Source organism: Sebastes umbrosus, chromosome 5 (assembly GCF_015220745.1).
Source record: "Sebastes umbrosus isolate fSebUmb1 chromosome 5, fSebUmb1.pri, whole genome shotgun sequence".
Lineage (NCBI taxonomy): Eukaryota > Metazoa > Chordata > Actinopteri > Perciformes > Sebastidae > Sebastes > Sebastes umbrosus.
In genome coordinates, this window is record NC_051273.1 from 34,296,314 (window position 1) to 34,838,813 (window position 542,500).

At 42.2% G+C, this 542,500-nt stretch overlaps 23 protein-coding genes and 3 long non-coding RNA genes across 42 annotated transcripts in view; 11 read left to right on the top strand and 15 right to left on the bottom strand.

Annotated features, from left to right (window-relative positions):
• b4galt6 (UDP-Gal:betaGlcNAc beta 1,4- galactosyltransferase, polypeptide 6) overlaps positions 1-6,169 on the bottom strand; it is a 20,617-nt gene extending 14,448 nt beyond the window's left edge. The window contains exon 1 of the mRNA XM_037769038.1: positions 5,383-6,169. Coding sequence (XP_037624966.1) covers positions 5,383-5,497 — 115 coding nt within the window. The 5' untranslated portion in view covers positions 5,498-6,169. The remainder of the gene's footprint in view (positions 1-5,382) is intronic.
• A 1,585-nt stretch (positions 6,170-7,754) lies between these two features.
• ttr (transthyretin (prealbumin, amyloidosis type I)) lies at positions 7,755-18,256 on the bottom strand. Its single transcript, XM_037769046.1, has 4 exons — positions 18,104-18,256; positions 14,071-14,210; positions 13,843-13,978; positions 7,755-8,061 (listed from the first exon to the last, which is right to left on the bottom strand). The coding sequence occupies exons 1-4, from the start codon at positions 18,173-18,175 to the stop codon at positions 7,954-7,956; spliced, it is 456 nt and encodes a 151-aa protein (XP_037624974.1). The 5' UTR covers positions 18,176-18,256; the 3' UTR covers positions 7,755-7,953.
• Positions 18,257-27,311: 9,055 nt separating this feature from the next.
• On the bottom strand, positions 27,312-53,620 carry LOC119487934. Its single transcript, XM_037769015.1, has 14 exons — positions 53,499-53,620; positions 48,417-48,542; positions 47,630-47,785; positions 46,089-46,227; positions 43,523-43,692; positions 41,929-42,063; positions 41,361-41,546; positions 40,574-41,235; positions 38,982-39,124; positions 36,794-37,015; positions 36,322-36,558; positions 35,599-35,732; positions 34,688-35,014; positions 27,312-34,579 (listed from the first exon to the last, which is right to left on the bottom strand). Exons 1-14 carry the CDS (start codon positions 53,553-53,555, stop codon positions 30,275-30,277), a joined length of 6,999 nt encoding a protein of 2,332 aa, XP_037624943.1. The 5' UTR covers positions 53,556-53,620; the 3' UTR covers positions 27,312-30,274.
• Positions 53,621-70,424: 16,804 nt separating this feature from the next.
• On the bottom strand, positions 70,425-89,174 carry LOC119488531 (desmoglein-2-like). The gene is made up of 14 exons (XM_037770266.1): positions 89,151-89,174; positions 88,796-88,951; positions 86,866-87,007; positions 85,175-85,344; positions 84,892-85,026; positions 82,600-82,785; positions 80,907-80,994; positions 80,375-80,621; positions 78,705-78,847; positions 77,410-77,631; positions 75,341-75,595; positions 74,549-74,670; positions 73,192-73,482; positions 70,425-71,819 (listed from the first exon to the last, which is right to left on the bottom strand). Exons 1-14 carry the CDS (start codon positions 89,172-89,174, stop codon positions 70,800-70,802), a joined length of 3,201 nt encoding a protein of 1,066 aa, XP_037626194.1. The 3' UTR covers positions 70,425-70,799.
• A 2,503-nt stretch (positions 89,175-91,677) lies between these two features.
• Positions 91,678-125,230, top strand: LOC119487956. Its single transcript, XR_005206831.1, has 5 exons — positions 91,678-91,817; positions 98,439-98,446; positions 112,869-112,878; positions 113,157-113,165; positions 125,216-125,230. It is a non-coding gene; the product is annotated as an uncharacterized LOC119487956 (long non-coding RNA).
• A 19,689-nt stretch (positions 125,231-144,919) lies between these two features.
• On the top strand, positions 144,920-146,376 carry LOC119488532. Its single transcript, XM_037770267.1, has 4 exons — positions 144,920-144,944; positions 145,293-145,386; positions 145,693-145,741; positions 145,924-146,376. Exons 1-4 carry the CDS (start codon positions 144,920-144,922, stop codon positions 146,374-146,376), a joined length of 621 nt encoding a protein of 206 aa, XP_037626195.1.
• Positions 146,377-173,372: 26,996 nt separating this feature from the next.
• LOC119488533 (NLR family CARD domain-containing protein 3-like) lies at positions 173,373-188,268 on the bottom strand (the record flags this gene model as incomplete). Its single annotated transcript, XM_037770268.1, is given in 7 exon segments — positions 173,373-173,382; positions 174,097-174,270; positions 175,116-175,289; positions 177,397-177,567; positions 182,456-184,048; positions 184,050-184,191; positions 188,142-188,268. Coding segments are annotated over 7 exon segments (2,391 nt in total), but the record flags the coding sequence as incomplete, so codon positions are not given.
• A 10,974-nt stretch (positions 188,269-199,242) lies between these two features.
• On the top strand, positions 199,243-201,492 carry LOC119487946. Of its 3 annotated transcripts, XM_037769040.1 has the most exons (9): positions 199,243-199,650; positions 199,720-199,838; positions 199,911-200,021; positions 200,213-200,278; positions 200,373-200,461; positions 200,672-200,777; positions 200,853-200,958; positions 201,038-201,102; positions 201,252-201,492. In XM_037769040.1, the coding sequence occupies exons 1-9, from the start codon at positions 199,347-199,349 to the stop codon at positions 201,276-201,278; spliced, it is 993 nt and encodes a 330-aa protein (XP_037624968.1). In that variant the 5' UTR covers positions 199,243-199,346; the 3' UTR covers positions 201,279-201,492. The 3 variants fall into 3 exon arrangements, with proteins under 3 accessions (XP_037624968.1, XP_037624967.1, XP_037624969.1); XM_037769039.1 differs by having other exon boundaries at positions 201,038-201,492; XM_037769041.1 differs by lacking the exon at positions 199,911-200,021 and having other exon boundaries at positions 200,234-200,278; positions 201,038-201,492.
• A 5,099-nt stretch (positions 201,493-206,591) lies between these two features.
• dohh (deoxyhypusine hydroxylase/monooxygenase) lies at positions 206,592-216,294 on the top strand. Of its 2 annotated transcripts, none has more exons than XM_037769044.1 (6): positions 206,592-206,710; positions 208,272-208,381; positions 208,728-208,895; positions 210,861-210,937; positions 213,326-213,581; positions 215,434-216,294. In XM_037769044.1, the coding sequence occupies exons 2-6, from the start codon at positions 208,276-208,278 to the stop codon at positions 215,742-215,744; spliced, it is 918 nt and encodes a 305-aa protein (XP_037624972.1). In that variant the 5' UTR covers positions 206,592-206,710; positions 208,272-208,275; the 3' UTR covers positions 215,745-216,294. The 2 variants fall into 2 exon arrangements, with proteins under 2 accessions (XP_037624972.1, XP_037624973.1); XM_037769045.1 differs by having other exon boundaries at positions 206,606-206,710; positions 208,275-208,381.
• A 3,075-nt stretch (positions 216,295-219,369) lies between these two features.
• Positions 219,370-229,878, top strand: rsph4a (radial spoke head component 4A). The gene is made up of 8 exons (XM_037769037.1): positions 219,370-219,606; positions 222,045-222,267; positions 222,998-223,228; positions 224,906-224,956; positions 227,156-227,605; positions 227,695-227,839; positions 229,350-229,467; positions 229,559-229,878. The coding sequence occupies exons 1-8, from the start codon at positions 219,509-219,511 to the stop codon at positions 229,785-229,787; spliced, it is 1,545 nt and encodes a 514-aa protein (XP_037624965.1). The 5' UTR covers positions 219,370-219,508; the 3' UTR covers positions 229,788-229,878.
• Positions 229,879-234,349: 4,471 nt separating this feature from the next.
• pde6d (phosphodiesterase 6D, cGMP-specific, rod, delta) lies at positions 234,350-254,824 on the top strand. The gene is made up of 5 exons (XM_037769047.1): positions 234,350-234,652; positions 245,176-245,264; positions 246,091-246,216; positions 248,838-248,943; positions 252,596-254,824. Exons 1-5 carry the CDS (start codon positions 234,603-234,605, stop codon positions 252,675-252,677), a joined length of 453 nt encoding a protein of 150 aa, XP_037624975.1. The 5' UTR covers positions 234,350-234,602; the 3' UTR covers positions 252,678-254,824.
• Positions 254,825-255,673: 849 nt separating this feature from the next.
• Positions 255,674-266,374, bottom strand: LOC119487947 (prohibitin-2-like). Its single transcript, XM_037769042.1, has 10 exons — positions 266,258-266,374; positions 264,884-265,016; positions 264,494-264,578; positions 261,003-261,082; positions 259,440-259,624; positions 259,081-259,210; positions 257,643-257,746; positions 257,187-257,264; positions 256,919-256,998; positions 255,674-256,294 (listed from the first exon to the last, which is right to left on the bottom strand). Exons 1-10 carry the CDS (start codon positions 266,276-266,278, stop codon positions 256,270-256,272), a joined length of 921 nt encoding a protein of 306 aa, XP_037624970.1. The 5' UTR covers positions 266,279-266,374; the 3' UTR covers positions 255,674-256,269.
• A 12,372-nt stretch (positions 266,375-278,746) lies between these two features.
• Positions 278,747-285,807, top strand: ptmaa (prothymosin alpha a). Its single transcript, XM_037769048.1, has 5 exons — positions 278,747-278,952; positions 281,442-281,510; positions 281,612-281,696; positions 283,583-283,689; positions 284,927-285,807. The coding sequence occupies exons 1-5, from the start codon at positions 278,908-278,910 to the stop codon at positions 284,963-284,965; spliced, it is 345 nt and encodes a 114-aa protein (XP_037624976.1). The 5' UTR covers positions 278,747-278,907; the 3' UTR covers positions 284,966-285,807.
• A 672-nt stretch (positions 285,808-286,479) lies between these two features.
• lrrc40 (leucine rich repeat containing 40) lies at positions 286,480-304,927 on the bottom strand. Its single transcript, XM_037769029.1, has 15 exons — positions 304,679-304,927; positions 302,230-302,411; positions 301,837-301,910; positions 300,837-300,966; positions 300,597-300,720; positions 299,377-299,516; positions 296,729-296,901; positions 294,257-294,347; positions 293,961-294,006; positions 292,209-292,311; positions 291,787-291,894; positions 290,672-290,782; positions 289,416-289,493; positions 288,162-288,347; positions 286,480-286,952 (listed from the first exon to the last, which is right to left on the bottom strand). Exons 1-15 carry the CDS (start codon positions 304,824-304,826, stop codon positions 286,847-286,849), a joined length of 1,800 nt encoding a protein of 599 aa, XP_037624957.1. The 5' UTR covers positions 304,827-304,927; the 3' UTR covers positions 286,480-286,846.
• Positions 304,928-306,282: 1,355 nt separating this feature from the next.
• smim24 (small integral membrane protein 24) lies at positions 306,283-308,740 on the top strand. Its single transcript, XM_037769049.1, has 3 exons — positions 306,283-306,396; positions 307,904-308,045; positions 308,567-308,740. Exons 1-3 carry the CDS (start codon positions 306,333-306,335, stop codon positions 308,643-308,645), a joined length of 285 nt encoding a protein of 94 aa, XP_037624977.1. The 5' UTR covers positions 306,283-306,332; the 3' UTR covers positions 308,646-308,740.
• Positions 308,741-311,037: 2,297 nt separating this feature from the next.
• LOC119488534 (sodium/glucose cotransporter 4-like) lies at positions 311,038-328,499 on the bottom strand. Its single transcript, XM_037770269.1, has 5 exons — positions 328,321-328,499; positions 327,088-327,223; positions 326,710-326,817; positions 316,874-317,024; positions 311,038-311,230 (listed from the first exon to the last, which is right to left on the bottom strand). Exons 1-5 carry the CDS (start codon positions 328,480-328,482, stop codon positions 311,038-311,040), a joined length of 750 nt encoding a protein of 249 aa, XP_037626197.1. The 5' UTR covers positions 328,483-328,499.
• A 9,877-nt stretch (positions 328,500-338,376) lies between these two features.
• On the bottom strand, positions 338,377-359,861 carry LOC119487943 (zinc finger protein 226-like). 5 transcript variants are annotated; one of them, XM_037769032.1, is made up of 4 exons: positions 347,364-347,485; positions 346,655-347,041; positions 345,609-345,732; positions 338,377-339,701 (listed from the first exon to the last, which is right to left on the bottom strand). In XM_037769032.1, the coding sequence occupies exons 2-4, from the start codon at positions 346,942-346,944 to the stop codon at positions 338,547-338,549; spliced, it is 1,569 nt and encodes a 522-aa protein (XP_037624960.1). In that variant the 5' UTR covers positions 346,945-347,041; positions 347,364-347,485; the 3' UTR covers positions 338,377-338,546. The 5 variants fall into 5 exon arrangements, with proteins under 5 accessions (XP_037624960.1, XP_037624962.1, XP_037624961.1 ...); XM_037769034.1 differs by having other exon boundaries at positions 346,655-346,871; positions 347,364-347,484; XM_037769033.1 differs by having other exon boundaries at positions 338,377-339,695; positions 346,655-347,002; positions 347,364-347,484.
• A 3,459-nt stretch (positions 359,862-363,320) lies between these two features.
• On the bottom strand, positions 363,321-365,295 carry LOC119488535 (zinc finger protein 239-like). The gene is made up of 2 exons (XM_037770270.1): positions 365,236-365,295; positions 363,321-364,671 (listed from the first exon to the last, which is right to left on the bottom strand). Exons 1-2 carry the CDS (start codon positions 365,293-365,295, stop codon positions 364,027-364,029), a joined length of 705 nt encoding a protein of 234 aa, XP_037626198.1. The 3' UTR covers positions 363,321-364,026.
• An 8,025-nt stretch (positions 365,296-373,320) lies between these two features.
• On the bottom strand, positions 373,321-401,024 carry taf4b (TAF4B RNA polymerase II, TATA box binding protein (TBP)-associated factor). Of its 7 annotated transcripts, none has more exons than XM_037769024.1 (17): positions 400,825-401,024; positions 400,645-400,699; positions 399,571-400,002; positions 398,404-398,525; positions 398,196-398,306; positions 397,151-397,282; positions 392,853-392,975; positions 391,805-391,894; positions 387,920-388,057; positions 387,435-387,567; positions 386,461-386,545; positions 385,367-385,527; positions 383,821-383,951; positions 382,093-382,218; positions 381,769-381,825; positions 379,417-379,524; positions 373,321-373,859 (listed from the first exon to the last, which is right to left on the bottom strand). In XM_037769024.1, exons 3-17 carry the CDS (start codon positions 399,992-399,994, stop codon positions 373,734-373,736), a joined length of 2,067 nt encoding a protein of 688 aa, XP_037624952.1. In that variant the 5' UTR covers positions 399,995-400,002; positions 400,645-400,699; positions 400,825-401,024; the 3' UTR covers positions 373,321-373,733. The 7 variants fall into 7 exon arrangements, with proteins under 7 accessions (XP_037624952.1, XP_037624953.1, XP_037624951.1 ...); XM_037769025.1 differs by having other exon boundaries at positions 400,618-400,699; XM_037769023.1 differs by having other exon boundaries at positions 400,645-400,748.
• LOC119487955 lies at positions 392,853-404,711 on the top strand. The gene is made up of 3 exons (XR_005206830.1): positions 392,853-392,993; positions 393,227-393,342; positions 404,616-404,711. It is a non-coding gene; the product is annotated as an uncharacterized LOC119487955 (long non-coding RNA).
• A 411-nt stretch (positions 404,712-405,122) lies between these two features.
• Positions 405,123-414,867, bottom strand: ddx10 (DEAD (Asp-Glu-Ala-Asp) box polypeptide 10). Its single transcript, XM_037769017.1, has 2 exons — positions 412,384-414,867; positions 405,123-407,304 (listed from the first exon to the last, which is right to left on the bottom strand). The coding sequence occupies exons 1-2, from the start codon at positions 413,848-413,850 to the stop codon at positions 406,138-406,140; spliced, it is 2,634 nt and encodes an 877-aa protein (XP_037624945.1). The 5' UTR covers positions 413,851-414,867; the 3' UTR covers positions 405,123-406,137.
• Positions 414,868-416,760: 1,893 nt separating this feature from the next.
• On the bottom strand, positions 416,761-443,414 carry LOC119487938 (BTB/POZ domain-containing protein KCTD1-like). 4 transcript variants are annotated; one of them, XR_005206828.1, is made up of 6 exons: positions 440,498-442,818; positions 434,248-434,435; positions 428,219-428,363; positions 425,662-425,967; positions 423,125-423,284; positions 417,180-417,313 (listed from the first exon to the last, which is right to left on the bottom strand). XR_005206828.1 is itself a non-coding variant. In XM_037769020.1 (5 exons), the coding sequence occupies exons 2-5, from the start codon at positions 434,412-434,414 to the stop codon at positions 417,155-417,157; spliced, it is 777 nt and encodes a 258-aa protein (XP_037624948.1). In that variant the 5' UTR covers positions 434,415-434,435; positions 443,190-443,414; the 3' UTR covers positions 416,761-417,154. The 4 variants fall into 4 exon arrangements, 3 of the variants coding, with proteins under 3 accessions (XP_037624948.1, XP_037624946.1, XP_037624947.1); XM_037769020.1 differs by lacking the exons at positions 423,125-423,284; positions 440,498-442,818 and adding an exon at positions 443,190-443,414 and having other exon boundaries at positions 416,761-417,313; XM_037769018.1 differs by lacking the exon at positions 423,125-423,284 and having other exon boundaries at positions 416,761-417,313; positions 440,498-442,814.
• A 1,778-nt stretch (positions 443,415-445,192) lies between these two features.
• LOC119488536 lies at positions 445,193-448,459 on the bottom strand. The gene is made up of 6 exons (XM_037770272.1): positions 447,767-448,459; positions 447,520-447,571; positions 446,937-447,115; positions 446,584-446,739; positions 446,174-446,266; positions 445,193-445,405 (listed from the first exon to the last, which is right to left on the bottom strand). Exons 2-6 carry the CDS (start codon positions 447,554-447,556, stop codon positions 445,193-445,195), a joined length of 678 nt encoding a protein of 225 aa, XP_037626200.1. The 5' UTR covers positions 447,557-447,571; positions 447,767-448,459.
• A 24,505-nt stretch (positions 448,460-472,964) lies between these two features.
• On the bottom strand, positions 472,965-475,383 carry LOC119487941. Its single transcript, XM_037769030.1, has 2 exons — positions 475,230-475,383; positions 472,965-475,084 (listed from the first exon to the last, which is right to left on the bottom strand). The coding sequence occupies exon 2, from the start codon at positions 475,004-475,006 to the stop codon at positions 473,264-473,266; it is 1,743 nt and encodes a 580-aa protein (XP_037624958.1). The 5' UTR covers positions 475,007-475,084; positions 475,230-475,383; the 3' UTR covers positions 472,965-473,263.
• On the top strand, positions 473,419-492,160 carry LOC119487954. Its single transcript, XR_005206829.1, has 6 exons — positions 473,419-473,429; positions 476,092-476,096; positions 478,991-479,003; positions 490,945-491,380; positions 491,748-491,817; positions 491,904-492,160. It is a non-coding gene; the product is annotated as an uncharacterized LOC119487954 (long non-coding RNA).
• Positions 492,161-527,294: 35,134 nt separating this feature from the next.
• LOC119487935 (cadherin-2-like) overlaps positions 527,295-542,500 on the top strand; it is a 111,910-nt gene continuing 96,704 nt past the window's right edge. The window contains exons 1-2 of the mRNA XM_037769016.1: positions 527,295-527,614; positions 538,119-538,239. Of these exons, the coding sequence (XP_037624944.1) occupies positions 527,573-527,614; positions 538,119-538,239 (163 nt within the window). The 5' untranslated portion in view covers positions 527,295-527,572. The remainder of the gene's footprint in view (positions 527,615-538,118; positions 538,240-542,500) is intronic.

The window sequence follows — 542,500 nt, forward strand, 5'->3', positions numbered from 1 at the left end:
GTATTGGGACATACTAAATATTTTTCTGGCATACTAAATAGTATGATAGTATGGGTATTGGAACGCACGGTCTGTGTTCGTTTGCCAGGTGATATTTCGTGACTTTGCCCTGACAACTACCCTCAACTATGACTGAAACCAAAGCAGATGTTATACAGTCTGCTCATTCAGCAGACAAACACAAATGTCACCTTTTGGTTTGAGTCATAGTTGAGGGTAGCAGCACTATAGCAGTCAGGGCAAAGTCACAAATATCACCTGGCAAACAAACGCATAACGCTAGCTAACGTTAGAGCTCCGCGTTAGCCAATGTTCGCTAGCGTTAGCCCGCTGTCATATTACTAATACATCAGGCTGGTCATGCCGCTGGTCTCTCTCCCTCAACATTGTGGATGAAACCTTCAATCCAGTTGCTGTACACCTTTGTTGGGGGCAGCACAGTCTTGCTTGGCTAAATAACAGCTATGAGGTGTTCAATCTCTATTTGGTAAAAATTAGTATTGGGCGAATGTAAATTATATATTAATAATCTCGTAAAAATTAAGTTTATGGCGAGACACTTGAATAAATCAGTTGTTTGAAGGAGATGTTTTCACAGCAATATAAAATAGATAATAGAGAGAGAATTATGACCTGTTTAACTTCCTAACACTAGCTCTAATGCCAAGATTTATTTTAATCCAATAATTTATTTCCCTAATTATTTGAATTGTGTTTAATGCAAATAACCACAGTAGATGACAATAATGTACAGTCCAGGGATGCTAATTTTTAATTTTTTTTCTAACCGATAACCGACTATCATTAACCGATTATTAACCGACAAGATAAGTGCATCGCATGAAGCGGTGCTATTTTTAGTGCCTAACAAGGCGCCCAGCTACAACGGAAAGCCGATGGACAAACAGGTTAAATCCATCATTTATCACCAGCTGCAGTGTATGAGCAAAACAGACAACTGAGTCCCCAGTTCACCGGACCGGGAGAGTAACTGTAGCAGTCACGACGCTGCGTGTATTGTCCCAGTAAGTCTCCACCAGTCCATCAGTTAGTTAGTTTAGCTGCGAGGTGGTCAGCAGTGTGTCTGCCTTGCGTAAAGATACTCCGTCAACCCAGCGTAACGATAGCGAGTGTCCGACAGACCGTGTGTTTGTGGCGGCGGTGAGTGTGAGGTTATCGGTGGCGTTATAGCTGTGAACGTAACTGTGCAGTGTGTGTACTAGGGATGTTAATAATTAACCGTTTAACCGTTAACCGACATTAAACATTTGAACCGATTAACGCTATCGGTTAAAAGAAATGTTAATAATAAATCAAAAAGCTGACTCGTCACTTTAAGGAGAAAACCTGGTCCACCTTAAGAGAGTCTGAGCCGGCGTTACAGATACAGGAAGTTGGCTCCCGTCTATAGCTCGCTTGAGCGGAGGAGTTGTAGCCTCGTAGCATTTATTCACCGACAGATTAACTGTACACACACTGTCTGCTACAGCTACGTTCACAGCTAGAACGCCACCGACAACACACACACGGTCTGTCGGGTACTCGCTGAAGTTTCGGCGCGCTGACAGACCGTATGTGTGTGACAACGGCGAGCAGAAAGCTACCAGCAGAGCTAGCATCTGCTAATGTAGCACAAACACACACACACTGTTTGTCGGACAATCGTTATCGTTAATTCGGGCAGACACACAGCTGACAACCTGCTAAACTAAAGACTTTTACAGGAAAAGTGGCTGCATGTCCGCGACACTACACGCAGTACCGTGGGTGCTAACGCTCCCAAACGGTGAACTTGAGACAGTGAACGCAGCACCGTGGCTGCTGCTCTCGTGAGAGTGAACTGGGGACTCAGTTATCTGTTGTGCTCATACACTGCAGCTGGGACACCGCTGCATGCGAGGCACAAATCTCGTTGCTTAACGGTTAATAATCGGTTAACGAAAGTCGGTTATTGGTTAAGATTTTTTTTTTTAAATTAGCATCCCTAGCGTGTACAGTTTATTTGTCGGTGAATAAATGCTACAACTCCTCAAACCCAAACCAATATCCTGTATCTGCAACTCCGGCTCAGACTCACCTAAGGTGGACCAGCTATTCTCCTTTAAGAGCCAAGCCGCTCCTCTGAGATTTGGTCAGCTTTTTAGCTGTTTTTCTAATATTTCTTTTAACCCTTTAACCGATAGCATTAATCGGTTCAAATTCCTAATGTCGGTTAACGGTTCATTATTGACATCCGTATAAAGTACCCTTCCATCCAAAAATAGGGCTCCCCCAGAAGCCACAGTGTAATTTGAAGACTGGAATTTAACATGCCTATAATGTTTTTTGTGTAAAATATATGAAACATTGAATGACATCAGATCTTAAATGTTATTCCTTCATTTAGCACGGAGATTTCAAAAGTTGCTGATAAAATTCCTGAGGGGCAGACAAAAAACATCAAACATCAAAAAGATAATTTCAGACCCTGCCTGCATTCATTATGCTCCTCCATTCATTCATACAGTCTGTATGTCTCTACATTTTACACCGAGTAGCAGCGAGCCAGCACGGATGCCGTCAATAATTTATATCTGTGGAGTCATGCGTTCATGTCACGCTAGTATTCTGTTGTACAGTCACAAACAGAGTCATGATAAATAAATCTATGGCTCAATATTGTCATGGAAACACATTCTTCTGAGCCTTCTAAATAAAAAAACAGGCTGAAAACACCCGGCTTGTAAACACCGTCCTATTCTAACTTTGAAAAATATGGCCTCTACGGCAAAAGCCATGGCTAAAATGACAATTCTTAAAGGTCCCATCTCGTGCTCATTTTCAGGTTCATACTTGTATTTTGGGTTTCTACTAGAACATGTTTACATGCTGTAATGTTAAAAAAAAACTTTATTTTCCTCATACTGTCTGTCTGAATATACCTGTATTTTATACAGCTGTCTGAAACGCTCCGTTTTAGTGCATTTCAACAGAATTGCGTTATTAGGCAACAGTTTTGTTCCATCTTTACTTTATGTCAGCTGATGTTATTCTCATCCACTGCAACAAGAAATAAACTGGGACACATTTAGAATGTTTATGTTTAAAACCGTGAAATGGTCTAAATATTGTAGATTTGTGACATCACAAATGGACAGAAATCCTAACGGCTTGTTTCAAACGCACAATTTCTAAATCCGGGCTGTGTGTTTTTCTCCATATATTGAGCGTTTTGATAGTTTAACAGTATTTATATAGCACTTAAACCTGCTTTATAATAAAAAAGACTTGAAAATCTTGCTTTTTACAATATAGGACCGTTAATACCCCAATTAAACCTACTATGAACGTAGATGTTTAAGACTTCATACACAAAATAAGTGACAATTGTGTCATGTGAGATCTTTACTTCAGGAGTATTTTTCCCCCAAATAAGGCAGTGAGTACATGTAATATAATACTTCGTAGCATAATAAGGGTTGCTGTATTTCGGTACTTCGACCTTTGGTAATAAGCACCATTACAAATACTGTGTAAACCCCCCTTACATAACACCTTAGATTTAATTTACTTACTTTAAATAATGCAATTCAGTACAACAATGCAATTCAAAAACACAATACCCATTCCCCACACCAGCTAATACAACCTAAACTAGAGCACAAACACATTCTGTCTTGGCCATCTTATCCTTTTACATCTACAATCATACTGCTAATCTTCAGTGAATGTTCCTAGAACTGCCTCTCCTCCCAAGCATGACTACTGCTGATTGCCAGTAAAAGCCTGCACTATCAGCACACAACCCCAGTCTACGAAAAAAACAAAACAAAACACTTCCCTCCAGCATGTGATCACCACAGAAATGACCCAGTAAAAAGTAAAATCAATGAAAGCAATATACGCAACAATAAGCAAACCACCACTAGCATCTCCATTCATGTCAAAGAGGATGGAAACATCCACACACACAGAAAGTTATTCGTCAGTATAGTTTTATGGCAAATGCAGTTGGAGATAGAAGTCAAACATCTGGGCTGCATATTACTACACTGTATTATTAGAATAGGGTCTAGTCAACAATCATATCATACATGTGACATTATGGAGTATACTTACATCTTAAAAGGTCCCATATCATGCTAATTTTCAGGTTCATACTTGTATTTTGTGTTTCTACTAAAACATGTTTACATGCTGTAATGTTAAAAAAACAACTTTATTTTCCTCATACTGTCTGTCTGAATATACCTGTATTCACCCTCTGTCTGAAACGCTCCGTTTTAGTGCATTTCAACGGAATTGAAACGAAATTGCGTTGCTAGGCAACAGCTTGGGTCCATGTTTACTTACTGTCAGCTTATGTTATTTACATACACTGCAACAGGAAATAAACTTGAGACACATTTAGAATGTTTACGTTGAAAACCATGTAAAGGTCTAAATATTGTATATTTGTGGCATCACAAATGGACAGAAATCCTAACGGCTTGTTTCAAACGCACAATTTCTGAATATGAGCTGTGTGTGTTCCTCCGTATATTGAGCATTTTGATAGTTTAACAGTATTTATATAGCACTTAAACCTGCTCTAATGTAAAAGACACAAAAATCGCGCTTTTTACAATATGGGACCTTTAATAATCACAATACAAACTAAGGCAGGTTGACCAGAGTTCAGTGTCCCAGAATTGTCATAAAATTGCTCCAGAGACTTTATTCAACAACAAAGCTCAAAGCTGATTTTAACTGGTACATGTGGAGATGGTGGATGATGGTACATTTTGGCACAAGTAGATGTCTAAATCACCAGTCATGGACTGGCCCTACAAAACCCTGAAATGAACACTAACTAGCAGTGATGCCAGAGGTTCATTCATTCACAAGTCAGCTGTGTACCGCCAGCTAAAGCGCACATATCATCCATAAATCCAACACAAGGGGGACAATACTTAGGTCCATATTTACATCCACCTGCCAACGGGGAGACGCAGTTTAACTCTTTAACATCGCAAGATAAGCGAGGACAGGCTAGCTGGACATGATGGCCTGGGGTGGACCTTTCAGCTGTAACAAGGCCTATAGAAGGAGGCTAGGACACGCGTCATATCTACGGGGGTATGCACATGCGCAGTAAAATCTGGCCTGCACTCGTCGAAATTGAACCAATCGCAACGCACGACCACAGCTTGGGTCACACTGCGCATGCGTCGTACCCCACACCCCAAGACCCGTGTCCTAGCCTCATTCTATAGGCCTTGAGCTGTAATAGGTAGTTAGCCCTGTTAGCTAGCTGTTGCTAGCATTAGCATGGACTGTGACAGCTTGTCGGCTGCAGAAGATAACCCACACATTGAACTGTTAACGTTAACCTTGTGGAGGTGTTTTACAGTGTGAACTGACCTATTCCCGGAGCCACGTAGATGAAGTAGAGACAGGTGGTGGACATGGAGAAGAAGAAGATGAAGGCCAGGAACGAGCGGTTGGACATTCGCAGCAGCCGCCTCCAGTTCACCATCTTGGCTTCTCAGGCCCGCAGATCATCCGCCGAGATGAAGCCCATAAAATACTCTTTTGGAGTTAAAAAGTCCTCGAATTGATAAAGGCGACACTGTCATGGAAAAATCTGCACCATCAAAAACAAAGCCCAGAGATGCGTTGCAGCAGGAGAAGGCAGAGAGCTAGCCGGCCTGCTTTCTCCTGCCGAGAGACCTCCAGATGGAAAAAGCAGGCCTGTAACGGTGCGATCAGGCAGAGGAGAGCCGCATGGAGCACCGGCGGTCGGGCATAGTGGAACCGTGACACTACGGGGCTAACAGCTCAGCGGCAGCAGGACTAGGACTAGTTAAGGTCCTCATGGTAGCCTGCCATGGTCGCGGTGTCACCAGACTGCAGGTTGGTGGTTGAAGGGGGCAGGACCCGCTCTCCTTCACCCACACACAGGCTACTGTCGGCCGGCGCGGTGTTTCCAGCCCAGTCGGTGCACCGCTACTTCATCAGACCGAGAACACGGGAGGCCAGTCATGCCACCGGGCGTCTCCTCCTCCACGCTGTTTTTACGCACGATTGTGGCATTCAAAACACACACATTAAGTGAAAGGATAATATGTGTGGGGGAAATAAACTCAATAAAAGAGATGAGAGCAGGTCCGCCTTCTTTTCATTTTTCTGCTGGCACTGCAGAGACCGTTTCCGGTGTAACAGCCACCCCTCCTCCTCCTCCGCGTCGCCATGGAAACCCGTGTGCGCGGCCGGAGGGTCTTCCTCTAGCGCCCTTTTTTTTATTTTATTATTATATTATTATTTATTTAGCGCCTTTTCCCAACCATACATTTGAAAATTAATACAGAAGAGCCAAAGTTGAATTCAAAAGATAAAATGTAAAATTTCAATGTGCAAATTTTTAGCTAAAACTGGAAAAATGGAGAATTCAAAGGGACAATAAAATGAAAAAGAAAACAACCCCATTAGCCTATTGTTATTATTATTATTATTATTATTGTTATTATTATTATTATAAGCCTATTATTATTATTATTATTATTATTATTATTATTATTATTATTATTATTATTATCATTATTATTATTACTACTATTATTATTATTATTATCATTATTATTATTATTATTATTATTATTATTATTATAAGCCTATTATTTTAACTATTATTTATTTATGTATTTTATTGGAGGGAGAAAACAATATGGCACCCACCAGTGGCAGGGAAAACTAAATCAGTAAAATGTTTCCAAGTGGTCTCTGCAGACACATCTTAAAGGTCCCATATTGTAAAAAGTGAGATTTTAATGTCTTTTACATTATAAAGCAGGTTTAAGTGCTTTATAAATACTGTTAAACTATCAAAACGCTTAATATACGGAGAAACACACACAGCCCGTATTCAGAAATTGTACGTTTGAAACAAGCCATTAGGAATTCTGTCAGTTTGTGATGTCACAAATATACAATATTTAGACCATTACACAGTTTTAAACATAAACATTCTAAATGTGTCCCAGTTTATTTCCTGTTGCAGTGTATGTAAATAACATCAGCTGACAGGAAGTTAACATGGACCCAAACTGTTGCCTAGCAACGCAATTTCGTTGCAATTCCATTGAAATGCACTAAAACGGAGCGTTTCAGACAGAGGGTAAATACAGGTATATTCAGGCAGACAGCATGAGGAAAATAATGTTTTTTTTTAACATTACAGCATGTAAACATGTTCTAGTAGAAACACAAATACAAGTATGAACCTGAAAATGAGCACGATATGGGACCTTTAATGTTAGCCTACTTGACTATAAAGGTTCTGCAAAATAAGAGACTGACAATCAACAGTTATGTATATTCATGTTAAGTTATGTTTTACCCTATTATTAGTAGAATATCGATGCATAACAAATTTTTTGCATGCTGCGTGCGCACATTTCCATCTCATTGTGGTCACCTCTATAGACATCCCTTTGCCACCTCAGTTAAAAATTCCTAGAATTGCCGCTGTTACCGGGAACAGGCCTACTCAAATTTAAAAACACCACACGGAGGCATTATGGCCCCCTTTTTTTTACCGAGCCACCTTGAGTTCAGTCACAGCACTCAGTGAGACGTGTGTCACCCTCTGGAGTCACTGAGATGAACTTTCTAGTTTCCTGTTTTCAGCCTGCTCGTTCCTCCACTCTGCCCGGCGCTGTGTGGGACTCTGAGTCCCAATAAACTGCTGTGTGTGTTTTCATGGTGATGAAGGAACATGTCAGCCAGTGACACAATGAGGCTCATTCATGTGTTTTAATGGAGCTCTATGGCACAGAGGAAGAAGATAGGATACCCTATCAGGCTATGATACTGTACACACACACACAATACTTGTTATTAGATAGATTCAGTGTTGGTTTTGGATCAGCACGTGAGATTTGTCGACAAGAAGAGAAAAACAGATGATCTCCAGCCTTCACGGTGGGATGTGTATCACTGGTGTGCGACGGTGACCACGGCTGTGGTGGTGAAGGAGTACGGACTGAGCAGCAAGGCCAAGGTGTAGTGTCGATGACCTTCAGCATGGGCCTCAAACACCACCTGCACTCACACACACATGACACCACACGGTCAATGACAGAAACATTTTCACTCAGTGTGACCTACTGTATACAGTGGAGGCTAAAGTCATTGTTAAGTACAGGAGGGAGAGAGAGAGACAGAGAGATATATATTTTACGACAGAGTATTAGGGTCACATTGAGGGGGAAAAAAAATCAGAGATTTCGAGAATAAAGTCACAATTTTACGAGAAAAAAAGTAATTCCTTCCTCCACAAAAGAGTCAGTTTCCTCCAGCAGGTCCGTGTGGTTCTTTCTTCGGAATAAACGCAGTTTCTTGCACAATCTTTTCAAGGTCCTGATACTGATGATAATGTGGTGCTGATGTGCCAAAAGATGAAGTATTTTGTTATTTGTGAAACCTGAACTAAAGTATAACTTCACAAGATACTCCACGTTCCTCATTTCCACACTATAACCCCTCTAAAATCACACGTAAAATTACTACTTTAAAATATTGTGACTTTATTCTCATAATATTACATCTTTTTTCTCTTAAACTTATGACTTTATTGTCATAATATTATGACTTTATTCTCGAATTCTCAGATTTATTTATTTTTCCTCAATGTCGCCCTAATACTCCGTCATAATATTTAACCTTCAAAGTCTTGAACTATAGAAGCAGTATAGAGTTGAATGCGTTCCATGTTTGGCACCACCCACCTCAAAATGCTTCCACTTCTGAAAGTGAAGTCTGAGTTGAAATGAAACTGAAGTTAGAAGCAACGTGGCTGATATGAAAGAAGGTTTACAGATACACTATATGTTTAAAGCTTTGGTGCGACAGTAATAAAGACTGTGGTCGACGTGATAACAGCCAAATCAGACACAAACTGAATGCACACGCTGTGATACAAATGGACGACTGCTGTATGAATCAAAGTGAATGAAGAAGAGAAGGAGGCCATTAGATAATGATAACAGATGACTTTTGGCCATGCTGTTCTGGGAAGTGTTACCTCACCCTGTAGATAAACAGCAGAATAGCAAACAGCATGCTTGAACATGCTAACGTAAATACTGCTGCTTCAAGACCAGAGGCCGGAACTACGAAGTGAGTTCAACATACCCAGGGTGTCTTCTCATTATCTGGTTTAACTAACCCTAACGACCGAGATCAGGCTAAACGGTCCCACGACGGTGGTTATCAACTACCCGTACCGTACCCCGGTAAGAAGTGATCCACCTTCGTAGGACGGAAAACCCTGAAGGGTTAAACCTGAAGTTACCCTTCTAACGTTACTGCTTGGTAGTACAGGCCTCAGATCAGACAACGGAAGATAAGCCGTTACAGTCTCTCTCAGCTCTTTTTCATTCTTCACAAAACTATTTCTGTCACTTTCATATCAACAATTGAGTGCAACACTATGAATGTCTTCCAGGAGAGACAGTCAGGAGAAAATGTGCTCAGTTATGTCCATATTTAAATGAGATGAATGAGTCTCCCTCCCTCTGTGATGGCTTACTCTTCCTGTGCTGTTGTCAGAACAAGTATAAACACTTTTAATTTGTGACGTGGTCAGACAGCATGTCGACAAAAGCTGTTCTGATCAAGTATACCCCGGTGCTCAAGCTCCAAAAGATCCGCCCTTTTGGCAACAAACCTGAAACCCGTAGTGTCTGTCTGTCTGTCTGTCCATCCATTTGATACTGGTGCTAATGGTCCACACATAATGTGGCAGTGTGATGTTTGACCAGAAAGCAGCAGTGTTGCTGCGCCCACCTTGTCTTTAACAACAGTGAGGGACAAGGGGTTTGTCAACAGTGCAACACAAGGCACGACATGAAAAAGTCCCATCCTTAAAGCTGCAGTAGGCAGTATATTTTTGGCATCATTGGGCAAAAAATCCATAATAACCTTTCAGCATATTGTAATTCAAGTGTTCTGAGAGATAACTAGACTTCTGCTCCTCCTCATGGCTCTGTTTTCTGGCTTTAGAAAATCTAACCCGTGATGGGAGACTTTGACCAATCACAGGTCATTTCATTGAGAGAGCATTCCTATTGGCTGTGCTCCGGTCTTGGCGTTCCTTCAAAAAATTCCACAATGGCGACGGCGTCACAAACTTTCTCATTTTACAGCTAAACCGTGCACAACAAGATGATTATAAAAACATTTGCTCAGATCAGCTCTTACTGCTTGTTTTCATCCGGTCTGAGAAATCTTGCAGATGCCGTTAGGAGCATCGGAGGACACAGGAGGACACAGAGGCACATGATTTTATAGAAATAGCTTTTTTTAATCATATTTGCTCCAATCTCGCCTACTTCAGCTTTAATGCCTTTACACACCAAGTCCATATTTTTTGTATGTGTGTGTTGTTGTTTTTTTCTTCTTTTTTCTTTTTTTTTTTACAGTTTTTCTCATTCGCTTTGACTCAATTCTCAAATGAGAATATTTTTTTTCTAAACAATAAGTTCAAATCTCTGAACAATTAGTTTGTCATTCACAACAGAATAGAATGTTTCAGTCATTCAAGCAAATTGCAAATGTGTTGGCACACGTGCAAGAGAGTCAAACATCCCTTCATCGTTTGAGCCATCACATGCAAAATGATCTGTTCAATTATCAAAATCTGTCAGACATACATGTATATTCCATAAATATCTATGACGACGAGGTACAATTTGTTGTTTTTGAACTGAACTACTGCAGGATTTTTCATTGTTGTTGTTGTTGTTGTTGTTGTTTTTTGGCATAGATGACTTTTTGTGGCAAAATTTCTGTTCGCTGTATATGGCTTTACATGAAAGATCAAAAGTGAATTTTCTGTTTATACTACATGTAACACATTGCTACACAAATACTGCAAATGTACTGTATACATACAAATGTGCATATCCTTGTTCTGCGTAACTATTACAGTATTGTAGAGTATTTGACCTGTTGTTGAAATGGGAATCTAAAAAGCTCAGAGCGATATGGTACAATAAGGTCAGCTGTCAGTGTCAACCAAAAAGAAGAACAACAAAACAGAGATTCACCGACGATCAACCTCTTTGGCCATTCTTGGATTAGCCGTGAGCTAGACTGTGTCGTCACTGCAATGATGACGGCGGCTGTACTACGTTGACTCCATCAACTGGTCTAAGTTTGAGATTCTGCCTCTAACTCACATAGACTAGGATGCTGAGATTGGGGACTTACTCTATAAGTACACAACTCAACCCATTAAATACCTCGGAACCATGTTTCCACAAACCCAATTGACATATTCAAACTCAATTTTACTCCCTTAGTACACAATATCAAAGAAGATCTGGATAGGTGGAATAAACTCCCACTTTCACTAATTGGCAGCATCTCCACTGTTAAAATGAATATTCTCCCGAAAATAAACGATCTATTATCCATGACCCCTGTTAACCCACCCCCAGGCTGGTTCTCCTCTCTAAACTCAGCAGTTAACACATTTTACTGGAAAGGAAAAAGACCTAGGATCAAATTAACCACACTCCAAAAACCCAAACAGTATGGCGGACTAGATGCACCAAATTTTTACCTCTACTTCCTCTCGCACCAGCTTCAGTATATCCAACACTGGACATACAACTCCAACTCTACCTGGCTCGATACTGAACAAACCATTTGTAAGGACCACCCCATTCAGCATATTGCTTTCATAGATAAACCAGTCAAAACCCTCAGCTGCCTCAAATCTTGCACCATAAATACCACTTTCACTCGCCTGGCGAAAAGCTAACGACATATTCAACCTCAAACTATCTCCTTCAACTCTCACCCCTATCTGGCATAACCACATGTTTAAAATCAATAAAGAACCCATCACCTTTCCAGCATGGAAGCAGAGCGGAGTAACCAGCCTGGGTCACCTTTTCAGTAGTGGCTGTCTCACGACCTTTGACCTTCTTAAACAAACATACAATCTACCCCACCAGTGTCACTCACTACCAGTACATACAGTTGAAAGAGACCATAAAAAAGAAAATTGATATTCATAACTTCCACAACCTCACCCCTCCGCTATTGCTAAAACTAAAGTCATTTCAACCCAAAAAACTCTTATCACAGATATACAAACTCTTTTCACACCACGATAACACAGTTTCGATACCAACAGACAAATGGACATCAGACCTGAATAGACATCAATCAATCACATATTAAAAAAACATGCAACAATACATTCGCCATGTCATCCAACTCAAAAATTCAGCTAATTCAATACAAGGTACTACACAGAACACACATCACCACTCACAACATGTATAATATGGGCTTTATAGACAACAACACCTGCACTCACTGTCCAACTGCATTAGACAATCACATCCATGCATTCTGGCTTAGTTAGTTAGTTAGATGATTTTGGTCAGAGGTCATGAGAGAGCTGTCTGAGATCCTCAACCTCAGCATCCCCCCTCCCCCTCCATCTCTCTGCTAGGCGACCTACCGCATTTTCAATTCCACAACATCTCCAAACATTCATACTAATTGCATTAACCGTTGCCAAGAAAACCATATTACTGAACTGGAAAGACAGAACAAAATGATCAGTAAACCATTGGCTCAATCTGCTAACCAACCACTCTAACTTAGGACAACTCACATCAACCTTAAAGGACAATTTCACCTCATTCCATAACACCTGGTCTCCTTTGCTGCAGTACATTCAGAGCTGATTCCCCTCTACACCACCCCACACAGATTTGTTCAAATACAATAACTCAAAATAACCCACAATGCACCTCCTCAACATTGCCAGTCATGACAGGTTCTCCCCCCTCCCTCCTCCAATTGTTTGTCTGGTCTTTGCGTTTTGTTCTGCTTTTTTTCCCGTTGCTTTTGTATACTGTGTTGTCTTGTAATGTACTGTAATATGTTATTAAAGCAAAAATAAAAAAGTAAAAAATTATGACGGCGGTTGGAACCGCCCACTTTGAGCTTCATAACGGCTCTTCAGAAACCTATGGGTGACGTCGCAGAGACTACGTCCATAATTTATACAGGCTATGGCCTTCACAGACGGCGCACGAGCTACGAGCACGCACAGTATTTTGTACAAACAAAATATTTTGCAAAGAAGCAAGAAGTCAACGAGTGTTACCGTCAAAACGCCACAAACCAAACTCCTCAATGCCGGGGGGGAATTGTAATTAACTGTTAACTCACATCTCATGGACGCACTTTATCGCCTTTATACCATCCCTGTTAAGAAAGGAGTCAAATATCACATGTCTTCTAATGAAACAAAGGTTGACAGGTTGAATATCCAATATATCACAATTGGATTCGGCTGGCAAAATGTTTACTCAAATGTAGATTTCCAAGATCACCTGTTTTAAAAGCTAATTGTCCATCTTTCTGATTCATTGTTTTTCTTCTCAGTTGACGTTATTTGGTGCAGGACCAAGAGCTGCGACAACTTGCCTCCTTGCTCACAGTAGATCTCCCCGCGCACCCTCGCGGGGAGAACTACGGCGAGCATAAACCCCTCTTAACCTCCATGGCCCACCACAGTCACCACTGTGAGGGCTCCCGCTGGCTCATATAAAACAAATCCTGAAAAATAGGAGTGCCACAGAGAAGACACGGCTTTAGGTTGAGGACTTTTTTTCACAACCTCAGCAACAAAAAGATACAACCACATGGTTCAGCTGCATATGGGGCTCGACCAAACACAGGAACCTCTTCTTTACCAACAGTGCTGCTTTGCTGAGGTTGAGGAAAGGGGGTGGAGGGGTGCTGGACAGTAGGACACCGTGTAGCTCTGACCAGCAGGTGGTTCATACTCACATCAGCTGCTTCATGGAACGGCACGCTGCCCTCATTCTTCCAGTACGTTTTGGTATCAAACTCAACACGATACACTCCTGCTGGGAACTGCTGCTCTGTGATCAGATTATGGACCTCTCCAGTGGCATCTGTCATCCTGCAGTGAGGAAGAGTGAAATCTGTTTGCATGCTTTGTACATATCAAACAGATCACGAGGAGAGACATTCTGTTTCATATAATGTACTTACCCGGTAGCGATCTGCGTCCATCCCCCATCATCAGTCCTCTGAGACACCTTGAGTGCCACTGACCCGGCTGGAGTCCCTTTCACGGCATCCAGGATTTTCACCATCAGAGGACATTTGGCGTCGGTGTCCCCATGTTTCTCCTGCAGCACAGACACAAGCCGGGACTCATATACCTCATATCTGCTGCTCATTGTAACACTTCACTACCAGGGCTGGTTCAATGTTCATGCACCATGCTCATTATATGACTGTAATGTAGTGCTTCTTTCACGTTGTGCATTAAAGTGTCAGTAGGCAGTATATTTTTGGCATCATTGGGCAAAAATTCCATAATAACTTTTCAGCATATTGTAATTCAAGTGATCTGAGAAATAACTAGACTTCTGCTCCTCCTCATGGCTCTGTTTTCAGGCTTTAAAAAATCTAGCTAGTGACGGGAGACTTTGACTAATCACTGCTCATTTCATTGAGAGAGCGTTCCTATTGGCTGTGCTCCGGTCATGTGACCAGAACTTGGCGTTCCTTCACCAGATTTTACAATGGCGGCTGCGTCACAAACTTCCTCATTTTAAAGCTAACCCGTGCACTACAAGATGATTCTGAAAACGTTTGAGGAGATAAATAGACATTAACGTAACAGAATATTGATTCATATTTGATCAGCGCTGCCTAGTTTGACCGTTTGGTCGGGGTTCGCGAGTGATTGACAACCGGCTCTCATAGACGGCAGCTGGACAGCAGACCTCAGATCAGCACTTACTGCTTGTTTTCCTCCGGTCTGTGAAATCTTTCAGATGCGGTTAGGAGCACCGGAGGACACAGAGGGACATGATATTTTTCAGATTACCTGTTTCATGTACTACTGTCACGATATAGAGACCGTTTTATAGAAATAACTTTTTTTAATCATATTTGCTCCAATCTCGCCTACTTCAGCTTTAAATAAAGTAAGAGGGAATTAAATTGCCAGCAGACAATGCTCTTCATTGGTATCACTGGTGGTAATACTGGATAATAACTGGTAACTAAGGAAACCAATCCAATGGTCCTGCTGCCCAAAATAGTCATCAGTTATCATTGACTCGATTGGTTTCAGTCATGATAACTATTGAGTCAAATGTGAGCTGTTTTTATTCTGCAAGTCAAGACTTAAAAGTGCCGTGACGGACGAGTCAGCACAGAACAAACTCTTTTATTTCATTTTCTTAAATGTATAAATCATTGCGGGTCGGTGTCCCATGCGCGCTCGCATGTGGCTACGCTGTTCAGACTCAGACTCCAACACAAACTACACGGAAGCACCAAAACCGCAAAGTTCTATCTAGTGAAGCCCGTCTGTTAAACAGTGTTGGCCGCAGTCGGAGGATGCGGGGGAGACCGTAGCTTTGGTCTCCAGGGCCGGAGTCTCTGCTGTACTCTGCTCCTCTGCCTGCCTTCACTCACACACCGCGCTCGTTCTCACTCGCTCTCTCGCTCCACCTCTCACGCGGTCGGGAGGCTGAGGCAGGAAAAGCCAACACTAGGATCAGCAGTGATTCATGGAGAGACCTTCGTCTGGTCAGCTAACATTACTGCCAAGCAGGTGTGATATAGAGTGATATTGTGGTTTTAGCTGACGTGTGTCGCCTCACTGTTTTGAGCGATGCTCGTTCATGTCTATTTAGAGCGAGCACAAGCGCGAGCAACAGGACGCTGACTTTCGGTGACTTAACGGCCACAGGTGTCTTAACGGCCACAGGTGTCCATAAGCAATTTCTGATTTTTACATAGAGTCCCTTTAAGTTTACAAATGAATCCAAAGGGAGAACATCTTCTTAACAGGTGTGATACACAACAATAGACAACAAGACATTACTGAAATATATAAAGTGTAGATGGAAATATGGCTTGAAAGATCTGAAGCTTAAAGTTGATGAAAATCGTTTCCAAACACAGAGATCTCTTGTTACATTAGGTGTGTGATTAGGAGTGTGATGAGGAGTAGTGATGAAGATGAATGGGATTCTTCATTTAATGGTTTTTGGTTCAGTGTGAATTTACCTGTAAAAGCCATGGATGGAGATGCGTGATTTAGAAGCTCTGATTTTAACTAAACAGGCTAAATGTGACAACGCTGATTATTAGTAACTAGAGAGCATCTTGTGACAGGATGACGCCAGCCGGCGCCGCCACGCCAAATCTGACCACAGGTGTAAAGCTGTCTTTGAACTCGGCCTTCATTTGATCTCAACTACACACCTGGAACGTTTCCTGACTGCATCTGGAACAGCTGTTACACTGGGAGACAGACAGACAGAGAGACAGAGGGACAGAGAGACAGAGAGACAGACAGACAGATAGACAGACAGAGAGATAGACAGACAGACAGACAGAGACACAGACACAGACAGACAGACACCTGGCAGAGTCCTCCTAACCTCCTCTGTGGTGGTCCCTGCTGCAGTAGACAGTAGGTGGTCTCCTACCTATCTGGCGTGGAGAGGAGGTCGTGTTGCTCTGGCTCTATCTATCTGGCGTGGAGAGGAGGTCATGTTGCTCTGGCTCTATCTATCTGGTGTGGAGAGTAGGTCGTGTTGCTCTGGCTCTATCTATCTGGCATGGAGAGGAGGCTGTGTTGCTCGGGTTCTATCTATCTGGCGTAAAGAGGAGGTCGTGTTGCTCTGGCTCTATCTGTTTGGCGACGCCTGGAAGCTGCTTGACATCCTCCTGGATCCACTTTCTCACACACGTTCACATTATATGTATTATTTTTTGTCATATGGATTGTCTATGTTGTATTTTCATTATGCTGTTACTCTGTACACACCACATCTATTGCACGTCTGTCCATCCTGGAAGGGCAATCCCTCCTCTGTTGCTTTCTACAGAGCTGCTATCTCCTGTGTTTACAGTACAGAGCAGGTAAGGACGTCATGAGGGTGAACCAGGTACAGGCAGGTCACTGAACCCACCGCTGCTCCACAGATTGATTTGGTCTACTGGCCTAGGTGCTGGGAGTTCATCAAAGTTTCTCTTTTAGCAGTTTATTCAGTAATAGTCAATGTATTAGTGTTGTTACCAACCACCACAGTTTGTGAGTCCTCATGATGTGGTCCTGGAGACCTCTACTGCAGCAGGGACTACCACAGAGGAGGTTTGGAGGACTTTAAAATGTGTTTATATGTCTGTCTGTGGACAGATTTTGTCACTGCGATAGCTTCTTTACTTTACCGGTATGTAGTTGAGATCAAAATGCCCCCCCTCCACGCCCACTTTACACACCTGGCCTGATTTGGCATTGCGGCTGGTGTGATCCCATCTCATGATTGTCTTAAGTTAAAATTGTGTTAAAACCATGGTGCGTTCAGCTACATCGTATTTAGAAACGCTGAATCCAGTCTCATTTTTTAAACTAGAATGGCATTCGGAGAGGTCTGCGCTCTACGAAAGCCAAGGTGTGTGACTTTCAAAAACAGATCACAGCTCACAGCTGGCGGTACCATGAGGTGGACGGTTTGTTATTAACACGGTGTGTTTCTGTGTAACATATCGGCTGATGCCTCTCTCATTCAGCAGCCTTGTTATGTCTGTATAACGTTACACTACGTTGTCTCTCATCCCGTCATCTACCGCTTTTTTCTGATTATGATCGGGATCGCAACCAAAATCTAATGGATTGTTGATTATGCTACACCCCACTCCAACAAAAGATTTCATTCAAATCCATCGCAAACTTTTGGAGTAATCCTGCTAACAGACAAACAACTTTAATTACACTCAACTACACAACATATTGTTGGAAGATAATAATTTAGTTTTTCTTGAACCTCACACTAAAACCCAGCTTATTTTATTGTAATCCTGTTGGCAGAATTAGATTTTAAATGCCAACAAATATTCAAAACCTACAGACTGAATATGAGATCTATAGCATGTACCCACAAAACCACCATTTTCTTATTGTATAGGTCTTTAAAATAATGGATGTAATTGCATTTATAATTATTTTGTATAACACAAACTCATATCACAGATATTGCTCGCAGACACTGACCGTTGGGGTGGGGGCGCTGTTGCAGAGCAGCACGACAGAGGCTAGAAGCAGACACCGCAGTGGTTGGAGCATAGTCGGGCTGGTGGGCAGACGGACGGACGGACAGACTGACAGAAATCACTGGTGCTCGCACATGACCTGCACGGTCTCAGGCCTTTTATAACAGCAGCTGTCCTCCCCCCACTTCCTCCCTCCCTCACCCACCCTGCTGCCAGCTCTGTGGACCATGTCAATGAATAACTCAGACCGAATCAGTGTAGACTTGCCTGTTTTTGACGCAAAAAACAACTTTGTTACAGTGATAACAGTAAATTGAGTGATTCGTTGCCTCCACCTCTATCTACAGGCGTCATAATATATTTAACATGTCAGATTAATCAACCATGATAGAACCGAATGCATACCAAACATTTTTACATTTTTGAGTGTTTTATATAGGAAGACACAATTACACATTGATTTTATATAAGAGGACACAACTACACACTGATTTTATACAAAAAGTCACAACTACACACTGATTATATATAATAGGACAGAACACTGATTTTATATAATAGGACACAACTACACACTGATTTTATATAAGAAGACACAACACTGATTTTATATAAGAGGTCACAACTACACATTGATTTTGTATAAAAAGACATTGATTTTGTATAAGAGGACACAATTACACATTGATTTTATATAAGAAGACACAATTACACATTGATTTTATATAAGAGGACACAATTACACATTGATTCTATATAAGAGGACAGAACACTGATTTTATATAATAGGACACAACTACACACTGATTTTATATAAGAAGACACAACACTGATTTTATATAAGAGGTCACAACTACACACTGTATTTATAGAAGAGAGCAGAATGGATTTGGGGGCGAATAGCGGCAGGACGGCGTGGGCAGAGAATGGCGGCCTGACTGCACTCTGCTCACCCCGGACCAGATCCCGGCATGGGCGGCATGCGCAGCATGGAGGACGTTCCCACTGCAACGTACTGGGTGCTGTGTCACCCCGTCATTGGACTGACAGGCTTCTAGTGACACAGACACACGCACGCAAAGTTCATTGCCATCCAGAGCCTGCAGTGATTCTACTAGAACATGTTTACATGCTTTAATCGTTGTGATTGGTCAAGTGAACCTGACTTTTCGGACTCCACCTCAGCTCGCTCACAAACTAGCCGCTCGGCAAAGTTTGTTACTTAGTGACATCACCACGTTACGGAAGAAAAGACAGGACTTCGATCAAGGCGTTTCAGGCAGTTCAGGAGCAGTGTTTCTGTGGGGGGAGAGGAACTCCCTTTGGTCTGGACTTTTTGCTTTGTACCTTTGCAGACCTTTTACATGCACAAAAAACGTTATAACACACTAAAGGAAAGGGAAAAAGCACAAAAGCATCAAAAAAGAGAAAAGGTCTGGAATGCTTGGAAGTGCAAACAAGTGTAATGAAGATGCTCTTTGGAAGGGAACACAAAAGTTTGAAAAAGAAGGAAGGTCCAGGGCACTCTTCTAGCAAAACGCCAACAAGCCTTTAATCAGACGGCTATTTCATTGTGAAATACTAAAAACATAGACAATGCTGGCACATTATGAGATGGGTTACAACCACCCACGCGTATTGACACAAACAGCCTTCTTCAGGGTGGAGCCTTCAGCACACAGTTTCCCCTTTAGTAAACCTGAGAGGATTGAAAACAGATGATATTCAGATAAACTCACAGGTAAAGACTGCAAGGTATAACTCCTGGGTGGCTCTACAGGATGTCTAGGAGACAAATAATGAAAACTAATTAAGAAAATATGAATGTACAGATAACAAGATATATACACACAGACACAGAGATAGGGAGAGAAAGAGATTGCTGTTATGCACTTTAAAAAGTGCTTAGCCATGGGGTAATCCAGATTATCTTTTCTGATTACATTCTTAATAACGACTTAATGAATGTTTTGATGTCTGTTACGTGTGGGCCTTAATGTACCACAGGGCACACTGTTGTGTGTGTGTTTTTTTTTGCGTCTCCGTCTCACCTCCCTTCTGACCTACTTTTTTTTTCAGGAGGAGCGCACCTGAGATGGTGCGCTGATTAAGGGAGGGAAGAAAAGGGCGGAGGGACGATGCGTAGAGGCGCACACTCTCCGGCACTCCGGCTGCCAGTCGGCAGCACTGCTCAGGAGACTCCCGTCTCCATTGTTTAATTGTTTAGATCTTAGATGACCTTTTTTTCCCAGCATTTAGTTTGTGACTTTGTTTTTGGGCTCGAGATCTCCGTAGTTAAGTTTTCGTGCCTTTTGGTTTAAAGGTCCCATATTGTAAAAAGTAAGATTTTCATATCTTTTATATTATAAAGCAGGTTTTAGTACTATATAAATACTGTGAAAGTATCGAAATGCTCAATATAATGAGAAACACACACAGCTCGTTTTCAGAAATTGTGCATTTGAAACAAGCCGTCAAGATTTCTGTCCATTTGTGATGTCACAAATATACAATATTTAGACCATTACACGGTTTTAAACGTAAACATTCTAATTGTGTCTCAGTTTATTTCCTGTTGCAGTGGATATCAATAACATCAGCTGACAGGAAGTAAACATGGACCCAAACTGTTACCTAGCAATGCAATTCCATTGCAATTTCGTTTAAATGCACTAAAACAGCGCGTTTCAGACAGAGGGTAAATACAGTTATATTCAGACAGACAGTATGAGGAAAATAAAGGGTTTTTGAACATTTCAGCATTATTTTGTGTTTCTACAAGAACATGTTTACATGCTGTAATGTTGAAAAAAAAAACTTTATTTCCTCTAGGCGCTAACCTGTCCCGTAGTTTTGGGGCCCTCTTGAAGCTGATCTTAGGAGGGGAGGGAAAAACTTCTCTAAAAATAGGGTCACCTTTTATGAGATTCCAGTTTGACTTTTTCAAAAAGAGTTAAGATCTACAGGTACAATGGGATTTTTAAATAAGCATCCTGGAAAGTTTTTGAGTTATAGCCTCTCTGTGCAAATCGGCACAAAAGCATAATTGGTACCCTTTAAACCGGTAAATTATTTCCTTAAAGCTGAAGTAGGCGAGATTGGTGTAAATATGATTAGTAGTACATGAAACAGGTAACCTGAAAAAAATCATGTGTCCTCTGGAGCTCCTAACGGTATCTGCAAGATTTCACAAACTGGAGGAAAACAAGCAGTAAGAGCTGATCTGAGGTCTGCTGTCCATCTGCCATCTATGAGAGCCAGCTGTCAATCACTCGCGAACTCCGACCAAACGGTCAAACTAGGCAGCGCTGATCAAATATGAATCAATATTATGTAAGGTTAATGCCTATTTCTCTCCTCAAATGTTTTCAGAATCATCTTGTAGTGCACCGTTTAGCTGTAAAATAAGAAAGATTCTGACGCGGCCGTCATTGTGATATCTGGTGAAGGAACGCCAAGTTCCGGACACATGATCGGAGCACAGCCAATAGGAACGCTCTCTCAAAGAAATGACCTGTGATTGGTCAAAGTCTCCCGTCACGGGCTAGATTTTCTAAAGCCTGAAAACATGAGGAGGTGCAGAAGTCTAGTTATCTCTCAGAACACTTCAATTACAATATGCTGAAAGGTTATTATGGAATTGTTGCCCAATGATGCCAAAAACCTACTGCCTACTGCCACTTTAGGGACCCCCCAAAAACTATTTTTATTGACCCCACTGTAAGGCTGGGGCGATTCGTCGACGTAGTCGACGTAGTCGATTACGTAAATACGTCGATTTACGTAACGTGCATCGATGCATCGGATGACGTAATGAAAATGAGCTGCGCCCGGTCCGAGCATGGATTCTGATTCCCCCAGAGAGCAAGAAGTATCAAAAAACCCTCTCCAACGTTCATCAAAGGTGTGGGAATACTTCAAACAGAGACCCAACAATGCGGTGCTCTGTAAATTGTGCAGAATGGAGATGGAGTACCACAGCAGTACAGGTGCAATGCACAAGCACCTGACAAGAAGGCATCCCGGAGCGCTGCGTGAAGAAGACAGCAACAAGACACCGCCGTAAGTCCTGTTTACTTTTTCATCACCCAAGCATGATCTATTAAGATTGTAAAAGTGCGGACGTGTTTCTGTTAGCAGTACTCATTTAAAGTTTGTTTTTAAAATGTTTCTTCATCACCACCATGTTAAAAGTATTTTATGGACCACTGTTATGGTAACGTAACGTAACGTTACACCATGCGTCATCTAACGTTGTTATTCGGCCGTTTTATTTTTTCTGTTTACTTTAACGGCGATGTACGAGTGAGAAAATGGCTTATAGTAACATTACATATTGTTCTACAGTCTGTGACTGTTAGTCTGTAAATAGTTTCAATTATTTCTCTCTTGCTCCACACTGATGCAAAAGTACATTTGCTAGTGTTTATCTTAACTGCATATTATTACAGTGATGAAATAAATCCATGTCTAAACCATTTTAAGTTTTAAGTTAAGTACTTAAATAAAAATACTGATGAGGATTATTATTATTATTATTAGCCTAATGTCATAACACAACAGTGCTGTGGAAATTAGACCTGTTTTAAAATGTGCCACTATTATCATTATTCTAATAGGCTTTCTGTGTTTCTTTTTCAGGATAAGACAAAGCAGAGTGGAGGACTTTTTCCACAAAAAGAATACAAGCTTGTTTTAATTTTATTTTAGAGAAATTGTATGTTGGACTGAAAACAGATTACCAGACTGGGCTACTTTTTGTTGTGAAATAATGCCATAATAATATTCTTGTTATGTATATGTTTATAAGAGAAGATATTTGAATAAAGTATTGAAATAATGAGTCAAGTTTTTGATATTTATTTATAAATTATTTTTTTTATAATAATTGATGAATTAGTCGTTAGATTAATCGACTAATCGAAAAAATAATCGTTAGATTAATCGTTAAAAAAATAATCGTTAGGTGCAGCCCTACCCCACTGGCTGCAATGATGTACTCCTGGGCCCTGTGGCATAACAGTTGGGTTTCGTTAAAGGTTAAACAGAGTACACTTCTGACTTTACCTGCTGGCTGCCCCCTGCTGGCTGCAGGTGAAAGTGCCGTATGCTTGTTTATTCAAAGTTGATTAAAATTGAACATGTAGCATGTCCAAATTGCACCAAAATTCGACACTTCACGTCCCCAGCAATATACCCGCTAAGTGTGAAGAAGGTCGGACGAACGGTTTCAGAGATATGCGAAGGACATACACAGAGAATCCTTGCTTTATAGTTAGGTGCAGTTATGTCCTGGAGAGTGCGTTAGTGATTTAGCGGTGAGGTGTAGGACAGGTTTGACAGAGGTGTCATCCTCACATTGCTGCTGCAGCTGGCTATTGTAGGAGAGGCTGTTAACAGGTGGGAATTATCTGTTCTAACATTCTTGGTCTCGTGCCAAATGCAGGCGCTGACACTGCAGCGTAAGCGATAACATCTCAGGTCACATTCCTAGAGATGTGAGAACAAGCCGCCTCAGACATTCTCAACGTTCAAGCTAAACAAACCCACATGAAGACGCACACATCTGGCAGTGACTCGCTCATTCGTTAGCTGCAATGTTTCCAGTGTCGGAATTCATAAATTCACAAATGTATTATACACTTTATTTATTTCAAAAGGTCAGCTCAAGGAGGCTCAAACTGCTAATCCACATTTTTAAAGATTCTTCTTCTTCACTGTGTGAGGGCTTTGGTTTAGGACCCAGAAGCAGACACAGCTGGATGGTGGTTGAAAGTCAGGTGGATTTATTATAATAAAGGTGGTGAGGGCGCTGGAGAAGGCAGGGGACAGGCAGGCTGTTGAGCAGGGTGGAGTAGCTGGAGGAATGAGCTGCGGCGGCGTGAGGATGGCTCGATGGGAGGCTGGCACTGAAATCCAGAAGACAGGAGAACACAATGTTAAATATGAGAAGCACTAGGAAACACAAGAATTACTCTGGTAATTATAGTACAGAGTGGCCGAGAGAATACCAACTTGTAGGCAGAACAATCTGGCGAGGACTGGCAGGAAAGCTGGTGTTCTTGTACTGTGGGTTGATTAGGTGATTGTTGACAGGTGCAGAGTGCAGAGTCGAGAGTGAGACAGGGGCTGCATCCCAAAGCTCTTAATTGCATCCCTGTTTCCCTCACTTGCGTCTTTTCCTTGCGTCTTAGTCCCTCCCACCAGGGAAGCATGGAGAGACGCAAGGAAACCATGCGAGGAGAGAGGAAACGAGGAAATACGATTTAAGAGACATGAGACGGTCGTTTCCTCTGAAGCGTCACGTGAAGCGACGTCCGTTTCTGATGACAGCAGCAGCTGATCACATCTGGATCAAATGTCAGTCAGCTTTAACAGCTGTTTGTGTCTGAACTGTACTAATACTAATAAAGACAAGTGCAAGCTGCAGTCTGTATTTCTACTGTGGACTGAGTCCTGCTTAGAGGACCAGGAACCATTTCTACTGTAACAATATCTTTATATTATTTATTCATTATTAGCATCTGTAGTTATTGATATTCTGATTGTGAGCTTATTATTTCATAACCCAGAATATGACTACGGTGTTTTTTTAACACTGGACCTTATTTATTAGGCTAAAGGGAAAATGTAAATGATATAACTCATATCAAACCCGACGTTCAGGAATGATCAGCCTCATGTGACTGAATGGAAATGAGGATAAATGATGTAAAAGGTGTTTGTTGCTGACAGACAGACTCTCCTTCTCTCTCTGACTTTAATAGTATCATTAATAAAAGTTAACGGGGGAAATAACGGATCATGAAAAGAAAAATCATTCTAATAAATAAAGAAAGTTATTTTAAGTCAGTTTGTCAGGTATTATAAACCGCTCTCAGTGTCAGGTTGCTTCACTGACGGTGTGTGAAGCAGAGCTACTGCAGGTCCTTCTGCTGCTGTTCAGAGCGTCAATTAACACAGATTTGAACTAGATGGTGAATCAGAAGACAACTAAAATATAAAACGTTTAATCTGTGATCTGTTTTCACTCTGGTATAAAACTCCAGTGATGTTGAGAGGTAAAGTTATCAGATCAGTCTGATCAGCAGCAGCGTCCAAGCAGTGACTGATATCCAATAAGGGGGCGTGTCGGTCGGTAAAAGACTTCCGTGGAGGATATACTGGTGTATCCTCGCTCATAGCTCCTCCGGCAAGCCTCCTCGATCCTCGCTCCTCGCTCCTCGATGCACAAATAAGGGCTTTGGGACGGTCTTCAAGATGGCGCACCAGAACAACTTCCGGTTCAAGCGAGGATCGAGGAGCGAGGAAACGAAAATTAAGAGCTTTGGGACATACCCCAGGTGCCTGATGAGGAGGCCGCGCCCCTGCCACACCCACACAGACAGGCAGGGGAGGGGGAGACCCAGGGGAAGCAGAACACCGGAAAACTACTGGAGTCAAGGCCAGAGCCTTGACACACTGGTGTTTTTTGTTTAGCTTTCATTTGACAACATTGAGTTTTGGTTTTGCAGATAGAACTTTCTAAAGACAAGAATTCGCTTCTTGTTTGGGGCTATATTTCTGTTAGAACATGACAGAAAGCAATGATGTTCTTAAAGATGAGGACAGCCTAGTTTTTGTTTTAATAAATACAATTAGCACTGACACTTAATTAAAGCTTCAGTAGGCAGTATATTTTTGGCATCATTGGGCAAAAATTCCATAATAACCTTTCAGCATATTGTAATTCAAGTGTTCTGAGAGAAAACTAGACTTCTGCACCTCCTCATGGCTCTGTTTTCAGGCTTTAGAAAATCTAGCCTGTGACGGGAGATTCTGACCCATCACAGGTCATCTCATTGAGATAGTGTTCCTATTGGCTGTGCTCCGGTCATGTGACCGGAACTTGGCGTTCCTTCCATAGATTTCACAATGGTGGCGGCGTCATAAAATTTCTCATTTTACAGCTAAACCATGCACTACAAGATGATTCTGAAAACGTGAGGAGAGAAATAGGCGTTAATGTAACATAACGCCTATTTTCAGGCTCAGCGCTGCCTAGTTTGACCGTTTGACCTCTTTCAGACTCTACCATCTGGCAGGTGGTTGAGGTCCATCAGGACCAAAACCTCACGCCACAAAACAGTTTTTTCCCCATGGCAGTGGGGCTCTCCAACAGCCCATCCGCCCCTCTGTGACTGTCTCTCCCTCACACACACACTACTGGCCCCTCTACCCCCCCCCGCCGACACTGACTCTCCCCCTCTCTCATACACTCTCAATATTTGCACTATCTGTTTATATCATGTTTATTTTTGTTTATAGCTTATTTTGTAAATTGGACATTTTTATTCTTATTTTATTCTAACGTTTTATCTATTCTTTTGTTATTATACTGTTTGACTTGCACCAACAAAACCAAAGAAAATTCTTAGTGTATACCTCTTACACTTGGCAATAAACACCATTCTGATTCTGATTCTGATTCTGATTCTGATTGGTCGGAGTTCGCGAGTGATTGACCGCCGGCTCTCATAGACGGCAGATGGACAGCAGACCTCAGATCGGTTCTTACTGCTTGTTTTCCTCCGGTCTGTGAAATCTTGCAGATGCCGTTGGGAGCACCGGAGGACACAGAGGAACATGATTTTTTTTCAGGTTACCTGTACTGCTGTCACGATGTAGCGACCGTTTTATAAAAATAACTTTTTTTAATCATATTTGCTCCAATCTTGCCTACTTCAGCTTTAAGTAGATCAGATTATATGTTCACATGTCTTACTCTACACTTTTTTAATATACAATGACCCAGTTTTAGGTAAGGGATCATTCATGTTTAGTTTAGCTTGTCTTAGTAATGGGGTTGCTGCGTTCAGGGATAAAAATGATTGCTTATTATTATTATTATATGTACAACTAGAAGGTCACTTGAAAAGCGTAGACCTCTGCCATGGACAAAAATTTAAAAATAATACATATATCCGTCCCGTGATTCAGAACCCCATTCCCATGCTACATCCTTCCACCAAGTTAAAGTAGTTTTTCTGTAATCCTGCTGGAAAAACAGACAGACAAACTGAAAACATAACTCCTTGGCAGAGATAACAATGAAACTGGTTCACATCCAAGATAAGCATTCAGCCCTGAGAGCACACTTAAGTGTACACAAACACACATCATACCGTACGTCAAATTGACTGACTTAAATGAAATGATGACCGTATTCAGAATTCCCAGATTGCATTTTAATAAAAAGTAATGTAAATTATTTCCCCTGACAAGAAGATGAAATCATCAAATGACTCCTTAAACACAATAACTCCCACATGCAGGTTCAGACAAATGTGCTCGAAAATCCGGCACAGCTTCTCCTACTTACATTACAACCGGTTAAACATGTTCTAGTAGTTGTTTACATTTACATTTCATCCAGTAAGAAAAGATGCCTACAACACAAACATGGCTATATGGTAACGATGAAATAAAGATAGTGAAAGATACATTATGCATGATATTTAAGTCTCGATATGCAAGTAATTGTAAACAAAAGGGTTGGCCCAACCCACCACCAATATTCTAAACACAAGATTGGAACTTTTTTTTACAGACAACAGCTCTCATGAATTTATACATGTTTTCTGATTATGTAAAAGCTGTTTTCATTAGTGATCAATCAAAGCAATAAAACAATCATTGTATTTTCAATTATGATGAATTGACAGACACATAAAACAGAATTTCCCATCCGTTGCTGTTATAGCCTTTCCTGGTCTGGTAAGACCAGTTGGTTATGCTGGCTAAAGTTAAGCTAATGTCAACAAACCTTATATTGCTTTGTGTGTTGAGTCAGTTCACTGACTTTAGGTCTCTTGTCTACTTGTGCTACTGTTACTCTACAGTTTGTCATGTTTCAGCATTTACCCTTTCCTGTAATTGTCACTTGTTCCCAAAGTGGCCCGCCGCTCTGCAAAAGTTATGTAAGCTCACTGTAATGTGAAAATATGCTGAACTCAACCGTGTTCGGTCTTCTGCCACTCTTGTCTATTTAGTAGCCTGTGAAATAAAGTACCAGTAGACAATATACTTAACTTCGAGGACTGTGCCACTTCAAAAATCACGAAATTGCAGCAGAGAATACTTTTTTGGCAAACTAAACCCTTTGAATGTCGGATTTCACAAATGTTTTACACATCGGTACTTCAGAGTGTTCTGTTTTTAGTTTGACACGTGAGCTTGATACAGCCCTGGCTACTAAAAATTATGTTATCATCCGCATAGAGAGGAGGTCGGGGGGATGGGACTTTCAACCGGTAGACTGCTGTTGGTGTCACATGCAAAACCAAAAGTCAACGTTCACTTATCGTAATTTACGTCCGTAGCTTAAATATTGGAACAAACGTAGTAATTTTAAGCCAAACTATGATGTTTTTTTACTAAACCAACAAAGTAGTTTTGTTGCCTAAGGCACTGATCAGACAGAGTGCACTGTGCAGGTGGAAAACGTGAGGCGTGCTGTCTGTGACATTTTCTACAGTTACAGACAAACCATGAACTGTATGCTACCTAATAGTCAGTAGTACAGCTTAAGGGGATAGTTTGGGTGTTTTGAAGTGGGGTTGTATGAGGTACTTATCCATAGTAGATGTATTACCTACAGTAAATGATGGTCGGCACACCCCCAGCAGGGAGAAACGGACAGGAGCACCGACACCGGAGCAAAGCAACAGTGCTGTGGATGGGGGGTGTTAGAAAAACCTTTTTTTTTTTCCAACAGGGAACCTATACTGATACTGTTTTTGCCATCTGAGCCTGCTGGCTTTGGTGAGAGCATAGATAAGTTTTACTTTCAGTTCAGTTCTCTGTCAGAAAGGAGAAGGAAAGGGCTGTCTGACTGCATCCACATCCACAGCACTGTATTGCTTGGCTCCGGTGTCGGTGCTCCCGTCTGTTTGTCCAAGCTGGGTAGCACGCCAACCGTCATCTACTGTAAGTAATACACCTACTATGGATGGATAAGTACCTCATACAACCCCACTTCAAAACAAAAAAACTATCCCTTTAATTTAATGAAAACAACTTAGCCTACCCCAAATCTCAAATACCGCACTAATTTGCCTCCTGCTGTTTTCTGTTCAGATCATGGTAACTACGGTTAGTAAAGTCATAAAGCTCCGGGTATCCAGCAAAAATCACCACAATGACAAAGAACGCGAATGACGTCGGGCGCTTTTCCACAACGAGTTGTGATTTTTTCAACTCGGGGCACACAGAACAGAAAAACACTAGGCGCTCAGCCATGCAAAATCAGTGTGCAAATGCAAAATGCTTCACTCTCACTGAAAACAAATTACAAAAAGCCGCACCAGGCTGCTAAAACGCACTCTGGGTGATCTGGGCCTGAACCTAACCAAGTAGTTTTGTTGCATTTTTTGTTTTTTGTTTCAATTTACAACATTAACCACATGTTTAAAACTGTGACTATAATCTGGGAGGAAATACATTTCCCTCGATACATCATTGAGAGTTCAGTTCAGTTGAATGGGAACGTAATTTTGCAGGAGACAGGGTTGGCATTGGTAACATGCCCAAACAGCACCAAGCCAGGCTGCAATGACAAATCAGGACAGTGGAAAAATCATAGGCATAGACCACTAGAAACAGCCACTAGCCTGTAAACCAAACTCATCCTACAAAAAATTAAAAAGAAAATTACAGGGTAGTACCCATCACCTTCAATCCAATTTCAGTCGCAGCAGCAACCTGACCCAGGGAAAGAGACTTCTACAAATAGAATGACGATGATGAACGATAATGACACAAAACTGGTGCTTTCCTGCATCTGTGACCCACATCAACACTGGGAATTACAACAGAATAGTGTCCTGATGCACTGACTTAAATCATTGCCGGTTGGTGCAATTCAATCTGCCTAGGTCAAGATGTCAACACACTATGGTGTCTGGGTTTACATGTGTTTTGAGTATGTCAACAGTGCCCCACACCAATCTCTATAAACAGATTCTGCATTCACATGTAGAATCTGTAGCAGCGGGACTAGATTTTGGTAATCGGAAGCGTTCTGGTTTCCGTTTTGTAGAGTTGCCAATTCAACCGGGGCATACCACTTCCACATTTAACGCTATGGGTTACTGTATAGTTGCTATAGTTGCAGCTTCAAAACTGAAAGCAATCACTGTTGTTTACACTTTTCAGAGGGGCTTTTTAAACTTTGAGGATTCTTGTCCTTTTTACTTTTTCTGGATTTGTTCCGAGGAGTTTGAAGCTGGGCGGGATTCACTTCGCCACCGCTTGCTTCAGCCTCATGCATGTAATTTGGAGCTTCTGACCCAACCTCCAGCAAAGTCGAGCCAACTTTCCCTAAAGTATTTGGGCCTACCCCTGCCGCTTCTCCAGTCATGTGCACACTCTCATTCTGAACGAGGTAACCAGCCTCCTCAGCTACCTCGCTCGTTGCAATAAAGCTTGCGGTTCCTGTCTCTGCCGAGCCTGGGTCTGTTTCCAGCACTGAAGATATGGTCTCGTCCACCACTTCAATCTCTGAATAAGATGTCGGTGATACCTGAGCAGATGCATTAGTTGCACTAGTATCTAATCCCTCTGTAATCTCAAGGTCAAAAGGGACCTCTGCTTTGCCCTTTTCCAAAGTGAGAACTCCACTCTCGCTCTGTTCAATTTGAATTACGTCTGTGTTCTGGTAATCAGACTGAATTGTTTTACCTTCAGCTACGTTTCCAGATGCCACTATGCTACCACTGGCCCCTTTATGTTCACTGGACATAGGAACCTGTCCTGTGGCCACCCTGGATGATCTCAGTTCCTCTGAAGATGTGACCACATCATCTAAACCATCCATGTTAGCACCCCTCACTAACGCTTGACCAGCAGTATCTAGTCCCTCAGGAATATCCACAGTTATGTCTCCTATCTGAGAAGAATCCACCCCTTGCCTTACTTGACGTGTAACAACTTCAGTTTCAATCACCTTTGACATTGCTGCCACCTGATCTTCCTCGGATAGACATTCAGTCTCTGACGTCAGAATGCCTTCTTCCTCTACAGGATAACTTGTACCTGGTGCATCTTCTCCTTCGCTTTCTTCATCTGTGATGCTAACATGTTGCTGTATGGATAACGCCGCTTCCTCCAGAGTCTCCTCCTCCTCCTCTTTCTCTGGAACATTTATGTTATCATCTGAGATTAAGGTATCATCCACTTGAGAACTTGTGTGCGATGAATCTTCCTTTGGACTCTCTTCATCTTGGTCATCTGAGAAGCTTACATTTTGTTGCACCATTTCCTCTTCATCGTTCTCTTCTTCATTAATGTTGTCATCTGAGATTAAATCATCCTCCGTGGTCAAAGCATATTGTCTTTCAGTGTCTTGGTCATCAGAGGTACTGAAACCCTGCTGTGACACTCCATCCTCAACAATACTCTCCTCGTTCTCTCCGTCACTTATACTGTTTGCATCTGCATTGACTTGATCCTCTCCTGCTCCTGATTCGGACATATTTTGTTGACTATCATCATCTTCTTCTTCTTTGTGGCCAGCGCTACCATCTTCTGCTGTGTGCAGATGTTGCTCTAATGTTAAAACGGCTGGCACAGCGGAGCCCTCTACTTGTACTTGAGTGGTAATTTCATCTAATGCTGATTTCAAATTTGAATCACCCAGATCTCCTTCTTCTTCTTGGACAGTTAAAACAGTGCTCACAGTTTGCAACGACGTTCTTGCTTCAGAATCAACAACATCTGTATTTGCATGTCCTTCCACTATCTCACTCCCTTCACTATGATCCACCTGTAGTTCTGGCATTGCTTCTTGATCGGCGGAGGACCTCTCTTCAGACGCATTCACGGTGTCTTGGTCATCAGAGGTACTGAAACCCTGCTGTGACACTCCATCCTCAACAATACTCTCCTCTTTCTCTCCGTCACTTATACTGTTTGCATCTGCATTGACTTGATCCTCTCCTGCTCCTGATTCGGACATATTTTGTTGACTATCATCATCTTCTTCTTCTTTGTGGCCAGCGCTACCATCTTCTGCTGTGTGCAGATGTTGCTCTAATGTTAAAACGGCTGGCACAGCGGAGCCCTCTACTTGTACTTCAGTGGTAATTTCATCTAATGCTGATTTCAAATTTGAATCACCCAGATCTCCTTCTTCTTCTTGGACAGTTAAAACAGTGCTCAAAGTTTGCAACGACGTTCTTGATTCAGAATCAGCAACATCTGTATTTGCATGTCCTTCCACTATCTCACTCCCTTCACTATGATCCACCTGTAGTTCTGGCATTGCTTCTTGATCGGTGGAGGACCTCTCTTCAGACGCATTCACGGTGTCTGTCGAACTCTCGTTTGGAGGAGTTGCTGACAAATCGTCACCCGCAGTACTGAGTCCTATTTCAGAATCTAGCAGTTGCTCCTGCTCTGCCTTAACCTCTTCTTGTGAATCTCCGGTGACAGTAGTCATTTCCTCCATATTCTCTTCTGCCTGGATACTATCAGATGTGGCAATGACCTGATTTGTTTCTAAGCCTGAAACAACTTTCTCTGCTGGGCTGACATCTTCCTCCCGGGCTCTGTTACTTTGATCCTCTGTGACTTCATTTGATTGAGGTTCAACGTCAGCACTTCTGTACTCTGGACCTGCAACCATGCAGAGCGCAACAGGTTTTCCTTCTTCTTCCACTTCTTCTTCTTCTTCTTCTTTCAAAGGTGACACTTCCTGTCTGCCCATATTTTGTTCTGTGCTATCATGTATTTGATTGATGTGGTTGATGTGGTCTCCCTCTCCTTGAGTAAATGTGACATCTGATCCAGATATATCTTCCTGGGAAAACCCTTCAGAGGGAACATAGTTCTCCTGCTGTTCTGATTGTTCTTCCTCTGCGTTCTGCTGTGGGTCATTGGATTCTGCTGTTTGACTGATGACATCGGTAAATGTGTTTGTTGGAGCTTCAGTGATTTTATTCAACTGATCGTCTATTGTATCTCCTAGTTCCTCTACCACTGTGTCAGACTGCTCCAATGATGTCTGCAGTACATCTGGCCTTGCTAATAATTTCTCAATATCCTCCTCAAGATTTACAATTGAATATTTTTCGGATGTTTGTGTTGGATACTCTTGGATCGGTGAATCTATTGTAAATGTTTTAAACTGAGTTGTTTGCTCCAAAGGTGGAATTCCTTGGAACTGGTTTACACTGACCTGCCTAATCCCAACTGGATTCATCCCAGCGGGCCAAATTCCTGCCTGTTTGACTTCTGGCTGCACCGTCACCACATGTCCCAATCCCATTCTTGGCTGTCCAACACCAACTCCCAAAACATCGACCGGCCCTAACCCTATCTGCCCTGGCTGTCCAAACCATGTTTGCCCCAAATTGCTATTTACTGCAACATAACCCCCCCCATTAGCAACAGTGTGTCCTGGCAGAATGCCATACACACTTCCCTGGGCTGCTGGGCCTAACACCCCCTGAGGGGGAGCAGCCTCTTTTACCAGGATAGCACCTCTGGGCAAAGTGCCCTGAGATGAGCCTGGGTCCACCCCCTTTGCCTCACCTGGACCACTGTCATCCATTACTAGCATAAAGTTACCACCAGGATCTGGCCCTATTATTTTCCAGCCCTCCGCAGGGACTGAGCCCTGAGACACACCTGGGCTGCCAGGTAGCAAAAAGGTGGGGCTTACTGGACTGGCGGGGCTGGCAGGGCTTTTGGGGCTCCCAAAGCCCTGGATAACTAGCCCAGAAGAAGAGACTTGGGGTCCACTGATTACAAGTCCAGAAGAAGAGACTTGGGGTCCACTGATTACAAGTCCAGAAGAAGGACTCTGGGGCCCACTGACTACATACAGGCCTTGAAAATTGCCTCCATGGGCCCCATCTGCCAGCAGAACCGTGTTCTGAAGCTGTGGTTGAACTACATAGTGCATGGGCTGTAGCATAGGGCTGGTGGTGTAGTAAATTGGCTGCTGCTGCTGCTGCTGTAGTATAACTGTCTGAGCTTGACGGGGAAGAGTAGCAGAATGACTGATGTTAGAGGTATGACTGATGTTAGTAACCTTGGAGCGAGGAGGGAGTGTCATGGATGACGGGGCAGCGCTTACAGTACTGACGGATGATTTGGAGATGTTAGTAGATGACATGACTTTCTCTGTCTTGATATCAGTATGGTATGTTTCAGCACTACGCTCAATTTTGTGCTGAACAACTGGTTCAACAATATCAACCGTGGTTTTGACAGCACCTGTTACTTTGTGTGTCAGGGAAGGTTTGGGTGTTGACTTGGGAGGGGAACAGATCTCAGCCAGAGTCTTGAACTTTGGCTCGAGGTCATTGAGGAACCGCAGGTCGTTGTCAGACTCCAGGATGCTACAGCAGCCCACTGAGCCAGCGGGGGAGCCCTGGCCCTCATAATCATACTCCAGCAGACCGTCCTTCACTGGCAGAGCGCACGCCGCTTTCTGTTTAGGGCAAAGAAATAGCACAGTGGTGTCTATGAACTCATAACATCTGTTTGTATGTGAAAGATCTGGTGAAAAAAGCAGCTGCATGCAAAGCTAGCATAGTACCTGTGAGTAGTAATCATCAAGGTAATCGTCAGGGAGGGCTATATCCTCATACAGATCTGTTGTTTGTTGGCGACGAAATGTTCCCCTGCTGAATGAAGTACTGCTATTGCCATAGTTGAACGATTGCCTTGGAGACCTGTAGACGTTGTCAACCTCCATCAAACTTTGGCCGGTTTCCTGAAAACCCTGCAGAGTTTCATAGACCCTAGTCGTCTTGTGAGTTTCCTTGAAATTCGACAGACCGGTGTTGAAGTTCGATGCTGCTGCTGCGGACTCAACTTTCTTCTGGGTTCCCAACGTGAGAGGGGCACTTAGGAGTGGCACTTCCTAAAAAAAAATGAACAGAAGAAAGAAATTGTTACCTATCAACACAACTATGTATGATTTTGACTTGGCAATCTGGGTGTGGTATCAAAAAAGCATATAGGTTAAAAGTCATTAGAATCCGAACCATTAAATCACCACCAGCTGCTGTATTTGTAGTTTGCAGCTTTACATTTTAAAACAAAAAAGTTTATTCTCTCTGAAAGGGGATGCAACACGCTTCATAACTAATTGTCATGCCTAACTATAAATGGAAGCTATTTTATTCAAACCCCTAACATAATTTGAGTAATTCTTTAATTAAAGGCACTTGAAAGATAAAAATCAGTTCTCGGAATGGCAGTAAACAGGTTGAAACTTCCTGTTTGTCCTCATGTGGACCCAATTTGAATGATCGGTGACAAGAGTGACACACCAAATAGCCTTCTACCACTTTTCCCCTCCAACACCGCAGCTTGGTTTCTACATAAGACGTTCATTTTCGATAATACTAGGATTATGTCTCATTCTGTTTATTGATAAACTAACAGAAGAAAGGCGATGTGTCTGTTTCTTCTCATTAAAAGGAAACAAAAATGCCAGCCAACCTTATCCTCGCCTTTGCCTTCAGTGTGGTAGGATATGAGGTGTTCTTTGGCGTCGAATGGCAGATCACTAAATTGGTCGGGAAAGATGGTGTCTGCACCTCCACACTGACAGAACAGCAGGAGAAGAGGGATGACTGTAGAGAGAAGCAAAAACATTCAGATCAATGTCAAGCAAATTTAAATTGGGCTGTATGTATTTCTCCGTATATTGAGCGTTTTGATAGTTTAACAGTATTTATAAAGCACTTAAACCTGCTTTATAATGTAAAAGACCTGAAAATCTCACTTTTTACAATATGGGACCTTTAAACCTAACCATGTCATGTCAAAGGCCGTTTTGTAACGTTAACCCTGTGGCGTGAAATGACACGCGTAAAGCTTAAAATGCGTCATCATGACACACGGAATGTCCTCAAAATGGAGACCGCTGTTCTCGTCCCGTGCGTCATGTTTCAATTGGCTGTTCATTCGTGTTCACAACGTTTAGTGTCATTTTCACTGTACAAATGTAGTTTTAAGACCAAACCATGTTGTTTTTTTCCCTAAACCTAACTAAGTGGTTTTGTTGCCTGAACCTAATCAAGTGTTTTTGTAAACTTCACAATATTCAGCACGTGTTTACTGCGACCGAAAAGTGACGCCAAGGGGTCTGAGAAAGCGTCAGTGTGTGACAAGTTGGGATGAGAACGTGTACTAGGGTGCTTTTATTAAAGTTCAACTCACACAGCAGTAGGCACATTGCCATTAGCAGCAGGCCGATGGCCGGGGCAGCGAGCTTAGATGAAGTAGTTCCTTGACTGCCTGTCAGGCCGCAGCCCTCTGTTTCCACGCAGGTACAAACTGCCACTTTAAAAACCTCATTGGCCGGGCAAGACAGACCCTGAGCGTCCGACACCTCCACCTGCAGCTCATATGTGCCGGGCCACAGAGCATCACGGGAGTGAAGAGCGGAAGTCGTCGCTAGAGACAACAAAGGACAGATGACTGTTAAATTCACACTGCATTATCATTCAAATCTAAATCAAAATGGCTATGCTGTTTGTAGCTTCATACATCATCATAGCTTACTTTAGCAGTTTTTTTAGTACTAACTGAATAATATTTAATACAGGCAGTTTATATCTTGATCAATTACACTGTGACAAGCTGCTAAAAAGAAGACAAAATGCAAAAGGAAAGAGAATAGTTCTGTTACCGTTGATGACTTCTACTTCCCAGTTGCCTCGTGTCCCCTCGGGTATGATTCTGAATGTAAATGGAGCTGCGTTGGGACTCACGTCCTCGTCAAAGCCAGTAACATGAACAGTTTTTTTGTCGGAGCACAGGTCGCTCTGGGTGGTGGTCAGGGTGGGACAGTGGTCGTTGGAGTCAGTGACTTGAATGGCTATTGTTCCCGTGGCTGTCTTTGATGGCATGTCTGAGGATGACAACAGTTTATAAGTCAATCAGCACACAGACTAAAGCGCCTGTAGCCAAACGGTTACAGCGCATGTCATATCAAGTCAAGGCAATTTTAGTTGTATAGCCCAATATCGCAAATCAGAAATTAGCCTCAGGGGCAGAAATTAACTTTTTTCACTGTCTACCACTGTGGCAGGCAGGTTTTTTTTTCGTCTGCCACTTTTGAAATCCCTGCCCTAAATGAAGGAATAACATTTAAAATCTGATGTCATTCAATGTTTGATATATTTTACACAAAAACAACATTATATACATGGTTAATTACAGTGTTCGAATTACACAGTGGAGGGAGGGTACTATACCTATATCTGTACATGTATCTATAGTGGTTATTTGCATAAAAATGAACACAATTCAAATGATTATGAATATTTAAAGATTTGCTTTGATTAAAAACAAATCTTGGAAAGTTGTTATGAAGTTAAACAGGTCATAATTCTCTCTCTAATATCTATTTTATATTGATGTGAAAACATCTCCTTCAAGCAACTGGATTTATTCAAGTTTCTCGCCAAAAACGGAATTTTACAGATTACATTTGAACACATCATGATAACGTTATAATATACCTTCGGCCAATAGTCCTTTTTTTCCTGAGCAGACTTTGAACGCCTCATAATAATAACATTATGGCACCTATATGTTAGCATCAGTAGCTCCGCTATTTATCCAGTCAGGACTGTGCTGCCCACCGGCTGCTAACAGCTAACGTTACTAACTCTCCTCCTGCTGATTTAAACACAGATTTGTTGTTCACAGTGTCGCTTTATCCGCGAAAAATAGGATGCACACCCTCAGGTTTAGTAGTGCCATGCTGTTGAGCGTTTTTTTTCTCTCCATCGTGTCCCCGGTCCCAATCAAACTGAAACATGATACAGCGTGCGTATGCGTCATTGTGCATGCGTAACTGTCGGAAAGCATCAATAAGAGGAATCGTTAGTCACGGAGGCATGAGATGCCAAGAAAGCGAACAATACGGTTCTCTATTCTCATCACTACCGTTTTCCCTGCCTGCCAAAGTGATGGGTGTCCTTATGATTTCACCCTCCACTGCCAACAATTTACCCGCATTTGGCAGGTGGCTGGTGCTAATTTCAGACCTCGCTCAGGGGGCTTTACAATCTGTACAGGATACGACACCCTCTTTCCTTTACAGTACGACCCTCTCATCGGATGAGGAAGCACTTGACCAAAAAAAACCTATTTAGTCATATAACTGCAATGTTCTTGGTTTGATTCCAGCTGAGACATTTGTTGCATGTCATACCCCTCTCTGTTTCCCTCCATTTCCAGTCTGCCTCTACCTTGTCATCTGTCCAAGAGAGGCAAAAAGGACAAAAAAGAGAAAAAAAAAAAACAGCACACAGACTGTAAGACCACGAGATCCTCTCTGTTTCCCCCCAGTAGCTTTACACAAAATGAGTGACTCAAACATAAGCCTTGAACTTCAGTCTGCCAAAAATACCTGCTCAGTACACTGTTGAAGCAAATACGTTAAAAATAATAATAACAATAATAACAAAATGATGATCATTATATTAATAATCCCCAATTAGATGGTGTTTATGTACCGATGACGGTGTTTTTTTTATGGAGGTCTGTTAAAACTGACGCTGGATGTTCTCATTCTATGGCTGACACACCTCGAGGCACAACGTGGTTTTGCAGGTTCTGTCAGAGATCAGTGTGCTTCATTTCATATATTACCTCGGGTAAATACGTTTATGAACCGATCATCAAACTCATAAACATACAAGTGATAAATCATGTTCAGAGAAGTGAAGCATTGCATTATTAAAAGAGAGTCCTTCAGAAGCGAAGGCAGAGCCTGTTTAAACAGAGAAGGCGTAGCAAGAAGCCAGAAATGAAGCCTTCTGGTTCACAATAATCTTACAGGATTATAAAGTACAAATGGGGATTACCTTTGGTTATTGCCAGAATCTTGGCAATGTAGGTACCATTCACCAAGAAAGGCGATTCTCTATCTGGTACCTTGTTGAGTTTGATCTCAGCTGTTTCTTTGTCGATGGTAAACCAGTTGTCTGGATCATAGGCTTTGGCATAACTGGAGCACAGCAAATATGTAAGAAAAGGAACACAAATATTAAGAAAAGTAATAACAGTTAAGTGTTTAACTAAAAGTAGTGATTTGGTTAAAGTATCAGTTCAACATTTGGGGAAAAAAACTGAATCACTTTTTTGCTGAGAGGCGAGATTTTCAAGTCTGTGGAATGGCCCTTTAAAGGTCCCATATCGTGCTCATTTTCAGGTTCATACTTGTATTTTGTGTTTCTTCTAGAACATGTTTACATGCTGTAATGTTCCAAAAAACTTTATTTTCCTCATACTGTCTGCCTGAATATACCTGTATTTACCCTCTGTCTGAAACGCTCCATTTTAGTGCATTTCAATGGAATTACAATGGAATAGCAATGGAATTGCGTTGCTAGGCAAAAGCTTGGGTCCATGTTTACTTCCTGTCAGCTGATGTTATTCACATACACTGCAACAGGAAATAAACTGGGACACATTTAGAATGTTTACGTTTAAAACCGTGTAATGGTCTAAATATTGTATATTTGTGACATCACAAATGGACAGAAATCCTAACGGCTTGTTTCAAACGCGCAATTTCTGAATACGGGCTGTGTGTATTTCTCTGTGGATTAAGTGTTTTGATAGTTTAACAGTATTTATAAAGCACTTAAACCTGCTTTATAATATAAAAAGACATGAAAATCTCACTTTTTACAATATGGGACCTTTAAGACACAACGCAGCGGTTTTGAGCTGCGCTGCTACCCGCGCTTTGCTCGATGCAGCGGAAAGATGCTGCGGTGCGGTGCAAACCATTGGAAATAAAGGGTTTCAGAGTGCAGTTGTGCCGTTGTCGCTAAAGCCAGGAGTCGATTAGCTAAACTTAGCGTAAAGACTGGAAGCAGAGGGGAAACAGAGTCTGGCTCTGTCCAAAGTTCAAAAATACACCCACCAATAATTCATATCGGTTTCCCTTTTTGCCGGTCTTTACTCTTAAGATAATCACTTCCTGGCTCAAGCTACACACTTAGTGCACGGACGGCAGGAGAATGATATCCACCTTTTCATCAAACTCAAAGCAAAAAAATAAATATAAATGTGTTTTCCAAATTTTTGAACTATTCCTTTAGATATTTTTATTGTTGCCATTTTTGCCACGCTGTTGGCATAGCTCTATTGATGGCAAACATCAATCGGTTGGTCAACCACTTTGGTCCAGATTAAAATATCTCAGCAACGATTAAATTAATTGTCATGAGCCATGAGACTGATTTGAAACGTATTTTGGGTTCTGATCAGGTCAGGTCAAGATTCAACGTATCTCTGGTTTGCAAAAACGTACAATGCCAACATTTTATTCCGGCGACTTTGTCGCACATGTCAAACATTACAAACATCAGTGATAAGTTCAGCCTCACAGGGCTGCTAGCTGTAGACTGTAGACTCTTCTTTTTTTAAGTTTTGTATCTTGACTAACCTGACGTCTTCAGCTTGTTTTCCTGTGTCCGGATCGATGGCAGTGTACACTGCGATCACACCATCTTCCGGTGCTTCTTTTGGATCTTCTGATACAGGAACATGCTTGGTGTCAGGGCTGAATGCTGGACCCTCAGGTACATTATTTACTGCTATTTTAATGGGATAGCTCTTCGCCGGTGCACTTGGCTTTTTTCCTGGTCCTGGTTTGACACCTGGCTTAAGTCCAACCCCCACTCCAGGCCCAACACCAGGCTTAACCCCAACTCCAGGCTTAAGTCCTCCTTCAAGGCTAGCATCCAACCCTAGATCCACTCCTCCTTCAAGGCTAGCATCCAACCCTAGATCCACTCCTCCTTCAAGGCTAGCATCCAACCCTAAGTCTAATCCCAGGTCTACCCCTGCATCTACACCGGCTCCAACACCCACTCCAACTCCAGCACCGGCGCCGGCGCCGACGCCGACGCCGACGCCGACGCCGACGCCAACGCCGGCGCCGGCGCCGGCGCCGCCGCCGGCACCGGCACCGGCACCGGCTCCGCCTCCGCCCTCTCCAACATGAACGTCCACATCCATCAGTATAGCACCACCCTCCGTAAAAGGAGCTACGTTCTCAATGAGCAGGCCAAGCTCAAGCTTCTGGATTTCTTCAAAATCCACAGGCTGTTTGTTCGGGAGGGAGGGTCAAGAGAGAGGACAATGAGAGGTGAGAAGCAGCAGGCAAATGTTAGTGACACAAGTAACACTAGTTACAGTAAGTAAAATAATAATCAAAGTCACATGATTACCTTGATCAGCTTCAGGATGCCCTCATTGGTTTCTTTGTCTGTCTCAATGGAGAAGAGATTTTCCTCATTTCCTTTGGCGATTGTGTATACAGTCAGCCAGTTGTCGCTGTGTTCAAGGTCTGCGTCCAGAGCTTTGATTCTCATCACAATTACATCATGGACATTTTCATCCACTGCGCCATTGTACTGCCAACAGAACATGATTCAAAACATGCAGTCAGTAGTTCAAATTGTCTTGCTGTCAGTTATGTGCATTCTGAACACTGGAAACAGGAGTGTGTGAAAACCAGATAGCACTGTAACCTCCCAAGGCAGCTGGATTCTCGAGCTGATGTCGCAAGATCACGCGAGAATAGCGGAATCACATATCGGACGAAAACCTGTCTCGTCAGGCTTTAAGTAATGCGTTTGTGTCCAACCAATCGGCGTCCTGTGAGGAGCTACTGCAGCTAGGGGCGTGGCTAGGGTTTGTCAACATTGACTTGGTTTCACACGAAACATGAACAGCAGTCTCCTGGGTGAATGTCCTGTGTTTGTTTGTGTGGACTGTAAATGTCGTTTTCCTCACCTCAGATTTTTCCAGTACGGGGATGTTGTCATTGATGTCCAGGACTTTGATCTCCACAGTTCCTGTCCCCTCTAGTCCCCCTGCTGCCCCTCCCATGTCAGTCCCCTTTATAACCAGTTTGTAGAAGTCGAAAGTCTGTCGGAGGAAAAACAGACACATCCTTCGGTTATTAAATGAAATGCGATCATACTGCGCATACAAGTGTTGACAAAAGTCAGTCAACAGATCTTCACAAATCTCTCTCTGATTCCACCTTGATGTTAAATTTCAGAGAACAATTAAATTTGTATATTAAAATTGTTGTATAATTAAACGTGTGATTAGTTGATGAATGACTGTAAACCACCGGACTGCCCTTTTATAGGTTGGATGTAGTGATTGGTTCAAACGATGGGAGAATCAGAGAGATGAGAGAGTAATGTTTACTCCCCATCCAACTGAACAAACTGAATTCAAGAGGAAATACATTACCTATCATTATTTCACCCGTCAGACCAACACATTCTCACTCCCAGCTCGTTGAATACAGCAGCTCTGTGAGCCGCTCTACACTTCCAACTGTGACACTCAAGGCAAAACGAGCAAAGCTGACAGTAGAGTGGTATTCTAGTGTCAGTTTCCACTCGTTACATGCTACGGTGTCTTTTCAAAATAAACCTCCCACATTGGTTTACTTTGTTTTTACGGCGGAGTATTAGGGCCACATCGAGGAAAAAAAAAAAAATCGGAGATTTCGAGAATAAAGTCATAGGTTTACGAGAAAAAAAGTGGTAATATTTTGAGAATAAAGACATAGGTTTATGAGACAAAAGTGGTAGTATTATGAGAATAAAGTCATAATATTATAAAGTAATAATTTTACGTGTTATTTTAGAGGGGAAATAGTGTGAAAATGAGGAACGTGGAGCGTCTTGTGAAGTTAAGCTTTTGTTTAGGTTTCACAAATAACCAAATACCTCATCTTTTGGCACATCAGCACCACATTATCATCAGTATCAGGACCTTGAAAAGATTGTGAAAGAAACTGCGTTTATTCTTTTATTTACTTTCCTTGTTTTTCTCGTAAAGTTATGACTTTATTCTCGAAATCTCCGTTTTTTGTTTTTTTTCCCTCAATGTGGCCGTAATACTCCGTCGTAAGTTTTAAAGTTACTTGGTTAGGCTTAGGAAAAAATCGTGGTTGTTTGGGGTTTAAAATACTTTGTACGCAGCATTTGTTAAGTATGTGAGCTACGTAACAAAAGTGAGGTAAAATAAGTCGACGTTTACTTGGTTTCACACGAACAGCGGTCTCCTGGATGAAAGTTCATCCACCCTTTCTTGCTCTTTTTACTACTTCGGTCGATCTGAGCGTCTAATATTGACCCGGATGGGTTTACATTGGAGTGAGTTTGAGTGGGTTACATACAGAATCTGAAGGGTGCGCTGGTATCAGTCGGCGAGGGATCACTGACAGAGTGTCGGTATTTGATGAGTTAGGACTGAGAATGGGTTGTTCAGACAGATCAGAGAGGATCTTTAGCATTCGTTTTCACAGAAAAGCTGCAGCATATGTTGAAATGTGTTTTATGTGCAGTGAGCAGTATAGCCTCACCTCTCTGTCCAGTGTGGGCTCTTTGACGTACAGCTTGCCCGTCTTTTGGTCTAAAGTGAACATGTGACCCGTGCCTTCTGGCTCCTGACTGACGATGGAGTAGGCGATCTCTGCATTAATTGTTCCATCTTCGTCTGCATCTTTCCCCACGATCTGCATAACATAGGTATCTGCGGTGGATCACAACAGTACAACACAATCTCAGCAGGATCAGGATCAGGAGTGTTCAATATCCACACACAGTATATCCAGACTGTGTTTCCATCTAATAAGACAGACTACGGTAACACCATTTATGAGGATGTTGTGTGATATATGAATGTCAGATGACTTTGAATTGGATCATTCATACATAACCATCAACTATCAACCCTTATCGTATGGTAAATGAATGGACTTGCATTTATATAGCTCCTTTCTAGTCTTCCGACCACTCAAAGCACTTTACACTAGATGTCAGCATTCACCCATTCACCATTCACATGGCTCAGCCTTCAGGAGCAATTTGGGGTTCAGTATCTTGCCCAAGGACACTTCGACATGTGACTGGAGGATCGAACTGCCGACCTTCCAATTGGTGGGCGATCTGCTCTACCTCATATTGTCATGCGACTCCCTGTTTTACTGCTGAGTCCAAAAATAGGTTTCTTTCCAGGAGAAGACAGACATTAGGGGTTAGGTTCTTCTTCGTCAGGAAACAAACCTGGGCTGCTTTATACCAATGTTTGTCCTTTTTCTGATGATTAGAGACACATTTCTGCCCACGCTAGGGATGCACCGATATCGATACCAGTATCGGGTATCGGGTACTGTGCTCATGTACTCGTACTCGCAAAACGTCTCCGATACAACGGCACCGATACCACCATTTTCGGGTCCTATCGTACACGCTCATGCGCCCGATCCCACGGGGCCCGGGATCCCACCTTAGTCGGCCCGCACCGGCCCTCACTTTCATTGCACCACTGGGTTTTGCTTGCACCCTCTGACTCGCGCGCGTGCGTTAGACTCCTTGGTCCGTGATTCAAGACGGGTCGGGTGGGCTGCAGACATCGCCGCAGACCCCTGGCGCCTTTTACGTGAAAGGGCACAGCGAGCACTTTGGCCACGGCCCCGGGAAGCACCTTCGCCCTGAGCCGTTCCAAGCCGACCTAGAGCCGGTCGCGGCGCACCGCCTCGTATGCGGGACTCCCCAGCCTGCCGTGTGTCGCTCACACCCTCCAGCTGGCTGTTAACGAGGGTCTTTTGGCACAGAGAAGTACTTGTATCGGTACTCAGTATCGGTGAGTACCCAAATGTAAGTACTTGTACTTGGTCTGAAAAATCAGTGCATCCCTAGCCCATGAAAAAAAATATTTCAAAATAAAAATACATGCTATACATGTGTTATTGAAATAATTCAATGTTGACTTGGTTTCACATGGGACATGAACAGCGTCAGTCTCCTGGGAGAAAATCTGTGTTAGTTTTCTTTACGCTACATCAGTTGCTCTGAGCTTCTAATATTGACGTGGATGGGTTTACATTGGAGTTGGTTGAAAGTCCGGTGCATTTCATACAGACGTTAAAGGGTGTCTTGATGTGTCTCGGTCTATCAAACACCGAGGGCCACTGAGCAAGCGTCTGTATTTGACGAGTTGCCAAGTGAGAACGGGTTGGACGATCTGCTTCATCAGCGCTGTGTTGGTGTGGTTTGATCAGATTTGATTGACAGTGCTGGCAGCATGAACAAACAATCACATGTTGCCTTAACATACGTTTATGTTACTAAGCAACTGTGAATTAAAAAACAAAAATATGGTCCTCTCTCTAGGTTTATGGTGGAGAGGAGGTTGTGTTGCCCGGGGCTCTGGCTCTATCTATTTGGCGTGGAGAGGTGGTCGTGTAGCTCTGACTCTATCTATCTTGATGTGGAGAGGAGGTCTTGTTGCTCGGGCTCTATCTATCTTGACGTGGAGAGGAGGTCTTGTTGCTCGGGCTCTATCTATCTGGCGTGGAGAGGAGGTCATGTTGCTCTGGCTCTACCGGTTTGGCGTTGAGAGGAGGTTGTGTTGCTCTGGCTCTATCTATCTTGACGTGGAGAGGAGGTCGTGTTGCTCAGGCTCTATCTATCTGGCATGGAGAGGAGGTCGTGTTGCTAAGGCTCTATCTGGTTGGCATGGAGAGGAGGTTGTGTTGCTCTGGCTCTACCGGTTTGGCGTCGAGAGGAGGTCGTGTTGCTCTAGCTCTATCTGTTTGGCGATGCCTGGAAGCTGCTTCTCACATATGTTCACATTTTACATATACATTTTTGTCATATAGATTGTCTATGTTATATTTTCATTATGTTGTTACTCTGTACACACTACATCTATTGCACTTCTGTCCATCCTGCAAGGGGGATCCCTCCTCTGTTGCTCTTCCTGAGGTTTCTTCATTTTATTTTTTTGGTTAAGTCTTTCTGTACAGATTGTATTTGTGATTTGTGATTTTGAGCTATACAAATAAAATTGACTTGACTCTGATTGTATCCATCACTCACAGTAACAGGCTGATGGAGAAATAGGTGTTTAAAGTCTGACAATACCTGTTATGCTGGTCTCTGTGATGTTGCCATATTGCAGCTCAAACTCAGGAGGGTTGTCATTCTTGTCCAGGACTGTGACCACCAGTGGGATGTCATCCTCTGCTGTGGTCCCATCTCTGTATTTAGCTTTCCCTGTTAGCTGCATGAATTACATGAAGAGATGGGTACAAGCTTAGACAGTTTACTATCGATCTGGCTGCTGTCTGCAGTGTTCTCCCTCAATACTGGACCAGTTTCAGAACACATTGTCTCCTAACTTAAACACAAAAACATGGGAAAATAGGGTCCAGGTTGAAAAATACAGAAGTTACCCTTTAATGTCTATGCCTGGTTGGGATAACCCAGACAAAACAAATGTTGTTAGTGAACTTCCTGCTATTACTTTCTGCCACTGCCATTCCCAATAAGCTGGTGTGCCCTATATTGATCAGTGCTGGACAAACCTGCGGGGTCTGAGAAGTGAAGCCAATGCTGAAGTGTCTTAAACTTACATTCTTTCCAACAGCCAACAGGGGGCGACTCCTCTTGTTGCTAAAAGAAGTATGATTCTATAGAAGTCTATGAGAAAATGAGCTTACTTCTCACTTGATTTATTACCTCAGTAAACATTGTAAACATGAGTTTATGGTCTCAATCGCTAGTTTCAAGTCTTCTTCAATACAGCATGATGTTCATTTAGTAAATTATGGTCCCAATTAGAGTCAAACAGACCATAAAAGCAGGGGATGCTTTAGGGCGTGGCTACCTTGTGATTGACAGGCTGCTACCATGGTGTTTTCTGGTCTGGGAGTTGTCTGTGTTTTCGTTTTACAGCTTTAACCCTTTCACAGTGTGTTTTCAGTTCATGACAGTTAATCATAACCTTTTTGGCCTCCTAAAAATGTCTTATTTAGCTCCACCCTCTCGTGTCACTCCCGGTTGCAAAAAAACCCAATATGGCGATGGCCGAAATTCTGAATTCAAGGATTCAAAACGGCAGTCTACAAACCAATGGGTGACGGTCACGGTGACTATGTCCACTTCTTATAAACACTCTATGGTATTGATGAATGCATGGCGCTGTCCGTGGTGCAGAAGTAGCAGACGGATTTGTAATTGCAACCCGCCCTTCATCCCGGGAGGTTCGAAATGAACGAAGGAATCCGTCCCGTCCCCCCCTGTTAAAAATTAACAAATCGCCTACTGGTTGTGAGTTTGAGCCTCTTACCACTGCCTTGTTAAAATTTCATGTATATGAGCTAATCACAACCCCTCTAGTCTGACCACTCGCTAACCACATTAACTCATAGCTTTGTCAAGAGAGATGGAATCTCCATATTTTCAAATTTTTCAAATTTGGAGCTGAAACAATCCATAACACAAAAACAATATTTTGTCTTAGAGATCCACAAATATGTGTGAGGGGGAAGCTTAGTGACATCAGTAAAGCCTTGTGACCGACGGAAACCGAGCTGCGTTACCCGTTGTCCCACTATTGTTCAACAGGTTTCAGTCCGTTCAGTATAGTACGAGGCCTGGAAGTTATTTAAGGAGAGACTTACGTTGTAGAATGGGCATTTCTCCCGGTCCAGCATACCAGTGATGCGTACAAACCCTGTGTCAGCGTCCACCCTGAAGAGGTTGAAGGGTGGCCTGTCAGCTCCTGCTCCAGTGAGATGATACTCCACCTTTTGATCTTTGTCTTTATCAGAGCGAATCTGGCAACGAAACACAGGCACAGACAGGAAAGTGGTATCAGTCTTTCCACTAGCTGGAACGCGACGTCTTGACTAACATTGAGTTGGAACATTGCCTGACATAAATTACATTCAGGAACAGGTTATGAGACAATGGAGCCCCTAGAGCACACGCTGTATGTAAAAGGCCCTCCTGGTCTCCAGCGGCGTACCATCCCCTCAAGACTGTACATGATTCAACACTACTTCAACTATTAATAGTGATATCCATATAAAAGTTAACAATCACCCCAATCTTCAAGAGTTATTATTAATTATAAATACATTTTGTATCGCTGTGTGTTTATTTTATGAAGTCTTTCCAGGTGTGTGTAGTAACCGTTTAATAAAAAACAGACAACACCCCTTTGTCGTAAAGTCACTGTGCCTCTCATGTCTTATTTTTTTATTGGTTTGGCACTTTCACCCCGAGTTGATGTCAGCCTTTAATCCCGGGCCAAATTCTCTGTAGTAGGTACAGCTGAGGATTGGAACTGACTGAAAACAATAAGTGGAAACCAGTTCTTTGTTTACCAGTTTACGTGATACATTATTAACCCAATTATATGCTAATTGTGGGAAATATGATTTTTATGAGGAAAAGCCAAATGACCTTGGCGATGAATTCCTTCCCACTGTAGTCGGTGTTCTCCCACAGCCTGGCAGGAGGAAGGATCCACTCTCTCTTCTGCCTTCTCAGTGTCTTTGGCCTCTTCGCTGCTGCCTCGGCGCTGAGCATCTGAAAGCAAACAGCACACGTACACTTGACTCGGCCTTAAATGGAGACTCTAGTGAGCAGTACAGCGTGCAGCGCTGTGTGGTATGCGTAGTCTACGTGCACTTTAGAGGCATTTTTCATACTGAAATGAAGGGAAACTAGTAGCTTACTGAAAGACAGAAAAAAATACGGTTTCCATGTAAATACACCATTACTGAATTAGAGTTTCCCTGGCTGTGGTGTAACTGATCAACTATAGAGGAAAGATGAGAATGAACAAGTGTGTGGAGGTATGTAAAAATATATATTGACTGTACTTAGAATACTAACGCTTCGTCCACACTGGGAACATCAGGAGCGCATGGCGGCTGCATGATTGATGCGTCGGGTGTTTCATAATGGCCATTTCATTTCATTATAAATGTCATTTATATTTATTTTAGACAGAGAAAGGTTAAGAAACGTGTGGTAATTTGTAAATAATAGTAATAATCCACAATTAAAACGCCATACTATATTCATCCATGGAGCTCTCCAAGTCACTGCATGTTCTACAACACTGTCCGGCACATATTTCAGAATAAATGCCTCGTGTTAACAAATGAAGGAATTCTGTCCACAGAAAAAAAAAGCTTGAGGGCTTTTATTTTGAAATGAAAGCAGGGTTGATTTAAAAATAAATCTTTACTTTTTTTCATCTCGATAACATTTTCTACAGATAGAGACATTGAAACAGTAGCAATGTTGCTGATATGATGTCATTATACAGTCAATAGATCACTTTCACTGTCTGTTGTTGCTGTGAACCGCGCGGCTTGCATCAAAAATAGGCGAGACCTCAAATCTCGGGAAGAGACGCAGCCCCTGGCAGTGTGGCTGCTCTAACCTGTTAACACGGACGCCGAAATAAAAGAACAACAGGTAATGCAGCCGCCACACGCTCCTGACATTCCCAGTGTGGCCGAGGTCTTAAGTCATGATCATTCTATCATCACGACATCAGCGTTGGGATCGGCGATGTCGGCAACCCACGCAACCACTCTTGAAACACGGACTCTGTCTCCTTTACTTTGTGGCCCCTGAATTAGTGTTGAAATGATTCTATGTTAGGTAGTAAAAACTTTAACAACACTCGACTGCACTTCAGTGTGTTTGACAGTACTGCTTTGGCACTCTTAAGTTATAATTAATTGTATTTAAATGCACTTGCATACAGGGCTCCTTGAAAATACAATGTTTACTCAAATTGTTCTTCCAGGTATATTTACATATGTAAAGTATATTAAACTAATATTTATTGTATATTAAACCAAATGCTCTCAGCTGATAGAAGTGTATGTATACACAATGTACATGTTAATGATTAATTGATTAAAGTTGTGGTTAAATATCAGGACTTACAACCTAATGGTGTCTCAAAATAACACAGATGGTCGTGTAAAGTTGTGCTAATTATAATTAAAATATTAGTGGGTCCAAAATAGCACACTGACTGATCGTGAGTGTACATGGAAGTATAGTTTCTAAAATAAAGTCTTGTCTTGTGTGATATTGCTGAAGAAGAGGTGAGCGAGGCGTGTTCCAGCACTCAATGTGAATAATGTTTGGCATTCAGCACCTGTTTACACCGGGTGAGGATAAAACTAAGTTCCTGTGCCAGCACGGTGAACGAGTTGGGAGCAGCTACAGCACTTGGAGCATGTAGTTTGGTAGCAGTTAAATGGTCCATTAGATTAGCTACTTTCATTTAACACTGCATGGGCGAGGTGATATAGTTGGTAGTGTGTCTGACTAGTGCATTACCACCTGTGACACCAAGTGAAGTTATATATATATATATATATATATATATATATATATATATATACACACCTTTATTAGCTCGAGACTTGATTATTGTAATGCTCTGTATGTTGGTCTCAACCAGTCTTCCCTCGCGCACCTCCAACTTGTGAAAAATGCTGCTGCTCGCTTTTTAACTTCCAGACGTGAACGCATCACCTCCGTACTTTACTCACTCTATTGGCTTCCAATTCACTTTAGAATCGATTTTAAGCTCTTGATGTTTGTTTTTAAAGCCATTGACGGCCTTGCCCCACCTTATTTGTCCGAGATTTCTTTTAATATTTATATATACTTTATTTTTTCCCCTTTTTTTTCCGAGGTTGTTTTCGTATATGCAATTTACAGTTCGTAATTACAATAGTTTATAAATCATATTTTAAGTAATTGAGCTTAGAGACGAACACAATAAGTACATTAGGGAAACATCAGCATTCAAATTGAAATAAAATTTTAAAAAAATAAAATAAAAAAAGAATAGAATAATATAAAAAAAAATATATATAATAATACAAAGAGAAAAAAAAAAAAAATAATAATAATAATAATTTGTCCGAGATTTTAACTCTCCGCGAGCCTAACGGGGCTTTGCGGTCATCTGGTCAACTTTGTTTTAGAAGTCCCGAGGTCGAGGTATAAGCTGTGGGGTGATCATGCTTTTGCTGCCGCTGCTCCTAATTATGGAACAAGTTACCACAGCAAAACATATATCAACTTCTCAGTGGGAATCCAAGTGTGCCAGAAAACAGCAAAGGCAACATGCTTCGAAAGTCACCGGACGTTCCGGTCATCAGCTTGTTCACACGTGAAGACGCCATTTATTAAATTAATAAAACAAAGACATGAATGTTACTGATTAAACTGTCTAATGCTGTTTTCAATCACATGCCATCAGCAATCATACATAACACAACTGAAGCCAAAATAATAACACAACTAAAACTAATTATCTCCATCTAAACCTATTTTTTGGGGGTTTGTTTGTTTGTTTTAATTGAATTGAATTACATTTTTGTATATTGTGTAAGGCTTATATAAAAGGCAGGGAGGGCTACTTTTGTATCTCAATCTGTGGAGTGAAACTATGGAACAGTTTAAATGTGGAGCTAGAGCAATGTCCAAACTTAAACCAGTTTAAAATAAGGATGATATTCTCAAGGTACAGGGATGAAGAGGGGATTTGACAATCATAAGGTGTTTAGAGGAGTTACTGTTTATTTATTCATTTGGTTACTTAATATTTATTCTCTCTTAGTCTATGTTCCGGGGCGCCGGTTAGCTCACCGGGTAGAGCGGGTGCCCCATGTATCAAATAGGCGAGTCTTTGCTGCAGCGGCCCAGGGTTCAAATCTGGCCTGTGGCCCTTTCTGCATTGTCATCCCCTCTCTCTCCACATTTCACCACTATCACTATCTCTCTCAATAAAAGCCCCAAAAAATTATCTTTAAGTATATCTTCCTATTTTTTCTGTAAAGAATAATGCAAATTTGTAGATATTTGATTTTGGGTATATATATATTGTATTACATGTGCGTATTGTATATTATAATAATAATATGCGCATAAACAACTAGTCAAAATGATTAAGATAAATATATAAGTAATTAATTGGTATTCTGGATTGATAATGAATTTAAATTTTGATAAGGATAATTATATCAGTAATTAATTTATATTTCTGTATGACAGAGATAAAAGGTAATAATTATTATATTAAGACAAGTTTGGGAAAATGAATTAGAGTATATGTATAGCTCAATAAGGAAGCTGGTAAATTATTAATGAATGACTTATGGAGAAGGGCTGGGATTAAACAAGTTTGTACTTCTTTTCGCTCCTTTTCGAATATGTAAACCAAGGCATCAATTTCTTTTACTTATGCTTTTCATTGTATGTAAATACTACTTTTTTTCTGGCTGTCCACTTGTTTGCATGATCATTCTATTTTTATTATTTTAAATCAAAGTAATTACGAGTTTGGATGTGCGTGTAAAGTTTCATGAGTTTTTGTGCATCCTAAAGTCTTCAAACATATGTTCGTAAATTTTAAAATCACGCAGGAAATCCAAGTTGGCTGACTTCCTGTTTGCCGAAAAAATCTCAAAAATATTTAACACGAACTTCAAGACGTATGCAATTACATACTTGAATTTCGTGAAGATCAAAGAAACTTTCCCTGAAAAACTGCCTACATTAGGGGGCGCTATCTCGGCCGCTGGCGACACCCGAGCCCAATCAATACAGAACTTTGAATTTCCCACCAGTTCTGATGCATATTCCACTTTTGGTGAGTTTTTGGGGATGGAAAAGGTCCCAAAAACACGATATTCCAGCGGAAAAATAATAATAATACTTAGAAAAACAATAGGTTTCCTTGCACTTTCGTGCCAAGACACCGTTGGGGTCCTGGCACTTTCGTGTTCGGGCCCTAATTACATTCTGTGATGTAATAATACTTTCTACAGGCTTTATCCTTACATCACTGAACAGTATTTTGTACCACGAATGCCCTTTGAGGCAACTTAAATGTATAAATGGACTTGACTTGGCTTGACTATACATAGTATACCTCAACACAAATACAGTAGATAGTAAACTTTGATGAGTTTACATCCCAAGCAGCTTTTATAGACAGACAGACCAGCTTTCCAGCACATTATTGTTCAGGCACGTCTCCATTTTATGACTTATATACAGCTGCAGCTGCAACATAAAACACGCCGGCGTTAGCAGCTTATCTCTCATCTCTGACTGCTGCACGTTGTAGTTACAGCAGAGACACATCATCATCACCGTGCTTTACATTACACCTACGGTTTCTGCTCACCCATGCATTATTTAGTGATGCAGCAGCTTTATTTACATTATTAGTATTTGGGTGCTGGAACTGCAAATATTTTCTGACGTGCATGATGGCTTTGAAAAACAATTAAAGTAAAGCAATCGTGTGTCATATCTACTTAAGGGTGCTTCATCAGTAATTGCATTTAAAAATAATAATAATAATAATAAAGTGCAAATTAGTCCACTTGAAGAGTTAATCACTCTCCTGTGACAACAGGTCCCATCATGGCCTGCAGCATGTCCCGGCGTGTCAAGGTGAAAGTTATAAGCAGCTTCGGGGCGAATACTCACCAAGGCCAGCACTAACGGAAGCAGTAGGCACACTTCTGCGAAAGAGAGCCGAGCCATGAGTGAAGGGATACCGCGGCTTCTTACGCCAACCTGTCCTCTCTATGTGTGGTAGAAAAAAAACCACGGAGGACTTGAGGTCCACACAGAACAAACTGTACTACCTGCTAAAGACACACCTATATCATCTTCATCCCCCTCCCTCCACCTACAACCAGTCCTGCATGTGCAGCCCCTCTCCTCCTTTTCCTCCTCCTCCTCGTCCTCCTCCCTCCCCTCGCCTCATGTACGCTATTATAACTTCAACTGTCACATGCATGCGTGTTTCTCAAAGGTGTGTTTTGCTCACTGCTATATGCTTTGAGAGGTTACAGTAAAGCCTCGAGGCTGAATACTAGATTATGCTGACAGGGACAGACAGGTAGAACACGCCGTAAAAACATTCAGTCAGGACAAAATGTACCATAAGTACAACTCTTTTCTGTTAATATATATTTGACCCTTTTGCAATGACAGTTGGTTTGCTGACAGAGGTAACAGCGTTAACCTGGGGGAGGGGGGGTCCTCATGCTCTATTAAAACACACAGAGGGAGAGACACTTCATTCTCTGCTCAGGTAGACGTTACTCCTCCAAGTCCTTACTAGGGGTGGAACGGTTCGTGTATTTGATCTGAACCGTTCGATACAGGACGTTCTGTTCGGTCCCAACATCCTTTCGGTACGCCGTTACCCAAACAGCTGTTTAGGTCTACTACTCGAATGCGTGGAACAGAAACTCTGGAGCGTGAGTTTTACCCAGAAAGTTTTGGCAGCGCACCAGGAATGGTAGCAGCACCGTAGCAGCGCTGTAGCAGCGCAATAGTTCATGATAGTCAGGCTAAACTGACAACGATTTGTGTCAAACTGTGCGCCGACACAGTTCAACTGAAGTCGGGTTTATATGTGGACACTTGAAACATTTAATTACGACGGCATCCCCCGAATGTGTAGATTAGCAGAGCGAAACTAAAGCAGACTGGACAGAGAATCCGCATATGTGACACACCGGGCTTTCCACTAACTACAGTGTAAAGCCATCCGCAGCAACAGTAAACGCTCAGAGAAAGTGACTGTGGTGACGTAGTTTAAAGAGTGAAAGAGACACACCGGGCGGGTGGGTCAAGCAAACACAAGGCTCTCATGCAGGAGACCGCTGTTAGTGTCCTGTGCGTCACGTTACAATCAGCTCTTCGCGTTCACAACATTCAGTGTTATTTTTTCTGTACAAAAGTAGTATTTTTACGCCCAACCAAGTTGTCTTTTCCTAACTATAGTGGCTTTATTGCCTGAACCTAAGCAAGTGTTTTTGATTAATTCACAACGTTAAGCATGTGTTTACTGGGACCAAAACGTGACGCCGAGGGGTCTTACAAAGCGTCAGCATGTGATGAGTTGGGATGAGAACGTGTTGGGTTTGCAGGTACATACAATGCCAACATTGGGTTGGCCACTCATCATGTCATCATACTTTTTTTTTAATTTTGTGTCATGTGTAACCGTTTATTGTTATTAATTAATTCAAAATTGTCACTCTTATTGGAGCCTGTACATATATTAAGTCAGTCTATGATGCCCAAGTACATAGCACGGGTAGGTGGCTTCATAACAAGTTCACTTTCACAATCCATATCAAAGTATAATTTGTTAAGAAAAGTACTACACAAATGAAGTTAATGAAAGTAATCACTGATAAATTAAGATCTGTAAGAAGAGATGTTATTTATCCCCAATTCTCACCAGGAAATCTTATCATACACACACATGCTCCACATCAGATCTTGATGAACAGATATTCAAGTTGAAGTTCTTTACTGATGCACGTCGTATAATTTACAGCAGTCAGGGTACCGTTGGCTATAATATGGAGGTCTGTGAGACCCTCCAAGGATATCCCTCCCCAGACCATCACTGACCCACCGCCAAACCTGTCATGCTGGATGATGTTACAGGCAGCATAACGTTCACCACGGCGTCTTTCACACCTGTCACTTGTGCTCAGTGTGAACCTGCTCTCATCTGTGAAGAGAACCAATGGCGGGCCTGCCAGTTCTGGTTTTCTCTGGCGAATGCCAATGCAACTGCACGGTGCTGGGCTTTGAGCACTGTGAGATCCCGCCAGAGGACGTCGGGCCCTCACCTCATGGAGTCTGTTTCTGACAGTTTGGTCAGAAACATGCACACCGGTAGCCTGCTGGAGGTCATTTTGTAGGGCTCTGGCAGTGCTCCTCCTGTTCCTCCTTGCACAAAGGAGCAGATACCGGTCCTGCTGCTGGGTCCGGCCCTCCTCGTGTAACGGCTGGTCTACTGGTATCTCCTCCGTGCTCTTGAGACTGTGCTGGGAGACGCAGCAAAACCTTCTTGCAACCGCAAGTATGGATGTGCCATTCTGCAGGTACCGCCTTATGTGTCAAATAGTGACGAAGACACTAGCAGAACACAAAACTAGAGAAGAATCATCCAGGAAGGATGAGGACAGAGCAGCTGTCTGTAGCCACCACATGTAAAACCATTCCCTTTTTGGACGTTGTCTTGCTGTTGCTTCTCCATTGCACCTGTCGTCACTTTCATTTGCACAAAGCAGGTGAAAGTGATTCACAATCACTTGTGCTTCATAAATGGACAGATTGATATCCCTGAAGTTCAACTGACTTGGTGTTATACTGTGATGATTACTGATTACTGTGATGATTACTGACTGACTGTGTTCCCTTAATTTTTTTGAGCAGTGTATTTTATGTCTCATGACAGCATGGATGATCAGCTTGATCTGGGCCATTTGAATGCATTAACCATCAGCTGATTTGACTCAAACATTTTTAGTAATGAAATAAAATGACCTTCCTTCATGATAATGAGTTAAAGCTGCAGTAGGCAAGATTGGAGCAAATATGATTAAAAAAAGTTATTTCTAAAAAATGGTCCCTATATCGTGACAGTAGTACATGAGACAGGTAACCTGAAAAAAATCATGTGCCTCTATGTCTTCCGGTGTCCTCCGGTGCTCCTAACGGCATCATGCCAAAAATATACTGTCTACTGCCACTTTAATCTTGAACAGCATGAAAAAAAAGTTTGAATCATGTCGGTTTAGGGCTTCCGTACATTGATGCTTTTCATTGAAATTCAGTACACTTTGTAACAGACGGTTCCTCAAGGCAACTTTTCAAAGTGTTGAATGATTGAATGTCATAATTATTAGGGTTATAGCCCCGAAGGGGCATAACCCTATTGAGTTTGTGCCGGTTTGTTCTTTTTATTTGTTGTCTTATGCCGCGGCTCAATTTGCCGTGAGCTGGAATGAGCGAGAAACATGAAATTTCGCAGAATAACTGGAAATGATGTGCATGAGCTTCTCAAGCAATATGAGCGCAATCGACCACATGGTGGCGCTGTAATTAACGCCCAAACACGCGATTTTGGAAAGGCCACGCCCCTCGCACCGTAAGTCTGATTGACTTGAAACTCGACACACATGTCCAGCTCCGTGTGCTCTACAAAAAAGCTGCTCAGACCACTAAAGTCCGCCTAACTAGATTTTCCGCCATATTGGATTTTTTGAAAAACACATTTTTGACATCTCCTCCTAAACCGTTGGTCCGATTGCTACCAAATTTTCTGTGGATCATTATTGGACTAATGTCATCTATTATCTATCTGTTATCTAAATTGCATAAAGCGTGTTGATACCTCATTGCGTTATGAATCTGTTGACCAACAAACTTTACAATTGGAAGGGCTTAGCAGGAAATTGGCCATAATTCATTGACCATTAGTCCAATCATCATAAATCTTGGTAGATATCTTCAATACGTGTTTGGGAATAGGCGTACCAAAGCATTTTCCGCTTGACCCATAGGGGGCGCCACAAATATCAGAAACTTGTATCGCAAGATCCGGTGGACAGAATTTTATCAAATTTGGTGCACATACTCTGGGGGCAAGTATTAACACAGATGTGAAGTGTCATATTGATCGGTGCATGTGGGCGTGGCCTATTTAGCATTTTATGCTAAATTATGCCTTTGCTCAATTTGCTGTGAGTTGGAACGAGCTAGAGACATGAGACTTGGTACCATAACTGTACATGATGTCATAATGCTTCACATAAAATATGAAAACAATTGGCCACATGGTGGCGCTATAAAATTTTTCAAGGCCAGCCCCCTCACACCATAAGTCCTATCAATTTGAAATTTGACAGACATGTGCTGCTGATGGTGCTCTACAAAAAAGTCTCTTGGACCACGAAAGTCCACCGACTAAATTTTCCGCCATGTTGAATTCTTTGAAAAACACAATTTTTGACATCTCCTCCTAAACCGTAGGTCTGATTGATGGCATATTTTCTGCGAATCATTATTGGACCAGGCTCATCAAAGGTTGCATAAAGCTTGTTGATATGTTATTGTGTTGTGAAGATATTGACCAATTAATTTTTAAGGGGCGGGCTCAGCACATCAATAGACCTAACTTCACAAGCCTTTGGCCCATCATCTCCAAACTTGCAGCATATGTTCACAAGAGTAGCTGAAACATCCGCTGAAAGTTTCATTGAAATCGGCCACATGGTGGCGCTGTAATTAACGCCCAAACATGCGATATTGGAAAGGCCACGCCCCTCAAACCGTAAGTCCGATTGACTTGAAATGTGACACATATGTGCAACTCCGTGTGATCTACAATAAAGCCTCTTGGACCTCCAAAGTGCACCTGGAAATATTTTCCGCCATATTGGATTTTTTGAAAAACACATTTTTGACATCTCCTCCTAAGCCGTTGGTCTGATTGCTACCAAATTTTCAATGGATCATTATTGGACTAATGTCATCTAAAGTTGCATAAAGCGTGTTGATACCTCATTGCGTTATGAATCTGTTGAACAATGAACTTTAAGAGGGCAGGGCTCAGCACATCAGTAGACCTAACTTCACAAGCCTTTGGCCCATCGTCTCCAAACTTGCAGCATATGTTCACAAGAGTAGCTGAAACATCCGCTGGAAGTTTCATTTAAATCGGCCACTAGGGGGGCGCTTTGAGCGATAAAGGCTATAACCCGCGAAATGCCGCTTGCGGCTTTAATTGTTAATGTTATCAAAAGAAAATAACTCTGGAACCTTCATATTATAAGTGGAGATAATGCAGCTCTCAACATGTCTTCAACAGTCCTGGAGTTCTAATTTAACTCTTTAATATCTGAAATACTATTAAATCCAAACATGTTGTTTTAGCATCAAAAGTGTTCTAGCAAACTTCAGACTGCCTCACATTCTTCTCTCCTTCCGTCTTCACCTGCATCATAGCTGAAAAACAATTGAAACACCTCCGACCCATTACAGGACTGGTTCTTCTGAAAAAATGGCTTTGACAAAGAATTCCTCTTTTATGTTCTTGTAGCAGCAACATTCATAACATGTGCAGTATGTCATGTTTACAGCAGCTAATTCCCAGTCTTTATCTGCCCAACAGGTGAATCCTCACCTGCTCACTGTCTGTACTGTTTACACACCATAATATGCACATACAGTACAGAGTGCAGGAATTCACACAGAAAACTTGATTTCATTATAACAAATAAAATGCATTCAGTATTAATAGTCTTAAACCCCCACACTGTACATTGAAACAAACACTATGTAACATTATGTTGTCCCGCCAGATGAAATGACATCTGGAATGTGCTCCAAGCTGCTACTCCTCTGTGATTTATTTCCTTGGGGACATTCTTATGAATAATACAAATCATTATGACTGACAGCTTTATGAGAAACTGACTGGCACTAAGCACTGGTTACACCTGTCACCTGTAGTCACCTGTAGACCAGGTGAGCTGAGTTGAGAGATAGTCAAGACCAAAGCTCAGATCCTCAAAGGGGGATTGATAAGTCATCTTATAAACCGATATATGTCCAGACAGTATTCACCATTTAGCAGAGATAGAACAGAACTGTCAACAACAAGAGACAACTGTTTTCTGCTGTGTTCGTGTACATACACTGTGGGTGTGGTCCATAGTGACTGACTCAGCAATTAAAAAAAAATTGTGATCTTTCTCAACACAGGTTGTAGGCGTCAGGGGACACTTCGACATGTGGACTGGAAGAGCCGGGGATCGAACCGCCGACCTTCCGATTTGGGGGCCACCCGCTCTACCTCTGAGCCCCGGCCGTACTAGAATATTATACTCAAGTAAAAGTACTTTATTGACATTTTAATTTGACAGAAAATAAAGTTAATTTACATTTTTAAAGAAATGTTAATGTAAAAAATATATGTCCCATTATAACCAGTCCACTCAGCCTCTCTGTCCCACTATAACCAGTCCACTCAGCCCCTCTGTCCCACTATAACCAGTCCACTCAGCCTCTCTGTCCCATTATAACCAGTCCACTCAGCCTCTCTGTCCCACTATAACCAGTCCACTCAGTCTCTCTGTCCCACTATAACCAGCCCACTCAGCCTCTCTGTCCCACTATAACCAGTCCACTCAGCCCCTCTGTCCCACTATAACCAGTCCACTCAGCTCTCTTGCATAGAATCCTATATGCAACACTGCACTTGGCATTAAGGAGTTTCCCTGTCATCTGTCAGACCTAGATGACATCCAGAAAGGTTATTTCTTACCCACACAATAGAGCTCTTGTCTCATTACGATCCACTGCTGAATGAGCACTCACAAAAAAATCCGGGACAAATAAAAGGAACACATTATCTGAGCTCTGACATTCAAAAATGATTTAATTGAATTACGTGGCAGAAAGAATTCTAAAGGAAAGGGAGGATGCTATTTATTGTTCAGTCATCTGTGATGCTATGCAAGACATTTCCCACACTGAGCAGAACGGTGTGAGTTCGAACAAAGAAACAGATGACTGGGAGATCACTGAACGCTTTCTTGAATTCAAGGACTTCAAGGAATTCAAGGAAATGCGACAGCAGAGATGCCTGAAAATGTGCTTCACGGAGCCAGGGTTAGACGTCGGAGATTGGAGAGGGCAGGGATATGACAACGGGGTAAACCAGTTAGGGAAAGTCAAGCGAGTTATAGCCCAGATATTAAAGAAATATCACCTGGCTACATGTTCACCTCGTGCCTCCCGCACCTTAAAGGTCCCATATCGTGCTCATTTTCAGGTTCATACTTGTATTTTGTGTTTCTACTAGAACATGTTTGCATGCTGTAATGTTAAAAAAACAACTTTATTTTCCTCATACTGTCTGCCTGAATATACCTGTATTCACCCTCTGTCTGAAACGCTCCGTTTTAGTGCATTTCAATGGAATGCAACGGAATTGCGTTGCTAGGCAACGGCTCGAGTCCATATTTACATCCTGTCAGCTGATGTAGTTCACATACACTGCAACCAGAAATAAACTGGGACACATTTAGAATGTTTACGTTTAAAACTGTGTAATGGTCTAAATATTGTAGATTTGTGACATCACAAATGGACAGTAATCCTGACGGCTTGTTTCAAACACACAGTTTCTGAATACGGGCTGTGCATATTTCTCCGTATATTGGACGTTTCGATACTTTCACAGTATTTATATAGCACTTAAACCTGCTTTATACTGTAACAGACATGACAAGCTCACTTTTTACAATATGGGTCCTTTAGATCTTGTAGGTGTGTGCATGCTGCAGAGTCAGGCCCAGAGCTTATGGTTGTGGCTCCCAACACCCTGCTCCGGAAGGTTGGAGATCTGCATCTGGATGTCGATGGCTGCTCTTTTTCACAATCCCCAGAAGTCTGCAACCTGGGTGTCACCCTGGACCCGACTCTCTCATTCCAGTCTCACATCAAGTCCATAACCAAATCCGCTTTCTTCCACCTAACAAACATCTCTCTTGACTCCGGCAATCACTCTCTGACTCCGTGGCAGAAACCCTCATCCACGCCTTCGTCACCTCCCGTTTGGACTACTGCAATGGAGTTCTGTCCGGGGTTCCCAGCGAAGCCCTGGACAAACTCCAGTATGTGTAGAACTCAGCTGCCAGGGTTCTCACTCACAACCAAGCCCTGGCAGCACATCACTCTCACCCTCATCCACCTCCATTAGGCTCCCGGTCAAGTCCCGCAACACCTACAAAATCCTCCTCCTAACCTACAAATCCCTCAATGCCCTAGCTCCTCCACCATCTGACCTCCTCCACCCCTACACACAGTCCCGGAACCTGAGATCCTCAGGCACGGGTCAGCTCTCCATCCCCGTTACACAAACCTGTGAACTTTTGGGGACAGAGCTTTCATCGTAACAGCACCCCTGTTACTGTAACTGTAAACTCCTTAAAACCCACCTCTTCAACAAGGCCTATATGTCCTCTAGCTACTGTTATGTTCCGTTTGTTGTGTCTATTTATGTCTATGTTAAAGGCCCCATATTGTAAAAAGTGAGATTTTCACGTCTTTTATATTATAAAGCAGGTTTAAGTGCTATATAAATACTGTGAAAGTATCAAAACACTCAATCCATGGAGAAATTAAATGAAATACACACAGCTCGCAATCAGAAACTGTGCGTTTGAAACAAGCCGTCAGGATTTCTGTCCATTTATGACGTCACAAATCTACAATATTTAGACCATTTCACAGTTTTAAACGTAAACATTCTAAATGTGTCCCAGTTTATTTCCTGTTGCAGTGTACTGTATGTGAATAACATCAGCTGACAGGATGTAAACATGGACCCAAACTGTTTCCTAGCAACGCAATTCCATTGAAATATGCTAAAACGGAGCGTTTCAGACAGAGCATGAATACAGGTATATTCAGACAGACAGTATGGGAAAAAATAATGTGTTATTTGAACATTAAAGCATGAACATGTTCTAGTAGAAACCCAAAATACAAGTATGAACCTGAAAATGAGCACGATATGGGACCTTTAAGCGTCCTTGGGATTTTTGAAAGGCGCTATATAAATCCAAGTTATTATTATTATTATTATTTTGTTTTGGCTGCATCAATTGCCTTTACACACTGTTAGCAGCAGCCCAGAGCGCCGGACCGTCTACAAAGAGAGAACAGGTTGCTCTTTGCATCGCCGCTCCGATACCCGCTGGAGTGTGAGGATTGATGCTGTTAAACCTGTAGCTAAACACCTACCTTGTGGCTGTTTAGCTGTAAAATTTAAGTTTGTGACCCGGCAGCCATGTTGAAAAGAAGTCGAGCCAAAACCAAGTACCGCCCACCCATCGGAGCAAACTTTCTCATTTTACAGCTAAACAGATAACTCAAACGTGTCTGAAAACATCTGAGGAGAGAAATAGGCATTACAGTAAAAAATCTTGGTTCTTGGGGAGTGAGTTCCAGAGGGAGGGGGCAGCTATGGCGAATGCTCTGTCGCCCCCAGGTTCAGTGCTTGGTTCTGAGTTGCTGGGGACAGGAGGTTGGCATCAGAGGAGCGAAAGGAAGCGGGAAGGAGTGCGGTGGTGGAGCAGGTCGGTGAGGTATAGGAGGGGGGCCTGGTTGTGGAGGGCTTTGTGAGGAGTGAGGAGAAGGAGTTTGAACTGGATCCGTTGTTGGACAGGGAGCCAGAGGAGGTTCGGGAGTACGGGGGTGATGTGGTCACAGGAATGGGAATGGGCGAGCAGACGGACATCAGAGTTCTCGATGTACTGGAATTTATTGAGGACTTTGGATGATGAGCCGTAAAGAATGCTGTTGCAGTAGTCGATTCTGGATGCGATGAAGGCTCGGATCAGAGTTTCGACAGCAGAGAAGGAGAGTGATGGGCGGAGACGAGCAAAGTTTTTAAGGTGGAAAAAGGCAGTCCTGGGGCCTCAGGTAGAAACGGCGTGCACGTACTAAAATGTTGCGTTCGCTGTGTTTCACGCACACGCCGGGATGTATAAAAATCAAGGGGGGGAGCAAAGTGAATTTCAAACTGGTGAGTAAAAATGTTTATACCAACTACAGAGAACTATCATGAACTTTCAAAACCAGAAATGAATATTGATTGCCTAATGCTTAGAAAAAGAGCGTCAACTGGGGTGGCAAGACCTTTTTGGAGCCACCACAGGATGCACATCTTTGACATTGTTTGAAGGAACTTCAGTGGAAACCACTTCTAGTGATCACAGATGATTATTATAACCACAATTTTGTTGTCGTGCTGCATTTGTCAAGCAGGTTACCATCTAATTGACATTTGTATATTTAATACATGAATACAAAGTAAAGAAACGGACAGCTTCACTACTGGCTCACTGCCTTTTCCCACAGTGAGACATTGTCATTTTTGGCTGGCTCTGCAGCATGAGGCGTGCATGCAGATGAACAGTGCCTCTTTGCCGAGGCCCCTCGCTCGCTCACCTGGTTGCGGCATGGAGGGAGACGGGCGCCGGTCTGCATGAGCTGCAGCCATTTATGTGCCGAGGACACAGTCGGCAGAGTTTCACTTTCGTGGCATTACGCCACCTTCAACTACAGGTGCTCTCCCCAGGCAGATTCATCATACATTCAGAGAAATTCCTTTCCCCGTCATGATACTGTCTCAATGTGCCTCAGGTATCCACCCAGAAAGCAGACGGCCCGCGAGGCAAAGTATCAAGGGAGTAAAGAAGAAACCAAACAAAAAGCCTAATGTAGTTTTAAGATGTTTTCCTTTATGTTTTCATGTATGAGAAGAGCCCAAATGAACACTGCAGGCTACGACGGAGTATTAGGGCCACATTGAGGGAAAAAATAATCTGAGATTTCGAGAATAAAGAAATAACGTTTCGAGAATAAAGTCATAATTTTACGAGAAAAAAAGTAATTTCCTCCTCCACTAAAGAGACAGTTTCCTCCAGCAGGTCCGTGTGGTTCTTTCTTCAGAATAAAACGTAGTTTCTTGCAACAATCTTTTCAAGGTCCTGATACTGATGATGATGTGCTGCTGATGAGCCAAAAGATGAAGTATTTTGTTATTTGTGAAACCTGAACTAAAATAGAACTTCACAAGATGCTCCACGTTCCTCATTTTCACACTATTTCCCCTCTAAAATAACATGGAAAATTATTACCTTAAAATATTACGACTTTTTTTTCTCGTAAACCTATGACTTTATTCTCGTAATTGTCACGGCTCTGGCCTTGACTCCAGTAGTTTTCCGGTGTTCTGCTTCCCCTGGGTCTCCCCCTCCCCTGCCTGTCTGTGTGGATGTGGCAGGGGCGTGGCTTCCTCATCAGGCACCTGGTCTCACACTCCACTCTGCACTCTGCACCTGTCAACAATCACCTAATCAACCCACAGTACAAAAACACCAGCTTTCCTGCCAGTCCTCGCCAGATTGTTCTGCCTACCAGTTGGTATTCTCTCGGCCGCTCTGTATTATAATTACCAGAGTAATTCTTGTGTTTCCTAGTGCTTCTCATATTTAACATTGTGTTCTCCTGTCTTCTGGATTCCAGTGCCAGCCTCCCATCGAGCCATCCTCACGCCGCCGCAGCTCATTCCTCCAGCTACTCCACCCTGCTCAACAGCCTGCCTGTCCCCTGCCTTCTCCAGCGCCCTCACCACCTTTATTATAATAAATCCACCTGACTTTCAACCACCATCCAGCTGTGTCTGTGTCTGCTTCTGGGTCCTAAACCAAAGCCCTCACAGAAATATTATGACTTTATTCTCAAAATCTCAGTTTTATTTTTTTTTCCCTAAATGTGGGCCTAATACTCCGTCATAGTAAGCAGACTACTGGATTACTATAAGAACATTATTTAACCAGTGTGTAGGAATGATTCTGTCTCAAGCTTTTTGATCCATATAAGCAGTTGCTGTATAACACTATAGGTAACTGGAGGCAACCGTCACTAATGCTAAGATGCTAACAGAGCTCCTCAGAGATTGAAGCTTTTATTTTTCTCATTTTGACAATCTTTGACAACACATTAGTTAAGGTTGTAAGGACTATGGCTGTTGGTAGTTGTTGTTGGTTTTGTTTAAATATGCTGAATTGCAATTTTAGGGGTTGTTGTTGTTCAGACGATTGAGCTAAGACAGTTAATATGTGCTAACATCAGTTGTCACTTGTTGCCACGGTAACTATTCCTGCGTTCTGCAGCCTGATGGAGACAGTGGAGTGTCAGCGCGGCCAGGCTCGGCAGAGACTACCAATGTCGTTCTACTAACACAAGCCGTGTTAGAAGTGGGAACCAAATGTCTTCCACGGATATAAATAAAACACTTATTTTGAACCGTCAAAATATTTTAAATTATTAATTCACAGTCATATTTTTTTAGAGGAAAAGCAATGATTTTATTCGGCACCTTTCTAAAAGCTCTGTGGATGTATTAATTTTTTGAAACATTATTCGTCTACATAAAAATATTACCAGTATAACCTTTAAAGGTCCCATATTATAAAAAAAGTGATTTTTCATGTTTTTTTATTATAAAGCAGGCTTAAGTCCTATATAAATACTGTGAAAGTATCGAAAACGCTCAATCCACAGGGAAAAACACACAGCCCGTATTCAGAAACTGAGCTTTTGAAACAAGCTGTTAGGATTTCTGCCCATTTGTGATGTCACAAATATACAATATTTAGACCCTTTACACAGATTTAAACATAACCATTCTAAATTTGTCCCAGTTTATTTCCTGTTGCAGTGTATGTGAATGACATCAGCTGACAGGAAGTACACATGGACCCAAGCTGTTGCCTAGCAACGCAATTCCGTTGCAATTCCATCAAAATGCGCTAAAACGGAGCGCATTTGTGATGTCACAAATATACAATATTTAGACCCTTTACACAGATTTAAACATAACCATTCTAAATTTGTCCCAGTTTATTTCCTGTTGCAGTGTATGTGAATGACATCAGCTGACAGGAAGTACACATGGACCCAAGCTGTTGCCTAGCAACGCAATTCCGTTGCAATTCCATCAAAATGCGCTAAAACGGAGCGCTTAAGACAGAGGGTAAATACAGGTACATTCAGGCAGACAGTTTGAGGTAAATAAAGTTTGTTTTGAACATTATAGCATGTAAACATGTTCTAGTAGAAACACAAAATACAAGTATGTACCTGAAAATGAGCATGATATGGGACCTTTAAAGAGAAACATGTTTCCAATGTGTCATATGCCCTCCATATCATGGAACACATGCTGTTTTCATCATTGTTGTGTTATATAACTATATCATGACGTCTAGTGTTTGAGTTTATTCCTGTGCTGCACACATGGCCCCCCCACCAGATTCATAATGAACAGCAGCACTGCACTGACATCCAGTGGTAGAAAAACCAGCTGGCACCCAACACCTCTCCAGACCGCAGACAGGATGAGAGGGTGAGCTCTTGAATCAGGGATAACTAACATTAAAGCTTCAGTAGGCAGTATATTTTTGGCATCATTGGGCAAAAATTCCTTAATAACCTTTCAGCAAATTGTAATTCTAGTGTTCTGAGAGATAACTAGACTTCTGCACCTCCTCATGGCTCTGTTTTCAGGCTTTAGAAAATCTAGCCCGTGACGGGAGACTTTGACCAATCACAGGTCATTTCATTGAGCGAGCGTTCCTATTGGCTGTGCTCCGGTCATGTGACCAGAACCTGGCGTTCCTTCACCAGATTTCACAATGGCGGCTGCGTCACAAACTTTCTCATTTTACAGCTAAACCGTGCACTACAAGATGATTCTGAAAACATCTGAGGAGAGAAATAGGCATTAACGTAACATAATATTGATTCATATTTGATCAGCGCTGCCTAGTTTGACCGTTTGGTCGGAGTTTGTGAGTGATTGACAGCCAGCTCTCATAGACAGCAGATGGTAAGCAGACCTCAGATCTGCTCTTACTGCTTGTTTTCCTCCGGTCTGTGAAATCTTGCAGATGCAGTTAGGAGCACCGGAGGACACTGAGGAACATGATTTTTTTTCAGGTTATCTGTTTCATGTACTATGCGATCGTTTTATAGAAATAACTTTTTTTTAATCATATTTCCTCCAATCTCGCCTACTTCAGCTTTAACAAAAACTTTTTTCAAATTCTACAGTGCACCCCTCCTTAGACGACTTGGTGGTCCCGGGTTCCCCCAGGAGCACCATATCAATACCAAACTTAGTGCGCACACCCGATTGGCACAGTCTGCTGCAGCTCAGAGCTCCTGAGCCTCAGCCTCCTGGTAACTTGGATTACAGACGCGTACCACCGACAGATCTCTGCATTCAGAGAGGTTTTGGGCTTTTACAACCATGACGTCATCAGGGAGCATGAGGCGGCATCTAAAAAAATTATAATAAAACAAACCTGGAGCTGCAGTGTTGAAGGCTGATACTATATATAGATATAAACTGCCAGATCAACTCACAAAACATGAACATCTGCAATCAGTGATCAAAAGACAACTCTAGTCCTGACCGTCCTCTTTTTGATACCTCCCATTTCTACGTGTCTCTTTATTAGGGAACAAGCTGAACGAGCTGATCTATACAAAGTTGTAAGTGAGAAAACAACAACTTCACATTTGATACGAGGCAGGCCTGTTGTGTCAGCGGGGATGGAACGATATACACTGACAACACATCACGATACAAACGTTTGACAATAAAGAACGAGCAGCTGAAAAGGGGGAATACAATGTGGACAGATTTTCTTTATTTGAATAATAAAAGAGAGAAAAGTGTCTGGTTTGGGACTACTTTTCTCTCAGCATGTCTATAAGGTGCAACGTGACACTTCAATTTAGGTGTGAGTGAGTAACTAGTGAAGCATGAGCAAAGTTTCTAAATGCTCCTTGCTCAATAGTTAAATCAGTGTACATTAACAACCTCTGTGATTTTCAGATTAAAAGTCCTGTATTTTGAAATAAATGACAGGATCTTTTTTTGTAGAAGGACTATCCAATTCAATCCAATCCAAATTTATTTATAAAGCACATTTAAAAACAAAAGTTAACCAAAGTGCTGTACAGTTAAACATAAAAACATAAAAACATAAAAACAACACAATAAAACAACTAAGACCAACTTAAAACCAACAGGACATTAAAATAGTAAAAGCGTTAAGACCAATAGGAGAGGAAAAAGGATTAAAATAGTCAACTCTCGTGCCGAGCCAAAAGCCAAGGAATAAAAGTGCGTTTTGAGGTTTGATTTAAAAACAGGCAGTGTGGGGGACATCCCAACATGTGGAGGCAGAGCGTTCCAGAGCGATCCAGAGCTTTGGAGCTGCAACTGAAAAGGCTCAGTCACCCCTGAGCTTCAACCTATAGACCTCGGGACAGTCAGAAGCAACTGCTCAGAGGATCTGAGCGTCCTTGATAGAAGATGTGGTTTTAAAAGCTCTGAGAGATAAGTCGGAGCTTGCCCATTTAACGATTTATATGTTAATAAGCCAGTGAAGAGATGCCACAATAAGGGAGATGTGCTCATGAAAAAGCTGCAGGCAGGAAAAAACAGAGGCTTGGCTAACGCCAACGTAAAGTGAATTACAATAATCGAGGCGTGTGGTGATAAAAGCGTGCATTACCTTTTCAAAATCATTAAAAGATAAAAAGGACTTCGCTCTGGATAAAAGCCGCAGTTGGAAAAAACTTGATTTCACAACTGAGTTTATTTGCTTGTCCATTTTAAAATCCTTGTCCAGTATAACCCCTAGATTCTTTACAGAAGGACAAACAACCAAAGCCACAACCAGCCATAAACCAAAGTAGGCCTACCGGACAGATTCAAATGTCAACCTGATGATGGCGCCTCATGATATCATAATTCAATCTGAGGGAAACCCACTAACATCTGTCTTTTGTCTTCAGTGGGAAGGTTACAATCGGCATTCATTTCCAGGTCAAATGACTCTAAAGCAGTCGCGGTATTTATCGGCTCCGGCTCCGATCGCCAGGGATAGAAACACGACACCTTTGCCCTTTTTCTGGTGCTATGTTATGCACGTTGCAATGAATATATACTAAATAAAATCAACGGGGATGATTTATTAACGTACCGAACATGCAGTTAATCTGCTCTCCTCAAAGCCACCAGACTCCATTGACAGATCGTTTTATCCCCGCTGATCATTGAAACACGCTTCATTCAAACTGGACAGAAACTAAATAAAACTCATTAAAAACGTCCTTGTTAGTCTTTCCACTGCTCCAACAATCAACAACTCTGGTTTGAGAGTTTCAAAGAAGAGAGACTGAATAAGTAACAGATATAAAAAAGAAGCAACACCGTAACGTTTTCACTGTTATCGAACCCTGAAAAGAAAACCCAGTCTATCGCCTATTTTTAGCAGGTTTTCCCGTGTTTAAAAAACCTGCATATACATATGCACTAATGTTGGGGGGAAATTGGTATAATGCAGGGGTCAGCAACCTGCGGCTCCGGAGCCACATGTGACTCTTTAGCTCCTCTCCAGTGGCTCCCGGTGGATTTTTAGAAATGGAAATGAATAACTGTTTTTCGTTTACATTTTAATTTTTATTTATCATTGTTGTAGGTCTAATGTACGACTGTTCGACGCAGTATTAGGGCCATGATGAGGGAAAAAAAATAAATCTGAGATTTAGAGAATAAAGTCAATATAATGAGAATAAAGTCATAGGTTTACGAGAAAAAAACGTCGTAATTTTATGAGAATAAAGTCATAATATTATAAAGTAGTAATTTTATGTGTTATTTTATTTTTTTCTCGTAAAGTTATGACTTTATTCTCGTAATATTATGACTTTTTTTCTCGTAAAGTTATGACTTTATTCTCGTAGTATTACGACTTTTCTCTCGTAATATTACGACTTTATTCTGGAAATCTCCGATTTTTTTCCCTCAATGTGGTCCTAATACTCCGTAGTACATTTGCACTTTGGCCCTCACTGCATTAGACTTATATACTATATACTTAGACTATAAACTGTGTTACCTTCATCACAATGCTCAAATGTTTGCGGCTCCAGACAGATTATTTATTTATTTTTTTTTTTTTGCCTAAAATGGCTCTTTTGATAGTAAAGGTTGCCGACCCCTGGTATTATAGCATCCATCCCTAGAGGAAAAGTCAGACGATCACCATCCTCTGTGGACCATCAATGTCTGTAATATTTCATAACAATCCATCCAATGAGACATTTTAGTTTGTACGATTGTGGTGGACTGATGGCCCAACTGTGGCATCCCTACAGCCACAGTGCATGCATGGCTAAAGAGTACCATGACTACACGGTTGACTCAGATTCTATAAAAAGGACATTATTCTGTGTCAGTACAAAAGTGAAATTTGGATTGTTACATGAGAAGGTGTTTTGTCTGGTGGTACTGTGATTTCAGAATGATTTCTAGTACATGAAGCCCGTCTCTGCCGAGGCTGCTGACCTCGTTCTCCTCTTGTCTCCTTTCTGTGTGAACACTAGCTGTCCCTCTTCGGACCCTGCTGCAAACACACCGATGTGTCCGCCCGTCAGCGTCCCTGTATGTATGTATGTGTGGCGTGACCTAGCTCCACCCTCTGCCTCTGACTTGATCCTTCGACCGCCCCTTCTGACGCCCATCGCCGTCTCTGCTGGGCCCACTCCCCAGTTCTCGTCCACCACCACTCTGTCTCTGTCTCTCGTTGTACCGAGAGTTAAAGTCCCGGCGGTGTTTCCCCCGTGCAGGATCATGCCCTGCAGGTTGCTGACGGGAGCTTCGGCCAGCAGCACTGTGCTCTGGAGCTGCGGTTGGACTATGTAGTGCATGGGCTGCATCATGGGGGTGGTGGTGTAGTAGACAGGCTGCTGCTGTAGTACAAGCATCTGACCAGGAGAGGGCAGCATGGCTGTGGTAACAGGACTAATGGGAGATGACTGAGCAACGCTGCTGGTGCCGCTGCTGGAGGCCGTTCCATTAAAGCCTGTGATACCGGTGAATGTTTGCCCGTGCATGCAGCTGGAGGCCGTTCCATTAAAGCCTGTGACACCGGTGAATGTTTGCCCATACACGCTGCTGGACGCCGTTCCATCAAAGACCGTGACACCGGTGGATGACTGACTGATGCCGACATTTTGGTCACGCTCTGGGCTCTTGCCGTGGATGCTGGACGGTTTAGTCTCCAATGAGGGCCCAACAATGTGGTCAACTTTATCCACCTCTGGGGTGACAATTCTTTGAGTTTTCAGAGGTGATGACGGTCTAGGAGGAGAACAGATCTCAGCCAGGGTCTTGAACTTTGGCGAGAGGTCATCGAGGAAGTGCAGGTTGTCGTCAGAGTCCAGGAGGCTGCAGCAGCCCACCGAGCCAGCAGAAGAGCCCCGGCCCTCGTAGTTATACTCGCACAGACAATCCCTCGCTGCCTGTTTCTCTGCTGCACAGCTTGCCTTCTGCAACACATTAACACAAAGAAAATGAAAGGCATGTTAACTCTGGTCTCTGCCAGTTCCTCTCATGAAAAAAATCAGTAATGATGACATCCAGCACTGCCGGAAAAAATCTGCGCGCTAAAACTCGTATTACCAGCACTGATGTGCTCAAGGCAACATTTTGATAACAGTATTTACACAGTTTGAAATAACATGAGTCTCTGATAACCTCTTAGAAAAAAAAATCTACCTAAAAATGTACCAGCTGTCATGACAGCTGAGAGCATGGCCGTTCTACCTGTGACATGGTTGTGACATTTTGATAGCTATTTTAATGTCTTTTCGAGCTTGTGTACCAACATAATTTGGTGCCCCATTATCATTAATATATTTGATAATTTATTAACATAACTTTTACTGATATTAATAATTATCTTTAATATTTTCTAATAACTAGACTAGGTCCTATCTGTGTCCACAACAGTCTTACATAACCTTTTAACATGTTTATCAAATTTGACTTGGGAATCCAAAATGACATACAAATTTGAAATCACAGACTTCCTTTATTTCCTCTTGATCAATTTTTATTGTAAGCTTATCTTGTGCTCTCCTTCTAAATATTTTTCTTTATCTTTATCTTTTCTTTTCTAATGGAAAAACACATTGACAGTCTAACGCTTTGTCCACACTGGAAACCTCAGGAGCGCGTGGCGGCTGCGTGATTCACGCGTCGGGTGTTCACACTAGCTGCATTTCAACTGCATTTCAGCCCTTTCTTTCTACATAGAGTTTGCCTTTCATAATGGCCATTTCATTTCATTATAAATGTCATTTATATTTATTTTAGACAGAGAAAGGTTAAGAAAGGTGTGGTAATTTGTAAATAATAATAGTAATCCACAATTAAAACCCTGTAGTATATTCATTCATGGAGCTCTGCAAGTCACTGCATGTTCTACAACACTGTCCTGCAAATATTTCCCGAGATGATTTCCTCAAATGTCTCAAAGATATTCAATTTACTGTCATAGAGGAAGAAAGAAACCGGAAAATAATCACATTTAAGAAGCTGCAGTCAGAGAACTTTGACTTTACAAAAAAAATTAATAAATACTCAAACCAATCAATCGACTATCAAAATAGTTGCCGATTGCACTTTGGCCCTCACTGCATTAGACTTATATACTATATACTTAGACTATAAACTTCATCGCAATGCTCAAATGTTTTGCGGCTCCAGACAGATTTTTTTTTTTTTTTTTGCCTAAAATGGCTCTTTTGATAGTAAAGGTTGCTGACCCTTGGGTTAGTCCAATATTATTATTAACAATGAACAAACTAATGAAAGTAAGAGTGATGATGAAGGAGCATCAGACCAATGGTTCCTCACCTGAGAGTAGTAATCATGCAGAAACACATCAGGCAGAGAAATGCCATCCATGCCATCACACAGTAACAGTTGTTCCTCTCTCTGGCTCTCTCTGAATTCTCCAAAGCTTCTCTCCTGGATCCTGCCGTCAGCCCCGACCCTGGACTTGTACGTTTTGTTGGCAGTGCCCATCATGAGATCACCGTAGGAAGCCGCCGTGTTTGCTTTGGTGTTGGAAGCTACGTTGCAGGCCCATCCAGTAGATATGGCGGCAGGCATCATATGGACTGGAGAGCTGAGCATAGGGACATCCTGAAGCAATAAGGACAAAGTTTGAGAGGAGACATATTCACTTGTGTGCTGCAGTAGATCCTCAAGCCAGACTACCCAGTTATCTCACAATCACTAATAAACATCGAATGTGCTTTTTTAAGTTGGAGATCTCCAGGAGGAATCATTAACTGGTGCTGCTGCAACATTTTCACATCAGAGGCAGGTATGGGACTACTTGCACTTTTCCTCAAGGCAAATACATAGCACCTTAGCTTGTATATGTGCTGTGACCCGATAACTGCGGCCCTTTAGGAAGTACACCCCGCATCATCTACCACAATATCAACATACAGACACATTTGAATCATAGGCCCTGTTCAGACCTGGTATTAACATGCATCCTCAGTGATCAGATCACAATTGGACAGCTCTAAGTACAGGTGTGAACACACTCAAGACGCATTGAGATCGGATCTTTCAGACCACATTCAGAGGTTGTCTGGGCCACATATGACCTCATTCTTTTAGCAGTGTGTACGTGAATGCATCCTGGGCCACATTAAGGACCGCTTACTCATCTGATGTCCAGCTGGAATCCGCAGGATCACCGCGCCCCTCAGGTGAATAAACAGACCGACACGGGCGCTTGTCAGCATGGAAGCGGCCTCTGTGCTCTACTGTATCCTGTCGGTACAACTGTATTTTATTAAAATATATCTTGTTCATAGGTTACATATCTACAGACTATCAGACTAGACACGCAAAGTTTATTATTAACGTACTGTCGAAGATGTGTCTGTGAATTTGTTCCGCTGCTTTGCGCGGAGCTGACACCCGACCACCTCTCTGGAGCGCTGTACCCCACTGATGTCTGGCAAAAGCAGCGATGCCGGCGACGCGGAGGTCCCCGGTACAATATCGTTCTATTTTGTGTCCCTGTCTACAACACTCCTGCTGTGCTGTAAGTTATTATGACTGATGTGAACTGAGGTTTGTCTGAATATCGGTGTTGGTTTTTACAACATTCAATCATGGCATACACGCTGATGAGTCAAGCAGAAGCACAGTGGGCTTTCCTCTAATCAGACATTTACAGTACATTTACCTTGTCCTCGCCTCTGCCCTCCGTATGATAGACAATCAAGTGTTCTCTGGTAGCAAAAGGAAGTTCGGAGAAAGTCAGCGGCACTCCTCCACACGAGCATGTCATCAGTAAGAAAGCTACGACTGAAAAACGAAACCACAACAGAAGGCAAAATGTTTACAGTTCACATACTAAAAATACTTTCTTGCACTATACTCCAAGTGATACATCTAGACATGGAGATGGTTTCATTTTTATTTGCTGAGAAAAATCACATTTAAAAACAACAGCTTGAAGAAAATAATGTCCGGGTTACTCTGAATAATTCACACACCTCGCTGTGAACAGATGTCAGAGGAACAGTTTCTGAAGAAAGTAGCTAGTGAGTTTTTAAAAATATCAATGAACTCATTTCCATTCACCTCCATTGTTTTTGGGGCGGCAGCAGAAATTTTAGAGACAAAGAATAAACCTAAACTTTCTGAATGGATAGATAACACACACAGAAAAATATGGCGAATTGAACCTCAAAATGTTTATTTTCTTTTTTAAATTATTTTTCTTTTCTTTTTTATAATTTTTTACACTCATAATGACTATGTTTATTACATTTTCAACATCAGCCATATGGAGAAGATGTAATGTAATTGTTCACTAGGCCTACTGCTGGGTAAAATAATCCTGCCCATCGATAGTGTATCTTCAGTATTTATATCACTTCTGCTCATTCTGGTTGAACCACAGTCCTAGATCCTAGATCAGCGTATTTTAGGCACCGTTTTCCTGAGACATGCTAACACGACTCCTACTCACCGAGCAGCATCAGAAGACCCAGGATCAGTGCCCCTACTCCCAGTCCTCCAAACGTAGATGAGGATTCCTTGAGAAAAGCTGCTTGACCATGTAAACCTGACGCTCTGCAGGCCTTTCCTTCCTCACAGGAGCACACGTGTAGGTCCAGGTACTGAGGGTCTGGGCAGGCGAGACCCTGCTGGTCCTGGATGATGAAGGCAACCTGGTAGTGACCGGGCCACAGCGGCCTCAAAGTCCTGAGGGATGCACTGGTATCTAAGAGCAAGAGAGAAGGAGAGGAGTCTTACTGTTCCAGGGCAGGCAGAGCCAGTGGATGTTTCCTTTTTTCACTGTTGATGTACCCTCGTGTCATGAACAGTGGGTTTGTCTGGCCAATGGAAAATGGCCCCAACCAAATGCCAAACTTTAAAGAACCAGGTCTCCAATGGCTTCCCTGCTTAACTCTGGAATATTTTGTCTCTCCTATTTAACAGACTAATTAACTGACATAGAAAAATAATCTAGACTCCACAATCAAAATGAAATCTGTCTGGAGCCGCAAAACATTTGAGCATTGTGATGAAGGTAACACAGTTTATAGTCTAAGTATATAGTATATAAGTCTAATGCAGTGAGGGCCAAAGAGCAAATGTACTACGGTGTATTAGGGCCACATTGAGGGAAAAGAAATCAGAGATTTCCAGAATAAAGTCATAATATTACGAGAAAAAAGTCATAACTTTACGAGAAAAAAGTCGTAATATTACGAGAATAAAGTTATAACTTTACGAGAAAAAAAGTCGTAATATTACGAGAATAAAGTCATAACTTTACGATAAAACAAAGTCGTAACATTACGAGATAAAGGCATAACTTAACAAGAAAAAAAAGTCTAAATATTACGAGAATAAAGTCATAACTTAACAAGAAAAAAAAGTTGTAATATTATGAGAATAAAGTCATAACTTTGCGAGAAAAAACGTCTGAATATTACGAGAATAAAGTCATAACTTTACGAGAAAAAAAGTCGTAATATAACAAGAATAAAGTCATAACTTAACGAGATAAAAAGTCGTAATATTACGAGAATAAAGTCAGAACTTTACGAGAAAAAAAAGTCGTAATATAACGAGAGTAAGGTCATAACTTTACGAGAAAAAAGTCGTAATATTACGAGAATAAAGTCAGAACTTTACGAGAAAAAAAGTCGTAATATTACGGGAATAAAGTCATAACTTAACGAGAAAAAAAGACGTTATATTACGAGAATAAAGTCATAACTTTACGAGAAAAAAAGTAGTCATATTGCGAGAATAAAGTCATAACTTTACGAGAAAAAAAGTCATAACATTACGAGAATAAAGTCATAACTTTACGAGAAAAAAAGTCGTAACATTACGAGAATAAAGTCATAACTTTACAATAGAAAAAGTCATAATATTACGAGAATAAAGTCATAACTTAACGAGAAAAAAAGTCGTAATGTTACGAGAATAAGGCCATAACTTCACGATAAAAAAGTTGTAACATTACGAGATAAAGTCATAACTTAACAAGAAAAAAAAGTCGAATAATTACGAGAATAAAGTCATAACTTAACGAGAAAAAAGTCGTAATATTATGAGAATAAACTCAGAACTTTACGAGAAAAAAAAGTCGTAATATTACGAGAATAAACTCAGAACTTTACGAGAAAAATAAGTCGTAATATTACGAGAACAAAGTTAGAATTTTACAACAAAAAAGTCATAGCATTACGAGAAAAAAAGAAAATAACACGTATAATTACTACTTTATAATATTATGACTTTATTCTCGAAATCTCCGATTTTTTTTTTTTTTTCCTCAATAATACTCATACCATAGACCTACAACAATGATAAATAAAAATGAAAATGTAAACAAAAAACAGTTATTCATTTCCATTTTTAAAAATCCACAGGGAGCCACTGGAAGAGCGGCATGTGGCTCCACAGCCGCAGGTTGCTGACCCCTGGATTAAACCATTTGTTGAAGGTTTTGATAACAAAACAATGTTTACAGAAACTGATAATAATAAATAATAAATAATAAAAAATAAGGTATCATACCATTTAAAGGTTCAACCCTCCACTTCCCCTGGCTCTCCTCAGCGACGAGGCGGAAGCTGAGAGGGGCTGAGTTTGGGTCTCCATCCTCATCCACTGCAGTGACATTAACCACTTCAGTGTCCGAGCAGATGTACTCTATGTGGTCGGTCAGCGTGGGGCAGTTATCATTTACATCTCCCACCTGTAACGCTATTGTTCCAGTGACCATCTTAGGAGGCACGTCTGTGGGAATCAGAAAAAACATTTGTACACAAGTACAACAAACCTTGTGGAATCCAACCCTTCACAGTGAATTGTTACCCCTGACCTTTTAGAAAACTAAAGCAAAGTGCTGAATATGTCTGAAAGTTGCATAAAGCTGCACAGTAGGTGTTGATTCATATTGTGGTCAGTAGTAGTGGCAAAACCTTCACGAGCAGGAGTCGTGTAGTTCAGTGTTGATATCAATGGAGCTCTGAAGTGGAAGTGAAGCGTTCAACCGAGTTAAGCTGGTTTACTAGATGGATTTTGTGGCAAGAGCGTCGCCATGTTGCCGTACTCTGGCCTGTGATGTCATGAGAATGGTTGGGCTCAGCTGAGTTACACAGATACAACGGTAGAGACCGTGAAAGACAGAGACTGAGGAGACACTGGACAGAAGAAAACAAAAGAGGGGACACTATTGTATTGTTCCTGCATGTAAAGATAAGTTTTACAATGTTTAAACCAAGAACAAAATAAACAAGCTCTTGCCACAAAAGCTGCAGCAAAGATGAAACAAAGCTGCTTTTTTCTTTTAAATGCTGACATTTGTCATTACCTCCACCAAGGCCGAAGGCCTAGGAAGGAAGTTATGTTTTCAACGGCGTTGGTTTGTTGGTTTGTTTGTTTGTTTGTCTATTAGCAGGATTACTCCAAAAGTCCATGATGGGTTTGAATGGCACAATGAACAATCCATTAGATTTTGGTGATGATCCGCATTCCGCTACGTACAACTGATCTCAACATAAACAAAAATACACGTGGATGATGGTGCAAGCTGAACGGAGAGGGGGGGGGGCAATCGTTTCCATTTAGTAAACCAGCTTAACTTGGTTGAACTCTTCACTTCCACTTTAACTATTCAAGCAGTGACCTAAAGTCTTCCCTTCTGGCCACAGCAGAACAACAGCACAGTTCAAAGGAAGGCTAATTGGCTAATCCAAAACTTTCGAGTTTCTCTGCATCCCCAAACTTCAAAAGCCCAGAAACCCCCAACCGTCTTGAGCTCAGCTCTCTAAATGTAAGACTACACCCACTGTCCATAAACAACTTACCCTGAGTCAGACTCAGTATTTTAGCGTAGTAAGTTCCATTAACCAAGAACGGGGACTCTCTGTCCGGGGCCTTCTGAAGTCTAATCTCTGCTGTTTCTGGATCAATCAACAGCCAGTTGTCCGGATCGTATCCTTTAGCATATCTGTGGGAACAATGTGCAGTAACGTTTACTGTTTAGATTACAACAATCAAAGCAGTCATATATTTTCAACCATGTCTCTTAAAAATGATATTCCTATACGACAAAACTGCATTGTGAACTATGTTTTGACATGGATTGTTTTTGACGTATCATAGATACATTTGTAATGATAGCCTGCGTAGGAAGGAGGTTAGACTACGTCCGTAGCTTTATAACGTAACAAACATAGTCGTTTTAAAGGGACTCTATGTAAAAATCAGAAATTGCTTGTTAAATGAGACACATGTGGCCGTTAGGTCAATGAAAGTCAGCGTCCTGTTGCTCGCGCTCGCGCTCGCCTACATAGACATGAACGGGCATCGGTCAAAACAGTGAGGCGACACACGTCAGCTAAAACCACAATATCACTCTATATTTCACCTGCTTGGCAGTAATGTTAGCTGACCAGACGAAGGTCTCTCCATGAATCAATGCTGATCCTAGTGTTGGCTTTTCCTGCCTCAGCCTCCCGACCGCGGCCGGAGGGAACAGGGGAGACACCGGAGTTTTGGTCGGAGACGATAACGTTTATCGCTGCGGAGCCCCGTCACTTCACAAGACACGGGAAACCTCTGTTGGTCTGGAGGAGCTGCAGCAGTTATTTCTGCACAAACGTCCACTGTACATTCACTAGATATTCTCAGAGCTAAACTAACTCTTCTGCAGTGTGGAGTGTGCGCGCATGCACGTGAGGTGGAGCGAGCTGAGCGAGCTGAGCGAGTGAGAACGAGCGTGGTGTGTGAGTGAAGGCAAGCAGGCAGAGGAGCAGAGGAGCAGAATACAGCAGAGACTCCGGTCCTGGAGACCAAAGCTACGGTCTCCCCCGCGTCCTCCGACCGCGGCCAACACTGTTTAACAGACCGGCTTCACTAGATAGAACTTTGCGGTTTTGGTGCTTCCGTGTAGTTTGTGTTGGAGTCTGAGTGTGAACAGCGTAGCCACACACGAGCGCACATGGGACACCGACCCGCAATGATTTATACGTGTAAGAACTTACAAACAGTCCCTTTAAGATAAAAGATGTTTTTTTACTAAACCTAACCAAGTAGTTTCGTTGTTTTTTTTGTTTTGTTTTGTTTCAATTTACAACGTTCTTTAAAACTGTCTAAAACGGCAACTGTAATCCAGGGAGTTGTTTGACCCGTCCAACAACCACCCCGACCTGCTCCCTACGCAGACTTCAGCAGACTCTGATTAGAAACATATTTATATGTCAAAAACAACTCCGGAAGAAAATACGTTTCCCTCATTGACGAAGCAGTGTTGTTGTATGGGAACATAACTTTTTAGGACACCAGGCTGCATTCCTCACAGAGCCCATAATGTGGCTGCAGGACAAGAAGAAGTCCTGTTATCTTGAACAAAATGGCAAACTAGTTTCATAAACATAGCCAGGGACACATTCCACCACAATGTGTCTGATCTATTTCCACATTATTTGAGTTATTTTTATGAATATGCATTTATGGAAGTGTGAATTCATCTCACCGAACATTTTCTGCAGGATTTCCGGTGTCAGAGTCAGTGGCTGCAAAGACGGCGATCACCTTCATTAATGGATTTTCCTCCGGGTTCTCTGACACAGAGACGGGCTTCACTGAGGGTTTGAAGGAGACCCCCTCGGGCTCATTCAGCACTGCGATGTTCACCGGGTAAAGTTTGCCCTTTTTTGGCCTCTTTTTCCCTGACTGGCTTGTAGCTGAGCCACTAGCTCCGGTTGGACCTCCTCCTCCTCCACCTCCTCCACCTCCTCCTCCTCCACCCCCTCCTCCTCCTCCTCCTCCTCCACCTCCTCCTCCTCCACCACCTCCACCTCCTCCTCCTCCTTGACCCCCTCCTCCATCTCCACCTCCTCCTCCTCCTCCTCCACCACCTCCACGTCCATCACCTCCTCCTCCTCCTCCTCCTCCTCCTCCTCCTCCACCCCCTCCTCCTCCACCCCCTCCTTCTCCTCCTCCTCCACCACCACCACCTCCTTGACCTCCTCCTCCTCCTCCTCCTCCTCCTCCTTGACCCTCACCATCACCGCCTCCATCCCCCACAGCTGGAGCAACATTGGATACTACCACTCCCAGCTTGATATCAGGATTTTCCTCAAAATCAACAGGCTGCAAGGAGAAACAGATTAGACAGATTTCTTGACATGTTTAGTCATTAAAAGACAAAACTAAGTTGCTTATTATACTAGGCCTAAAAGTCACGTTGGACTATTATGATTGTGGTAAAAAATATGTTGTCTATTAGTTAGCCAATCGCCAATATGTGTCCGTTGAATGACAATGCTGTTGGATTTCTTCAAATGAAGGAAAGACTGTACGGTGGAAAATACACTGATCAGCCATAACATTATGACCACTGACAGGTGAAGTGAATAACATGGATTATCTCGTTACCATGGCACCTGGCAGTGGGTGGGATATATTAGACAGCAAGTGAACATTTTGAACTTTGAATTTTGCGTTGGAAGCAGGAAAAATGAGCAAGTGTAAGGATGTGAGCGACTTTGATGAGGGCCAAATAGTGATGTCTAGACGACTGGGTCAGAGCATCTCCAGAACTGCAGCTCTTGTGGGATGTTCCCGGTCTGCAGTGATCAGGACCTACAAAAAGTGGTCCAAGGAAGGAAAACCGGTGAACCGGCAACAGGGTCAGACCCGAGACTCATCTATGCACGTGGGGAGTGAAGGCTGGCCCGTGTTGTCCGATCCAATAGAAGAGCTATTGGAGCTCAAATTGGTGAAAAGTTAATGCTGGTTCCGATAGAAAGGTGTCAGAACACACAGTTTGTTGCGTATGGGGCTGCGTAGCCGCAGACCGGTCAGGCTGCCCATGCTGACCCGTGTCCACTGCCTACAATGGGCACGTGAGCATCAGAACTGGACCACGGAGTGATGGAAGAAGGTGGCCCGGTCTGATGAATCACGTTTTCTTTAACATCATGTGGATGGCGATGAGTTCGAGGTGTCGACTCGGCCTCCAAATTCTCCAGATCTCAATCCAATGGAGCATCTGTGGGATGTGTTGGACGAACAAGTCCGAACCACGGAGGCCCCACCTCGCAACTTATACAGGACTTAAAGGATCTGCTACTGACGGCTTGGTGCCAGATACCACAGCAGACCTTCAGAGGTCTAGTGGAGTCTCACGGGTCAGGGCTGTTTTGGCGAGCAAAAGGGGGACCTAGTCAATATTAGGCAGGTGGTCATAATGTTATGACTGATCGGTGTATGTTCTTAACTAAAGACTGATATCAGTCAGTGAGCCCATGTATTCATCAAAATCTACACCAACAGATTATGAAGTAAGTTGTTCAAAATTTCCCTCATTGGTTTTAAAAGGATTTTGACAAAGATAGACACAGAGGAACATTTTGGTAAAAAACAATTAAGAGATTTTGATTTCTGGGGCAAAATACCCCTTGGGGCATCTCCCCCCAATCATATATTTTTCTATGTAGTCTGATTTCTGTTGAGGACACAAATTCCTCTGAAAAACTAAGACATTATTTCATATGTCAATATAAGAAGGAAATGAACTTGTGTCTGATTTATTATCTGATAATGTTACCTGCTAATTTGTTCAGAGCAGAATGTAACATCGAATCACAATCAGCATTCAGATCAAACATGGTCAGTGAAGAATAAAGCGTTATTTAGTCACAGACGTCTCTTTAAAATGTAGAAATGGTGACAGAATACAAAAAATATGTGTACCTTTTCAAGCATCAGAACACCTTCGTTGGTTTTGGGATCCGTTTTTATGCTGAATATCCCGTCTTCGTTTCCAGCGACGATATCAAAATCAGCCACCCAGTTGTCAGTTTTCTCCTCATCGTCGTCCTGCACTTTGAACCTCATGACCTCCACGTGGGCTGTGTTCTCCACAATTCTAGCTGTGTACTGCACAAGACATAGTTTTCATTTTACCATCATCACTGAAAAGTTTGAAGAAATGACTATTCACTTCTCGATCGATATAACTCGTGTCTATCTGTTCGATATGAAGCTACAGTTAGCTTAACTTAGAACAAAGACTGGAAACAGGGCCAAACAGCTAGTATGGCCCCGCAGCACCACTAAAGCTCACCGTTTACCACCTTATATTACTAATTCGTAAAAATAGTTGCCTGGCAACCTGCGAGACGCCAGGAAGTTATGCTCCTGGCCAAGAAATAGTCAACATAACCTCCGTAATACAGCAAATTATTGTTTTTACACTTTGGTTACAGATGAAATGAGATATAAAGAGCTAATCACTTAGCTCTTAAAGCAAATGTGTAGATATAAGTGGTATGGATTTGGTGTTTTAGCCCCCGTTCCCTTGGGTAGTTTAATTTGCATCATGATCCGTTAAGAGGCAGGTGGTCAGCTGGTCCCAGGTCTGCTAGAGAGGTACTTAGAGCGTAGGGGTGTAACGATTCCCATGGTTCCGATACAATTCAAGGACGATATTTGGCTCATCCAGAGCGATACGATATGATTCAATGATTTGAAATCGATACAGTAACTTTTTTTGCCAAAAATTCAATCAGTGTGACTGTCAAATAAATATGTGATACTGGACAGAGCAGGTCAGGATTCCTCAAAGTTTTTCTTGTAAGGGAGTCAGGGATAAATTAATTACAGATATAAACAAGTAAACAACAATTAATGGCAAAATACATATACCTTTTATTAGAAAATAATAAAAAGTGCAACTGCAGGACCTGCTGATTCAGTTCTCAAGATACAAGGCAGTGCAATATTTAACAAAATATAATAAACCAACTTCTATTCAAGTTAAAAAGCAGTGGTTTAACCTGCTGCTTCTGTTCTCATTTTCAATAGAAACGGTGGATCAATAATACAGAGATCAACTGCTGATAGTGATCAAACAGCTGATAGTGATCAACCAGCTGATAGTGATCAAACAGCTGATAGTGATCAACCAGCTGATAGTGATCAAACAGCTGATAATGATCAAACAGCTTGGGACAGAATCATTCCTGTACAAACGCTGTTTAAATAATCTGCTGATAGTAATCAAGTAGTCCACCTATAGTGTTCATTTGGAATCTTTTCAGATATGAAAACATACGGAAAAACATTTTAAAACTACGTTAGACTAACGTTAGCTGAATTTCTGTTTTGTTTTTTACTTTACTCACGTCGTGATAATTTGCCTCGCGGACCGTCTGCTCTCCGGCTGGATACGTGAGGCTGATGCTGTGTGATGCACGTAGATATCATGACGGAGAAAGGAAAGTAATTTTCTCTGAATTACAAAACGCACGGGGAAAGCACCCGTGGGTGAAGCCGCACTCGTCAAGTGGATTGATAGCGCCTGAAACATGCAGCCAGGTTGCAGACCGACGCCCGTCATCCGCTACCGGGTGAGAGAGGAGGAGTCCAGTGCGCCGTTCGTCTGCATGCACGCCATGGATGCGTGCTCGCGCTGCAGAGCCGGCGAGCTGGCAAGCTGGCGCATGTCTGGAGAGTGATCCGAAGTAACGTTTAACATTTCTTTACTAATAAAAGTGCTAAAAAACACTTTCATATAACGTGTGTCGTCCTTAAATACAAGGTGCAAATCCTTAGTGCTGATAGAATTGATTTTTGCGTTTCAGATCGATTTTATATCGATATACGTCTCCTGTGAAGGACAACTTGGCGAGTACCTATCGATGTAGTTGTATCGTAGGAATATAAATCCATAAATCCATCGATGCAGTAGATGAATCGTTACACCCCTACATTCTACGGCTATTTCTTTATGACAGACCGTTGCTTTGGACGCAGTTCTGATGGCAGACTCTGGACGACCATTTTTGTGTCAAATTATTGATTTCTTTCTTCTTATTGATCTCATTCGGGATAATGTACAGCTAGCAGGGCGTCTGCTTCGTGTCGGGCGCTGCATCAGCCTGTCTGGGTTTATTTCCCAACAATGACCGGCTCGCTGTACATTATCCCTTACTTATTTCATATCACAATATTTTCCATGGAAACTAAGTCACAGTTTGATACCTGGTCTTTGTCCAGCGTGGGTACGTTGTCATTGATGTCCACTACTTTGACATGTATAGTCCCGGTGCCTGTGTTGCCTTCAGGAGCTCCGTTCATATCACTTCCTTTAACTGTTAAAATGTAGGAGCTTTGTGTCTGTGGGAAAACAGAGGACTCAACATATCATTCAATGAGAGATGAACTCATCAATCCTATCAACCATCTACAAATGTGTTATAGTCGATGTAAGGCATATGGAACTTGAATCAGTTCACAATGTTTCCACCACCGGTATCTGTCTGACCTCTCTGTCTAAGGTGTTTTCTTTGACGTAGATGTTTCCGGTGTCTCTGTCTATGGAGAAGAGGTCTGTGCCGTCAGAGGGCTCCTGCTTCTCAATGCTGTAGGCAATCTTTGAATTGGAACAGTTAGCCTTGTCTGCATCGGTAGCTGTAATCGTGCCAACCAGAGTCCCTGCACCAAAAAAAAACCCAGAAGAAGATAACATTTAGCAGCTTTTTCATACTAGATAACATCGTTGTAATCCTCTGCTTTGGACAGCAGTAGAGGAGGTCGTACCAGCATAGTAGTTTAGTCAACATCACTAACATTGAGCGGCAGAGCTGAGAGCTAATGTTGAAGGTGGGCAGGAGTCACCATCAGGCTCACATCTCTCTGGGGAGGATTCAACTGTCTGGCGAAGTAGGGGACTAATCACAGACGATTCTGGGATTATGACTCTGTTAAAGGGACAGTTTGTAACTTCTTACACTTACACTCTTATGAATCATTGCGGGTCGGTGTCCCATGCATGCTCGCGTGTGGCCACGCTGTTCAGACTCCAACACAAACTACACGGAAGCACCAAAACCCTAAAGTTATATCTAGTGAAGCCCGTCTTGCAAAACAGTGTTAACTCCTCCTGCTTCAGCCCCCCGACCACGGTCAGAAGACACAGAGGAGACCGTAGCTTTGGTCTCCAGGGCCGGAGTCTCTGCTGTACTCTGCTCCTCTGCCTGCCTGCCTGCCTTCACTCACACACCGCGCTCGTTCTCACTCTTTCGCTCCACTCTCACGTGCATGCGCGCACACCACACACTGCAGGAGAGTTAGTTTAGCTCTGAGAATATCTAGAGATGTACAGTGGACGTTTGTGCAGAAATAAATGCTGCAGCTCCTCCAGACCAACAGAGGTTTCTCGTGTCTTGTGAAGTGACGGGGCTCCGCAGAAAGAAACGTTATCGTCTCCGACCAAAACTCCGGTGTCCCACCTGTTCCCTCCGGCCGGGGTCGGGAAGCTGAGGCAGGAAAAGCCAACACTGGGATCAGCATTGATTCATTGAGAGACCTTCGTCTGGTCAGCTAACATTACTGCCAAGCAGCTGAAATATAGAGTGATATTGTGGTTTTAGCTGACATGTGTTGCTTCACTGTTTTGAGCAATGCTCGTTCATGTCTATGTAGAGCAAGCGCGAGCAACAGGACGCTGACTTTCGTTGACTTAACGGCCACAGGTGTCACTGTTAACAAGCAATTTCTGATTCTTACAAACAGTCTCTTTAATGATCAGCTGTGGAAAAACAGGAGTTCTTTGATGGCATACTGATGCATAATAAGATAAAATATAAAACAAAATACAATAATAGAACAAATTAATATTGATGGTCATGATAAAATCCTGGCACATAAAAGATTTATTAGCAAGGGATAACACGAGGTAAACAGAAAAGAGCTGTGGTTGTGGTTTTAACTGTGATGACATTATTCTGTGTGATTTCGGTCTTTAACGCTGCCTTTCATTCATCAAGGAATCAGGAATGAAGGAATTTTAGTGAGGGAAACAAAACCAGTAGCAGCAGGACCCCCCCTGTAGACGAAGCTCCTGAGGCGATGCTACTTCCAAATTATGCTAGCTTTCCAACATCGCCGACCCTACCTTCAAAGAAGAGAGCATTTGTATTTTGAGTGCTGATGAGGACAGAACACATGTTTTACCTGCTGGACTGGACTCACTGACTGTAGCCGGAGGTACGGGGACAAAAACAGGTGGATTATCGTTCTCGTCGTCCACATCAAACTTCAGGTCTATACTGCCTTCAGCCACACTGCCGTTATGAAATCTGGCCACTCCCTTCAGCTGTTGAACAGAAATAAACACACACTTGAAACTGAAACTAACAAAAGTAAGCCGAGATAAGAGCAGCATAAAATAGAAATACTCAAGTAAAGTACCGCAAAACTGTACTAAAATACAGTACTTGAGTAAATGTACTTAGTTACTTTCCACCACTGGAACATTTCTGTGAATTTACTCACTATCAGTTGTATCGCTTTATTATTTGATTTTAGGGGTGTAACGATTCATCTACTACATCGATGTATCGATTTATATTCCTACGATCCGACTACATCGATAGGTACTCGGCAAGTTGTCCTTCACCCGAGACGTATATCGATATAAAATCAATTTGAAACGCAAATATCGATTGTATCGATACTAAGGATTGGCACCTTGTATTTAAGGACGACAAACGTTGAATGAAAGTGTTTTTTTTTTAGCACTTTTATTAGTAAAGAAATGTTAAACGTTACTCCGGTTCACTCTCCAAACAGGCGCCAGCTTGCTCAACTCCTCGCTCTCTCACCCGTTAGAGGAGCCAGTCGGCAGAGTTTCAGGCGCTATCAGTCCACTTGATGAGGGCGGCTTCACCCACAGGAACTTTCCCCGTGCGCTGTCGTTTTTTCATTCGGAGAAAATGACTTTCCTTTCCCCGTCATGATATCTACTGTATGTGCACGCAGCATCAGACTCACGTATCCAGCCGGAGAGCAGACGGTCCGCGAGGCAAATTATCACGACGTGAGTAAAGTAAAAAACAAAACAGAAATTCAGCTAACGTTAGTCTAACGTAGTTTTAAAATGTTGTTCCAGATGTTTTCATGTATAAAAAGAGCCCAAATGAACCCTGTAGGTGGACTACTGGATTACTATCAGCAGATTATTTAAACAGCGTTTGTAGAGGAATGATTCTGCTCCAAGCTGTTTGATCCCTATCAGCTGTTTGATCACTATGAGCTGTTTGATCACTATCAGCTGTTTGATCATTATCAGCTGTTTGATCTATATCATCGGTTTGATCCCTATCAGCTGTTTGATCCCTATCAGCTGTTTGATCACTATCAGCTGTTTGATCACTATCAGCTGTTTGATCACTATCATCGGTTTGATCCCTATCAGCTGTTTGATCACTATCATCGGTTTGATCACTATCAGCTGTTTGATCACTATCATCGGTTTGATCCCTATCAGCTGTTTGATCACTATCAGCTGTTTGATCACTATCAGCTGTTTGATCACTATCATCGGTTTGATCACTATCAGCTGTTGATCTCTGTATTATTGCTCTACCGTTTATATTGAAATGAGGACAGAAGCAGCAGGTTCAATTTCTGTTCATTTAACTTGAATAGAAGTTGGTTTATTATATTTTAATGTTAAATATTGCACTGCCTTGTATCTTGAGAACTGAATCAGCAGGTCCTGCAGTTTCACTTTTTTATTGTTTTCTAATAAAAGCTGTATGTATTTGCCATTAATCATTGTTTACTTGTTTATATCCATAATTAATTTATCCCTGATTCCCTTACGAGAAAAACTTTGAGGAATCCTGACCTGCACTGTTCAGTATCAGATATTTATTTCACAGTCACACTGACTGAAGTTTTGGCAAAAAAAGTTACTGTATCAATTTCAAATCATTGAATCGTATCGTATCGTATCTCTAGATGAGCCATATATCGTCCTTGAATCGTATCGGAACCATGGAAATCGTATCATTGTAAAAACGTGTCGTTACACCCCCATCTTATATTGAATTGTAGTTGATCAATTAGTGAGTAGATGTGTAATGACTTGTGTCCTCACAATGTAAGTTTCCCTCTCCTCTCGGTCCAGTGTTCCTCGGACGTGCACCAGTCCAGTGGCCTCCTCCACAACAAACAGGTTCAATGGTCGTTCACTGGCCCCGGGGCCCAGCAGAGTGTAGTACAGGATCTGTTCCTCATCCCGGTCTGACCTGATCTGAGAATGATCACAACAACAATGATGAGCATTTTAATCGATGTCGTCTGTCACACACGCGTGTACATTGTTAAACAAAAAGATCTTTTTGAACAAAGTGTTGTTTAAATGCATTTTAATACCACTGATAACTCAATAAGACCTCCAGCGTTTTCACCTTCATGCCTTAAACAAGACCACAAACACACCATCTGCTTACGTTCAGGAGTTTCACCTCAAACATCTGACCTGGTTTTAAGTAAAATGTTCACTGACCGCATATTTCAGTGGTTCTCAAACTATGGCACGCGTACCACCAGTGGTACGCGTGCTCTCTCTAGTGGTACACGGAGGAATCTCTGACTATCGATTCCTCTTATTGATGCTTTCCAACAGTCACGCTGCGCAAGGACGCATACGCACGTCGTATCATGTTTCAGTTTGTATTGGACCGGGGACACGGTGGAGAGCAAAAAAAGTGCTCAACAGCGTGGCACTACTAAACGTGAGGGATGCACCCTATTTTTCCCTGATAAAGTGACACTGTTGTGACGCCCCTCCCCCTGTCTTGGAGGCTGCCCTGGCCAACCTCAACAGGCAGTTGGCTGACAAGGGAGGGTCGTCAGCTTGATTGAGCTCAACTGGGCCTTCCAGGCTATAAAAGCTGACCCATGTGCTCACTGTCTCCCTCTCTTCCTGCAGCCACATCCACCTGGCATTACCTTTGTTTGGTTCTTCACTTTCAACACCGCCACAGCACATATGCCACACATCCATGCACTACATTCATTTGATGACATTACTGATCTACACACATAGCACATTTCGAACACAGGTAAACTCAAGGTGCTTTACAGTAAAACATAGAACGCATTTAAGCATAAAAAGCATTTAAACAGATAGAAAACGCATATAAAATACTCAAAATAAGCAAAATGGGGAGTATTTCAAACCTTTCAGACAACCATATATTCAGAAACTACAGTTTTTTATAACTCCTGTCCTATTCCTACTGCCAGGGTCTGAAATTAACTTTTTTCACTTCCTGCCACTGTGGCAGGCAAGTATTTTTTTTTTGTCTGCCACTCAGAAATTTTATCTACCACTTTTGAAATCTCTGCGCTAAATGAAGAAATAAAATTTTAGATCTGAAGTCATTCAATGTTCGATATATTTTACAGAAAAAAAACAATATATTCACGGTAAATTACAGTGTTGGAATTACACTGTGGCTTCTGGGGGAACCCTATTTTCTGGCTGAGGGAGGGTAGTGTACACAGTACTGTACTTTGTTATTGTCATGTATAGTGGTTATTTGCATAAAAACACACAATTCAAATGATTAAGATTATTTAAATATTTGCTTTGATTAGAAAAAATCTTGGAAAGTTGTTATGAAGTTAAACAGGTCATAATTCCCTCTCTAATATCTATTTTATATTGATGTGAAAACATCTCCTTCAAACAGCTGGATTTATTCAAGTTCCTACCTGTTGCTACCTAATCTCCATTTCTTTGGACTGTGGGAGGAAACCCACGCTAACACGGGGAGAACATGCAAACTCCACACAGAGGGCCCCAAACCGGATTCGAACCTCTGATCCTCTTGTTGTGAGGCGACAGTGATCCAGTATGTAGTTAATTTCTGGAGTTACTTGGCTACAAGAAAAGGGTACTGTGTTGTATTTGTTTAGGGTACATGATCAGCACTGCTTTATAACTGGAGAATGCCTGTGATTGCCGTCTGCTTCTGCAACAGCTGAGTGCTGTACAGAGATGCCTGATGGGAACAGATCCAAATGAGGCAGAGATGGCAGGAAGTATCATACATTTATTTGACTAAAGGAAAAGTTTGAACGTACCCTGAAGACTAAAGATAGAGAAGGCAAGCCTGAACAGGAAGCTTTACAATTTTCATTTCTCCTGGCAATCTCTTTTTATGTAAAGCTTTCCTGTGTCTCAAGGTCATGTCTCTTTGTTTAAGTCTTATTTATGAGTTGGATGATTGACACAGTAATTATAATCATGTCTTCTTCTTTAATAAGTCTTAAGTCTCCAGCTGAACTATAACAAAGCAAGACCTGTCGTGCAGCTGTCAGTGTTATTTTCCTCTTGCAGTGAGTCGGTATGAGAACATTAAAGACCAGTTTAGCAAGAGTATACAGTATATTCAACGTTTTTAACCTGTAACTTAATTCAAATGTGTTTTTCTTTAATTTACAACTGTACGTAACACTGCCTCGCTGAGAGCTTCAGCTTCAGTTCAACAACACAGCTTTCCTCCAGCAGACCACCGTTCGTGTTTCACTGTCGCGGTACAATCAGCTGTTCATTCGTGTCCCGCGTTTCAACGCCAAGTCACATTTTCACTGTACAAATGTGGTCATTTTAAACCCAACCCTGTTGTTTTTCTTAAACCTAACTAAGTGGGTTTTGTTGCCCAAAACCTAAACAACTGTTCTAAGGACGTGTTTACTGCGACTGAAAAGTGACGCTGACGGCTCAGACAAAGCGTCAGCATGTGACGCTAAACGAAGCCTCTGTTGCTGCGTTGGCCTTCTTTGTCGGTTTGGTAAACAGAGACTGTTGTCTTTTAAGCGTTGTTTTCAGCTCCTTCACCTTCTCCGTAGACCGCTACCAGCCGGAAAGTCCAGTGAAAACTTGCCGTGGACTTTGGTGAAGTGGCACTCGACGTTACATCTTTTACCGACTTACACGCCCGCACCGCAAATGAGACACACATTGTATATTTTTTGCTTTTTATTGGCCTGGCTATTTTCTCCGGTTATTGTCAAATCTGGTGTACGCTTGCTGGTCTGCTAACATCGCCTGATGTTACTGCATCGCTGATGTCATGAAATGTGAAAGTAGCGCAACTTGTTTAATTGTTGGCGAGCGAGCTACTGGTGAGCAAGCGCCGACAATGCTGAAAACAACTCAGCTGAAAACAACGCTTAAAAGACAACAGTCTCTGTTTATCAAACCGACAAAGAAGGCCAACGCAGCAACAGAGGCTTCGTTTAGCGTCACATGCTGACGCTTTGTCTGAGCCGTCAGCGTCACTTTTCAGTTACTAACTCTCCTCCTGCTGATTTAAACCAGAATAAAAAAGGGTGCACCCCCTCAGGTTTAGTAGTGCCATGCTGTTGAGCGCTTTTTTTTCTCTTCACCGTGTCACCGGTCCCAAACAAACTGAAACATGATACGGCGTGCGTCTGCGTCATTGTGCAAGCGTAACTATGGAAAAACATCAATACAGAGGAATCGATAGTAAGAGATTCCTCCGCGTACCACCAGTGGTATGTGTACCATAGTTTGAGAATCACTGGACTAGATTATGTCACAATGTAGGGTTTACCAAGCCGACATAATGAATATAAATCTAACTTTTTTTGCCTGATAGTGGTAGAGACATTCAAATGAAGCCTTTGCTGGTGTGAAGAGACACATACTGTTAGAACACAGAGATGATGTGATGTGAGGGAACTTCTTACCTTGGCAACATGGCCTGCTGTAGTGTAGTCAAAGTTCTCTTTAAGCTTATTTGCCGGGACAATCCAGTCCCTCTTGTGGCGTCTGAGATGTGGGACGCTGGCTGCACCACCTCCCAAACACCCCCACAGCTGCAGAGAGAGAGGAAGACATTCATCTCACGTCACTATTGTGGTGCTGCTTCTACAACTGTAACTTTTTCTGTCTGTTTTCAGGTCAGTTAGGTTACATAAGAGAATGCAGTGGAACAAGATTGAAAGTTAGAAGCTCCTTCAGCAGCTCATACATCCTGCAGTGTTCATTCACCAGTATGAAAGTGTTGTACCCTGTCTGCACATTTCAGGCCTGTTTTATCAGTACAGCTGTTGACACGGTGTAATGTGACACCTGATGGCCCTTTTGTTCTACAGAACTACACTGATTGTGTGTTGGGCTGAGCACTGATGTGCATAGCCCAACTGTAGCTGAATGTATACTGCAGCTGCTGCTAACAAAATGCTAACATGCATATGGTCCTCTCTCTAGGTTCCATGGTGGGGAGGTGGTCTTGTTGCTCTGCCTCTATCTATCTGGCGTGGAGAGGAGGTCGTGTTGCTCTGGCTCTATCTATTTGGCGTGGAGAGGAGATTGTGTTGCTCTGAGCCCCGAGGCACATTTGTGATTTGTGATTTTGGGCTAAACAAATAAAACTGACTTGACTTAACACGGCACAGCTGTTGCAGACGGGGTGTTGGTGTCCTGGCAACACATTCTCGCTTCCAACTCTTCAAATACCGACGCTTGGTCAGCGGCCCTGCGACGCTCTATGACGCTCTAGGTAGACCTCTAGCATCACTTTTCGCTCGTTACATGCATAGTGTCTTTTCAAAGTAATATACAGTGTTCACAGGAAACGCATAGTTTCCGCTGGTTACACGCAGAATCTTTTCAAAATAAACTTCCAACGTAGGTTTACTTAGGTTATAGGTTTACTTGCGCATAGGTTTACTTGCGCAACAAAACTACTTGGTTAGGTTTAGGAAAAGATTGTGGTTTGGGTTAAAATACCATGTTTTTTTGGGGGGGTGGTTTAAGCCAAAAATTAAAAAAATTAAAAAGAGCCGTTTTTCCATTTTTGGTTACTGAATCAAAAAACGAGAAAAGAAAACTGTTTCATTTTTTTTTTTTTGCTAATTCCTTTTTGTCTTTTTCCTTTTTAAATGAAGTTTATGCGTAAATTCAGACAGGAAGACTAGGGGTGCAAGCTCATTCATTCTCATTCATTCTGGTTCTCTCTCTCTCATGGGCTATTAATATGTCAGCTGATTATGGGCGTCTCTCTTTTCAGTGACCAATCAGAGCTTGCCATATCTCCCTCAACCAATAACATGCTGCTGTCAAAAGTTTAAAAACCATTCTCCTCTATGAGTTTTCAGTGTCAGCATTCAGCACTAACGGACGCGAGCAGCTCGATGCAAACGGCAAATAGTTCACGTACTTTAATCCAGTCTCGTGGCATAACAAGCGACGTCTGATCCTCAGCAGAGGAGTTTCTCCTCCCTCTTGTTCACTGCTTAGGCAGCATCATCTGCTACTCCAGGCTACAAACATCGCACTCGCAGTCTCGGGTAAATCCAGCAAACATCATGCATTCAGATCATATGCTCAGGCTCTGGCTCACGCCTCATCAGCGTTTTCAACAAAGGTAAAGGCATCACAAAATTCACAGCCTCATATTACCTGGCAAAAGGCCACATATCACCATCGAGAAAACGTCGTCATACGTTTGAATAGCTTCAATATCTATGCTTCATTCATCTCGCTCCGCATTCAGTTAGAGTTAAAACATTTCCGGGTTCCTCACAGAAGAACCGACGTGATTCAAAGTCATCTATAGTAAAGAGAGCTCGATGCAAACGGCAAATAGAGCGTCAGTATTCAGCTCAAACGGATGCGAGCAGCTCGATCCATCCATCCATCTTCAACCGCTTATCCGGGATCGGGTCGCGGGGGCAACAGCTCCAGCAGGGGACCCCAAACTTCCCTTTCCCGGGCCACATTAACCAGCTCTGACTGGGGGATCCCGAGGCGTTCCCAGGCCAGAGTAGAGATATAATCTCTCCACCTAGTCCTGGGTCTTCCCCGTGGTCTCCTCCCAGCTGGTCGTGCCTGGAACACCTCCCAAGGGAGGCGCCCAGGAGGCATCCGTGCTAGATGCCCGAACCACCTCAACTGGCTCCTTTCGACGCAAAGGAGCAAGGACTCTACTCCGAGTCCCTCACGGATGACTGAGCTTCTTACCCTATCTCTAAGGGAGACGCCAGCCACCCTCCTGAGGAAACCCATTTCGGCCGCTTGCACCCGCGACCTCGTTCTTTCGGTCATGACCCAACCCTCATGACCATAGGTGAGAGTAGGAACGAAGATTGAACGGTAGATCGAGAGCTTTGCCTTCCGGCTCAGCTCTCTTTTCGTCACAACGGTGCGGTAAAGCGAATGCAATACCGCCCCTGCTGCTCCGATTCTCCGACCAATCTCACGTTCCATCGTCCCCTCACTCGCGAACAAGACCCCGAGATACTTAAACTCCTTCACTTGGGGTAAGGACTCATTCCCTACCCGGAGTAGGCAATCCATCGGTTTCCTGCTGAGAACCATGGCCTCAGATTTAGAGGTGCTGATTCTCATCCCGACTGCGTCACACTCGGCTGCGAACCGATCCAGTGAGTGCTGGAGGTCGCAGACCGATGATGCCAACAGGACCACATCATCTGCAAAAAGCAGCGATGTGATCCTCAGCACACCGAACTGCAAACCCTCCTCCCCCCGACTACGCCTCGATATCCTATCCATGAATATCACGAACAGGATTGGTGACAAAGCGCAGCCCTGGCGGAGGCCAACCCCCACCGGAAACGAGTCCGACTTACTGCCGAGGATCCGAACACAGCTCTCGCTTTGGGCGTACAGGAATTGGATGGCCCTGAGAAGTGCCCCCCTCACCCCATACTCCCGCAGCACCCCCCACAGTATCTCCCGGGGGACCCGGTCATATGCCTTCTCCAAGTCCACAAAGCACATGTAGACTGGATGGGCATACTCCCAGGCCCCCTCCAGGATCCTTGCGAGAGTGAAGAGCTGGTCCGTTGTTCCACGGCCAGGACGGAATCCGCATTGTTCCTCTTCGATCTGAGGTTCGACTATCGGCCGAACCCTCCTTTCCAGCACCTTGGAGTAGACTTTACCAGGGAGGCTGAGCAGTGTGATACCCCTGTAATTGGCACACACTCTCTGGTCCCCCTTTTTGAAAAGGGGGACCACCACCCCGGTCTGCCACTCCTTAGGCACTGTCACCGACTTCCACGTGGTGTTGAAGAGACGTGTCATCCAAGACAGCCCCTCCCCACCCAGAGCCTTCAGCATTTCTGGGCGGATCTCATCAATCCCCGGGGCTTTGCCACTGTGGAGTTGTTTGACTACCTCAGTGACTTCCACCAGGGTAATTGATGATGGTCCCCCATCAGCTTCCAGCTCTGCCTCTACCATAGAGGGTGTATTGGTTGGATTCAGAAGTTCCTCAAAGTGCTCCTTCCACCGCCCGATTACCTCCTCAGTTGAGGTCAACAGTGTCCCATCCTTACTGTACACAGCTTGGATGGTTCCCCGTTTCCCCCTCCTGAGGTGCCGGATGGTTTTCCAGAAGCACTTTGGTGCCGACCGAAAGTCCTTCTCCATGGCTGCTCCGAACTCCTCCCACACCCGCTGCTTTGCCTCCGTCACGGCAGTGGCTGCTGCTCTTCGGGCCCGTCGGTACCCTGCAACTGCCTCCGGAGACCTCCGAGATAACATATCCCGGAAGGCCTCCTTCTTCAGTCGGACGGCTTCCCTGACCACCGGTGTCCACCACGGTGTTCGAGGGTTGCCGCCCCTTGAGGCACCTAAGACCTTAAAACCACAGCTCACCGCCGCAGCTTCAGCAATGGAAGCTTTGAACATCGCCCACTCGGGTTCAATGCCCCCAACCTCCACAGGGATGCCAGAAAAGCTCCGCCGGAGGTGTGAGTTGAAGATCTCTCGGACAGGGGCCTCCTCCAGACGTTCCCAGTTCACCCTCACTACGCGTTTGGGCTTACCAGGTCTGTCCAGAGTCTTCCCCCACCCTCTGACCCAACTCACCACCAGATGGTGATCAGTTGACAGCTCCGCCCCTCTCTTCACCCGAGTGTCCAAAACATGCGGCCTCAGATCAGACGATACGATTACAAAATCAATCATCGACCTTCGGCCTAGGGTGCTCTGGTACCACGTACACTTATGAGCATCCTTATGTTCGAACATGGTGTTCGTTATGGACAGTCCATGACTAGCACAGAAGTCCAATAACAAACGACCACTCGGGTTTAGATCAGGGAGGCCGTTCCTCCCAATCACGCCACTCCAGGTGTCTCCATCGTTGCCCACGTGCGCGTTGAAGTCTCCCAGGAGAACTATGGAGTCCCCTACTGGAGCCCCATACAGGACTCCATTCAGGGTCTCCAAGAAGGCCGAATACTCCGAACTGCTGTTTGGTGCATACGCACAAACAACAGTCAGAGTTTTTCCCCCCATAACCCGAAGGCGTAGGGAGGCGACCCTCTCGTCCACCGGGGTAAACTCCAACATAGCGGCACTCAGCCGGGGATTTGTGAGTATCCCCACACCCGCCCGGCGCCTCACACCATGGGCAACTCCAGAGAAGAATAGAGTCCAACCCCTATCCAAGAGTACGGTTCCAGAACCGAGGCTGTGCGTAGAGGTAAGCCCTACCAGATCCAACTGATAGCGCTCCACCTCCCGCACAAGCTCCGGCTCCTTCCCCCACAGAGAGGTGACGTTCCACGTCCCCAGAGCCAGCCTCTGCCGCCCGGGTCCAGTCCGTCGAGGTCCCTGGCCTTCACTGCCACCCGTGTGACAGCGCACCCGACCCAAGCGGTTCTTCCCGCAGGTGGTGAGCCCACAGGATGGAGAGGAGGAGGGGGGTGCCACGTTGCCTTTTCAGGGTATCCCCGGCCGGGCTCCGTGGCAAGCCCGGCCACCAGGCGCTCGCTGATGGGCCCTCCGTCTGGGCCTGGCTCCAGACGTGGGCCCCGGGCTTCCTCCGGGCCGGGTAACTCTTCCTCTGCCTCGTGTCGTCATTTGGGTTTTGTGAACCATTCTTAGTCCGGCCCCTCACCTGAGACCAATTTGCCATGGGAGACCCTACCAGGAGCACGAGGCTCCAGACAACACAGCCCTCAGGGTCATAGGGACACGCAAACCTCTCCACCACGTTAAGGTGATGGTTCAGCTCGATGCAAACGGAAAATAAATTCATGTACCTTCATCCAGTCTCAGTGGTATAACCAGCGACGTATTATCCTCGGCAAAGGAGTTTCTCCCTCTCGTCCACTACTAGGCAGCTTCTTCTGCTACTCCAGGCTACAAACATAGCACTCGCAGTCTTGGTTGAATCCAGCAAACTTTATGCATTCAGCTCAGCGTTTCCAACAGAGTCTAGCTTCTTCATCACAGCCGCCTCGTCACTACGTTCATGCCACTTCATCTAAAGGTAAAGGCTTCACACAATTCAACAGCCTCATATTACCTGGCAAGAGGCCACATATCACCATCGAGGAAACGTGGTCATAACGTTTGAATAGCTTCAATATCATGCATCATTTATCCCGCTCCGTATTCAGTCAGAGTTAAAACATGTCCGGGTTCCTCACAGAAGAACCGACGTGATTCAAAGTCATCGAGCAGCTCCATGCAAACGGAAAATAGTTCATGTACTTTAATCCAGTCTCAGTGGTATAACCAGCGACGTCTTATCCTCAGCAAATGAGTTTCTCCCTCGTGTTCACTACTCCAGGCTACAGACATCGCACTCGAGGTTCGGATAGCTTCAATATCATGCATCATTTATCCCGCTCCGTATTCAGTCAGAGTGCAAACATTTCCGGGTTCCTCACAGAAGAACCAGCGTGATTCAAAGTCATCTGCTCAATAAATCCACAAGTTCAGCCGGTACATCAAACCGGTGGTCTCACGGGATCCAGTCCTGGTAGATAACCAGCTGTCTTTTAACTAGTTTTCGAGGTGTTTGTTCAAACTGTAACACTTTTCATTCTCTCGGCGCATCACGGCTCACAGGGAACTAATACCGTAAATACTGTAATAGCGGTGCGCTCTAATTCTACAGCGTACAGGTTACAGACTCTGGACTGAAGCAGCCTTCTGTTCCTAAATCTGTGACATATATCAAACTTCGGTTTACTTGGGTAATCTCGACAACATTATGTGTTTTAAACCCTACAAATATCACTCAGCATAATTCATAAAGCATCGCAAATCACGTGGAAACTTAAATACGTGTATTACGGTAATAAGCACTACAAGTCTCATACGCTGTCTTCATGCTGTCTCCATCTAGTGGCGCTTGTACGTTCCTACAAGTCCTGTGTAATTGGACTTAAATGCAAGTTAATACATTATAGTCATCATATCAGTTAAAACTCAGTCAGTATTGGCTGCATTGGGAACAATTCCATAATCTTTCAGCATATAGTAATTCAAGTGTTCTGAGAGATAACTAGACTTCTGCTCCTCCTCATGGCTCTGTTTTAAGGCTTAAAAGATCTAACCCTCGAAGGGAGACTTTGACCAATCACGGGTCTTTCCATCAGAGAGCGTTCCTATCGGGTGTGCTCCGGTCATGTGAACAGAACTCGGTGTTCCTTCACCAATTTCACAATGGCGGCGGCATCACAAACCTTCTCATCTTACAGCTAAACCGTGCACTACAAGATGATCTGAGAAAATATGCGGAAAGAAATAAGCATTAACGTAACAGAATATTGATTCATGACAGCCGGCTCATAGACGACAGAGGGGCAGCAGACCTCAGATCAGCTCTTACTGCCTGTTTCCTCCCGAGTTGAGGTCTTGCAGATGCGTTGGGAACAATTACAGATAACAGTACACTACAAAATGTTTATGAAACATTTGAGAGAGAAGTAGGCATTACAGTAACAGAATATGATTCATAATAATCATAAACTGGTCTGAAAGTCGGTAGGTGTTGGCAAATGAATGTCTCGTGGCTCTCATGGACGGCAGCTGGAGGCAGATTCAAAACCATGCTCGAAATAAATAAATAAAAGTCACATCGTGGTAAAGGAAGGCCAGTGCCTCGCGGAAACAACAAAGCCTTAGGGCTAATATATATATGCGATGGCTGCGACAAGCTTCGGCGTTCCGACGCCGGGAATGCGAATGCATTCGATGAATGCATTCGACGTGGAAACAACGTCACCTCTGGCATCAACTCATAACCACGGTGCAGCTACGGTTCAACTGGGACATATGGCTGGGGACGCGTCGCCTTCTGACATATGCTCGATCACACGATCCACTTTAAACAGCGTTTAGTCATGGCTGACCTCATCTCAACATCACACACACCTGTGCAGTGGCATAACGGCATACATTCTTCTTCACGAGCAAGCAAATTACACAGTCTCAGTTTCCACGGACACGTCATCCGTGGGGTTTCTTTTGGGGGGAGAATATAACGGTATGGTTTCAGCGCCAGCCTCCCTCTGGCTCCAGCGTTCATCATAGGCTCGTGGGCTACATGTCATTGCCTTCATCGGAGCACAATCACATTGGTTTATGTGTCCCTCAATCGTCGGCATCCCAATGGTAAACTCTTCGGATTGAACGGAGGCATCACTCGCTCATCTGCACAGAGGGTCATCACGACCTATCTCAGCGGCAGCAGCAATTTGCGGATCCTCGGCGTCATTCAACAGATCTTCATGTTCATGCATATAACTGGTGGTGGTTTTCGTTTAGCGGCTGCATGCTGCTAATCGTCCATTTGGCTGGTTCCGGTTGCAGCTGACCTCGGAATTCATCAGGTATTATTAATTTTAATTCATTTGGATTATCGCAAGCAAATCTTGGCCTTCCGGCTAATCTCTCAAGTATGGGTTCTTTATTACTACATATTCACGTTTTATTTTGCAAAATGTTTATATTCATCATAATTCAGGCGAGTGCTTCGTATCATCATTTCTAATAAATGCTTTCATTTATTATCATCATATTCTCAACCTTTTCATAACTATACACTCTCTTCTTATCTCATATTCAACTAATCATCGAATCGGATCTGGCCTTAGTACACTTCAGATCGAACGGAAGCATCACGCGTTCCTCTGCAGAAAGTCATCACGACCTTCACACAAATAACAGCAGATCCTCTATATTCATGCATATAACTATATTCATGCATATAACTGGTGGTGGTGTTCAGTTAGCTGCTGCATTGCTGCTAATCGTCCCTCTATTTTATCTGGGTCCTGTACAGCTGACCTCGGCATTTATCAAATCATCTGTTCAGATTAATTAATCCAGATCATTACAATCAATTCATTACCTTTGGATACTCCTACACTCTTATATTCAGCTATTTCCATTATTCACAGCTAAGGTAATTATTATTATTCACTCTCTAGTACTCATCATCACCCATCCTATGTGTCTGTACAATGATGTCTCTGTCATGTCCTGTTGTTGTTATATTGTTTTATCTGTCAATGTTCTAATTGATCTTTTTAAGGTGTCCTTGGGTGTCCAGAAAGGCGGCACTAAATAAAATGTATTATTATTATTATTATTATTATTATTATTATTATATGCTGGTCTTATGACCTCTCTATTGCTCTGGTCTATCGTGACCTCTCTAATGCTCTGGTCTTAGTCTGCTTATACCTCCTACGTTCGCCCCGATGTCAACACCATCCTCGCAAATCAAAGATCATTAAAACCTTGATTTCGGTAAGTCATTCATATAACTGGTGGTGGTGGTTATTTATTCTATTATGCTTTCTTCAAATACTATACTTCATCTCTCAGGACTACAGCTACACTGGCACAACCTTATTCAAACTATTTCACTTGTTTCATTAATCACACTATGCAATGTTTATTTAACACTAGAACGGTCTTCGTCCCAAGAAGGTCCAAGACTCACGTGTCTCATGGTCAGCATGACCTGCGTCTCAAGCGGCTCTCATCATCAACATGACCTTCGTCCCAATAAGGTCCGAGACTCACGTGTCTCATGGTCAGCATGACCGGCGTTTCAACATGGTCCACTAGGCTTTCATTTAAATGGTCTATCGAGATCTCACATTACTCTAGTCTGATTCAACATCATTCATAGTAGGCTAACGTGCCTTCATAATTTAATTGCTATCATGTATATCATTAACCCACTTATTACACTCGCATGCGACCTTATATTGCACGGTCTTTCTCAACTCCACTTAGCACTGTTCTTAGGTTAACACAATCACCTGGTCTTGATATTATATCCATATCATGTTCTATCTTTACCTCATACCTCGTGAGTTATAATTTGTTTTTTCCTAATTAACTTTATTCTGCTTAAATTTCCCAGATGCTGTAAGGTAAGGAGATGTGCACGTCTTAACCTCATATTCATAGGCAATAAATCAATGTATTTATTCCATGTTTCTTTGGGGGAATATTTCTACATCCTACTACAGCTTCACTTCCCCTTTATTATTTCACATCGGGTCTAAATCGCCAAAGACTGTTACTATTCATAATTTGTGCACTTTGTAATAAATCATCATTCAATTCATACGAGTCTTTCCTGATTGAAATGAAGCTTATGCGTAAATTCAGACAGGAAGACTAGGGGTGCAAGCTCATTCATTCTCATTCATTCTGGTTCTCTCTCTCTCATGGGCTATTAATATGTCAGCTGATTATGGGCGTCTCTCTTTTCAGTGACCAATCAGGGCTTGCCATATCTCCCTCAACCAATAACATGCTGCTGTCAAAAGTTTAAAAACCATTCTCCTCTATGAGTTTTCAGTGTCAGTATTCAGCGCTAACAGATGCGACCCTCCACCACCCCATCACCTTCAGATTCATCACATCAGAGTAATCCTGCTCCACTTCATTCATCGGATCTGCATCAATCTTCACCACCACCACCACCAGTGTCTAGACCCGGGGGGAATATTTCTACATCCTACTACAGCTTCACTTCCCCTTTATTATTTCACATCGGGTCTAAATCGTCAAAGACTGTTACTATTCATAATTTGTGCACTTTGTAATAAATCATCATTCAATTCATACGAGTCTTTCCTGATTGAATTATTAATGAAAAACGGCAGACAGGAAGTAAAAGTAAACACGGCAAAATAAAAGCCAAGAAGATAGACTGGTCATTCTAAAAGTGTATAATATTATGTGAGCACATCAGGATCTAGGCTAAATAAATAAATGCATACATAAGCTACATAAATAGGCTAAAGAATCTTTTTTTGTTTTGCTCTTTTCATCGAGACGTGCGTTGTATTCTATAGAATAGATGGACGGCTGCGTCAGCCCGTCGCCATGGCAAAATCACTGTACTGGCCTGTAAATAAATACAAGTAAACAAGAGAGCTGCGTTTTTTTTCTGGATAGAAAGCACCACAATGTTTACATTTCTCAGCCGATTTCAATGACTCATTTTATATTCAGGGGTTTATGATCTACATGGAGTAAAAACAAAAAAGTTTTTGTCTTCAGTTAATTAGAATTTTGATCTCTACAGATATAACAGACTGCATTGGATATTTTTAATAACTGCAGAAACTCTAATTTAATTCCAGTAACACTTTCAAATATATCTAGTTCTGCCCCAAACCCGTTAGAGCCTCATTCCTTTTGTCGAGGAGAGGCTTTAATATCTCGGAATGAACCAGCTGTCCTTGTTCTTACTGAATCCTTGCTCCAACTTGCCAAGCACCCACCGATGTAGTAGATGAAACCTTACACCCCTAATACTCCACGTGATTGCCTCCAGGCCACGGTGAACGCTGCAGTGAGGTCTCTGCAATCTACCGTTCACCAGAAGACACACTCTCACAAAAAAAATCCTGAAAACATGTCAGTTCTCATGCTAACGTTTATCATGCTAACATGCCAAGTAAAAATGTCTACAGTACATTTAAGATTGTGCATAGTCTTGTAGCAGCGGTATGAGGGGTCATGAGATCCAAAAAATTGAGAAGAAGAAAGGAGAAAGTACATTTCATGCATTGTTTTCACGTTCTTCTCTAATATTTTGTGAAATAGTTTTAACAGACCTAAAATAAAATGAAATGAAACTAGAAGTGCACTCGGAGAGCGCAGACCTCCGCCAAGGCAGGTTTCATGTACGTCGCTGCCCCCCCCTCCCCTCGCCGTTCAGCTTGCGCCATCATCCAAATGTGTTTTTCTTTATGTTGAGATCAGCTGTACGTCGCGGAGCATCGTAAAACACTTCATTCAAACTGGACAGAAGCAAAATAAAACGTAACCTCCTTCCTAGGCCTTCGGCCTTGGTGGAGGTAACAAGAAAAGAAAATCACTTTCACCGTTCATGAATCACCTCAAATATTTACTGTATGTATATACATATGTACATGTATATTTTGTTTATTCTATTTTTAACACCAGCCCATGTGTGTATTTTTTTCTACATGTATGTTTTTATTCCATGTGAGCCACGTCAAAGATAAATTTCCACCGCCCGATTTTACAAATACATCAGGCTTCCACGGACATTTTGTGTTGTCTTAAGATTTTTGGACACCAGAACATACTTGTGCTTGTCGGTAACGCTGAAAATGTTAAACGGCGGCGTGCTGTGCCGTTTGAAAAGTGGCGCAAGCTCTCAGTAAACTGTTGTTGTGTTTGTAGCCCTCTGACAGTATTTGTACACTCTGTACTCTGACAATAAAACACATTGCAGGTATGTCACACATTTAAATCACAGTGTGAACCACAACCACATAATTTAATGTTTGCAGACTCAAAGCTATAAAAGATGATTAGGGCCATAAAAAGCACCCACATATCACTCACTGCTGCCCTGAGGAAACAACTGGGAAATAGAAAGTCTGTTTGCAGCTGAAATGTGCATGGACCAGAGAATAATGAATTGTAGATGCTGCCCACACATTTCGCCATCTTCCAGCTGTTTGGTGGCCCACTGGTGGGAGACCTGGGCAACTGTGTGACCATGATTCATGATGACCCCCTACTGTGACCCTCAAGCCCTCGTCCACACTGGGAACGTCAGCAGCGCGTGGCGGCTGCGTTACCTGTTGTTTTTTATTTCGGCGTCCGTGTTAACAGGTTAGAGCAGCCGCACTGGGCGTCTCCTAAACCTAACTTCCTGTGAAAACGTAAATCTATTTTGAAAGGACACTATGCATGTAACGTCGGTCCCCAATGCTGAGGGGCACTGACCAAGCGGCGGTATTTAACGAGTTGGAAGTGAGAATGTGTCGGTTTCCGAAAACATCTGAGTAGAGAAATAGGCGTTACAGTAACAGAATCTTGATTCTGTAATGTAAACACATCCACGTGAATATGCGACGCTCTGAGCTAGTGACGTAGAATAATAAGTGAGAGAGACTGCTGATGGTGGGAGGGTCGGGAGGTGGATGGGTCAAACAAACAAACACAGGACTTTCAACCCAAAGTGTTGTTGTTACGTTAGTGAAGTGACATGTTTTCCGTACTTATGTTATGTTGTTTATGCACATATTTTACTTAATTTACGTACTTATGTTAAGCCCAACCATGAAGTTTTCCCTAAACCTAACTGAGTGGGTTTGTTGCCTAACCCTAACCGCAACTGTTTCACGGTAACAGCAGAGTGTTAAATGGACTTTATGTAAGAATCAGAAATTGCTTGTTAACAGCGACACCTGTGGCTGTTAAGTCAACGAAAGTCAACGTCCTGTTGTCGCGCTTGTGGTCGCAAACAAGCATCGCTCAAAACAGTGAGGTGACACACGTCAGCTAAAACCACAATATCACTCTATATTTCACCTGCTTGGCAGTAAAGTTAGCTGACCAGACGAAGGTCTCTCCATGAATCAATGCTTCAGCCCCCCGACCACGGTCAGAATGAACAGGGGAGACACCGGAGTTTTGGTCGGAGACGATAACGTAACTCTTCTGCAGTGTGTAGTGTGCGTGCATGCACATGAGAGGTGGAGCGAGAGAGCGAATGAGAACGAGCGCGGTGTGTGAGTGAAGGCAGGCAGAGGAGCAGAGTACAGCAGAGACTCCGGCTCTGGAGACCAAAGCTAAGATCTCCCCTGTGTCTTCTGACCGCTGTCGGGAGGCTGGAGCAGGAAGAGTTAACACTGTTTAACAGACGGGCTTCACTAGATAGAACTTTGCGGTTTTGATGCTTCCGTGTAGTTTGTGTTGGAGTCTGAGTCTGAACAGCGTAGCCACACGCGAGCGCGCATGGGACACCAAACCGCAATGATTTATACATGTAAGAAGTAACAAAAAATCTCTTTAAATGACATGCAAAAAGACATTTCGCAAAGTTAATCACGTGGCGTGAAATGACACATGAAAAGCTTACAATGTGTTATCTTGAAACATGGAATGTCCTTAAAGGACCAATATGTGATATATTTACTGTGATAAATCATAAAATGACCATGATATATCATCAGAGATTAAGGAAACATGCTGAATTGAAATACAGGCTACTCTGACAACAATGCCACAGACGGTATGTTCCTCTTCGAAATTTCCATTCCAGTCCGCAGCGCCTGTTTTTGTTTTGTCCGGTTATGATCCCGTCCAGTGTATTTGGACTGCTGTACTCGTTTTAAACACTATCTGTCAGTCCCACATATTGTTCCTTTAAAATGTTGTTAAAATGCTATTTATATGCCTTCCCATGAGAGCAGGTTGGGGGAATAGTGTTAAAAATTTTAACTAATAGATTTCACCATGAAACTTCCCCAGTTGATTACTGACATAAAGATAATTATTTTTTTGTATTTCAAGTTTTCTGAAATTTCATGTTTAAATATACAAATGAGGCATTCTCTAACGTTTGGAGAATTTAGGAGAAATCTAGAAGTGCAGTAAAATAAACACCTGAATGTGTATTCTGAATGTTTTTTGTTTTTTTCCCACTAGTCTGAAATAAAACATTTTAATGGACGTGCATGAAAAAACAATGTTTTTGCCTCCTTAAGTCAACCCATACCATAAATGAACTGATCAAGTCATTTACCCCTACATGCCTTTTTACTTGTTTTCAGGCTTTTTTCATCATTTCTTTTCTGTGGCTCCTTCCCTTCATACATGCACACACACACACACACACACACACAGACAGACAGACAGACAGACAGACAGACAGACAGGTGTGAACTCACCATAACAGACAGGTGAAGCAGTAAAATGAGGGCCGATGAACCCTCCATGCCTCTCAGGTAGAAGCTGCTCACTGGGTAAATAGTGCTCCTCCACGCAGACTGGAGCACAGTCCGCTGCAGTAATATCACCAACACGCCCTCAGAACATGTACGGTTTCCCTCTTCAGCTGCTCTGTCTCTTCTCTGATCCTCCCTGTTCTCTTATAATCCGTCAGCGCTCTCGTTCTCCTTCCTCCTCCCTCCTCCTCCTGCCACGCTAACTCTTCTCCCATCACTGAACACACTGGCAAAAGTCTAAATACATTTTACTTTACTTTTACTTTACTTTACTTTATACTTTATTGTCAGACAGGTCTGAAATTTGTTTTGCATAACAGCAGCTCCGTTTGCAACATCACAGAAAGGACAAAGACAATAAACAAGGATACAAACATTTAAACATTACAATCACAGAAGACAATATTCAGGGCCCTTTAACGCACATTTGATCTGGGATTAGGCTCCATATTTAGTTTAAGGATTGACTGATGCAAAAAAGAGTGCTTCAGTCTAACCTTATTAAATCGTGGAACCCTGTATCTCCGATTCGATGGTAACAGTTGATATTCACTGTTCAAAACATGATTGGGGTTAGAGACGATGTTGTTAGCCAGCCTTAAGATGTTATTATGATAGGCTGATTCATAGAGTTTCTCAAGGGGTTGACCAACAAATTCAATGTGGTCTTTCCAAGATAACATATGATCAATCATTACTCCCAAATATTTATATGAAAATACCTGCAGGATTTTTTCGTTATGAATAACAATAGGAACTTTATGAGAATCAGATGGTGAACCAAATAAAATTTCTTCCGTTTTCTTTGTGTTAATCTGAAGAGCATTACTGTCACTCCACTCGACCATTTTGTTCACACCATGTTGGTGCAGCTCAGGGTTGTCCGAGTGACTTAACAGAGATATTATAGCCGTATCATCAGAATACTTTAGGATGTATTGATTTGGTGTATTTGTACGACAGTCATCGGTGTAAAAGGTGAAAAGCATACACTGTTAAGAATTTCCCAGTAAAATAACAGTAAAGAGCTGGAAGCAGGGTTGCCATTATTCTACTGTAAAATTAACATTATTATACTGTCGCTGAAATTTACAGCTTTGTACTGTTAATGAAAAATACAGTATATACAGGTTTTTTGATTAATTTCACAGTATTTTATAGTTAATTTACTGTTTAAAGATACATTATATAGCTGTTTTTCCCCTTTCTTTTACATTATCTTACTGATTTGTTTTAATGCACTATTTAGGTTGTATTTTTTACATACATTTTAATAAACATTATTTTTTGCCTATATGAATAGACTTAGCAGGTTACAGACAAAGGAATAGTCACACTAAATACAATTAAAGGCACTTGTTAAGAAAAAGGCTATAATTAAGGCTATGATGCCCAAAATGTCTGTCTATATGGCTACAAGCACAGAATGCAAACCATAACAACATGTGAGTGAAGAACAGAGCTAATTCACTGCTTTTACAATCATGTACAATGTGTGAGAAAAGAAAATCTACAGCTTATCTTATTGCACTTTACTTTTTATTTTCATATGAAATTCAACACAGCGCCAACAAAAACCTGACACAGATAACAAACCAAATTTCAGAAGAAATAGCATTTCTGAAGACATCTGTCAATCTTACTAACCTTACTTTGTGGAACAGTTACAGACAGTTGAGCTATATCATAGAGTTAAAACAAAACTCTCAAATAATATTTTGCCTTATATCATAATGAGCACCAACACCACCAGACATGTGACATCATGTCCAAGTATGAATATTCAGGCTCTAACAAGACACATGGATAAGTGTGGAAGTCCAAGTATTGGGCGATAATGGGGGAGTGAGTTAGTGAATGACTTATGGCCCACTCAAAGACACCAGTTCTCTCAATCCAGCCTTGGTAGCCCGCTGACTGTGTGAGAGAGAGATACATGAGTTCCAACACAACTTTCATTGTAACTTCTCACATACAAAATCAGTGTGTGTACCCCTCATTTCCTCTTATCATGTATGTAATGTAAACTCACCATTTTAAATGAAGTCCCACTCAAGTCCATGAGTCCCATCAGCAGAGTGGATACATGTGGATATACGGTTGTAGTCTTGTCTTGTAGCTCGTGAATTTGCCAGTTTTCTTTGAGAAGACTTTGCCCTGTCCATCCTTGGTGCCTCTCTCAGGGTTTATTCCTACGGTGCACCTGAAAAATGATAGTGTTTCTTCAGGTACTGTGTAAAAATCAAGTTGTGTGAATCACTTAGATTAATGCCACAATAAAAATACAGGTTTTACAGGTGTAGAAGGTGGAAAATAATGCAGCAAGCCCCATCAAGAAGGTGGGCTGGATCCCTTCACATATGAAGTGGCCCTCAAGGCTGACCATCCAGCGCCAATAGCTTCCTGCTGTTTCACCTGAAACTTAGAAAGAATTTTCCTCAGTCAACTTCATGGATTTTTAGTCAATGTTTTAAATGAATTGTGTTGAGTGGTGTGCATTACTGGTTGAGAAACTGTTTTTTGATCAATTATGAATATTCTGACCATCTGATCTATAGAACATGTGGTTTTCAGATATCATTCAAAAACACTAGTTAGCTAGTAAATAACCTTGCCTTCAATTTTGTATCTGCTCTGCTGAATTACCACCCAATAACCAACATGCACTGAAGTCTTAATGTTACTTTAAATGTTGAAGGGACTTCCATAGACTGTAAAATGTATACACCGTCGTTATGCATGAATTCACTGGCAAAATACATGTGTCAGCACATTAACTTAGATATTAACTTGAATACATAGATATTAAAATGAGCTCCTTGTGTTGTCCGATTAATATGCAATCATCTGTGAAATTCTAGCTAGCTGTTGAATCCCTCTATCATGACATGCACATATTCTGTAATGCAAACTAACTGGAAACATCACTGATAACCTTTGCACAGATTTATTAATTAAATAAAATTACTACTTACCAAATAATCAGTAAGATGGGAATGGATGAAGAAAAGAACGGATCCAGCCTCACATGTGCAGATCAGGTGAAATTGCTCTTCCCAGAATTCAAAAAATACTGCATCGAACTGTTATTCATGATACTTTAGACAGTTGATCAGCAGTAAAGTGCTGTTTTTTAAGAATACATTATAGTTCAGTTAAAAAACGGCCTATGAGCATAATTTAACAGATTTTCTTTTGTATTAACAGTAAAGCACTGTTTTTTAGCAATAACAGGTTAATACTGTTGAAATTCTGCTGTAAATTAACAGCAATTGTTTACAGTGTAGCTGAACTCACGCAACCCTGAGAGGTACAGTGTGCGTGTCTACAGAAGCCTGAAAGACTGGTTGCCACACTGGTGCCAGCTCGGTTGCAAAGTTCTTCAGAAGGAAAGCATTGCATTCATCTGGTCCAGCAGCTTTCTTGGAATTTGTACACCGAAAACTTTTCCTAACATCTTCGACAGTGATGACAATTCTGTCTGAGGTAGTTGGTATAATAGTTTTAAGTATTTCAGTGCACTTATCAGAATTATCTAGTGATTCAAATCTGGTAAAGAAAGTGTTTAGGTCGTTGGCAAAGCAAAATTCATTATCTGTCACAATAGGTTTAGTTGGAGATGACATTCCTGTCATAGATTTCATGGTATCCCACACCTTTTTAGAGTTATTAGCTTTAAAGGTATCTTCCAGAAGCTGTCTGTGTGCCAGTTTTGCTTTCCTCAATTTGATTTTGAGCTCTTTTCCTGTCTGTTTAAGTGCTCCATAATCTTTGTTTTTGAAAGCCACTTTCCTTGTATTTATTACTTGTATTATGTCCCTGGTCACATATGATTTATTATTTGGATAGATTTTAAATCTCCTTTGTGGGGACAACCAGCTGTACACAAAAATTTATATAATCATTTGTAACAGTAGTCATTTCTTCTAGTGATCCCTCCTGAAAGATTTCCCAATTTGTCCAATCAAAACAGGCTTTCAGTTGCTCCCTACTTTCATTTGTCCATGTCCTTATCACTTTCTTTTCAGGTTTACTTTGCTTGAGTTTGGTCTTGTACACTGGGATCATGTGCACAACGTTATGATCGGAATTTAATATGGGTGGCCTACACTTGGAAACATAGGCACCTTTAACGTTTACAAAACACTTGTCCAGGATATTGTCTTTTTGAACATTTAACATTTTTTTACCTTATGAAAATGGATTCAAATTTTCATTCAGAAGCGTTTCAGAATGAAGCTCTAGCAGAAGTTCAGTCAGGAAGACTGTATATACTTTTGCATGCTTAGTTTAATTCTCATACATCCTGCCATTTACTCCCCTCACACATGCTCACTTAAAATTTCCTTGCTGTCATTGTGGGAAAAATCATGCGTAGACACAATATTGATGTTGCAAACTTGGACACAAAGTGACTTCCAGGTGTGCATGAATTTAAAAATATAATCCTTTACTTCTTTTCTGGAAACACAGAAACACAGCACGTTAGCATTGCGCGGCTACATACTGCCAATACGTCTGCTGAATGACGCGCTATAAACATTCACGTTCACTATGAACTCGCAATAAACATAAAATGTCTTCTTCCTGTATAATCTTCAAAACACATTTACAATGACAACGTTCTGCACACTCACAACTCATATCTTAGCAGGCCACTGTTAGTTACAGTTGTGTGAGTTTTACTCCTTATAACCACACATTAACCTAGCAAAATATTAGCTGCTAGTGCACGTAAACGTATATCAGATTAAAATAAAAACAATACATAAGATACATGAGAATGGGGGTGTCCAGTGTCCATTACTATGCCTAACATTACTGTTGGTCCCACATTGATTTCCATTGCTATGCTGATGACACGCAGTTGGATGTCCCTTTAAAGCCTGGTACCACCGATGTGTCCTGTTTGTTGTCCGGCCTCACCGAAATCAAAAATTGGATGTCCAAAACGTTCCTGCAGCTGAATGACTCCAAATCAGAAATAGTTATCATTTCCCCCTGTAGCCCCAGCACTAGTAGTATTGAGAATCTCTCCTCTAGTCTGGGTGCCTGGTCTAACAATGTGCAGAAAGAGGCCCGGAACCTCGGTGTCATTATTGATTCTGAGCTGTCATTTGATGCTCAGGTGACTAAAGTGGTGCAGTCCTATTTTGCCCAACTGAGACAACTTACCAAGATCAGGTCATTCTTTTACCCTGCAGATTCAGAAAAGTTCATCCATGCTTTTATTTGATTATTGCATCGCACTTTATTCTGGTATCAGCAGGCGGAACTTCCAATGACTACAGTTGATACAGAACGCTGCTGCCAGGCTGCCAGGCAGGTTGGCAACACTGGACTGTGACTGGACGAGAGATGGCAGAGGGAAGTAATGGATCAGGTAGCCAGTTAGTAGCGATGGAAGTAGGCGGCGGGAGGTATGAGGAGTGGAATTTAGTTTGGAAAAAATAAACGCGGAAAGAACCAAAATAATAAATGGGATGATAGTGAATGCAACGTGAGAACAGCTGTAGTAGAAATGAGGAGAGAGGATTACAAGGTAATGGTTAAACATACGTCAAAAGGGGCTTCTTTCGGCGATTGGAACCCAATTCTGCTAACTAAATCCATTGGTCGGGAAATCGGGGAGGTTAAGAGTGCTAAGGTACTAGGAAATGGATCACTGCTGATAATGTGTAAGGATGGAGAACAGCGAGGGGGAAAGCAATCAGAATGAATAAAATAAATGGCAAGAAAGTGCAATGTTCTCTGACTAGTGACCGGAAAGTGGTCAGGGGAGCTGTCGCAGGAATCCCTGTAAATATATCAGATGATGATGATGTTAAAGAAAATGTAACAAATGCAAATGTGAGTGAGGTCGAACGTATGAAAGCAAACAGGAACGGGATTAAATGTGATAACCTCTCGGTTCTGATCACATTTGAGGAAGATAGACTACAGGAAAAGATCTTACAGTATGTGTTATGATGTTTGGCTGTATGTCCCCCCCCCACCACCACTCAGATGTTTCAAATGTCAGAGATTTGGACATGTGGCCACGGTCTGCAAGGGAAAGCAAAGGTGTATATATATATATATATATATATAAATAAAAATGTGGCAGAGACCACGAGTATGGCAAATGTGCAGAGGGAGCAAAGCTGAAATGTTGCAACTGTGGAGGGGAACATATCTCGGCTTACCGTGGATGCGAGGTCAGTAAGAGAGCGGCGGAGGAGATGCAGCGAGTCGAGGTTGCACAGGGAATCAGCTATACAGATGCAGTAAAGAAGGTTGACACACAGGTGTCAGGAAACACGCAGGTGTCAGGAAACATGCGGGTGACAAGACAAAACGACAGCGGGAACAAAGATACAGGAACATGTAAAGGATGGAAGGAGGAAACTCTGATAGTGAGCAAGAATGATTTTGTACTTTTTATGTGCAGAGATAATCAACTGTTCGGCACGGACGAAAAAGCCGAAATGAAAGGATCAAAATAACTGTCAAATCAGCGGAAAAGTACCTTGATATGAAAGAGCCGCACTGAGAAACAGTTAAAGATGTTCTTAATGAAGATAAACTGTCCCCCTTCAGGCATTGGCTGGATCCTCTGAGTCATCTTAATTGTACTTTAGTGGAATGAAAGACCTTAATTGCAAATGGCCAAGAGTTTAAGAGGTATATCGATAACTTGCAAGAGAAACCTAATATAATGTGTATGGTTGAAACTACAGTTAGATTTTATTATAAAGGGATATACTGCAGTTAAAGGTGGAGGAGTTGCATCATTCGTACAGAATGGAATGAGTTGTACGATTACACAGGTGAGCACAGATCATGGATCATTTGTGATTAAGGTATGGACTAATAGAGGGAAGATAGATATCATTAACTTTTGTGGAAAACTAAATCTAGGTATATTACCGCTGGACCACTGGAAGACAGTGTAATATGGTGTGGGGATTTCAATTCACATAATTCATCATGGGGGAACAATTGCACAGATGCAAATGGTTTTGTTGTTGAAGAATTTATTGAGGATCACACCATACACGGTGTGTATTAATAATGGGGAAGGAACACGATATAACAGCACACAAAACACAGAAGCAGCACTTGACCTGACATTTGTATCTAGTGTAATAGCAGGTGACTACAGCTGGTAGCGATCATTACCATTGCGCCACGGGGTTTTGCTTGCAACCTCTGACTCACGCGTGCATTAGACTCCTTGGTCCGTGTTTCAAGACGGGTCAGGTGGGTTGCCGACATCACCGCAGACCTCTGGTGCCTTTTACGTGGTGCCGTGCTCCGATCTGGCGGCACAACGTGGTTGAGGCAGTTGATAGTCGCACCGGGAGCGGGGGGGCGTCCCCGGCGGGGAGAGAGGGCACAGCCAGCCCTTCAAGATTCAAGATTCAAGAGTTTTATTTGCCATTTGCACCTATAAGTACATTGGAATTCTGAGCAGTTTACACCGAGTCAGCTTTAAGAAAAGAAAAAAGGTAGAAAAGGCACAAGGTAATTACAGTACAAAATAAGTAGCACATTCAACTCAACACAATAAATAAATAAATTATTAAAATATAAAACGCCCTCAGTGTAGTCAATAAATAAACTAAACTACCCTCTGCATAGGAACGATACCCCCAGAATACAAATATACAGTATATTCTCCATGACCATGTTAAAAGAACATCTAACTCTCAAAAATATTTAAAAAAAATAATAATTATTAAAGCTGCAAGCAGCGATGAACAGGCCCTCGCCCCCGCGGGCACGTCTGGGGAACGCGCACATCGGGATACCCGCTGTCGTGCATTCCCGTGAAAGTCGGAAACTGCACGCAACAGTTAGAGTGAATTTTCTGCTTGTAGCATGTGGCGCTGGAAATGAACTGTTGAGAACATGAAATACTCATCGACAGCATGAATGAAGCTGCTAGTGTTGAATCAGAAAGACAATCCAAGCAAAGGAAGAACACAAGCAGCAAAGTCCCAAAAGTAAATGAACTACAGACAGAACGGATCGACGAACCGTGCCCGTGTACGGTACGGAGCGTTCACACTAAAATCAATCGAACTGGATTTTGGGGACAAGTGGACTCGGATCCGGGTCCAGTTCCCTGATGTGAAAGCAGACTTATTTACATATAAAGACTGAAAGTGTTTCTAAAAATGAGCCGTAAACTGAACCAATCCGACTGTAAACTGATCTCACCAGGAAATGGACACAATAATAAACAATGTGTGTGCGTGTAGGTGTGTAATTAGTGTCTAGGTATGTGTTGTTGCGTGCTATTTTTGGTGTGATGTTCTTCAGAACAGAACTGGTTGAACCATATTTACCAGAAACAAAAAAGACTTTCTGTTGCAGCACGTCATTCATGATTGTCATCACACCATCACACATTCACTCAGCTGCTAAACTTCACATTAAATGAGGTGTTTTCTGAATGTAGTTTAGTCTGATGCTTCCGTGTTGGCAGTCTGCTGAAACATCGTGGTTAACGTGAGACGAGTCCGACGGCAGCAGTGAGGGTCAGGGCCGACTTCCTGTTGGGTTTACGGTATACCTCCAAGAGGGTGTTTTTTTACGTCTCATCATGGTACATATACTTACCAAATTTCATACATCTAGGTGAAATGTGTCGCCGGGGCTCCTCAATAGGGGGCGCTAGCGAGCCAAATTTCTACACCTGAGCACAAATCACATACCAAACATCTATTTCACGCACATCTGATGCGTGTGCCAAAGTACACGCGTTTTTGAGTAGCCCAAGCACCTTGTTTTTTCGCCCAAAGAGATAATATAATAATTAAAGCTGCAAGCAGCGTTGAACGGGCCCTCGCCCCTTTGCGCACGTCGGGGGTACCCGCTGCCGTGCATTTCCATGAAAGTCGGACACTGCACGCAACAGTTAGAGGGTATTTTCTGCGTGGAGCGCGTGGCACTGTAAATGACCTGTTGAGAACCTGTGGGGCATCCTTAAAAGGCACTTCTATGAGGGTGGGTGGCAGTATACAACAATTTCTTGTTGCCAGTAGGTGGCGCTATCACCATAACTCAATAATGGAACGTATATGTCTTCAGGCCGGGACTCTTATCCAGCTTGTGAAGTTTGGGGCAGATTGGAATATGTAGGGTCAAGTTACAACAGCCTCCTGTGTCATGTCGTATGCCTCGAATGGTTGAGGATAGGATAGGTCGTCTGGCAGCGAGTCTCACGAGAGTTTTTGCAGATCTCAGATCAAATTTCGCAATTTACAGGCTCCCTTCTAGTCGCTAGTATGGAAGCGGAAAATCAGGGCTGAAGTCGAGTAGAGTGAACTTGCTATAACCAAACTGCCAATCACTGGGCATTTTCATAATGTAGTAATCACATTTAGTACCAACTCGAAGGGACTGGAAGATCTATACTCATTTGTTGTTTTTTGTTGTACATCTGAATACTTTGTTCAAACTCTGTATAAGCTGAACCTGTTTGAACCTGTGTCTGAACACCCACGCAGGTGTTGTCAGTTATTGCGGCTGAACAAGAATAATAAGAATGCCCAAACAGGTGCAATGAAAGCACCAGCTGCCGTCCTCACGTTTTATTCAATGTGTCTGTGCGGTTTGTTGTATTTAGGACCAGTACGGCAACTATTTGATCCAGCACGTTTTGGAGCACGGCCGAGCTGAGGATAAGAGCAAGATAGTGGCAGAGATCAGAGGCAATGTACTGGGACTCAGCCAGCACAAGTTTGCCAGGTAAAATCCACAACTAACAACATTTCAGTCTTATCTTCACTCCTTCTTTAAAACAGGTTTCTTTCCCATCTCCACAGACCTTTTTCCCCCCCCTTTCTCTTCGTTTAAATGTACCCTCACGCTCACACCTTCCTTCCTGTTTCTAGTAATGTGGTGGAGAAGTGACTGAGGGGCCCCCACAGTGCCTTATACACCATGATGAAGGACCAGTACGCCAACTACGTGGTGCAGAAGATGATCGACGTGGCCGAGCCTACCCAGCGCAAGATCGTAATGCACAAGGTAGATGGAGAGAGGAAGGCCCCATCAAAATGCTGGGATAATGGAGGCTGTTCCAAACCTCGTTGTGTATACTCGTTCTCATGCGACCGTAGTGTAGTTTTTTTTATAGCCTAACATTAGCTTGTGTGATTGCATTCATACTTCACACAAAAATCATTAAAGTGGTGTTCATTTGTGGAGATTATCTTGCTGAACAAAACGTGTAAGTATCATAAACGTTTGTTTGCCACAGAGTTTATTTTCTGCAATAATACAAAACTCACTGGAAATATCCCGTTGACTTCTTGTTCAGGGAACCAGGGCGATGCTAACTTCCTGGTTGGCCTACTAAAATACGTCATCCCTGCACCACTCTATTATGAGTCAATGTTATGTTCAACCCTTTCTTCAGTGATTATGAACATGGAAGATGTCAAGAAATTACAGTGAGCAGAGATCTAATCAGCCAAATAAACTGAAAACACCTGTGTGGGTGTTCATAGCTTTTAACGCAGGGTGCAGAACCCTCGGAACCTCCTCCACTGTCACCTCTCTGTTGTCAGTGTCATTCCTACACCCAGACTGAGGTGTAGGAATTTGTGGTGTAGAGACTACAGGTAAAAGAAATGCACTGCACCTTTTTTTATTAGCTTCTGGTGCCTGTAATTTCAGATATTGTACTGGCATCACCTATAATCATGACTAAAAGAATATCAGTATGTCATTTGGTACCCCATTACATTCATGAAGTCAAAACTGCAGCTAATGGTGACAAAGTTAAGAGCGAAAAACAACGTTACTGGGTGAGTGATCTAATCGGCGTGAACGTCAGAGTTTGGGTGTGTCCCATTGTCACGCATGGAAAAGATGCTGTAAAGACAAACTTATTGTCTGTGTTATTTATTGGTTTTGATGTGAATTATTCACACTCTACGGTGTTGACTTCATTAAGTCAGAAAGATTAGTGACATGGTTTGATTTGATTAAAACCTGATTCTATTGAGCAGGTTCCTCAGGCACGGCTCAACAATAAGGATTGCTCACATGCCCGGGGCAAGTATAATGCCACATTGGGCTCGTAAATCTAACAACTTCCTGTTTCCTTTAGGTGGCGCTATGACTATCACTCATAATTGAACGTATACGTCTTGATGCTGGGACTCTTATAAAACATGTCAAGTTTGGTGCAGATTGGACAATGTATAGTCAATTTATAACAACTTCCTGTTTCTTGTAGGTGGCGCTAGAACTATCACTCATAATGGCACATATATGTCTTCAGGCCTGGACTATTATCCAGCTTGTGAAATTTGGGGCAGATTGGACTATGTAAAGTCAAGTTACAACAGCTTCCTGTGTCATGGCAAAACATCGAAATTCATCGCGCCGCCACAAGAACGCCATTTCACGTAAACACAAAAGCTTTGTAATTTAGTCTCCTGAAGGTGTTGTGATTCTGTTGCCCGACTTTGAGATGGATCGCTTGAATCCTCTGGGACGGGTATTGCAAAGTTCCATACCTAAGAAGTGACAAAATGGCGTTTTCTCACATGATGTATGACATCACCGTTTTTGCGATCAAAAATGTTGCAATTTAGCATCGCAGTAGTTTGAGGGTTATGCCACCCAAATTTGACGCAAATCTGATGAAGTCTCTTTGAGGAGTTCGTAAAAGTATGCATAAAATACATGAAAAACGCACAAAATCCAAGATGGCCGACTTCCCGGTGGGCGGAGCTAATGAAACCTGATGAGGAATATGTCTGAAATAATGAGCTGGATGTGCATACCAAATTTCATGAATATCGGATCAACTTTGTCCAAACTATGGCTTTACACGCGTTAGGGGGCGCTATAGAGCCGGCTAAACACGCTAAGCCCAATCGCTGTACATTCACGTAAAATTTACAGATGTCCATCGTTTTACCATCTTTCATGAGTTTTCGAGTATACCAAGGGCAAAGGCATGTTCAAAGGCTAAAAGACATAAGGGGGCGCTAGAGAGCCAACATGCCACGCCCACGCAAAATTTCACCACTAAATCAAAGTAATTATTAGTTTGGATGTGCGTGTAAAATTTCATGAGTTTTTGTGCATCATAAAGTCCTCAAACATGTGTTCGTAAATTTTAAAAACACGCAGGAAATCCAAGATCGCTGACTTCCTGGTTGCCGAAAAAATCTCAGAAATATTTAATCCGGGTATGAGGATGTGAGCAATGACATACTTGAATTTCGTGACGATTGAAGAAACTTTCTCTGAAAAACTGCCTACATTAGGGGGCGCTATCTCGCCCCCTGGACACACCCGAGCCGGGTCACTCCAGAACATTGAATTTCCCACCAGTTCTGACGCATATTCCACTTTTGGTGAGTTTTTGGGGATGGCTAAGGTCCCAAAAAGGCAATCTCCCGGCAGAAAAAGAATAATACTTAGAAAAACAATAGGTTTCCTAGCACTTCATGCCAGGACACCGTTGGGGTCCTGGCACTTTCGTGCTCGGGCCCTAAATATTTCAGACAATAACACAGTGGAAGGCAGCATATTGCACAGCATTACAGTCCATTCAGTTCAGGTGTACTGTGTGTTAATAATGGTATGGAGGTGAGGTGAGGTGTGGGGTATTTGTGTCCCTCTTTAATGCCCTTTGCCACCAGTCTGATTGTAGCTGGGAAGAAGCTGTTGTGAAAGCAGAGGTGCTCTGTGAGTGGAGATGCTCTCTGTTCTGTGGTGCCTCAGGTTATGTCCTGATTCCCTCCACCTGAACAGAGAGTGAGCTGGGTGTTGTCTGTCCCTCAGGATGCTCTGTGCCCTTCTCCTGCAGCGCTGGGTGTATATCGTGTCCATGGACAGGAGGCTAGAGCCAATGATTCTTTCTCCAGTTTTTATGACTCGCTGCAGTGATTTCCTCTCAGCCTGGGTAGCGTTCCCAAACCACACTGAGATGCCGCTGGTGAGGATGCTTTCCACCAGTCCTCGGTAGGCCAGGGTGAGGGGCTGACGTCTGAGTCCAGCCTTCTTCAGGAGCCTAATGAAGTGCAGCCACTGCTGAGCTTTCTTTACTGTTTCAGTAGTGTTTTTGGCCCAGCTCAGGTTGTCAGTCAGGTGAAGGCCGAGGAACTTCAAACTGTCAGCCCGCTCCACCTGTGTGTCCTGGATGATGAGAGGCTGCAGATGGGGGGGCTCTCCTCCTGAAGTCCACGATGAGTTCTTTTGTTTTTTCTATGTTGAGAACAAGGTCGTTGTCCTCTCCATAGCTGATGATTTTTTTGACCTGTTCCCTGTATGCAGACTCGTCCCCACCTTGGATGAGGCCGAGGATGGTTGTGTCATCTGCATATACTTGATAATGATGTTGTTCTTCTCAGTGGAAACATTGTCATGGGTGTATAGTGCAAAACGTTTTGGGCTGAGGCAGCAGCCCTGAGGGGTTCCCGTGCTGACTGTGAGCTCAGCAGAGATCTTATCTCCCATCCTCACCACCTGTGGTCTGTCAATCAGAAAGTCCAAAATCCAATTGCAGGTGGCTGTTGGGACCCCGAGGTTAGCTAACTTCACAGTCAGCTTCATTGGCCGGATCGTATTAAAGGCGGAGCTGTAATAAAAAAAAGGAAGCGTGCATATGTCCTGTTACTGTCCAAGTGTTGGAGTGTGGAGTGAAGTGCCAGTGCCACTGCGTCATCCACTGCGTCATTGAACTGTAGGGGGTCCAGTGAGTCAGGAATCACTGCGTTAATTGATTAAAGAACCAGCTTCTCCAGGCACTTCATGGCCACTGAGGTGAGTGCCACTGGCCTGAAGTCGTTCAGTGTATGTGTATCTGGTTTCTTCGGGACCGGTATGATGATAGATGACTTGAAACACCTAGTGACTGTTTCCTGTGTGAGAGAGGTGTTGAAGACTGTTTCCTGTGTGAGAGAGGTGTTGAAGGTGTCTGTGTACACCCCTGCCAACTGTTCAGCACTGGCCCTCAAGACTAATAATAATAATAATATGTTAGATTTATATAGCGCTTTATAGTAATCTCAAAGACGCTTTAACATAGTCGGGGGGAAAACGGTGTGAGACAGACAGACAGGAGACGAACGACAAAAAGCGACATACACAGGCACAATCACATACATACACATGGACTGATGGGTAGGGGGAACGAGGGGGCTACGGGTAAGCAGATGAGAAAAGATGTGTTTTGAGGCGGGACTGGAATGTGGTGAGGGAATCGGAGTCTCTGATGAGATTGGGGAGTGAGTTCCAGAGCTTGGGAGCTGCCCTGGAGAATGCTCTGTCCCCAAAGCTGCGGAGTTTGGACGTGGGGGTGGAGAGTAAACCAGCCGAGGTGGATCTGAGGGACCGTTGAGGTTGGTAGGGGGAGAGGAGTTCAGAGAGATAGGGGGGTGCAAGTTGGTGGAGGGCTTTGTAGGTGAGGGTCAGGATTTTGTAGGAGATCCGGTGGGAGACGGGGAGCCAGTGAAGGTCTTTCAGGACTGGGGTGATATGATGCCATGATTTGGTGTGGGTGAGGAGTCGGGCAGCTGCATTCTGGACCAGTTGTAATTTATTTATGGAGGTGTTGCTGATGCCATAGAGGAGTGAGTTGCAATAGTCAAGGCGGGAGGAGATGAAGGCGTGGATGAGTTTCTCTGCTGTAGGGGGTGTGAGGGACGGACGGATTTTTGCGATATTGCGAAGGTGGAAGAAGGATATTTTGACCAGTTGGCGGATGTGGGGCTCAAGGGAGAGGGTGGAGTCGAAGATCACGCCAAGGTTACGTGCCTGGGGGGAGGGGGAAACAGAAGTGCCATCGATGTTGAGTGTGAGGTTGTTGGTTTTGGTGAGGGTGGATTTGGAGCCGATGAGGAGGAGTTGTGTTTTGTCGCTGTTGAGTTTTAGAAAGTTCTGTTGCATCCAGGCTTTAATTGCAGAGAGGCAGGAGTTGATGTGGGAGAGCGGTGGGTTTTGAGGGGTGTTGGTGCTGAGGTAGATCTGAGTGTCGTCAGCATAGCAGTGGAAGTCCAGGTTGAAGTGGCGTAGGATCTGACCGAGGGGGAATAAGTAGATTATGAACAGGAGTGGACCGAGTACAGAGCCTTGGGGGACACCTTGTGTGACTGTGGATGTGGCAGAGGAGTTGTTGTGAAGGGAGATGAAGTGAGATCTGTTGGTGAGGTATGACTGGAGCCAGCTGAGTGCAGTACCTTCGATACTGATGTCTTGGAGTCTGGTGAGAAGAATGTTGTGACTCACGGTATCGAAGGCTGCACTCAGGTCCAGGAGGATGAGGATGTTGAGGGCTCCGGTGTCAGCAGAGGTGAGGAGGTTATTGAGGACTTGGAGGAGTGCAGTTTCTGTGCTGTGGAGGGGGCGAAAGCCAGATTGGAGGGGTTCAAGCAGGTTGTTGGAATGCAGGTGGGATTGGAGCTGGGTGGAGACGAGGCGTTCAAGGGTTTTGGAGAGGAAGGGGAGGTTGGAGATAGGGCGGTAGTGATTGAGACAGGAGGGGTCCAGACCAGGTTTCTTGAGTGTGGGGGTGACACTCCACACTCGTTGACACTCCATCAGGTCCAGCTGCCTTGCGTGGATTCACCTGCTTCAGAGCCCTCAGAACCTGTGAGTGTGTCACCTGTAATGAAGTCTCATCAGGGTTATGGGGGGCTTTTGAGGGGGTGTCTCCATTCAGTCTGTCAAATCTAGCGTAGAAGCTGTTCAGGTTGTCTGGAAGGGTGGTGTCCCGAGCTTTTGTCCTCGTCGTGCTTCTCCTGTAGTTAGTGACAGATTGGATTCCCTGCCACCTACTATGTGTGTTGTTATCCAAGTAACAGCTCTCAAGTTTCTGGGAGTACGCCCTCTTTGCAGCTTTTATGGATTTTTGTAGCTCATATCGGGCAATTTTATACTCCAGTGTCCCCTGACTTAAAAGCTGCACACCGTTTCCTGATCTTCAGACGAACATCTGCATTAACCCAGGGCTTTTGATTGGGAAAGACACGAATAGTCAGGGGGGGAACACACATGGAAGTGAACCAGTCAACATAGCTGCTAACAGTCTCTGTGTACTCATGGATGTTGTCTGTCGCCTCAGATGTTCATGTCTGTGGCCTCCAAGCAGCCCTGTAGCTCTGCCAGTGCACTGTCATTCCACCTTCTGGGGCGTAAACAACACTCAGGATGATGCACTGCAGTTCTCTTGTTTTGTTTCGTCCTGCAACAGTGGTTGAGATTATGCAGTGGGGTTAAAGCTGGGGTATGCAAGATTTGTTATTTGATATTTGCAGGCGGTGGGCAGTGCCCCTGCAGACACACACTCCCGGTGAGTCATAGGTGATGAGTAGAGGAGATTTGAATGAGTCTATATAATTCAGAGGGAGAATCCTGCCTTTAGAGTGGTGTACAGTTTATATATAAAGTATGTATGTACTGTATAATTCCTTTTACATTGTTATCTGAACCATGTTGTATTTTCTTTGGCAGAACCACGCATATAAACCAACAAGGCCATGTTCTGTACTGCTGCTCAATCTAATTAAACCCTTTAAAGGAGAGTCTGCGTCCGGGTTTTAATAGACACACCTGGGGCGAAGTTTGAACCAGAACCAGCCAGACAGTACAAGCTAATACAGTCCTTTATTATAGGCTCAGTAACAACTTTCCTCTTTGATTGCGCTTATAGTTAGGGCTGCCTCAGGCTGCCTTGGACCAGCCCCTAGTTCTGCTGCTATAGGCCTAGACTGCCAGGGGACTTCCTATGATACACTGAGCTCCTCTCTCCTTCTCTCCCTCTCCATCTGGATGCATTCATGTCCCATTCATGCATGTTACTAACTTGATTTCTTCCCCAGAGTCTTGCAGGTATCCATGGACCGAGGTTACACCTGGATCGTGGTTGCGTCTGCTGCTCTGGCCCTGCTTGGCACCCACAACTAGTACCATTATTATCATGTCATATTTCTATTATTATTACGGCTATTAATAATGCTATTACTATTATCACTCTATTATATCCGCCACTTTTGATTATTGTTATTGGTCCTATTTGTATTACTACTTTTTGCTGTTGTGCTATTATTGTGGTTGCTATGCATCTCTTATTCAGTGCATTCTCTAATAGAGTATGGTCTAGACCTGCTCTATATGAAAAGCGTCTTGAGATAACTTCTGTGATGATTTGACGCTATATAAAAAATAAATTGAATTGAATACTGACGTCCATTTGAACGACGACGCGTTCACTTAATGTTGTACGTAGCGTAGTCCATTTGAATGGTGTCTGCTTTCCTCATGAACTGCCAAGCTTAACTTTTAGGTCAACATAAGAAGTACTAGAGGGGCACAGACAGAAAGAAAAGTTTTAACTACAGGTCCATGGCAAATGAGCAAACTCAATCTGCTGATGAGCGCCATGTGATATGGTCGAATGCTCCAGAAAAAGTAAGTACACCATGAGTTGAAATTGTTTGTCTACCACAGTATGCTTCAGAAAATGGCCAGCAGTGATGTTAAATAGACACATAAATAGTAAGAGGATTATGGAAATGTTTTATCTGAATGAAAATCCACAACTAGTCCTGCAAATTAAAGACAAAATACGTTGTTTGTCTCTAGAAGGACAGGTTAGGGGAAGATGTTATTTGGGTTAAAATAAGTACTCAGATAAAGGTTACATGTTGACCCATCCATCCACTCCTGACCTGAATCATAATTCCCTTTATCACGTGAAAAGATGTAATTTGGGAGCATTTGCTGAAACAAGCAGGAACCTGCTTTGCATTTCTATACTATAATATGTGACATGAATCCCTGAGGCGTTGACTCAAAGCCGAGGAATGCCATGGTGTGTAAGGGAAGACGTGTGAAAACATAATGACACGTTGCGTGAGACGTTCAGGGTGCGGCGAACGATAGCAGCTGCAGACAACAAGCTTTACGACCTGAGAAATTGTCAGAGAGCCAACGCGACTGAGGTCCGCCCAGTTTCTTTCCCTGATGTAATTCCCAGCATACCTTGACCTAACTTCCACCTGAGCAGAGGTATGATCAGCCAGAGTAACTGAAAATCCTCCTCAGTGGATCTGCAGGGTGTTTAAGACGAAGGTGCAGTTTGGGGGACGCTCTAGGCCAGCGCTTCGCAATCTTTTTGGCTTATCACCCATTCAAAGGAAGTCATGTCTATTGGCAACATATCACACAATCATTCACATCACATGATGGAGGCCTGAAGAGGTAATAAAAAACATTATCCAGTAATTCATAAGAAAAAAACAGGAGTGATGAGAAGAACGGGGTTTCGTACAAAAAACTACGCAATCTGGTTGCCATGGTAATGAATTACATCTGTTAAACACACCCCACCACGTTATGCGCTCAAGGTTTTATTACATTATGAGCTTTTATTACATTTAAGTTATTACATTATGCACAGTTATTACGTTATGAGTTGGAAAGGAGAAATAAAACTAGTTCATCACAGGAGTCAGAAGGAGGGAGAGAACAACGGGGAACGGCAAGGATATGGAATGGACGGCAGCCAGTCAGAAGAATTTAAAGTAATCTTTAAATTAAAGGAAGAATGTTGAATGTTGAAGTTGTTTTCTCTAGTGTACTTAATGAGTTTCGTCTGTAAGCTCAACTACTTAAAAAATTGGTTTATAAAGTATAGTAATTGCGAACTGTAAATTGCATATATGAAAACAATCTCGGAAAAAAAGGGAAAAAATAAAGTATAAAACAAAATTAAAGGACGGACGGTGTCATGGTCTGGCTGTGCCAGAGGACATTTGGACTTGTTTCCTTTTTGTTTAGATCTGGTGTTCCTCCTGTCCGTTTTCCCCGTGTCTATTGGTTTGTAGTTTGGTTTAGTTCTCAGTTTGGTTTTTGGTGTGTTTCATTTGGACTTGTTGAAACTGTTTGTTTCCTATGATCTGGACTCTGGTTTTGTTTTGTCACTTTGTTTTGATAATTAAAAGCTCGCTTTTTGTTAAATTAATCCATTCTGCCTGGTCACTCTGCATTTGGGTCCACCCTTTAAAATAATACCGTGACAGACGGTCAGGATTTAGTTCAATTTGGCTAGCTGGGGCATTGAGGGAAGAGCGACTTTGCATTTGCAGCCCGAGAGCAGCAGTGAGAGTGATGCTAGTGGGTGCATGTTCCAGACTGAGGACAGCCAGCATGGTGTACATGCCTGAACTGCCAGTTTATGCCCACAGATCTGTAAAATAAATGTTGCAGTCAGGGTCCAGGGAGGTGTCTGGGCAGGACAGCCCAAACTCTCCTGTCTGGATGAGGGCATCCTACGGTTGGCTCGTCAGACATGGAATGACATTCTGGCACTCCATGACAGCCAGGACCCATGGGCAGATAACCGGGAGTATCAGTACTTTGCATACCGCCAGTTCACCATCTGGCAACATGGACGCCTGGGAACCGGGTGATCATACCAAGCTGCTGCCGTGTGGCGGATTCGTAACGAATACCCTGACCCCTTTAACCAATATGTTGGCTACAAGGAAGCACCGTTTAGGTGAATTCAAAAACTGTTTGGAGTGTTTGTGTGTGTTACTTCTCTACCTCATAGAAAAACTGTCCAGTGTTCCTGTGTGTTCATTGTGTCAAAGAAAAAATTGATTTAATTTTATAAAAGTACAAGCCAATGTGTTCTTTTTTTGTGTCTATGTACACGAATCAATACATTAAATTCCGTGACAATTTCAAGGAATTTAATTTATTTTTGTAAAGATTTAATTTATACAGTATACATATGGTATTCTGCTCCTTAAGTCATATATGGAACTATATAATATGGCGCACCTTACGTGCTTGTAAGGTGATTGATGATTAATATTGGCGGAGTGATATGAAGTAAGAAGTGATGTGCCACCTTTAAGTTATCGGTGTTCAATTGTCCTACGCTGGAGTTGAGACATTAAAGTGGATCCTGTTGCACAGACGAAGCTCTCCCCGTGCTCTTGCTTTACCCACAGCCCTACAGTAGTTTAATTCAGTAACAAGTAAGTTTATAGTTAAGGCAGCGAGAAGACTGGTGGTCAGGAATCCCCAGACAAACTCCTCTCCCTTAGTAGTCGCCACATATCTGACCTGTGACAACACCACAGCCTCAGTTACATATTTACCAAAGACATTTCAAATCGACGTAGTAAGGAGCTATGGACGTAAATGCACGCGGGAACCTATCTAAAGCTTATTTGCGATGGGTCGACGATATTAATGCAGGCAATATGTTTGTCATTTGCCAAGAAAAATCAGCATGATTCCATAAACCACTACTTCAACATTGCCAGAGGGACAGCAACAAAAGCAGATTTTGAGGTGCCCATTCTCCATCGCTGCCTGAGTCACGATGAAGAATGCCAAGGAGATGTGTAGAAAGTAGCAAGCATTACCTTTTATTACTACTTAGATTAGCTTACATTAAGTAACATGAATCATTGTCGCTAAGGGCGTATTCACACCTGCCTTGTTTAGTTCGGTTGAATGGAACCCTGGAGCGTTTACCCTCTTGGTGCGGTTCGTTTGGGAAGGTGTGAACACAGCAATCGCACTCGGGTGCGCACTAAAACAAGCAAACCGAGACCTCCTTGAAGGGGTGATCAAGGAGGTGTGTGCATGCCCGCGTGTCCGTCCGTTCGCGTGTCACACTTTCGTTTCCGAAGCAGAACTCGGAAACTGTTTAACTTAGGAACTTCAAATTTGGTATGATGGTTGAAAGAGTGGTCTAGTTGTGCCTTTTGGGGGTTAGAAGTCCAGGGTGCCCAAAATGTTTTAAATCTTTCCAAAGTGGCAATACCTTTGGCCCTACTTTAGTAGGGGTCAAGCAGTGAGCGGGGGCATATGAGCCATGTGTGAGGGCTTTGGTTTAGGACCCAGAAGCAGACACAGACACAGTTGGATGGTGGTTGAAAGTCAGGTGGCTTTATTATAATAAAGGTGGTGAGGGCGCTGTAGAAGGCAGGGGACAGGCAGGCTGTTGAGCAGGGTGGAGTAGCTGGAGGAATGAGCTGCGGCGGCGTGAGGATGGCTCGATGGGAGGCTGGCACTGGAATCCAGAAGACAGGAGAACACAATGTTAAATATCAGAAGCACTAGGAACCACAAGAATAACTCTGGTAATTATAATACAGAGCGGCCGAGAGAATACCAACTGGTAGGCAGAACAATCTGGCGAGGACTGGCAGGAAAGCTGGTGTTCTTGTACTGTGGGTTGATTAGGTGATTGTTGACAGGTGCAGAGTGCAGAGTGGAGTGTGAGACCAGGTGCCTGATGAGGAAGCCGCGCCCCTGCCACACCCACACAGACAGGCAGGGGAGAGGGAGACCCAGGGGAAGCACAACACTGGAAAACTACTGGAGTCAAGGCCAGAGCCGTGACAGGACCCCCCCCCTCAACGGGCGCCTCCGGGCGCCCCAGGCTTGTCTGGATGCTCCCGATAAAAGTCCCGAATGAGGGAGGCATCCAGAAAGAAGCTGCGCGGGACCCATGAGCGTTCCTCTGGGCCATAACCCTCCCAGTCAACCAAGAACCGGAACCTCCGGCCTCGGCGGCGGACGTCCAGAATCCGCCGAACAGTGAAGGCAGGGTGATTGTCAATGATCCGGGGGGGTGGAGGGGGTTCGGCTGGAGGGCACATGGGGCTGGAAGACACAGGCTTAAGCAGCGAAACATGGAACGTGGGGTGGACTCTCAGAGATGAAGGCAACTTTAACTTGATAGCAGTGGGATTAATGATCTTGTCAACTTCAAAAGGTCCAATGTATCGGGGAGCCAATTTATGGGACTCCACCTGAAGGGGCAAGTCACGGGAGGAAAGCCATACCTTTTGACCGGGTTGGTAAGTGGGTGCAGGGGATCGATGGCGGTCAGCAAGGCGTTGATTCCGGACAGCTGAACGGAGAAGGGCAGACCGGACCTCTCCAAATCCGCCGACACCTTTGGATGTTGGCTTGGACCGATGGCACCGCCACAGCCTCCTCCTGGACTGAGAAGAGGGGAGGTTGATAGCCTAGAGAGGCCGTGAAGGGGGACATACCTGTGGCGGCGCTGGTGAGTGAGTTATGGGCATACTCAACCCAGGGTAACTGTCTACTCCAGGAGGACGGGTGGTGAGCAGTGACACAACACAGGGCTGCCCCGAGATCTTGGTTTGCCCGCTCCGTCTGCCCATTCGTTTGAGGGTGGTACCCAGAGGAGAGACTAGCTGTGGCACCCAGAGCCTGGCAAAAAGCCTTCCAGACCTGGGAGGAGAACTGTGGTCCCCGGTCAGAGACGATGTCCTGGGGGATGCCATGAAGAAGAAACACATGGAGGACCAGGAGGTCCGCAGTCTCTGTGGCTGAAGGTAATTTAGGGAGAGGGACAAAATGCACAGCCTTGGAAAAACGGTCTACCACAGTCAATATGACTGTGTTACCTTCTGACGGGGGTAAACCGGTGACAAAGTCCACAGCTATGTGGGACCAGGGTCGGCTGGGGACGGGCAGAGGACGCAGGAGACCAGCTGGGGGTTGATGGGAGGCCTTGCTGCGGGCACAGACGGAGCAGGCGGACACGAAGGCACGAGTGTCGCGGGTCATGGATGGCCACCAGAACTGCCGTTTGATGAAGGAGAGGGTGCGGTGGAAGCCAGGGTGGCAGGTGAGCTTAGATGAATGGCCTCATTGTAGAACTTGAGATCTGGCTGAATCAGGCACAAACAGACAGTTAGGAGGGCCATTACCTGGGTCTGGATGAGAGCGCTGTGCCTCCCGTATGCAGGTCTCAATCTCCCATGTAGCTGCAGCCACCACACAGGAATGAGGTAGAATGGTTTCTGGCTCAGAGCAGGATTTCTCTGGGACAGACTGGCGGGAGAGGGCATCAGGTTTGGTGTTGCGTGAGCCAGGACGGTAAGTGAGAGTGAAGTTAAACCTTCCCAGGAACAGAGCCCACCAGGCCTGGCGGGAATTTAGCCGTTTAGCAGAGCGGAGGTAAGAGAGGTTTTTGTGGTCTGTCCAAACTACAAATGGCTGCTCAGTCCCTTCCAGCATGTGCCTCCATTCCTCAAGTGCCAGAACCACCGCCAACAGCTCACGGTTTCCCACATCGTAGTTGCGCTCCGCCGGAGAAAGGCGCCGGGAGAAGAAGGCACAGGGGTGCAGCTTGTGATCCTTAGGAGACCGCTGAGAGAGGACGGCCCCCACACCTGAATCAGAGGCATCCACCTCCACAACAAACTGCAAAGAGGGATCAGAGTGAGTTAGAATTGGAGCACTAGTGAATAACTGTTTCAGAGTGTCAAATGCTATGTCAACCTCCGGCGTCCAAGTAAAGGGGATGGCTGGGGAGGTGAGTTGTGTGAGAGGGGCCGCCACTCTACTGTAGTCTCGAATGAACCGTCTGTAGAAGTTGGCGAATCCTAAGAACCGCTGCAACTGTTTCCGTGTAGTGGGTTTGGGCCACTCAGCCACCGCCTGAACCTTTGCTGGGTCCGTCTTCACCTGCCCCTGCTCGATGATGAAGCCCAGAAAACTCACAGAAGTCACGTGGAAGTCACACTTTTCAGCTTTTACAAACAGCTTGTTTTCCAGAAGACGACGGAGCACTAACCTCACATGTTGGACATGTTCTTCCATGTTCCGGGAGAAGATGAGTATATCATCTAGATAAACAAAAATGAAGTGGTTCAGCATGTCATGGAGGATGTCATTAACCAAGGCCTGGAAAAACTGCAGGGGCGTTGGTGAGGCCAAAGGGCATGACTTGATACTCAAAATGGCCCAGGGGAGTGTTAAATGCAGTTTTCCACTCATCTCCTTCTCTGACTCGGATCAGATGGTAGGCGTTCCGGAGGTCCAGCTTTGAGAAAACAGTGGCCTTGTGCAGGGGCTCGAAAGAGGGGTCGATGAGGGGTAGTGGATACTTGTTCTTAATGGTTATGTCGTTGAGGCCACGGAAATCAATACAGGGGCGTAGGGTGTGATCTTTCTTTGCAACAAAGAAGAAGCCGGCACCAACAGGAGAAGAGGAGGGTCGAATAAAGCCAGCAACTAGTGAGTCGTTGATGTACTTCTCCATAGCCTCCCTTTCGGGACGAGAGAGTTTATAGAGACGGCTCGAGGGAAGGGGGGCACCCTGGTGCAGGTCTATAGCACAATCATAGGGCCTATGTGGGGGCAAGGTTTGGGCCCGCTGCTTACTTAACACCTCACCTAAGTCATGGTACACAGGAGGGACTGAAGAGAGGTCAGGGGGCTCAAAAGTAGGAGCAGCAGTTAACTAGTTAACTGAGAGGGAGCTAGGGCTGACTGGAGACAGTGGGAGTGGCAAAAGGTGCTCCAACTAGCAATAGATGCGGTGGACCAATCAATATGGGGGTTATGGAGTTTAAGCCAGGGCTGACCTAGGACCACAGGAGCATGAGGTGAGGGAATAACTAGCAGTTTTATAGATTCGTGATGATTACCTGACAGGATGAGACTCAGGGGAACAGTGTGATGAGTAATGCGGGCCAGGAGCCTTCCATCCAGCGCATTGACATCCTTAGGAGCAGGAAGGGCTTCAACAGGGATCCCAGCTTGGGTAACGAGGGTGGAGTCAATGAAATTATCATCAGCCCCAGAATCAACCAGAGCAAGAAGGGGGATAGAGTCACCCTGGCACACAAGGGATGCATTAAATTGCATTCGGGGGTGAGGGGCTGATGGAGAGGTGGAGGTGTGGCTCATCAGGGCCTCTCCAGTTCCGGATGAGCCTAATCTTTTGGCATGTGAGGCCAGCCTTGCCACAATAGATACACACACCAGCCTTGACTCGCCGTTGGCGCTCTGGGGGTGAGAGACGAGCTCGTCCCAACTGCATGGGCTCCTCCATTGAGGGTGGTGCTGAGGAACTGAGGGGCTGGCTGGTGAAGAACTGGCTGTCAGGGATCACCCGGGGGGCAGGTTTGGACTGGAAAGGAGAAGTGGGGGCATGCGGGCGGCTGGCTCTCTCCCTACGGCGTTCACGAAGACGGTTGTCTAAGCGTATGGACAGGGAAATGAGGGAGTCTAAACTATCAGTCTCATCCCTTGCAGCCAACTCATCCTTAATATTCTCAGCTAACCCATGAACAAACACTCCTTGTAAAGACACTTCATCCCACCCACTCTCTGCTGCCAGGATCCTAAACTCAACTGCATACTCTGCAACTGATCCAGAGCCCTGACGGAGGGAGAGGAGACGGTTAGCAGCCTCTTTACCCTGAACAGGATGATCAAAAACTTTTCTCAACTCAGCTATGAATACCAGGTAAGAATTACAAATAGGAGACTGCCTCTCCCACAAAGCTGTAGCCCACTGAGAAGCTTTACCAGTAAGTAAACCCAAAATAAATGCTATGCGTGACTTATCTGAAACGTAGGTGGTAGGTTGCTGCTGGAACACGAGAGAACACTGGAGAAGGAACCGCCCACAAGCCCCCAAATCCCCAGAGTAGCGTTCTGGAGTCGGAATGAAAGGCTCACGGGGGGCTGGGGTGGGATGCCCTGGTGGAGGCGTTGGGAGCGCTGGTGGGGGGTCAGCTGGTGAAGCTGCTGTGGCAGATGAAGCTGTGAGATGGGCGTTGACCTGGTCCATTTGGCTGCCGAGTTGGATGACATTGGAGGAAAGGGCTCGCAGATTCTCCACCAATTCACGGAGGATTTTGTCATGTTGTCCAACCAGCGAACCCTGGGAGGCTAAAGCTTGGCGGAGTGAAACTGTGTCTGCTGGGTCCATGGTGGCCAGATTGTTCTGTGAGGGCTTTGGTTTAGGACCCAGAAGCAGACACAGTTGGATGGTGGTTGAAAGTCAGGTGGATTTATTATAATAAAGGTGGTGAGGGCGCTGTAGAAGGCAGGGGACAGGCAGGCTGTTGAGCAGGGTGGAGTAGCTGGAGGAATGAGCTTCGGCGGCGTGAGGATGGCTCGATGGGAGGCTGGCACTGGAATCCAGAAGACAGGAGAACACAATGTTAAATATCAGAAGCACTAGGAACCACAAGAATAACTCTGGTAATTATAATACAGAGCGGCCGAGAGAATACCAACTGGTAGGCAGAACAATCTGGCGAGGACTGGCAGGAAAGCTGGTGTTCTTGTACTGTGGGTTGATTAGGTGATTGTTGACAGGTGCAGAGTGCAGAGTGGAGTGTGAGACCAGGTGCCTGATGAGGAAGCCGCGCCCCTGCCACACCCACACAGACAGGCAGGGGAGGGGGAGACCCAGGGGAAGCAGAGCACTGGAAAACTACTGGAGTCAAGGCCAGAGCCGTGACACCATGCTCACTTTTGCCTTGTATTTCATTTCACCAACTTTATCAGTATTCAGTCCTTGCTGAGTAGTACATCTTACAAGAATGTGAACCCTAATTCAGTCATGTGGAACAATATGAAATCACCAAATGTGAAATAATGCATTCAAAATAACACATAATTGTGTAATTTCGTCTGTTCAACGTATTGATGTTTAAAAGGAAAAAAAAACTGTCTATAATTGGTCTGCAAAGCAATTTCATTTCTCAATGCCTGCTTCCATCCATAGCTCTTACTTCTCTATGCTGACATTCAGAGTGATGAAAGAAAAATGGAAGGAATGCCAGCAGAAAAATGGGGGGGGATACGTAACTGCAATCCGCAAGCCATTCCCCTTCAAAAGCTCTACCAAGAAGGTATACCGTGAATGTAATGCTGCCATACTTTACATATATTTAACAGTAATGGCTAACCCCCCGAAAAGTCATTGCAAAACAAAACAACAAAGCATATGTGTCAATATACCGCTAAATTGTATATTAAATAAAAGATTGGACTAATTTTTCAAAAAGAAAAAAAAAAGCGAGGGAAGGTGCAGCCTGTTTACCGTTACCCGACATCCTGAAAGATGGACGCTACGTCTGGAAGCATTATTGGACATATACAGCCCTACTGTATATGTTTGAGCCACCAGTGCCTGAATCTAACTCAGAGCCAGAGGACACTGACCAACCTGAGAGCCGGCCTTGTTCCTCTCGGTTTGCAACGGAATGGGATTTTTTCCCCCCCAGTTTATGCAAGTTAGCGATACGTATAACTGACTAGCATAGCCTAGCCCAAGTATGAATGATAGGCTATATATAAATAACATAGAATAAAACATATTTTGTCACTTTAGCAGATATAGTTTTGTCTGTATAAATATTAAAGTTATATAGTCACCCAGATCAAACTATCAGCTATCATGTTTTTAATTTTTTTGCATATGACCAAATATATAGGTGCCATAAACCCAGTCCCTATCATTATTGAGGATACACTCAAGTAAAATTCATTGGTGTGTCAGTTTCTTTCAATTACACATACCTGCAGGTCTTCTGATTGCTTTGTGTGAATTTGCCTGTTTGTCTTTGTTATATTCATTTGTCTGTGTGAGTAGGTGAGAGTAAGGTAGTTAGAAGTAGGAAGGAGTAGATTGAGCCAGGTGGAGGCAGGTTCTGGTGCAGAGAGAGGGACAGCTTGTTGAAAATGGATCCCAGTATTGTTCAACAACTACTGGATCTTAAACTCCATAAACATTATCCTGAGGGGTCAACCAGTAAGGAGAAATATGGGATTAAGAGGCGAGCTGAGGATGCCCCGATAGTTCAGTTAGTAGAGCGGGCGCCCATATAACAAGGCTGAGTACTAATCGCGGCGGCCCGGGTTTGAATCCGACTTGCGTCCATTTCGGCATGTCGCCCCCTCTCTAAACTGTCCACTGTCCTATCAATAAAGGCTTGAAAATGCCCCAAAAAATAATCTTAAAACAAAAAAGGAGGCGAGTGGAGACCTTCAGGTTAAAGGGTAAGGATGCATGCCACATGCACTTTAGAACACAATGATCATCTGCCATGGTAAACCCCCCAGTAAATCTAATATGACATTTAAAGAGGTATCCTTCTGAGGTGCCCAAAGAGTACCAGGGAAGATTTTGTAATGTCACATTTTTATGAAAAGTCTTAATTAGGGTCATCTATGTCCTCTACATTCAAACTGTGATTTGTGGCAGGTAACTGAAGACAAAGTCCGCAGCCTGCTGGTGAGCGAGGACATCTGTGAAGGACTGAAGAGTCAGAAAAGTGTCTTCACAGAGGTGAAGGCAAACATTAAAAAAAGCCAGGACAAAGTCCGTAATAGGAGGGAAGAAAGGACAACTTCACAGTGGATCTTGTTCTGAAAAAAAACATTAAGAGCAGAAAAAAGGGGGAAAGCTGGAGGCAGATATGTTGGGACCATATGAAATTATGGAGCTTGAGGGAAAGATTGCAGTTCAATTAGGCTCCACAGCTGCCTCTCCTTAGAGATAATGAACCCAACCAGCCTGCTGAGTGGCAGCGTGACCCTCACAGAAACATCGATCTGCTAAACCATTATGTCCAGCCAGAGGAGAGGATCCCTGCTAAACTGAAAAAATAAGTGGATCTTTCTCCTCAGGCTGGTCCATAACAGACACATACACACCATCTGAAGCTCCGTCCATGGACTGCAAGGCCCAAATTATTATTATTATTATTTTTTTTAATACATTCACTGGAAATGTTAACCTGCAAGCTGCATTTTAAAAAGGAGAAAAAATATTATACATCAATGAAATCAATGCTTGCGTTTCAGAGGGTTAATCAAATAGTTGTTCAAAACAGCAACATCAGTCATATTGCCTGCAATCCACAAGCAGGTGACGTTAGTGAAGGTTGGGTGTGGTGAGTTGGTCCAGAGAGAGCAGAGCAGGAGATGACCAGAGGCAACTACTGCGACATCAGCCAACGCCAGTCAAATTAGTGAGTATATTGTTTTTGTTATGTGTTTGTTATTGTTGTTAAGAGAGTGGCTTTGTTTTTCCAACTGTGTGACTGCCAGTTTCAGGAATGCATTTATTAGGGATGCACAATACACCGTGTGACTGCCAGTTTCAGGAATGCATTTATTAGGGATGCACAATACAGGTAACGGGGAATTTGGTCAAATGACACTGCACTTTTAGGATTAGCTAGCTAGCTAGCTCGTGTTTTTTTCGCGGGACCGCGTGTTTTATCCCGCGAACAGACTACAGATACAAGGGTCACAAATTAGCCTTGGCTAGAAATCTTTCAGTATATGCAACACATCTGCATCATGCTATTGAAACCTGTTAAAATGATTGTTGCTTTAATGTATATTAGTGAGAAGTTGATAACTGTAATAGATTTGATATGTTGATGATTAAATTAAATTGAAGGGAATAATTATGTTAAATACATACTATTATTAATCCCAAACATATACAATTGAACATATTTGCATTTTAAACCTAATAGTTGTTCATGTGATTGATATGTACATTTGTTGTTTTGTTTACAGTATAAATGCTCAGATCCGGCCGTGCCACACCAGGATCTCTGCAGGGAGAGCCTGCGCACTAATGCTCAGACGATGGAGGTCCTGGTGCGGCAGGTAAAATAAAGCGGTCGGCAGAGCACTGCTTAAGAGGGAGCTGGAGTCCACAAAGGCCAAACTTGCCAGCTCCCTCCAGCAGTTTGAGGTGGCGCAGGCCTCTGCCTGCTTTATTAAAGATGGTAAGTAAATAGATGTTTAGTAAGTAGATGTTTAGTTTTAGTTTGCATGTTGTCAAAGACATAACTGTAATGTTGTGGTTGTGTAATAATATTACTGTTAGTAATGTTAATCTGATTTGTTTTTGAGCTGCACCCCAGAAAAGCAGAGGCCAGCCCTATAAACACAAAAGTGTCACTGAGTGAGCGACTGTTGAAGTTTCCCCATTGGCCATGATTCTTTCAAAATGAATGTGATATTAAATTAAAGCAGTCCTCAATTATTTGACTCAAAGGTAGCTTACCATGTCATATGATATGCTACTTCAGCACACCTCAAGCACAAATCAGTATGGGAGCAGTACAGAAGAGTGAAGATTCAATTCAATGTATTTTTATATAGCGTCAAATCATAATAGAAGTTATCTTGAGACGCTTTTTATATAGAGCAGGTCTAGACCGTACTCTATAGTTTAGAGACCCAACAAGAGAGATCCCACAAATAGCCTTGGAATGCGCTGTAGCCAGGAAAAACTCCCCGTTTAGCAGGTAGAAACCTAGAGCAGAACCGGGCTCTGGGGTGGGCAGCCATCTGCCGGTTGGGTTTAGAGAAGATGAACATTTAATATCCAGGAATTCACATTATAGACACAACTCACTATCTGTTAGCAATTTTGTGTCAATTTGGCACATTGAGTGTGGGAATTTGGAGGGTAACATCGATAGTGTCAATATATTTTTGTGTTTGATTGTGTTATCAAAGAATTTAAAAAAAAGGGCAATGTCACATTTAATGTGTTTGTATTTTTGTCAACATTTGTGCAGACGTATCAGATGCTGCTATGCAGACAGAGGAGGGCGAGGAGCAGTTTTAAAAACATTTTTAAATATACATTCTTTGTTCATTTTAGTTCATTGTTTATTAGTTCGTTATTGTTTTGTTTGTTTTAAATAAAGTTTATGTTGTTCATTTGTTTCATGTGGGTTTTTTTGTTGTCTTCAAAGGCACAGTTTCTGAATACAGGCTGGGTGTATTTCTCCATGAAGTAAGCGTTTCCATACTTTCGCAGTATTTATTCATCTATTAAACCTGCTTTATAATACAAGGGGGGAGGAAGATACAGAGAGAAGTAATAGTTATTGAACATTATGTACATTATATATTGTAAATAAGAGATGGATAATTATCCACATTTGGTAAGAAAAATATTGTTCAATTATGCCATGCTATGAAATGCTGCCACTCATATGCTGTTGCTAATGCAGGTTATGCTTTACCTTACATGTAGCGTCAAAAAGCAAAAGGTAATGGTACTCCTGGTTTACTGGGATGGGGTTCGATTCCCTGCAGTGACCTGCTGATTGTTTTGGCATTTACATGAAAAGGCCATATTATTTTGATTCACTTAATTGTCACTAAGTTGACTAGCATTTTACTCATACAATGAGATAGTAAGAATAAATTTGACTTACTAATGAAACACTCTTTTGAAGCCTTAAGTATTGACAAACATGTATAACTTGAAATGTAAAACATTTTTTTGTACAGCATCATAGTAATTAAGTTGCCATGATTGTGGACAAAAATATTCTTATATAATTAATAAGTATCTGATCAATAAGATTAAGTTTGAGGTGTTAATGGCTAAAGTGTAGGGGGCGGGGAACATTGTAACTAATGAAAAAAGATGTCCCCGCCGAGTCAAATGAAGCCTCCCACAAGAGTCTACGACAAATAACTAGGATAACCCATGTCAATTAAACAGGAACTCTCTGCTGAGTAAAATGACACCTCCCACAAGGCTATGACAAACAGGTCATGGGTTATGAAAGGGGGCGTGGCTAACATCTTGGGGCAGGGCTATGAGTCTATATCAACATGAAAATGACCTCAGCCCTGGACCACCATCATGGCTGAGAAATTTGGAGCAGATTTGACAAATGCCTGCCTGCCTGCCGACACCAGGCTCTTTCTCACTCCTTCGCTCCACGCTCACGTGCATGCGCGCTCACTACACACTGCAGAAGAGTTAGTTTAGCTCTGAGAATATCTAGTGAATATACAGTGGACGTTTGTGCAGAAATAAATGCTGCAGCTCCTCCAGACCCACAGAGGTTTCTCGTTACCGACCGGGTGCCGGTGTCTTCCCTGTTTACTCCGGCCGCAGTCAGGAGACGAGTTACTCGCTGCGGAGCCCCGCTGCCTCAGCCTGCGCCGAAGCAGGAAAAGCCAACACTAGGATCAGCATTGATTCATGGAGAGACCTTGGTCTGGTCAGCTAACATTACTGCCGAGCAGCTGAAATATAGAGTGATATTGTGGTTTTAGCTGACGTATGTCGCCTCACTGTTTTGAGCGATGCTCGTTCATGTCTATGTAGCGAGCAAGCGCGAGCCCGACGCTGACTTTCGTTGACTTAGCGGCCACAGGTGTCGCTGTTAACAAGCATTTCTGAAAGTTACAAATAGTCCCTTTAAGGTCGGCATGTAACACTGGCATTACTGTGTTTGCAGTAATCCGAGACATATGAACAGGGAGAAGAAGGGAGACGCTGTGGTCCAAGATCGGGCCTTATAAAATCTATTCCAAAAACCTGATGGTCTTGGCCCCAGGAAACCAGCTGGAGGGAGAGGTACTTTTTAAAACAAATACTGGGCTGATATTTTCTCTTTTAAATTGCTTACTATTGTACTATTAGATCTTGAATAGCTATCTCACAATGGTGGGAAGGAAAGCTGGAGCGGCGTACGTTGTACTTTTCTCTATCTTAACGCCGTTCAAAGTACCGCTAACCCGCGGAAACAACACACACAGACACCATGATTTCCAGTTTTAATTACCTTAGGAAATGTAAATAAATAAATAAAAAATACTACAATCTGAATGCATCTAAAATGTGAGCAAATTCAGGTATTATATATTAAAGCCATACAATATCATTTCTTTTTCACGACCCACCGAAATCAAATAACCGCATACAGGCATCACGCCCCCATGGTGTGCAAAGTCCCCAAATTCAAGTTCAAATAGGCTTCTTCAATGTAGGCTCTGTGTTTTCGGGTTTTGGTTTAGTTTGGACCCCAAAGTAGAGACGGGATACATGTAAGTAAAAATTAAACAGAGTTTATTTTCCAACCGAGAGGAAAAACGCAAGCAGGAGGGCAGGGAGCTGGCCGGCTCGCGGCGAGGAGAGAATGGAACACGAGGACTGAGCACATGGAATATCTCAGTCACTGGAGACACGGAAGCTGGAGCAGCAGCGAGGCACACCAGGCAATCTGAGCACAGGAAAAACACAGGGAAGTATGGAGATCCCGAGCAACACTAGAAAATAGCAATCGTACAAAAACATTAGGAAAGAAGGTACGCGATGCATTACCGAACGAGACGGAAATATCTGGCGTACTGGAGTGAAGACCGGGCTTTTATAGGGAGGTTGATGAGGTGAGTGGAACCTGGTGTGCCTCGTCTGCTGCCGAAGGCGGAGCCGGCCACACACAGGCCCTGCCAGGAGGAAAATACAGAAAGGAAAGGGGGGAGAGAGAGTAAGAGAGCAAACACAAAAAGACCAACAACAAAACCAAAACTAACAGAATCATCACAATCTGAATGCATCTAAAATGTGAGCAAATTCAGGTATATATTGAAGCCATACAATATAATTTCTTTACAATATATTCTATCTAAACTGGCTGCATGTTTGTGTTGCATCATTACAACCCACCGAAATCAAATAACAGCATACAGGCACCATGCCCCTATGGTGTGCGAAGTGCTAATTTTACATATCAATAAAGTGCCAAAATTTAAGTTCAAATAGGCTTCTTCAATGTAGGCTCTGTGTTTTGATACAGACATACGTACAGAGGCCCTGTTCAGACCTGTTATTAACATGCATCCTCAGTGATCCGATCACAAGTGGACAGCTCTAAGTACAGGTGTGAACACACTCAAGACACATTGAGATCGGATCTTTCAGACCACATTCAGAGTCGGTCTGGGCCACATATGACCTCATTCTTTTAGCAGTGTGTACGCAAATGTGTCCTGGCCACATTAAGGACCGCCTACTCATCTGATGTCCCTCAGGTGAATAAACAGGCAGACACGGGCGCTTGTCAGCATGGAAACGGTCTCTGTGCTCTACTGTATCCTGTTGGTACAACTGTATTTTAATATAATAAAATATATCTCATTTATAGGCTACATATCTACAGACTATCAGACTAGGCACGCAAAGTGCATCATTATCATACTGTCGGAGATGTGTCGCTGTTTTTGTTCCGCTGCTTTGCACGGAGCTGACGCCCGCCAGCCCACCGGTACAATAACCTTTTATTTTGATGTTAATATATGTACCAGAAATCACAAATAAGGAGGATATTACTACTGACATTCATGTAATATAACGTCACAACGGCTGCTGTATTATCCGTGTGTTTACTACGTGTTTATTTGCATATAGAGCGGAGAAGGGAGATCGGATCACAAGTGGCTAGTGATGTGTCGGTCGTGAACGAGCCGGCTCCAATCCGAGAGACGTTTTTTTTTTTTAAAGAAGACATGTTGAATTTTATCGAACCTCTCATTAAGGAACTTTTAAACCTACCACCTGAACTCAGTTTGGGTGTAGAGAGAGCGCATCGATCCCTGCAGAAGAAGCCAACAAACCCAACGGATCATCCAATATCCATCGTTGTGAAATTCTCAAGTTTCCGAATGAAAGAGAGCATTCTGCATGGAGCTTGGAAAAAGAAAAAAATCTAATGTAAAGGAAAGCATATTTTCTTTGATCACGACCACTCGACTGCTCTACAGAATAAAAAGAAGGAATACTCCGGGATCAAGAAACAACTGCAACAGAAGGAGATCAGATTTTTCTCAGAGATTTATTATGCCACACATCATGAAGGAGGTCAATGTCTGGTTTCTGTCCCCGGAGAAACTTTTGAACCTGGATGGTCTGTCACCAGGGAAGCCACTTTGAGACCAGATCCTTCAAGGAATTCCAGACTTTCCATTTCCATATGGACACCGCTTCCCACTTCATTGCTCTGTGGATCATAAACGGACATAAAATTTCAGCAAATATTTTGCACCTTCAGATGAAGATAAATTTAGCTGCATAGTGTGATGTGTTGCAGTAATATATTTCAGTTGTGTTGAAACCGGCTCTCAAGACAAATACGTGTTCACCGCAAAATAAAGTGCGACCAATTTCTTTTACATCGAGACTTCAAAACTCTAAAAATGTAATTACTCAAAATGTCCCAAGAGTTTCCCTGTTGCAGTAATAATGTAATAACTGATAATGGAAACAAGCTGGTCCTTAGCAACATAATTTCAATGACACAATCAAGAAACTAATTTATTACCTCTGCCAAGGCCGAAGGCCTAGGAAGGAGGTTATGTTTTCACCGGTGTTGGTTTGTTTGTTTGTTGGTTTGTCCGTTTGGAGGATTACTCCAAAAGTCCGCGATGGATTTGAATTACATTTTTTGGAGGGTTGGGGTGTGGCACAATGAACAACCCATTCAGTTTTGGTGGCGATCCGGCTTCGGGAATTTTTTAATAACTCCGCTTAGCCTGTGCATTAACACCAAAGGCTTTGCGACGTGCATGAAACCTGCCTTGGCGGAGGTTTGCGCTCTCTGAGTGCACTTCTAGTTTTTCATATGTATTTACCTGTACGAGCTGGATATCAACAATTTTGTTTGTGCTGAGATCCCTCTTGGAGTATGAGCCATACTTTGCGCAGTGGCCTGGACTGTCGGCTCTCATGTCACCACCAAGAGATACGGTTTCCCTCTGTTTCAGTCCCTCAAGCAGGTCGGTCTGGTGTGATCTCCATTTATACAGCACGGAAGGCAGAATGTAGTTATGCACATGATTTTGATGTGCCATTCTGATGGTGGCGAAGGTTCTCACGTGCATTGCGTTGAGCACCTGTAATGTATAATCAAAAAGTTTCTCTGTAACAGTGTTCATAGCATGTGCTACATCCCACTGCAGCAATCAGATTTGTCCCGAAAAATTAAAAGGAGAGTAGTGTATGATTTTACCAGGGGAAAAAAAACAGAAAGCCGTGGGACAAGACACACTTTTTAGATCATGTCATTATTTTTACAAACCTCGTTAGTCTGGACAAAAGAAGAGCCTGTGTAGCAGACCGCGGCTGATAGTTGCAGATTCCCTGCTGGAGAGCTGCCTAGAAAGTGTTAGACTTCCATTCTCTGGTGTACAAGCAGCTCTCTGGTGTAGGCACTTCTGGGTCACAGCAAGGAATGATCCTCCAACACTATTTTTCCAGCCGAGCCCATTGTCTTGTACAAACGCGTTCAGGAGCTGGAATATGTGCTCAGCTGTAGTTCTGGTCTGCAGTGATTGACAGAACAGAAAGTCCTCCTGAGCTGCACCATCATATTCATATCTTAGATAAACAAGCAAATTGGCCAAATCTGAAACATCCGTAGTCTTGTCCAGCTGGAGGGAATAATAGCGACTACTTTTAATGTGCTCAATCAGTGTGTTTTTAACACCATCTGCCATGGCTCCTATTCTCCGCAACACAGTGTCGTTTGAAAGTGGCACCAAGTTTAACTGTTTGGCAGCCTTTTCCCCACATATGATGTGTGTCATCTCTTTGCTAACGGCAGACATAGTTGTTCACCAATTGTGTGTGGCTTACCGGCTTTCGCTATGCAGAGGCTGGCACGATGCAAAGCTTCCTGTGCTTTGGTCACGGGTGTAACACAGTATTGAATCGTAGACTTTGACTGCTTCAGTTCATCACGTTTTCTTAGAAAAAAATCAACTGGTTTGTCTCTCAGCACTGCGTGTTTGGTTGTAAGATGCTGTTTGAGGTGCGCTGGTTTCATGGATTCATTGCTAAGAACATCACCACACACTGCAGCCTGGGTTCTTCCTCCGTCCCACTCCAGCTGAATCCAAATTTGAGGTAACTCGAGTCATATTTCCTTACTGTTTTGCGCTTTTTGCTGCTAGCAGGTGCTGTGGAGACTTCACTGGCGCTGCTTAAGTAGCGTGTGTTTTTTAACCCTTCATCATTTTAGCTACCTACGCTTACTCTCTTGTCATCACAGGTTAGCTTGTTTGCTACTATCCAACTACATAACGGGGTAGTAGCACAGACCGGCTCAGACTCTCTTAAGGTGGACCAGGTTTTCTCCTTAAAGTGACTAGTTTTTCTAAGCTTTTCAATTAATTATTCATATTTCTTTTAACCGGTAGCGTTAATCGGTTAAAATGCTTAACGGTTAATTATCAACATCCTTACTTGTTACAAAGTGAATTATTTCTGATTTATCACAGCGGAAGCATCTGGGATGTAGTGTTGCCCACAGCACTCGTATGTGTAAGAGAGGTGGAGCTATGTAAATAGAACAGACTTGTTCAAATGTTTATTGCACTACGATCATTAGAATTAAAGATTTTGCGCACCGCGCATGACATTCACTCTTGTGCTTCAAGTTCTTACTTCAAACGTATTTATGCATATTAATAAAAGTTTGTACCTCCTGACCAATAACACCCTCGTAACACTGGATACTGAAGCACAGACCACAAGCTTTCCAATTACTCCTTGGAATAATCATTGAGTGATATAGAGACATAGAAGCAGCACTTATGACCCACTTCCCTTTTCCATCGTGGGGGATATAGCTGAGGAGTAGCTTCAGTTTTTAAATGACTGAAACATCTATGCTGCATGATGCATAAAAACAAGGCAACATGCCCCCGCTCACTGCTTGAACCCTACTAAAGTAGGGCCAAAGGTTTGGGCAGAAGGAACTGTGTAGAATAATTAATCAAAACGACACGTTTCATGTGCACATAAGTACGGAGGGTTCTGTGGTTCCAAACTGCACTAAATGTAACCAGCGGATATCTGTTCTATTATCTGTTGTGGTGTCATGATATCACTTTGGCAGTTTAGTTTTCCTTGTGTTTCCTATGTTTCCCTGCCCTCTTGTCTCCTGTGTGTTTTGCCCTGTTTGTCTAGTCTGTCAGTGTATTGGGAGGTATGGCCTTCCTCCTCCTCCTCCTTCTCCTGGGCAGGCACTGCTGGAGCAGCTGACAGCAATTATCCAATCATCACACACACCTGCAGTATATCTACCCCGGTTTTCCTGCCAGTCATCGCCAGGTTGTTCCGTCGCCCTCAGTGGTATTAGACACATTCAGGCTCTCTTAGTTATTTACTCTCATCTTTGCTCATGCTCGTGTTTTTGGAGTTTTTGGACTTACCTTGTTTTTTGTTGTTTGCTCAGGTCTGTTCACCTGCCAGCTGTTGCTGCTTCCTGTTTCCAACCTGCCTGCTCACTCCTACACTCTGCTCCTCCTCGACCAGGGGTGCGTCCCAAAGCTCTTAATTTTCGTTTCCTCGCTCCTCGATCCTCGCTTGAACCGGAAGTTGTTCTGGTGCGCCATTTTGAAGACCGTCCCAAAGCCCTTATTTGTGCATCGAGGAGCGAGGATCGAGGATCGAGGAGGCTTGCCGGAGGAGCGATGAGCGAGGATACACCAGTCCATCCTCCCCTGAAGTCGTGCAGCTTAAAAGCTCCGCCCCCAGTTACATCTGCCAGGCATTTGAACCATGGCGGCAGAGAAACAGTACAAGTGTAAGTGTCCGGTGTTTAATGTTATTTCATCGTTATTCTGTGAAATAATGTGACGTTAATGCAACGTGTTTACATTTATTTCATCCACAGTCCGTTCAGTTATGACATGACAGCACCTCTTAATGTGTGTATTGTAGAGCATCCGTTATTTATCGGACCTTTGTTAGAATATAAGTGTGTTATGCCAGAGCAAAAGTAACGCCACCAGTATTCACATGGCAGACGCGCTGCTTATTTCAAGAAACAACCTATCATTAATTGTTCTTCATATGATGTGAGGAAAATGATGTGTGACATTACTTAATGTTTCCCATTTCTGATATGTATGAAATATGTGTCATTTAACAGGGACCGACGAAGACACAAAACGTCTTATAACCCAGAGGACACAAAACGACCACCTCTTCACGGGGAAGAGGCACTCGGCAAAGAAGGCGTGGGGGTGAGTTAACTGTTTTACGTCTGTTTTGACCGTGCTATTTCACTGCATTTTGTGGTAATCTATACAATGTCACGCTATCGCAACTGTCCACGTGCCTATTATGTGTGTGCTCTATTTATCATGTGTTATACTTATTATAAATAATCACACTTAAGCTCTTCCCCTCACTTTGCATGTGAGACTCACAGTTGAATATGATCTGACATTGTCACATTAATGAGAGATGCCCTTTTATTGATATTGAACAGAACTATCTTGTGTCTGGGATCAGGGATGCAATAAGTTGACATGTTTTATACTCCACAGGGAAGTCATAAAAATGATGGGCCTGGAGGGAATCCTCACCTCCACACAGGTCTCCAAAAAATGGGACAATTTAAAAAGAAAATACAAGGTGAAATATTGTATTTCTTATGAGCTCAGTTCACTTCCATAAATAAGCATTTGTGGCTATTGTTATTTTACATAATGCCTCACATTGTAGTGTTTTAGTCTGTCTACATATAACTGATAAATCCCTTGTTTGATGTCTTCCAGGAGCTGAGAAATCCACCAAGCGGGACGGGGACAGATGGGGGTGAGGCCACGGCAGCCACATGGCCGTGGTTTTCCCTGATGCATGAGTCCATCGGGAGGCGGCCCTCTATCGAGCCCCCAGTCCTGATGGACTCATGTGTCGGGGAAAACCCTGAGCCCGTGGCTAACGTGGCCCCCAGTGGCTCATCATCCAGAGCTAGGTCCACTACTTGTGGCCAGGCATCTGCGGAGGAAGAGGAATCTGTCCAGCCTGGCACAAGTAGCGGCACCGCGGAGCTGGATGATGAGCCATCCACCTCTACCCGTCCCCCACCCAGAAAGCGGCAGGCCACAAAGGCACTGCTGAATTTCCTGAAGGAGAAAGCAAAAAAAGAGGAGGAGCGCTTTGCTGAAACTCAGCAAACAAACAAATGTTTTTTAGATTTATTTGAGGACTTGGTCCGAAAATCTTAATTTGTATTTATTTATTTTGTATTATAAAAGCTCTTTAAGTTAAGCATTATTTATTGATTTTATCCTAAATGGGAATATTTAATTTGTTGCCCAATATTATTTGTCCTTTTTATTAAACATTTTAAGTTGTTGAAACCATCTTCACTGTACTTCAAGATTCTTGGTTTGACATTTACTTAATTAACAAAGTTTTCACTTCACAAATTCCTTTTCCAGACTAATGTTCCATGGACAGGAGCAGAATAGTGTTATCATTAAGTTTGCAGTCACAGGAAAGCATTTCCTATAACCTTGAAACACCATAGACCTGTCATAATTTTGAACATTTCAGTGCAAACCTAAATAAATTATACAAATAAAAACAAGCAGACAATACAAGATCTAAGTAAACTGGTAGTGAGATGTTGGGAACAAACTGGAATGACAACTTGTTTACTGCACAAAGCACATGTTCATTTATTTCCTTTACAATCCTCAAGCGTCTTGAGATAACTTCTGTTGTGATTTGATGCTGTACAAAAATAAATTAAATTGAAGATAATGGCACAACAGAACTCAAACTTAATGGCAACTTAAGAATATACATAACTAAAAGAAAAATAGCTTCAAAGCACATGGCTTATCATACAGTGTGGTGGCCCATGTCCCAGGCCTTCATGTCCTCACAGTCTGCAGGTAGTTGTGATCTTGTAGCTCCACAGGGTGCACACGTGGAGCGGAGAGCAGCCCTGCCAGTCGGTCTCGCTGGCCATGTCCGCATCGTTCCCCCCTCACAGGACGTGGTGGAACCACACCAATGTCCCCAGCATCCTCGATGGGCTCCAGGATGTCCCCCGCTGTGAGGCAAATGTTATGCAGCACTGCACAGGCGGTGATGACTGAGGGGACAAAGGTGTGGTCGACCTCCAGAGCCCTGAAGAACAGCATTCTCCAACGAGTTTTCATCATGCCAAAGGCCCGCTCTATAACAGAACGGGCCTTTGGCATGATGCTGGTTGAAGCGGCTCTGTACCCTCCCTCGCAGTGGTTCTCTATATGGGGTGATGATGGCCACAGGTCTTTCCATGCAGGGGTAGCCACCATCACCCAATATATAGTATCCTGCAGAGAATGGGAAAACATAAATTAATAACTTTATAGTAATTGATGAATATTGATACATTGACAACTTATTTAGCCTCACCTGAGGGAGGGTGCAGAGCCTCTTTGTAGATCCTGCTGTTCTTCAGGACTCTGGTGTCATGTACAGAGCCAGGATACCCCACAAACGTGTTAATGAAGAGGCCCTTCCCATCACATACTGCCTGCAATTGTATGGATGGGAAGAGCTTTCTGTTGAGGTAATCCTGGCCATTGGGTCCCGGGGGGGTCTTTATGCGGACATGGCAGCCATCAATGGCACCCACACACTTGGAGAACACTGGACTGTTGGCCAGCCGTGCAAAGGCTTGGCCAACCTCGTCCAGTGCTCCAGCGGTGGGCAGTTTGATGACCTCCTGGCGAAGGGCTGCAATCTCCTCCACTCCAGTGTGCACCAGTCTGCAGACTGTGGACTTGGGGACATGAAAGGCTCGGGACACCATACTGTATGATAAGCCGTGTGCCAGCCAGTATAAAGTAATTAACAGATGCACCTCATGTGACCAGCCTTGTGTGTTCTTTGATGGCAGAATCCTGAGAAGGACCTAGACGGACTGTCTCCCCAGCCTCTAGTCCGCCATGAGGTCCTTCTGGCCATCAAAGAACACAGCAAGGACCGGCACATGAGGATTTAATTGAGCATAAAAAAAAATTGGATCTGCGTTGATCTCCATCTCCATCTACAAAATAAAGGAAACGGTTACTTCCCACACATAAGTTTGCTAAACTGTGATAGAACTAATCTTACATTAAATGAAACTCATTGGTGCAACCAGTCATGAAACATTACACTTGTGTGATGCTTACCTCTGAACACAGGATAGCCCGCTGCAGCCTTGCTCTCCTGCGCCGTGCATTATGTTGCTGTTGCTGCAGCATATTAAAAAAAGTTGTCGCACAAAGTAATGCATTTGATGCCATTTTCTTCTGACATCTTCTTTTCTCTATCTGGCACTTATATAGTGCTGGTACCTTCTTCTTCAATTAACCTTATAAGTTACAGCTGGTAAGGTGTCAACCCACCTAATGACCCTAAATGTGGCTGCTGAAGGGCAGTGATACCATTGAATGGAATTTGAAGAGGTCATTTGCAAGAACTGATCTGTTTTTATTTTCCTACATTGTTTTTTGTGTGCAATCCAGGGAATATTAATCAAACTGGTCATGGGTTGTTTTGATAATATATCTTTTCTCATTAATCTTTTATTTGTTTTTATTGTTATCATCCAAATTTGGCTGGGTGGTTTGTAACACATTTTTCTGTGGTGTGACAAACCCAGAATGCATTTTTCTTTTTACTTTACACGGACTGGACTATTGATGAAATTGGCTTATTCATTAAAAAAAATGTCTTTTATCTGTTTTTGCAAATTAACTTCATTTATACACTTATTTTGGTCTGCAATTAATGACAGAAATGTAAACACAAGCAAATGTGTCAAACAGAGTTCACAGTTGGCAGGGAGCTATCGTTTGTGAGTGAACACAGAACAGTTAACGCTGTCAGCAGATCCAGCTGTGCCGCCGTCATCAGAGACGGACGTCGCTTCACGTGACGCTTCAGAGGAAACGACCGTCTCATGTCGCTTAAATCGTATTTCCTCATTTCCTCTCTCCTCACATGGTTTCCTTGCGTCTCTCCATGCTTCCCTGGTGAGAGGGACTAAGACGCAAGGAAAAGACGCAAGTGAGGGAAACAGGGATGCAATTAAGAGCTTTGGGATGCAGCCCAGGATCCTTACCTTTGTTACTCACCTGCCTGTTCACTCTCCGACGCCATTCCACCGCTCGGAGCTCAAGTGAATTCATCTGTTCCTCCGGAAGGATTCCTGGACACCCTCTCCCCGTGCCCCCGTTCCGTGAATTAGTATTGACTTTCTTACTGCCACGTTTCGGACCTCCAGGAACCCCAGCCCTGTTCACTGTACATTTAATATTTTGTGTAATAAATTATTCTTTGTTACACCTTTAAAAAGACTTGAGTCTGTGTCTGTATTTGAGTCCAAGCTATTGTTGAAACCAGAACATAACATGTGGCTTGACCGCCCACAACATCACTCTCTATAGAGACTGCAGTGGTTCGCTGTGCTGCCTCTCTATGTACTTATCTCATGCGCACACATTAATTAATGAGTGGAACATGACAAACGTCTATGTAAGTATGATGTTATTATTTTAATTGTCGTGAAAACCGTGACAATTCGTTAATGACTGGCTCCACCGCGTCATCGAGCCATGGTTTCAGCCCCGCCCAAAAAATGAACCTCCAACAATATGTTAGATGCTCAGATGCTGAAACCCTTGCCCTGATAAAGGCACGGGTTAAATTGGATCATCTCTTCAGTGGGAAGAGGAATACAGCTCGATCAGGCTGGGAGTAAGTATACCGTATATCCTTATTAACATAAGCTAATTAACATAAGCTAATTCTGATCTACAGTAATGGTACCTTACACAATTTTATGTGACAAATAAATATATAGCCTATTGATTTATTACACACTACTGATGAGCTGCTGTTCTGACTGATTACAGACAGGTGGTGAAGGAAATGCGTCTGAAGGGGCAGGTGACTGGCCTGCAGGCATCAAAAAAGTGAGACAACCTGAAAACCAAATACAAGGTAAAGCAAATCATATGGCTGGGCTTGTGTACAATTAAAATAAGCTTACATTGGATACTCCAGCCTACTATATGGAAATGTAATGTGCCTATTACTTAGTAATCTACACATTTGATGAACTTTTCAACATTTGAGGAGAAAGCAACTATGAGTAGCCACAAAGTTGAATGGCTAGTAACAGATAGACTACTCCATTATTGGTCACTTTGCATTCTGCTGCCCTTTCACTAACATTCTGTTATCCATAGGAGTTGAAGAATCCCCCCCACCGGCACAGGAACAGAGAGTGGTGAGGCAACAGCAGCTACTTGGCCGTGGTTTGATTCCATGCATGACGCGCTAGTGGAGTCTATTCAGCCTCCCACACTTGTTGCCTCATGCTCGGTGCCAAACCGTGGCCAGGCTGCTGCTGAAGCCTCACCCTCCAAAGAACCCCTCAGGAACCTCCATCCTGGATGATGCTTCGAGTGAGGAAGAGGAGCCCATGCCCTCCATCTCCTCCCAGCCACCCACCAAGAGGGGTGAGGGCGTGTTGGCCTTCCTCAGGAAGAAGGCTGAGAAGGAGGGAGCCAGGGATGCTGCCTTAATGGAGCAAAATTAGCAGTTCCTTAGGCTTTTTGCAGAGCTGGTTAAAAAAATAAAAAATACATAAAAAGATGTGGGGTCCTGTTCTGTTAACTGAAAGAAGTCAAATGCGAAGTTACTAAATGTATTAATTAGAATAGTTTGAATAGTTGTAAGCCCCTTTACCACTAGTTATTCAGAGTGAATGATGTTAGTGTTTCTTTGGCAACCCATGGTTTTATTATCTGACAGAAAGATCCACTGCAAAAAACAGGACAAACACTGTGAAACAAAGGCAAGTTCTTGATTTATTAATGTGCAAAAAAACAAAAATGTATAAGAAAAGTTCTTCAACTATTGGCAGAAAACAAAAACAGGAAAACCGTATCTACTTTACTAAATTAAATAGCTGTGCTCTTGCAGCACATGTGTCAGTTTGGGGCTGACACATGTGCTGCCTGTCTATCCCTGTATTGCTGACCTCCATCTTCATTCCCTTGCACAGTTGGTGATGGTGGCACTGGTTCCGCTTCCTCAGCCGGCTCCAGGATGTCCCCATTAGTAATGCAAATAGTATGGAGCACTGTACTGTAAGATACCTTTAACATAATGGATAACTAAATATAAACAAAACCGAACAAACCAAGCTGGGAGCCTGCAAGGCATCAGCCTTCCATAAGGGAGAGAGACAGGCCATCTTGAAATGACCCTGCTTATATGTGCTCCCAGCAGGTGAGGCCAATCTCCTAATGAGGAGGGGGTGGGGAGTGGGGGGGGGGGGGTGGGGGGGGCAGGCAAGTTACTGTCTTTCTATACAGTAACTTGACCCAATTTCTCCCCTCGGGATCAAATTTGATTTTGATGCTGACATTGCATAACTGTGGCGGTATTGATTCCCCCCAGACTGTAGTTGATCAGGCAGAAGACTGAAAACCAGTTCCCATCCACATAATAATATAAAATAAAATGCCTCCTTTATAATAATAATAATAATAATAATGAACAAATGCCTCTTCGTTAATGAACAAATGCCTCTACAATAACAAACAATTCAGGAAACTGAAATAATGTTATTATTTTTCCTTTTACCCTCCTTTAAAGTTTCCCCAAATAAAATAGACCAAAAGAAATTGGTATAAAGGGTTTCAGTGAAAATCAACAAATGAATAGAATAACAAAATACAGCCTGCAGGCGCTAGGCTATCGTGAGGCAAGCCAGATCCTTGCACAAATAGCACCTAAACGTCCTAGCGCAGGTAACCTAATTGAATGGTATTTATGTTGTTTCCCCAACTAGGATGGTCAACACTCTCAATAAGCAAAACACAAAGAGCACAGAATCTCAAAAGGGCCTAAAACAGACCAGAGTTTCTGGCTTGGCTGATAACACATGTTGCATTTAGTGAAGGAGAGATCAGAATGACCCTGGGTGTGCAGTTTCCCTCCTGTTTTAAGTCCTACAGAAAGGGCGTCGTCACACCCTGATTGGCCAAGAGGGGAATGTTACTCTGGAAAGGCCCATCATCTGAAGTATTTCCCTGAGTCATACAAGATATGTTACTGGTTAACCCATGTGTCAGCAAGTAGTTAGGTCCACAGCCACAGGTGTCAGCTCACATGTAAATAACAATTGTCATAGCAAGTTCAGGAGAAATCATTAAAATACAATACATAAATGCTATAGATCATATCTTAATCCAGAAAAGGGCTCTGTCAACATGATGACATGTAAAAAGCATCTTGAGGTTGCAATGAACATTAGTAGCATGTTGAAAGGAACAACAGTTACAGATTACAGTATCATGCACTACATAGAAATCCACTAACTCACTCCCAGGCCTGTTTGGCTGTGTGCCTCCTCCCTGTAAATAGGGTGTCATTCTCTGCCCTCAGTCTGATGACGGTCAGAGTTTCATCATGGGTCCCTGTAAGAAATGACAAAATAAGATTGATCTCAAATGTAGCCTACAGCCCCAATTGGAACACTTGTCACAGGACTATTTTGGAATGATAATTGCACACTACGTACTGGGCAATTGACTATTATATGACAACATGAAATGCAGCTAATTAGAGCTGAATGCTCAAATGCTTTTGTTGATATAATAATTTAATATTAACAGCTGTTTGCACTTGTAAACATCATGTCAGGATTAGGCCTATAGCAGTTAAATTGGAGCCCAAATGTTCCAATAAAAACATAGATAATACTACTATCAATGTGAAATGTCATGAGGAATGCATTTAGAACAACAATTTATGAGGTGCTACACAAACGGTGAAGGGCAGAAAGTTTCATCATCTTAAACAATTACAATCTATAAAAACACACTTACATTTGTGAAGTGCTCCCGCCATGGTTTGAGATTATTCCAGCTGCGTGTCACGTGCCTTTTATACGTGACGGGTGCCGAAAACACTTCTGCAAAGGATACTCCAGTGTATCCTTGCTCATAGCTCCTCCGGCAAGCCTCCACGATCTGCATTTTAGGAAATGGGATGTCCTTCGAGATGGAGCGCTGAGATCGATTTCCGGGTAACAGTCGGAAGACGAGGAGACGAGGAGGCAACAAATCGGGAAATGAGATGCAGCTAGAGAATCATGACAAGGCCGTCAAACCACCTCCTATAAAACGAAGGCCCCAACTAACAGGGTCTTTGGGACATCAACATGGGGCACGCCAAAGTGCGTCTGCCCTTACATTTTCTCGACCTTCTCTCTGGTGTGTATACTAAATAGTCCCTCTCTGACATATGACTTTTTTTTTTGTCACTTTAGTCTTTATTGCTTTTTTGCATACACAAATAAAACACACATATAGAAACGAAACTCGCAACAGTGCAGTGAGGGGTTCAGTTTACAATTGATGATGCAGTATTCAGGGTTATTTTCTTCTTAAAACATTTTCCAATAACTTACAGTTTTTACAGTACAATTATACAGTGCTTATGTCTTTATGTCTATACCTAATCCATTTTTCCCATTTTCTGTTAAACTCATCTTCTTTCACTCTTAGAGAATAAGTCATTTTCTCCATCACAAATATTCCCTGTACTATTTCTAACCATTGACTAAATCTGGGGGTGTCCGCTACAAGCCATTTTCTTGTAATGGCCTTTCTGCCAGCTGTGAGTAGGATTTTAACCAGGTACTGATCTTCCTTCAGCACCACTGAAGTTATATTACCCAGGTACAAAATGGAACATTTCTTAATGTGTGGCAGCTGCCAATTCTCTGGTGCTTGCTGTTGTTTCCCTTTTCCCTGGTGTTTTTTTGGTTGAGTTGCTGAGTGATTAGAGGGTTATTCAGTTCACCTGTTGCGCAGGGTGTGGGGACTGGCTCTTAAATGATAGTTGAGAGCAGCTTGGTGCATTCCCCTCTTGGCCAATCAGGGTGTAACGACGCCCTTTCTGTAGGGCTTAAAAGAGGAGGGAAACTGCACACCCAGTGTCATTCTGATCTCTCCTTCACTCAATGCAACATGTGTTATCAGCTTTACCAGAAACTCTGGTCTGTTTTGGGCCCTTTTGGGATTCTGTGATCTTTGTGTTTTGTTTGTTGAGAGTGTTGACTCCTAGTTGGGGAAACAAGTTAAGTGCCAACCAATTAGGTTACCTGCACTGGGACGATTAGGTGCTATTTGTGCAACAGCTGGCTTGCCTTACAATAGCCTAACGCCTGCAGGCTGTATTTTTGTATTCTATTCATTTGTTGATTTTCAATGAAACCCTTTATACCCATTTCTTTTAGTGTATTTTATTTGGGAAAACTTTAAAGGAGGGTAAAAGGAAAAACACAAACCAATATTTCAGTTTCCTTAATTGTTTGTTAATATAGAGGCATTTGTTCATTATTGAAGAGGCATTTGTTCATTATTATTATTAAGAAGGCATTTTATTTTATATTATTATGTGGATGGGAACTGTTTTTCAGTCTTCTGACTCAGTACCGCCACAAATGATTATATATCCTAATACCTCCTTTAATACTGAGTTCACTCTGTCCCAAAATGGTTCTATTTTTGGGCAACTCCAGAAGATATGTGCATGATTTGCATCTGTATGGCCACATTGTCTCCATCATGTTTGTTGTCTTAGAATTTGCTTGCTTTTTATGTTAGGCGTAATGAAGAAACTAATCAGATTTTTCCAATTAAATTCTCTCCAGAATTGTGAATTAGTGGATGTCTGTAGTGTTACACACATATCATGCCATTCTTCTTCTGAGATTTTGATGTTCAATTCCTTTTCCCACTTTAATTTCACATAGGATGTATTCTTTGCTTGACATTCCATTAAGCCATGATAAAGTTTAGAGATAATCCTTGATGCTTTTTGATGATATGCATTGACTATAACTTCTACCACTGGATTCTTCTCTTCTGGTGCCTCCCTTTTTACATTTTTGTTGTAATATTCTCTCAGTTGGAAATATCTAAACAAGTCTTGGTTGCGAAGTGCAAATCTGTCCTTCAAATCTTGAAAACTTCTCAGGTCTCCATTTTTAGTAACAGTACAAAACGCAGTCATTCCTTTTTTCATCCATTCTTTAAATGTTGAGTCATACATCCCTGGTCTGAACTCCCCATCCAAAGCTATCCATTTTAGCACTTTTTGTCGATTTTTCAATTTAAGTTGTCTGGTAAGAGTGAACCAGGTTTCCAAAGTAAATATTGTTATTGGATCGATTATATTCCTGATATGCCCTGGAAGCGCTTTTTCTCCCAAGAGTGTTTGGATGTGGAAATCAGGGATACATGTCTCAATCTCTTTCCACCTAGCTATGTAGCTATCATCACACCAATTAATTAGAGGTCGAAGTTGGGCTGCATAGAAATATGTCCTAAAATTTGGAAGTGCCATTCCACCTTTGTCCTTTGGCAACTGAAGTGTAGTGTATCGAACTCTGGCCTTCTTCCCTCCCCAAATAAATCTAGATATTAATTTATCCCATTCTGTGAATTGTTTTAGTGGGACCTCTATTGGCAGAGATTGAAACAAGTACAATAACCTTGGCAAAATATTCATTTTCACCACATTTATTTTACTGCTAAAATCCATTGGGTATGTGGACCATCTTTCTATATCCCTTCTTATGTTTAGGTTAATGTGGTTATAATTGGCCCCATACAACATTGATATATTTTTCGTTATATGTACCCCTAGGTATTTAATTGATTTTGAATCCCATTTAATATTATACTTTTGCCTGATTTCTTCTGGAGGAACACAGTTAAATAGGAGGATTTGAGTTTTTGAAATATTCAATTTATATCCTGCATAGAAATTAAATTTATCTATGATCTCCATCATCCTTGGAAGGAGGTGTTTACATCCGTGAGATACATCATTACGTCATCTGCCTGACATATGACTTTTGACTGTAGGCCCAACTAAACTTTGCCTGGAACGGTGAACCAACTATAGGCAACAATGCCAAAACTTGATCCCCTGGCTCAAATAGACGGGTTTCCGTCTTGCGATCAAAAAATTGGTTGGGCTTTCTAGTTAACTGAAATGTGTTGCACGTTTTACAGTACATTCCTACATCCCTCTTCAGACGAGGCCAGAAGAAATGGCGGCGCACTCTGTCAAATGTTTTCTTTACCCCTAGATGACCTGCCACTCCATCATGTGATGTTCTCAACACAAGGTCTTTTAAACTTTGAGGGCAACACCACCCGAACAACCTTGTCTACCTGCACACCGTTCACTACCTGTGGTGGTAGCACTGGTTCCTCTTCCTCAGCCGGCTCCAGGATGTCCCCAGCAGTAATGCAAATATTATGGAGCACTGTACACACTGCGACAACCTTCGGAACGAAGGTGTGATCCACTTCCAGGGCTTTGAAGAAGATCCCTCGCCACCGTGCCTTCATCATTCCAAAGGCCCTCTCGATGATGGATCGGGCTCTGGCTTGGTGAGCGTTGAAGCACACCTCCACTCTTCCCCGCAGAGGCTCCCGGTACGGGGTAATGAGGGTGACTGGTGTCCTCAGACATGGGTATCCCTCAAGATGATGTAACCAGCTGGTGGGTAACAGTCCCTGATAAATACTGGACTATTTCTTAGTACCCTGGATTTGTGGACCGAACCGGGGTACCCAACAAATATGTCCATATTTTCCAGTGCTGTCACAGATTGCCTGAAGCTGGACAGAGTGGAAGAGTTTCCTGTTCAGGTAATCTTGTGCATGTAGATCATTGGGAGCCTTGATGCGGATGTGGCATCCATCAATGGCTCCCACACAGTGGCTGAAGGCCGGGCTGTTGGAATCCATGGCCAACTTCAGCACACTGTGCCAGTGTGGGGAAGGGGACCACTTTGTCCAGGAAAGACAGGATTGAGTCGCACATGCGATGTACAATGTCAAACACAGTCGTCTACGGCGCATCGAACACCCGGGAAACAACAGTGTACGACAGACCTTGTGCCAGCCAGTAGACCACCAGGAGGACCTCCATACGCTGCACCCAGCCATGGGTCTTCTCCCTCCTGAGAAGGGCCATCAGTGCCTCAAAAGACGGTCTTTTCAGGCGATAGTCAAGATGCATGTCTCTTGATGCATCTCAATAGATCTGCACAAGAGGGACATGGGTGTTGGGGGTGGCATATATTGTGCTCCTGTCCTGTAAAACACAAAATAAAGTGTGAATACATAAGTAATGTTCTGTGTTTTCCTGTCTTCATTTTTCCTGTCTTTAGTAACAAATCTCTTGAAAGGGAAAAGCTTTTCTCCTTTTGCCTTTACTTTTCTCCTCCGCCCTCCCATCTCATCTGTCCTTTTCACCATGACTCCCTTCCTCCCTCTTGTCCTTATTAACTCCAATGAAACAATGGAAAAAATAAACATCATATCTTCAACTTAAACATGCTTAATACTGAATTATTCTCAATTTATAAACAGTCCTTTCCAACTCCTCCTACTCATAGTCTATTTCATCTTCCAGTGTCTTGTTCTTTTTTTGTTTCTTTTAATTATTCACAAAACGGTCCAGATGTGTGTCTCCTTGGTATCTCTCTAGTCCAAATGTGTGTCCCATTGGTGTCACTCCAATCCAGATGTGTATCTCTGTGGTGTCTTTCTAGTCCAGATGTGTGTCTCATTGGTGTCTTTCTAGTCCAGATGTCTCTTTGGTGTCTCTTTAGTCCAGATGTGTGTCTCATTGGTGTCTTTCTAGTCCAGATGTGTGTCTCGTTGGTGTCTCTCCAGTCCAGATGTGTCTCTGTGATATATCTCTAGTCAAGATGTGTCTCTATGTTGTCTCTCTGTTACAGTCCTTTCCAACTCGTCCTAATCATATTGTATTTCATCTTTGTTTCTTTTAATTCTACTCAATCACAAAACAGTCCTTTTAAACTGATCCTACTCTGAGTCTATTTCATCTTTGTGTTTCTTTGGTTCCTTTCATGTTCCTTTTGATTTCAGACAGTTTACAAGTCTGAGAACTTGGCCCATATGCCCCTGTCGATCTCCATTTGACGTGAGGTCACAGAAGTTGGAGGAGGAATCATCTGATGACATCTTCATGCAAATACCATAAGACATCATCCCGCGGTGGCCAGAAAAAGCGGTTGATTCCAATCCGGTGCATACTGTACATTTTACTTCGACATGAGTTTCAGTCACCTCTTGAATAACTCCAGGATAAATGTCGTCATCATAATTCACACAACACCATTGGCCGATGATGTCTGAGTTTTGCCAAGGAATTTCATACAGATTCTGACTGTTATCCTCCTGTGTGGGTGCCATTGCCTGAACCTCGAAGGTAAAGGTTTGGGAGTTACAACACTGACACTCCAGGGTCTGTCTTTTTGAGCAAAGGCAGCTCACATCACGGTAACTGATTTGTCCCGGGCTAACTGTTACTACTTGGTGAATGCGCGTGGTTGATGGCACCACCTGGAGACTATCTGGCATGCTCTTTGTGGCTTCATCTACGTTATCCTCACTGATGTAGAACAGTTTTACTGAGGTCTGTGCATACACCAGTGTGTTGAAGAAGAGCTCAGCATTGGGGATGTCTTTCCCGTGGCTGACCAGCCTGTCAGCAGTCCTTTTTGAGGAGGCCTCCAATTCCATCTGGAGCACTCTTGCCGTGGCTCGCCTCAAAAAAATTCCAGTTGCCTGATTTGAACCCACAGTGCTGCAGCTTAGTACAGAACAGATCAAAATTGCCTTTCTGCCTGTATTGTGTGCATGGCCCAAAAAAGCACATAATGTTCTTTCACACCCCCAGCATGTAGAACTCAAGGTGAGGCGTGTTGCCTGCTGCTGGTTTGATGCAAAGAGTGCCTGCAGGCGTAGTTTTCTGAAAAGTCAACATGAATTAAGCATTCATGATCTGTCATGTTCCTCTTTAGTGCCCTGTAGTAGGTGAAATGTCGTTTTATGTTAAAGAGGGGTCTTTTGAATGAAATCATTGTGATGTGTGTATATATATATATATATATATATATATATATGTATATGTTTAGATCAGTTAAGTTAATCCCTTCTAATGCAAATCATGTTTTTAGGCAATTCCTATGTAATTAATATGAACTGTAACTGAGGAATCTTTCTTAGGCTGGTGGATATATGACACTCGTCGTCACTCGGGTGTCGATCTTTATTTATGGATTTAGGTTATGTATCTGTGATCTATGTGTGCTGCGGTCCTACAGAAACCAACAGAGAAATACAATATCAGCCAACTTGACTTACAATTTACCTAAATAATGTAAGCAACTTAAACAGCAGTATTTCTTGTTAATAATATAGCCACAGTGAACTCAATATATACTGTACATTTACACACAACCTGACAGCAACTACATACTGTAAAAACATTTCTTTCAGTACAATATATACACTGATTATCACAATACTATATAGCTGAATTAACGTAATGAATAAACAGTGTCCTGTGGTGCAGCGTAGCGCATACAGCTAAGCCTTAATTAACCACACTTATTACCTACAAACTGAACATGAGCTGAACACCAGGCAATGTGTAATGACACACATTTAACTACTCTATACAGTAGAACATACTATAACAGAAATATAGCAATATAGTCAAATATCAATGCAGGGGAATAAAGACTATAGAGAGCCTGATATCATTCCGATAGAATGCTAATTAGCCTATCCTGCGAACACAGCACGGTACTTTTGAAGCACAAGATAAAAAAGCACAGAAAGGAATAAATACACAGTTTCTACATAGAAGTCAAAGGAGAGCAAATAAGAAACTACTTACTGTATGTCATGAACGCACAACAACACATGAATTAGCTCCTTCTACTCATCCACATACTAACTACTGAGCCTGTTTCCTCTGCTGCTTACTGGGATATTAGTCAGTCAGCCAGCAGGGGGCTTATTTTGATGTAGTATTTTGTCACTACATGCCCATAGAAAGGTGGGAATTAAGTCATACAATTATTATACACCTAATAAACAGTAGGAACATTCATACAAACAAATTATGAACTTTGCATTATCATAGTCCTATTACAATCCAGGCCTTTCTAACAATAGTTCATGAATGTTTTTTTTATCAACAACACTCAATATAAGTGTAAGGTTTAGAAGTCAATTCATATATTTGAGTTAATTTACTAAAAATATACTTACAATGTTTACACAGTTAATTATTTACATATTTATGTTTACAAGATTATTATTTACATATTTACATGTTCAAATATTTACGGCAGCGTCTTTGAAATAGTTATGATAATATCTTGAATCTGCCTGTGAGTGTCTTCCTGACATTTACCTTAGTCCAGGTCCTTCTGGCATGTGATTGGTTAGTTCTACGACATGTGAGTTAGGAACAAGGAAGTGTTGTTGTTGTTGTTGTTGTTGTTGTTGTGAAACTGATGAAGTGGGAAGAACAGTAAAGTGGCTGCTTAAAAAGTTATCCGTCTCCATCCTGCATGTTTATTCTCGTAAAGAGTGATCCACCACCACACAACAAACCCTCACGTTACAAATATTATTCAGCCAGATGAATCAAACTGTTGAGTTCACTCTAACATTTCTCTACTCTACAGTCCACAGGGAGAAAACTGACTCAGACACTTTACCAGTGAAATAATAAAATGTTGGATCAACACTCACCCTGCTTCAGTCTTCAGTTTTCCTCCTTCTACTCAAAATGGAGTCTTCTTCTTCTTCTTCTTCTTCTTCTTCTTCTTCTTCTTCTTCTTTGGTGTTTATTGGCGGTTGGCAAACTATCTTAAGTGGTGGACACACTGCCCGCTTGAGGCTCGCGTGAGTCTCGCGTGGCGTGTTGTTTTTTATTTCGGCGTCCATGTTAACAGGTCAGAGTGGACACACTGCCCGCATGAGACGCGCGTCAGACGCGCGTCTATTTTATAGAATAGAAGGGTCGCCTATTTTACACGCGAGCATCTCGCGTCTCAGCTGCGTGTCCCAGCAGCAACAGACAGTGAAGATGATCTATTGACAGTATATGAACATCATATCAGCTACATAATACAGTTTACATGTCTAGACATCTGTAGAATATGTCACAGATAGTGAAAGGGATCTAGTGACTGTATATTAACATCATACTAGCAAGACTTTACTACAGTTTACATGTCTGGACATCTGTAGAATATGTCACAGACAGTGAAGGTGATCTATTGACAGTATATGAACATCATAAACAGCAAGATTACTGCAGTTTCCATGTCTAGACATCTGTAGAATATGTCACGGAAAGTGATCTAGTGACTGTATATTAACTTCATACCAGCAAGTCTTTACTACAGTTCCGAGGTTTATCTGTAGAATATGTTACGGAGATGAAAAAAAAGTAAAGTTAAGTAAACTTGTTTTTAAATCAACACTTCCTGCTTTCATTTCGAAATAAAAGCCTTAAAGCGGGTTTTCTTTGCACAGAATTCCTTTATTTGTTAACACGAGGCTTTTATTCTGAAATATGTGCCGGACAGTGATGTGGAACAAGCAGTGACTTGGAAAGCATCATAAATGAATACAGTACTGAGTTTTAATTGTGGATTATCACTATTATTTACTAATTACCACACGTTTCTGAACCTTTCTCTGTCTAAAATAAATATAAATTATATTTATCATGAAGTTAAATGGCCATTAAAAGGCAAACTCTATGTAGAAAGAAAGGGCTGACAGCAGCAGCAAAAACACAGCTAACAGGTAGCAGACACGCTCCCGACAGGCAGCTAACTCGCGTCTAGTGTGAACACCCTAGGTGGGCATCACGCAGCCACGACGCGACGCTGCCGTCAGGCGAGCCTCATGCGGGCAGTGTGCCCATGGCTTTAGAGGTGCATTACCACCATCTGGACTGGAGTGTGGAACAGAAGATGGTGCAGAAACAAAGTGAAAATAAAAAAAAAATAATAATAAAAAAAAATGAAAAAAGATAATGAAAACTCTAGATTCTTTTAACTAAATCAGATTCTCTCAAAAACTGAATAATTTCACTGTATATATTATCTGCTTTATTCCCCAATAGACCTGACACTGAAAAGTCGTGATGTTTTGCCTTCCTTAATGTCTGAAAAGGTGATTCCTCTGGATAGTGTAATTACTGCAGTGTATCAGTATGTGTTCAACAGTTTCTGGCTGGTTACAGTGTGTACATTTCCCAGTTGGGTGCTTGCCTATTCGATATAATGTTTGATTAAGACCTGTATGTCCGATTCTTAGTCGAGTGATGATATTTTCTTCCCTTCTTTTCCAGCCCACCTTTCTCCCTGCTCCAACATGTTTCTGTATATTGTACATATGCCTTCCAGTTTCCTGCTCATCCCAGTACTTCTGCCATACTTTTTGTGCATAGTTCTTGATGAATGGTTTAGCCGCAGCTTTACTTAATGGAATTTGTAATTCTATATTCTTAATTCTTAGTGTTTGTTTGGCCAGAATGTCTACCTGCTCATTTCCTTCCACACCAACATGAGCAGGAACCCATATGAATCGTGTACCTGTGCCTTTCATTTCCATCCTATACATAATGAGAAATATTTCATTAATTAAATCCGTTCTGACTGATGATCTACCAGATCCTATGCTTGTGAGTGCTGAAAAACTGTCAGATGCAATAACGGTGTTTTTTATTTCCCTCTCCTCTATCCACTGCAGGGCCAATAATATTGCCAATATTTCTGTAGTATATACTGACACATGAAGCTTAAGCGTAAATTCAGACAGGAAGACTAGGGGTGCAAGCTCATTCATTCTCATTCATTCTGGTTCTCTCTCTCTCATGGGCTATTCATATGTCAGCTGATTATGGGCGTCTCTCTTTTCAGTGACCAATCAGAGCTTGCCATATCTCCCTCAACCAATAACATGCTGCTGTCAAAAGTTTAAAAACCATTCTCCTCTATGAGTTTTCAGTGTCAGTATTCAGCACTAACGGACGCGACCCTCCACCACCCCATCACCTCCAGATTCATCACATCAGAGTAATCCTGCTCCACTTCATTCATCGGATCTGCATCAGTCTTCACCACCACCACCACCAGTGTCTAGACCCGGGGGGAATATTTCTACATCCTACTACAGCTTCACTTCCCCTTCGTTATTTCACATCGGGTCTAAATCGCCAAAGACTGTACTATTCATAATTCGTGCACTTTGTAATAAATCATCATTCAATTCATACGAGTCTTTCCTGATTGAAATAATTTGATACTCGTTTCTTGATGTAGGTCTCACTCACCGGGATATAAACTGCTGCACCTGCACAAACTGTCTCAGGATCTTTGGAGCCGTCTGTAAATAAGAACACGGAGTCTGTGAAGTGCTGATCCAAATAATTCTGGACTATGCGCCATGCTGGAATTTTCTTTGACTTCTCCTTCAATTCCTGCTGTATATTGAGGTCAACATTTGGTAAGGGGAATAACCAGGGAGGAATGGAGGAAACTGAAACTGTAGAGCAATATTGGAATTGACATAACCCTATGTTTTCTGCCTTTGAATCACCTACCCACCCAAAGCTTATGAAGTTTGTTTCATTATGTTCCCAGCAGTCTGTCAAAACACTTTTGGTAGGGTGAGTTTCATAATGCCCCTGAAGATTAACCCAGTATGCCAGCATTAATTTTATTCTTCTAATCCGTAGGGGCATTTCTCCCACTTCCACTTCCATTGCTGATACCGGAGATGTTCTGAATGATCCACTAATGATTCTCAAAGCCTGAGCTACATCTAATTTCTTAAGGTTTGATTCTGCTGCTGACATGTAAGCTACACACCCATAGTCAAGGACAGATCTCATGAGAGCCCAGTATATATGTTGTAAAGATGCTCTACTTGCTCCCCACTCCTGTCCTGTCAAACAACGCAGTATATTGATGACTTTTTTTACATTTGCTCCTGATTTTATCTAAATGAATGTTCCATGTGAGCTTTTCATCAAACCAAATCCCCAGAAATCTAACAGCTTTGTCTTGCTCCAGAGGTTGATCATACAGTTTTAGGGAAATGGGTGCGATTTTACGCCGTTTTAAGAAACAAATAACTTGTGTTTTTGCTACTGATAACTTGAATCCCCATTTATTTGCCCATTTCTCCACCTCAGCTATTGCAGCTTGCATTTTCTTAATAACAAATGATACATTGCGGCCTCTTATCCAAAGAGCTCCGTCATCCGCGTACATAGACTTTCCTATATTTTGCTCAACCTGAGAAAATATATCATTGATCATTATATTGAATAATAACGGACTACAGACACTACCTTGTGGAGTTTCATTATCCACTGTATATACATTTTAATATTCTGCATCTACTCTTACCTGTATTTTCCTGTCAAATAAAAAGTCCTTCACCCAATTATATGCTCTACCACCAATTCCCAATGAATTCAATTTAATGAGTAACCCTTCTTTCCAGAGCATATCATATGCTTTTTCCACATCAAAGAAGACAGCTAATACTACTTCTTTGTTGGTCTGTGCTTTCCTGATGTCTGACTCTAAGCATAAGACAGAGTCCATAGTATTGCGACCCCTACGGAACCCATTTTGATGTGGAGATAAAAGAGCTTTACTTTCCAGGAAATAGGTTAATCTCTCTGTAACCATTCGTTCCATAATTTTACATAAATGAGAGGTTAGGGCAATAGGTCTGTAACTATATGGATCTGATGGGTCTTTCCCTGGTTTTAGAATAGGCACTATTACAGCTTGTTTCCAAACTGAAGGAAGTTGGCCAGTTTCCCAAACTCTGTTATACAGTCTTAACACAGTGACCAGAGTGTTATCTGCCATGTTCTCTAACATTTTATAGCATACGCCATCTTTACCAGGTGTGGTCTGACGTGCACTAGTTATTGTTCTTCTCAATTCAAACATACTAAAAGGCAGGTCTATTGGATCTTCTGATGTCTCTTTTTTCTCTAATATTTTTGATTTCTCCAATAAAACTCTATTTCTACAGCGCCTGGCCTCATCTGTTAGGTTGTCTGAGCTGTGAACTTTCCTGAATGTTTGCGCCAGAAGTTCAGCCTTGTCTAGGTTGCTGACAGCCATTTTATCCCCATTATTCATCACTGGTAACTTATAACTCCTTCTGATCCCACCCATTCTCCTGATCATGCCCCAGACATCTGAAAGCTTTACTTCTCTTCCTGTACTGCTACAATATTGCCTCCAAAATGTGCGTTTTTGGGTACTTATTGTTTTCCTTACTATTGCCTGTGCCCTTTTATACTGGATCAAAGCATCCTGCGAATGAAGTTTTTTGAGTTCCCTAAATGCTTTATTTCTGTTTTTTAGGGCTTTGCTACAGTCGCTATTCCACCAAGGTACATTCTTAATACGTTTAGTTCCTGTACTCTTTGGGATTGTTTCCTCAGCAGACTGAATTATTTCATTAACTAGTTCACCATTAAATATGTTTACATCCATTTGATAATCTTCTTTAATTCCCTCACATCTCGTTGCACTTATCTTTTGGTAAGCATCCCAGTTAGCATTTTCCAACTTCCATCTAGGAATTTTCTTTCCCTTATCATAATAAATTTTTACACCAACTTTAGTTTGCCCATTGTAGTATGCTTTATTACTTTCCATGTGCTTACACCTGCTAAATTACTATTTATAAATGTTAGGTCAAGTGCTGCTTCTGTGTTTTGAGTGCAATTATACCGTGTTCCCTCCCCATTATTAATACACACCAAACAGTGATCATCTATAAATTATTCTACAACTACACCATTTGCATCTGTGCTATTGCTCCCCCACAATGAATTATGTGAATTAAAATCCCCACACCATATTACATTGTTTTGCAATGATCCCCCTACATCCTCCAATATACCTTGACTTAATTTCCCGCATGGATTATAAAAGTTAATTATATCTATATCACCTCTGTCAGTCCACACCTTAACCACAATTGATTCATGCTCAGTGTTTACATGCATTATCTTGTAACTCATTTCATTCTGTATGAATGTTGCAACTCCTCCACCATTGCCAGATTCCTTATCTCTTCTAACTACAGAATATCCCTTTACAACAAAATCCCACTGTGGTTTCAACCATGTCTCTTGTATACATATTATATTAGGTTTATTTTGTAAATTATCAATGTACTTCTTAAACTCCTGTCCATTTGCTATTAAGCTTCTCGCATTCCATTGTAGCAGAATTAGCACCATTAAGAGGATCCAGCCCATGTTTGAGAGGATTGTGTATCTTCATTCAGAATGTCTCTAACTGTTTCCCATTGTAACCCATTTACTTCAAGGTACTTCTCAGCTGATCTTACAATTATTTTAATCCTTTCATTGCGACTTTTCGACTGTGCCGAACAGTTGATTATTTCTGCCATAAAGAGCACAAAGTCACTTTTTCTGACTAGCAGAGTTTCCTCCTTCAACTTATCACATCCTGCACATTTTCCAGCATCTTCATTCACAGTGTTATTTTGCTTTGTCACCTTTATGCCTCCTGAAACCTTCTTTGCTGCCTCTGCATAGCTGATTCCCTGATACACCTTGACTCGCTGCACCTCTGCCGCTCTTTTGCTGACCTCACATCCACCGTACGCTGAGCTATGTTCTCCGCCGCAATTGCAGCATTTCAGCTTTGTTCCCTGGGCACATTTTCCATACTCATGTTCTCCACCACATCTTCCACACCTTTGGTGTCCTTTACACACAGCTGCCACATGTCCAAATCTTTGACACTTAAAACATCTGAGTGGTGGGGGAATATACAGCCTGACATCATAACACATATATCCAATGAAGATTTTTTTCTGGAAGTTTTTCCTCCTCAAAAGTGATCAGGACTGAGAGACTGTCACTTTTAATCCCATTTCTGTTTGATTTCATGCGTTTGACTTCACTTACGTTTGCATTAGTTATGTTTGCTTTAACATCGTCATCTGGTACATTTACTGGGATCCCTGAGATGACTCCCTTGACTAGTTTTTTGTCACCAGCTAGGGAACATTGTACTTTCCTGCCATTTATTTTGTTCATCCTGATTGCTCGCCCTTGTTGTCCTCCATCCTTGCAAATAATCACAATGATCCATTTCTCAACACTTTAGCACTCTTTATCTCTCCAATTTCCTTACATATGAATCTTGTAAGTTGTATTGGATTCCACTCTCCAAAAGAAGCCCCTTCTTGCGCAAGTTTAATGATTACCTTATAATCATCTCTCCTCCTCTGTTACAGCTTCTCTGTCAACATAATCACTATCATCTGATTTATTATTTGGATTCTTTTTACGTTTCTTTTTCCGAGCAATATCCCATTCTCCATAACTCCCGCCACCTAATTCCATCTCGCCTAACTCGCTTCCTGATCCGTCACTTCCCTCTGCCATCTCCTGTCCAGTCACAGCCCAGTGTTGCCAACCGCCTGCTACTCCGAACCCAAAATGGAGTCTGAGCTGACTGAAATCTTTTAAGGTTCCCTCCCTGTTCTCATGTACCTGGATCACCTGGTCAGTGTGGCTCCTCCCCTCTCTATTTACAGGAAGTCAGGTGAGTTTATCTGAGTGTGTGTGTGTGTGTGTTTTTAACTTGATGTGTTTATGAGTGTTTATGAGTGTTATGACCCGGCTCATGAGCCATGACAAGAGACGGCAGAGACACGGATTTAAACTGAAAGGTGTACAAGTTTATTATCAAAAATACAATAACCAATAAACCATAGTGAGGTGATGAGGTGTGTGAATCAGTGTTATCAATTTGTCAGCAGATGGATGAGTGGTTGTGTGGTGAATGAAGGGTGTATAACCTAATCTAGTAAAATAGCCAAAGCCAACCAAACAAGAACATGGTGGTGTAGGAATGGAGAGATCTCAGCTTTATGTTTAAATCATGTTAATAAATCATAAGTAGTTATGTTTCTTTTACAGATTCATACAAATATAATTCTTCTGAATATCTGGATGAAAAATTATTCTGTCTGTTGCACAATGAAAAATAATTTCAGCCATTTTCCTGAGCTGCAACTGTGCAGCTCTTTTTCCTAATCCAACCACAGATGGTAGCCAGAAATGAAACATCTTTATTGCTCAATTAGTACAATGTGAAGCACAATTTTAAAATGTATTATATTATCATATGAGTTGCATTCCTTTATATTGATGTTTCTTCCAATATACAATTCCAATATCATAGAAAAGGTCTTAACGTTTTGCTTGTGTTTTACAAAAAAAAGCAAGGACGTGCCATTTCCAGCAACCTGGATTTGTTAATACACTCACAACTTGGTAAACTGATTAAAATGTGTTTTTATTTTGCAACAGATGTTCAGATGATTCTTTGTGGAGTCTTTAAAACAGCTCTAAGTGTTGCTGATGAAGGACTTTATCAGAAAATAGTCTGCTTAGCTCTGGGACTTGAGTTTAAAGGTCAGACATGAGAGGCACAAAATGTAGCTACTGGGACTGTAACGTACACTAGAATATACTCCTGCACTTATTAGAACCTGTGAACATGCAGTTTTCTCTATCTGCTGAGGAACACTGTGAACTTTTATTCATTGTGTTAGATGTTAAAGAGGTTCTGTCAAAGACAGTTATTGAATACTAATATGACAAAATATCTGCAGTCTCATCTTTACTACAATGATGACTTCACTGTCCAGTACAGTAACAGATCTTAACATGTGGACAGAAAACCCCAGAAACATGTTGAAGTTTTAAAAAATGAAAATGACCGTTAACACTAACGTTAGCTACATCTCTTTGTTAATATCACAAAGTTAGCTAACTTATTTTAAAATGAGTTAACTCAAAATACTTAAACATCGATGAAATAAAAAAACTTGTTTTCTCTTCGAAAAGAAAAAACACAAATTACCACCTCACAGTTGTCTGCCTCACCCAACCATTCAAGTTGCAGTTTACATCCACATCTGTCCAAAATGTCATCACTTCATCATTTTATCATTATAAAAATTTGTGTGAAATTGTCATAAATAACATGAATTCTGGAGTTATAGCCAGAAATGTGTTTTGTGAGGCCGCGACCTTTGACCTCTAACCACCAAACTCTAATCAGTTCATACTTGAGTCCAAGCGGGTGTTTGTGCAACTAGTGTCCCGAGTTTAATATCAAATCCAGTTCCATCAAGTTCAACTACATTATGACGACACTTAACCTTTACAAAACCAAGTCAGTCAGAAAGAAAGCATTCACATCATTAGTTCAGTGTTCACTGCATCCATTCGGATAAACCTCCTTTGTGGTAAAACAGAGGGAACGGTGACATCTGCTGGCAGAAAGCAGCTCCAGCAGTAACAACAGAACATGAACGGTGGTGAGAACGACCGCTTCAACATGGATTTCTGAGGGGAAAAAGCTCCACAGGGGACTTTATTTGTCTGTGTTCAGTCATGTAACATGAAAACTGGCAGTCACACAAAACACTGGAATTTTCCTGTATGTACATGATTAATGAATATAAAATCTAGAATAAGCATGTTAATCAGTTCTGTTTGTTTATTTTACATCAAACATTATATAAAATATTAAGGTGCTGACTTTCCACCAAAATCCAGACATAATGTGTTTGTAGTCAGTTGAGAAACTTAAAGGGACTGTTTGTAAGAATCAGAAAATGCTTGTTAAAAGTGACACCTGTGGCCGTTAAGTCAACGAAAGTCAGCGTCGGGTTCGCGCTTGTGCTCGCTCTACATAGACATGAACGGGTATTGGTCAAAACAGTGAGGCGACACACGTCAGCTAAAATCCTCAATATCACTCTTTATTTCAGCTGCTTGGCAGTAATGTTAGCTGACCAGACGAAGGTTTCTCCATGAATCACTGCTGATCCTAGTGTTGGCTTTTCCTGCCTCAGCCTCCCGACCGCGGCCGGAGGGAACAGGGGAGACACCAGAGTTTTGGTCGGAGACGATAACGTTTCTCTCTTCGGAGCCCCGTCACTTCACAAGACACGGGAAACCTCTGTTGGTCTGGAGGAGCTGCAGCATTTATTTCTGCACAAACATCCACTGTACATTCACTAGATATTCTCAGAGTTAAACTAACTCTTCTGCAGTGTGTAGTGTGCGCGCATGCACGTGAGAGTTGAGCGAAATAGCGAGAACGAGCGAGGTGTGTGAGTGAAGGCAAGCAGGCAGAGGAGCAGAGTACAGCAGAGACTCCGGTCCTGGAGACCAAAGCTACGGTCTCCCCCGCGTCCTCCGACCGCGGCCAACACTGTTTAACAGACGGGCTTCACTAGATACAACTTTGGTGTTTCTGTGTAGTTTGTGTTAGAGTCTTGTCTGAACAGCGTAGCCACACGCGAGCACGCATGGGACATCGACCCGGATTGATTTATACGTGTAAGAAGTTACAAACAGTCCCTTTAAGTGAAGCCTCGACTGAATTCAGATTTTATCTGATTCTTTCTGTTTGTTACAAGCAAATATTTATCTTTGATTATATAAGAAATGGCTGGTATTGGTTTTAATCATGGATGTATAAAGAGATCCGGATACAGCGTTGGAGGCTCCCCGTTCATTCCTATGAGAGTTGCAGTTACTCATCCATTGGGCCCATAGAGCAGGAGCAGTAGTGTTTCCTTTAACTCCTCCTCCCAGCCCTCGCTCCAGCCTCGGTCTGGGTCTCATTCACATGAACGGAGGAAGGAAAATAACTCTGGATTCAGCTTTTAGTGCATTTTACAACTTTTAGGAGCTAATGATTTAAATAAGGACTATTAGAGTGTTCGTACTGGGAAGTTGATTCGCCTCAACATAAATGAACCCCTGAGTTACAGACGTCTCTTCCCCAATGAAAGTCTATGGGGAAAAGTCTTTTTGGGCCCAATGGCATCACGTCTGGGACACGGAAGTTGTAGTACCGCCGTTTGGCCACTATGAAAATTGGCATCAAAGCCCGGCACTCGTCCTGAGGGCTCGGTTTTAATAGGGTAACTTTATTAACTTCTAGTGTTATTTAGAAATAAACAGCAAAACTCCATCGTTCCACAAGGTGGAGCTGAGACACAAAGCAAAGCAAAAAGATCTATTTAAATGTGTTAATCTACAGTTATGTTGTCATAAACTGAAAATGAATTACTCTGCAGAGGCACTTTGGGTTCAGAATATATGAATGAATAAAAAAAAAAAAGACAAAATAAGATCCAGGTCCAGGTGGTGAACCTCTGTGGATCATCAGGACATGGCTGATCCTCTCAACACATCCTCTTTTCTGATCACTCAGACTCTGACAGAGACCACCTTCGGTGCCATCTGATGAGAGAAGAAGAGAGCACAAGTCATGAATCAATGTTTACAGAGACTCCCTTCATCAGCTGTCAGTCACTGATGCGGCACACAGTTCATTTATAAAACTATCACCGGAAAAACCGACCGCCATATCTCCGCTCACTACTCAATATCTCCAACAGTAACCGCAATTTATGTTCTAGCAAATTCATCAGTATGGTCGTTCCTAAAGTCTGCACCTCCTCTGGTCGTCATTCATTCCAGTTTGCTGCTCCTAGTGACTGGAAAGAGTTACAAAAGACACTAAAACTCCACACCCTCATCCCGTTACCCTCCTTAATAACTCTTTGGGCAGACCACATCATGGTTACTAAATGTAACGGTGGTTCTATGAAATAAGAGCCAGTGATTTGAGGCTTCAGACAGACTGATCTCAGAGCTGTGACAGAGATGAACTGATCAATGAGAGAACAAAGACTTTCTGATCAGATTTGATGGTATAGACAGTTTGATGGATGAGGACCATTGTCTGTATACATGTTGTGATGCTGTCAGCTTTAATCCAGCTTTATTTCCTGGAGACATGAACACAACGACAACATCTTCTTCACTTCAACTCTAACACACGATCACAACAAGCTTCTGGCTGATCTGATTGGCTGACTGTTCTCTCTCTCTGTGTCACCGTTCTCCTCTCAAAACTTAACTGAGGAAACACATCACAACAATACTGCTGAAACCAGCATGGACCGACTCCGACCCTCTACTGACCTCAGAGTCTCCAGTCTACAGTCTGGACTCTCCACAAGATCAGACAGCAGCTTCACGTCAAATTCCTTCAGGTCGTTTCCTCTCAGCTGCAGCTCTCTCAGATGGGAGGGGTTGGACTTCAGAGCTGAGGCCAGAGAAGCACAGCCGATCTCTGACAAACTGCAGTCCCACAATCTGAATAAAGACAAAATGATGTAAGTTTAGAAGACAAAGTTCCTGCTTGAAATCATTCAATGTTTAATAATCTGTGCAGAGCTGAAGAAGGTTTAGAACGTAGAAGTTTAGAAAATGTAAACTCCAAACACCTGAAGCCAACAGGATGCAGGTTAAAAACTGTAAAATACAAAAAGTGAAACAGAGCTCTCATTAATATTAATGACAACGTGCTGCTACTTCAATAAAGACGTAGTGACTTCACCTCTTGAACTCTGACAGCTCCACCAGTGGATCCATCTATACAAACTCATGTTTAGCAGCCAAACACAAATAAAAACCATAGAAATTGATTCAAGATTCAACTCAAGATCTCAAAGTTTCCAAAGATGTCAAATATGTCAGGATGGATTTGGGGGAAATGTGAACAAAAGATATAAAAGATAAGACATCTATAATATATATTTTAGGAATAGTGGAGTCATAAAATCAAAGCATCTTCAATTTAAACTATTCAGTCAGTATAAGCATCATATAGCTTCATCAAATTTATAGAAAAAACAAATACTGAATATATTTGTTATTGTCTGATAGTTGAAATAGAGATTATTTATTTATTCTTCATATTTATGTATTTTTTATAATTATTTTAACATGAAGAAAGTCAGGTGTTTTGATTATTAAGGTTTTAAATGTGTAGCTCAACATTGCTGTGGCATAGTCAATGGACTAAACCGCTGAAGAAGAAAATATACTTTAGCATTAAGATACTCAGTGTGGATCAGTATAATATCAGCCTTATGTCTGCAGTTTAGTGTCACCACAACTTTCACATCATATTAATCTCAGTACAGAAGTAAAAAATGGTGTCTGACCTCAGACTGTCCAGTCTACAGTGTGGACTCTCCAGAAAACCACACAGGAGCTTCACTCCTGAATCCTTCAGGTTGTTGTTACTCAGCTCCAGTTCTCTCAGATGGGAGGGGTTGGACTTCAAAGCTGAGGCCAGAGAAGCACAGCTGATCTCTGACAACCTGCAGTCACTCAATCTGAATAAAAAATAAATGATGAAGATAAAAATCACTTTATAATCCAATCAGATGTGTTCAGGTTTTAAATGTGTAGCTCAACATTACTATGTCCTAATCAATGAGTTTTTCCCTAAAATGAGTAGAGCTACTTTGTCATTGTGTTATTGTGGATCATCATAATGTCAGCCTTCTACAGACATCATCCAAATGTCACCACCAAATTCATACACCTGTTCATGTCAACACACATCAATAAAATGCTGCTGATCTCAGTCAAGTCTGGAATTAGAGGATCAATACTATATTGATCCTTTAAACAGCTGCATTTGGTGTGTGTGTGCTGAAGTATCAATATCAATGATCAGACATTATTTGTGAAAAGACATTTAATTTAACAGAAACCAGAGAAATATTTCTACTTCATGAAGTAAACTTGATCGATGTAAAACACATATTAGTTCAGAGGATCTTCTGTATCCAGATGTGATAATATACCAACAATGATAAACATTCATTTACTTCAACAACTAACAGTGGACTTTTTCTACAGTTTCTTTAAGAAACACAAGTCTTTTGTGACTGCAGACTGAATTTAGTTCAAGAAACATGAAAATATGAAGAAAAGAAAATTTACAACTTCATGCATGTAAGTTATGTTTGTTCATAAATTAGGTTCAATTGTTAATTAAACATATAAGATCTATAATAGTAACAGAGAGTCCGTGAACTGACCTCAGAGTCTCCAGTCTACAGTGTGGACTCTCCAGAAAACCACACAGGAGCTTCACTCCTGAATCCTGCAGGTTGTTGTTACCCAGCACCAGCTCTCTCAGATGGGAGGGGTTGGATTTCAGAGCTGATGCCAGAAAAGCACAGCGGATCTCTGACAAACTGCACCAACTCAATCTGAATAAAGAATAAATTCTGTAAGTTTAGAAGACAAAGTTCCTGCTTGAAATCATTCAATGTTTAATAATGTGTTCAGAGCTGAAGAAGGTTTAGAACGTAGAAGTTTAGAAAATGTAAACTCCAAACACCTGAAGCCAACAGGATGCAGGTTAAAAACTGTAAAATACAAAAAGTGAAACAGAGCTCTCATTAATATTAATGACAACGTGCTGCTACTTCAATAAAGACGTAGTGACTTCACCTCTTGAACTCTGACAGCTCCACCAGTGGATCCATCTATACAAACTCATGTTGAGCAGCCAAACACAAATAAAAACCATAGAAATTGATTCAAGATTCAACTCAAGATCTCAAAGTTTCCAAAGATGTCAAATATGTCAGGATGTATTTTGAGGAAATGTGAACAAAAGATAAGACATCTATAATATATATTTTGGGAATAGTGGAGTCATAAAATCAAAGCATCTTCAGTTTAAACTATTCAGTCAGTATCAGCATCATATAGCTTCATCAAATTTATAGAAAAAACAAATACTGAATATATTTGTTATTGTCTGATAGTTGAAATAGAGATTATTTATTTATTCTTCATATTTATGTATTTTTTATAATTTTTTTAACATGATGAAAGTCAGGTGTTGTGATTATTAAGGTTTTAAATGTGTAGCTCAACATTGCTCTGGCATAGTCAATGGACTAAACCACTGAAGAAGAAAATGTACTTTAGCATTAAGATATTCAGTGTGGATCCGTATAATATCAGCCTCATGTCTGCAGTTTAGTGTCACCACAACTTTCACATCATATTAATCTCAGTACAGAAGTAAAAAATGATTACTAACCTCAGAGTCTCCAGTCTACAGTGTGGACTCTCCAGAAAACCACACAGGAGCTTCACTCCTGAATCCTGCAGCTCGTTGGTACTCAGCTCCAGCTCTCTCAGATGGGAGGCATTGGACTTCAGAGCTGAGGCCAGAGAAGCACAGCTGATCTCTGACAAACTGCAGCACCTCAATCTGAATAAAGAATAAATGATGAAGATAAAAATCACTTTATATTCCAATCAGATGTGTTCAGGTTTTAAATGTGTAGCTCAACATTACTATATCCTAATCAATGAGCTTTTCCTTAAAATGAGTAGAGTGACTTTGTCATTTTGTTATTGTGGATCATCATAATGTCAGCCTTCTACAGACATTATCCAAATGTCACCCGACATTTATACACCTATTCATGTCAACATACATCAATAACATGCTGCTGATCTCAGTCAAGTCTGGAATTAGTGGATCAATATCAAATCAGACTTGTTGGACTTCATTATTTTATTTATTACATGGCCTTCTTTGTACTGTATCTGGTAGCTTAGTAGGTTTGTGTCATTTACAGGAAAGGTCGACATTTTTTCCAAGTGTGTCTGTAAACAACAGCCACATGTCATATGTACATTAAAAGAGTTATGGGTGGCAGTAATCATTCCTCCTGTGAAGTGGTCCCTTCATAACAAAACTATACTGTAAGAAATGACTTCATAAGTTCAACTGAAACTAATTTGAAGATTCAGCAGTCTGAGTCCGACAAATCAAGTGAGTGTTTAATAGGGCTTGGACGATTCAACTATCTCCTGATTCGATACTGTCACGATTCAATATGTGTTGTGATTTTTAAGTATTGGAATTCGATTTTGCGATTTATTGTGATTTTTGTTAACTTTTTTAACACTAGACCATGAGAAAAAGTTGAATCACACACATTTAGGGACTTTTACTTTGTAAAATATCTAAATTAATACGGTAAGAATGTTTGATTTTCAGCGTGTATGTAGTATGATGTCCTGAAGTCAAATATATCAGTCATTGTCAGGAATTATCTATAAAAAAATTTCTGCAACCCAAAAATCAAAGAATAAAGATATTTCCTTCACAAATTAGTGGTATTTTCTTTTTAAATTTGTAAGGGACATGCAATGTTTTATACTTCTGGTGAATATAATCCGATCAATTATTTCCATATATGTATTTTGTAGTTCCCTTTGTTAACAACTTATTTTGAAAAACGGACGTAGTCACACATGTATACTTCCTCTAACTTCTCCAAGTCTGTCTCTAGCTCTCCCGTCAGCTCTGTTCTCTTTATACATACATGGTCAGCTCCATCGAGGCCGTTTGAATGCATTTAACATAAATGTCAGTGTATGGGTGCTCTACAGTTGTAGCGTCGGCCCATTTGACCACGGAGACGAGAGCGACGGTCGGCTCGACCGCTACGTTACTGCGATATGATAACGTTTCCTGTCCATGACAGAGTTAGCATGTAGCTTTAGCCGTGATGTCTAGCTCTGCTTTTCCTGCAATGTGTGGAACTCAAAGTGTTTCCATTATTTACTGGAAGTGTAGTGTATACCACGCTGGATTTAACATGTGAAGGTGCAGGTCGTATCCACGCAGACCCTCCACCGTTTTCTATTTTTTCGTTTCGGCTCGCGGCAGCCGGCTGGTTTGTTTTGGTTGGAACGGATATGACGTGACGTTACTCAGACTACAACAATAAAAGCAGTAATTTCCTTCTACCTCCGCATAGACTCAAATGAAGCAAATATATTGATTCTGGCATTAAAAAATCTATTTCAAAATCGTAAAAAAAAAAAAATGCGATTTTATTTATACCCCTAGTGTTTACCAAAGTTACAGACTCCCTCTTTGTGTTACTAATCCTCCTGCAGCTCAACAAGGAAACTGTCAAACACAACATACTGACTGGATACATACTAAGGCTGGGCAATATATCAATATTATATCGATATCGTGATATGAGACGAGATATCATCTTAGATTTTTGATATCTTAATATCGTGTTATGGCATAAGTGTTGTCTTTTTCTGGTTTTAAAGGCTACATTACAATAAAGTGATGCTATTTTCTGAACTTACCAGACTGTTCTAGCTGTTCTATTATTTGTCATTTACACTTTGTCATGAGATCCACATTACTGATGATTATGAAAAATATCATTGTGTACATGGGAAGTGAGTGGTGAAGTGAGAGAGAGAGAGAGCGGCGGCAATGCGTACGTACGTACACACACACACACACACACACCATAAGCTACAGTCATTGAACTGACCTCAGAGTCTCCAGTCTAGAGTGTGGACTCTGCAGTCCAGCAGACAGCTTCACTCCTGAATCCTTCAGGTTGTTGTCACTCAGGTCCAGCTCTCTCAGATGGGAGGGGTTGGACTTTAGAGCTGAGGCCACAACTTCACAGTGAGTATCTGAGAGTCCACAACGAGAAAGTCTGTCATGACACAAAAATTACAAAATATGTTATTATGAAAGAGGACAGTTTATATTTACTTCATGCATTTAATGACTAAACAGTTTGATATAAACTTCTTTGAGCAACATTTGCTCCTCACATCGGTGGTTCAGCTAATATTGTCTCACTGTTTGACATGAAACAATAATTCTAATCACTCTATCTCAAACCTGCAGACTTTTAATCTTTGCTTTTCTTTAATCTTGCAGATGAAGAGAGAGAAATGTAGTTACATTGAGGCTTCCCTAATGTCCAGTCTGTCAGTGTGATCTGATCCCAGATCTGTCTCCACAAAGTTAGCATGAGGCTTTCTTGATTAGAAAAACATTTTTAAAACTAAATAAGTAATAATAATACAGTTGAGAAAGATGACCTCTCTTTGCTAGCTACCTGTTGCTGTCAGGTTCACATCCATAAATGGGAAAATTCAGTGACTGCTGCCAAACGGTAGAGAAATGAAACAAATCGCGTAATAATATTAGACCTGAAAAGTCTCAATTCTACCATTCTGCTGTTATATAGTGCCTTCAGAAAGTATTCAGACCCCTTCACTTCTTTCACATTTTGTTATGTTGCAGCCTTATGCTAAAATCGATAAAATTATTTTTTTCCCTCATCAATACACCATAATGACAAAGTTGAAACAGAATTTTAGAAATTTTTGGAAATTTATTAAAAAGGAAAAACTGAAATATCACATTGACAAAAGTATTCAGACCCTTTACTCAGTATTGAGTTGGAGCACCTTTGGTAGCGATTAGAGCATTGAGTCTTCTTGGTTATGACGTGACAAGCTTTGCACACCTGGATTTGGGGAGTTTCTGCCATTTATCTCTGCAGATCCTCTCAAGCTCTGTCAGGTTGGATGGGGACCGTCAGTGGACAGACATTTTCAGGTCTCTCCAGAGATGTTCGATTGGGTTCAAGTCAGGGCTCTGGCTGGGGCACTCAAGGACATTCACAGAGTTGTCCCTAAGCCACATCTGTGTTTTTTTGGCTGTGTGCTGTTGGTCATTGTCCTGTTGGAAGGTGAACCTTCGGCCCAGTCTGAGGTCCTGAGCGCTCTGGACCAGGTTTTCATTAAGAATATCTCTGTACTTTGCTCCGTTCAGCTTTCCCTCAACCCTGACCAGTCACCCAGTCCCTGCCGCTGAAAAACACCCCAAAAGCATGAAGCTGCCACCACCGTGCTTCACCGTTGGGATGGTATTGGGAAGGTAATGAGCAGTTCCTGGTTTCCTCCAGACATAACGCTTAGAATTGAGGCCAAACAGTTTAATCTTGGTTTCATCAGACCAGAGAATCTTGTTTCTCACAGTCTGAGTGTCCTTTAGGTGCTTTTTTGCAAACTCCAAGCGGGCTTTCATGTCCGTCTGGCCACTGCCATAAAGCACAGATGTGTGAAGTGTTGAAGTGATGGTTGTCCTACTGGAAGTTTCTCCCATCTCGACACAGGATCTCTGGAGCTCAGTCAGAGTGACCATCGGGTTCTTGGTCACCTCCCTGACTTAAGGCCCTTCTCCCCCGATTGCTCAGTTTGGCTGTGCGGCCAGCTCTAGGGAGAGTCCTGGTTGTTCCAAACTTCTTCCATTTAAGAATTATGGAGGCCACTGTGCTCATTGGGACCTTCAATGCAGCAGAATTTTTTTGTAGCCTTCACATCTGTGCCTTGACACAATCCTGTCTCTGAGCTCTTCAGGCAGTTCCTCCAAACCTCATGGCTTGGTTTTTGCCCTGATATGCGTTGTCAGCTGTGAGACCTTATATAGACAGGAGTGTGCCTTTCCAAATCATGTCCAATCAATTGAATTTACCACAGGTGGACTCCAGTCAAGGTGGAGAAACATCTCAAAGATGATTGAGGGAAATGGGAGGCACCTGAGCTAAATTTCAAGTGTCATAGTAAAGGGTCTGAATACTTAAGTCAATGTGATATTTCAGTTTTTCCTTTTTAATAAATTTGCAAAAATTTCTAAAATTCAGTTTCCACTTTGTCATTATGGTGTATTGAGTGTAGATTGATGAGGGAAAAAAATTATTTTATCGATTTTAGCATAAGGCTGCAACATAACAAAATGTGAAAAAAGTGAAGGGGTCTGAATACTTTCTGAAGGCATTGTATATTCATCAGACCGCTGTTATTGGTGGAAGCTGTGTATTTCCTGCTACTACTCTTCTCTACAACAACGAGAGAGAGAAACACCCGAGTTTCCTTCTGTGAGTAACAGAATAAAAGGAAAGACTTAAAAACAAGATAATGCAACACAACTTGAATTCTATAGCAATAAAATGCACCATTGCTTGATTCAACACACTCAAGGGTTTTACAATGACAATCTTTGTCTTCAAGGCCTTTGGCCTTGGCGGAGGTAATAAGCAATATGACAACATGATTAATGTAATATTATGATATTATGTTGGTTTATAAACCAGAAGAGGTTTGTTTACTAGAAAGTTCATGTGTTTTTTGGGGTGACGAGATGAGACATGGCAGAGCTGGTCTCAAAGAAAACTAAAACTGTGGCAACATTTTGGATTTGAAGCCAATGAAAGAGATCAGCCCAAAAACAGACGAGGTAAGGTGTAATGGTGCCACTTCTTCTTCTTTAGTGTTTATTGGCAGTTAGCAAACCAGCTTAGAGGTGCATTACTGCCACCCAGTAGACTGGAGGTGCTCCACTCTCATTCATGGGCTCTCTGCTGCGACACCTAGTGGTAAAATTCGGTATACCAGTCCGGTCCGGTGTTTGGCTTAATATCAAACCGGTTTGAAATATTTTACACCGGCACAACCCAAGCTAATGCTAAAACTTTAGATTGATGTTGTTGAGCAACTGACATTACTGAATCAGTTCACTGACTTGATGAATATTCTCCACTTATGCTACCTAATCACTGTTAGCATAGCATTCAACATTACCCCATAATTGTCACTTGTGGCCACAGTGGCTGCTTCAGCTAAAGTTACATACTCAATCAATAATAATAATAATAATAACAACAATAGTTATAAGAATAATCCATCTATACAGCACTTTTCAAAAATAAGTTTAAGTGCTTCAAAGACATAAAAACAGAATATACATAGAGCAGTTACAAAATAGAATAAATACAGTGGAAATCAGTGTGGATGCAACAGAAATTAGATTTTTTTTGGTCCAGGTTCTTTAAAGGTTCAACATGTAAGATCTGGCCAGAATTTTTGTTTAAAACATTAAAACAATTAATTAACATTATCGAAAGAATGTGAAGAATTAACAGTTTTGACAGTATGCCAAATACATCAATGTATTTTGCTGCAGAGATATCTACTGCTAACCATCAAGGTCCGGCCCTGACTTTCTTGTAGTACTAGCCTACTTGTACCTCGAGAGGCGATAGTGAGTCACTGTAGCGTCCAGTCTGTCCTCAGTCCAACATGAGAGGATAAAGAAGTAGAGCTACAAACTAACTTATCTAACTATAAAGCTGTTTGTCTGTCTGTCTGTCTGTCTGTCTGTCCTTCCCATATCTTGAGAACCATTCATCCAATCGACTTCACACTTAGTGGGTGTATTGCTGGGGACCCAAGGACGTGCATTGTCAAGTTTGGTGCAATTTGGATGCCTGACACGTTCAATGTTATTAAACTTTGAATAAAGGAGTGACCAGCTCTCTGTGCGGCAGCGGGGTCCAACATGGCGTTCACAGCGGGCAGACCGCTGCTCATTGACTGCAGTTCACTTTACACCCAAACTCTTCTATTGTATTTCACTGGTGTGACTGTGAGTAAGCTGTGACCTGTGTGTGTTTTTTCTCCCGTGAGTAAGACGGTATTTCCCCGGTGTCAGACTTGTTACTAACAAATAACACTAATAACGTTACCTCGAGGAAAATACCTCCAATAATTAAATCCATGCTCTACTTTATAACCGTGGTGGTTATGTCAAAGCAAGCAACTAATACACCTATTTGGAAATTACCTCCGCTAAGTGTATTTCACCGATGTTTCTGACTGCAAGTAAATGCTACCATGGTCTGTTTCTTCCCGTGAAACAGAGTGTATTTCACCGGTGTTTCCTAACCGTGAGTAGCCGTGACTTGGATGTGTGACGCAACTATGTCATGGCAGGTGTATTGCTCAGGACCCAAGGAGGCCAAATGTCGAGTGTGAAGTTGTTTGTACAAGCGGTTCTCGAGAAAGCTGCAAGCAGCAACACCACAAGCCAAGCAGCCCGTTCTGAACAGACATGCTCCGAACGGACACTGCACTGTCTGGATTAAATCATTAGAAGCAGACACGAGAAAACGACTCGCACCCCCGCCTCGTCCTCCTCGCCGCCGGGAGGCTGCTTCGCCGGGAGTAGAGTGTGCGGCAGCTCCAGGAGACGTACCCCCAGTTAGCAGTTAGCTCAAATTCAGCCAGTGCAAACCCCAGCACCGGGGCTCTGATCCCAGGACCGCCCCGACTCCCCTCCGGATCAGCAAACGTTCTGTTGCTGCCGTTACACCGGTTAGACACAGCGCTCTACCAGCCAGCTGATCTTTTGTTTTTTTCATTTGTTTTACCAGGTTCACATGTCGCCTCTGTCACCCAAAAAGATTAATAAGAAAAAACTGTAAAATTTAACAATTATTAGAAATAAATAGAATAAATGTGTTCATTAACTTGACAGCTAGAAACTAAACCTACTGAAACATTTTTTAACTCAGCATTTCAAACAGCTCAAGAACATCTGTGACAAAATATAACTGACATATTTATGTAATAAACACGTGGAACACTTATAAGAATATTATATTTTAAGAATAATTTATAGTGTGTATATTTGAATAACTAAACTACTAATCTACACTGATCTATAAAGTTAATCACATCTGGACTTACTCAGCTTTTCTGCAGTTCCTCACAGCTGGAATCAGTCTCAGTCGTCCCTCGTCTGTTGTGTTGTACTTCTTCAGGTCCAACTCATCCAGAATCTCCTCCGACATCTGCAGCATGTAGGCCAGAGCTGAGCACTGGATCACAGAGAGTTTCTTCTCTGATTTGTTCTCTGACTTCAGGAACTCTTGGATCTCCTGATGTACTGAGTGGTCGTTCATCTCCATCAGACAGTGAAAGATGTTGATGCTTCTGTCAGGAGAGATTTTGGTATCATATCTGTTCATCTCCTTCAGGTTTTTAATGGCCCTCTGGATGGTTTCTGGACTGTTGTCTGTCTGACCCAGCAGACCTCCTAAGAGCTTCTGGTTGGACTCCAGAGAGAGGCCATGAAGGAAGCGAACAAACAGGTCCAGGTGGCCATTTTTACTTTCAAGGGATTTCTCCATGGCTCTCCTCAGGAAGTCCTCCAGGGTTGAATGAACATATTCTTCTCCCAGGAAGTCCTTCAGTACCTCTGTGTTGCTGTTTGTGTAACAGTGGAACATGTAGACTGCAGCCAGAAACTCCTGAATGCTCAGGTGAACAAAGCAGTAGACTGTTTTCTGGAAGATCACACACTCTCTTTTGAAGATCTCTGTACAAACTCCTGAGTACACCGAGGCCTCTGTGACATCCAGACCACACCGCTCCAGGTCTTCTTGATAGAACATGATGTCTCCTTTCTCCAGATGTTCAAACGCCAGCCTCCCCAGCTTCAGAAGTACTTCCCTGTCAGCCTTCGTCAGCTTCTGTGGACTCGTCTTACGTCCCCCACCATACTTCTGCTTCTTCCTCTTTGTCTGAACCAACAGGAAGTGTGAGTACATGTCAGTCAGGGTCTTGGGCAGCTCTCCTCTCTGGTCTGTAGTCAACATGTGGTCCAGAACTGTAGCAGTGATCCAGCAGAAGACTGGGATTAGACACATGATGTGGAGGCTCCTGGATGTCTTGATGTGTGAGATGATTCTGCTGGACAGCTCTTCATCACTGACTCTCCTCCTGAAGTACTCCTCCTTCTGGGCGTCAGTGAAGCCTCGTACTTCTGTTACCCTGTCAACACATGCAGGAGGGATCTGATTGGCTGCTGCAGGTCGGGAAGTTATCCAGATGAGAGCTGAGGGAAGCAGATTCCCCTGGATGAGGTTTGTCAACAGCACGTTGACTGATGACTTCTGGGTGACATCAGACACAACCTCGTTGTTCTTGAAATCCAGTGAAAGTCTGCTTTCATCCAGGCCGTCAAAGATGAACAGAACTTTACAGACAGCGAGCTTCTCTGCTGTGACCTTCTGTAATGTTGGATGGAAAACATGGAGCAGCTTTAGAAGACTGTACTGCTCATCTCTGATCAAGTTCAGCTCCCTGAATGAAAACAGAACCACCAGACTGACATCTTGCTTTTCCAAGCCCTCTGCCCAGTCCAGAGTGAACTTCTGCACTGAGAAGGTTTTTCCAACGCCAGCGACGCCGTTCGTCAGAACGACTCTGATGTTTCCCTGTTGGTCAGGTAAGGCTTTAAAGATGTCCTGGCACTTGATTGGAGCGTCATGGAGGGTCTTCTTCTGTGATGTAGAGCTCAGTGTAGATCCTGTTGAGGAGGGTTCCACTTCCTGTTTCATCAGTTCCTTCAGTCACACATTCACATCTCTTCCTCAGACTGATCTTATGTTCATCTACAACCTCCTGCAGACCTCTATCTGCTGAAAGAGAAGGAAAAAAGTTTGAGACAAAATAAAGAAAATTTGACAGTCCGCCTATTATTTTCATTGCCATTATGAAAGTGATCAATATAAAGTAAAACAAAAAGAAGTAAAGGTTATATAGTCCAGTTTTTGTGGAAGCATCAGAAATGCCCCTTTTTCTCTCAGTCGGTGTACATGTTTGATTGACAGCAGAGGAGGCTGAGCCTCAGCTGTCCGTCTGCAGCTCTTCATCTAAACAGCTCACTGTGGCTGTTCCTTCCTCACTGTAATATTTAAAACTCATCCACTCATCAAATAATGCAGGATATGTTCAAATCTCATTGTGTAGACCTGTTTTTATTGAACAGCACCAATAACAAAAGCTGGGTTTCCCCCAAAAGTTCCTGGGACTTTATAGTCCTACTACTGTTTGGGAACTAAAAGGTTCCTTCAGCCCAATGTTGTCTGTGTTTCCACTACGGTCTAAAGACCTGTGAAGATTCAGCAAATTAGTCCGCTGATGTATGAAAAAGCAACATGACATGTGACGAGGGCTGTTGGTGGTCGCAGCGGTAAACACACTCTGCAGTCTGCCGTTCAGTGTGTCCGTCCGTTTCATTTAAAAAACGAAAAAAATAAAGATTAGGTTTTATCTCACTGTGACGACATTTACTGATGCACATTGGATGTAATGAATGAAATGCAGAGGAGATAAATGAAACTAAGAGCGTCCGTCTCCACAGTAAATCATGTTGAGTATTTGAGGGTTATTTATTTCTGCTTTAGAACGTTAACGCTGTCAAACAATCAGAAAATAAAATTTCTTTCTCTCATTCACAACAGCGTCATGCTACGTCTCTCTGTCTCTCTTCTACTGATCGCCCTCTCGCTCGTGCGGTCTCTCTTTTTTTCTCTGACCGCAGAGGGCCATCTGCCCTACAACCGCAAAAGTCTGTCCCTGAGTGAGTGGTGAAGTTACACAATTGGTTGGCCGAGTGTCGGAGTGTCCTCATTGGCCGTTGCTCTTTCCAAATGAAAAGGCGGAGAACAATGCTTTATGCACATGAGCCGGTCCAGTACGACGTGTCAGACTCACAAAACTGTCAAGCTGTCAAACTAGGCGATCTAGTTCTAAAATAAAACCAGATTCAGCAGTGGCATTGCCTATAGCTCGCTTAAAATGATTTCAGAAGTAGATTTTGGTGGATTGTTTAGACGTAATAACAGAAAATGTATTCCTAGCTTTATGAATGAAGCGGTACAGTTGAAGCAGTGTGTTTGACCAATCAGCGACGGTGAATGAAATGCAGACGAGGAGAATGAGACTAAGAGCGTCCGTCTCCACAGTAGATCATCTGTTGAGTGTTTGATGGTTATTTATTTGTGCTTTACAACGTAACCGCTGTGAAACAATCAGAAAATAACTTTTCTTTCACTCATTCACAGCACCGCCGCGCTGTATCCCTCTTCTAACGTTACCGCTCGCCCTCTCAGCTCACTCGCGAAATCTCTCTCTCTTTTTCTGTCAGTCTTTATTTTAATGAGTCGAGAGGCCGACAGCAGAGCCCAATTTTACTTTTAATGTTATCAAATAAAGAAACATGTTCTCCCCTCGTCCTAAAATGGTCCTAAATCGATACTAGAGAACTTCTTTGTTTATGAATGAAGCGGTACATTTGAAGCAGTGGCGCTGTGTGTGTGTTTCACCAATCAACGACGGCCATCCCTGCAAACTCCACCCTGCTAGTTCCGGTACTTTCAGAGAGTACTACCCCCCCGACCGGGGCCTTCTTTGGGGTAAAAAGGCCCCGGAAAATGTCCCCAGAACTTAATTTAGACCCTGGTGCCTGCAGTCAAAACACAATGAGTTCCTCAAAAGGTTCTTAGTTCTGGGGAAAAGTTCCTGCAGTTAAAACGTGGCTAAAGAACTGCAAATCTCGCTGACAAATACACTGCATTTCCCATAGCTGCTTCACAATAAAAGCATCCCGCTGGTTTGCCGGTGGAAAACTATTATGTGAAGCAGCAGCAACAGGAAATGTTTGTTTACATCAGCAGTAAGTTAACACAGCTCCGATATGAATAAAGCAATCAGTAAACAGTAAAATAAAGCGGCTAAAGCACAGGAAGGAAAGCAAACTCCAAACCACAGAGATTCAGTTAGAAGCTACAAAAGTACCCTAACCCTAACACGGGAGAGGCTTCAGTTGGTTGCAATCTCCTCACCTCAACGCTAGATACCACCAGATCCTACACACTGGACTTAAGACCTGCAGTAGCCAGAATGTTTTATCATCATTGGGCAATAATCCCATAATAACCTTTCAGCACATTGTAATTCAAGTGTTCTGAGAGAAAACTAGACTTCTGCACCTCCTCATGGCTCTGTTTTCAGGCTTTAGAAAATCTAGCCCGTGATGGAAGACTTCGACCAATCACAGGTAATTTCAGAGAGAGAGCGTTCCTATTGGCTGTTCATTCAACGGAGGCAACTGTCAATCACTCGTGAACTCTGATCAAACTAGGCAGCACTGATCAAATATGAATCAATAGTGTGTTTAGCTGGTGAGCGGTGCTTGGTATTTCCTCAACTGATCTCAACATGGCCTAATTTTGCCAACCTCAGTAGTGGTGGCTAATCTTGGGTTTCCCTAGCTAAGCTAGCGATGGATTCAAACTCCCAAAAAGGGATTTAAAGAGGACCTGTTATGCTTATTTTTGGTCAGTCGGCCCACTGTTGTGTTATGCAAATGTGTAACTTGGTGACATCACCACATTATGGAAGAAAAGGCTTCAAGGACTTCAAGCGAGGCGTTTCAGGAGCAGTGTTTCTGTGGGGGAAAGTAACTCCCTATGGCGTAGACTTTGGGCTTTGTAACTTTGCCGTTTACATGCACAAAAACGATATTACACACTGAAGGAAAGGGAAAAAGCACAAAAACATAACAGGTCCCCTTTAATAGTGCGTAGACAGATTCGCTTTCACCGCCAACGCTGCTGGCTTACCGGTGTGGTTGATCTGCGGTGAGAAATTAGCAAAACAACAAAAAAGTAACTGAAAGACATTTCGAGAACAAGCACATTACATTTGCTGAAAAGCCAGCAGGAGCTTCCAGCCAAATCTCCTAAGACATTTCTTCCTGCATCTCATTTGCACCTGAGGAGTTTATGCTCAGCGTGTTGTTCGTTGCAGTATGCTCCGAAACGCCAGAAGGCGTACAAACAAAATATCAAGTGGATAAGCAAGAAGTCAACGAGTGGCACCAGAAAGGAAAGTAGGTTGCCTGGCAACAGCAGTAAACACCGACGTACGTGCCGCCAAACATTGAATTTGTGTACTGTAATTATTATTGACGCTGACCTCCAAGTTTAAATTACTTTCTGTCTCTCGGTGCTTCCCCTTGGGTCGTCTTTTTTTAGCTTTAACAAAACAATCTCTCATATTCTTTCACAGCCTGCAGCAAAAACGTGTCTTTGCCCAGTGTGTTGCCTTTTTCTTACCAAATATTTAATGACATGTGACTGTCCCTGTGGTCATGTGACTGTCCCTGTGATCATGTGACTGTCCCTGTGGTCTCTCAATGAACAGTTGTAGAGATGTCTGTACAGGCGAAGCTGCTTGGCCAGGTTTTGCGGCTCCAGGTAAATTTTCTTTTTTTTTGCGTAAAAAATGTCTCTTTTGATAGTAAAGGTTGCTGACCCCTGGGTTGATGCCAAGACAAGGGGTGCTATCATAAAACCAAAGGGTTCAGATTTTCTCTCAAAGGAGAACACAGGACAGATGATACAGAGCACATATGAATGCTGGAGCAGAAAAAACATGCAGTTAAATTCCAGGTGGACTTAAAATGTAATGATATTTATAATGATCTTAAATGGATGTTCCGTAAGACACAACACATGTCACTGTATTAAAACAACAAACAGTGTTTTCAGACATGGAGACGTCATCAGACAGATAGTCTTACTTTGTACAGAGCTGGTCTGACCGGCTGTCTGAAGTCCAGCTCTTGTTCTGGATCTTTCTCCACACTGGGGACAGGAGGAGTCTCCTGATGAAGCAGACTGGTCCCAGTATGAGGTGATGCGCTGTAGGAGTACCGGCAGGAAGCTAAGCGATGTACTGCTGTGGACGCCACGTTAGTTCAGATCAGAAAGTCACACAATAACACAAACTAACTAACCGATGGATGCAGCGGTAGACCAGCACCTCCCCTGTTCTGAGAGGGGAAATTACTGTTTTTGTGAATGGAGTGTGGTGGCTTTGAAAACAGTGATATAACAGCTTCAATTCTCCGTCAGAAAGGGCTGTCTGATGGCGAGGTAAAGCAGAGAAGATATTCTAAATATAGCGTACACTTAAAAGGATATTTATTTATTTTTTAGGTGGCTAAAATACGTTTTTCTGCTGCTCCCGTCCACAGCCGCTTTACCTCGCCATCAGACAGCCCTTACTGACGAGGAACTGAAGCTGTTATATCGCTCTCTTCAAAGCCACCAGACTCCATTCACAAAAACAGTAATTTTACTTCCCAGAACACGGGAGTATACGTACAACCCCACTTCAAAAAAACTGTCATAACAGCTGATTTTAGGAGAAGTCAAACCAACACAGTATTTTGAGGACAGACGTGAGAAAATGAATTACACATTTGAAGCACATTCTTTCAGATTTTGAATAGTTGTAAATCTTTACAACGTACGGACAAAAATATGAATATTTTCTTGAAGTGTAAATTGTGAAATGGAGGCTCTCGGGTGTTTTGTTACAGAAATACAATCAGTAGTTTGTAGCTATAAAACCCAGACTAAGAAACAGTATCTGCACTTATAGTTCTGCATCAGGAATATAAATCTTTTAGCAGAACATTTAGTCTTCATCCTCAATGCATCATCGTCCACCAGGTCAGCTTACAGTAAAAACAGTCTCTTACTTTGACTCTGAGGGTCCAGGTTCATTACTGAAGAGTGGAGGATAACCCATGGACTGCTCACTCTTCATAGACAGACAGCTGGGTACTGGAGACTCTGCTCTTGGTCTGGACTGAACTCTGCAAACATCAAGATGATTTTATTCACATCACATGAATCCTTGATAAATTCTCTGATGACAAAGACAGTTCAGTAGCTCTAAACACACAAACTACTGCTACTGTCAATAATTTGGTTTAAAAGTTTGAATTAGTCCTCTTAGATTACAGTTATTCAAATAAATCTGTTTATCTGTCTGTCAGATTGTCTTTCTAGTTAGTTAGCTAGTTAGGTGTAGTTAACTAGTTAGGTGTAGTTAACTAGGGTGTAGTTAGCTAGTTAGGTGTAGTTAGCTAGTTAGGTGTAGTTAACTAGGGTGTAGTTAGCTAGTTAGGTGTATTTAGCTATCCCAACAGGTTGCATTAGCTAACTGAAGGTTTTCATTTTAGTTTTTAGTTTCCTCTACCTTACTTTAGTGTGTTTATTTTCACCATGGCGTGTGTGTGTGTGTGTGTGTGCGTTGAACAGGTGAAATCAACACAGTGAATTACACAAAATCCCACCGACAGAATTAACACAACACACTGACTGTGTCTCTCACTCGCTCTCTTTACCGTCTCCTCCTGCTGGAGATAAATTAACGGAAAACAGCCGATACCGTTTTGGAGGTTTGTGGGCCTCTAAGAGGTCAGAACGACGGGGAGCACAGCTTTCAGCTCAACAGAAAACCAGAGAAAAGTCCCGTTAGAGAAAGAAACGAATCACAGAGCAGCCCGGTGCGGTGTCGGTGCTGGAGCTGAGGAGAGAGCGACCGCTGCTGGTGGACGGTGAACCTCTAAAATGTCCTGAAACTGTATTTCAATGGGCGGACCTCAGCAACATGTCTACCCGTCCTCCGGTGCGCTGTGGCCGGCGTGCGGCATTGTGGCTCCTCGGTGCAGCAGCAGCCAGACGGCCACATCACCAGGAGACGGTAAAGAAGAGAGCGAGTGAGAGAGAGAGAGAGAGAGAGTCGGTGTGTGGAGATAATTCTGGTCTAATTCGTGGTCTGATTAACAGTAAATTCATCTAAACCGGAAATGAAAACGATGCAATCTAGTTGCCATGGTGATGAATGACGTCTAACTATTTACCGTATCCCAATTCTCTGTCTGAGAAAGAATGTGAACCAAAAAACAGAAAGTAACACTACCTGGTGTGGGGGGGGGGGACTCTCTCTTTGTGTCAAGAAAAGTTTGTTCAACTTCAGTTAGCAAATACATTTTAGTAGAAACTTTAAAATAGAAACACAAAATCAACAGAAAATAGTATTGGTAGAGGAAAGTGAAAACGAGTCCTATAAATGAGTTAGTAGCAGCTCTCTTACTTTGTCTCTGAGGGTCCAGGTTCATTACTGAAGGCTGGAGGTCTATCTTTAGACCGGTCACTCTTCATAGACAGACAGCCAGAAACTAGAGACTCTGCTCCGTCCTCCTCTTCCTCCACACAATCACTCATCTTCTGATCTGAAGTCCGTCTGAGAGGTGAAACAGGGACACTGACTGTGAACATCTACAGGAAACGGAAGATTGTACAAGAGTCACAGGCAAGACTGGGAGAACAGGAAGTAGCACACACACACACACACAGGGAAAGAACCGCTGGGGGAGTGGCAACAGGTCAGAGAGACATAGGCTGTATTCGAAACCTCATACTATACTAGTAGTAAGTACTGATTTGGCCAAAATGTAGCATGTAGCATGTAGCATGTAGTATGTGAAGAAAAGCTAAATCTGCAGTATGCCAAAAGTACCTGGATGTCACATGGCTCACATGGCTTTGCCAACACAACAGTACTGATGTGGAAAAAATCTCCAGTATGCATCGGACCAGTCTACCTCGCCTACTGTATCCCACAATGCAAAGCGCTGGAACGCTACAGGCTACGGTTACAACAACAACAACAACAACAACAACAACAGCAGCCAAAAACGGCTCGTTTTTAAAAAAAAAAGTCGTAGTAATTTCATCCCTAAATTCACTTCTGAAAGTTTGAGGCGAGAAATCAACTGTTTCGATTTTGAATATTGACAGTTTTACGATATTAGATGGCGAATCGAACATTTGCTCCAACGTTATTGGAGTTAAAAAGCTCCACAAACTGCCGTGACAGTAGCTAGCGCCTGCCGGGGTCGCTACCTCGCCAGCTGGGCGGTCACGCTCAGAGACCGCTATGAGCTGGCTGGAGCTCTATAGAGACCGGTCTGTAGACAAGAGGCTTTTATTTCCTTGTTGACGGATAGTTTTGTTTAGATATCACAACAAAAATGTCCATTATAAATGAACAGGAACCTGTGTTTATTTGTCTTTTTGAAGTTGGTATGAGTTCTTTTTTTTGTCCAGTGCTTTAAGAGCTGATTTAAAGCCTGTGTAAAGCGATAATAAATATGCATTCTCGGTTTGTCACACCACAGAAAAATGTGTTACTAACCACCCAGCCATATTTGAATGATTAAAAAAATCAGCAAGTATATAAAATTAGCTTTCAAAATCATGGAAACATCAGCAGTATTCTCTGCTCTGAAAGGCTCGGGGGCGTGTCCGCTGAAGGCCTGAAACCACACCCACAAGCAAGGGAAGGTGCAGCCTGTCTACCGTTACCCAGCAACCTGAAAGATGGACGCTACGTCTGGAAGCGTTATTGGACATATACAGCCCTACTGTATATGTTTGAGCCAGCAGAGCCTGAATCTAACTCAGAGCCAGAGGACACTGACCTACCTGAGAGCCGGCCTCCTTCCTCTCGGTCTGCAACGGAATGGGATTTTTTTCCCCCAGTTTATGCAAGTTAGCGATACGTATAACTGACTAGCATAGTACGAATGAGTGATTGAGCATTAACTGTGATAGAGTGATTGTCCTTGTGAGTGGAAGTGGGTGAGTAACTGAGCTGTGACTGTGTGCATTTGAGAGAAGCTGGTTTGTGCGAATTTGCCTGTTCGTCTTTGTTATATTCATTTGTCTGTGTGAGGAGGTGAGAGTAAGGTAGGTAGAAGTAAGAAGGAGTAGATTGAGCCAGGTGGAGGCAGGTTCTGGTGCAGAGAGAGGGACAACTTGTTGAAAATGGATCCCAGTATTGCTCAACAACTACTGGATCTTAAACTCCATAACCATTATCCTGAGGGGTCAACCAGTAAGGAGAAATATGTGATTAAGAGGCGAGCTGAGGACGATAGCTCAGTTGGCAGAGCGGGCGCCCATATAACAAGGCTGAGTTCTAACTGCGGCGGCCCGGGTTTGAACCCGACTTGCGGCCATTTCCGCATGTCACCCCCTCTCTAAACTGTCCATTGTCCTATCAATAAAGGCTTGAAAATGCCAAAAAAAAAAGAATCTTAAAAAAAAAGAGGCGAGCTGAGACCTTCAGGTAAGGATGCCACATGCACTTTAGAACACAATGATCATCTGCCATGGTAAAACCCCCAATAAATCTAATACTATGACATTTAAACACCAGATGGAGAACTGTATTACGTATGCAGGCACAAAAAAAAAAACAAGACTGAGCACCTGGTCAAAGTGGTCTCCAGTGCGGAGGAAGCAAGTGAACTGTTTTGAGGAGTTCCGTGAGATTGCCTTAACTATAGAATAGCCATAACTATTCCATAAGCACCTTACAAATGTGAAAGATAAACTCAAACCCCAAAGCAAATTCCGCTCAATATCTCATCAGCGCTGTCTCCATCACGTCCTCCACCTCTGGAGCTCAGAGGAGAGGACCGGACTACCGACAGTCACAGTCAGCTGTGGAGCAGCTGTTGAAATCATCATCATAGGTTGTAGAAATCCAAGATTATATCAAATAGCATTAAAGAATGGCAGAACATGAGCGCCAACAGTTTTAATAATATCTTCTAATAGTGTGCAGATAACACCAAGTACCATATTAGTTTTCATAAAGTTGTTGTGTAAAATCGCTGCAGTGATGACATGACTTATTAATTTATGTATGGTTTATTAGATAGGGACAGATACAGTATACATAGACAAAATGAAAACAACTATCCGATGCAACTATCAGACTGTCTCCAGTGCGCCACCGCGGTGTGCCACTCTGCCTCCTCCAGTCACCTCCACCCGGCACATCTTCACCAGTATGGATTGTGTAAATTAACAAAGTGTGTAAATGAAGCCAGTGACAGCTCTCACACAATCGTTACTCTCCATATCGTCATTATCAGTCCTAATCATAATGCAGGACAAGTTCACCATAACAACTTAAATAAATAAATAAATAGTGTACACCTGTCAAACTTCCTTTTTCTAATGATATCCAGGTGGGGGATATTACTGATTGTCTTGATCACTTTAAGTGAATGGATCGGCCTGATTGCTGTAAAGATATAAACACAGCGGTGAGACTCGGAACATACTGCATGGTGCTGATGGATATACCGGTGTGCAAGATTAACTGGTGGCTGAATTAACTGGTGATATTCCCGTGCAGATGTGTGGTAGGAGTGGCCTGTCAGGACCCCTGTCGATTCACCAGGAACATATTGATCGCTTCTCCCGCTTCTCCTTTCTGTCCGATTGTTTTGTCGGTGTCATTTGAAACATTACGATCAGAACAGTTTGCTAGAACAGTCATTACGCGGACGTGAGGCTGTGGTAGCGACGCCAATCTCAGCGCGAGGACATGAGAATGGTAAAGTAGGTGACTTTGTCGATGCCTGTTGAAAACACTGCTAACGTCAATAAATCATTTACAACTTTTTCTTGCTGTCATGATATGTGTATATATCATATCGTTATTAGTATGATGTGAAGTTGATTTGAGACCTGTTTATACTTTCATTCGTAAATGACAAATACAGTCTGACGTTTACACCCAGGTCGAACCCATTCAACTGTGGCAAACTGTGATCAAGTCAGATTAACTTGTGATACAACATCTGTAGGCTATCTACCAGCGATCATGTTCAACACTAAAGGCTACAGACATTTATCCCTCTCATCACAATGATATGCAGCACCCATTCACCCAGAGTAGACAGACATGAATGTTAACTCTTATTTCGCAACTGGGGGGGACTAACTACAACTACTAATTATGTATGTATAAAGTATAAGCAGAGACAGATGACCGTGAGGCTTGATCAAAGAAACATAACAGGTAAAACAACATCATATAACTTTAAACAACTTGCATTACCTGAAATCTGGAAAGGGGGGTGGGGGTTCAATTACACCTGATGGCACAAGTTGACACAAAAGTGACATCATGAAGTCATTAGGGCCTCATGATGAATGAATGAATGAATGAAAGACTTTATTTCGAACATATAATAAATAAAAACAGATACAAAATAATAACAAACAAAACAAGAGTTATAGTGTCCGAAAAGGAGTAGGTAGAAGAAAAACTTATATTACCCTACCCCTTTCTCACTTCTCCTCTATTAACTCATATATCATAGAATGATAATATAATATAATATAAAAACTATCCCAGATTTATTTACATCCCAAGTTGAATATATGAACAGCATCCCAAGTTTATTTACAACCCACAAATACATCCGGAGTTAAAAAGTATATAACCAACCTTTAACACAACTCTTCTTCAACCATATACCTCCCAAAAATATCTTTCTTGTATAGCTTTTTAAATTGATTTATATTTGTGCTACCCTTCAACCCATCACCTAACCCATTCCACAAATCCACCCCACAGACTGAAATACACATACTCTTCTTTTTTGTACGAACACAATGCTTTTTAAAATTGATTTTTCCTCTTAAATTATAACCCCCCTCCCTGTCACAAAACATTTTTTGAATATTGCCCGGAAGTGAATTATGTCTTGCTTTAAACATAATTATTGCGGTTTTAAATTTGACCAAATCCATAAATTTCAATGCATGTGACTTCAAAAACAGTGTGTTCGTGTGTTCCCTATATCCCACATTATTTACTATCCTGATTGCTCTCTTCTGTAGTATGCATAATGGTTGTAAGTTGCTTTTATAAGTGTTACCCCAAACTTCTACACAGTAATTCAGATATGGTGATACAAGTGAAGAATACAGAATGTGCAGTGATTTATGATCCAGTGTGTGTCTTGTTTTCCCTAAGACTGCTATGCTCTTTGCCAGCTTTGTTCTTACATAATTTATCTGAGGTTTCCAGCAGATTTTGTGGTCCAGTATTACACCCAGAAATTTATTTACATATACTCTTTCAATAGTCACATCATCTATTATCATTTGTACTGGTATGTCTATTTTTTGGTTTCCAAATAACATAAATTTAGTTTTGTCCAAATTTAATGACAATTTATTTCTGTCAAACCACCGTTGCAATTTTCTGATTTCTGATGTGGCCACCTCCAAAAGCTGCTGCAGATTTTCCCCAGAACAAAAAATATTTGTGTCATCTGCAAATAAAACTAAATTCAGTGTCCTTGATACCCTACCTATGTCATTTATATACATAATAAACAATTTTGGACCCAATACTGATCCCTGCGGGACCCCACAAGTAATACCTGAGCATGTTGATTTGTAGTCCCCTATTTGCATGTACTGCTGCCTGTTTCCTATACAACTTCTCAACCAGTTCAGCACTACCCCTCTTATACCATACCTTTCCATTTTATTGAATAATATATCATGATCAATGGTGTCAAATGCTTTTTTTAAATCTATAAATACTCCTACCGCATACTTCTTGTTATCAATACAACTGGTTATTTCTTCTGTTAGCTCCATTAATGCCATTGCTGTTGATCTGTTTGCTCTGAACCCGTATTGACTGTCTGTCAGTAAATGGTGCTTGTCAATGAAGTTATCTAATCTTCCAATGAACAGTTTCTCCAATATTTTAGAGAACTGGCAAAGTAAAGATACAGGCCTGTAATTAGTGAAATTATGTTTGTCCCCAGTTTTATATAGTGGAATAACTTTAGCAGTTTTCATTTTATGTGGAAATGTGCCAGTTATGAATGATAAGTTACAAATGTAGGTTAGGGGGTTTGCAATACTGTCAATGACTTTCTTGACTATCGTCATATCGATTCCATTCAAGTCAGTAGATGTTTTATTCTTGCACTTGTTAACTATGTCTATGATTTCTTTTCTGTCTATAGCTTTGATATAAATTGAGTTTGAATTTCTTGCAATGTGGCTTTCAACAACCTCCCCATCCTTTGGAGACATGTCATTGATTTTTCCTGCCAACTTTGGTCCCACATTTACAAAAAATTCATTAAACCCATTAACCACATCATTCATATCATTTAAAGACCTATCATTATCAATAAAATATTCAGGGTAACTTGAGCTAGTCGAACGGTTTCTAATAATACTGTTTAATATATTCCATATGCCTTTTATATTGTTTTTGTTATTTTCTAGTAATTTGGTATAATATTCCTTCTTGCATATCCTCATAATATTAGTTAATTTATTTTTGTATTTCTTATATTTATGTTCTGCCTCTTTAGTTTTACATTTTATGAATTGTCTATATAGAGTATTCTTTTTTTTACAGGCATTTTGCAGTCCCTTTGTGATCCATGGTCTGTTTGTGTTATTATTCCTAGCATTATCTTGTTTTATTGGACAGTTTTTGTCATATAATGACTTAAATATATTTAGAAATGTTTCATATGCTGTATCAACATCATTTCCTTCATAGAGGGTTTTCCAGTTTTGTGATAGCAATTCGGTTCTGAATGCATTTATGGATTCTTCTGTTCTCAATCTCCTATATTTGATTTTATGGTCCTCCTTCTCTTTTCCACAATCACAGTCATGGATCACAAAAACTGGCAAATGGTCACTGATGTCATTCATCAGCAGCCCGCTCACTAAGCTACTTTCCATGTAATTTGTAAATATATTGTCGATTAGAGTGGCATAGTGTGCTGTTATCCTGCTTGGTTTGGTGATCAGTGGATATAAACTCATACTATACATTGTGTTAATAAATTCGTCTGTCATTTTGTGTTTGTTAGGATTTAGCAGGTCTATATTGAAGTCCCCACAAATGAATGTAACCTTCTGATTAGTTTTGGCAAATATTTTCTCCATACTGTCTTTAAAAGTTTCAATGCAGGCTCCTGGTGCTCTGTATACACAACTGACCATCACATTTCTTTGGTTTTCCATGCAGATCTCTACAGTGATGCATTCCATCACATCATCAATAGTGGTTGACATGTTTTCTAAAATCTTATATTCCAGACTATTTTTCACGTACAGGGCCACACCACCTCCTTTTTTGCTCTTCCTGTTCATGTAATTGAATTCATATCCTTTCAACTCGAAATCTGCTTCTTTCTCAGAATTGAGCCAGGTTTCAGATATTGCAATGACATTGAATGGTTTTGTGAATTGACCTAAGTATTCTTTGATGTTTTGGTGATTAGCATATAAGCTTCTACTGTTGAAGTGAATAATTGACATTCCTTGAGCTGACTTCACATTGCTGTTATACTGTTCATCGGTGTAGTAGCAACATGTGTTGTTTAGATGGTTAAAAAAGTTATTGTCAGGATCAATATCTTCCAGTTCCAGTTCATGCATATTGTGTTCAGATAATGTTCAGTGAATGTTATGTGATTCCACAAGAACCCATTTTCCACAGACAGGTATGATTACCTTGTTGTGTTGTTCTGATGTCACTGGTATTTGTCCAATTCTTCAATTTCTCTAATAACCAGCACTCTGGCCTCCTCTGGTGACCCGTTCAGTTTGATGATCACTTTACAGTTTGCAGTTCACGTTGATTAAATTTTCCTCTGCTTCCTTAGAAAGCGTGCCTTTCTGGCAATGTCTGCGTTTTTCTTTGTAAGATGTTCATTCACATAAACGTCGGACTCCTTCAGCTTTCTTCCTTGTCTAAGCAGCGTATTTTTGTGCTTTCTGTTGGTAAACCGGATTATTAAGGCCGGTTTATCGCTCTTGTTCCTCCGGGGGAGAGGGTGGCATGACTCGATGTCGGTGTTGTTGATGGAGATGCCAGGCTATATAAAGTCAGTCAACATGGCACAACTTTGTGGGTTTGTGAGGAGATAGTAAGCGATAGAAAGCAATAGTGAGCGAGAATCAGAGATCGAAATAATCAAAAATAGTCAGAGATAGTGAGAGTAAGGTAGGTGAGAGTAAGTAGGTGAGAGTAAGTAGGTGAGAGTAAGGTAGGTGAGAGTAAGTAGGTGAGAGTAAGGTAGGTGAGAGTAAGTAAGTGATAGTAAGGTAGGTGGGAGTAAGTAGGTGAGAGTAAGGTAGGTAGAGGTAGATTGGTGAGTCAGGTGGAGAAAGGGAGAGCTTTTGGAAAATGGATCCCAATATCATTAAACAGCTGCTGGATGTGAAAATCCATAACCGTTATCCTGAGGGGTCAACCAGTAAGGAAAAATATGTAATTAAGAGGAGAGCTGAGACCTTCAGGTTAAAGGGTAAGGATGCATGCCACATGCACTTTAGAACACAATGATTATCTGCCATGGTAAAACTCCCTATATATCTAATATGACATTTAAACACCAGATGGAGACCTGTAATACATATGCAGGCGCAAAAAAAACAAGACGGAGCACCTGGCTAAAGTGGTCTCCAGTGCTGAGGAAGCGAGTGAAGTCTTTGAGGAGTTCCATAGTAGTGTGATTGGTGGCCACTGTGGAACTGAAAAGACCCATAGTGCAATAATCACCCGCTATTATTGGCCTGGAATGGAGGATGATATTCGCAAGTGGGTGAGTTGGTATCTTCCAAATAATGTGGTGGAATACATTTTGGTTTAAAAGTAGAGCATACATATGTTTGAAAGATGTATAGGCAAAGGGCTATCACTTTTCAATATAATATAGTATAACATAATATTCATTTGCACTACCATTCGTCATCATTTTGAAATAATCTTTCACTGCTTAGATTGCTCAGTGTCCACAGTGCCAGTTGAAGAGAGCGAACCTCAAAGAAAAGCAGGAGTACAATCCAATAGAGGTAAAGGAAACAACAGCATATTGTCAGCTTTGAAACACATAAACAGTGATGCTCATGTCTTTTATTTTTGTTTTTCCCAGGTGACAGAGCCCTTTGAACTTTGTAAGAGGAAGGAAGAAAGGGGCCAGGAGGACAATTTCAGAGTGGGCGATTTGGTCTTGAAAAAAAACATTCGACAGGAGCAGAGAAAAGGGGGGAAGCTGGAGCCAGATATGTTGGGACCCTATAAAATCATTGAGCTTGAGGGAAAGATTGCCGTCCTGGCTACAAGTAAGGGAAAGGGAAAGCTTCAAACAAACATTGATCTGCTGACACACTATTTCCAGCCAGAGGAGAGGATCCCTGCTAAACTGAAAAAATTGTCAGATCCTTCTCCTCTGGCTGGTCCACAACAGACACACACACAGACACTCATACACAGCACACAAACACCCACATCTGAGGTCATACCAAAACCATCGGAGGCTCCATCCATGGACTGCAAGGCCCAAAGACCATCCAGTGATCCTGAAATTTGTAAGTAAACTCACAAAGTACAACTGAAATTATGCATTGCACAAATAACTGGCATTGCTGTGTTTGCAGTAATCCGAGACATATGGACGGGGAGGAGAAGGGAGACCCTGTGGTCCAAGATCGGGCCTTATAAAATCTATTCGGAAAACCTCATGGTCTTGGCCCCAGGAGAGCAGCTGGAGGGAGAGGTATTTTAAAAACAAATATTGGACTGATATTTCTCTTTTCGATTGGATCACAACTTACTATTGTACTCTTAGATCGTGAATGGCTATCTAACAATGGTGGGCAGGAAAGCTGGAGCACTAGTAATCGACACGTATTTGATGACCTCACTCTGGCAGGGGACACACAAAGGTGGTTTAAGAAGGGTGAGTAGGACTATATAGTTGGACTGTGTGTGTGTGTATGTATATATATGTATATGTATATATGTATATATATGTGTGTATATATGTATATATATATGTGTGTATATATATATATATATGTGTGTATATATATATATATATATATGTATATGTATATGTATATGTGTTGATACCTTTTTTTTTAATTTTAGTTGGACCTTTTCAACCATGACGTGGCAGCTGGAGCGGTCTGTCACAATGGACACTGGACACTCATTGTAAGTAATCTCAAATGTTAACAGATCGCGACGCAACCATGAGTCCACCTGATGTCTGAAGGGTTGGCTAACATTTTTATTTGCATTTCTACAGATCATGTACCTTAAGGAGATGAGGGCCTTGTTCCTAGACCCATTTGGGGCCACAGATGAGCAAATCCAGAAATGCAAGGATGTGACCAGGTGAATTAACTTTAATGTGTGCATTACACAAATGCATTTGGAATATTCTTTTGGCAGCAACACTAAGATCAGTAAATCATTGTCCTAGGAACTATTGTTTAACTATAACATAAGCTTGTCCTTGTGAAGTCCCTTAACATGAAATTGAAAATGATATTACTTGGCTTTATGTTAAAATTGCCAAACTGTAATCAATCTTTATCTGTGTAGAACACTGGTCCGTCAAAAGTGCCCAGCTGTTGGGAGATGGGCATGTACCACAGTAGGGCATCCTAAACAGCAGGATGCTGTATCATGTGGCGTGTTCGTGTGCAAGGTAACAATTTAATTATCTCTGTGGCTATCTGTCATTCTAAAGTCATCAGAATTATATTTATCAGAGACTTTGTAGCTTGCAGAGCAGATTTTATTGAAGGAGGCGATCCAGTACCCTGTGGACCACGAGGGTGTGGCAATATTGCGGCTCAACATAGCAATATCTTTGCTGAATAATTCAGGTGTACAGAACTTTGCCAGGTATACTTAAATGTGTTTGTATTGGCATTAATCTACATTTGCGCCTATATATTTTTACAGATGACCTATCGCAGCTGTGTCGAGCATGTGGGGAGCTCAGCTCAGGGGCTGACATTGATGATTGGGTAAGAAGATTAATTCATATCCTGGCCAACGACTGGGATGCACCTTGGATAGGTTACCTCAACATCACCGGGTGAACACTCACTATAACACAGATATTGAAAATGTCTAATTTAATTCACCTAACTTGCATGTCTCTGCACTTTTGGAGGACACTGGAGCAGCTGAAGGGAAATAAGGACACAAACTCCACACAAAGGACCACAGCTAAGATTTAAATGCAGAATCTGACACCCATTGCCATACAGTTTATTATGATGATGCCTAATGAAGTTTAAACTGCAGAATTTAACATCCTAAAATGGATGACTGATGTGAACCTGACAATGTTTTGACAGCATTCTAAGGTCTGTTTTTTTAATTTTTCCCTTTCAGATTGAGTGCACCACCTGTGCTCTGTGGTACCACACTAGATGTGTTGGCCAGCCCTCCACAGATGTAGACTACTTCTGCACTGCATGTACGACTTAAAAAGTAGTTCCTACACCAGCTCAGGAAGTCTGGCCTGTCTCAGCTGCTGATCCAGTTCTACAATACAGTGGTCAAGTCTGTTCTCTGCACATCCATCACTGGGTGGTTTGGATCCAAACAGGACAAGAACAGGCTACAACGGATGGTCAAGACTGCAGACCGACGTAGCTTCGATCAGGATATGTCCTTTAACTCCCACATAAAACAAACAAGGACTGCCTTCTTTCATCTACGTAACATTGCGAAGATCAGGCACATCGTGTCTCAAAATGATGCAGAAAAATTAGTCCATGCGTTTGTTACTTCGTTCTACGTTAGCTTAAGTTCAATAGAACCCTGATACGATTGTCGCACAAAAATAAGTTCATTATTTTTAGGTTGAAGCAATTACTGAAAGTCCTCCTTAGACTACACTGTACAAGCACTCACATGTAGGCTACTTTCACTAACTATGTTGCATGAGTCAGAGTGTGCAGTATAGGAGTACAGATGTTGTATCACAAGTTAATCTGAGCTGATCACAGTTTGCCACAGTTGAATGGGTTCGACCTGGGTGTAAACATCAGACTGTATTTGTCATTTACAGGCTGTATGAAAGTATAAACAGGTCTCTAATCAACTTCACATCATACTAATAACAATATGATACATACACATATCACACTGACAGCAAGAAAAAATTTGAAATGATTTATCAAGGATCAAAACACGCATGTCAATAAATCTTTCACAAAATATTTTCGTTGTCAGTCTTATTTTTGTATCTTACATTATTAATCTGATGTCAAGTTGATTTGAGACCTGTTCATACTTTCATACAGCCTGGAAGTGAAATATACCGTCTGATGTTTACACCAGCTCCACCGCAGAAGCGTGGAGATGCTGCTGTGGCAAACTGTGACCGCTCAGATTAAGTTGTGATACAGCATCTGTAGGCTATCTACCATCGATCAGGTTTTATATTCAATGCTACAGTCATTAATCTCTCTCATCACAACGCTATTCTTCACTGTGCAGCACATTCACCCAGATTACACTGTTAACTCGAATTTTGCAACTAACGTTATCGAGACAGCATTTGAAAAACTACGCACAGGGTTTTTGTGTCTGCTGAAACATTACGATCGGATCGGTTGCTGAAACGTTCATCTCGATCAAGACAGAAATGCATGAAAACATTATCCATCTTCTTTGAGAAAATATCAATCGTCTAGCTAAAAAAACAAACACTAAATGCTGGAGTCGAACCACATGTAGGTAAGAGACTATTAATTATGTCCTAACGCCCTTGAATATACCGCTAAGCCACGGAAACAACACACATACCTACCTCGATTCCCACTATTAATTACTTTAGGAAACGTTAATAAATTAATGAAAAATAATACTATCTGAATGCATCTAAAATGTGAGAAAATTAAGGTATTATATATTGAAGCCATACAATATAATTTCTTTACAATTTATTCTATCAATACTGGCTGCCTTTTCTATGTTGCATCATTAAGACCCACCGAAATCAGATAACAGCATATGCATCACTATGGTGTGCAAAGTGCTAATTGTACATATCAACAACGTGCCCAAATTCTAGTTCAAATAGGTTTCTTCAATGTAGGCTCTGTATCTTGACACAGACATACGTACATAGACTTACTCATTACTATGACAGAAGGAAAGACAACAATCATCATTAGTGATTCAAAATCAGCGTTGTTGGTTAACTACGTTATGTGTACACATATGGGGAATTTGACTGTTCTTTTTTTGTATCGCTCTCAGTGTAGCCTACTTACATATAAATAGACATCACAGCTAAGAACAAAGACCACACAGTTGAACACATAAAGTTAAAGAATAGACAGGACCGTATGTGCGTAGTTTTTCAAATGCTGTCTCGATAACGTTAGTTGCAAAATTCGAGTTAACAGTGTAATCTGGGTGAATGTGCTGCACAGTGAAGAACAGCGTTGTGATGAGAGAGATTAATGACTGTAGCATTGAATATAAAACCTGATCGATGTTAGATAGCCTACAGATGCTGTATCACAGGTTGATCTGAGCAGTCACAGTTTGCCACAGCAGCATCTCCACGCTTCTGCGGTGGAGCTGGTGTAAAGTTTAAACATCATACGGTATATTTCGCTTCCAGGCTGTATGAAAGTATGAACAGGTCTCAAATCAACTTGACATCAGATTAATAACGATATACGATACAAATATAAGACTGACAACGAGAATATTTTGTAAAGGATTTATTGACGTGAGTGTTTTGAACAGGCATTGTCTCCTACCACCTACTTTACTCTTGTCCTCAGAGCGGCATCGTAACAGCAGCCTTCCGTTAGTAATCTTTCAAAAGATACCGACACATGAATGTGATAGAGAGACGAAGAGATCAATATGTTTATTTTCAGGTGAATCGACAGGGGTCCTGACAGGCCACTCCTACCACACATCTGCACGGGAATATCACCAGTTAATTCAGCCACCAGTTAATCTTGCACACCGGCACTGTGAGGACTACGTGACGTGAATGAGAGAATCAGGAGGGAACGAGGGTTCAGAGACCTTCTCACCTACAAGCTCCTCCATCTCTGTGTCAGAAAAACTCCTTTTATCTGTCTTCCTCTCGGGAGTCGCCGTGATTCACCGTAGAGATCCACTGATCAACAGGCTCATTCACATGCAGAAACATTGCAGAGGTGCTTTGCATTGACCATTTATGGTTGAAAGTGGGCGTGTAGTGGGCGGAATATGAGGCGGATTCACGTGCGCACATTTCCAGGTGGAGTGTGATTTATAAAGGGAACATTGCTTGCAGGTGTGCGTACGTCTGATTTTTTTTGGCGTACGCCATTTTCGGCTTTTGTGCGCACGTACATTTTTAGTATGGATCCTTCGCACTGTTTTATAAATGAGACCCCAGGCCGCTACTATTGGCCTGGACTGGAGGATGATATTCGCAAGTGGTTGAGTTGGTATCTTCCAAATAATGTGGTGGAATACACATTTCGGTCCAAAAGTAGAGCATATGTATGTTTAAGAGATGTATAAGCAAAGGGCTATCACTTTTCAATATAATATAGTATAACATAATATTCATTTGCACTACCATTCATCATAATTTTTAATTATCTTTCTCTGATAGCTTGCTTAATCATACATTAGAACCCTAATTCTGTCCTGCCTATACTTGAATTCTGCATTTTCAGGTCCCTGAAAAAACTTGTGGCTGAACATCCCAAACGGTGGGACCGTTTCCTTCAGTCCACCATGTTTGGCCTTCGGACTCAAAAAACAGCTGACTACTAAATACAGCCCGTATTATTTGATGTTTGGGAGGGCGGTGAGTTATCCTTCTGAGGTGCCCAAGGAGTATTAAGGAAGATTCTGTAATGTCACATTTTTATTAAAAGTCTTAATTAGGCTCATCTATGTCCTCTACATTCAAACTGTGATTTGTGGCAGGTAATCGAAGACAAAGTCCACAGCCTGCTGGTGAGACATGATGTCTGTGAAGGACTGAAGAGTCAGAAAGGTGTCTTCACAGAGCGGAAGGCAAACATTAAAAAAGCCAGGACAAAGTCCGTAATAGGAAGGAAGAAAGGGGCCAGGAGGACAACTTCACAGTGGATCTTGTTCCCTAAAAAAACATTAGACAGGAGCAGAGAAAAGGGGGGAAGCTGGAGGCAGATATGTTGGGACCATATCAAATTGTGGAGCTTGATTGAAAGATTGCAGTCCTGGCTACAGGGAAGGGAAAGATTAAAACAAACTGTCAGGGGGACGGGGAGAGGGACGCAATTTCGGACCAGGAGAATCTAAAAGTTAATCCTGAAGGTTAACCACAAAGAGGAGAAACACCAAATGAAAACAGGCCTAAAAGGAAGGCTCCCTACACTCAATAGATCTCAAAAAGACTTAAACTAAAACACCGCTGCCGAGCAGCTGACTAAAACATAAATGAAACAAAAGAACCAGCGAAGGCAGGCCACACAGACCTAACCCACTCTAAGAGACTCCAGAGAAGAGAAGAAGCTAAATGGTGAGTGAATCCCACAGATAGGTTCACATGGTACTTCTGCAGATTCACACACCCCCTATACAGATAGAGCACAAACAGGACAGCACTCTCACTACCTCTGACAAAGAGACAATGAGTCAGCACCTGAGCACTGAAACCAGGTGTAGATATAGGCTTCAACCAGCTGATCGTCATCAGGGACAATTAGTCTCCACAGCTGCCTCTGCTCAGAGATAATGAACCCAACCAGCCTGTCAGTATGCCCTGATGTTGTCTGAGTGAAACTCTGAGGTCGTCTACTGTCATCTTGATGTGAGATTAGTCTGTGATAGAGGACAGTTTCCTTTTAATTCTAATCTGAATTTAGAGTGAAGGTAGCCCATACATTAGATTTTTAAAGGGCTTTAATTTTGAAATTCTACATCAGAATGTCCTGATACTGTCTGAGTGATACTCTGAGGTGGTCTACTATTATTCTGAAGTGAAATTAATCTGTGATAGTGAACAGTTTCATTTAATCAATTCTATCTATTTCAAATGAAATTAAGCACTTAGTAGAAACATGGAGGTGCTGAGAGTGAGGTGGTATACTGTAATTTAGAAGTCAGATCAGTCTTTGAAAATGTATTCCTTTAATATCAAGTTTGACTAAGTATTTACACAATTGGAATAACATCATTCTCTGAAGTACATTTCGGAGGCGGTTGTTTTTCTTTTAAATTATCATTCATTTCATATGTATTCATTTTGTTTCATTCATCTATTTTTTTTTACTTATTTATTCATTTGTTTAATTATTTATTCATTCATTTATTTATTATCAACAGACTGACTGACCTCTTGAATGAATCTGAATGGCCCATCACGTTCATCATAACGGTGCTTTTATTTTGAAGTCAGTTCCTACACGCTCTTACCGTAATGCCTAGGATACACACGTACCGCAAAAAAACGTGGGGGCTGGCTTGACCGCAGAATTGGGCTTTATTGTGAAAATTTCTCAAATTGTCTTGTCAGCGGAAGTTGCAGGACGCATGCAGCAACGTTAGGCAGCAACTCTCGGTTGTCTCTCCCAGGCCAGACCTTCTCTGAATATCCCTCTAGTCTGGAAGGTTAGTAGTTTCTCCGCCGTGTGTTACTCTCTGTGCTCTCTGTGTGGTACAGCTGGTTGTGAGGAACCTTCAGCTGCAGTCAGAGGAAGCTTTAACTCAGGAAGCTAACTGTTAGCTTAGCTTCAGCCGGCTCACCCTTTCATAAGCACAGCTGGTGCAGTAACGTTAAGGTGACACGTGGCTAACACGTAGCGTTTAGTCCTGTTATGTGAGCTAGTGTCTTATTATAACGAATAAACCCAGTACTACTAGTATCATCAATGTACAGTTTAATACAGCAGCTGTGCGTCCCAGTACTCATACTACTGAACTTAACCTAGGTCACACCCAGACCAGACATTATAGGAGTTAAAGGCAGGGGGACAGACTCCAGGTCGCCCAGTTTCACATGGTACCAGTATCTCCACTGTAACTTTATAACTGTTTCACATGATACCAGTATCTCCACTGTAGCTTTATAACTGAGCCCTCTACAGCAGGTTGTATAGTCTGCCTATAGCTCCTCATCTTCTCCTGTCATACCTGCTGCTTCTCCAGAAATGTGTTCATTGCCTCTCTGATCCTTTCTTTTACTAGTCTTCTCTGTACCCTGGCTCTTATGTTTTGAGCCCCGATCAGGGCTTTCTACAAGGATATGGAGTAGCCAGTCAGTGGGAAACAGTAGCCAGCTAGAGGGGGTTCCGGGGGCATGCCTCTCAGGAGAATGTTTTTTTGTAATAAAAGCCCAAATTTGGTTCCTTTAGCACATGCTAATGCTACTATTCCATCATATACACTGATCTTGTTTTTGTTAACATGTAGCTAGTGTATCATTGTAAAGGAGAATCAGGCTTCTAGTGTGTTATAGCCCACACAGTCTGTAATAGTTATTCATATTTAAAACCACGCCTATTCCTGACTGATCAGAACTTTTCTAATTTAGAATCATATACCTTATTTATTATCTATTTATTGACACCTTCACTGTGGTTTATCAAGACATGCCACAATGATAGTTGATGTCTAAATGCTCTCTTATTCAATGGAAATAAACACGGTTACTTTAAGGGTCCCAGGTCTTATCTAGCCCGTGTATTGATTTTAAATTAAACTATTTATAAAATAAATGTATGGCAAAAAGAACTCTGAAATAACAAAACGTGTCAATTGACTCAAATCATGTGAATCTAGTTAATCAACTCAACTTCTGTACATTTTCTGGTCTAATAACATCAGAAAAGTCAGCACAAAAACTGCAAATTCTCACAGTTGTGAAGCTGGAAACATAAAGTGATTTTACTTTTTACTTTTTTACAGAAAATAGTAATATGATGATTTATAAACTGAAATAAAAACAAAAATTGAGAACACTTAAGCCACACTTAGCATTATAGCATGGCTTGTATTTTGTAATGATAAAAATGTACTTAAAGAAAATGAGTCAATGGAACAAACAGAAATCATATTACCAATACTTAAAAGTCCCCACAAATTGAAGTGCACTCAAACGAAACAGCTCAGCTAGAAACTGGTTTGCACATCAGAAAACCTCACATACAGCTGTCCGTCTCCCTGTGTGTAGCAGTATGACCAGTGTCGAAGAGATGGACGCCTTAGGACAGGTTCTGACGGACCCAGGAGGGGACCTGACCCGGCGGTTCAGAGCCTTATTCACCCTGAAGAACCTAGGAGGTAAAAAATGTCCACAAACACACAGCATGCATGAACATGTTGAGCATTTGAAAATAAGAAATTGTATAAACGCCTCAAATGGTCTAAAAGAGATGTGTGACGATGCCCTCAATGACTCCTCCAGATTTAAATAAAGGTTGAATGAATGAATGTTGTTGTTGACCTGTTTCAGTCATGAAATACAGACTCTTGGTTATGTATTGGGAAGATACAATTACTATGACTCGTAGTTATGACGTAGTCAAATAAACCAAAACGATGAAGTCTTCTGGATGAACACTGAAGAGGAAATCAGTGTAATGTCTTGTATTATGTGAACTGATTTATGTTGTTACCTGTGGTTCAGGTGCTGACGCTATAGAATGGATCAGTAAGGCCTTCACTGATGAGTCTGCCCTGCTGAAGCATGAGCTGGCTTACTGCCTCGGACAGATGCAGGACCGACGGGCCATACCCGCTTTGACTGCAGTACTGAAAGATACACGGCAGGAACCGATGGTCAGACATGAAGCAGGTAAACATGCACATGCTTTCATTCATTAATTAATTTCTACTTTTAATTTATGACTAGAAAAACTTGTCACATCGTGCTGAGCTGCATATCAAATGAATCTTCAGGTCCCCAGCTTTTCAGATCATGTATACACACTGTTTTATACCCGGTTCAGACTACACAATATCAGCCCGATTATAGATCGGGAACAATAAATGAGTGTCGTGTGCGAAAATCGATCGTTTTATCTCGTGTTTGATTTTTTTTTTTGCTTTCCACGACGCGTTCCGTCACGGCCGTGAATTTGACCGGCTGAGGGTAGACGCCCACAGCTGTAAACAGAAGCACATGGCTACTTATTATGCAAAATGATGTCATCGGACCTTCCGGACCTTGCTGTAGGATATTCAATCCAGGTTGTGTCGAAGTCAAAATACTGTGCAGTGTGAAAATGAACCGGATGCGTCATCTGGTGAACCCGGTGAGCTCCAGCCACCGGTGACACGGAGGGAAGCCGTCATTCATTTTCACATACCACCCACACTGCAACGATAAAAAGCCGGTTGAAAATCAACAACGTTTCCCTTTAAGCCCATAAATGTCTGTGTGGTGTACAGTATGTGGAAAATGCAGCACTTTCAGTGGACTTTTAATGAGTACTGCGTATAGTAGCTGCCACCGGTGTTTTCCGAACTAGCCCGTCTACGTCTACTGAGAACGTCGGGCCTGTGCAATCAATGCAATTCTTAAAGGTCCCATATTGTAAAAAGTGTGATTTTTTTTGTCTTTTATAGTATAAAGCAGGTTTAAGTGTAATATAAATACTGTGAAAGTATCAAAACACTCAATTAAGGGAGAAATACACACAGCCCGTATTCAGAAATTGTGTGTTTGAAACAAGCCGTTAGGATTTCTGTCCATTTGTGATCTACTATCTACAATATTTAGACCATTTCAGAGTTTTTAAACGTAAACATACTAAATGTGTCCCAGTTTATTTCCTGTTGCAGTGTATGTGAATGACATCAGCTGACAGGAAGTAAACATGGACCCAAGCTGTTTCCTAGCAACGCAATTTCGTTGCCATTCCGTTGAAATGCGTTAAAACGGAGTGTTTCAGACAGAGCATGAATACAGGTATATTCAGGCAGACAGCATGAGAAAAATGTGTTTTCTGAACATTAAAGTAAGCAAACATGTTCTAGTAGAAACCCAAAATACAAGTATAGACCTGAAAATGAGCACGATATGGGACCTTTAATGTTTTTTGACATCAATTATTTTGTTCTGAAGATGATTCTTCGTTCTCTACTCGGTAGGACACAACCTCAGCTGAGTGTGCGCACATGCACACACACATACAGCATGTGGGGGTGGGACTGATTCATACCAATAGGCATGTTTCTCTGTCATCATGCTCACATTGTTTTGAAGTGGAGGCCAGTGGTCATAAAATGTGCACACATAGCGAATCACAACTTTTGAGTCAAATCAAATTATTAAAATCAAAAAATGAATATAATAAAGTAGCCGGCTGGAAATGTGTAGTCGGCTGTTTGGCCAGCAGCAAACACTTTTTAAGGAAAGCTCTGCTGTAATGTTCCTCAGATTAATACACATACTAACACGCACATACTAATAGTATACACATGTATGTGCACTTTTAGTATGTGCGTTTTGTAGTGAGCTGACCCTTCACCCCTGTACGCACCCTCAAATCACTTTACTGGCACAAGCCAGGCAGTAGAAAATGTTCAGAAGATTATAGTATGCAGAAACTGTGTGTTGGTGTAACAGCATCTCATCACATAACACATGGATTTACTACTCTTTACTACTTAATACTATTTACTAGTGATACACAGGATACAAATACTGCATGAGAACTAGAAGCTGTAGAACAGTGCTGTAGATGTGTGTTTCTGTCACTCTGACTGTGTGTGTGTGTGTGTGTGTGTGTGTGTGTGTGTGTGTGTCTGTTTGTAGGGGAGGCTCTGGGAGCAATTGGTGATCCTGTGGTTCTGGACCTACTGAAAGAGTACAGTCAGGATCCTGTCATAGAGGTAGGACCAGAACACTCAGGCTTCGTCCACCCTGGGAACGTCAGCCGCACTCCTGACGGCATAATGGCCATTTCATTTCATTATAAATGTCATTTACATTTATTTTAGACAGAGAAAGGTTAAGAAACGTGTGTAAATAATAGTAATAATCCACAATTAAAACCCCGTACTATATTCATTCATGGAGCCCTGCAAGTCACTGCATGTTCTACAACACTATCCGGCACGTATATTTCAGAATAAAAGCCTTGTGTTAACAAATGAAGGAATTCTGTCCATGGAAAAAACGCTTGATGGCTTTTATTTTTAAATGAAAGCAGGACGAGTTGATTTAAAGATAAGTCTTTATTTATAGTCTTTTCATCTCCATAACATTTTCTACTGATAGAGACATTGAAACTGTAGTATTGTTACTGATATGATGTTAATATACAGTCAATAGATCACTTTCACTGTCTATTGTTGCTGTGAACTGCGCAGCTCGCGTCAAAAATCGCCACGCACTCCGCCACGCACTCCTGAGAGGTCCCTGGTGTGAACGAGGCTTTAGCTTGTACCTAGGGTGCGCTGGTATGTCTAAATTTACACAGAAACACTACATTGACAAGGATTTAAGATGGTACTTAAAAGACACATGAAATCACAGGAATGCAAGTATAAGCTGCTGTATATTACACACCCAGTTTATTCTTCAACCATTTAATTTTTGCGCAATGATGCTGTTTTAATTACCTTTTGTCCACTCTGCAAGGCAAGAGCCTGGAAGACATTCAAATCAGGAAAGCCTCCTTAAAGGGACTGTTTGTAAGAATCAGAAATTGCTTGTTAACAGCGACACCTGTGGCCGTTAAGTCAACAAAAGTCAGCGTCCTGTTGCTCGCGTTTGTGCTCTCTCTCCATAGACATGAACGAGCATCGCTGAAAACAGTGAGGCGACACACGTCAGCTAAAACCACAATTCACAGTTCCATCAAGTTCAACTACATTATGACGACACTTAACCTTTACAAAACCAAGTCAGTCAGAAAGAAAGCATTCACATCATTAGTTCAGTGTTCACTGCATCCATTCGGATAAACCTCCTTTGTGGTAAAACAGAGGGAACGGTGACATCTGCTGGCAGAAAGCAGCTCCAGCAGTAACAACAGAACATGAACGGTGGTGAGAACGACCGCTTCAACATGGATTTCTGAGGGGAAAAAGCTCCACGGGGGACTTTATTTGTCTGTGTTCAGTCATGTAACATGAAAACTGGCAGTCACACAAAACACTGGAATTTTCCTGTATGTACATGATTAATGAATATAAAATCTAGAATAAGCATGTTAATCAGTTCTGTTTGTTTATTTTACATCAAACATTATATAAAATATTAAGGTGCTGACTTTCCACCAAATTCCAGACATAATGTGTTTGTAGTCAGTTGAGAAACTTAAAGGGACTGTTTGTAAGAATCAGAAAATGCTTGTTAAAAGTGACACCTGTGGCCGTTAAGTCAACGAAAGTCAGCGTCGGGTTCGTGCTTGTGCTCGCTCTACATAGACATGAACAGGTATTGGTCAAAACAGTGAGGCGACACACGTCAGCTAAAAACCTCAATATCACTCTTTATTTCAGCTGCTTGGCAGTAATGTTAGCTGACCAGACGAAGGTCTCTCCATGAATCAATGCTGATCCTAGTGTTGGCTTTTCCTGCTTCAGCCTCCCGACCGCGGTCAGAGGGAACAGGGGAGACACCGGAGTTTTGGTCACTCACGCGAGCACGCATGAGACACTGACCCGCAATGATTTATACGTGTAAGAAGTTACAAACAGTCCCTTTAGTGCCTGGGCCATGAAGAAAGTAAAAAAATATATTTGAAATAATTGGAACCTTTTAAAAGGAGCTAGTATGACACGGTTGGTACCGATGGATCCATTAGGTTTACTATGATACCATTATCTTCACTCTTGCTTTAAGCTGAGCCCGCTACAACCTAAAAATTGCAAGTTGTGTTAATGTTTTAAAGAAATTGGTGGCATTAAAACTAATTTGCGTTGTTACCGCGGTAACTTTGACCGCCCTATTAAGTATACTGAATGAGATTTATTTATGAGACTACATTTATTGGCTATCATTTTCTCATTGTTTCAAAGAGTGGTACGCCGAGGATGATTTAATGTAAATAAAATCATATTATTCGATCCAGTTAATAATTATTTTTGATCATTATTAATTCATTTTGATAACCATTTTAATACCTGTTTGAGCTTATTTGGGGGGTTTTTGTTATGACTTTGTTTCAGTCTTGGGTCCCCGTGTCACGTCTGAGAAATGCAAACAAAACTGTATATTGCATAAAACCTGTTGTAAATAAATGTCATGTCCCCCCCCTTGCGTTCCTGCAGGTTGCAGAGACGTGTCAGTTGGCTGTTCGTCGTCTGGAGTGGCTGCAGACCGGAGGAGAGAAGCAGCTGGATGATGGAAGTACAGATAAGAACCCGTACTGCTCCGTAGACCCGGCCCCTCCAGCAGTGAGGAGAAGCGTGTCGGAGCTGCGTTCCATCCTGTTGGATGAGAAGCTTCCACTCTTTGAACGCTACCGCGCCATGTTTGCCTTGCGTAACCTGGGCGACGAGGAGGCTGTGCTGGCACTGGGAGACGGTAGGATACAACAGTGTAGCTTACTTTTTTATCTATAACGCACCGCTTAAAACCACACAAATGTAACTTTAGATCTGATAACTTTCAATGCGAATTGTGGGGGAAAAAAACAGTGGGTCATTTGCACTGCCTTTTAGAGAGATTTTAGTTTTTTTGTTACAACAGTGACAACAATTAATCCTATCATACTGCGCATTATTGTCCCTGATCACTTTTTTCTGTCCTTTCAAAGTAAGACGACTGCTCAGCAATCCGAGACAGTAATATTTAACAATTTTTCTACTACTGAAAACACCATAGAGAGGGTAACCTTTTAAACTTTTTCTCATGAATGAGACCCAGGACCTTGATCAATAGTCATCCAGGGGCCCATTTCACAAAAAAAACATTAGTTAGCACTAGGGATGTTAATAATTAACCGTTAACCGACATTAAGCATTTTAACCGATTAACGCTATCAGTTAAAACGGTTAAAAGAAATATTAATAATGAATTAAAAAGCTGAGAAAAATTCAGAGGAGCGGCTCGTCTCTTTAAGGAGAAAAGCTGGTCCACCTTAAGAGGCGGAGCCGGAGTTGCAGGATACAGAATATTGGCTCCCGTCTATAGCTCGCTTAAGTGGAGGAGTTGTAGCCTCGTAGCATTTATCCACAGACAAATAAACTGTACACACACACTGTCTGCTACAGCTACGTTCACAGCTATAACGCCACCGACAAACCCACACTCCTCGCCGCCACACACACACACGGTCTGTCGTACACTCGCAAAAGTTATGCTGCAATGACAGAGCGGCGGCGATCACAAAGCTACCAGAAGAGCTACAGCTGCTAAAGTAGCACTAAAACACACTCCGTTTGTCGGACAGTCGCTATCGTTAATCCGGGCAGACAAAGTATAGTAGCGCCAGGCAGACACACAGCGGACAAGCTGCTAAACTAAACTAAATGTGCGGTGGAGACTTTTACTGGGAAAGTGGCTGCATGTCCGCAACACTACACGCAGCACCATGGCTGCTAGTAGCTCTCCTGATGGTGAACTGGGGACTCCGTTGTCTGTTGTGCTCATACACTGCAGCTGGCGCACCGCTGCATGCAAGGCACAAATCTTGTCGGTTAATAATCGGTTAACAAGGGTCGGTTATCAGTTAATAATCGGTTAACGAGGGTCGGTTATCGGTTAAGAATTTTTTAAGAATGCTCGTGAATGCTGACAGTTGAAATTAATTGCAAATCGCTGCTGAAAATACAGAAATCTTACAGCGAAATTGCATTGCAGTGCTAAATTATTAAAGGTCCCATATCGTGCTCATTTTCAGGTTCATACTTGTATTTTATGTTTCTACTAGAACATGTTTACATGCTGTAATGTTCATATAAAAAAAAATAATGTTTTATTTAATGTTTAAAACCGTGTAATGGTCTAAATATTGTATATTTGTGACATCACAAATGGACAGAAATCCTAACGGCTTGTTTCAAACGCACAGTTTCTGAATACGGGCTGTGTGTATTTCTCCGTATATTGAGCGTTTTGATAGTTTAACAGTATTTATAAAGCACTTAAACCTGCTTTATAATATAAAAGACCTGAAAATCTTACCTTTTACAATAGGGGACCTTTCAGACCAGAGTATTGATATGCTCCGACGTTATCGGTTCTTTTATCAGTACTTTTTAACGCTTTGGTGTAATTTAATATCTGCAGCAGGTATCGCCACTGCTATCTGTGTCGGGGCTGAGCTCCTCCAACTACACACACACACACACATACACAGCAGCCCTGTAACGATAAGAGCAGGGTTTGTCTTGCTCGAGTGCCTTAACCTCTCTTGCTGTATTTTTCTCTCCAGGCCTGCAGTGTTCCAGCGCTCTGTTCCGTCACGAGATCGGCTACGTCCTGGGTCAGATGCAGCATCCGGCAGCAGTCCCGGCCCTGTGCGCAGCCCTGGAGCGTTCCAGCGAGAACCCCATGGTCCGACACGAGGCGGCGGAGGCCCTTGGGTCCATCGGCAAAGAGGAGTGCCTGGCCGTGCTTCAGCGTTACCGCGGAGACGGAGAGCGCGTCGTCAAGGAGAGCTGCGAGGTCGCGCTGGACATGCTGGAGTACGAGAACAGCGAGCAGTTCCAGTACGCGGACGGACTGGTCAGGTTACAGGGTTAACGGTCTACGTTGACACCCGAAGGTGCTTCCCCTCAAATCGCTTCTTTAACTTCTTTAACTCTGAGCTATCGTATTACCTTAGACAGCAGAGACGGCTGCTGTGGAACTATTGGATCCTGTTGGATGAAGCTTGATGAATTGTATGTATGCTTGTATGAAGGAAACTCAGCACATAAGCAATCACAAATGGAACTCTGAAAGCCCACATGAACTTGTATGGTTTGTGAGTTGGTGAGCTCGTAGCTGTGGGAGACAGGGACGAGAAGAGTCATTTGTTTTCTTTCCCCCCCTTCAAGATTTCACTCCATATACATTTTCACTGTTATTATTTGGATTATAGTGGAAACTACAGGACCTCCACTTTACTCCCATACTCTGGTCATCTTTGGGCTAAAGGATGAAGGCATGATGGATTGATGTGATGATTGATGTTAATGGCTTTTCTTCTGAAAGTGTGTTTCTTTCTTCTTATTTGTTTTGTGTGGGAGCATATAGGCGTAGTTTGAACTTTTAGGTTGGGGGTTAATAAAAAAAAAATCTATAGGAAATGTAATGTGGTCAACAGAGACTTTGTTTACACAAAAGTGTATAATCCGGCACCAGAAGGTGCATTTTTATATCTCGACTAATATGCCCAATGAGTGATGGAACATTGCAAGAATGACCATAGAAACCTGCCCGTAAACCAACAGTAGGCTACCCGGTGAGTGTCAAATAGCATTATGTTAAAGGTCCCATATTATAAAAAAGTGAGATTTTCATGTTTTTTTTATTATAAAGCAGGCCTAAGTCTTATATAACTACTGTGAAAGTATTGAAACGCTCAATCCACAGGAAAATACACACAGCCCGTATTCAGAAACTCTGCATTTGAAACAAGCTGTCAGGTCCGTTTGTGATGTCACAAATATACAATATTTAGACCCTTTACACAGATTTAAACGTAAACATTCTAAATGGGTCCCAGTTTATTCCTGGTTGCAGTGTATGTGAATGTCATCAGCTGACAGGAACAGGACGTTTGGAGCTGAACTTTTGTCGAACACCGTTTCTATTTATTCCTTTTCGCTCGCGTTGAAATGGACGAGGAACGGCTGATTTGTGAAGTTGAAATGAGGAGTTATTTATGGGCCCACGATAGCTCCTCATTTCACGACAAAATCCTAAATAAGAGGCAGAAGGTTGGAGGGAGATCACCTGAAAGTTTCCTACTTGCTGTTGGTCATTTCCAGTAAATATATGAATATGACTATATGGAACGTGTCTTTTCAGCTAAGTATCACCCGTCTTTTGATCGGTTACGTCTTCAGCTCCAGTCTGATCCTGGGTACGTGGTTTGTTAACATGACGCAACAAGAAGTTCATATTTAACGGATTATGTCAATAAGAAGACACTATACACTTGATATTATTTATCATTACATAAATTATTAGTTCTGTGTTATTATAAAATAATATTGATACAATTTAAAGCCCTTTATGCATTTTCGACAATGACCACTAGGTGGGTTCAGTGAGCCCCCCCTGAACCAACTCAGACTGCGCCTGTGTGTGTGAGCTCTATGTGATCATACAGTGTGATAAAATGGACATGAGACAGTGCTAGATGGACTAAAACTGTAGTAAAACCTCAATCTCTCATGCTCCTCTGGTTGCTTGGTTACTGTAGAACACAGGCTTTGATTTGCATCTTGTATCCAAATGTGAACTGTATGTCAAATTAAAATGATGCTATATACATTAATTTTATGGTCAAGCCTTTTTTTTCTCTTCAGTCCTATAGCTCAAGTTCTCTGAGCAGCAATTTGGTGTCAATTTGTGTGTTCATCTGCAAATTGATGCTTTTGTTGTCACAGTGAGTGAAGAAAGGAGGTTAAACGCGTTGACTGGCTTAAATCCGTGCGCTCCAGTGTGCTTTGGACCTGGTCTCTGAAGTCTCGCCTGTCACAGGTCTCTTAATATATACTGTACTTAGAGACAGGAAACACATTAAAGGTCCCATATAGTGCTCATTTTCAGGTTCATACTTGTATTTTGGGTTTCTACTAGAACATGTTTATATACTTTAATGTTTAAAAAAATCTTTATTTTCCTCGTGCTGTCTGCTTGAATATACCTGTATTCACCCTCTGTCTGAAATGCTCCGTTTTAGTACATTTCAATGGAATTGCAACAGAATTGCGTTTCTAGGCAACAGCTCGAGTCCATGTTTACTTCCTGTCGGCTGATGTTATTCACATACACTGCAACAGGAAATAAACTGGGACACATTTAGTATGTTTACGTTTGAAACTTTGTAATGGTCTAAATATTGTAGATTTGTGACATCACAAATGGACAGAAATCCTAACGTCTTGTTTCAAAAGCTCAGTTACTGAATACGGGCTGTGTGTGTGTTTCTCTGTGGATTAAACGTTTCGATACTTTCACAGTATTTATATAGAACTTAAACCTGCTTTATAATATAAAAGCCATGAAAATGTCCCTTTTTACAACATGGAACCTTTAAAAGAAAATAACTGAATAAACAGGTGCAGAAACATAACAGAATGCAGATGTTTCCACAGGACCCACATAATCAGCTGTGCTGCTCGTCCCACAAATGCATGATTCTTACAAGTTGGACATCATTGTGAAGGTAAATAAACAGGCTTTCCAACGATGTAAAATACAATGCCAATTAGCATTGTAACAACAAAGAAATAATCCACCAAACACAAGTTTCCGAACTTATTTTTCCCAGTATATTTGCCGTTTTTCAAAATCCCAAGAGAAGCTCTGATTTCAACTTGTAAAAAGTTGATGTGGGCAAGGTAATCCTTTCAGTAAGAACAGCTTATATTATTATTATTATTATTATTATTATTATTATTATTATTATTATCAATAACAAAAGAAACAACGTGTAGATCATGACGGATAATGAATGCATAGACAAAGAATATTGAAGTGTTTTTTGTTTTTTTTAATGCTTTATTTCACAAGTTCAATACAATATAATTGCATGTTCAGATTTTTCATTACAATTCTGCAAAAATATTTTATGGTATAAAAATTATATAAAAATAAATTATAAACGATACACCAAATAAACTGTAAGGAAAGGAAAAGATTAATCAAAACAAAACAAAATAAAAAACATTCGGGGGCTGCTAAACAATTGGAATATATTTGAAATGTCTAAACAATTTAATAGTTTTAGTCAATTTATAATTTTTGAGTTTTAAGTTATCAATCATAGTCAAATATGTTTTAAAACCAGTATTTTTTTTAAATAAAAAGGAGGGTATTCTTTTAAGCCATATCATTTTATGTATGTAATATTTTGCTAGGATAATACTCAAATTAATTATGTAAATTATAAAAAAAAAACTGTGATTGTTGACAATGAGTAATATCTCAATCTTTGTATGATATATTTTTCGAAATGTTTTGAGAGATTCTTCTGTAAATTAAACCATGAAAACAATCTACGGAAACATGTTCAATAGTTTCCCCTTCACCACTGCAAAAGGTGCATCTATTGTTACCAGTTAAAGAATACTGAAGTTCTTTAGTTATAGATACCAACTTCCGGTTTTCTACCGGTAGTGCTCTCGCGAACCTAGCAACCACTATGTTACAGTAACCATAGCAACCGGTGTTTAACTCCCCGCGGCACCGTTAATGCATTGTGAATGCTAGCTAGCTAGAAGTTTTGAACTGCGTTGACGGTCTTGTAGCTCCCGTTAGTCTGTCTGTATCTGAAACTGAGGTGAAGAGCGATGGATGGAAAGCAGGAGAACAGCGAGCAGAGACTGCAGTCAGCTGCCTCGTTCAAGGCTTTCATGATGAAAAACAGCACGGAGAGCAACCTGAACCTGTGAGGAACGTGTGGATGATATGTAGTGTTAGCTGTTATGTTGTTAGCCTAGCTCACTGCAGGGTCGAGCTAGCTAGCTTTCTCTGTGGGGTTGTTGCGCGTCCACTCAAGATATTACGGTACCGTTACTCTACGCTACCGTCTCTCTGTCTCTCTCTCTGGCCGTATTCGAAACCGCATACTATACTAGTAGTACGTACTGATTTGGCCAAAATGTAGTATGTAGTATGCAGTATGCGAACAAAAGCAAAATCTCCAGTATGCCAGAAATACCCGGATGACGTACTGATTTGGAAAAATTCTCCAGTATGCATCAGACCAGTCTATCTCGCCTACTGTATCCCACAATGCAAAGCGCCGGAACAATACAGGCTACAGGTAAAAAACAGCAGCCAACAGCTGCTGTTTTTTACGTTTTTTGTAGCCATTTCAACACTAAATTCACTTCTGAAAGTTTTTGAGGCGAGAAATCAACTGTGTAGATTATTAATATCGGCAGTTTTACGAAGTTAGATGGCGAATCGAACATTTGTTCCACCGTTGTCGGAGTTTAGAAGCTCCACAGAATACCGTGACAGCCAGCGAGCGCCTGCCCGGGTCGCTGCCAGCAAGCCGGGTAGTCACGCTCAGAGACCGCTATGAGCTGCTGGAGCTCACTCCGGTCTCGTAGACCAGAGGCTTTTATTTCCTTGTTGACAGATAGTTTGTTTAAATATCACAACACAGATGTCCATTATAAATTAACAGGAACCTGTGTTTATTTGCCTTTTTTCGAGTTAAAAAGCTCCACAATCGCCCGCGGGCGCAGCTCGCTGGAGAGCCGGCCAGTGACGCTCACAGAGCGGCTGCAGAGCAGCAGAGTGGCGAGGGAAAGAGCAGCTTCTGACGGGGCAGAGGTTCCTGCTGAGACAACATGACACTTTTTTAACATTTCTCTAATATCTGGAGGGAGATCAGTCCACTTTTTTTTTGTTGCTGTAACTGAAAAAGCAGTTTGAGTAAAGTAAATGTTGTGGATGAATGTTTTATATTTCCCATCTCTCCTCGTTGATGATCCTGTTTGTCGGACTTCTTTATGAGCTGTAAGAATAAATAGTTTAAACCTGCAGTATCTTATAAAGTAAACAAGCATAACATAAACAACAAAATCAAAGTTGTATTTTTTGATAATATTGTAATAGTGGTACAAGTTTGTTTTTTTGTCCTGTGCTTTAAGAGCTGGTTTTAAGGCTTAAGCCTCGTCTAGCATACAAATACTTTAACTGTCACATACTGCATACTACTCAGGAACGCAGTATGCAGTATGTACTGTATACTGCATACTGCGCTCCTGAGTAGTATGCAGTATGCGGTTTCGAATACAGCCCCCGTCTCTGTCTCTCTCTCTCTCTCTCATCACCTCTATGTTATGTATGGGGGCTCAGTGCTGCTTGATGTGCTCTCATGTTCCTAATTTTTATACATCATATAGGGGAGTTTATATGGGATTTAATTTTTTTATTCTGTGCATTATTCAATCTGGAAAGCACTTTGCACTTCAGTTTGACAAGTGCTATATACAATTATTATTATTATTACTATTATTACTACACTAATTGGCTGCTTATCTCTACTTTCGTATATAAAATGAAAAACTAAGCGGTAAAACAATATTGCTTACAAGATTATTTTTCACGATTAGTAGCAGCAGCAGCAGTTGTAGTCATAGTAGTAGCAACAGTTTTTGCAGCAGTAGTAGCAGAAGAAGTTGATATATAATGTTTACATACTCTTGAAAATGCCTACATTTGAGAGCACATGAAAAGAGCAACAGAGGCCCTGTTCAGACCTGGCATTAACATGCGTCCTGAGTGATCCGAACATAAGTGGACAGTTTTAAGTACGTCTGTTCACACCTGGTATTAGAATGCATCTCCACATGCGTCTCCAGTGACCACCTGTGATCCGATCTATATCCCCCGCTCTATATGCAAATAAACACGTAGTAAGCACACGGCTAATACAGCAGAAGTTGTGACATTATATTACAGGAATGTCAGTAGTAATATCCTACATATTCGTGAATTCTGGTACATTTTATTAACATCTAAATAAAAGGTTATTGTACCGGTGGTCTCCACACGCTGCCGGCACCGCTGTCCATGCCAGGCAACAGCGGAGCACGCATGCGTAAGACCCATAAAATATATAATTTTTCACCACTTCTGATACATGTACAAAGTTTCATAACTTTGGAACCTTTATAAAAGGTTCTACCAGGAACCGAAAATGGTTCTCCTATGGGGACAAGCCAAAGAACCCTAAATGGTTCTAGATAGCACCTTTATTTCTAAGACTGTAGGTATGTGCTTAGATACATGTGAATAACATTTCTGGGTGGTCATTCTCTAAAATGCCGCTCAGGAAGCCTTCACTGATGTCTTTCTCTAATGTTCCAGCTATGACCACCTCACCTCGGTGCTGATAAAGGTGATGGATGAACGTCCACAGAATGTGGTGGATGTGATTGAAGATATGAGCCTTGATTTGAAGCGGGGTTTATTTAAAGACAAGCAGAGCACCCTGAGAGACCTTCCACAGACTACAGCTGCCGAGCTGCTGGCTCAGCGGCAACGCTTGCTGTTTGCTCGGCCAGAAGAGGCTGACCAGGAGGAGGAACTGGTATTGGCAACGTACACCTACACTGTACATTTGTCTTGGTGATTTCAGGGTTTAACATTTGATTGAAAACTGAATGTTTTTTTAGATATGCAATGAAGCCGGGATACGTATCACTGTTCTTTCAACAGCATGTAAAAACCTTAGTGAAAAAGTACTGACAGCTGTCATAGAATGTCTGGTCAGATTCATCATCTTGTTTACTTGTTCTTTGAAGAGATAGGTCCCGATTTAGGTCAAAATTGACATTTTTAGACTGCATTTTATTTAGGCAAGATTCTTGTGTGGCTGCTTATAAGAACAGATCATGACATATAGAGTCCCTGGGACTTATATGTAGCGACAAACCCCCCAAACCACATGTGATTCTTTTGTTCGTCTTCAGTTTCTGAAATGGAATTAATGTCTTATAAACGTCAATAGCACTATAGCATGACTTTGTGAGCTTTAAGTACATTGACAGCTAGGGTTGGGTGATATTGAAATTCCCCTACTGACAATATTGCTTTAAAAAAAATATATATATTTATACATATATATATATATATATATGTATGTCACATGTGTACCAGAATCCTTTAAAACTTGCCACAAATGGAAAATGAACCATTATAATGTTGCCTACATTCCTTATTACCTGAAAACATATGAAACCAATATTTTGTGAGTATTATTTATCTAGTATAGGGAGTTGAATTTGCATAATTTAACACCATTTATTGGTCTTCATCAGATGGAAACACCTCTCCCTAATGTGAGTGAGATTTGCTTCTACATGGAGCAGGCGGGAGTGGGTCTGGGCCGAGAGGAGATGCAGAGGATCCTCCTTGCACTGAAGCAGCTCGTCGAGGCCCAGGGGCTGCTGCGCTGCAGAATGTGGGGCAAAATTCTGGGAACAGAGAGCAGCTATATCGTTGCTGAAGCTGAGGAAGACGAGAGAGAGACAGAGAATCAAGAGGATGAGGTGAGGAAGTGGAAAGTTCTCAATCAATGTATTAGAGGTGGAAATAACAAAAATGAACTGATAAAAATGGAGGCCATGAAGATCCATGTGAATTGAAAAATGTAGCTGTAAAAATGGATGTGAAATGAAAAATGGAGTGATAAATTATCAAGTGATTTGATTAATTTAACCCCCTGAGGTTGACGCTGTCATATACGACAGCAAATTACTCTAGTTACTATTTTTAGAATATCTCTAGAACGCTGCGGTGTAGAGACTTACTTTAACTTGCAGCTGCTTCGTCACCACTGTAGCTTTCTAATGCAGTTAATTCCTTTCAGACGGTTTGTAATCCAGCTTGGAACAACAGTGTTTTTTCAGAGACTTCATAAAAGTAATAAATCCAACAATGAAAGTAGTCTGTGAGCTATCTTTTTTGTAGAAAATTGGACAGAAAAACGCCAGGACTTCTCTGTAAAAAATGTAAACATCTTTTGATGAGTGTTGGTTAGAATGATCTTTTTTTTCCCCCTGATTCCCAGGACGTGGAAGAACATTTTTCAAAAGCCCAAAACCTTGCTCCTTATTGTTCTCTGTGTAATTTGAATACATGTCTGTGAGATTCAATTTCCGTTTTGTTTTTTCTCTTGTCTTTACGGTCATTTTAATGATTTATACAGTCATGTGACATCACTGCAGCCTACATAATCTGATAGCCCAGTTTGTCCTGAAAAAAAATATGTGTATGTCATGATTATGCATTATAGTGTTGAGATTCTAGAGGACATTTTTACAAAAGGAGACCAGGCAGAAAAAAAAGAGCAAAAAAATGGCTTAGACCCTAGAGGGTTAAAGCTGATTTTAGTAAAACGTTTGTGATATGATGAAAACAGAGCCATGTTTCATGATTTTTCCGGTCTTACATTCATCATTCACAACACAAAATTGCCATTTAAGTGGCCTCATAGGGTGGAAGTAACAAAAAATAATTGAAGAAAAGGAAAGTGATGAAAATGCGTCTGAATTAATAATGGAAGTGATGAAAATGTATGTGAAAATAGAGTGATACATTTTCAACTGATTTGATGAACTTGATTGACATTTTATTTGAAACCCTGTTGCTCTGATAAACTGTCGACCGTTCATCATTCACAACACCCAGCTGACATTTATCGTTTACAGCACGTCATTTAAGTTACTTCTACCCTATCAAAAATAAAAAAAAGAGCACACCCGCTCAGCGAACCGCAACAGTGTTTCAAATAAAATGTCAATCAAGTTCATCAAATCAATTGAAAATATATCACTCTATTTTTCAATTCACATACATCTTCATCACTTCCTTTTTTTTCTTTTTATTATTATTTTTTGTTACTTCCACCCTTGAGGCCACTTTCCTTAAATGATACATATCAGTTTTGTGTTGTGAATGATGAATGATGAATGTAAGACAGGAAAATTATGAAAGATGGCTCTGTTTTCATCATATCATAACCGTTTTAGTCAAATCAGCTTTAAATGAATCAAATCACTTGATAATTTATCACTCCATTTTTCATTTCGCCATCCATTTTCATTGCTCCATTTTTCTATTCCCATGTATCTTCATGACCTCCATTTTTATCAATTAATTTTTGTTACTTCCACCCCTCATATCAATGTACCAGATAATCTTCATTCTTTCTCAAATTGTGGCAGGAATCTTCAGATCCTCTTGAGACCGAAGCACATTTCATGGAAATAGGAGAGGTAAATCAAATATTGTTTATCTATTGTATTTTTCACTATGATAATCATATATTTTCTTGTTAATTAACCATTAAGTCAGGAATGATATATTTAGTTCTGAAAGCCGTTAAATGATTTGTCTTTTGAAATAATAGCCCTTTTATGAATGTCAATTGTAGTGGACTCCAAGACCATGATAATGTTCTTAAAGGTCCCATACCATGCTCATTTTCAGGTTCATACTTGTATTTTGTGTTTCTACTAGAACATGTTTACATGCTGTAATGTAAAAAAAAAAAAACTTTATTTTCCTGATATTGTCTTCCTGAATATACCTATATTTACCCTCTGTCTGAAACGCTGTGTGTTTTAGCTCATTTCAATGGAATTGCAACGGAACTGCAACAGAATTGCATTGCTAGGCAACAGTTTGGGTCCATGTTTACTTCCTGTCAGCTGATGTTATTTACATCCACTGCAACAGGAAATAAAATGGGACACATTTAGAATGTTTACATTTAAAACAGTGTAATGGTCTAAATATTGTAGATTTGTGACATCACAAATGGACAGAAATCCTAACGGCTTGTTTCAAACGCACAATTTCTTACACCTCTTGAGGACTACAGAGAGAGAGGGTGATAGTGACATCATCAATGTGTGCAAAAACGTGAAATGTAACAGATTGATACATGTTTTTGGGATACAGTGTAAATATAGTGCACACAGCATTTTTAGCTTTATAAAATGTTTAACTATGTTGTATGCATGGAGCTGTAATGTATGCAAACACATACAGACAACATACAGATTTACAGCATCTATTCATCAACATTAACCTTTTTTCCTCTGTCTATCTACAGCACCCATTTATCATATATTAGACAGCATTGTGCTATCTAATATGATATTATAGGCTACATTTACAAACGGATTACAGAATCTTATGAAGACTGAAATGTAAATTTCACTCATGCCACCATCCCAGCAAAGATTTGCTTCACATAGTAGGGCTACTTAAAGGTCCCATATTGTAAAAAGGGACATTTTCATGGCTTTTATATTATAAAGCAGGTTTAAGTTCTATATAAATACTGTGAAAGTATCGAAATGCTTAATCCACAGAGAAACACACACAGCCCGTATTCAGAAACTGAGCTTTTGAAACAAGCCGTCAGGATTTCTGTCCATTTGTGATGTCACAAATCTACAATATTTAGACCATTTCAAAGTTTTAAACGTAAACATTCTAAATGTGTCCCAGTTTATTTCCTGTTGCAGTGGATGTGAATGACATCAGCTGACAGGACGTAAACATGGACCCAAGCTGTTGCCTAGCAATGCAATTCTGTTGCAATTCCATTGAAATGCCAAGAAGTGAAATGAAATGACAGAGGGTGAATACAGGTATATTCCGGCAGACTGTACGAGGAAAATAAAAAAATGTTTTAAACATTAAAGTATGTAAACATGTTCTAGTAGAAACCGAAAATACAAGTAAGAACCTGAAAATGAGCAGGATATGGGACCTTTAGTTTTTTCTTCTGGGCATGTGGCAACTGTGAACTTGTCTAAATGTGATGAAATTAGTTAATATTTCATGTAGTTTGCTAATTGCTCAATAACATAATGAACAGGGACTGAGTTTGTTACTTTATAACAGATGGAACAGGCGACAGATGGATCTTTTTGAAGGTTTATTTGAAAAATTAAAAAAGTTTAAAATGGTAACGTTACAAATAGCAGATGTGCAAACACGCTTTTAAAACAGATGTGCTCACAGCTGGCGGTACCGTGAGGTGGTCGGCTTATTATTAACACAGCGCTTTTTTCTTCCTCACCACGGACGGCCAGCACCTCCCTCTGTGTCTCGTCATATATGTGTGTTGTCTTTGAGTCCGTGTGTCTGAAAACATTCCTGCTTGCACCGTTTGTTTATGAGCTACGGCGACTTGTGACAATTGCGTCACGACTCTGCCCCCCCCCCAATTTGCAACCAAATAGATTTATCCCGCCCCATTTTTTAGCTACCCTGGTGCGTGCCATTCACATCAAAATCGACCCTGGTCCGACCCACATCTCGACCCGGGTCGCGATGCTTAGTCAGTTAACGCGGGTTAACCCTTTCAGACACACAATCAACCCTGGTTGAATCCTCGGTGTGAAATGAATTGTTTGTGAGTCGTTTTTTTCTGGTTTTTGTGGTGGCTTTGCTTTCAGACGGATCCGCTTCCTAAGTCGACTTATAGACCCCTACCAGCGGTGCCGAAGGAGTTCCTAGGAACCGGTGCTAACAAGTTTGTTTATTATGTGTGCAAAGAGCCCGGTCTTCCTTGGGTTAAGCTCCCTTCAGTCAGTCCTGAACAGATCACAGCTGCTCGCCACATACGTAAATTCTTCACCGGGAGGCTGGACACCCCGATCGTCAGCTACCCGCCTTTCCCCGGGAATGAAACCAACTACCTGAGAGCACAGATCGCTCGGATCTCTGCCGGCACACAGGTCAGCCCCCAGGGCTTCTTCCAGGCTGGGGAGGAGGAAGGCGACGAGGAAGACGAGGCACCCCGAGACAGCTACGAAGTGAATCCTGACTTCGAGGGCATTCCTGTTGCCGAGATGGTGATGTCTTTGTCCACCTGGGTGCATCATGTTCAGAACATCCTGACGCAGGTACTGAGCCTGATCGAAGCAGGTGCATCATGGACCATCTTCTCAGCTGATGGATGCGCTTATTTAATGTGTAATATGGACTGCTTTAGGGCCGCTGTACTTGGGTGAACGTGGCTGTGAAACCAGGAGAAGACTCTAATGAGGAAGGAGAAGCTGAGGAGAAGGAAGAGGAACTGGATGAGCCTGAGCCAGAAGTTGGACCCCCTCTGCTTACCCCCCTCTCCCAAGATACAGGTCAGTCTTTGTCTTTTCACATTTTTCTGCCAAACCAGTAATGGGTTCAAAACGTAACCACTGATTTCATTTTCCACTTGGGATCGGGTGACTTGTTGCCTTCACTTAATCCAAAATCTCACACTTTTTTCTCCTGTTTTTCTCCAGATTTAGGCCATATCTTTATGTTACTCTTTTAGATTTTAGTCACTTTAACCACATCTTTTAACTGGAAAATGGATTTTAGGCATCGGACGTGCATTTTAAAGCTGTTTTAAGTACTCGTATTATGCTGCACTCACAGAAGAGCGAGACCACACGTCTGCAAAAACCTGGTTTTAATGCCCCTCTTTTACAGATCGTGGGATTACGTTTATCTTGGTTTTAAGTTTAGCGATAGTGTTGTTTTATGCAACAACATAACCCCGCCCCCCCAAAATGAAGAAACAAGCATCATTAATGTTTAGCTTGGCCGCGCCTCCCCTTTTTTTTTTAACTCTGGGGTTCCCACCCCCCAGTTTGGTAACCACTGCGCTAGCCTGTTGGACTGAATTGGTGGACATCCGCCGCCTGAGCTTCGGAATAAGGATCAGCTAATTGAGAGCTTTGCCTCTGTAGCTGCTACCCAAGCAAAGCATATTTCCTATATGTGGTCCCCTAATCTTGCTGTCCCGGTGTCCCAATCGCGGATGGTCTCAGATTCTGCGACCAACGTTCCCTGGCTGGCCTCGATGGATGCCGGCTCTGTGCCGGTTCAACGGCTGCAAACTCTCAAGGCTCCATTTTGGCCCCTATCCTTTTTTCATTGTAAATGCTGCCCTAAGGGTCCATTTTTAAAGGTCCTATATTGTAAAAAGTGAGATTGTCATGTCCGTTATAGTATAAAACAGGTTTAAGTGCTTTATAAATACTGTGAAAGTATTGAAATGTTCAATATACGGAGAAATACGCACAGGCCGTATTCAGAAATTGTGCGTTTCAAACAAGCCGTCAGGATTTCTGTCCATTTGTGATGTCACAAATATACAATATTTAGACCATTACACAGTTTTAAACGTAAACCTTCTTAATGTGTCCCAGTTTATTTCCTATTGCAGTGTATGTAAATAACATCAGCTGACAGGAAGTAAACATGGACCCAAACTGTTGCCTAGCAACGCAGTTCCGTTGCAATGCACTAAAACGGAGCGTTTCTGATAGAGGGTGAATACAGGTATATTCAGGCAGACAGTATGAGGAAAATAATGTGTTGTTTTTTAACATTACAGCATTTAAACATGTTCTAGTAGAAACACAAAATACAAGTATGAACCTGGAAATGAGCACGATATGGGACCTTTAAGGAATCACAATAACAGGAAAGGCCTGATAACCAATTTCGCCATAATGCATCATTTGCTATATTGTTATGAATGTCTATTTTTTTTGGTTGACTAATTTGATGACTTCATATCATTGTGTCTCCACTTCTAAAACCAAACCTATGTCTTTAAAGGCAGCTAGTACTTAATACTTAATATTTGTGTCTCAGAAATATTCAACACTCCTCCCTGGACCCCCAAAGTGTCCTCCATTCTGACCTCTCAGCACGCAGTAGCTGTGCAGCGTTCTAACCTCTGGCCAGGGGCATGCGCATACGCTTGTGGAAAGTAAGTGAATACTCTGACTTCCTATGTTTGATATCTGACAGTATCCAGATGTTGCAGTTCACAAACAACCGTGTGCTGTCTCTTAATTTAGGAAGTTTGAGAACATATATGTCGGATGGGGTCTGAAGTGTACAGGGGAAGGGTACAGCCCACCCGTCCCCCCGCCACCACAGAATGAATATCCCAGCGGACCAGAAATCACAGAGGCCCTGGACCCGTCACTGGAGGAGGAGCAGATGTTGAAAGAAGCTTTAGAGGAGCAGGAAGCTGCCCAGGAAGAGCTGGAGGACACAGACGAAGAGGACGAAGATGGAGACTGAGAAAACAGTTACAAATTTTAAAATGTTTGTGTTTTATCTATCAGGTATTTATTTGTAAGTCAATGGCCAAATAAATCAGTTCACTCAGCAACATGGCTTGATCTTGTAAATTCAGGTAACTGAAGTTGAACATGTGAACGGGGCAGTGGTGTAAAGATGAGGCAGTGCTGGTCGTGGCAATGTGCCCTTTGGAACAATGTTTTTTTTTGTGGGTCTCAGTTTGGTTTGTTCTTGTGCACATGCACGAGGATGCACATGCACACGCACATGTACCACTGGTTTCACACTGTTTCACTGAGCTACAGGTGGTGTTCACGTGCCAAGAAATGCAGCAGTGCGTCAATATAGGCATTGAAGACGAGGTATGGCGTCAGAATCAACGCACAGTCCATGACTCTGAGCTGAAGCAGCCACCTCCCAACACGACCCTGATCCATAACGGAGCTTCCCTTTTCACTAATTTGTAGGGCGTCGCCGTCCAGGGTTAGGGTTAGGGGTTAGGTTATTGAAAGATATCTCGATGACTCCCCCCACCTTGTCCGTCGACTGGGCAGTTGAACTGGGGAGCCAAAGTCAAGGCACTGGCCGACGCACGTCGTCCGCAACTCTCCATACCTGTATTACCCACACTGCATTGTTTTAGTGCAGGGGTCTCTGACCTTTTTTCCTCTGAGAGCCAATTTGACAAAAAGAAAGCGGCCTAGAGCTACTCATCGCACCAAGTTGTACATCGCCAATAGCAGACATAATGTCTGTCTTACTTTTATGGTTCTTTACAATCCCGCCATAGGCAAAGGGCTTTTTGTGTTTTTGTTAGGATGTGCGCCGCTTTAAACGAAGTCTCTGTTGCTTCGTTGGCCTTCTTCGTCAGTTTGATAAACAGAGACTGTTACCGTTATTTTCAGCTCCTTTACTTCTCTGTTTATAGATTGCTAACAGCCGGAAAGTCCCATGAAAAGTTGCCGTGGACTTTGGTGAAGTGATGCTCGGCGTTACATCTTTTACCGACTGACACGCTCGTAACGTAAATGAGACATTTGTCATTCACATTCGTGAAAATAGTGTATTTTTTGCCTTTTATTGGCCTGGCAATTTTCTGCGGTCATTGTCAAATCTGGTGCTTGCTAGTCTGCTAATATCGCCTAATGTTACGGCATCACTGCAGCGTAACTCGTTTAATTGACAGCCGATTGGCAAATAATCATTTTGTGGCAGAAGGGGGCGGATCGAAATTTAAACAGGTTTACAAAGTGACTTTGCGTTATCACATTTATGTACATATTCTTTGAACCTTTGGCGAGCCACTCAGAAACGGGTAGCGGGCTTCTGGTAGCTCGCGAGCTACTTGTTGGAGACCGCTGTTTTAGTGTCTTATTGTACAGTTGTACAGATTTTTAACTTCTGACTTTTGACTTCAAGGTTCTCTTTCCCAGGTTAAGGTCAGGGTTAAGGTAGGATCAGATTTGGTAAGATGGATAGATAGATTGATTGATTGACTTTATTGATCCCCAAAAGGGGAAATTACGGTGTTAGAGCAGCAATTTACATTAAAAAAAACGTGCATCACTCGAACAAAAAGACCCAAGTTAGACATTATGTGTATAAGAAAGCCAACTCGCTGGAATTTTCAAACAACTCTCATATGCTAGAGATGTTTTTTATGGACCAAAAAGGTCGAAAGCACTTTATATCTAAGTTTTATTCAGAAATATTAAGTTTGAACTTGGTGTACATTGCTCAAATGTGTGATGGATAATGATGTGTGGGATAAGATCTTGCAGTTGCCTTCCAGAATTTCAATCTGTAATAGATATAAACAGTTACAATTTAATATCCTACATAATATTTATATATCACTGTACATTTATAGTAAGTATAAGGCTGAAATATCACCATATTGTTTAAAATGTAAAACTCATAGGTAGGTACTAGGCTGCATTGCTTGTGGGAATGCAACAAAATTCAGTTTTTCTGGAAGGCAATCTGCGCTGACATTAGTGCGGCAACAGGTCAACAGGCGTCAGGGAACCCACTTCTGTGTCCCTGACTCTGAAACAATATGAGGAAGTGGTTCAATCGCTTCTAACGCTGGCGAGGAAGGCCATTATGGTGAAGTGGGTCAGGGACGACCCTCCTTCTATTTCCATCTGGAAATCTCTGATATCCGAGGTTGTGACTGGAAAAAATAAGACATTGTATCGATGGAAGGACTCGTCTTTTCCTGCAGAAATGGAAGAACCCACTGGAGTCTCTGGGAGTTCAATATAATCTGGATTTAAATGGATAATAACTGTGGACAAATGTTTGAATCTGGGACATTAGGCATGAATCAGATCCACATACACAATTATTGACTTCTTTCATCATTTAATTTCACCATACTTTCTTCTATATAAGTGCACTGCCTCAATTTTATTTATGCTTTATCTTTTTTTTTAAATGTATTTATTATTTTTCTTTCTTCTTTCTCTTATGGACCAGTCTTGTAACGTTATTGTATCATTGTATTGTGGTTTGTATGTTTGTTTGTGTTTAAAATAAAAAGTAAAAAAACAAAAACAAAGTTAAGTATGAAAAACACTGTATTTACAAATCTCTATATAAATGTACATACCAACTACTTTAAACTAGATAATAAAAAATAAAATAGAGTCAGTAGCGCAATGGGTCCCCCTACAGGGCTAAAGGATAACTGCAGCTCTGTGTTTTATCCCGAGGAGTCTATGAGGAGAAGTTCAGTAGAACATTTTTAGATTATTTTTTGACTCATTTTGGGGTCGTAGTTCTCTGGATTTGAGTCTGATTTTAGAATTTTCTTTCAGTATTTGAATTGCATCTGAACTAAAGGACACATCATCAGTAGTGGACCACAGGATCATACTCTTCCTATATATACTGTATATATACCAGCGTACCAGCTGCTACCTCCAGAGCTCAAGGGGGACTTGGGCCTTGGTTTCAGACGTCGAGGGGCATGACAAAGTGCCTGTATTTGACAACCAGAACGGGCTGCACACCCTGCCTGCTGTTATGGGCTGGGTGTTACACCCCCATGTGAGGCCCAAAGGCTGTTTGCTGACACCCAGAAATGTCCAGAACAAATAAGCAGAAGAGAAAATCCAGGCAGAGGGCTGCAGGGTCTCTGCAGAAACAGACACTCCTAGGGGGTCATAAGTGATGATTGAGAGGGATTATTTTTGTATCAGCCTATTCATTGTTTGTAGAAAATTCCTGCATATTATATACTTTAAAATAATTACGTACACAGTCTTGTACCTTTGCCTTTTTTTCTATTTTGCTTTGTTGCTCTGAATCAAATGTTTTATGGTCACGATTCATCTCGTAGTTGGTTGGCTTGGTTCCATGCTTAAAGGTCCCATATCGTGCTCGTTTTCAGGTTCATACTTGTTTTTTTGTGTTTCTACTAGAACATGTTTACATGCTGTAATGTTCAAAAAAAACTTTTTATTTTCCTCATACTGTCGGCCTGAATATACCTGTATTCACCCTCTGTCTGAAACGCTCCGTTTTAGCGCATTTTGACGAAATTGCGACAAAACTGCGACAGCATTGTGTTGCTAGGCAACAGGTTGGTCCATGTGTACTTCCTGTCAGTTGATGACATTCACATAAGCTGCAACCAGGAATAAACTGGGACACATTTAGAATGTTTACGTTTAAATCTGTGTAAAGGGTCTAAATATTGTATATTTGTGACATCACAAACGGACAGAAATCCTGACAGCTTGTTTCAAATGCAGAGTTTCTGAATACGGGCTGTGTGTATTTCCCTGTGGATTGAGTGTTTCAATACTTTCACAGTATTTATATAGGATTTAAGCTTGCTTTATAATAAAAAAAAACATGAAAATCTTTTTTTATAATATGGGACCTTTTTTTCCTTTCTGGAACGTCAATGGAGTGAATGGATGGGAATTTCACTTCTGGAACTGGACTGAACACTGATATATGGAGAGATTGAATAGCATCTGCAACATCTGCTCATTGGATCAAGGTAGGCATATGTTCTATATGCATAAACAAACAAAACTCAATGACTGCTATTTGATAAATGTTACTAAATAAAATACTATAACATTATAATATTATTGTAGTTAATACATATATTTCAGAATACTGTGCTCATTGAGACAAAAAGCAAAATTTAATCAGTGAAATGTAATTTTTAACATGTTGTTCCTGATCGTGTTGCAACTGTCCCCATGGTTGGGATCAGTTGCAACATGACTTCTTCCATTCAAATAAATATTGTGATGTCATATATAATCATCTTTAAATTGTATGAGTAATTGGCAGCTGGATGTAAGTTTAACATATAAAAACAATAGTTGGTCTAGTCCAAATAGTCTCTAAGTAACTGAGAGAAATGCAAGAAGGTGTTTGAAGGTGTTGCACCTCCAGCCTCCTCTACGTTCTAAACGAGAGATAAGTGGTACGTAACGCAGGAGCCCTGTGTGCGCATGTGTGTGCGGCGTTGCCCCTGGTGACGCGTCTCTATCCAGCGTAGTCCCGCCCACGCTTCTCATCCTCGGCCTGTGATTGGCTGTCAGGAGCTAACCCCTCTGCCGCTAACTGGCTGGGACAGCTGTCTGTCAGTTAGCTGGATATATTTAGCTGATTGCATTATCGGATCAGATTTAACCTGCAGCCCAACAATATAGAGTTAAGAACACACAGTTGATGCTGCTTTCATGCGAGCATTAGCCGGGAGACTAGTTAGCTGACTAGTGAAGCTAACATCAACAGCAGATCCTGGATTGTCTGTGAAGCAGCGAACAACAGACGACTAAAGACATGTCTTCAGACGAAGACAGGGCCAAGGACATACTGAAGGGCTTCAAACTGTATCCTTTCTGCTGGTGTTAGTTAGACCCGGAGTAACGTGCTCTCTGTGTGTCCGGTTTGTTACCAGATATCGTTACCTAGCGATAGCATGATGCTAGTAGCATGTATTACAGTAACAGTGAGGTTAGCTAGCTGAGGCTAACCTGTCAGCTCCACCTCTCACTGGAGGACCTGGAGCTACACAGCCGATGTCTTCATGTTGTGGGACTAAATGGAAATGCTCTCTTAGTTAGGAACCAGCTAGATAGTTGGCCTGCCATATAAAATGAGTTTTTTGGGGCTAATTAGCCGGCTAACTGCTAACTGCTAAGTGGTGAATACCCTAACAACGTACCGTTACATCCTGTAGCAACGGAGACATGCGATGGAGACAATGCTCACATTGACAGAGGTGATATAAATACCCATTGTCAAACTTATAGTTACTATTTAGTTCTATAGCTGACATGTTTCTAGCGTATTATAGTATAACGGTACAGCTTGTTTGCTGTGTGACAGCTCCGTGAACGTTACATACTGTATGGGGAGATGTCAGACCCAGGTGTTGTGGTTGTTGTGGTATGGTAGTGATGCCAAACTTCATTACAAATCAGCCAAGTTTTAATGTTTCACTGCTTAACAGCCATATTTAGTGTATGTTATGTGTGTTATCCCATTCCCCACAGAAGTCACGTAGACTGTCTGATACTTCGGCTCATTTTCCAAGTGTTTTTGGGGATCTTGAATGTTTTTGTTTGTGTCACAGTGACAGTGACAAGACTTGTGCTCTTCCTCACTGTCACAGTTGCTGTTTAGTGATGCAGTGAGTTTTCAGATCAGTCTACAGCCATATGAAAATAGTCTCTTGTTTTATGAGGACTTTCAAAACAAGAGAAATTACTTTGGAAACAAACAAGTGAGTTAATGTCAGCCCATTGGCACACCTGTATATTCTCCCACACACACACACACACACACACACACACACACACACATACATACACATACAAACACAATAGTAGTAGACACTTTTTAATTATTTTTTTGGTATTTGCCTTGTAAAGATGTCAACAGAAAGCACAGGAATCAAACCTGCAAGTTGCGTTCACGTATCCAGAACACTGTGGTACTTTTTTTACTATGCTGTTAGGTGGTATGCTGATATTCTCCCACTTTACTGCTCTTTATTAATGTTATAGCACTCATTTGACTTGTCTGGTTGTGTTTGACTTACAGTACGTTGCGTAGGGTAAGATCATCTACCGAATACCTACAGTACGTATGCACTCACGCGTTGTTGAACATGAATCTTTTCTCTGTTTCGTTAGTAATTATTAGGATGCACGTAGAGAAATGTGATGTTGCAAATTGGTAGATTTGCATTTTAAATTGCGTTCACGGTCAGATAAGAGTGATGTGACAAAACATGTCGGCTACTCCTCACAGTGTTAGTTAAGGGCTTTCCAAACACTAGCTGCCACCCTCAATAGCAGCCACTCAAGCTCTGGCTGTAAATCAGTTGAATACCAAAAAAAAAAATGGAAAAACACAACATAAAATTCCAAAGAAAAAAGTGGAGACTGAAGCTACTTATTTGGCCGAGCATCAGAATGGGGAAGAAAGGGGATTTAAGTGACTTTGAACGTGGCATGGTTGTTGGTGCCAGACGGGCTGGTTTGAGTATTTCAAAAACTGCTGATCTACTGGGATTTTCACGCACAACCATCTCTAGGGTTTACAGAGAATGGTCCGAAAAAGAGAAAATATCCAGTGAGCGGCAGTTGTGTGGACAAAAATGCCTTGTTGTGATGTCAAAGGTCAGAGGAGAATGGGCAGAGTGGTTCGAGATGATAGAAAGGCAACAGTAACTCAAATAACCACTCGTTACAACCAAGGTATGCAGAATACCATCTCTGAACGCACAACACGTCCAACCTTAAAGCAGATGGGCTACAGCAGCAGAAGACCACCCGGTACTAGCACCGGCCTTTTTATTAGGTACACCTTGTACCTAATAAAGTGGCCGGTGAGTGTATAGTCCATGTCCAAAATGTATGAACCATATATGCCGACAAACATGAACACCTGCAGTAAGGTAGTATAAACAGAACCACGTCCGCGTCCTTTTCGGACCTGAGCAGAACAGGAAGACAGGAGGATGATACATGTATGATAGTATTAAACCTTTATTCATTTACATCAGGTAATTTTTCAGTCTACCTAAGACAGATAGACACATAAGCTTTCCTTGCTGGAAATATAATCCCACGGCAAAAAGTAGTTCTAAGAGTTTGAGGTATCATTGGCTAAGTTGCAATGTTTGCACATTTTCATGTCCCTACTGCTACTCCAAGTCCCAAGTTTGTTGAGTTTATTGTGTTTTTTTTTTCTTTTTTTTTTTTTTTACTAAAGCAAACTGTATCTAGGATGTGAGGGTGTGTGGGTGGGTGGAGCCAACATGACAAATTGGATCTCTCCACATTACTGGCCGGACTGTGTCTTCATGCGACTGACCATGTAGGACCGAATTAGCCTCAGTAATACCTTCTAGAATAAGCAGCAGAGCACTGCAGCATGCTACACTTTACTTACCCACTGGTGCTCTCCTTCCAGTCAGTTAACACGTGACCATACAACTTTAGTTAGTTTAGTTATTTCAATATGTATAAAACACATCCCCCTTTTATTATATTATACCTATCCCAGTCTATACCAAAGCTCAAGGCATGAGTTAATGTGTGTGTCTTGGTAAGGTCAGGCGTCTTGCTGCACTGTGGTAATGCCTAAATCCGTGATTTAGTGGGACAGGGATTTACTACCTCCTGTCCATGCTGCCTTATAGAGCTCAACAGTGAGGTTCCGGAAGTGAAAATCCCATCGAGGAAGCCAACGCAGAGACTAAACGGCACGTTGTTTTCTTATTTTCTTCACTAGACTGTAAAGGCAACATTGCTACCATCATGTGTGTTATCCAAAATATTTATGAATAGAAATATAAAACTAGAAGATAACAGACCGTCTAGCGGTGAAATTCTCTCACTTGGTTGGTTAGTGTTTTTTAAGAACAGCATATAGACTAAGATGCTCACACAAGCAGTAGCAGTGGTTGTAATCAGTTATTGGTAGTCTCACATATTCATACCCATAGTCTGACTGAATTTATTGTCATTCTGAGATAGTTAAAAAAAAAAAGTTTCCTCTGTAGTTTGCCATAGACTGTATATAAGTCGCCATCTTGGTTTTTTGCAACCAGAAGTGACACGAGAGGGTGGAGCTTAGCATGACCGAACTCTGAATAAGACATTTTTTAGGCGACCAAAATGTAACAATTAACTTTGATGAACTGAAAACACACTGTGAAAGGGTTAAAGCTGTAAGACGAAAACATGGACAACTCCCAGACCGGACAGCGCCGTGGTAGCGACCTGTCAATCACAAGGTAGCCCCGCCCTAAAGCATATCATGCTTTATGGTCTATCTGACTCTAAATGGGACCATCATTTACTAAATGAACATCATGCTGTACTGAAGAAGACTTGAAACTAGCGTTTGAGACCATAAACTCATGTTTACAATGTTTACTGAGGTAATAAATCAAGAGAGAAGTAGGCTCATTTTCTCATAGACTTCTATACAATCAGACTTCTTTTTGCAACCAGAGGAGTCGCCCCCTACTGGCTGTTAGAAAGAATGCAAATAGGCTGGACATGAATGTCCATAGTTAATCGCAATTAATCACAAATGAATCACACATTTCTTTTATCTGTTCAAAATGTACCGTAAAGGGAAATTTGTCAATTATTTAATCCTCTTATCAACATGGCAGTGGACAAATATGTTGCTTTATGCAAATGTATGTAGATATTTATTATTGGAAATAAATTAACAACACAAAACAATGACAAACATTGTCCAGGAACCCTCACAGGTACTGCATTTGGCATTGAAAATATGCTCAAATCATAACATGGCAAAGTGCAGCCCAACAGGCAACAACAGCTGTCAGTGTGTCAGTGTGCTGACTTGACTATGACTTGCCCCAAACTGCATGTGATTATCATAAAGTGGGCATGTCTGTAAAGGGGAGACTCGTGGGTACCCATAGAACCCATTTACATTCACATATCTTGCAAGCTGCGTTAATGCGTAAAAAAGAAATTAGTGGCGTTAAAAATAATTTGCGTTAACGCGTTATTATTGCGTTTACTATGACAGCCCTAAATGCGAGTTTAAGGCACTTCCACATTGGCTTCACTTTTCAGACCCGGAGTTGTTCACTGGAGAAAATACATTTCCCCTTGAAACGTTGAATGATTTCATATCCTTGTATAATGAATACTGTGATCATTAGTCATTTTTTTTCCCATTTGATAGACTGAACAATTGAAAAATAGTCAATAGACAAATTGATAAGAAAACTTTGATTTAAAAAAAACAAAACAGTTTGTTAATTCACTGTTGTTGCAGCCCAACGTGAGGTACAGTAGTACTGACCACAGCCCTGTAAAGGTGGACACTGTGTGTGTTGGTGTCTGTCTGTAGTGTGGCACGGTTGGGCTCAGTTTGCTCTGTAGTTTACACGCCTCCTTTTGATCTGTGTAGCTCCATATTACAAATATTACTACAATATTAGAATGGTGAAGCTTTTGGAAAGCACAAGCATTGCCTTATAATGAATGAATGAATGGATGGCAAGAATATATCCCTGTGTGCTCATAGTGTTGCCGAGTTGTTGCCGTATGAATTGACTGGAGTGAAATGGTGCATCTGTTCAGTAGCGGTACGTCGTAGAGGTCGGGGTTAGGAAGCCGCTTGTACTTTGAACAATTAAAGCGTCTTTAAAAATAAATGCAGACTAAACAGTGACAGCAGCTTTTCACTGGGGGCTCATTAGCTTGTGTGTGTTCTGACTGATTTGTGCATGCACCCTGGTGGTTTACACACACACGCACACGCGCCGCGTGCAGCATTCCCTGAGGACGCAGTGGTTCAACCTTATACGATGTTGTTGGAGCTTAAATCAATTGCTGTACAAGAGTGTCTTTAGTTTAGTTTGTGAGGAAGTGATTTGAGAGAGAATGAAGGGAACACATCATCTGATGTGAACAGTAAAATGTGGCTGATGGTTGCCCACTTCTTCCGTTGGCGTCACCGTCAGGCCGCTGTCATTATGACAACCTGCTGAAAACAATGCACACGTTCTCTTTTGTTTACAGGGACACGTTTAGAAATGAGATGTGGTGAAAGAGCGAGAAAGGCATCGCAGTGTGGTCTGGATTATTTTGGAAGGTATGGAGGATGATGAGTTTGATGTAGGAGATTTAGTTAGACTTGAGAGGATTAGAGAAACCATTCAACTCAGCACACTTTACTAGAAAGCCAGAGGAAGAGGTGGGGGATGGTGGAGGCAGCACGGCTCTAATAGACCTTTGGACGGCGGATAGGGCCGGGTATCATTTAAAAAATGACAATGCCAGTACCCTTAAAGTGATAACAATGCCAATAGAGTGCTTCATTCGATACCCATCATGTGAATGTGCTGTGTGTGTGTGTGTGTGTGTCCCACTGGCTTAAAGTTATTTTTATAAAACGGTCGCTATATCGTGACAGTAGTACATGAAACAGGTAACCTGAAAACAATCATGTGCCTCTGTGTCCTCCGTTGCTCCTAACGGCATCTGCAAGATTTTCACAGACCGGAGGAAAACAAGCAGTAAGAGCTGAGCCCAATGATGCCAAAAATATACTGCCTACTGCCACGTTACGTGTTGGCTCTATCAGCACTTGTTGCCGTTGTTAGCGCTGTAAGCACCGTTAGCTGCAATTCCGGCCGTATGGGTTGCAGCTGCTGCCGACTGAGCCGATCACACGTCGCAATAAATCGAAGAACGCTTGTGGTGATTGGTCGCGAGCAAAACGGTCATCTTTTCCTAGATCTGGGCACAAAAAGGACCGATTGCAGTTATTGTTTGGCTGGAGAAATTTCGATACTACATGGCACTGGGTTGTTTCGGTTGATATCTTAAAGGTATTATTGAGTAGCGATACCCAGCCCTAAAGGCGGTTACAGCTGATATCCATCACGGAAGAGTATCACCCATCAGCCGGTTCCCCCTCACACTGTCAGCTCTGTTAGCACTGTTGTCGTTATTTTAACTGTTAGCACTGTTAGCACCAGCCGTCGCCATGTTGAGAGCCGTACGGAGGCAATAGAAATGCTCCCAATCTTGCATTTAGCACCTTTATGTAAAGTAAATCAAATATAAAATATTTAAAAAGCACAAAATTATGTTTAAACTTCCTTTTTTTGATGGTTTATTCTTAAGCCCATATATGATCAGTCCACCCTGGCTGTTTCAGATTATTAGTATTATTATTATTATTATTATTATTATAATTTATGCCTGTCCCACTCTGAAGGCTATCTGCAGACATTTTAAGAAGACATTTCTAAGACCTGAAAAAATTAAAGGTCCTAATTGTTTGAGATAATCCAAACATGCATAAAAGACATTTTTAGAGACATGTATTGACGTAAGACGGCATTTTCTTTCTGTCGACATTGATGCAGATGGAAAGTCTTGCAGAGAGTAAGACAAATAAATCAAAGTAAAATAAACAAATCTAATTATTGTATATTATATGACATGCAGGTGAAGATGCTGGCCATCATTACAGTGGAACAAATCTTTCTTACACATACATATCCTGTGTCTTCGTCCTGACCAACTAGATTTTATGACAAGCTGTCAAGTAAGTGAGTTTGGGAAGAGTCCCTGAATGCAACAGAGAACCCTTCAAGTAACTGTGTGTGAGCTTTAGGAGCTGTCTGTTTGGAGGCAGTTAGGATGGAGGGCTTCACAGATGGTGTGGAGTCAAGTGTGTGTGTGGCACTAAGTAGTATCTGAGTGTGACAGAGTGGAGAATCTTCTAGAACAGAGGGCTGTGGGACGGCGGTTCTTTACTGGTGTCCATCAGTCTGATTTCAAAAGATAAAACTGAAACAAACCAGCAACACACTGACCAGCCTAGAGTCCCAGGCTGAACACAGCCTGATCATTAGCACAGCGCTGCACAGTGCACAGTGCACAGGCCCTGACATCGTCTCCATGACCAGGCCCAAAGCCAATGTTTGAATGTCTAAATGCATATAGCATATTAGTGAGGAGAAACCCTGACAACCATATTAAGAGGGAAAAATGAAAATGAATGGACTTGGCATCACACAGGATAAAGTCTCTTTCCCACTCCTGCAGCAGCATCTCTGCTCGGTATAAAGTACATTACACGCCTCAGGGGAAATCACAAGTGACTTAAATGCTCCTTAAATTCTGTATAATTTGGTCGTTTCACAGTCAAGGCGGTGTGTGTGTGCATTGATAGATCAGTAGCAGTCATCTGATCATAGAAATGGAATAGGAGTAGAACAGACATTCCCGTTCAAATCATAAACTGTATAGATGGATGACGCGTCCCCTCTTCCTCACACTGTACAGATGTGAAACCAAAATATCCCGGATACGGGGAGCTGCCATCTTGTGCTTTTTGACGTCATTTGGAGCCAGAGTCTGTGATCCGGTGGTGGAGCCGCGGCATCGAGGTCCCGTCCACACACACACCCACCCATATGTATATACGCTCTATAGTTCAGATCAACATAGCAGAATGGTCCGAGCGGTGGCCATTTTTAAGGTGTACGGTTGCCATTGCGACCGACCGACTTATGGCAAGTCGCAGACTCACTGAGGTGAGGTTTTGCAGTAACAGCTAAAACGAGCAGTGGAGTAGTAACGTTAGGAAGCATAGAGAGCCAGAGGAAGGGAGTACAATGTAGGCTAACCGCTTAATGCTTCATCCACACACTCGTGTCACAGCGTAAGAAAGCACATCGCTATCGCCAGATGAGTGACTACTTTGTTCGGCTCATTTTCCGTAAGCAGTGTAGTATTAAAGCATGGTGGAATTAACAAGCTAGCTAGCTAGCTAACTAATGGACGGCTGGCTAGTTAGTTTGCTTGCTAATTCCACCATGCTTTAATACTACACTGGTTACAGAAAATGAGCTGAACAGCAGGCTGGTGGCCGGCGGGTCTAACGGTCCCTCCGCCTCACTCTCTGCCGCTCCGGAGAAGGACAAGCTACCTAGCAAACTAGCCAGCCGTCCGTCTCTAGAGCTGCGTCCGCCGTCTTCCCCGGAGAGCTGAGACCACACGTCATGGCTCACTGACATGTGTTGTCACCATAACAACTAACAACAATCACCATTTTCTGATCTACTGGTCAAATGACCAGTTCAATGTCCTGTTCTATTTCTATGCATTTGATGCATGCTTATGCATCGGTGCCACCGCAGACTGTTGAAGTGATTGTAGAGACGCAGCATGAGAAGCGGTAAAGTACAGTGGAACCACTGACCGGGTCCTTCCCGGCTCTGTGATTGACGGCTGTATTGTGTTTATAGTGAATGTGGAGGTCAGGAACAGCTGACCAGCTGACAGACTGATGGGACAGCTAGCAGCCAGCAATGTCCACACAAAGCCCTCTCTCTCTCTCTCTCTCTCTCTCTCTCTCTCTCTCTCTCTCTCTCTCGCTCTCTCTCTCTCTCTCTCTCACCTCCACACAGTTGCCTTTTGTCATTATGTTGTCATTTTTGGTAGTTCTTATCACGCTGATTCATGCTCAAGTGCTCATTTTTTCTGGTAAGTTTGGTTCTAATTAGTTATTTGATGCTATAAAAAAGGGGTTTGAGACGTCATGATTGAAGTAGTAGCTGTGTGTTCATCTCATTGTCATCATCAGAAATGTAGTTATGGAGGTATTATGGTTAGTTGTTGTGTCTTACTACTTACTTACGCGGATCCAAATGACATTAAGGGTTCAATTGATAACATTCAGCCACTAGATGTCGCTTTCTCCCTCCCCTGTTTCATTGCATTTACTTCTCAACAAGTCGTTGCCAGGCATTTACCGTCAATCTCAGCCATTTATTCTTTATTTTCCACACTATCTGACGACACAGAGACACCACGTGATACCAACGTTGTTATATTATTGGCTGACACGCCTTGTTAGAAATGGAAACCGAACGATATATTCCACAGGAACAACATCATTCATTTTGGACCCGCCAACATTTTTTAAATGACTAATTCACGATCATAATAATGCTTTTTAAGAAAAGACATACTTTTATCCGGCATCTTTCTAAAAGCTCTGTGGATGTATTATTATTTTATTTAATTTTTTTAAATATTTGTCTACATGAAAATGTTATCAATAAGACCTTTTAAAAGCGCTAGCTTAGCAGCTCCCGTATCTGGGATATTTTGGCTTTACGTTTGTACAGTTGGTGGAAGTGGAGATGCGTCGTCCATCTATACAGTCTATGGCGTAAACACGATATACATTTTTGAAGTGATACACCAACACCTCATATCACCCACGTTAAAAAGTAACTGTCCCTCTGAACTTAATGACTGGTTGCGGCACCTTTAGCAACCAAAGGCGTCTGATAACTGGAGATCAGTTACACACATCGCTGTGGAGGAAGTTTGTTCCACTCTTTTTTTCCAGAATTGCTTTAACTCAGTTACATCGGAGTGCTCATTTAAGGTCAGGCCACAGCATCTTTGGCAGGCAGTTGTGCCGTTGTTATTACGGGCAGCATGTTGTGACTGAACTTGATCTCTATCCTTTCCCGGTTAACCTGAGCAGAGGTGTGTACGTCTTCCATCTGAACCACTGATCTGATTTAATACTCCACTTCCCAGTTCCCAAGTCCCATGCTTCCCTCAGACAGCGCTAGCCTATCTTCACTACACATTCTGTTTTGTTTGAAGGTCCATATCTGAATAGAATCATTTTTATAGGAGAAATAAAAGCAACTTTCCAGATTGGAATCTTTTCAAAGATTGTTCAGACTGCGATAAAAGGTTTTAAAGTATATAGTATATAAGTCTAATGCAGTGAGGGCCAAAGAGCAAATGTACTACGGAGTATTAGGGCCACATTGAGGGAAAGAAATCAGAGATTTCCAGAATAAAGTCATAACTTAACGAGAAAAATAACACGTAATATTACGAGAATTAAGTCATAACTTTTTGAGAAAAAAATAAAATAACACGTAAAATTACTACTTTATAATATTATGACTTTATTCTCATAATACTACGACTTTTTTTCTCTTAAACTTATGACTTTATCCTCATAATTTTACGACTTTTTTCTTGTAAACCCTTGACTTTATCGTAATATTACAACTTTTTTTCTCGTAAACCTATGAATTTATTCTCATAATATTATGACTTTATTCTCGAAATCTCAGATGTATTTATTTTTCCTCAATGTGGCCTTAATAATCCGTCGTACCGTCGTACCATAGACCTACAACAATGATAAATAAAAATTAAAATGTAAACAAAAAACAGTTATTCATTTCCATTTTAAAAGCCACTGGAGAGGAGCTAAAGAGCCGCAGGTTTCTGACCCCTGCTTTAGTCTGTTCTTCAGTTTGGTTGTTGCCTCTTTAACTTTTTCCTGACAGAAACTGGATGAATCTTCGAGATGCAGAGACGGGCAAAGTGCTGTGGCAGGGAACCGAGGACCTCTCTGTACCAGGAGTAGAACATGAAGGTACTTTAGACGGTATATGTATCATAACACAACATGGGCTTTTTTGGGGCTATTTTTTGTAGGGCTGGTTGTCTTGATTGGTGGCGTTCTCCAGTGCCTTTGGCCGGCCTGTGGGTGATAAGCGAGCTACGATTTCTCTTTGAATCATCTCCTTTAATCATCACCAAATGTACACCCATCTAAAACAACCAACAAATAATATTGTGATGATTGTAATTTCAGTATACTGTACACTACAGCTTTATAAGCAACAGGATTTAGTACGAAGCAAAATAACCCCAAAATGTACAATAATTAACATTACACTTTAAATCTTTGTTTACACATGCAACAAGCCATCAGACAGGTTTCATGTTTTAGAGTCTTCGTCAGGTGTTATTATTACCCAAACCCTATTCGTTTGAACTTAAACCGGATTTGTAAGATTTAAAGGACAGAAAGACGGACAGGATTCACAGAGGACAATATGATGGACCGAGGATATATTGAGGTCCTTCATACAGTTTTACATGCATGTTGACTTTTTGAGTGCATGCACATCCTTTTGGTGTAGATAAACTGGATATGACTGTTGAACATTAGACTCTTTATGTGCATCAAACGTTGATGTGGGGAAGGAGAATACCAGTTTAGTATCATTAGTGAAATTGTGCAAATGATTTGACATGATAACAGAATGTATTATGGGAGGTTACCAGTGCCACACACTTGTCTTACTCTTATATAACAGAAGCCTACAAAGCCTTTAGGGGTCAAAGGTCACCTACAAAACCTCTGCTACCCATACAGTAGCTCTCGGTTAATTCCAGCTTTGCTGTCTCCGCAGCTCGCGTCCCGAAGAAGATCCTGAAGTGTAAAGCAGTGTCCAGGGAACTGAACTTTTCCTCCTCGGAGAAACTGGAGAAGTTCAGGCTGGAGCAGAAAGTTTTCTTCAAAGGACAGTGTCTAGAAGGTAATCTGAACTGCTTAAAGGGACGAGAACCTGAAGGCCAGTCAGTCACAGGAACCCCGTGGATCCCGATGGTTTCACACTATTCCGCTGATCTCGTCCGTCTCCACCTGGGGCTGTGGCCGATTAGTCTTTGTTGCTTATTAGGAAGGTTCCTCACTGAGTGAAATGACCCGGAAGTACCTCAGTAGCAGCCATGATGAGAGCTGTTTGAATTCTCTAAATGCTGAGGAAAGGTGCTCCAATGCTTCCTTTATTATCTCCTTTAGCATAGGATACACTGGACCATCCTTTAGCAAAGGAAAAGAGAGAATGCCATCCCACAATTCCTTGCGGCCGCAACTTTTAAAGCGACGCACCATTCGGCCGTTCATGATAACAAACGATATGCTTATCTTGCATATTATCTTCATACAGTCATATACTAACGGGATTCATGTTGATAAATATGAGTGGACAGTGGCAAGCATTTTGTTTCACTTTGTATTTAATTATTTATTATTTCAAACATGTAACAAATACCTATACTGTGTGTATATATATATAATTTATGTATATATACTATAATAGCCCTAAACATATAGCAACCTGTCAATAAAGAAATATTACAAGTTCAAAAAGGAGCAGAAAGAAGTACAGCCTACTCATATGGTCCTACCCCTTCTCTATAACTCAAACAATTAAATCTATAGTTATCTTGTATTCCTTTTGTCATTTCAATTCCAACCTATATAAAAGACGTAATTTTTTTAACTTTTAAACCGCAACCTTTGTAGCTTAGGAAGGTTCCTAACTGAGTGAAATGACCCGGACGTATCTGAGTGGCAGCCATGATGAGAGCTGGCCTGCAGTCGAATAGTAAAAAAAAAAAGAAAAAGAAAGGGTTGTGGTCGACGTCTTTTCCTAACCACTTCTCCTTGACCTCGATGGTAAACGTCATGAGGTCAAGGAAAGATGAGAAGGAGTATTCAGAAGGACTTAGGAAAAGACAACCGTGGCGTTGGGAGAACCCGACTGCTCTTTCACTAGACTCCGTCATTATGATGCGACGGCGGTGGATGTTAGTGACGTGTGTCACTTTAAATGTTGCTGCCGCAAGGAACTGTGGGACAGCGTTATCTCCTTTCCTTTCATAAAGGACGGTCCAGTATTTCCTATGCTAAAGGAGAAAAGTACGAGCGGGGGAGGCATCTGATTGGTTCTTTCCAAGCGGACTGCGAGGCAATGATCGGTAGACGTTTTTACAGGATTACAGCAGCTACAGATGACAGCTCTTTTCTGGTCCTTTTTTTTTTAGAGTGGGGGTGTAAAGACCATTTCAACCAATATAACAAATAGTGTAGCCTGGAGAACATTGTCAACCCTGCCTTTAATTAACCTGCATGTCTTTGAACTGTGGGAGGAACCCGGAGAACCCAGAGAAAACCCACGCTAACACTGGGAGAACATGTAAACTCCACACAGAAGGACCCCAAGCCGGATTGGAACCTGTGACCCTCTTTGGGTCTTGAATCCAGCCAGTCAGATTTAAATCAAGATTAAAAAGATAAAGAGACTCGGCTGATGAGAAATTGATAAATAAGTCTTGTATGAGCCTTTGGGGCAGGAGATTGCAACCTGCGCCTCCGGAGCCACATGCGGCTCTTTAGCTTCTCTCCATTGGCTCCCTGTGGATTTATAAAAATAGAAATGAATAACTGTTTTTTGTTTACATTTTTATTTATCATTGTTGTGGGTCTATGGTACGACGATACAACGTAGTATTAGGGCCACATTGAGGGAAAAAAAAAAAAATCAGAGATTTCGAAAATAAAGTCGTAATATTATAAAGTAGTTATTTTAAGTCTTATTTTCTTTTTATCTCGTAAAGTTATGACTTTATTATCGTAATATTACGACTTTTTTTTCTCGTAAAGTTATAACTTTATTCTCGTAATATTACAACTTTTTATTCTCGTAATATTATGACTTTATTCTGGAAATCTCAGATTATTTCCATCTCAATGTGGCCCTAATACTCCGTAGTACATTTTCACTTTGGCCCTCACTGCATTAGACTTATATACTATATACTTAGACTATAAACTGTGTTACCTTCATCACAATGCTCAAATGTTTTGTGGCTCCAGACAGATTTATTTATTTTGTTTTTGCCTAAAATGGCTCTTTTGATAATAGAGTTTGCTGACCCCTGCTCTGGGGTCTGGAGATGTTTAAAGATTTACCAGCCCTGTAAGCAAACGGCAAGCTTGGCTCCCTAACATGTGTCATAAGCTACAGCAGTTGCTTTATAACATCCCTCACCGTTACAGCATCGTCTCCAATCCGTCCAACAGACAGCTCCGTTAGCTGTTGTCACTTCCCTGTTACTGTGTGTTAGCGGTGCTGTCCCCCGGGGGCCCTGCTGTACAGAGGTGAGGTTATACAGAGCCCCAGGGGACAACACACTATCCACTCCAACATAACATGTTTATGTTGCTGCTCTCCAAGTCAGTGACAATGGCTGTAGGCTATTATTATGGTCCACTAACATAGTGTATTAACAGGATTCCTAGAAATGATATTGTATGTTAGTGAAGGCAGCGCTGAACTCTCTGTGTGTGTCTGTGTCTCTCTCTGTCCAGAGTGGTTCTTTGAGTTCGGCTTTGTTATCCCCAACTCCACCAACACATGGCAGTCTCTGATAGAAGCAGCTCCAGAGTCCCAGATGATGCCGGCCAATGTTTTAACGTGAGTCTCCACTTTCATCATCTTTATCTTGACACATGTTGCGGTAGATCTCATTTCTCACATCTACTATTTGACCCTTTAGTAGAGCTACGAGGTATCAAACCAACACACAGTGATGCAAAACAAGTGTACATGTGACCTCATGGTCCGTGTTAACGTCATACACCAGTTTGCTGCGTTGTATTTAGATTTATAATGATCTGACATTTATTGTGTCAATATTTGGAGGATTTGGCTTACAAATGAGCAGGGGGACGTTTAAAGAACGATTATTACAATGTGGGTCTCATGTTCATAGTTTAGTCCATCATTTTTATAAGTTCTGATGAGATTGTAGACATCGAGTTAATAGCTGAGATCTGGGAACACGGCAACATCACCACAGAGAAGTCTGAAACCCCTCAGGTTAGAGAAGAGGAAACCGAACATCACAGCATACTGACCCACTTCCTGCTTCAGCTTTGACCTTTCTGTTCTTGCCGTAGTGCTGTGCACCCATTTACTGTGTTAATGTGCAACAGCTCATAAACTGAAAGTGGTTTCCTGTCCGATCGTCTGCCTACTCGAGTTCCTCCCGTCAGATTTTATTCAAAGGTGCAGTGTGTAGGATCTGGCGGCGTCTAGCGGTGAGGTTGCAGATAGTAACCAACCGAAGCCTCTCCCTTGTGCCGAGCGCGTCGGAGAACTACGGCGGCCGACGCGAAAATATGATTACGCAAATGTCCCTCTCTAGAGTCAGTGTTGGGTTTGTCCGTTCTGGGCTACTGTAGAAACATGGCAGTCGGCTCTGTGAAGAGGACCCGCTCCTTATGTGCCAAAAATGCATATATCGCTAAGAAGTGAAAGCCAATCGTTCGTTCCATTGCAACATCAGGGCCCAGCAGCAGAGCTACGCCTCCGCCATTTTGGACTGACAACGCCAGTTAAACGTCTGCCTACAAAGTGCCGTAACAAAGTAAAACTAAATGATTTCTGTTCTATTGTCATAATTTCAATGTCTCTACTGACATGGCCTGTGTTCCATTTTAAAAATGCATAAAATTATCACTATTTATGTACTTATTTATTTATTTATTAGACTTTTTTGCTTCCCAGAGGAGCGTAAAGTGAGCGATGGACATCAATGGAAGTTAGAAAAATCCAGCACACACATTTTGAGATCAATCTCAAACTTTTTCATGTCAAGGATCCAAAATGGAGTCCAATAGACCACAGACCATGGATGTAGAAGAGGGTCCAACAGACCACAGACCATGGATGTAGAAGAGGGTCCAACAGACATGGATGTAGAAGAGGGTCCAATAGACCACAGATCATTGATGTAGAAGAGGGTCCAACAGACCACAAACCATGGATGTAGAAGAGGGTCCAATAGACCACAGACCATTGATGTAGAAGAGGGTCCAACAGACCACAGACCATGGATGTAGAAGAGGGTCCAACAGACCACAGACCATGGATGTAGAAGAGGGTCCAATAGACCACAGACCATTGATGTAGAAGAGGGTCCAATAGACCACAGACCATGGATGTAGAAGAGGGTCCAATAGACCACAGACCATGGATGTAGAAGAGGGTCCAATAGACCACAGACCATTGATGTAGAAGAGGGTCCAGTAGACCACAGACCGTGGATGTAGGAGAGGGTCCAATAGACCACAGACCATGAATGTAGAAGAGGGTCCAATAGACCACAGACCATGAATGTAGAAGAGGGTCCAGTAGACAACAGACCATGGATGTAGAAGAGGGTCCAATAGACGACAGACCATGGATGTAGAAGAGGGTCCAGTAGACCACAAACTATGGATGTAGAAGAGGGTCCAATAGACCACAGACCATGGATGTAGAAGAGGGTCCAATAGACCACAGACCATGGATGTAGAAGAAGGTCCAATAGACCACAAACTATGGCTGTAGAAGAGGGTCCAATAGACCACAGACCATGGATGTAGAAGAGGTTGTGTCCTGGTCTTTTGCCCTCCGTGTTAGTAAATAGCCTACAACTCCATTAAATTATGTTGATGTCATGCTACTAGCACTACTAGCTACTGGCCGATAGCCGGTTGTTATTATAAGATAATAAAAGTGATGAATTACAGCCAATATATCCATTATTACAGACACGTACAGCTAGCAGGAAGCTGGCAGAACCAGATATGTCATATGAGCGTGCAGGGCGGTGCAGTCTCGTTGGTCTGATGAGCGTTCATTAAGACGAGGAAAATAACTCTGGATTCAGCTGTTAGTGAACTTTACAACTTTACAACTTTTAGGATATAATGATTTAAATGAAGGATATTAGCATTTCTACTGGGAAATTTATTTACCTAAAAAATAATGATCCTCTGATTTACAGACGTCTCTTTATACGACCTCTTTGCATCTATACTCTCTGCTATGTAGATATAAACCATGGATGTTTAAAGAGAACTGGATACAGCGTTGGAGGCTCCAGTTCATTCCTATGAGAGTTGCTCAGTGGAGCATGAAGCAAAAAAAAGCTCAACTTACCGAGTATAAAAGTTCCCGGATCTTCTGGCGATCTTCCGCATCCATTGGGCCCATAGAGCAGACGCTGTAGCGTTTCCTTTAACCCTGCCTCCTAGCCCTCGCTCCAGCCTCGGTCTGGGTCTCATTCACATGAACGGAGGAAGGGAAATAACTCTGGATTCAGCTATTAGTGCATTTTACAACTTTTAGGACCTAATGATTTAAATAAGGACTATTAGAGCGTTCATAATGGGGAGTTGATTTACCTAAAAAAAATTATATGCTGAGTTACAGACGTCTCTTTCCCAATGTAAGTCTATGGGGAAAAGTCCTTTTTGGGCCCAATGGCATCACGTGACGGACACGGACGTTGTAGTACCGCCGTTTGGCCACTACGCAAATTTTGCTTCAAATCCCGGCGCTCTTCCTGGAGGGCTTGATATAAACCGCTCATTCTAAAGTAACGAAAACACAACGATTCTTATTTTCAGGTGATTATACACTAAAGAAAACATATTAATATTATATTCCATCTCTGCCAATAGATCCCCCTAAATGCCACACACTGTCCCTTTAAGGTACATCACCAGACCTCTTTATTGTCTTGATGAGGAGCCTATAGTGCAGGGGTCAGCAACCTTTACTATCAAAGGAGCCATTTTAGGCAACAACAAAAAAAAAAAACTTGTCTGGAGCCACAAAACATTTGATCATTGTGATGAAGGTAACACAGTTTATAGTCTACGTATATAGTATATAAGTCTAATGCAGTGAGGGCCAAAGAGCAAATGTACTACAGAATATTAGGGCCACAATGAGGGGGGAAAAAATCAGAGATTTCCAGAATAAAGTCATATTACGAGAATAAAGTCATAATATTACAAGAATAAAGTTGAAACTTTATGAGAAAAAAGAAAATAACACGTAGAATTACTACTTTATAATATTATGACTTTATTCTCATAATATTCCGACTTTATTCTCGAAATCTCAGATTTATTAATTTGTTTCGACAGCATTAAGGCCCACGTTGTAATCAGCTGAAATGTTCCTTTAACTTGATTCTTGCAGTCACAACAGTGCACGTTCATGGATTCGTGCTGTTATATAGTGTGCACATGCCTCAGCTAATGTTGCTATGTGTGTCTTTGTCTTCCAGTGGTAATGTGATCATAGAGACCAAGTTCTACGACGACGACCTCCACGTCAGTACCTCCAGGGTACGGCTTTTCTACGTCTGACCTCTGACCCCCCCCAACCCCTCACCCCCCCCTGACTCTACCTTCCAAAATGCTGATGTCCTGCCAAGGTCTATAAATTACCAAGGTTAGCTACAATTCGCAGCAGTAAACGTCTCGTCGCTGACTTGGGATCAGCCCGTTTGGATGAAACCCAGCAGCAGGTCCCAGAGTCAGCGAAGTGAGCTTTGTGTTTGGTTGTTCTCTTGTTTTGTGTCGACCTGAAAGCGTCCTCTAGACCTTGGGAGGAGAGGAGAGGAGAGAGGAGGAGAGAGCGCTCTGCTTGTTTCCTCTGTTCCAAGATCATCTCTCCCTCTCTGCATCCCCCCCCCCCTCCCCTCCTCCAGACTGTTCCACTGTAAATACACTACCACTGATATCTCCAGTCATCCAGGGGAGCCTGAAATGACACGGTTTGTGCTTTTTTAAAAAAAGAAAAATTCTGCCCTCTCTCACTCCAAGGTTGCGTTTACTCAGGAACAGAACATCAGACTCGTAACCTGTCTGATGTGATCTTCTCCTTTCTGTTTTGGAAACACTGCTCTCTCCCCGTGTGTCGCCGGTGTCGAGGAAAGGAGCTCTCTCCTGAGCTGCGTTCAAGAGGTCCTCATCATGAAACACTAGATAACATTTCCTCCAGCTGTGTCCCACTCCAGAGGCTTCCTCCTGTGAAGTTGTCCTGACAGAGTATATATCATCGTGGGTAAATGAGGCTCCGAAGTCCAAGTGAAATGCAGCCTCTTTTGTATACATTTGAAGAAAATGACGGGTATATTGTTCGTAGTCCTCAATCATACTTGCCAACCCTCCCGATTTTCCCGGGAGACTCCTGTTTTTCATCGCCCACTCCCGGTTTCCTCCCGGGGTCACAATTCTCCTGTATTTCTCCCGATTTATGACAAATGTTCACACCTCTTTTTTTTTTCCTTTTCATTATCTCAACATGTTCCTGGCTCTGTACAGCGTATACTGTATATACTATACTATAAAAGCCCTACTGAGAGTAGAGCAACACCAAATGTCATTTTCCCGGTGGAAGAGATGCTTGTGACCAGGGAATGAAATCAGCACCTGCGACCTGCCAAATACAGGATAAATGTTGGCGGTGGCAGGTTACCTGCCACCATGGCAGACAGATTTTTCCTTATATTAAGAAATTAAAAAAGCAATTCTAAGCCTAAATTAAATATATGGTAACACTTCATTTTACAGGTCAGCAGATTTCATGGTAATAAGGTGATAATTGGCAAGTAACTTGTTTGAAATTTCTTTCGAATTACTGTCAAATTACCTCCAATATTGACCTATAAATTTATTGAAAAGGACTTTGTTATAAACATGATTTAATAATTATATTCCACTATTTCTCAATAGCTGGTAATTTATTTAATATGAAATCCTCCCTATTTTTGAGGTCTCAAGGTTGGCAAGTATGTCCTCAATATTCTAAAATCTTTTTGCACTGGTCAGTTCTGTCTATTATCAGAGAAATGGAAGTCATACAGATTAATTTCTGAAATGTCCACTTGGACAGCCTGAATGCATCGTTACCGCTGGTCTCTGTGAGGTCAAGTGTTGGATCTTGTGATGTAGCTTTTAGTCCTCTGAAGGACACACCCACGCAGGCAGCCTCTGAAGTGGGACACGGCTTCTACCGACCAAACCTTTCCTGTTTCCTGACCACATGACCCGGCATTAGAACAGCGGTTTCTCAGCGTGACGTGACGGAGGACCAAGCACCTGTTTTTTTATTCCCGTCCATCACGAGAGCCGCTGCTTTATCTGGATCGCTTCTCGCCTGTTTTTATTTGGAATGAAAAGCTGCACACTGTTTGTCACGATGACACGTGTTTGAGGGACGTTCATCAGCACACAGGAGGGGTTTTATTATCACATCCACTTACATGCTTGTACTTTAAAACGCTCAACTAAATCATCATCAGGTTGTGGACCGAGATCTGCGTCATTTATTCTCCGTAGTTCAGATGTTAACGGCTGCTTAACTCAGCTCTTCTGTACATTCTGGCTTCCTATACAGTTCACTGTGTTTGTTTTTTTTCTTAGCTGCTAACTGAGCTGTGTAAAATAGACTTGTGTTTTAATATGACAGGAGTTGTGGATTAAAGTCATCCAATGTTGTAATAACATGATGTGTGTGTGTGTGTGTGGTCTTTATTGTGTTGCTTTCAGAAAATGCATGTGTGAGTTGATCACGTTTGACCCCTTAAACAGAGACGGACACAAATAGCTGCTTTCTTATCACACGAGGGGGCTGTTGCTCAGTATGAAATGAATTCACCTAAACTGCCGTCTGCAGGAAGTTAAACCTAGTGGAACTGTAGTTGCACCGTTTACAGGGTTCCCGCGGGGTCTTAAAAAGCCTTATAGGGACTGTTTGTAAGAATCAGAAATTGCTTGTTAACAGCAACACCTGTGGCCGTTAAGTCAACGAAAGTCAGCGTCCTGTTGCTCGCGCTTGTGCTCGCTCTACATAGGCATGAACGAGCGTCGGTGAAAACAGTGACGCTTAAAAATTCATTAACGTTACTTTCATTTAATAAAATAAATGCATTATCTTGCTTTTAAACGTTTCGTTTTTTGAGCACACCGTAACAAAACCAAAAGGTAACACCACTTTAGGAGCAACGGAAGTCAGACGGCAGCTGGCGGGACCACGGTTCAACATTCTACTACAGTGGCCTTCAGGTAACGTAAAAACGCAAAAAGCTCTCTAGAGCCAGAGTTGGGTTTGTCCGTTCTGGGCTACTGTAGAAACATGGCGGAGCAGCATGGAGGACTCCGTGAAGAGGACCTGCTCCCAAAGTAGATATGAAGGGCTCATTCTAAGCTAACAAAAACACAACGATTCTTAGTTTGGGGTGGTTATACACTTAAGACTTAGTTATGAATATCATATCCCATTTCTGCTAATAGAACCCCCGAAAAGTTACACACTGGTCCTTTAAGTTAAATCCAGATAGGAATGACATGAGAAAGTGTACTCATAATAAAAGTTTATAATTAACAGATAAATTAGGTTGCATTAACTTTCACCAACACTGGTCACAGCATTATTAGGTTTTACTGCATGACTCCACACACATCACCAAACATCTGTACCACCAGCTCCAGGTTGACATGTGGAGCCATGTCATCCCTGGGAGGACTGGCACTAGGGACAGTGCTGCGGTGATATCTCACTGCCTCATTTGTCCTATCAGCTCCTCCTGACAGAAGACACCAATCTGCTAAATATTTTTGAAGTTCATTCTTATTCAAAGGAGACTCTCACAAGACTCGCATTCTACTGACATATCAGTCGGACATGTGCCCGTCCTTATGATTAGATTCTTGTACTTTTCTATTAAACACATCTGTTACTGATTTGTTCACTGTGAAGTTGAAATGAGATCAATGTTTTGTTCCACTACAATCATTCATTGACAAACCTCGGGGTGATACAGGCCATTCCCTAAATTTAAAAGAAAAACTAAAAGAACCGTCTTCTCTCTTGTTGTCCACATTCACACTCGTCCAGATTCATAGATGGTGATTCTCTATGTGCAGATCAAGACGGTTCTGTGTGTCCTCTTCATCACTTCATTTGGCCCGCTGTCATGCTGAAAGACAACAGCACACTTCATTAACCAGCACAAGGTTACTGTAGCTGTACATGTACTTAAAGGTCCCCTATCATGCTCATTTTCAGGATCATACTTGTATTTTGTGTTTCTACTAGAACATGTTTACATGCTGTAATGATAAAAAAAACAACTTTATTTTCCTCATACAGTCAGCCTGAATATAACTGTATTTACTCTCTGTCTGAAACGCTCCGTTTTAGCGCATTTCGATGGAATTGCGACGAAATGCAACAGAATTGCGTTGCTAGGCAACAGCTTGGGTCCATGTGTACTTCCTGTCAGCTGATGACATTCACAAACACTACAACCAGGAATAAACTGGGACACATTTAGAATGTTTACGTTTAAAATTGTGTCAAGGGTCTAAATATTGTATATTTGTGACATCACAAATGGACGGAAATCCTGACAGCTTGTTTCAAATGCAGAGTTTCTGAATATGGGCTGTGTGTATTTCTCTGTGGATTGAGCGTTTTAACTAAGCATTTCTTTCTTCTTCAGTCCCCCTCACCTGTCATGTCAGAACAAAGCTGTGTGTGTGTGTGCGTGCGTGCGTGCGTGCGTGCGTGCGTGCGTGTGTGCGCGCGCGCGTAAACCTACCTGTTAAGAAATGTCCGGTCTTGTAGGTTCAGGACCAAACTGTCAGCATTAAGGTACACCTTGTTCTGAGATGTTGACACCTGGAAGCAGACACAACAGCCATCATGACCACCACCACCACTATCACTAATGCTGGGACACAGTTACTTTGGTATCCTGTAATATTCACACAGAAGTTAAATCTGGTACGTTTCATTGAAAATCACGTACAGTAAATCAGAGTGGAGCAGAGAGACGGAGTCACAGAGAGATAAACAACAGTACTGACCGTCTTTGCGATGGCCTGTGCCGCTCTGATCCTCCTCAGCTTCAGGTAACCTGGGTTCTTAGTCACTGCTAGGCCCAACTGACACACAAACACACACACACACACACACACACACACACACACACACACACACACACACACACACACACACACACACACACACACACACACACACACACACACACACACACACACACAGACACAGTTTTTGTTTAGTCAATACATTGCCTTTCATACATCATGACCAGAAATGTAATGCAAAGTAAACAACGGTACCGATTACTTTCCACAGTCTTCTTTAGATATTTAAGTCCTCACGGTCAATAATAACACGCTGCAGGTTTGTTTCACTGTCTGACTCGAAGTTTACATCACAACACTCTCATTTTCTCAGTAGGATACGACTCGTGATGTGGAGCAATGCTGTTTCCATAGTAACAGTGAGAAGCAGGTTACCATTTTGGCAGCTTCAGCCTCTCCCTCAGCCTGGATGATCTTCTGTCTCTGATCCTGTTTGGCTTTCTCCACATAGAACTGGGCTCTCTGGGCCTCTTGGTGGGCTAAACACACACACACACACACAAACACACTATTACTGATAAAGTTCCTCTTTGTATAAATTCAATGAATTTCTAGAACAGCAGACTCCAGATCAGCTCTCATTGGTTGTTTTCCTCCGGTCTGTGAAATCTTGCAGATGCCATTAGGAGCACCGGAGGACACAGAGGCACATGATTTTTTATAGATTACCTGTCTCATGTACTACTGTCACGATATACTGACCGTTTGTTAATCATATTTGCTCCATTTCTATCCACTGAAGCTTAACGCAATCGATCTTTTGGACGTTGTAGCAGGCTCCGTTTTAAAACTTGTCCGGTAGGAGTCTTAATAACGCTCCAAATTTACACTAAATTTTGGCGAGGAAAAACTGTCGTGGCCATTTTCAAAGGGGTCACTTGACCTCTGACCTCCAGATCAGTGAATGTAAATGGGTTCTATGGGTACCCACGAGTCTCCCCTTTACAGACATGCCCACTTTATGATAATCACATGCAGTTTGGGGCAAGTCATAGTCAAGTCAGCACACTGACACACTGACAGCTGTTGTTGCCTGTTGGGCTGCAGTTTGACATGTTATGATTGGAGCATATTTTTCATGCTACATACATTTGCATAAAGCAGCATATTTCTTTACTCCAATGTTGATAAGAGTAATAAATACTTGACAAATCTCCCTTTAAGGCACATTTTCAACTGATAAAACGTGTGATTAATCGTGATTAACTACAGATAATCATTATCATATTATAGTATGTCAAACAAAGTAATAAAAAGTCATCATATATGTTTATGTTGAAAAAGTCATAATATAGTGTGTTGGAAAAATATCATAAAAAATCATAAAAGTCATCATATAGTATGTCGAAAACAATCATAAAAAAGTCATAATATAGTATGTCATAAAAAAGTCATAATATAATATGCCGAAAAAAGTCATAAAAAAGTCATAATATAGGATGTTAAAAAGTCCTAATTAGTATGTTGAAAAAAAATCATAAAAAAGTTTGTTGAAATAAGTCATAAAAAAGTCATAATATAATATGTTGAAAAAAGTCATAAAAAAGTCATAGTATGGTAGACAAGACAAACGCATGTGATAATCTGTTAGCTCAATTAGACCGAAGCAACAACACTGAAACCCCAGACAGTGTAAAGCTCATCTGGGCATTAAACAAGAACCTTTCTACATTTGAGTCTGCTGTGGTGATAATCAGCAGATTTCCTCTATATTAACATTTGTGAAATGTTTAGCAGGAAACAGCCTGAGATGGTTGAGGCTATTGAGCTACATACAGTAAGCATGTTGTCAGTGAGCTGCACCGAGCCTTACCGACTTGCTTGGCCTCCACGGCAGCAGTGTACTGGCTGCTGAAGCTCAGCTCGGTGATGGACACGTCATCCAGAATGATGTTGAAGTCTTTGGCTCTCTCAAACAGCTCCCTGCGCACCAGCAAGGACACCTGGACCACAACACACACACCGACAACATCCAACTCTTCACTAACAATATCACACATGTAGATGGATTTTGAGATGTTTGGTCACCTGACACAGTCTTAAAGAAACTGAACTAATTGTAGCATGTAGCTCTGAAAGAGATGATTATTGCATTAGTATTACAGTTCATTTACTAGAACTATAGACTGGGATCCTCATTTGTCCCAGCAGAGTGGACAGATATGAGAGTACCTGTGCTCTCTGCGTGATGAGCTGCGAGGCGTTGAACTTCGCCACTACGGACTTGAGGACCTCGTTGACGATGGAGGGCAGGACTTTCTCATCGTAGTCCTTCCCCAGCTGTTGGTACATGATCGGCAGGTTGGACGCCAGCGGTCTGGACAACACCCGCACTGCTATGTTCACCATCTGCAGATCTTTACACAGATATTAGATACTACTGAGAGATCAGAAAATCAAGTTATTCTACACAGTTTAACTTGTTTGAATGAACACTGAGCTGCCTCGTCCTCCTGCTCTGGTTTGTTACTTTTACTATGTTCATTACTGAGTCATCTGTGTCACATGTGATTCACATGCTACCACCTGTGGTCTCTTTCGTCTTCACAAGTTAGCGCCGTCAGACTCCGTTGACGGTCGACCGGTCGTCGGTCACGGTCGATCAGTTGACAACCAGCTGGCTGACGATCCATCGGTGCATCTCTACTACTCGTAGACCTGCTTTGGTGCGAGGTAACTTCAGGGTTAACCCTTCAGGGTTTTCCATCCTACGACGGTGGATCACTTCTTACGTCAGGGTAACTGATGCTGAACACCTGACCTGCTCCGGAGCAGGTTATGCTCCGGAGCACGTTGTCAATCTGTGATTGGTCAGAAGCTGCAAACATCGCCCCGTTCATGTGAACGTGCTCATAACCAGACTGAGAAACCCTGGGTTGATTTACCGAGTTGATAACCAGTTTCGTAGGACCGCTTAGCGTGATATCGATTGTTAGGGTCAGTGAAGCCAGATAACGAGAAGATACCCTCGGTGTGTTGAAGTCGCTTCGTAGTACCAGCCCCGACTCAACATGGCTTGATATCTGTAACAATAGGATTGCTTGTTCCTAGTTGATGTTGTTCCAGGGAACTGTTAGAATGGGACACGGACCATAGTAATGCTAGCTAGAGCTGAGTTAACATGTGGACTGTCGTACTGAATAAAGTCACAAGTAAGCAAGTGCAATGCTTTAACCGTCCATTCTGTATGATTTATGAAGAACGGAACAGATTGAAACAATATCCTGTCATATTACAACAAACAATGTGGATCTATCTCCCCTCTCTCCCCCGCTCTTCCTCCCTCCCTCCCTCTCCTTCTCTTTCTACCTACACCCGCCTCTCAAAACACTCACACAACCCTGCTTCAACCTCAGAAAAATCAAACTTGCTGTTCTCTTTTCTGCCACCAGGAGTCGCAAAGGTGCTCCCTCATCACTAACTCTATCTGTATGCAGCATCAACGCTCCCATCATACAGGGGCTGGATAAATATTCATAATCTGTTACACACAGGGCTGCAGATATTTAGTCAAAGATCTAAAAAACGTGTCTAACACAGAGGCACGAGCCACAGAAATATTATGTAAAGGTTAAGAAGACAACTTCTCTGTCATCTGTTTTAAATATCCATATAGCCGATCACAGAGCTGTTGTTTTTACCATGACGCATTCAGATGAGTCTGCCCACACGGCAGTAGAACATCACTATTACAAATACTTCTATGCTGAGTCAGAGAGCTTGTGTGTGTGTTACCTTTGCTGCCAGTCAAAGAGGAGATCTTTCTGGGTTTGGCTCTGATATCAAAGATGATAGGGTACTGGAACCACGGGATCCTGCAACACAGACGGGTGTTGTCACGGCACAGGTAATACCGGTGAGATGATCTGTTTTAGGTCTAGTTCATTTTATTTCCACTGATCCTTGAGACTGCACCAGCTAGTAACGGGCCATAACATAACATGAAGGCCTGATGACTCCACCCGTCCTCCACACATGGTGGGCCCAGCCAACTCCGGTCTTCTTGTGACGCAGATTATGCACTAAGCTTGCATTTATGTCAACAAACAGACGCAGACAGACACTAAATCATGATACTTCAGGGATGTGGGTTATCGTTCGTTGTCCTTCACAGTCTCCGTCTGCAGCGTGTCACTGTCATGTGTTCCACTGCTCACTTTCTACCTGGCGTCTGCCCTCAGACTGATCTTTTTACTTAACCTTCTTGAGGTTGGCAATCAATCAAAAATGACAAATAATAACCTGCGAGTGTGCAAGCAAGCGAGTAAAGTCCAATTCTATAGCACCTTTCACAGACACCACTCACAAATGGCTTCGCAGTCAAAGAAATAGGTTAAAATATTAAATAAACACATGCTACCTAAATGCCTTATCTGCTTTTTAAAAGAGTTCAAAGACCTCAAGGGAGACTATTCCAGAGCTCAGGGGCTGTTGGATCCTCTATGGATGGGTAGAGGAACCCGAGAGCTCGGCTCGTGGTGTGGGGATTCAGAAGGTAGGTGATATACTGTGGAGCCTGGTCATGTAGTGCTCTGTAGGTGGGCACCAAAAATGAATGAATTAAATGAATTCTAAAATGAACAGGAAGCCAGTTAAAATAGGTGTATTAATGGCAGCATTTTGGATGGTTTGTAAACGGTGTAAGAGGAGATTTATTAAGGCCGGTAATAAGAGAATTACAGTAGTCCAAACATGATGAGATAAAAGCATGTTTGGTTTCTTTAGACAAAGGTTGAACAAAAGAACGTGGTACAAACCCTGAAAATAAAAGGTGATAATATTGACTAGTATGCAGAGGCACATGAAGTCAAAAACCTTTAAAAAACAGAGAGGTTGGGAGGACATCTAGTGGACTTGAGGAGGGTTTGCAGTGTGGTAGACAAGGCTTTAGCCTTTAAACCAGCTCTTAAAGCACTAGACAAAAAAAAGAACCCGTATCACTATTACAATATTATCGAAAAATACAACTTAGATTTTTTTGTTTATGTTATGTTTGTTTACCTTATAAGATACAGCAGGTTTAAACTATTTATTCTAAAAGCTCATAATGAAATAAGACAAACGGGATCATCAACGAGGGGAGACGGTGGAAATATAAAACATTGTTCAACAAACTTTACGTTACTCAAACTGCTTTTTCAGTTACAGAAACAAAACAGTGGACTGATCTCCCTCCAGATATTAGAGAGATGTTAAAAAGGGTCATGTTGTCTCAGCAGGAATCTCTCTGCTCCGTCAGAGGCTGCTCTTTCCCTCTCCTCTTCCCTCGTCACTCTGCTGCTCTGTATCCGGTCTGTGAGCGTCGCTGCCTGGCTGGTGAGCGATCTACGCCCGTGGGTGATTGTGGAGCTTTTCAACTCCAAAAAGGCAGATAAACACAGGTTCCTGTTAATTTATAATTTACATTTTTGTTGTGATAACTAAACAAAACTATCCGTCAACAAGGAAATAAAAGCCCCTCGTCTACAGACCGGTCTCTAGAGAGCTCCAGCCAGCTCATAGCGGTCTGTGAGCGTGACCGCCCGGCTGACGAGGTAGTGACCCCGGCAGGCGCTAGCTAGCTGTCACAGCAGTTTGTGGAGCTTCTAAACTCCGACAACAGTGGAGCAAATGTTCGATTCGCCATCTAATATCGTAAAACTGTCAATATTCAAAATCTACACAGTTGATTTCTCGCCTCAAAAACTTTTAGAAGTGAATTTAGTGATGAAATAGATACGAAAAATGTAAAAAACAATCAGTTTTTGGCTGCGATCGTTGTTGTAACCGTAGCCTGTAAAGTTCCAGCGCTTTGCATTGTGGGATACAGTAGGTGAGGTAGACTGGTCCGACGCATACTGGAGATTTTGCCCGAATCAGTACGACATCCGGGCACTTTTGGCATACTGTAGATTTTGCTTTTGTTTGCATACTACATACTACATGCTACATTTTGGCCAAATCAGTACGTACTACTAGTAGAGTATGAGGTTTTGAATACAGCCACAGAGTCTAGGATGGATGGATGGATGGATATGAGGAACCACTAGTGAATGGACTGGATGTTTGCCCCAACATTTACAACCTTATCTACTCTTACAGGTTTAGGATTTAGGGTTAAATGATGATCAACAATGTTTTGAAAAATAGTAAAAGGTTTTATAGTCATCAAAATGGTTCAGTATGTTCTCCAGTGTCACAGTAGTGAGTAAAAGCAACTTGCTCATTCTGCGTTTTGATGACTGTAAAACCTTTTACCATCATTCAAAATACTGATGATCATAATTCAACCCTAAACCCTAAGAGACTGTTAGAAGAAGATTTGTAAGTTAGGAGTGCTGGGAGAGACAATATAGTAGTGTGACACAAATTAAAGCCAGGACAGACAACAGACTCAAAGAGTTTAGAAGTAAAGAGGGGAAACTCTGGTTTCTTTTTGGACAACAGCCACTAGATGGCGCTGCGGTAGCGCTGCCAATATTTGGGACTGAAAATGCCAATGAGTCTGTGGCCGTGGATGTATAAAAAGACATCTGTAAATGAGAGGATGTTTTTTTTTTTTTTAGGTAAATCAACTTCCCAGTAGGAACACTTAAATAACCCTCATTTAAATCAGTACGTCCTAAAAGTTGTAAAACTCACTAACAGCTGAATCCAGAGTTATTTTCCTCGTCATAATGAACGGTCATCAGACCCACGAGACTGCACCGCCCTGCACGCTCATATGACATATCCGGTTCTGCCAGCTTCCTGCTAGCTGTACGCGTCTGTAATAATGGATATATTGGCTGTAATTCATCATTTTATTATCTTCTAATACCCCCATAGGCTGTATGCTGTCAGCCTGTACCGTGGTGGATGTATTAACGTCTCTGTTCCCAAACAACCGGCTATCGGCCAGTAGCTAGTAGTATGACTAGAACAGAATTTAATAGAGTTGTAGGCTATTTCCTAACACGCAGGGCAAAAGCACAGGACACAACCTCTTCTACAGTATTTTCTGCATATTTATAATATATCTTTATTGTTCAACACAGGCCATTTCGGTAGAGACATTAAACATGACGGTAGAATAGAAATCATTTTGTTTTACTTTTGTACGCGCACGTTTTACTGGCTTCGCTATGGTAGTCGTCTCAATTACAGTCCAAAATGGCGGAGGCGTAGGTCTGCTGCTGGGCGCTGGCGTCGCAATGGACTTTCACTTCTTAACAATATACATTCTTTGACAGACTGGAACATCCTACCTGAAATGCAGACCCTCAGACAGAACAGTGTCCATCTGCATCCCTCCTATCCTGTTGAAGATGATGGCTCGGTGACCACCCTCCACTGTGCACGCACGCACGCACACAAACACACACACACAGAATATATGATTAACTAACATGTTAAAGGTATAAGCAATGCTTCTTTGTATCAAATATTTTCTTACACCCCCTACAAACTACACTAGGATTAATGGCTACTGCAGCCCAACAGGTGAACCACATTCAACAGCCAGTGCATCTCCTCGTCATCCTAGAAACTCCTGCTAGTTTTTGTGGAGTATCACTGCCATCTGGGGGACAAGAACCGGTCTGCCTGCGTCTGTTACATTTTGAGAGCTCGGTACAAGTGTGTGTGTGCGTGTTTACCTGTGTATGTGGCTTCTTTAACGCCATATGCCAAAGCACCAGCTCCAAGCAGCAGCTTCAGTCCTATTCCTGCCCCTCTGCCACCAGATGAAGACATCCGAGCGGCCAGATCCCTCAGGTGCTGGATGAGGCGCTAGAGTTGAGTGGATGAGCGTGTGACAGAGAGAAAAAATGGAAAGTAAGATAGATAGTCGTGTCCTTGCAGCAATGTGTGACTTTACAGTAGTGCTGAAATGATTAGTCAATTAATGGATTAATCAATTGTGTTTTGGGGTGCTTCTCATTTGCCATGTCTCCCCGCTCCTTGGGTGACAGAAATTAGACTGATCCGCCATAATGAAGATGTCTGAATAGCCTTATTTCTGTTGGGAGAAGTAAGGATCGACTCGGGTGTAATCTCACTAGCAAGTTTAGATTCTATTTGTGTTCTGACCATTTAGTTCCTATTAAAAGTCCTATATCATGCTCATTTTCCTCATACTGTCTGCCTGAATATACCTGTATTTAGCCTCTGTCTGAAACGCTCAGTTTTAGTGCATTTCAACGGAATTGCAACGGAATTGCGTTGTTAGGCAACAGTTTTGGTCCATTTTTACTTCCTGTCAGCTGATGGTATTTACATACACTGCAACAGGAATTAAACTGGGACACATTGAAAAATGTTTACTTTTAAAACCGTGTAATGGTCTAAATATTGTATATTTGTGACATCACAAATTGACAGAAATCCTGACAGCTTGTTTCAAATGACCTGGATGACCTGGATTTCATAACCTGGATTATTACATAGTAAATTAGAATATCAATAAATGCAGATGTGCTGCTGACTTTCAGTGTCTGTTGATAATATAAATACTGAAGAGTTGATTTTGAATGAATGTGCAGATGCTTGTCAAATATTTAAAGGGGAAACATGCAGAGATATTTCACATTCACTGGTGTGATGTTGTAGAGGACATCATCATGTACTGGCTGTATAGGAACAGTGCAGCCTCATTATCAGGGCTGATAGAGGACTCAGGGCTGTCCCACTATGTCTTTACGGGCTCTGACTACCGGTGTGGACTAACCTTAGACCGGAGCGAGCTGAATAAGCAAAGGCCTACAGACCAGTCTCTGTTTATATCAGCATATGATGTTAGCATGCTAACAGCTAACGTCAGGTCTGACTGTAAACGGTTAACGGCGGCTGTCTGTGTGAGGTTTAGCGGTAACCGGAGCCGGTAAAACGGTGCCCTAACCTCCCGTTAAGATGCTGACTGACGTGCTCCTCACTAACGTTACCGTTCAGCTCCAGTAACGTTAGTAGATAAACGTGTCTGTCAGCAGCGCATTAAACTCATTTAATCATGTAGTAATGTAGTTAACACTCACATTGGGCTCCTTGTTCGCCATGCTGCTGAACGTCAAACCCCAAGGTCGAGACAACCCCCCTCCTTCCTCTGCGTCGACCGCAAAGTCTACTGGGACATGTAGTCCGACAGCATGGACAACCTTTTACTGTAGAATAATCATCAATTATCCCACTTTGGTTATTGAAGGTTCTCTGACTTCTTACTGTATAAAGGTTTACTGTTCATACTCTAGGCTATATAAAGGTTTACTGTATATACTGTAGGCTATATAAAGGTTTACTGTTCATACTGTAGGCTATATAAAGGTTTACTGTATATAAAGGTTTACTGTATATACTGTAGGCTATATAAAGGTTTACTGTATATACTGTAGGCTATATAAAGGTTTATTGTATATACTGTAGGCTATATAAAGGTTTACTGTATATAAAGGTTTACTGTATATACTGTAGGCTATATAAAGGTTTACTGTATATACTGCATATAAAGGTTGACTGTATATAAAGGTTTACTATTCATACTCTAGGCTATATAAAGGTTTACTGTATATACTGTAGGCTATATAAAGGTTTACTGTTCATACTGTAGGCTATATAAAGGTTTACTGTATATAAAGGTTTACTGTATATACTGTAGGCTATATAAAGGTTTACTGTATATACTGTAGGCTATATAAAGGTTTAGTGTATATACTGTAGGCTATATAAAGGTTTACTGTATATAAAGGTTTACTGTATATACTGTAGGCTATATAAAGGTTTACTGTATATACTGCATATAAAGGTTGACTGTATATAAAGGTTTACTGTATATACTGTAGGCTATATAAAGGTTTATTGTATATACTGTAGGCTATATAAAGGTTTACTGTATATAAAGGTTGACTGTACATACTGTAGGCTATATAAAGGTTTACTGTATATAAAGGTTTACTGTGTATATACTGTAGGCTATATAAAGGTTTACTGTATATAAAGGATTACTGTACATACTGTAGGCTATATAAAGGTTTACTGTATATACTGTAGGCTATATAAAGGTTTAATGTACATACTGTAGGCTATATAAAGGTTTACTGTATATACTGTATATAACCTAAAAGTTTACTGCATATAAAGGTTTACTGCATATAGTCTAAAAGTTTACTATGTATAACGGTTTACAGTATATACTGTATATACAGGTTTACTGTACATACTGCATATAAACGTTTACTGTAGATAAAGGTTTACTATATATACTGTATATACAGTACAGGTTTACTGTATACACTGTATACAAAGGTTTACATATATAAAGCTTTACTGTGCATAATGTATATAAAGAATGACTGTACATACTGTATACAAAGTTTTACTGTATATAAAGGTTTACTGTACATACTGTATACAAAGGTTTACTGTAGATAAAGGTTTACTATAAAGGTTTACTGTATATAAAGGTTGACTGTATATAAAGGATTACTTACTGTATACAAAGGTTTACTGTATATGAAGGGTTTACTCTACATATTGTCTACAAGCAAGACCCCTCTGCTTCACATCGCTCTGTCAGGGTTTGTTTCACAACCAGGACCCCGCTAGCTGTACATTATCCCGCTTGTAACACCGCTACTTATTTAAGGAATCAATAATTTGACACAAAAACGGTCCCTTACGTGTTTCTATGTTCTGAGACAGATCATCGTGTGATATAAAATAGATGTTCACTGGTAATATTGGATAAAAGACTCCTGGTATAATGATACACTAGAGTTACCAGTCCACACAACCTACATCCCAAAACATGGGATAAATGATGTTTACTAAATATACACAATGTACTGATGGTGATAGTGAGCTGGTTCATTTGCAGAAAATTCATATACACGCTATAATAATAATATAATACAATGTATAATGTGCCAATACAGGACAGCAGATATTTAAAAAAACATTGCTGAGCACTTTCAGCTTCCAAAGAGGCATGACCTTCCCTCTAGCGCCCTCCTCAGGACAAACTGTATATTTCAGCCTCACCACCTGGAAGGCTTTTAGAACCGTTCACCTTTTCCAGCACTTTACATGTTGAGGGCTGTATTGAACCTTACAAGCTCCTACAGGTTTGAGACTTGAGTTGTTTTTTTTGCCAGTATGCCCTTGAGGATTTACAACTACGTATTACTTTTACAATTAAAGTGTAACCATGATGATGTATTTTTTAAATACACGACCATAGAAGTGCAGCATGAATTTAGTTCTTCAAGCACAAACGATGTGAATCTGCAGCTGAAACTGACATAAACGGATGACAAACAGGTGATTGCCGTTGACAGTTGATAAGAAGCCATGCCACGTCAGCACTGTCATAGAGTGATGTGCAGGCTGCAGCAGGCCGGCTTCACAAGAATTCAGCAGACATGTTGAAACATGCATCACCTTCTCACTATACATGTGAGTCACTCACTGAGCTACAAAGACATGCTTCTTCACTTCCATCCAGTTCTGCTGCTGGTAAAAGGAGGAGCAGCAGAGAGATGATCACACAAAGCTAAATATATCTGCTTCTTGACAGATGACTGTAAGACTAAAAATTCATATTGTATACAAATGCAAACACAAAATCAAACACTCAATTCAAGTGTTCTGAGAGATATCTAGACTTCTGCTCCTCCTCATGGCTCTGTTTTCAGGCTTTAAAAGATCTAGCCCGTGACGGGAGACTTTGACCAATCACAGGTCATTTCATTGAGAGAACATTCCAATTGGCTGTGACCGGAACAATGGCGGCGGCGTCACAAACTTTCTAATTTTACAGCTAAACCGTGCACTACAAGATGATTCTGAAAACATCTGAGGAGAGAAATAGGCATTAATGTAACATAATATTGATTCATATTTGATCAGCGCTGCCAAGTTTGACCGTTTAGTCGGAGTTTGCTAGGGATTGACATCCAGCTCTCATAGACGGCAGATGGACAGCAGACCTCAGATCAGCTCTTACTGCTTGTTTTCCTCGGGTCTGGGATATATTGCAGATGCCGTTAGGAGCACCGGAGGACACAGAGGCACATGATTTTTTTCAGGTTACCTGTTTCATGTACTACTGTCACGATATAGTGACTGTTTTATACAAGTAACTTTTTTTAATCATATTTGCTCCAATCTCACCTACTTCAGCTTTAAAGTTCAGTCCAAATTTGAATCCTTCAGATTTCAGTTCTGGTTAATACAAAAAAAAACGTCTCAAATAAAAACATGTCAGCCATAAATTGTATCAACGATGAGGTTTGATTGACTTAAAGCAGCAGTGGGTAGAAATGGAGCAAATATGATTAATAAAAAGTTATTTATATAAAACGGTCAGTATGTCCTGACACGAGTACATGATATAGGTAATCTGAAAAAAAGGGTCCTAATGGTATCTGCAAGATTTCACAGACCGGAGGAAAACAACTAATTAGAGCCGAGCTGGAACCTTGCCGTCTCAGAGCAGCTGTCAATCACTCAAGAACTCTGACCAAACGGTCAAACTAGGCAGCGCTGATCAAATATGAATCAATATTATGTTACGTTAATGCCTATTTCTCTCCTCAAATGTTTTCAGAAACATCTTGTAGTGCACGGTTTAGCTGTAAAATGAGAAAGTTTGCTCCGGCTGGTGGGCGGTGCTTGGTATTTCCTCAAATGATCTCAACATGGCTGCCGGGTCAAAAACGTTCTCATCAGCGCGGCCTAGTTTGGCCATTTAATCGGAGTGATTGGTCAAAGTCTCCCGTCACGGGCTACATTTTTTAAAGCCTGAAAACAGTTCCATGAGGAGGTGCAGAACTCAGAGCACTTGAATTATAATATGCTGAAAAGTTATTATGGAATTTTTGCCCAATGATGCCAAAAATATTCTGCCTACTGCAGTGGAAGCTGATGACTCAAAAAATTGGGGACGACAGGAGGAAAACAAAGCCACGGTGTCACTTGCACCTCCATTTTATATGGGCTCAGTGCTATATACTGTATATATATATATATATATATATATATATATTAAGTTAACGCAATAATGACACAATAAAGACGCTTTAACGCAAATTTGTTTTAAAGACACGAATTTCTTTAAAGCAATCAATGTTTCGGAGGTTGTAGCAGCTTCAATTTTTAGAGCTAGAGTGAAGATATTAAAGTAAGTAATCCATTGATACCAACCATGTCATACTAGCTTGTCACAAAGGGGGACTAATAACGCTCCGAACTTGCGCTAAATTTTGGCGAGGAAAAACTGTCATGGCCGTTTTCAAAGGGGTGAAAATGTGTTCTATGGGTACCCACGAGTCTCCCCTTTACAGACATGCCCACTTTATGATAATAACATGCAGTTTTTTTCATGCAGTATAAATGTGTTATTGTCTCCTATTCTAAAAATGGTGTATTTGAATATTTCTGCATACTGGGGTCCCTAAAAAGTCTTGAATTACATAAATTGGGTATCACTGTAAAGCTGAGAGCCCAACTGTATTCATGTGTGATGATGTTAATCCCTATAGTAGCCATTTCATTGTAGTGAGAGCATTTTTTTTTTTTTATTTGACCTTGCTGTATGAAAAATTGATATTGAATATTGAATGACATTGAATCTAAAATGTTACTCCTTCATTTAGTGCAGAGATCATGGAAAAGTTCATTTCAGACCCTGGATGTGGCTAAAGATGGAGGTGCTGCAACTCAACAATTCCAACGTTAAGATTAGAAGGTTTTGACTTTATTTAACCTGACTCTACTCTTTGGTCAGTCACCAAGTCCTCCTCTCTTCATAATATTGTCTTACCCAAATACATAATGCAATATTTGCATGCATAGACAGTGCATCAGGCTATGGGTATAAGACACACAGTGATCCGCAACAATAATTTAGATAACCCGATAGCAGTCCTTTTCAAACGGGTTAATCATCCAATCACAGCTTTCAGCTACTCTGGGGTTGAAAAAGTGGAATGTCACGACATGGAGGTGATCTTAAGGAAGATCTTCTTAAACGAGAAGCCTTTTGGATAACAGAGCTCCACACTTTTGGGACCCACTTTGGGCCCAATGATGAATTAGATTTGAGTGTATGTCTGTGAAATATAGAACTTCTACTTAATTGTAATGATGATGGCATTTTGATCTTGTTGTTTGAGTTGCTGTAGTAAATTGACCAAGCAATGTTTTTAATGTGTAATATTGTATACTTATGATCGTGTGCCCTGATAATTTATGGTAAGATTATTATTGTTTTCCTTCAATAGTGATGTATGTTTGATGTTCTTTGTTTGACATGTATTTTTCTTCTCTTCTCTTCCCTGTTTTTTTCATGGTGCAATGGATATGGGATGATGTCACTTCCTCAACCAATAGGGATGGCAGACACTTCCAATCATCCAATCAGATTTAGTGGTGTTTAAAAGAACACACACCACCATTTTATCTTCTTAATGTCCTGATGAAGGTCCTTGTTGACCCAAATGTTGACTATTTTTATAATTATCATTTTTTATTTGAATAAGACACACAGTGAGTCAACAGCCCACTTCTGGCACCCATTTGCTGATCGTCCTTGGAGGTGGCCCTTCTGAGGTTTCTTCCTTCATCCTTCTAATGGTAGTTTTTCCTCCCTCTCAAAGAGGGTCTATAATGTCTGGGTCGGTGTCAGTTTAAAAAGAACAAATAAAGGGGTGACCTCTAGCTCACCCAGTAGAACGTGCGCCCCACGTAGGCTGAGTCCTTGGCAGCAGCAGCAGCATGTCATCCCCTCTCTCTCCCCTTTCCTGCCATTCACCAGCTGCCCTAACAAAAAAATAAAAAATACATTTAACTTTCACTTGTTGGTTCATTATCGTTGCTTTCAGAATCCACAGTATGAAAACCTTATAAAAAAGGGAAAGCCTCTGTAACCTTTGTGGATGGAATAGGTATTACAACCTCAGTCATTCAAATGCTGATGTGATACAAGCATATTATCTAACAGACGTCTCAACAGCAGTGCTTGAAGTGGAAAAAAAGAAGTGCCGGTACTTCCCCTATACACATGCTGGCGTGTGTATCGGTCGGTATCAGCAATACAATTCCTATTTGTTCATTATTTCTTTAATGCGTGTGTTGTAACACGCAGCTGCAGCTGCTGACTGGACAGCTTTCATCAGAAGAAGAAGAAGTCAGTCCGGTTCCACTTTGCACTGCAGATCCTCTCTGGGTTTTCTCTGCAGCCACTCTGCTGTTGTCTCCAGTTCTCCTCCTCCTCTTCTCCTCTCCTCCGCCATTTCAACTAACAGCCGCCTGCAGTCTGCCCTGTATGATGGAGGAAGAGGAGAGCTGAGAAGGGAGAGGAGGGAGGGAGTGGGATAGATCACACAGGAGGAGGAGGATGAGGAGGAGGAGGAGGGACCAGCTTCAGAGGAACACAAAGGAAAATACAAAGTTTTCAGTCAAAGTAAAAGATGCAAATTTGGTACAATTTAATTTTCATTTACAACATACATACAAATCAAGTTTATCAGTGTGAAATATTTGTATTGCTAGCTTTTGTTAAGCAGTCCCATTCATTTCTATTTTAAGATCAGCTGAAAAGTCAGAAATATGAAAGTATGAAGTTTTAAAAGAGGAAGTCATACAACAAATGTCTCTCAAATACATTTCACAGAGATTAATAACATTACATTAAATATAAGACACTTTAATTATTTTAAGCAAATATATTTAAGCCTAGTTTCCTGTAATACTTTGTGTCCTGAGCTTTGGAAAAGATTTCGACAGACGCTCTTCATCTCCATCTCTATATCTGCAGCATGAAGTTGTGCAGTAAGCCCAATAGACACCTTTTCCACCATTAGCATGTAGCTTGTTAGCCACAGGTGACCTCTTGTCATTACTGTAACAAGGAGGTACAGCGGTCTGATGAGGAGCACAGACAACACCAAGCAGTGATTTATCACAATAAGGTTGCACTCCTCTCAGTATTGACAATAGTTTATCATTTGGACGTACAGTACGAATTATAACAGTGATTCTTGGTCCGTGGCACTCAGTCAGGAGATCTGCAAAATAATTTGCTATAAATTATAAAACTGTGCTGTATCATTGAAAAGTGCATATCTACAAATGGGGACAATTTGCATCAATATAACAAGCATATTGTGTCCGTTACTACCACCCACGTTAGCTTTGGGGCCAACAGAAACTCTGATATGATTGTGACACACAGCAATAGAGTGCTCCAAGGACGACGTATTTTTGTAAGCCAACCAGGACATTAGCATCGACCTTGACAAAATGACAAGATGACAAGAAAATCTCCACAAATAAACACCTCTTTATGATTTTTGAAGCGTGAATGCAATCGTCAGAAGTAAAAAGCAAACGTTAGGCTATAAACAAACTACACCACGGTCCTCATGACGACGTTTAGCGGTCCCACAGCCACTTGATAGCAACCGCCTTTTTTAAAGGTCCCATATTATGCTCATTTTCAGGTTCATACTTGTATTTTGTGTTTCTACTAGAACATGTTTACATGCTATAATGTTCAAAAAACCCTTTATTTTCCTCATACTGTCGGCCTAAATATGCCTGTATTTACCCTCTGTCTGAAACGATCTGTTTTAGCGCATTTCGACGGACAAATTTGCAACAGAATAGCGTTGCTAGGCAACAGCTTGGGTCCATGTGTACTTCCTGTTAGCTGATGACATTCACATACACTGCAACCAGGAATAAACCGGGACACATTTAGAATGTTTACGTTTAAATCTGTGTAAAAGGTCTAAATATTGTATATTTGTGACATCACAAATGGACAGAAATCCTGACAGCTTGTTTCAAATGCAGAGTTTCTGAATACGGGCTGTGTGTATTTCCCTGTGGATTGAGTGTTTCGATACTTTCACAGTATTTATATAGGACTTAAGCCTGCTTTATAATAAAAAAAAACATGAAAATCTCACTTTTTTATAATATGGGACCTTTAAGACACATAAAGGCTTCAAAATTCATGAGTGGGGTATTTATTGATGTATTTTATATCATAGAATAAAACGTTAAAATCTCTTCAGCTCGTGTTAACCACAGACCTTATTTCAGGCATCTAACTAAAAACTCATTGACTTCCCATTGATGAGGAAACTAAAAGTGTAGGAAAGTGTACTAAAAGTAGGACTCATTCCTGGAGCACTCTGTAAGTTAATTCTTTTTAAATTGAAACACTTGCTGAAAGTCATCTTTAGACTGGTAAGTTTAAACATCTGGATTTATTACGACTATGCCAGTCTTGCTATTGTTCATTTTCTGACAGCTTTTAACATCAACTACTTGAAAAGTATAAATGCTGAGTCCAATAGTTGAGTTAATTGAGTTAAAAATTTATAAGTGGTATTTAAATGATTAAAATTGAAATGTGTTTCTGTTTATCACTATGAATCAGGTTTTCATCTTTCAATTTGATTGTAGCATTTTCTGATATTAACCTACATGGTTATACTTGAAATGATACAGGTCTAAACTAGAATGGCACTCGGAGAGCGCAGACCGCCGCCAAGGTGTGTGACTTTAAAAACAGATCACAGCTCACAGCTGGCAGTACTGTGAGGGGGTCGGGTTGTTATTAACACGGTGTGTTTCCGTGTGACGTATCGGCGGATACCTTTCTCGTTCAGCAGCCTTGTTATGTCTGTATAACGTTACACTAAATTGTCTCTCATCTCGTCATCTACCGCTTTTTTCTTTCTCACCGCGGACGGCCAGCAGCTCCCGCACCTTGAAGTCTCGCCACACATCCACACAAGTATCTCTCTGCTCTCAGAAGGAGGCGGGGCTCAGGCTGATCGGAATCCTTAAAAAAATATTCACTGTGCTACACTCCACCCCTCCAAAAAATTTCATTCAAATCCTTTGCGAACTTTTGGAGTAATCCTGCTAACAGACAAACAAGCCAACGCCGGTGAAAACATAACCTCCTTCCTAAGCCTTTGGCCTTGGCAGAGGTAAATATGCTTCTTACTGTACACCAATGAAGTGTGACGTACTTTTTCAATGAACAAGATGGAAAGGGGTGGTTTGAAATAGGTTCAATATTCATTTATTATTATCAATCTACAACACAGGCTTGCACAACCAAACACAACTTGTAGTTCCAAATTTATTGCTACACTTGCAAAACATTTTTTATGGTGGATACTTCTGTATCACTTGCCGGACATCAGCAGAGTGAACAGGCTGTTTCTGGGGGGGGGTATTGTCTTTTAGTATCCTTTGGGCTCTGCGCAGACACCTTGCCTCACCGATATCACTGATGCTTGGTAGATGGCCTGCCTTGAGTGTCACTAAAGGGGGTGCGGGATGAAGTTGTGACTCTAACCATGACCTTTGAGACCTGTCCGACTATAGTGGAGGGCAGTAGTATAGTGGAGTTTTATCACATCAACACATCCAGTTATAGGCATCTTTCAGATAAAAAAACAACGATTACAAACTGATCTACCAGGAAATGGTGTTTGCGCATATTTAATTTGTCAACACAGATGACCGTGGGGCGGTATTGCTTATCTTATCTTATCTTATCTTATCTTATCTTATCTTAAAGCAGACCAGAGATGTTTCAGCCCTACTTTGAAACAGCCAGTCCAGTCCGTGATTCGCTCCTGCCGTTACCTGCAGCCAAACAGCCCACCCACTTCCATAACCCCGCTCTGGCTGATTGACAGCTGCAACAGCCACTCGTGGGGCGCAAAGCGTCAGCTTTGTGTTCACTCGAGTTCACCGACCAATCAGTTGAGTTGTTCAACAATCGCAACGCCATACGTTCTCTACGGGCCGCCATGTTTGTGAGGTAGACCAAAGACCATGTCGTTGTCTGCACTCCTTCAGCTGCCACTGGATCCACAGAGACTCCCTGATGAACCGCCTTCATCACTGTTATAGTAGAAATCTTTTTTTTTTTTTTTCCTTGTTCAAATAGCTTGTTGATGTTGATTATTAATTTGTATGTTCTGTGTTATTATCAGTGTCTTAATGGCATTACTAATTTGTTTATTTGCATTGAAGAATGTGGATAATATGCGATGAAAATGACATTAAGAACAGTAAATTAATAAATCAAACTCTGCCGTGACTGCTGATTTAAATATCTTTCCACACACACCTCCTTCTCGACCCCTCCCGTCTGTCTCTCCTCCTTTCTCTGTCTCCTCCTCTTCCCCCTCTCCATCCTTCCTCCCTTGCCCATCACCCACCCCCCCATCTCCCTCCCTGCTCCCCCTTCTCTCTCCCTCTCTCTCTCCATCCATCTCTTGTGCTCTCTCCCGTCCTTCTCCTCTCTCTCCATCCATCTCTTGCGCTCTCTCCCCTCCTCCTCCTTCTCTCTCTCTCCTCCTTCTCTCTCTCTCTCTCCATCCATCTCTTGTGCTCTCTACCCTCCTTCTCCTTCTCTCTCTCCATCCATCTCTTGTGCTCTCCCCTCCTTCTCCTTCTCTCTCTCCATCCATCTCTTGTGGTCTCTCCCCGCCTTCTCCTTCTCTCTGTCCCTCTCTGTCTTATTCTAAGTGCTGTAATAAAAGAACACCAGTAGAAAAAGACAGTAAGACCAATGAGGAATGTAGTGGTACAATCAATACAATGTATATCAATTTAAGTACCAGCAGGCTTGAAATAATGTAATGGGTACTATGGCTACTACTTACTGTTTGTACTTCATTAAAATACTTTGCAGTCAAGTACAATAGGCTACTTACATACAGTCATTTTTGAAGTACTTGCCCTTTTGAGTAATTCCACTTTTTATTAATCCATGGACTCAACTAATTTCAGGGGAAAACATTTTTGCTTATCCAATGACTGATAGTGTTACTAGATAACAAAGACTCAGATAAAGACTCCGTACTTTGCCTAAAGAACACGATAAACCAGGTGATTGAATGTGATAATTGGTAGATCCAGGTATCCAACACCTGGACCAGTGACTACATTAACATGTGGTATGGTTAATGATTCCTCACAGTCTGAAAGGAGTTTATTAAAATAGGGTACATTTTTGAATGCATGCATGACTGTTACTGGTAAGTAACGGTGTATTTTACATTACAGTACTTCCACCACTGTAGGCCTACAACTTACCCTCGACACAGAACTCCACACATGTAAGAGAGACAAAAAACAAAGTAAATGATATGTAAGGGGTAATGTCCAAAGAGACCGTCATTGTCGGGGATTCTTTCACAACAATGACCCGCTGGCTGTAAAGTATCCTGCTTATTACATGGCTACTTACTGAAGAAATCTATATTTTGACACAAAAACGGTCCGCTGGAGTCCGACATCAGAACTGCACCCACAGCAACGGTCTGATATACATAGTAACGGTCTACTATAAAGAAATAACAGACCGCAGAACGCCGTGATTAACCAATCAGAATCGAGTGTTCAACACATCCGTGTAATAAATGTGATATGACACATACATACATACATATACACATACTGTATATACACATACACATATACATTTATACATATACATATGCACATATACATATATACACATAAAAAAGGAAAATAAAATGGGTAATCAGACATAATGATGGGATAATGGTATCGTACACACTAAGACCTACATGTATGTATAAATGTACCTCAAGATCTCAGTCCATGCTAGTCCATATAGAGACCACTCCAAAGAGCCTGGTGCCCCGTCTTCTCCAATATAGACCAGAAAGGGGTCCCAGATTAAAAAGGTTCGTCCTTGAGCCAGAAGCTTATAGCTTCTAAAGGGATCCGAATCCAATGTGAAACCGTAGGGACAGCGTCTGAAATCCAGTGAAGAAGAACACATCTCCTTGAACTAAAAAGAAGCCCATGAAGCAGCTTCAGTGAAGAGGAGGCTATAATGTTCAACGCTGCTGATTGTAAACCAAGAATACAGAATATATAGGTTGCAGGGGCATTTTTTTTTTGCTGGAGCTGTTGCCCCCGCGACCCGACCCCGGATAAGCGGTTGAAGATGGATGGATGGACATTTGTTTTTCTTAAATATAATGTCAGTTTCTTTACCCACTTTGACCCAGAAGTCATTAACAAGAGGGCATTTGAAAAACACAGCGGAAATATGAACCTTCAGTAATTTTACACTTGTGTATTTTGAAAGCAAAGGATTTATCTCATTGGGTTTCACTGGAGTGATTTGAAAGCCGGTGTATAACCCTGAATTGCAACATCCTGGCTTAAAGACTGAAAACTTGTGCAGACAAAAATTTGCTCTACATCGAGGTCACACACAAACACACACACGCACGCACGCACGCACGCACACACACACACACACACACACACACACACACACACACACACACACACACACACACACACACACGCACACACACGCACACAAAGGGAGGGCTGTCTATTGTTTCCCCTCTAGCCAATTGCAGGCTACATATTTTCAAAGCGAATCGACCAATCAGGTGCTTGCTTGCAGATAGCTCACCCCGCCCCCCTGGTGTATAAAGGCGGGAGCTCGGCGGGTGTACGCGCCGCTGGCAGCACCGGACAGACTGACAGACAGACAGACTGAGGACTTACAGGCTTCACAGTCATTATCTGGAAGAAAAGCTCTACGCTCTAGTTTTTAAATCAATATTCTGACTGGATATTAATTTCCTTTTCTATCTCGAACATGGCGGACAGTAAAGTGAAGAGCAGCGCAGAAGTGAGCACCAAGGTGAGGTTACTAGAGGAGAAGAGACACAATGGTTTATAACTCTCTGTGTGTGTAACTGTATTACTCATTTGTCTATTTTAAGCGCAGCGGCGACATGAGAGAAGACTCTCGGTTTGTCAGCCTGCTATCTAAATATCATTAGTTTATAAATGTACTCTATGTTAAAGTCTGTACACTAGTGTTGTAGTGTTGAAGTGTTGTAGGTGAAGCAGCAGCAGTGTGAGTGATGATGAGGAGCGAAGCTTCCTCTGTGGTTTAAAAATCAAACCACCACTTCTCTGTTTAACACGGACTGACACAGTTTACAGCCCAGCATGCCTTTCTGTGAGACTACATTATAAACTGCTCCATCCAGGTAGCTTCCTCTCTGACGGTGTCGACAAAACTCAGTGAAGTTACGCATCTTTATGAAGCTTTATGAAGCTTTCTGAAGCGTTTAGTAGCTCTCAAAGCTGAATTAAAGACAGTCGTCACCGCCCACCGCCGCTCAGTGTTTCCATGCTGGGGGAATAACAGAGGCTAATAATAATAATAATAATAATAATAAAAAAAAGAAACATGCTGTTTGCTCTGTTTTTGAATATTATCCTACATACAGTACATGGTGTTTCAGAACTGGTTTTGTGTCACAGTTTATGATGTGTAGGCGGTTTTTCTAGTGGACATGCGGAGTTTATTCATCGCATATTAATCTGATATTCAGAGCGGAGTTTCTACTGCGGAGATATACTTCTACACATGGATAATAATAATATAATAACTATAGGTCTCGCCAGGCGGTATAACTCCTATCTATCTATATATCTATCTATCTATCTATCGGTGACGTGACTGATGGCACTAATAGTTTATTCATCTCGAGCTCTGGTTAATCGTTGTGAGCGCGCACCACGGTGTCGTGTTTATTTATATATCACTATCATTGTTATCATACTGTAGCCCAGTCTGCATGTAGCACCAGATACTGATTATTTGTATTGTTTTATTTAAAAAAATAAATGGAAATGATAATGGATAATAGGTTCCCTAATATATAACCATACAGCTCGCGCTCTCATCCGGTCTGTTCACCTCAAGCAGCTAATGTGCGCGAGGGACGGGGTCGTGCCTGTTTGAGCCGCGCGTGCAGTATAATCTACCGCTCGGTTTGACTGCGAGCCACAGGAGTGCGCGAGGCAAACACACTACTTTGCTAAAAACAGGCACCAGGATGTGAGACAGACAGACAGACAGACATTCAGACAGACAGACAGAGCAATGCATGCTCTAGTAGTTAGAAAAGTGTGTGCAGACAGTGAAGACATGATACACTGAGGTGATGTGGAAGCCTAATTAATACTACTAGAGATACATGGTGTTGTCTCGCTTGCACCCGGGTTAACATATTGAAGTGAAATCCAGCCCCACTAGGGTTGTTTGAGGAGCTTTGTCAGGAGGAAAAAAAACATTTGTTTGCTTTGGCTCTGATTAGCTGACTAGAGAATAATCAGCTGCTGCGCTGTGCTGCTGGGAGTTGTAGTCTTTGCACTAGTGTGTGTGTGTGTGTGGTTTCCACCACCAGGCTGCAGCAGCAGTGACAGATGGTGTCAGGTTTCAGCCAGCCCCAGTGGGAGGTGGGAGGGACTTAGAAAGAACTGACCAATACGAATAGGAGATGTGTGATTCAAAGCACCACCTGTCTGTAAACAGGCAACTTGCAGCCCGAGGATGGGAGGAGGATGGGGGGTGGGGGGTTTCCCTCCTCTTTCAGAATCAATCAAATTTTATTTATATAGCCCATTTCATCCTACAGGCGTGGACTCAATGTGCTTCAAATAAAATAAAAAAAAACAGGCAAAGATCATATATGATGAAAAAAACATAAAATATATAAAACATAACATATAAGAATGTAGTACATATAAAACCTATAGCATAAGAAGGTATTACAGTAAAAGGGGAATAAGATAAGAAGGTATTAAATTATTATTATTATTAAAAATGGAATAATAACAATAATAAGTTTTACCCATTAACCACACACCAAACACAACAAAAAGCTTGCTTGTATTGAGTATGCTTTTAAAAGAAGGCACTGTTGTAGCAGACCTTAGTTCAAGTGGCAGATTATTCCAGAGATTAGGACCATAACGACTGAATAGAATAACTAACTAGAATAATAAATTTGGCATAATATATGGAGACTACTTAATGAAAATGCATTTATTCCCTGCCGTACACAGAAGATGAGTAGAATGAAGCCACAGAAGAACATGAAACAGAAAGAATACACAAAGACAATACGAACCACGGAAGGGTGTCACATTTTGCAAAGTATTTTGACTCAAAGAGTTAATGTTGACCTTTCACACTCATTAATAAAGTTCATCTGAAAAGACTGTCATGCATTCATTGTCATATTAGGTCATTAGGTCATTTCACCTTGTGTTATTTACACAACGAGATACGTTCATAAAAGTGGATATGTCTAAGACCATGTTTGCTTTCAGGAGCTGAAGAAGAAGAGACAGACTGAAGAGGCAGAGAATGGAGACGATGCCGCCGCCAATGGCAAGACTGTAAGGAGAGCTCCTACGGTTCCTTTCTCAAGTGTGTAGAGCATGAATGATCCCTCCCAGTCCCTCTGGTGACCGATGTAACTGTGTCTCACCCTTGGCAGGACGAGGAGAACGGCGAGCAGGAGAAAGAGGTGGAGGACGACGATGAGGACGTGGGAGAAGAGGACGAGGAGGAGGATGGAGAGGGTAGGTGTCTTCATACCATGTTGAACAACGGAAAGTGGTAAAGGTCATGATGAATGTTTCTTTGGGATATATCTAATCTCTATAAACAGATATCTGCATATGAATGCCGAATCTGTAGGTAACAAGACAAGGTTTTGGTATCGAAAGCGTTCTGGTGTCTGTTTGTAGTCCGTTTGTGGTCCAATCGATCACAAAAACAAATAAAAAAAGTCAGCTGTCAAGTGGGCCCCACCTCCAGAGGACCACTGTCAGCATCCACAGCGGATGTGAGAAGAACCATGCTGAGAGTGAATGTGAGTAAAGCTGCTGGGCCTGATAACATCCCTGGTCGTGTACTAAGAACACCAGCTAGTTGGTGTCATTGGTGACATTTTAGTTTTTTGATTTCAGCTCAGTATTCAATACAATTCTCCCCCATGAAACTGATTAAACTGGATAAATTTAGCACTCTGGGCTTAAGCAACACACTGTGCAAGTGGATAGTGGACTTCCTCACAAACAGACCCCAGTCAGTTCGGATCGGTGGTCACACCTCCTCCACTGAAGCCCCCCCGCAGGGCTGTGTGCTCAGCCCGCCTCCTGTTCATGCGGTACACGCACGACTGCGGCGGAGAGAACTCTGTTGTGGAGTTTGCATATGACGCCGCCATCAGCGATTACAAACAACGACGAGACTTAATATCGGGAGGAAATCATCATCGGTCTTGCGTAAAAAACACTCCTGAAAACTGTACATCAATGGTCTGATGATGGAGAGGAGGAGCTCAGAGATTGTTTTGAAACCACAGACTGGCACTTGTTTTTTGACGCATGCCCTGATCCGCACGAACTGACAGACACAATCACAAGCTATATTAAGTTCTGTGAGGACACTGTTATCACAACTAAGACAGTTAAGGTGTTCAGCAATAACAAGCCAGACAGAGCTGTGAGAGTGAACTCTCTATCAGAATATTCACAAACCTACTTCAGAATATTTATGTGCACAAACTAGATGCACTACCTTTTTGTGCTGTTGTAATGTAAGCAGGTGAACACAGTGCAGTTACAGAAACAGATAGCTAAGCCCACTAATTTCACTGTAGTCCTTATTGATTCAATAGAAGGGTTGGTCTGCCACCTGGTGGCCAGACTGTGCAACTGCAGGATGCACTCTAGACTTCACTGACATCAGTATACTTGCGTTAAACCCAAGTGAGTTCATTTAAATGTAATTAAATTAAAATTGGGAAGATATTCTGAAAATAATCATTTTTTGAAATATAAACTAAAGACAGAGGGTGAATACAGTTATATTCAGACAGACTGTATGAGAGAAATAAAGTGTTTTTTGAACATTAAAGCATGTAAACATGTTCTAGTAGAAACCTCAAATACAAGTATGATCCTGGAAATGAGCATGATCTGTCCCCTTTAAAGGCCAGTGTTCATATATTTTTTTCCATTTCTCAACAAATTCCTTGAAAAGACCCAAACCAACAACGTCACTCTAGTTTTTAACAGACGTTACTCAAATATAGTGCATTTGTTGAGGGCTAATTTAAATGGCGGATTAATACACATTAGGTTTTCTTCTGTATTGTAAGTTACTGCACAGCCCATAAACTTTAACTTGTGTATCAGTTTAGATCTCACACACCCACACATAAAGCCACGTTACACACCCGAGAACCAGACCTGACAGATACTGTACAACTGAAAGCTGTCCACATCCTCGTGTGTAATGCAGTCACATAAACTCTACAGTCATGTTCAAGTATCTCAGAATGAGGAGAACAGAAGTGATGGATACGTGGAGCGAGTGATATTTACTGTAAGGTCTGTATAATAACTCAGCAGAGTCACTGTGTCGGTCTAACAGCCTGTGATTATCTCTGTGTATTCAGGTGACGAAGACGATGACGAAGACGATGACCTTGACAGGCCAAGGGGGAAGAGAGCAGCTGATGAGGATGATGATGATGATGATGATGATGATGATGATGATGAAGAGGTGAGGAAGAGTTGCCATGAAACATGCTCTCAGTTATAGATGGGTATCGCTTAAAAAGCCACTAGATGGCGCTGCTGCCATTCTGGACTGAAAACGCCAATGAGTCTGTGGCCATGAACGTATAAAGAGACGTCTGTAAATCAGAGGATCTTTTTTTTTTTTAGGTAAATCAACTTCCCAGTAGGAACACTTAAATAACTCTCATTTAAATCATTATGTCCTAAAAGTTGTAAAGTTCATCTGAATCCAGAGTAATTTTCCTCGGCATAATGAACGTGCATCAGACTCACGGGACTGCACCGCCCTGCACGCTCATATGACACATCCGGTTCTGCCAGCTTCCTGCTAGCTGTATGCTGCTGTAATAATGGATATATTGTCTGTAATTCATCACTTTTATTATCTTATAAATCACCCATGGGCTGTATGCTGTAAGCCTGTACAGTGGTGGATGTATTAAAGCTCAAGTAGGCGAGATTGGAGCAAATATTAACCTTGAGGGGATGCATCCTATTTCTCCCTGATATTGTGACACTGTGAACAACAAACCTGTGTTTAAATCAACAGGAGGAGAGTTAGAAACGTTAGCTGTTAGCAGCAGGTGGGCAGCACAGTCCTGCTTGGTTAAACAGTGGAGCTACTAATGTTAACGGAGGTGCCATTCAGTTATTATTATGAAGCGTTCAAAGTCGGCTCAGGAAAAAGGACTATTGGGTGAAGGTAAATTACAACGTTAGTATGATGCGTTCAAATGTAATCTTGTAAAATTAAGTTTTTGGCGAGAAACTTGAATAACTCCAGTTGTTTGAAGGAGATGTTTTCAAAACAATATAAAATAGATATTAGAGAGAGAATTATGACCTGTTTAACTTCCTAACAACTCACCAAGATTTTTTTAATCAAAGCAAATATTTAAATATCCATAATAATTTGAATTGTATTGTTTCATGCAAATAACCACTATAGATATATGTTTTTTATGTAAAATATATCGAACATTGAATGACATCAGATCTAAAATGTTATTCCTTCATTTAGCTCAGAGATTCCAAAAGTGACAGATAACATTTCTGAGTGGCAGACAAAAAAAAATACTTGTCACAGTGGCAGGAAGTAAAAAAAAGTTCATTTCCGAACCCTGGCTACAGCCGCCCAGCACCTCTGGCTTTAAAACAAGTGAAAGGTGCGGTTACTAGACATGTTGTTTCGTCCCTGAGTCGTTCTTGTTTGTTTCCAGGATGTAATTGAAACCAAGAAACAGAAGACAGACAAGTAGAGTTTGCAGCGCCCCTGTCGCTCTGTCTGGAGGACGCCACCATCGAGAGACAGACCAGCCAACCTTCAACACCTCAGTCCTCCCTTCTTCTCAAGAATACTTTTAAAAAGAGAATTTGTTTGTATTTTTATTTACATTTTATATTTTTGTAAATACTGTAAGGAGGTCGGTCATTTTGCAAAAGTGATCTTTCCGGGTATCGAGTGGTGCTTTGGAGATTTTTAGATCCAGACTCGCCGTCCATCATCAGCCGTCCACATTCTGTATGAACTGACCGGAAGCATCCAGCCTATGATTCCATCCACACACACACACACTGCACCACGTCCAGCACTTCTCAGAGTGCCGAGTGTGTATTAGTGGTAGTTTGTGTGAGATTCCAAGGCTGTAGTTTCTGCTGTCTCCATCTGTCTCCATCTGTCTCCATCTGTCTCCATCTGTCTGTCAGGGGCCAGATCTGAATGTTTTTTCTGTCTGTGCTGTTTTGTTGAAAAATAGACGGCCATTTGATTCTGTTTGTTTGTAACTGTGTTAGTTTCTACCTGTCCAGACGTCGTGTCTACCTGCAGTAAAAAAAGAAAGAAGAGAATCAGCTGTCAGTCGTGTGTGATCTTTTCAACAGGGGACATGTGCTCAGATGTGCATGTCCACACTTTCAAAATAAAAATCAGATCACAGCTGTGCTTGTGGATTTTGTTTTTTAGATAACTGGTTAATATGGTTGAGGATTGTAAAACAAAAAACTGACACATAAACTGTTGAGAGACTCCCGTCGTACTTTCCTTTTGACGGGTTGCGCCTGTCCTGGATGACAGTTTCAATAAAGTTTATTCAAACAGTCAGTGCAAATGTATTTCATACCATCTACTGTATGTATCCTCTCACACGACACCATCCAACATGTTCGGCAGTGAGGCTGCAGAAGAAGTGACTGTCATATAGGCCTCTTCACCTTCTACATGTCTGAGCCAGTGTTTGTTTTTGTCCCTTCTGGGCTACTGTAGAAACATGGAGGACTCCGTGAAGAGGACCGGCTCCCTATGTAGATATAAACAGCTCATTCTAAGCTAACGAAAACACACAACGGTTCTTATTTTCAGGTGAATATACACTAATGAAAGCACATTTATGAATATTTTATTCCATTTCTGCAAATAAATCTCCCTAAATCCTACACACTGTTCCTTTAATCTCTCAATAAAAGTGCTGAACTGGTCAAACAAAATGATGGCTGTGTTGGGAAATCGGGTCTCAGGTTTAATTTGCCAACTGCCACGTGTCCTTTCAAAGTTGTTGTGCAATAGGCAAAGCTTGTATATGTGTAGAGATATTAACTAGCAGAAGAAAAAGTGAATAAAATCATTCTCGTTTACACCAATTCCAGTTTCTAATAGTTTTGATATGGATTGCTCCAGAAGGGGCTTTCACAAGCATGCTTCATTTCCATCCATCAATCTATACCTGTTTCACAGACCGGAGGAAAACACTATTCTAAAAAAACAACAACACTATTCTACAATTCACACCACTCCTTCTTAGCAACAACTTTATTAAAAGAAGTGTCGTTTGTCATGTTTTTTTTTTTTCAGTCACACATGTAGGCATCAGTTTGAATCTGATTGTCCAGAAATATCCATCACATCCATCTCAACTTCAGAGGGAAACTTTGGCAGCGGTCTGCTTCTCAAAGCAGACTGTATGGTGAATTCCCTATTTTACACGTACACACAAACAGCTGTGGATGTTGAGTTGCAGACTTGTGTAGCATAAAGATAAAAGAACAAACAGATTGTTGGTTGATGCATTTAAATGTTGATTAAAAAAAAAACAAGAAAGGATCTGTGAGCATGGAGGTGGAGCTGTCCGAGCTGAGGTCAGGGCTCATGTAGGTATGCGGCTGCGGAGGTACTCCATCACTGCATCCGTTCCTTTGGCCACGATGGCTGCTCTGGGTGAACGGAAAGGATTCCCCTCCAGACTGAGACACCTGAGGGACAGTACAGATTTTACATTGATTGAGTCCATTTTTCACCAGTTTTTAAAAAAAAACAACCCTCAAAATAAACACAATTTCCTGTTTTTCTTTTTTTTAAAAAGGTGCAGTGTGTAGGATTTGGCGGAATCTAGCGGTGAGGTTGCAGATTGCAACCAACTGAAACTTCTCCCGTGTGCATAGCGTGTAGGAGAACTACGGTGGCCGACGTGAAAACGTGAATGTCCCTCTCTAGAGCCGGTGTTTAGTTTGTCCGTTCGGGGCTACCGTAGAAACATGGAGGACTCTGTGAAGAGGACCCGCTCCCTATGAAGATATAAACGGCTCATTCTAAACTGACGAAAACACAATTCTTATTTTCAGATGATTATACACTAAAGAAAACATTACTATTATTAGGGCTGTCAGTTGATTAAAATATTTAATCGCGATTATCGCACACTAAACGCAATTTTTTTTTTAATCTATTTATAAAATGTACCTTAAGGGAGATTTGTCAAGTATTAAATACTCTTATCAACATGGGAGTGGACAAATATGCTGCTTTATGTAAATATGATGCTGCTCAGAGTATCGCAGTGACTGACCCGTCTGCTGACAGCACGGAGCTAAAGAGCTCCGATAACGGAGGTTCCATCGTGTTGCATTATGGTGCGTTCAAGCTCTACTCAGTAAAATTAGTATTGGGCAATGGAAAATTATAACGCTATCATGATGCGTTCAAATGTAATCTTGTAAAATGTAGTTTTTGGCGAGAAACTGTCTACTTCAAATAACTGGATTTATTTGGAGGAGATGTTTTTACACCGATATAATATTGATAATAGAGAGAGAATTATGACCTGTTTAACTTCCCAACACTAACTCTAAGTGGCTTATAATATATAATTAGAACTACTAATGCCAAGAGTTCTTTTTATCAAAGGAAATACTTAAATAAAAATTAGGGCTGTCAATCGATTAAAATATTTAATCGCAAATTAATCACATTTTTTATCTGTTCAAAATGTAGCTTAAAGGGAGATTTGTCAAGTATTTAATACTCTTGTCAGATTATGATCACATCTCATGATCATAATTTGACTCCTACAGTGTGGCGGACATCACATAGCAAAAAACACTGAACACCGGGGGTGTGAGCGGAGACGGCAGCCGGTGGTGAGCTGCAGTGACGGAGCTCAGAGACGACGTACGGGACCGTACCTGAGGCTGGTACACAGGCCCAGTTCAGGAGGGACGTTCATCAGGTCGTTGTTCGACAGATCCAGGGTTGATAGATGGTCCAACTTCATTAGACGACGAGGGTCCACCTCGCCCACCTGGTTGTTACCCAGCAACACCGTCTCCAAGGAAACTATCTGATAGAGGACTTCAGGGAAGGACTTGAACCTGTGATCAGTAAAAAGACTCTGAGTGGACAAACTGTAGGAGACATTGTAGCTGATTGATTCACTCTAGTTCCGCTAATACTGCTTCCACACATCCTCACTCCTCTGGCCCCCTCCGGTGCTCCTAACGGCATCTGCAAGATTTCACAGACCGGAGGAAAACAAGCAGTAAGAGCTGATCTGAGGTCTGCTGTCCATCTGCCGTCTATGAGAGCCGGTTGTCAATCACTCGCGAACTCCGACCAAATGATCAAACTAGGCAGCGCTGATCAAATATGAATCAATATTATGTTATGTTAATGCCTATTTCTCTCCTCAAATGTTTTCAGAATCATTTTGTAGTGCACGGTTTAGCTGTAAAATTAGAAAGTTTGTGAGCCAGCCGCCATGTTGAGATCAGTTGAGGAAATACCAAGCACCGCCCACCGGCCGGAGCACAGCCAATAGGAACTCTATCTCTCTCTGAAATGACCTGTGATTGGTCAAAGTCTCCCGTTATGGGCTAGATTTTATTAAAGTCTGAAAACAGAGCCATGAGGAGGTGCAGAAGTCTAGTTATCTCTCAGAACACTTGAATTAAAATATGCTGAAAGGTTATTATGGAATTATTGCCCAATGATGACAAATATACTGCCTACTGCAGCTTTAATATTCAAGGAAAATGCAGTAGCCTTTCCAAAAGCATGTCTCATTAGTTCTGTAATAAAAAAAAATTGTATTGCCCCTCATGTCTGTTCTGTTATTATTCTATATTAATCATCTATATGTCCCAATAGATTTATTATTGAAGGAGCATTGCTACTGAATTATTCCTACACATTATGGGACTGTTGATATGCTGTATGTCCTCCATCAGTGTCTCTTCCTCTCATCCCCTTTAGCATAAAATCAATAAATGATCCAAACCCGTTGATTATGCTGAGGGGGATCTGAGACAGCCCATTGGTGCTCTTTTTGAGACACCCATCAAATGAAACTGCGCTAGCTAATGTACAGTACGTGTTTCATGATGAACTTCAGTTCAACTAAACAGGTTCGGAGTTGGACTGGTCCTGAATCAGTGAGTTACCTGTTTTGATTGAGGGTGATGGAGCACAGTTTGGTCAGGTTCTTCATTTCAGACGGTAAATCCGTCAGCTGGTTGTTCCTGAAAGAAAAAGAGGCAGGACAAAGATTATTAACCCCTTCGCTGGAGGCTCTATATCAAAATCCTGTTTCCACAAATGTGACCTCTAACACTGTTGGATTATTCTGTCTGATAAAGTATTGGCTTTTTAATTGAATTCTCCATCATGTCAATGTTTGGTAAAGGCTCCATTTAAAGCAGCAGTGGGTAGAAATGGAGCAAATATGATTAAAAAAAGTTATTTTTATAAAACGGTCACTATATCGTGACAGTAGTACATGAGACAGGTAACCTGAAAAAAAGTCATGTCCTCTGGTACTCCTAACGGCATCTGCAAGATTTCGCACACCGGAGGAAAACAACCAATCAGAGCCGAGCTGGAGTCTGCCGTCCAGCTGCCGTCTCTGAGAGTCGGCTGTCAATCACTCACGAACTCCGACCAAACGGTCAAACTAGGCAGCGCTGATCAAATATGAATCAATATTCTGTTACGTTAATGCCTATTCCCCTCCTCAAATGTTTTCAGATTCATCTTGTAGTGCACGGTTTGGCTGTAAAATGAGAAAGTTTGTGACCCGGCAGCCATGTTGGGATCTGTTGAGGAAATACCGAGCACCGCTTGATTTTGATTTGATTTGTTAAAGCCTGAAAACAGAGCCATGACAAGGTGCAGAAGACCCAATTTAAAGTTGATCTAATCAAATCTGTAGGAGGAGTTCGTTAAAGTACACGGCCTATAAAATGCTAAAAATGGGGGGAAAAAAATCACATATTGAATTCAATGTGGCTGACTTCCTGTTGAGTTTTGGGTATACCTCCCAGAGGGTTTTTTGTGCCTCTCCACATGTTACATCTGTCTGCCAAATTTCATACATGTAGCCGAAACCAGAACGAGGGGCTCAATTTTTCCAACTTTCTAGGGGGCGCTAGCAAGCCATTTTGCAACACCCAAGTGCGAGACCATTAAAATATCATATTTTTCACCGCGTCTGATAAGTGTGCCAAGTTTAACAACTTTTTGAGCATGTTAAGGCCCTCAAAAATGCGATTCAGTTGAGATAAGAAAAATAATTCCTACAGTTTCAATAGGGTCCTCGCGGCCCGACATCGTCGGTGCTCGGGCCCTAATTACTGAGTTTGCCGGCGCAATCTTCCAATGTTAATACATTGTAAATGTGTGTGTGTGTGTGTGTGTGTACCTGAGGTTGATGTGTGCCAGCTGCAGGAACTTGCAGATGTCAGGAGAACAGCAGGTCAGTCTGTTGAAACCCAGATTGATGTCTGACACTGAGGGTAGGAACTCCACCAGTCTGCACACACACACGCACGCACACAGAGAGATTTTATTAGGGTCGACAAATAAATTTGCAGAATTTCTACCTTATTCTTTTATTTAACATTTGTATCTGCAGTACACCTTTGAGCCACATGAGGGAGCCTGAATGTTCGTATTGTTCTGATAACTGTAGCCTACTAATAACTCTGAAGCTAATATGAAAGGCTGGCGTACATTCTGTTTGTTTAACTGATGAGAGGAAATGAAAAGAATGAGATAGCCTGTTAAAGCATCAGAAGGCGAGATTGGAGCAAATATGATTAAAAAAAAGTTATTTCTATAAAACGGTCACTATATCCTGACAGTAGTACATGAAACAGGTAACCTGAAAAAAATCATGTCCCTCTGTGTCCTCCGGTGCTCCTAACGGCATCTGCAAGATTTCACAGACCGGAGGAAAACAAGCAGTAAGAGCTGATCTGAGGTCTGCTGTCCATCTGCCGTCTGTGAGAGCCAGCTGTCAATCACTCACGAACTCCGACCAAATGGTCAAACTAGGCAGCGCTGATCAAATATGAATCAATATTATGTTACGTTAATGCCTATTTCTCTCCTCAAATGTTTTCAGAATCATCTTGTAGTGCACGGGTTAGCTGTAAAATGAGAAAGTTTGTGACGCCGCCGCCATTGTGAAATCTGGTGAAGGAATGCCAAGTTCAGGTCACATGACCGAAGCACAGCCAATAGGAACGCTCTCTCAATGAAATGACCTGTGATTGGTCAAAGTCTCCTGTCACGGACTAGACTTTCTAAAGTCTGAAAACAGAGCCATGAGGAGGAGCAGAAGTCTAGTTTTCTCTCAGAACACTTGAATTACAATATGCTGAAAGCATGCCCACTGAATACGCGCAACAGTGTTTCTCCTGTTTGCCCCGCCCGCAAGCTCTGCCGATAGACTCTCAAGGAAAGTTTTACAAATTTAAAACCTCCATGGACCTCACCTGCGCTGTGTGTGTGTGTGTGTGTGTGTGTGTGTACCTGGGGGGTATGGCGATCAGCTGGTTCTTGCTGAAGTTAACGGTGGTAATACTCTGATCCGCTGCAGCATCAAACAGCTCATCTGGAATATCAGCTGCCTGCTTCTCACTAAACACGCACGCACGCACGCACGCACGCACCCGCACGCACCCACACACACACACACACACACACACACACACACACACACACACACACACACACACACACACACACACACACACACACACACACACACACACACACACAAAGTTACTCTGAAATGTATTAATATATACGATATGCAACTTTAAAGTATCATTCCGGTTTGCTACCATTATATTAAGTCCAAGTACAAACAGTAACTGACAAGTATGCATATAATCACCATGCTCTGATGAAGGCGTGTCCCCTAATGGTTAACACATGAGTGCATCACTAACCTGTAGTCCAATAACTTGAGAGTTTTAATGCTGTGTACATTGACCCTGGCCTGGCTGGGTAACGTCATAGCTGTCGGTCCTTCATCTGCTCTCTCAGGATCCTCTGCAACACACACACACGGAAAATAAAGTTCATTTGGAAACGTTGGGGTTTCATTCTGTTTTGCTGTTCATTTGGTTAATTGGGTGCAAAATGCAGTTACTAAATCCAATAGAATCTCTTCATTCTGCAAAACTCTGTATTACTTAACAATATTGTCTATACATAATCCCTATAATTAATCTGCAATGTTTGATGAATTGTAGAAATGTAATGAATCTTGAAGATTTCTGTCCAGGTGGATGAGCAGCATGGAGCACATCACACATGAGGCTGTCAAAGTTAATGAGATAATAACGCTTTAACACAAATTAATTTTAATGCCACTAATTTCTTTAACGCATTAACACAATCGGTCGTTCGGAGTGAAGATACTGGCATCATATGAAACTAGAAAACCTCAGGAATCCATTGGTACCAACCATGCCATTGTAATGAGGCTGAATAACGCTCCAAATTTGCGCAAAATGTTGGCGAAGAAAAACTGTCACGGCCATTTCCAAAGGGGTCTCTTGACCTCTGACCTCCGGATATGTGAATGTAAATGGCTTCTATGGGTACCCACGAGTCTCCCCTTTACAGACATGCCCACTTTATGATAATCACATGCAGTTTGGGGCAAGTCATAGTCAAGTCAGCACACTGACACACTGACAGCTGTTGTTGCCTGTTGGGCTGCAGTTTACCATGTTATGATTTGAGCATATTGTTTTTGCTAAATGCAGTACCTGTGAGGGTTTCTGGATCAATATCTGTCATTGTTTTGTGTTGTTAATTGATTTCCAGTAATAAATATATACATACATTTGCATAAAGCAGCACATTTGTCCACTCCCATGTTGATAAGAGTATTAAATACTTGCCAAATCTCCCTTTAAGGTACATTTTGAACAGATAAAAAATGTGATATGTCTTCAGGGCGAGATAGCAGGTCAACAGTAGATGTCACATAGAAGTGGTGTACATCATCTGAAAGCTGGGAACCTGAAGATTCATTTGAATTGAATAAATTAATAATTGAATAAAATGAATTGTAAAAGTGTATAAGGGTTTAGAACATTATGATATAAGTATATGATGACCATCCTCATGCTCTATTATGTCTCATAAATTGTTGCAGCAATTTTTGGGTTGATACCATTTGTTACACAGATTTAGTGCTAAATTTAACCATTTTTTACTACTCGAGAATTGGTAAAAACAACAATAATCCCTCCAAAATACCACATTAAAACACCAAGACCTTGAGGAACACCGTAGAAAAAGCAATGCTGTGATTTGGGATCAAAAACTTTTGACATTTTGGAGATGCATTTTTCGGCGATTGGATTGTTAATCTACCAAGGAAAGCCATCCATACTCTGAATGCTCTAGGTCTCTAGTCTGATCCATCCATCCTCTGAATGCTCTAGGTCTCTAGTTTGTGACTGTAAAGTTTCATGATGCTGTGATTATCCTAGAGGTCACCACAGGCCACAACGTAGTCAATTAGAATCAGAATCAGAAAAAAGGTTGTTGTCCATGGCAAGGCAACGGAAATGGGTCTGACACGTCTCATGAACAGGTTACAGAGTTTTGATGGAACCGTTTCAGCCCTTTTTAGTTTCAGTGATGAAAACGTGTTTCAAGTCATCACAAAAAGTTAAGCGTACCTGTAATTCTTCCTCTTAGATATTCCAGAAGCTCATTGGTTCCTTTCTGTGATGAGGACAACAGAAGAGGAGTGCAAGCAGTTATAAGGCACTACATTACCAACTGATACAGTATACACACACGCACACATGCACATGCGCGCACACACACACACACACACTCACACACTCACACAACCATCTCCAAGTTTAAAATCACTGTAAATCTCTAACACTGTGATTTCCGAGAGTGTTCGTAAAGGCTGAACTACCACTGCGTTATCTCCTCTGTGTCTGTGTGTCAGTGTGTCACCTACAGCGAGCAGGTCTCTCCTGATTCCTCTCAGAGGGTTTCCCTCCAACAGCAACACGTTCAGTTTGGGCAGCAGGCTGAGAGAAGCTGGAAGACTGACAGAGAAAGATCCCATTCACATGAAATACCTGAAACTCAGGTGACAACGATGTACTGACAGCAGGGCTGCACGATTCTGGCCAAAATGCTAATCCCGATTATTTTTTTTATCAATATTGATCTCACGATTATTTATCACGATTACTCAGATTTTAGGGACAAAATATTTTTATTGCAATTTCGCATTTAAAAAAAACAGAGCTCTGCTTTCACTTCCATGTTGTGCTACATTCCAACCGTGTTGTTATTATGTTATGTAAGGGATAATGTACAGCGAGCCGGTCACTGTTGTGAAAGAATCCCTGACAAGGCGATGCGAGGGGTGCAGCATCGCCCTGAAGGGGATTCTTTCACAACAATGTCCCGCCAGCTTTACATTATCCTGCTTATTACACAGCTGCTTACTGAAGAAATCAATATTTTGACACAAAAATGGTCCGCCAGAGTCCGACAACAGAGCTGCGCCCATAGCAACGGTCTGTTATACAGAAATTACAGACCGCAGAATGCTCTGATTGACCAATCAGAATCGAGTATTCAACACAGCCGTGTAATAAAATATTATGATTTTACTTTGGTATAGTCATCTATAGTAGTTATTTGCATAAAAACACACAATTCAAATGATTAGGAAATAAATGATTGTATTTTTATTAGGGCTGTCAGCGTTAACGTAAATTTGTTTTAACGGCACTATTTTCTTTAACGCATTAACGCAATTGATCTTTCGGAGGTTGTAGCGGGCACAGAAAACCTAAGGAATCCATTGGTACCAGGTTAAATAACGCACCGAAAGTTTGGCGAGGAAAAACTGTCATGGTCATTTTCAAAGGGGTCCCTTGACCTCTGACCTCTAGATATGTGAATGTAAATGGGTTCTATGGGTACCCACGAGTCTCCCCTTTACAGACATGCCCACTTTATGATAATCACATGCAGTTTGGGGCAAGTTATAGTCAAGTCAGCACACTGACACACTGACAGCTGTTGTTGCCTGTTGGGCTGCAGTTTGACATGTTATGATTTGAGCATATTTTTTTATGCTACAGTACCTGTGAGGGTTTCTGGACAATATCTGTCATTGTTTTGTGTTGTTAATTGATTTCCAATAATAAATATATACATATATTTGCATAAAGCAGCATATTTGCCCACTCCCATGTTGATAAGAGTATTAAATACTTGACAAATCACCCTTTAAGGTACATTTTGAACAGATAAAAAATGTGATTAATTTGCAATTATTCGCGATTTACTACAGACAATCATGCGTTTAATCGCGATTCAATATTTGAATCGATTGACAGCACTAATATTCATTTAAGTATTTGCTTTGATAAAAAGAAATATTGGCATTAGTAGTTCTAATTATATATTATAAGCTGCTTAGAGTTAGTGTTAGGAAGTTAAACAGGTCATAATTCTCTCTCTATCATCTATTTTATATTGCTTAACTTCTTCAAATAAATCCAGTTGTCCCCTTCAAACAACTGGATTTATTCAAGTTTCTCGCCAAAAACGTAATTTTACAAGATTACATTTGAACGCATCATGATAGTGTTATAATTTACCATTGCCCAAAACTCATTTTACTGAGTAGAGCTTGAACGCACCACAGTGTAACACAATGGAACCTCCGTTAACGGAGCTTTGTAGCTCCGCGCTGTCAGCAGACGAGTCGGTCACTGTGATACTCTGAGCAGCATCATGGGAATGAATTACAATATAATAAGTCTCTGATTATGTTAGTTGTTCCAGATGTTTTTAAGGTTGTTCCTCCACGGCTTATTTTGGACTTACAGTTGTGACAAATTGCAGCTTTATGTCTTCTTCACTCACACTGAAGAACTTCCACACCGACGACATGTGTGTGTCTGTGACGTTACTGACTTTGCCGATGTGTGACAACGTAAAACCGTCATGTGGCGGCTGCACACGTGTGTGTGTGTGACCGGCAAAAATATGTGGACAGATATATGAGACTGCTGAAAACCGGCCGGCTTCAATCGGCTGCTGATTGACGGTTCATCTCTAGCTGTTACTTTAAGAAGCGCTTGATTTATGCAGCAGTTTTCTATGAGCTGAGCACGCGTTTTAAACGTCAATATCGCAGTCGATCGTGTTCATTTAATTGTGGGAAGCCAAAATCGTGATCACGATTAACATTTGATTAATTGTGCAGCCCTGATTGACAGCGTCTATTGATTATATCACTCAACATCCAGAATTTGAATATAGTGCAGGAGTGTGTAAATGTGTTCTGATGGCAGAGATTGAGTGTTAGTTAGATTTGTTACAGACTGGATACTTCAATCATGTGTTGAGTTTGGCTCATGGGCAAAAACAGTTAACCGGTGTCACAACGCCGTTGACCTACGTGGTGACATCATTGTTGGTGAGGTCGAGGCGTGTGAGCGTGCTCAGTAAGGTGATCTGTTCAGGGAGGGTTTTGATCTTGTTGTCTCGGAGTTCTAGAAGAGAGATGGCTTTCAGGCACGCCAGCTGCTCCGTCTCCAGTTGCTCAATGCGGTTGTTCCCCACATACAACTCCTACACACACACACACACACACACAAACACACACACACAATTAGAATATATTAACATAATTTAAAGGGGAACAACGACCAACATTATTATTAGGGCTGTCAATCGATTAAAATATTTAATCCCAATCAATCACAAATTAATTGCACATTTTTTATCCATTGAAAATGTACCTTAAAGGGAGATTTGTGAAGTATTTCATACTCTTATCAACACGGGAGTGGACAAATATGCTGCTTTATGCATATGTATGTATATATTTATTACTGGAATTCAATTAACAACACAAAACAATGACAGATATTGTCCAGAAACCCTCACAGGTACTGCATTTAGCATAAAACAATATGCTCATGTCATAATATGGCAAAGTGCAGCCCAACAGGCAACAACAGCTGTCAGTGTGTCAGTGTGATGACTTGACTATGACTTTCCCCAAACTGTATGTGATTATCATAAAGTGGGCATGTCTGTACAGGGGAGACTCGTGGGTACCCATAGAACCCATTTACATTCACATATCTGGAGGTCAGAGGTCAAAGGTCCCTAAAATTTAGCCTAACTTTGGAGCGTTATTTAACGTCCTTCGCGACAAGCTAGCATGACATGGTTGATAGCAGTGGATTCCTCAGGTTTTCTAGTTTCATATGATGCCACTCCAGCTTTAAAATTGAGCCCGCTACAACCTCCGAAAGATCAATTGCGTTAATGAAATTAGTGGCGTAAAAACAAATTTGCGTTTATGCGTTATTATCGCGTTAACTTTGACAGCCCTAGTTAATACAATTCTGGAGGCTATATAACATGATGGAAAAAACACTGTAACTTGCTCATGCAGGCGTATATTGCGAGAGCACGCCGGGAAACCACAAGGTGGCAGCGTCATCACGGTAAACAGTTACTGCCTGTCAGCGGTGATATGAATGGAGTAATGGATCGCTCCTTTCCAGTGGACAGCACTTGCATAAACTACAACTACTGGAAAACGAAAGAAGTCAGAAAGGTATGACTCAGTCTGTGTTTATTGTTAACATAAAATAGATTCAGAAAGTGACAGCATGTTTATTCATATTCTATACTCCATTCATATCACCGCTGACGGGCAGTTACTGTTTACCATGATGGCGTTGCCACCTTGGGGTGGCACCGATCAGTCATAACATTATGACCACCTGCCTAATATTGAGTAGGTCCCCCTTTTGCCTGCCAAAACAGCCCTGACCCGTCGATGCATGGACTCCACTAGACCTCTGAAGGTCTGCTGTGGTATCTGGCACCAAGCCGTCAGTAGCAGATCCTTTAAGTCCTGCAAGTTGCGAGGTGGGGCCTCCGTGGATCGGACTTGTTTGTCCAGCACATCCCACAGATGCTCCATTGGACTGAGATCTGGAGAATTTGGAGGCTGAGTTGACACCTCCAACTCGTCGCCGTCCACATGATGTAAAAGAAAACGTGATTCATCAGAGCGGGCCACCTTCTTCCATTGCTCCGTGGTCCAGTTCTGATGCTCGCGACGTGCCCATTGTAGGCGCTTTTGGCGGTGGACAGTATGGTCACCCTGACTGGTCTGTGGCTATGCAGCTCCATACGCAACAAACTGCGATGCACTGTGTGTTCTGACACCTTTCTATTGGAACCAGCATTAACTTTTTCACCAATTTGAGCTGCAGTAGCTCTTCTATTGGATCGGACAAAACGGGCCAGCCTTCGCCACCCACGTGCATCAATGAGCCTCGGGTCTGACCCTGTTGCCGGTTCATCGGTTTTCCTTCTTTGGACCACTTTTGGTAGGTCCTGACCACTGCAGACCGGGAACATCCCACAAGAGCTGCAGTTCTGGAGATGCTCTGACCCAGTCGTCTAGACATCACAATCTGGCCCTCGTCAAAGTCCCTCACATCCTTAAACGCTGGCCCATTTTTTCTGCTTCCAACACAAAGTTCAAAATGTTCACTTGCTGTCTAATATATCCCCCCCACTGCCAGGTGCCATGGTAACGAGATAATCAATGTTATTCAGTTCACCTGTCAGTGGTCATAATGTTATGGCTGATCAGTGTATAGCCTCCAGATTAATATAATTCTTTTTTTTTAAATGACTTATTTCCCATTTTTTTACATAAATTAAACAAACTGAAGAATGTAATTTGAATCATATTTGCATGTAACTTTATTTATTAGACATTACCCATAATGCTCTCGCTCTTATGTAACAAATCTAGTGTAGCATTACAATCACAGCACAGCACAAGCTTTCCCTCTCTTCACTGTGGACGAGCACATTACACAATCCGGTAAATCGATCTGGCCATAGCAGTTCTTTCCTGCACTGTGACAAGAGTGTGTGGTTGAAGCATTAAGTTGTTTCATCTTATTTAGCAGCTGACTAGTAAGCTAGCTAGCTTGCTAAACAGTCAGCATTATCCACACCACGAACCAGCTTTACAACTGGGAGAAACTCTCATGTTGCTGTGGTTACCTTGAGCTCCGGTGCGAGGACCTTTGGGAGGAGGCGGAGCTGGTTGTGTCTGAGGTAGAGCTGCTCCAGAGCGACCATCTCTGATAGGCTGGCGGGAATGTCAGTCAGCTGGTTGTTGCTGCAGTCCAACAGCTTAACATCTGTGGAATGAAGTCAGAAGTCGGTCAAACAGATACTCTACAGGGCCGTCAGTGTTTCAGAGCTTCTCTGGTCTGGTACCTAACCCAAACCCTAACCCACATTCACACATGTTCTATTACACAGACTTGTGACGGCTATGGAAAGTTAAAGGTCCCATATCGTGCTCATTTTCAGGTTCATACTTGTATTTTGTGTTTCTAATAGAACATGTTTACATGCTGTAATGTTCAAAAAACACATTATTTTCCTCATTCTGTCTGCCTAAATATACCTGTATTTACCCTCTGTCTGAAACGCTCCGTTTGAAACGCTCCGTATTAGGGCATTTCAACGAAATTGTGTTGCTAGGCAAGAGCTTGGGTCCATGTTTACTTCCTGTCAGCTGATGTTATTTATGTACACTGCAACAGGAAATAAACTGGGACACATTTAGAATGTTTACATTTAAAACCCTGTAATGATCTAAATATTGTATATTTGTGACATCACAAATGGACAGAAATCCTAACGGCTTGTTTCAAACGCACAATTTGTGCTGGGCTGTGTGTATTTCTCTGTATATTGAGCATTTTGCTAGTTTAACAGTATTTATATAGCACTTAAACCTGCTTAATAATATAAAAGACATGAAAATCTCCCTTTTTACAATATGGGACCTTTAAAATTACATCTCCTCTTTTGTACAACTCCCAAGTCTCCGGCTCCGTGACTACTTCACTCAGAGCAGCTGTCAATCATGACGTCTCATCCCCTTTTTATAGCATCAAATTGCTAATTAAAACCAAACTTATCAGATGAATAAACACTTGAACAAACATCAGCGTGATAACACCGACCTAAAATGACAGAAACCATCTTTGGGAAAAATATATTTGGTGTATACTTTGACTTTTTAGTTTGGCCCATGTCCCATCCGCTATCATGTAGGGGGAGGGGCGGCTTTATGAGCTATACTGCAGCCAGCCACAAGGGGGTGATCCAGATGCTTTGGCTGCATTTCTGGGCAGCTGTCATCTCGCCCATCTTTATATACAGTAGGGATGTGACAGTGAGGACATTTTCACACTGGCTGGTCTTACTTGTGAGCTGGGCCAGGCTGTCAGGCAGACAGCTGAGCTTGTTGTGACCCAGGTTCAGGGTCTGCAGACGGGTGAGACGGCCCAGGCTGGAGGGCAGGCCCTTCAGATGGTTGTTGGACAGGTCCTTCAACCAATCACAACAGACAGGACATCTCAGTCAGCCAATCACACAACACGGCAGAAAAAAGCCTGGTGGGAGAACGTAACACACTACAGTACATGCAGTATGTTGTTAGTTACCAGCTGTGTCAGCTTCTCCAGTTGTCCCAGTTCCTCTGGCAGGCTTTCCAGCAGGTTTTGCTGGAGTGAGATGCTACAGAGGTTCTTCAGAGTACACACCTCCACTGGCAGTGATGTCAGCTGGTTTTGACTGGCCACACAGGAGAACACACACATTAGATTTTAGTTATTGTTTGCCTCTCAGTGGTTAGTCCCACTAACACTCCGTCCACATTGGGAACGTCAGGAGCGCGTGGCGTCGCGTGGTGGCTGCGTGATTCACGCGTCAAGTGTTCAGACCAGCTGCGTGTCTGCTGCGTTTCTGCTGCTGCTGTCAGCCCCTTTCTTTCTACATAGAGTTTGCCTTTCATAATGGCCATTTAATTTCATTATAAATGTCATTTATATTTATTTTAGACAGAGAAAGGTTAAGAAACGTGTGGTATTTTGCAAATAATAGTAATAATCCACAATTAAAACCCCGTACTATATTCATTCATGGAACCGTGCAAGTCACTGCATGTTGAACAACACTGTCCTGCCAATATTTCAGAATAAAAGCCTTGTATTAACAATTGAAGGAATTCTGTCCACAGAAAAAAAACGCGAGGGCTTTTATTTTGAAATGAAAGCAGGAAGTGTTGATTTAAGAACAAGTTTTTACTTTTTTTCATCTATGTAACATATTCTACAGATACAGACATTGAAACTGTAGTAATGTTGCTGGTATGATGTCAATATACAGTCAATAGATCACTTTCACTCTGTTGTTGATGTGAACAGGGCAGCTTGCGTCAAAAATAGGCGAGATCTCGAATCAGGAATGATTGGAAGAAGTGCACTATGAAGTAACTCGTTCGAGATACCTAACTCGAGGGCACGACTTAATAAGAAATTCTCCTAGGGGTCTCGGGAGGCTCCGTACAATTCAAAAGCTTGGATACATCCAATATTAGGTCTGCACTGTGTGTGTGTGTGTGTGTGTGTGTGTGTGTGGGGGGGGGGGGGGGGGGGGGTTTACTTGAGTCGCAGTTGCTGGAGCTCCTGCAGTTCTCCCAAAGCACTGGGTAAACTTCTCAGCTGGTTGTCATGGAGCTGCCAGAACAAAATGAACATTTGAGTTGAACAGATAGAGTTAATGCTACTGATGTCTCAAATAACAATAGATGCTACTGTATGTATTTAGTGAGTTCAGTGAGTTAGTGTCTCAGTACATAGCAGGTTCTATAGTTAGAGAATTAAAGAGTGTAGGCCTTTACACGCCGGGGGTGTTTTTTTTCGTGCAATTAATTCGGATGTCAATATATTTTTTTGAACTCTTGTTTTTTTGTCATGAGTACAATGTGTATGTATTACTCAGTGGAGGAGTTCCTGAGTCAGGCTTCCCACTACTGACTGAGTTGGTGTCACTTACATCCAGCGTAGTGAGTGCAGGCAGTAGTCTGATGTCATCAGACAGTTGTGTGAGCTGATTGGATGAGAGCAGCAGTTTGGTGAGGTCAGCCTGTTCCCACCAGCGATCTGACGTTCCGAAGGACACGTTCTGGTGGGCCTCCTCTGGTGTGTCGACGTTAAGACGATACACGTCCTGAGGGACTGAGACACACGCACACATTTAGCTGGTTAAAGAGGAACAATTCTGGTTTTCAGTATCATCTTTCTGTCACAGAGCTGCTTTGGTCCAGATCTAGATGGATCTCAACTGAAAGACAAATATGGCGTTCCAGCATCACATCTCTTTATGCATCTGCAGACAAGAAACTATGTCCAACTGAATATACAGAGTTTCGAAACATACCCACCCTTTTGTGATTTGCACACTCTCATGGAAAGTGCTCCTAGCTAAAAAAAAAACAAGTATCCCGATTTGTAGATCTATTTACATGGCACTATATATACACTATACAGCTATACACCACAAATCATCTTAAAAAAACCTGAGAATCTCAGATGAGATGCAGAGTATACACTTCTGTTCTATCCATTCAAGGCACCAGCTAATGCAATAGGGATGCACCGATACCGATACTGGATCGGATCGGATCGGATCGGATATCAGGCCGATATACTGACTCAAGTAGCTGAATCGGGTATCGGTGACAATGGAGCCCATCAATTCAATTCTATATTTATATACTATATACAGTATAGACTGGAATTTTAATTCCTTATTAAAAAGGCTTGCATTTCAATTGTGATTGCTGTTCATTTTGAAGATTTTTTTTACCAAGTTGCTGGTGTACAATTTATTATTTTAACAATAAAGAACAATTCAGTAAATGTATATTTGTTAGGAAAGCAATGTTTAAGTCAAGCCTGATTTTGCTTTACATATAAAAGAATGATCCCAGTCACTTCCACACACTGAAAACGTTGGATCACTGCATCCTTATAATCCAATATAAGATAGTTTGCATAGACTACACTATTCCTACATCAAATTACATTCATTTATTTGACCATTCAGTGTCTTAAACCTGCCCTAAATGCAAATGTGCAGATGGATCCTCCCTAGCCCATCTATTCTGGCATTGCACAAAGAATAATAATATCTGGTGTGACATTTTTCATTTGCACTCAGAAGCATACAAATGTGATCTTTCCACTGACCAAGCAATAGCCATTCTAGGCTGGTAACAACACCCCTGGGCTTAAACCATTGACAGCTATAAGGGCATTACAATATAGCATCGCCAAAAAAAACCCATTGTGAGCTTGTGGAACAATGATGCAGTACCTGTATTTAAAAGCTGGTTGGTGAACTTACTAGAATGCTTAAAGGTCCCATATCATGCTCATTTTCAGGTTCATACTTGTATTTTGTGTTTCTACTAGAACATGTTTACATGTTGTAATGTTAAAAAAAATATATATATATATTTTCCTCTTACTGTCTGCCTGAATATGCCTGTATTCATACTCTGTCTGAAACGCTCAGTTTTAGTGCATTTCAACGGAATTGCATTGCTAGGCAACAGTTTGGGTGAATGTTTATTTCCTGTCAGCTGATGTTATTTACATCCACTGCAACAGGAAATAAACTGGGACACATTGAGAATGTTTACCTTTAAAACAGTGTAATGGTCTAAATACTGTATATTTGTGACATCACAAATAGACAGAAATCCTAATGGCTTGTTTCAAACGCACAATTTTTGAATATGGGCAGTAAGTGTTTCTCCGTATATTGAGCGTTTTGATAGTTTAACAGTATTTATATCTAACTTAAACCTGCTTTATGATATAAAAGACATGAAAATCTCACTTTTTACAATATGGGACCTTTAATATAGAAAAGGATCTGCTAGAATCTGTCAGGGAAGCCCAATACTGTTATTAAGATCTGGAAACCCATTCTCACTTATCTTTATCCAAATGACAAAACCTTGGTGCCACTAGACTAGAGCATAAATGAACGGCCCAGCAGGAGAGGAGGTATGGCTCTGAGGTGTGTGGTATGACAGTCACATTCATTTAATGTAGCATGCAGGGCCCAACATCAGCTGATGTCAGTTATAGATCATGTACCATCATGTCTGATGTGGTGTGGCTGAAAGAAAACTGTTCCTAAGAGCATATCTGATCATCATTAGATCAATGTTATACTTCACTTCAATTAACATAACTTTCATAAATCATAAGCATAGCTTAGCTAGATTGGAGGAAAATAATGAAAAACAAGATGAATACACTTCATTCATTTGTCTGTCTCGAACTGTAAACACTGTCATACTCATTTAAATGAATGTCTTTTTCTTTTCGTATTTCACTCCAATCATTTTATCCACGTTTTAGCACTATTTGGACCTTTAATACTTTCAGCGTAACTATGTAACTTAAGCTAGCTAACTGGTGACTGTTACCTTGTGTTAGCCCTCGGCCGGACAGGTTGAGCTGGCCGCTCTTCCTGGCTGCCTTCAGCAGACCGGAAGGGACGGTCGGCTCCGTCGTCGGCTCCGTCCTGAAGCCCGCCAGAGAGTCCACCGGACCCGCTCTTTTAAACCGAGACATTGTCCGTGTGTTCAGTGAAATTGGTCCAACTCTGCGAGTGTTTATCTCTTTACCTCCACACCCAAACTGTCTCCTGCCCGCCAGCAGCAACAACAACACTTCTTCCGCCCAGCATCCTTCAGAATAAAAGTGTTATCTCCTCAATCCAAACAGATTTGCCACAAAATTGCAAACAAATCACATGTCCAAATACTCCTTACGGGCATGCATTTTACTGTGAATCAAGAAAAAACACGTAAACCCTTGAAATCAGTCACCCATCTACATTAATGGTGACGGATTATAAAATTGCATTTTGCTTGATTTTATTCTGAAGGGCATTTGAACATACCGGAAGTGGTAAACCGGAGTTAGGTCAAAGATCCCCAACAGTGTTATTTTACATTATACGGCATAATAATAATAATAATAATAATAATAATAATAATACATTTATGTATTTAGCACTTTTCAAAACATATGTTACAAAGTGCTTCACAAGACAAGGAAAGCAGATGAGGTAAAAGTAAAAACAATAAGGTAACTGTTAAAACAGAACATCACAGAACATATCAATAAAAAATTGTTGTAGGATTAACAACATTACATCATTCCTATCAATGCTGCAAAAATGTCAGACAGTGGTAAGGTTATAGCATCCAGCTGTCGGCCCCTGTTGACCCCTCATTTCTCCCATTCTAAGTGCATAGTGCACATGGGCTATGTTGTCTATGGTCTATTATATTGCATTACCCATCCCAGCAAGTTGGGATACTACCCTCTTCCCTTGCATCAGATAATCACACACAAGGACATTACGGGTACAAATGCAGGAGAACCCATCATTTTGGTGTATATTGTGCTTCAGCATATTACCAAACAAACCAAATAATACTGCACAAGGTTGCAATGAATCATATGATCACAAACTGTGGCATAATAAGTCCGGGGTCTTCTTGTGCTCCCTTCGCCCAGTCGGTAATCCGACCTTGTCCAGTATTATTTGCAGCCAAGTCATTTTTAAGTAGCCTAATTATCAAAATTGATGTAAGGAAAGGAAGAGTTGGATCGTGCAGCCCGAGTATTATAAATGTTAATCTTTCACATCTGTTTTGTAGTATATGAGTGTTTTTAGCAGTGTATGTGACCCCAGACCCTCAGTGGGTCAAAGCGTGGAAACTAGTTTGCCTAACCTTAATATGCACTGCTTGGTTTATACAGCCCACACCTGTGGTGTAATACAATGCTCCAGAGTTCAGGTGAACTTCTATGTGTGGTGCTGTGAATTAGAGAGTGTGAACGAACATGCATGCAGTATATGGAACTGGCTGATGAATAACACAGCAGATAACACACACACACCGAGATTGCAGATTGTGACAACCTCCCTCTGGACTGTGAACTTTGACTGTAAACTTTGACCACAATTAGAGTTAGGTATGTGTGTGTGTTTCTCAGCAGTCCAGTGGAGCTGAAGGTCCAGTTCTGGTGTACTGTGTTGAGTCAACACGTTCTGGTATATTCAGGATGAATCTGTCTTTTCTTGTGCTGTGTGTGCTACTGTCTGCCTCCAGCTGCTCAGCTAACAAAGGTACAACTTTTTCTATTCTGTTCCATCTCTTGATATATAAATATGGAATTATATGTGTCTGTGTTCCCCATTTAAGTAAGAAACAATGATGGCAGCTAAAATAATGTGTGTTGTTGATCTGGTGTATTAGTACCACTGTTGGCATAAAAAGTATTTTCGTCTCAAAACATTGTTTTCAAAATTATGTAATTTTTTTGTCACAACATTAGAATATGTTCTCGTGAAATGACAACTCCTCTCAAACATGACAGCTTTATTCCCTCTAAATATTTTGACTTCATTACTGTACACACCATTTCACTCAAAATCTGAGCTCATTCTAAAAGTGGCACAAGATCCAGATTCAGAAGAACTCACTGTCCATCGCAATGTGACAAAGGTTTGTCTTCAATGTGGCTCAAAAAAAGAAAAGAAATGCGCTCATCTCAAATATTGGCAGTGCAGTTGTTATTTGCTGTCATATAAATACTACACTATCAGCTCCCACTTTATTACACAGTAATATATTTAAAAGGACCAGTGTGTAGCATTTAGGGAGATCTATTGGCAGAGATGGAATATAATATTAATAAATATGTTTTCCTTAGTGTATAATCACCCGAAGATAAGAATGGTTGTGTTTTTGTTAGCTTAGAATGAGCTGTTTATATCTACATAGGGAGCGGGTCCTCTTCACGGAGCCGGCCGCCATGTTTCTACAGTAGCCCAGAACGGACAAACCAAACACTGGCTTTAGCAAGAGCCTTTACGTTACCTGAAGGTCACTGTAATTCTTCAACACGGTTGTGAAACTGCGGTAACGTGAGCCACAGAGCGCTCAACTGTTGTACCGCTAGCCGCCGTCTGACTTCCGTTGCTCATAAAGTAGTGTTATTATGGTAAGGATTGCCTCAGAGCGAGGCGTACGGCGTTACCATGGTTTTGCACTCTGCGGCTCACGTTACCGCAGTCTTGGAAAGGGAGGAGTGAGCGGCGGGGTACTCAGTTGGTTGCAGTCTGCAACCGCACCACTAGATGCCGAAAAATCCTACACACTGTACCTTTAAAGGACCAGTGTGTAGCATTTAGGGGGATCTATTTGCAGAAATCGAATATAATATTAACAAGTGTTTTTTCTTTAGTGTATAATTGCCTGAAAATAAGAATCGTTGTGTTTTCGTTAGCTTAGAATGAGCCGTTTATGTGTACATACGGACAAGTCCTGTTCATGGAGCCGGCCGCCATGTTCTACAGTAGCCCGGAACGGACAAACCAAACCCTGACTCTGGAGAGGGCCATGCAGGTTTTCACGTCTTTGCGTCGGCCACCGTAGTTCTCCTACACGCTTGGCAAATGGGAGAAGTTTCAGTTGGTTGCAATCTGTAACCTCACTGCTAGTTGCCGCCAAATTCTACACACTGCACCTTTAAAGTGCAGCAGTCATAGCACCTATCATCACATTTTAGTCTCTTTTGGACTGTGACATGTATGTGTGTGTGTGTGTGTGTGTGTGTGTGTGTGTGTTTAGGTGTGCGGACTGGCACACGAGTAGCAGCAGGATCTCAGTCAGTGACTCTTCAGCCCTGGTTGGTGGGTTTGACAGCTGTAGTTGGTTTCCTCTTCATCGTCTTCACCATCCTCCTCATTCACAGACTACTGAGGAAGAACAGGTCAGCTACACGCACACGCACGCACACACGCACGCACGCACGCACGCACGCACACACACACACACACACACACACACACACACACACACACACACACACACACAGAGTCTCACACACGTTCATGAAGGTCTGTGTGATGCAGTTAGTTCAGTTTCCACATTTCACACAGCCCATAATTAAACATAAAACACTGAAAACATCTAGTTGCTGATGTTCAAATCCATTCATTGTGTGGGAAAAAAGAAAATGGGATGAGATCAGCTCTGATTTGTTGTTTTCCTCCAGTCTGTGAAATCTTGCAGACGCTATTGGGAGCACCGGAGGACACAGAGGCACATGATTTTTTTTTCAGATTACCTGTCTCATGTACTACTGTCAGGATATAGTGACTGTTCTATGAAACTAACTTGTTTTAATCATATTTGCTCCAATTCTACGTACTGCAACTCCCTGATAACTGCAGGTAAACAGGTGAAAGGTAAATGACTAATCTGTCTGCTTGTTGTTGTCTTGTGTTGCAGGGAGGATGAAGAGGGCTTGGGTTTTGACAACAAAGCTCTAGAGATGGATGAAGGAGACACTAAACAAACCAGTCTGTAGAAACGCAACCCATCGATTCCAAGTCACCTGCTCAATAAGTGCTCTTTCCACTGAAGGATATGGCTGCTTTAAATTCACTGTTGTCATAAAGAGTTGAACAGGAGTCATTAACAATGTCTCTGTTGATCTTTGTTTTGTTTTTCTTTTAGAGACAGAAATTGAAAAATAAATAAATAGTTAATGCTTTTCATTTTCAATTTTTTAAGACAATTTAAAAAACGTACTTAGGTTTCAGCTGTCAGAAATTGCAGGACATGTCGAATATTTCCATTTCATGGAATGTTACAGCCATAAAATACTTGGAGTCTTGGGTTTGAATGTTTCACTGCTCATTCAAGAACTGCTCTAGTTTTCTGTCACCACCAGAGGGGTCCATAGCACAGAAGAAGAAGAAGAAATGAAACTGCTCCAGTTACAGAACTGTAGTATTTACCATAATATTTTTTGTGTGTGTGTGTGTTGTGTCCCACTACCAAAACTCACCCCCATTATAAGCTTGTAGTTTTTTCCTCCCATAGATTTATTTGAAACAAGAAATCTATGACCAGATAGACATTTCATAAACAGACAAATTAAAGGAAAAATCGGAATAAATAAGTAACACAATGATGCTTCCATATCAATCAATCAATCAATCACTCATTCAATCAATCAAACTTTATTTATATAGCACCTTTCAAACAAGTCAAATGCAATTCAAAGTGATGGACAGACGATTGACAAAAATGTAGAATGTTAAAAATGGATTTAGAGACTAATGCACACCAAAACAACCAAGATAAAAGTTCATTGGATAAGAAAGCAATAAGAGATGGGTATTTAGGATAATAAAAGATAAATTAAATACAAGGAAATAATAATAACAATAAAAATAAAAATAGAAATAAAAGTTACGAAACTACACAAAATGAGCAGATTGTATTAAAATAATAAAATTGTAATAAAATAAAAAAGAATAAAAGAGATAATAACGATCAGCAATAAAATGTTGATTAAATAAAATAGAGTAAAATAAACACTATAGTGATGATGCTAAATAAAATAAGTATTAACAATAAAAACCATAAAATTATAAAACTATAAAACACTACATAAAAGCCAGACTAAATAGATGGGTTTTTAGTTTACGTTTAAAAAATATCAATATTTTCAGTTCCTCTCAGTTCCTCTGGAACGTTGTTCCAGCGGCTGAAAGCAGCATCACCAAATACACCATACACATCTATGGAAATTAATGATGCTGTTTATATGACACTGGAGCTCCCTGAATGGTTTGATGAGTGTGAAAATAATGTGAATCATACGCTGTGGCCTTCATGGTCATCGATCTCAACCTAACTGAACACCTGTGGAGGGGATTTTGTGATGCAGTGCTCTCCACCATCATCACATCAGCAAATGAGGGCATAACCGTTGTCGATCCCTCCAGTAAAGCACCATAAAGAATCGATGACAAGAAACACTGAAGCTGTTCTGGAGGCTCACAGTGGAACAACACTTTGTCACTCATCTATTCACTGGCTTAGATTAGCCTACTGCTGCTCGTTGACGGACCGACAGTCATTGCAGCGTCCGCCACCTACCGTCACGGAGTAGCCTATAGATTACAACGCCATGTCTAGATGAACAAAGCAAAACAAAAAGATCTTTATATATGTAGCTTATGTATGCATTTATTTATTCAGCCTATTCATCCTCTAACCTCACCCTATTCTCGCACAATATTATACACTTTTTAGGCCATTCTATCCTCTTGGCTTTTATCATGATGTATTTACTCTTACTTCCATGTCACCTGCAGTCTGCCTTTCTTCATTCTTCAATTTAAAAGGAAAAATGCAAGGAATTAACAAAAAAACAAAATTGGACCATTTTTGGAATTTGGTTTTCCATTTTTGGTTTAAATGAAAAAACGAACTGCCAGAACGTACACAGACCCCGGCCATATATCCCAAACCAATTAATGGGGAGTGGAAGTGGGTTATATAACCCTACAACAGCAATTCTGCCTATACCCATGCTACCATATTATTTAGTATGCCAGAAAAAGATTTAGTATGTCTCAATACATAGTACAGATGTTGCTGGTTTCATTTAACAGAATTGCTGGCGCGTTACGGTAAAGGGTGGGGAGGAGGAGTATCTGGGCTGTACTTGAGAGCTTGAATTACAGGATTTTATGATACCCCCTTTGACAACAGTGTTGTCAGCAATGGCAGAGTGGCGCTGTCCGTATTTCCGTATTTTAACTTTGCTGAAAGCTTAAACCAAAATATGAGATATTCCTTCCCCCTCTCCCCTACCTCCTCCTCTTCCTCCTCCACCTACCTATCCTCTCCCACTACTAAAACAGACACCGACACATATTATAGTCTCTTTTTAAATCTTAAAGCTAGGCTTCTGGTTCAACCAATCGGGGTGGAAGAACACCAAAATTGGACCACGGTACAGGCCAGAACCCCCACGGAGAATCGACAAGTCGAATCTTCCGGTGGGACCACAGTTTGGGCACAGGGTTGGAGGGTCTGAACACCGACGGGGTCGGGATAGGGGGAGAGCTGGCAGGTCGCCAGCTAGCCACACACCTAGAAATAGGCAAGAGCACATTAGACACACACAACCACACAGGTTACACAGACAGAACCAGATACACCCCCAGACACTCACCTTTACCCCCCAGACAGGCTTTGGATTCACAAACCCGACAAACTGCTAAGGCACACTTTAAACTCATCCAAGCCATTCACCACCGAGGAATCATTAGACTACACTGTAAAACCTTTTCCTGTAAAATTATAGTAACTTACTGGCGAAACTGCTATCAAACCCAAAATAGAAGTATGAACCTGAAAATGAGCACGATATGGGACCTTTAAAAAAACAGCACTGAAGTGAAAAGGGCATTAATTCATCTTTGTCCCTGTCTCTTAGAGGTGTCCAGTGTCAAAATCTAGTTTCAATACCTTTATTAGGCTAGATTTTTAGTTTTATATTAAGGGCTAATAGCACAGCTGACATGTGCCTCCTCAAATATATAACTACATGTTGTTGGGGCTACAGCGGCTATGGAGATACCAAGTGGAGACCACAAGAACTAGAAGTGGCTGCTTGTGTTTTCTCCTACAGGTTTCTGATGCAGGTAGATCATGTTGACAGTGACGACAAAGTTAAGAAAGTTGAAGAAACATTGAACTCCTTTTCAGTAGCAAGCATTTAACAAAACCTTCTGATCATATGTCTCAATTAGGGGTGTAACGATTCACCAACTACAACGTTGTATCGATTTATATTCCTACGATCCAAGTACATCGATAGGTACTCGGCAAGTTGTCCTTCAAGGGAGATGTATATCGATATAAAATCGATTTGAAACGCAAAAATCGATGGTATCAATACTAAGGATTTTCACCTTGTATTTAAGGACGACAAATGTTCTATGAAAGTGTTTTTTAGCACTTTTATTAGTAAAGAAATGTTAAACGTTACTCCAGTTCACTCTCCAGACACAGTTGATGATGATATATTAATATATATTATTAGGATTTTACTACAGAAACAAGTCTTGCTTTTCTTTTTGTGTGAAACAGAAACTGGTGGAATCTACCTTTTTACCTGTTATTGACTATGGAGATGTGTTGTATACGAATGCTTCTGCTCATTGTCTTCACATGCTGGATAGCGTGTATCACGGGTCACTGAGATTCATTACAAACTGTCATTCTTTGACTCACCATGGTGTACTCTACTCTAAAGTGAACCGGTCATCCTTATGTGCTCGTCGCCTCAGTCATTGGTATGCGTTTATCTACAAAAGCATTCTGGGTATAATTCCTTCTTACTTGTCTTCTCTTTTAAAAAGGAAAACTGGAAGTCATAATCTTCCTTCTATGGACATTTTGCAATTGGTTGTTCCCAAAGTACGAACTGAATGGGAAAGAAAGCTTTTGAGGTTTTCGGCACCTAACGCTTGGAATAATTTACAATCTGATCTTTCAACTTCAAAACGTAGTTACCTTGACTGAGTTTAAAGCTCTGGTGAAATGCAAGTTTTATAATGTTGTTAATTTATGTGTTGTCTGTTACTTTTACTATAACTGTGTTGCTGCTATCTTGGCCCGGTCTCCCTTGTAAAAGAGATCTTTGATCTCAATGGGACTAACCTAATAAATAAAATAAATAATGCTGTGATATCATAGACTCAGGTAGACATTAGTATATCTTTACGTAGACTAATAGTTGATGATGATATATTAACGCTCTGAATTTCTGAATGTGTGAAAGTAAAACCTACCTGCTCGTTGGCACGTGGCCAGAAGATAGCCATGAGGAAAACGGCGGTGATGGGCGGAGCTAGAAAGCTGGTGACTGACTGGACGTGATCAAACAGCTGTCTACTGTTGGCTGTTTGGATGACTGGAATCCACAACAGACTAACACACACCAAGACCAGGATGAACACCCTGAAAATACACAAAATATTATAATCTATCAGCTTTGGGTGAGGTCAAACAGAGTCTTAAAGGTCCCATATCATGCTCATTTTCAGTTTCATACTTGTATTTTGTGTTTCTACTAAAACATGTTTACATGCTGTAATGTTAAAAAAACACTTTATTTTCCTCATACTGTCTGTCTGAATATGCCTGTATTTATCCTCTGTCTGAAACGCTCCGGTTTAGCTCATTCTGATGGAATTGCGTTGCTAGGCAACAGTCTGGGTCCATGTTTACTTCCTGTTAGCTGATGTCATTTACATACACTGCACACATTAAGATTGTTTACATTTAAAACCATGTAATGTAAAAGTCCATTGATCCCCTCCATCTCTCCGACCTGCTATCTGCTGCCCTCCACCTGGACCCACCCCCCACCTCGCCCGATGATCTCACCAACCACCTCAACGCCACCCTGTCTGCCTCCCTCAACTCACTGGCCCCCCTGAGAACCAAAACTGTTTCAACACCTCCTCCCCCTGGTTCACACCCCACCTCAGAAAACTCAAACAGACCGGCCGCCAACTTGAACGCCTCTGGAGAAAATCAACACTCCCTGTTCACCTCGAAGCCTACAAATCTCACCTCATCACCTACAAAGACGCCATCACTGCTGCCAAATCTGACTACTTCTCCACCATCATCAATGACCCCACCCGTAACCCCCGAACCCTCTTCTCCACTGTCAACACTCTCCTCAAGCCTCGTGCCAACACCCTCTCTGACCCCTCACCCGATCTATGTAACTCATTCCTTCAGTTCTTCAGCGACAAAATCACCACCATCAACAACTCACTGCTCCCCGTGTCTGACCCAGCAGCAACCACACCGACCCCTTTTCTCTCCATCCCTCTGGACCACCTGACCCCTCCCCCCCAGCACCGCCTCTCCCGGTTCGACCCTGTTGACTCAGCAACCATTGCCAAACTCATCAGCACATCCAAACCCACCACCTGCTCCCTGGACCCCCTCCCCACCCCACCTGCGGAAGTCCTGCCTCCCTGTCCTATGCCCCTACCTCACCGACCTCTTCAACTCCTCACTGTCCCATGGAACTGTCCCCTCAGCCTTCAAAACTGCTGCTGTCACCCCCACACTCAAGAAACCTGGTCTGGACCCCTCCTGTCTCAATCACTACCGCCCTATCTCCAACCTCCCCTTCCTCTCCAAAACCCTCGAACGCCTCGTCTCCACCCAGCTCCAATCCCACCTGCATTCCAACAACCTGCTTGAACCCCTCCAATCTGGCTTTCGCCCCCTCCACAGCACAGAAACTGCACTCCTCCAAGTCCTCAATAACCTCCTCACCTCTGCTGACACCGGAGCCCTCAACATCCTCATCCTCCTGGACCTGAGTGCAGCCTTCGATACCGTGAGTCACAACATTCTTCTCACCAGACTCCAAGACATCGGTATCGAAGGTACTGCACTCAGCTGGCTCCAGTCATACCTCACCAACAGATCTCACTTCATCTCCCTTCACAACAACTCCTCTGCCACATCCACAGTCACACAAGGTGTCCCCCAAGGCTCTGTACTCGGTCCACTCCTGTTCATAATCTACTTATTCCCCCTCGGTCAGATCCTACGCCACTTCAACCTGGACTTCCACTGCTATGCTGACGACACTCAGATCTACCTCAGCACCAACACCCCTCACAACCCACCGCTCTCCCACATCAACTCCTGCCTCTCTGCAATTAAAGCCTGGATGCAACAGAACTTTCTGAAACTCAACAGCGACAAAACACAACTCCTCCTCATCGGCTCCAAATCCACCCTCACCAAAACCAACAACCTCACACTCAACATCGATGGCACTTCTGTTTCCCCCACCCCCCAGGCACGTAACCTTGGCGTGATCTTCGACTCCACCCTCTCCCTTGAGCCCCACATCCGCCAACTGGTCAAAATATCCTTCTTCCACCTTCGCAATATCGCAAAAATCCGTCCGTCCCTCACACCCCCTACAGCAGAGAAACTCATCCACGCCTTCATCTCCTCCCGCCTTGACTATTGCAACTCACTCCTCTATGGCATCAGCAACACCTCCATAAATAAATTACAACTGGTCCAGAATGCAGCTGCCCGACTCCTCACCCACACCAAATCATGGCATCATATCACCCCAGTCCTGAAAGACCTTCACTGGCTCCCCGTCTCCCACCGGATCTCCTACAAAATCCTGACCCTCACCTACAAAGCCCTCCACCAACTTGCACCCCCCTATCTCTTTGAACTCCTCTCCCCCTACCAACCTCAACGGTCCCTCAGATCCACCTCGGCTGGTTTACTCTCCACCCCCACGTCCAAACTCCGCAGCTTTGGGGACAGAGCATTCTCCAGGGCAGCTCCCGAGCTCTGGAACTCACTCCCCAATCTCATCAGAGACTCCGATTCCCTCACCACATTCCAGTCCCGCCTCAAAACACATCTTTTCTCATCTGCTTACCCGTAGCCCCCCTACCCATCAGTCCATGTGTATGTATGTGATTGTGCCTGTGTATGTCGCTTTTTGTCGTTCGTCTCCTGTCTGTCTGTCTCACACCGTTTTCCCCCCGACTATGTTAAAGCGTCTTTGAGATTACTATAAAGCGCTATATAAATCTAACATATTATTATTATTATTAAATATTGTATATTTGTGACATCACAGATGGACAGAAATCCTAACGGCTTGTTTCAACCTTTAAGTCTTTACAGTTGGGAGGATTCCTGGATCAGATAGGAAAATAGATTTACTGTTCTGTGTAGCTAAGGAACCATCTGGCGTTTCAGGTTACCTATCCCGGGTCTAATGTCCATGACATTATCACTACTATCCATTTTGCCGTCAGTGTTGCTGTTGCATGGTCACCATCATCACCGTTAGAGATGAACTGCGCCTCGTCTGGAAAGTAGACGACATCAGGCGGCAGCAGCAGCAGCAGCAGCAGCAGCAGCAGCAGCAGCAGCAGCAGGGGGCGGGGACAAAAAGCTGCGGTCAAGTCGGACAGTTTCCAGCAGCCTTCAATGAATTTACAGGAAGTCACAGAAGAAGTGACTTCCTGTTAGATCCGATCTGTAGGCCACTTGTAGTTTTCAGACCACGTTGGGATTTATTTATATTTGTTTGTAAATCTATATGGAAATGTGCGTGTATCTGGCATTGGATTCTATCCTTTATTATTTTTATGTCCGCCTTGTAAAGCACATAATGAGCACTCGTTTTGATAAGTGTTATATATAAATAACCTTCATTATTATAATAATCATTATTATCAATCACACAAGATGTGTTTGTTAACAGATGAAACCTTCATTGCACAACACGAGACTAATATCCTACAACTACTGTTAAATATTACAATTACACAGAAGGTTAGGACTTTCTACAACACGTGGTGTTTGCTGTCAGAACTAAGAGCCAATCAGCTCTTTGATCAGGCGTTTCCCATAATACCCTGGGTCTTGCAGTTTGTGGAGAGCAGCTGCGTTGCCTGGCTCTAAAATCTGCGACCGCCTCAATCTCGTGAGGTTATCGTTGCCCACGTGTGTGTGACGTCGGAGCGAGTCGGCATCAAGTCGGACACAAATCCAACCGGCGTGCATTGCGCGGCGATCGCCGGTGATCGATTCTGCACAGGCCTGGCTCATCTCCAACGAGCCTATTATTATTATCATTGCTTTACCTACATCATTTTGAATCAAGGGGGTGTTTTCTCTATATGTGTCAGATAGTCTCGACACTACTACCTTCCGACTATCATGAGTTCCCTCTCCGAGGCGTCAGGTCTGGCTCTGTGGTAGAGGTCCAGTGTAAACAGAGTGGAGCTGCTGTTAAAGATGGAGGTCAGCGATGACATCAGAGCAGCTAACATCACCGCTAGCATCAGACCACGAAGACCTGCACGTCAAAAAGATGGCGCAGTCACGGAGAAATATCAGGTTTACATTCAACTATAAAACTCTATTATTTGATCATTAATCATTTTACACAGGGAAAAAAAACAACATAATAATAATACTGCAGAAGCAAATAAAAGCACAGCTGATTTCACTAAAAATGTATTTTAACATGTATACATGGTATATCTGAGGGGGTTTTCCTAATAAAGAATCTCCAATAATAAGAGTTCTTTCTCTTGTTTTGTTCTCAAGACGTTCTCCTTTCATAAAATGTCCTATTTTCAAGATGTGTCTATGGAAATTTGAGACGTATACCACAGCACTTTACAGTGCTTTACATGCTGTACTATACAATACTATTTTATATAAATTTATGAATATTAAGTACCGTATGATCTTTAGTTTCTACTAATATGTCCTGACAACAGCGATAGGCACGGAGGATTAATCGACAGAGCACACCTGAGTGCAAGGTGCAAGGTTAGAAGGTATAATAAGTAAAATACGGAGAAAATAAGGCATGTATGTGTGTGCAGGTGTATGTGCACGTGTGTGTGCATGTGTGTGTGTTTGGGTGACATCACAGCAGTGGTGACATCACAGCAGTGGTGACATCATCACTGCATCGTGACATCATCACTGCATCGTGACATCACCAGATGGAACACTGTGATGAATTAAAGGAGTGGTGACATCAGTTGTGACATCTTAAAGGAGCGGTGACATCATAAAGGAGTGACATTCAGGAGAGAGTCCCAGAATCACACAACTGTAGTTGAATCTGAAGACTCGATCAGACGAAACACATCGACTGAGAGAAGCAGTTTCAAGTCTCAAGAGAAAGAGGTATGAATTTTATGAATTTTATGAATGCATTGCTTTAGATTAAACCTCCCAACAGTATATGAAGCAGTTAAAATTAGCCCCAATATCTAAATGCAGCTTACATGTTAGTTAATAATAATTAGGGCTGCAACTAACGATTATTTTCACTCATCAGACTATCTACTGAGAGAAGCAGTGAATTTCTCTCCAAAAACCACGAAGCATCGACAAGAATTGACCGTAAATCAGCATCATGGTATCATCAAGAACTTCCCAGCCAGAATCCATCATGCCCGAGTTCAACGTCCGTCGCGCTGTTTCCAAGCTGCTCAACTCCTTCTTTAAGGGGATGACGGCGGATCAGTGGGGATTTTTGAAATCCGGCAGCCCCGACGACGCCACTATGACCATGATGGGAGAGTTGCTGTTGGACATGACAGCGGCCTTGACAAAAGCTTTCCTGAAATCTCTCGGGAGCACGACCCTGGCGTCTGAGGACGACGTCCAAATCAATCTGGGCGACACAATCTCTCAGAGTTTTGCCGAAGCTCTGGGTGTCGACGTCTCGGTTCAGTGTCCAAGCTCCAAAAACTTGACGACATTGATCTCTGCAGAGGTTTCGGAGAGCGTCCAAAGTGCCCTCTCCAGCCCCGAGGGCATAGTTCAGCGCCTCACTCCTCCCGGCAGACTCAACAGCATGATTCTGCACGCCTGCAAAATGTGCCAGACATTCATTGGCAAGATGAAGTCGGTGTTCTCGCCTCGACAGCGCAAGCAGAGGACCATCTACGAAGAATCAGATGTGGAACTGGAACCTTCAGACGCCAAAGACCGCCATGCGACGACGCCTTCGTCTGACGTCGTGATTTCGATGAAAGACATCGCTATTGTCCAAATCATCATCAAGAAGCAGTTGAACGTCATCACCGAACCTCTCTTGGTTGACGTGCCGGACTCCGAGTACGCGCTGTTGCAGTCTCAAAGCGCTCGGGAGATTGAAGACGTCGCGGAAGAAATTGCTCGGAGTATCGCCGAAGAGGCTGTAAGACAGACTCCTTCGGAGCAGAAGAGCAAACGCTCCAAGAAAAACATCAGAAGCAAAATTAAGACGCTTTTGGCAAAGTGCTTTGCCAAATCTTGCATCCATCGCATCGTGGCACAGATGAGGAAAAAATTCCACCGAAGCTCCAAAGTTCACAGTCGGGAGTCGGCAAAGTCTCTCACGAAGAAGATTAACGATCTGATGAAAAAAACAGAGAACCGCGATCTTCTGGGACTCGGCACTCCGCTCCTAAACATTCCCCCCGGTCGAGTCTTGGAGTTCACAAAGGTCTTAAGTGATCTCCTCTACACACACATCCTACACGGACCAGAGATCATCCCCGAGCCGGTGATACGTGCTAACATGCGCGCCGAATTGCAGCGGAAGGTGCTCGGTTTCCTGTCTCTGGCCAGATGGTGGCAGATCTGTCAGTCCGGCGACCTCGCCAACAATATGAGACACGCCATACTGGGCACTAAGCCGAGGGCCAGGAAACCTTTGGCAATCACTGCCCCACCTGCCCCGGTTTTTCGTGATGACTGTGAACGTCGAGCGCGGAATGTACAAAACAAAAACTGCGTCGAGGTGATCTTGGAGAGGCTGGTCACGCGGATCTTCAAGAAGGCGAAAGTGACCTGGACCCTTTCAAACGTCCATGACATCATCCAGCGTCTTTTTGAACAAACGTGGGCCGAAGTCGAGGGTCTCGATTTCGATTCCAGCCCAGAAACATGGGAAAACCTCGAAAAGACCATTTACCGGGACCTAATTAAGACGTGGGGCAATGCGACGTGGGTGCTGGTGTCCTTGAAAGGGGGTAAACCGGCACTCGGAGACCGTATCGCCTCCGCCGTCAAAGGTCACCTGATGGCACCACCGAGACAGAGGTCCTGCATGTGCAGGTTCTTCTCCTCAATGTTCACCGCCGTGACGAGGCGTTAAGGTGGTTTATGGGGTTTTCTCCGGGGGCTCCGGTTTATCCCACATATATATATTTTATATATATATAAAAAATGTCTTCAATGTGTCATTCATCTTGAAGGAAAAATTGACTTTTTCCTTCTGAATGAATGCGAGGGCTTGAGCTCTCAGCGCCGCCTCAGTAGTCAGTGTTGTCTACTGTTGTGTTACGCACGGGTTCGATCTGGGTGATCCAGTTCTCCCACAATCAGTGCATAATAATGAACATCTAATAAAATAAAATAAATAATAATATAAATAAATAATATGAATTAATTTCTGCTCATGTCTCTCATCATTTGCTGTAAATATTCAACTCAGACTGAAGTTCTGCTGATTCAGTGAATTTGTATAAAGTACAAAAATAAAGTACAAAGAAAAGTGTGTTTTGCACACTCTCTTCCATCATATACACTGATCTTAATTATTGCATATTTGAATGAGTTTACCTGCCTGATTGTAAACATGTAGAGAATTATTGTAAAGGAGAATCAGGCTTCTTGTGTGTTTTAGCCCACACAGTCTGTAAATAGCTATTAATATTTAAAACCACGCCTATTCCTGACCGATCAGAACTGTTGTAATTAGAGATCATTAAACCTTATTTATTATGTTTAGATATTTATTTACTGACACCTTCACTGTAAGGTGTATCAAGACATATCACAATGATGGTGTATTGTTTTACTAGAAACATAAATGCACTCTTATTCAATGACAATAAATTAGGTTATTTTAAGGGGGGTGAAGGGAACGTGTGTTTTTTTTTTTTTGTCATTTTAGTCTTTATTGCTTTTTTGCATACACAAATAAAACACACATATAGAAACGAAACTTGCAACAGTGCAGTGAGGGGTTCAGTTTACAATTGATGATGTAGTATTCAGGGTTATTTTCTTCTTAAAACATTTTCCAATAACTTACAGTTTTTACAGTACAATTATACAATGCTTATGTCTTTATGTCTATACCTAATCCATTTTTCCCATTTTCTGTTAAACTCATCTTCTTTCACTCTTAGAGAATAAGTCATTTTCTCCATCACAAATATTCCCTGTACTATTTCTAACCATTGACTAAGTCTGGGGGTGTCCGCTACAAGTCATTTTCTTGTAATGGCCTTTCTGCCAGCTGTGAGTAGGATTTTAACCAGGTACTGATCTTCCTTCAGCACCACTGAAGTTATATTACCCAGGTACAAAATGGAACATTTCTTAATGATTATATATCCTAATACCTCCTTTAATACTGAGTTCACTCTGTCCCAAAATGGTTCTATTTTTGGGCAACTCCAGAAGATATGTGCATGATTTGCATCTGTATGGCCACATTGTCTCCAGCATGTTTGTTGTCTTAGAATTTGCTTGCTTTTTATGTTAGGCGTAATGAAGAAACGAATCAGATTTTTCCAATTAAATTCTCTCCAGAATTGTGAATTAGTGGATGTCTGTAGTGTTACACACATATCATGCCATTCTTCTTCTGAGATTTTGATGTTCAATTCCTTTTCCCACTTTAATTTCACATAGGATGTATTCTTTGCTTGACATTCCATTAAGCCATGATAAAGTTTAGAGATAATCCTTGATGCTTTTTGATGATATGCATTGACTATAACTTCTACCACTGGATTCTTCTCTTCTGGTGCCTCCCTTTTTACGTTTTTGTTGTAATATTCTCTCAGTTGGAAATATCTAAACAAGTCTTGGTTGCGAAGTGCAAATCTGTCCTTCAAATCTTGAAAACTTCTCAGGTCTCCATTTTTAGTAACAGTACAAAACGCAGTCATTCCTTTTTTCATCCATTCTTTAAATGTTGAGTCATACATCCCTGGTCTGAACTCCCCATCCAAAGCTATCCATTTTAGCACTTTTTGTCGATTTTTCAATTTAAGTTGTCTGGTAAGAGTGAACCAGGTTTCCAAAGTAAATATTGTTATTGGATCGATTATATTCTTGATATGCCCTGGAAGCGCTTTTTCTCCCAAGAGTGCCTGGATGTGGAAATCAGGGATACATGTCTCAATCTCTTTCCACCTAGCTATGTAGCTATCATCACACCAATTAATTAGAGGTTGAAGTTGGGCTGCATAGAAATATGTCCTAAAATTTGGAAGTGCCATTCCACCTTTGTCCTTTGGCAACTGAAGTGTAGTGTATCGAACTCTGGCCTTCTTCCCTCCCCAAATAAATCTAGATATTAATTTATCCCATTCTGTGAATTGTTTTAGTGGGACCTCTATTGGCAGAGATTGAAACAAGTACAATAACCTTGGCAAAATATTCATTTTCACCACATTTATTTTACTGCTAAAATCCATTGGGTATGTGGACCATCTTTCTATATCCCTTCTTATGTTTAGGTTAATGTGGTTATAATTGGCCCCATACAACATTGATATATTTTTCGTTATATGTACCCCTAAGTATTTAATTGATTTTGAATCCCATTTAATATTATACTTTTGCCTGATTTCTTCTGGAGGAACACAGTTAAATAGGAGGATTTGAGTTTTTGAAATATTCAATTTATATCCTGCATAGAAATTAAATTTATCTATGATCTCCATCATCCTTGGAAAGGAAGTGTTTACATCCGTGAGATACATCATTACGTCATCTGCAAAAAGGCCAATTCTATGTTCTCTGTCTTTTATAGTTATTCCCCTCAGTTCCCTATCTTGACGGATCGCTTGAGCCAATGGTTCAATATATATAGCAAACAGGGTAGGGCTAAGACAACATCCCTGTCTCGTTCCTCTTCCTAACACAAATCTCTCCGTCAAGGACCCATTCACCTTTACTCTTGCAGAGGGTTGCTGGTAGATTGCTTTAATAACTTGAATAGAATTCTGGGAAAAGCCAAATCTTTCTAGTGTTTGATATAAAAATTCCCAATTAACCCTATCGAAAGCCTTTTCTGCATCTAGGCTTATCAGGATAGCGCGTGTACTTTCTTTTTGAATCTTGTGTATTATATGTAGGGTTCTTCTAATACTATCTTGTGTTTGTCTGCCTGTTATAAAACCAGTCTGGTCTTCATCAATTAAATCTGGCATGAACTTTTCAAATCGTTTGGAGATAATTGAGGTATATAATTTATAGTTCACATTTAGAATTGATATCGGTCTGTAGTTAGTACAATTTTCCTTGTCTTTGTTCTCTTTGGGGATTAGTGTTATAATTGCCTCTTTCCATGATGGGGGTGTCTTGCCTTCCTTTATAATCCAGTTAAAGGTTCTCAGAAGAAGTGGCTTCAGCTCGTTACGGAATAATTTATACCATTCTATAGGAAAACCGTCGCTACCTGGGGCCTTGTTTGTTTTCATCCTACCAATTGCCTTCTCTATCTCGTCCAGTGATATTTCTGCAGTGATTGTTTTATTTTGTGTCTCTCCAATACAGGGCAGATCAATTGTACGTAAAAAAGTCTTTATTGATTCTCAATCTGCTGTAGAAGTTTGTGTATATAATTCTTTATAATATTCCTGGAATATATGTTCTATTTCTTTTGGATCACTCTTCAATTTCTGTGTACAGGGGTCTTTAATTTTGTGTATGGTATTATCGGCCTGTTGTTTGCGTATCCTTCGGGCAAGTAATTTAGTGGATTTAGGGCCCAGCTCATAATATGCCTGTTTTACAAATCTTGCTTTTTTCTCCACCTCTTGACCCAATATCCCATCCATTTGTCTCCTCAAATCTTCTATTTGTTTATACGTTTTCTGGTCCTTATTATTTTTATACTTCTGTTCTAAATCCTTCAGGTCTAATATCAATTTATCGTATGTTTTCATTCTGGCCTTTTTAATATATGATGCCCTAGCTATTAACCTTCCTCGTATTACAGCCTTCAATGTGTCCCATAATATGGATGGGTCCACCTCCCCATTATCATTCTCCTCTAGATATCTTTTGATTTCCAATTTAATGTCATTAACAGTTGTTTTATCATTCAGCATGCCAACATTTAAACGCCATACTGTGTTTTTCCTTCTACTATCCATTTGAATAGTTAAGTATATAGCATTATGGTCTGATACATCGGCCACTCCAATTCTGCAGTCTGTTACCCTATAGCAGTCTTCTTTCTGCATTAAAAAATAGTCTATTCTGGAGTAGACTGAGTGCGGTATTGAGTAATGCGTATAGTCTCTTTCTAAAGGGTGAAAATTCCTCCAGACATCCAGGAAACCAATTTCTTCACATGTAGTGTTTAGTAGTTTTGTTAACTGGTTCTTATTCTTCTTTTTGCTTGTCGCATCAAGACTATGGTTCAATACTACATTCAGATCCCCCCTGCATATACAAATTCCTTCTGTTTCCACTGCAATGATATCAAATAGGGATTTGAAAAAGTATTTATCGCTATCTGGGGGCGCATAGACATTTACCAGCGTTAGAACATTATTATCAACTTTGCCCTTTATTATGATATACCTCCCTTCTTTGTCTTTTATTTCTTTAAAAATTTCTAATTTAACTGAGTTTGATATCAAGATTGCCACTCCTCTTTTATGACTACAAGTATGTGAGCTATAATATGTGTTTTTGTATCCAAATCTTTTCAATTTTTCGTGTTCTTGTCGCGATAAGTGGGTTTCTTGTAAAAAAGTAATATGCATTTTCTCTTTTTTCAATTTAGTCATGACTTTGGCCCTCTTAATTGGATTACCCAAACCATTTACATTCAAAGACATCAGCTTAAGTCCCTGACACTGCATCATTACACTTAATGTGATTGATTTCACCGTATCCCCTCAAAAACATAACAACACACACATGAACAGTTATTAACATAATACAAACCAGAAATACAAGGAACCTCCAAATGTGGGGTGATCTCCCGTTCATCCCCAAATCCCCGTTGGTGGGTGGAGGGGAAATCCCCATCTCTACTGAGGGCCCCTCCCTAGACCCAGAACTACACCCAACTAGTGGGGTTTCACTGCGTCTAGATAAGTCCAACTTAAACAACCTGACCTCTCCCAGCCGGTCCTCAATGTAATAATTAAACTAAAGAAGTCTGAAAAAAAAAGAATTCAGATATCTCCACTGTGTATCCGTTCTGTTGTATAGTCATTTTTCTGTTGAATATGGGCAAAGCTTGGTTCAATGTTTTTTAATTAGTCTTTGATGCAAAGTCTGCCCCTTTAAAGTTTTTCATCGTCTCTTCTCATTCAGCTATATGTTGTTGCAGTCCATAACCCTACCTGCTTTTCTCCTGGTCCACAGTGGGATCTCTTTCCTTAAGCAAAACGTTTTATGATCTCCACTGTTAGTTTTGCAGCTTCTCCCTCACCCGGTGCGCTGTACCCAGCCTCTGGTCCTTCCCCTGCCGTTGCCACTCCGCCGCTCCTCGCATCATCCTGTCCGCTGCAGGTCCCGGGTCGCCGCCTGGCACTTCCACCGTGAACCCTCTCTCCTTCATGTCCCGGGCTGCTTCCCTGGCGCTGTCGTATGTCTTCACTCCGTTATTCCAATGAATCCGTATTTTAGCGAGCGGTGTCTGGAACCGGATTCCTTTTTCCTTGAGCGCCTTTTTGATGCCCGCATATGCCTTTCGTTTCTGGACAATTTCAGTAGGATAGTCATGGTCAAAGAAAAGTTGTTTACCTCCGACGTGTATCTTCTTCTGCCACGCTTTCCTTAAAATCATCTCCTTCGTCTCAAACTGCAGAAAGTTGACCACCACTGATCTGGGTGCGGCGGTGCTCTGGCTCGGTTTTGGGGCGAGCGACCTGTGGGCCCGTTGGATCTGGAGATTAGTTCCTTCTGGTAACTCGAGTTCAGCGCTCAGGAGCTGCTCCAGGTATTTGGATGTGGAGCTACCTTCGGTATCCTCCAGTAGGCCGAAAACTCGAATATTATTTCTTCTTGATCTTCCTTCGAGGTCAGTTAGTTTCCCTTGCATCCGACATGTCTGCTCCCACACCGCCGTCAGTGTCTCGTTGGCGTCTGTCTTCCACTCATCCAGCTCAGCTATGCGGGTCTGTGTTTCTGTGATGCTCGCCTGTTGTTTCTGTAGCTCGCGGTGGTTTTCTGTTAGCTTACGGTCTATTTCTTGCTGGAGATTGGTGATTTCTTCCTTCATCTCCCTCTTCAGCTCGACTTTAAACATGTTTAGTTCGTGTCGTAACTCCTGTTTGAGCTCTTTTATATCTTTACTGATGGTAGCGAGTCCCTCTCGCAGCATCTCTGTGTGGTCCTGTTCCATTCTCTCCGTTGTGTCCTCCTCGTGTTCGCTAGCTTCGTGTTCGGAGTTAGCTTTTGTTGCAGGTTGTTCTCGTGTTTTGTTTTACTTTTTATTGTTATTCCGACTTCTTGTATTATATTTTCTTCTCATATCTTACTTTTACTGTCGAGTTACATTTGTTTTGAGGGTTTATTTTAACCGACTCGGGAGAGCAAGTTCACTATGCGTCTACTCTCTCCGCCATCTTCCCGGAAGCCTCGGGACGTGTGTTTTTAAGTGTAAAGATAACTCATACATTAGTTCATTCAATAAACCTATAAATGTGAGGGACACCACGGCTGCCCACATTCTGCAGACAGGTTCAGGTGAGTTTACCAGGTCAACAAGTGACTGTGAGAGAGCTGGACAGCATCTCGCTCCCTCAAGGTGGAAAGAACACACACAGTGACGGTGTAAAGGTGGACAAAACAATCTAATACAGGAAGTGATTATGCTGATGTTGTGCCTTTATTATATTGTGCTTTTATTTTATAATGCATTGAGGGCCCAAACAAGACCTTAGTGTGTGTGTGCACGTGTGTGTATGTAGTATGTGTGTGTGTAGTGTGCACGTGTGCGTGTGCATATTTGTGTTTGTAGTGTGTGTGTGTGTGTGACTCACCCGCAGGCATCAGCTCCACCACTAGTTTAGGGTAGGCGATGTTGGAGCAACCGACTGAAGCTCCACACACACTCTGACACACTGCTGGATCCACACAGCCCACCTCATCTACAACAACACACACACAGAGAATAACAGATATTTAGAGTTAGTTAGTTACACATCTTTGTCCAGCTTCTACGATGCATCACCGTCTCTCAAAGCCAAATGTGTGAGTTAGAAAACTGTGTTGAATTTCATTCATTCAATTCCATGAATTTGACGACGGATGTAAATATATTTAATTAGATAAATGAAAGTATTTTGGCTGGTTTATTGAGGTCAAATCAAAAATGATGAATGAACTCGAACATAAAGAGGAGAGGCAGATAGACTGACCTGGGAACAGTGATCGGCTGATCATGCCTGGCATGACGACAAAGAACATGGGCAGCAGTTTGAGGTAGCTTCCCAACACGCTGCCTCCTTTGGCATGAGACAAAGACTTGGCTGACAGAGACCTCTGGACTATAATCTGCACACACAAACACACACATATTACTCTCTCTATACTTGAGGACCCTCGTTGAACATAATACATCAAGTCAAATTTATTACGATAGCACATTTAAACCAACATGAGCTGACCAAAGTGGCACGCCCAAGAAAAATTTGCCAAAATGCTCTGCCAATGGTAAACAGTGTATTCTCATAAGGCTACCAGGAAGCCTGCAATGACTGCCCTTCACCGTCAGGCCCGTTTGCGCTGGTGTCGACAACACAGACAATGGAACCTGAACATGTGGGGGAATGTCATGTTCAGTGATGAGTCCAGGTTCTGTCTGCCAAAGTTGGATGGCAGGGTCAAAGTATGGAGACGACGCGGAGAACGCTATGCTGATTGTTGCACCGATGGAGTAACAGCTTTTGGTGGGGGCAGTGTCATGGTGTTGGGGGGGGGGCGGCATCTCCCTCACTGGCAAAACAAGGCTTGTCATCATTGAAGGCCATCTCAATGCAGTGAGATATCGGGATGAGATTCTGCAGCCAGTGGCGATCCCATATCCCCACAATCTGAGACCTAACTTCATCCTCCAAGATGACAACGCTCGCCCCCACAGAGCCAGGGTTATCACAGACTACCTCCACAATGTGGGAGGAGAGAGAATGGAACGGCCTGCCAAGAGTCCACACCTCAACCCAATTCAACACTTGTGGGATCAGCTTGGGCGTGCTGTACGTGTTAGAGTGACCAACACAACCTCGTTGGCTGACCTGCAACCAATCCTGGTTGAGGAATGGAACGCCATCCCACAGCAACGTGTGACCAGGTTGGTGATCAGCATGAGGAGGAGGTGCCAGGCTGTTGTGACTGCGTATGGATCTTCCACCTCTACTGAGGCTCCTGACGGTGTATTAAATGAATAAAGTGTAAAATAGCCAATATGTCTTGTTTGTTCCTTGTTACTGATACAGAGTTCAATCATCGTAGGTCATATAGAGGCATCAGTATTAAAGTGAGACTGTTTCATAACCAGTTAAAACACACACACATCAAAGCACATACACACATTTAAAATGACTGATGATCCGATCAAAGATTCTATGGACTACTAGTGTCGGTGAAGCTACCTGATCCGTGCACCAGACCCACGTAGACAGTACGTTGAGCCCAAACAGCAGACCTGGCCAGGGTAAGTCCCCCGACACGGGGTCTCTGAGCATGTGGAAGGCGTCACTACGAGGCAGGTGGCAGGTGGTGTTGGCGACCGTCACCGAGGGAACAGCTGACATATAACCATCAACAAGGCCGTTGTGTGCGCACGCACGCACGCACGCACGCACGCACGCACGCACGCACGCACGCACGCACGCACGCACGCACGCACGCACGCACGCACGCACGCACACACACACACACACACACACACACACACACACACACACACACTTTACTTTAGAACTAGAACACTATGGGCACAACACATGCCCATAGATATATATATAGATATATATGGGCACATGTGTGTCCTACCTATGAACATTAGAGAAAAGGCTCCCCCCACCATGATCACAGTCTGGAGCACATCAGTGTAGATCACTGCTGCCAAACCACCTACAGAGACACACACACATAAAAAAAAATAAAAGAAATATGCTCAGATCATAACATGGCAAACTCATACCCAACAGGCAACAACAGCTGTTAGTGTGTCAGTGTGCTGACTTGACTATGCCTTGCCCCAAACTGCATGTGATTATCATAAAGTGGGCATGTCTGTAAAGGGGAGACTCGTGGGTACCCATAGAACCCATTTTCATTCACATATCTTGAGGTCAGAGGTCAAAGGACCTCTTAGAAAATGGCCAAGCCAGTTTTTCCTCGCCAAAAGGTAGCGTACATTTGGAGCGTTATTTAACCTTCTTCCCGACAAGCTAGTGTGACACGGTTGGTACCGATGGATACCTCAGTTTTTCTAGTTTCATATGATGTCACTCTAGCTTTAAAACTGCAAGTTACGTTAATGCATTAAAGAAATTACTGGCATCAAAACAAATTTGCGTTATTATTGCGTTAACTTTGACAACCTTAATAAAAACATACGTTGTGTCAGAGTATTAGGACAATTCTTTTTTTTACTCTCTATGGAGAGTTTGTTTAGTAAGACCTCATGGTCCCATGGGGGACACTGGAAGGGGAGGGACTTCGCCTCTGTTGCTCACTACTTCCCAAACACATGCATCTTCGCTAAAAACCTTTAAATTTTAGCAATGATCACACTGTAAAACTTTTTCCTATAAAATTACAGTAACTTACAGGAGAAACTGCTGCCAGTATTTTACTTTAAAATTTACAGTATCTCTACTGTATCAAAGAATACAGCAGCTTACTGTAATCAAAGCATACAGTAATTTGCTGTAATTCAAAAATTACAGTAAAATACTGGCAGCAGTTTCGCCAGTAAGGTTACTGTACAATTTACAGTATCTGTACTGTATCGGAGATTGAGATTTGACAGAAACTAACATCCAAATAAAACATTCAAATACTCAAGCCCTTACAAATAAAAATAGTGTGATGAGTTGTGAGTGAGTAAGAGACACAGTGTGTGTGTGTGTTTGTGTGTGTGTGTATCTGAGTGAGTGACGGGCTGAAAACATTTGTACTTTTAAAAGAAACTTTTCTGTTTCAAAATGAAATAGCTTCCCTCGTTAGACTAGACAGAACCATGCTGTTGAACATTACTGTGCGCTGGCTCAATATGGTCAATATTAAACGTAGAAATAATGACAGGTTGGACATTGTAAACAAAATTAAATAAAAAATACAAAAATAGCCCTTACAAATAAAAATAACATTGTGAATGAGTGAGACACAGACATAAAGGGATTGTCAGTAATTGAGTGAGATATGGAGGGTTTGTGTGTGTGCATTTTAACTCTACAGACAGAGTCAGGAATGTGATTGTTAAACTCACACAAAGTCCCACTCGAAATCCATGAGCTCCCGCAGGAGGGTGCATACATGAGGATTCAGGGATGTCACTTTCTTATGGACCATTTTCCCGCTCTTCTTGCTGGTCACCTTTCCCTGTCGTGCCTTTGTCCCTCTCTCTGGGTTGATCCCGACACAGCTTCTACAAGGCACAGCAAGGTAAAACAAAAAGACACAAATGTGAATCAAACCACCTTTTACCTAATATTAGACCGCTAAATATTGTAGTATAAATAATACCTGATTTATTATAAGTCCCCAAATCGTTCTTTTTCATGCTTTATGTTTGTAATGCATATTAGAGTAGATACACGAGGACATGGTGAAATATTTCTTGCTAATATAGTTTACTTGCCTGATGTTTTATGAGTGTCAAACCTTTGGAATATGCATATAACATTGAGTATTTTTGGTAACTTAATGACTCTTTGATATTTATGTACATATGTACTAGGGCTGGGCGATATGACGATATATATCGTCAAACGATATAAGAAATGTCTATGTTTAGATTTTTTTTTCTATATTGTTTCTATTGTGATGTCAAAAAACAAGTGGCTGAACTGTTTTACTACAATATTTATGTCATTTGTACGACTCTTTACGTCCCTAGCATGTGGGTGAAGTTTGTCTTCAGGGCTTTCTGCCAGAAATATTCTAAGTTTTAGGCAACAAACAAACTTGGTTAGTAGTATTTTGGGTTAAAATAAACCCTTTCTGGCAGAAAGCCCTGAAGGCAAACTTCTCCCATGAGCGAGCCGGGCGGAGTTGTAGCGAACAGCTGTTTTACTTTGAGAGGGCACAACATGCAGAAACTGTCTCAGACTCAGCCCAACCAAAACAAGAAGAGCTCGTTAGAACGTCAGACACAGACCCGAAAACAATCTTCTGCAAAGTATACCACAAGCAAAGTTGTAGTGCAGGCTATCTGTTGTCCGTAAAGTTCTGTATAAAATGATCAAATACTCAGTACATTTCATTTGTCAAGTATTTAATTCACACAGGAGTATACGAAAATAGACTTTACCATGTGCTTATTTCATATGGACTTTTTATTTATTGAATTACCAGAACATGTGCTATATTGTGATATATATCTTTATCGAGATATGAAATGACCTTTATCAGGGTAGAAGATTTTGTCCATATCGCCCAGCCCTAATAAGTGCATGTCTTTATTACATTTGCAGTGTTTCGCCATGTGCCGTTTTCAGTGCTGCAGTACATGCTATTTGTCCACTAGAGGGCTCTGTTGACCACAGAATTGCTCAATCTGGCTAAGCCGGCAATTGAGTTTAAGTGTATTTCTACTGATTATAATATTGATAAAACAAATTTATTTCATATATAAACCAGAATGCCTACATTTAACTTAACCAGTCTATTGTATTTAATTATTCAAGACTAATAACAATGGGTTATTAATAATTAATATATATTTTAGAACCACACATACACACCCAAACGTCCAAGTGATCATTTAAGCTTATTTTGGAATGAACTCTCCATACCATACTCTCTGATCGTATGTCTATCACACATAGATAGTAAGGCCCAAACATCTGACACAAATGACTATATGGAATTCAAACTTACCTCTGTATTAATTCAAGTGTGCAGGCAGCGTGATCCTGATATTGGAGGTTGAAGTTGTAGTAGGATGTGAAGACAACAGCAAGCCCCAACGCAAACAATGCCTCTTCACACACGACCTGACCCTCGATGCTTACCATCCAGCGCTGGTCGGAAATCATTGGACCTGAAACACAATGCAAAAAGCTTTAGGCTGAAAACCAAATTGACCATTTGACGAATTATCAAGTGGCCACTTACCGCTTTATTGTTTTTGTATGGTATTGGCATTTCCAACTGATATTTGAAAACCTTTCTAAAAAAATGTAAGCCTCTGCTAGATATCAGGAATTCTTGATGCAGGATGTGAGATGCTACTCATCTACTGCACTGCTCTTTGATGTATCCAGGTAGCCATTTACATACTTGGGACACCATCGCGTGGTTGGGTCGGTTGCAGTGAAGGAGAAATCAAGTAAAAAAGTTAATACAAATAAAATAAAATCTACAAAGGGAGGGAGAATATCAAACGAACCATTTACACATTTACAAGCTATAGGAACACCCTAATCCAGACGGAGAGTGAGAGAAAAGCTCAAACAAACTATTTACATATCAGAGAAGAATCAGAGAAATTATTATTCCGTAGCTTACTGTGTATGTATTATAGAGTCAACTATTTATTAACCATCTAAATCTATGTATTTATTTATCCATTTCTGTATGCACAACTGTTTATGAATCAGTATTTATTTATAAGAATGTAAAGGTGTGTGTATTATATACAATATAGAAGACATAACCATAGAAACTCACTACAACTGAACTCCAACTCCAGCGGCAAGCAGCGTCTTCCTGCCTGCTCCACACCTTCTGACTGCCTGCTGACAGGCTCAATAGAAATACTCTGCATATGTGCACTAGTACAGTGTAAGTAGAAACGTGGGGCTTAGTGCTTACCTAGAGCGATCAACCGAGGGCTATTAGGAAGGGTGAGGGATGTCTTCACAGTCGCCGCTGTGTCTGACACCTATATAGGAGACAAAAAAGGCATTGCATTTCTAAGTTAATGTTAATACAATTAAACAATGCTTTAACTATAGTTGTCATCAATTTTCCTTTTAAAGAAATTATTTTAAAAATCACACTGAGCTCCACTCATTGCATTTCAATAATTTCAATGTCTTAATCAGTTATACTCACACCTGCCTGCAAGATGAGGGCATCTCTCCTCTCTTGGAAGTGTGCCATCAGTAGATCCAGAATGTAGGGGAACGTGATACCGTTTTCTTGGGAGAAGATCTTCTTCACTTCATCATTGCTGGGTTTTGCCTTGAAGTATTCTGAGATGATTCTGCCCTGGTCTTCAGGATATGCCTCCATTATTCTCAGGATCTGAATGTCTATGAGCAGTTCAAAGTGTCCACACATGCTCCTTGGCAGAAACAAGTAGGGCCACTGACTTTAAATGGCCTGAAGAGGGGCGGCTGGCGTGGCATTGATCGATTTGCGTTGCAGATAATACGTTTTCTCCATCAAATTGTGTATTTCCCCCCTTCCTGCACCCGCCAAACCTTCATGTTTGAAGATATTTGTCATCTTTTGTCGCAGACCTTCAAGGCTATCTTCAGTTTCTTCAGGTGGTAGCTCTGGCTGCCATCTTGTGCACCCATAGCTGTCTGATGGTTCCGGGCTGGGATAGCCCCTGTGGCATCCTTTGATGCTCTGTGTCAAGCAAGGGTGTTGTTCCTGTTCAAGTGCTCTACACGTACTTTAACCTGGCTCAAAGTGATTCATAACCTCTACCAATCATTGTCTTGCCATCGTCCATGGTATCGGCAAAGGATTGTGGGTATTCTCTTATCACATTTCTGGTGATGATGAGGCATTGTGGCCTAGTAGGGTTAGCTCCGTGCTTTCTCATTTCATCGACTAGCACTCTCACAACCTGCCGTCTGTCAGATGGCGAGGGCCTCTTACCGCTCATAACCGTAGACAGCAACTCCGGAGGCCAATAACTTTATTTTCTCTTCTGGAAGACTCGGGACTGTGGCCTGGATGATCTCCAAGATCCGTGCACCAGCGTCGTCAGACATTACGCTAAGGATGGGACAGAATGATGCAATGCAATTACAGACAAGCCCAGCATACTGTATTCCTGCAAAGGGTAATAGTCTGCCAGCTCTCCATGTTCAATACAAAAGTATTGTGCTGTTGTATTCTCTTTTATTTCAAAATGGTAATTCGGGTGGGGTGCCCTTTACCCTCCCGTCCAACTGGGAGCCCCCTTGGGAGCTATTGGACGGCAGGGTGAAGGCCCTCATCCACTCAGATATACAATATCTTAATTCTTATGGAGCTCTTCCGGAAAGAGTGGATCCTCTCTCTGGAGGATAAAAAATCCATCCAGAAATTACAAGAAAATCCAAATATAGTCATCAAACCGGCGGATAAGGGGTCAAAAAGAGTCATTATGGATAAACAACAATGTACCATAGAAGTCAACAGGCAACTTAATAACCATAAATATTATAAACCCATCCAGGGGACTTTCCAAACACAAAAACCCACCACAATCACGTGTACGCGGCATTATACAACAACTTTACCATAAAAAAAATGCTGACGGCTAAAAAACACGATTTTCTATTTGGACCCAACAACCCACGTGATAGACACTGTTTTACCTCCTCCCTAAAATCCATAAAGATCCACATACCTGGACGGTTCCCCACGTGGTTCACCCTGGTAGACCTATAGGCTCTGATTGTAGCAGCGCCACCTACAATATTGCAATTTACATAGACTCCTTTCTTGGTCCCCCCTCCTGCCGGCACAGCCGGTGTGCACGGAGCAGCGGCGCCAGGTAGACCCCCGCAGCAGAGCCCTACAGCAAAAGCTCTACCGGAGAGGCCAGACACACCACCACTCAACGGTACAGATCAGAGTCAGCGCTCTGCACATGTTGACCGTAATCTTTCTTGTAAAATGTCCGGTGTAATCAGTAACACCGGTGTTGTCACAAGTTTATTAACCGGTATATATATATATATATATATATATATATACATATATATATATATATACTGTATATATATGTACTTATTTATTATATTATGACCAATTTGTCATAACCCAGACTACTAAAGTATATATATGGAGTCGATTTTCTATTAACTTTAATTTTTGGACTGATAGTGGTTGATAAAGTCAAATAATACGGCATCAGAGGTAAAATCATTGCTTTCCCGTCGGGTCAGTGTTACAGGAACTCTTAGCCCGACAGTTAGCCTGCCCTGGACCAGGTTAGTTTCCCAGCATCAGTTGCCTGAGCTTGAACTATGTTGAATATGCTTGATGGAACTGGATCAACAGAAGCAGACAAAAACAATAATGGGTACATATCCGTAATAAATCATTCTCAATTCAAGGCTCACATACTCTTTTTTTGGTGCTTTTGACCATATCTATGGCTCGGGCGTGTAGCCTTATTGCATGGAGCAGATTAATGACCAATCATTAATTAAAAGCAAAATATGTATCTATAATTAATAAATCAAAGTAATTAATCATAAACCCCTGAATTGTTGCAAAAGGTGAAGGAGAGTGATGACACTCAGCTACAGCTTTCATACACAATTAGTTTTAATATCAGAATGCAACTTTATATTCAATTAAATTATTCAATTTAGAACGCCACCCAATTTAGGAAAAACCTCAAACTTTGATATTAATCAGTTAAATCTCATAATCTCAGGGATACTAGTGTTCTTCGGGATAGAGTGCAGTCATTGCAGTTGTTTTATATACACACACACATCAAATAACCAACTGTTTATTTAAATAACTACATGACTAAACTACTAACAGAAAATAAGTGAATAAATGATCAAACAAAAGGAAAAAGGAATAGAATGATAAAGGATGAATGAAGAGATACAGTGAATACAACGATGAACATAACTCATTACATATTACTCCTCCCATGTAATAAACTATATTGATTCTTTTAGTTAAATTTATTTCACAGGATTGATAGTAATTAATTCGATCACATAATTAATTCTTCCCTATTTGACATCTGGGCTTTATCTGCTGCAGAACTGTACCAAACACCTGTATGATATAAACCACTGAATAAAACCTGATCAACTGAATTAAAATGAATTAACCAATTACACAACATAGATAAACCTTGTTATCATAACATTTAGGTATACAAACACTACAACAGACAGGCCTATATATGTAGATATACAGTATATGTGCACTAATTATACAGTAAATGAAGGGATATGATTGATCTCAACATGTGGCACAGATCTGTCTAGATGAGAGCAAGAGGCAAAAGGGAAGGGGTCGCTCCCATGAAGCAGACAAGTCAATGAGACTGGGCCTCAGATGGAATACAAGTTACTAACAGTACAGTTAGAATTCAACTTAGACAACATAAAACACATGAACACACATGTAACAGTAATATAGGGTCAATTTGTGTATGGTTCACAAACAATGCTAAAAGGTGTAATACACTTTAAGTAGATTAAAAGCATATATTAAAAATATAGGACTAACTGAGGCATTAGTGTGCACCTGAATTTCTGATTTACATCTCCAGGGACCTTTAATATGCATATATAGAAATAACATGTCTGTAGGATGGCAAGATCTAACCAAGTAATTAATAGAAAGGGAAGGTTTTGATCTACAACCTTTAGTCAGTGTAACTTCTTTGGGCTTAATTTGTTATTTTTGCAAGAACAACTTGTTTGCTTATTAGCATGAGTACTTGAGTTATATAAATTGAAAATGACTGACATAGATAAACTAAAACAGTTCAGCATCACAGATGTGGATTTGACCTCTAACAGGAATGTCTAATCTAAGAAATGAAGGGTCCACAGATGAACAAGGGGAGGGATTAGAGACCGGCTCAGCATTTCTATTAAAGTACAGGTGAATTTGCATGAAACATCAGTTTCATTTAGTCTTCTTCACAGTTTGGATGTGTCTCTGTTTATGTGACTGTGTGTGAGCCACCCAAAGGAATGCAATGCAGGTCGTAAACCGAGGAGGAGGAGGTCATAAAACCTACTTTGGATATTCATATTGTTTCTCCAGTTCTGCTTGAGAGCTCCAACCTGTACAACAAACATTGGTTCTTTTCAGATGATTAGTTAAACGTAGCATATTAACTAATGTACATACTAATGGCAGAATTAGTTTCATTCTGATTCTCATCAGTTCATTGTGTCTTACTGGTTGGTCTTCACCGCTTCTCTGAGTCTTTGGGAAGAACCAGATGTCAGGGCCTTTAACCCATAATTCAATAAACAGCTCAAATGGTCAGGATGGGTACTAACAGCCCGGAACACACCAGGAACGTCAGGAGCGCGTGGCGGCTGAATTACCTATTGTTTTTTATTTCGGCGTCCGTGTTAACAGGTTAGAGTAGCCACAATGCCCGTGTGAGCTCTTCTAAAGAGTAGAGGTCTCGCCTATTTTTGACGCGTGCCGCACGCGTCTCACAGCAACAACAAACATTGAAAGTGATCTATTGACTCTATATTGACATCATACCAGCAAGATTACTACAGTTTCGATGTCAAGACATCTGTAGAATATGTCACAGACAGTGAAGGTGATCTATTGACTGTATATTAACATCATACCCGCTACATTACTACAGTTTCGATGTCTATCTGTAGAATATGTTACGGAGATGAAAAAAAGAAAAAAAGTATTTTTAAATCAACACTTCCTGTTTTCATTTCAAAATAAAAGCCTTCAAGTGTTTTTTCTGTGGACAGAAATCCTTCATTTGTTAACACAATGCTTTTATTCTGAAATATGAGCAGTCAGTGCTGTGGAACTTGCAGTGACTTGGAGAGCTCCATGAAATGATAAAGTATGGGGTTTAAATCAACGCTTCCTGCTTTCATTTAGAAATAAAAGCCCTCAAGCGTTTTTTCTGTGGACAGAATTCCTTCATTTGTTAACACAAGGCTTTTATTCTGAAATATGTGCCGGACAGTGTTTTTAGAACATGAAGGAATATAGTACGGAGTTTTAATTGTGGATTATTGCTATTATTTACAAATAACCACACGTTTCTTAACCTTTCTTGGTCTAAAATAAATATAAATTATATTTATAATGAAATGAAATGGCCATTAAAATGCAAACTCTATGTAGAAAGAAAGGGTTGACAACAGCAGCAGAAACGCTGCAGACACACAGCTCAAATGCAGCTGGTGTGAACGCCCGACGCGTGTATCACGCAGCCGCCACGCGCTCCTGACGTTCCTGGTGTGTTCAGGCTGTAAGTCGTGTGGTTGTTTCTCCTCTGTGAGCTTAATCAGGCTGGTTGTAAATTAGGAATCTCACCACTTAGTGTCCTGAGAGGTCCGGTAAAGTTTCTGGTAAAGTTTAACTGACTGAGTCAGTTAATTTGGAAAGTTGTAGGATGCTCAAGCAGCTGTCCCTGATATCCATGTTCTGCACTAGTCCTTGTTTCCCTGAATCTCTATAACAGAGCTGTGATCCATAGTCACAAAGGATGCATTCATGGGAAATACGTCAGGTTGAAACAAACCACAATTTTCCTTTAAGATTTTTAAAATTCAGCCTCATAACGGAGTCCCACTGGGAAGTTTCTGGTGGTCCAAGTATGTAGTCATAGCCACGAAATCCGACATGAATTCACTGTTGGTCAGCCTTCAATGTGGAGAGAAGCTCAGAATATAACAACACAGCTATCAGGGCATGGGGAGGAGGCAGAAGGAAACGGTTAGCTAGGCTCTAAAAATGTGTGAAGATGTGTGTGGACTTTAAGGCTATCAGACCGAGAAAGAGTTTTACCACATTGGTCACACCAGTACGGTTTCTCTCCATTGTGAATGTGTTGATGTGTTTTTAGGTTGCCGGATCGTGTGAAAGCTGCCCCACATTCATCACAGCTGTAGGGTTTCTCTCCAGTGTGCATGCGTTGATGTGTTTTTAGGGTACCTGATGTAGTGAAAGCTGCTCCACATACATCACAGTTGTAGGGTTTCTCTCCAGTGTGAATGCGTTGGTGGACTCTAAGGCTACTCCCCTTAGTTAAAGTTTTCCCACATTGGTCACAGCTGTGTAGTTTCTCTCCAGTGTGAATGCGTTGATGTGTTTTTAGTTCACCTGATGTTGTGAAGGCTGACCCACATACATCACAGTTGTAGGGTTTCTCTCCAGTGTGAATGCGTTGATGTGTTTTTAGGGTACCTGATGTAGTGAAAGCTGCTCCACATACATCACAGTTGTAGGGTTTCTCTCCAGTGTGAATTCGTTGGTGGACTCTGAGGCTACTCCCCTTAGTGAAAGTTTTCCCACATTTCTCACAGCTGTGTAGTTTCTCTCCAGTGTGAATGCGTTGATGTGTTTTTAGGGTACTTGATGTTGTGAAAGCTGCTCCACATACATCACAGTTGTAGGGTTTCTCTCCAGTGTGAATGCGTTGGTGGACTCTGAGGCTACTCCCCTTAGTGAAAGTTTTCCCACATACATCACAGTTGTAGGGTTTCTCTCCAGTGTGAATGCGTTGATGTGTTTTTAAGGTACCTGATGTAGTGAAAGCTGCTCCACATACATCACAGTTGTAGGGTTTCTCTCCAGTGTGAATGCGTTGGTGGACTCTGAGGCTACTCCCCTTAGTGAAAGCTTTCCCACATACATCACAGTTGTAGGGTTTCTCTCCAGTGTGCATGCGTTGATGTGTTTTTAGGGTACCTGATGTAGTGAAAGCTGCTCCACATACATCACAGTTGTAGGGTTTCTCTCCAGTGTGACTGCGTTGGTGGACTCTGAGGCTACTCCCCTTAGTGAAAGTTTTCCCACATTTGTCACAGCTGTGTAGTTTCTCTCCAGTGTGAACTCTATGATCAATCAGTCCTCGTCTTCCTCTCTGTTTCTATAGAAACAGACAAACAGCGAGAGAGAGAGAGAGAGAGCTAGTCAGTGAGATGCCATGGTGGAGCGACCCATCTAGAATCATAAAGAACATTTAGAACATGTCTGTGGAAAATAACCCACAATGTTCCAGTAATTCAACAATCATGGGCACCAAGAAACACAAATAAGAAACTTAATAATACATAAAGGAAATATAATTTAAGGCAAATTGATCAACTAAAACAAGAACAACTAGAAGGGAAACTGAGAAAAGAGTGAGTTTGACAGAGGCCTACATAGAAAAGAAAAAGTCTAGACAAAGGGAACAAAGACAAGTTTTGACCTTGTGCTTTATTAAACAGACATTGCCACCACAGTGATTATTTGTGCATACTGTATGTGTTGTGATAACAACCAGCCGTGATCATGTCAGTGCTCGGATTAACTTCTTCACCATTCACCTCATAAGTGTAAAGTAGTCTTTAAATACTGACATTTTGAGTGAACAACCCTTTTTGAGACTTTATCAACGGTTCAGTTATTGGTCCCTGATCCCAGGGTGGTACCCCGTTATTATTAATGCTTATTAATGTCATTATTACCAATAATTGTATTTATATTAATTACCTTTAATATTTGCTAATAACCTAACCTGGTTCTACCTAATCCCAACACATCGGTGCCCCGTGTGAGGCTATCTAATACCAGATTTATTGCAATATTTATATTGTTTGCATTATTAATTTTTTCGGAAATTTAGATTTTTGAAAATTAATTTGCACACAATTTGCCAAGCATATAGTCAGTTGTGGTTTGTGGATTGCTTCAGTGTGTACTAGTGGTTAGTTCTTTTCCTTTCCTTTCTGCTTCAAATAGCAATTTGGCTTGCTGTTTGGTTTTGAAATACCTAAAACACTAACATAGCTATTACTCACCAGACGGGCTGAAGTCACCTCATTAACATCCTGATAGGATAAGAGTAACAACAGCCTTCAACACTTCAGGTCGAAGCCTCTCACCTGTGCATTTACAGCAGCTTCCATTAAAACAAAGACCACAGGGGTTGCCTTTTACTAGCTAAGTAAAATGAGTATCGAAGAGGCCCGGTGAGTCAGGAGCCGATTTCCCCAGGAGCCTCCTCAAGCTCTCCTCACAGGATAGAGAGAACCTTAATAGCTTTTATGCTACCACTTAGGATATTAAGCTGGCAGAGCAAGTGGATTATATCAACCAGCCGACCGGGAAACCACAGAGCACCATCCCGGATGTGCTCAGTCAAATAGTCCTGTATGATCGCAAAGCACAGAGCATCGGACACAGCTCGCTCAGCTGCAGAACAGCCACCAAGCGGCGGAGTAGGAGGTTTTGGCCAGCCAATTTGAGATCTTCAGAGCATGGGAAGATCATGCCCGGTCAGGCGAGGAGACTGACATTCTGTATGAACAGCTTCAGGTTGCCGAGCGAAAAGCAGAGTCCAGGCAAGAAAGAGCTCAGGACGGCCAGGTAAGTACAGCTGCTGACGTGTTTGTCGAAGAGTCACCTAACACTGACACTGTGACGGGTTCTGTTTCTGGCCCATTCGACCTAGCCGGACCTCCTCCAACCTTATCACCCTCGACAGCTACCGGGCACCAGTAACGGCCCACCCAGTGGACACAGGTTCCTTACCTTTCAGAAGTGCATCCCAATCCATCCTGAGCCGCACCACCTTGCAGTTTGACCGGACGCCATCCCCACCCTGGAAGGTCGGGATTATTCTCAAAGCATGAGTGGCTCTAGGCCCTCATATACTGACGTACGGTACACCCCGCATAGCTCGTGGCCTCACCGTGACCGGACTCTGTCCCCTTTGTGAAGGGGGAACAGTTGCCCTTGTTGTTATGGCGACCCAAGCGACTTTGGAGTTTCGGATGACTCAGGCGGTGCGTACCCGCCCTGAGAACAAGGCCTGCATAACAGTCAGATCGAGACCATTGTAAGAGATATAGAGCGCTTTGACCCAAGCAGTCGAGCGCTGCCCCCTTGACTTACCTCATGCTTCGTCAAGTGAGAAGCTTAAGTTTAAGCTGGAAGAATACGACTAGAAATGTCCATCGCTTCATGGAAACACTCTCACCAGAGACCTAAGATTGCTACTCATTACTCTCTGTCAAGCCCTGCGAGAAAAGTATTTGTCGTACAAAGACTAAGCTTCTGCCACTGTCTGCGCTTTCACTGTCATGGACAAAAGCATGAACCTCTGAGAGATTATTACAGGGACACAATGTCCCGGGTCTGGAGTAGGATTCAGATTCAGACAACTTTATTGATCCCAAGAAGGGCAATTCAATTTACAGTTTACTCAGCTACCACAGCTTAGGAACATACTTTTAAGTCTTTGTTCCTGCACAACCTCCATGGAAGTGTGTGTTACGACGTCACTATGCACAGTAGGTCAAACAATCTTAACATACAGGAGATCAGGAAGTATGCGCACATGGCATGGGAAACATATGTGCACCCTGCTATGAGGTACGAGGACAATACCAGAGTCCTGTGGATTCAGACCTCAGAAAGTACCTTGCTTGAAGGCAACGAAAAGCCTTGGGCTAGGATGAATGCCACGGCAACACCACAGGGGGCGCCGACCACCTCGCCAGCAGGGTAGTGGTAGCTAAGGCCACTTCCAGAAACAGACCAGACCAAGGCTACAAAGTACCTTCCCACCAAAAAGAAAGGTTCAGTTTCAGTGTAACCCCAAGCAAGAAGGTAAGTATAGATGTAAGGTCCCAAACCACCCCAGAGGGGAGGATTTGCAAGAACTTGAAAATCTGATCCGAAGATGCTTTAAGGAAGGGGTACAACAGTTTGGAATGGCCGGTCAACCTCCAGTGCTGCCACACTCTCCAAAGAAGCCCGACGTCAGTCCTCCGTCAACATGACCGGTGACTTTCACTGCTACGGTTTACTTCGTAAGCTGGGGAAGGGAACTAAGGGAGCCCACAACACTTCCTGAGACCGCCACACCTAACGTACCACACCCTTTACCCCTGACCTTCTTGGGCGACCATGTTCGCAAGGGTAACGCCTGACGCATATACACCTCAGTAGTCATAGGGGCCTGTATCAGCACCCTTCCTCTGCTTCTGAAATAAGCTTGGTGTGTTCCAGCAATTAGGCAGAGGTTGCTAGAGCAATGCTCCTCCTCAGTAAGCCGTTGCAAATTGAAACCTGCAACATAAGCATTACCAGCTACACACAGTCGCCCATCACAAAACGCGCTTGGGTTGGCATCACTCTTGAGGAGATAACTCTCTAGCATCCCATTTACATTTGTACTCTTGATACAAAACTCTTGCTCGTCGGTCAGGACCTCTTAGATCGACTGGCCCCTCTCATTGACCGCCACCGTGGACACATTTAGGCTCAGGTTGATGTCACGAAGCCACTTGGTCCTGCAGGCAGCTGGCCAGTCCCAGATGGACAAGTCGTTGTCATCCAGGGGTGCAGAGGACCCCTACCGATGCTCATGCCTCTCCCAGAGACTGATCCTGGCTCTGACCTGTCCATGCCACCCACTAGCCTGCAGCCGCCTCGGGTTGGCAAACCAAACTCGTTTCATGATCACAGGTCTTTTGTTTGCTCGCTGAAAAACACAAATTAGGCGCTGTACAGCCCACGTGTGGTCAGAGGCGTGCACCTCAATGGCACTGTGATCACAAACATGCTCCTAGCACTCTGGTCCCAGAGGTCCGCTGTCAGCCAAGACCTGTACCATGATTGGTGTCAACAGAATCCTCCACCAGCCTTCGCACAGCGAAGCCACAGCCTTCTTTCTGCGGAATTACCGCAGACTCTCTGACAACTGGAGTATGTGCCCTTCCCGTACAGATTGGGAAGGAACAGGTCATGCATTTTGTGAGTGTAGTTCCTCAACTCCACCCCCTGGTCTTCATAGAAGCGGACCTTCTTGTCAGGATTGGCGCCGAGCTGGACACAGTCAACAAGGTTCTGTGGTCCCAGGCTAGCGCCGAAAGTCATTCCCTGACCACTGAACTAGCTACGTCCGACGTGATTCAGGGGTGGACTTGGACTGAAATCCAGCCCGGGACTTTGAGATGGAGAGGGTCTTTATGTGAGCGCGCACCTAAGGGCATTTTTTGGCAGTTTTAACACTAATACAGCCACCCCAGCTGCCACCTCAGTATATATTTATAAAAAAGTTGTGCTGGTCGGAAATTCGCAAGAGCGAAACTCCAATGACAAGTGAATGCAGCAGCAGCGCCGTTTTCTATCGGCCCCGGCAGCTTTCTGCACAGATTATCCCGGTCCCGGCCGCACACGACTGCTCATGACTTTTTTTCCTCCTAAATGTGTGTGTAGGGTTGCCAACTTCCACTAGTAGAAATATAGAACGGCTGCTGATGGATGGTGGCGGGTTGTTTTGTGTTCAGTAATAGTTACTTGTGTTACTAAGGCTATAACTAAAAATTCATTCTGCTTCTGATTTTTGGGTGTGCCAGCTGCCTCTCTGGGTGGCAAAGGCACACCCTGGCACACCCGTGGCTACACCATAGCTCTTGAGGCCTCAGTAGGCTACATAACTACAGTACATTGTGCACAGAAACCTGCAGGTAAATGTCTGTCTGGCCTTGAATGAGGTGTCTCAACATTTAGGAAAATACACTTTTATTGATCATGATAAATTAACTGTTGTCTTATCAAACAGTGTTAATTTACTTAAATGCAATGACATTTTCAATGATAAAATAACTTACATTTATGACGTTTCTTTAAGGGAATGCGATCATAATAACATATAATGTTAATATCTCTGAGGGAATCTGTCAAAATTGTTTTATAGATCGACAGCTTTTGTGTGTCATGGTGGCCCTAATGCATGAAGAAGAAAACAATCGGTGCATGTTCTCATGTCCTCCTGCCAATTTCAAGTTTCCAATACAGATTTGTTGTTCACAATGTGGCATTATCAAGAACTCCTAGCAAGCATGTTGGTGCTGTGGGAACCAACGCACGGGCATCCATCACAGGGACGTCCCACATCAACATACATGGACGAACTGACGAGAGATGCTGGAAAGCCCATTTGAGGACAAACAGCACTACTGGACTCATCATGACACATTTTGTTAGATAAAAAACGTGTGGGGGAAGCCTCTGATGACAGAGGAAATGTGCTGCTTTAATGACACGAGTCAGTGCTGCCTACTAACCCAGAGTTTAAGCGCTGCTCCGGTTATGGCGGTCATGCTCGCTGCCCAAGCTCCAAATATTCCCTGTTGATTAATATGCCTATAGTTTGCTGTCTGTAACGTTACTGTGCGACACTCAGGTGAAGTTGCAGGACTGTTTTCCCTTCAGCGAATGATAATCCTGAATCAGTGATCAGCATTGCTTGCTTCATTGTTGACATCTAACCGCTGCATGTTGTTATAATCGTTGTGCTGACATCAGGTAAGTGAAAAGATTCTTGTTTATATGCTTTACTCACAGGGGTGTGAATTGACCTGGATATGAAGCGTCTGTAGTGCAAAATAATATAATGTTAGTTTCTAAAGAGATAAGACAGAGCCCTCTCCTCTCCTATAAAACATTCTTCAGCGGCGGTCGTATTTTATCAGCGGTGCTGCTGCTGGCATATAGAGGAAACACTGGTGAGGCTGCAGGTCGTATCCCCGCGGACCCTCCACCGCTTTATTCTTTCTCCCTTTGGCTTTGTTTTGGTTTCGGATATGACATCACGTTACTCAGACTACACAATAAAAGCGGTAACTTCCTTCTACCTGCACAGGTGCCATTTCTCACAGTTTTCAGTTTTGTGGGTAAAAACATAATTTTTATGTTTTTAAACAGTAATTTATTCAGTTATTGACTATTCCTTGTGTCTTTAGTGCCGTTATGAAGCCATGAAGTCATGAACACTGACCTGAACATCGGTGGGATCAGAGGACGAGCCTGCTGCTGGTCTTCTGAGGACCTTGTTGCTCCACTGGTCCGGGTTCTGCTGGTTCTCCTCTATTTCGCGCTTGTAGTGCTCCTGGTCCTGGTCTCTGTTTCAGAAAGTGTGATTAGTGTTTTATTTCCTCATTCATTCAGGCCGTATCGAAGGTTTACTGTGTGTCAGATATTAGTTTGTTACTCTGGACTGTCTAAAGTGACTCTTTTATGTGCTGTCAGTCATTTCTTTGAACATTCAAATATCACACAGCATCAAGTGGCCCTCAGCTCAGAATCAAACCTCTGCATGTCCTTCTTCTTTATAACACTGTGACTCTGAACACAGACATCTGTCAGTCTGTTAGAGCAGCTCCACTAAAATGTTTATTGCTCATAATGTGTAATCTCAGTTTAAACAGTAAAGATCAGTATGAAGCTCAGACACGTAGGATCAATGAATAATGATCTCTATCTGGTCTCACTGATGGAACATAACTCCTCTAATATTGTAGATGATCTGTTAATATTAATATCTGTTAATAGTGAGCAGGATGGTGGTGCAGCTGCAGAATGGAGTTATAAAGAGACTTTTTTAAATAGGCTGCGTATAGTCTGAACGGCTTTTAACAGCATTTCACTGACTGTCTTTAAATTGACGACATTTGTTGAAGTAGCTGAAATAAAGTCACTGAATGCTGAATAAATGTTTACTATTTAAAATTTACTCTATTGAACCTTTAAATCACCAAACACATTATTACTGGATCAGACTGGGAGCTTACTGTCAAGTCACATTAAAGCTGAATAAATCTATCTAAATGTAATGTAGGCTACAGTCTAATACAGTCACATTCACCACTTTATCATCCATTAAGGAAATGTCAGTCTGCTAAAAGATGAGTTCATGGACAACACTGAATTAAACTTTATTGTGTTATTGACACTTTTTAAAGAGACATGTGCACAGTCAGCATATACATGCATTAATATCTCTACGTGGACTGGATTCAGATGGAGGCTCTGCCTCTTATTTACCTGTTACCATGGTGAATCGTAGTATCAGAGCTCCATTGATGACGGCTGTTTTCATCCTCACATCTGATTGAACAAACTCTGATCAGCTGTTCTGGAACCGAAAACTTTTCCATCTCAGAGTTTGTTAAAGCTGCTTTCTGAAACGGGCTCCTGGTCCTGGTCTCTGAGATCCAGCAGGTCTCCACTCTGACTGCTGGACTCTGTTGTCCTGGACTCACACAGAGATATTCAGGTCCTGCTGTCTCCTCTGGTTTTACTCTCATCCACGTAATGCTGATAACATGGTCCATGTTAGCGTGAAAACAGCTGCAGCTCTTCTCTTGAGGAATGCTCTGGTTTCCATGGAAACTATCAAAGGTCACACAGAAAATCCTCAATGTGTGTGATCTGGTTAAAGAGACAGTTCACAGAGACAGGTTTGGACCAACTGTTTGGAGAAACACACTTCCTGTTTTACAAATGTTGAGGATGATTGTAGAAACGAAGCAAAGCGACTGAGACAAACTGAGAAACTCCTCTCAAACTGGACTAAAACACAAAGGAACCGGAAGTCCAATAAGATAACAGGAGCACACATTAAAGTGAGCTAAGGCTAACGCTAGCAGTTAGCCACACAGCAGCTAGCCGAAGCTAACAGGCTAACTAGCTGCGTGCTAACGCGATATTCAAGTTGATTTCCGGCTCAAAGAAACATTCTTAAAGTGTTTACCTGAGTGTGTGCGGGTTCACCTGCAGCTCTGCGCCTCTAAACGGATCAAATCTGCTCGTCAGCTAACGCAACAACTATCCCGCCGCCAGTCAGAGATCACAACTAGACAACCACACTTCCGGTTCAAGTACTTCCGGTCCGGTTTTTCACCTTAAAGTGAAAGAATGTCGCCACCTGGAGGTCAGGAGGGAAACTACAGGTACACATAGGATTTTACTAATCAACGTTATTATATTCAGTGTTGGAATGTAACTAAGTACATTTAGTACTTTAGTACTGTACTTAATTCAAGCTCCTTTTCTTCAGTATTTCCATTTCCTGCTACTTCCTACTTCTCCTCCACGACATCTCAGAGGGAAATATTGTACTTTTTACTCCACTACATTTATCTGACAGCTTTAGTTCCTTTACAGATGACAGTTTGTCATCCCCTTCCTGTCCAGTGAAAACCACGTATCTCCAGATGTGTTGATGTTGAATGTTTGTGGTAAATCTGTTTTATAGGACTAGTTGTTGGAATCCCTTAAGTTGCACACCCATGGGCCTGCTGCCTAGACTCATTAGGGTGGTCAAGGGAGCGATGGCATCTTCTGGGTTATCAAGTGCGTGCCCTCTTTCCTCTGTGTTTCGCTGATAGGCCCAAGACACCTCCAGAGGGTTCGGCAGTGATTCACGGCATCCCAGGTTCACCCAATGATATATATATTTATATATATATATATATATATATATATATATATATATATATATATATTTATATATATTTATTTATTATATTATGACCAATTTGTCATAACCCAGACTACTGAAGTATATATATGTAGTCAATTTTCTATGAACTTAATAAAGTCAAATAATACGGCATCAGAGGTAAAATCATTGCTTTCCTGTCGGGTCAGTGTTACAGGAACTCTTAGCCCGACAGTTAGCCTGCCCCGGACCAGGTTAATTTCCCAGCATCAGTTGCCATAGTAACTGAGCTTGAAACCTTATATTCAATTAAATTATTCAATTTAGAACGCCACCCAATTTAGGAAAAACAGGGAAAACCTCAAATGTAATATTAATTAGTTGAATTTCATAATCTCAGGGTTGCTACAGAGTTCTTGAGCATAGTGTACAGTGATTGGAGTTGTTTTATATACACACAAACACATCAAATAACCAAGTTCTTTATAAATTAAGTGTTTATTTGACTAACTACATGACTAAACTACTAACAGAAAATAAGTGAATAAATGATAAAAAAAGGAAAAAGGAATAGAATGATAATGGACGAATGAAGAGATACAGTGAATACAACGATGAACATAACTCGTTACATATTACTCCTCCCATGTAATAAACTACATTGATTTTTTCCGTTAAATTTATTTCACAGGATTGATAGTAATTAATTCGATCACATAATTAATTCTTCCCTATTTGACATCTGGGCTTTATCTGCTGCAGGCCGGTACCAAACACCTATATGATATAAACCACTGAATAAAACCTGATTAACTGAATTAAAATGAATTAATCAATTACACAACATAGATAAACCTTGTTATCATAACATTTAGGTATACAAACACTACAACAGACAGGCCTATATATGTATATATACAGCATATGTGTTAACAACATGACAGTTAGAATTCAACTTAGACAACATAAAACACATGAACACACGTAACAGTAAAAAAGGGTCAATTTGTGTATGGTTCACAAACAACGTTAAAATGTGTAATACACTTTAAGTAGATTAAAAACACATATTCAAAATATAGGACTAACTGAGGCATTAGTGTGCACCTAAATTTCTGTTTTACATCTCTGGGGACAGGTTAGAGCAGCCACATTGCCCGCGTAAGACGCGCGGCGCGGCTGCGTCTGTTCTGGAGAATTGAGGTCTCGCCTATTTTTGAAGATTGCCGCGCGCGTCTCACAGCAACAACAGACAGTGAGAAGTGATCTATTGACTGTATATTAACATCATACCCACTACATTACTACAGTTTCGATGTCCATCTGTAGACTTTTACGGAGATGAAAAAAAGTAAAGACTTTTTAAATCAACACTTCCTTCTTTCATTTCAAAATAAAAGCCCTCAAGCGTTTTTTCTATGGACAGTATTCCTTCACTTATTAACACAAGGCTTTTATTCTGAAATTTCAGCAGTCAGTGCTGTGGAACTTGCAGTGACTTGGAGAGCTCCATGATTTGATAAAGTATGGGGTTTAAATCAACACTTCCTGCTTTCATTTAGAAATAAAAGCCCTTTTTCTATGGACAGAATTCCTTCATTTGTTAACACAAGGCTTTTATTCTGAAATATGTGCCGGACAGTTTTTTTAGAACATGAATGAATATAGTACAGAGTTCTAATTGTGGATTATTACTATTATTTATAAATTACCACACGTTTCTTAACCTTTCTCGGCCTAAAATAAATATAAATGATATTTATAATGAAATGAAATGGCCATTAAAAGGCAAACTCTATGTAGAAAGAAATGGCTGACAGCAGCAGCAGACACGCAGCTGAAATGCAGCTGGTGTAAACGCCCGGCGCATGTATCACGCAGCCATCATGCCACACAGCCGCCACGCACTCCTGACAATCGTTGTGTATTCAGGCTGTAAGTCTTGTGGTTGTTTCTCCTCTGTGAGCTTAATCAGGCTGGTTGTAAATTAAGAATCTCAACAATTAGTGTCTGGGAGGTCAGGTAAAGTTTCTGGTAAAGTTTAACTGACTGAGTCAGTTAATTCGGAAAGTTGTAGGATGCTCGAGCAGCTGTCCATGATATCCATGTTCTGCACTAGTCCTTGTTTCCCTAAATCTCTGTAACAGAGGTGCTGAGTGAAAAGTTAGCGTGACCCATAGAGTCACAAAGGATGCATTCATGGGAAATACGTCATGTTGAAAACAAAACCACAATTAATGGACTTTAAGGCTATCAGACCGAGAAAAAGTTTGACCACATTGGTCACACTAGTGCGGTTTCTCTCCAATGTGAATGCGTTGGTGGACTTTAAGGTGACCAGACCAAGAAAACGTTTTCCCACATTGGTCACAGCTGTACGATTTCTCTCCAGCGTGAATGAGTTGGTGGGCTTTAAGGATACCATTCTGAGAAAAAGTTTTCCCACATTGGTCACACCAGTACGGTTTCTCTGCAGTGTGAATGCGTTGGTGGTCTTTAAGGGAACTATCCCGAGAAAAAGTTTTCCCACATTTGTCACACCAGTACGGTTTCTCTCCGGTGTGAATGCGTTGATGTGTTTTTAGGTTGCTATCCCGAGAAAAAGTTTTCCCACATTGGTCACAGCTGTACGGTTTGTCTCCAGTGTGAATGAGTTGGTGGGCTTTAAGGATACCATTCTGAGAAAAAGTTTTACCACATTGGTCACACCAGTATGGTTTCTCTGCAGTGTGAATGCGTTGGTGGTCTTTAAGGGAACTATCCCGAGAAAAGGTTTTCCCACATTTGTCACACCAGTATGGTTTCTCTCCAGTGTGAGTGCGTTGATGTGTTTTTAGGTTGCTATCTCGAGAAAAAGTTTTCCCACATTGGTCACACCAGTACGGTTTCTCTCCAGTGTGAGTGCGTTGATGTGTTTTTAGGTTGCCTGATCGAGTGAAAGCTGCCCCACATTCACCACAGTTGTAGGGTTTCTCTCCAGTGTGAAAGCGTTGGTGGACTCTGAGAATACTCCCTTTAGCGCAAATCTTCTCACATTGGTCACAGCTGTGTAGTTTCTCTGCAGTGTGAATGCATTGATGTGTTTTTAGGTCACCTGATGTTGTGAAGGCTGACCCACATACATCACACCAGTATGGTTTCTCTCCAGTGTGACTGCGTTGATGTGTTTTTAGGTTGCCGGATCGAGTGAAAGCTGCCCCGCATTCATCACAGCTGTAGGGTTTCTCTCCAGTGTGAATGCGTTGATGTGTTTTTAGGGTACCCGATGTATTGAAAGCTGCTCCACATTCATCACAGTTGTAGGGTTTCTCTCCAGTGTGAATACGTTCATGGACTCTGAGGCTACTGCCCTTAGTGAAAGTTTTCCCACATTGGTCACAGCTGTGTAGTTTCTCTCCAGTGTGAACTCTATGATCAATCAGTCCTCGTCTTCCTCTCTGTTTCTATAGCAACAGAGAGAGAGAGAGAGAGAGAGAGAGAGAGAGAGAGAGAGAGAGAGAGAGAGAGTCAGTCAGTGACATGCCATGGTGGAGCGACCCATCTAGAATCATAAAGAACATTTAGAACATGTCTGTGGAACATAACCCACAATGTTCCAGTAATTCAACAATCATAGGCACCAAGAAACACAAATAAGAAACTTAATAATATATAAAGGAAATATATTTTAAGGTAAATTAATCAACTAAAACAAGAACAACTAGAAGGGAAACAGGATGTCGTTAACAATTGAAATTGAGAAAAGAGTGAGATTAACAGAGGCCTTCATGGAAAAGAAAAAGTCTAGACAAAGGGAACAAAGACAAGAAAGACAAGTTTTGACCTTGTGCTTTATTAAACAGAAATTGCCACCACAGTGTTTATTTGTGCATACTGTATGTGTTGTGATAACAACTGGTCGTGATAGTGTCAGTGCTCGGATTAACTTCTTCACCATTCACCTCATAAGTGTAAAGTAGTCTTTAAATACTGACATTTTGAGTGAACAACCCTTTTTGAGACTTTATCAACGGTTCAGTTATTGGTCCCTGATCCCAGGGTGGTACCCCGTTATTATTAATGCTTATTAATAATTCATTATTACCAATAATTTGATTTACATTAATTATCTTTAATATTTGCTAATAACCTAACCTGGTTCTACCTAATCCCAACACATTGGTGCTCTGTGTGAGACTATCTAATACCAGATTTATTGCAATATTTCTACATAGTAATCCAGAATTATCAAGTTTGCATAAATTTTTCGGAAATTTAGATTTTTGAAAATTAATTTGCACACATTTTGCCAAGCATATAGTCAGTTGTGGTTTGTGGATTGCTTCAGTGTGTACTAGTGGTTAGTTCTTTTCCTTTCTGGTTCAAATAGCAATTTGGCTTGTGTCCAACGACCTAGCCTTGCAGGATGCAGTCGATTACTCTAGCCTGCGAAGGGAGGTACGGGCCAGCCAATTTGAGATCTTCAGAGCATGGGAAGATCGTGCCCAGTCAGGCGAGAAGACTGACATTCTGTATGAACAGCTTCAGGTTGCCGAGCGAAAAGCAAAGTACAGGCAAGAAAGAGCTCAGGATGGCCAGGTAAGTACAGTTGCTGACGTGTTTGTCGAAGAGTCACCTAACACTGACACTGAGACGGGTTCTGTTTCTGGCCCATCTGGCCTAGCCGGACCTCCTCCAACCTCATCACCCTCGACAGCTACCGGGCACCAGTAACGGCCCACCCAGTGGACACAGGTTCCTTTCAGAAGTGCATCCCAATCCATCCTGAGCCGCACCACCTTGCAGTTTGACCGGACGCCATCCCCACCCTGGAAGGCTGGGGATTATTCTCAAAGCATGAGTGGCTCTAGGCCCTCATATACTGACGTACGGTACACCCCGCATAGCTCGTGGCCTCACCGTGACCGGACTCTGTCCCTTTTGTGAAGGGGGAACAGTTGCCCTTGTTGTTATGGCGACCCAAGCGACTTTGAAGTTTCGGATGACTCAGGCGGTCCGTACCCGCCCCGAGAACAAGGCCTGCATAACAGTCAGAATGAGACCATTGTAAGAGATATAGAGCGCTTCAATTTACAGTTTACCCAGCTACCACAGCTTAGGAACATACTTTTAAGTCTGTGTTGACCGGTGACTTTCACTGCTACGGTTTACTTCGTAAGCTGGGGAAGGGAACTAAGGGAGCTCACAATGCTTCCTGAGACCGCCACACCTAACGTACCACACCCTTTACCCCTGACCTTCTTGGGCGACCATGTTCGCAAGGGTAACGCCTGACGCATATACACCTCAGTTGTCATAGGGGCCTGTATCAGCACCCTTCCTCTGCTTCCGAAATAAGCTTGTTGTGTTCCAGCAATTTTGCAGAGGTTGCTAGAGCAATGTTCCTCCTCAGTAAGCTGTTGCAAATTGAAACCTGCAACATAAGCATTACCAGCTACACACAGAATAAGTCGCCCATCACAAAACGCGCTTGGGTTGGCATCACTCTTGAGGAGATAACTCTCTAGCATCCCATTTACATCTGTACTCTTGATACAAAACCCTTGCTCGTCGGTCAGGACCTCTTAGATCGACTATCACCTCTCATTGACTGCCACCGTGGACACATTTGGGCTCAGGTTGATGTCCCGAAGCCACTTGGTCCTGCAGGCAGCTGGCCAGTCCCAGTTGGACAAGTCAGCTTCATCCAGGAGAGCAGAGGACCCCTACCGATGCTCTTGCCTCTCCCAGAGCCCGATCCTGGCTCTGACCTGTCCATGCCACCCACTAGCCCGCAGCCGCCTCAGGTTGGCAAACCAAACTTGTTTCATGATCACAGGTCTTTTGTTTGCTCGCTGAAAAACACAAATTAGGCACTGTACAGCCCGCGTGTGGTCAGAGGCGTGCCCCTCAATGGCACTGTGATCACAAACATGCTCATAGCACTCTGGTCCCAGAGGTCCTCTGTCAGCCAAGACCTGTGCCATGACCGGTGTCAACAGAATCCTCCACCAGCCTTCGCACAGCGAAGCCACAGCCTTCTTTCTGCAGAATTACCGCAGACTCTCTGACAACTGGAGTATGTGCCCTTCCTGTACAGATTGGGAAGAAAAAGGTCATGCATTTTGTGAGTGTAGTTCCTCAACTCCACCCCCTGGTCTTAATAGAAGCGGACTTTCTTGTCAGGCTTGGCGCCCAGCTGGACACAGTCAACAAGGTTCTGTGGTCCCAGGCTAGTGCCGAAAGCCATTCCCTGACCACTGAACCAGCTACGTGCCACCTGATCCAGGGGTGGACTGGGACTGAAATCCAGCCCGGGACTTTGAGATGGAGAGGGTCTTTATGTGAGCGCGCGCCTAAGGGCATTTTTTGGCAGTTTTAACACTAATACAGCCACCCCAGCTGCCACCTCAGTATATATTTATAAAAAGTTGTGCTGGTCGGAAATTCGCAAGAGCGAAACTCCAATGTCAAGTGAGTGCAAGTGAATGCAGCAGCAACAGCGCCGTTTTCTACTGGCCCCAGCAGCTTTCTGCACAGCTACTCCCTGTCCCGGACGCACACAACTGCTCATGACTTTTTTTCCTCCTAAATGTGTGTGTAGGGTTGCCAACTTCCACTAGTAGAAATATAGAACAGCTGCTGATGGATGGTGGCGGGTTGTTTTGTGTTCAGTAATAGTTACTAGTAAAAATTCATTCTGCTTCTGATTTTTGGGTGAGCCAGCAGCCTCTCTGGGTGGCAAAGGCACACCCTGGCACACCCGTGGCTACACCATAGCTCTTGAGGCCTCAGTAGGCTACATAACTACAGTACATTGTGCACAGAAACCTGCAGGTAAATGTCTGTCTGGCCTTGAATGAGGTGTCTCAACATTTAGGAAAATACACTTTTATTGATCATGATAAATTAACTGTTGTCTTATCAAACAGTGTTAATTTACTTAAATGGAATGACATTTTCAATGATAAAATAACTTACATTTATGACGTTTCTTTAAGGGAATGCGATCATAATAATATATAACATTAATATCTCTGAGGTAATCTGTCAAAATTGTCTTAGAGATCAACAGCTTTTGTTTGTCATGGAGGCCCTCATGCATGAAGAAGAAAACAATCGAAGCATGTTCTCATGTCCTCCTGCCAATTTCAAGTTTTCAACACAGATTTGTTGTTCACCATGTGGCATTATCAGCAATCGGCCACTGGAAAGCATTAATGCAGATCTCATGATCGTATATTTTTACTGAATATCGGTCAATATTCATTGGCAGTAAAACTTTATTTAACACTATGATGGTTAAACTGTGTGTGTGTGTGTGTGTGTGTGTGGGTGGGGTTGGTATCCAGCAAGCTCTGCCCTCTGCAGCGTGAGCGCGCATCCATGGCGTGCACGCAGACGAACGTCTTTCAACCGGTAACGGCTGGAGGGAGATGAGCAGCGGTCTGCATGAGACGGGGGCGGCTTCACCCACAGTTGCTTTCCCCGTGCGCTGTCGTTTTTTTCATTCAGAGAAAATGACTTTCCTTTTCCCGTCATGATATCTACTGTATGTGTACGCAGCATCAGCCTCACGTATCCAATCGGAGAGCAGACGGTCTGTGAGGTGAATTATCACGACGAGAGAAAGTAAAAAACTAAACAGAAATTCAACTAAAGTTAGTCTAACCTAGTTTTAAAATGTTGTTCCAGATGTTTTCATGTATGAAAAGAGCCCAAATGAACACTATAGGTGGACTACTGGATTACTATCAGCAGATTATTTAAACAGCGTTTGTAGAGGAATGATTATTGTCCCGAGCTGTTTGATCACTATCAGCTGTTTGATCACTATCAGCTGTTTGATCACTATCAGCTGGTTGATCACTATCAGCTGTTTGATCACTATCAGCTGTTTGATCACTATCAGGGGTTGATCACTATCAGGGGTTGATCTCTGTAATATTGATCTACTGTTTATACTGAAAATGAGGACAGAAGCAGCAGGTTAAACCACTGTTCATTTAACTTTGATAGAAGTTGGTTTATTATATTTTTGGTGAAATATTAAACTGCCTTGTATCTTGAGAACTGAATCAGCAGGTCCTGAAGCTGCACTTTTTATTATTTTCTAATAAAAGCTGTATGTATTTGCCATTAATTGTTGTTTACTTGTTTATATCCATAATTAATTTATCCCTGATTCCCTCACAAGAAAAACTTTGAGGAATCCTGACCTGCTCTGTCCAGTATCACATATTTATTTGACAGTCACACTGACTGAAGTTTTGGCAAAAAAAGTTACTGTATCGATTTCAAATCATTGAATCGTATCGCTCTAGATGAGCCAAATATCGTACTGAATCGTATCGGAACCATGGAAATTGTATCGTTGTAAAAACGTATTGTTACACCCCTAGAAGCATCTGTAACGGAAAATAATATAATGTTAGTTTCTAAAGAGATAAGACGGAACCCTCTCCTCTCCTCTCCTCTCATATAAAACATTCAGCAGCAGCGGTCGTATTTTATCAGCGGTGCTGCTGCTGGCATATAGAGGAAACACTGGTGAGGCTGCAGGTCGTATCCCTGCGGACCCTATCAGCGCTTTCTGCTTTCTACCTTCGGCTTTGTTTTGGTTTTAAACGGATATGACATCACGTTACTCAGACTACACAATAAAAGCGGTAACTTCTTTCTACCTGCACAGGTGTCATTTCTCAAAGTTTTCAGTTTTGTGTCGTTTAAACAGTAATTTATTCAGTTATTGACTCTTCCTTGTGTCTTTAGTGTCGTTATGAAGCCATGAAGTCATGAACACTGACCTGAACATCGGTGGTATCAGAAGATGAGCCTGCTGCTGGTCTTCTGGGGACCTTGTTGCTCCACTGGTCCGGGTTCTCCTCCATTTCGCTCTAGTAGTGCTCCTGGTCCTGGTCTCTGTTTCAGAAAGTATGATTAGTGTTTTATTTCCTCATTCATTCAGGCCGTATCGAAGGTTTACTGTGTGTCAGATATTAGTTTGTTACTTTGGACTGTCTAAAGTGACTCTTTTATGTGCTGTCAGTCATTTCTTTGAACATTCAAATGTCACACAGCATCAAGTGGCCCTCAGCTCAGAATCAAACCTCTGCATGTCCTTCTTCTTTATAACACTGTGACTCTGAACACAGACAGCTGAACGGCTTTTAACAGCATTTCACTGACTGTCTTTAGATTGACGACATTTGTTGAAGTAGCTGAAATAAAGTCACTGAATGCTGAATAAATGTTTACTATTTAAAATTTACTCTATTGAACCTTTAAATCACCAAACACATTATTACTGGATCAGACTGGGAGCTTACTGTCAAGTCACATTAAAGCTGAATAAATCTATCTAAATGTAATGTAGGCTACAGTCTAATACAGTCACATTCACCACTTTATCATCCATTAAGGAAATGTCAGTCTGCTAAAAGATGAGTTCATGGACAACACTGAATTAAACTTTATTGTGTTATTGACACTTTTTAAAGAGACATGTGCACAGTCAGCATATACATGCATTAATATCTCTACGTGGACTGGATTCAGATGGAGGCTCTGCCTCTTATTTACCTGTTACCATGGTGAATTGTAGTATCAGAGCTCCATTGATGACGGCTGTTTTCATCCTCACATCTGATTGAACAAACTCTGATCAGCTGTTCTGGAACCGAAAACTTTTCCATCTCAGAGTTTGTTAAAGCTGCTTTCTGAAACGGGCTCCTGGTCCTGGTCTCTGAGATCCAGCAGGTCTCCACTCTGACTGCTGGACTCTGTTGTCCTGGACTCACACAGAGATATTCAGGTCCTGCTGTCTCCTCTGGTTTTACTCTCATCCACGTAGTGCTGATAACATGGTCCATGTTAGCGTGAAAACAGCTGCAGCTCTTCTCTTGAGGAATGCTCTGGTTTCCATGGAAACTACCAAAGGTCACATAGAAAATCCTCAATGTGTGTGATCTGGTTAAAGAGACAGTTCACAGAGACAGGTTTGGACCAACTGTTTGGAGAAACACACTTCCTGTTTTACACATGTTGAGGATGATTGTAGAAACGAAGCAAAGCGACTGAGACAAACTGAGACTAAAACACAAAGGAACCGGAAATTCTCCACCATCAACCGCCTGCCCCGCCCCATTGCCCCCTCCCCCCACCCTGCCTCTGACCGCTGCACCAAGTTCCGAGATTTCTTCCAGGTTGATGCCATCTACCAACAGCTTCCGGCGCCTCACCCCACTCCTCCACATACACCACCGCCAAAGGTCAATGCTCCCTCCACTGCACCCCTGGCCCAGCCCTTTCTATCCTCCTTCGTCCCTGTGGATGCTCATCAAGTGGCTAAACTAGTCGCCAAGGCTAAGGCCTCTACCTGCTCCCTGGACCCCATGTCCACAGCCCTGATTAAGGCATGTCTGCCCGCCCTGTGCCCTACCACGGTTAACATCATAAACTCCTCCTTGGAAACTGGTACGGTCCCCTCCAGCTTCAAAATGGCCTCCGTCAACCCCAACCTCAAGAAGTCAGGTTTGGATCCTGAGGACCTAAACAGCTACCGGCCGATCTCCAACCTTCCTTTAATCAGTAAAATCCTGGAAAGAGCAGTTGCCGCCCAACTCCATCAGCATATGTCCAACCATGAACTATGAACCCCTACAGTCTGGATTCAGACCTCACCACAGCACAGAGACTGCCCTCATCAAAATCACTAACGACCTCCTCATCGCAGCTGATTCTGGCCACATCTCCATCCTCGTCCTCCTTGACCTCTCTGCAGCTTTTGATACAGTCTGCCACTCCATCCTCCTCAACCGTCTATCTGACCACCTAGGACTCACCGGAACAGCTCTCTCCTTGTTTCAATCATATCTCTCCAATAGAAAACAGTTCATCACCATCAGTGAGTCCAGCTCCTCCCCAGCCCCAGTCAACCAAGGTGTGTCTCAAGGCTCTGTACTTGGACCCCTCCTCTTCATCATCTACATGCTCCCCCTCGGTCAGATCATCCGCCACCATGGTCTCAGTTTCCACTCCTACGCCGACGACACACAGCTCTACCTCAGCACCAAGCCATCCACAAGCCACAAAGCCCTGGACAGGCTCCAGTATGTCCTGAACTAAGCTGCCAGGTTCTCACCTTCACTGGCTTCCAATTAAGTCCCGCATCACCTATAAACATTCTCACATACAAATCCCTCCATGCCCCCCAGTACCTAACCAACCTTCTCCACCCCTACACTCCATCCCGGAAACTACGATCCTCTGACACTGGTCTGCTCTCCACCCCCCACACCCGGCTGAGATCATTCGGCGACAGAGCCTTCAGCGTCGCTCTGGAACGCTCTCCCTCCTGAAATAAGAAATGCTTCATCCCTGGACACTTTCAAAAAACACCTCAAGCACCAGCTGTTCATCAAGGCCTCTGATCTCAGCTGACTGTTCCTACACATCACTCTTTTAATTACAGAGCTATAGTTTCTCCTCTGTGTTATTTATTAGTATGATTATCTGTGCCCCCTTTGTAAAGCGTCCTTGGGTTTCTGAAAGGCGCTATATAAGTCCAATTTATTATTATTAGAGTGAGCTAAGGCTAACGCTAGCAGTTAGCCACACAGCAGCTAGCCGAAGCTAACAGGCTAACTAGCTGCGTGCTAACGCGATATTCAAGTTGATTTCCGGCTCAAAGAAACATTCTTAAAGTGTTTACCTGAGTGTGTGCGGGTTCACCTGCAGCTCTACGCCTCTAAACGGATCAAATCTGCTCGTCAGCTAACGCAACAACTATCCCGCCGCCAGTCAGAGATCACAACTAGACAACCACACTTCCGGTTCAAGTACTTCCGGTCTGATTTTTCACCTTAAAGTGAAAGAATGTCGCCACCTGGAGGTCAGGAGGGAAACTACAGGTACACATAGGATTTTACTAATCAACGTTATTATATTCAGTGTTGGAATGTAACTAAGTACATTTAGTACTTTAGTACTGTACTTAATTCAAGCTCCTTTTCTTCAGTATTTCCATTTCCTGCTACTTCCTACTTCTCCTCCACGACATCTCAGAGGGAAATATTGTACTTTTTACTCCACTACATTTATCTGACAGCTTTAGTTCCTTTACAGATGACAGTTTGTCATCCCCTTCCTGTCCAGTGAAAACCACGTATCTCCAGATGTGTTGATGTTGAATGTTTGTGGTAAATCTGTTTTATAGGACTAGTTGTTGGAATCCCTTAAGTTGCACACTCATGGGCCTGCTGCCTAGACTCATTAGGGTGGTCAAGGGAGCGATGGCATCTTCTGGGTTATCAAGTGCGTGCCCTCTTTCCTCTGTGTTTCGCTGATAGGCCCAAGACACCTCCAGAGGGTTCAGCAGTGATTCACGGCATCCCAGGTTCACCCAATGATATATATATTTATTTATTTATTATATTATGACCAATTTGTCATAACCCAGACTACTAAAGTATATATATGCAGTCGATTTTCTATAAACTTTAATGTTTGGACTGATAGTGGTTTATAAAGTCAAATAATACGGCATCAGAGGTAAAATCATTGCTTTCCCGTCGGGTCAGTGTTACAGGAACTCTTAGCCCGACAGTTAGCCTGCCCCAGACCAGGTTAGTTTCCCAGCATCAGTTGCCATAGTAACTGAGGTTGAACTATGTTGAATATGCTTGATGGAACTGGATCAACAGAAGCAGACAAAAACAATAATGGGAACACATCTGTAATAAATCATAACTCAAGGCTCACATACTCTCTTTTTGGTGCTTTTGACCATATCTATGGCTCGGGCGTGTAGCCTTATTGCATGGAGCAGATTAATGACCAATCATTCATTATAATCAGAATATGTATCTATAATTAATAAATCACAATTATGAATCATAAACCCCTGAATTGTTGCAAAAGGTGAAGGAGAGTGATGACACTCAGCTACAGCTGTCATACACAATTAGTTTTAATATCAGTATGCAACTTTATATTCAATTAAATTATTCAATTTAGAACGCCACCCAATTTCGGAAAAACCTCAAACTTTGATATTAATCAATTGAATCTCATCTCAGGGATACCACAGTGTTCTTGGGGATAGAGTGCAGTCATTGTAATTGTTTTATATACACACACACATCAAATAACCAACTGTTTATTTAAATAACTACATGACTAAACTACTAACAGAAAATAAGTGAATAAATGATCAAAAAAAAGAAAAAAGGAATAGAATGATAAAGGATGAATGAAGGAATACAGTGAACACAACGATGTACATTTATGAATAGAAACAAATCAAATGTGACCAGGTAAATTCAGTGACTGATATCTCTTCATTAAATTTGTCGCTTGACGTTTACGCGTATCAGTTAAAATGAGTTTTAGGTATTAATGCACCGTTCAGAAGTTGAGAGTTTAAGAAGCACCAGGGAAGATTGTGAAGCAGTTTCTTATCCTAAACTGAGGGATGAGCCTAATTTAGGGTTAAAGTTTACTGATGAATTTCTCAATTATTCTTATAGCTGATATTAACTAAAAATTTCTTGAACCTTATTTATTAATTGACTCGAAATTTGTTTAGTAGCCTAATCATCAAACTCTTTCACATCTGAGAATGTATTTATATCACCCAATGTTTCTGATGTGCAGATGGGAGGTTGTTCTGGGTACCAGGAGTGGTAACAGGTTCTGTCTGTGCACTAATTACACAGTAAATGAAGGGATATGATTGATCTCAACATGTGGCACAGATCTGTCTAAATGAGAGCAACAGGCAAAAGAGAAGGAGTCGCTCCCATGAAGCAGACACGTCGGTGAGACTGGGCCTCAGGGGGATACAAGTTACTAACAGTACAGTTAGAATTCAACTTAGACAACATAAAACACATGAACACATATGTAACAGTACTATAGGGTCAATTTGTGTATGGTTCACAAACAACGCTAAAAGGTGTAATACACTTTAAATAGATTAAAAACATATATTCAAACTATAGGACTAACTGAGGCATTAGTGTGCACCTGAATTTCTGATTTACATCTCCGGGGACCTATAATATACATATTTAGAAATAACATGTCTGTAGGATGGCAAGATCTAACCAAGTGATTAATACAAAGGGAAGGATTTGATTTGCAACCTTTAGTCAGTGTAATTTACTTGGGCTTAACTTTTGTTTTTGTTTCACAAACTTGTTTGTTTATTAGCATGAGTATTTGAGTTATATAAATTGAAAATAACCGACATAGATTAACTAAACTACTGTAGTTCAGTGTCACAGATGTGGATTTGACCTCTAACAGGAATGTCTAATCTAATACCCCTTTCACACTGAGGACTCAACCAGGGTTAGTTGTGTATAAAGGGTTACCTCGCGTTGATCGACTCGCCTTTGCGACCCAGGTCGAGAGATGGGTTGGATCAGGGTTGGACCAGGGTCGATTTCGATGTGAATTGCACTGACCAGGGTCACTAACAAACGGGGCGGGACAAACCTATTCGGTTGCAAATGAGGGGCGCACAGTCCGTGACGTAACTGTCAGAGGTCGCTGTGGCTCACAAACAAACAGTGGGACGGCAGCAGGAGTGATTTCAGACACACCAGAGATGAACGACGGACGAGAACAACACGGATATGTGGCGAGACATCGAGGTCTAGGAGCTCTAGTCCTAAGCGTCCGCGATGAGGAAGAAAAAAGGGATGGATGACGGAATGGTGAGGGACAACGTAGTGTAACGTTAAACGAACATAACAAGGCTGCTGAATGAGAGAAACATCCGCTGTTACGTTACACAGAAACACACCGTGTTAATAATAAGTCGATCACCTCACGGTACCACCAGCTGTACGTGCATCTGTTTTTAAAGCATGTTTGCACATTTTCTATTTGTAACGTTACCTTTTTAACTTTTATCTTTCAAAATAAACCTGCTAAAAGATCCATCTGTCACTGAGGAAAAAAGGTTCATGTTGATGAATAGATACTGTAAATCAGTATGTTGTCTGTATGTGTTTGCATACATTACAGCTCCATACATACAATATAGTTAACATTTTATAAAGCTAAAAATGCTGTGTGTACTATATTTACACTATATCCCAAAAACATGCATCATTCTGTAACATTTTATGTTTTTGCACAAATTGATGATGCCACTATCACCCCCTCTCTCTGTAATCCTCCAGAGGTGTACCCCCCCCCCGCCCATTTCTAACACCTGGGCTAACTGGTGTGCAATGCTCCCGGGTCTGACCCAGGTTGTATCTGAATTGTCCTGACCAGGGTTCAACCCCAGAACCAGATGTCAGGGCCTTTAACCCATAATTCAATAAACAGCCATAATGGTCAGGATGGGTACTAAGTCTTGTGGTTGTTTCTCCTCTGTGAGCTTAACCAAGCTAGTTGTAAATTAAGGATCTCACCACTTAGTGTCCTGAGACGTAAGGTAAAGTTCCTGGAAGAAGTTTCAAGAACTAAGGAATAACTGCATTATTATTTTCATCTTTTGCTCATCACACTACAGGCGATTCATTGTCCAAAGTTGTAGGAGGCTTGAGCAGCTGTCCCTGATATCAATGTTCCGCACTAGTCCTTGTTTCCCTGAATATCTATAACAGAGGTGCTGAGTGGAAAGTAAGCGTGACCCATAGAGTCCCAATGGTTACATTTATGGGAAATACTTCAGGTTGAAATAAACCAGAATTTTCTTTTAAGATTTTTTAAAGGTTTGTGGTTGGTTCTCTTCCTTGTGATTTGAAAACTCTTCCAGATGTTCTGACATTTCAGCCTCATAACGGAGTCCCACTGGGAAGTTTCTGGTGGTCCAAGTATGTAGCCATAGCCACGAAATTATACATGCTGTTTGAAACATAAATTTACTGTTGGTCAGCCTTCAATGTGGAGAGAAGCTGAGCATATAACAACACAGCTATCAGGGCATGGGGAGGAGGCAGGAGGAAACAGCTAGCTGGGCTCTGAAAAATGTTCACAATGACGCAGTGTGAATGCGTTGGTGGGATTTAAGGGAATTAACCTGAGCAAAAGTTTTACCACATTGGTCACACCTGTACGGTTTCTCTCCAGTGTGAATACGTTGGTGGGTTTGGAGAGAACTATCCCGAGAAAAAGTTTTCCCACATTGGTCACACCAGTACGGTTTCTCTCCAGTGTGAATACGTTGGTGGGTTTTAAGGGAACTATCCAGAGAAAAACGTTTCCCACATAGGTTACAGCAGTACGGCCTCTCTCCAGTGTGAATGCGTTGATGCTTTTTCAGGTTAATTGATCGAGTGACAGTTACCCCACATTCATCACAGCTGTAGGGTTTTTCTCCAGTGTGAATGCGTTGATGTGTTTTCAGGTGACCTGATCGAGTGAAAGTTGCCCCACATTCATCACAGCTGTAGGGTTTCTCTCCCGTGTGAATGCGTTGATGTCTTTTTAGGTCACTTGATATAAAGAAAGCTGCCCCACATTCATCACAGCTGTAGGGTTTCTCTCCAGTGTGAAAGCGTTGGTGGACTTTGAGGTTCCTCCCCGAAGTGAAAGTTTTCCCACATTCATCACAACTGTGTAGTTTCTCTCCAGTGTGAACTCTCTGATTAATCAGTCCCTTCCGTCCTCTCCGTTTCTATAGCAACAGACATACAGACAGAGAGAGAGAGAGAGTGTCAGTGAGAAGCCATGGTGGAGCGACCTATCTAGAACCATAATGAACATTTACAGCATGTCAGTGGAACAATTTTGGGAAGCGTCGCGTCCGCTCGCGATTAAAAACGCCCCTGTGGACACGTACCATCAGCTCTCTCTATGCTCCCAGCTTTCAAACCGGAACCAGTATGGAGGCTCGTTTGGAAACTTTCTTCTCTTATTTCACGTAAATAGTTCACTGAAATGTGTTTCTGAAAACATTTGAGGTGAGAAATAACCCATGCAGTTGCTGAATCTGTCTTTATTTTGGATCGACAACGTTTAGTTTAAAAGATTATCGGGAGTTTCGAGAGGCGGCGAGTCGCGTCGGACGCCCGTGATTTGCATAAAGTAGCCGGGACCTCAACTTCATGCAAATAAGGAGCGGGCGTCGTGACGCCTAGTCTCTCGAATCGCGACGCCACGCTACCGGAATGCATTGCGCGGCTGCTTGCATAGACAATGAATGGGGAGCGTGGAAAGCACGGAGCCTGTGGACACGTACCATGAGTGTGTGCGGGTCAAAAGAGCCAAAGAGCTTGATTTTGGTCTCATCTGACCACATCACCTTCTCCCAAGCCTTCTCTGAATCATTGAGGTGTTCATTGGCTAACAGACGGGCCTGTACATGTTCCTTCTTGAGCAGGGGGACCTTGTGGGCGCTGCAGGATTTTAAACCATTACGGTGTAGTGTGTTACCAATGGTTTTCTTGGTGATTGTGGTCCCAGCTGTCTTGAGATCATTAAGAAGTTCCTCCCGTGTAGTTCTGGGCTGATCCCTCACCTTTCTCATGATCATCGATACCCCACGAGACGAGGTCTTGCGTGGAGCCCCAGACCGAGGGCGATTGATGGTCATTTTGTGTTTCTTCCATTTCCGAATAGTGGCACCAACAGTTGTCTCCTTCTCACAAAGCTGCTTGCCAATGGTCTTGTAGCCCATTCCAGTCTTGTGCAGGTCTACAATCTTGTCCCTGACGTCCTTGGACAGCCCTTTGGTCTTGCCCATGGTGGAGAGGTTGGAATCTGATTGTGGACAGGTGTCTTTTATACAGGTAATGAGTTGAGACAGTTGTCTTTTATACAGGTCACGAGTTGAGATTCGGAGTACTTTCTTAAAGCGAGAGGACTAATCTAACCGGTCTGTGGGGGCCAGAATTCTTGTTGGTTGCTAGGGGATCAAATACTTATTTCCCACAATAAAATACAAATCAATTTATAACTTTTATATGAATTGATTTTCTGGATTTTTTTTTATATTCTGTCTCTCACTGTTAAAATAAACCTACCATTAAAATTATAGACCGTTCTTTTCTTTGTAAGTGGGCAAACTTACAAAATCGGCAAGGGATCAAATACTTATTTCCTCCACTGTAAATATATATATATTTATTTTTTTCTCCTCTCTCAAATTGTTTGTATTTCATCATCGCCATAATATCATACTAATTTATGACATAATATCATACTATTTAATAATATCATTCCCTAAGGAAAGTGGTAGCAGTTGTGACACGTGAGGATGTCGGTTTTTTTTAAAAAAAGGGATCATGCCCACAATGGGCCAGCCTTCTCCTATAAAGGTCTTGGGGCTGCCCAAAGCTGGGCCAATCAGTCAAAAAATAAATAAATAAATAATAATAATAATAACAAAATTATAATAATAATAATGTACGTGTGTATATGTATGGGAAATTAATATATGCACAAATAAAACTTCAAATCTATAAGTACAAAATGAAACAATAACCTGGTTGGCCCTGCCGTACTGACCCTGCTGACCTGCTCTGGAGGTCCCTGACGGTGCCCCCGTTGTGCCTCGCTGCCGGTCGACGGGACTGCACCCCTCTTGACTCTGTCTAACTGTTATTATTCTTATTGTTATTCTTATTTTAATTATTAGAATTAATTATGTTCCTTGCTCATTTATTTATTTAGTTATTTCCTTCCCTATGCTTCCCTCTAGTTAGCCTTAGTTAACTACTTATTTTATTGTTGTTGTTAATGAATTAATGAATTCGTTTTTTTATTAACCTCTCTTCTCGCCATATATCCACCCTATAGACTCCACACACACACACACACACACACACACACACACCACTTGGTTCTCTCATCCTATGGCAGAAATGTGTTAACTGCTATGTGCTCACTGTTCTTGTCATCATCTTGTTGTTGTGTTAATGTATTGTCTTTTGTCTCGCAATAAAAAACTTCAACACTCGGCCCTCTGCGGTCCAGCCCAAAACAATACGGTATACTGTATATTGCAGCTTGTGTGACTGAAATGAGCTTATGTTAGAGCTTGTTCATCATCTGAAGATCACACACACACACACACACAAATGAATGATTGAAACTCATGTTTGTTTTCCACTCCCTTTATTATTTTTTGGGGGTTTTCTTTTGCTAATAGTAATAATAATATAATAATGATACAACAGCATGTCCTCGGAGTTCCGGTGACGCTGGAATGTAGCAGACGTGTTGGCCTCGCTCTCCCGCAAATTCACTCTAAAACAGTACTTTTCCATAACCCCTGAGATTTAAAGAAGGGGCTGAGTGGACAGTGTTTTATGGGAGTCTTACAGCCCTTTTTTAAACCAATCTCTCCTCTGTCTCTCTTGAGCAAGTGGACCCAATTGATTTTAAGGATTTTAGAATACATTATATGATTTTTATTACGGCATTATTTAAAAATTATTTTACTCACCTGGTCCCCGTGAACCTCGTAGCACTCAATAAGAGTGTTACGTTTTAACCCAAACCTAACCCTAACCGGAGCATACTGCCATTTATTTAAATGAGCAGAAGGCGACCAATCTGCAGCAGGCCGCTATCCTGGCAGATGAGTTCTTCCCTCCATCGTGACTCTAACCAGAGCACTGATGATGCGTATGTGATGCATGCCAGTGTGCCGTCCAGCTCTAAGGTTGAGAAACTGTGTTTCTTCTATCACAAGCCTGGACACGTCTCAAACAGCCAAAACTCCCATACCACGACAACCACCACCACCACCACCACCAGCTGAGTGCCGGCCCACTAGACACCTCAACACAACCTGCAAACTACAAAACTGGGCCCTCACCATACACAGGAAATGGGTCATCGTCGGGGAGTCTAATGTGGCCAGGTTCCCACCCTGTGAATGTGCCAGACCTCCAGATAGATGCCTACCCAGGTGCCACCTTCAGGCACGCGGAGGTTATTTTAGACAAAGCCATTGTCACTCACTCCCACTGGAGAAAAAGTCATCCTCTCCTTTGGCATCAACAACGGAGGTCAAAAGGTCAAACAGACTGCTGTCAGACAGTTACAGAGGGCATTCAGAGTGGCCAAAATTAAATTCCCTCACACTCAGATCGGGATCCCTGAGATCAACTTCTCTGGTTTCTCCTGCCACTGTGTGAAAGAAACAACCTCAAGTTTCTGAGTTCACACCTCACCTCTCACTGTGAGTATCTGCAGCACTAGTGGCCCTAATACTCCGTCGTACCTTCGTACCATAGACCTACAACAATGATAAATAAAAATGAAAATGTAATGTATTCATTTCCACAATTTTATTAAAAAATCCACAGGGTGCCACTGGAGAGGGGCTAAAGAGCCGGAGGTTGCTGACCCCTGGACTATCCTAACCCTAACCCTATTGTCTCTGACTGCAGTAACGAATCACATAGCACTGCAGAATATATAGACTTCTTTGTTAATCCCCTGTCGACCACACACTCCAGTTATATCAAGGAAACGTATGATTTTGTCAATAAGGTTTAAAAATTCCATATCCCTGAAAATTCAGTTTCGTTCACCATGGATATTGACAGTCTATACACAAATATTGACTTATTAAAAACATTTTTCAAAAAGAGACCTGACAAGGAATTATTACAATTACTGGAAATTAATTTAACCAGAAATTACTTTGAATTTAATGGATGAATTCTTTCTACAAATAAAGGGAACTGCCATGGGTGAAAACCTTGCCCCAGCCCGCGCCAATATCTTTACGGCTGAATGGGAAACCACAGCATTGGCCTCATGTTTACAACAACCATTATATTATTACAGGTTTCTGGACGATATCCGGGGTGTGTGGACTCATTCGACAGAAGATTTTGACATATTCCTAGCCACTATGAACAATCGCAACACTTATATTAAACTGAAATCTTCTGTGAGCATGACTTCTGTGGACTTTCTAGATAACAACCTTCAAAGGTGTCAATTTTCCAAATTCTCACACATTTGACATTAAAGGTCCAATATTGTAAAAAGTGAGATTTTCATGTATTTTATATTATAAAGCAGGTTTAAGTGATATATAAATACTGTTAAACTATCAAAACGCTCAATATACGGAGAAACACACACTGCCCGTATTCAGAAATTGTGCGTTTGAAACAAGCCGTTAGGATTTCTGTCCATTTGTGATGTCACAAATATACAATATTTAGACCATTAGACGTTTTTAAACATAAACATTCTAAATGTGTCCTGGTTTATTTCCTGTTGCAGTGTATGTAAATAACATCAGCTGACAGGAAGTAAACATGGACCCAAACTGTTGCCTAGCAACGCATTCCATTGCAATTCCATTGCAATTCCATTGAAATGCAATAAAACGGATCGTTTCAGACAGAGGGTGAATACAAGTATATTCAGGCAGACAGTATGAGGAAAATAAGGTTTGTTTTTTTAACATTACAACATGTAAACATGTTCTAGTAGAAACACAAAATACAAGTATGAACCTGAAAATGAGCATAATATGGGACCTTTAAAGTGTTCTTCAAAGAGACAGACACATATGCTCTGCTCTATAAAACTAGTCACCATCCAAAGCACACGTTTGCAGGCTTGGTGAAGTCACAATTATTAAGATCTCACAGAATCTGCACACAGCACATAGATTTCAATCTTGCTACTAGAGTGTTGTTTGCAGCTTTGACCACTAGAGTGTACTCCAGGTCTTTCCTTAGAAAGGTTTTCAAGACTTTCAAACAAAGCCCCCTTTAGTTACCTTGTCACAGTGATTAAGAATAATTTCCACCACTTCATCACAGGATCTGATGAATTACAGGACCACAGTATCATTGCAGCTTTCAGGAAAAACAAAAACCTACAGGATCTTCTAGTCCAGGGGTCAGCAACCTGCGGCTCTGGAGTTACATGTGGCTCTTTAGTTCCTCTCCAGTGGCTCTCTGTGGAATTTTAAAATTGGGAATGAATAACAGTTTTTTGTTTACATTTTCATTTTTATTTATCATTGTTGTATATCTATGGTACGACGGTATGACGGAGTATTAGGGCCACATTGAGGAAAAAAAATGGATCTGAGATTTTGAGAAAAAAGTCATAATAAACTGGGAAACTTGTGTTTGGTATTTTACATTGTTGGAAAGCCTGTTTATTTACCTTTACAATGATGTCCAACTTGTAAGGATCATGCATTTGTAGGATGAGCAGCACAGCTGATTATGTGGGTAGCGCCCAAGAAAAATTTGCCAAAATGCTCTGCCAATGGTAAACAGTGTATTCTCCTGTTGGTATTGACTCTTGTTTTGAGTTGTTTGGTGGATTGGATGATTGAACTCTCTATCAGTAACAAGGAACAAACAAGACATATTGGCTATTTTATACTTTATTCATTTAATACACCGTCGGGAGCCTCAGTAGCGGTGGAAGATCCATACGCAGCCACAACAGCCTGGCACCTCCTCCTCATGCTGGTCACCAACCTGGTCACATGTTGCTGTGAGATGGCGTTCCATTCCTCAACCAGGATTGGTTGCAGGTCAGCCAGCGTGGTTGTGTTGGTCACTAACACGTACAGCACGCCCAAGCTGATCCCGCAAGTGTTGAATTGGGTTGAGGTCTGGACTCTTGGCAGGCCATTCCATTCTCTCTACTCCCACATTGTGGAGGTAGTCTGTGATAACCCTGGCTCTGTGGGGGCAAGCGTTGTCATCTTGGAGGATGAAGTTAGGTCCCAGATTGTGGAGATATGGGATCGCCACTGGCTGCAGAATCTCATCCTGATATCTCACTGCATTGAGATGGCCTTTAATGATGACAAGCCTTGTTTTGCCAGTGAGGGAGATGCCGCCCCACACCATGACACTGCCCCCACCAAAAGCGGTTACTTGCAATCCAACTTTGGCAGACAGAACCTGGACTCATCACTGAACATGACATTCCCCCACAGGTTCAGGTTCCATTGTCTGTGTTGTCGACACCAGCGCAAACGGGCCTGATGGTGAAGGGCAGTCATTGCAGGCTTCCTGGTAGCCTTATGAGAATACACTGTTTACCATTGGCAGAGCATTTTGGCAAATTTTTCTTGGGCGCTACCCACATAATCAGCTGTGCTGCTCATCCCACAAATGCATGATCCTTACAAGTTGGACACCATTGTGAAGGTAAATAAACATGCTTTCCAAAGATGTAAAATACAATGCCAATTAGCATTGTAACAACAGAGAGAAATCCACCAAACACAAATTTCCAAACTTTTTTTTCTGAGTTTATATAAAACTAATCAAATGTTACTGAGAGATCTAATCGACATATGAGCAAGTTTCCGAACTTTTTCCCCCAGTTTATTACGAGAATAAAGTCATAGGTTTAATGGAATAATGTCATAGATTTTCGAAAATAAAGTCATAAGTTTACTAGAAAAAAGCCGTAAAAATATGATAATAAAGTCAAAGGTTTATGAGAAAAAAGTCATAATATTATAAAGTAGTAATTTTACGTGTTATTTTCTTTTTTTCTCTCGTAAAGTTATGACTTTATTCTCGTAATATTACGACTTTTTTCTCATAAACCTTTGACTATCTTAATATTACAACTTTTTTTTCTCGTTAAGTTATGACTTTATTCTCGTAATATTACGACTTTTTTTTTCTCATAATGTTATGAGTTTTTTCTCGTAATATGACTTTATTCTGTAAATCTCCGATTTTTTTCCCCTCAATGTGGCCCTGATACTCAGTAGTACATTTGCACTTTGGCCCTCACTGCATTAGACCTATAGACTATATACTTAGACTATAAACTGTGTTACCTTCATCACAATGCTCAAATGTTTTGTGACTCCAGACAGATTTTATTTTTTTTTGCCTAAAATGTCTCTTTTGATAGTAAAGGTTGCTGACCCCTGTTCTAGTCAAAGCCAAAATCAAAACACTAAATGACCCTAAACCCAGAGGTTATGGGGAATTTTATAGAAACCAAAACTGGATACACCAGTAATAATAGCACGATATATAAACTAGAACACGAGGCAACCCTAGAGCCAGGGATTGTGTCTACCTGGTCACATGTTAACAATGTGACTTACAGTATGGGGGGGGGAAACCAGCAACTCTATTCTGGTTAGATTTACTCAACAGGTATAACATCATTAATAAGAGAAAAACCCGTACCCCACTGGTTGAGCACTTCCTGTTACATGGATGGTAATCAGTCCATACTACTGTTATACATAGTAATCCAAGATGGTCTGTATCCCAGAGAAAAGAAATTGAAAAAAGTTGGATAAAAAGATGAGACGCCGTACATCCCAGAGGTCTCAATGAGAACTAGGAGCTCCACAGTGTTGAGCAGTTGATGAACAGTGCATTCAATCTGGTTCTCTCTCTCTCTCTCCCCCTAACCCTTACTCTAACCCAATCATACAAATACCATATTGATATTGTTTCCAGCCAAGGCTACTGGTTTGTTATGTACTGTATGCATTATGTTGTATAAGTACTGTATATGTTCAATACAACTGTGTATAAGTTGCAGTGTATAGATCATTTTGCAGGTACTGTTGTGTTGTTTTGTAATATTTGCAGAGACCATCAGTTACTTTAACCAGGAGCAAATCTAAAGTAGAGATTTAGTTCCCTGTGTGAATGCTGACTCAGAGTGTGAATTCTGACTCAGAGTGTGAATGCTGATTCAAACTGTCTTGTAGATATGTGTTTTGTAGCCTGGGACTCTGTATGGAAAAGCCCAGTATTTGACCCACTTTTTGACCAGGTGATGGCACTAAATGAAAAGTCACAAGATCATCAAACAATTCATCCTGTGGTGAATATGAATGTGTGTACAACATTTTATGGTAATCCATCCAATAACCGCTAACTAAAGGTTTATTTTATGGTAATCCATCCAATAACCGTTAACTAAAGGGTTATTTTATGGTAATCCATTCAATAACCGCTAACTAAAGGTTTATTTTATGGTAATCCATCCAATAACCGTTAACTAAATGTTTATTTTATGGTAATCCATCCAATAACCGTTAACTAAAGGTTTATTTTATGGTAATCCATCCAATAACCGTTAACTAAAGGTTTATTTTATGGTAATCCATCCAATAACCGCTAACTAAAGGTTTATTTTATGGTAATCCATCCAATAACCGTTAACTAAAGGTTTATTTTATGGTAATCCATCCAATAACCGTTAACTAAAGGTTTATTTTATGGTAATCCATCCAATAACCGTAAACTAAAGGTTTAGTTCTGGGCCGACCAACATTACCGTGCCCAGAGCTATGCTGCTTCTGTGGCTAAAAAACAACCAAAGACACAGTGAATTGCAGGATGTGACCCATTCTATTTCTTTTAATGGTCAAACAATCAACAAGCAGAATAATGACAAACTCAACATTCAACTGAGAACTCAATTACACTTACTGCACTTTTTCAACAGTGGTCAGATAACACTTTTCAGTAAGCAGCAGTGTTTCCTAGAAGCTCTTATCTTCTATTCTTATTTTATCATTTTTAATCTCACTCACAGGTTCATCAACATCAAAACCAAAACTAGGAGTGCTGTAGAGACCAGGTGATTACCATCACTGCCCCACCACTATGTTCTAAACAAAATGCTAAAAATAAATACTAGATAATAAACAAAGATATCTGATAGAACTGAGACAAGTACAAAAAAAACAAAATCTCCTGCAGATTATTATTAGACCGATCGTATCACTAACAGATCAGGTGGTCAGAGCATCGCTTTGTACAGAGTGAGAGAGTGGCACAGGAAGTGGTCCTGCTCCATACACACCAGCAGATCCCTCAGCATGACCCGAGTCACTCTCTGAACACCCTGTCTGGGCAGCAGAGTCACCTGACACACACACACACACACACACACACACACACACACACACACACACACACACACACACACACACACACACACACACACACACACACACACACACACACACACACAATGCAAGTAAACATTAAAGAGACTGTTTTCAGATACACAATGCTCAAAACAATGAAGGGAACACTTATATCACACATCAGATCTTGATGAAAGAATTATTCAAGTGTAAAATCTTTACCGATGAACATTGTATAATTTGTTTAGAACAAAATTACGTAACAACAGTCAATGGAAACCAAAATCATCAACTCATTGAGGGCTGGATTCAAAATCACACCGAAAATCAAAGTAAAAACTGAAATCACAGGCTGATCCAACTTGGGTGAATTTCATCACGGCAACTCATAATGTGACTCAGTAGTGTGTACGGCCCCCGCGTGCCTGTATGTACTCCCAACAACATCTGGGCATGCTCCTGATGAGTCGGCGGATGGTGTCCTGGGGGATATCCTCCCAGACCTGGATCAGTGAGCTCCTGGATAGTCTGTGGAGGTACTTGGCGGCGTTGGATGAACTGACACATAACGTCCCGTAGGTGTTCAGTTGGATTTAGGTCAGGGGAACGTGAGGGCCGGTCAATGACATCGATTAGGGATGCACCGATACCACTTTTTTTCAAACCGAGTACGAGTACAAGTACTTCTCTGTTCCAAAAGACCCTCGTTAACAGCCACCTGGAGGGTGTGAGCAACACACGACAGGCTGGGGAGTCCCGCATATGAGGCGGTGCGCCGCGACCGGCTCTAGGTCAGCTTGGAAAAGCTCGGGGCGAAGGTGGCTCACAGCCGCAGCTTTACAGCGCTCCCTGTCCGGACCTCGCCGCACCGTGACGGGGCTCCCTGCTCCCGGTGCGACTGTCAATCGGGGCGGACTGTCCTCAGTGTGCCCCAACCGTGTTGTGCGTAAAAGGCGCCAGGGGTCTGTGGCGTTGTCGGCAACCCACCCCGACCCGTCTTCAAACACGGACCGAGGAGTTTAACGCACGCACGAGTCAGAGGGTGCAAGCAAAACCCTGTGGCGCAATGAAAGTGAGGGCCGGCGCGTGCCGGCTGATGTGGGATCCTGGCCCAGCGGGGTCGGGCGCACCACTGGCCCTTCTCGTCCGCACCGTCAGGGAGGTGGAGCGCGAGGACCCGAAAGATGGTGACGAAAGGTAAATGTTGCGCTGCTGTAAAGTGGTATTGGTGCCGTTGTATCGGAGCCGTTTTGCGAGTACGAGTACATGAGCACAGTATTGGACCCAATACTGGTATCGGTATCGACGCATCCCTAGCATCGATGCCTTCGTCATCCAGGAACTGTCTACACACTCCAATGCCACATGAGGCCGGGCATTGTCCTGCACCAGGAGGAACCCGGGGCCCACTGCACCAGCGTAAGGTCTGACAATCGCTCTGAGGATTTCATCCCGGTACCTAACAGCTGTCAGGGTACCATTAGCTATAACATGGAGGTCTGTGAGACCCTCCAAGGATTTGCCTCCCCAGACCATCACTGACCCACCGCCAAACCGGTCATGCTGGATGATGTTACAGGCAGCATAACGTTCACCGCTGCGACTCCAGACTCTTTCACGCCTATCACGTGTGCTCGGCGTGAACCTTCTCTCATCTGTGAAGAGAACGGGGCGCCAATAGCGGATCTGCCAATTCTGGTGTTCTCTGGTGAATGCCAATGGAGCTGCACGGTGCTGGGCTGTGAGCACAGGTCCCACTAGAGGACGTCGGGCCCTCATGCCACCGTTGTGGAGTCTGTTTCTGACAGTTTGGTCAGAAACATGCACACCAGTAGCCTGCCAGAATACTGAAGGTACTACCCATTACCAGGACAGAATACTGAAGATACTACCCATTACCAGGACAGAATACTGAAGGTACTACCCTTTACCAGGACAGAATACTGAAGGTACTACCCTTTACCAGGACAGAATACTGAAGGTACTACCCTCTACCAGGACAGAATAGCGAAGGTACTACCCTTTACCAGGACGTTCAACGGTATCTATAAATTGTGTTTGAAGCTGGTATTTCTGCACAGTTGCAGATACAGATTAGGCTACAGTAATATAATTATTACTATACTATTCTACAATTTCATTTAGCAGACGCTTTTATCTAAAGCGACGGACATCTGAGAGTTCGTACAACACAAGCAAGGATCTAGATAGGAGGGAACAACGTGAGTAATAACCAACAACAGCTTCAAGTCTGATCAGACACAGGTGCTGACAGGCAGAGCACAGAGGCAACGCACAGAGGCAGAGCACAGAGGCGAGGCACAGAGGCAGAGCACAGAGGCAACGCACAGAGGCACAGCACAGAGGCACAGCACAGAGGCACAGCACAGAGGCAGAGCACAGAGGCGAGGCAACGCACAGAGGCAAGGCAAGGCACAGAGGCAACGCACGGAGGCAGAGCACGGAGGCAAGGCACAGAGGTAGAGCACAGAGGCAGAGCACAGAGGCACAGCACAGAGGCACAGCGATAGAAGCAGAGATATCCTTTTCTTTTGTCATCATCATCATTAACAACATCAACAATGCCATCAATATCATCATCATCATCATGAATATCCTAATCAACATCAGTGACATCGTCAATGTCATCAGGTCATGAGGTGGGGAGGTGTTGATGAAAGAGCTGCAGGTCTTTGTAAGGGAGTGTAAGGGGACTCTGTGGATCGGAACTCATCAGTAACTCATTTCACCACCGGGGGGCTACAGGAACTATTCATAGAATTAGAATCCAGTTGTGGCTGCGCATTAGTGATGCAAGGGTCAACCAACAACCCGCGGGTTATGGTAACGTATGCACGCACACACGCACGCAAAAAAGACATTCGGTACAGCTCTAGTGCATTCCCACTCTGCCAAATCCCAAAGTCAACCAAGTCCTTGAATTATTATAAAGTGAAACAATGTAAATATTATGATAAAACAGAAAGCTTATTATCAATGTAGAGATTAGGCCTAAACAACAGTGCTTATGTTTGACAGTAGCCCAATAACCTGTTTCTCTAGTTCTGTGTAGGTATGTTCAGTATGTTTAGTATAGGGATGTCACGAGAACCGATACTTCGGTATCAAGTTGATGCCAAAATTCTAAAAAAGTGATGGTACTCTTTTTCTACAGTACAGAAGGTACCGTACGATGCCTGTAATGGTCGTTGGTAGGGATGTGACAGTGAGGACAATTCCCCCACCGGTTAATAAACTTGTGACAACACCGGTGTTACCGATTACACCGGACATTTTAGAAAAGATAACGGTCAACATGTGCAGAGCGCTGACTCTGATCTTTACCGTCGGGTGGCGGTGTGTCTGGCCTCTCCGGTAGTGCTTTTGCTGAGGGGCTCCGCTGCGGGGGTCTACCTGGCGCCGCTACTCCGTGCACCACCGGCTGTGACAGCTCCATCCACGTCACGGTGATTACCTCATTAATGTTATGGTTCCCTTATAGCATTGGGATTAAACATGAAATATTGCCAAATAGGTGCGTTTGCTTTTCGCTTTGACAACAAATCCTCTGCCTCCTACTCCTGCTACTCTGAGCTGACGGACCAGATGCATTCATGGTCAGTATGTAGTGTCCGTCGTCTGACTATCGATTGATAACATGCTGCTGATACGCCTGAATAAACAAAAAGGGCCAAATCTTTTTATTTATTACTTAAAGGCTATATGCCTCTTTTTTGTTCAAATGTTTTTAATAAAAAAAGAGTACGTGTTGAATTGTATGGGATTTATTGTTTTTGTTTTTACCGTGGTATTGAACTTGGTATCGAGAATCGTGGAAATTCACTGGTATTGGTATCGACTACTAGATTTTTAGTATCGTGACATCCCTAGTTCAATATGTTCAGTAACACGTGCTAAAGAGTGAGAAAGAAGAGCTCCCAACACATCTGCCATCACTCCTCCACAGTTCCTGTCATCGGTGTGTGTACTGAGCCAGCTGAGATAAAGCCTGTGAAGAGGTAGAGGAAGCCCTGTGGCTGTGAGAGGAAGGAGTTAGGGAGGCGGCAGGCAGCCGGCTCCGCTGGGTAATGGAGTTCAAAGGCAGTGGGAAGTCTGTGCAGTTAACAGAGCGTCTTCATCTTTAAACCCACAGCCTGCAGGGCTGCGACTTAAACACACAGAGAATTAAAGACTCAATGAGCTAAACTAACAGTCTCACACATGCTAGCTGTGGTAAGCTGCAGGCTTCCTGTGTCTGCGTAATATGGAACATCCTGCTTCCTTTTATTTTTTATCCATCATCGGTGCTTTTATTCTGTTACAATCTTTGGTGTTAAGAAGATAATGTGTGACATGTTTTAGATTCTGTTTCTCTGCTTGGTGCTTAGTATTTTTGTTTTTACTGTGGTGCCTTTTCTATCTGCATTCTTAATGCAAAACACTCATGGCTGTTTAAGTTTGGTTTTCTTCTTTGGCAGCCAGCTGGCAAGATGTTGTTTTTGTCTGTCTTCTGTAGCTCTTCCTTCATAAGGAATCAACATCTAAACTAGCACGCTACATGAGTGTTGGTCATTGTCACAGTGCTAGAAACATCAGAGCAGTGTGACACAGGGATGTTATAGTCCAGCACTATTTAAATGGTTGTCTTCCTTTTAGAGGACTGATTCTAGTGTGAGTTAATATAAATGCTGTAAGTGGACAGGTGTTTCACATTAAAAGCCTTCCAGCAGTTCTACAATCTCCTTGTAAGTTTTTAAAAGGGATGCACCGATACCACTTTTTTTCAGACCGAGTACAAGTACTTACATTTGGGTACTCGCCGATACCGAGTACCGATACGAGTACTCCTCTGTGCCAAAAAACCCTTGTTAACAGCCAGCCGAAGGGTGTGAGTGGCACACGGCAGGCTGGGGAGTCCCGCATATGAGGCGGTGCGCCGCGACTGGCTCTAGGCCGGCTTGGAAAGGCTTGGGGCGAGGGTGGCTCGCGGCCGCAGTTTTACAGTGCTCCCCGCCCGGACCTCACCGCATCATGGACAAAGGGCTCGCTGTGCCCTCTCTCCCCGCTGGGGAGGGCCACCTGCTCCCGGTGCGACTATCGACAGTCAGTGTGACCCAACCGCGTCGTGCCGCAAGATTGGGGCTCGGCCCACGTAAAAGGCGCCATGGGTCTGCGGCGATGTCGGCAACCCACCCGACCCGTCTTGAAAAACGGACCAAGGAGTGTAACGCATGCGCGAGTCAGAGGGTGCAAGCAAAACCCTGTGGCGCAATAAAAGTGAGGGTCGGCGCGCACCGGCTGAGGTCGGATCCTGGTCCAGCGGGGTCGGGCACACCACCGTAAAGTGGTATTGGAGCCGTTTTGCGAATACGAGTAGGAGTTCATGAGCACCATACCAGTATCGGACCCGATACTGGTATCGCTATCGGTGCATCCCTAGTTTTTAATGTGGAATATCTGCTGGAAGTGGAAGTCTCATTGCAGTCCTTAATGTAAACAGGTGCTTTACTGGTTTTGTCTTCAAAACAGAAGCGAGATGGCACACAGACCAACCTGGCTTTCAGTCGACTCCACAGGTCTCTTCTTGCGAGGCCCGATGGCAGCCAGAGCAGCGAGGTTGGCCTCTCTTTGCTGCAGCTGAGCTTCTTCTATTTGTTGTAACTGAAAAGAGAAGAGAGACGACGGATTAGTGAAAATGTGGTCTTGATTATTTTATGTGTTAGCACCGGTACCAACCGGCAACCGGGAGCAACGGTTACGGGACCAGGTCTTCTTCCATGCTGCAGCGCACAGAGGTCTCCCGCTAACCCCGCTCAGAACATACCAGTAAAGTCCGCGGACTTTTGCTGGCAGTGACTTTTGCCGGTGGGTTGGCATCAACACAAGCTTTGCTGGTGTATTCTGAGCAGGGCGAGCTCTGAGTGTTGCAAACCAGCTTCCGTTCATCTGCATGTGGGCTACTGTTGGTGCCGCAGTGCAGGGCTAACATCACTGCCTAGATGGCGACGGCCGGAGTCTCCGGGAGCCGCCCACTTTGAGCTTCATTTTTGCTCTTTAGATACCAATGGGTGACGCCACAGAGACAATTTCCACATTTTATACAGTCTACGTTTATAACGAAGTCGCCTCTCTGTGTCGTCTCACAAACCTAAGCCATCCTGTGAGGAGCTGCGAGTAGCTCCACAAGACGCTGATTGGTCTGTGCCCTGGACTTGCCGGACACAAACCCAGTATTTGGAGTCTGTTTTTTGTAATGTTTTTTTTTTTTTTTTTACCGTGGTATTGAATTGGTACCGAGAATCGTGGAAAATCACTGGTATTGGTATCGACTACTAGATTTCTGGTATCGTGACATCCCTACCTATGACCACCAAAATTGAATCCGTTCACCTTTTGAGTCCAAGTGGACGTTTGTACCAAATTTGAAGAAATTCCTCCAAGGTGTTCCTGAGATCTGCTGTTCACATGAATGAGACGGACATCCCGATAACGCAGTGCCCTCTGGCCATGGTGGTGCAGAGGCTTACAGATCTCAATATACCGTAATATATTGAATGGTAACCCTGTATCATGATCCGTATTGTATCACCAGATTCTTGCCAACACACAGCCCTAACAGCAAATAAGCCTATTTCCTTATGTTGAACTATTCGTTTAATGATTTATTTCATTCACTAAATAAATCTTGTCTTTCACTTCCAATGGGATTCGAACTTGGAGGAATCAATCACGTAAATTACCTCCTTTTTAATTACTACTGTAAATTTCTCCAACAGTGACCTGGGACTTTACTTAGCACCCCTATTCAAACTTTGAGAGTGTAGTGAGTGTACGGTGCAGTGGTTGAGTGTGTGTGTAAGGGTGGCAGCATGTACATGAACAGGGTTGTTTTTGCTGTGGAGAAACCCTCTGGGAGTGTGAAGGCTGGGAACTACACAGCAGCCTGAGAGGGTTTTACTGCCTTCTTAAATAGCCACACTGCTAACGGTGTCTTTCAGCTACCTCACACTTCTCACTGCACTGCCGGCAAACAACATCACGCACACTATTGCCTTACTAAAGGAACAATTAGCATGGGAAAATAGCACGGATTTAAAGAGTTCCCAAACAACAATTCTTTACAGTGTACACTGAAAAATACCAGGAGCCTTTCGCTCCCATAGAAAATGAAGATTATGGGTGTTATGAATCTGTGGCAACAGTTTACTGTGCAAGACTGTTGGACCCAAAAATGTCAAAATGTAGATTTATATCAACTTAGTTCAAAATGAACTAACCTGAGTTAAAACACCCCACTGTGAAGTCATAACTTTACGAGAAAAAAAGTCATAATATTACGAGATAAAGGCATTACTTTAAAAGAAAAAAAAAATTTAATATTACGAGAATGAAGTCATAACTTTACGAGAAAAAAAGAAAATAACACGTCAAATTACTACTTTATAATATTATGACTTTATTCTCATAATACTACGACTTTTTTTTCTCCGGAGCCGCAGGTTGCAGACCCCTGCCCTAGGCTTCCCACTGAGCTCATATCCATGAACTGTTATTTTCTAGCTTTTTACCAAAAGGTTTTCATTTTGCAAACAAAAACTAAATAAAATACTCCAAAAAAACCTTTCCATCTTAGATTTAGTAGAGTGAACATGAAAGCCCACAAAAGAAAGTGAGATGTACAAGTCTTTAGTGATAATAAAGCAGGTCAAGGTGCTACAGTATATAAATACTGTGACAGTATCACAACACACACAGTCCACGGAGAAATGCTCACAGCTCCGTTTTCAGAAACTGTGGCCTTCAAACAAGCCGCCGGGACTTCCGTTGTGATGTCGCTATACAGTTACCAGTATAAGTGCTGCGGTAGAGCTGAACAGCTTTCTCCAGGATGAAACACATACACACCTCTTTGGCCCTTTGCTTGAGCTGCTGATGCTGTGGATCCTCGGTGTGTGAGCGACTCTGATCAAAAACAGACAGATGTCGAGTTAATAAGCAGAACTGACCTAAATATAGGCAGGAATAGTCATAGGGGTTCCATAGAAACTGCTGCTGTGACCTAAACTGGCACACAAATATATACAAAACAACTATTACCGTTTTAAAAGGCAAACTTCATATCATAAAAACACACTCATGTTGGTTTTAATCTGAATAATAATAATAATAAATAATAGTGGTTTAAAATCATACAAGAGCCGTGCTACTTTCTGGCATAGCCTAGCTTACTCTGGCCAAACGCAGCAGTGTCTCTCTCTCCTCTTCATCTTTCCTCTTCTTCTTCAAACTGTCCACTTCCTCCAGGAAGCGAAGCTGGGAGCGCACATCACTCACTTTGGCATGCCACGAGTCCTCCTGTTGCAACACAAACAAACAAACAAACAAACACGCACGTAGCACGCACGGGGTCTTAGACTTTACCCTGAGAACGGAATGCAACTTCACTCTGCTGCCACTTTGGTGATTTCTATCAGGAGCAAACTAAATACTTAGCGCAGATATACAGCAATAACAGAATACTAATCAAAATGTAAACATGACACACCGTCCAACCAGTACACATGTTTAAAAATTGTGTTTAAAAACAGTGCCACAGGCCCCCTTCACAGCAGCCATTTTGACATGTCACTGCGGGGTAAACACAGGTTTGTGGTTCTGATTAGTGTTATAGCTAGGGATGCTCATTATTTAAAAATGTTCTTAACCCATTAACCGACCATCGTTAACTGATTATTTATCGTTAACCGACAAGATTTGTGCCTCGCATGCAGCGGTGTACTAGCTGCAGGAGCACAACAGATATCAGTTGACGGGAGTCTCCAGTTCACCGTCCGGGAGCGTTAACTTAGCAGCTACGATGCTGCGTGTAGTGTCGCGGACATGCAGCCACTTTCCCAGTAAAAGTCTCCACCGCACATTTAGTTTACTTTAGCAGGTTGTCAGCTGTGTGTCTGCACGGCGTAACGATCCTTTGTCTCCCCGGCGTAACTTTAGCGAGTGTATTTGAGCTACATTAGCAGCTCTAGCATTGCCAGAGGCTTCGTGCTCGCCACCACACACGTAGTCTGTGTAACTTTAGCGAGTTTCCAACAGACTGTGTGTGTGTTGGTGGAGAGTGTGAGGTTGTCGGTGGCGTTCTAGCTGTGAACGTAGGTGTAGCAGTGTGAGTACAGTTTATTTGTCTGTGAATAAATGCTACGAAACTTCAACTCCTCTACTCCGCTCAAGCGAGCCAGAGACCAGAGCCAACTTCCTGTATCCTGCAACTCCGGCTCCACCTTTTAAGGTGGGATGTTAAGGTGGACCAGGTTTTTCTCCTTAAAGAGACGAGCCGCTCAGCTTTTGAGTTAATTATTAACATTTCTTTTAATCGTTTTAACCGATAGCGTTAATTGGTTAAAATGCTTAATGTCGGTTAACGGTTAAACAGTTAATTATGGACATCCCTAGTTACAGCCATTCCAGTGAGTCAGCATGCACTATACCAGGGCCCTGGCACACCTAAATGGAACAGGGCCATAATTATTAATGTTACTAATTACACCTGTGTTTACCCTGCAATGACATGTCAAGAATCTGCTGTGTGCAGACAGAATACTCAGGACAGCTGTGTATGCAGCCGCTTGTACAACTGTAGTGAGAGTGTGTTGAACTGGTGCGTGAGGACGTATATTGTTCATATCTTCACGTGTGAATAAATATATTATTTGCTCTATAGCAAATCTGAGGCCATATGGTACAGCCTCTCAAAGACAGTAATGTCAGCCGGTCTCAGACAGTTTGATCATTATTTTTGAGGGGTGCTGAGATGAAAGTGTGCTTGAGCAGCCCCTAAAAAGAGTCTAAAATCTCCAATGCTTACTTCAAATGTTTTCAGAGACATTTTATAGTGTACTGAATGAATACAAAAATCACTCCCTAATATAGAAGTTGTTGTTTTGGTTCAGACTGCTGCACCTTCAGGGCTGCCTTGCGGTGTTCTGCCATCACGGTGAGCTTCTCCAGCAGCCCGTGGAGAAACTCCTGAGTGGCATGAGAAACCAGAGCTACCACCTCTGGACCGACATCCGTCACTCCCGATGCCTGTCCTGTAACACGGGAGACGCAAAACATCTGGTAGAAAGTATCACAAAAAGAGTCAAACACACATTATCGCTAAGGTTGAAACGGCAACTGGTATTATAAACTCAAATCGTGCAACCGCATTTCATTTCCAAGAGATTTTATTAATACAAAATCTTGTGACTTTAAAAGTGCGCGATACGAAATTCAGAGCATATGTATTGCCTCTGGCTGAGCCGGCGGCTAGCAGCTAACTGTGATAACAACGTGTGCAAACAACGGCAATGCTGCTGACAGAGCTAACAGTGTTAACCTGAGGGGGATCCTGGGGGGGGCGTTATAGTTGCACAACGATGGCGTTATCAGCTGTAACCGCCATATGAGCGCATTGAAGAGTGGCAGTCATGAGCGAGCCAGTGAGGCACACTTACAGGGACGAAAAGGCACACACGGCTGGCCAGGCGATGTCAACAAAGCACAGAGAAGCTCCGATTAAAACACACACAGATGCAGAGGGACTTCATTCTCTGCTCAGGTAGACATTACTCCTCTATATCTTTACATAGACAATAGTTCACGATGATATATTAATGCTGACTCCATAGACTCAGGTAGACATTATAAGGTTACTCTCTCCAGAGTTAACCCCGTCACTCCACTCAGCAGGAGTCCATAACGTTACTCTCTCCAGGTTTAACCCCCGTCACTCCACCTAGCAGGAGTCCGTAACGTTACTCTCTCCAGGGTTAACCCCCGTCACTCCACTCAGCAGGAGTCCGTAACGTTACTCTCTCCAGGGTTAACCCCCGTCACTCCACTCCTCCGTTGGTCTGGAGGAGCTGCAGCATTTATTTCTGCACAATCTGCAGCTTCCACTGAACACTCACTGATGATCTCAGAGCTAAACTAACTCTGCCTTCTGCTTCACTAGCTCACTGTTCACCGCCGCTCTCTCTCTCTCGATTCACCACTCACTTCCCACGTACACACACACACTACGCACTGACTCTGCAACCTCACCGCTAGATGTCGCTAAATCCTCCACACTGGTCCTTTAATGTTCTGAATATTATATAGAGAACCTTTAATGAATATATTTAATGTGGCATCTGACAAAGTTCTGTCACCATTTTAAATGTAGCCCGGCCCCGTTTCAATAAACATAATTCCTTGTGAAAAATATATTATGAGGCCTATTTTGATTGGGTCCTTTGTGTGTAAGAGTTTAACTAGAGTTTCACTAAAAAGCGCTATATAAATCTAATATATTAAGAGAAGAGAAACTGCAGTTTTGTTATGTCATGCTGTCTGTTTGTGGCTGTTAAACTACTTTGTCTAGTGTCAAAGAATAGCCTGCAGTAATACTGATGTAATTAATGCTTAAATAAAATGTTGAGTCCGGTATGTTGGCCGAACTCTGCCTCAGTATGTTCTCCTGTACCTGTATGGAGGATTCGGCTGAGCACCGGGTTGGGAGAGAGGAAGAGCTGATCCGGGCATGACTGCACCACAGAGCCCACCACGGTGGTCAAGATCTGTGCATTCTCCTCTCTCAGGTTGACTCCAGCCATGGAGGCTACATCATTGATGTCATCATCTTCTCTGGGAAGCACACACAGACACAGAAACACACACACAGGTCAGCTAGCTTTGCACTTTGACAGAATGTTGGTGAGATTTACTGAACTGTTCAACTTGAAAGCCCTCACACTTCAGGGACTGTTTGTAACTTCTCACACGTATAAATCATTGCGGGTCGGTGTCCCATGCGCGTTCGTGTGTGGCTGCGTTGTTCAGACTCAGACTCCAACACAAACTACATGGAAGCACCGAAACCGCTAAGTTCTATCTAGTGAAGCCCGTCTGTTAAACAGTGTTGGCCGCGGTCGGAGGACACGGGGGAGACCGTAGCTTTGGTCTCTAGGGGCGGAGTCTCTGCTGTACTCTGCTCTTCTGCCTGCCTTCACTCACACACCACGCTCATTCTCACTCTTTCGCTCCACTCTCACGTGCGTGCGCGCACACTACACACTGCAGAAGAGTTAGTTTAGCTCTGAGAATATCTAGTGAATGTACAGTGGACGTTTGTGCGGAAATAACTGCTGCAGCTCCTCCAGACCAACAGAGGTTTCCCGTGTCTTGAGAAGTGACGGGGCTCCGCAGCGAGACACATTATCGTCTCCGACCAAAACTCCGGTGTCTCCCCTGTTCCCTCCGGCACGGTCGGGAGGCTGAAGCAGGAACAGCCAACATTAGGAGCAGCATTGATTCATAGAGAGAACTTCGTCTGGTCAGCTAACATTACTGCCAAGCAGCTGAAATATAGAGTGATATTGTGGTTTTAGCTGACGTGTGTCGCCTCACTGTTTTGAGCGATGCTCGTTCATGTCTATGTAGAGCGAGCACAAGCGTGAGCAACAGGACGCTGACTTTTGTTTACTTACATCCACAGGTGTCGCTGTTAACAAGCAATTTCTGATTCTTACAAACAGTCCCTTTAAATTTGAGTCTAAAGACATCAACTGATTGTTTTACTTGTAGGATCCTGAACTGTCCTTGAATGCAAATTTGGTAGAACGAGATGGATCCACGGCGAAAGGCTGCTTCATTGAAAAAGTTCCTGTAAAAAGAAAAAACACACAAAATTATTTGGAGAGTATATTTCATGTCGCCATGTCTGTGTCCATGTTTGTAGGCGTAATCCGGTCTTTACAATTAACTCCACCAATAACAAACACTACTTTAAAGAGGAACTATTATGCTTTTTTTCCCTCTCCGTTCATGTGTTATATAGTTTTTGTGCATGTAAAAGGTCTGCAACGTTACAAAGCCCCAATGTCCAGGCCAAAGGGAGTTACTCTACCCCACAGACAAGAATCTGAACATTTTATTTATAAAACATTAGGCCTGTACAAATCAATGGTATAAGAAAATGAGTTGAGTCAGAAATTCTATGAAATATGAAACACGATTAAGCTGTCCTCTGAAAGTTAAAATGACACCATGATTCTCTCCCACTTTACGCCCCTTTCCCGCATTGCAAACGAGAGTAGATGAAGAGAAGGACCACGCGCGGGCTTTGATGCTGCAATAGGACTACCACCGTGGGATAACGGCCAAATCCGGGGTTTAACTGCAATCCACATGTTTGCATATTAAGTTGCTGGTATAAGACTAGGGTAGTATGTGGCCGTAGCAAGTGTGTGGTTGAGCAACAGAGAGAGAGCGAGGCGGATGCCCTCCGAGCTGATCAGCATCGGATCAAAGAAGAAATTAGCGGTAAAGTTGTCTCGTGTTGTCGACCCACTTCTGAAATGAATCTGGCACCTCTGAACCCCCGAATGAGTCGATAGTGAGTTTACTGCATCCCATCAGAGACGCAGGACGCGTACCAAGCAACAGACTGCATGTAGATTTGAAAAAAGTAACTGATAAATATGTAAAGAACCTTGAAAAGAAAAGACTTCGGAGTGGTGGTAGGTGGTAGAATGAGTGTTTAGTTGGATTACCTGTGACGTGTTTTCCCAACTGGACCACCGTGTGCTTGGGGGTGGGTCTGCTGCTCTTAGATATGTAATTTCTGGACTGGGCTAATGTCGTCAACCCAGGTCTCAGAATCACTCCTCGAGGCTGCTGGATAACCTGCAAATTTAAGGGCAATCAACCACCGGCCCGTCTCGCCCGCATCGTCGGGGAGGTGGAGCGTGAGGACCCGAAAGATGGTGACGAGAGGTTAACGTCACGCTGCTGTAAAGTGGTATCGGGGCCGTTTTGCGAGTACGAGTACATGAGAACAGTATCAGACCCGATACTCGATACTGGTATCGGTGCATCCCTATTAGAAACCCAGTTAACCGTATACATGGCAGAGAAATCTGCCTACAGTCAGGGGGAAACAGGTTTCTCTAATTCAAACACAAATTACATTTTCCTCTCATGTATTGATAATTACACATTTTGCTATTGTAAAATCAAGCAGACAGCATTTCTTTACCTGCTGGCTGGTATTGGGGTTTTGTCCTGCGACCGTGCTGGACTGCTTCAGGGGGTTGAGGTTGCTGGTAGAAGTTGAAGCCTGTTGGATAAATAACTGGGGGTCCGCAGTGAGGCGACGCACTGCAGGAAGACTTTTCTGGTAGCAATGACAAAAAGACAAGTGGAAAGAAGTCAAGAGCCAAATTCCATGTTGTCACCAGAATGCTTCAGCCATTTGTTTTAGGTATATGAGCTCAAGTTTATTTGGAGGAGCTCAGGCTCAAACCAGTCTGTAATGGAAAGCTAAGCAGCACAGGCCAACTATAAGCAACTATGCTCAGTATGTGATTCATCTGCTTTGGTGAAAGAATACAACACATGATTGCATTGAATAAATATCCGATCCGAGTCCGTTAATGTTGGGTCATCTGCCAATACCGAGTCCCATCCAATACTTACATTTAGCTAAATGCTGATTAAAGACGTATCTGACACATTGAAATAACAATAACAGATGTAGCCCACCTGATTTTTCACAAGCTACTTGATCCAAATACTGAAGGTCCTGATCCAAAACTATGTTGATCAGCTTGAATTATCAATATAATATGAATGGAACTGGGAGAATATGACTCTTGAAACTGCCGTGAAGCGAGAGAGAAGACTACCACTGTGTTGGAGCTGTTGGAACCACAGAAACATTTACTGTATATATGTACTGTATACTGTACATATGTACTGAATACTGTACTCTAATGCTGCCTTCAAATGGAACTGGTGAGCTCGTGTTTACGACATTGGATGTCGTGTTTACGACATTTGACGTCGTTTAGACGATATGCTTGGAGTTCAAGTGGTTAACTCGTGAGAACACTACTGCGAGGCAACGACAATATTAACGTTGTCTAGAAGCCACAGAGGCTAACAGTTTAGCAAGCTAGTGACGTAATGTAGAAAATGCAAATTCATATACTAACAGCAAGAAGATGAGGCTGCTGGGAATATCAACATTTTCCTCAGATGAAAAAAAAAACTATGTGACTAAAATTACAATATATTAAATAGGGCTGTCAATCAATTAGAATAGTAAATCACGATTAATCTCATATTTTTGATCTGTTCAAAATGTTCCTTAAAGGGAGATTTGTCAAGTATTTAATCCTCTTATCAACATGGGAGTGAGCAAATATGCTGCTTTATGCAAATGTATGAATATATTTATTACTGTAAATCAATTAACAACACAAAACAATGACAGATATTGTCCAGAAACCCTCACAGGTACTGCATTTAGCATAAATATAATAATGTGCTCAAATCATAACATGGCAAACTGCAGCCCAACAGGCAACAACAGCTGTCAGTGTGTCAGTGTGCTGACTTGACTATGACTTGCCCCAAACTGCATGTGATTATCATAAAGTGGGCATGTCTGTAAAGGGGAGACTCGTGGGTACCCATAGAACCCATTTACATTCACATATCTGGAGGTCAGAGGTCAAGGGACCCCTTTGAAAATGGCCATGGCAGATTTTCCTCATCAAAATGTAGCGTAACTTTGGAGCGTTATTTACCCTCCTTCACGACGAGCTAGTATGACGGCTGGTACCGATGGATTCATCAGGTTCTCTAGTTTGCTATGATACCAGTATCTTCACTCTAGCTTTAAAACTGAGCCCGCTACAACCTAAAAAACGCAAGTTGCGTTAATGCGTTAAAGAAATTAGTGGCATAAAAACAAATTTGCGTTAATGCGTTATTATCATGTTCAATTTGACAGCCCTACAATTTGCTTAATACGCACTGAAAAATGAACTTCTGTGGACTCCACCATTCCTCAGCAAAAAGCGCCACAACTCGTAAACTCAGAGCTTTCAGAAAATTTCCAATTACGAGGTTGCGAGTACCACAAGAGGGGGGCGTTCACGGCAAACACGACCCCATTTGAAGGCAGCATGAGTCCACTCATGGCTGCATGGTGCTATTATTATTATTATTATTTGATTATGTATGGTGAGTGTGTTTGTAGCAGAAAGGGGGAAAAGAGGAAAAACACAGAATAGCCCCTTTTCCACCCTGACAGGAAAAGAAGGAGGAGAAACTGAGGCGATAAATGAGACACGCCTGTGAGCTGGGGGGAAGGGGAAATCAGTTTAATCAACTAAAGCCGCATGGAGGAGAACAGAGAGAGGAGTGAGAGTGGCTAAAGGAGAAACTAATCTCATTTGAATTCACTTTCTGGATATCTTTGCAACTAAAGCAAAACAGTGACATATATGAAGTTAAACTGAGCAGCAAAGGAGCCCTGACTTTATCCGGAGTCCTCTTTAAAAGTTTGTAAGAATCAGAAATTGCTTGTTAACAGCGACACCTGTGGCCGTTATGTCAACAAAAGTCAGCATCCTGTTGCTCGGGCTTGTGCTCGCTCTACATACACATGAAGGAGCATCGCTCAAAACAGTGAGGCGACACACGTTGGCTAAAACCACAATATCAATCTATATTTCAGCTGCTTGGCAGTAATGTTAGCTGACCAGACGAAGGTCTCTCCATGAATCACTGCTGATCCTAGTGTTGGCTTTTCCTGCCTCAGCCTCCCGACCGCGGCCGGAGGGAACAGGGGAGACACTGGAGTTTTGGTCGGAGACGATAACGTTTCTCTCTGCGGAGCCCCGTCACTTCACAAGACACGGGAAACCTCTGTTGGTCTGGAGGAGCTGCAGCAGTTATTTCTGCACAAATATCCACTGTACATTCACTAGATATTCTCATTGCTAAACTAACTTGTCTGCAGTGTGGAGTGTGCGCGCATGCACGTGAGAGTGGAGCGAAAGAGCGACAACGAGCGCGGTGAGTGAGTGAAGGCAGGCAGGCAGGCAGGCAGGCAGGCAGGCAGGCAGAGGAGCAGAGTACAGCAGAGACTCCGGTCCTGGAGACCAAAGCTACGGTCTCCCCCGCGTCCTCCGACTGCGACCAACACTGTTTAACAGACGGGCTTCACTAGATAGAACTTTGCGGTTTTGGTGCTTCCGTGTAGTTTGTGTTGGAGTCTTGTATGAACAGCGTAGCAACACGCGAGCAAGCATGGGACACCGACCCGGATTGATTTATACGTGTAAGAAGTTACAAACAGTCCCTGAAGTGTGAGGGCTTTCAAGTTGAACAGTTCAGTAAATCTCACCAACATTCTGTCAAAGTGCAAAGCTAGCTGACCTGTGTGTGTGTTTCTGTGTCTGTGTGTGCTTCCCAGAGAAGATGATGACATCAATGATGTAGCCTCCATTAATTGATTTCTGATTTCTGAGATGAATTAATGATTTGAAGAATAATTGGTTTTCTTATTGGACTCATTATTTGAGTTTGGTTTTTCTCGCTTTAATAGGAAATTTGTGTGTAAAATGTGTTCTGAGTGTGACCCATACTTTTGATTTGATTACATATTTGTTGGGTTAAATATAGCCAGATTTAAATTTGATACAAATGAATTGATAGTTTGTGTTGAATCTTTTGTAGCAACGGTAATGGGGCTATCCGGGATAAATCTCAATGATTTCCAATATGTTTCTTTAAAGTGACATGGTAGAAATTCTGATTATTCTCCTGTCTTGAGCCTAAATATTATTTTGGATATCTTGGGTTATACCTACCCTACGTGTTCTTTTACCTCATAAACAACAGACACCGGCAGAGACGGGCAGAGCCTGGCTGTCATTAAAGAGTCATTAAAGCAGGCTGAAGTGAACTAAACACGGTGCAGTTCAGTAAAAAGGATCACATTTTATTCTGCTTTATTTTAAACGATACCGATCTGTTAAAATATATCCGGATTATTTAAAAGTCTACTCTAGTCTTGCGAGACTGTACAGGACGTGTAGACAACCCGAGGAGGGAATGAGAATATCACCTTGAGGAAAGGCACCAAGCAGGGCTGTGGAGTCGACTTCAACTCATGATAGAGCTGTTCTGTGAACTCCTCTGCTTCCAGCTTCCCTTCCTGCACGATAAAGGAAGGACAAAATTTTTTTATATTACCTAGAACATGATGTTCAAAACAAAAGAAAACAAGCCGGTAAATGAATACTTAAAATACACCATTAACATTATGCAGCTACAAATGGCAGAATGAGAAGAATAACAGGGATTTGACAAAATAATCTTAACTCAAGGTCTACTTACCAGCTTTTTAGTAAGTAGCTTCTTTTAATTGTACATGGTAGCAAGATTTTCTTAAAGGTCCCATATCGTGCTCATTTTCAGGTTCATACTTGTATTTTGTGTTTCTACTAGAACATGTTTACATGCTGTAATGTTCAAATAAACCTTTATTTTCCTCATACTGTCGGCCTGAATATAGCTGTATTTACCTGTATTTACCCTCTGTCTGAAACGCTTTCTTTTAGCGCATTTCGACGGAATTGCAACGAAATTGCAACAGAATTACGTTGCTAGGCAACAGCTTGGGTCCATGTGTACTTCCTGTCAGCTGTTGACATTCACATCCACTGCAACAGGAATAAACTGGGACACATTTAGAATGTTTATGTTTAAATCTGTGTAAAGGGTCTAAATATTGTATATTTGTGACATCATAAATGGACAGAAATCCTGACAGCTTGTTTCAAATGCAGAGTTTCTGAATACGGGCTGTGTGTGTGTTTCCCTGTGGATTAAGCGTTTCGATACTTTCACAGTATTTATATAGGACTTGAGCCTGCTTTATAATCAAAAAACATGAAAATCTCTCTTTTATATAATATGGGACCTTTAACAAATACTGTTGAAAACAGTAGATCTGATACATGTAGTACTAGTACTCTAATGATTGAATGAATTTGTAACACTGGTTAAAAACATAGAGACAACTGAAGGATTTAAGACGTTGTGATGCTTTTAAAGCTTCACATTGACATTCTAATATTTCATTATTCTACTCCGTGAAACTAGCTACGTACCAGCAGACTCCTGACCAGTCCTCTGACGTTGTTAGCCATGTTGGCAGACCTGGAGTCACTGGAGGCCAGCTTGATCAGAGTCACCAGGAAGTTCTTGCACTTCTTCACACTGTCCAGGGTCGCCTGTTGGTGAAACGTCAGGTGACGGACGATCTTGATAAAGGTCAACTTGGTAAATTTGTATTTTTTCATCCTGGACTCTATGTATATTCTCATGTTTCTGTGTCTAACTGACTAAACATCTGAAACTGGCCCAGTATTGAGGGTTAGAGCGCTGTAGATGGCAGCTGCTCACAGGCTGCAATACAGTGCTATTGGGGCAAGCTGGCACCATCATTTACATCCACTAAATGTGCTTGTTTTTACCATGACAGGCTCTGATTGTTATTATAAATGTCTGACAACATCGAGGAAAGAGTCTCGCTCAAGGAAGAAGTCTCCTTCTGAAATCTGGTGAGGTGACGTGTTGCTGGAAGTTAACGGTGGAATAGTGGAATACATCCATGGTGGAAACGTGAGTGTTATGTTGTGGTGGGAGTACAGGGAGCGTAGCTTAGTGTTCACTGAAAGATTTACAATGTCATGGCTGAATATTTAGATGATGTACACCATGTGGATGAGGTCTGAGAATCCGTATTTATTTGAGCCAGAGTATACGAACGAAGCTCCGGAGAGGTGGTGATCCTGTGGGTGCTGTGACCCTACTCTATGTCCGCGGAGGAAGAATGCTGTAAAGAGCGGGACCTGCTGCTGCCCGAGTATTCAGATTTCACAACCAGACTTCTCCTTGAACGGGACTTGGACACAACAAACAGACGGGATCAAGTGAAAGGTCAGAAACACGTGTTATTTCTCTGTAGGGTTCTTTCCATCGTGTTGTCAGACTGATAATAACAATCTGAGCCTGTCAGAGGCAAAGACAAGCACTTTTAGTGGACGTAATGTCACACTGATGCTGCTCACTGACCTCACAGCTCGGTTACAGAGTTCTCCCTCAATACTGGACCAGTTTCAGAATGTCTTGTTCCCATTAGTCACTTAAGACACAACAAAATTGGAGGATAGGGTCCAGATTGAAATATTCTGAAGTTAGCCTTTAACCAGTAGACACTGCCTAAATTGCTGATGCATCAGTAGCAAAATTTTGTATTGGTGTAAGAAAAAAAAAAAAAATCACAAATCATGACTACAAACAGAAGATGTACTGAAGAACCTTTTGTCCTGAGTAAAAAACAAACAGGGATTGTCAACATTAAAACAAGTGCACCTCTACCCAAGAAAACTCTACAAATTCACCAGTTTTGCCAATCGTACATAGATTCAAATCTTATGAATATTTTAATAGTAGAAAAAAACAGTACCAGTGAAAACACAAAGGAAGACTTGCTATCTTGTGTTTTTTTTTGTCTTGTTTTTTTCTGCACAACAGTAGAAACGCTACCTGTGGAGGAGATGTTAGGGTCCTGGCCAGGTGCTGCAGTTTCACACTGAAATTTGTTTTCAGAGGCCCTGTTCACACCTGACATTAACATGCCAGTCCTGAGTGATCCGATCCACAAGTGGACAGCTCTAAGTCCGTTCACACCTGGTATTAGAATGCGTCTCCACATGTGATCTGATCTCAATTCCCTGCTCTATATGCAAATAAACACAGCGGACGTTGTGACGTAATATTACATGAATGTCAGTAGTAATATCCTACATATTTGTGAATTCTGGTACATTTTTATTAACCATTATATAAATATAAGGTTATTTTACATGCTGCCTTTGCCAGGCAACAGCAGGGTACAGAGCTTCAGAGAGCCGGGGAGGAGAGCGACCGGGCGGACGGGCAGGTGTCAGCTCTGTGCAGAGCAGTGGGACAAACACGCAGACGCATCTCTGACAGGATGATAATAATGCACTTCCTGTTCCCAGTCTGATAGTCTGTAGATATGTAGCCTATAAACAAGCCAACAGGACACAGTGTTTCCATGCTGACAGACAGACCAGCGCTTGTGTCTGCCTGTCTGTTCACCTGAGGAGCTCAGAGACCCTCTGATCCCAGCAGGACATCAGATGAGTAGCCGGTCCTTAATGTGGCCCAGGACGCATTCACTACACACTGCCAGGGCTCTAGACTGCAACAAAAATGATCGCATATGTGACCTTTTTTTGGGAGTGTGCGAGTTAAATTTTTACCTAGTCGCATTTGTGCGAGTGCATGATCATTACTATATTGGAAACACGGTAAGAGCGTTGGATATTGCAGATGAAAGCAGTCCTTTTTGTTCCTCACTGGCGCAGCCTCTCTCTCCCCTCCTGCACTCTCCTCTGTTCTGTGTAAACCTTTGCGCGTGCACATACGCCGCCCCTACCACACGCGCATCACACACTACAGGGCGCCAAAGGGGAACGCTATGCTGTGTGTTTATTGTAGGCAATGTGGTCCATCCATTGCAGGTAACTCTAAACTTGTTAGTGGCTCAACACAGTTTAAGAGTGAGGCTTCACTCTGCGGGAGAGGCTTCTCATTACAAAAAAGAATTAAGTCAGATGTTAAGGCAAGTCTGCACACTGATACTATGGAAGACCTCATCAGAATACGGTGACCAGACGTCACTAACAAATTGTCCCGGTTTTCACTACAATTCAAATAATAATATTATACTTACATGGACGTTTATCATGTTCCATTCATTAATTAATTTGTGCGCATGAGATAAGTATACAGAGAGGCAGCACAGCGCACCGCTGCAGTCTCTATAGAGAGTGATGTTGCACGCGGTCAAGCCAACATTACGCATGGACGCAACAGATATCCGCTGGTTACATTAAGTGTAGTTTTGAGCCACAGAACCCGCCGTGCTTATGTGTACATAAAACGTGTCGTTTTGATTAATTATTTTACACAGTTCCTTCTGCGCATCAACAGGCATTTAACTCCTCTTATAACTCCCTCAGGACCGGCCGTTCCGTCTTTCACCCGGACGGTGTCTCCATCCTGGACAAAATGTCGTCTGAGCTCCACAATTTTAATTTTAATAGCCTGAGACGAAACAAGTTGAAAAATAATGTACGTAGACCCAGACAACAATCCGTTTCCTCTGAGGGAAACTCTACAGGACTCCCAAACTGTCAGTACGTCATGACGGGGATGGTCCTGTGATTAAAGGGGGAGAAAGTAGTGAATGTGATGAGTCATGATTGTCACTCACAGCGTCTAATGCCCCCACCTATAATAATACTTTCTTTCTGATCCCACTCCGTGCTCAAATGCACCACAGGTGTGCCAAGTTAGCCATCCTGATGAAAACGCCTATGGTGTGGACCCGCGTGCATGAATGTGCGTGTGCATGAACGTGTGGTACATTTAAGTGTCCCGGTTTTGTGGGTTTAAAAATATGGTCACCCTGCATCAGAATCAGTGTTTTTAGGGCCAGAGCTGTTGGACTATGATGCCAGGCAGGATGTCTGGCAGTGGCTCTCCCAGGGAAAGAGGGTTAAGAAGCCCAACTTTAAGAGCTGGCCCCTCTGAATTGCAGGGTTTGAAGGAACGTTGTGTTAAGTTAATTTAATTGAAGTTATGTTAATTTAAGTGCAAACATACATTCTGTTGTTATGCTTTGCTTTTAACAACATTTTTGTTAAGTTTTCTTTTGATGTGATAGAAGATGACCTATTTTGTTAAATCACTGTTCGTGGCAGAGAAACTTAATTTTCAGATTAAAATATTTTGGAAATATCAAGTTTTGAGGCATTGTCAATGTTTCCCTGGGGTATGTAAATTAAGACTTTTTATTAGCATGCAAGATCATTGATTAATACCATGCTGTAACCCAAAAAAAGGGTGCGACCAAATCATGTGCTGTGCGACCAACTGAGAAAGTTGGTAGCACCAGTGCTACCAGTGGAAAGGTTAGTCTAGAGCCCTGCTAAAATAATGAGGTCATATGTGGCCCAGACCACCTCTGAATGTGGTCTGAGGGATCGGATCTCAATGTGTCCTCAATGCGTCTTGAGTGCGTTCACACCTGTTCTTAGAGCTGTCCACTTGTGATCCGATCCCTCAGGGCCCATGTTAATACCAGGTGTGAACGGGGCCTCTGTGGATGCATGTTAATACCAGGTGTGAACAGGGCCTCTGAGGATGAATGTTAATACCAGGTGTGAACAGGGCCTCTGAGGATGAATGTTAATACCAGGTGTGAACGGGGCCTCTGAGGATGCATGTTAATACCAGGTGTGAACAGGGCCTTAGCCAAGTGAAACCCAAACTGAGGATGCAAGTCAGAGCTGGGGCTGGTTAGACTCACCTGACTAAGCGTGGCTGGCGTCTCCTTTCTGGTTTCCGTGACGACGGCGGCCTGACTGCGAGGCTGGCTCCCCCGTTCAGACGCAGCACTGAGGGTCTGGATTACAGCTGGTTTGGGAGTTACACCGATCACCTGAACAACACGATATAATCCATCACTATCACACACTCAAAACTAAAAACAGCAGCAGATAAAAGTGTCTACCGCCATGGTAGCAGGCATGTACGCACTGGTGACAGCCACTGCTGAATTATGCACACAAGACTAGAGTTGTGTGTGTCAGAGCAGCGAGGTGGAGACAGAGAACTGCTGGAATGTGTCCTCTGACAGGTTGACTCGAGTCATACTTGAACTTCACATGATTCAGTTTCATCTGAAAATGGGTAACTGCCCTGAAACAAACTCTCACACATCGGTGCATTTGGTCAAAGTCAAGTCCTTTAGGTGTAATTGTGATTCTGGTACGCGTTAAATCAACTGCACACTGATCCCCTAAATAGGAGGAGATCAGTCCAGGTCCAAGTGAACTCTGGTACTGGTCATTTATGGTGAGGAAGCAATGTGGACAAGCAACAGGACTACGTAATAATGAATTTAAACCTACAGGACTCATCTACCTGGTTATCCGTTGAGTTATCTAGCTATCCAGAGAGTTCTGCCCATTATCAGACGGTGAAAGGGGGGTTGCAACAACACTGTGTTGTGTTGCTTCATGTATTTTGGCAGTTCCTCATTAAAAATAAACAACCATCTTCTTAATTTTACAGCAGGCTTTCAGTCATCATTCTCATCATTTATGACAGGTGAACCCCATCTGCAGTCTAAACTAACAATGCTCACTTGTTCAACTGGTCTGTGAAGATGAACAGGTGAACAGTAAAGTGCTGGATAACGCTGGATAACCGTCATCATTACTCCTTATTAACGAGAGGTAAAGGTTATCATCATTTATGACAGGTGAGGTTGATTTGCAGTAAGAATGCTGAGGATCAGACAGTATATGAGCTGCTGTCAGTGACTGTTGAGAGTAAACCAGTTCATGTACCTTTACCACAGTGGTCTTCTGGACCGGTGCTGGTTGGAAACTGGGAGACGCTGCCATTCTGATCACAGTCACCTTCTCGCCACTTTTATTTCCAGCTGCTGCTGCTGACACCTGAATCCAGACGTGGCAGCTAGTTAGAGAATGACACTACAGTCGTCCGGTTTCAGGATCAAATCAAATGAAAGCGGCAACACACACACACACACACCTGTGGGAACAGTATTATAGGCGCTTGACCACAGACGCCTCTTGGTGCCTGCTGGGCCTGTGCCAAAGCCTGCTGGGATACCAGCATCAGCTGACCGCTGTCACTGCGGATCAACATCATACCTGCCAGAATTAGAGTCCAAAGTCACTCACTGTCATTAGCTGATGATTTGTCCTGAAAGGAGGGAGTGCTGGGTAAATTATATGTGTGTGTGTGTGTGTGTGTGTGTGTGTGTGTGCATGCATTGTGGACCAGATATAGTACAGACATTTAAAAGGGACTGTTTGTAAGAATCGGGAAATTGCTTGTTAACAGCGACACCTGTGACCGTTAAGTCAATTAAAGTCAGCATCCTGGTGCTCGGGCTCGCGCTTGTGCTCACTCTACATAGACATGAACGAGCATTGCTCAAAACAGTGAGGCGACATGTCAGCTAAAAACCTCAATATCACTCTATATTTCACCTGCTTGGCAGTAATGTTAGCTGACCAGACGAAGGTCTCTCCATGAATCAGTGCTGATCCTAGTGTTGGCTTTTCCTGCTTCAGCCTGACACTGGAGTTTTGGTCGTCACTTCACAAGACACGGGAAACCTCTGTTGGTCTGGAGGAGCTGCAGCATTTATTTCTGTACAAACGTCCACTGTACATTCACTAGATATTCTCAGAGCTAAACTAACTCTTCTCCAGTGTGTAGTGTGCGCACATGCATGTGACAGTGGAACGAAAGAGTGAGAACGAGCGCGGTGTGTGAGTGAAGGCTGGCAGGCAGAGGAGCAGAGTACAGCAGAGACTCCGGCCCTGGAGACCAAAGCTATGGTCTCCTCCGCGTCCTCCGACCGCGGCCAACACTGTTTAACAGACGGGCTTCACAAGATACAACTTTGCGGTTTTGGTGCTTCTGTGTAGTTTGTGTTGGAGCCTGAGTCTGAACAGCGTAGCCACACGCAAGCGCACATTGGAAACCGACCCGGATTGATTTATACGTGAAAGAAGTTACAAACAGTCCCTTTAAACAGTAACACAGTCTACTTAATATGTCAATTAGTATTCATGATGTTAAAGGTGGCAACATCTGTAAACATGACCTATATGAAGTGGTCCCCGATGAGAACATCACAATCAGGACCAGAATGTAGACCACAGACGGCGGCGTGCTGCAGCTCACCTGTCGGTATCTGGATATTAGCCGGGAGCTGTGTGGACGCGGCCTGCGGCAGCCGGGGATTCACAGTGACCGGCTGTGGACCCGCCGCCCTCGGTACAGTTATCACCACAGTCCTTCCCGGTGTTGTGGCCTGGTTCATGGAGGCCACCTGGCTCAAAGCTGCTTTCGTTACCTGTGGTTGGCCGTTAGCAATCACTCGCCCCGGGGTGGCCACCTTCGATACCACCATGACAGATGGAGAGGAAGTGTGCCGCCCTGGGACTGGAACTGTAGAGGTGGTAGGTTGGTGGCCATGATTAGCATGGAGGACTTTAGGAGGGGCAGGGACAGAGTCCCCCTTTGAGACACCTGCAGCAGAGATGGGCCCTGTTGCCCCGCAGCACTCCAGCTTTTGGGCTTCAGTTACCACTTGACTTGTGGCCATAATTATATCTGAATGGGAAAAACAAGGTGATTTTAATGCGTAATCCAAAAATGTGAAATATAAAAGCAAAAGTTTATTGGTTTCCAAAGTGCTATAACTTCATGTAATGATATATTAACTCAAGCTGTTCCCTAGTTAAAGCATTAAAACTAATGAACAGTAAACACAATGTTTCACAATTATTCAGCTAACTAACAGTTAACCTTCCTAACTCACCTCACACTTTACTGAAATGACTAGCTAGCTAGCTCGCAGGTAAGCTAACTTTATAGCTAAAGTTAGCCACGCTAACAAGAGCTAGCCGCTAGCCGCAACGTCAGAAGTTGAGTTTTAAACTCCTTCCTGTGTGTTTTGTTTGGTACATGATGAAGATGTTTTATGTGTGCAGACTTACTAACTAGCGTCACGTCTTTCAGTTTCACGTGAGACCAAGTTAGACATAATAAACTAACGTTAGTTTAACGTGACACAATAATGAGCATCATGAGTTCATGTTCAATAAACGTCGCGTTCCGCTGCCACATTTTGACCGGAAGTTGTCGTCATTTCATCCAAAGGAACACACTTTAAAAGTGAAATAATAATCGTTAGATGGAAACACCTCTATCATAAATCATATCTACCGAGCAGCAGGCTCCAGGAGAGCTCACCTGGTGGAGGCGCTTTCCGTGGCAGCGCGGTACCTGAACTCACCACAGACTAGTGCTGCGTTTGAGGGTCACACAGGAAAGATGGGCACCGTGATCAGCGACGGCTGGCTAAACAAGATTAATACATGATTTTATGGATAATGAATGGGATATATTCATGTCCCATTCATTGTTACTAACTTCATTTCTTCCCCGGACTCCTTGTGCTTTCTTGTCTCGCAGGTAACCATGGAGCGGGGTTTCACCCGGAGCGGGGTTTCTGGATTGTGGTTTCGTCCGGTGCCTGCTTGACACCAGCTGCTACCATCATTAATTAATTCCGTCTGTACGAGGGACAAACAAGGCTTAGTGACAAAGTGGCAGCCTGGAGAATGAGACTTCTCGGTCACTGCCAAAGACACCAAGAACTCCCAGCAAGCATGCTGATGCTGCGGGAACCAACGCACGGGCATCGATCACAGGGACGTCCCACACCAACACACATGGCCATACTGAGGACAGATGCTGGACAGTGCTGGCGAACGAGCCAGATGTATGGACGACTGAGATAGCTGGAAGCTCCACTTGAAATCCCGTCTGAGGACGACCCAATGATATCAATTCTGATAGTTGTATTATCACTCTTACATTCACTACTATTGTTTTTTGTTATTAGTCCTACTTGTATTAGTTATTACAGCTGCTATGCTATTATTGTGGTTGCTTCTCTATCTATCTATCTATCTATCTATCTATCTATCTATCCCCCAGCCGGTCTCGGCAGATGGCCTCCCACCCTGAGCCCGGTTCTGCTCCAGGTTTCTTCCCACTAATCAGGGAGTTTTTTCTGGACACAGCGCGCTTGGTGGATCGTGTTGGGTCTCTAAACTATGTTGTACGGTCTAGACCTGCTCTATATATAAAGCGTCTCGAGATAACTTCTGTTATGATTTGATGCTATATAAAAATAAATTGAATTGAATTGAATTTTATTACGATATATGTGATTTGGACATGATATATGGACATAATCTGATGTAATGTAACGCTATGTGACGTAGGCTTTGACCGGGTAAAATGAAACACAGACGTTATTTCCGCCAGCACTCAGCATTCATAAAACTCCTTGGACGGGTTGGAAAGTTTAGTATTTTTCTTATTTATGTTGTTTATATGGTGACTTCTACTAACACATACTTGCTGAAATACGGTATACTTCTTTTAGAGTTTCAGAACTCGTCAATCAATAAAATAAGTAGCCTAATCATTAGATTAATAAGGTAATAAAGTCTGGGAAGAAAAGCATAGCATTTACGGGTATTGATCTATATAGAAAGTATACACAATATACTTATTTTCTTTTCTACAATGATGTTGAACATGTCAAGTGTTCAAATAAATATATGAGCCAAAAAAATGTTAGAAATTGAAGTCGACAGAGTGTAACATAAAAAATACTTAAGTTCTCCTAATGAGGTGGAACATTCACTTCTGACAGCACTCCAGTTTATTCAGTCACCTTCATTCCTGCTGTAGAAAGTGGAACTTTAGAGCATGGGATTGGAAATATCTTTTTTTTTTATTTTAGAAAATATAAGTACATTAACAGTTTATACATACAAAAACTGCTCATTTCAGGGGTACATTTATAAATTAAACAATAAAATAAAATAAATCAAAAATATACATCTATATAAAGAAAAAGTACTACAAATTTAGAATAATTATCATCTGTCCATAAGAAATGTATCAAATTCATAATCAGTTTGAATTATTCTTAAGATTCTTATATTATTCTTGATAAAGCATGGACATATCTCCCTGAGGAGGAGGAGGAGGAGGAGGAAGGGCAACCAGGCGGTGTATTGAGTCACTCTACTGCCCCCTGCAGGAGACAGATGTGTTCTACATATAGCTTCACATCTGGCTGTTTCAGCTCTGAGAGGTTAATCACTGCATGGGGACTCGTTGTCTCAGGGTGATCATGGGATCAGAACCTTTCTGTCATGAGCTGAAACATACTGAGTGCTGTTGATGAGGACATTTAGGAAATAAGTTTTTCCATGAGACACTTTTATAAAGTTATAAAGTGAAATGTGTTTTCATCAAGACAGTCCGTTCAGTTTAGGAAAAAAAAAGAAAATTCTCTTGACCTGCAAGTCAGAGAACCAAGAAAGCAAAGAGACCCCTCTGACATCATCAGTCAGGGATGATACAGGTTTCTTAGTGAACCACAGTTGTTTGATAAACCTGGACAGGGGTTAGAATAGATCATCCAAATCTTACTGTTGCTGCTGTGACTCCTTGAGCCGGAAATAAAGAAATAAAACTAGTACTTCTGTCACTTACTGTATGTGCACGGCTGAGTGCAACACTATGACGGCCTTTGAGGAGAGAATATAGCAAAGAGTGCACCATTATCCCCGAATGATCCGTCACACTGACATGACGATGGAGGAGTTGTTGGAGAGACAAAGGGGTGCAGCAAGGACGAGGTTACGACAGCAGGGACTATTTAGACGTGGTGGGACGACACGATCGGTGTCCAGTTTGTTGGAAGCAGACTGAGGTCTTAACTAGGGCCGTCCCCAATACTAGTTTCTAGGCTTCAAAGCTTCAGCGAGAAATAGTCAGAGGTGTTCGAAGCTTTGCAGCGCAGCGGGCTGACATGTTCTTCTGTCTGTCTGCCTGTCTGTCTCTCTCTGCCTCTGTCTGTCTGCCTGTCTGTCTCTCTCTCTGCCTCTGTCTGTCTGCCTTTCTGTCTCTCCGTCTGTCTGTCTGTCTGTCTGTCTCTCTGTCTGCCTTTCTGTCTGTCTCTCTGTCTGTCTGTCTGTCTGTCTGTCTGTCTGCCTTTCTGCCTGTCTGTCTTTCTGTCTGTCTTTCTCCCCGTTTCAGTGCCACACTAATGTACACACACACCTCTACACACAACAAACAGCGATATCCATCTGAGAATAACTAATAATAATAATAATTAATATTGAATATGAAGACTGAATAATGTTGTGAGATAATTCCTTATTTCATGGACTATTTAGGGATTTATACATTATTATTACATACCTATATATATATGTATATATATATAACTTTTTTTAAAACGAAGCATTCGAATAGTGATTTGGAGGTTGAATACCATGGCAACGGTCAGAGCATCCGGGTCAGCCCTAGTCTTAACTCCTGACACCGATAACTACCGAGCCAATAATCCTACAAATTTACAGAGTCAAATCCAATTTCAAACATTTCAAACTGAACACTGAGATGAGCAATAGAAATATCTTTAATAGAATAACTCAATGTCCTGACATTAAATTACTTTTACATAAGAAAAGAGTTCCATCATGGATGTTATTAATTACAAGACCTCAGGACTCTCTGATGATGAAAAAGGTTTAGAGTCGATACACAAGAACTCAGAGAGAGAGAGAGAGAGAGAGGGAGAGGGAGAGGGAGAGAGAAGAAACAGGAGGCTCTGGACACGGGACTGCAGATTCAGATAACAGCATGGAAACTCAACCCATATCAAATCCTCTGTTCTAATCACACTGTAAATACAAAGTACGTAGTTTCAACATCACACTTGGAAATTAAAGATGCACTCCACAAACTTACCATCCAACCTGTAAACACAGTAGTATAATGTTTTCTGTGGCTCTTAAAGGGTATCTTTGGTATTTTTCATCCTGGACTCTCTACGTATAATCTCATATTTCTGTGTCTAACTGACTAATAGGGACAACATCTGAAACTGGTCCAGTATTGAGGGTTAGAGCGCTGTAGACGGCAGCTGCTCACAGGCTGCAATACGGTGCTATTGGGCAAGCTGGCACCGTCATTTACATCCACTAAATGTGCTTGTTTTTACCATAACAGGCTCTGATTGTTGTTATAAATGTCTGACAACATTAAGGAAAGAGTCTCGCTCAAGGAGAAGTCTCCTTCTGAAATCTGGTGAGGTGACGTGTTGCTGGAAGTTAACGGTGGAATAGTGGAATACATCCATGGTGGAAATGTGAGTGTTATGTTGTGTTGGAGTACAGAGAGCGTAGCTTAGTGTTAAAGGTCCCATATTATGCTAATTTTCAGGATCATACTTGTATTTTGTGTTTCTACTAGAACATGTTTACATGCTGTAATGTTAAAAAAACCCTTTATTTTCCTCATCCTGTATGCCTGAATATACCTGTATTTACCCTCTGTCTGAAACACTCTGTTTTAGTGCATTTCAATGGGATTGCGTTGCTAGGCAACAGTTTGGGTTCATGTTTACTTCCCGTCAGCTGATGTCGTTAACATACACTGCAACAGGAAATAAACTGGGACACATTTAGAATTTTTATGTTTAAAACCGTGTAATGGTCTAAATATTGTATATTTGTGACATCACAAATGGACAAAAATCCTAACGGCTTGTTTCAAACGCGTAATTTCTGAATACGGGCACACATATAAGCACTTAAACCTGCTTTATAATATAAAAGACCTGAAAATCTCACTTTACAATATGGGACCTTTAGTTAAAAGATTTACAATGTCATGGCTGAATATTTAGATGATTTCCACCATGTGGATGAGGTCTGTGAATCCTTATTTCTTTGAGCCAGAGTATACGATTATTCAGATTTCACAACCAGACTTCTCCTTGAGCGGTACTTGGATACAATAACAAACAGACGGGATCAAGTGAAAGGTCAGAAACACGTGTTATTTCTCTGTAGGGTTCTTTCCATCATGTTGTCAGACTGATAATAACAATCTGAGCCTGTCAGAGGCAAAGACAAGCACTTTTAGTGAACATAACGTCACACTGATGCTGCTCACTGACCTCACAGCTCGGTTACAGAGTTCTCCCTCAATACTGGACCAGTTTCAGAAAGTGTTGTTTCCATTAATCACTTACACACGAAAACATGGGAGAATAGGGTCCAGGTTAAAAAATACAGAAGTTACAGGAGCTTTGTCAAGTATGAGGAAAATAACCCTGATGATGACGTCATCAAGGTTATGTGTGGAATTTGGACAAATTTAACAAAAAGTTACATCAGAATTTGATAACAGTTGAGTGTGTTGTTTAAATGTGATTAAACCTCAGCCACACAGCCCTGATGAAGAAGACTTACAGAGTGGAACTCTCAATAATACTCAAGGATGTTATTATAACTTTGATTGTTGCTTATTTAGTCAGGTATTACAGTATTTCATTTTATATATAAATGAGATTGAAGTCAAGGTTTCAGGGGCTTTAATGAAATAATGGCATCGGTTGCATCAGTGGAGTTGTAGGATTGACCCATACTATGGATTAAATGTCTGGATTTCAGCGCTCTGATGCTTCAGTTTTGACCACTCATATCTCTTATGAGTCCTCCAACGTTGTGGATGTGCAAACAGTGAAGCGCTGGACTGTACCTTCCCCTTTTCAAATGTCAACACGTCTTGTGCTTCTCTGTTTTCTCGTTGAACTATCAGAACTTTATTTAACTGACTGGTTTCATACTGTCCCGTTTTTCTCTACCTGTGACCCCCCAGCAGGTGTAAGACCAACTCCTCGTCTTCAGCCAGAGACAGACCAGTGTCCAGGGCTGTGTGCGCATCATTCTGATGCCTCCCTTTCTTCCTCTTCCCTGCTGTGAGCTCCTCCTCTTCCTCATCACTGCTTTCACTGCTGTGCTGCCTTTTGGCCGACGTGATCGGATCCTCCTCTTCCTCGGAGTGCAGTTTGTCGGGGTCCGGCAGGGTGCTGGCGTCAAACTCGTCTTCGCTTTGGTTGGCCAGGTACGCATGCACCTCGTCCTCCTCATCAGAGTTGCGTCCGTGCTGCTTGCTGGCCTCCCTCCTGGCTTCCTTCTCCTTCAGCCTCTTCTCCCTGTGTTTGGCTTTCACTTTGCGACTGTACTCCTGCTTGTCAAACGCCTGGTCCTCGCGTTTCAGCCTCTCCCTGGCCTTCTCCATGTTGATTCCTGAAGCCCCCTCCTCTTCTTCCTCCTCTCCACCGGTCACAGCACGTTGGACTGGAGGCCACAGCTGCACGGCCTCTCCTTCTTCGCTGAAAGCCACTTTGGTGTTGACCTGGAAGTTTCTCTTAAGGGCCTTTTTGGCTTCTTTGAACTTTGTCTCTTTTTCCATTTTCTTTTTGGAGCCCTCGGCAAGTTCCTCGGAACTCTCCTCGTCCCCCGAGACATTGAAGACATCCTTTCTTTTGACTGTCAGCAGGTCCAAGTCTTTCAGATCATCGTCATCCTCACTGTCATCTGCACCCAGAAGAAGCATCTTGGACCGATCCACCTCTTCTTCCTCATCATCATCACCTGAACCTTCGGACTCTGAGCTCTGGCTGTCCTCATGAGGAGCGTTTCCCTTCAGCTGGGCCTTAAAGCTCTTCAGCTCGTCCTCTTCTTCGGACTGCTCCTCCTCCTCCTTTCTCTGGCCTCCTTTCTCAGCTCTATGTGCCTGAGCTTTACTTAGAAAGCGCACCCTCGGAGCCACGGCGAGGCCCAGAGAGTGAGCGTACTCCTGAATCTGGAGCTTAAAGACGTCAAACACCTCTTTGTTCTTCATCAGGTAGACGGAACGCAGGTAGGACATGAAACACCTCTGAGCTCTCTCCTTCTGCTCCTTCTCCTGGGCCAGGAAGGCCTCCAGCTTCTGCTGAACACTCTGCAGTTTGTCTGGATTCACCTGGAATCAATCAGAAAACAAGATGAATGAATACAGATGTTGTCTACCACTCTTTTATTGTTGGAAGTAACACTCAAATCTATACGTTTGTATTGTAATTAAAGACATCCTGGGGACTTTTTGACCACTAGTAGTGCTACAGAGTAATAATTTGATGAGGGGTACTTATTTTGTTATAGTTGATGGTTATTTTGCTATCATCAGCGCGTCCAGGATGCTGATAATGCTACATTATGAACAACAAATTCATTAAACAGCGCTTACTTCAGTGTACTGGTAGTGTAGGACTCCACTGTTTAGAATACCTCTACATACTGATCAGGGTCTGAAATTAGCACCCGCCACCCGCCAAATGCGGGTAAATTGTTGGCAGTGGCAGATAGAATCATCAGGCCACCTGCCACTTTGGCAGGCAGGGAAAACGCTAAGTCCCATTGTCCCGTTGGCCGAAAAAAATATGATCGGGGAGGAAGAAAATTTTGGAACCAATTTTGGACGAGAGTTGAAAGAAATTCCTTCAATTACATTAGAATGATCGGTGATGAAAATTACTGTACGTTTTGTGTAGCGCACCGTTATTATTAAACCTCCGTGAAATACACGCTACGATGTAATTTGAACACTGTAATTTACCATGTATATAATGTTTTTCATGTAAAATATATCGAACATTGAATTACATCAGATCTAAAATGTAATTCATTTAGCGCAGAGATTTCAAATTGTGGCAGATAAAATTTCTGAGTGGCAGACAAACAAAAATACTTACCTGCCACAGTGGCAGGCAGTGAACAAAGTTAATTTCAGACCCTGATACTGAATTCATGTTAACCTGGAGTATAAACTATTAGAATACCATTACATACTGATGAAGTAATTCATGTTAACCTGAAGTAAAAACTATTAGAATACCATTACATACTGATGAAGTAATTCATGTTAACCTGTAGTCCAGGACTCTACTGTCATCATTCTGTTCTCTTCCCTCTGCTGCTGATGTGACCAGACTGCTGCTAGAGATGAGAGGCTGGTTGGTCTCAGCCTCTCATCTCTAGCTAATAGGGCTGAGCTGTTATCTAGTCAGCCTTGTGTAAACACACAGAGCCCCATTCTGAGCCGGGTTTCCGAGTGCCGTCTTTATATATATATATATATATATATATATATATATATATATAGAGACGGCACTCGGAAACCCGGCTCAGAATGGGGCTCTGTGTGTTTATATTATATATATATATGATATATATATATCATATATATATATAATATATATATATATATATATATGATATATATATATCATATATATATATAATATATATATATATATATATATATGTCCAAGTAGAGATTCATATATATATATATATATATATATATATATTATATATTATATATTATATATAATATAATTATATATTATATTATAATATATTGTATATTATATATATTATATATATAATTATATATATCAAATTATATAAATATATATATAATTATATATATATAAATAATTATATATATATATATAAAATTATATATATATATATAAAATTATATATATATATATAGATATATATATAGATATATATATCTATATATATATCTATATATATATATAATTATTATTATCATCAACCACACAAGATGTGTTTGTTAACAGATGAAACCTTCACTGCACAACATGAGACTAATATAAGTAAGTAAACTACAATGTTATGGATTTAGATCAAGTGCCATCACATTTATGAAGAATTATCTTTTATGCAGAACACAAAGGGTGTATTACAATGGCAGCATGTCTAACAGTAAAGGGCTTGACTGTGGCCTGCCGCAGTTCAGCTGTCTTGGACCTCTCCTGTACTCCATCTTCACAAATGACTTGCCATCTGTATTGCATAAAGCTAGTATACAAATGTACGCCGATGATTCCACACTGTATTACGCAGCAAATACAAGCGGAGACCAAGTACTATCTTTAGACCTAAACTTGGTCTTTGATTGGATAAAACAAAATAAGTTGGTACTAAATATCTCAAAAACCAAATCCATTATTTTGGGATCTAGTCATAAGCCGTCATCTATGCCCACAATGAATCTCTACTTGGACAGTGAACCTATACAGCAGGTGGATAAGGTCACATTACTGGGACTAACTATAGACAATCAATTGTCATGGGTAGAGCACATAGACACAATTGTCAGGAAAATGGGAAATGGTATCTCCATGGCAAAAAAATGCCTTCCGTATGTTCCAGCACACGTTCTGGGACAAGTAGTTAAATCTTTAAGTTTAAGCCACCTGGACTATTGCTCACCTGTATGGTCTTCTGCACTGAAAAGCATACTGCGGAAACTACAAATTGCCCAAAACAGAGCTGCAAGACTTGTGTTACACTGCCTCATGAGAACGAACACAGACAGCATGCATCATAAACTGTCATGGTTACCAGTAGAGAAAAGACTTGCCTTAAGCACAGCGACATTCTTTAGTAACAGCATTTATTCTACTAAACCCGAGTTTTTATACAGTCAAATTACCAGATGCAGGGACGTTCACAGTCATTTCACTAGAACAGCAGGTGATGGCCAAATCATGTTACCTCACCCAAAATTGAATGCCTTAAAAAAGACGGTCATTTACTGTGCCATCACTCACTGGAATAGCTGCCCTCTTCACATCCGTCAATCCTCTAACAAATCCTCATTCAAATACTATCTACGAATACATTACTTAAACAGCTGATCAATAGTCCAGTGTTGGTCATGTATGGTTTTCGTTGTTTTTTTTGTTCCTTTTCCCCGATGATGGGCCTTGAGGCTAAACAAAAATTGTGGAAGATTGTGTATGAATTTGAAATTTATATATGTTTGAAAATGTGAGTGTTATTGGTGTAACACAAATGTGATGTTGTATATAGTATGTATGTGATAAATTAATGTACATGATTTCGGACCCCAGGAAGACTAGCTGGTGCCATTGGTATCAGCTAATGGGGATCCTTTTTAAATAAATAAAATAAATAAATAAATATCTTTCAATCTAGTGTTAAAGGTCCCATATTGTAAAAAGTGAGATTTTCATGTCTTATTATAAAGCAGGTTTAAGTGCTATAAAAATACTGTTAAACTACCAAAATGCTTAATATACGGAGAGACACACACAGCCCGCATTCAGAAATTGTGCGTTTGAAACAAGCCGTTAGGATTTCTGTCCATTTGTGATATCACAAATATACAATATTTAGACCATTACACAGTTTTAAATGTAAACATTCTAAATGTGTCCCAGTTTATTTCCTGTTGCAGTGGATGAGAATACCATCAGCTGACAGGAAGTAAACATGGACCCAAACTGTTGCCTAGCAACGCAATTCCGTTGCGATTCCGTTGAAATTCACTAAAAAGAGCGTTTCAGACAGAGGGTAAATACAGGTATATATTCAGGCAGACAGTATGAGGAAAATAAAGTTTTTTTTTAACATCACAGCATGTAAACATGTTCTAGTAGAAACACAAAATACAAGCATGAACCTGAAAATGAGCATAATATGGGACCTTTAAATATTAGAATTTTTAGTATTAGAATGGATTCTGCGCAGGCCTGGCTCATCTCCAACGAGCCTTTTATTACATGTTATTACCTCCGCCTAGGCCGAAGGCCTAGGAAGGAGGTTATATTTTCACCCGCGTTGGTTTGTTGGTTTGTCCGTTTGGACGACAACTCCAAAAGTCCGCTATGGATTTGAATGAAATTTTTTGGAGGGGTGGGGTGTGGCACAATGAACAATCCATTAGATTTTGGTGGCGATCCGGATTCGGGATTTTTTTTTAATAACTCTGCTCAGCCTGTGCATTAACACCACAGGCTTTAGGACATGTGCAGTGTAACTGATGACGCCTTCATGCAGCTCTCTCCTTCTGCCAGCTTTCCTCATCAAACACGTGACGGTTTACTTCGACCAAGGCACACTTGGTGATTGTTGCAAAGAGTGACGACAACGCTTTAGGTGGATTTTATTTTGTTTCTGACCACCTCCACTGAAGCCTTTTTACGATGCTCCGCTATGCTGCTCCGCGACGTACAGCTGATCTCAACATAAACAAGCGACGTACATGAAACCTGCATTGGCGGAGGTCGGCGCTCTGCGAGTGCACTTCTAGTTATTGGCTGAAATACCATTATTGGAACAATAGCAATAATTACATTCTCTCACTAATCAGACAATATTATATCGCTGCCGAAATCATGCATCCCTAAAAAAAGTTCTCACACTAACCACTTAAAGGTCCCATATCGCGCTCATTTCCAGGTTCATACTTGTATTTTGTGTTTCTACTAGAACATGTTTACATGCTCTAATGTTAAAAAAAAACACATTATTTTCCTCATACTGTCTGCCTGAATATATACCTGTATTTACCCTCTGTCTGAAACGCTCTGTTTTAGTGCATATCAATGGAATTACAATGGAATTACATTGCTAGGCAACAGTTTGGGTCCATGTTTACTTCCTGTCAGCTGATGTTATTTACGTACACTGCAACAGGAAATAAACTGGGGCACATTTAAAATGTTTATGTTTAAAACTGTGAAATGGTCTAAATATTGTATATTTATGACATGTTATATGGACAGAAATCCTAACGGCTTGTTTCAAATGTGCAATTTCTGAATGCGGGCTGTGTGTATTTAACAGTATCTATATATCACTGCTTTATAATATGAAAAGACCTGAAAACCTCACTTTTTACAATATGGGACCTTTAAAATTTGTATTTCTTTGTACTGCTCGGCACTGAAAAAAATGACATTTAAAACGATTCAATAGCAACAATCTCTTTTTATAGTGTGTTTCCTAACATATGATGTATAAACTAATTCATCTTATATTATGCACTTTATTACAGGACAGAACCCCCATGCTCTCTGGGTGTGGTCATGTTGTATAACGGCCTGAACATGACCTCAGCTGTAACCAGTGTACAATGCATTAATTACACTGTGTGTGTGTGTGTGTGTGTGTGTGTGTGCGTGTGTGCGTGTGCGTGTGCGTGTGGTGATGCTGGTCTCACCTGGATCTTATTGATGGGGACCTTCTTCTCCTGCAGCTGGCTGACCATGCCCCTCTCCTCTGAGGGGAGCAGCAGCAGCAGGGCCTGCCCCCCCTCCTGGTACCTGGCGGTCCGGCCCACCCGGTGGATGTAGGTGTCCGCGTCCTCCGGACAGTCGAACTGCAGCACCCAGTTGACGGCGGGGAAGTCCAGGCCTCTGGCGGCGATGTCCGTGGCGAAGAGCACGGCGTTGTTCTTCCTCAGGAAGTCGTTGTAGACTTCCACCCTCTTCATCTGCTGCTGCTTGCCGTGCAGAGCCAGGACGGGCATGCCGGGTCGGAGGCGGCAGAGGGTCCGGAACAGGTACTGCACCTCCTTGCAGCAGGCGAAGAAGACGATGATCTTCTTCCTCAGGTGGCTCCTGATGAAGGAGTAGAGCATGTTGACCTTCTGCTGGAGCTCACACACCACGTAGCTCTGCTCCAGGGTGGCCGGCGTGCTGAACTTGGCCTTCTCGTGGACCCACACGTACTCCGGGTCTTTGAGGCTGAGCCGGGCCAGGTCTTTGACCGACTTGGTCTGCGTAGCGGAGAACAGCAGTGTCTGCCGGGACTTGGGGAGGTTCTCCACGATAGCGTTGATTGTCTCCGCGAAGCCCATGTCCAGGATGCGGTCCGCCTCGTCCAGGACTAGCATGTGGAGGTCGGAGGCGTGGAAGGAGGACGTCTCGTCCATGTGCTGGAGCAGCCGGCCCGGGGTGCAGATGACGATGTTGGTCCGGTGGATCTTCTCCGACTCGTTCTTCAGGTCCTTCCCGCCGATGATGAGCCCCGCGGAGAACTCGTGGTTCTTGCCCACCTTGCGGAGGACCTGGAAGGTCTGGTAGGCTAGCTCTCTGGTGGGGGATATGATGAGAGCGCCGAGGCCGTCCACGGAGCTCCATTGCTGCCGGTAGAGACACTCCAGCACCGGGATGAGGAAGGCTAACGTCTTCCCGGAGCCGGTCTTAGCGGCGCCGAGGACGTCTTTACCGAGCAGAGCGAAGCGGATGGTCTGTCTCTGGATCTCCGTGGGCTGCCGGTACTGGGCTCCCTGGAGACCCAGCAGGGTCTTCTTGGAGATGGGGAAGTCGGAGAACTTGACGGCGTCCTTGGACTGGATGTCTCCGTACCTGCTGACCAGCCGCTGGATGTACTCCCGCTCCACCTGCCACTCGGGCTTCTTCTCCGGTCGGCCTCGCTTCACCTCTCGCTTCGTCTTGTTGTACTTTTTCTTCCATTTCTCGAAGTCTTTGACGGGGTCGACGCCGTCTTTCATCTTCGCAGGTTTAGGTTTCTTCCCGGAGGAGTTAGCGCCTTTCTTCTCCATGATTTCAGATAGAAACAGAACAAGAAAACAACACAACACGGCGGCTGTTGCTGCTGCTGGACAGCGTGGAGACGAGACGGAGGAGACAGCTTCCTGTCGCATGGAGCACGACGTCATCATCACGGGACATTTGGACTCTACATTATTTTGCCCTCAGGTTTACCTGTCAGGTACTTTGTACCTCCTGAATCTAAATGACTATTAAACAGGAGCACTTGAAACATTTATCTCTTTGTCTTATTATTTTATTTTCTGTCATATCATATTTTTTGTGACCCTACACAGCTTTATTCCGTCTGGACTTTTAAACTAGTTTAGTCAATCAACAGAAAATGAACTCATCATATCGTCATTCATAGTTTTGAGTTTTTTTTGGGTTGTTTTTTTCAGAAAAAAAATCCAAAATTTGGTTCTAGCTTCTCAAATAAAAAAAGATCTGGTTCCCTCAGTCTTCTATGATAGTAAACTAACAATATTTAGGTTTTGAACTTTTGGTTGAAGATGTCACTTTGGGCTTTGGGAGATTGTAATGGGCATTTTTCCCTATGTACTGACATTTTATTGACTAAATGTCTGATTGATTAATCAAGAAAACAATCGACCGATGAATTGACAATGAAAACCAGAAGCAGACCCATATACTGGACATTAGTTTAGAGCTCTGTCAAAGATAATAAATAATACCACTCCCTGAAAAAAATAAGTAATGAAGTAAACAATATAATACATACATAATATAATTAGATCAAATTGAACACCTATTCATTATTTTACACAGAATTTATGCAATGCCTAAAATTATATTTCATCAATTAACAGAGAGGAACAGGGAGCAAATATAACCAAATGTCTTCAAGAAGTAAATATTTAAGGATCTGTAAGGAAGCAGGTAAAATGTTTTATTGTCTCAACGATTTACTGTATATGATATGATTTGATGTGAGTTGCAGTGATTGACAGCTACTTAGAGACAGCTTGGCTCTGATTGGTTGCTTTTGTTCGGGCGCAGTGGAATCTTGCAAATGCTATTAGGAGCACGAGGAGGAGGCCTGATGTTTTTTTCACAGATTATCTGTCTCATGTACTATGAGATATGTATATATGACAAAGTTATTTTTATTAAAGTTTAAAGCTTTAAATGGAGACGTTTGAAAAAAATTACTGATCTGATCTCTTTTTTTTCACAGTTTACACAGTCAGAAAAATACAACATCAGCATCAATCTGTCACGGCTTTTTAATTCACAAAATAACAAAATGGCATCTCGAGAGGACATTCTTACACATGCATAACAACATGTATGAGTATCCAGTCGTCATTTTAAAATACTTTATCTTGAAAACTGTTGGACTGTATAGAAAACCATGCAGTCAGATCATGAGCTGTAGCCCCCAGCCAGGTCCCAATAACAGCTTCAGGAGTCCACCGTTAACCGCTAAACATCAGCATGACGTTCATGCATTCTGGACATGGCACATTGAGCAGCCTCAGCCTGAGGTCTGAGACCCATGGTGGAGATGACTAATGGCAGGATTGGGCAATATGACATTCTGTATATACCAGGGGTCAGCAGCCTTTACTATCAAAAGAGCCATTTTAGGCAAAAACAAAAAAAATCTGTCTGGAGCCGCAAAACATTTGAGCATTGTGATGAAGGTAACACAGTTTATAGTCTAAGTATATAGTATATAAGTATATATAATAAGTATCTAATGTAGTGAGGGCCAAAGTGCAAATGTATTACGGAGTATTAGGGCCACATTGAGGGAAAAAAAATCGGAGATTTCCAGAATAAAGTCATAACTTAACGAGAAAAAAGGTTGTAATGTTACGAGAATAAAGTCATAACTTTACAAGAAAAAAAAGTCGTAATATTACGAGAATAAAGTCATAACTTAACGTGAAAAAAGTTGTATTATTACAAGAATAAAGTCATAACTTTACGAGAAGAAAAGTCAGAATATTACGAGTATAAATTCAGAACTTTACGAGAAAAAAAGTCATAATATTACGAATAAAAAGTCATAACTTAAAGAGAAAAAAGTAATAATATTACGAGAATAAAGTCATAACTTTACGAGAAAGAAAGAAAAAAATGACAAATTACTACTTTACAATATTATGACTTTATTCTCATAATATTACGACTTTTTTCTCGTTATATTATGACTTTATTCCCGATATCTCCGATTAATTTTTTTGCCTCAATGTGGCCCTAATACTCCGTCGTACTGTCGTGCCATACACCTACAACAATGATAAATAAAAATAAAATGTAAAACAAAAAACAGTTATTCATTTCCATTTTTAAAAATCCACAAGGAGCCACTGAAGAGGGGCTGAAGAGCTGCATGTGGCTCCGGAGCCGCAGGTTGCAAAACCCCTGGTATAAACACATACATACAGAAATGTGCCAACTGTTGAAGATTTTGCCATACGGTTGATACTTTGGTGGCTCTCCCTTTAGTATTTCTGGGGGGAATTAGGACAATGTGGGCAATGTTGGAAATCACAGACATTTTTGAATCAATGTGATGCAGTATCTTGTTTTTTTTTCGGGTATTTAATTCAATAGATTGGCCAAAAACAGACATTAACATCTTGTTGTGTTGTCTATCAATGGTTTCTCCATTGAATTTCTAGGAAATATACTATATCACAATATAAAATTACATGTACCGTGATAAAAGACTGTGTCTCTATTTCATATTAAAGGTCCCATATCGTGCTCATTTTATTTTCCTCACACTGTCTGAAATGCTCCGTTTTAGTGCATTTTAATGGAATTGCAACGGAATTACGTTGCCAGGCAACAGTTTGGGTCCATGTTTACTTCCTGTCAGCTGATGTTATTTACATACACTGCAACAGGAAATACACTGGGACACATTTAGAAAGTTTATGTTTAAAACCGTGTGATGATCTAAATATTGTATATTTGTGACATCGCAAATGGAGAGAAATCCTAACGGCTTGTTTCAAACACACAATTTCTGGATACGGGCTGTGTGTATTTCTCAGTATACTGATCGTTTTGATAGTTTAACAGTATTTATATAGCACTTAAACCTGCTTTATAATATAAAAGACATGAAAATCTCACTTTTTACAATATGGGACCTTTAATAGAGATACTAATGCTAGTGTACCTCAAATTTAGGATCCCATGATCCCCTGCCAATCCCTGCACAGATGGATCTATTTTATTTTACTGTAATGATACTACTGTCTGAAATGTATGTGGCAACTGTAAGCGAAGTATAAAGTAAGACTAACATCTCAGTCACCTACTGTACGTAGAGTAAGATATTCTGAGTATTCATGTCTGCTCAGTTTGTTGACTTCTTTCATGCTGAAGTGAAACTGTTCTCCGTTTGAGAAACAGTCGCTGATTTGTGTGCAAAAAGGTTGGACAACCGTGAGTTCAGTCCATGAGTTCCTGTTTTATTCGGATGAGGGTGGGGGGGTGTCGTCCGCCTCGGCCCTCCCTCCGTAGAATGTATTCACTAAACTGGGATGAGTCCACTCCACCACCACATGAACCTGTGATCCAGAACCCTTTCTGCTGTAACCGCTCCAACACCTGCAGTCACACATAAACCAGAAGAATCCGTCAGATATTTACACATCGTTTCAACAAGAGCTTGGAAAACGAGATGGATCTTGTTCAACATTTCGTGGCTCTATTTGAAGTCACTGCGTAGATTTTAAAAGGAGGGACCACCACTGCATGAGTCACACTGGGACTGAATGGGCTAAAAGCAACACATTTGGCGGCACACATTTTTACTAGGATTGTCTCATCTTTCTGAAAAACATACTGTATGCCATGAGTGTAAAGCGAAAGAGAAAGGTTAAGAAACGTGTGGTAATTTGTAAATAATAGTAATAATCCACAATACAAACCTCGTACTATATTCATTCATGGAGCCCTGCAAGTCACTGCATGTCCCAGAACACTGTCCGGCACATATTTCAGAATAAAAGCCTTGTGTTAACAAATGAAGGAATTCTGTCCACAGAAAAAATACTTGAGGGCTTTTATTTTGAAATGAAAGCAGGAAGTGTTGATTTAAAAATAAGTCTGTACTTTTTTTTCATCTCTGTAACATATTCTACAGATAGAGATCAAAACTGTAGTAATCTTGCTGGTATGATGTCAATATACTGTCAATAGGTCACCTTCACTGTCTGTGACATATTCTACAGATGTCTAGACATGTAAACTGTAGTAATGTCGCTGATATGATGTCAATATACAGTCAATAGGTCACTTTCACTGTCTGTTGTTGCTGTGAGACGCACGCGGCAAAAATAGGCGAGACCTCTGTTCTCTAGAAGAGACGCAGCTTGTGACGCGTCTCACGCGGGCAGTGTGGCTGCTCTAACCTGTTAACACGGACGCCGAAATAAAAAACAACAGGTAACGCAGCCGCCACACGCTCCTGACGTTCCTGGTGTGTCCGGGCTGTAACTCTAAAGATGCTATATATATCACATCATTCAGAATACAGCCTGGCTGTATTGAATACAGTTAAACACAAACAAACCAAAAGAAAGGAGGTGAGAACCAAAAAGAAGTGTGTGGGGGCTCTAGTGTTAGCTCTGTGGTCAAAGCTTCTTTAGTGTTTTAGTGCATTTTCAAACATCACAGCGCCGCAGATGGATGACACAAGCTGATATGCCTCTGCTCTCGTGTACTTTTTTCTTCATCATTACAGCACTATAATTCACCATGCCTGCCTTGTGCAGTCAAAGACATTTATTAGACCACCTCACACAGTGTGACATGCAGTAAACTTACACAGTCTAACAATGCCTTCGGTAAATGGTAAATGGACTTTACACATCAGCTCCTTTCTAGTCCTCTGACCACTCAGAGCTCTTTACACTACATGTCAGCATTCAACACAAGCGTGAGCAACAGGACACTGACTGTCTTTGACTTTACGGCCACAGGTGGCACTGTTAAAACGCAGTTTCTGATTCTTATATTGAGCCCCTTTAAAGAGATACAGCAGTAAAGAAGTAGTATGATGGTGTTTTACTAATGGCCACAAGGTGGGGCTATTGATGCCATGCTTACTAATATTTCATGCTCATGGAGAACTTGTTTACCAAGCTTCATTTTATTAAGTCAACAAGCTGTAGAAATATTATTGCCCCCCCTGTGGGTAGAATTGTATGAGATGTTACACACTTGCCCGTTAAGTGCACCGGGCCACATCTTCAGACGTTTGGTAACCAATTACAGACAAATGGGAAGTCTGTTCAGGGTCATTTAAATATGGTATGTTGGTGACGATTAGATGAAATATGTGCCAAAAGAAGCAAAAAATGTGTTTACCAATAAAAAAAAATGGCGGACGAATTTCATGAGCGCAAGCCCCCAGGAAAAGCGCCGGTCGTCGATCCCGACTTTCGTTTAGCCAAACGGCGGTACTGCAACTTCCGTGTCAGTCACGTGATGCCATTGGGCCCAAAAATACTTTTTCCCATAGATTTACATTGGGAAAAAGACGTCTGTAACTCAGCGGATGATTTTTTTTGAGGTGAATGAACTCCCCAGTATGAACACTGTAATAGCCCTTATTTAAAATATAAAGTTTTTAAAGTTGTAAAATGCACTAAAAGCTGAATCCAGAGTTATTTCCCTTCCTCCGTTCATGTGAGACCCAAACCGAGGCTGGAGCGCAAGATCGTGACGACGGCGTGACGTTGGGACCCCAAGTCAAGTCATGTGACCGAGCGGATGCTACTCCGCCAATCATCTCGGACGCTACTCCGCCAAGATCCGGGTACTTTTCCAGACGGAAGTGGAGCCATTTAGGCTTCATGCGCCACTGAGTAGCTCTCATAGGAATGACCTGGGCCCCGCCTCCAACGCTGGATCCAGTTCTTTTAATACATTCATGGCGCAAAGGGGCGTGGCCTATATCAGTCAAATCAGCATCATCATCAAATACAGAAACGCAACAGAAAACGGCTTGTGTTTCATTTGGTTGTGTTTTCTAAACGCTGTGCACGTGTTTAATCTTCACAATAAAATCATTACACATTCTCCAAAGGAGGAGGTTTATGATGGCATGTGCCCCAAAAATAGAACTCGCAGTTTTCATAGTTACGTGTTACCAGTGAGAATATGAAAGAAGAATAAACAATCATGAATCTGTTGTGTACCTCTCTGATTTACTTGGTATAGTCTGCAGCTCTTTTGTGTGTGTGAATGTGCTGCTAACAATAGCTGAGAAAGAGGCCCGGGGGTCCAGGGTCACTCTCATTTTCTCAGCCTCTCTGGCCTCAAACATCAACTACTTCAGAAGTAGTCCATTAGTTTCTCTCTCCCTCCCCTCCCTACCCAAGTGAACAACAAGGTGACATTATCTCAGTTTGCCCTCAGGAGTGCTCTGTTCCTCTTACTGCGTCTGTCACGCTGATATTTCCCCTGAGACAAAGATAGACAGACATACAGTCGTGAAATGTGTCAGCCGTCAATTCATCTCCACACGAGAGAGTCATTAGCTGTATTTCCATTCAGCTGTCAAGCACATTTTAGGCAAAGTCTTGACATGTCGCATAAGAAGAAATGTGAATTAGGTGCGTTTCCATCAGCTGGTTTGGAGGGAATAAACTAGGGTTGGTGCTTTAGGCTACAGGTCTGTAATCCACCAGTAAACAGAGGAGAAGAAGTTGAGGTTGCACACAAGTCTCCAGGTCTTCAGGAACTTATTTCACTTGGTTCAAGTTTGAATTATTATTTCATGTCAGCGAGTATTGGCCATGTTTCATGTTGTCTGATGAGGAACACAATATAAATATATATTCGGGACATATCCAGGCTACGTCAGAACTTATTCAGTAAAGGAGTTTCCATATCACATTTAGCGCATCAACTCTTTTTTGACAAAGGCAAAAACCACCTCAAGCAAGAGTTTTTCACAACTGAGGAAGTTTTATCAAATTTTACCGTTTCCATACAGCTTTTCTAATGCCATACTTCAAAACACGGCTGACACGGCTTCTCAACATTTTCAATATATTAAAGTGCTTTTTGCCTGAATATTGACACATACTTACTGAAAATTCAAGTAAAACACATTTCCCATCGAATGATAGGTCGTGACATCCTAGTGATCCAACCTGACAGAGTTTGTGAGGATCTGCAGAGAAGAATGGCAAAAAATCCAAGGTGTGCCAAGCTTTTCACGTCATACCCAAGAGGGTTAGGGTTAGGGTTAGAACATATGAGGCTGTAATCGCTACCAGTACTGAGTTAAAGGGACTGTTTGTAACTTCTTACACGTATAAATCAATCCGGGTCGGTGTCCCATGCGTGCTCGCGTTTGGCTACGCTGTTTAGACTCAGACTCCAACAAAAACTACACGGAAGCACTAAAGTTCTATCTAGTGAAGCCTGTCTTGCAAAATAGTGTTGGCCGTGGTCGGAGGACGCGGGGGAGACCATAGCTTTGGTCTCCAGGGCCAGAGTCTCTGCTGTACTCTGCTCCTCTGCCTGCCTGCTTGCCTTCACTCACACAACGGGCTCATTCTCACTCTTTCGCTCCACTCTCACATGCATGCGTGTACACTCCACACTGCAGAAGAGTTAGTTTAGCTCTGAGAATATCTAGTGAATGTACAGTGGACGTTTGTGCAGAAATAAATGCTGCAGCTCCTCCAGACCAACAGAGGTTTCCCGTGTCTTGTGAAACTCTGTGTCTCCCCTGTTCCCTCCGGCTGCGGTCGGGAGGCTGAAGCAGGAAAAGCCAACACTAGAATCAGCAGTGATTCATGGAGAGACCTTCGTCTGGTCAGCTAACATTACTGCCAAGCAGGTGAAATATAGAGTGATATTGTGGTTTTAGCTGACGTGTGTCGCCTCACTGTTTTGTGCGATGCTCGTTCATGTCTATTTAGAGCAAGCACAGGCGCGAGCCTGACGCTGACTTTCGTTGACTTAACGGCGACAGGTGTCGCCGTTAACAAGCAATTCTGATTCTTACATACAGTCCCTTTAAGGGTTAGGGTTAGAACATATGATGTGGATTTCTAAAAATGGAAATGAATAACTGTTTTTTGGTTACATTTTCATTTTTATTTATCATTGTTGTAGGTCTATGGTACGAGGGAGTATTAGGGCCACATCGAGGAAAAAAAATAAATCTGAGATTTCGAGAATAAAGTCGTAATATTACGAGAATAAAGTCATAATATTACGAGAATAAAGTCATAATATTACGAGGATAAAGTCATAGGTTTACGAGAAAAAAAATCTTAGTATTATGAGAATAAAGTCATAAGATTATAAAGTAGTAATTTTACGTGTTATTTTCTTTTTTTCTCGTAAAGTTATGACTTTATTCTCATAATATTATGACTTTTTTCTCGTAAAGGTATGACTTTATTATCGTAATATTATGACTTTACTCTCGTAAAGTTATGACTTTATTTCTCATAAAGTTATGACTTTATTCTCTTAATATTAAGACTTTTTTTCTCATCCAGTTATGCCTTTATTCTCGTAATATTATGACTTTTTTTTCTCATAATATTATAAGTTTATTCTGGAAATCTCAGATTTTTTTCCCCTCAATGTGGCCCTAATACTCCGTAGTACATTTGCACTTTGGCCCTCACTGCATTAGACTTATATACTAAATTATATACTTACACTATAAACTGTTTTACCTTCATCACAATGCTCAAATGTTTTGCGGATCCGGACAGATATTTTTTTTTTTTTGCCTAAAATGGCTCTTTTGATAGTAAATGTTGCTGACCCCTGCTGTAGATCAACATTTCAATGCTTCTCGCCCTCTTTGGGGTTTTTTATTAGACGTCAAAGCAACTGACTTACAAATAGTGAGAAAGTCTGCACAGGGCGGGTGGGAGAGAAAGGTTGGACGGGCCAAACAGATACAGGACTTCCACCCAGGAGACCGCTGTTCCTGCATGTCTGCTGTTAAAAAACTGGCTGTAAATTCAGATAAAAGTGGGACGCTGGCCCTGCTCCACACAGATACCTGTTTGATCGAGAAACAGTAACTCTCTACAACTGTGTGATTTCTCAAAGTCTGACAGACAAGAATCTTGGCATTACATTTGATCCTACACACGTTTGCGTCAAAGCTTATCTCTTCTCTCTTCTCTCTCTCTGTCCCTCGTTTCTCCTCCTTGTCCTTTCTTTTCACTCAGGCTTCTCTGTGCTGGACCGTCGTCCGTCCTGGGATCTTCTCTCTCTCCTGGCTGTCGGTTCCTCATTCCAGGTGTTTGGATCTGGATCTTCATCCTCCAGACTCAGCCTCTCCTCTTGTCTCTCTCTCGCCCTTGTGTGCATGTTGTCCTTGTCTCTCTCTCTCTCTCATTCTCTCTCTGTTGGTCTCTTTTCTCCTACCTGTGTGCTTGAGCTTGGCTCTTGTGTGTTCATGTAATCTGTCCTCTTCCAGGTCTCCATGGTGGAGAGGAGGTCATGTGACTCAGGTCTGTTTGGCGACACCTGAAGTTTCTTTGACGTCCTCCTGGATCCACGATCACTTCACTGAAGGTTTCAGGTCCTAAATTCATACAGTTGTATAGCAGATCTAACGTATCCCACTACAGTAGGCATACAGTTGTGCAAGTTTTACCTCATAAAATAAAATGACTTTAACTGCCAAAATTCTTAGTATCATTAACCTGATGTGTTCTCTGACTGTAAACTGATCACGTCACAGCCTTCAGTCAGTGAGGATTACTCTGGTGCAGGTTGCTTACTAAAAATACAGTTAATTGTACAGGCTGCTGTACAGCCTGTTAACAACAACGTGTTCCTTCCTGCAGGCTCTAACGTTACATAATGCTATATATAAATAACATTTCAAGTTGTTTTGGGGGAAACACTGTAACAATGCTGCTCTCTCTGTTTGCAAATGTTAGCTCCTGTTAGCAGTTTCTAGTTTTCCTAAAACATTAGAGTTCCTGAGGCGGCGGTAGCTCAGTCAGTAGGGACTTGGCTTGGGAACTGGAGGGTCGCCCCAGTACAAGTCCCTGCATGGAAGTGTGGAAGGCTATATAACAACAACAGGAGGCTACTGCAGACATGCCAGTTGGTTCCCTCTAACCACTCGGAGCGCCGCTATTGCATGTGTATACTTCCACTGGAGTCCAATAGACCACAGACCATGGATGTAGAAGAGGTTGTGTCCTGTACTTTTGCCCTGCGTGTTAGTAAATAGCCTACAACTCCATTAAATTCTGTTAATGTCATGCTACTAGCACTACTAGCTACTGGCCGATAGCCGGTTGTTTGGGAACAGAGACGTTAATACATCCATCACGGTACAGTCTTACAGCATACAGCCCATAGGTGTATTATAAGATAATAAAAGTGATGAATTACAGCCAATATATCCATTATTACAGCGGCATACAGCTAGCAAGAAGCTGGCAGAACCGGATATGTCATATGAGCGTGCAGGGCGGTGCGGTCCCGTGGGTCTGATGACCGTTCATTATGGCATTTTACTACTTTTAGGACATCATGATTTAAATGAGGGATATCTAAGTGTTCCTACTGAGAAGTTGATTTATATCCTCTGATTTACAGACGTGTCTTTTTACATCCATGGACACAGATTCATTGGTGTTTTCAGTCCAAAATGGCAGCAGCCCTACCGCAGCGCCATCTAGCGGTTGTTGTCAAAAAAGCACCAGAGTTAAGTCTCTTTGCTTCTAGACTCTTTGGTTGAACTGTATCAGAATTATGCATTCACTGATCACATGGTTCCATTCAAATGAATTTATTCGGGTCTGAAATGTTGCTTTTATATTAATGCTGGTGTGACCGACACCAAAAACTCTGGAGTTTATAAATTAGAATAAATAAAATAAAACAATGCCAGCTATGTTCCTGTTTTTCTCCTTAAAGGGACTGTTTGTAAGAATCAGAAATTGCTTGTTAACAGCGCCACCAGTGGCCGTTAAGTCAACGAAAGTCAGCGTCCTGTTGCTCGCGCTTGTGCTCGCTCTACATACGACGAAGTCCTCTCCATGAATCAATGCTGATCCTAGTGTTGGCTTTTCCTACCTCAGCCTCCCGACCGCGGCCGGAGGGAACAGGGGAGACACCGGAGTTTTGGTTGAAGACGATAACGTTTCTCGCTGCAGAGCCCCGTCACTTCACAAGACACGGGAAACCTCTGTTGGTCTGGAGGAGCTGCAGCATTTATTTCTGCACAAACGTCCACTGTACATTCACTAGATATTCTCAGAGCTAAACTAACTCTTCTGCAGTGTGTAGTGTGCGCGCATGCATGTGAGAGTGGAGCGAAAGAGTGAGAACGAGTGCGGTGTGTGAGTGACGGCAGGCAGGCAGGCAGGCAGAGGAGCAGAGTACAGCAGAGACTCCGGCCCTGGAGACCAAAGCTACGATCTCCCCCGCGTCCTCCGACCGCGGCCAACAAAGTTTAACAGACGGGCTTCACTAGATACAATTTTGTGGTTTTGGTGCTTCCGTGTAGTTTGTGTTGGAGTCTTGTCTGAACAGCGTAGCCACACACAAGCGCGCACGGGACACCGACCCGCAATGATTTATACGTGTAAGAAGTTACAAACAGTCCCTTTAATAATGTAGTAGGCTACAGAGCTCTTCCTGGCTTTAAGGTGTTTCATTAATATGAACCAGGTGCTAACTATGTCCAAACCCGAGTCCCCAGCGTAGCCTAGTGAGTCACATGTTGTTACAGTTCTGTTTGTATTTGTCTACACGGTCTGACTTCTGAATCATTGAATGGCTCACAGAAGATGAAAATAAGAAAAAGGGGGGACAGTGGTGCCAAAATACGCTGACAGAAAACCTGATCCAGAGAAAACAGGTACTCACTACTGTCTGATCCCTGACAAACATTGGCGTTGAAGGTTTAGAAATCTGAACCCAGAGTGTGTTTTTTGTACCTGGACAGAGTTGAGGTGGCAGTAGCCGTTGAGCGGGAAGCGAATGATGTGTGCGGAGTCCTGGTTCCAGCTGGTGTTCAGGGAATTGGACATGACGTCTCTGACCTCTGGAAAAACCTCCTCGATCACAGCCCGGTGGGCGCTCATGCTGATCCTCTCGCCGAGCTCCGGAGCCACATGAATCACGACACACTCACACTCCAGACACACACCCCCTCGTTCCTGCTCAGTCCTCCAGCGCTCCAGCTCAGCCTGCAGAGGAGTCAGCTGGAAGAAACTGGCCTCTTCATACAGCAGCGAGTATTCCTGCAAACACACACACACAATATACATGAAGTCAAGCTTAGACACACACACACACACACACACACACACACACACACACACACACACACACACACACACAGACGGAAGACACAGAAAAGAAAAGCTCATGAAAATGTACACACATGCCAGCACAAGCCCACAAACACACACACGTGAACAGACAAACATACACAGAGCATTAATCAACACAGATAAACGAAGCAATGATACAGTCATTATGAGTAACCTCTTTCAGTAGCTGTGAGGTCCACATCTTTCATCATCTATCATATTCTACTATATATATAGGACTCATATAAAGATATTAAAGATATTAGAGGAGTAATATCTACCTGAGCAGAGAATGAAGTCTCTCTCCCTCTGTGTGTGTGTGTGTTGTAATCAGAGCTTCTCTGTGCTTTGTTTGTACATGGCAGCGCGTGCATGTTAGTGCATGTGAGTGTCTCTGTTGTGCCCCACTGGCTGGCTAGGCATGGAAGTGTAACACGACCCCCCTCCGCCCCACCGTTGTTTGAACCGTTAGCACAGTTAGATACTAGCCACCAACTCAGCCGACGCCATGTTGAGAGCTGTGTTGAAGTAATCCCTCAATCATAAATATGCTCTGAATTTGGAATTTAGCACTTTTAAAATAATAACACAAATTGTCACCCACTTCATCCATTGACACCTTTGTGCTGAACAGACTTTATTTGTTTCAATTATTATTGACTATTGACTATATTAAGCATAATGCAGACTACGGCTTGTCAGCATGGGTCATCTAGGTCTAGACTTGGTCGTGAGCTGTCTGAAACACGACAACACTTTCTAAACCGGTTTGATTTTAGAGCATCGAAAAACTATGGAGGACGGAACCTGCCAAAATAAAAAATAATAGAATAAATAAAACTTGATAAATAAATAATAAATAATAATAATAATAATAATAATAAAAAATAAATAAAAAATGAATGCAAAAATACATATAAAAAATGTAATACAAAAAATAATAAAAATAAACACATAAATGAATAAAAGGGAAAAGCAAAAACAGAAAAGCAAATAAATAGGGGAATTAATACAAAGGTACTGTAAATAATAAAGGAGCAAATTAAAACAGAAATATCAATTGATGTCACATTTCATCAATTAATTAATGGCTACATTTATTTTTAATATGGTAAATGGACTTGCATTTATAAAGCGCTTTTCTAGTCTTCCGACCACTCAAAGCTCTTTACGCAACATGTCAGCATTCACCCATTCACACACTCATTCATACACTGATATCAGAGGCTGCCATGCAAGGAACCAACCTGCCCATCAGGATCTGATCTAAATACACAAATACACAATTCACACACCGATGGTTCAGCCTTCAGAAGCAGTTTGGGGTGTCTTGCTCAAGGACACTTCGATAAGTGACCGGAGCAGCCGGGGGATCGAACCACAGACCTTCCAAGCTTCCAGCTCATATTATTTTTGCTACAATTAATGACATATTTATTTATTTATCAAGTCATTTATTTATTTTTGATTTTGGCAGGTTCCGTCCTCCATAAAACATATGCCATCAGATTCATTTGAAAGATGTAACCACATACAAAAATGTACACATACTGTCTTTAGGTGCTTTTCTGCTTGGGTGTCACATAATTATTGTGACAATGAAATAATGAATAATAAAGTTGGAGAATTAAAGTTTATTTGGCTGAGACTAATTCAGCCCAGAGAGAGTAACTAAGTCAATACCAGAATATGTTGACAAGACATCAGAAAACGGTTTGATTATAGTAACGTTAAGTATAAATATCATGATGCAACAACTACGTATAATGTCACAAAATTGCTGGATGCATAGTAACATTTTACTTATAGCGTAATGTAAAAATGTTTTTTTTAATCTAAAGCATAGTTATACAAAAATGATACATATGGAATGTATTAACTATATGGATAGGTTAAGGAAAACATAAGACTTCCATACAACAAAGTAACTAAAGCAGGCATGTTAGTTAAAAGTTGTGTGCCCCTTCAGCAAGGCATTGTTCAGTGTGATTGAAAGTACAACACTGTGACTGTACAGGGTGTCTGAAATGTTATAGGGGTAACTGTAAAACCATGCTCTCTAGAAGAAGTTCTTAGGATAGTTTCTGCAAGTGGTCTATGGGCTCAAGTGGTACTGTTCAGACACACTGCAGTGATGAACTGTGATAGTACCTGATCAAAGGTCTAGACAGACACTCACTTTGAAGTCATCGGGGACGAAGAGCTTTGAGGTCCGGAGGAAGTTAAGTATGTAGCGGAACATGGGGCCATCTCGATCAATGAAGTAGTGCTGCTTAAGACTATCCAACACTATGGGCTCCGTTCCATCAAACAGACGACCGATCCTGCCAGAGACAATAAAGATGAAAACAGACAGGCCTCTTCATCAAATACTAACCAAATGTTTGGAGGCTGTCATGTGTGCTGGCCACGGATGTCCTAAAATATACTGCAGCAGCTGAATATTCAGACCTTGTTGACAGATTTTTAAAACAATACACTTTGCCAATTTGCAATCCTATTTTATGTATAGTTATAGAGATGCAGCAGCCTTTACTTCCCATCATCCACCGCTGTAATTAACCCGTTCTCACTCCCAACTTGTCAAATACCGACGCTTGGTCAGTGGCCCTCGGCATCATACCGACGCACCGAGGCACACTTTAGCGTCTATATGATACGCACCGGACTTTCAATTCACTCCAATGTAAACCCATCGGCATCGGTATTAGACGGTCAGAGCAACTGATGTAGTATTAAGAGCGAGAAATTCCGTAGGAGGATGGAGGGGTCAAACAAACACAGGACTTCCACCCAGGAGACTGCTGTTCGTGTCCTGGGTGAAACCAAGTCAACATTGACTTATTTTACAGTAGTTTGGTTATGTAACTTGCGTAGCTTACTAAACCTAACCAAGTAGTTTTTAAACAAACCTAAAAAGCTAAGTATACCTTTGGAAGTTTATTTTGAAAAGACATTATGTAACGAGCGGAAACTGGCATATCGTCCCTGGCACGTCCAAAACTGACACTGCAGGGGTACCCAGAGCATCATAGTTTGAAGCTTAGGGCCACTGACCAAGCAGCCATGTCAGATGAGTTTGGAGTGAGAATGTGTTGCTGTATTCTGACATCAGTGGATGGTGGAAATATGGGTACTTTTCCTCTCTTTGCCTGGGGGTGTCACTATGACTATGACCATGTCTGCTATCAGAAATTAAAACTGGCTAACAACATTACAGTTTACTTTACAGTAAATGCATAGTTATTTAAAGACTAAGTTAAATTTTCAATGTCTATCTTAATACATACATAAACTCGGAAAAAACAGCTTGGAAATTTGTGTTTGGTAGATTATTTCTCTGTTGTTACAATGCTAATTGGCATTGTATTTTACATGGTTGGAAAGCCTGTTTATTTACCTTCACAATGATGTCCGGCTTGTAAGGATCATGCATTTGTGGGATGAGCAGACAAAATTCTCTGCCAGTACTAAACAGTATATTCTCCTGCTATGCTGATTGTTGCACCGATGGAGTAACAGCTTTTGGTGGGGGCAGTGTCATGGTGTGGGGGGGCGGCATCTCCCTCACTGGCAAAACAAGGCTTGTCATCATTGAAGGTCATCTCAATGCAGTGAGATATCGGGATGAGATTCTGCAGCCAGTGGCGATCCCATATCTCCACAATCTGGCACCTAACTTCATCCTCCAAGATGACAACGCTCGCCCCCACAGAGCCAGGGTTATCACAGACTACCTCCACAATGTGGGAGTAGAGAGAATGGAACGGCCTGCCAAGAGTCCAGACCTCAACCCAATTCAACACTTGTGGGATCAGGTTGGGCGTGCTGTACATGTTAGAGAGACCAACACAACCACGCTGGCTGACCTGCAACCAATCCTGGTTGAGGAATGGAACACCATCCCACAGCAACGTGTGACCAGGTTGCTGACCAGCATGAGGAGGAGGTGCCAGGCTGTTGTGGCTGCGTATGGATCTTCCACCGCTACTGAGGCTCCTGACGGTGGATTAAATGAATAAAGTGTAAAATTGCCATTATGTCTTGTTTGTTCCTTGTTACTGATAGAGAGTTCAATCATCCAATCCACCAAACAACTCAAAACAAGAGTCAACACCAACAGGAGAATACACTGTTTACCATTGATGGAGCATTTTGGCAAATTTCACTTGGGCGCTACCCACATAATCAGCTGTGCTGCTCATCCCACAAATGCATGATCCTTACAAGTTGGACATCATTGTCAAGGTAAATAAACAGGCTTTATAACGATGTAAAATACAATGCCAATTAGCATTGTAACAACAGAGAAATAATCAACCAAACACAAATTTTCAAACTTTTTTTTCCGAGTTTGAAAGAGTTATTGTAATCATTCCTCCCCACTTATTAGCCAATCAAAGTACTTTCTTGGCCTAATCAAGTTACAGTCATAGACTGTAGAAGTGGACGTAGTCACCATGACGTCATCCACGGGTTTGTGGACTGCCGTTTTGAAGCCTTGAGTTAGCCATTTTGGCCGTCGCCATCTTGTTTTTTTGCCGTCGCAATCTTGGTTATTTGCAACCAGAAGTGACATGAGAGGGTGGAGCTAAGCACAACTGAACAGTGAATAAGACATTTTTAGACGACCAAAAAGGTTATAATTAACTTTGATGAACTGAAAACACCTTCAATGAATCACCACCTTAACGTAGTGGAGGGGTTTGTGTGCCCCAGTGATCCTGGGAGCTGTGTTGTCGGGGGCATTAGCTCCTGGTAGGGTCTCCTAAGGCAAAGTGCTCTCAGGGGAGGGGCCAGACCAAGAGCGATTCAACAGACCTTAATGGAACAGACCCAACAGACTGGTGAAACCTCGCCGGTGAGCATCTGGTGGCCGGGCCTTGACCCATGGGGCCCGGCCGGGCACAGCCTGAAGAAACACCATGGAGCTGCCACCCTGTGGGCCCAACCCCGGTAGGGATAGGCAATTGGGGTTGGGTGAAATGCGAGCCGGGCGGCAGGTAAAGGCGGGGATCTATCGATGCTTATCCCCGGCATCGCAGACTGGCTCTTGGTAAGAAGAACATCACCACTCTGGTGGGGAAGGAACCGTAGCTGGTGCGGGAGGTAGAGCGGTATCAACTAGATATAATTGGGCTCACCTCAACGCATAGCTCTGGTTCTGGAACCACACTCCTGGAGAGGGGCTGGACTCTCACCTTTTCCAGAGTTGCCATTGATGAGAGGCGCCGAGCAGGTGTGTGGATACTCACTGGATTGGCAATAACAAACACCATGTTCAAGAAGGTTCAGATCTGAGGCCGTATGTCTTGGACACTCGGGTGAAGAGAAGAGCAGAGCAGAGCTGTCAACTGATCACCAGGACGGGTGAGTTGGATCAGATGGCGTAGGAGGTTGCCGGACAGACCTGGTAAACCCAAACGTGTAGTGAGGGTGAACTGGGAACCTCTGGCTGAGGCCCCTGTCGACGAGGTCTCCAACTCCCGCCTCCAGAAGAATCTTTTGTGCATCCTGGGGGAGGCTGGGGACATGGAATCTGAGTGGACCATGTTCAAAGCCTCCATTGTGGAAGCAGCTACTAGGAGTCGTGGTCGGAAGGTCGTCGGGGCCTGTCATGGCGGCAACCTAAGAACCTGCTGGTGGACACCGGCGGTGAAGGAGGCCATCATGCTGAAGAAGGAGGCCTTTCGGGCTTGGTTGGCCCGGGGGTCTCCGGAAACAGCTGACAGGTGCCGGTTGGCCAGAAGGGCTGCAGCTGCAGCGGTCGGAGAAACAAAAACCCGGGTGTGGGAGGAGTTCGGGGAGACCATGGAGAAGGACTTTCGGTTGGTCAGTCTCTATGTGCAGCCGGCTGCACATAGAGACCAATGTATTGTGTCCAGCTCGGAGGACGGCAGGTTTGGTTAAAATGAGGTTGTAGCTCGTTGTCTACCTTACTACGGTTAGAAAGAGCTGTTGTTTGTGTTTTAACAACGTTTCTGTTCTGAGTTATTGATTCAGAAAGTTTGAATCTGTCAATATCTTTCACACTTTACCGAAGTACATCATCTAGGGGGTCTCCGTACATCAGCAATGTGTGGACTGTCAGGAATGATTGGAAGAAATGCTCTATGAAGTAACTCGAGGGAACGAGTTACTTAATTGAGGGAACGAGTTACTAACTTCAGGGAACGAGTTACTAACTTGAGGGAATGAGTTATTACAAATTTTCTCCTAGGGGCTTTTTAGGGGGGGGGGCTTTATTTTTTTGAAGGGTCACATTTAAGATACTTTCTGTTGTCAGAGATAAGATTTGCATTAGCCAGAATCCAGAAGTCGGCAGTGTGAGTGGTGAAGTTAATGGACTACCAGCACTTAATGGACTAAATGAAAACAGTTACATAATCAGTCAAACAGGGTATTAGGCATGCTGAATGCCATTGGGCAGATTTAAAGTGTTCTGAAAATCACCTCTATTATATTGGAGTTTTAAAGCAACATGAGGGCACAAACAGGGATCCACAAAGGCCACGTAATCAGCCATTAAAGTGCAGAAGCATCGGGAGCAAAAACTAGAAAATAACTTATGGGGGTCAAGTGAACAGTGAGTCATGGGAGCATCTACAAAAACACACTAATAGCATCAGCAAAGAGAGACAGCGGTGGCAAGTAGAAGCCCGCCGACAGATGATTTAAAGTGTATGTGATTAGATATTTCTGCCATTTTGTCCACCTCTTGTAGTTGAATGGTTTTCGGCGTGTATGTGTGCTTCACTATGAAACTACATCCCTTAAAGGGACTGTTTGTAACTTTTTAAGCGTATAAATGTACCGGGTCGGGACACATGCACGTTCGCGTGTGGCCGCTGTACTCTGCTCCTCTGCCTGCTTGCCTTCACTCAGACAGAGCGCGCGTTCTCGCTCAGCTCGCTCCACCTCTAGACGTGAACGCGCGCTCACTCCACACTGCAGAAGAGTTAGTTTAGCTCTGAGAATATCTAGTGAATGTACAGTGGACGTTTGTGCAGAAATAACTGCTGCAGCTCCTCCAGACCAACAGAGGTTTCCCGTGTCTTGTGAAGTGACGGGGCGCCGCAGAGAGAAACGTTGTCGTCTCGTTAACGACCTGGTGCCGGTGTCTCCCTTCGGCACCTGGTCAGAGCTCTCTCTGGCTGCGGACGGAGAGAGAAGGGGGACACGCTGCGGAGCCCCGCTGCCTCAGCCTGCGTTGAGGCAGGAAAAGCCAACACTAGGATCAGCAGTGATTGACGGAGAGACATCCGTCTGGTCAGCTAACATTACTGCTAAGCAGGTGAAATATAGAGTGATATTGTGGTTTTAGCTGACGTGTGTCGCCTCACTGTTTTGAGCGATGCTCGTTCATGTCTATTTAGAGCGAGCAAGCGCGAGCTCGACGCTGACTTTCGTTGATTTCACGGCCACAGGTGTCGCTGTTAACAAGCAATTCTGAAAGTTACAAATAGTCCCTTTAATTTGCTGCCTTAAAATTCCATCAACGTACCCATTAATAATGATGTAATTAATGTATTTTAGTTGGATTTTAAGGAGACATTTAAAGGATAAACACATGTGTTGTAATGAAGTACCTGCAGGACTCACCAATTACCAGATTACATGAAAATAAGTATAATTTAAGAGTTTAAATGTTTTTGGTGTTGTGATCGAGGGATGGGATGGGATGGGAGGGATATACAGTAGATATGATAATTACTACTGTAAGAGATCACAATTCAACAAATAAAGAGTACAAAAAAAAGCATTTTAACCCAAGCAGAGAACCCATTATAAGCCCTTAATATATTACAATATTAGTTTATTAACTATAAATGTATCCAGTCATTTACACCAAAACTTGGATTAAACCCATTATACACCTGAATACTGAATAAGAGTCCCTTAAAATGACAATAATTTACACCTGTAACTAATTCAGACCCCTAATGTAATTGTAAAGCCAAATACCAACCGTGATAACACTTTAATTTGACAATTAATGGATTTATCAAATATTTCAAATTAATATGTAAATTTGAGGGAAGTCAAACCTGGATCTTTTCTTGTCTTTTTTTTTTTATTTTTCAAACGAATGGATAATTAAGATAATTAATAACTCTGGGCCCCACCTTAGGGGTCGCGACCCCAGTTTGGGAACCAATTGATTTAAAGTAAGGTGTGTTTTTCATAGCAGGTGTGTGTGTCTCTCACCGTGACTCAGGGTACTTTGTAAGAGTGGCCAGGCTGCTGGTGTACATGTGTCCTCCTACATCGATGTGGACAGGTGCATTGGTTTTGGTGAGCTGGGCTGGTTTGGGGATGCCGGCGGAGCCCAGAGGAGACACAGGAGACACAGAGACCAGCTGCTGACTGGACATGTTGCTGCTGCCACAGCTGTCCTGGGACACAAAACAGACACACACACACACATACACACACAGTAGTGGTAGTACCAGTATAAAAGTAATTATATTAGTAGTAGTATTAGTAGCAGTCGTTGTCAGTTGTCAACAGAAGCCAATCAGACATTTAAATATCCAATAAATACCATCCTGTAATAAATATTCTACTTATTTTAGAGACCTTATGCACATTTGTAGAGCAAGGTCACAATATTAGTTAATGTAAGTGCACAATTCAAATATACACTCACCGGCCACTTTATTAGGCACACCTGTTCAATTGCTTGTTAACACAAATAGCTAATCAGCCAATCACATGGCAGTAACTCAATGCAATTAGGCATCTAGAGGTGGTGAAGACGACTTGCTGAAGTTCAAACCGAGCATCAGAATGGGGAAGAAAGGGGATTTAAGTGACTTTGAACGTGGCATGGTTGTTGGTGCCAGACGGGCTGGTTTGAGTATTTCAAAAACTGCTGATCTACTGGGATTTTCACGCACAACCATCTCTAGGGTTAACAGAGAATGGTACGAAAAAGAGAAAATATCCAGTGAGCGGCAGTTGTGTGGACGAAAATGCCTTGTTGTGATGTCAAAGGTCAGAGGAGAATGGGCAGAGTGGTTCAAGATGATAGAAAGGCAACAGTAACTCAAATAACCACTCGTTACAACCAAGGTATGCAGAATACCATCTCTGAACGCACAACATGTCCAACCTTGAAACAGATGGGCTACAGCAGCAGAAGACCACCCGGTACTAGCACCGGCCACTTTATTAGGTACACCTTGTACCTAATAAAGTGGCCGGTGAGTGTAGACTACATTATTATTACACCAACATGGTGGAGGCACAAAGTTATATTAAGGAATCATCAGACATCGCCTTCTCTCTACAGACTGTCAGCAAATGCCCCTCACCGCTGATCCATCTTAAATATGTGACTCCACTATCTTCAAGCTGCACTAATCAATTTTCTCCTATTTTTCTGCGATCCCCGTCCACAGCACTGTATTGCTTTGCTCCGGTGTTCACTGTCTGTTTCTCCATGCTGGGGGCACACCGACCGTCAACTACTGTAAGTAATACACCTACTATGGAAAATATACAGTATATACAACCCCACTTCAAAACACACAAAACTATCCATTTAACTACGAACCCAAAAATTATAAGCGGTGTCACTCGTTGTGACAAAGACACAGAGAATTTCCCTTTAAAGGTCCCATATTGTAAAAAAGTGAGATTTTCATTTTTTTTTTATTGTAAAGCAGGCTTAAGTCCTATATAAATACTGTGAAAGTATTGAAACGCTCAATCCACAGGAAAATACACATAGCCCCGTATTCAGAAATTCTGCATTTGAAACAAGCTGTCAGGATTTCTGTCCATTTGTGATGTCACAAATATACAATATTCAGACCCTTTACACAGATTTAAACGTAAACATTCTAAATGTGTCCCAGTTTATTCCTGGTTGCAGTGTATGTGAATGACATCAGCTGACAGGAAGTACACATGGACCCAAGCTGTTGCCTAGCAACGCAATTCTGTTGCAATTCTGTTGCAATTCTGTTGCAATTTCGTCGCAATTCTGTCGAAATGCGCTAAAACAGAGCGTTTCAGACAGACAGACATACAGGCATATTCAGGCAGACAGTATGAGGTAAATAAAGTTTTTTCTGAACATTACAGCATGTAAACATGTTCTAGTAGAAACACAAAATACAAATTTAACCTGAAAATGAGCATAATATGGGACTTTTAAATAAAAACAAAATGCAATTCAAATATCAAAAGTTTTTTATCCCAAATCACAGCATGGCTTTTTCTATGGTGTTCCTGAAGGTCTTGGTGTCTTAATGTGGTTAAATCATTTTTGATCAATTCTCCAGTGATAAAAAAAGGTTAAATTTAGCACCAAATCTGTGTAATAAATGGTATCAACACAAAAAAATGCTGCAACAACTTCTGAGACATAATAGAGCATGAGGATGACCATCATATACTTCTATCATGATTTTCTAAGCCCTTATACACTTTCACAGTTTATTTTAATTCACTCATTCATTCATTCATTCATTCATTTTATTTCTGATTTATGACTAGAAAAATGTGACACACAGTGTTGAGCTGCATCTCAAATTAATCTTCAGGTTCCCAGCTTTCAGTTGTGACATCTACTGTTGACTTTTTATCTCCCCCTGAACATCCCCTGTCCCTCACCCCTACCCCTCTAATAAAGGGGTGGAATGGTAAGTGGTTAAAGGTCCCATATCGTGCTCATTGTCAGGTTCATACTTGTATTTTGTGTTTCTACTAGAACATGTTTACATGCTGTAATATTAAAAAACAACAACTTTATTTTCCTCGTACTGTCTGCCTGAATATACCTGTATTTACCCTCTGTCTGAAACGCTCCGTTTTAGCGCATATCGACGGAATGCGATGGAATTGCGTTGCCAGGCAACAGCTTGGGTCCATGTTTACTTCCTGTCAGCTGATGTCATTCACATACTCTGAAACCGGAAATAAACTGGGACACATTTAGAATGTTTACGTTTAAAACCATGTAATGGTCTAAATATTGTATATTTGTGACATCACAAATGGACAGAAATCCTGACGGCTTATTTCAAACGCACAATTTCTGAATACGGGCCTTGTGTATTTCTCCGTATAGTGAGCGTTTTGATAGTTTAACAGTATTTATATAGCACTTAAACCTGCTTTATAAAAGACATGAAAATCTCACTTTTTACAATATGGGACCTTTAAAGGACAACCCGTTCTACCCACTGAGCTACAGCCACTCACAATATTAGTATGTCAATCGTGTGTTTACACCTTGCTCTGCTTCTCCCAAGTGGCCAAAATAAAATCATCAATGCAACTCTAAGTACTACATTAGAAAACATTACAGAAGGTTTAATATGCCCTTTTGATATATAATTATTAGCCATATGGGACTACGGTTCCACCAATACAGTCTGTATTAATACAGGCAAGTTTGCTCTGCAACTGTGACATCCTGTGAGCTGGCTGGCCTGACCCACCAAGTTTTTAAAAAAGTGCTGATGATTTAGAATCATATAGCTCCCAGGCAGCCTCAGGACTGCCACATAATGCCAGAAGCCTGACAGGAAGCACAGAAACACAAAGACAGTCTGTCAGGCCCGTAGATATGACTTTGCTCTGTCAGAGCACCAGCTATTCCCACATTGCCTTGTAGGCTACACTTCACAATGCCAGGTGCCTGGCCAAGAAGCAAAGCGTTGAGCACAGAGAGGAAGCAATTGGCAGCTTGCAGGAAGCCAGTGCCTGACAGGCAGGAACAAAGGTCTTCTATACACTTTCATTCTGTTCCAAACGGCTCTCTTCACACCTGCGTCACTTGTACTTCAGTGTAAGGTCAGACCTCAAGTCCTTGACGTGAGGCAAGTTTATCTACCCTCTTTTACTGTGTTATGGATTGTATTTTGTGTTGAATTGTTAAGCACCTTTTTTGCAATGAAAGGCTCTATATAAATAAATAAAGTTTAAGATAACGTTTAAGATTCAGTCAAAGTTAACGCGATAATAACGCCTTAACGCAAATTAGTTTTAACGCCACTAATTTCTTTAAAGGTCCCATATTGTAAAAAGTGAGATTTTCATGTCTTTGATATTATAAAACATGTTTAAGTGCTTTATAAATACAGTTAAACTATCAAAACACTCAATATACGGAGAAATACACACAGCCCGTATTCAGAAATTGCGCATTTGAAATAAGCCAATTTCAGTCCATTTGTGATGTCACACATGTACAATATTTCGACCATTACACGGTTTTAAACGTTAACATTCTAAATGTGTCCCAGTTTATTTCCTGTAGCAGTGTATGTAAATAAAAGCAGCTGACAGGAAGTAAACATGGATCCAAACTGTTGCCTAGCAATGCAATTCCGTTGCAATTTGGTTGAAATGCACTAAAACGGACTGTTTCAGACAGAGGGTAAATACAGGTATATTCAGGCAGACAGTATGAGGAAAATAAAGTGTTTTTTTAACATTACAGCATGTAAACATGTTCTAGTAGAAACACAAAATACAAGTATGAACCTGAAAATGAGCACGGTATGGGACCTTTAAGGCATTAACACAATCGATCTGTCAGAGATTGTAGCAGCTCAGTTTTAAAGCTAGAGTGAAGATACTGGTATCATAGTAAACTATAAAACCTGACGAATCCATCGGTACTAACCATGTCATGCTAGCTTTTAGTGAAGGAGGTTAAATAACGCTCCGAACTTACACTAAATCTTAGCGAGGAAAAACTGTCATGGTCATCTTCAAAGGGGTTTCTTGACCTCTGACCTCCAGATATGTGAATGAAAATGGGTTCTATGCGTACCCACGAGTCTCCCCTTTACAGACATGCCCACTTTATGATAGTCACATGCAGTTTTGGTGCAAGTCATAGTCAAGTCAGCACACTGACACACAGACAGCTGTTGTTGCCTGTTGGGCTGCAGTTTGCCATGTTATGATTTCAGCATATTTTTATGCTAAATGCAGTACCTGTGAGGGTTTGTGGACAATATCTGTCATTGTTTTTGTGTTGTTCATGGATTTACAATAATAAATATATTTGCATAAAGCAGCATATTTGCTCACTTCCATGTTTCCATACTTTATTTTTACAGTTAATGTGTGTATTTCAGGCTGTAACTGAAAGTATCCTTAACTCTGCATTCAGTCTTATTTCCTGCTCTCTTGGAGATAGCAGAACAAGCTGTAAACAGAACACATGACATAATATCACTTGGGGTGAACATATTGACAAACATTTGCCTATTTACACATCCAGCAGACACGCTGGCAACATTATCATTCATTTGGAGTCGTGTTTTGTGTTTTAAGTCCAATTTTCTCTCTCTTTTAGCTCTGTTTTGGGTCTCCACCAACTCCTGAGGGAAATGTCTGTCTCTTTAGCTGCTAAATGCTCCACCATGTCCACCAGCTAGTCTCCTCTGACTGTGTCTGTCTGCTGTTGTAGGGTACAGCAGGTTTATCAGAGAGTGAGAGTGACATTGCACATAGTCAGGTGATCCGTTGTTAAAATACAGTACAACTCTGTTAGTGCAGCTTTAAAGGTCCCATATCGTGCTCATTGTCAGGTTCATACTTGTATTTTGGGTTTCTACTAGAACATGTTTATGCGCTTTAATGTTCAAACAACACATTATTTTTCTCATACTGTCTGTCTGAATATACCTGTATACACGCTCTGTCTGAAATGCTCCAATTTAGTACATTTCAAACGGAATTGCAGCAGAATTGCGTTGCTAGGCAACAGTTTGGTCCATGTTTATTTCCTGTCAGCTGATGTTATTCACATCCACTGCAACAGGATATAAACTGGGACACATTTAGAATGTTTACGTTTAAATCTGTGTAATGATCTATATATTGTAGATTTGTGACATCACAAATGGACAGAAATCCTGACAGCTTGTTTCAAACGCACAATTTCTGAATACGGGCTGTGTGTATTTCTCCGTATATTGAGCGCTTCGATACTTTCACAGTATTTATAAAGCACTTAAACCAGCTTTATAATATAAAATATATGAAAATCTTACTTTTTATAATATGAGACCTTTAAAGCTACTTCCTTCTGTAAAGTGCATAAAAGGTGATTATTGCGTATTTTAAATGACTCTGGGTAAACTACTGCACAAATTCCATCAAATGTGAATGATAAGTTTTTCTTCCGTTTACAAGCTGTTACATCTCTCTCATCACTTCGGCTTATATTGTGCTGTAATGAGTTATGTGCACTTTATTAATAAAGAATAGTTGAATCCTCCTTAAAGAGGGCGGTGCGTGGTATTAAAATGGACATCTCCTTAACTTATCTGTAACAGTGGCCTTTTATCTGCAGAATGTGGACTCACACGGTGCTCGTGCGCAGAGAAGCTGTACTTTACCTTGCTTGCGGCAGGTTTTTACGCACGAGCTGTTATAACACACAGAGGCTGCTCGAGATGAAACACGACCACATGTCCTCTGTTACCTGTGTGGAGACTGCAGCGACCGGGGACCGCACAGCAGGCTGCGGGTTCATGTGGGACTCCGTGGTCCTCGCAGGCACCGGCTCGCTCTCGTTCCGCTCCACGGGAGGACACTCCGCGCGCGGCCCGGGGCGCACGCACAGCCTCTTGGCGTGAGGAGCCCGCGGGTCCTCCTCGTGTCTGAGCCTGTTCGCTGTTGTTGTTGTTGTTGTTGTTATTGATGCTGATGATGATGATGATGATGTGTTTAACGTCGTTACCGCCGGCTTCACATCCGCAGCGTCGGTGACCCGGCGCAGGTACGGGATCACGAGCTGCAGGTGGGACTGCGCGTGGCCGTTGACCGTTTCCGAGGCAACGTAAAGCGTCGTCGTCGTCCTGGAGCCCGCGGCGCCCACGATGCTGTTGAGCGTTGCTATGGAGACGGCGCCGATGCAGTGGTTGGTGTACGTCTTCGAGAGCTTGGCGGCACGCGACAACATCTGCATCCTCGTGCCCAACAGGTTCTTCCCGATAGCTTTGTTCTCGTACCACGTCATGTCGCTCGCGCAGCAGTGGTCCCGGGGCCGCTGGAAGAAGGCCCGGCAGAGCGGGTTCCGCTTGGACACGTACCGGACGAAGCTGGCGTACGGACACGGATCCGAGCCCGTCTCGTACATCCGGGGCAGCGTGTCCTCGTCCGCGTCCGGTCGCTTCTTGGTCCAGGCGGCGGAGCGGGACTTGTGGTACGGACCCAGAGCCTTGAAGTACACAAACTTTCTCCCGTCCTCGTCCACGGCCAGACCGAACGAGTCCTCCTCCAGCTCCCGCTGGTTCTCCCGGCCCCGGGTGCAGAAATACATGCAGGTCTCGAACCAGACCTTGTTGAGCAGCCCGAACGGCGTGTCGGTGTTGAACACGGAGGACTCGTACAGCTTCCGGAGGTCCGAGCGCGTGATGGCTTGTTTCTGCACCACGGGACCGGCGCCCTGCTCCTCGAGCCTCCGGATCACCGCGGCCAGGGTCAGGTTGGCGCTGCGCAACTCCGGGTCCTTGGTGAGGTCCAGGGTGCGGCAGTAGGGCGGCTCGTTGAGGTACCGGTTCAGGGAGCTCCGGATGCTGATGAGGGACGACTTGCTGTACAGCTGGCCGCTCTTGGAGCGCGCCTCCGCGTAGAAGGAGCGCAGCAGCGCGCACAGCGCCTCCTTGTCCAGAGTTTCAAAGTCCGGACTTTGTGCTTTCTCATTGAGGTACTCCCTGAAGATCCGCACCGCGTACCGGGTGGCCAGGCGGGTGTTCTCGCTCAGCTTGTTCCGCTCTGACGGCTGCAGGTCTCCCTCCAGGTGAGCCTCCAGGTGAACCTGGCTGCTGCTGAAGGGGTCCAGATCTCCCTCCTCCTCCTCCTCCTCTCCTCCTCGGTCCATACTCCGCAGAACGACCGCTTGGAGCTCCGCGGCGGATCCGCTGGAGTCCAGCACTGTGCCCCCTGACTCCCACTCCAGCTCCACACCACAGTCCTCGTCCTCTTCCTCCCCAGTGATCTGGACCTCCTGGATCTCATCATCATCATCATCATCCTCCTCCTCCTCCTCCTCATGCTCTTCCTCTGTGCTCCTCTCAGGGCAGCTCATCTGCTCCCGCTCCGCGTCTCCGCTGCCAGGCATTCTCGCCATATTGCGGTCTGTGAAGCAGTCCTCCGGCAGCGCGCATGCGCTATATTGGACCGCAGCGCTGAAAGCCTTTTGTGTTTAAGTGACCTTCAGCCGTGCACGCGGGTTTTTTTTAAGGCACGGGGAGCGAGCGCAGCGGGAGAGTAAATTTGGAAGCGCGCTCCCTGACAAAAAAAGGCTGCAGTATTGGACTGCATATTGGACCAGCAGCATGAGCTCTGTGTGATGTGGTGAAGAACAGGACTGCAGGAGTGTGACCTCCAGTAGCATCGGGAGCCAAACACACACACACACACACACACACACACACACACACACCATTATCTTCGCTCTGATATCACTTTCATTCATAAATATGAAGAATAATGAAGACTGTCAGCCAGAAGAGATGACAGATCAAGAGTTGAGGTAGATCTGTCTTCTAGTATCTCAACTCCTATTACACTGTATTTCAAATCAGACACAAGGATTTAAAGGAGAGAAAGAGAACATTATCACACTGACAATATCTAATCATCACACATGCACACTTTATTTTATTATCATTAGGACACATCTAAACAGTGTTTCACCTCGTTGTGCTTGTTTTAATAGTTATGTATGTACTGCATACATGTGGATAGCTCTTTTAAAGGTCCCATATTGTAAAAAGTGCGATTTTCATGAATTTTATATTATAAAGCAGGTTTAAGTGATATATAAATACTGTGAAAGTATCAAAACACTCAATCCACAGATAAACACACACAGCCCGTATTCAGAAACTGTGTGTTTGAAACAAGCCGTTAGGATTTCTGTACATGTGTGATGTCACAAATCTACAATATTTAGGGCGTTTTCACATTAGGTACGATTGATCATTACTGTGCCAGAGTATGATTGCCCCCCCTCTCCGCTCATCTTTCACATTAGTAAAGTTGTTCCGTACCCGGGAACACTTGCGTCATTATCCACGTGTATTTGTTTATGTTGAGATCAGCTGTTCTAGCAGCAGAGCATCGTAGAATACTTCATTCAAACTTGACAGAAACAAAATAAAACTCACCAAAACCGTCGTCGTTAGTCTTTCCAACAATCACAAACTCTGGTTTGGTTGAAATAAACTCTTATTTCACCGAGTTTGATATGAAAGTAGGACGACTCTACACGTTGTCTCCCCCCTTGTCTTCAAAACTACTCGCCAACTGCTAACGTTACTCACGCTAAATAGCGGTCCACTTCCGTGTTTTGGTACGGTTGGCTTTCACACCTGATGCGAACCGTACCCGAGTACACACACTGAAAAAAATGGTACTTTGGATTGACTTAAAAAAATTAAGTTAATTTGTTACATCTAATTTTATTAGTTTTTCTCAAATTGTATTTATGATTTGGTTGAAACCGTAATTATGATTTAATATAAATCAAAATATTTGTTTGGCCAAAGTCAAAAACTTACATTCACACAAAGTAAAAAGATTATTTATTATGAAGACCATAAACTATTTTTTTTACTTTGTTACAACTTAATTTTTCATTTTGGATAAAACTAATATTTACTATTACATCCAAGTAGAGTTTTACTTTGGAATAAACTAATTAAAATGCTTTAATTTGTTACATGCAATTTTATTACTTTGTTACAACTTAGAGTTTTACTTTGGATTAACTTAAAAAAATCAAGTTAATTTGTTACATCTAATTTTATTAAGTTTTCTCAAGTCAAATTTCTGATTCAGTACAAACAAACTAAAATTTTAATTTACCTTAATCAATATATTTTCTTTAGTTGCAAGCCAAAATGATACTTTATCTGTGTCAATATAATAGCATTTTTTGCTTTTTTACAACTTACATTTTCACATAAACAAAAGCTAGTAGAATTTTCACATAAGATCAAATTCAAAAAACATTTTGTTACAGACAATGTTTAGTTTAGTTTACTATTAATAAAGACAGGAATATTCTCTTCAAATACCTAAATGTTTATTGTGATATCTTTTTAAAATATGCATCAACTTTTCTGTTATGTACTAAAAAAAACAAAAAAACAAAACAAAAAAAAAGGAAACCCACAATGAATTGTGCGGCCAATAAAGCTAGCAAGTATACTCAACACTTGAGGAAAAATACATAGTAACTATAAAATCAAATAAATCATGATCTTTTCAATGTTTTTTAAACCTTATGCAACCTTTCTGTAACCTTAACCACAGATATCTTAACATGTGAAACGGGTTTGTACATCTCTCCTTTAGAACCTGAGATATGTAATGTAATAGCCATTAAGAAGTGTAAAAATAGATTCTAACAGTGTTAAAACTTGACTATCCTTTGATAAAATGACCAGAATGTATGAATGTCACATTATTTTGAACCATTACAAATGTGAAATCAAGAGACCCAAAAAAACAACCAAGGAAAAGTGCAGTTCAATTGCTGGGGGTGCAATCTATGAACAAAGCTTGCTCTTTTGTGCATAAGTCAGTTTAAGAACATTACCATTACTAGTACTGAATTGCTGGTCATTGTGAATTTAGCATTATTCACATTTCAGTGTTAATAACAGTGCCACAATATTTATACCACAGAAAGAATTCTGTTAACAGGGAAAATCTGAAATTAAGGCCATCTATCTTTCAACTCTTCCACTCCTGATTCCTTTCCCATAATGTCCTGTCTTTGCAGTGAAAAAGTCTTGTCCATTTTGTCCTTTATCACTGCACAGTTGTTTCGCTTCTTCACATCACTTAAAAGTGACAGTCTCTGTTAGGTATGTCGTTGGCCTTTCCACTTTTTTTTTGCTGGCAATGCATCCTCTGGAGCCAGTTTTGAATTAAAGTCTGTTTCTCTCTCTTATTTACAATTAACAATGAAACTCTTCCATCATCTTGGAATGTATTTGAATACAAGCTATAAAACAGAACAAAAAACATGCTGTATCCAAATGTCTTTCTTGATTGATCCAGTATTTAGAGCTTGACACTCAGACTGCACACTTTGCGTGTCATTTTCTTTGGCTCTATCTCCATGAATATTTTCTGTAGTGCATCAAAAGTGTATTTGAGCTCACCTGGATAGCTCAAGTTTAGAGCATAGATGAAACCAAAGTGCCATTGCACATGCATGTGCGACCGATGGCAACTCATTAAGGACTTCCACACCTTCAAGAACAATCCCAATGTCATGTGGTGGCTGGAGAGGATCCTCCTCCTCCCTGATGACAAACACTGCCATTGTACACCTCTCAAGCTCGGTTTCAGCTTCATCCTTCTGCACAACCTGATAAAAAACAAGACATTTATGAGAAAACGATTCTGATGAAACCACTGACTGATGTACCAATACAAGAAAATATCTATACAAACAATTCTCTCAATCAAATCTCAATAAAAAACTTAAATTGGGGTTCTAGTGATGCGAAAATGTTAATGACTTGCAAAGTCCAGCAGATTAATGGCAGCTCCTCCAAATATTTTCCTCATAGCAAACATTTGACTTTATCGCAAGTAAAGCATTGGTACACGTATTAATAAAAGCTATATCCAAAAAGTTATAACATCTTAAATAGTACAATACAGTAGCATACGTACTACTATAAGATTCACTATAATGTTAAAAGATACAACTGCCTTGTGTCTTCATATTTTCATTAATTTCATAATCTTCAGACACTTTCCACAATCCAATATTTGGATATAATATCCATTTTATGTCCAGGCTTTTCGCTACTCCATCTGCACTTCTGCTGCTGCTCTGAAGTGACAAATATTTCACACTGCAATTAAAATATCTTAATAGGTTCCAGCCAAATATAGCCACACTATATAGTGTTTTACAAAATATAAAATATAAACCAGCACAGAGACTTAAGTCATTGTGTTAGACATATTCAATTTTTAAAAAATTGTGATAATTAATGACCACTGGGGGGGCAGAGAACTCCACAATAATTATACGCAGTCAAATGTACAGTACATGCATGTAAAGTTTGAATATTCAATGTTTTATCTTGTGTATAGCTTAAGTGATTCATGCAAAACTACTTACCAGATACTCCTTGATAAGTTTGTCCACGTCTTCCCCAAGGTACAGAATAAGGCACTTCAGCAGACACTCTCTTTTTTGATTCACCTCGAGGCTCTAGGTGAGAGCACAAACACACGCACATAATGCAAAACTATACTGTCCAATTTTTCAACTTGAAGATGCAACCTGAAGATTCAAACACTGCACAATGCAAAAATGGGAGTTACAGTAATTGTGATTTACAAATGCTTTGAGCAAACCAGTTAAAAGGCCTGTCAAACTGAGAAGACAAACGTAGTACATCTTCCAACGTGTAATCTAACTCCACAATCAAATGTGTTGACAAGATGAGCACTATTGCGTCTATTTACAATGTTACTATTTATGTGATATAAGGCAAATGTTTATGTATTGTATGTACCAGTACATACTTGATCAAGAACTTTCAGTATGTTCCGGGTCTTCTCCCTGACAACTCCTCCCTTGTTTCTGATGATGTCAATCAGCTTGCTGTGGTGCTTGTCCAAGGAAGCCAGGAATCGCGGTTGAAGTGGAACAGTTGTGATCCTCATGAATTCAGCATTGACCTTTAAAAAACAAAATAGCACATGCAAATGTTCTTGCATTACATGTTACATTACAGCTGTGTGGTGCATGAGATTTTATTTTTGATATCAAGGGCCAAAACATGCATTTTAAATTGGTTCGGCTCCATTTCTTAGCAGGTTTCTTATGATAGGGGATAATATTATTTATTTTACAGGCCACCACTGAAGTTACTTACCTCATCCATTGTGAACAATGCAGGCCATCTCTCTTTCATCTCTTCCACTCCTGATTCCTTTCCCACAACGTCCTGTCTTCGTAGTGAAAAAGTCTTGTCCATTTTGTCCTTTATCACTGCACGAATAACTCGCAACTTGGCTGGCCTTTTCACGGCCATGGCAGCCCATCCAAAAGGATCTAGTAAAAGCAAGAATAAAAACAGTAGTGTTAGTTGGAGTGAAAAATCGGCCATTAACTTACATCTGATTCATATTCACAAATTCATTGATTCACAATTCTGGTGAAAAGAAGTTGTTTTTGATTTGTGTTTATAATTCTTAAAATATAATAATAAATTAAACATGTAAAAATACTGATATGAAGTGAACCTGCCAATAAATGTTCATACTGTCATGTAATTTCCACTGCATTACTAATTCAACTGAAATTATTGAAATTGCATTTATATACTACATTAGTAAGTTGGCCTATACATCTGTGGTAACTTATTCTCTAAAGTGCTGTATTTCTATTTTGGGTTTGTCATTCCTATTTAAACATACATGAAAATGATGTTCACTGTTGTTCATTTTGGGACTTACCAAATTCAGCAATGTGGCTAAACTGTGACCTTTTCATGAAACAACAGCAAACCTGTAAACACAAAGCAAAAGGTGAGATTTCACATTTAGTTTTTTGTTGGGATAGTCAACATTGTCCATAATTGTCACAACAGACTCTAATTTAATAATTAGGCCTTAGACATACTGGTGGTATTACAGTATACTGCATTAACATTGACAAATGAGAGAATGTGATATGAATTCTTCCTCTTTAATCGATACTCACCGTCTAGTACTCAATCCATTCTCATCATTTTTGATTATGCTTAAAAAGAGTAAAAGTAATATTCATATGAGTTCACAATATTTATATTACAACATGTTGTTTCAAGAGCAAAAAGAGCAAAGTCACCATATAAACTAACATATTCCTCTTAGCAAAACGGTAACTCTGGATTAAAAAATGTGTAGGGCACAGAAAATTGTCAATCACCTGTCGTACTATCAATCCCTCCCTGTGTTGCTTATCTGAGCAGATTCACTGCTTGGAGGGTACCCTGATAGAGGGAGGTGGGGGTCTGGAGGGTACCCTGATAGAGGGAGGTGGGAGTCTGGGGGAGCTGCATGGTTTTTCTGGCCTTTTCAGACATGGGATACCTAACTTTTAAAATAAACGAGGTTCCATGCAGTAACCAGACAGAGAGCTGAGGCTGTAAACAGACCGGCTGTGGATGAGAGACGGCCGGTGAACGTGCGTCACCTCAGTCAAATTACGTTTTGTTTGTTAAACACAAGTTTTAATAAATTGATTTCGTTTTTACTCCAAAGGTTTATGACACTTACAGTAACGTTCATTATGGTCGTCAATTCAGTAACGTTAACGTGTCCGCGGAGTTTCACCTAGTCCTCCTCACCTGGCTCTGCTGCTGCAGCTCTCTGTGTGTCTCTGTGTGTCTCTGTGTGTGAGAGCGGCGGAGGAGCCCAGCCCCACTTTTCTCTCTACGTGACACATTAAAGCAGATAACCTGGTTTAGCTAGTGCAACCGCGCAAAATACAAGAGACAGTGTAAAATAGTTGTCCATCCTGCCACTAACCATAAATGTACACGGAAAACACATGTGCCCCTAAAAACAACACAATTTATAATTCCTACCTTGTTTAAAAGAGTCTTCTTGAACAGCAGTCGGTCCTCTCTGTTGAAGCAAGGTAATGGCGGACAGCAAACTTCACGAAGGAGCGAGCTGATGTGACGTCATGTGGTCACGTGACATGAAAATCTCTGGTTTGAAGTGAAAATACTATTTGAGTTAAATTATTGTTTTACTTTACTCCAGGGGGAGTATTATTTGCTTTAAAGCAAAGTGAAAAAAACTGGTTTAAACCAGAAAGCATGATTTTCAATCAGACCAATATAGAAATGCACTTTAAATGAATGACACAGTCGTTGCACTTTTTTCAGTGCATGATCCGTACTCCAGACCACCTTCAAGTGGCCTCGAGTACAGATTGAGGAACCGTGCCCGAGTACGGTACAGGGCGTTCACACTAATCAATGGAACTGGACTTTGGGGACAAGTGTACTCGCATCTGGGCCCGGGTCCCTAATGTGAAAGCACCCTTTAGACATTTCACAGTTTTAAACGTAAACATTCTAAATGTGTCCCAGTTTATTTCCTGTTGCAGTGTATGTGAATGTCATCAGCTGACAGGAAGTACACATGGACCCAAGCAGTTTCCTAGCAATGCAATTCCATTGCCATTCCGTTGAAATGCACTAAAACGGAGCGTTTCTGATAGAGGGGGAATACAGGTATATTCAGGCAGACAGTATGAGGAAAATAATGTGTTGTTTGAACATTACAGCATGTAAACATGTTCTAGTAGAAACACAAAATACATACATGAACCTGATGATGAGCAGGATATGTCCCCTTTAAGTGCTGCATAAGTTATACTGTCTATTTAGTCATTAGTCTGTTCAGCATTAGTTCAAGGAACAGTGTGCAGGACTCGGCAGAATCTAGCGGTTGAGGTTGCAGATTGCAACCAACTGAAACTGCCCAGACTATGAACTACGGCCGACGTGAAAACACGAAAGGCTCTCTCTAGTAGTTAGAGTCCAAAAAAACGTACGGAAGAAATAAAAGAAGAAGAAGCGGAAGAATTAAGATTTGGATAACATAGTTACAGCATTCACACAATAAATAAATAAGTAAGCAAATATTTATATTAGTATGCATATTTATAATATGTTTATTGTTCAACACAGGACATTTCAGTAGAGAGATTAAATATATGACAATAGAATAGAAATAATTTAGTTTTACTTTTTGTACGGCACTTTGTAGGCGGACGTTTTACTGGCATAGTCGCTTTCAGTCCAAAAAGGCTGAAGCGTAGCTCTGCTCTGCTGGGCGCTGACGTTGCAACGGAACGAACCACTGACTTTCACTTCTTAGCGATATACGTTCTCTGCTGACACTGCGAGGCACCCCTTAGCGTAGGGATGTTTCTAGGAGTTGACAAGGTCTGGGGCTAAGCCCAGACTATCTGGGGCTGAGGTCAGACTATCTGGGGCTAAGAACAGACTATCTGGGGCTAAGAACAGACTATCTGGGGCTGAGGTCAGACTATCTGGGGCTAAGAACAGACTATCTGGGGCTAAGAACAGACTATCTAGCGCTGAGGTCAGACTATCTGGGCTGAGGTCAGACTATCTGGAGCTGAGGTCAGACTATCTGGGGCTAAAGCCAGACTATCTGGGGCTGAGGTCAGACTATCTGGGGCTGAGGTCTGACTATCTGGGGCTGAGGTCAGACTATCTGGGGCTGAGGTCAGACTATCTGGGGCTAAAGCCAGAATATCTGGGGCTAAAGCCAGACTATCTGGGGCTGAGGTCAGACTATCTGGGCTGAGGTCAGACTATCTGGGGCTAAGGTCAGACTATCTGGGGCTAAAGCCAGACTATCTGGGGCTGAGGTCAGACTATCTGGGCTGAGGTCAGACTATCTGGGGCTTTCTGACTGACTGAACTTGTATACAAGAGGACGTTACCTAGCCCCGCCCACTCCCTCAGTCTCTCCACACACACTCAAACACACACACACACACACACACAAACACACACACAAACACACACACACTAGGCAGCGGTTAAGGGTAGGCGGGTCGGGAGTTAAATTATTTACATTTCATGATGATTATAGATGTTTTCCTCTGTCGGAAAGATTGGTGGCTAGAAGCCCCAGAAGCTCAGTGCTGATGATGCCGTTGCTTTAGCGTCTGTATGAGACGCACCAGACTGTCAACTAACTCCAATGTAAATCCATCCATGTCATTATTAAACGGCAAAGCTACTTAAGCAGTACAAAGAGCGAGAAAATCCGCTTAGGGGAGGAGGTCGGGGTGGATGGTTGAGACAAACAATCACAGACTTTCACTCAGGAGACCGCTGTTTGTGTCCTGTATGAAACCAAGTCAACGTTGACTTATTTTACTGTACCTTTGTTACGTAACTTACATATCCTACTTTATGCCAGTTAGTAGGGATGCACCGATACCCGATACCAGTATCGGGTATCGGTTCCGATACTGTGCTCATGTACTCGTACTCGTACTCGTACTCGCAAAACAGCTCCGATACAACGGCACCGATACCACTTTACGGTGGTGCGCCCGACCCCACTGGGCCGGGATCCCACCTCAGCCGGCGCGCCGGCCCTCACTTTCATTGCGCCACGGGGTTTTGCTTGCACCCTCTGACTCGCACGTGCTTTAGACTCCTTGGTCGAGTTTCAAGACGGGTCGGGTGGGTTGCCGAGATCGCCGCAGACCCCTCGCGCCTTTTACGTGGGCCGAACCCCAATCTGGCGGCACGACGCGGTTGGGGCGCACTAAGAATAGTCCGTCCCGGTCGACAGTCGCACCGGGAGCAGGGGGCCGTCCCCGGCGGGGAGAGAGGGCGCAGCAAGCCCTTTGTCCACGGTGCGGCGAGGTCCGGGCGGGGAGCGCTGTAAAGCTGCGGTCGCGAGCCACCTTCGCCCCAAACCTTTCCAAGCCGACCTAGAGCCGGTCGCGGCGCACCGCTTCGTATGCGGGACTCCCCAGCCTGCCGTGTGTCGCTCACACCCTCCAGCTGGCTGTTAACGAGGGTCTTTTGGCACAGAGAAGTACTTGTATCGGTACTCGGTATCGGTGAGGTAACAAACATACTTATTTTAACCCTATAACCACAGTCTTTTTCTAAACTTACCAAGTACTTTTGTTGCGTAAGTAAAACGGAGTAAATCTATGTTGGAAGTTTATTTTGAAAGGCCACTATGTATGTAACATGTGGAAACTGACACACCGTCCCTGAGTCCAAAACTGATGCTATGAGGGGTACCTATAGAGCAAAGAGAAATTTCTAGCATGTGTGCGCTGGATGCTTTGTGCTGCTTAGACTTGCTCTAATAAACACTGCATGTGCTAAGGGGTCATCAGGATTTTGGGACCTAAAAATAGGCACAAGAGAATGTTAAGGAACTGTGACATCTCAGCTAAACCACTATCAAAGTCAGTTCACAGTCACGGGGAGCGCCACTTACAGAAGAATGTGTTCTGTGACTCCTGGAGCTTGGTCAAGACTGAGAAAATATCTCAAGTGGCACGGACTGCATGTAGACATGGCTTGAGTAATGTCTGTGTGGAAATGACACATTTTGATCAGATAGCTTGCGTTACAAACTTGGGGTGAGGATCTAAGTTCATTCTTGACCTTGGAAACAACAAGGTCCATTTTGTAGCTGATCTGGAGATTTCAATCATATCACATGATGTTCATCAGAAGTGATGTGTGATATGATGGATATCATACCATTTTCTGGAGCTTGACACTCACAGCCAGGTGGCAACCTCCGGTTCTGAAAAGTAAATCCAATGCCTAAAGCCCCAGACACACCAGGAACGTCAGGAGCGCGTGGCGGCTGCGTGATTCACGCCTTGGGCGTTCATACCAGCTGCATTTCAGCTGCGTGTCTGCTGCGTGTCTGCTGCTTCAGCTGCTGCTGTCAGCCCTTTCTTTCTACATAGAGTTTGCCTTTTAATGGCCATTTCATTTCATTATAAATATAATTTATATTTATTTTAGACTGAGAAAGGTTAAGAAACTTGTGGTAATTTAAATTTAATTTAAATTATAATTAATTTAAATTAAAACTCCTCACTATATTCATTCATGGAGCTCTCCAAGTCACTGCATGTTCTAGAACACTGTCAGGCACATATTTCAGAATAAAAGCCTTGTGTTAACAAATGAAGGAATTCTGTCCACAGAAAAAATGCTCGAGGGCTTTTATTTCAAAATTAAAGCAGGAAGTGTTGATTTGAACCCCATACTTTATCAATTAATGGTGCTCTCCAAGTCATTGCATGTTCCACAGCACTGACTGCTCATGTTTCAGAATAAAAGCCTTGTGTTAACAAATGAAGGAATTCTGTCCATAGAAAAAATGCTTGAGGGCTTTTATTTTGAGTGTTGATTTAAAAATAAGTCTTTACTTATTTTTCATCTCCATAACATATTCTACAGATAGACATCGAAACTATAGTAATCTTGTTGGTATGATGTCAATATACAGTCAATAGATCACTTTCACTGTCTGTTGTTGCTGTGAGATGCGCTCGGCACGCGTCAAAAATAGGCGAGACCTCTATTCTCTAGAAGAGACACAGCCGCCACGTTTGTCATGGACAGGTCGCTACTGCGGCGTTGTCATCGTCTTTAACTTTTTCACAGTGTGTTTTGACTTGTAACATTTCGGTCGTCTAAAGATGTCAGCGTTGTCAGTTATTCAGTGTTCAGTTGTTCTATAGCTCCACCCTCTCGTGTCACTCCCGGTTGCAGAAAAAAACCAAGATGGCGACGGCCAAAAACCAAGACGACCAAAATGATCACAGACAGTATATAAAGATGGACGACATGACAGCTCCCCAAAGGTGAAGCCAAAACATCTGGATGGCCCCCTGGTGGCTGGCTGCAGTGTCGGTCATGAAGCCCCCCCCCGCCCCTTCATGTTAGTGGGTGGGACATGGGACAAAATAAAAAGTCAAATTACATATCAAATAAATAATAAATAAATGATAAGTTTGGTTTTAATTAGCTATGATGTCATATGCTATATTGATGCTATAAAAAGGGGGTGAAGCATCATGATTGGCAGCTGTGAGTCTCTCTTTCTGCGGCCGTGCTCAACTTGCGATTTTTATTTGGGCGGGTGACCTCGTTACCACGGCTCCACCACCTGATCACTACTGCACAGACTCTGGCTCCAAATGACGTCACAATCTCAAGGCAGCTCCTGTAGTCAGGATATTTTAGCTTCACCTCTGTACAGTGGCAGGAAGTGGAGACATGTCGTCTATCTTTATTTACAGTCTGTGAAAATGATAAACTCAAGACTTCAAACATCCACAAACCAATGAGTGATTTCAAGGTGATTACGTCCACTTCTTATATACAGTCGGCTCACAAGTCCTCCAACTTAATGGAAATGTATCATAATTTACATTTACCCAAACAGATTTTGGTAACATTGACCAGCCTCCCAAATGACAGTAGTTTTATGTGTCAGTACATTATTGAGCATTGATTATACAATACAGTCAAAATCCATGAACCATTATTAAGAATATGAAAGACACATTGGTAATAGACCCTCACAATCGAAACACAGTAATATAGTGCACTGACACATTGATATTTTTGTTCATGCATGCATCTGGTCTCTTATCTGGGCTCTAGTGCTGCAAGAAAAATAGATCATTAATGTCTTTTTCTTTTCTTTGGCTTGACTCGATTTGATGTGTCACATCAGCCCTAGCTCGGAGCAACTGCTCCGGCCGTCCGCATAGAGCTTATATTATACTTTGTGTGTCCTGGTCCATGGATGTATTATAAGAATTGGATACCCGAAGATGGCGCCTATTCATTCTAATGAGAATTGCTCGTCTGGCGCACACGCCAAAAAGGTTTTCTAGCTTCCGGGCTCCGCTTTTCTCAAGTTGAGGACATTTTTACAAATATAAAACCTCCATGGATCAACGATTCAGAATAGAAAGAATCACAATCAACCTTGGTTGGAGTTAAAGGTGTCCCGTCAACAGTTTTACAGACGTTTCTTTTACAGATTTTTCATTGCAGTACCGCGAGTGACAACTGGAAATAATTGGAACCAAGGCTGAGCAGCAGCGTCGTATCCAGGACTTGTTATACCTGCATGGTCCACTGGGGTCTGTGTGACGGAAATGTCATCATCAGAAGGTGTACATGTAGACTCTGTGTGAACATCTGTGCACCGGCAATTTGTTGTGACGCTATGAGTGGTAGCGTAGCAATCTACTTTGATGTGTGGAACGCGTCCTCCAAGTGGGCAATACGAACAACTACTATGCATCAGTTGTGTCCGCAGCTGTCCATGTACATGTTTGTTTGGGAAATATAATCGAGGCTTATGAAGGAGCCGAGGTCGGGGTGGATGAATGGGTTAAAAAAACACAAGACTGATCACATAACAAACACAAGACTGATCACATAAACACAAGACTGATCACATAAACACAAGACTGATCACATAACAAACACAGGACTAACCACATAACAAACACAAGACTAACCACATAAACACAAGACTGATCACATAACAAACACAAGACTGATCACATAAACACAAGACTGATCACATAAACACAAGACTGATCACATAACAAACGCAAGACTAACCACATAAACACAAGACTGATCACATAACAAACACAAGACTGATCACATAAACACAAGACTGATCACATAAACACAAGACTGATCACATAACAAACACAAGACTGATCACATAAACACAAGACTGATCACATAAACACAAGACTGATCACATAACAAACGCAAGACTAACCACATAACAAACCCAAGACTAAACACATAACAAACACAAGACTGATCACAAAACAAACACACTACTAACCACATAATAAACACAAGAGGTCCCCGGGGACCGCCGGTACAATAACCTTTTATTTTGATGTTAATACAATGTACCAGAATTAACGAATATGTAGGATATTACTACTGACATTCATGTAGTATTACGTCACAACGGCTGCTGTATTAGCCGTGTGTTTACTACGTGATTATTTGCATATAGAGCGGGGAAGTGAGATCAGATCACAAGTGGTCACTGAAGACGCATGTGGAGACACATTCTAATGCCAGGTGTAAATAGACGTACTTAAAGCTGTCCACTTGTGATCGGATCACTGAGGATGCATGTTAATACCAGGTGTGAACAGGGCCTATGTCTGTCTGTCTGCAGTCAGTAAACTTATCCTTGTCTGTGATTGGTCACATGCTGCAGACACCGCCCCGTTCATGTGAACGCGCTCGTAGCCAGATTGAGAAACCCTGGGTTGATTTACCGAGTTGACTCTATGTCACTCTATGTATTATAAGCTCATGAAATAACCTGTAGATGGTGATACACATTGTTTCTTTGTTCAAAAATAACATCATACTAACTTTATGATCCATGTTATTTATCACCATGACAGGGATTTGCCTAATACCTTGCTGTTTGTTTTGCAGAACAAAGTCCATGACTTTAACGGCCTTCACTGCAGTCAAAACCTGTTTTTTCATTCTTTATCCCAAAACATCCAGCCTAACTGTCTATATTATATCAGTACATGCTATAATGTATGGTATGCTATATGATTCAGATTAGTCATTTTGAGTTAATTCAGAGGAAGTTGGAACCAACCCAGTCTCACAATGTGTAATAGCCACATTAGTCCACAGCACAAAACTGGGTTGGATAGAGCCCAGGGTTTGCATAACGTATTTTTGTTATTGGTTTTCTTAAAAGCATTTGACTACTTAATAGCTTTAACTTTCATAAATGAGCTCAGAAAAAAGGTCCTATTTATTTGTCATTGTTAATGTTAGCCTACTTGACAGTAACGTTTTTTTTCAAAATAGCCTGAATATAAACAGTTATGTGTATGTATGTAGCCTATTCATTTATGTTTTAGCCTATTATTAGTAGATGACTAATGCGTAAAACCCATAGTGGCCAACTCTAGACATCCCTTTGCCACCCCTAGGCCACTCCAGTTAAATATTCCTAGAACCGCCACTGGATGGACAGTTATATTAGCAGTTATTTTAGCAGCTTCTTAATATAGTATCCCATCATGCTCTATGTCTGCTCACAGCTAAGAGCACTGGTTCCTCCCCTGGGCAAACATGACCTTGATATACAGTCTGCACCCCGTGTACTGCTCTCATTGCTGTTTGGACTACATCAACTTATTATCTTATATTATGTCTGCTACTACTGATAGTCACAGTGGCGATGATCATCATATGATCTGTATTACATTATGGATTGTAAAATAAATAAATGAGGTGGAACTAAAAATAATCTTCCTTTAAGCTGTCTACACTAATGACTGTACCATCACCACATACTTCAAATACCCCGACCTGCATCCATTCACATGTCTTTGACTCATTATAAACAATAAAGTCAGTTTTGATCAACAGATCACTGACATCCATAAATGAGCCCTGCAAAGATTCCATGCTAGACTCCACTCTTGAACTTCCCTCGGGATCAATAAAGTTACTATCTATCTATCTATCTATCTATCTATCTATCTATCTATCTATCTATTTATGCCACACTGTTTTCTGTTACACCCCCCCTCCTATTGTTGTACCACAAAACTTACCAGCATCACACACACACACTGTCTTCCTACACCCGGTCTATCAGACATGAACCACAGAGCCATCACATGCTGAGCACTCACAATATAATTACACTGATCGCCCCCTCAATCATCACATTACTGCTGTCTGGTGGTTCTAGATACAGGACTCTAAAATGGAGAAGAGCTCGCTTTAACAGGAGCTTTGTCTATATATACAAATATACGTATATATATATATATGTATATATATATATATATAAATATAAACTCTGAAAAAAAAGTTTGGAAACTTGTGTTTGGTGGATTATTTCTCTGTTGTTACAATGCTAATTGGCATTGTATTTTACATCGTTGGAAAGCCTGTTTATTTACCGTCACAATGATTCAACTTGTAAGGATCATGCATTTATGGGATGAGCAGCACAGCTGATTATGTGGGTAGCGCCCAAGAAAATTTGGCCAAAATGCTCTGCCGATGGTAAACAGTGTATTCTCTTGTTGGTATTGACTCTTGTTTTGAGTTGTTTGGTGGATTGGATGATTGAACTCTCTATCAGAAACAAGGAACAAACAAGACATATTGGCAATTTTACACTTTATTCATTTAATACGCCATCAGGAGCCTCTGTAGCGGTGGAAGATCCATACGCAGTCACAACAGCCTGGCACCTCCTCCTCATGCTGGTCACCAACCTGGTCACACGTTGCTGTTGGATGGCGTTCCATTCCTCAACCAGGATTCGTTGCAGGTCCGCCAGCCTGCTCATCCCACAAATGCATGATCCTTAGAGAGATGGACATCATTGTGAAGGTATATAAACAGGCTTTCCAACGATGTAAAATACAATGTCAATTAGTATTGTAACAACAGAGAAATAATCCACCAAACACTAATTTCCAAACTTTTGTTTCTGAGTTTATTTATTATTGGAAATCAATTAACAACACAACACAATGACAGTTATTGTCCAGAAACCCTCAGGTACTGCATTTAGCGTAAAAAATATGCTCAAATATATATAATAATTTCTCTGCCTTCAGAGCAACTTTAGAGTTAACCTGCAAAATATAGACGGAAATTTTTAACTCACAGAGCGTTTTACATACAGATTATGGAACAATGGACGCCTGGGGTGCCCAGGCGTCCATTGTTCCATAATCTGTCCATGTGTAAGAGCTATTAGACATGAAACTGATTTATACCTCACTGTTGTAATTGGGGAAACAGCGTGGTGGGAATAGATATGTCTGTTGTTGTGAATATCGTACTATGAAAATGTGTTTTTTGCATCCTGTAAATGGAACTGTAGATAAGCCAAAGCCTGGTGCATCTATACATGCACACCGAACACATCACATTTCAGTGTAATGACTGCAGGACAGTGTCACTGAAAAGCAAAAAATCCTTTGACATGTTCTAGCCATTATGTGATGTTATGAAGCTGCTGTGTAGACTGAGCCGAGCGAGCAGCAAGCCTCTCAAAGTCCTACCGTGGCAGTGGTGTTTGTCAGTGTGTTTCTGCTCTGGGGGCATGTCACCAGGAAGCCGGAGACACTTCACAGGCATTAACGCCCCCCGCATTTTAATTCTTGTTAGCCGAGCTCGCTTCAGACCTCGCGACCCAATTAGCAATTAGCCAGCCTTTTTACGTGGAGACCTTTGCTGTGGTGTGTGATCCTGGCCTGATTTGTATGCAGTTTGTGCAGACGCTGATAAGAGCAACCCGGAGTACATGTGCAGTTTTTTTAAATTTAATTTTATGATGATTTGCATGCCAGGACTGCTGCAGGGCTAGGGGAAATAACATAGCCTGTCTTCAAAAGAAGATCTGTACGCCAAGCACCGAGCAGCAAAATGTGTAGGACTGCGCTTTTTTTTGTGCAAGCAGGTAATTTGCTCCCTGACTAATCTGCAGAGATAGGGAGAAGTTCAGAAAAAGCACTTACACAAAGAACAAGCTTTAGCTTGGAGGCTCGTCAAAAAACCTGAAGAAATTAACACCGAGGTGTAATAGCTGGAACAGAAGAGGATCTGCACCAACCTCAGAGGCGACGAGAGGATGTGTGTGTACACGTTTGCTTGTGAGTTCATTTAGAGCAAGCTATTATACCAAACTGTGTTTATATATATATATATATATATATATATATATATATATATATATACACACAGTATATATATGTATACACAGTATATTGTATATATATATATGGTCAGCTAGTTCTAGTTCTACTAACTGGTAACCGCTTAAAGCTAGGGTTGGTAGTGTTCAAAAACTGTTTTGTTATACTTGTTGAAATTCTCGTTATGTCCCGACGACAATCAATCAATCTAACGCTCTGACCAAAAACAGGAAATAAATCTGGTATCTGTGCAAATGAAATGATTGGACGGGCTACCTATCTACCTACCTACCTATCTACCTACCTACACACACTCTGCCTACGCACTCTGCTTGTGCACTCACTGCTCATCACAAGAGTCTTCCTCCAGCTGCTAGCTTGAAAGCTGCGAGTACTAACAATAACCCTGTTGGTTGTTTATGTTGATAATATTAATGTTGGGGGAGTGTCTCTGGAGGGAGGCCTGAAGGGACGGACTGTCTACATACCTGTCTACCTACCTGTCTACCTACCTAATGATAATGTTGGAGGAGTGTCTTTGGAGGGAGACCTGAAGAGACGGACTGTCTACCTACCTGTCCACCTACCTGTCTACCTACCTGTCTACCTACCTAATGATAATGTTGGAGGAGTGTCTTTGGAGGGAGACCTGAAGAGACGGACTGTCTACCTACCTGTCCACCTACCTGTTTACCTACCTGTCCACCTACCTGTCTACCTACCTGTCTACCTACCTAATGATAATGTTGGGGGAGTGTCTTTGGAGGGAAACCTGAAGGGACGGACTGTCTACCTACCTGTCTACCTCCCTGTCTACCTGCCTGCCTACCTACCTGTCTACCTACCTGTCCACCTACCTGTCCACTACCTGTCCACCTACCTGTCTACCTGTCTACCTACCTGTGCACCTACCTGTCTACCTGTCTACCTACCTGTCTACCTACCTTTTGTTGTGGATTTTATGATCCCCATGACTTGGTTTGTTTCCTCCTGTTGGTGTGACTGTGACAGTTATTATATTTGATTAGGTTTGTATTTTTTCTCTCTGTAAAAATTAATAAATAATTATCTTAGTCCCTGTTTATATATACTTTCATTTGCCTGTACACTTTGCTTGTTTTTATGTAATCGCTGTGGCAAAATTCAGCTCATTAAGTAACACTGATGTGCAAACAGACTGTCAAAAGCAGTGATATTTTAAACTGCATCCGTGTTTTCCATACTGAGGTCAGAACAGGCGTTTTTCTCTGTAGCTCCACAAATATGCATCTGTGAGCACCTATCTGTGCAGAGAGCAAGCCGTCACTTTGTCTTAAATGGAGCTATGATACATTATTAATAACCTGACAGACTGCTGGGTGGCCTGAAGCAACACATGAAAACACACACTAAACACAGAAAGAGAAGTGGAGGTGTGTGTGTGTGTGTCCTTTTATTATTCCCGTTGTGGGGACAGAAAGTTTTCACACTGTCACATTTTGGGGGACAACAATCTCGGTAAGGTAAAGCATTGGATGAAAAAAAAGTGTGCACATCCCAAAAAACTCTGAACAGGTCCTGAATCACACAGAGATCTCGTGACGTGGTGTAAAATCTGCACATTGCTGTTGCTGTGCAACATTTTTATCAAACAGATATTCATCAGGCATCGACAGACTAAGAAATCACATCACAGACACACATATCTGGACTGAAAAATGTGAATCAGAGAAACATGTTTCCAAATGCCAAATGGGAGATACTATATTAGTGAATTATTATGTAAATATTAGTTCATAAATATGTGTGGATCAACACACTGGCCACATTATGAGTCATTCCTGTATCAGCCACGGAGAAGCATAAAACCGGTAATTATGAATTGCTTCGTCATTAGTCACTCTTCATCCATCATACTGAGCAGTTACTAGTACCTCATTACTTCATGATTAATAGGTAGCTACTGAATGTTTATTGGAGAGTTCCTTGACAGCAAACCAGAGAATATCAAAGCGTAGATGGAGCGTACAGCCCCGGTTAGTCGCACAAACACACAGATGGCTAACATAAACTACGGAGTGAAGATTAGAAGAAGCGATGTTGTTGTGACAGGCTCTCAGAGTTTCAGCAGTTTGGTTGAATCTTAAAGGTCCCATATTATAAAAAAGTGAGATTTTCATGTTTTTTTTATTAAAAAGCAGGCTTAAGTGCTATATAAATACTGTGAAAGTATCGAAACACTCAATCCACAGGGAAATACACACAGCCCGTATTCAGAAACTCTGCATTTGAAACAAGCTGTCAGGATTTCTGTCCGTTTGTGATGTCACGATTATACAATATTTAGACCCTTTACACAGATTTTAACATAAACATTCTAAATGTGACCCAGTTTATTTCCTGTTGCAGTGTATGTGAATGTCATCAGCTGACAGGAAGTACAAATGGACCCAAGCCGTTGCCTAGCAACACAATTCTGTTGCAATTCCGTCAAAATGCGCTAAAACGGAGCGTTTCAGAAAGAGGGTAAATAAAGGTATGTTCAGGCCGACAGTAAGAGGAAAATAAAGTTTTTTTTCAACATTACAGCATGTAAACATGTTTTAGTAGAAACACAAAATACAAGTATGAACCTGAAAATGAGCATGATATGGGACCTTTAAGTGTTCTTGCCTGCTGTCAGTAGTTGGCTTTTTTCTTTTTTTTTTATAACTGATGACTGTACATTTAGATTGCATGGACCCAGTAGTAGAGGTGAAATGCCAACACGTTCTCATCCAAACTCGTCACATACTTACACTTAGTCAAACCCCCGGCATCACTATTTGGTCGCAGTAAACATGTGCTTATTGTTGTGGACTTAACAACAGTCTTTCTTAGGATTAGGCAACCAAACCACTTAGTTAGGTTTCGGAAAAAAACTAAAAATGGTTTGGCTTAAAATTACCATGTTTGTACAGTGAAGATGTGAGATGATGTTGTGAACACAGGACACAAGTGATCAGCTGATTTGGGAATGAGAACGGGCTGGAAATGCTGACAGTTATTTGTTTGTTGGAAGCAGATCTCACACATTGCACCTTTAAAGGGACCGTTTGTAAGAATCAGAAATAGCTTGTTAACAGCGACACCTGTGGCCGTTAAGTCAACAATAGCTAGCGTCCTGTTGCTCGTGCTTGCTCTACATAGACATGAACGAGCATCGCTCAAAACAGTGAAGCGACACACGTCAGCTAAAACCACAATATCACTCTATATTTCAGCTGCTTGGCAGTAATGTTAGCTGACCAGACGAAGGTCTCTCCATGAATCACTGCTGATCCTAGTGTTGGCTTTTCCTGCTTCAGCCTCCCGACCGCGGTCGGAGGGAACAGGGGAGACACCGGAGTTTTGGTCGGAGACGATAACGTTTCTCGCTGCGGAGCCCCGTCACTTCACAAGACACGGGAAACCTCTGTTGGTCTGGAGGAGCTGCAGCAGTTATTTCTGCACTGTACATTCACTAGATATTCTCAGAGCTAAACTAATTCTTCTGCAGTGTGGTGTGTGTGCTGAGCTACAGAGAGAGAGCTGCAGGGAGAGCTGCAGATATAAACTACTTAAAAGTTTATAAACCAGAAACTTCACACAGCGCACGTTTACGGAGGAATCTGATCCGAAATCTGCGGTCAAGATTCAGGTTTTCCTGACGGTTTTTCTCAGGTAAATAATGCTACTTTTTTTAGCTCAGTCACGTTAGCTCAGTATTTACATTCTGCATAAACTCTGTCAACCGTAAACATACACTCTGTTTTACGTCTGTCTTTACAGGTCCATCTGTGAGAAATGACCGACAGAATCATCCCAGTGAAGAAGCAGATAGTTCTATTTACATGGATATACAGAGCTAACATGTTAGCATGTAGCTACATGCTAACATGTAGCTACATGCTACCGCTATGTGACGGTGTGTAAACACAGCGAACATCAGGGTGGAAAATAGAAGATGTGAAACAGTAGTCAGTTCATTATTTCTGGTAAAAGACACCTGATAAACATATGAAAGTAATCAGAGTAATGGTATATTATTTACTGTGGGAGCTGTCTTTGTGTTACCATGACTACAGACCGGTTAACGTTAAACTCACCGGAGCTTACCTTAGCTGAAAGACTTTATCATGTACCATGTTAAATTAACTGCAGGTGGAATTAAAAATGCTGTGAATAATTAATATTGTCATCTGTCTACTCAAATAAAGTTTGACTGTGAAACAGAAATGTGTTGTGTTGCTTACAGTCACTATTTACTACCTGTACCCTTCTACATGCTTGACATCAAATTAATGTTTCATATCACCTGTTGAAACAGAGTAATTACATAAAGCCTTTGTGAAAGAACATGTTATATTTATCTCAGATGATGGGAGATTCTGCTGGTTCTTGCAGACTAACAGAAGTAGGAGCAGACTTTGCTTATAGTTGCGAAGCGGAAGGAGAGAGACACTTAGCAGGGCCACCTAGCTGGAGGTTCTAACCGTTATTCTAACAGGAAACCCTTATATGGCATGAAATTCGTCACCGAAGTAAGGAAGTGCTGCTCAGCGATTTTTTAGACCCATTTTCGGACAGATGGAGCAGGAGAAAAAGAGAGAGGATGGTCTTTTATGATACTATGGTGAACTGTAGACACACTGGGGACAGATATTGATGTTTAAAAGACATTGAAAAGTGCATTTTGCATAATAGTTGACCTTTAAGAAGTTAATAGAGTGATCCAGGGATGACGTATTTCTGTAATTCAACAGGAAGTGATCATCTCCCTGGTTCCCTCCACTAACAGCCAATGAGATCGTTCCATCGGGTTTTGGATTAATGCAGAAAATAATCTCTGTGGCAACCACACGTTTATGAAACTGACACATTTTGTTCGGCAAGATAATCTCAGCAGAAGTGAAAAGCTAACGTTAGGCTATAAACGAACTACACCACGGTCACACGGGCGCGAGTATAAACACAACGAGGCTGTAAAGGAGGATGAGTTGGCGTGATGACGTTTAGTCGTCTCATTTAGACACTTGTTAGCAACCTTCTTTTTAAGACACGTAAAGGATTCAAAATTCACCACTGGGATATTTACTGATGTATTTTATATCATAGAACAAAACGTTAAAATCTCTTCAGCTTGTCTAACCACAGACCTGATTACAGACATCTAACTAAAAAACCCACTGACTCCCAGACGAGGGAACAGGAAATGTTAAAATGCTGACTCATTTCTGGGTTTTTAGCACTCACTGCTGTAAATGATTCATAAACAAGTCTTTCTTTAGTTATTACAAGCAGATGTTGTATTGTAAGATGTTGGCGGAAAACAACTGAAATACACCGACAGTGAAGTACAGTATATACTGTATCAACACTTTTGCTACTTGGCAGATGCTTCCTCATTATGTTGAAAGAAATGTGATTTAGTCAGCATAACATTTCCTTCAAAATGGTAAATGGATTTGCATTTATTAAAGTGCCTTTAAAGGTCCCATATTTTAAAAAGTGAGATTTTCATGTCTTTTATATCATAAAGCAGGTTTAAGTGCTATATAAATACTGTGAACGTATCAAAACACTGAATCCACAGAGAAATACACACAGCATCTATTCAGAAATTGTGAGTTTGAAACAAGCCGTCAGGATTTCTGTACATTTGTGATGTCACATATATACAATATTTAGACCATTTCACAGTTTTTTTTTTAAAGATAATTTTTTGGGGCTTTTTATTGAGAGTGATAGTGGTAGTGGTGAAATGGGGGAGAGAGAGTGGATGACAATGCAGAAAGGGCCACAGGTCGGATTCGAACCCCGGGCAAGGACTTGCCTATTTGATACATGGGGTGCCCGCTCTACCAGGTGAGCTAACGCGGCGCCCCATTTCACAGTTTTAAACATTCTAAATGTGTCCCAGTTTATTTCCTGTTGCAGTGTATGTGAATGTCATCAGCTGACAGGAAGTAAACATGGAGCCAAGCTGTTTCCTAGCAACGCACTTCCGTTGCCAATCCGTTGAAATGCGCTATAACGGAACGTTTCTGACAGAGGGTGAATACAGGTATATTCAGACAGACAGTATGAGAAAAATAATGTGTTGTTTGAACATTAAAGCATGTAAACATGTTCTAGTAGAAACCCAAAATACAAGAATGAACCTGAAAATGAGCATGATATGTCCCCTTTAATGTCAGCATTCACCCATTCACACATACATTCATACACTGATGTCAGAGGCTGCCATACAAGGAGCCAACCTGCCCATCAGGATCTGATCTAAATACTCATTCACATGCTGATGGTTCAGCCTTCAGGAGCAGTTTGGGATTCAGTGTCTTGCTCAAGGACACTTCAACATGTGACTGGAGGAGCCGGGATCGAACCGCCTAACTTCCACTGGGTGGGTGACCCGCTCACCACCGCTGAGCCACATCCGCCCCCAAATGTATTTGGTGTTGCAAATTATGTAGTATTGTTGTATATAAAGATAATTTGTAGGAGACAGGGTTGTAATATCATAAATAAATGCTTCCTTTGCATCGCGACCGAGTACCAACGAAGGTGCTTCAATATCACAATACTGTGTTTTGTTTGATCCATTCAGTCATTGTAACAGTGACAAAGACAGATGAGAAAACAGACAAAGGAAATGCAGTACACCGTCTCAGTTTAAAGGCAAAACGGAACCCAGGAACACGACTCATGAGGAGGCAGATGCAAAGTTAAAGTCTTTACTAGGCAGTTACAAGGTACAAAGGGGTCAGGCTAAGGCAGAATCCCAAATACAAAACTGGGTCAAAAAACTAGAACAGGATCAAAGACAAGCAAACAATGAGAGGCTGGAAAGCTGAGTAGTGAGCACAAAGACAATCTGGCAGCGAGCTAGTGGAAGTGGACCGGTAAATATACTGGGGAGCTAATGAGGGGATGGGCAACAGGTGAGTGAGGAGAATAACCAGGTGAGCTGACACTGGAGGGAGTGGCCGGGTCTGTAAAGAACAGGGTTGCGTTAGAAAAGTCAAAAAATTACGTCTTAACATCTTTTCCTAACCACTGGTGATGGGAATTACGGCTCTTTTTAGTGAGCCAGATCATTTGGCTCAGCTCACCAAGAAGAGCTGGCTGTTTTGGCTCCCAAACAGCTCTTCATTTTACCACTTCTGCCTTTTATAATTCAGCCAAATTTAGCGCTGTTTTGACCTATGATTAGTATGTGTGCACATATATCACTTAAATTATTCAATATAATTGTACTAAACCTTGTAATTTCCAGAATACCATAACTTCACATGCTGCTTTGTTTCCGACTGTCACTCATCTTGTCTGCTATTCGCGAGCCGGCTCGTTCGCGACCGACCCATCACTACTAACCGCTTTTCCTTGATCTCGATGGAAAACATCAGGAGGTCAAAGAAAGATGAGAAAGAGAATTCAGAAGGACTTAGGAAAAGACAACCGTGTTGTTAAGAGATTCTGACTGTTCTTTCACTAGACTCCATAATTATGATGCGACGGCAGCGGATGTTAGTGACGCGGGTCTGCCGTGGTGAAACCACAATGTTCTGAAGATGGACTACAAAAGGCGCCGTTCCCCCCGTGCATTGTTAAATAGGTCTTTCAGTGACAGACTGCTTCACCCACGGTGTGTGAAAGAGAGATACCCCAGGTCCTCCTGCTGCTGGAACACTTCACATCAACATATAATAACGGATCATCTGACCTAACGTGGACAACCGGTGAAAAACATCACTTCATTACCAAGGTTGGAACTGAAATAATCAAAGAAATATATGATAAATATTGAGTTAATTGTTAGAGTTATGGAGAAGTTGTAAGACCATTTAATTCTTCAGACTTCTTTTGGGACATGTAACATTTATTTATGTTGATTATTTGTTAATTGATTGTTTACTGTTCATTTTATTTTCTTATTCTTGTTTTGTTTTTTACTGAGGTATTTGTTACATGTTCCAAATAAATAATTAATTAAAAATAAAGTGAAACATCAATCCCAGTTAGTGTATGAGCGTATGAAAATAATATGCAAGATAAGCATATTGTTTGTTTATATGAACGGCCGAATGGTGCGTCGCTTTAAATGCTGCGGCTGCAAGGAATTGTGGGATGTTATTATCTCCTTTCCTTTGGTAAAGGATGGTCCAGTGTATCCTCTGCTAAAGGAGATAATAAAGGAAGCATTGAAGCTCCTTTCCTCAGCATTTAGAGGATTCTAACAGCTCTCATCATGGCTGCTACTGAGGTACTTCCGGGTCATTTCACTCCGTTAGGAACCTTCCTAGGCAAAAAGGACTATCCGACCGCAACCCTGGTGAGCTGATAGCACAGGTGGGAGTGGCCAGGTCTGAAATGACAGCAGAATTAGAAGACAGGGAAAACAAGCAAACTGAATGAATGAAACCATGACAGACACACAGGGTGGATCACACTGCCCAGTGATTTATGTGTGGAAGGGACTCAGTGCAGTATTAATGAGACTGTTTTATTCATCGTCTCCAATTAATTTAAGTGGAGCGATTAGGATTTAAATTTTAATGAATGGCCAAGGGAGTGTGGAGCATGATGTAGTCACAGTCACACACAAATAAACACACACACACACACACACACACACACACACACACAGCAGTGAGAGATGCTGCTTTCCTGGTTCTAGCTTATTTAGTCAGGCTGTCAGTGACATCTGCTGGTTGACAGAAGCACATACACAATGTGACTCCGACTCTGGATGAATCCGCCTTTCATACACAGATTTCACTAAATGATCAGGTGAATGAAAATTCTGTGGGATTTTTCGGAATAATATTCTTTATTTAATTGATTGCAGGTGTTTCCTTTTGGTCAGGTTGTAGTTGGGAGGAGCAATGTGAGGTCACCAGACTCCAGTACTATTAAACAACAATTATTGGTGACTGTAAAAAAAACTAAATAAAAGTAGGCTATCCCACCAGGAGCAAGAAATCTGCAATTACCATATTACCATAATCACGATGGCTAAGTAAACTAAACTAAGTAAAATATGTACGGAACGCGCATCACAAACGTCACTAACAGAACATCCACATAACCCAACAACACTTTAGGACACGAGCACCGGTCTCCTGGTTTGAAAGTCCTGTGTTTGTTGGATCCATGCACCTCTGCTCCTCCCCTCCATCAGCAGTCTTTCTCACTTTTTATTCTATATGCCACTAGCTATGTGAGTGCAGCACATCGCGCCGTACCGTGTCATTCATTCTCCATGTGGTGCGACCGGCCTGACATACTGTACCGGCATGGGCAGCAGCCGGTAATTTGATAAACCGGTGTTATTCAGGAGAGTGGAGGAGATGCCAGTCAAACACAATCCTGAGAAGAGCTCTAATCAAGGAAAAGTAAAAACACCTACAGTATAAAATGCGTGTCAATGTAGAGACTAGGGGTGTCGCGGTATACCGGTTTTGCGGTAATCGCGGTATTAAAAACATGAAAATAGTAATATCGTGTAAGTAATCCAGACACAATATATTTAATGTGTTTAATTCAATTTAGCCCTTGGTTTAGCTATTTCTGTTTTGTGCTCTCCCGCACGCAGTAAATAAAAGCTTGTCGCAGACATGACGTCATACACGCCACAAACAGATTATAAAATAAACACACCACAAGCAAGCGCACGTCTTGTCTTTGTGATTCTGTCAAAATGACGACGAATGAAAAGGAGATACTTTATCGCCCTGCTAAACCTGTAAAATCTGCAGTGTGGGAATTCTTCAGGTTGCACATGAAAAACAAAGCCCTTCCTGATCCTGCTCCAGTGTGCAGGGAATGTGGAGCTACAGTAGCCAAAGGAGCTAATACTTCAAACTAGCTGCATAGTCACCTTCACAATTATCACGCAGAACATGAGTTGTAATGTTAGGATAGATAAACATGTCAGTTGAGATATGAGTACAACGTTAGCATATCTTGGTTAGTGAATGACTACGTGAGCTGGCTAGCTAGCGTAGCTAAGTTGAGGCCAAGCAATGCTAGCCAACCGAGACCCGTAGCGATAGTGAACCGGTTTGCTGGCATTGCTTGGCTTTGGCTGGCTGGGTTGTTCGCTATCACTGGCGGGCTCCAGCTGGCCAACACCACCCGGCTCCAACCAGCCGAGCCACCCGTCACCACCGGCGGGTCCCGGATGGCCGGCACTGAACGGCTTCAACCGTTATAGTGAATGACTATGTTAGCTAGCTAGCTAATTTATGTGCTAAGTGAAGTTGGCTAACTTAATTGAGGTCTGATCAACAAGACAGTGACAGCTGGTACTTTTCTTGTGGTCAGGCAGCAGCATCCAAGAAACATGTGAAATCATCAGGGAAAGAAAAAGGAGCAGGTCAGCTCAGCCTATTTATTATATTCTATTAGTTTATTCAGTTCAGACACATTCACTGCCATGTAAAACACACTGGTATGTCAGAGAATTGATTTCAAAATACTGCTGCTGGTTTACAAAGCACTAAATGGTTTAGGGCCAAAATGTATTTCTGATCTTCTGCTGTGTTATGAACCATCCAGACCTCTCAGGTCATCTGGATCAGGTCTGCTGAGTGTCCCCAGAGTCAGAACTAAACATGCAGAAGCAGCATTCAGTTTTTATGCACCAAATATCTGGAACAAGCTCCCAGAGCCCTGCAGGACCGCTCCAACGCTCACTTCTTTTAAAACAAAGCTTAAAACTTTCCTGTTTGCGGCTGCCTTTTATTAAACCAGATAATGATCTGATACTGCACAAGAGCTTTTACTCTTTTGTGTTTTATGCTATTTTAGCTTCTATCCCAGCTTTTATTTTTAGCTTGTTTTTATTTTCTAATCTTTAATGTTTTAATGTTTTTATGTTTTTATAACTGTTTTAATTATGTCTTAATGTTCTTTTGCATTTTGTCGCAATGTTCTTGAATGTTTCTGTAAAGCACTTTGAATTGCCCTGTTGTTGAAATGTGCTATACAAATAAAGCTGCCTTGCCTTACCTTGCCTTGGTATCCGCTGTTTTGGAAAGAAAACGAACAAAAGTTAGACCAAATAAAGTTAAAGATGTATTTTAAGTGATTGCGTCATTTTTTTTAATGACATCGCGATAATATCGTTATCGTGATAATTTTTTGCCATGATAATCGTATTGAGAAAAATTGATATCGTGACAGCCCTAGTTCAGGACTCTCAGCAGTTTATTTCCACTGTATACTTCAGTGAAATCTACAGACTTGATGCCCAAAGTCTCTGCAGGTCTGTGAGTGCTGAGCTCAGTGTGTTCACTCCAATATGTTAACATGAGAGCTGAAAGGAAGCCGGCTACGCTACACAGACTGAAGTCCCTACTGCTCTTTGTACTGGATGTTCTATTTCTATTATTTTACCTTTATTTAACCAGATAAGTCAAATGAGAACCAATTCTCATTTACAATTACGGCCTGGCCAAGAGGCAGCTGCAGAAGGCAAGATATTAGATCATAGAACATAAAATACGATAAGTGCAATAAAACATTAGACAAAATTAAAACATCACAATATATATATATATATATATATATATATGTGGTGTGTTCCAGAGAGGCAAATTCAGAAGCAAGTGCAGTGATCAGAAACTATCTCTTGTAAAGAGTTCTTAAAGGAGGGTAACGGGATGAGGGTGTGGAGTTTTAGTGTCTTTATTAACTCGTTCCAGTCACTAGGAGCAGCAAACTGGAATGAGTGACGACCAGAGGAGGTGCAGACTTTAGGCACGACCGTACTGATGAATTTACTAGAAGATAAATTGCGGTTAGTGTTGGAGATATTGAGTAGTGAGCAGAGATATGGAGGTTGGTTCTGCCAGTGATAGTTTTATAAATGAACTGTGTGCTGCATCACAGACTGACAGCTGATGAAGGGAGTCTCTGTAAACACTGATTCATGACTTCTCTTCTTCTCTCATCAGATGGAACCAAAGGTGGTGGTCTCTGTCAGAGTCTGAGTGATCAGAAAAGTGGATGTGTTGAGAGGATCAGCCGTGTCCTGATGATCCACAGAGGTTCACCACCTGGACCTGGATCTTATTTTAGTCTTTTTAAATATATATACATATATATATATATATATGTATATATATTCTGAACCCAACATGCCTCTGCAGAATAGTTCAGTTTATGACAACATAACTGTAGATGAAGACATTTAAATAGATCTTTCTGCTTTGCTTTGTGTCGCAGCTCCACTCTGTGGAACGATGGAGTTTTGCTGTTTATTTCCACATATTTCTAAATAACAGTGGAAGTTAATAAAGTTACCTTATTAAAACCAAGCCCTCAGGACGAGCGCCGAGCTTTGATGCCCACTTTCGTAGCAGCAAACGACGGTACTACAACTTTCGTGTCAGTCACGTGATGCCATTGGGCCTAAAAAAAACTTTTTCCCATAGACTTACATTGGGAAAGAGACGTCTGTAACTCAGAGGATATTTTATTTTGAGGTGAATCAACTCCCCAGTATGAACGCCCTAATAGTCCTTATTTAAGTCATAAGGTCCTAAAAGTTGTAAAATGCACTAATAGCTGAATCCAGAGTTATTTCCCTTCCACCGTTCATGTGAATGAGACCCAGACCGAGGCTGGAGCGAGGGCTGGGAGGAGGAGTTAAAGGAAACACTACTGCGTCTGCTCTATGGGCCCGATGGATGAGGAAGATCGGCGGATGATCCGCGTACTTTATCACTCGGGAGTCGATCCATTTTGGCTTCACGCTCCACTGAGACACTCTAATAGGGACGAACAGGAGCCTCCGACCTCTAGAATTTATATTTACTAATCATGTACGTACAGGAAAATTCCAGTTTCATGTGTGACTCTGCTAGTTTTCACGTTACATGACTGAACACAGACACATAAAGTCGCCCGTGGAGCTTTTTCCCCTCAGAAATCCGTGTTGAAGCGGTCGTTCTCGCCACTGTTCATGTTCTGTTGTTCCTGCTGGAGCTGCTTTCTGCCAGCAGATGTCACAGTTCCCTCTGTTTTACCACAAAGGAGGTTTATCTGAATGGATGCAGTGAACACTGAACTAATGATATGAATGCTTTCTTTCTGACTGACTTGGTTTTGTAAACAGTTATCCTTACACTTAACCCCCCAACCCCCTTAAAATAACCTAATTTATTGTCATTGAATAAGAGTGCATTTATGTTTCTAGTAAAACAATACACCATCATTGTGATATGTCTTGATACACCTTACAGTGAAGGTGTCAGTAAATAAATATCTAAACATGATAAATAAGGTCTAATGATCTTTAATTACAACAGTTCTGATCGGTCAGGAATAGGCGTGGTTTTAAATATTAATAGTTATTTACAGACTGTGTGGGCTAAAACACACAAGAAGCCTGATTCTCCTTTACAATAATTCTCTACATGTTTACAATCAGGCAGGTAAACTCATTCAAATATGCAATAATTAAGATCAGTGTATATGATGGAAGAGAGTGTGCAAAACACACTTTTCTTTGTACTTTATTTTTGTACTTTATACAAATTCACTGAATCAGCAGAACTTCAGTCTGAGTTGAATATTTACAGCAAATGATGAGAGAAATGAGCAGAAATGAATTCATATTATTTATTTATATTATTATTTATTTTATTTTATTAGATGATCATTATTATGCACTGATTGTGGGAGAACTGGATCACCCAGATCGAACCCGTGCGTTCCACAACAGTAGACAACACTGACTACTGAGGTGGCGCTGAGAGCTCAAGCCCTCGCATTCATTCAGAAAGAAAAAGTCAATTTTTCCTTCAAAATGAATGACACATTCAAGACATTTTTTTATATATAGTAAGTCAGATTCACTATATGTGGGATAAACCGGAGCCCCCGGAGAAAACCCCATGAACCACCTTAACGCCTCGTCACGGCGGTGAGCATAGAAGAGAAAAACCTGCACATGCAGGACCTCTGTCTCGGTGGTGCCATCAGGTGACCTTTGACGGCGGAGGCGATACGGTGTCCGAGTGCCGGTTTACCCCCTTTCAAGGACACCAGCACCCACATCGCATTGCCCCACGTCTTAATCAGGTCCCGGTAAATTGCCTTTTCGAGGTTTTCCCATGTTTCTGGGCTGGAATCGAAATCGAGACCCTCGACTTCGGCCCACGTTTGTTCAAAAAGGCGCTGGATGATGTCATGGACGTTTGAAAGGGTCCAGGTCACTTTCGCCTTCTTGAAGATCCGCGTGACCAGCCTCTCCAAGAGCACCTCGACGCAGTTTTTGTTTTGTACGTTCCGCGCTCGCCGTGCAGAGTCATCACGACTCTTGGTCACGGTTACCGGGGCAGACGGTGCAGCGATTGCCAAAGGTTTCTTGGCCCTCGGCTTAGTGCCCAGTATGGCGTGTCTCAAATTGTCGACGAGGTTGTCGGACTGAAAGATCTGCCACCATCTGGCCAGAGACAGGAAACCGAGCACCTTCCGCTGCAAGTCGGCGCGCATGTTGGCACGTATCACCGGCTCGGGGATGATCTCTGGTCCGTGTAGGATGTGTGTGTAGAGGAGATCACTTAAGACCTTTGTGAACTCCAAGACTCGACCGGGGGGAATGGTTAGGAGCGGAGTGCCGAGCCCCAGAAGATCGCGGTTCTCTGGTTTTTTCATCAGATCGTTAATCTTCTTCGTGAGAGACTTTGCCGACTCCCGACTGTGAACTTTGGAGCCTCGGTGGAATTTTTTCGTCATCTGTGCCACGATGCGATGGATGCACGATTTGGCAAAGCACTTTGCCAAAAGCTTCTTAATTTTGCTTCCGATGTTTTTCTTTGAGCGTTTGCGCTTCTGCTCCGAAGGAGTCTGTCTTAGAGCCTCTTCGGCGATGCTCCGAGCGATGTCTTCTGCGACGTCTTCAATCTCCCGAGCGCTTTGAGACTGCAGCAGCGTGTACTCGGAGTCCGGCACGTCAACCAAGAGAGGTTCTGTGATGTCGTTCAACTGCTTCTTGATGATGATTGTTACATATGTGATGTCTTTCATCGAAATCACAACGTTCGACGAAGGCGTCGCCGCATGGCGGTCTTCGGCGTCTGAGGGTTCCAGTTCCACATCTGATTCTTCAGAGATGGTCCTCTGCTTGCGCCGTCGAGGCGAGAACACCGACTTCATCCTGCCGATGAACGCTTGGCACATTTTGCAGGCGTGCAGAATCATGCTGTTGAGTCTGCCGGGAGGAGTGAGGCGCTGAACTATGCCCTCGGTGCTGGAGAGGGCACTTTGGACGCTCTCCGAAACCTCTGCAGAGATCAATGTCGTCAAGCTTTTGGAGCTCGGACACTGAACCGAGATGTCGACGCCCAGAGCTTCGGCAAAGCCCTGAGAGATGGTGTCGCCCAGATTGATTTGGACGTCGTCCTCAGACGCCAGGGTCGTGCTCCCGAGAGATTTCAGGAAAGATTTTGTCAAGGCCGCTGTAATGTCCAACAGCAACTCTCCCATCATGGTCATAGTGGCGTCGTCGGGGCTGCCGGATTTCATCATTCCCCACTGATCCGCCGTCATCCCCTTAAAAAAGGAGTCGAGCAGCTTGGAAACAACGTGACGGACGTTGAACTCGGGCATGATGGCTTCTGGCTGGGAAGTTCTTGATGATACCATGATGCTGATTTACGGTCAATTCTTGTCGATGCTTCGTGGTTTTTGGAGAGAAATTCACTGCTTCTCTCAGTAGATAGTCTGATGAGTGAAAATAATCGTTAATAATAATTAGGGCTGCAACTAACTAACATGTAAGCTGCATTTAAATGTTGGGGCTAATTTTAACTGCTTCATATACTGTTGGGAGGTTTAATCTAAAGCAATGCATTCATAAAATTCATACCTCTTCCTCTTGAGACAACTGCTTCTCTCAGTCGATGTGTTTCGTCTGATCGAGTCTTCAGATTCAACTACAGTTGTGTGATTCTGGGACTCTCTCCTGAATGTCACTCCTTTATGATGTCACCGCTCCTTTAAGATGTCACAACTGATGTCACCACTCCTTTAATTCATCACAGTGTTCCATCAGGTGATGTCACGATGCAGTGATGATGTCACCATTGCTGGAATGTCACCACTGCTGTGATGTCACCCAAACACACGTGCACACACACACACGTGCACACTACACACACACACACACACACACACACACACACACACACACACACACACACACACACACACACGCACACACACACACACACACACACACACGTGTTTATAGACAATATCAGACTTTTGAAAAAAATGTGACAAATGGTCCTAGAGACCTGGGAATCAAAGTATTTCCGAGTCATGCTTCTATGAATACATCCATCTGTTGAGATTTTGTCTAAGGCTATACTTTGGTCGGACCTGATTTTAATGCTACGGACGCTCTAGGGGGTTCCCAGATTACGTCTTGTCGGAGGTGTTCCGTAAACACGGACTGTTTACCTATATTCAACTAAAACCTGCTCTAACCTGTGTTTTATAGAGATTATCAACGACGTTGTTTCAGAACCATGGACAGCACTGTTGGCTGTGTGTGGAGGTGTGGTGCTGTCCGTAGTACTGAAACAAAATGAATAAATGTAAATGTGTGTGTTTGTGTACTACTCATGTTGTGGGGACATACATTTGTTTACACAGTCACATTGTGGGGGCTTTTGGGGACAAAATGCACGTCCCCATAATGTCAATCATAACATTTTAGGGTGAAGACTTGGTTTAAGGTTAGGTTAGGGTTAGAATTAGGCAAGTAGTGGTTATGGTTAGTTTGTGTGTTTGTGTGTGTGTCTTACAGATATATTGATGAAGATGTAGAGGATTAGTGACAGAACAGACATGTATATGCGTCTCCTCTGTCCTCCAAAGCGTTTGGCCAAGTATTCAGGCATGGTCACCACACCAGCAGAGATGTAGACGGGGATAAAGATCCAACCCAGAGCCACTAGGACCCACGCTGCCTGAAGAAACAAAGGATACCATATTGTAACCCTAGTTCTATCTCCTGGACTCTATGGGTAATACTCTCCTCCAATCACACATACACATTCGCCCACTGAGATTTGCACAAATGTAGCCGGCCACTCAGGACGTGCCTACCAAATACGTGCATTACCACAGTATATATGGCGGCATCCAGCGCTGCCTGGCATCCCACGCCCTCTTCAGTGAGCGCCGCAGGAGTGGCAGGGCCTCTTTGGTAGAGGACTCTGCCTGTGCTTACAGAACTAGGGTTACAATATCGTAACCTTTGTTCTAATTCACACAGGCTCTCTACTAGACTCTATGGGTACAGGATGGAGCCCGATGTACACCCTGTCGCGCTATGACATCAACCTAACCACCCCGATCCAGACAGGCTAAGGATTAAACACCGCAGCCCGCCTACCTCTTTATAACTTAGGCTGTCGAGAAGTAGGGGAGCCTAGCCACCTCAGATAGAAATGTGTGTGGAGAGTTGTGTAACTGTATCTCAATCCATGTGTGAGTAATCAGCTTTATAGATTTATAAATGTGTAGACTAATCTGTAAATGCGTACATAGATATTATTGGCTGAAAGTATTTTTGCTCCTATAGCTGGAAATACAGACAAATCATCAGTTACAACTCAGCAAGCCTCTCATTGGCTGTCTCACTACATGGAACATTTACTACTCTTCTGCAGTGGCAGAGATCTGCAGATGTGTGTGGAGACTTGTCTGTACAGTCAGTCTGCACTGTGGCCTACACACCACCAGCCGGCGGTAGCACCCAGTGATTTTAAGGGTGTCATTGCTGGGCTGCATACAAATATATACATAGACGCCGCATTGTAAGTAAGTAAAGTTTATTTGTATAGCACCTTTTACAGATACAAAAGTGCTTTACATTAATAAAAATAATACATCAAGTCAATATTGAAAGTGGCGATGACAAGCTAAAATCACAACAAAGCAAACAAATGAGGACAGAGACACATAAACAATTAACAATTTCCGAATACAGTCAAGAAAAGGCCAATAAAAGTAAAATGGAGTGGTTATAGTAAGTAATAACTTCACGAGAAAACGTCGTAATATATCGACAATAAAGTCATAACTTTACAAGAAAAAAAAAGATAACACGTAAAATTACTACTTTAGAATATTATGACTTTATTCCCAAAATCTCAGATTTATTTTTTTCCCCTCAATGTGGCCCTAATGCTCTGTCGTACCGCCGTACATTAGACCTACAACAATGATAAATAAAAATGAAAATATAAACAAAAAACAGTTATTCATTTCCATTTTTATAAATCCACAGGGAGCCATTGGAGAGGAGCTAAAGAGACGTATGTGGCTCCGGAGACGCATGTTGCTGACCCCTAGTCTGGGCAAAGGCTGGAGGTGAAATGCTAATACGGCTGTTTAATGCCCATTCTTGTTAAGGGCTCCTGACTCAGCAGCCCTCTCCCTCATGTACAGTTGCTATCTCTGCTCCCCTGTGATACATACATGCTGTCTGGAACAATAAAGCGTGTTGCTATAATAAATAGCATAAATGTGAGTTAAAGAAGTTCAGACCTGTAGTGAGACTAGCAGACATGTTGATTCCAATCTTCCACATCGTGTTGATTCCTACAGACACCCAGTCCTCCAGCGAGTTCCTCAGACTCTGTGGAACCCGTTTAGCTAATCCTGCTGGTAGTTAAACCTGACAGAGGTATGTCACCTCTCTGTCATCATGTCCAATGTATGTCCAAAAACAGTCTCTTTCAGTTGTTTTATTTAGTAACTGTTAGCATTTGTTCATTGACTGATTTGACAGATTTCAGCAGTGCTGCGGTATGGCTGTGGGCAAATTCCAGACTGGAACATAAGTCTTTTATTTCTTTGTGTATAGTGGAAGGTCTAATTCTTTGTTACTGCTGGAGAGGACACTGACCTCGATTTCCACGGTTCCCAAGTCATCTGAATCGGTGGATGAGTCTTTTTTCTTTCTTTCTATTGTGGGGTTGCTGAAGCTGTGCTGCGGGTTGCCGTCCGAGGAAATATTGATCGATGAAGGCTTCGAGGTCTGTTATTTCCTCCACTTTGGTATTGATTTGATCCACGTTTATGGTAGTAGATGGCATGTGTGTGTTTCCCCAATCTGATGTTTTGTGGTAGGTCTTTAGAAAGGAGTTTTCTGGAGGTTTACAAAATGTTTTTAGCTAGTGAGCGTCCCTCAGAGCCAATTTTCATTCAATGTTTAAAGGTCCCATATTGTAAAAAGTGAGATTTTCATGTCTTTTATATTATAAAGCAGGTTTAAGTGCGATATAAATACTGTTAAACTATCAAAACGCTCAATATACGGAGAAATACACACAGCTCATATTCAGAAATTGTGCGTTTGAAACAAGCCATCAGGATTTCTGTCCATTTGAGATGTCACAAATATACGATAATTACAACCATTACACGGTTTTAAACATAAACATTCTAAATGTGTCCCAGTTTATTTCCGGATGCAGTGTATGTGAACGTCATCAGCTGACAGGAAGTAAACATGGACCTAAATGGTGCCAAGCAACGCAATTTCATTGCAATTCCATTGCAATTCCATTGCAATTCCATTGCAATTGCACCAAAACGGAGCGTTTCAGACAGAGGGTGAATACAGGTATATTCAGGCAGACAGGATGAGGAAAATATATATATATTTTTTAACATTACAGCATGTAAACATGTTCTTGTAGAAACACAAAATACAAGTATGAACCTGAAAATGAACATGATATGGCGACCTTTAAAGCTTACTATCTCGTCTGGATAGCTGGGGGCAAAACATGCACTTCCGTTGCCAACATGCACGTGCATATTTTTGATGACCTCAGCTGTAAAAGGCTCTATTGTGCAGCGCTGCAGTGCAGACACACTTACAGTTTAGTCTGTGTGGGGTAAGGGTTAGGGATAATGACATTTCTGAATAATTGCTGCAGCCCTGACAAGAACTGCTATTATTCATCAGCCTGCATGTACAGTAGTAGGAATGCACCTGTACATGTGTGTGCATGGGTGTGTGTATGGGCAGGAAAATGTGTGTGTGTGTGTGTGTGTGTGTGTGTGTGTGTGTGTGTGCCTGTTTAAGGGAATAAGGTGCAAAAATAGCGCTGCCTTATTTGTGCATCTTCATATGTGTCTTGACTCTCGTGTGTGTGTGTGTGTGTGTGTGTGTGTGTGTGTGCGTGCGTGTTCCTACCTGGCTGTCAGAGTATGAATTAGGATCCCGATATAGTTCAGGCTCATTAAAAGTTTCTGCTGCTGTTGGCAGACTCCTGTTCTTCCCAACCAGTTATCAGCCAGGCATGGAGAGCTGTGTCTGCATATAAAAGTATTATTAATACTCTGATGATAATGATGATGATCAGTGGTCCCCACTGTCAGCATCAACAGCCCCACTGGTTTTCACTATATCACCATCTAATCAGGATAGTGATTTACACTTGGGATTCCTGATGATTGCAGCTATAACTAGCCGAGCGTGGTGGAGGAGATCTCGTCCTTCAGATGGATCCTAAAAATGTAAATGTTCCCTTTCCTGAGTTTTTTCGGTGTGTGTGCTTCAAGAAGCGTCTCGAATTGCCGACGGAAAATAGCAAAATAATGAGGTATTTCTTACAGTCCGGCAGGTATAACAGTGCAGTTGCCGTGGTAACGCTGCTCCTGCTCAGGTGAATAAAATCTTAATTGCGATCTACAATCTACTGTTATTGTGTGCTTTCATGGTGTGGTTAGTAAAACAGCAGGCAGAGATCAGCTGAGGGGACTTGTGTTGTTAGAAGAAGATGTGAGGGGGGGAGGCTGGAGCAACCATTCATACTCACATTCACACCTACAGGACATTTAGAGTCAACAATGAACCTAACCTGCATGTCTTTGGACTGTGGGAGGAAACCTGAGAACCCGGGGAAAACCCAGGCTAACACGGGGAGAACATGCGAACTCCATACAGAAGCCGGGTTTGAGCCTGCAATCAAGAGGGTCGCAGGCTTATAATGAATATATTGACATATTAGACCTTTTTCAATACAGAGAACACCAAATTCTAACTTGCATTCACAAATGTCAAATTTTTTTCAGACTTAACTGTGAGATTTGAATAATGTAAATAAAGTTTTATTTACAGTGAAACTAAATCTAATAAAATTCACGACACTGCCTCTGTTCATTTTTATTTGTATTTATTAGTTTTTAGTATGTGGCATGATCTGTACATATAAGAGGCCAAATGTGCACAGAGGCAGCATTATTGTACCATTAAGAGCCCAATAAAAATATGAACCTTAACTTTACCATCTGCCAAAACCTTTTGGCTGCAACAATTATCATATTTAGACTCTGAGACCAAAAATTATTAGCCACAAATTATTATTATCTTAAAACAAAACAAAGAAATCAATCACAAAATCACTAATCCATTACTAAAGGGACAGACTGTTCTCACCAGGATGAGCATGTGAGCAGAAAATGTTAGAGAAAAGTTTCAAACAGGCATTATGTTTATAAATCAATCACTTTTTTTTTTTACAAAGAAAATGTCAAACTAACTTTGGTGACACAATGGGAGTTGTAGGATGGAAATTGTGGGTTTTGGTGTCCACCCTCACCACTGTTAATTAACAATAAAATCAAGTTAGCTGGTCTGATGCATAAGCAAACTAAGCACCTGCTTAGGGCCCCCGTGGCCACCAGAGGGCCCCCAAGTGCACTTGAAATGTTCCACAAGAGAGCTTGAAACAGACCCGGACGGCCTCACACGCTCACTGAGCTGGTTGCGTAGGGCCCCACGATTTATAAAATGTTGATTAGCTGGGCATACTATGCAATATGGATGCTCATCTCTCAGTATAACCATCAAGTGTTCAGCCAAGTACGGAAGCCCTGAAAGGCAAGCGCACATTTTTTTTTCTTCTGGTGATCCATTTTCTGAGTCTGATATAAATTATTTTTCTCTCCTGTGTTTATGACTTAAGAACAAGTGGATTTTTTTTTGCCAGGATAATCTTTCTGTCTGTGAAAACAGGTAGAAAAAAATGTAGGCGGATTTTTCTAAGTTAAATTATTATTATTATTATTTTTAGTTAGTAAGTTAGTTTTTTTTCCTCTGTGTGAAAACGGGAGAATTTTTTTTTTTTTTTTTAGGCTGATTTCTCTAAGTTCCTTTTTTCTTCTTCTCTTTAGGAAAACAGGTGGAAGAATTTAGTTCCCTCAAACAATGTGACAAAACCCAACACAAACTAACGTTACAGTAAACTAACGTTAGCTTGACAGTCGACTTAACCTGGGTCATAACTGTTTTTTAGCCATGAACATATTTTCACTTCTAGCTAGTGGGCTAACAGCTAACGTCAGTACAGCTAACGCTAACGGCAGATTAAAATACATTTCTAGCCAAACAAAAGACATTGCAGTAATGTTACATAACTTGCTAACAGACAATATAATGTTAGACCATTTCACAGTTGTAAACGTCCCGATGTGTCTCAGTTTATTTCTTGTCTCAGTGTATGTGAATGACATAAACTGACAGGAAGTAAACATGGACCCATGAACCTGGAAGAAAACCTGAACGCTCAGTCCTACTTAGAACAGTAGTGGTGCCCTCTGGTGGTTGAAGTAAGCATTTCAACAACAAACACTTCAAGTCTCAAAAAATCCGCCTACAAATGTTTTTTTCGTCCACCTGTTTCCCCTGAGAGGCAAAACAAAAAAAACGTAGCAAAATCAGACTAAGAAAATGGATCACCAGTAATCCCCCCCTCCTGGAGCCAGACCCGGCTCCAGGAGGGGGGGAGGATGCTCCAGTCCGTGTAGTCCGATTCATTGAGGTCTGTGAACTGCTCTTGGTCTGGCCCCTCCCCTGAGACTGACTTTGCCTTGGGAGACCCTACCAGGAGCTAATGTCCCCCGACAATACAGCTCCCAGGATCACTGGGGCACACAAACCCCTCCACCACAATAAGGTGGTGATTCATTAGAGGAGACCAGATTACAGCTCATTCAATATACGCTCATACACAGAACACACATAAATCAACACAGAATGCACCTAATGGGTCTCAGACACTGACCTACTGTATGTCCCCAACGCACTCTCAACACCACAGACACATTATTTCACTCAGTATGGCTCGGCACACCAACCCACAACTTCTGGAACAACATAATAACTATCATCTCACAAATCCTGGGTCACTGTGTTCCAATTTCCACTTCCCTCTGCCTCTTCGGAGACATCACACCCATCAGTCACCTGCACAAATACTGCAACGCCATACTCACCTGGACCATTGCCCAAAAAACAATATGGCTCAACTGTTAAAGGTCCCATATTATAAAAAATTTAGATTTTCAAGTTTTTTTTATTATAAAGCAGGCTTAAGTCCTATATAAATACTGTGAAAATATCGAAATGCTCAATCCACAGGGAAATACACACAGCCCGTATTCAGAAACTCTGCATTTGAAACAAGCCATCAGGATTTCTGTCCATTTGTGATGTCACAAATATACAATGTTTAGACCCTTTACACAGATTTAAACGTAAACATTCTAAATGTATCCCAGTTTATTCCTGGTTGCAGTGTATGTGAATGAAATCAGCTGACGGGAAGTACACATGGACCCAAGCTGTTGCCTAGCAACGCAATTCTGTTGCAATTTCGTCGCAATTCCGTTGAAATGCGCTAAAAAGGAGCGTTTCAGACAGAGGGTAAATACAGGCATATTCAGGCCGACAGTATGAGGAAAATAAAGGGTTTTTTAACATTACAGCATGTAAACATGTTCTAGTAGAAACACAAAATACAAGTATGAACCTGAAAATGAGCAGGATATGAGGCCTTTAATACAGACACATAATAGCATTGTAACAATGGCTCAATTTGTTCAATCCATTAAATTCAATTTTAAAGTACTTGTAAAGCACCAATTCATACAAAAGCATCACAGTGCTTCACATAAACCCCAAAACAAAGCAACAAAATAAAAGCAGCACAAATTTGCAAATAAACAGAGGCATTGATGCATCCATACATATAGAAATACATGTACGTATACACATACAAACAAGCATATTGTACAAATACGGTGTGTTCATTTAACACACATTAATGCTTCAGTGAGGGAGGTCTTGGTTTTAAAAGAACACAGTACCGGAGCAGGTCTAAGATCAGCAGGTAAACTGGTCCACTCTACAGTTGCATGAATACTGAAAGACATCTCTCCGGACTAAGAACGTGCTCTGGGCACATGGAGGAGATTTCCACCTCGTGACCGGAGTGATCTGGTTGGGTTATAAACTGACAGCATGTCTGAGATGTACTGTGGTGCCAGACTAGGAAGTTCCTTTGTAAACCAGAAGGAGGATTTTGAATTGTATTCTGAAAGCAACAGGTAAGCAATGAAGGTTTTGGAGGACTGGAGAGTTATAGGTTTTGATCTTATCTCTATCTCTTCTGATAAATTTTAATCTACAGATTGTTTCGTTTGGAAGACCCAAAAAAGAGAATTGCAGTTATCTACTGTAGTCTGCTCATAACAAATGCATGAGTTTCTCTGAGTCTCGTGAAAGAAAACCTCTGATTCTGGAAACATTTCTGAGTTGGAAAAAAGCAACCTCGGTGATGCTACTGATATGATTGTTGAAACTGAGTTGACATTGAAGAACTCCAAGGTTCTTAATCTGGTGTTTTTAGTGATCTGGACTATCTGACCATTAGAACTTTTGGCTCAAACCATGATTTGTGTTTCCATTACCAGTTTTAGGGTGCCGAGCTGCGCTCCAAATGGACCTTCTCCGGAGTCAGGCCAAGGTGGGGCCGACCAACTTCCAAGCGGGTTGCGGTGACGTCTCGTCCCGACCGCGGCCAACCCGTAATAACTCCCCCTCAAACAAGTGTGTGTTGTGAGCAGGTTGCGAGCGAGACTCCATTCTGTGCAGGAGACCAGAGCGAAAGACGTTTTTAAAAGTCTCTGTGTGTTCAGCTCTCAGTACATTTATAGCTTCTAACCCAGGGGTCATGCTGTAATTTAAAAAAAACCCCTTTATTTTCCTCATACTGTCTGCTTGAATGTACCTATATTTACCCGTTGCGTGAAACGCGCCGTTTTAGCGCATTTCAAAGGAATTCTAATGGAATTGCAACAGAATTGCGTTGCTAGGCAACAGCTTGGGTCCATGTTTACTTCCTGTCAGCTGATGTCAATTCACATACACTGCAACAGGAAATAAACTGGGACCCGTTTAGAATGTTTACGTTTAAAACTGTGAAATGGTCTAAATAGTTTAGATTTGTGACATCACAAATGGACAGAAATCCTGACGGCTTGTTTCAAAAGCTCAGTTTCTGATTATGGACTGTGTGTATTTCTCTGTGGATTAAGTGTTTCGATACTTTCACGGTATTTATATAGGACTTAAGCCTGCTTTATAATAAAAAAAACATGAAAATCTCACTCTTTTATAATATGGGACCTTTAATGTTCTGGCTGATTGGAATACTTAAAAATATTCCTGAATCAAGGCCATGATCCGGATCGCCACCAAAATCTAATGGATTGTTCATTGTGCCACACCTCACCCCTCCAAAAACTTTCATTCAAATTCATCATGGACTTTTGGAGTAATCCTGCTAACAGACAGACAAACAAACAAACAAACAAACAAACAAACAAACCAACGCCGGTGAAAACACTACATCCTTCCTAGGCCTACGGCCGTGACGGAGGTAATTATGACAATATCACACAAATGTGATACAGGATAAAATGATGAAGTGATAACAATTTGGACAGACACTGGTTGGTGGAGGCGTACAACTGTCAGACAGACTCTGGAGTCAATATTCTGCGTGTCCATGGGTGAGAATGTAAATCTGACCCTCCCCCACCACCCTGCCTCAGCCAGAGCTGCTATGTTGATCAAAGCATCTCAATGCTGCATACAAATACACTCACAGTCTAGCTTTAGCAGCATGCACCTGCGCCGGCAGGGAGAATCAACAAGATGTCTAAAGTTCAGTGGCAGCCCAGAGACTTTCATCAAGGTACTTTTCAGTTTGTGGAGGTAGATTTAGAGTTTCACTGGGTAAAGGAGGGGGACTGAGGATGATGAAGTGAAGTGGCTCTGAATAAAACATCACATTTACTGGGATAGTTTTCCCTTTATATGAAGAAGATTTCTTGCTCTCTTTCTGCGGGGAGCCGATGTGAGCTGAGCAGAGTGAGGACAGAATCACATGCTTTAGTTTCGAGCCTTTTTAAACATTCAAAAATCTGCTTTTAAAACATTGATAACAAGAGAGAGAGAGAGAGAGAGAGAGCCCTGAGGACATCCATAGCTGAGTGATATTAACCTAATTCTCTCTAACAGAAACCCTCTTTGCGAAACTCCTGTTTCTCCAACTCTCTTACACAAGTCCAACTCCGGGCTTTCTCTGTTCGGAGGCAGAATAAAAGCTCGGAGTCTGTGAAACAGAATATAGGTGTTTGATGTGAAACATTTGGCTGAGTGAATTCAGAGCTGCTCATCTCTGACGGAGTCGTTGCTGTATAGAGCCTTGCCCTCCTCCCTGGCTGACGCCGCGGTAGTAATGAAGCCTGATACTGAGCCAGGATGTGCAGCTCCCAGATGACCCGCTGTGCAGCATATGGTAGCCCTCGCTGTGGCCACTGGTGGCCACTGGCTTGTGGCAGCATGTCAACCAGCTGAACTGGGAGGGAACGGTCATGTGGGAATATACTGGGTTGGAGTTGCTGCAGATCTGACTTATTTTTGTTATAATGTAAAACGCGGCCTTTTCTTTCTGTTACATGTGCTTCTGAGAGAAGACTGTTTAAATGGGTCAGGCTACGCTACAGTGTTTTATTCTCGAGTCTCAAACAAGAAAATGCAAATGTGAGGCCTGATGCTCAGGCATTCTTGCTCTTTAAAAAATGCATCATGATAACATTGTTTGATATCAAATCAAACCAAGAATTTTAGGGATTTTCTATAGGCCTACCTGCTCATTCGTTTAGTGTCATGGGAGGGCTGCAATCTATCCCAGCATGCATTGGGCAAGAGTCCTTTCATTTCATTTCCATGAAATTGAACCTGCAAATTTGTGCTGAAGTTGTACTCCTGTTGGAGTACACACTGCTTAACATAAGAAGAATGGTTCGCAGATAGTGATAAGACTCAAAGGCACAAATACCTGTCTTGAATAAACTATGAACTTATTGTCCTGTAGTGATCAAGCTAATGAGCTTTCTAAGAGAGAGCTTTTTTTTGACCTCTTCAATAACGCTTTAATGACATCCAATCCTGAGAACATCATGCCAGGGGGGCGAGTAAAAGGCTCAGTACCGTGGAAGTATTAAAAGAACTGGATCCAGCGTTGGAGGCAGGGGCCCGGTCATGCCTATGAGAGTTGCTCATTGGCGCATGAAGCCTAAATGGCTCGACTTCCGTCTGGAAAAGTACCCGGATCTTGACGGAGTAGCGTCAGAGATGATTGGCGCAGTAGCGTCCACTCGGTCACATGACTCGGTCACGGGGTCTTAACGTCACGCTGTCAACGCGGCTTGCGTTCCAGCCTCGGTCTGGGTCTCATTCACATGAACGGAGGAAGGGAAATAACTCTGGATTCAGCTATTAGTGCGTTTTACAACTTTAAAAACTTAATTTTTTAAATAAGGAATATTAGTGTTCGTACTGGGAAGTTCATTCACCTCAAAAAAAGTATCCGCTGAGTTACAGATGTCTCTTCCCAATGTAAGTCTATGGGAATAAGTCTTTTTGGGCCCAATGGCATCACGTGACTGACACGGAAGTTGCAGTACCGCCGTTTGGCCACTATGAAAATCCGGATCGATGATCGGCGCACTTCCTGGGGGCTTGCTCAGTACAGAGAAAATAGATACAAGTTCAGAGAGTAAATGTGAATGTAAATGTATTAGCAGTTAGTTTGATAGCTGCAGTAGTTTGCCAACGATCGCTTTGAGCAGTGACTATGTCACCAAACTTCTAGAAGTACACATTCCATGTCACTTTTTTGTGACCAGGCCCTAAAAGACATTTCTCACCGGTGCGATATGAAAATGCGGTGCAGGAATACTTAAAAAAAAATACACATTTATTAATAAAACTGAAACAGGAAATACAAAAAATAATACAATTAAAAATTCTAACAAATCTGATATTAAATTATGTGAAATATTAAAACATAGAATAAAAAAGTTCCTCAAATTTAAATGCAGAGAATTAAATAAAGCTAAAAATACAAAATATGATGCACTAATGAAACAATATATTATTCTGAAACAGATTAAACAAAAATCTAAAATAGAAGAAGAAATAATGTCAGGTATAAAAACACAATCATTAACTTTATATCATATATTATATATTATATAGCATTTATAAACAATCAGATTAGACAACAGCGGAAATCTAATTCATTCTCTTAAATCAGGAAAAAAAAAAAACATATTCAAAGTAAATTCATAAAATGAATAAAAGTGATCAGAGAGGGGTGGCTGGGTGCCAATCATGTAGCGTATCATCTAGCTACCTAACGTTAACAAGCTAATGTTTACTGTTCCGGGCCAGGTTGACCTCTGCGGTTGAACTCTGCGGTTGACCCCTGCGTTTTACCGGTCGTTGGAAAATCGCGGTTTTACTAGTTTGTCCCGGTCCAGATAATTCTAAAAAGTATATACTGTATATTTTCCAATGATATATGTAACACATGCTAATCATGATGCTGATGCCCACACTTATTTGGTTGGTTGCTGTAGCGTTAGACTATTGTTTTCTTGGTGACACTTTATAATAGTACAAATCATAACGTAATGCTAATGCATGACACGAGATGACTTTATTTCAGACCCATGTTTTAAACAGTAACGTTACCTGTTTTCATAGAAATGTGATGCTGTCTGGAGAGAGGAATGACACAGGGCTGTGCTGCTTTATACATCCTGACCATAAGAAAAATTAAAGGGACTGTTTTTAACTTCTTACACATATAAATCAATCCGGGTCGGTGTCCCATGCGCGCTCGCGTGTGGCTACGCTGTTCAGACAAGACTCCAACACAAACTACACGGAAGCACCGAAACCGCAAAGTTGTATCTAGTGAAGCCCGTCTGTTAAACAGTGTTGGCCGCAGTCTGAGGACGCGGGGGAGACCGTAGCTTTGGTCTCCAGGTCGGTAGTCTCTGCTGCTCCTCTGCTTGCCTTCACTCACGCACCGCGCTCGTTCTCACTCGCACAGCTCGCTCCACCTCACATGCACGCGCATGACCGTCTTTATTGTTTTAATTACCATGTGAACATTTTTAAAAGATGTCACATTCAGCCTGTGGGTTTTACTGATCACTGTCTCGTCTCCTGTTCTGTTTTTATTAATAATGTACATTTTAATAGTGCCTATTGGCATTTTAACGTTGGCCTTTTAAATGAATTAAATTAAATGAATTAATTATTATTATTAAATTAAACCTGCTTTTAGCTGTATTCAGCAGTGTTGGGATTTTGTCAAAGCACAAATTAAAGAACTTTGCCAACAGTACTCTCGCAATGTCACTAGAGACATAACCTGGTCTATGAAGGATCTGGAGACTGAGGTAGCAGAACTGCCGACTTTAGCGGAGTCTACAGGAGATTGAGGGCTGTTAGACTCCCTCAAATCTAAAAAGTCGGCCATATAGCCCACCTGCTGGGCGTTACGGCACAGGGAGCTCTGGTCGGCTCTGTTGGCTGTCCGGCCGACTCCTGATCCACATGTCCTGTCGGCGGTCCGGCCGACTCCGGATCCACGTGTCCTGTCGGCGGTCCGGTCGACTCCGGATCCACGTGTCCTGTGGGTGGTCCGGCCTGCTTTTAAACTCTTCTAATGACAGCACAATCTCTCCGGACAGGGAGGACCCGTACCCTGCCATTTTCCTGGCACCGGATTATAAAGACTGTAGTGGACCTCTAATAGAGCCTGCACATCCTGCCTCCCTGGAGGAGGCCTCAGGGAAAAGTTTTTACGGACTCATGGTGAAAACTTTAAACAGAAACAAACTGAATGGATGGACTGACACTCCATTGAGGAGTTACCTGTGTCTGGATCCCAGAACAAGACCCTCGTGGAGGTCCTTGTACAAACCTCCACTCTCCAAAAAACATGCAGTGGAGAATCCTCCATGGGATCATAGCAGTGAACTCCTTTGTGTCTGTTATTAATACATCTTTGGAGGACAAGTGTCCATTCTGTGACCAAAGTGAGACTGTCTTTCACTGTTTTTAATGCAGTGTAGAGTGTCAATGTCTTTCTGCACTGTTTCTGTTTTTACAAACTGTTTTTACCACATGTGGAGAGGTTTTTAACAAGCAGGTCTTTATTTGTGGTTTTAAATACACTCGCCATCACAAGCACAAATGCCAGATTTTAAACCTTGTTTGAGGACAGGCCAAGATGGCGTCGTATGTAATCCGGAGGAGGTAGGTGGAGGAGGGATTGAATGTTGATGTTGTACCTTTGTGCACAAAAATGGTCAAATCCAGACTGCTGGTTGATTTCAGCTTTTATAAAGCAGCGGGTGCAACAGATCTGGGGTTTTGAGAGGGTTCTCCATTCTGTAGCAGAGGGAAAACTCATTTATGGAGATGTGCTTGAGTAATTTATTTATTTATGGAAGTGTTTTTCATATAATTTATCAGGCTTTTAATTGTACATTGTGTACGGTTAAAGAGCGGCTAATAAAGTTGATTTAAAAATCTAAAAAATCTCCTCTCTGTCACAAATAGAGTGATTTATTAATCAAAAAGTATGTAAACAGCAAGTCAGAAGAATATAGAGAGGAGGAATCAGTAGTGTCAGTAGTGAAGGGAGTGGATGTGGATGTTGTGCTGAAACACAAGGAAAAGGAGCCAGAAACAAGGCCCAGATGTATTATATGGTGTGAGAGGAGAGCTGCCGACAGACTGCTTCAGGCTCAGGCCTTTAAGCAAGGAGCACACCGGGGCCAAGGTGTGTCCCATGTCACTGATTACACTCCAAGCAGGTCTGCAGCCCTGGAGAGAGAAAGCACCGACACAGCAGAGGATCCAAACCAGATCCAACCCCTTAAGAACACGGTCCTACCAGAACCTACTACCACTACACACCCATTGACCCATACATATAATAATTTTAACAAACTTTAATGTTCAATTATAAATCCAACTGAACAAAACAAAATGATAACAAACAGTCAGACAGTATGTTATGACCCTGGGTCATTTTGGATTGTTGTGCCTGACTAATTTTGTGGTGATGGGTCAGGTGTTTTTCTCCTCCCCTCAGTGTGTACCTTGGTGTGTGTACCTTGGTGTGTGTGTGTGTGTGTGTGAGATTGCTGCATGGTGAGTGGTCCACTGGATGACATCAGCCTTTTTAAACTCCAGCTGACAACATCTCTTCCCTCTTCACCTCTACCACTCCCAACAAAGCCAGCAAATAGTCTGTGTATTTGAGAACTGTGATAAGTATGAACTGTGGCTTTGTGTGTTTTCTTTTGAGAGTTTGTTAGTTGGTAATATAACTTAGTCAATTTTTTGTTTAAAGGTCACATATTATACTCCATTTAAACTAGTTATTATAGGTCTCAGACACCTCCAAACCATGTCTCTGAAGTTTTTTTTTCAAAAAAACAATCAGATCATGCATTCCAGCATGTCTCTATAACCTCTGTTTCAGCCCATTTCCAAAAGTGCTGATTTCTGTGTCTGTAGCTTTAAATAAGAATGAGCTGCTGCGCCCCACCCCCTCTGCGGAACCGGCTGTAGCTCTCCGCCCCATCCCCCCCGCCCCTCGGCTTGATACCTTGGTAACAGTAAACAACTCTGAATGTTATAATGACAACAGCTATGAATATGACTGTTCAGTTTGACCCTGAGTCGAACACCGACTCAAACTATGAAGAGGAAGAGGCCCCAGCAGCAGCAGCACTTCCACCTCGAATGCAGCAAGACATTTCACAATGGTTAGTTCAACTTGTTGTGTAACTTTATGTATGGGTTAGCACGGAGGCTAACGGTAGCTAACGTCAGCTCTAATGCTACTTTCACGGCTCTGTAGGTAACGTTATTGTGAGGTATTTGGTCAATAACCAATTTTGTAATTTGTGTAATTTAGTGAACGTTAGGCTCTACGTATGTTGCATGTTTTTCAATTGGCAAGGTATATTTTACTTGATATATCCCGAATATTCTATCATATTGTGCGATAAAAATGTGTGGGGAAAAAAGCTTACTGCTCATTCACCTCAGCTTTTTTGCATCTTCTGTCAGGTTTATAGTATCATATGCTTCACATGTTGAAATGCTCACATTTTTTATTTATTTGTTCAGGTGCACATGTGGAAATTGTGCAAAAATGCCTACAGAACCTGAGAATATCTGCTGCTGGGAGACACAACAGGTAACATTTTTATTAGCTATATTTAGTTGTGTGTTTAGACATATTTTTCACATTCCATGAGGCTTACCATATGTCATTCACTCTAGGTTAAAAGACGGATGGAGCAGCTGCCGGACAACATCTCCTGCATGATTGAACATCCTGGGTTGGACCCTGTATGTTTAAATTTGTTCACGATGCAAAACGCATATAATGTTTACAGGGCTGAATATGGTGCTTTGCACCAAAGGGCGATAGAGCGGTAAGTGGTTTCTTACTTATTTGATCATCATAATTTTAATCAAAAAGTACAATTAAATGCTAATGTTGTTCATGAAAATAAATACCTGTATGTTAAATTTTATGCAGTCTTCCTTTCCATTACTTCAGTGGGCCTTACATTACACTGTTCACCACACACCATGAATGGCATTACACACCACGATATTGCAGAATAATGCCCCAAAATAAGAACGTGATTACTTTTTAGTATATACTGTAGCTAAGTTTGACATCAGCAGATACTGTTCATATTAAACATGATTTCATGACACATTTTACAGATACTGTAAAGCCTTTATTGTTATTTTCAATCAATAGAACACCATTCTCATAATATATGAATAGAAAAACAAAGGATTCACTGAACCCATAAATAAGAAAGACATTTTTGACAAACCACACTGCTAAAGCTGAATTGGCATTTGTTTGTGCTTCAAACTCAGCACAAACTTGTGATTTCCACTTTATTTCAATTCTGAAAATGCAGCTTATACTGACCTGAAACAATGGTGGCTGATGCAGCATGTAAATACAATACTATTATACTATATTATATCCCGGACAGTTGGTATTGATCCAATATTCAGTTTCAGGTAACTAGCGTATCCCGCCAGGTACTGACCCTGATTTACAAAGCATTCGGTTGTGAAATGATTTGCACATACCAACAACTTCTTTGAAACATGTCTGGGCACAGCACCAGCGAAAATAAAGTCCATCCACTGGGTCTTCAGAGGATCCGAAGTGGGTACATGGTGCAAGCTTTTGTGTGGAGTATTGCAGCCAACAACAGAACAAGCGGGTTTTCCTTTCAGCATGTTTACTAGTAAACAGTCGAAATAACAATGGCGGACGCAGCTTGCTGAGCCGGCTACTCCGTGGGCGGGGTTACCAAGCCGGGGTATGGGGTGAGGGGGTGAGGGGGTTGCTGTTCTGTTTCACTGGAAACAGGAAAGCCATATATGGCTTGCATTTCGGCCTAATGACGTCAGAAGACTAGGAAAAAAACGAATTTCTATTTCTGCACCCATTTCCGGACAAACGGAGGAGGAGAAAAAGAGAGAGGATGGTCTTTTATGATACTATGGTGGCCTGTAGACACACTGGGGACAGATATTGATGTTTAAAAGACATGGAAAAGTGCATTTTGCATAATATGTGACCTTTAACAAAACATTTGATCATTTCAAAAGTGAAAATGTACATTAAGTCTGCAAACCAGCCTGGTCGCACTAAATGGCATATGAATGACACAGTAATTCGCAAATCCTTTCGCGTGCATTAAGAACGCCGTTCTTGCTTTCTGATGTGTCTTTTGTACATCATGTAGTCTATATCGGCTGCAATGTAGACGCATCCGCGTAAAATTCTACACTCGGAGCTTGTGACATAGAATAAAACGTGAGGGAGACTGCGTATGGCCGGAGGAGGGGAGGTGGATGGGTCAAACAAACACAGGACTTTCAATCAGGAGACCGGTGTTTATATCCCAAAGTGTTGTTGAGTTATTTTGAAGTTACGTTAGTGACGACTGTGATGTGATTTCCGTACTTCTGTTACGTTGTTTCCATCCATATTTTACATACTTTACGTAACTAAGTGCGGCCATTGCTGTAGTTTTGTTGCGTGGCGTAAAAAAACCCAATCACACTCGAAAATGTCCTTGTAATATCATACTATTCATTGCCTTCCAATGAGATTTGGTTGCTGCAAACACAAACGTGAGTTAAAGATCTCTGCCTACACAGAAAACGTGTCACTTTTAACAGTACAAATGATTGTCAGCAGTGTAAGTCCCTGCAGGGATACACATATTCTACCCTTTGGCATAATTTATTTTTCCGTTTTCCTGTTTTTATCTCGAAACGAACATCATCATTTCCCCAGAGTGAATAAAAAGGGCTTTAATGCGTTGCTACAAGAAAATGTCCCCTTTCAAAATGGTACAGATACGTCCCAGAAGGGCTTCCACCTTTGTAACACGACACCTTGTACCCTAAAGTGATAAAAGCATACTTTCATATTCAAAGAACGTGAATATATAAATATAAATGAACATGCATAGTAAATGCCCTGCTTTTGGCTGTCAGTTTTTTTTTGTACAAAAAGAGCAATAATTATTATTTTAATGACACACTTTGGTCAAACACTACCAGAACAATGAGAACGAGGTCATGTCTAAAGCTGGTCGCTGTTCTCAATGCTTTATTGGAAAATGTTCACTCAACTGAACCTGACGTAATTATATCATTTCTGGAGTCATAACTGATAATGAGCATTATTAGTGCTCATATGTCACCAATAGTAGAAAGCAGAAACAGAACAAAAGGAAGCTCAACACGCCTCAGTTTTGAATTTATGACGTTTTGGGGATAATACATGCAGTAAAATGGTCTCATGCATGTGTTACCAAGGTTACCACATGGTCTTGCATGATCATATTGATCACTTATTAAAGGGACTGTTTGTAACTTCTTACTCGTATAAATCATTGCGGCTCGGTGTCCCATGCGCGCTCGCGTGTGGCTATGCTGTTCAGACTCCAACACAAACTTTTGGCTTCATTTTTCCAGTAGGAGGAAGCGGAGACGTGTCGTTTCCATAACCATCATGAGTCTGTGTAAAGGCACATGTCAGTTTGATCATAAATGTAGTCATAGAGATATTATGGTTAGTTATCATGTCTTTCTAGTAGTGATCGGGTTCACTACTGCGCAGACTCTACCTCTGAATGACATCAAAATCTTTTGGCTTCATTTATCCAGTAGGAGGAAGCGGAGACGCGTCGTCACTCGTGCAACACCACGAGTGACTTCTAGGAGGGACTGTACAGAAACGTCTTTTGTCATTATCTCCTTTGCGATGATTATCGTGTCTTGACCCTTTCTACGGTGGCTTTTTGCTCCACCGTTCAGAATCAACATCCTCTAAAAGACTAAATAGGTTGTTTGCCAATGCCCTCCAGAACGGCACATAGAAGCCTTTCCTGTCTTCAAAAAACGGTTAAATTCCTGTTGAAATATAAAACTGTTTTAATTTTGGCTTAAAAAAATAAATACATGTTGTAGGTTAGGGAAACATTAAAGGGACTGTTTGTAACTTCTTACACGTATAAATCATTGCGGGTCGGTGTCCCATGCGCGTTCGCGTGTGGCTACGCTGTTCAGACGAGACTCCAACGCAAACTACACGGAAGCACCAAAACCGCAAAGTTCTATCTAGTGAAGCCCGTCTGTTAAACAGTGTTGGCCGCGGTCGGAGGACGAGGGGGAGACCGTAGCTTTGGTCTCCAGGACCGGAGTCTCTGCTGTACTCTGCTCCTCTGCCTGCTTGCCTTCACTCACACACCGCGCTCGTTCTCGCTCTCACGTGCATGCGCACACACTCCACACTGCAGAAGAGTTAGTTTAGCTCTGAGAATATCTAGTGAATATACAGTGGATGTTTGTGCAGAAATAAATGCTGCAGCTCCTCCAGACCAACAGAGGTTTCCCGTGTCTTGAGAAGTGACGGGGCTCCGCAGAGAGAAACGTTATCATCTCCGACCAAAACTCCGGTGCCTCCCCTGTTCCCTCCGGCCGCGGTCGGGAGGCTGAGGCAGGAAAAGCCAACACTAGGATCAGCATTGATTCATGGAGAGACCTTCGTCTGGTCAGCTAACATTACTGCCAAGCAGCTGAAATATAGAGTGATATTGTGGTTGCCTAACTGTTTTGAGCGATGCTCGTTCATGTCTATGTAGAGCAGGGGCGAGCAACAGGACGCTGACTTTCGTTGACTTAACAACCACAGGTTTTGCTGTTAAAAAGACATTTCTGATTCTTACAAACAGTCCCTTTAAGAACCAATAGGAGGGCAACGGGCAAATGCATCGGAGTTTGTCTCAATCAAAGCAGACGGGTTAGGTGTAATAGCACACCACTAGCTTCCCTTTACTGTGGGTGAGCTCCTACCTAACCCTGTTTGGTTGGTTCAAGCGAACTGCATTTGCCCAAATTTACACATCTTTGAAGTAATGGTATAATAAGTACATAATGACAATACATGATCATTTGATAACCATCCATCCATCTTCAACTGCTTATCCGGGGTCGGGTCGTGGGGGCAACAGCTCCAGCAGTGGACTCCAAACTTCCCTTACCGGGCCACATTAACCAGCTCTGACTGGGGGATCCCGAGGCGTTCCCAGGCCAGTGTAGAGATATAATCTCTCCACCTAGTCCTGGGTCTTCCTCGTGGCCTACTCCCAGTTGGTCATGCCTGGAACACCTCCTTAGGGAGGCGTCCAGCGGGAATCCTTACTAGATGCCCGAACCACCTCAGCTGGCTCCTTTCAACGCAAAGGAACCAGTCCACTCAGTCCCTCTGTCCCACTGTAACCAGTCCACTCAGCCCCTCTGTCCCACTGTAACCAGTCCACTCAGACCCTCTGTCCCACTGTAACCAGTCCACTCAGCCTCTCTGTCCCACTATATAACCAGTCCACACAGTCTCTCTGTCCCACTATGACCAGTCCACTCAGCCCCTCTGTCCCACTATATAACCAGTCCACACAAAGACGTCCAACTGGAGGTACACACAACACAGGAACAGCATGCAGAACCGGAACATCGGCCTGGACCCGGAAACGAAATAGGAAACTCACACGGCAGCGGAAGAAGAAGAAGAGTGAAGCTATTGTGAGTTATTTATCCTCTGTGGGAATTAATCCCATTGGCTCAACCACATAACTGAAAGGCTAAGAGATATATACTTTACTATACTATATATTCCACCCCTGGGTACAGGTTTAACATTCAGGATCACTGGCTAACTTGTACTCAGTGTACCTGCATGTCTTTAGTACAGAAAGCACTGTATTCTGTTCTGTACCCATATCTCTGACGTTGTATAGAATTAACCGCATTGATATTCAGCTCAGTTGAAATACAGTTCTGTAATAATTCCTGAGAACACTTCCTGTATTTTGCGACTGAGTCAACCTCCATCATTGTGTGCTGATTATACAAAACGTTGAACCAACTTCCTGACCAGACCTCAGCCTCTATAACCAATTAGAATATTCATACAGAGTATTGACTCAGTGGAAATTGGACTCTGGGCTTGACTAACAGTGCCATATGGACTGGACAGATGTAGGTGCCACCACCAAGGGACATGATGAGCTATTTATATGTTACCCGCTCACTCTCTCATTCACTCTTAACTTCCTGGCTGTGGGGTTGTGTAATCTGGGCTTTAGCAGAGAGAACATGCAGGAGGAAAAAATCCACTCAGGTAAATTATTCATCACAAGGCTTGCATCTAATAGAGGGAAACTGGGAAGTCTGCAGCATGTAGGCCCAACAACGGCTTAAAAAAAGCTGGGATAATATTTGTTAAGATCAAAGTGACACACGCCAGATTATAATTGATGACACTAAAGGCAGTGACATTGCTCTGCTTAATGATCAAAGACAGACTAACAAGCAGCGCAATCAGTCAGGACCGGCTGCCACACAAAGCTGTTCCAGCAGGCTGAGCAGAGGCGATACAGGGGTGGGGGGGGCAAGCATTCAGGGGCCTGCACAGAGACAGAGATATAGGGGCTCTCTTTAAAACGGCACCAGCAGCTGGTAAAAGGCCTGGCTTGCAAGAGTGGTTTAAATAAAGACAGTAAAAACTCCAGTGCAACGATGCCTCCCACAAGAAGTCTGCGGCAAATCGTTCATGGAGTTCTGAAAGGAGGCGGGGCTTAAATGTAGCGGCGGAGAACATCGTCACCAATGAAAGAGGATCCATCTGCACCTTCAAAACAAGCAAACAGGTGCTAACTGGATCTCCACCTGTGGTCTGTGCCCCTGACCTCCGCCTCCACCTCCACTTGAAGATTGTGGTAGCTGCGACCCAAACCTTAGTTGAGTTAGTTGAAAACCCGGTTCGGGCCGGTTTAGGGGGAGTTTGGAGTGAGGACGGGCCGGTTTAGGGGGAGTTGGGAGTGAGGACGGGCCGGTTTAGGGGAGTTGGGAGTGAGAATGGGCCGGTTTAAGGGGAGTTGGGAGTGAGGACGGGTCGCTTTAGGGGGAGTTGGGAGTGAGGGTGAGGACAGGCCAGTTTAGGGGCATTTTTATTATCAGTAGCATGACATCTCCGTGACTTAATTTCATAGTATCAGTGTGAAGTAAGCTATGATTTGTAAGGGAACTAACAAAATATTTCCAAAAATGATAATTGTTCATATTTCTTCATGATTTCACTCTCATACACATGGAGGATTTGTCTGTTAATATGTGCGTGTATTTAAGTGTGTGTGCATTGGTGAAAAACATGAAAAACAAATTTGAGATTGTTGAACAAGTGAGGGGCTGCACGGTGGTGCAGTGGTTAGCACTGGCGCCTCACAGCTAGAGGGTTGCAAGTTCGAATCCGGCTTGGGACCCTTCTGTGTGGAGTTTGCATGTTCTCCCCGTGTTAGCGTGGGTTTTCTCCGGGTACTCCGGTTTCCTCCCACAGTCCAAAGACATGCAGGTTAGGCTAATTGTGGACTCTAAATTGCCCGTAGGTGTGAATGTGAGCGTGAATGGTTGTCTGTCTCTATGTGTCAGCCCTGCGATGGACTGGCGACCTGTCCAGGGTGTACCCTGCCTTCGCCCAATGTCGGCTGGGATCGGCTCCAGCCCCCCCGCGACCCCTAACGGGATAAGCGGTTGCAGATGGATGGATGGATGGATGGATGAACAAGTGAGCAGCAAAGTGTGTCTGTAGGATTCCAGTTTGATTTCTGCCTTCACATCACAGCTGTCCTTCCCCCACGTACTACACAACAACCTCGGTAGGAGATGTATCCCACTGTATCCAGTATGAAATACTTCAGAGTCAGATACTGTCACGCAGTGCTGTGAAACGTGCCCCGCAGCCAGCGATCTGCGTCAGAAGCGCTAGAGTAACGAGACTGTGTTGGCAGCGGTGTATTTTAGAAACTTTGTTTCGGGCTGAGACTTCTTGTTTTTACACCTCATAAATATGGAGGAACAGTTGGTGAAATGGGCCCTGAGGTGAAACTGCAGTTGACTTTTGAGAGTGCTTAGGTGTGAAGACAAGCTAAACCCGAGAGTGCCCGCCAGCACAACCAGCACTTGTTAAAAAGGTGCATTATTATTGCATTCCTTTTGTGCTCACAGTAATCTGAGTATTAAAGGGGACATATCGTGCTCTTTTTCAGGTTCATGTTTGTATTTTGGGTTTCTACTAGAACATGTTTACATGCTTTAATGTTCAAACAACACATTCTTTTTTTCCTACATATACCTGTATTCACGCTCTGTCAGAAATGCTCCGTTTTAACGTATTTCAACGGAATGGCAACGGAATTGCATTGCTAGGAAACAACTTGGGTCCCTGTTTACTTCCTGTCAGCTGATGTCATTCACATCCACTGCAACAGGAAATAAACTGGGACACATTTAGAATGTTTGTTTAAAACTGTGAAATTGTCTAAATATTGTAGATTTGTGACATCACAAAGTACAAAAAATCTTGACAGCTTGTTTCAAACGCTCAGTTTCTGAATACGGTCTGTCTTTATTTCTCTGTGGATTCAGCATTTTGATACTTTCACAGTATTTATAAAGCACTTAAACCTGCTTTATGATATAAAAGACATGAAAATCTCACTTTTTACAATATGGGACCTTTAAAACAGACAGTCTGTCCATCACATGAATTCCTCTTCGACAGTGTTCGTTATTATTCACCGATACCCCTTTCACACCGAGGACTCAACCAGGGTGGACTGTGTGTCTGAAAGGGTTAACCCGCGTTGACCGTCTCGGCTTCGTGACCCAGGTCGAGAGGTGGGTCAGACCAGGGTCGATTTCAATGTGAACGACACGCATCCGGGTCGCTAACAACCGGGGCAGGACAAATCTATTTGGTTGCAAATTAGGGCGCAATGTAATGATGCGCCAGTCACAGGTCGCCGTGGCTCATAAACAAACGGAGCGACGGCAGGAATGTTTTCAGATACATTTTGAGGTGAACAACGGAGATTTGAACATCATGGATGTGTGGCAAGACTTCGAGTTGTGGGAGCTCCTGGCCCGGTAGATGACAGGACGGTGAGGGACAACGTAATATAACGTTAAACAAACATAACGAGACTGCTGAATGAGAGAGGCATCCGCTGTAATGTTACACAGAAACAGAAACACACCGTGTTAATAATAAGCCGACCACCTCACGGTACCGCCAGCTGTGAGCACATCTGTTTTAAATGCGCGTTAACACATTTTCTATTTGTAATGTTACCTTTTTTTAACTCTTTATCTTTCTAAATAAACCTGCTGAAAGATAAATCTGTCACCTGTTCTCTCTGTTATAAAGTAACAAACACAGTCCCAGTTCATCACATTATCGAGCTTTTAGCAAACTAAATGAAATATAAACTAATTTTATTACATTTGGATAAGCTCCTACATTATGCAACAGTTGCCACATGTTCAGCTTAACAACTTTTAATAAACCTACTATATGAAGGAAATCTTTGCTGGGATGGTGGAGTGAGTCAAATATACACTCTTCATAAGTTTCTGTAATCCTTTTGTAAAGGTAGCCTATAATATCATATTAGATAACACATGTAGTCTGATATAGCCAACACACTTTAAAAACTGAGCTGGCGGTTAGGTCGGTTATACACGGTGTGTTTCTGTGCAACGTAACGGCGGATGTCTCTCTCATTCAGCAGCCTTGTTATGTTCGTTTAACGTTACACTACGTTGTCTCTCACCGTCCCGTCATCTACCGCTTTTTTTCTCCTCACCGTGGACGGTCAGCAGCTCCCGCAGCTCGAAGACTCGCCACATATCCGTGTTGTTCTCGTCCGTCGTTCACCTCCGGTGTGTCTGAAATCATTCCTGCTGCTGTCGCTCCGTTTGTTTATGAGCCACGGCTATCTGTGACAGTTACGTCACGGACTGTGCGCCCTCGTTTGCAACCGAAGAGGTTTGTCCCGCCCCGTTTGTTAGCGACTCTGGTCTGTGCAATTCACATCGAAATCGACCCTGGTCCATCCCTGGTCTGACCCACCTCTCGACCTGGGTCTCAAAGGCGAGTTGATCAACGTGGGTTAACCCGTTCATACACACAACCAGGTTCAACCCTGGTTGAGTCATCGGTGTGAAAGGGGTATTTATTGGCCAGGGATTAACCCGTGTTGAGGTTTTTTTTAAATGACAAAAGGAGGGTTGAAAGAGGTATGAGAGACTCCAGCCAGGCTTTTGTCAGTCCAGCAGATGTTTGATTCATTGTGAGATGTTTGTTGATTATGGAGGAACTTATTTTGAAGCCGGTTGGGGATAACTGGAGGTTTAGCTGCTGTCAGCTGGCGAGCCAAGCCATGTGATACAGTATATAGAGACAGAGCGTTGCTAAAGAAAGTGTAAACAGGAATTTCCAGATAGAGTTTGTGCAGACCTTTAGTTCAAAGAATCAATGCACATTTTGCATCTGTTGTCCTACATGGTATCAGAAATACTGTGTATACTGTCACAAATTGGCTCAAGGAATGTAAAGGTTATAGTCAAGTCAAGTCAGGTATATTTATAGAGCACATTAAAAACAACAAACCAAAGTGCTTTACAAAGAGTATAAATAAAATACATTAATGATCAAGTAAAAACGCAGATGAAAGCGAATATATCTATGTAGTATCTTGATAAAATCATAATTTTTAACAACATTTTAAGAAAGTATGTTTTTGTAAATATTAATAATAAAATAATAATTAATAGGCGAACAAAAAGAGATGGGTCTTTAGAGTAAAGCAACAATGGAGGGGAAGGATCTAATTGATAGTGGCAAACTATTCCACAGTTTAGGGCCAACAACTGAAAATGCTCTGTCCCGTTACTGTAGGTTTTTAACTGGGTGCGTGGAATGGTTACCAGATCTGAGGGATCGGGAGGTGGAATGATGAGCTGTAACCTGGTGCCATCCAGAATTTTACATTCTCAATGCAATTCAAAAGAGAGTCAATACTGCATGGATCACCAGGTTTCAACGGGAGGTACAGCTGGGTGTCGTCAGCGTAACAACGGTATGAGATATATTTTCAGTAAATAGACCCCAAGGGAAGCATATAAACTGGGAAAAAAAAGTTTGGAAACTTGTGTTTGGTCGATTATTTCTCTGTTGTTACAATGCTAATGGTCGTTGTATTTTACATCGTTGGAAAGCCAACCTTCAAAATGATGTCCAACTTGTAAGGATCATGCATTTGTGGGATGAGCAGCACAGCTAATTATGTGGGAAGCGCCCAAGAAAAATTTGCCAAAATGCTCTGCCAATGCCCTCCCGATATGGAGCCTTGTGGCACTCCACAGGAGATGGGTTCATGAATGCCAACAACATGCCTAAGGCGGTCCAGGAGGATGGAGTGATCAACTGTGTTGAAAGCAGCCCAGAGATCTATAAGAATTAAAATTACACACCAAAAACTGACAACAACTGCACTATACTGTACACTGACTGTCTATCAATACTACTCAGGTGTAATTCATACTGTGCAATATTTTCAGGTGGAATTTCATTCTCACTGTGCAATATCATTTTCAATTTGTGCAATTTTTTAATAGTGTGTTTATTGTCAATACTGTATATACTGCTCCTATTTTTATATTTCCATCTATTTAAATGGTTCATACTTTGTTTAGCTCTTTTTTTACTCTGTAAGCTGATGCTTCTTGTTTTTTGCACTATCCCCTTTGCTGCTGTACACTGCAAATTTCCCCACTGTGGGACTAATAAAGGAATATCTTATCTTATCTTATCTTATTATCATTATAAACCAAAGATCAAAGGGCTGGTTTGAGGTCCTTAAAGGGCCGAATTTGGCCTGTGGGCCGCCAATTGAATAGGCCTGCTGTAAACTGAAAAGATTGAAAGCAGCATTGTTACACTTTAAGAGTCTGACAGCTTTTCCAAAGAAACAAACACATTACCGGTAGAGACGTAGGAACACAGAGAGATCTGTGAATGTGGTGTGGATCTGTGGTTGTGAATCAATGTAGCCGGACCGATGCTTCGTCAGGCGAGAAACTTGAAAATTTGACGTACTTTTACACGAAAAAAGCATGTGTTCGTCTGTACCCTTAGTGATTTATCTAACAAATATGATCATTTGGCATTTGGTCAGGTGTCAAAATGAGAACTCTTGATACGTGCATTATACAGACTTCTAAACAAAAATGACATCTCAGCCCCTCCGTGTGCTAAGGGCTAATAATGAGCTCTGTATACCGACTGCCTAAAATGACACTCGTAATGCTATACTGTAGTTCAGAGCTTCAACCCCTCAGCCTATATTATGGAAATGCTCCCATGCAGACACCCCCTCAGATTCAAGGCTGCAGGCTGAAGGAGGCAGGGGACTGTGGGGGGGGGAGTCAGCCATCTACCAGGAAGAGGTTTTAATCACATTCACACAGTGTCAGAGACGGAGAGGCTGGATGTGAGTGGGTGTCTGCAGAGCAACGCCACACATTGTTAGCGCTTCTATCTCGAACGTACCCTGTCTCGTTAGACAAAACACACTGCGGGTCTATTTTAAAGAGAGATGTGTGAGGGCTCGTGTAATGTGTTGTTCTCCTGTACAAAGACAAACTAACCAGTGATTTCTGTTCAAGGGCTGATTTCAGTTTCAATTTTATTTCCTTAAACAGGTGATGGGTAAGGGTGTGTGTGTGTGGGGGGGTAACAATAGATCAGTGCCTGCATGATTCCATTCCCACCCTGTAATGGGCGAGAGCGCCAGAGAAAATTAAAGACGTCTCGCTTCACTGTGGAGGTCAAACTCATCAGGGAGAACAACACTTGTGTAAAACCGTGTTTCTTGTAGTTGAGTTTCCACAGGGCATCTTTGATCTGAGGCGAGGAGCTGTACCAGGGCCCGTTGAAAAGGTCTCAGTATGCTGATGTGTTGTCTGGTCACGTAGCAACTCATCAAATACGACAGCTTGGTCAGTGGCCCTATACGCTTCAAACTATGACTTTCTAGGTTCCCCCTCTGGTGTCAGTTTACGCTTGTTACATGCATACACAGTCTTCAAAATAAACTTGTGTTTTCACAGGGAACAGCTGGGTTAGGTTTAGGAAAAGATCATGGTTTGGATTAAAATAAGTATGTTTCTTACGTAATTGGCTAGTAGTTAGTAGACTACGTTAGGCCTGCCACAGCTACGTAACTTAAAGGGACTGTTTGTAAGAATCAGAAATTGCTTGTTAACAGCGACACCTGTGGCCGTTAAGTCAACGAAAGTCAGCGTCCTGTTGCTCGCGCTTGTGCTCGCTCTACATACACATGAACGAGCATCGCTCAAAACAGTGAGGCGACACACGTTGGCTAAAACCACAATATCAATCTATATTTCATCTGCTTGGCAATAATGTTAGCTGACCAGACGAAGGTCTCTCCATGAATCAATGCTGATCCTAGTGTTGGTTTTTCCTGCTTCAGCCTCCCGACCGCGGCCGGAGGGAACACTTCACAAGACACGGGAAACCTCTGTTGGTCTGGAGGAGCTGCAGCATTTATTTCTGCACAAACGTCCACTGTACATTCACTACATATTCTCAGAGCAAAACTAACTCTTCTGCAGTGTGTAGTTTGCGCGCATGCACGTGAGAGGTAGAGCGAAAGAGTGAGAACGAGCGCGGTGTGTGAGTGAAGGCAAGCAGGCAGAGGAGCAGAGTACAGCAGAGACTCCGGCTCTGGAGACCAAAGCTACGGTCTCCCTCGCGTCCTCTGACCGCGGCCAACACTGTTTAACAGACGGGCTTCACTAGATAGAACTTTGCGGTTTTGGTGCTTCCGTGTAGTTTGTGTTGGAGTGTCGTCTGAACAGCGTAGCCACACGCAAGCGCGCATGGGACACCGACCTAGATTGATTTATACGTGTAAGAAGTTACAAACAGTCCCTTTAATAATGTAGTTGGCTACAGAGCAGTTTCCTTAACCTATAACATGTATTTATTTTTTTAAGCCAAAATTAAAACGGTTTTATATTTCAACAGGAATTTAACCATTTTTGAAGACAGGAAAGGCTTCTATGTGCCGTTCTGGAGGGCATTGACAAACAACCTATCACGTTTCTGTACAGTCCCTCCTAGAAGTCATTCATGGTGTTGCACTTGGTTGTAGACACTGTAGGTGGACGACGCGTCTCCGCTTCCTCCTACTGGAAAAATGAAGCCAAAAGATTTTGTCGTCATTCTTAAACTCCTCTTTCCAGTGGAGCTACAAATGTGTAACACCATGAGTATTACTAGGGTGTTCCTAAGAGAGAGAGACCTGCTGTCAATGACATTTTACATCCATCCATCATCTGTAACGCCGGAGGCGGGGGGGGGCTGGAGCCGATCCCAGCTGACATTGGGTGAAGGCGGGGTACACCCTGGACAGGTCTCCAGACTATCACAGGGCTGGCACATAGAGACAGACAACCATTCACACTCATATTCACACCTACGGGACATTTACACCCTGTTCACACCTGGTATTAACATGCGTCCCGAGTGATCGGATCATAAGTGGACAGCTTTAAGTACGTCTGTTCACACCTGGCATTAGAATGCGTCTCCAGTGACCACTTGTGATCTTATCTCACTTCCCCGCTCTATATGCAAATAAACACGTAGTAAACACACGGCTAATACAGCAGACCTTGTGTCGTAATATTACATGAATGTCAGTAGTAATATCCTACATATTCGTGAATTCGGATCAATTTAATTAACATCAAAATAAAAGGTTATTGTACCGGCTGACAAAAACACACAGTAGAGCACAGAAGCCGTTTCCATGCTGTGAAGCAGACAAGCGCTCGCGTCTGCCTTTTTTTGGAACATTTTTGGGATTTTATTTCAGACATTTTTCGGATTTTAACGGATATTTTTCTTACTTTTTTTCTGACAATTTTTGAACATTTTTCGTACATTTTTTAAGACATTTTTCAAACAGTTTTTGGAATTTTTCGGCCTTTTTTGACATATTTCCACACATTTTTGTGGAATTTTTGGCCTTTACATCAGCCTTTCTTTGAATATTTTTACAGATATTGTTCTTACATTTTTCAGACATTTATTTTGGACATTTATCAGCCTTTTTTCAAACATTTTTCAGAATTCTTTCAGACATTTTTTTCAGTCTTTTTGGACATTTTTCTGATGTTTTCAGTCTGTCTATCTACTCACATGAGGAGCTCAGAGACCCGCGGATCCCAGCAGGACTTCAGTTGAGTAGGCGGTCCTTAGAGTGGCCCAGGACACATTCACTGCATTCACACATCGGCATGTTTTCTTTTGCCAGCTGTCCTTCCTGACTTTGGCAGCTTCAACTTTGTTACTTTTAGCCTGGATTATGTGTTTAACTTCTTCGTATTTGTCTGATATAGTTTACTCTTTGTAAAATGTGCCGCTCTGCAAATCTGTAGACATGTCCATGTTAGTGATTGGTCAGATACTGCAAACACCGCCCCGTTCATGTGAATGCGCTCGTAGCCAGACTGAGAAACCCTGGGTTGATTTACCGAGTTGATAACCACCTTCGTAGGACCGCTTAGCGGGATCTCGTTTGTTAGGGTTAGTTAAGCCAGATAACGAGAAGATACCCCTGGGGTATGATGAACTTGCTTCGAAGAACAGGCCTCAGGTGTGGACAGGGCCTTAGAGTCAACAACGAACCTAACCTGCATGTCTTTGGACTGTGGGAGGAAACCTGAGCACCCGGAGAAAACAACTGGGAGAACATGCTAACTCCACACAGAAGAACCCCAGGCTGGATTTGAACCTACGACCCTCTTGCTGTGCGGCCCTTGAATCCTTTACAGATGAAGGTAATTTTACAATACACACACGATCAAAAAACCTTTGAGTGGTTTGGAGTTTTTGTTCCACTTTTATGTTCCTGTTCTTACTTTTATCTAACAAAAAGCTCAATTACACCACCTTCATGGTGAGGACACTCATTTCTAGTAAAAAACTAGTTTACTCCCACACACTGCCAGCCCAAAAAATAACTGTAGAAGCAAAGTTTTGGCTTTAGAACTTCTATAAATAGAACAACTGGCAGTATCTTTATACTACAGCCAACGGCTACAATAACCAACCCAAAAGAGACGTGGTCACAGGAAACCTGAGACTTATTGACCTTCACTGTGAAATGATCAAATGTTTAATTGACCCAATTTCAGTTGATTAAAAGGCGGGTCCACCTGTGTTCTTTTACGTATTTTTTAAATTGAAACATCCGCTCAGCCGTTAGTGAAAAGCAGTGACATAGGTTACCACAGTAAGCTGATCAATAAGGTTCTGAATAATGTGAACGCTAGCATTGAGTCAAAGTTAGCTGTGCTAAGTTTGGAAAATAACTGAAAAGGTTAGTTCTGATTTGAAGTCAGGTTGTATGTATATTTCTTCATTCTGTGAGGTAAAATGAGGTAAAATGTATTTGTGAAAGGAGTCTGGTGGCTTTGAAGAGAGCGATATAACGGCTTCAGTTCACCGTCAGAGAGGGCTGTCTGACGGCGAGGTAAAACCGCTGTGGACGGGAGCAGCAGAAAAATTTATTTTTAGCCGCTTAAAAATATCAATATCAGTTTGAGTGTACACTATATTTAGAATATTTTCACCACTTTATGTTGAGTTAGGATTGAGGGGATGAACCTTCATGCTTGACTTACAGAGAGCTTTTCTCATTGTGCAAATGATTATCTCTCAAGAGCAAAGGTGGAGGCAGTGTAATGTGGGAATACCTCCATAAAACTCTTAGGAAAGAGGTTGTGTGGATGGATAGGCATTAAATGTTTTCTGAAAAATCCCCCCACCCCCCGCGCCTTTTCTTCCGTAACATGGTGATGTCACCAAATAACACACTTTGCCTAGTGTAGGGATCAGCAACCTTTACAGAATAAAGTCATAACTTTACGAGAAAATAATTCGTAATATAACGAGAATAAAGTCATAACTTTACGAGAAAATAAGTCGTAGTATAACGGGAATAAAGTCATAACTTCGCGAGAAAAAACTCGTAATATTAAGAGAATAAAGTCATAACTTTACGAGAAAAAAAGTCGGAATATAACGAGAATAAAGTCGTAACTTTACGAGAATAAAGTCGTAACTTTATGAGAACAAAAGCAAATAACACATAAAACTACTACTTTATAATATTATGACTTTATTCTCATAATACTACGACTTTTTTTCTTTTACTTTATTCTCGTAATATTATAACTTTATTCTCGAAATCTCAGATTAATTTTTTTCCTCGATGTGGCCTTAATACGCCGTCGTACTGTTGTACCATAGACCTACAACAATGATAAATAAAAATGAAAATGTAAACAAAAAAACAGTTATTGATTTTTTTAAAAATCCACATGGAGCCACTGGAGAGGAGCTAAAGAGCTGCATGTGGCTCCGGAGCCGCAGGCTGCTGACCCCTTGCCTAATGGCTAGTTTGGCACGCCATCAAACAAGGCTATAGAGCGGAGCTGAAGCAAAGTCCGAAAAGTTAGGTTCGGCCGACCAATCACAACAGTGGGCCAGGTGACCAATCAGAGCAGACTGGGCTTTTTGGGAGGGGGCGGGGTAGGAGCTCAAACAGAGCGTTTCAAACTGAGGGGTTAAAAGAGGTAATGCAGCACAGCCCTTATGAGAAAAATAAAGCCTTTTTTGGCCTTTAAATCATGTTTAAGCATGTTCTAATAGAAACCCAAAAATACAAGTATGCACCTGAAAATAAGCATAATAGGTCCTCTTTAAATAACAGAAGGGGTCACACAGCTATGGACACATCAGACTGTATAGTACGTACAGTATGTCTCTGTATGAATTGACACGTTAAAACTGAAGCAATTCTGTTCTGTGAAAGATGTGAATAAAATTGCTGTAGTGTACATGATGCAAATAGAGTCTTCCTTACAGATATCTGCTGGAGACATTGAGGACTATCCAATACTGCTGCTGAGCACAGCATGGATCATCGCACAGATAATTGGAAATATGTCTGACACATTCAATAGTAGTGGTTTGAATATGTGCATAAACAAATTCTCATTCAGTGTGTATGTGTGTGAGGTGCACTAGCCTGATTAATGCTCAGCCTGTGCAATACATCGACTATATTCCAGGGTGATAATTAACCCACGAGCAAACATTTTTCCACAGGTTTATTGATCAGCTGTGAGGGCTTTGATGGGTATACTTTGTGTACTGGAACATCAACATGTGAGCAGGTTTGTGTGTGTGCGAAGCTACAAAAACATCCAACTTGAGTCATTTAGATTACCAGTGCAGTGGCCGTTGAGAACATGCCTGTTCACAGTGGGCTGAATACTCGACCCCGTGGTGAACTGCTTGATAGAAACAACTTCACACTAGACGCTATGAGCTTCCTAGGGTAATCAGCAGTACACCTGCCAGGACATTATTGTGTCACACACCCAAGTCACAGCTACTCACAGTCAGAAACACCGGTGAAATACACTCATGGGGAAGTATACACTTAGGCGGAGGAAATTTCCAATTAGGCGTATTAGTCGCTAGCTTTGCCATAACCACAGCCGTTATAAAGTAGAGCATGGATTTAATTAGTGGAGGTATTTTGTTGGTGGTAACGTTATTAGTGTTATAAGTTAGTATCAAGTCTTACAACAGGAGAATACGGTCTTACTCACGGGGGAAATCACAATCAAGTCGTGCAAGTAGTACTGTCTGCAACATTGGAGAGTGGTTTGTGGAGGTATTTATTTCCAAATAGGCGTATTAATCACTTGCTTTGACATAACCACCGTGGTTCTAAAGTAGAGCATGTGATTTAATGAGTGGAGGTATATTTTACCTGAGGCCAGAGCTATATGACATTATCAACTGTAGTTACCATGATCTGAAACAGAAAAACAGCAGGAGGCAAACTTGAGGCAGTACTTGAGATTTTGGGTAAGTTGATTTCATTCATTTAAAGGGACTGTTTGTAAGAATCAGAAATTGCTTTTTAACAGCGACACCTGTGGCCGTTAAGTCAACGAAAGTCTGCGTCCTGTTGCTCGCGCTTGTGCTCGCTCTACATAGACATGAACGAGCATTGCTCAAATCAGTGAGGCGACACACGTCAGCTAAAACCACAATATCACTCTATATTTCTCCTGCTTGGCAGTAATGTTAGCTGACCAGACGAAGGTCTTTCCATGAATCAATGCTGATCCTAGTGTTGGCTTTTCCTGCTTCAGCCTCTGCTCCGGAGCCCCGTCTCTTCACTCAGCAGCAGGAAACGACACGGGAAACCTCTGTTGGTCTGGAGGAGCTGCAGCATTTATTTCTGCACAAACGTCCACTGTACATTCACTAGATATTCTCAGAGCTAAACTAACTCTTCTGCAGTGTGTAGTGTGCGCGCATGCACGTGAGAGTGGAGCGAAAGAGCGGGAACGAGCGCGGTTTGTGAGTGAAGGCAAGCAGGCAGGCAGAGTACAGCAGAGACTCCGGCCTTGGAGACCAAAGCTACGGTCTCCCCGCGTCCTCCGACTGCGGCCAACACTGTTTAACAGACGGGCTTCACTAGATACAACCAAGAGGTTTTGGTGCTTCCGTGTAGTTTGTGTTGGAGTCTGAGTTTGAACAGCGTAGCGAAACGCGAGCGTGCATGGGACACCGACCTAGATTGATTCATAAGAAAGTTTGTAAGAAGTTACAAACAGTCCCTTTAACTGTTTGGGTCGCGTACAGTTCATGGTTTGTAACAAGGTAGCGTTAGCCCTCAGTTGCATAGCAACTAATAAAATAAAAAGACACACTGCAAAACGCACTCTGTCTGATCAGTCTGTAGCATACGTGCTAGCTGGCTAGCTAGTGGGCTAGTTTCAGTGTGCTGCTGGCCGTCCTGAGGAACAGGAGAGATCCAGACTTTTCATTTAAATGTGTACATTTAATGGGATGGAGGGATGGGATGGAAGGATGGGATGGAAGGATGGGATGGAAGGATGGGATGGGATGGATGGAGGGATGGGATGGGATGGAGGGATGGATGGAAGGATGGGATGAAGGGATGGAGGGATGGAGGGATGGGATGATGGAGCCTGATGTTGTGATCTGGAATGATAAGAAAGCTGTGACTTTATCTCCAAATCTCACCGAGCGTGGCTGTAAAAGGTGTTGTGATGTGAAAAGGTGTGTGTGTGTGTGTGTGTGTGTGTGTGTGTGTGTGTGTGTGTGTGCGCGCGTGCGTGCACATGTGACTATTGAAGCAGGCATCAGTCACAGTGTGTGTGTGTGTGCATGTTGTGTGAGTGTGTATGTGGTATGAGGCTGCTGAAGTGGAAAGCTTTCAGCCTGGTCACTAAGTGGGGTTGCAGCCAAGCACTGATCACTGCACTCCTCCATCCTCCATCCTCCACTTCACTCACTCCTCTCATCCCTCTCTTCCTCTTTACTGTCTCACTTCTTTCTACTCCGTGACCCAGCTCCCCCCCCCCCCCTCCTCTGTCCATCTCTCAACCTTGTTTTGTTTTCTCTTTATCTCAAACATCCTCTCCCCCGTCTCTCCTGTCCTTTCCATTTCTTCAGCCTTCACTCTCTGAAAGCCTTTTTTCTTCCCTATAGTTCCATTTCCCCTCAGGAGTCTTTTTTTCTTCATCTCACCACGTCTATTTTCTTTCCATCACTCTGCTTCTATGTTGTTTTTTCCCTCATCTCTTCTCCACTCACACTCTATAATGTCTTTCTGGTCACCCTGTATGCATCCCTTCAGCTGCAGTCACAGTTGATGCTGTGCTGCTTCCATGCAATACAACTAACTGGATGTACAGTATGTATACATTTATATATATGTTACATGGTATGGTGGTGATATAATAGAAATAGTTCTTCAAAGGATAAGGTAGGTATTATTTATTATGATGAAATAGGAAAGACTAGGACAGCACTCCAATTTGACTTTTTAATATGGACGTTTCAGGACAGACGTCCCCTCTTCAGCGTGTATTCAACGTACACAGGTCAGGTTCATTATAGGTGACTGTAACCAGCAAGTAACTACAATGTCAACCCATCCGCGTCAATATTAGACGTCCCAAGACAAAGGCTGCGGTCGAATAGTCCTTTTCTCTGAGGAAGGTTCCTAACGGAGTGAAGTGACCCTTTCAGTCTCTCAGTAGCAGCCATGATAAGAGCTGTTTGAATCCTCTAAATGCTTCAATGCTTCCTTCCTTATCTCCTCTAGCATGGAATACACTGGACCATCCTTTACCAAAGGAAAGGAGAGAATAACATCCCACAATTCCTCGCGGCCGCAGCATTTAAAGCGACGCACCAATCGGCCGTTTATGATAACAAACAACATGCTTATCTTGCATATTATTTTCATACGCTCATATTGGTATTCATGTTTAATATGAGTGGACATTGACACCCATTTTGTTTCACTTTTCCTTTATGAATTATTTATTTTGAATATGTAACATATACCTACATAAAAAAACAAAACAAGAATAACAAACAAAATGAACAGTAAACAATCAATTAACAAATAATCAACATAAATAAATATTACATGTCCCAAAAGAAGTTGGAAGAACTATATGGTCCTACACCTTCTCCCTAACTCCAACAATTAACTAAATATTTATCATATGTTCCTTTTTTTATTTTTTGACTTCACGACCGCACCGAGGGAGTGGTGGTGGTGGATGGGTCAAACAAACACAGGACTCCCACCCAGGACACCGCTGTTAGTGTCCCGCTGTTTGTTTCCCATTTGAAAACAACGTGTTGTTTGTCTTTGTGTTCACAACGTTAAAGGGACTGTTGCTTGTTAACAGCGACACCTTTGGCCGTTAAGTCAAAGAAAGTCGGCGTCCCTTTGCTCGTGCTCGTTCTAAATAGACATGAACGAGCATCGCTCAAAACAGTGAGGCGACACACGTCAGCTAAAACCACAATATCACTCTATATTTCAGCTGCTTGGCAGTAATGTTAGCTGACCAGACGAAGGTCTCTCCATGAATCAATGCTGATCCTAGTGTTGGCTTTTCCTGCCTCAGCCTCTCAAACGCGGCCAGAGGGAACAGGGGAGACTTGTAAATCAATTTTATATCGATATACGTCTCCCATGAAGGACAACTTGCAGAGTACCTATCGATGTAGTTGGATCGTAGGAATATAAATCGACACATCGATGTAGTAGATGAATCGTTACACCCCTACTGATAAGTATTGTATCAAAGCCTGATATATCTTATTCCTCTGTGCCATAGAGCTCCATTGTTGTGCGTCCGTGGACATCTAGAGGTGGTTGAGCGGTGTAGGACTGTGGTTAGGAGGTAGTTAAAAAATATCTGCAACACAAAATTATGTCAATTTTTCAGACTTTTCTCTAAACTGTAGCGTATTCCTAATCGGGCCTGTTAGGATATGTCACATGAAACTGAGAATCACTCTCGGTTTGAACTGCAATCTGTGACAAGGACTCACAATTAGGCGTTGCCTTGTATTATTAATTAATTAATTATTATTATAATTATAATTATTAAGGGGTCACAAACAGAAACGGTTAGGACATGACATCACCCTTTCCTCTTGTTTCTCTTTCAACATATGTTACAACCCAGAGGTGGTGTAGTAGGGGTAAGAGAAGTAACATACAGCCGGTGTTATCAGGCAATCACTTGTGTTTATTGCCTTGGATGAAATTAAAGGAAAATAAACATTACTGAGGATTATAACAATAAAAAGCGAGGGGTTTCAGGTGGCGCGAAATGAAATAAAACAAAAGCATACACCCTAGTCCGGAATATTCACTAACAAACAGACAACTAAACTCTACTCAAAAGAAAAATAAACCACAAAACGAGTACCTCATACAAGTTAACATCCAACACTAATGAAAATCAACTGACTGCAATCGGTTTTTCCACAGTAATACTAGTCAACAAATACACAATCGTTTCGAGAGGCAGGTGGGGGGGACAGATCACGGTAATACACTGCCCACCATGGCCTAGTCACAGCCGGCCTTTAAATCTTGACGCGTGGCTGGGCAGGCTGGTGATTGGATAACGAGCGGTGACGTCTCGAAGGCGGGACCACGGATGGCGGGAACTTGAGGGTATCCACCTGAGGGCGGTCCGAAGGCGTCACCCTGAAGGGGATCCCGGGTGACGTCATCTCTGAGTGGAGGGACAGCAAAGCAAACCAAAAAGAGAGAGCAAAAGAGAGAGCGCAGCACAGCAACATACAACAATAACGAGCGGTCAACTCAGAGCCCGTAACAACAGAACTGAAACTGCATGAGATGTGATTAGTCTCTATACTTCCCAACTGATTCTAATTATTGGTAGAGTAAGAATGAGAATGAAATGAGTTTGACAATGCTTCTTATAATGTATACTGTGAATTCATGTAAGTAACTGACAGCTTAACATGGATCACAGTATGTGAGGCACTTGAACCAGTATGTTAAACTACATAATATATATATATATATATATATATATATATATATATATATATATATATGATATATAACATCAGTATGTGCTCTAACAGGAAGTTGTTGCTGTTTCTGTGAACCGGTGTCACCACCCACTCTAACTGCAGCACGCCTTTTAGTTTTTGGCAAATGAAGAGCTTCTAATTCTGTTCCAATCTCTCTCTTCCGTCTCTCAAAGGGGACTCAGATACTGTCGAGTTGAATATCTTCCTTCCTCTGCTTTCATGTTTTATAGTTTTCTCTCTCTCTCTCTCTACACTTACCGCCTCCTCTCTCTCTCTCTCTCTCGTATGTCTCCTTGATTACTCGTTGCTCTCATCCCGACTCCTATCTGCCAACTTGAATTAGACCACAATCTCAGCTGATGGGCTGGGTTTGTGCTCCCTGATGGAGTGTGTGTGTGTGTGTGTGTGTGTGTGTGTGTGTGTGTGTGTGTGTGTGTATGTATGCATGGCAATGACACATAGCATAGAATGCTTGAGGCGGGACAGAGTTCCATCACATAATGTCGTTCCACTTTTATGAGAGAAATTATGTAAAAAAAAACACAAACCACTTTTAAGCCAAACACCGTACCTCCTCTACACACGGACGCTAATGAAGTGCCCTCAAGCAAGGCACTTAACCCCCATGCATCAAAGTCATTGTTTTACGATCCCCCTTTATGATAGAGGCAACAGCTGCCTGCTGAACAGCACCACTTTCACTGCAAGAACACGTCAATTTTACATTTTCTGAGTCACCGCTTCACTATTATATTATATGTTAGATTGTCATCAGTGTCATCTGAGCTTGATTTTTCCCACAACCCAGTCTCCTACGAATTACCTTCTTGTATCTTTATTCGGCAAGGGTGATCATTTTTTGAGCGAACGTAACACCGACCAGAAGGTCTAGTGCAGGGGTCAGCACCTTGCGGCTCCGGAGCCACATGCGGCTCTTCAGCTCCTCTCCACTGGCTCCCTGTGGATTTATAAAAATGGAAATTAATAACTGTTTTTTGTTTCCATTTTCATTTATCATTGTTGTAGGTCTATAGTACGATGGAGTATTAGGGCCACATTGAGGAAAAAAAATAAATCTGAGATTTTAAGAATAAAGTCATAATATTATAAAGTAGTAATTTTACGTGTTATTTTCTCTTTAATCTCGTAAAGATAAGACTTTATTCTCATAATATTACGACTTTTTTTCTCGTAAAGTTATGACTTTATTCTCGTAATATTAAGACTTTTTTTTCTCGTAAAGTTATGACTTTATTCTCGTAATGTTACGACTTTATTCTGGAAATCTCAGATGTTTTTTCCCTCAATGTGGTACTAATACTCCGTAGTACATTTGCTCTTTGGCCCTCACTGCATTAAACTTATATACTATATACTTAGAATATAAACTGTGTTACCTTCATCACAATGCTCAAATATTTTGCGGCTCCAGACAGATTATTATTTATTTTTTTGCCTAAAATGGCTCTTTTGATAGTAAAGGTTGTTGACCCCTGGTCTAGTGTCACAATATAGAAGAGAGAACATTGATATATAGTGAATTGTAAGATTTGCCTCAGAATGTGTGGAACCAACTTTAAAGGTGCAGCGTGGTACTGCCTTGATGCAGTCCAGCCAAAAAACATAAAATGCTAAATTATAGACGTATCATCATCCTATTTGGAACAGCACCTTGTTGTTCTACTGCTCCATCATTTTCTGAGCTGGGCTAAACACAGCTGCATGCATAAACTGTATTTCCAATCAGAAATGGAACAAAAACAAATGAATAAAACTAATAGATTTTGTATCACATAAATTCTGACCTGATAGCAGCCTGCTAAAAAGACTTACCCCTTTTAGTAGACACCAGGATCATGTCTGTCTCTAAAAGGGTTCAAGAACAGTAAGGCTTCTAGGGCTCCTAGGGCTGTACAAAAAGGAGTGCTTATTAAGGTTAAGATTTTAAATATTTAAATGTCTTAATTAAGCCATCAAACATCTACCATGTCACCATGCAAAGACAAGTTTCTTTGAGCTGTTGAGGCTCAAAGGTTTTCGCCAGAACCTCGAGCACCAATGGCAGTTCCCATGCGGGGAGGAGGCACACATCACTGGCTGTTGCCTCCAGACCCCCTCCAGACTCACCCTGCAGAAACCGCTTCAAGAGAGGGTGGCCAAAGACCGGTCTGTCTCCAGAACCTTCATGGCAGGAAGAAATGTCTGCAGTGTACACTTTAATAATGGCATGAGACATCCCTCTATCCATCAGGCACTGTAAAAAGGAGAGAATATACCCAGGACAGGGGATCTAACCTCTTTTCCTCGCACCAACGTTGGAACACTAACCACTTTGCCTTGTGGTGGATCCTACTCTTGCCGCCTGGATGGTCTGCACAACCTGTGCCTCCTCAGCCTGACAGGGCGCCATCATCTGAGTCAGTTCTGCATGACCACTGCACCGAGCAGCGATGTGGCGCTACCAGACCAACAACTGCTCCTGCCTCACGCGATCCAACAGAGGAGGGATGAAACAGAGCAACGGCAGTGGGTGTTGCATTGGTTAGCGAACAGATCCACATCCGCCCCCCCGACCCGGGAATGTGGAGAGGCGCTCTGAAGCCCACGACCACAGGCTGTCCGCCGTCTTCAACAGCACGGCGGACCAAACTCCGCCCTGCCTGTTGATGTAGACCATCATGGTTCGGTTGTTGGTCGTCATCAACACGTGCCCCCCTCATCAGGGGCCTGAAGTGTTGGGGGACCAAGACCACTGCATGTAGCTCGAGGAGGTTGATGTGTCAGTCCTGTATCTGGGCCACACACCACCTACCACTCTCCTCAGGCAGGTCCCTTCCCAACCGTAAGGGATCAACGAACACCGTGACGTAGGAGGTCACTCGTTCCAGTGGTGTTCCCTGCAACAGCTGCTGTGGGACTGCCCCCAGTATAACTGGTCGTCCTGTACTGAGGGGAGAATGGCATCCAAGCGAAGGCTGGCAAACAACCTCTGCAGGCGCTACATGTGTAGGAGCCCCAGCAGTAAAACTGGATGGGCAGCTGTCCTAAACGCTAACCCTTCCTTTTACAGTTCCCTAATTACCAAGTATTTACCTGGTAAATAATACACAAAGGTAGAATGTAAGGCATGTGGGCAGGTATGGAAGTGGATAGGATAGATGAGGGGTAGGAAGAGAAAAGAATATAAAGGTAAAAAGAAGCTAAAATAATAAAAAAGAAAAGAAAAAGGAAAAAAAGAACAAAAAAAGTCTTCTCTGAAAGTTTGAAATTCTTCAACCATCACTTCTCTTATGGTTGATGTATAGATGTACAACTATTCGCCTCAAAACACTGTATATATTCAAACAAAAATGATTTTTCTTCTTCTACTGTTTATCAGTGACAGCGATACTACTGTTCCTCTAGCACCTATTTATTAAACCATTTCAGTATACGGGTACGTTCTTGCAGATGTTCTTACAGATGTTCTTGCAATTTACTCAGTAAGCAAGCAGAAACTGTTCTGTAAAAGGAAACCTTGTTTATTTCCATTTTATTACCAAGTTCTTACGATTTTATTTGTAATAGATTATTCCCTTTCTCATGCAATTGTGACGGCCCCTGCCTCACTACTGAGATGCCAGTGTTTATTTGCCATTCATTCTTTCCCTGTGTCCTTGAAGGTATCACGGGAGAAGATACCTGATGCAGAGCACCTGATGCTGGCGCGCCCTGAGCATAAAAGCTCCAATCAAGCATTGCTCTGGTCTCTCTCTCCTTCACCTGGACTCATCCCTGCCAGAACCTGCCGGGGCTGACTTTGTTTGCCTTTTCTTTAGTTTTCACTCACAACACATCACACTTCATCATGCTCACACATCCACATCTACATTACTGATGTTACTGACTGACACACTCCACATTTGTAGTTATTTCTGTACTTCCTTAATTTCTTTATAATAAATATCTTTAATTTACAATCATTCGCTGCGTCCTTTCCCGTATTTGTCATGGCGTAGGAGCTGGGCTATGACACAATCAACACACTTGTTCCATACATGTTCCACAACATTACTAAATAAAACATGACAATTTACTCAGTAAGTAAGAAAGCTGAAACTGTACTATAAAAGGAAGCCTTGTTTATTTCCATGGAATTACCAAATTCTTGTTTCTTGTGAGAACACCGATGTTACCGATTACACAGGACATTTTACAAGAAAAGACGACGCTCAAATATCTGTAGCGCGCTGACTCTGATCTTTACCGTTGGATGGCGGTGTGTCTGGCCTCTCTGGTCCGGCTTTCGCTGCGATGCTGCAGGTTTCTACCTGGAGCCGCTGCACCGTGCGCACCAGCTGTGACCGCTCCGAACGACGATTGCCTCATCATTAAGCTGCGATATCACCTCTCAGCCTGCACCACCGCCAGACCTTCCATAAATGAAAGGCTGGCCCATGAGAGACCGATATGGAAAGGTCCGATCCGGAGATGAGGTCGTTGAACGCATCACCGCTTGGCCGGCATGAAAAAGATCCAAACACGATGACATAGAACCAGGGTTACAACATGGTAACCCCCGTTCAGTCCCCTCGATGAGGGAGAAAGAGACACGTGTGTACCCCCTCTATAGCCAGGCTCCTTCAGGGCTCCTTCAGGGCTCCTTGGCCAGCTATGATACTAACTGCTTGAGTCCAAAGCTTTATGCCTTCCATCAAAGCAGAGTGTAGGCTCACTAAAAAGACCTCTCCTCTCTGGCTCTTTGTCCAACATGTAACGCTGCGCTGCTTGGTGAGCCCATGCAGACCAGACGAGGCTCCTCCCGACAGATAAATGTACCTTGCCTGGAGGCCAGATTAGTCTTTGCCTTCTCATCTCTGGAGGCTGGTTAACCATTTAGCGCTGTAACCTCACCAGGCTCTCTCATAAACTAGGACAACTTGTAAAGACATTTCAGTGGCATCACAAATCTCTCAGTAACCGTGTGTGTGATCACACGCATCATGGAGCTCCAGTGGTGAACTGGTGGTACACAAATGTTTCGCTTATCATTAGAATTATAGAGACACCTGAGAAAGATGGTGTGGTGGAGGCCAAAGATCAACCTATAAAAGTCCTTTTCTGAAAGGAAAAGAAAAAAAGATGAAATGTTAGGAATGACAAAATGTAGTGGCCACAGACAGCTGCTCTCTCCTTATCCTTCCTGACTGATTCTACTCTAGTTTTGTGTTCTGCTAGTGTCCTTGTCACTACTTGTAGCATGAGGCGGTACCTGCAGCCCAATCAGGTTGAACAGGCAGTCTAGCTCCTCCAGGATGGCACATCCATACGTGCGGTCGCAAGAAGGTTTGCTGTGCCTCCAAGCACAGTCTCAAGAGCACGGAGGAGATACCAGGAGACCGGCCCTTACACCAGGAGGGCCGGACGAGGCCGTAGAAGGGCATCGACCCAGCAGCAGGACCGGTATCTGCTCCTTTGTGTGAGGAGGAACAGGAGGAGCACTGCCAGAGCCTTACAAAATGACCTCCAGCAGGCTACTGGTGTGCATGTTTCTGACCAAACTGTCAGAAACAGACTCCATCTAGTGGGACCTGTGCTCACAGCCCAGCACCGTGCAGCTCCATTGGCATTCGCCAGAGAACACCAGAACCGCGGTGAACGTTACGCTGCCTGTTACATCATCCAGCATGACCGGTTTGGCGGTGGGTCAGTGATGGTCTGGGGAGGGATATCCTTGGAGGGTCTCACAGACCTCCATGTTATAGCCAACGGTACCCTGACTGCTGTTAGGTACCGGGATGATATCCTCAGAGCGATTGTCAGACCTTACGCTGGTGCAGTGGGCTCCGGGTTCCTCCTGGTGCAGGACAATGCCCGGCCTCATGTGGCCAGAGTATGTAGACAGTTCCTGGATGACGAAGGCATTGATGCCATTGACCGGCCCTCACGTTCCCCTGACCTAAATCCAACTGAGCACCTATGGGATGTTATGTATCGGTGCATCCGACGCCGCCAAGTACCGCCACAGACTGTCCACGAGCTCACTGATGCCCTGATCCAGGTCTGGGAGGAGATCCCCCAGGACACCATCCGCCGACTCATCAGGAGCATGCCCTGACATCATTTTGTTCTCAACAAATTATACAATGTACATCAGTAAAGATTTTACAATTGAATAATTTGTTCATCAAGATCTGATGTGTGATTTAAGTGTTTTTTGAGCAGTGTATTTTCTGTTTTCCCTTGTAGGCAGAGCCTCAGCCTTAGACAATCACAGAACTCAGCACTTGCTTAGAATATCACATTATTTTGAAGCACATGTCCATACCTGATGACAAATAGTCTCTCATCAGACTGATTCTCTTCCTCCTCAGGCTCCTCTTTAACCAAACATGAGCTTCCTTTCAGACTGTCTCAGTTTCACTATGCAGATTATCCCTCAAGGCCATCCCTTTGTTTCTTGGCTGTTGGTTTTGAATAAATCAGTCAGTTGGAAATTTGCATGATTGTTCCACATAAAAAAATGCCAGTTTGAAGTGCATTTGTGGTCCAGTCTTCGCAACCTGTGGGATGACTTCTTCTTCTTCTTCTTCTTCTTCTTCTTCTTCTTCTTCTTCTTCTTTATCTTCATTGAGACATCCTCATTAAAGCTGCCCTTCAGAGGTTTGGGGGTTCATCTGCCTCCAGGGCTCCTGCCCTGCCCCATCTGCTCATCAGCTGTCTCATCCAACCTTCGGGCAATGATAAAAGATTTACATTCACTTCTTCCTTGGTTCACAAAATAGTGTAAATTCCATCACAGAAGAGGGATGTTTCACTTTTTGCACTAATGTATTTTAATGGCTGTAAATCGTTTCCTGTTCTAAATTCATCGGATCACTTATTTTTAATCCTCAGTTTGGCTTCACATTGTCTTGTCTGAGTGTAGAATTTCAGATTTGTACCATAAAAGTGATGAAAAATAATGGCAGTAAAGCAATCAATGTCAAGAATGATGCAGTCTTTATCTTTTCTTCAGTTTGGCTGTGACTGCTATTCCAAACTTTCATCCTCCCTTTATGACATGCAATGATGCTTTTTTATCACTAGAAGCAACACAACTTTACTGACTTTACAGGTCCTCTAGTATAAAAATCCTATACTACTATAACTGTCTGATAGAGTCAAACTCAGGACTTTTACCCTGGAGGCATGGGGTACTATGGTACTATGAGAAGCTATGTTCTCACTTATTAGTTTCTAGTTTGTTTTTTATTATTATTTTCAGTTTTCAGCCGAAGTTTGGTTAGGTTTAGGCACCAAAACTACTAGGTTAGGTTCAGGCAATGAAACTACATGGTTAGGTTTAGGTAATACAACTATTTGGTTAGGTTTAGGCAACAAAACTACATGGTTAAGTTTAGGCAACAAAACCACATGGTTAGATTTAGGCAACAAAACTACATGGTTAGGTTTAGGTAATAAAACTACATGGTTATGTAAAGGCACCAAAACTACATGGTTAGGTTCAGATACAGATACAGATACAGAGAGCTTTATTTATCCCCGAAGGGCAATTCAGTTTCTGCAGTCCACCGAGACATATACACACATTCATACTGCACAATCATCATTGACAGAGGGAACACAGTAGGTGGCATATGGGGAGGTGCAGAACAATAAAAGTACAAGATTAAAATTAAAAATCTTCGCAATAAAAACAATGAATACAAGAATAAAAATAAAAACAAGAGGAGATAAAAGAATAAAGGAATAAATAAATAATTAGAATAGAATAAAGTGCCAAGAGTATTTGCACATTGCAAATTGTATTCCAAGAATGTACCTAATGCAAACACAGACAACCGTTATGTGGTTAGTGCAAAATAATTGTACATTCAAAGTAAATAAAACATTTTTTGTTGTCGTTCATTCATGATAGTTACTCTGCGTTCAGCAGTGTAATGGCAGAAGGAATGAATGACTTGGAGTAGCGGTTTGTCTTTCTGTGAGGCGGCAGATAGCGCCGTCCTGAAGGCAGTAGTGTGAACTCACTAGACAGGATTTGGTTGTGATTAATAATGTTTTTGGCCTTCTGGAGGACACGTTTCTCCCAGAGAGAGTTTAAGTTGCTCTGCTGGGCTCCGATGATTTTGGAGCAGACTTTCACAATGTTATTTAGGCAATTCCTGTCCTTCATAGACAAACCGTTAAACCAGCAAATAAATGAAAAGGTTAAAAGGCTCTCAATATATGACAAGTAGACAGTGCACAGGATAGATCTACTCACACCAAAGGAGTTGATTTTCCGCAGCAAATGAATTCTCTGTTGGCTTCGTTTAACAATGGACTCAGTGTTTACATCGAACTTGAGATGAGAGTCAAACACTGTGCCCAGGTACTTATAAGAGTGCACGATGTCAACATCCTCGCCATGAATTATACTCTGAGTGGGATTAATCTTGTTTTTTCTAAAGTCAATCACAAGTTCTTTAGTTTTTGAGACATTAAGATCAAGCAACAAAACTACATGGTTAGGTTCAGGCACCAAGACTACATGGTTAGGTTTAGGAAACAAAACTACACGGTTAGGTTCAGGCACCAAAACTACACGGTTAGGTTCAGGCACACAAACTACAAGGTTAGGTTTAGGCAACAAAATTACATGGTTAGGTTCAGGCACCAAAACAACATGGTTAGGTTTAGGCAACAAAACAACATGGTTAGGTTTAGGTAATAAAACTACACGGTTAGGTTCAGGCAACAAAACTACACGGTTATGTTCAGGCAACAAAACTACACGGTTAGGTTCAGGCAACAAAACTACATGGTTAGGTTTAGGCACAAAAACTACATGGTTAGGTTTAGGCACCAAAACTAAATGGTTAGGTTTAGGAAAAATAGGCATAGCATTATACATACTGTAAGGTTGGCCGAGTGGCTAAGGCGTAAAAACTGAGAAAAATTCCAGTTAAGCAGTCCAGGTGTATTTATTAACAATTGTGGAAACCAATAATCCAGTGCAAAAATATGTACACCCCCTCCAGGTATTCCAGCCTTATCTTTTATGAAGCTGGATCCTACTAAGTAATCTTGATAATAATTAATAATCAATCAAACAACAGCATAATAATATCTAGTCCAAAAAAAAGGACATAATTTATAGTTAAATTATAAAACATTTAATAGAACATTTTGAGTAATTATTCAAACTAATTAAAATTACATTACCTATTGTCAACCCCCCAAAACACCCCTCCAAGTCTACTGTACTTGGTACCTTCTTTGGGAACCCCCCTTACATAATCTATTGGTACGCTCCTGTTCGGTTTCGGCAGTCCAGGTCTAAACCAAGGAGCGCATCTACAGCAGAAAAGAAAGGGTGACAAACAATTTACTGAATATCCATGTTACAATAAATGGAAATGTTCTATATCAATACTTATGCCTGTGTGTAATTCATTAATACATTTATGCTTTGTAACACTATGACCCCTATTTAAGAAATGTATTACTTTGTCGGCGGGCCTCCCGACATTTGAGAAGTACTGATGCTACGGTAACACTTAACATCGACACCTCCAAGCCGGCTTGATTTAATATATGATGGAGGTGGCGTTACAGTGTGTGTGCGTTGCATCCTACTTTATAGGGCACGGGCTAACCCCTGACACACAGTACATACACATACAGTATCTAACGTGTGTCAGGGTCGGGTGCAAATAGCATGGTGGCTACAGACACCTGGGTGATTGTCTCTGCCATGCTATATACACCTGGGTGATTGTCTCTGCCATGCTATATACACCTGGGTGATTGTCTCTGCCATGCTCTATACACCTGGGTGATTGTCTCTGCCATGCTATATACACCTGGGTGATTGTCTCTGCCATGCTATATACACCTGGGTGTAAATAGCCACATCGACTATTCTTTTGTTGTTGGCTACTGACACCTGGGTGCTAATAGCATCTGCCGTTCACTAATCGGTCCAAAATACTCATGTTCTTTTGGACATGCAATTTTGGGTAATGGTTTTATGGGCAAAGTTTTCCATGACAGGGGGACAGTGTGTGTGTGTGTGTGTCTACAGAAGCCTGAAAGATTAAAACAAAATAACAATAATAATAGTTAGTTACCACACTGGAGCCAGCTCAATTACAAAGTTATTTTGAAGAAGCTGGGCACTCATCTGGACCAGCAACTTTCTTGGTATTTGTACTCTGAAATGTTTTCTTCGACAATGATGAGAATCCTATTGGAGGTAGCAGGTGTAATGGAAGAGGACCCGCTCCCTCTGTAGACATAAATGGCTTATTCTAAGCTAACGAAAACACATCAACTCTTATTTTCAGGTGATTATACACTAATGAAAACATAGTTAATCTATTCTAGTATTATATTCCATTTCTGCCAGTAGATCCCCCTATTTGTTACACACTGGTCCTTAAAGAGACTAAATACAATCCCTTTGCCCCTTGCGCCTTACTTTGCACTCAGATTATGCACTGCTTAAAAGTGGAGTTGGACACGCCCTAAATACACTTTAGACCATATCCTATTGATCGTTTAAATTGGGCCCTAATTCATTAAAGTCATCAGAATGATTGATTTAACCTGTGGATTACCCTTTTTTAACCCTTGTGCTCTACTCAGGTAGTTTGAGCCAAGGACTGATAGTGAAGAAAAAAAGCAGCTCTCCAGTAAGTACATTTAATAGATGCTTTCAAACTCGTGCCAATTAAGTGGGTTAAAGTGGAACTCCAAATTTGATTTCACAATGTGATTAACATTTGGCTGGAGGAGTGTCCTTAACATGTTTAATCGTGTATCAGAGGTGTCTGATTGAGAGGTGTCTGGGTTGTGTTGCATGATGTTTGCACACCATCTGTGCTTTTGTTAGATGACGGCTGAGGGTCATTATTGTGCAAATTAAACAGTTCATTCTGCCAATTAGGTGTTCCTCTGTCATCGGAAAAATGAATCGGTCCATTTCCACAAAATATTACACTAAAATGAATAATGTTATGTATGTACTTGTTTGTTTTGTTTTTTACACGTTTTAAAACAAATTGTTTAAACCCTAACACAAATATTATAGATACAACAACTAGGATACAGAGCGTTACTAAGAACTGGAGTCAGGTTCCTTGTATGTTAATTGGTTGAATTGATTCAGATTCAGATTGATTCTGACTCTGAACATCATAAACAACCTCCATAAGAAAAAGTAATGAACTTCATGAGTAAAAATGTGCACATCCAAATCATGCAATATTAGCAAATGCTGGCCTGCGGCCACATCCGGTCCGTCAAAGCTTCCCATCCGGCCCCCAGGATATGAATTAATTCAAAGCGACGGCTGCAGGTGCAGCCTGTTGAGCTCTTAGGATAGTCTGTCTGCTACTCCGACCTGGTCTCACAGGAAGGCGTATAAATGGCACGACATTACACATACATTCCACGTGTCATGAGGATGCATTTTACGCACGCAACAAAGCTACAGTAACGTTATTCCGACAGCCCAATAGTTCGAAAAATGCACCATTGGACCAAAAGCTCATTAGGCCGACAGCCCGTTATTCCGAATACATACACGCATTGTTCTGAAACCCTGTTGTTCTGAAAATACAAACTCTCCCTGCACCGCAGTCTTAATACATGGGCTTACCGGGGCTTGAGAAAAAAATAAAATAAAAGCAACATTCACAGCTCCGTGTGTAAAGTTGCAACATGTAATGGCAGCCCTTTTGGTGCCTATAGGTGAAATATGGATCTGGAGTCCCCCCCCTGCTGATTTGAGTTTCCCAACTCGTGGGTTACTTTCTAGGCACAACCTTTGAGGAGCTGTCATGTTGTCCATCATTATATACAGTCTATGGTTTCTCCCTACTTTATGGAAGTGCAATATTTAACGTAACGTAACGTAAATTTGTGAGCCTGGTTGATAGCTCTGGGCTTTTGCCCTTTCCTATCCAATCATTGAAGAGAGGAGAGAGGAGCTGGAGGAAGAGCCCAGTTGGTGGTGAGGCAGTTGAGAAGTATTTATTTATTTTTTTCCTTTTGTTTCATATATATACAGTGTATATATATATATATATATATATATATATATATATATATATGTTTTTTCTCTCTCCTTTCTTATAACAAAATAAAATAAAATGAAATATGGATAAAACAATACGAGTAAAAAAAAAAAAAAAAAAACTACGGATAAAATAAATAAATGAATGAAAAATAAATAGATAAAAAATAAAAATAAAGAAAACTTTTAAAAAAAGCCAACATAACTGGGCAATATTTAATCGTTCAAGTGCCCCTTTAATTAGCCTAAAGAGAAATGTTTGCTTGATTGACAGGTGTCTCTGCCTATTGCAATCAGTCTGGGTAACTGTCACTACTAGCTCCTCCCTCAGGCTTCCTCACTGCTGGGCTTTCTGGCTTCAGTAATATTATCCATCTCCGATCTTACTGTTTGTATCACTATATGGTCATGTTTTTTCCCCTTAGCATGCCTGAAACGTATAGGTCCAAACACCAACTGGACATCAGTTTGTGATAATAATCAGTTATAAATGAATTAATGCCAGTTAATGGAGCTATATCATAAACTAGCTGGTCATTAGTGTGACGCCATCCAGGATGTCCATCCATCCATAGACGGAGTGGAAACGATGGAGAGCCATCTGTGCAGCCGGGTCCAGTGGCTCCTGGTGTCCGGTAGAGGGCGCTGCTGAGGCCGGAGAGAGGCGGGGGGGCCGCCGCTGGAGCTGGAGCAGACCCGGGCAGGCAGGCAGGCAGGCAGGCTGGAGCTGGAGAGACGATGAGCCGCTGAGCAGAGCAGCAGAGCAGCACACAGACAGACACACAGTGGAGAGAGAGCTGCTGGAGAGGAGCAGGCTGCCTCATGCCGCCGGGCTTTACTGGGAATTAATCACCTGACTGTCCAGAGAGGACTACTCTGTCCGGTTCCGTGAAGGAGGAATTATTACAACACGACAACAAAATGCATTATTCTGGGATCTGGTTGCTGATGGCGGCTCTGCAGGTAAAACAGCATTTTATACCGACTGAGCTCCGACTGGTGGAGGCTGGGGTGGCTAACGGGAGGACACAGAGAGACAGGGACACTGAGACACTGAGAGACAGAGACACAGAGATACGGAGACACGATGCTTCTGCTTAGTTCATCTTTATGTCTTTGCTCCTCTCGACTAGCGTTTATTAAGGGCCGACAAAAATCCGCTATATTCACATAGTGGCAGTAAAAGGCTGCTGATCCAGACCTGCTGCACACTCAGTCATGTACCATAGAAACAACGTTGTAGCTGATGGTTCCTCCGCAGCATCTAACAGGAGCTTCTGCAGAGAAAGAGGAGAGGAGGAGGAGGAGGAGAGGAGGAGAGCTCAGCTATGACTCGGTCCATGTCGCTGTGTTCACATCAGATGAGGACTTTCTAGTTGGTGCTGTGATCCGGTTCAGCCCTGATACCTAGTATGGATACAGCACACACACCGATCCCCGTTAAAAAGACGCCACTTTAATGTGTCCTCTTTCTAACGTTAACCGGGCTGCACAAGCTGCACATGTAATTCTATATAGACTACATTATGTAGCCTGCAGCAATCCCACATTAGCTGTAGAGATGTACCACCACCACTCTGTGCTAACGGTCACATCCTCTCTCCTCTCTGGATCTCTGTGCTGGCTCCTGGCCTGCTGTGTGCGTCGTGGTCACATGAACCTATTGTGAAAGTGGACGTTGTGTGATTGAGATAAAGTGTTGCACCACCACGACACTGTTTCTCTCACATGGTGTTATACCTGCAGGTGGTTTTTGGCACAGAGCAAGAAGAAGAAGAAGAATGGTCAGATTTTGGACTAGAGTTTGGTCTGCAGTGTGACAGAGAGAACAGGACAGACTGGTGCTGTTTAAAGGCCACCTGCTGTTCCATGAAGTGAGACCATCATTCTTAAAGGGGACATATCGTGCTCAATTTCATGTTCATGCTTGTATTTTGTGTTTCTATTAGAACATGTTTACACGCTTTAATGTTCAAACAACACATTATTTTTCTCATCCCGTCTGTCTGAATATACCTGTATTCACGCTCTGTCAGAAACGCTCTGTTTTAGCAAATTTCAACGGAATTACGTTGCTAGGAAACAGCTTCGGTCCATGTTTACATCCTGTCAGCTGATGTCATTCACATACCCTGCAACAGGAAATAAACTGGGACACATTTAGAATGTTTACGTTTAAAACAGTGAAACTGTCTAAATATTGTATATTTGTGACATCACAAATGGACAGAAATCCTGACGGCTTGTTTCAAACGCACAGTTTCTGAATACGGGCTGTGTGTATTTCTCTGTGGATTTAGCGTTTTGATACTTTCACAGTATTTATATATCACTTAAACCTGCTTTATGATATACAAGACATGAAAATCGCACTTTTTACAATATGGGACCTTTAAAGGACCATACCAACGTGTTCTTATTGTTTATTCCACTGACTGACTTACATGGAGCTGATGTTACCGCTGATGCCCGTGTTCAGCAGTGTAGGCTAACATTTGATTTAGTTTTTAAAGGAGGTTTCAGTCATTTCAGCAGTACCCTACACTAACTGAAAAAAACATGTAAATACATCAAAATGTACTTAGCAAAACCTAAGAAATCATAATAATGGTAGATATAATGGCTTCATTTGAATCTATGCGGAGGTAGAAGTTACAGCTTTCATTGTTGTAGTCTGAGTAGCGTGACCTCATATGTGTTTCAAGAAAAACAAAGCTGAAGCGTGAAAGTAGAACAGAGGGTCTGAGTTCTGCGGGGATACGGATATTACCTGCACCCTCACATTTTAAATCCAAAGTACAAGCCCCCCCGGGAAGAGCCCCGGGCTTTAAAGCAAATTTTCATAGTGGCCAAACGGCGGTACTGCAACTTCCGTGTCCGTCACGTGATGCCATCAGGCCCAAAAATACGTTTTCCCATAGACTTACATTGGGAAAGAGACGTCTGTAACTCAGAGGATCATTTATTTTTAGGTGAATCAACTCCCCTGTATGAACACTCTACTAGTCCTTATTTAAATCATTAGGTCCTAAAAGTTGTAACATGCACTAATAGCTGAATCCAGAGTTATTTCCCTTCCTCCGTTCATGCGAATGAGACCCAGAACGAGGCTGGAGGGAGGGCCGGGAGGAGGAGTTAAAGGGGCGAGGGCTGGGAGGAGGAATTAAAGGAGCGAAGGCCGGGAGGAGGAGTAAAAGGAGCGAGGGCCTGGAGGAGGAGTTAAAGGAGCGAGGGCCGGGAGGACGAGTTAAAGGAGCGAGGGCCTGGAGGAGGAGTTAAAGGAGCGAGGGCCTGGAGGAGGAGTTAAAGGAAATGCTACCGCGCTGCTCTATGGATGCAGAAGATCGCACAAATATCTGGGTAATCTATCACTAGGCAGTCGAAGCATTTTGGCTTCATGCTCCACTGAGACACTCTCATAGGAATGAACGGGAGCCTTCGACGCTGTATCCAGTTCTCTTTATTCATCTATGCCAAAGTGGTAAACACTACACACACAGTCTGCGTGGATATGACCTGCACCCTCCCATTTTAAATCCAAAGTGGTAAACACTACACTTCCAGTAAAGTATGGGTTCACACATTGCAGGAAAAGCAGAGCTAGACATCATGGCTAAAGCTACATGTTAACTTCTAAGAAAGGCCAAAATATTTCCGACAATAAGTCTGAACAAAGGCTGCAAATAGTCAGAAGAAAGGCCAAAATATGTCCAAAAAATGTCTGAAATATGTCTGAAAAAAGGCAGAAAAAATGCCAAAGTACGTCTGAAATATGGCCCAAAAAATTACAAAAAAGGCCAAAATATGTCCGAAAAAAGGGCCTAAAAAAGGCAGAAATATGTTAAAACAAAAGTCCAAAATATCTTCCAAAAAAGGCTGATATATGTCTGAATAAAAGTCTGAAAAAATGTCTGAAATATGTGCTAAAAAAAGTGTGAAAAATGCCTGAGAAATAGGCAGAAAAAAGTGTGAAAAATGTCTGCAAAATATCCGAAAAAAGTGTGAAAAAGTTAGCAGGAAACGTTATCATATCGCAGTAACGTGCGGTCGAGTCGGCCGTCGCTCTCGTCTCCGTGGTCAAATGGGCTGACGCTACAACTGTAGAGCCCCCATACACTGACATTTATGTTAAATGCATTCAAATGGCCCCGATGGAGCTGACCATGGATGGATAAAGAGAACGGAGCTGATGGGAGAGCTAGAGACCACCTTGGAGAAGTTCGAGGAAGTAGACACGTGGGACTATGTCCGGTTTTCAAAATAAGGTGTTAACAAAGGGAACTGTATATACAAAATACATCTATGGAAATAAGATTGATTGGATTATATTCACCTGAAGTCAGTAACACAACTAACAGAAACACTTCCACTGCTGTATAGGTAAATCATTATTACTGCATATTTCAGTGTGTGAGCCTCAAAGGCTGGATGGAGCTTGTAAATGTATCAATAGAGAGAACAGTTCTGTGCAAAAGGGTCGAAGGTCAGTCCTAAATTAATCTCTTCACCGATGACTTACTGTACTTCCAGAACAGCAGGGTTAGCAGTCTCAAGGCTTACCTTAAATCCCCTAAAAGCTTTCAGATTTTGAGCTTTTTCAAAGCCTTTGATCATATGTTTTATAACCTTTTACTGTATGCTACTCTGCGTGGCGGTGGCATGTATGAGTATCAGGTGTAGTGACATGGTTAATGATTTAGTTCTACGTGATCTCTGTGTCACAACAGGCAAAACATTTGTAGAGATAGTAGTCACCCTGTTTCCCAGAGTCTTAGTCAAATCAAGGGGGGATATTGGAAGTTGATAAAGGTTTGATTTTTACTATCCTCCCTTCTTATCATGAAACCCTGTCCGTTGACCTTTTTCCCCAAGGGGGAAGTGCTATTCATTCATCTCACTGGATGTGTTAAAATGATAACTAGTGTTTGACTTGTATATGGTGTATGCTTGAAGAGATAAGACATAATCAAGCAGGCGAGGTCTGGGAAAGGAGCTGAATCAGATGTCCAGGTGTGTTTAACTCACTGCCTGTATCGTGGATTACATTCTTACATGGTTGGAAAGAAAATCTGCAAAATTGTTGGCTCTCTCCACTGCACCATTCAGGGACTAGTCGATCATCAAACCATACATCTCCAGAAGTTTAGACCATCAATGAATTGTTGTAGTAATTTGGTTCTACATCCATGGTCTGTGGTCTATTGGACCCTCTTCTACATCCATGGTCTGTGGTCTATTGGACCCTCTTCTACATCCATGGTCTGTGGTCTAATGGACCCTCTTCTACATCCATGGTCTGTGGTCTATTGGACCCTCTTCTACATCAATGGTCTGTGGTCTACTGGACCCTCTTCTACATCCATGGTCTGTGGTCTATTGGACCCTCTTCTACATCCATGGTCTGTGGTCTATTGGACCCTCTTCTACATCCATGGTCTGTGGTCTAATGGACCCTCTTCTACATCCATGGTCTGTGGTCTACTGGACCCTCTTCTACATCCATGGTCTGTGGTCTACTGGACCCTCTTCTACATCCATGGTCTGTGGTCTGTTGGACCCTCTTCTACATCCATGGTCTGTGGTCTATTGGACCCTCTTCTAAATCCATGGTCTGTGGTCTGTTGGACTCTCTTTACATCCATGGTCTGTGGTCTATTGGACCCTCTTTACATCAATGGTCTGTGGTCTACTGGACCCTCTTCAACATCCATGTGGTCTATTGGACCCACTTCTACATCCATGGTCTGTGGTCTGTTGGACCCTCTTCTCCATCCATGGTCTGTGGTCTATTGGACCCTCTTTACATCTATGGTCTGTGGTCTGTTGGACCCTCTTCCACACACACATATATATATATATATATTGGTGTTGTCACTGCTCTAGCTGCCGTTCCTCACTGGAATATCTCATATTCTCTAACCAGAGCTGAACGATGGTAATAAAATATGTAGTGTGATAAAAAAAACAAAAAAATATACAAAACCCAAATTCACCTCTAAAAAGTCCTTTCACTGGTTTCTAATAATCATATCTTTAAAATTTATTTGTTTTACATGAGGAAATCAATGTGATCGTTGGGATTTCAATTACAACGATTGTTGTTTAATTTTAGGAAATCATGAGAAGAAAGTCTGAAATGTTTTCAGGTGAAATATGAATAATATTCCAAGGGATTTGTATTCCAAAGGGTATGGAGGTGTTTATACGTCAGATTTGGGATTAATAAAATATTTTTAATGGATTATATTAACATTTAATGAATAAAATTACACTTACCTCTTAATTTGTACCTTAACGTGACCTTAATTTTTAATTTCAGGGACAGATTCATACCAGCCATGGAGATAATTATTGGATTGTAATATATTATGTTATCTTTAATGGATTATATATGCATGATTTATTGGGTTTATAAAACTTGAGATTGACCATGAAAACCATCCCTAAATTTTCATCTAATTGAAATATTAAGGCCTTTTAAGGTATAAATAATAGAGAACAAGAAGAAGCAGGAGCCCGACCCCAGAGAGGCTTTTCTCACACATTTCCACACTCAGGTTGCTGAGTTTAGTTTATTGTGGAACTGAAACGACCTTCCAGATCATCAGTACTGGCGTAGTTTACACTATGTAAACCATTCAGAAGCTGCACGCGCACTAGATCATCCAGGGTTTTATATACTTAAATGGGATAAATGGACCAATAATATTTCTTTAATAATTCAATCATTATAATTACTTTAAATATTGCTTCCTACATGAGGCCCATTGTGTCTGCTCTATCACCTGAACCATGAGAGAGTTCGTGACATGATGTCAGGTCAACAGGTCATCATGAACCTGTTTTTTCTCTGACTAAAACATGTAGTGATGGCAACCTTGCCTCGTGGATGTTAAAACACTGTTATCAACATGTCTACACATAATAGAGGAGAGGCCCGTCACATACCTACTGTGGATGGAACTACCATATGGTCTATCTCGCAGGATATGGCGTGACATCAAGGCCTTTTACGCTTCGTCCACACTGGGAATGTCAGGAGCGCGTGGCGGCTGCGTGATTGACGCGTCAGGGGTTCACACCAGCTGCGTTTCTGCAGCTGCAGCTGCCAGCCCTTTCTTTCTACATAGAGTTTGCCTTTCATAATGGCCATTTAATTTCATTATAAATATCATTTATATTTATTTCAGACAGAGAAAGGTTAAAAAATGTGTGGTAATTTGTAAATAATAGTAATAATCCACAAGTAAAACTCCAGACTATATCCATTCATGGGGCTCTCCAAGTCCGGCACATATTTTAAAATACAAGCCTTGTGTTAACAAATGCTTGAGGGCTTTTATTTTTAAATGAAAACAGGAAGTGTTGATTTAAAAAGAAGTCTTTACTTTTTCTCCGTAACATATTCTACAGATAGACATTGAAGCTAAACAGTCAATAGATCACCTTCACTGTCTGTTGTTGCTGTGAACCGTGCGGCTCGCGTCAAATATAGGCGAGACCTTGAATCTCTAGAAGAGACGCAGCCGAGACGCGTGTCTCGCGCTACTCAAACCTGTTAACACGGACGCCGGAATAAAAAACAACAGGTAACGCAGACGCCACACGCTGTTGACGTTCCGGGTGTGGACGAGGATCATAAAAGTGCTGCAGAAAGGTTATGTATCCACTATACATAACAATAACAATAACATTTGTTTCATCAGTTAATCTGACGATTATAAACTGTTTAGTTGTCTGGCCTATGAAATATCATAAATTAGTTATAAATGCCCATCTACCCAATTAAGTATTAAAGCAATAATTTAATATTTTAAAGGGACTGTTTGTAACTTCTTACACGTATAAATCAATCCGGGTAAGAGTCCCATGCGCGCTCGCGTGTGGCTACGCTGTTCAGACTCAGACTCCAACACAAACTACACGGAAGCACCAAAACCGCAAAGTTCTATCTAGGGAAGCCCGTCTGTTAAACAGTGTATGCTGTGGTCGGAGGACGCGGTGGAGACTGTAGCTTTGGTCTCCAGGGCCGGAGTCTCTGCTGTGTTCTGCTCCTCTGCCTGCCTGCTTTCACTCACAAATGCTGCAGTTCCTCCAGACCAACAGAGGTTTCCCGTGTCTTGTGAAGTGTCGGGGCTCCGCAGAGAGAAACGTTACTGTCTCCGACCAAAACTCCGGTGTCTCCCCTGTTCCCTCCGGCCGCGGTCTGGAGGCTGAGGCAGGAAAAGCCAACACTAGGATCAGCATTGATTCATGGAGAGACCTTCGTCTGGTCAGCTAACATTACTGCCAAGCAGCTGAAATATAGAGTGATATTGTGGTTTTAGCTGACGTGTGTCGCCTCACTGTTTTGACCGATGCAGGACGCTGACTTTCGCTGACTTAACGGCCACAGGTGTCGCTGTTAACAAGCAATTTCTGATTCTTACAAACAGCCCCTTTAATTATTACATTATTGTTAATTATTAATTATGTAATTATTACTTAGTAGCTACTCAGTGGACCTTGTGGTCACATTGTTTTCAAATGCTATTTTCAAGCTCAACAGTGAATTTTCACGCTTGCCTTTTAAAGTCATATTTCATATTTCTACTGTGATGGGGTATATTTTTTGTGCTGGAACAAACACCCCCACACCCTCTGCCCTGGCGTGACCTCTAGGTCCTCTTCCCGCTCTTTATCCCACTTCACTTTTTTCCCGCCCTCTAAATGTCACCAAGTGAAGCCTGTGTAACGTTACGCAGAAACACAGCATCCGACCAGACTCCTACTAAAGTGTTTTTCTTCCTCCTTCCTCGTGCTAATAGGGGAGGAGATGAAAACCAGCCACGCTAACCCCCCCCCCCCCCCCCCTCCCCCACCTCTTCCTAACATGTCAGGATGGGCAGCGAGGACGGGAGGGTTTAAAGTTTTTAGGTTAAGTGGAAGCAAATCACAGCACCCCTCTTGGCTTCATTACTTTAATCACAGAAGAACACCCTCCCACCCCCTCCACCCACGCACACACACACACACACACACACACACACACACACACACACACACACTGCAACAGATGCCTTTATGCTGCTCTGTGGAGCACAATGTGGGAATAGTGCGTCTGTGTGTGTTAGTGTGTGGTTGGAGGTGGTGGTGGGAGGGGGTTATGTTAGGCCGGGGCTCAAACAACAGGAGAGACAAAAGTCTAGACGCTAATTATCATCAAAATTAATTGACCCAGTTGTCTGCCGCTCCTCGTGGTGATTAATAATGCTCTCCTGGTTTGGACAACAAACCTCATGAAGAAAATGTGGAAAACTGAATCAGCGCTCTGTGCTAACGGCTTCTCTCCTCGTTCATATTTCAGCATTAACCAGATCAGTTCATATGGCTTCGATCAGAGAACTCAGCTTGATAAAAAAAATTAAACTGTTAGGTTTCCAAACGTGTTGTATTATTGGTAGGGTGTTAATAATTAACCGTTTAACCGTTAACCGACATTAATTATTTTAACCGATTAACGCTATCGGTTAAAACGGTTAAAAGAAATATTTAAGGTCCCATACTATAAAAAAGTGAGATTTTCATGTTGTTTTTATTATAAAGCAGGCTTAAGTCCTATATAAATACTGTGAAAGTATCGAAACGCTCAATCCACAGGGAAATACACACAGCCCGTATTCAGAAACTCTGCATTTGAAAGAAGCTGTCAGGATTTTTGTCTATTTGTGATGTCACAAATATACAATATTTAGACCCCTTAACACAGATTGAAACATAAACATTCTACATGTGTCCCAGTTTATTTCCTGTTGCAGTGTATGTGAATGACATCAGCTGACAGGAAGTCCACATGGACCCAAGCTGTTGCCTAGCAACACAATTCTGTTGCAATTCTGTCAAAATGCGCTAAAACAGAGCGTTTCAGACAGAGGGTGAATACAGGTATATTCCGGCAGACAGTATGAGGAAAATAAAGTTTTTTTTGAACATTACAGCATGTACACATGTTCTAGTAGAAACACAAATACATGAACCTGAAAATGAGCACGGTATGGAACCTTTATTAATGAATTAAAAAGCTGAGCGGCTCAGAGGAGCGTCTCATCTCTTTAAGGAGACTAGCTGGTCCACCTTAACAGCCCACCTTAAGAGGCGGAGCGGAAGTTGCAGGATACAGGAAGTTGACTCCGGTCTCTCCAGCTCGCTTGAGCGGAGCGGAGGAGTTGTAGTTTCATAGCATTTATTCACCGACAAATAAACTGTAAACACTGCTACACCTACGTTCACAGCTAGAACACCACCAACAACCTCACACTCACCGCCAACACACACACACACAGTCTGTTGAACAAACAGCTAAAGTTACGCAGAATGTACGTGTGTGGCGGCGGCGGCGAGCATGAAGCCTCTGGCAATGCTAGAGCTGTTAACGTAGCACAAATACACACACTGTTGGACACTTGCTAAAGTTATGCCGGGCAGACAAAGTATCATTACACCGGGCAGACACACAGCTGACAACCTGCTAAACTAAACTAAATGTGCGGTGGAGACTTTTACTGGGAAAATAGCTGCATGTCCGCAAAACTACACGCAACATCTAAGTTATCTATCTGCTCAGTTAACGCTCCCGTACAGTGAACTGGGGACTCAGTTGTCTGTTGTGCTCATACACTGCAGCTGGCGCACCGCTGCATGCCAGGCACAAATTTTGTCGGTTAACGAGGGTCGGTTATCGGTTGCACTACAGAAGCGTTAGTTTAGCTCTGAGAATATCTAGTGAATGTACAGTGGACGTTTGTGCAGAAATAAATGCTGCAGCTCCTCCAGACCAACAGAGGTTTCCCGTGTCTTGTGAAGTGACGGGGCTCTGCAGCGAGAAACGTTATCGTCTCCGACCAAAACTCCGGTGTCTCCCCTGTTCCCTCCGGCCGCGGTCAGGAGGCTGAAGCAGGAAAAGCCAACACTAGGATCAGCAGTGATTCATGGAGAGACCTTCGTCTGGTCAGCTAACATTACTGCCAAGCAGCTGAATATAGAGTGATATTGTGGTTTTAGCTGACGTGTGTCGCCTCACTGTTTTGATCAATGCTCGTTCATGTCTATATAGAGCGAGCGCGAGCAACAGGACGCTGACTTTCATTGACTTAACGGCCACAGGTGTCGCTGTTAACAATTAATTTCTGATTCTTACAAACAGTCTCTTAAAGAAAATTTTTCAAAATTAGCATCCCAAATTATTGGCTTTACACTTCTCCAGTTTACAGACAGAGCTTTTGAATGAGGCTTTAGAATGCTGATGAAATACCCTCAAGGCCAACAGCAGAAAGAGTCAAACTTCTCAACTTGAAGAAAAATCATCAGAAAGCCACAAAAACATCTGAGTCCAGAGGTTGTGAGAGCATCACAATGTAATCTAAAAGTCTTGCATCTGAATATTCTTTTTATTCCCTTCTTCCATCTCTCCGTTCTGTCCCGTCTCCAGGTTGTAGTTCTGGGTGGAGAGGCCGAGCAGGCGTCGCCGCCATGCACCAGAGGCTTTACTCAGGAGGAATACATCATCCAACTGGACCAAGAGCTGGCAAAGGGACAGGCCATCTTCAACGGTCAGCACACACACACACACACACACGGAGAGAGAGAGACTGGGAGCAGCGACGGCTCCAGCAATAATCCCCTGCTGTTGGGTGGGGGTTGTTTCAGAGTGCTTTAATGGAGCCAGAAGAGGACGGACTTGTGTTGAGACTGTCTAAGGTGGAGGGTTAGACTAGTATACTGAGCCAGGACTGTCCTCCTGTTAGGATGAATGTGGTCCTGTCTGTGCTGCCCTGATTACTACACTTATATCACAATGTTGTGATGAAACATACTGAGCTTCTTCTGATTGTTTTGTGAAAGCACTGATGAATGTTTTTTGTGACAAGACCGTATTCTGGAAACCTCATCGGGGGATTCCTCCTGGTGAAAGATGTTGTAGTGTGTGACCTCCTGTCACCGGTCAGTCACGTAGTGTGAAAACTACAACGACTTCAAGACACCTGATTACAAGACAGCAAGTTGTTTAGAGAGACCAGTACTGAGATCAGTTGCAATAGCCTGTGCCGCGCATCATAACATAGACCCAACTAATCGATGATGATTTCATTGCCAACTATTTTTATAATTGATTTGAATGGATTTAATCCATAACTTGTTGCAGCTCTAGCGTCATTCTAGTGGAGGACGTCCACCTATTGAGCCTTTATTCGATTAGCTGAACTTTTACCTACTTATTGACCCTCAGCGATGCTCTCCCTCCCTGTTTGCACTGTTCATTGATCAGCCTGCTGCTGATACCCCCGAAGCCCAGTCAGTGAATCTGATCACTGCTACCCCCTCTGACACACACAGTAGGGATGCACCAATACCACATTTTTTCAGATCGAGTACAAATACAAGTACAAGTACTTACATTTGGGTACTCGCCGATACAGAGTACCGATACGAGTACTCCTCTGTGCCAAAAGACCCTCGTTAAAAGCCAGCTGGAGGGTGTGAGCGACACATGGTAGGCTGGGGAGTCCCGCATACGAGGCGTTGCGCCGTGACCGGCTCTAGGTCGGCTTGGAAAGGCTCGGGGCGAAGGTGGCTCGCGGCCGCAGCTTTACAGCGTTCCCCGCCCGGACCTCGCCGCACCGTGAACAAAGGGCTCGCTGCGCCCTCTCTCCCCGCCGGGGAGGGACAGGGCCCCCCGCATCCCGGTGCGACTGTCGACTGGGCCGGACTGTCCTCAGTGTGCCCCAACCGCGTCGTGCCGCCAGGGCGGGGCACGGCACCACGTAAAAGGCGCCAGAGGTCTGCGCCGAAGTCGGCAACCCACCCGACCCGTCTTGAAACACGGACCAAGGAGTCTAACGCACGCGCGAGTCAGAGGGTGCAAGCAAAACACCGTGGCACAATGAATGTGAGGGCCGGCGCGCGCCGGCTGAGGTGGGATCCCGCCCCCGTCCCCGCCCCTGCAGGGTCGGGCGCACCACCGACCCATCTCGCCCGCACCGTCTGGGAGGTGGAGTGACAGTAAAGTGGTATTGGTGCCGTTTTATCTGAGCCGTTTTGCGAGTTCGAGTACATGAGCACAGTATCGGACCTGATACCCGATACTGGTATCGGGTATCGGTATCGGTGCATCCCTAACACACAGCATAGATGCTGGTTGATCCTGAGTCATCGGGTAAACCACAGGCCGTAACCAGGTGAACATATTACTGCTAGGGGTGGAATGGTACGCGTGATCGTATGGAAGCTTTCGGTACAGGACGTTCGGTTCGGTTCGGTATGCGACATCCCTTCGGTTCGCCCTGTGACCAAACAGCTGTTTATGTCTACTACTACTCGCACAAGCTGAACAGATTTTCTGGAGTGCGATCTTTACCCCTAAAGTTTTGGCAGCGCACCGGTTACTGTCTCTCAGCTGTAACATGCCAGGGGGCTTAGCCTGGTTAGTCAGGCTCACCTGATAACCATCTATCAAAACATCTTTGTGCTCTAGTAGCTGTCGAATGTCACTAAGCACATTTAGGCTAGTACTGTACTTTAGTACAATTTTGAGGTAGTTGTACTTTACTTGGGTATTTCCATTTATGTAACTTTATAGCCCACTTCTACTCCACTACAGCTCAGAGGGAAATATTGTACATTTATGTGACAATATTAGTTACTACATTGCAGATTACAAACAAAATCAACTAATAAACTATGGTATATTATTAATTGGTATTGAATTGTTAAGTATATAAAGTTAAAAGTAGCTCTACCTTTATCAGCTGCAACATTAAAGTGATGAACACATTACTGCATCAATAATTATAACTCACAAAGCGGTAAACGAGGTCGGGTCAGGGTCAGATAACGACAGCCAGCACCAGTCCGAGCTGCCGGGCCTCTCTGAGCCGAACTAGAGCCGGTCGCCGCGCAGCGTCGTGGAGGAAATGCGCTCGGTGAGGACCAGCCAGCCCACCCGCTGAGAAATGTAAACATATTATCAGTTCATTATGAAACTCTTCAGGCACACGTAGAAGAGCATGGAGCGGCTTTTACCAGCGCCGACTGCAACGACATCACAGAACAACAATAAAATGGAGTTTTGTTTTCTTTAGTGATTGTTTTTTTTTTGCTGTGGCGGCGAAAACATTACCAGCAGAAACACTGTGGCGCCTGCCTCGCTGGCTGCGGCCCGGCCGAAAGCAGACGTCTCTTTTCTTCTTCTTTGGCAGTTTTGGCAGCACCTTTCCTGGTTCACTGTTCTGATTACGATACAGCTCAACTGTTTCACCGTAATGCCACAGGTAGAGTTACAAATGACAGAAAACCACCAATAGCAACGCTTGTTAGAAAATAGTGTTTTCCATGAAGACACCCGACACAGTTTTGTCGAGAGCTGGAGGCGGGACACCTCGTAATTGTCTATGCAGCAAAAAAAACTGGAATTGTACCAGCAGCAACAAGTACTCTAATTTATGAAACAATATTTAATTTCACCTGTGTATTTTTTTCTATAGTTGCACTGACAGACTAAAGTTGAACTTAACCAGCTCTAGTCAGATAGCCAGCGAATCTTAGTTAGATTCTCTTCTGTTAAGTGATAAACTGAACTTTCTTAGAATAAAAGAAGTTTTGAACATGTTAGATTCACATTGTGTTTATGGCTGTATAAACTGTTTATACATAAATTATATAGCTAAATATATCGGGAACATTGGTTTAAATCAGCGTTTAACCACTGGCTGAAATGAGCATCAATTATTAGACAAAGTTCAGAAAACTAACTTTTTGTTTTTATGTCTTCAATTTGAATAGGATTTTTCTTTTTCTCTCCATAATAACAACAAGCCAAGACTGGATGATGTGTTATGATCATGTTGTCTCTCTGTAAGCAGGATGTAAGGGACTCATTGAGCTGTTTGAAGATGATTTGAGGACCAGTGCAGGGTGTCTTTGCTGGGTTACTATCTGATGGCTCTGGGCGCTGTTAATTATTTAATTGGAGCAGAGGAAGACTGAATTATTAATGAGAGGATGGAGGGGAGATACATAATTATAAACAGACAGATAGACAGAGAGAGAGAGACTGGGGGGATGGGTTGTGGAGGAAAGGAGGTTAGAGGTGCAGAGACTTGGTCACGCTGATAGAGGCAGTGGGAGGAAACAGGAAGTACAGTAACATTGACAGTCCATTGTTTTCAATGCTGAGTTCATCCAAAATCCAGAAGTGCTCTCTTCATCTGACTCATCTCTCAGATGTCTGTATATAAACTGATATAGTTTAACCCATAGACTGTATGTGGTTTAACCCATAGACTTTGTGTGGTTTAACCCATAGACTGTATGTGGTTTAACCCATAGACTGTATGTGGTTTAACCCATAGACTGTGTGTGGTTTAACCCATAGACTGTATGTGGTTTAACCCATAGACTTTGTGTGGTTTAACCCATAGACTGTGTGTGGTTTAACCCATAGACTGTGTGTGGTTTAACCCATAGACTGTATGTGGTTTAACCCATAGACTGTATGTGGTTTAACCCATAGACTGTATGTGGTTTAACCCATAGACTTTGTGTGGTTTAACCCATAGACTGTGTGTGGTTTAACCCATAGACTGTGTGTGGTTTAACCCATAGACTGTATGTGGTTTAACCCATAGACTGTATGTGGTTTAACCCATAGACTGTATGTGGTTTAACCCATAGACTGTATGTGGTTTAACCCATAGACTGTATGTGGTTTAACCCATAGACTGTGTGTGGTTTAACCCATAGACTGTATGTGGTTTAACCCATAGACTGTATGTGGTTTAACCCATAGACTGTATGTGGTTTAACCCATAGACT

What these genes read in the sequence shown, in the direction of transcription:
- lrrc40 (XM_037769029.1), bottom strand. Translation starts at nt 304,826, where the DNA reads ATGTCTCGGTTTAAAAGAGCGGGTCCGGTGGACTCTCTGGCGGGCTTC. An exon ending in CTGCACTCACTACGCTGGAT is followed by an intron (nt 301,911 to 302,229) that starts GTAAGTGACACC and finishes TTGTTCTGGCAG; the next exon opens with CTCCATGACAACCAGCTGAG. An exon ending in CAGCCTGGCCCAGCTCACAA is followed by an intron (nt 299,517 to 300,596) that starts GTAAGACCAGCC and finishes TTCATTCCACAG; the next exon opens with ATGTTAAGCTGTTGGACTGC.
- LOC119488536 (XM_037770272.1), bottom strand. Translation starts at nt 447,556, where the DNA reads ATGAAAAGGTCACAGTTTAGCCACATTGCTGAATTTG. An exon ending in CATTGTTCACAATGGATGAG is followed by an intron (nt 446,740 to 446,936) that starts GTAAGTAACTTC and finishes TGTTTTTTAAAG; the next exon opens with GTCAATGCTGAATTCATGAG. An exon ending in AACTTATCAAGGAGTATCTG is followed by an intron (nt 445,406 to 446,173) that starts GTAAGTAGTTTT and finishes GTTTTTTATCAG; the next exon opens with GTTGTGCAGAAGGATGAAGC.
- ptmaa (XM_037769048.1), top strand. Translation starts at nt 278,908, where the DNA reads ATGGCGGACAGTAAAGTGAAGAGCAGCGCAGAAGTGAGCACCAAG. An exon ending in CCGCCGCCAATGGCAAGACT is followed by an intron (nt 281,511 to 281,611) that starts GTAAGGAGAGCT and finishes CACCCTTGGCAG; the next exon opens with GACGAGGAGAACGGCGAGCA. An exon ending in CGAGGAGGAGGATGGAGAGG is followed by an intron (nt 281,697 to 283,582) that starts GTAGGTGTCTTC and finishes CTGTGTATTCAG; the next exon opens with GTGACGAAGACGATGACGAA.
- LOC119487934 (XM_037769015.1), bottom strand. Translation starts at nt 53,555, where the DNA reads ATGGCTCGGCTCTCTTTCGCAGAAGTGTGCCTACTGCTTCCGTTAGTG. An exon ending in AGAAATGCCCATTCTACAAC is followed by an intron (nt 46,228 to 47,629) that starts GTAAGTCTCTCC and finishes TAATTCATGCAG; the next exon opens with CTAACAGGGAAAGCTAAATA. An exon ending in GGCAATGTGCCTACTGCTGT is followed by an intron (nt 35,733 to 36,321) that starts GTGAGTTGAACT and finishes TTCTCTCTACAG; the next exon opens with TCATCCCTCTTCTCCTGCTG.
- LOC119488534 (XM_037770269.1), bottom strand. Translation starts at nt 328,482, where the DNA reads ATGTCAGCTGTTCCCTCGGTGACGGTCGCCAACACCACCTGCCACCTG. An exon ending in GGGTCTGGTGCACGGATCAG is followed by an intron (nt 327,224 to 328,320) that starts GTAGCTTCACCG and finishes TTGTGTGTGCAG; the next exon opens with ATTATAGTCCAGAGGTCTCT. An exon ending in GGTGGAGCTGATGCCTGCGG is followed by an intron (nt 317,025 to 326,709) that starts GTGAGTCACACA and finishes TTTGACGTGCAG; the next exon opens with GTCTTCGTGGTCTGATGCTA.
- smim24 (XM_037769049.1), top strand. Translation starts at nt 306,333, where the DNA reads ATGAATCTGTCTTTTCTTGTGCTGTGTGTGCTACTGTCTGCCTCCAGC. An exon ending in CAGCTGCTCAGCTAACAAAG is followed by an intron (nt 306,397 to 307,903) that starts GTACAACTTTTT and finishes GTGTGTGTTTAG; the next exon opens with GTGTGCGGACTGGCACACGA. An exon ending in AGACTACTGAGGAAGAACAG is followed by an intron (nt 308,046 to 308,566) that starts GTCAGCTACACG and finishes CTTGTGTTGCAG; the next exon opens with GGAGGATGAAGAGGGCTTGG.
- LOC119487941 (XM_037769030.1), bottom strand. Translation starts at nt 475,006, where the DNA reads ATGGTATCATCAAGAACTTCCCAGCCAGAAGCCATCATGCCCGAGTTC.
- rsph4a (XM_037769037.1), top strand. Translation starts at nt 219,509, where the DNA reads ATGGATGGAAAGCAGGAGAACAGCGAGCAGAGACTGCAGTCAGCTGCC. An exon ending in CTGACCAGGAGGAGGAACTG is followed by an intron (nt 222,268 to 222,997) that starts GTATTGGCAACG and finishes GGTCTTCATCAG; the next exon opens with ATGGAAACACCTCTCCCTAA. An exon ending in TGCGCATACGCTTGTGGAAA is followed by an intron (nt 229,468 to 229,558) that starts GTAAGTGAATAC and finishes CTCTTAATTTAG; the next exon opens with GAAGTTTGAGAACATATATG.
- LOC119488535 (XM_037770270.1), bottom strand. Translation starts at nt 365,295, where the DNA reads ATGTGGTCAGATGAGACCAAAATCAAGCTCTTTGGCTCTTTTGACCCG. An exon ending in TTGACCCGCACACACTCATG is followed by an intron (nt 364,672 to 365,235) that starts GTACGTGTCCAC and finishes CTGTTGCTATAG; the next exon opens with AAACGGAGAGGACGGAAGGG.
- dohh (XM_037769044.1), top strand. Translation starts at nt 208,276, where the DNA reads ATGACCAGTGTCGAAGAGATGGACGCCTTAGGACAGGTTCTGACGGAC. An exon ending in CACCCTGAAGAACCTAGGAG is followed by an intron (nt 208,382 to 208,727) that starts GTAAAAAATGTC and finishes CCTGTGGTTCAG; the next exon opens with GTGCTGACGCTATAGAATGG. An exon ending in GTCAGGATCCTGTCATAGAG is followed by an intron (nt 210,938 to 213,325) that starts GTAGGACCAGAA and finishes GCGTTCCTGCAG; the next exon opens with GTTGCAGAGACGTGTCAGTT.
- pde6d (XM_037769047.1), top strand. Translation starts at nt 234,603, where the DNA reads ATGTCTTCAGACGAAGACAGGGCCAAGGACATACTGAAGGGCTTCAAA. An exon ending in ATACTGAAGGGCTTCAAACT is followed by an intron (nt 234,653 to 245,175) that starts GTATCCTTTCTG and finishes TTTTCCTGACAG; the next exon opens with AAACTGGATGAATCTTCGAG. An exon ending in ATGCCGGCCAATGTTTTAAC is followed by an intron (nt 248,944 to 252,595) that starts GTGAGTCTCCAC and finishes TTTGTCTTCCAG; the next exon opens with TGGTAATGTGATCATAGAGA.
- LOC119487943 (XM_037769032.1), bottom strand. Translation starts at nt 346,944, where the DNA reads ATGGACCATGTTATCAGCATTACGTGGATGAGAGTAAAACCAGAGGAG. An exon ending in ACGATTCACCATGGTAACAG is followed by an intron (nt 345,733 to 346,654) that starts GTAAATAAGAGG and finishes TTTCTGAAACAG; the next exon opens with AGACCAGGACCAGGAGCACT. An exon ending in CTGATCCCACCGATGTTCAG is followed by an intron (nt 339,702 to 345,608) that starts GTCAGTGTTCAT and finishes CTGTTTCTATAG; the next exon opens with AAACAGAGAGGAAGACGAGG.
- LOC119488532 (XM_037770267.1), top strand. Translation starts at nt 144,920, where the DNA reads ATGGCGGCAGAGAAACAGTACAAGT. An exon ending in GGCAGAGAAACAGTACAAGT is followed by an intron (nt 144,945 to 145,292) that starts GTAAGTGTCCGG and finishes GTCATTTAACAG; the next exon opens with GGACCGACGAAGACACAAAA. An exon ending in TCGGCAAAGAAGGCGTGGGG is followed by an intron (nt 145,387 to 145,692) that starts GTGAGTTAACTG and finishes TATACTCCACAG; the next exon opens with GGAAGTCATAAAAATGATGG.
- LOC119487946 (XM_037769039.1), top strand. Translation starts at nt 199,347, where the DNA reads ATGTTGGGACCCTATAAAATCATTGAGCTTGAGGGAAAGATTGCCGTC. An exon ending in ACAAAGGTGGTTTAAGAAGG is followed by an intron (nt 200,022 to 200,212) that starts GTGAGTAGGACT and finishes TTTTAATTTTAG; the next exon opens with TTGGACCTTTTCAACCATGA. An exon ending in ATGGACACTGGACACTCATT is followed by an intron (nt 200,279 to 200,372) that starts GTAAGTAATCTC and finishes GCATTTCTACAG; the next exon opens with ATCATGTACCTTAAGGAGAT.
- taf4b (XM_037769024.1), bottom strand. Translation starts at nt 399,994, where the DNA reads ATGGCCACAAGTCAAGTGGTAACTGAAGCCCAAAAGCTGGAGTGCTGC. An exon ending in TAATATCCAGATACCGACAG is followed by an intron (nt 398,526 to 399,570) that starts GTGAGCTGCAGC and finishes TAATTCTGGCAG; the next exon opens with GTATGATGTTGATCCGCAGT. An exon ending in AGAAGACCACTGTGGTAAAG is followed by an intron (nt 397,283 to 398,195) that starts GTACATGAACTG and finishes CGTGTTGTTCAG; the next exon opens with GTGATCGGTGTAACTCCCAA.
- ddx10 (XM_037769017.1), bottom strand. Translation starts at nt 413,850, where the DNA reads ATGATGACGTCGTGCTCCATGCGACAGGAAGCTGTCTCCTCCGTCTCG. An exon ending in TCCCCATCAATAAGATCCAG is followed by an intron (nt 407,305 to 412,383) that starts GTGAGACCAGCA and finishes GATTGATTCCAG; the next exon opens with GTGAATCCAGACAAACTGCA.
- ttr (XM_037769046.1), bottom strand. Translation starts at nt 18,175, where the DNA reads ATGCTCCAACCACTGCGGTGTCTGCTTCTAGCCTCTGTCGTGCTGCTC. An exon ending in ACAGCGCCCCCACCCCAACG is followed by an intron (nt 14,211 to 18,103) that starts GTCAGTGTCTGC and finishes TCTGTGCTGCAG; the next exon opens with GAGAAACATGGGGACACCGA. An exon ending in TGGACGCAGATCGCTACCGG is followed by an intron (nt 13,979 to 14,070) that starts GTAAGTACATTA and finishes TCCTCACTGCAG; the next exon opens with GATGACAGATGCCACTGGAG.
- LOC119487938 (XM_037769018.1), bottom strand. Translation starts at nt 442,147, where the DNA reads ATGGCGAGAATGCCTGGCAGCGGAGACGCGGAGCGGGAGCAGATGAGC. An exon ending in TCGCTGCAGTCTCCACACAG is followed by an intron (nt 434,436 to 440,497) that starts GTAACAGAGGAC and finishes TTTGTGTCCCAG; the next exon opens with GACAGCTGTGGCAGCAGCAA. An exon ending in ACAAAGTACCCTGAGTCACG is followed by an intron (nt 428,364 to 434,247) that starts GTGAGAGACACA and finishes TGTCTCTGGCAG; the next exon opens with GATCGGTCGTCTGTTTGATG.
- LOC119488531 (XM_037770266.1), bottom strand. Translation starts at nt 89,174, where the DNA reads ATGTTTGAGGTGAAACTCCTGAAC. An exon ending in AAAACACCTTAGACAGAGAG is followed by an intron (nt 85,027 to 85,174) that starts GTCAGACAGATA and finishes GTTTTCCCACAG; the next exon opens with ACACAAAGCTCCTACATTTT. An exon ending in AGGGCAGAGGCGAGGACAAG is followed by an intron (nt 73,483 to 74,548) that starts GTAAATGTACTG and finishes TTATTGCTTCAG; the next exon opens with GATGTCCCTATGCTCAGCTC.
- LOC119487947 (XM_037769042.1), bottom strand. Translation starts at nt 266,278, where the DNA reads ATGGCGAACAAGGAGCCCAAT. An exon ending in TCTGAGGGTCTGCATTTCAG is followed by an intron (nt 261,083 to 264,493) that starts GTAGGATGTTCC and finishes TCTGTGTTGCAG; the next exon opens with GATCCCGTGGTTCCAGTACC. An exon ending in CACAGGCCATCGCAAAGACG is followed by an intron (nt 256,999 to 257,186) that starts GTCAGTACTGTT and finishes GTCTGCTTCCAG; the next exon opens with GTGTCAACATCTCAGAACAA.